Source organism: Rhinolophus ferrumequinum, chromosome 23, assembly GCF_004115265.2.
Source record: "Rhinolophus ferrumequinum isolate MPI-CBG mRhiFer1 chromosome 23, mRhiFer1_v1.p, whole genome shotgun sequence".
NCBI classification, from domain to species: domain Eukaryota; kingdom Metazoa; phylum Chordata; class Mammalia; order Chiroptera; family Rhinolophidae; genus Rhinolophus; species Rhinolophus ferrumequinum.
The window spans coordinates 20,118,956-20,575,882 of record NC_046306.1 but is presented as its reverse complement, the minus strand read 5'-3'; the positions used below and the strand labels follow the sequence as shown (position 1 = coordinate 20,575,882).

Sequence of the window (456,927 nt, the reverse complement as noted above, 5' to 3'; positions counted from 1 at the left end):
GCTCAGCGCTGCACAGAACGAGGACGCTTTGGGAACAATAGACCAGAGGCCAAAACACTGCTTTCTCCTCCCCAAAGAAACCTCTGGGTATTATTTCCTGGCTCCTTCTCCTAGTTGCTAAGGGCTGAGAAATCCCTATGGGGTTTCAGACTAGGCTGGGACAGAATTTTCTCATCAGAGCATGAAGCTCTGAACTAGTTCATCCCCATGCCTCAGACCCACCCCACCAGCCCTGCTTTACTGAGAAAGGACCCAGAGCCTCTGGCCCTGGAAATTCTGAGGATGTATATTTGTGGTCTCTCCCCAGGCATTTCCCAGGACATTGGGGGCCTAGAGAATGGGATTGGCAGAATCCTGAGAGTGAGGAGTTTGAAAGACTCACCAGAGGGAAGCATAGACATGTTAGGCTTGACAGAAAGAAACTGAAGCCCAGAGTTAACATGACTTACGTGAGTCACACAGCAAGTTTGGGGCAGTCAGGACTGGGCCCAGATCTCCCTGGGGAGGCTGAAGCACTCTGGGGTTTAGATAATCTGGTGCATATATAGAGAGGAAAGGGTTGGGGCCAGGAACTGTGGGTTCAAATCCTAGCTCTGCTATTTACATTAGCTTTGTGACCTTGGGAAGTCACTTGGACTGAATCTATTTCCTCAACTGGAAAATGGGGATAACAGTGAAATTGTGAAGATCAAAACATATTTAAAGTGCACAGTGCCTGGCACTCAGTGAATGTTCATACATGTCAGCTAATAGTCTGGCAGCGGCAATAGTAGGTATTCAATAAATGTTTTGAAAGCATTATCGAATATGAATTCACATACTAACAGCGAGATTTGTGAGCTTTGGTTTTCTTTCGGTGTTGTAAATCGGGACTAATAATAATAAATCCCTGTCCTGTCACTTTTCGTCCAGCCCCAGTAGCAACGTAGATTAAATAAGGTGTGGTGTGTAAACTTCCATAACAGAGTAGTCTCTAGGTCAATGTTTATTAGCCCAGAGCAGTTCTTTTCCTACTCTTTAAAATTTCCCTTCAGTGGAACCAACTCCTCTACATTCCCAGGTGCTGTCCCGGAACCAGGGAAGGGGGAAGTCCCCTACCTCTCAAACATGCCCTGCTGAGGAAATGTGGGGTGGAAAAGCAGAGAATATGTAGGAGTGAGGAGGTAAGACAGAAAAGTGAAGTAGAGCAGGGAGAAGAGTGGTGGGGAGGATGGAGGTGCATGGACGTTGTGTGGAGTTGAGAAAAGGGTACAGATTGGGGGACTTGGACATAGGATGCAGGTGAAAGGATATGAAGGGTGAAGGCGCTGGAATATGTGGAGGGAGTGCCGGAAGACAGGGATCCCGTAGGAAGGAGTGGAACCTTTTTCATCGAGAGGTCTGCGGGTCACCCTGGTAGGGATCCAAGCTTCCAGCAGTAGCCTCGCTGGACGGCAGCCCGGGGCTCGGAGTGGGGCTTCCAGGCAGGAGCCACTAACCAGAAAACCCTGGAGGCGGGGAGGGGGGATCCGCAGGCTGGGATTGGTCACCGCTCCGCCTGCCGTGACGCGAGGCGGGCGGGCCCCTTTGTGACGTCACAATCAGCTGTTTGAACGTTCCAATTTGTGCTGCGAGCCCAAGAGCAGCGGCGGCACAGACTCAAAGCCCCGCGGGCCAGCGCAGCAGCCACGAGCGTCCCACGCGTAGCCCTGCTGCCTCTGTACCCAACCCCCGCGATGAGGCCGGGCCTGTGATCAGCCGCAGACCCTCGGCCGTCCCGCCGCACAACTACCTCAGCGCCACCCCGTCCGCGCACCGCTCCCGCTCCCAGGTGAGTCCCGACCAGCTTTGGCCAGGGGTCTCCGGGTGCCCGGGGACACGCCCCGCGCCCCCCGCTCCGGGTCTTTGTCTATCTCCGCCGGCGGCGGCCGGGGCTGTATTCGCGTCTCCCGATTGGCTGCCTCACGCCCGGTAGACCATGACGTCTCTCTATTTGCATTTGACATTGAGACGTCACCAAGGCCGGCACCGCCTCCCGTCCTCCTCCCCTCCCCCCGCTCGGGTCGGTTGTCCTCCCATGACCTGGTGGGAGCTTGGTCGGGGGCTGGGCGCATGGGTGAGGGATGCTGAAAGGCAGCGGGGACCGGAGGGGCCTTGGCAGTTTCCTGGGTTAACCAAGAGCTGGGATCAGGCCTGTGATCTCCTGCTTTGTCCTTGCGACTTGAGAGATGTTCAGAATGCACTGCTGGGTCTAGGTTGGGAGCTGGGGGTGCTCTTCAGGAGTTGAAGGGAGGCCTAGAGCTCCAGCTCCGGATCGTTGGGACAGCGCCAGATGGTGGTGGAATCCCCTCCCTTCAGCTCCAGGCTCTGCACCCCTGGGACTAACATAATAACATCCTCCTAATCCCTGACATGTGTGCAGCGCCTTAGCTGAAGTCACTCCCAGGCCCATAACTAGGAGTCTTAGATCCCATTTCACAGAGGGGAAACTGAGGTCCAGTGAGGGGAAGTGGCTTACTCCTGGTCATGTAGCCAATTAGAGTCATGCCTACCAAGTGAGTGACAGATGTATTAGCCATGGACACCTGCCTAGTGGGAACTCAATACAAGTAACAAGTTACACATCTTCCTGCCACTGAGGACTCTCCTTGGGCTCAGCACCATCCAAATTTAATAGGGCTCTTAGGTCGCCTCACTCCTGGATCATTTTCCAGGAGGTCTTTGGAGATTGGGTCCCCTTTTGTGGCCCTGACCCTCACTCTGTACCTTGGGGTCCTAGAGGCCAATAAAATTGCTGCCTTCCAGCTGTTTTGACCACAGACAGGTGAGTCATTGGCTCCATCAGGGTGTCTCCAGGGCTCATGTTGGGGTGCGGTGGGGAGTGAGAGTTCCCTTTGTTTGGCCCTTCATCCCCTCCCCAGAGTTGTCAGCTAGAAGGACATGACCTGGCCTAGTGCTGGTGATTACAAGACTTGTGTTGCCCTTCTCTCTGGTCACAGAGAGAGGCAGGAGAAGGGATAGGACAAGAGAGCGCCTGACTTTCCAAGTGGATGGGCCTTAAGGCTGGATGGGCTTTGCTCAAGGATGGGCTGGGGCAGAGGTGGCTTGGGGCTCAAGTGCTATTCTGGGCACAGCTGCTGCAGTTATTAAAGGGAATGGTTCTCCCTGGAGCAAGGCTGGGAATGTGAGAACCAGGAAGCTGGCAAGGCTGGGAAAGAAAATCCGGGAGACTCCCTGATGGTCACGACAGGGGCGGGCACTGGCTGGCTGTTGCTGCTGTTACTCTTGGCTCTGTCACTGTCTTGCTGTGTGACCTCAGGCAGGCAGCTCTGCCTTCACCCCCAGCCTCCCTTACCTCAGTCTGTCTAAAATTTAAGGAGGCCCAGAGCAGGCTCTGGTACACAGTGGGGGTTCTGGTCAATACCTGATGAATGAATTTGGTGTCCAGAACTCCAGACCCTTTTATAGCCGGGCAGAGGGGCTCTGCGGAGAACAGGGACTCAATCAATGTCTGAGTCCTAGCTGACCCCCCTGTCTCCCCTGCATCATTATATTTTGGGGGATTGTTTGCTGAGGCTTTTGTGACTGGCTGCTCAGTGACCTGGGGCTAGGCCTGCCCCACCACCATCTAGCTATGTTTTTTTTGGATAGACTTCTATCCTCTATTCACAGGTTGTAAAATGGACTGGGTGAATATGATGGTCCTTAAAACAGCTTTTAACTTCTTTATCTTCTCAATGAAGTAGAGGGTCCTTGGAAGGAGGGTGTTCCTCGTCAATGCCCCAATCTTCCCTTCCTTCAGGAGGGGCCAAACTTTCTGGATTTTTGGTGACTGAGTCACTAACTCCTCCCTAGGGCTACGTTGAGACATGTGGCTTGTGCTGGGCAGGCACTAATTGGGGTGGCCCAACCTTTTATAATCCCTGTAGATCTCCCACCAGGGAAGCCAGCATCTAGAGAGCACTTCTGGAGCCCATTTTGGGTCTGCAAATGTGGAAATATTCTCAGGGTCTGGAGGTTAGGGGATTGTGGGGCAAGTGTGAAAACAGTCCCAGGGAATGGAAGAGGTAGCTACAAGCATAGAAAAAGCCCAGGTGGGTTAGCATTAAGAGTAGAATGCCTCTAGGGAATGGAAGTATGGACATGCTGCCAGGGAGTTTTATAGTTACTGTGGAAACCACCCCTCGAGGAAGGTGACAGATGGCTCAATAACAAACTGTTGACCATCTTCAGGAGACATATATGGAGTGTCAAACTTTAGGGACATCCAGGTCGCCCCTAGCCCAGGTCTAGTCCTGAGGTAAGCTGAGGTGGGGAGAGGGGCAGATCTATAGCCACCTCCTTGGTGTCTGCATTCCTGGAGCAAGGGGTCTCCTTCCTTATCTTCACCTAGGGAAGGGCTGATTGAGGCCTGAGTCCTGGTCCAACACTCGGTGCTGATCCGTAAGTGCTCCTGGGGTCTGATTGCTCTCTCCCTCCATCACCTTCCTCTGACCTGTTGTCTCCCTGGGGCCAGACAACCTGATCTTCCTCCTAGCCAGGGATGCTGTCCTTGAGCAGGAGCTTGGGGAGACGGGGTAGGAGGGGGAGGGACTGTGGGAATAGGATCTTCCAAGTTCATCTGACATACATAAATGAAGCCCTGTGCTGAGATGGTAGCTGTTCTGTGGGATTTTTGCTAGTGAGCACTTTTCAAGACACACAGACTCAGCAGTGTTTCTTAATCTCTGGACTTAAGGAGTGCTGTTTGGGAAATCATGATGAAAACCAAGGTCCTTCTTGCCAGAAAAAAACACATGGACCATGGTCCCTGGGCACCAAGTTGAAAATGCCTAATCCAGATAGACACCCAGCAAAGGCAGTGGAGTATAGTGATTATGGGTGCTGCCTCTGGCATCTGACTGCATGGGTTCAAATCCTACCTCTATGTTTTACAAGCTGTGAAACTTTGGACAAGTTACCTTCCTTCTCTGAGCGTCAACACCTGACACATGAATGTTAGCAATATGATGATGATAAATAATCACAATATTGGGCAATTTCGTCTTTGCTTGGAGAACTCCTATTTAACCCTTCAAGGTCCAGCTTGGAGGTCCAATCCTCTGGAGACCTTCTTTGACAGAGTCTAGTCATATATATCACTCCTTCCATGTCCCTAGAGCATGCAATGATATTCATAATAACTAGTTGATTAGTTTATTGAATGTTTACTCAGTGCCCAGATACTGTTCTAAGCTTTTTGTGTTTAGCTCATTTCAATCTTAGAAGGGCCCAGACGAGGGTACTATTATCATTGCCATTTGACAGATGAGAAAACTAAAGCACAGAAAGTTAAATAACTTTCTAAAGCCACACAGAAAATAGAAAAGCCTGAAAACAGGTTGACCTACCAGAAAGCACACACACCGCAAAGCTTCCCCACACATCCCTGTTGTACTCTTACCTGGTCTCGGGGCTGGGGGTGCTATCCCCAGCCAGGAGTTGGGGTAGACTTAATTCAGTCAGTGGTGGCTCTGACTCCTCTCTACTCCTCCCAGGTTTTTTGCACTGCGATAGGGCGCCCCACTGAGGCCACTTCACTCCCCCACCATGTTCCAGCGCCTCACCAGCTTCTTCTTCAGCACACCCCCGCCCCCTGAGGACCCCGACTGCCCCCGGGCCTTCGTCTCCGAGGAGGATGAAGTGGACGGCTGGCTCATCATTGACCTGCCGGGTGAGGCCTAAATCGGGGGCCAGGACTCTGACTCAGGGGCCTGTGAAGGTCAGGTGGCCAAGTAGCGTAGGGGAAGGGAGCTGCCAGGGGACTGGGGAGCCACCCCAGGCCTACTGGGCAAACTGGGACTGAGGCAGTGACACTGGAGGTGGGGTAACAAGGCCCCATCCCATGTAAGCCCGGGCCATCTCCTGGTGGCGAAGTGTTGGGGCCCACACCTCACGTGCCCTAGGGCAGCGGGTCGAGACTCCTGCCCCTTGGGTGCCTCGTGGGCGCGGCGGGCAGGGCTGCGGGTCTGACTAACGATACCCTTTCTCTCCCCGCCCCCCTGTGTCTGGTATGTGTGTGTCCCTTGCCGCTGTGCCCCCTCCCCCGCATGGCTCCCCCTCCCGCGCCCCGTAGACAGCTACGCGGCTCCACCCAGCCCCGGGGCTCCCCCCGCCCCCGCAGGCCGCCCTCCGCCCGCGCCCTCCTTGATGGACGAGAGCTGGTTTGTTACCCCTCCCGCCTGTTTTACTGCAGAGGGGCCCGGACTCGGGCCCGCCCGCCTCCAGAGCAGTCCCCTGGAGGACCTTCTCATCGAGCACCCCAGCATGTCTGTTTACGTCACCGGCAGCACCATAGTGCTGGAGCCGGGGCCCCCTTCCCCGCACCCCGACGCTGACCTGCCTGACGGCGACCTTAGCGATGGGTGAGCAGGCCAGGGCGGGGCGTGGAATCCTAGAGGGACTTATCTTGGAGGCAAAGGTCCCCTCCTGGAGGTTGGGGCACAGAGCTCAGGTGCCCGCCAGGCACGGAGGGGGCGGGGCCTTTAGAGGCGTGTCTTCGAGGCAAAGGGCAGGGCCTGTGGGCGGGGGATAAGGCTTAGGAGCCGGCCTGAGGGTAAGGGGGCGGGGCTTTGAGATAGGGAGAGGCGTGGCTAAGTCTTGCGATGGGTTTAGAGGCGGGAGGGGCAAGGCCAGAACGCCGAGCGGGTGTGGCTTATAGAGGCTTGTGAGAATGGCGAAGACGGAATTAGAGGTTGGAGCCTAGCCTTCCCAAGGGTCCGGTTTACGTGTCACATGGGCTGGAACCGAGGAGGTATCTCCAGGTTGGCTTGGAAGAAGGGCTTGTAACCCCAAAAACGGCGTTGGGTGCCCCCAGTGAGTAGAGAAAGCACTGCGCGAGGGCGAGGATGCCGGGACACGGTGGGAGGTGCCAGCGCCGCCCTTCGCCCCCTGACTCGTTTGGCCCTGACCAAGCCCTGATCTGTCCTCGCAGAGAGCTGGCGCCCGTCCGCCGCGAGCCCCAGGCCCTGCACCACGCTGCCGCCCCTCTTCAGGGGCGGGCAGCACTGATGGAGAAGGCGGGCCAGGTGCGGCGGCTGCAGCGGTCCCGGCAGCGGGCGGAGCGCCACGCGCTGAGCGCCAAGGGGCTGCAACGGCAGAACCGCGCCCGCGAGACCTGTACGCGCCGGCCCAAGCACCAGGGCAGCTTCATCTACCAGCCGTGCCAGCGCCAGTTCAACTACTGAGCGTCAGCCGGCCGCACCACAAACCCCTCACCGACCCCCGACCCCTGTCGGAGGCCCTCCGGCGCAGCCAGTGTGCTGTTCGAGGGGCGCCCGCAGCCTGCCCAGGGCTGGACACCACCGCCCCCCTCATGTGTCTGAGGTGGGGTAATAGCCCCCTCTTCCACCCACTCAATTTCCTTCTCTCTGATCCTCTAATCCGCCTCTGAACGCTCCCCTCCCTTCACCTTCCCTCCTTCTGGCCCTCATGCCCTGCATCTAGTCCTCCATCTCCCCTACCTGACACTCCATCCTTCCTTCTCTGGTCCCTGTCCCCATCGCTACCCTTACATTCCCCTTCATCCTTGCCCTCCAGTCCTCTACCTCTGGCCCACTCCTATTTCTGAGAGTCTCCTCTTCCAGTCCGAGATCTGGCTCTTTCCTCACCTTCCAAGCCTCACCCTATCTCATGTTTGGCACTACACTCGCTCCTGCTCCCTTATTATTCATTCCCAGTAATTCCCTCCAAATGGATGGGGGGGACGACTGAGACTTAAAGTTTCTGTCTTTCGTCTGGCCCTTCCCTTTCCCCTGGGGGCTGGGCTCCTTTAGTTGCTTAGGCCTGGAAAGGTAAAGTATGTGGAAGAGGACTGTGAGATGTGAGTTAGAGGGAGTAGGTGGAGGGAATTATGGGAAAGAGGCAGCCTATTAGAAATGTAGACAAGACAGACTGGTTGAGAAGCTATAGGAAGCAGGGCATCATGGGAGCTGGTACTGTGCTTGCTCAGAGGCCAAGCCCTGCTCAGGCTGAAGCCTGGAGTCGGCCCCCACTTCCCTTTCCTATAATCCTACCTCCCAAATTTCTTCCTGAAACCTACCCCTCTGCAGGCCCCTAAGTCTGAAGGGCTTAGTCTGTACCTTGCTGCCCTAACCCCAACATGTCACTCCAGGAGTAGAGGCTGGGCAAGGCCCTGCCATCCTGGCCATCTATTCACATGCCCAAGGTGCTAGAACTAGCTTAGGAGACATACAGGACAGAGGGCTTCTAGGCAGGCACAGTGCACACCCCAGTGTAAGAATGTAAGGGAATGATGCTGGGGAGTACAAGCTGTGGGGTGAAGCCATCTCAAGAATGACAGCTCAGCCTTCATCTTGCCTCTGGCTTTGTATTTCACACCCTGCCCAGGATGCCTACTAAACACTCCTGGGTAGGAGGCCAGGAACTTCACTGTTCCAATCCCCAAATAGTCCCTATCCAGGTTCAGGGCTTTCAGGGGGACTCTCCTCATTTTCTCCCCCAGTGCTCTTCATTTCTAGGCTGCTGGGGAGAAACAGGTGCCCTATGGTTGGTTCCCCCGCTTCTCCTCTAGTAAGTACCTGGAGGAGGGAACCTGAATCCCTGGGTGAGACAGAGGGGACGGGGGTAGCCAGTTTTCCCCTTCTATTGGTGGGACTGAATTTTGGGCTCAGACACCAGCAACAGCCTCTTGGGATACCCCGAGTTGCTTCCCTTTTCCTCTTTCTAACTGTCCGTTTCTAGTGCGTGCTCTTTCTTCCTTGAAACTTTTAAGATTTCCTGTTATATTCTAACACAGGTCTTCCCCCTCACCCCAATTCCAGGTTTCCAGGCCTCACAGCCAAGCTGAGGCTTGGAGAAAACTCTGCAGTCCCATGAGGGCAAAGGCAGCTGCCCTCCCTGACCCTGTCGCCCCAAGCCTCCTGTGGGATGTGTGGGTAAGGGAGGGGGTAGCCCCATGGATGCTGGGATGGGGACAGGAATCCCTGTTGGGGTCTCTTATCCAAGGGAGTAAGCCAAATCTACACTAAAAATAGATCAAAGTCCTGCTGTCCACTAGCGCCTCAGTAGTTGACAACCTTGCTCCTCTCCCCAAGGTTCTCCTTCAGTTATGACCTGGTGACTTATTCTTCCAGCTACCCCGTGGTCGGTCACTTCACAGCCAGCTTAGGGTCTTCAGCACTTCCAAGGGCTGAAACTCCCTCCAACTCTTCTGGCCTACTCCTTTGATGCCAGCTGGGGCCTAGGCTCGGTCCTGGGCACGATCCTTCTGGTGAGGGAAGAGTGAGTTACAGGGCATTTGGCTCAAATTTCAAAAGGCCCCTCCCTTACCCATAGTTCTAGAGCTCCTATAGTTCTAGAACCCTCCACTCTCATCACCTAGCTGGTTGCAAGGCTCATAGGTTTTTGTACTTTCCTATAGACTCTGTAGCATTTGAGTGTGGCAATATTTTGTGTATAGATTTCTAAGAACCAACACTACTCAGTCTCCTGCTAGTCTCACTCCTGAAGCATCAGACCTCGTCATACTGTATTGACTGTGTATGTGCCTTTCACCTTGAGCATGCTTCAGGATTTTTTTTTTTAAACCACAGAACTTGAATACATGAGGGAACCAGAATTCATAAAGTCCTATGCAACCTTAAGACAGGAGGGGGTTAGAGAGTCTGTCTTGACTGATGTTTTCAGAGACCCTGGAGAAGTTTGTTCCAGTTTGTATTACTTAATGTCAATACTACCAGCACTTTGCCAAAACTGAGTATGTCAGAGGGACCCGTTTCTAGAGAGAGTCCCAACTACATCAAAGGGCGACTTACAGTAATTCCCCAATATGTCTGAGTGCTCTCTTCAAGCTGGGTGTCCCTTTCCAGCCTTTGCCAGTCTGGCCCCAGCAGGGTATCACATGTGTATGAATGCAGTTTGCTGTTTTGGAGTATGCCTGCTCCCCGGCCCCTGCCTGGAACCCTGATCAATTTGCTCTTATCTGTACTATCTTAGGTGCAATAAGGACCCCACTAGAGCTCTTGGATGCCTCCTCAGATCCATGTGGCTTTATGTGAGGGGACCGAATGCAGACACACTATAAACCTTTCTACCTTCCCAAAATTTGCCCTGCCACCCAGTTCCAAATGGAGCCAAGTTGAGTGCATCCCTCTTGGGTGTTTTGTGTTTAGACTGGCTGAAATGAGGAGACTCTGGTTGACCATGTTGTGACATGTCGACAGACTCAAGGACACAACCACCTCAACCCGGTCATGTGGCATGCCTGTGTACGTGTGTAACAGGATTCTGATTGTTAGACTATAATGTTATTCCTCTATGGGAGAGAAAAAAAATTAATATAAAGAAAAACAAATAAAAATCTATTTAAAGCACATTATACTTTCTGCCTCAATACAGCTGAAGTAGGAGAGAAGCATTTTACAACCTCTAGCACAGTATTATTATTAGGCTGGCTTTGATTCTGGTTGTGTATGTCATAAGGGAAGGAAGAGCATAGATTAGCTTGCTGGAAACAGAGCCAGACAATGTAGCATCTGACTCATAAATAACTACTTTTAGGGGATCCTTACAACGTAAGACATATATAGTAGTAAGACAGTTGAAATAGAGATGAGAATGATAGAGAATCATAGACTCCTTTTGGTCTCAGCCATTTTGTTATGGCAAGGGGAAGGAGCTACTGCAGGGGAAGGTATGGAGTATACTCCTATGTCTAGCTGTAGGAGACACAGCGGAAGGCTGAGGCCCAGATCACGACAAGGACAGGGCCCCAAGTATTTGAGTCCCTTGAAGGTAGGTAGATGGGTAGGGTGGGAGCAGAAGCAGCTGGTTTTGGAGACTACAAATTTTTAGGTAAGAACTGAGCAGGAAAGGGAAACACCTGAGCATGTTGATACTAAGTCACGCCTAAGCCTGATGCAGATGAGGAACAGGGCAGCCAATGTAGTTGACGTGTGACATAACACAAAATAACTGCTTTAATACGGGTCTGCCCCATCTAACCACAGAACTGGACTGAAGGTGGAAAGCTTACTTAAACTGGGCTGGATTCTTGATGCTGTTACAAAGAATCTTGCTGGTCAGTCTGGGCTTATCTCTTGAATGGAGGAGGTATAAACCCAGTTGTTTTGGAGCAATCCATCATGTGCATGGAAAACCAGATGTTCTGAGGTAGAGAAAAAGTGCCATTTGGGTTGCTGATGACGTGCTGTCCTTAGTAAATCCTGGGTGGCCTTTGATCCTAAGTTGATTCAGTTATTTGCAATCAAAGAAATTTGACCAACATATATAAAAGTACCTGGTACAGTGCGATGCTACAAGCAAATGAGTAAATTGTGCCAAAGTGCAAAAAAACCAGCCTCTGGATTCCTTCTGGAGCCAAGCCATTGTTGTACAGTAAGGAACTCTTTTTGCCAAAGGGCTAGTTTCTTCAAAGACACGAATGAGTTGAGTGGGCAAGAAGGTTCATTTTTCTCAACTTGCCAGGTGCATCTCAGATGCAATGAAGACAAGATGGGGTTCTAATTCACAAAGAAGGCTGTTCCTATTCTTTTATGGTCCAAAGAAGAGCTTGCTCATCCAATAGTCCCTTACCAATAACATACGTTTATGTTCTAGGACAATGACATTTATTTAACACATTCAGTATTTCACATTGTACAAACCCTTAGATTCTCTTTATTCACTGGTCCATTTCTACAACAAATACATCCAAAACACTATATAATAAAATTATTTACAACATTTCCAAATGAGATTTCTTTTGCCCCCACTACTGCTATTCACACAGTACTTCCACAGCACAATACATCATTAGAAGATCTAAAAATGCTCACCCTGTACTCTAGGCTGCTTAGGAAATGTGAAAACTAATAACATAATCGCATTAGCTCCTCTCAATACATGGCATAGAAACCTTGAACTTCATCAACACCAAAAGGGTTCAACAACTCTGCTTTCCCCATTGCACTTTACAAAACAGGTTGCAGGGACTAGGAAAAGGGCCACATTATTAAAATGACTAGCTGTACAGAAATGGATTTTAAAAAGTCACAGCTCAAAATTGCTTTTTTATAAAATTCACATACATTTACAAGTATTAAGTCGCCGTCCAGCTTGTTTACTTGGATTTTCTTCGCTTGGATTGCACCACACTGGTTATGTCTGTGGGGGAGAAAGGAAGGACATGTTCAGCAATTCTTTATAGCAGTGACTTTTAGGCAGTCCACAAGAACCAGAACTGACCTAAGTGGAGCTCTATTGGCTCTGAACCAGTTTAAGGGCTTCAAAAGGGGCACTCGGTGTGAAGAGGGTCTCAGGCTTCTGTGGGAGGAAGATATGGTGCTATGTACGAGAGCATGTCAACTGGGGAAATGTGATGGGAGATGGTGAACACGTACCTGGTTGGAAAAAATGGCAGGGTGGGAAGATCTTTAGCTGGTCAACAACCCCACAATCTCGATCACCAGTTCCCGTCACCCAAAAAAATGATGGAGAGAATGACAATGCTTTTGATAAGAAATCAATGAGCGAAGCAAATGAGTAAATTGTGCCAAAGTGCAAAAAAAACAGCCTCTGGATTCCTTTTGGAGCCAAGCCATTGTTGTGCAATAAGGAACTCTTTTTGCCATGCTATAGTCAAAGTCTGTAAATAACATGACCATGACCCTTGGTCAACAAGTGTCTACTGTGGCCTAGCCCGGTATATCAAGGAAGCAATTCAGAGCAAGCCACAGCCTATTTTCTGAGCCTCGGTGAGCCTGAGGGCTTCATGGAAGAGGTGGGAACTGAGTGATTTATACACAGGATAACAGTGACATAAAGGGGAATGAGTGTATTTTAATTCCTTTAATTCCTCTTGCATTATCATAGTGTCTTAACTCAATCTTTTCCTATATTTAAACCATGTTTCTAAAGAACTTTTCCACACACAAGATTTTTTACAGCAATGAATAGAGTACAATGAATAGTTTACAGCAATGAATAGTTTGAAGCTCTCCAAATGTAGACGTTTAAAATCTCATATTGTTCTTAACAAAAATTCACCCTCATTCTTAATGCTGGTCCATAGTAGACATGTTAGTTTTAATATGAAAACAATGTTTCAAAATTACTTCCTATCAAGGAGAAAAAAACGTTTTCTTTCTAACACATTAATATATAAAATGAATCCGATTTATGCATTCCTGGAAACTAGGCTGAATTTTCTGATCTTGCATGTTAGATTCAGTGTTTTAAGCACTTTTTCTTCTCTTTCATATCATATTTTGATAATCCAGACTTAAAAAGTAGGTGCAAAAAACAAAAATTTTACTGTTCTGTTAGCCATAGTAATTGCTAAGAAATGATGACTTTCCAAGAAGTGACCTGGGCAATATTTTCAGGCTTCTGTTGGAAATTTCAATGTCACATATTGAGTATTTTCTTGCTGGGATGTCATATTGCTTGTGCTATGGCATAGAATCGGTCTCTCATTAGTCTTCTGCTAATCAGAAGACAGTTAATCTGACAGGGTATTGCTAATGGTGTCATTTTAATTTCCTGTAAATAAACTAAGAATCTCTCACACAACCCACAACTCCCCATAATCAACACTTTACATCCAACTCTCAAGCTTCATTTTCACTGTAGCAAATTTGTCATTTATAGTAAAAATATAGTTTTGTCTTGAATGAGTGTTCATCCTTAGAAAAATATCTGTTTATGAGGCCAACTTTGGGAGCTTCTCCTTTGTTGTGATATTAAGAATCAAGTGTGTCTGAGAAACACATTATGTGGCTGGGAAAAGGGGTGAGGAATTAGGGGCGATAAACAACCTCAGGCTCTCCCTCCCCCCCCCCACTTCCATCTGTTTCTGCTCCAATGTACCCAAAGATCTGGCAGGCTGCCTATGCTTCTGAGGACGAATCAATGAGCAGGGCCCTGAGTAAACAAGTGATTTGTGCTAGAAACTACCAAAAAAAAAAAAAAAAAAGCCTTTTAGATACTAGGCTGGGGGATGGGAGTGGTGGTGTATGGTATACTTTTATACTTCCATGATATAAAAAAAAACATCAACCTGATTTTGAAGTCTCTTATCACCTTCCCTGGATAAATCTAGCCCATCTGGGTCATAGCAGAAAGTCACTTTTAATTAATCTCTTTATAAATCTGTCTGAAAAGATGAGTTTTTTAATGATTCAATTTTGTACTCCCTCCAAAATGTTGCCACTTTACTACTCTACTGAACAGTTCAGAGAATCTCGAGGCAAACTCTTTAAGGTAAGGAGTTCTAGGGAAGTAATATGGTGGCTGATGGTACCTTCAGGGTTTGCATCAGGCCTGTTCCTAAGGCTGCCCAGCTCATCTGATTGTGCATAATCCTATTCCCAAGCCCCCACAATCAATACCATTCTGGCAAAAACCCCCATCACATATATTGTTGAAAGTTCTCAGTTTTTTAAACCACCAAGGATTTTACAAATGAATGTCTTTACATATATCAAACAGTCCAAGACTAAGTGGAGTTGTATCATTTATATATTCATATTTTGGAACCAACTATATGGTAAAAAACTGAGTCAATAACAGTCTTTCAGATGGTTGTCCACCATGTATGTCCTTTGGGAACATTTAAATTTATAATTTGATAAAGGAATTCAGCCTGATAGCCTTGTTTTTTGACCTTAAGTAAATGTGGCCAAATCTACAGTACAAGGCTCTATTTAATCTTCTAGTATATGGGCTTTACCTTCCGAGGAGTTTTAGAAATTAACCTTGACTTTGCTCACTTCATTGTGCTTTTTACTGTATGATTTTAAGCCAAAATTTGTATTTAATTGTAAAAAAAATTCTGGAAATGTACTTTCAAAATTTTCATGGCTGGTTTCTAAATGATGCTACAAGGAGTGCAGTTTCAGGCAGTTATTGCTCAGGGTTTTCTCCCCTAGGATGTACCTAATTATGTTTGTCATTTGCATTTCCACAATAATAACAAACCCTTCTGTTTGAAGTATCTGTATACCCTGTGATTTTAGATCGTTGCCTCTCAAGTCACTGGCTGTGGGTAGGGAAGGGCTTTCACCCCACTTTGTTGTGAGAGGCATCTTCGGGTCCCCCAGGCATACTCACAGCTGTTGCTGATCACAGGTTGCTCTGAACTTCCTTCATATCAGCCTGTTCCCCCTGGTTTCTAACTTATGTGTTGAACTTCATGTTTTTAACTACTGATCCGTTTCCCCAGTTGAAAATATAACACAAAAGAGTAAATAAAGAATGTTAGGGGAAACTAAAAAAATAATTTCTGTGTTAATGGGGAACGCATCATGCCAGGAAGCAGAACTACTCATTTGCATATTTGTAAACAACACTTCTGATTAAGCGCAATTTTAAAAAGAAGTTCACTCATTCGTGGGAGCTAATTTCTGTGTTTGTAATTAAAAGTGTGCTTGCTTCAGCAACCCAACCAACCAAAAACAAAACAGATTAGAGCATGTTGTATCAACCATGTGGCCCTCCCTGGACCTGCACAGAAATCAGCCACCCCACCTGCTCCAACCTGGCAGTCTAGTAGGCCTTGGCCAGCGTGATATAAGCAACAGCGTGATGTAAGCAAACTCTGGTCTCACAGCAGGAGCATGATTAATGTCACTGGTTCCCTGACAATCAAAAGTTCTCATTATAAGCTACTCATAATATTTCTTAGCTTTCAAGATTCTCATGAAAAACACAGTTTCTGATTTTCTTTGTACATATAAAACCAAAATCTTGGAGTGCAAAAAGACAAAACCGTTTTTGCCCTTCAAAACTTTAAGAAGTACTGATGCTACAGGAAGATGTTTCAGGTTCCTAGCACTACATAGGTCTCCAAATTTGAGGTACATAAACATAAATTTTAGAAATCAGCTTGATATTTTATGATCACTCCCTGGGTATGGGTTCAAATACAATCACAGAAAAGTTGTTTTATGACTTTGGTTCACATTTTTAGATACACCATAGTAGGCCAATAATAAGTATATTTTTTTCTTTAATTTGGATCCAAGAGCTCTAACACTTAAAAACCAAAAGAGCTACAGCACTGATTTCTGACTTAAATGGTAACTTACCCTAGAACAGTTAAGGATTTATAGCCTGAGGGCGTGAGGCTGATGAGATCTACACAGGACTGTGATTCCTGGGGTCTGGCCAGAGATCACCCATCCTCTAGGGAGACACTTACACAGCACCCGTCTGTGCAGGATCACAGTCATTATGAGTCATTATGGCCTCTCCCAAGCCAGTTGCTAAACCTCACATCATGGATGGGGCAGGCATTCCAACATGACTACCGCCACTTTGGGATAATGTCCAGTTTAAGTGTACCGGCCTATTCCCCACCCCCTTTCTGAAACAGGTTCTGACTTTCCATCTTTTCCTGGCTGGCAGTTCTCTAGAGTGGCTCTAATTTGGGCATCTCTTAACTGTCCCAGCTGCTCCTTAACTTTTCCTGGTGTACTGTAAATGACACCTTTAGTATCTTGTGGCTCTGGGCTCAGGTCAAGTCTCCAAAAATGTGGTATGTGTCATCTCTAAAGGCCAACACTTTTTTCCTACTTTAAAGGTAATTACATACCATACTCTACAGCCTACAGGACCTTGATCCTTTGGGAAAGTGAGGAGCTAAAAGAATACACAGAATGGAGGGGAAGAGGATTTTCCCACAGAACTCCAGGACTCTTCCGTTTAGTGCTCTAAGTTTAGTACTTATATACTCTACGATGTGCTTCCTTCTGAACAAGTTTCTGCTGAGCAGATGATTCCCAGGAAGGAGGAAGATAGTTGTTGGTTGCATTTCTATATCTAAAGTGGGGATACGTAGAGGACCTGCCTATGGTGTACGTGATATTCCTGGAGAGGAAAGAAGGCCCCTCCCCACTTCTCCCCTGGCTTTCTGGCAGGCTGAGGTGAAGTGACTTCTACGCCTCTGCTTTACATGTATATGATCTGTAGACCCGTGGCCTATTCCCAGGGGCTCTTGTGAGGCAACATGAAATTCCTGCCCAGAAACCTGACCTGCAATGACAGTTGAGCTCTCAGGTCAGCGCCTGGTATAGGTGCACCACAACCTGCGCTGGTCTTCAGGCTGGCATCCCAATGGTACTTGACTGTTTCTCAGCAGCCCTGCTGATATCAGGCACTTGGCCAGGATCCCAACCTGAGCTACTCAAGCTCAGTGCATTTCCAGAGACGGGCAAGTATCATTCCCTCCCTCAGATCTGGGCATTTGCACACATTGTACCTTTGGCCTAGAATACTCCATTTAACCCCCATAGCTTGGATAATGCCTCCTCATTCTTCAGATCTCAGCTTAAACATCATTTTCTCCAGAAAGCCTTCTCTGACTTGGCAGAGGAGCAAAGCATCCCAGCTATGTGCTCCTACAGTACCATGCAATTTTGCTATCACAGCATTTAACGTTTAACACACTGTATCAGAGCCTATCTTTCTGGCTAGCATATATAGTTGACCCTCGAACAACATGAGGGTTAGGGCGGCCAACCCCCACACAGTCAAAAATCATGTAACTTAAGTTGGCCCTCTGCATCTGTGGATTCCTAGCTGCAGATCAAAAATACTGTTTTCAATCCTCAGTTGGCTGAATCCACAGATGCGAAACCGGGAATACAGAGTGCCAACTGTATAAAAAAATCCGTGTATAGTGTACACACGTAGTTCAAACCTGTGTTGCTCAAGGGCCAATTGTAATTAATATGATGAAGATAGAGATTCTGTCTTTTCACTATTATATCCCCAGAGCCTGGCATATAGTAAGTACTTGATGTATATTTGATAGATGGTTATTCATTTAATAATTACTGATTGTATACCTCTTTGTATTAGGAACCATGCTAGGCAGCAGAGATACAGTGGTGAGCAAAACCAGACCAGACTTCTGCCCTAGCAGAGAGAGAGAGAGAGTGAGTGTGTGTGTGTGTGTGTGTGTGTGTGTGTGTGTGTAAATTACCTATCACATAAATAGACATAAAGTTACAACTGTGGTGTTATGAAGGAGAACATGGTGCTGAGTCCCTACAGCAGGGACAGCTGAGCTAAGGTCAGTGGGAAGAGTAGGATGTTAACAAGGAAAAGAGAAGAAGAAAGAGGGAAGAACACTCTGTGCCACAAGTGTAACAACACGCACAGGCTTGTGATGACAGGGATGAGGAGGGCATGTCTGAGTTGCTGAGGGAAGTCGGATGAGGCTGAGAGAGGCTGACGGGTCTGACCACATAGGAACTTGTAGTCCATGTTGACACTTTTAGACTCTGATCCTAATTATAAGGGTAAATCATTGAAAGGTTTTAAGCTAGGAGAACAGTGAAGACGGGGGACATAGAATTGGGCTACTTAAGATAAAATCAGCAGCTTTTTGTGATGGATGTGAGGGTGACTGGAGAGGTGCCACGGAAGACTTGCCTAATGGACAGATGGTGGCGCCACTCACTGAGATGGGGAACGATGGCAGAGGACCTGCGCCTGGAGGTAAAAAATCACAAGTCTAGTTTCAGACATATTGAGTTTGAGGTCCTGTTGAGGATGTACATGCAGTTGTCTAAGATCTACAGAGGTCTGTAATAGAAATACAAATTCATGAGTCATCTGTGAAAGGCTGTAACTAAAGAAGTGGGGCATGAATGAGATGAGTTAGGGGGAAAATGTAAGTTGAAGAAAAAAGTCAACTCAGGATTGAAGTTTGAGAAAAGCCAGTATCTAATGTCTGGGCACAGAGATTGAGAAGGAGCAGCCAAAATGAGTTGACAGAAAACTACTGATCTGGGTCACAGAAGCCAAGGGCAGGGTCAAAAAGGAGAGAGCAGTCAACAGAGAAGAGAAAACCGGTAGTGACCTTGAGAAAGTCAGAGAAGGTGGGATCAAAGGCACAAGTGGAGGAATTGGCCTTACACTCAAAGAGGGACAGATGCTCTATTATAGGAGGAGCAAAGGCGACAGACACTGGTAGATTTATGTCTTTGTAGTGAGAGTTGAGGGAATTCTATTTTCTCTGTGAAGAGGTGAGTCTCTGCTGAGAAAGAGGGGAGAAAGTAGGGGACAGAGTTTTGAAAACAGTAGAGAGTGGGAAAAGAGAGGTTGACTACTGCAACATAGAAAAATGACGGGCCATATTATTGAGGACCTATCTGAAGGGGTAATAATGAATCAAACTGCCCTCTTATGTTCTTTTTTCTAACAGTGCTTGCTGCTCTTGGGTACATACACAGAAAGTGCACAGTTAAGTGAACTAACAAATTAAGGAAGGAGCAAACAAGCAGGAGAAGTCAAGGTAACTTGACTAAGTTAAGGAACAGAAGCAAAGACGAAGGACAAAGTCCTCTGCTGCTGTGATACAGACTCTGTTCTTCTATTTGACCTACAAGTAGCACCCACAGCCCACTGCTAACCTTTAGTAGAGCTGGAGGCTGAAGCAGGCCGAGAGGATCGCTTCCGATGTCCGTTTTCCACACTTTCAGAAGCCACAGCCGGCTCTTCAGTTCGGGAGTTTCTCCGGCTTGGAGTTTTGGACTTTTCAATGATCTCTTTGGGCTCACTGCTGACAGACGGAAGCACAAAGTTTCCAAGGAGGTGAGGGAATCAAGTCACACAAAAAGGGGCTCTTAAGATAGAGTTTCATTCATAAGGCAGGAGAACTACATAGGCATTCTGGAGAAAAAATATTCCATCCTGGGACAATGAGCAAAATTACCTTTTGTATTACTGACAACTTAAAAGTGAGTCTAGCTTGTTACATTAGTAAAAATAAAGTACTAAGGCATAATGCTGGTGAAATTGTGGAAAAACAGGTAAAAGACATTAAGAATTTCACACCAAAAAAACCCCAACTTCCTCATCCATTTTCCTAACATAACAATATTCCCCTTCAAAAATTAATAGTACCTAAAATCTAAGAAATTACTAACATATACTGGCATTTACTATGAACCTGGTGTAGTCAGATAATGGCTTATTACAAGTCACATTACAGAAGAATACACACGGGAATATCACAATACACTGATGGGATATTGATTGCCCCTACTTCAATCCCCTTTTTTAGTACACAAAGATTTAAAATTGATAATATCCAGTTATTACTGAGGGTATATGGACAAAAATGGATGGAGTGTAAACTGTGTAACCCAGTGGTTCTCAACAGGGAACAGTTTTAACTCCTAGGGGACGTTTAGCAACGTCTGGAGACATTTTTAATTTGTCATGACTTGGGGGAAAAAGGGGAATGGGGAGATGCTACTAGCATCTTTTAGTGCCACCAACCAAGGATGCCACTAAACATCCTATAATGCATGACACGCCCCCCTCCAAAAAAAATTATCTCATCTAAACTGTCAATAATGCTGAGGCTGAGAAACCCTGGTATAATCCTCTGATTCAGCAACTGCATTTCTAGGTGCCTAAGGAAATAAATCTTTTTACAGAGCTCTAATTACACAAGGATGTCAAAGCATTTTATTCATACTAATGAAAAGAGAAGACCTAAATGCTTAACAATAGACTAAATCATAGCACATCATATGCAGTCAAAAAAATTCATGTTGTAAAGGTTATTTAATAATACAAACTGTTCATGATATCACGGTGAGAAAAAAATGTTACCACCATTATGAATAGTATAATCCCATTTTCATTATAATTATATTGAGTATATAGGTAACCACATATGAATGAATGGGTGTAAATATACGTGATGTGTGTGTGTGTGTGTGTGTGTGCGCGCGCGCAATATATAGCATTTATATGTAAACACTATATAGTAGATATAACACAATATATTAGTTCTATATAAACAGTTAGTGTTTATATAACATATGAAACACTATCTATAAATATATTCTGTGAAGAGGACTAGAAGAAGATGAACTAAAATATACGCAATGAATATTGTTCCGTTGTAGGAATGCTGGTTTACTGGCGAGTAATTTTCTTTGTAATTCTCTGATCTGATTTGAATTTCAAGTTTTCTTTAATAAACTTTTTACTACTTTCATGGTATAAAAAAATGCATGTTAAAAGCATTAGAAAAAAAGAAGCTGATTAAATTTGCTTGTAAGACATAGAACTAAAACAAAAGTAATGCAACGACAACAACAAAAACTGGTCAAAGAGATGCGTCCTCTGGGAAGTCTCCTGTGTTTTGAGTTCACAGGCCGTTATTTGGCATTCGAGAGTAGCCATCAGACTATCTAACTTGTTTTATTTTAATGTCTTCTGCCTTCCACCAGCTTATGAGCTCCTTAAAGGCATAAATTATGGCCTGTCAACTATGGCTACCCCTCCGCTGCTCACTCCTGCCAGAGGACCCTTTGCTGGCGGCACTATGGCTGAGAATTTGGCTACACTGTTCACTACCCTAGTTTTATATGTAACAACTGCCCCACAAGCCAAGGCAAGTCAAGGAGAGGTGAGGCAGGAGCTGGTGTGGAATTACAAGTCAGGGGGATTTACACATTCTTTTAGAGGTGGTGAGGATGGCTTTCTGGCTGGGAGCCCAGAAAATGGTCAAAGCCTCTGAGGAAGGAAGATTCCTAAAGGAGGTGCCTCTTTTTCCTGGCAAAACAAACGCCACAGCAATACTGTCCTGGTGTTTATATAATGTTATGAACATTATGTAGTCAATGTTCAGGTAGCTCTAGAAACAAACACCCACAGGGTCTTTTTGGTCTGATTACCTTCTTTTGCTAGCCACATAGTTGGTGTATGCTTGAGAAATGCAAATGAATTCAATTATTAGCCCAATCCAAATAAAACTAGACAGGCAGAGTGGTGTAGTAGAAATAGCAAAGAATTTGGAGTCAGAAGGACGGGGGTCAAGTTTTAGTATGCATTTATTGGCGATATTTAATTCTCTCTAAGCTTCAGATTCTTGATCTATAATAGAAATCTCCATCTTGCCTGCTGCAATACGTGAGTGAAGTGTGAGGGCTCTGGAGTCTGAAGGTCTGCGTTTGAATTTCAGCTTCACTATTTACTAAAACTGTGACCTTGGGCAATTTAGTTAACCTCTCTGAGTTTTAGGTTCCTTAACTCCAAGGGAGAATTTACTTTCCTAATACATACTGTGAAAATTAAATGAGATAATGCATCCAGGAAGCTTGTAGGCCAGTGCATGGCATGGAACAACATTCAAATAAATGCTGGCTATTATTACTACCTCAAAGGGTTAATATGAGGAGTAAATGAAAAAAAATGATTGTGAATGTGTTTTACAAGCTAAGACGATGTACAAATATGACAAATTCTTTAAACTGTTATCTAGTACATTCCTACACTAAAAAAGGAATGACTGTTGGAAAACAATACTCCTCCTCTCCATGGGGCAGAGGTTGAAGCCACAGTTATATTTCATTTTGTTAGGTTATGTGGGGCAGCATCGTATAACAGAAAAAAACATGGGTTTTGAGGTCAGGCCCCACCTGGCTTTCTCCTTCTTCCACCTTGAGGATGAAACAGCTCTACTTCAGGTGTTGCAAGGACTTTTTTAATGAGAACGATGTCAATAGCTCATACATAGTGAACATTTACTATTTACTCACCACGCTGAGTGCTGAACATGTTACCTCAGTTAGTATTTAAAACAATCAGGAAAGGCAGACACTTAGCCACCAAGTTTTATTAAGAGAAATGTAATCTCTGAGGGTTTAGGACTCATGACAACTCCCTACTTTAGCAGGAAAAAGAGACTGGTGCAAAGAGGGAAGGAACAGGACAAGGTGACGAGAGGTTTAAAGGCTGAGAAAGCGGATACCCTTCAAAGAGGCTTATGCCATATTCATGCTAAGTCTGCAGAAATGATCATCTTACCTTTGCCCAGAGACTATGGCAGCATTTGCCTCGAGTTCTGTAAAAAATACAAAGGACAGAAATGAGATGTGGAAGTGTCTGCCGTATATGTGCCCAAGGAGAAGCTAGATGTCTAAGAGAATTCTGAATGCCCTGTTTAGGATGACATGTCTCTGCCCAGCAGTAGCCTCACCCTACATGGTACAGAGACAGAGCTGGCAGAGACACAACTCGGATGTCTGGGGCATAAGACACTTACTTGGTCTATTTTTATTTCTACTCCACACTGCGAAATAATCCTGTTTGGATCAACAGAACTAAATTCACACTGCCTGGTTCATATTTCACCCTGCTATAACTAGGTTAGTAAAATAAGCCTCTTCCTCTCATGTAGAAGAGATTGTTTTCATTCTTAAAATATCCCCACCCTCTTGACACTGTTTTGTTTTTTTTAAAAGACAGTAATCTTCCAATATGTCTTAAACATCTATGAAGAACGCACTCCTTCAAAGAACTTCCTTGTTGAGTTTTAGGGGGCAGACCACTCTGAGGTATCACCTCCAGACCCCATTATGTTCCTCTCTTCCTCAACCTCCCAGCAAATACTCTCCAAGAAAAGAAAAGCTCAGTAATTTGTCAAGCAAGTTTTGCTTAAATGAGCCTCCTATGGGTTTGCCAGGCACTTCTTTCTTAGCACCAGCAGACAAACATCTTCTTCCTCCATTGTATGTCTTTAGGAAAATTCCATCTTTACTAAAAGACTTCCCTGATGCACTTGATAGCAGTGATCTTTCCTGCTTCTGGTCTACCACAGCTCTCTGTACCTGTACCTGGCCCTGCTTTTCGGAACCTCAGCACCTCAGGCTCATAGTATCACACCCTACTGATTACCTGGTAACCTTCTTGAAGGCAATGAAGCCAGAGTCCCTGGGTTGGATTCTGACATCATGGCTTACTAGCCATGTGACCTTGAGCACATTCCTTGACCTCTCTGTGCTCAATGCCTCATCTGATAACCACTTTAACCACTTCAAAGTTAAGATTAAATAACACATATAAAAGTTTAGTATAGCACCTGGTGCGTAGTAGTAACTCAGTATTAGCTATTATTATTGTTGCTATGGTGCTCATGTTGACGCAGCCTTCATGTGAGGAGGCTGGAGAACTCTGCCTTTAATGCACAATGCTGGCAGAAGAGAATCCTTGCTTCTCATCTGCTGTTAAGCTCCCCATATCGAAACCATAAAACCCCTCTCCAAGAAATAGACACCAACTCATAGAATCTCTGCTGCTTTGCTGGCTCTGCTGGAGCAAAGAAACTCAGGTAATGTGTACTCAGAAATGAAAACAGCTAAGTCAAAGAAGGTGATTACAAAGAAATCTTGATTAGCTTGCTCTTTTGGAGTAAAACTCAAAGCTTTTGAGACTTAACACTATCACAGTTAATTCATATAAGTCGAGAACAGAGGGGTTTGGTGAAAGCAATGAGTGGCTTTGGGGTATTTTACGGAGATTTATTTAAGTCAAACTTTTAGAAGGAACAGGATTCTTCGGCCAACACTCTGAGGAAGACATATGACATAATATGGTTAAGGCCCGTTTTCTGGAGTAAAGAGCTGGGACAGGATATCGAATTCCCTTCCCCTTGCTAGTTGCTCCTTTTCTCACCAAAAAGGAATTTTATTATCTACCCCTTCTCTGAATAACCTGCTCCATCTCTCCCAAAGTCAGATATCATGTAGGCAGGTCACAGCTAAGGAAGAATCTGGGTGGCTGAAATGCTTTTTGCTCGTCCATCCTTTTCAGAGGCCTGATTTTACACAAAGAGTGTGCAGTAGAAAGTCCTATCCATCATCACACAGGACATAGCACCCTGAAGCAGGTTTAAACATAATCACAAGTTATACCTTACTTTTACTGGCTTAGACTGACTCACAGTATTAAACATGGTTGCATTGTTTTTTGCTTACAAATTTTGTCAAGTGTGTGAACTGTACTGTAAATGAGATTCTAACATCCTTGTGGAAAGCAGTCATACTTCATTTTTTTGTACTCCTCCAATGACCTATAGTGACAATGACCCCGGCAAGACGCAACTGTAACATACATATGACATTTAGGTGTTTGGCAGTCCAATCTATTGCTGTTATTGCCATCAAGACCCTCACGTGCTCAGAGCTGACCCAGCATCCCACAGCAATTATCTGTCAGATTTCCGTGGACTCCACCTTCCACCTTCCAGAAACACCACTCCTAGTGCTATTTACAATATCTTGGTCATGGAAAGAAACCCAATGCCATCCAGAGATGACTGAAATGACTGTCTCCCTGGAGGAATGGCTACCTCACCATAGCAGAGGTCCTCGGAACAAGCCTCCACTCCTGTCATAATCATGCCATCACTATCTTAGTGCAGTAACACTTGCTACTCCAGTGAGTTACTATATACCAGTCAGTCATCTGCCAGGGTTATGGAACAGGGCAAACTCTGCAATGGAAACCACCCACAGACAACGTACACTGAGGTGCCCTTCTTGAATTCCCTGGCTGACACCAGAAATGCGCAAGCTGGTCAGGGGGGGAAATAACCTCAAAGAGTACTGCACAAGCTCTGCCATTCAACCAAACTCTGTTCTGAAGCAAACAGATAAGAAAGTTTCAGGTACTTCCTGGCACTCTGAGTACAGCAGTGGTTCCTTCGCATGTAACCCATTCCATTCCAAGAGTTCTTCCAAAGGGTGCCTTACCTGGTCTGGTAACAGACCCCTGCAGTGCCGTGGCTGGAGTTTCCTTTGGGACTAAACTCTGTGAAGGAGCTAAGGCAAGAAAAAAAAAAACATACAGGCCTTTTACTTTCTTTTCTAAACAAAACAGAAAGCATTGACTGAATCAAGGGCTAAGTAACTGCTGAAGTACACATTCTCTTAGAGGGCAATACTAGAAGTTGGCTTTGAAAGTACATTTCAAAACTTACTTAAAAAATTAACTACTATAACACTCAGTAATAAAGACTACCACTAACAGTATTTGTTTTTCCTTTCTTGTGTATACAAAGATCACGGATGGAGGGGGCCATGAGGGTAACAGCACTCATAATTTTTACTTCTTGGGGTCAAGTTCTGTCCAGTTTCTAAAAAATCCCAGAGCATACTTTAGTCAGCCACCCAAACCACTTTCAGGGGCACAATTACACGATTCACCTTACCATTTAAAAAATTCTGTCTCATTCCTCTAAAGACTACCCTCCTTGATACCCAAAATGAATCATACAATTTGTTCTGTACTTTTCTATAGCACCTGGTAAGAGCGATGGGCATAAAGCAGGCATTCAATTCATACTTAATAGATCAATTTGATATGTCATTTACTTATCTAATAGGTACGAAGAACTTACTAGGGGCAAGGCCAAGCACTCTTAGAGACCAAATTACATCCTTCCTGTTCATCAGGAACTCAATCTAGTATTGAAGGTAAAGTACACACACGAGGTACACTGAACTGCACTGTGATGTTATATAAAGGAGGTTCATAAGCATAAAGTGCTATAGGTGTCCAAAGCATGGGAGATTGATTCTAGATTGAGAAATGTGCAAGTACATTAAAGGGAGAAATGTACATGTGTGAAAGTACATTAAAGGCTTTGAAGGACAGAGAGAACCTAGGTGCTTGCAGAGAAATGAAATAAAATATACGATATACCCTAGAATGGAAACTTCTTGGATCATAAAGATTAAGGGCATAGATATGCCAGTCATTCAAGAGTATGTTCTCCCATTTTGACACTTCAGTCTAACATTATAGAGAAATTTGGCAACAATAAGTTTTACGCTCTTGTGGAAATTATGAATTTTGCAGATCTCTCTTCCTACTAGTAAGAGTCAATACTGTATTTGTGGTAAGAACTGATTTTGGATGCTTATCTGATAAAGCTTAAATCTACACCTTAACTCCTACTTTTAACTCCAGTATTGATTTCTCACATTTTCAAGGTAAAAGCACAGTAGCCCCTTGAAAAAGAATGGAAACAATCTTAACTAAAATTGAGAATTTTTCCCAACTGCAGGTTTATTTCCCCAAGGCTCACATATTTCTCTAGGCTTATATATGATCCAGATAAAAGTATTTTCTAATCACTTCATCATTATTCTCTTGGTACCTGAGGGGAAAGTGCCGTGAAAGGAAACAGAATGGAAACATTTAATAGCAGAGAATATATTCGTCACACCAAATTATTTTTAATTCTTAGGGCTGACCTCCATCAACAGAACTAGGACCAGAAACCTACAGAGCCAGCTCTGTAAACTCTGTCTCCTGCAAGGGCAGTGAACTCCTTAAAGCCCTTTTCCTTCCCTGTATCTCTGGCACTGAAGAGACAGAAAGAAGGTTAAGTAACCTTTCCAGAGCTCTGTGTGAGGCAATGTGCTGGCCACTTTGTGCTAAGTTCTCTCATTCAATTTTTGTATAAATTCTGGGAGGTAGCAATTACAATCTACGTTTTGTAGGTGAAGTACATGGCTTATAAGAGGTTAAGGAATTTCTCCAACTGCAATTGGTAACCAGTGGAGCTAGAATTTGAACTCTGACCTTACCCTGTGTTCTTTCTGCCCCTTCTCATGGGTGCTTACCACTTGGGTAGGCACTCAAAGCATTTTAACTGCATAAACAAGACAGGGACTATTAGCTGGCCTAGGATATAGCAAAGGTCCTTCCTTGCTTTGGCAGCGTGTGACTGATTCCGCTCGGAAACAGAGCTTCTGCACCACTTAAGCCTCAGAGGAGGAAGAATGTGTGCATGTGGGAGGAAGGGTGCAAAGAGAAGGAGGGGAGAAGTACACCTATGCATCCAGCATTAGGCCACTTTAACCGTACATGGTAAATAATCTGAACTAGATATACATGAATGGAATAGTCTGACAAAGAGATTGCATCAAAAAGAAACTGGTATTTTTTTATTTTTTATTTTTTACCATTTATTACTATATTCTAGTCTTGTGCTAAACATGTTAACACACTATCTCCTTGAATTCTTGTAACTACTTGTCTCCATACTACAAAGGAAGAAACTGAAGTTTGAAGTGGTCATGTAACTTGCCTCAGCCCACACAGCTGGTAAATACTGGTGTTGATATACCAACCCAAGCCGACCTCTCTCTCAACCACTTTGCTCCTTCCATGACTATTATCATGAAACCTGATTTTCTGGAAAGCCTCCTCTGGAGCAGTCAATCAGGAGGAATAGGCCCTGGGACAGAGTACAGTGAGGAAGGGGCTATGAGAACCACCACTGAACTGTTGAGAGCAAGTCTTTATTATGGGAAGGGGAACTGGCAGAAGCTGCTGTTCACATTTAAGAGACAATGTCAAGCTGGAGGTTCACAGTACAACTCTGAACAAATACTGCACTTCTCTGAGCTTCAACCTACTCACCCATAGAAGAGGGTTAGTGCTACCTACCATGGTTTCGTATGAGATGATGTAAGATAACACATGTAAAAAGGCTTCCTTGTAAAACAAAAAACTATATAAATGAAAGGTATATTTCATTTCAGCACCATGTTAATCAATGTAAACTTAACATGGGATTTTAAAAGTCTATTTCCCAAAGTACTTCCAATAAACGAAACACCACTACTGCCATTTAGCCCATTCTTCTTCCTCCAAGTAGAAAAGGAGTTATGGTCTCTCTTGTGGGATAGGCCATCAAAAAACAGACAGGAGATGATGCCAGGCCCGAGTACATACCTATGCTGGGCAGAAGCTCTGGGTGGGATCCCACCTTCTCCTCCATTAGGCCACCTGCAAGGGGCTCAGATGCTAGGCCAACATGATTGTTTTTTGTGGTCGGCGCCGCGGAGATGAGCTCAGAGGGTACCAGAGTGGTTACAATCGAGCGTACACTGGTGGGGAGAGTACCGCCAGGTAAGTTGGGTCCTGCTGAGGTGGAGCCCGAGCCCACGGGGCTAGAGGTCATTTTTAGCAGAGTGGGTGCTGGGGGTGTTGGGGTTTTACTGTCCAGCTCTGTGGGTAACTGCTCTGTTCCCACGAGCCCTGGAGCTGTGGTCTCTAGCCCGTGGCCTTCAGTCTCTCCATCTGCACCATATTGCTCTTCCCCTTTCTCGAGAGAGCCTGTAACTTTCTTACAAGCCTTGGTCAGTAAAATCTGGCCGATTTTGTCCACTTTTCCTTTGCCCTTACTAGATGAAACTGGGCTTCGCCGGTTGACAGAGGAGCCTGGACTGTTGGTCAAAAGGGGAGAAACCATTGCAGTTGACTGTGAAGAGGGCAGAGTGTTCTGATCTGCTGAGGTGCTCACCTGAGGACTAGCCTCATCTGGATTTAATTCTTTTACTTGCTGGACAGGGGGATGGGGAGGGACAACTGGAGTTGTACAAGGCGGGGAAGGCAGCTGAACAGGGGTGGCCCGTGAGTTAAGGACCAAGGGTCGCCCTGTCTGTATGTTTGGAGCAGGACTACTGGAAGGGGCATTAGGCGGTACAGGAGCAGAGAATTTTATGTTCTGAGGTATGTGTAAAGGGCCAACGACTGCAACGGAGGGGGGCATCAAGCCCGAGTTGGTTGTCAGTGGGGCTGCAGGAATTGTGCTTGGCTGCGAGCCTTTCATAACCTGAATGATTGAGGATGAATTGATAAAGACAGGTGTAATGAACTGAGGCCGGGCATTCGACTGCGCAGCTGACTGTCCCTCAGAAACCATAACCTTGCTACCCACATTGGGCATTGTGACGACTGTTGACATTAATGCAGACTGCAGGTGAGTTGGCAGAGCTGCTGCTGATGTGTTAGCTGAAGTTGTGATGGGATTCGAAGTTACAAAAACAGTTATCTGATTTGGGGGCAAGGGAGTGGAAATGGAGGAAGAGCTGACAGGTCTTGAGATTACTGGAGGGATGCTTGGTGCAACATTAGAACTGACCTCACTCAATTCTGGATGCACAAGGGTTGAACACGGCTCATTACTGTGAGGTAAATTTAGAGAGTTAGAGGGTTCTTTAGAAGAAGACGGATCCTGCAGTGTGGGAATGACAGATGCTTTTTTCAGGTCCTCCCCAGAAACTACTGGAGGTGTTACTTCCACATCTGTAAGCCCAGGGGGTTTAATGGTCACATTAGGAGCTCCAGAATTGTCGAGAAGTTGACTTAACGATGTTGGTGCTTCCCTCATAGCAGGAGACACCAAACTTTTGTTCTCTTCGACACTGGGAAGTTTGTTAGGATCCAAAGGTTGCCCATCTTTTTTGGATTGATCTTCAGAGACAACCGTTTTAACTTCTTGGGCAGGTCCTGCTTTTAACTCAACATTAGCCTGCTCCTTCCTACCCTGGGAGTTCTGGCAGTCGCTGTCTTGAGGCACATTCACGCTCTCCTTGTTATCCTCAAGAACGCCCCCCACAGCAGCAACAGGCATGGCAGGAGTCTGAGGATTCAGCCCGCTGTTGTTAGGAAAGCTCCCGGGTACGGGGGGATTGGCCAAAGGAGTGGGACTAACCAATACATTTCTTGGCAACTCCACGTTCTGCAACAGGGTTGCATTTGGTTGAGAGGCCAGAGTAAGTTTAGGGGCTTTTGCATTTTGCCTCCCAGGACTTGGGGTGGTTTTCCTACTGGACCCAGGACTAGACCTGCGACTGTTGCTTGGACTTGCCCGTTTTGTTGTTCCAGAATTAGACTGCTTTCCAGAATTCACCACCACAGAGTCTAATTTGTGAGTTTGTGGGGCAGCAAAATTGGAAGGATTATTCATGGTCAGATTTGAAGGTGCTTGCCCGATGGCCTTCAGAGTTGTTGGATTTAGGCCCTGTTGATCAAAGCCCCTGTTTAAATTTGGCCTAGGAGGTAAAGGAATATTAATCTGTGGGGGGAAGAGTCCTGCTATGGAGGCATTGAGTCTTTCTGGTGATAGACTGATTTCTGAAGGTTCTGTGCTGGGAGGGCGGTTGTTGGGTGTCTGCGGATAATAGGGTCTGGGGCTGGCTCTGTTTGGTGTTTTAGGCCTAGATGTTTGGGTTGGAGCAGCCACATTCGGAAAATGGTGGCCATGAGAGCTGGGCAGGGAATTTATAGGGGGCTGCTGCGGAGCTGCACCTTGAGTTACCGAAAGGGGTGATGGTCCAGGTTTGGGCCCTGTCATCATCAACTGATTCTGGGAAACTACTAAATGTGAAGGCATGTTATTTGGGCCTCCTGAGACAGATGGTACTTCACTGCTGCTCGCTTCAGGGAGTGAAGACATCTCTCCCAGGGGTGAGCTGGCAGGATTTTGCGGGTTTTCCTGGTATACCATTTTCCTTGAATTGCTTCCCAAAGGCGTATTCACAGGCATTGGCATCCTCTGTTTATCAGGTGACGGTGGCACAGAGGCAGGTCCTTGCAAACTGACCATGACAGGCATACTGCCACTCTGTTGCATGGGCATTCTCTGGGAATCCGGGTTCAGGGGGCCTCTCGGGGGATGGGCATTTTGGGAGACTGGCAGCCTAACTGATTTGGGGTCCTGCTGCATCATCAGCATCATCATCATCTGCTGCTGCTGCTGCTGCTGCTGCTGCTGCTGCTGCTGCGACTGCGGCTGAGTGGGAGGTGGCGGCGGCTGCTGCTGTTGTGGCGGTGGCAATTGTGGCTGTGGCTGCTGCTGTGCTGGCTGTGGTGGGGGTGCCACATGCTGCATGAGCTGAGGAGGCATCTGCTGAAGTGGCCTCTGTTCAACTGGTTGAGAAGGATAACCTAAAACAAGCCCCCAAAATCAGGGAAGTTAGATTTTCAGCAAGAAAAGCTTTGCTACTTCTAGAGTATAGCCAAGCAGTACTCATTAAGTGGCACAGATTGTGCCAATAGCTCAGGCACGCCTACTCCCAGGCGGGCAGGGGCAGCCCCTCATTATTTGACATAAGCAAAGGGTACACTGCTTAAGGAAGCAAAAAGCAAAGCATCATGAACCTGGAGCTCCTCAGTCTTCAGTGTGTGAATGAGGCATTACTGTACTAAGACTCTGTGATACACAGACACTCCATGCTATGCAATGCAAGTGGCCCAGTCTATACCAGGAAAACATTCAGATGAAATGAGAAAAACTCCACCAACAGCAAGGAGCTGACCACCCCGCTGTGAGGTCTCATGCAGACATAAATATTTCACTGTACTTGTGAATGAAGTAAAGCATTTAGGATTAATTTTTGTTTTTTAGCACAGATTAATTTTTTTAAGACTTGATTTTGGTGAAAACGCCAGCATTGAAGATAGCCTTTTTATTCTTTCAACAGAAGTAAAATATAAAATTCTAGAATTCAATTCCTTAAGAAAGAGGGATATAAAATTACTCCAATCCATTGGCTCCACATACCATGCTGCGTCCCTCAGTATCAATCCTTTGGGGGAACTTGACTGAATTAAACCGCCCTTCCAACGTAAATCAGTTTAGCAAACAGCAGGAGCTACAGAAGCTGATATACACACTGAAAATAATATGAAGGCAATCAAGTTTTTTTATGGATATACAAATTTTAATTTCCATTTACTTTCTTTCATGTAAAACTCTATTTGGAGCAACATTTTCTATGAATCCACAATTGGAAAATAAGTAAGCCAGAAGCACAGCCCTCAGGAATAAGAAATAATTTCAAGAAAAGAACTCTGAGGGACAATGCCTTATAGATTTGCGGAAGGCAACATCTCAACTGATTCTTTTTTGTGTGAAGATTTTACTCGGCATTTAGAACCCAAACCTTACACAATTAGCAGAAGGGATAAAAAGATCAATAGCCAAGAATTAAGGTGGTTCAGTGGGAAAAAAATGGGCATGTAGCTGGGATACAATTTCAACACAAATTAGATTTATTCCATTGTTGCGTGAAAAAGACATTAGTTTTAAGAAGGTGCAGGGTAAGAACGGTTGGCTCCAGCAGTTGGAAGAAATGCTGCTCAAGATTCTCACAGAGCAGTGACCAAATGCTGCTGATCCACAGGGTCAGTCAGACCCTGTGCTCAAGACCGAATGAATTAATGTCTTCTGGCCAAAGATATCCATGGCAACAATGAGTGCAATGTGTAGAATCCAGTTCTGAAAATTTCTTTAAAAAATCCTGTGTTGTTTTAGGTCCGAGTAACTTCTTTATATTTATAATGCCAATAACATATGGCATTTCCATAGCTTTAACTCAGGTTCCCATTTTAAGAAACTATAATTTCTGTAGAAGCCCCTTGATGTCAGGACTATGACATAAATGCCTTTTATTTTTAAAATCCGGCCACCAGACAGCATAGTAAATACCAAAGACTGCAGCATCTCGAAAGTAATGGTTAAGGGTATGGCTGCTTAAAAATTCCAGAAGCTGGAGGCAGCAGTCCAAAGAGACTGGGGTTGCTGTGATAGAATGGTAGGGGGAGGGAAAGCCAGGACACATGTAGTGCATATAACATAACCCAAAAATCAAATTTATAAATCAAGGAATGCAAACTCATATGCTTTTAGGGGCCAGGATGACAGTGAAGAAGCCAAGTGGGCTGGTATAAAACATAGCAGTCCTCTGGACAGAGCCCAACTGTAGAGCAAACGCTCTGTTTAAAAGCATTTAAATTCAGCAGGTTTTTGTTTGGTTTAAGACACTGCATGACAATCGAAACACTTTACAGGCCAAATTCAGCCTGTAGGCCCCCAGTTTGCAAACTGTAGAAATGAAGCAATGATGTGTGTGAGGACCCCTGAGATTCATATAAGAATTCAGATGTGTCTGAGAGAAAAAGGTATCTTCCTGTTCCTACTACCTTCTAGACATATTTGCCAAAGACTGACCTCCCAGTCTCAATTGTATTGCTGCAACTCATGGATGGGACTGTGCTATGCCCAAATAATTTGTAATAACACAAAGTACTGACATCATGATGGACTTACTTTTATTTTGGGATTCACTTTTAAAATACATAAATTAAGGGTAGATTAAAGTTTATCCCTAAAATAACACCACTCTCACTTATATGCCAAAAAGAAGGTGAAATAACTTGTGAGGAAGAAACAAAACCTAATCTTTTGTACACAAAGAGAAGAGTAGCCTAAATGTAACAGGCCTATGTGTCTTTAACTGTGTCACAGGAGAATAAGGTTATGTTATAAATCACCGCTCAGACCAAAAGTCACCAGAGATATCGTGGCAGCTGGCCTCGATTCTGTAATACGTAGGTTGGAATAATGAATTTTGAGAGCTTTTTCCTTTTCAACATAATTTTTCAACATTTAGAGAGTACATTATTTTACAATCAGAGAGGGGTACAACACGGGGGCTTCAACAATATTGGTCCTATTTATTTTTAATTAAGCTAGGTGGTAGGTACACCGTGTCTTTTATTATTCTTTACATTTTTTTGTGTTTAAAGATTCATAATAAAACTTCTATTTAAAAAAATTCTTATTTTAAACCCTGGTAGTTCTCTGCTCTGAGAAAGCCCCAGTAGGAAAGGTTGCAGGAAAGACAGGCAAGCAGGATTAGAGTGAAAATATCTTTTCATTTAATCTTATTCCACTTTGATGCCAACTAGAACCTTGATATTGACCAGAATAAAGAGGCACTTGACATTTCAGTCTGACCTTACAAGGACTTAAAATGACAAAGACTAATTTGAGCAGAATCTACAGCTTTCAGAAGTCGTTTTTGAAATTTTTACTTAATATCAAAGCAAAGTTTACAAATACTAGACACATTAAATTGGTAAAGTAGCCTAGTTAGGAGACAAAATAATAAACTATTGTTTCCTTGAAAAGAAGCCTTGTAAGGCTGTATAAATGATGACAAGTATATAATCTTTAATATTTGATCACCTGGTGGTCGGCTTGAAAATTCTGGCAGTTTAGGGCCTGAGTTGTCCAAGTTAATTCCTTGATCTCCAGGCAGTGGCTGCTGATCGGCCTCCTCCAAACCAGCTGGACGAGTATCTGGGGTGCTAAAAAAATAAGTTACACATTTGAGAGTAAGTTGTACAGCTCAAACATGAAACTAGCTTAACCTTTCTCCTATTTCTAAAGAACTAAAATCTGTTTGCATTATCAGTCTTACCATATTTACACCTCTCTAGTCTGATAAAATGTTCAATATTTGGTATAAAAATAATCTGGCAATTTCATTAAATTTTAAAATTAACTTAATCTAATAGCATGGCTATTTACTCAAAGTGCTTTCTACAAATTTCAGTTATAATGATTTTCATGTAATCATCCATCTTTTAGATGTTTTAAGACTTGACTATAGTTTGGACTATCAATATTATAAAGTACTTTTCCTGTGAAACCACATTATCACTGGTGTAGCTATATTAAATTCACCCAGAGTCCAGAATGTTCCTTTTTTGTGGATATTACAGTGGTGGCTCCAACAACTCGTAACACTTGGCAAGAAGTTGTAGGTTGGCTGGCAAAAATGGTATTCAGAACAAAGAAAGATGGAGTATACCAGAACAAAGCTAATTAATTTTGCTGCAGCGTGTTATTTGCAGACATCCCCATTGGCTTTGAAATGCTTTCATTTTTATCTGGGTATAGCTTAGAATCTTTAGTGGGGAAGAAATGAAGAAAACATTATCTACTAACACTCATATTTCCAAAGAGCCAGAGTGCTCACATCCCTCATTTTGTTTATAATCTTACTCTTAGCTGCACCTTTCTTTCCTACCTTTAGCTTCTCTTTACCTTGATCTTGATCACCCACTTAATAGAGAGTATTTCATCTCAATGTATTCTGTGTAGTTTCAGAAGCCTTACTTTTAATCCATTTTAAAAGACCCACCACATGGTCAATTTGTTCCTATGACTTCTCTCTCACTTCAAACTACAGGTCAGGATTCTATAATATTCTTTCTTTTCAAAGAATTGTATTGCCAAAAAAAACTCTCAGGTATCTTGTCCAGTCCCCTCATGTTATGGATGAGAAAACAAAGGCCCAGAGAGGTGTAAGAGACAGGCCCAAGATTCCACAGTGAGCTAATGGAAGAGCTGGGAGCAGGTGTCCTTCCTGTTAAACCTACTGTCTTCCTTTCCTAGGAGCAATGCTGTATAAGGAAGGCCCTTTTCACAATTTGGAGCCCAGAAAGTTAGCAATCTCCTTTAGGTCTGGTGAAGACAGCAAAAACTCATACTAACAGCAACTGATTAATCTTGTAATTTTACTCCTAGACTACTGGGAGGAATAAATATCACCACACAAAAAAATGTTATTCCCATAGGTTGATAGCAGTAAAGAATATAACTTAGAAAAAGATATTGGAAACATTAGATGATTAAAGGGCTTACTAAATCTGAATTCAGGGAAATATAGGTAGTTAATATACAATTATTGACTTTTAATTTATAAAATTCAAGCAGCAGCAAATGACTATGATATAATACTAGAATACAACCAAAGAAATACTGTGGTAGTTAGCAGTTGGTCTCATTTTGGACATTTAAGCTTGTTTAACTAAAGCGCCCCTATTATTTTCTATAGTTCTAGCAATTAATTTCAATTAACCCGTTTATCATTCATTAATCACTATTCCCTGCTAATAAACGTCTCTGAATTCCAGTTTTATAATTAAGGGCAGAAAATCCAGTTCAATCAATATTCTCTCTGAAAACATTTTATCAAAGCTAAAAACTCGACTTAAATGAACACTTAGCTTCAGGAAACGAAATATAAGTTAACTGCCCTTGCTGCTGAGATCTTGCAAAAGAACTCACGTGGAGAACCTTTACCAAAAGGGCAACTGATTTAAAAGGTACAATCATCTTAGCATGAGGTTTTGAGCTTCCAGGGATGATAATGAGCCTTTAAAGGAAAAGCACCTGTACGAAAAACCATTTCTATTTGAGAGACAGCAGTTTCAATTCCAAAACACATTTGGCCTCTCTGGTTCCCCAACAGCCATTATAAGCCTGAAATGCTTTGAGGAGTTGTAGTGTGGTAGCACTGGCTACTTTTCAGGCTCTGAGGTGCCACCACCCTACTGAGACTATAAACATAAGAAACATTTATCAGTCAATGGCAATGTCTGAGTCTTATTTGGACCCTTATTTGAACAAACTGTAAAAAAAAATTAATTGGGGAAATATGAACACTGTCTGGATACCTCAGAACATGAAGGAAGTGTTAGTTTTTCTAGGTGTGTTAATGGTATTTGTATGGTCTTAAAAAACTGTCCTTATTTTTCAGAGGTACATACTGAAATACTTAAACTGAATTTGCTGTAAAATAATCAAGAGGGTAATGGGGAGAGCACGGATGAAGGCAAGATAGGCTATTACCTGATAATTGCTAGGGGATTTCATTCTACTAATTTTATATATGTTTCAAGTTTTCTATTAAAAAAAGCTGTCTACATAGAAATAAATGAATGAAATTTGAGACAAAATTTATCACAACCTACTTTATATCTTGCTGACTATTTTTCTTCTTCCGAGGAGGTTTCTTCTTCTTCGGTTTATTTGCGTTGGTATTATTTTGCTTATTGTTTACCCCAAAATGGCCTGCAGAGATGTCACTCTGCAGTAAGTTGACCAACAACGGGCTTGTTAGTGTGACATCCTTATTGACCGGAAAGCCTGGATTCTGACCACAGGACATCTGATTTCCATTGGGTGCTCCACTGAAAGGTGCATTGAAAGGCATCCCATGGCCTGAGAAGTGGTTTCCCGCGGCACTGTTTCCCTGCATGGCCTGCACGTGGGGGGGGACCATGTTGGTTTGTTGCATGCTAACATCAGGCATCATTTGAGACAAGCTGACATCGTTATTTGCTGTAGTAGCAGGATCACCATGCTGCTGGGCCATGTGTGGGTTGGGCCCTGGTGTCCGCAAGACCTGCCCCTGAATCCCCATAACTTGAGAAGGACTATTGTTCACAGGCCCTTGCTGGGGCAGCAACTGTCCTGACATCTGTCCCGTAAACTGCACCATGTTTCCTTGCATGTTTGGAGTTGGTCCCCTCATTATCTGTGCTGGTCCCGGCATGACACTGGATTGGTTCTGAGTGTTAAACTGTTGCTTATTCCCCTGCATCTGATTGGTCATGATTTGCTCTATCATTGGGTTCTGCTGGAGCAAAACTTGCCCCTGAGGCCCGATCATCTGGTTATGCGGCGCCATCATTTGTGGGCCCTGCTGGGGAAGCATCTGCTTGGGTGGGGTCATCCTTTGGGGCGAGGGCCCAAGATTTTGGCTCTGAGGGTTCACCATCATCTGGCCCTGTGGCATAAGTGGGGCCCTTGAAAGGATCATAGGGTTCTGAGGGTTCAAGCTTCCTTGTTGCTGGACCATCTGACCCTGGGAGGGCACGATCTGCTGGTGCATGCTCATCAGCTGAGACGGCGGGCCCTGCTGGGGCTGGCCTTGCATGTTGCCCAGGTTCACCTGAGGAACCCCAGAACTACCAGCCTGCTGGTTGTTCATGTTGCCATGAATTCCCATGAGGCTGGTCTGCATCATATTTGGTGGCCCGTGGGACACCTGCATCTGGTTTTGAGGAGGACCAGCTCCTTGACCACCTTAAAGAAAAAAGAACACAGTTTCAGAAAGTAATACTATTATTTTATTGGTATTAAGATACTCAAATTACCTTAATTAGAAAAACACCCATCACCCATGTATCCACTGACCAACATAAACACATGTACTGTGTTTGACATACCTTCTGTGGGTTTTCTAAAATATGGAGATTTGACTGTGGGATAATTGTTACATTCTCAATAACCATACGATAGAGAAGGAGAACCTGTTTCTTTACTCACTGGTAACTTAAAATAACATTTCAAAGATCAATAAAGTTTACTTTCTTTCAGATTAACTAAAGAGCAAGGCAGCATCTCACTGTTTAAAAATGACTTGTATCTACCTTAAAATGAAAAAAATTAATGAAAAGCACTGTAGGCTAGTGAAATAAATTCTGCTTTAGATGAGTCAAGGAAACAAAGAACGTGATGCATCTTGTTAGGAAAACCTCAACAGTGCTGAGAAGATATTTAAAAATGTTTCTTGGGCAACTAATAATGACTCTCAAAGGTTATATGTGTGATATCTGGATGCTGTACTTAAAAGAACACCGAGGGGCCGGTCTGGTGGCTCAGGCGGTTAGAGCTCCATGCTCCTAACTCCGAAGGCTGCTGGTTCGATTCCCACATGGGCCAGTGGGCTCTCAACCACAAAGTTGCCAGTTCAATTCCTCAAGTCCCGCAAGGGATGGTGGGCTCCGCCCCCTGCAACTAAGATTGAACACGGCACCTTGAGCTGAGCTGCCGCTGAGCTCCCGGATGGCTCAGTAGGTTGGAGTGCATCCTCTCAACCACAAGGTTGCCGGTTCGACTCCCACAAGGGATGGTGGGCTGTGCCCCCTGCAACTAGCAACGGCAACTGGACCTGGAGCTGAGCTGCGCCCGACACAACTAAGACTGAAAGGACAACAACTCAACTTGGAAAAACAGGCCTGGAAGTATACACTGTTCCCCAATAAAGTCCTGTTCCCCTTCCCCAATAAAATCTTTAAAAAAAAGAAAAGAACACCGAATACTTCCTAAGGACAGGTCTCCTCTGCCTCAATGTGGTAAATATTATTTAATCCTTATCTGAAAGCTGAGCCTCTGGCAGGAGTCAACTGACTGATGACCTAGAAGCTGCAGATAGAGGATAGTTAACAAGGGATATTAAAACTTCAGTGACCCTTCTCTGTGGCAGTCCCTGGTGGATCTCATGGGACATGTTCTATTCTTCTCAGTTATTTCTAATGTAGACAAAGGACACTGCCTGGCTTGCGACAGTGTTTACTTATTTTGGGTCTTTGGGATTTTCCTATAGCTACTTTCATTCTCTCTCCCTTTTTACTGAATAACCTTCTAGCTCATTTTATCTCCCTTTCATTTTTCACTTTTAAATGGGAACTAGAAAGTGGCAGCCACAACAAAATTATGAGGCCAGTCCATGCTCCAGCCAGAGAGGCAGGGGACAAACTGTCCCTTGTTCACACTATCCAGAGTTTTCTTGAAACTCAAGGAAGATTTTCTAAATCAGTCTTACAAACTCTTAACTTGAACTCCATGCTCAGTGTACATACTATATACATTGAATATGCCAGTGTATATTCATTCAATTAATAATTATTTATTGAGTACTTATATGTACGAGGCACTTTTGATGCTGAGGTAATATCAATAAACAAGATAGATCAAATCCTTGACCTCTTGGACCTCTAGTTGGCAAGAGACAATAACAAATAGGCAAGTAAGTATTTTTACAGGAAGAAGTAAAAGCTAACAAGATAAATAAAGTACGTAAGAGAATAGAAAATAACAGGAAGAATAGGCATATCTTAGATGGGACAAAAGAGGAAATGAAAACAACATATGCATGTGGAAGCCACCATATAAAAATACAAAATAGTAGTGTTTGTGTGGAGGAATTACGAATGATTTTACCACTGTTTTAAAACATAAATTTACATAGCTTAGGAATGCAGTTTTGCACTAGCCGATAGAGAAAGGCAAACAATTTGCCCTACCCTTCTTTTACCCTTTAAGAGGTAGCATGAACTGTGTAAGTTAGGACTTTTCTCATTCCTTAGTGATTTACAATTAAAACTAGAATCATAGAAGTAAATTAACTCCAAGCGGGGATGGGAATTCAGAAAATACTTGGCTTACCTCAGTCCTAACTGCCTGAATGAGAAAGGGTAACAGGATTAGTCATGTGGTACCCAAGCCACCAGAAACACGAAGTCTGGGCTTACACAATACTGCTTTACAAATACTTTTCAGCCATTCTACTCCACCCTATTTCTCCTCCGAAAGTTCTTATATACAATACACTGTTGACATTAAATCTGTACTGACTGAAGTCTGGTCTTCAAACACCACAGTGTAAACCAGAATTCAGACACTCAGCATAAATAAAGCTATATGTACTATACAGAGATTTTTAAGGTTGCAGTTGTCCAAAATGCCATGTGCCTCCATGCTTTTGTACCTACAGTTTTCTCTACCACAAACACCTTTTACTAACTCAGGGACAGGCAAACAATGGCCCATGGGCCCAGCCAGGACCACTGCCAGTTTGTAAGTAAACAGTGTTTGCAAAACTGCCATGCTCATTCATTTATATATTGTCTCTGCTACTTTTGCACTACAGCAGAATTAAAGTAGTTGCAAAGCCTGAAATATTTACTATCTGGTCCTCTTCAGGAAAAAAAAATTGCTGACCCCTGCTCTAACTCAAGTTTCATCTCCTTGCCTTAGGTATTTCTAGGTTCTTGAGACATTTTACCTATTTTCGATATACTCATATCTATTACTGCCTTGAAAGAATAATTTGTATTTATGGGTTTGAAATTAAGGGGAGGGACCAGGATTTATGGTTACCCTTGTTGCTTATCACAGTATCTACCGCACAATACTCATTAAATGCTTGCTGAATAAATCACAGAAAACAAACCTGCATGCTGGACATTTTGATTTGCTTGCAGCTGAGGGGCTCCTGAATTCCCAGGGGTGGCGGTTGTGGTCGAAGGCACCTGACCTTGCATAAAGTTCGGATTGGCCTGTCCTGCTGAGAAGCCAGGTGGGAGGCGTTTAGGCATTCCTTAATAGAAAACAACGAGTAAGGCAGTTACCTAGCAAATTTATACTCTTGCTTAGATGTGGAATGAATAAGGAAGGATGAGCTGCATGAAGCCTCCACTGGCTTAGCTCTCTGTCACACTGGTAGGATCTTTAATAAGGTTGGGAAAGATGGTTAAAAAAATCAACACAATCTCTTACATGAGCATTGTCAAAATGAAAAATAAATACTGAAAAATTTACACTTAGAACATGCCAAGGAGAAGATGGCAATCTGCTCCCTAAGTGTGATCTGAGGCCACGTCACAGCAGGGTGTAGAGCTCACTTTCCTCTGTAATACAGCGGACCCCAAATTTTACATACTTTAACACAGGTACCAATGGAATACACTAAATTCCCTCATATTACCGACAAATTGGTAAGAAATACTATAAAACAAAAAGCTGGTTGGGTCCTGATATTAAGCATAGATAGGTGGGTGTTTTTTTTCCATTGAGGGAAATGGATGACAATCTCCTTTGCAGAAAATTTCCCCCCAGTATCGTGCTTGTCTCCTTGGAAGAGACAGGAGATTAGAAACAATTCATAGGAGCTTCAAAGTGAGGCTATATAAAATTTATCATTACATCTTCCCCTCACAAAGTTTGCTGCAATTCTGACAGCTATGGTACCAAAAGCCATCCTCTGATGGAATCTCACTAAAGTATTACTTCCTTTTCTAGGAAGGTTTAATTTCAGAAAACGAATCTGTAATAAGGAGACTCAGAACCCACTCAGTTTACAACGTAGGCCTGGATGTGGCCAGATCACCTAGGTGAGCACATTATCTGCTCTATGAAAGCATCAAGACCTAAAGCTCACTTAAATTTTTTTGTATTAGTCCATTTTTTTTTTAAGGGCCAAATTTTCAATGTCCTGAAACACACTTTGTAGACAAATATGCATTTGTCCTTTCTTTAGCAGCGACAAGTCCCCATTTACATGCTTCCGTTGTAATTAAATCAGTAATCACATTTGCAGGAGGGACTACTCAGCTTCCACTGATCCAGGACTAGAGGCCAAGAACAGGGAAGTTTGGAGCTGAAACATTCTTGCATTTCTAAAAACTTCTTAGGATTCAAATATTAAAGCCTGCATGTCAGTAAAATTAATTACAAGAGAGTGAAAAGACTGATGAGCAACTTAATTTCACCAGAAACCATGGGAACATGCCTTTGCTATGTTGCACTAAAGATGCAAGGGTTTTTTTCTGGGTAGGCAATGGGTGTCTTTTGGTGGGGGGTGTGTTTATCAGATGACAGCATTACTGACACTCTTTACACCTGACTGAAAAGCTCCAAGCACATTCATGTGCACTAGATCAATGATTAATAAGAATAAATAATAAACATGGAGATGAATAAGTTTTACTGTAATCGTTTTACCTCTCACACATTAAGCTCCATTGCTTTTTCTTCATACAAGAGGCACCTTACAAAATAAATAAATAAATCTCCTTTAGGTATAACTGGTGGAATTCCCTCTCTAAGGAGCAGGCATTGGCATTATAAAACTATAAAAGTCAATGATTTCTGAACTTACTCCCCTTTAATACTTTAATCAAATTTAACAAATACCATGCTATTTTACTAGGATTATCAAAACTGAAAACTTGAAGGGCCTTTTCCCCAATAAAACCCTGTACTTATCTTTTCATTTTTGCTCTATTGCATAATCTTAGTTTTTTCAACAGCTGAGCAGTTTAGGTTGTTAATAAAATGCATGTTTCTTCTGGACATTTTAATTTACTAGTACAAGATCAGACAAAAATAATTTGAAAAACAAAATGAGCATCTCTATATTGAATTTTACCTGCGTTTTTATCCAGAGGGCTAGCTTAAATGTAACCAGTAAGATACTGTATAAATGTATCAAGTTAATAATTTATCAAGTTTAGTAATTTATATCAAATGTCATCACTATATCCACAAAACCAAATAATTACATCCTTATTTCACTCCCTCCATTAAATTTAAAAATTGAAGTTCTACTAAGATCTATCTCCAGTAAATTTACCAACACAAATAGCTTCAGTGTTCCTCACCTCCTAGGCCTGGATGTAAACTCTGTGGCCCCTGGTTTGGTGGTTGCTGCTGCATCACCATGAAGTTAGGTGGCCCGTTTCCCTGTTGAACCATAGGATTCCGACCTGGAGAGCTGACGGGCTGCTGAAATCCCTGGGGAAGTGGGTTATTTTGAGGTGGCCTTGGTCCCATCTGCTGCTGAGTTTGGTTAACCGTTGGGGAAGATGCAGGGGATCCCTGCTGGAAGGAGGAGGGTGAGGAGGCAGGAGACTTGTTGGTGAGGTGGGGCTGCTGCAGGGGGGTTGGAACCCTGGAGGGCCCTCCCTGCAAGCTCTTCATCTGAGGAGCTGTGAACTGGCCTGGGTTGCTCATCTGAGGAAAGTTTGTATGGGCTTGTGAGGCTTGCTGGCTGCCAAAGGGATATGGAGGGGGAGGGTGGGAAGGTGTCTGTACCGTGGCTAAGGATGGTCTTGCCTGGAGTTGCTGTTGCATTGGGCCAGGCAAGGGAGCCTTCTTCCACCCTTGGTTTGCAGTCATTGTGCCCAGAGAAGCCTGGGCTGGAGGAGGCTGAAGGGCTCCGGAAGGCAGCTGGTTCCAGCCTGGAGGAACAGGCACCTGAGTTGGGGCAGTAAACTGGGGTCGAATTCCCTGTGGCTGTTGCTGCTGATGTTGCTGTGGGGGTCTTGCCTGCAACTGTTGCTGCTGCTGCTGCTGCTGTTGATGCTGCTGCTGCAGCTGGGGAAAATTAGCGGGGTTCATTTGTCTATTCACAGGGACAGGCTGCATTGGGTGGTGTGGGGGAGCTAAAGATCCTGAGGGATGACTTTGTTGCTGTATATGGAGCCCAGAGAGGAGTGGATCCATTGCATCTGTTTAAAGACAGTAAACAAGGTCATGATTTACTTATTGCAACCTAGATCCTAGAGCAGTAGTACTCTTGGTGATTCTGCAAATATAGAGTAAAATCCACTGGTCCATTCAATGAAATGTTTATGAGCATCTTCTATATGCAAAGCAATGTACCAAGATGACAGAAAGATAAATCTTGTCTAAAAAGAGTCTATGATTCAAAACTGGATATAAGAGCCAAAAAAAATATGGTATTTTCGAAAAACTCACAGACATAGAAAATAGTTTAGGGGTTACCAGATGGCATGGGTAGATAGGAGCTCTAGAAGAGGGTAAACGGGGTCTAATATATGGTGATGGAAAGAGAACTGACTCTGGGTGGTGAACATACAATGTGAGACATAGATAATGTATTACAGAACTGTACACCTGAAATCTATATAACTTTACTAACAATTGTCACCCCAATAAACTTTAATTTAAAAAAAAGAAAGAAAACAACAACACAAAACAGAGTCAGTTAGGTTTGGGAAACACTGGACCTAATGACTTTTGACAGGTTTCTTCACCATAAAACTTCTCCAATATGTTAATTTTGAATCTCCAGGAGGGAGGGTAAAGTATGATGCATTTACCAAATTTACTTCACCATTTAGAACTCTGTCATGGAGTATCTTGCAAGATTTAGCAGACCAAGGAATGCATTTTTAGGAATGTTGCGGTATAACTGGTAAGAGAATAATGAGAAATTCTGAGAAGGAAATGATGACTTTTAGCTTAAAGAAAAATAGGGCAGATTTTAAAGAAGGTAGCATTTAAGCTGGGCAATTAGGAATTGCATCAGAGGCAGCTAAATTTTGTAATAATCTGTGCAGGGAGTTCCAGCCTCTTTGATTCTAAAAAAACTGGAAGTCTTTACCTGACTGAGAAGCAGGACGAGGAGTTCTGGGCTGTAGCTCTGAATTGGGGCCTTGTGCCATCATGGAAGATGACACATTTCCACCCTCGGGTATCATAACAGTGGCAGGGCTGGTCATTCTTATTAATCCTAAAGGAAAAAAAAAAATCCCTAGAATAGAGTACTGAAATTGGCACAATGTTTGTTTTTAAAGAACTATTTCAAGAATATAAAAAAGTATGGAAAATTTCTGTACCATTGTCTACCTTGTATATACCCAAGCATCTGCCCTATCTCCGTCAGATACTTATGTATATACATCAGAAGCCCCCTACTCCTTCCCTGTCTCATTCCATTCCCTTCTTAGAATTGGGGTTAACAGTTCCATCCATGTTTTAGTTATCTTTTCCACATATGTAGGTAAACTACATTGCATTTTCTAAATGTTCTTACTCTTTATAAAAGTGGCACCACGCTGTATGTATTCTTCAGTTTCCTTTTTCACTTAGTATTTTGGGGGATCTATCCATCTTGACTGCTATAATAGTGCTCCATTTTATGGAACCCACACATCATTCTCCTGTTGATGAATATTACGTCCCTCCGTCCCTGCCCCACCATAACTTTTCATTCTTAGAATTTTGCAATGTCATGTGTTCTTGTGGACATGTGACAGTGTCTTTAGACTACATAACTGCTAGGTGTTGAAGTATAAACATCTTCAGTTTTACTGGATATTGGTAAACTGCCCTCAAAAGTGGTTATACCAATTTATACTGCAATGAGCAGTTTCAGAACTCCTCTAGATAACTTTCTAATTTCTGATACTGTCAGACTTTTTAGGATTTTAGCATCTATGTTCATAAGTAAAAATTGCCTATAATTATCCCCTCTTTCTGTCCCACTTTAATTTTGGCATAAAGATTAAAATAACTTCAAAATAAGCTGGAAAGCATCTTTTCCTCTTTTTCTATGCTCTGGAAGAATACATACATCTGTTCTTTAAATACTTAGTAAAACTTACCTGTAAAATCAGCTGGGCCTATGGGTTGTACTAATTGATTTATAGGCAGGCAGATTTTTAATTATTTTAATTTCTTAAGTAGTTATACATTTTCAAGTTTTCTGTCTTATTAAGTCAGTTTTAGCTAAATTATATTTTAACCAAAGAAAATTGATAATTTGTCAACACTTTAAAATTTATTAGCATAAAGTTATTTATGGGAGATACCCTTTTTTCCATTCTTTTTAAAAATTAAAATATAATTCACTTACTTTAAAATACACTCTTTTAAAGTGTACATTTTTCCCCCATTCTTTTCATTGCCTGTGTGCTTCTCTTGTTTCTCTTTGTTTTTACCAGGTTCATCAATTTTGGTTATCTTTTCAAAGAAACAGCTTTGTTTTTTGTTTTTAATTTTCATAGGGGAACAGTGTGTCTTTCCAGGACCCATCAGCTCCATGTCAAGTCGTTGTTTTCAATCTAGCTGTGGAGGGCGCAGCTCACTGGCCCATGTGGAAATCGAACCGGCAACACTGGTGTTATGAGCACTGCTCTCTGACCAACTGAGCCAACTGGCTGCCCCTCAAAAAAACATCTTTTGGTTTTGCTGCTTCATTCTACTGGCTTTTAAAAATTCATACTTAACTTATCTTTGCTCTTATCTTTATTATTTCCTTCCGCCGAAATTACTACTCTGTTTTTTTTCTCTTAAGTGTTTTCTTTAAGTCTTTTCTCTTAATTCTTAAATCAGACATATAGTTTAATTTTCAGTTGATGTTCTGCTTTAACATAAGTATCCGAAGGCTTCAATTTTCTTCTAAATGCTGTATTGGCCATAAATTTTGCTATGTGCTAGTCTCATTCCATTCTAATTATTTTCTGTTCCTCATGATTGATTTTTTAAAAATCATTGGGTATTTAGCATGTATTTTTTAATTTCTAAAAATGTGGAATATCTTAGCTTTCTCTTTTTTTTGGTCACTGACTTGACTTATTGCACTATGGGTCAAAGAACATGATTTATGTGATATCAATATTTGGTATTTACTGAAACTTGCTTTTGGAATAATACATGGTCAGTTTATATAAATGTTCCATTTATGCTTGAAAAGATTAAGAATCATTGAATTAGTGCAGCTCTATATAATTTTGTCCATTTTGCCTCACATATTTTGAGGCTAAGTTATTAAGAACATAAAAGTTTAATTATTCTTCCTGGTGAATTATTCCTTTAACATCATACAGTGGCCCTATTTATCCTCTGTAAAGCCTTTTATCTTAAAGCCTGTTTTATCTGATAAAAAGTTATAACCCCTTTTCTTGGTTAATATTCACTTAGATTATTTTTTTTTCTATGCTTTAACTATGTACTGAGTCCTTGTAGTTTGTTTTCTGTAAAGTGCACACAGCTAAATCTGATTTTATTACTGAATTTGATTAATTACTTTTTATCAGTGCTCATTTGCCTTTATTGTTAATTACTGGTATATTGTGGTTTATCATTTTATGATACCACTAGTTTTTACCCGTTTTTTTCTATGCTGTTTTCCTATTTTTCCTGAATTTTATTGGATTGATTTTTTTCATTATGCCCTTCCCTATTACCCCTCCACTAGTAGTTTGGAAGTTACACATTCTATTTCTATTATTTTAGTGATATCTTTAAAATGTCAACAGACATCTGATTTAAAGTCTAAAGATAATATATATCATCATTATACTAAATAAGTCAATGCTTATTTAGAAATATTTACCCATGTTTACCAATTATTTAGCTCACCATTCCTTCTTAGCTCTTATTTCTTCCATCTTAGGTTCAATTTCCTTCTTCCTGAAGTACATCCTTGAGCAGTTCAATTAGCAAGGGTCTGTTAATGGTAAATTCTCTTAGTCTCTTTGAAAAGGTCTTTATTTCACACGACTCGATAGTACAGCTCGGTTTAAAATTCTAGGCTGTCAATAATTTTCTCATCACTTTGAAAATGTTATTCTAATGTTTTCTGGCTTCCTTTCAGTGCTGCTGTTGAGAAGTTAGCTAAGGGTCTGATAATCTTTCCTTTGCAAATAACTGGTAATTTATGTTGAATTGCTTTTAATATTCTATTTGTTTTTCATGTTCTGCAGTTTTACAGTTTTGTGTCCAGATGTTGATTTATTTTTATTTGTAGTGCTCAGGATTACTGGGCTTCTGAATCTGAGGACTCATTTCTTTCAGCAATTCTGGAAAAATTTCAGCCATTCTCTTTGACTACTGACCCTCCTCAATTTCTTTATCTTCTTCTGGAGCTCTTTTCAGACTTATGTTAAACTTTTTCATTTTATCCTTCATGTTTCTTATTTCCACCTCCTTATTTTTTCTCTGCTGCATTCTGGGTAATTTCTTCAAGTTTACCTTCCATTTCAGCTACATCTAATTTGCTGAGTAAGTTATTTGCTTCAATAAGTTTTAAATTTCTGTAAGTTGTGTTCCTCCCCCCCCCACCCCGCAAATTCTCTTTATGTTTTGAAAGTGTCTTGTTCACTTCTTAGGATTTTCATAATTTTAAACACCTTGATATTCCTATTATCTAGAGTCCCCAATTTTATAAGTTTGGAGTATAAGTTCATTTTATAGTAGGCTTTCACTATGAGAAATCTGCAATGGTTTGGGTTGAAAATGTGCCCCTCCAGAACTTCAATAATTATTACCAGTCTAGGACCACTTAATGACTTCACTTGGCTGTTCCTGAGTCATTTCGATAATATATTAAATGTCCAACATGCATGAGTAGAGAAGACAATTCCCCAAACCCACCATTTCCCCTGCCTCGCTGAGAACCCTGCCCAACTGAGAACCCAGGCCAAGAGACAAGTTTTGTACTTGTCTCCCTGTGCCAGAGGGTAAAAATTTCTAATCTATCTTTCACTGAAAATTCTGGCTTCATAAGTGATTCTGAATTATAATTTCCTTCTTTATGTGGACCCAAGGCAAGGCTTCGTATTTTATCCCTACCTGGCCATTAAAACTCAAATCCCTTGTCCCCTGCAGAACCTCCTCATTTGGTTACTGCTATCTAAATGTTCTTGACTTCTCTCTTGCCCCAGAGAATTTCCTTACTTTCTTACAAGCTCAACTGTACATTAAATGTAAAACTTTTATCCAGCATTTTTAGGTATTTTGTAGCTGAAGGGGGCAGTTAGGTAAATGTTTTTATCTGTTGAAAACTGGATTTGTTTTTCAAAGATGGTAATTTTTCAAAATGGCAACCAGACAGTTAAGTTCTTAGGAGGTAAGAAGAAGCAGGTTTTCTTAGTCTACAATCAGCTGCCTATCCTCAGAAATGTTCAAACACATGCCTACTACAAGCTCAGTAGTGATACTATAAAATACATCCCAACAGTAGGTGGGGATCTGGACTAGATCCATGGTTCACAACTTTGTGGGGGACAGAATTTTGTCCCCCAGGGGACATTTGGCAATTTCTGGAGACAGTTTTTGTTGGTACAACTGAGGGTTCGGGGTGATGGTGCTACTGGCATCTGGTAGGTTGAGGCCAGGGATGCTGCTAAACATCCCACAATGCACAGGAAAGCTCCCCACAGAAAATTACCGGCCCAAGGCATCAACAGTTGATGAGGCTGAGAAACCATAACTAAAAGCCTACTACGGCATCTTCGCTGATCTTGGGATTCTAAAAGGCTATGAAAAATACAGGCTATGGATTTGGTTTTAATTACAGAAGACTTCTGCTTATCAGTCAACTTTCTGTTGTCAACATTGAAAAGCAAGTAGTGCTAAGAAATATTTATAATCTAAGACATTCTAGATACACAATTCCAGTCACTTATTGTTGTTCTGGAGGGTAGCTAAGGTCTCTTTCCCTAGAAAGAGTTCTCTGGTTAGTTTAACCTAATACTAAATTTATCTGCATCCACCTCCTCCATGGACAACAGAGAAAAACATTCCTAAATTATGCTTGGCAGTAAAGAAAGATACCTAGGGATTAAAATGTTTCTGTGACCACAGACCATTACTAACTAATTATACCTGAAACTTTATATTGTATATATTATCATAATCAGTGACTCTTCATTAAATACCAATCTAACCTAATTTCAACCTAAAGCTTCTAAGTTTCCTAGGTTGGTAACGAACTATATGTATTGCTATAATTTACGCTCACTTCTGAGAGATGCTTGGTAAATATGTCTGCTATTTGTCAGATACAAGGAGAGCTTGCAATTAGTGTACTGATATCATTTTAATGGAGTTTTCACATTTTAAGGCTGGAAGGGATCTATAGCACTGTTTCTAGGACATAAAAATGTTTATAGGTGACTAAGGCCAGTAAATATGAAGTCTTTTGGCCAGGAATTGAGACCAGAAACCAGATTTTCTGAGTCTCATCCTAGGTCAATTCATTCTTTCACTAACTATATGCAACTTGGCTAGGCTCTTTCCACTTTTCTTGTGGCCCTGGCTCATCATCTCTCATCAAGCTGCCTTAACACCAAATGCTCAGACTTCTGTGGAGAACTACATCGACTGACTCCCTAATATCAGTCTGGGTATTATTTTACATCTACTATATGGTACTCCACAATAGCCCAACAGCACAGGTCCTGACATATAACAGGAACTCAGTAAATGTTTGCTACACGGCTCAGAGCTTATCCACCTTTAAGCATGAACACAAAAGATTACAGGCACTATTATCTCTTTTTATAGGTGAACAAACTGTTGCTTGGAGAGGTACAGTGACTAGCTTGAGGTAACCACTAAATGGTAGTGCCAGGATAAAAACCTAGTTCCTATTCTACGTGGCCAAGTCTTTGGCTACTGTTCAGAACAATGGCTTTAGAAATTGAGCTTCTCCATTCTGCTGCATTTCTTCAAGAGCTGCTGTGGTAGGTGGAGGTGAATGATCGGGTATAGTTTCAGCTGCTTACCCTGCTTCAACCACAGCAGCTGTGCTTTTCTGGTTTATGTGAATAAAAGATCCTGCAGCAGAAAATGTTTGAAAGCCACGAGAGTACTGAAAAGAACACTAAACTGGGAATTAGATCTGCAATATTAGCCCACTGCTACTTGACCCTGGGCAAATTGCTTCCTTTCTGTGAGCTCCACAGCTTCCTCAGCTTTAAATCAACTCCAATATTCTGTGATTCACAGAATGTTGAATTCAACCTCTAAAGAAGAAATTTCGGGATTACTAGAAAAGGTAGCAAATAATTTATAACTCTCTCAAGTTTTAAATACATAAAAACACATATTCTCCTACATACTTTTACAGATCCCATATAAGCATGCAAGAACTCTTAGCTCATAGATTCTCAGCCTTAGAGAAAACAGGAGTTAGAAAGCTACATTCTCCATTATACTATAAACATCCTGAGTGTAGAAAATATTTTATTCATTCCTATTTCCAACACTTAGCATACATAGGTCCTGTCATATAGCAAGAACTTAAGACTGTAAAGACGATATGCTTCGTGCTCTGTGACTCCAACCTCCTAAGAGTGATTCATGTCTTGATTTCCTGAACTAGTAAAAAGATATGCCAGGAACCCCTGACTATGCTGCAGGACCCAAATGATCATACATTAGCAAATAAAGCCAAAAAAGGAAACTAATAAAATGTCATACAATTGATGGGAGATCTCACCTGGACCACCTGCCATGGGAAATCCCGCCTCCATCCTAACTGAATTTCCAGCTCCCATGGGTCCATTCAGTCTCACATCTTGGCTTCGGTTCTGAGCCAAAGCCAGGTTGATAGCACCTTCCCCTGGAAATGACATTCAGGTTATAAAAAAGGACATCATTGGAATAAGATGCAAATTTTGTTTAAAAATAGGTATACTATGAATTAGAGTTTTCTGTGTGTTTGAAGAATTATGGTAAGTTTCTCATCACAAAAAGGGTGGCTACAATATTATATGGGTCTTTCTTCAACCTCATCTGATCAGGTTTACTAACATAAAGCATGAGAACATAACCCATTTTCACAACACAGCAGATGGGCAATCATTAATGATGTGTCATATTAGCAGAGAGCTTGGAAAACTGAACATTTGTTTTCAACCAGCTCACCAAGAGTACGCGCGCGTGCGTGTGTGTGTGTGTGCGCGTGTAGGAAGAAAATGGTACAGGGACACTAACGTCTGTGAGCAAAATACCATTTCCCTTTCAAAAATTGCAATATAAACAGATATCCAGCAGAGAAATTCATGCAACGAAGAGTAGCTAGGTTGTTAAGTGTCCACTGATAGATGAATGGATAAAGAAGATATGTACACATATACAATGAAATGTTACTCAGCCATAAAAATGAATGAAATCTTGCTATTTGAGACAACACAGATTGACCTAGAGGGTACTATGCTAAGTGAAATAAGTCAGACAGAGAAAGGCAAATACCATATGATTTCACTTATATGTGGAGTCTACAAAACAAAATAAATGAACAAACAGAAACAAATTTATAGATACAAACTAATTATTAGAGAACAAATTGATGGGTTGCCAGATGGTAGGGGGGTTGGGAGGATGGGGAAAAGGTGAAGGAATTCAGAAATACAAATTGGCAGTTATAAAAATAGTCATGGGGATGCAAAGTATAGCATAGTTAATATAGTCAATAATATTGTAATAACTATGTATGGTGTCAGATAGGTACTAGATATATATCAGGTGATCACTTATTAAGTTAAATATCTAATCACTATGTTGCATACCTGAAACTAATATTGTATGTCAACTGTAACAGGAAAAAAAAAAGACTAGATAGATTGCTACTAATCTACCTCTGACATCTGATGATTAGACCAACATTTGTATAGGATTTATAATGCTTATAAAATTTTATCTCATTTAAACCTCACAATAGCCTGGTAGGTAATGTCACCAGAAGTGTTCCAATTGAGTAGATCCTAAACTTACAAGCAATTTAAATCTTATTTGATCTAATGATAAAATTAAGTCTTTGAAACAAATTTTGGAATAATGCCTGCCTTTGATTCAAAATTTCCACTACTGTTACTCTGGAGGACAGCACCACCTTGTGGACAAGTAAAAGTATAGCTAGCCTGTGGCTGAGGAGTTGAAAGGCTGCATTCACCGGTGTGCTGCTTCCTTACCATGGGGTCATGGTTTACAGAGCCAGATGGTAAAGAGGGAAGCTAATGAGAGCACAACAGTTTCCTCTGTCTTGTCATTGTTCTATATTAGCTTTCTGTTTTAACCAGGCAGGTAGGTTGGTCATAGGGAACAAATATCCTACCAATAAGGGACCAATCAGCAGGGGCTACAAGATGCTCTAAGCTGCCCATGAAAGTCAGGAGTAAAAGAGAAAAAACAGATCTTGAGGGTTTCCACCAAAGGGAAAGAACTATCAACATACCAAACTTGCTAAGATATTCTAAGCAGAAAGAATATTATGTCAGATCATGTCACTTCTCTGCTTAAAACTATTGCTGCCCACTGCTTCAGAAATAAAAGCCAAACTCCCTAGTGGGATATATAAGGCCTCTCTATTAAATTATCTATCTAGGCTAGTGCTGTTCAAAAGAAAGACACATGTGATATAAAATTTTCTAGAAGCTGCACTAAAAAGCCAGAAAGAAACTGTTGAAATTGTAATATATTTTATTAACCCAATATATCAAATGTATTATTTCAACATACAATTAATATAAAAATTATTGAGATACTTTACATCCTTTTTGTGGGGAGCTAGGGCTTCGGACTCCAGTAAGGATTTTGCACTTACAGCAGAGGTCAATTTGGACTAGCCACATTCCCGGTACTCAGCATACACACATGGCTTGTGCAGCCCAGAAGCGGCTCTTGCCTACCTCTCTAACCTCAACTCACACCATTTTCTTCTTACATAAAAAGGATTCCGCCTTAGTGGCCTTTTTTTAGTTTCTTAGGCACACAAATCTGCTTCTCACCTCAAGAACTTTGCACACGTTGTTCCCTCTGCCTAGAACAGTTCTCCTGCACTCTTCTCAATTTTCATGTAATCTTAAGTGTCACATGCCCAGCAAGGCCTCCTCCAACCATCATATCCAAGGTTAGGTTACTCTTATCGGAACATCTTGTTATTTCTTCAGAGCACATCCCATGTAATTACTTGTTCATTCACTTGTTTTCTTGTCTGCACCCCCCATTACCATACTTGTATGAGGGTAAGTAACCACGAGTCTGCCCTAGTTCCTTTGTATCTGTTGTCCCAGGATAGTTATTAATAGCATCCTCTTTTACTCTCAAGTATCCTAATGTAGATGATAAATAAATTATATGGCCACCCCAATTATATTCTTTATACATAGAACAGTACCTGGTACATGGGAGGCACTCATTAGCTATTTACTGAATATATGATGAATTGTCATCTTATCACAACCTTACAAAGAATTATAGGCATTTTTCTAATATGATAAATGCATTCCTAGAAAACCTCAGGTTCTATAAAATCTCACATTGAAAAATAATAGGTTTTATGGGAAAAACATTGTTGGGGCAAATTCAAAACCCATGCAGCTCAGTGACCAGAGCTCTAATAAAAACAAAAATTGGTGGAGGCAACATACCCCAAAAAACTAGAGTGGAAATGTTTGGTTAAAGGTGCTGAGATAATGCAGGTGTAGTGGTGCTCTGAGCCACTGGACTGCCATCAAGGTGGGCACAAGAGGAAGTGCAACTTGTCACAGCCGAGAGCCATGCAATGCTGAGGGTGCACTTCTGGGGAAGTTGACTGTAAGCTCTGATTCTTAATTTTCTTAAAATAAAGCTGTAGGAACTCCCACAGATGCAGCAGCTGAACTAAAGGCTTTTTTCCCCTTATAATTACATTCTATTCCTACTATCCCAGCGTCCCCTGTGTAGGAACAATCATACGAATAAACACAATTTCCACATTATATTGCTATTCACCCATTTGCCCACTGCATATAAGCTGTTGTCAAAAAAACATGTGGAGAGCACTACTGGCTCCCAAATTTGCAAGTTAGGGGTCAACTACAGCCTGCAGGCCAAATCTAGCCTGCTGCCTGTTTATTTAAATAAAGTGTTATTGGAACACAGCCACATTCATTCATTTACACATTGCCTATGGCTGTTTCTGTGCTACAACAGTAAAGTTGAGTTATTGTGACAAAGTCAAAAAAATTTACTCTCTGACCCTTTACAGAAAAAATTTTGTAGACTGCTTTAAATCACCATGAATTTATAAAGGGGTCACAAAATGCCTTCAAAAAAGATGTCTCCCCAACTCCATGGCCAAAACTCAAAAAAGGGAGGGTATAGGGAGTATCTTCCAATGGAGAACAGACTGTTGGGGGAACAACCTGTCCCTCCACCCCTGTAGCAGACACCATGACAGTGGCAACACCTCCTCTTACAACTTACAAAGGCAACAACCCATCACCAGTTCCATAAAAGCAACAGCTGCTGCCACCGCTTTCATTCCTGCCTCAATTTCCAGGGAGTGTGGAGAGAGAAAAGGAGATCACCTGGGACACATGTGTTACCTAAACGTTAGGTAATGTGAAAATCATTTCGGTAATGTGATAATCATTGCCATATTATGCGAATTTCTTAATTTCTTGAAAGATGTTACCTATATTGTCTCTTTGCTGGTACTTATGTTTTAATTTACGCTATAACAATAAATGGGAGCCAGTATACCCTATTAAGAACTAATAGGAAGTATGTCTGACTAACAGAAGAAACTGGTATTTCCTTTCTCCCATGGAAAACACTACCACGTAAGGTTCCAAAGCCCTTTAAACTTAGGTAAATAGGTAACAGAAACTACAAAATGTTTGGGGTTTTTAAGACTGCGTATGTGTTTACTTATAAAGAACAAATGTGCTTATGTGCTTATAAAGTATAAAGCGTCTATACAGTGTTATTATATCCAATAGTTGTTAGACTTCCACTCTTCCCAAAAGTTCATACTACATCCAACAAATTACTGTGAATTAATTTTACTTTACTGAATCCTTTTGGACAATCAAACATTTTTCAAAATACACTATTATTTAAGCCATTATTCCCTTGTTTATCGAATAATGGAATTTACCCCATTTCTCAATCTACTTATAACCCTCTCTAAATAATCTTTGTTGGTATTGCCCCTTCTGGGGCACAGCAACCTACAGTCCTAACTGTACAAAATGTGTCTCACTCCTATACACAAATGTTGACCTCAGCTGCTGAGGTTCTGTGGAACATTTAGGTTCTAAGCAAGCACAGGGTCAGAAGGGCTTAGCCTACCAGTGGAAGGGAAGGCTTGCATTAACACAGGAGGGGAAGAGAGGCTTTTAATTCACTGGACACCCCAAGATAGAACCTTCTTTGTGCTCCCCCACACTTGGTACTTATATCTCTCACAAGTTTGTCTCTCTCAACAAGATCGTGAACTCCTTTTGAGTTCGTAACAGCAAGGACCATATTTTATTTATCATTTATTTCCGAGTGCTGAAGCTAAGTAATCCTATTATATATGCATTTGCCTTGCTTTCATTCAACATGCTTATTAAAGAACCTAACATATACAGGCCAAGCAGAAATACAACAGTGAGCAAAACAAAACGTGGTCCTTGCCCTACTGGAGCTTGCACTCTAACGGGGAACAAAACAATAATCAAATAATTGCTCTAATGAAAATGTGAGGAAAATAATCTGAGAGGAAAAACCCAGACTTTTGTGAGCACACATAATAAAGGACTCTGACTTAGTCAAGGAGTTCAGAAAATACATCCTCAAGAAGATTTAAGCTGATACTTGAAGGCTGAGCAGGTGTTAACAAAGGGAGGGAAAATGGTAGGGGACAATATCCCATATAGAGAAGACATCAATGCAAAGGACCTGTGGCAGGAGGAAGAAATGCATATTCAAGGAACCAAAAGAAGGCTGGACACAGACAGCAAGGAGGAGAGTTGTACAAGATTAGGCTGAATGAAAAAGGTAGAGGTCAGACCATGAAAAGCCTGAGGTCATGATAAAGAGTTTGGTCTTTATACTGTGACAATAGCAAGCCACAGAAAGGTTTTAAACTGTGTGTGTGTGTGTGTGTGTGTGTGTGTGTGTGTGTGTATAGCATATTTTCATTTTGAGAAGATCACTCCGGCCAACTATTTGAAAAATGAATACTGCTATAAAAGAATCGTTCAGGGCCTCCTAATCTGTTAGATGAATAAAGAAATAAAAACTAAGGCTTATTTGGTGGAGAAGCAATTGAAATTAGATAGTCTTTAAAAGACAAATCAGTTCCTGGTGAAGGTGCCAAAGTCTGACGGACTAACAGCCAAAATCAGCCAAGAGAATGGAGTCTGAGGCTACAGATGCTGAAACATCAGGACTCAACCAGAGCCTCAATTCTTCTTTATCCTAAGATGCCACAGTGGTTACATAATTACTAGGCATTCTGAAACGGAAAAGGAGAGGAACAGACAAAGCAGCACAGAAAATCATGCTACATTCTAATGTTGTTATGATTTGGGTCCAGATGGGCACCTTCAATCTGAACGGAGAGAATCCCCAGATCCCGAAGCTGCTGGTTGTTGCTCTGAGCCAGGATCCGTAGCCGCTCCGCTGCTTCCCGGGGGATGTTGAATGTCACACGCACGCTGTTCCAGGGCTCCACCTTTTGTACCTTTAGCTTGCTGGATTCTTGGTTGTGAAACAAAGAGAATATTAGTAATCTTTTAGCCACTAGAAGACATGAAACAAACAACAACAATAAAGTAAAAGCACAAGGCAGAGCACCAGTTTGGAATAGCTGAGAAGCTTAGGCTTTGGCGCTAGAAAGACTTCAAATTGAATCCCACCCTTCCCACTTAGCACCTGGGTGGTCATGAACAAGTTATTTACCTTTCAGAAACTTACCTTTCTCTTTTCTAAAACCATGAAAAATCTACTTCATGAGATTGTGGGTGCTAAATGAGATAATATATGCCAAAACCGAGCACAGGCCGTGATACACTGTAGGCACTGAATAAATGGAAAGCAGTAAGATGGAGTAAGGAATATAAGAGAGAAGAGGGAGAAATAAATTTAAATCAATAGAATAATGTCTACTTCTGGAATCAGTTCAACGTATGTGAACTGAGAAGCTGAGAACATTTAAGTCTCAAATCTCAAGTAAAATTCTATAAAAATATAATCAGCAGATATGCCAAATGTAGGGAATCTGCAGCTTATTTTAGGAAAGAGCACTGAAAAGGAAAATAGATTTATTTACAAAAGGTTAAGCAATTTTACCTCTTCAAATAAAATATTTGAAATTTTAATACTCATATGTAAATATTCACTGAGTAGCCCTCTGGAAGGTAATTATAGAGACCGTGAGCACACATTTCTTCCAAAGTCCTCTAAATGCTTCAGTTTAAGGAGGGCTTAAGTCTTAATTGTGTCTTTGATTTTTAAATCTTTACCTACTTTAAACAAAAGCGGAATTTCCACTGAAGCACATCAAACGAGGGAAAACAACAAACTTGACAACTAAGCCTCAGCTAGGATAATGTTTTTAAAAGAGGATATAAAAGTTAACTAATTGAGGAGGCGATGTTGTTTGTAATTATACTTTACAGATGGAAAGCAAATCCCAGGTCCAGTTAGCTGATAAAAAAAACCTTTTTTCCCAGCAACCCCAGACAAAATAATTTCCCTTTTTGTTAAAACTCAGCTAAATTGAATCTTTTGTATCCTCTATTCAGTTATACATTCCAATATTAAGAAAAGGGTCATTTAAGCATAGCTGTTCTCAAAATAAGAAATATTCATAGATAGGAGAAAGTGTCTACATGTTGCCTAAAGCCCCTTCCAACTCCAATACCCTTATACATTGAAAGTTAACTTGTCCAGACATGGGAGTTCACTTATTCTAAGGTGGGGAAAAGAGACCACCATTTGCTAAGAGCAGCGAGATAATACAATCACAGAAATTTTGAAAGGATTAGGCAATATTTAGTCCAAGTCTATTTCACAGGTGAGTAAACTGAAGCCCCAGTAAGACTAGGTGACTGGCGCAGAATCCCGTGGCTACCTAGCAGCATCAGAGACGGTATTAAAATCCAGCTCTGATTCACAGGTTCATTTCCTTTCCATGACACTTAAACCTCCACACATTAAAGGCAGGGAGCTTGGGATCCAGGCACTACAGGGTTCCTAACCAATCTGAAGAGTACTGGAATCCTGTACATGATCTAGACAGGCATCAGCTATGCTTATGGTATTAGCTACTTGTGATACGGTTGCAGAAAAATCCTTGTCTACAACATAGTTGCATTTTATCAAGTGTTTTAAACTTCCATCACATGCGAGAAGATTTGACTTAAAATACTTTTGGACCAAGAATATAATCTGATAACACCATAAGTCTGGGTTTGGTAATTTATTTAAAAGCAATAAATAAACAGATTTAGCACTTTAGAACCATGAAAAATGTGGATAATTAAGAGCAATGAACAATTTCAGGCCCTCATGATATGATATACTATGGCTGATTATAGTGACCATGAGGGTGATAACTGCAACTTTAACACGTAAAATTTTCTAGTATTATGCTAAATAACCCATAACTATAAAGAAGTTTTACAAAACACAGTAAAAATGCCCTTGGAAAAAATGACAGCTTCCCTCCTGATACCAAATCTCAAAGAAAAAAACCCCAAACCTAAAAGAGCTACTAATGAGTACCTGATCAGATCAAGATTTTACAGAAGGATAAAATCTAGGCTTTGCACTATGCCTGAAGGGAGTAGATAACTGTGCTAACGAGAAAAGATGGAGAACATCTACACCAAGGTACAAAGACACAAATGCCCACAAGACCAAGACAGGTAATCTAACTGTGTAAAGGTCAGATGGAAGCTGTAGTGAGGTGAGAGGGCCTGCTTCAGTGGCAGCTGATACTCAGCACCATCTGGGACAGAGAGAGAGCTCAGTGTTATCAGATCTTCCCATTTTTAAAGACAAATCCAAAATCTGGGTTTTTAGGTAAAATATCTCAATTTTTAAAGCACTGGCAATGAAATTCAAACATTAAAACAAAAAAGATGAAAATGGGCTATAACATATGGCTGCGGGCTAGATTCAGCAGGCTGTTGGTTAGTAAAATATGATCTAAAATTTAAGAGAACAAATTTCAAGCATGTCTGAAGTAGAATCATAAAGTAAAAAGATTTTTTGTAAGCTTCAAGAGACCTTAAAGATCCAGTTTAACCTCTTCATTTTACAGGTAAGGGAACACAAGACCAGAGAGTTAAAACCAATAAATATATTTGGGTCTTCAGAAGTATTCCTCTCCACTAGAGTGGATTAAGGATTATTATGTTAAACAATATTTTATTATACTCAGTTCCATGTACTTCAAAGAAACACAACAGCATTTTTATTAAAATAAAAATCCTAAAATTCCAAATCTGCAATTAAAATCAATCTTTCAACCCAGTATAGCAAAGTTTTACTGTGTAAAACTCAAGATAACCATAGAAGGGCAAAAACTTCAAAAAGTGTAACAAGACTAAAAAAATAAAGCAAATTACCCATGTGTAACAAATTGGGCACATTCTCCAATATTGTGTCCAATTTCCATTTGAAGTCTTTATCATCTATATTTCCTTTGAAGGCCACAAAGATTGTGGAATCCTCCAAAATACTATCACTTTTTGTGTCATCATCTTCTAGTCCAGAGTCAAAATCCATCTCTGAGTCTTCCACTGTTGATGAACACAAGGAAGTATAGATGTCTTCTAAGTTTGGAAGGTCATCCAAAACCATGGTGAATATTATTCCAGAAGCATATGCCAAGTGGACAATAAGAAAACCTGTGAAAAGACAGAAAAAGCATCACAATGCATAACTATACAATCAATAATGTATAATCCATAGTTCTGTGAAAATTGATTTATCTGCCAAGTAATAAGGAAGTACCACAAAAATTAAGAAATTAGAGAGGATAAACTATTTTTCATTAGAATATTCTATAATAATTAGTTCTTAAAGGTACTAAAATAAAAATACACCAGTTTAAATAAAACTCCTTTTATTACGTTATAATGTTTATTTATATTATGTTATATGCTACCTTTTTGTAAGCCTAGAATATGGGGAGGAAGTTAAAACAAGAGATTACAAGAAAATAAAACAGGTAGTTTCTGAGAATTAATTTATATAAGCCTTTGGTTGACCCCACAGAGCAAGGGGCTCCCCGAAGCTCCCCTCACTCCAATCCTGACAAAAGTTTCAGAGGAGCCAAAACCTCTAAAGCTCTTCTTTTTCTCTAATCTGCAAAGCACAACTTGACCCAATTAAAGGCATCTGGAGGATTACCTAAAATCCTAGTCTTTTTTTTTTAATTGGGGAATACTGGGAAACATCAGTTCCAACTCAAATTGTTGTCCTTCAGTCTAGCTCTGGAGGGCACAGCTCAGCTCCACGTCCAGTGGCCGTTTTCAATCTTTAGTTGCAGGGGGCACAGCCCATCATCCCATGTGGGAACTGAACTGGCAACCTTGTTGAGAGCTCACGCTCTAACTAACTGAGCCATCAGGCTGCCCCTACGGAAGCTCAGTGGCAGCTCGTTACCTTCCATCTAGTTGTGGAGGGTGCAGCTCACTGGCCCATGTGAGAATTGAATCAGCAACCCTGTTGTTCAGAGCAGGCGCTCTAACCGAGCCATCCGGTCACCCCCTAAAATCCTAATCTTTGATGAGTACCATTTAAACAACCTTTAAAGGGTTATTAAAATAGTGGTATGGCTGAAAATAATGATTCAGAAACAAAACAAAAAATTTTTAAAGTATTTTTATGAACGGAAAATAAATGGTTAACACGTGTTTATAGTGGCAAAGAACTGTGTCTAGGGCAGAACTAAATTACATTTTAACTTTTAAATCTAAAGAAGTCACATTTTCTGCTTTTTTCAGTTATGTTGCCTACTGAAGAGTGCACGTATTAAAGATCACACTATATGTCCATTTCCTCCATTAGCTCTGAGATTGAAGATCACATTCTTAACCCAAAGACGAATGAATAAACATTAATTTTCAGCATTTGTGTTAAGAATGGCATAGAAACATAAGAACTGCATACAAATCTTCTAATTAAAGAAAATTCCTTATATAGGAGGTGAGATCAAAAAATAAGGTAAATGTTTAAATTAAAAAAAAAAAAGTATTACAGTAAAAGACTCATTGCCATTAATCCCTTTCAAAATACTTCCCCCTCGCTTCAAACACACTTATCCCATCATTCTTGCCACTTTCTGAAGCAGTTCTAGAAGTCCTCTTTCATGAGTGTCTTTAGTTGCACTGTCATGGCTGCCTCGATGTCCTGAATCCATACAAAACGTTTTCCTTTCATGGTCATTTTGACTTTGTGGAAGAGTCAAAAGTCGCATGATGCCAGATCCGGTGAATAAGGTGGATGAGGACACAAGGTACTGTTTGTTTTTTTCCCCCTTCTTCCGCCTCCCCGCCTCCCCCCCACTCCAGTTCAAACCGTTGTTTCTCAGTCTAGTTGTGTAGGACACAGCTCCCTGGCCCATGCTGGTATTATGAACCTTGCGCTACCCCGGCTGAGGCAGTCGGTCACCAGTTGTCGGTCAGCCACTCACAGCAGCTCACAGCAGTTCTCGCCGGCCGCTCACACTGGCTGCCAGCCACTAACGTTGGCCACCAGCCGCTCATGGCAGCACATGGCAGCCCAAGGTAGCCCACGGTAGCTCACGCCAACCTCTGGCACTGTTCAAGGCAACCCAGCTCCAGGGAGAGTCGTTGTTCACAATCTTAGCTGCAGAGGGCGCAGCTCACTGGCCCATATGGGAATTGAACTGGCGACCTCGGCATTAGGAACATGGCGTTCCAACCACCTGAGCCACCAGGCGGCCCAACATATTGTTTTTAATTGATAGAAATTGCTGTACCAGAAGCAATGTGTGACATGGAGCATTTTCATGATGGAGGATGAAGTAAAGACATTCACGAAAGAGGACTTCCAGAACTGCTTCAGAAAGTGGCAAGAATGAAGGGGAAAGTGTGTTTGAAGCGAGGGGGAGTATTCTGAGGGGGATTAATGTGTCTTTTACTGTAATTAATTTTTTTATGTAAACATTCACTGTATTTTTCAATCATACCTCGTAAACTACAATTACAACTATGTTTTGCTTTTTTTAAAATATGGATAAGAAAAAAGGACTGAAAATAAAGCCACTAAAATGCAAACGAAATTGTGCTAGGTTGGTAAGATCGCTGGTGAATTTTCTTTTCCTATTTCCCAATGTGCTATAAGTCAGTAGGGAAACAAAATTAAGTATGCTGTAATATGGTTATATTACGTGAATAAATGGGAAAAATGTATCAAATTTTAAAAACTGTTTAACTTTTCTTTTTTTAAATAGGCACTAAACTTCAAGAATAAAGGCTTTCCAAAAACAAATCTAAGCGGAAAAAAATTCCTCTGTTATAAATAAATATAGGAAAAAAAACCAAACCATTACATTTGAGCAGAACATTTTATAGTCTTGTTCTGTGACTGTTACAAAGGAACAGTGTGATTTGGGAGGTTAAGAAACAACAGCATTCAGAAAATTCTTTAGAGACACTACTGCCCTTAGTCATCTGCCATCAGCATTTTACAGATTTTAAAGAATTTTAGAGGTAAATAAACGAAACTTAAAAAGGTTTTTAGGGCTTAAAGCTATTGCTCATTAGGAAAAAGTGATTGGTAAAACTGCATGAAAAGCTATAGTTATTGAGCAGCTACTCCCAAGTTGGAACAACTGTAAGACAAGAATTTAAAATTTAAGAAACATTTTCCAAAAGAATCTTTAACTGGAAAGAAGGAAACCAGCTGAAAAACTTGGACTTTGATAGTCTTCTAAAGACGTCATTGGTCATGCCACAAAGACTGTGTATACAGATTTGGAAAACTCTCTACTGGCAGACACCACAAGTCAGCTAATTCAAATTCAGGAATTACCAGTTTAACAGTACTATGGGCACTATACAAGTGCTTAAAAAAAAAAGAAATTGAAAGGCAGTCTATGAAAAAAATTGCTGGCCTTCCTTCCAAAAAAAACTTTTAGAAGAAACTTCTAGTTTCATTGAGACAATGTCTATTTAAAATCTGTTAATAAAGAATTTACATCAAAATAATTGACCAATCTTTGAGTGAAATGCAGTTCAATGACCCACCTACTCTTGGTGAAAGAAAACAGATTATAGTTGACGATCTTGAAATTCATTTGCTCACTTATGGTTAGCTCAAAAGAGCACGCGCTATCTCTCTGGTTTTGCTAACATTAACCATTACTTATCTTGCTGAACCACGCAATAAATTCCAGAGTACCTACAGATTTTACTTCTTGGGGCTCTTTTGATCTTTTATAAAGAATATACAAACAAATACGATATTCAGGAGAAACTGAAAAAGCAAGCATATTATTTATTCTGCCATTTGAAGGTAGAGTAAAACTAGATTAGCAAATTAAGTCCATTCAGGGTAAATATTTCAGGGTAGCCAAATAGCTCCAGTTGAAGGAACGCTCTTTACAGAATGCCAACTTAAATGTAAAAAAAAGATATCATTAGAAAAATCACAATTTTGCAATCCCTAATAAGATAATTCAGGCAAGGATGAAAAGATAAATGTGAAAAATTGACAGAACTGGATATTCACATGATGTCAAATTATCATCCCAGATTTACTGCTTGGAAGGGAAAAACTGTAACTTCACAATGGAAGGACCTGACTGTCACCACCTGGACACAATGATCAACCTTAGTTAGGTTAGCAAGCAGAAATTATGTACAATATTAAGTGCCCAGAATTACTTATAAAATAGTCTTGCCAAAACTGTTTAATCTGAATCTAACAAGTTTTTAACAGGAGACAAAGGAAAAACTTAACACCATGAGGAAATAATGAGACAAATCAAGAGTGTGGGATTTCTGCAGCACAATTGGCTTGACTTCTTCAATAAGTCAGTGGTCCTGGGGAAGAAAAAGGTGGGTAAAATTATTTTACATTAAAAGAGATTTAAGAGACTTAAAAATGAAATGCAGTGTATGGTCTTGGTTTGAAAAAAAAAAATATAAAGCACATTTTTAGAATGACTAGGGAATTACTGCTAATTTTGTTAGGTGTGATGATAATGGTATTGAAAGAAACAATGTTCTTATTGTTTCTTTCTTTTTTCTTTTTGTGAAAAACTTTTATATTTGTAATTAGCCAGCTGGACTCAGTTTAGATGATTCCAATTTCTGGCAACATCCAAAACATCGTCAGGAGCCAGGGGAACCTGTGCCTTCTTCTCTCCACCAGGCCTGATCAGGGTGCTGATCTTGGCCCCGTTAATGTCATGGAGCTTCTTCATAGCCTGTGTGATCGGGTGCTTGTTGGCCTTGACACCCACAATGAACACACTTGTATTGTGGCTTCTATCTTCCTCATGGCTGACTCGGCAGTTAGGGGAACATGATGGTGGCACAGTAGTCAAGCTTGTTTAACCTGGGGGTGCTCTTCTGAGGATACTCAGGCTGCCTTCGGAGCCGCAGTACCTTGGGCCTTCATAAGGTGGGTGACCTGCAGATCCTTTTTTGGGGGGCTGTGGATGCCTTTCAGTTCTGCTTTCTTTCTTTGCCTTCAAAGTTTTTGCTTTGGCTTTGGCTTCGGCTTTGGGAGGGGCAGGGGCTTCCTTCTTTCCTTTCAGTGCCATCTTTCTGAAAAAGCCTTATTGTTTCTCAAGAGATGCATATTGAAGCATTTAGGGGTGAAATGTCATGATGTTTTTAATTTACTTTAACATACATTAGCAAATAAGGCAAAATGTTAATAATGGTTAAATGTAGGTGATAGGTGTATATATAGGTATTATTTGTACTATAATTTTATATATGATTGAAATTGTTCATAATAAAAAGTTTTCAGAAATAAAAAAGGAAAAAAACAAGCATACCAGCAACATCGTACTGCTGTAAGGTAAAACTCCACCAGACATCAGGAAGACTTAGAAGATTACATATGAACATCTTCCAAATCACAGTAGGATTAAAAATAAATAAATATATTTAAATATATATTTATAAATATATAAATTTATATATCATATATATTCAGCTATCTGGACCAGACTTTTCAGAGTTTTTTACCTGGTGCAGGTAGCTGAATAATGGGTATAATATTGTCACTGGCTAGTCAGATTATCTGAGCAAAATATACTATTAGCTATGTCAGATATCACAAACTCACATTACTATAGAGATCAGCAGGTAAAATAAACAAGAGGATATTGGATATTAAATGCATTTGCACATACTGTATGAATGGTTTGGGCAATGGGAAGCTCAAATAGCTGTCTATGCTGAGCGGTTGCAACTTTGCTCTAGCTTATGTTCTTTTTGGAGGGATGGGAGGAGTTGTGCAGGCCCAGAAATATTCTGATTTTTAAGAAAAGACTAAAATCCACATATTTAGTGAAATCTCCAGATTTTAAAACAGATTCGCATTTTTGAGAAATAGTCTATGGGCCAAATGTAACACATTGCAGCTGCATAGGCCCAAAAGCCATTGGTTTTCAATTTCTAACTAAGTCTGACGATCCAGGCATGTGATTGACTACCTTGTTTCCCTGAAAATCAGACGTAGCCGGACCATCAGCTCTAATGTGTCTTTTGGAGCAAAACTTAACATAAGACCAAGTTTTATTTTAATATAAGATAAGACCGGGTCTAATATAATGTAGTATAATACAATACAATACAATATAATATAATATAATACAATATTACTGGTTATAATATAATGTAATATATAATATAACATAATATAATTAATATAATACTTGGTCTTATATTAATTTTTGCTCCAAAAGACGCATTAGAGCTGATGATCCAGCTAGGTCTTCTTTTCGGGAAAACACTGTAGTACTGCACTAGGCCTCCATGAACTCTGCTGGGTTTGGTGTAGTGCTGGAGGAGACCAGATATTTAAAATGCACTTAAATGTTACGATGTGCCTCTTGGGAGATATGTGGACTCCCAAGAAAAAAAGAGATCAAGCAAGGTCTTAACCCCAGAGGAACAGAAGGTACTCAAACTTAGTGAATTTCGGCTTCATTAAATATGCTGTCTCCCACAATGGGCTGAAGGAGTATCTTCTCCTTTGACGAAACACTAGATGATGAAGCAAACAGAATTTTTTACTTTATGTAACTTTGGTAGTGTCATTCCATTGCTTGGAATTAACCTGAGCCATATCCGCTCTCTCACATAAGGTTTCACTCACCAAAATGTCTTGCTTAATTTTTATCATTTATCCAAGTCATCTTCCAGGTCCAAACAAGTTGGCATTTTTAGGGCCTGTATTTCAAGGTAGTAGCCAAATAAAAACTCTGAAAAAGAAAAAGAAAGTTACAATATTATATAGCAAATACAGAGGTAATCTGTTTTTGTAACAGAAATTAATGCAAATATCACAAATTATCAAGTCAACTTAAACATCTTCAGATAATGTTAAACTAGGGTTTTGTTTAAGTCTACAAAGAGTATCGTTTTTCAGAGATCTTAAACCACTCACCACCCAGCATTCAAAGAGTGTATAGCAGCAAAACTCAGGGACATATACCAGTTTCACTTAAGTATCTAGGACCTTGGGCGTGCCTGGTGGCTTAGGCGGTTGGAGCTCCGTGATCCTAACGCCGAATGCTGCCAGTTCGATTCCCACATGGGCCAGCGGGCTCTCAACCACAAGGCTGCCAGTTCGGTTCCTCGACTCCCGCAAGGGATGGTGGGCTGCGCCCCCTGCAACTAACAACGGCAACTGGACCTGGAGCTGAGCTGCGCTCTCCACAGCTAAGATTGAAAGGACAACAACTTGACTTGGAAAAAGTCCTGGAAGTACACACTGTTCCCCAATAAAGTCCTGTACCCCTCCCCCCAAAAAAAGATGCTATCATTTAAAAAAAAAAAGAATCTGGGACCCTAAGTCTTAGAGCCCTCCCTATATCTTCATTTCTAAATCTGTCAAATTAAAATAAATATACATCATGCTGCACTGATTGAAGATACTTGGCACCAAAACTAAAATAGTCTGTACATACACTAAATACAAGATGTAGTTCTTCTAACAGAATTTCAAAATTCATTTTTCAACTTCATAAAGTATAGATTTTTTCCCTATCTTATCTATAATATCTACACATTTTATTCCTTAAATTTTCAGTTTAGGTTCTAAGGCATTCTTTATTGTACACAGATAAATTATGCATGGAAAGTGCATGATTTTGACATGCTTCAGAAAACTTTCCACTTAATAAGATAATATTCATCAGAATGTCTTTTTTAACTTGGCTATTATGGTATTACATTATTGCCAAAAATTAATTTTATAATCTCAAAATTTTAGATGGATATATGTACAAGGTATTAATAAATATTTATTAGAGAAAAAAACTATCCCTTAAGTATTTTTTAATTCAAGAAAAAGCCATGTTTAAGTCTCCATGGAATATTAATAAAAATTAACCTTAAGAAAACCCATAACGAGAATATCAGTAAGTCCAAAAAGTAACAGTAGGATAGTTGAATACTCTGACGACCACGCACTGAACTAAATTTAAAATAAAATAAGCAAACAAAGGCCTTTCCACTTTAAAACAACAACAAAACCCTTGGACTTGGGTTAAAAAATAAAAATTGTAAAAGTTCTAAAAAATAATAAGGAAAATACTACATACTGGAACCTAAAGAATACAGCCTAATTGTAAAGAAGAAAATTTACAGCCATAAATACCTTTATCAAAAAAAAAAAAAAAGAAATGAGTTAAACATCTGATGAAAGAAAACTTCCCAATTCTTCTTATGAAGCAAATAGAACATGAATATCAAAAGCTGATCAGGGAGAACACTTCATAAATTACATATATTAAAAAAAGCTGATACAAACTGCAAGCAGAAAGTTACAGATCAGTCTCTCCTATATTGCTCAATCTCTCTTACACTCATGCAAGATTCTAAATCAAACTTTAAATAGAATACAACAGTACATTAGAAGATTAATAATGCATCATAATCAAGTAGAGTTTGTTCTAGGAATGAAAGGAAAATGCAGTATTAGGAAACTAAGGGGAAAAATCATATGATCATCATAGATATTAAAAAGTCATTTGACAAAATTCAACAACCCTTCTTGATAAGGAAAAAAAACACACAAAACTCGAATAAATAGGAATACACAGTGCTCGCTTCGGCAGCACATATACTAAAATTGGAATATACAAACACTTCCTTAACATGTCAAATCACATCTCTTCAACCCCCAAATCAGCAAATCTAAAGTTGAGAAGATAGATATCCATGATGTATATATATATACTATTAAACATAGTAGAGGTCTAAAGTCAGTGAAACTAAGTTAAGAGTAATAGAGGTATAAAAATTGGAAGGAAGAACATAAAACCACCACTATTTGCAGATGATACAAGTGTGTTCTTGAAAATCCTAGAAAATCAACCAAGAAAACAGTAAAAATAAGAAAATTAACCAAAGTGGCATGCTATTAAATTAATATGCAGAAAACAATAGCTTTTATTACATATGTAATCAATCGCCAGTAGCTGAAAAAAAATCTCATTTATAATACCAACAAAAAAGATTAAATATTTAAGAATGAACTAAAAAGAAATGTAAAGCTACAAGAAGAAAATTTAAAAACACTAATGAAAGATCCAAATACAAAAAAAAGACCTGAATAAGAGAATGACATACCAAACTCTTGGACAAAAAGATTCATAAACATCAGTTCTTCCTAATTTATAATTTAATAATCACAATAAAAAATGCCAACTTCTTTTTTAAACAGACAAACTGACACTGAAATTTATATGGAAACAAGTAAGGGTCTGAATAGTCAGAGCGTGAAAGGGATGAGTCCTACCAGATATCAAAACATAAAGCCTCAATAATTAAAACGGTGTAGTACTGGAATATAAATAGATGGAAGACCAACGGAACAGATTAGAAATTCCAAAAATGTATCAAAATGCATATGGAATTTTAATATCTCAAAAAGGTGGGGAAAGATGGATTTTTCACTAAATGGGACTAGGTAACCACATGGAGAAAAAATTAGAGCTATACCTCACATCAAGGTAACTCCAAATGGATGCAAAACTTGAATGTACCAAGTGAAACCCTAAAAGTATTAGAAGAAAGTACAGAAGAAATTTTTGTAACCTTGGAGTGGGAAAGGTTTTTCTCACTACAATTCAAAATCTAAAGCTATAAAAGAAACGACTGATAAATTCAAATACACAAAAATCAAAGAATTCTGTAAGAAAAAACACACCATGAAGTAAAAAAAAGACAAAGACATATTGCTGATCGTATCATTGATAAAAGAGTAAATCTCCTATATACAAACATATTATAGAAAAAAGCATACTGTATTTATAGGTATGGTATATATATATATATATATATATATATATATATATACACATATATATATATATGTGCGCATGTAGATATATAAAATAAAAACAATTTGGATAAATTATTGTGTCCAAAAATGGACACAAGATATGATCAGCAAATTTACAGAAAAGGAAATACAAATTAAACATATGAAAAGGTGTTCAACCTCATATATAAGAAAAAAACATTTTCCCTCATCAGATTAGCAAAACTCCAAAAATTTGACATGGATTGTCTTGGCAAGGTTATGGGAAAATAGGCACTCCCATTCATTGCTATGGTAGTGCAAACTGGTGTCACATCAGCAATTAGGTAATACCTATCAAAATTACAATTACATATAGCATTAACTCAGCAAGCTCACTTCTGGTTAGTGATCTCTATAGACACACCTGCTCCCGTACAAGATGACATACATACAAGATTATTCACTAAAGCATTGTTTGTACTAGCTAGATAGGAAATTACCCAGAAGTCCATTAACAGGGATTGATGATAGTACATCCAATAAAAGTGAAATGCAGCAAGAGTGAGGATGCTCTCTATGTACTGACAATGGAAACATCTCCAAGATACACTGTTCAGAGAAAAAAAAAAAAGGAGTAAAACATTGACTACAGTAGGCTACTCCTTTGTGGGAAAAGAAGAGAAAAAATATTTTATAATGCTAGCATTAAAGTACTCTAGAAGGATATACAAGAAACCAATAAAAATGGTTATCTTCAAGATCAATTTAAAAAATCGTGTTGTAGCAGAAAGCAAGGAAGCACTGAGACCAAGGGGGAGTCATCACAAGGATACAGGAGCCAGTTTTAAGGAGTTCCCTTAAAATTTGAAACAATTTGAGTATAAGAAAGAATAATGACTAAAATGGATTATACTATCATGAGTAAGAATCCATTAATGTACAATAATAGCTCAAAGAAAGAGAGTTAAAAAAAGCCTATCATCTGCCACCACTGGAGGTGACTGTTACATCAACTCCTTACTCTGAAGATTGATAATTAAGTAGAAATAATTAAGCAATTTACTTTGTCCTTTTAGAAGTATTCATCCTCACTAGAGAGGGAAAGCTCTCCTTTACAGAATGCCAGTTAATAAATGTAGCAGGCAAGGATGATCAAAAGATGCTAAGTATCATTTGGTGAAATGGTTGGGGAACAGAAGATTCCCAAGGTGTCAAACGATTATTCCTCAGACTACTTCCTAATTTAATTGCAAAGGGAAAAATGAGTACCTTTATAATGGAGAGACCTGACAGCCACTAGCTTAACTAGTGATCAGACTCAGCAACAATTACAGACCTTTCATTTATGACCCCTGATGTTACGTAACCTGAAGCACAAGGCATCATCTGTGGTGTATCATCATCAAAAATGCCTAACGTAGGTCTAAATAAGTGGTTAAACCTAACTTCCCCTTTCTAGGAAATTCAGGAGATAGAGTAACAAGAAAAATCACCTACAGAAATTTTTACAAGAAAAAAATTACATGAAGAAGTAATCAATTACATAAAGAAATAATCAGATCTAGAATTTGAAACATGCTACAACAAAACTGATCTGATCTCTTCAAAACCCAAAATCTTGGGGGAATGAATAGGGCGAGGATACAGTTCTAGAATCAAAGAGACTGAAGAGACATTACAACCAAATGCAATACATGAATGCTGCTTAGACCTGCTTTGAAGAAAATAGCCATAAAATAATTTTTTCGACATTTGGGGAAAACGGAATGTGAAGTGAGTAACAGAGATGTGAGGGCACTTAAAATTTTTTCTTGGGTGTGGTAATATTATTTGTGATTATGTAGAGAATGCCCTTATTCTTAGATGCATGCCAAGGCATTCAGAGGTAAAGTGTCACAATGCTTGCAACTTATTTTTAAAGTATTCAGCAAAGATAGGTAGACCAACAAATAGATGATGCAAATATAGCAAAATATGACAACTGGATTATTCAACTTTTCTGTATGTTTGAAAGTTTTCATATTAAAAAGTTGGGGGGAGGGTGTATATAAGGACCATGGGAGCTGAGGGTAGGATCAAGACTTTACACTGTATATCTTTATGTTTTGATTTTTGAACCATGTGATTGTATTATCTACTGAAAACAAAAGCCAGCTATCTACCATTCTCTTAAATCCTTTGCAGCAATCGTATTTCTATTCTTAACCCCATCTATTCAGACATGCAACAACAAAAATATCCTGTTTTCTGTCTCCTTGTTTTGAAAGGAGCTCCTCTGACCACACTTCCCCTGTGAGTCATTTAATAGTAAAGAACCTGGACCACATCATTACCAGGTGCTGAGCCACTGGCACTACCTCCAACAATATTCCCATTGGCCAGTTATCCCACACTTGTCCCCCAACCCTACCCCACCCCACGCCCTAACCTCCAGGCTCTGTTGTTCACAGACGCTGTTCCTCCGCACCCACTCCCCCCATCCTACAGTTGGTTCCTTCAACGATGCTTTTATCAGTGTCCTGGCCTCCCTTGCTCACCTGTTCTTCAGCACACAAAGTCCACCAGTTGACTTCACCCCAACTGACTTGAAATTTAAGAGCTGGAAAGGAATTTACAGGTTAATCTACCGTGTTTCCCCCAAAATAAGACCGGGTCTTATATTAATTTTTGCTCCAAAAGACGCATTAGGACTTATGTTCAAGGGATGTCATCCTGAAAAATCATTCTAGGGCTTATTTCCTGGTTAGGTCTTATTTTGGGGGAAACACGGTAACTTCCCCACTCTCAGAGAAAAAAACAGAACAAAAAACCTAGACAGTGGTATCGTGACTTGACTTAAGTTACAGGCTAAGATTGTGGCAGCATCAGGATTAGGCCCTGGTCTTTCAACCTCAAGCTCAGTGCTTCTTCTACCACACACCAAACTTTCTTCTCATCAGGGTGACTCTACGGTGCACAGTGTGTAATTAGCAGAAATATCACAACCAAGTGATCCAATCTATTTCAGGCCAATATTTACTAATTAGAACTGCCCTAACTGCTCCAAAATGGCTCAAGTCACAATACCCGAGATCAAATACATGCTTTGAAAGAACTTCAGTAGCTCTCAACCTTGGTTACAAATTGTAATTATTTGGGGAAGCTTTTAAAAATAATAATGCCTGAGTCATAATAGGTCTTCACTGTGACCTGAGCTTTGGGTATTTAAACACTATCCAGGCGATTCTAATATGCAGCCCAAGTTTATAACCACACTTTATATACATTATTTCATACATTACTTCATACACTGCTCACTATAAACTTTGGTTGTTTCTTCAAAATTTTGTTTTTTAACATAAGACCATATTGTGTGTGAAAAAATCAAAGAAAACTATACAGAATCTAAAAGTGAATTATACCTCCCTGAACTCTATCTTGTTTTTTTATGTCTGTGACCTTGGAGTCTCTTGTACCTTTCTTAGCTTCCATGTTGTCATTTAGAAAACAAGGGGCTAACATACTTTCCAGATCTAGGGACACTATGACTATTTTAAACCTTGGCCATTTGACTTCAGTGTTATCATATTTCCCTCAGAAACTGGAAATCACTTAGTGTGAGATCTTCAACTCTTCCTTCTTCCACTAGCGGCTGTTTTCCACACTCTCATCTTCCTCCTTTCAAAAAGTTAACCCCAAGCTAGGAGTGAAAACAGAGGTTACCTAGCAATGCCTGGTTCACCTGTATCATCGCCTCCACCCTAATTTTTCACTGATATACTTAAGGAAACACGGAGAGTCAGTTATGACAGCACTGGAACTAGGACTGCTACTCAAAGAACTGTTGGACTCAAAGATGACTTCTGCCAAAGAGCAAGAATGGGCCTTGAGACACAACTGAGCCAGGCAGGAAAGATAACAGATTTTTAACTAACCTCCAACACGTGGCTCTGTCTCCTCCAACTACATGCTCCAAAATAGTTTTCTCCCAGGCAGCAGTGGTGGGTGAGGCGCACCACCCTACTGTGAGAGATCCACTTAGAATGATCAGAGCACTTACGTATCCACAGCCTTCCCCTATCTATCAGATTCTATAACATATGTTATCCTGGTGTATATGTTATTCGATAACGTATGTTATCCTGGTGTCATGTAGGGACTCTGGTCCCGCTCCCTGCACCAGAACGCAGGACGTGGTGAGGCCAAAAAGGCACACCCACGGAGCCATGGAAGGGGGGGGGGGGTGTCATACCACTACACTCTCGCTGGCGGCTGGGCTGGAGACACAGGGAGCAGGAGCCACATGATGCGCAATCCGCCATCCACGCTTGCTAATCCCACTTGCTAGCCGCTGTCCACTTCTCTGTCAACCAACCCACCCCCTAGCATAGCCATGGCAGTTACATTAGTGGCTAATGGCTAACCAGTAACAGCTGTTGGCCACCCAGCCACAGCGGATGGCCATCTGATTACAGCTGATGGCCATCTAATAACCGAGCCAGCACCTTTCCACGTGAGGCCAAGCGCCTGGAAACTACTCTCTGGGACTCCGTCCCCACACCTGGTATCTGAAGACGGTCACAGGAAAGGCTGAGGGAACAAAAGCCCTGGAAGCATTACGCTCTGGGAAAGTTAGTTGTAGCCCAGTCCTCAAATAATCAAAAACACATTTTCATGCAGGGAGTCTGTCCTCACACACGTTCTCATTTCCAAAGTCAAATTACCAAGTCAGAGGAATAGATTTCCTCCCCTCAATCTAGCAGAAGACACATAAAGGAATGCTAGACTCTAGGAAGTATCAAGAAACTACATGTATCAATTAGTCCTTTAGCTTAACATCTGAAAGGAGAATTCATACAGCTACCAGCTAGTCAGTGAGGGGACCTACCAACCCTATTTATTTGGCAAATGCTAGACCTGTATACTCCTCTCCTTACTCAAGAAGTGAAGGATTGAAAACCATTTGGCAACATAAAAGAGAAACTTTGCACTTGTAATTCAGAAAATAAATCAACTACATTACTCTCAATACATTTGATAAAATACACTGAAATGAGATATCAAAGTCCATAGACAGAAATGAAAAGAATGAGTTGAAATGCAGGTGGAAATAAGAGGAAAAAGAAAAGGAAAAATTATAAGAAAGGTAAATATGCCAAAGCAGAATTAAAATCTTTACTAGAAGGATAAAGAGCAGAATATTTAATCAGAAACATGGGGATGATAAATTTGAGAATCTCTTCCAGAATGGAGAGGGAAAGAACAAAGTAATGAAAACTATGAGAACTGATAAGGAGAGAAGACAGACATAAACTTCAATTAACTGTTACTCCTGAAACAAATAATCAGAAACAAAATTAAAGATTTTTAAAAAGGGAAATGAAAACTTTCCTGAGTCAAAGAATGTTCTGCATCTCTAGCTCAAAAGAACTCACAAAATATCAGGCAAAATTACTGAAAAGACAGTGACAACTAGATTTTTTTCTGGTGAAACTTTTAGATTTCAAGGATAAAGAAAATGCCTTGCAATCACCCAGGAAGAAAAAAACAAGTCATACACAGAGGACCAGAAATCAGATTTCTGCTTTGCAAGCTCAGAAGACAATGGCAGAACAGTTAAAGAAGTAGGAATGAAAAATAATGTGACCCACTAATTCTCCTCCCTCCCCAGCCAAGTTATCATTCAATGTGAAATCAACATACTTTTCAGATGAAAGTATACCAATCAAGTACTTTTTATAAAAATATTATCTGAATAATTAACCAAAAACAAAGACCCTGAGAATAGGGAGAGATGAAATCAGTTAAACATAGGGCTAAGTTTAAATAATTGTTATAAATATGATTAGTACCAAATACTATTTAAAAAAAAACTTTTTTGAAAAGGAAGATCTATAAAGTACAAAATAAAAATGAACTATTAATCGTTGTCTTCATCTGGGTTCTGCGAACAATTTTGCTAATACGTTGGAATTAATTTAATGGGTTAACCACCCCACATCCCCCTTAAAGGATAAAGACCATTGGTCCACTCTAGACTTATGTATAATAGGAACCATACAATAAGTGGTCTTTTATGACTGGCTTCTTTCACTTAGCATAATTTTTTCAAGGTGTTGTAGCAAGTAACAGTACTTCATTTTTTTAAATTACCAAATAATATGCTTTGTATGGAAAAACCACATTTATCCATTTATTCATCAGTTTATAGATATTTGGGTTGTTTCTACTTTTCACTATTATGAATAATGCTGCTAAGAATATTTGTGTGCAAGTTTTTATGTGATGTTTTCATTTCTCTTGGGTATATAGGCACTCATACACATACATACACCTAGGAATGAAATTGCTGGGTAATACATTATTTCTATGTTTAACCTTTTGAGGACTTGCCAGACTGTTTTCAAATCAGTTATACCATTTTACATTCCCACCAGCAGTGTCCAAGAGTTACAATTTTCCATATCCTCAACAGCATTTATTATTATCTTTCTGATTATAGCCATCCTAGTATGAAGTGGTATCTCATTGTGGTTTTGATTTGCATTTCCCTGATGGCTAATGGTGTTAAGCATATTTTCATGTATCCTGGCCACTGGCATACTTCCTTTTAAGAAATATCTATTCAAATCCTCTGTCAATTTTTTAATTGGGATATCTGTCTTTATTATTGAGTTGTAAGAGTTCTTGCTATATTTGAGATACAAATCCCTTATCAGATACATGATTTGCAAACACTGTTCCATTTTGTTGGTGGCCGTGGGTGACTTTTCTTCTTCTTTAGTTCTCTTCTGATTGTTCATTAATGAATGTTGTGTCATGTTTCTTGGGTGAGGATGATTTCGTTTTATAGTTTAGGACAAACTGGTTGAGTACTTTGAAAAATTTTTATTAAATTCTCACTTCATAATTGTCTTAGTTTGTTCGAGCTGCTGTAACAAAATACCACAAACTGGATGGCTTATAAACAGAAATGTATTCCTCATAGATCTGGAGGCTGACAAGTCCAAGATCATTGTGCCTGCATGGTGGGGTTCTGGTGAAGACCCTCTTCTGGGATGCAGACCGCCAATTTCTCACTGTGTCCTCCCGGGGTGGAAGGGGTTAGGGAGCGCTGTGTGGTTCCTCTTACAGTAGCACTAATCTGTCATGAGAGTTCCACCCTCATGAGTCAGATGCCTCCAAAAAGGCCCACTTCCTACATCACACTGGGCATTAGGATCTTAATGTATGAATTTTGGCGGGACACAAACATTCAGACCATAGCAACAGTATATTTATACTAAAAAATTCTAGCTAAAGAGTTAAATACAAAAAATGAAATCATAATACTACAATCTTACAGTGGATATATATTCAAATATACTTATCAGTTCATGGACTGAAGAGCTAAAGCAAAAATAGGTTTGATTATGTAATTTTATTATTTTTTAAAAAAATTTTTCAGGTCAAAGTACTCAGGAGTAAAAAGGCAAAATGCAAGTTGGGAATTATATTTGTAAATGACAAAAGGTTAATAAACTTAATATTTAAAGCACTCTTAAAAATCCAGGAAAACATTAATATCCCAACAGAAAAACTGACCCCCCCAAATGGACAATTTATACAATTAGAAATAAAGATCATCAAAAAATTAAAAGATTGTTACATTTCATAAGTAAGCAAAGAAAAGCAAAATGAAATATGCCTTTCTTCCAACATCAAATTGGCAAAGATTTTTAAAATAAAACACTCAATTGTGGCAAAGATACAATGAAATAGATTAACATTCACAGTTTGTTTAAAAATGTTCATTCTCCTTAACATCTTAACTATAATATTAACATCTAGGAATCTAACATAATGAAATAAAGACATATTCAAAGATGTTCATCAAAATATTATTAATAGGGGCGGCGGGTTTGCTCAGTGGTTAGAGTGCAGTGCTCATAACACCAAGGTCGCTGGTTCGATTCCCACATGGCCAATGAGCTCACCCTCCACAACTAGACTGAAAACAATGACTTAACATGGAGTTGATGGGCCCTGGAAAAAGACATTGTTCCCCAATATTCCCCAATTAAAAAAAATTATTAATAGTGAAAAATGGGAGCTAGTTCAGGATTCAACAAGAAGTGATTTAAACAATTTTTTTTTAAATTTATTTTTAATTTATTGGGGTGACAATTGTTAGTAGAATTACATAGATTTCAGGTGTGCAATTCTGTATCACATCATCCATAAGTCATACTGTGTGTTCACCACCCTAAACAATTTAAATGTATTCAAATATTGCTTCTCCATTAAAATTCACATTTTCAAGAATATTTAACACCGTGGAAAATGTTCATATTTTAAAATATAAAAAGCATATAAAACTGCAGTCAGTATTTCAGTTTTCTTAATTGTGTGTACGTTTATATACACACAGGGAAAAACGACAAAGGAAACTCAGTAATAAAATAAACAACCCATTAAAAAATGGGCAAAAGATTTTTTTTGGGGAAAACATTTGAACAGACAACATCAAAATTAGAAAGGAAGAAGTAAAACTGTTATTATTTGCAGGTGACGTGATACTATATAGAGAGAACACTAAAGATTCCACCAGAAAAACTATTAAAACTAATAAATGAATTCAGTAAAGTAGCAGGATACAAAATTAATATTTAGAAATTGGCTGCATTTTTATATACCAATAATGAACTATCAGAAGGAGAAATTAAGGACAAATCTTACTTACAGGTGCATCAAAACAAATAAAATACCCAGGAATAAATTTAACCAAGGAGATAAAAGAGATGTACTTGGAAAACTCTAAGACACCGAAGAAAGAAATTGAAGAGGATACAAATAAATGGAAGAATATACTGTGCTCATGGATAGGAAGAATTAACATTGTTATAATAAAATGCCCATACTTTCCAAAGCAATCTACAGATTCAGCATAATCCCTATCAAAATACCAATGGCATTTTTCACAGAACTAAAACAACCCTAAAATTTATATGGAACCACAAAAGACCTTGAATAGCCAAAGCAATCTTAAGAAAAAAAGAACAAAGTTGGAGGTATCATGCTACCTGATTTCAAACTCCACAAGGCTCCAGTAATCAAAACAGCATGGTACTGGCTGGCATAAAGACAGACATATAGATCAATGGAACAGAATAAAGAGCCTAGAAACAAATCCACGTCTGTATGGTCAATTAATCTTTGACAAAGGAAGCAAGTGTATACAATGAGATAATCTCTTCAACACCATGGTGTTGAGAAAACTGGAGAGATATATGCAAAAAAAAAAAGAAAAAAGAAAAAAATGAAACTAGACCACTTTCTTATACCACATACAAAAATAAACTCAAAATGGATTAAACATAAATATAAGAACTAAAACTATAAAACTCCTAGAAGAAAACATAGGCAATAAACTCTTTGACATCACTCTTAGCAACTTTTTTTTTTTTTTTGGATATGTCTCCTCAGACAAGGGAAACAAAAGAAAAAATAAACAAATGAAACTACATCAAACTAAAATGTTTTTACACAGCAAAGAAAACCATTAGCAAAATGAAAAGATAACCTACTGAATGGGAGAAGATATTCGCCAATGATACATCCAATAAGGGATTAATATCCAAAACATATAAAGAACTCATACAACTTAACACCAAAAAAACAAACAATCCAATTTAAAACTGGGCAGAGAAACTGAATAGACCATCTCTCCATAGGGCATACAGATGGCCGACAGACATATGAAAAGATGCTCAACATCACTAATCACCAGGGAAATGCAAATTAAAACCACAAGGAGATATCACCTCACACCTGTCAGAATGGCCATCATCAATAAGTGCTGGCGAGGATGTGCAGAAAAGGGAACCCTCGTGCCCTGCTGGTGGGATTGTAAACTGGTACCGTCATTAAGGAAAACAGAACAGAGATTCCTCAAAAAATTCAAAATAGAACTAACACATGACCCAGCAATTCCACTTCTGGGTATTTATCTGAAGAAATCCAAAACATTAAATCAAAAAAATATATGCACCCCTATGTTCACTGCAGCACTATTTGCAATAATCAAGATAATGGACATAACCTAAGTGTCCATCAACAGACGAGTGGATAAAGAAGATACGGTACATATATACAATGGAATATTACGTAGTCATAAAAAGAATGAAATCTGTCCATTTGTGGCAACATCCCTGGCTGACACCTTGAATGCTGCCTGTAAGAGGCCCTGAAACAGATGACCCACTTAGCTGTGGAAAATGTGCCATAATAAATGTGCATTGTATTAAGCTGCTAAATTTATGTTAATTTTTTATGCAACAATAAATAACTAATACAGTCTCCTTGTAAATCCTGCTGTATATTTACTTCCTTTAATACTCTGTGGCAGTCTCTTAAAAAGTTAGATACTGTGCCATACAACTCAGCAATTCTACTGCTATGGATTTACCCCAAAATAAATGAAAACATGTCTACACAAAGACTTGAACAAAAATGCTTATAGCAACTGTATTCACAATCATCAAAACTGGAAACAATTCTAATGCTCATCACAGGTGAATGGATAAGCAAACATGTTATATCCATACCACAAAACACTACTAGGAATTAAAAAGGAATGAACTACTAATACATGCAACAACATGGATAATTATCAAAATCATTATACTGAGTAAAAGAAGCTAAACACAAAAGAGAATGTAACATATGAATGCATTTATATAAAATTCTAGAAAATGTAAAGCAATATAGTATAGGTGGGGCTATGGGAGAAACAGACTGCAAAGGAGTGTAAAACATTTTAGGGAGATGGACATTTTCTGTATCTTGGTTGTGGTGATTGTTTCATAATACATACTATAAACTAATAAATACACTGTCAAAACTTAACAAAACATGTTTCACACTAAATGGATGCATTTTATTACATGTAAATTATACCTCATTAAGTTGACAAAAAAATCACCTTCTTTGTCAAGCTTTCTTTTATTCTACATATAAATTACCCCAACTGCAGAGAAGCAAGGGCTTCCTGAATTCTACAGTAGCTAAAACGTACAGAATGTTATTATGTGTCAGGCACTGTTCTGAGCACTTTGCATTATTAACACAATTGGTCCCCCCAACAGCCCTATGAAGTAGATTATATTACCCCCATTTGAAAAACGAGGAAACTGAGGCACTGAGAAGAAACTTGCTTAAGGTCATACAGCTCGCAGTAAGTGGCAGAGCCCTGATCTGAGCCCAGGCAGTGGGATTTTGCAGGCTCTTCATCACCACCCCACTCTGTATCTCAGACCACTTGAGTCTCAGGTAAAAGCATCCTCTCAGCTTACTAGAGACTGATAGGTTCATTCACTCATTCAACAAATATTTACGCAATGTATGTCAGGTATTGTTCTAAATGCTAAAGACAGAATGGTGAAGAAAATACAGACACGGTACGTGCTTTTATGGAGCTTACGTTCTAGTAAGAAGTTAGGTTTAAAGTGCAGGATTCTCAAATCAAAATATTTATCCCCTTATTAATATATTTATGCAAAAAAAAAGTCACAAGTTGAATAATGGCCATATCTGATTTAACCAGGTAGAGGAGGAGTACCCAAACTTGTCTGCACTTTAGAATCACCTAAGAATCTTTTAAAAATTCCACAAAGCCCCGGCCATACCTCCAGGCTAATTAAATCACAATGGGTGGGTGGCGCGGGGAGGGGAGTGAAGGGAGGGAGACAAAGGCATCAGTGGTTTGCCAAGGTCCATAGGTGATTTGAATGTGAAGATAAGTTTGGGAAATCACTGAGCTGAGTTTTTATCTGTCTGAGTAAATATCAAGTTTATTCATGGTGATGAGAGAGGTATAGAGATGTACACTTGCCCTTCTCTGAATCAGAGACTTGCAAGGTAGCTTTGATTTTTTTCCCCAATGTTATGAATTCTGAGAACATCAGAAAGAGGGCCAAATAAATATTTTCTTTCTTGGATTTATCCATGCTTCTATTCCCCTCCAGAATCATGGGCAACTGAGATACTGGTCTTTTCCTCTTTTCTTGGTACTTTCCATTAACCAGTAAAGAATTCTTCCATATTACATACATCCAACATAACTGATAAAGACATGACTCAACTACTTTTCTATTAAGCAGATCTTAATTCAGTCACTTTGGGTCCAATCCAAATAAGCTTGCCAAAGCGAAATACTCTACAGACATTGAGATCAAAACTCCTTTTTTAAAAAGTAAAGTCTATTTATAATTCAATCCTTTGTTAAGTAGAAATCCAGTCTTTAAATCAAACTTGCATTTGTGTTCTCTAGAATCAACAGACCTGTTTAAGAACTCTTTGACCACTCTCAGAAAAGATAGTTAAAGGTTCAGTATGACCCCTCTCCATTCCATCCAGGACCTAAACAGAAAGGAAAAAGAGCAAAGAGGAAGAAGAGAGAGATCAGAAGAAAGTCCAATAAACCTATTCAATGTAAATTTTTCTGACTGCCCAAATTCATTTCTACCACTGTTTCTGCTAATTTCACTCTGGAAAGAGTTGTAAAAGGCATGAGATTATCTACAGCAGGGGTGTCCAAACTTTTTTCAACGTTTTTTACCCAGGGCCATATGCGGTAAAATACACAAACAGCCGGGCCACTCACTCAAGGTGAAGTATGTATTGCCTCACCTGGTTTATTTAAGTAAACTAAATATATTTTTGGAATTTGCTGTGGGCCAATTAACAATGGATTGCGGACCGCAGTTGGCCCGTGGGCCGCAGTTTTGACACCCCTGATCTACAGTCTCAAATCCATGGTTTTTTTGTTTTTGTTTTTTTAAACAAGGAAAGCTTATAATCGCCACGGAAGTTTTTTCAAAATACATCAGTAGTGATTACACTAGGGTGCTCATTTTATAATTAATTACCCTTATGATCTGTGTACTTTGCATTATGTATGACACTTCAATTAACAAATATTAAAAAACAGATACAGTTGTCCTAAACAGAACCCCTGAAGGATTCTAATTAAGTAGGGAGGAGAAAGTGTCCCACAGAGGTTACGTGATTTGCCCCTAGATCACTTATGTAGTTAGTTACAGACTTAAAGTCTTTCTTGTTATTTTCCTGTTCTTTTTGTAAAACTGTAAATATGCTGATTATACTTTTTAATTTAACATTTACTCTCTCGCTTATACTCTGAAAAATATTTTATTACAAATGACAACTGCAAAAAACAAACAAGCAAACAAATAAATGGAAAACACAGATGTCCTGGGTTCATAATTGCCCCATCGCAGCTGCTGCACCATTCATATAAGGAAATTAAATTAAATAAAGCCTAATGCCCATGCAATGACTTCCTAACCTCAATATCCACTTTTTAAAATATTTTCTACAAGGCGAGTGTCAAATGATTAGTAGCAAAATCAACTAGGTGATCTGGAGAATAGACCAGCATTAATTATAATGAAATACAGGGTAATAGAATAGAAACAGAGCTAGGCTGAGCATGGCAGGGTGTGCCCCGAGTTCTAGTCGTGATCTTCCCATAAAGTTGTACGATTTGGGGCAGGACACAATCTCTCTGGGCCTAAGATTCCTAAATTATAAAATGAATCACTAAGCTAGAAGCTAAACAGAATCTCAGGTTCCTTCTAGGCTTAGAAAGATTCAAGGACTATTTATCAGGAGTTTTAATTATTATTCTATATGCTTTCACTTTAACAAATGAATATCTCTATTCAAATGTTTTAAGTAGCTTTGTAAAATAAGAATCCTTGAATTCCTAGGGTATCTGCCTTATAAACCTAAGTCTGGATATTACACTTACAGTACTTAAGAAATTAAGTTGACCTTTTTACCACATAGCCTTAAATATTTCAGGATAACTTACAAGGAATTTTAGAAGTGTCTAAATAAACGGCTAAATGTGAACTGTCAAAGACAATTTGCCATGGCACAACTAAAGCAATATCCAATCCAATCCTCCCTACAACCTCTCCTGAGGTCCTTATAGAACTAGTACATGCTTCCTGTTCCCAAGTCCAGGATTCCAAGGGAATATTTATGCAAACCTCCAGCAAAATCACAGAAATTTAGTTCCCTGAAAGGATCAATAAAATACCTGTCAAGGAGCCTGGCATTTCAATACTGGAACAACACTGGTTCGCTCTTGGTAGGGATAACAGACAATTTAAGAGATTAGGGAATATTAATCCTGACATTTTAGTGTAAGAAATGAAAGGTAAATTAGTGAAATATGAAATCTGAGATTCCTAAAACTAGTACTCATCCTAACACAGATATAGTTAATAATTTAATCATGTACATTAAAAACCAAAAGAATAAATCAGAGGCTCAATGAGATTTTTACCACCTTGTTCGATACCACAGTACGTGTATAAAGTAAAATTTAGAGAAAAACTACTTTGTACATAATGTTCTAATTATGAACACCACCATGTTCTTTTGATGATAATAAAGCTACAATAAAAAAAATGTGTTTGGAGTACCAGTCTTTTAATCCATGCTCTAAATACACAAATAACATCGAAAAGTTGACCAAATCCTATAATTTAGGAACTAATAAAAAATTGCCTAAAAATAACTTTCCAAGAATCTGAGCAGAGTAAAAACTAAAGAGGCCTTGGCAATAATCTGGTCCAATACCCTTATGGAACAGATGGAAAAATTGAGTCTTGAGTGAAAAATTTGTCCAAAGCTTCTTTGTAGGGAAGCCTTTGATTTCTTATGTGACACTTCTTTACAAATGAAATACTTAATTTTAAAAGAACTAGAAAGTATATATATAATGATCATGAATGTTGTCTTGCAATATGACAACGGAAGACAACTTTATCTAAGAATAATGGCTTTCTTCCTCTATTAAATTGCTAACAACAGTTAAATCATGAGACTTGGGCTCTAAGTTACAGAAGTCCTTAAACCATCACTCTAAGAGTCTGCCAGTGTTTCTTCTGCAGGATCTTAACATATTCATAATGACAGTGTTGTCAGGATTTTTTTTTTTTTGCTTTATGCTCTTATAATTGTCACTTTTTAAATCAAACGCTGAAGTCCTAAGATCAACTTTTAAGTCCCATAGCTACCATTTCATCATTATTAAAGACCCAGATAACAAACTTAGCAAACTTGCAGACAGAACTGCATTAAATAAATACAATTATCCTTATGATAATATTTTCAAACACAGGTATAGCATTCAAAATGACTTGGAACAACTAGAAAGGCATTTTCTTCAAAGTTTCAAATTATTTAAAAATTAGAAAATCTTATACTCTGCTTATCCCTAAACAATGAAAAAGAGATAATATTTTTATCAGAAAAGGAAACTCAATGGCAAGATAAACAGGTTCATTAATATTAAAAAACAAGTATATGCCCAAGTTGCAAAAAAAAAAAAAAAAAAAAAGAAAGAAAAACAAAATTAAGGTTATAAAAGCAATAATAATAAAACAAAAATATAGAAAAAAAATTTAGAAGAATTATTAACTTCAGTGAGGTGGTGATAACCTGGAAGTCATAAAGAAAAAGATCGACAGACATGATTAAGTAAAAATTAAAATAGTCTGCCAAAAGAAACTGTGAAGTCAAAAGCCAAATGGGACTGGGGAAATATATTTTTGCACCATATGACAAAAGGGGTTATCCCAAATACACAAAAGCACCTGGAAATTGATTAAAAAGTAAAAAAAAAAAATTAACAATGCAAAAGAAAAATAAGGACTGGAAAAGGTGATTTGTGGAATAGGGAATGCAAATGTCTGACGAATATATGCAACTTATCAATGGTCAGGGACATTAAAATTAAATAAGAAAACACTTTTCACCCAGTTGACTGGCAAAAACTAAAAACAATACTTGTTATCCAATGCCAGTGGGAATAAGAACTGCAACAACCTTTATGAAAAATAACCTGGCAGTTCATAATACTGAAATAAACTTATCCTTTAACCAATATTTGGGAATTCATCCTGCATAAGTAAAAGCTCCATTTCTTAAAAGTATATGCACAAGGATGTCTATGCTTGTGATGGGGAAAAAAAAATTAGAAACGACCTGAATGTCTGAAACTTATGTAAATGGAATATTATGCAGCTGGAAAAAGGAATTAGATACCTATCTAATGACATAGAAAAAAATACGGGATATCCGATAAAGTAAAAAAGTGTAAGTTGTGGAATACATATGGCATCGTGATAATCTTATGTAATAAGAGAAAATGAATCAGTATGCATATCTGTGTTTTTAAGAGCATAGAGAATAATATGGCAGAAACACTAGGCTATACACTTGGGGAGTTTGCAGGATAGGAACCTGAGGATGGGTGGTAGGCTTTTTCTTCATGCATCTCAAATGATGCTCAGTTGTTTCAATTAGCCTATACTGCTTTTGTGGTTTGAAAAGAAAATACTATTTGAGTAAAACAAGAAAGAAATGGATAAGAAAAAAAATCTTTAATAGGAATGACAGAAAAAATAGTTATTTAAAAGATTGGTGTATTAAAAAACAACCAAATGAAACACTCAGAGGACAAGGAATAAAAAAAAAATTCTGGGTATTTTTTGTGTAGGTACGTAAAACAACTTTTATGAGTTTAAGATTTACTTGTATTTCAAAAAGAAAAATAAGCTTTTGATACAATAGCTTTATGTATTTTAGGTTTGTCTGCTTAGAATGTTTTTTTTTTTCAAAAAGCAAACATGTCTTAATCACAAGATCCTGTCAAAGAAATGCCCCATTACATATTTATAATCTGTACCACTGTTTTTGGTTAAATTATATTTTATTTTAGCTCTATTTGAAATTTATCTGTTATAACAATGCACCATTCTTTGTTACACTCAATAAAAATTTTAAATGCATAAGTACAAACTTAAAAGAAAAACACTAAATCTACACTGAAAAAATGGTCAAATGATATGAAAATTAGTTCAAAGAAAATTGAAAAAATGCTCATTCTTGATAAAAATTAAAAACATATTTGCTATTCACAAAAGAAAGAAAGCGCAACTTCACAATGGACAGATCTAGCAATCACAACCATAACCCTGTGATCGAAGTTACCATCGATAGTGGGACAACCAGACATTTCTATACCTTGTGATATCATTCAACTTGAAGAATATTTATTATTTTTACCAAAATGTTTAACTAGAATCTAATCAAGTCTTTAGCATCTAACCATTTCTTTAGAATCTAATCAAGTCTTTGAACCTTCAAGTTTAGGGAAATACAAGGAATAATGGATGGAACAAGATAAATGCCACAAAGAAAACAGATAAATCCAGAATGTGGGACATTCAACAAGAAAACTGCTGTGGTCTCAACTAATCAATGCTATGAAAAAAAAAAAGGTGAGGGAGCAAACAAGAAATGGGAATTGTTGCAGTTAAAAAAAACAACACGAAAAACAAAAACAAAAATAATAACATGCAAATGCAATGCATGGTCCTTAATTTGATTTCACTTCAAACATTTTGGAGACAATTGGAGAAACTTAAATATACCACCTACTGATAATTTTGTTAGATGTGATAAAGGTACTGTGATTATGTAGGAGAATGTCCTTATTTGTAAGAGATGGATGCTAAAATATTTAAGGCATAGTATCATGATGCCTTTATTTTAAAAAGATTTAACATAATAAGTGTATTTATTAAGCCTATGGCAACAAGCTGAATATAGGAGATGGGTAAAAGGGTGTTTAGTGTACTACTTCTGGTGGGTTTTTTTTGGTATGTTTGAAATTTTTATCATAAAACTTTAAAGTATAGCCCCTCCCAAACTGTGAAGTACAACTATTATACTGGAAGAAAAAAAATTATGAAATCCAATATAAACTGGTAGTTGTTCTAAAGAATACTTTGACGATATGGCTAAAAAGTGGTATCTTTAGACTTAATTGAATCACTTTAGGAAAAATACTCTAATAAAAAAACTGGGGGAAAAAAGATGTATGTACAAAGAGATTTTAGTTACAGCAGTACAATTTAGAATTGCAAACCAAAAATAAAAGCAAACTCAAAATCACCCAAATGCCCAATAACCAAAGAGCATTTAAACTTTGGTGATTACGTACCCATTAAAAAAGATAACTATATATACAAGTGGAAAAATGCATCAATATATTGCTAAATGAAAAAAGACAATAAAAACTATACGAATTAAACTTTGAAAGACTATACGCATATGATAATGACTAGGAAGTTATGTGCTTATTTGTCTGTAATATTTAAACACAATTTTAAAAATTTCATGAGGAAACATACTCTTAGAAAAAATATGTACAATGTAAATCTAGACTCAGGAAGAACTGCATAGGCACAAATAAGAAAAAGCACCTGAGGACTACTGTTGACCACAACCTGAATGAGTATTCACAATTTGAATACAGTCCTACTGCAGACAAAAGTAAACATAACTATTAGGTTGGTGCAAAAGTAATTGCGGTTTTTGCAATTACTTTTGCACCAACCTAATATCATTAAAAGGGCAAAGAAAAAGAATGTATCATTGGCTTGTACAGTACAGAATCTTCCTCAATTCTTTCCATTAGTCAGATGTTTTAAAAAGACATGGAAAAACTGAAAAGTGTTCAGAGAAAAATCAAAATGGAAAAGAGGTGATTTTAAAATATGAAAGAAAATAAAGAACAACATGATTACTACTGAAATCGATGGAGAGGCTTTTGAATAGAGACCCTAAAAAGCTGATGTATCTCAATACCCACAGATGACTGACCAGGAGGCTAATAAAACCCTCAAAGTTTGTTTTGGGGTGTTTTTGTTGTTTTATTTTTGGTTTTGCTTTTTATGTAAGAGGGATTTCTTGACTGTCCTGGTGAAAAGTTACTGGCATAGGCAAATAAGGGAAGCTGGGTGTGTTAAATGATCAACCATCTGCTTTTCTTTAGGGTGTCCACTTATCCATGACTACCCGATCACAAAATCTCCCTAAAGCTTGAATCAGTTATCCACCATTTCAAAATTCTGCAGTGCAATCTTGCTCCCACTCGGAAACATTCCAATGCCCTAGATCTGGTATCTAGGGCCCCAAGAAACTACTCTGGCTTTAATCTCTCCACCAGTCCAACACACCAGCAAACCAGACTTCTCATTATTTCATTTCCTAAATATTCCTTATTTCTATGTCCATTATTCCGTTTCTTCTCTCCTTAACTCAACTTGTTGCGTTGAGTAAAAATCTAACACTTTTATTTAGTAAATTTTAACTTAGTACCTCTGTATCATCTCTGTATCATGTCGCCTGTCACGGGTTGAATTGTGTCCCCTATGTCTCAGAGGGAACACGGCCCTGCTGACACCTTGAATTCAGGTTCTAGCCTCAAGAACTGTGAGAGAATGATTTGGTGTTTTAAGTCACCTAGTTTGTGACTACACCTAGGAAAGGAATCCACCACCTTCTCCATGAAGCCTTCCCTGATCCTCTAAACAGAAGTGATCTCTCCTGAATGCCCACAGTATTTACTATCTCATTTAAACCACCCTTTCCCCTCTTTTTTGATTTATGTTCACATCACTTCCCCAGATGAATTAGTTTCCTGAAAGGCAGAAACTAATTACTCATCAACTGTGTATGTCTCTCAATGCTGGTAGGCAGGCAACATATACTGACTAAACTAATCAAATTTCTCTCCACACTTACTTATTCTAATCTCAGTGCTTCTGAGTCATCTCCACATACCACTGAAGAATTACACCTTGAAGAACTCAGTTAAAGGCTCATTTTCTTTAGGAAGCATTCTTAGATTCAACTTTACTTATATTAGTTATATCAATATATTTCACACTGATATGTGCGTGTATGTATGTGCACACACTGCTGCTAACTAATATCTACAATGAGGAAGAATGTTTAACAAATCCATTATTTAGGGTCTACTGATCTGAATCTGGGCAGATGCTGGTTTGCCTGCCTTCTTACCTTTACTGGTATTTGGTAGTTAACCACAGTGTGTTTGAATTTCTCCAAGTGTTTGAATTTTTTAAAGTCTGTATTTTATAGAAGCGGCAACCTTACTTCCATACAACATTTAAAATTATGGCAAAGGACTTAACCTAATGCATAATTTCCCTTAGTAAAATCCAAAACAGGAATTTGATTCACAAATTTGCAACTATGTCCTCATATGAGAGACAGCTGCTGTCCGATTTTTAGAAAATGTACATAAATGGTACTATGGAACTAATACCAGTTTCATATTCAATGGTTCAATATCAGTAAAGGAGCTGGTTAATGGGAACTTTCCTTGCCTCCTTTGTGTGTGTGGAAGGGGGGATTTGCAGCTGGTTAATGCTAAATACAATCCTAAATACCTATTGGAAGTATAAATACCCTCTGAATTCAGTGATCAGTAACAGTATTAACTGACATAGCTTTTCCCCCCAGCTTTATTGAGATATAATGAATACAACATTGTATAAGTTTAAGGTGCACAAGATGGATAATGCATATATGGAGAAATATATAACAAGTATAACAAGGTTAGTTAATACATTTACATCCATCACCTCACTAACTACCGTTGTGTGTGTGTGTGGTGAGAACATTTAAGATCTACTTTCTTAGCAACTTTCAAGTGTATAATACTTTGCTATAGTCACCATGCTGTCACCACATTAGATTCCCAGGAACGTATCCATCTTGTAACTGGAAGTTTGCACGCTTTGACCAACATCTCCCCATTTCCCCCACCTTCCAGCCCCTTGCAACCACCATTCTACTCTGTTTCTGAGTTTAGCTTTTTAACTGACATAGTTAATATTAATTCATCATTAATAGTCCAAATGACATAGAACATACAGTTCTTCACAAGTCAAAGAAGATGTGGTTCTGGCCTTTTGCTTTATGGGATTTACTCGTATATATAAAATATAGTTCATCACCAAATTCTAGGGCTGCATTACTCCCCCCAATAAAGCCATAGTACTCCCTTTATGCACATATTTACATATACCTCTAGTCGTTTATTAATTAACTCAGTAAATGTTTACTGAGCTCCTAGGCAGCTGCCTTAAATCTTTTTAGAATAAGGTGACTTAGAAAAAGATTAAATTTTTAAAAATAAATAAATGTGCCAGACAACACACTAGATAGACAATGGGGCCAGAGGGAAAGAGGAACAGACACAGGCCCAGCCTTCAGGGAGCACCCAATCTAGTGAAGAGGGAGAGGTAAACTAGTTCACATCTCTCCCTTCTCTCCATGCTATTCCTACACTTCACGACCAGGCTTACTTTCTTAATATACAATTTTAATTATGTCACCATATGACCAAAAATTTTCGCGGACTCCCCATTACTTAGTCGATTAAGTCTAAACTTCCCAATTTGAAAAAGGATTCAAAGCCTTCCATGATTCGGTTGTATACTACGCAGAGACTAAGAGCACAAGCTTTGGAATTGGACTGCCTGGACTCAAGCTCTTTCTCCATCAATTGTTAGCTCTATTCCTCAGTTTCTTTATCTATAAAAAGTGATTAAAAACAGTGCTTATCTCAAAGGGTTGTTGTAAGGTTTAAATGAAATATGTATAAAATGCTTGGCACATTATCTGGCAAATAGTGCAAAAAATGTGAGCTACTACGATTATTATTGTTGTGGTTGCTCAATCTCCATTTCCAGCCTTACCTCCAACGACAGCCCTATTACAATGTTGTTCTTCAGCCAAACTGGACTCTTTCCTATCTCCTAAACACCCATTTCTACAATCTTGCTTTCACTCAGTGTGCAAAAAACTGTCTCATCTCCAAGTATTATGATCCTAACCCTTCTCGGCAGCCCCACTCAAAGGCCGCCTTTCAGGTAGCATTCTCGATTATCCCAGCTCTGTCACACATTACATACATTGCACACGACCCTTACACCTTGGCTAGATTCATCTTTGTATCCTACAGAGTTATAGACCAATGTACATGGTAGGGCTCAATAAATGTGTGACAAATCAATGAATTCCTAAACTTCCTCTCTGTCATCCAACTGCTTTCTTGGAAAACAGCTCTACATCACAAGTGAAAAGAGCTCTTCTCTACTACTTCATAAAACTGGCCAACTAATTTTCTTTTCTATCACCAATGTGGCAATTTCTAATGTAGCACCCAGCATATAGACAATGCCTAAATAGCCAGTGCTGTGAACTGAATTTCACCTCATCTTTTAATTTCAATTATTTTATTCATTCTGATCAAGTATGACTCAGCCTTAGACATAGATTTATTTTTTACCTGCCCACAAACTCATCTGTCAATTTCTGGCCATTTTGACCCTATCCCAATCATTTATTGATTTAGGAGAGATAATATTTAAAACCTCAGTAAAGTAAAAACCAGAAAATTAAATGCCTACAGAGTGATAAAAGTAAATGAGCAAAGCAAGTGAGTAGTGAGGACTACACAGAAAACCAGGAAACACACATCCCACTTAAAAGCTTTGGCTTTTAATGTAGTCCTATGAGAGAATATGGGCTTGGTGTTGACAAATCTGAAATTTGTATAAATTTTTAAGACATTAAGAGAATTGTATGAACCAAACAAAAGGTGTCTGCAGGTCAAATTCAACCACAGGCTGCATCTTGTGCTACAGAAGTTCTCCGTAAAAGAAGTGTTGAGGTAGAAGTTCCATCCCAGCAGACAGTCTAAGGCTACAGTTACTAAAACTAATCGACCACCCACCCGGAAGCATCTCCTGCAGTACCTAGCCTGGTCTCAACCACTGTTTTGACCTGAAAACCAAATTAATTCTATGACTGTGTTCAGTATATCGACTCTCAGCTTAGTGCTGGGAATCCGAAATGAACAATGTACTAAATAACAGCTAACATTATCAAGTATTTTCTAGGTCCCACACTGTTCTACGTTACATGAATTAACTCAATCCTCACAACGATCCTATGAGATAAATACTATCATCCTGTTTTAAAGATGAGGAAACTGAGGCAACTTGTCCAAGGTCACACAATTAGCAAGCAGTGGAGCTGGAATTAGGACCTCAGACTCCACTAAAAGAGCTCACAATTTGAAAACAGAGACCATTCAATAAATGGTGCTGGGATAACTAATTATACATAAGGGGGAAAAAAGTGAAACTTGGCCCTAACTCTCACCATACACGAGAGCCAATTTGATCTAAATCAAAAATAAATCAGTAAAGACTCAAGAAGATAATATAAAGAATAACTTCAAAATCTTGGGAGAGGAAAAGATTGATAAATTCGACTTTATTAAAATTCAGGACTTTTTAACACGAGAACTTAAAAGAGATTAAAAAGATCAGCAACAAACTGGGAAATGACACCTGTAATACATGTAACCAACAAAGGATTAATAATCAGAAAATATAATCTTTTGAAAAAGACAACCCAATAGAAAAATGGCAAAACAAGTCCCAGCATGGTCTAAGCTCTGAAAACCTGGCACTATCACAGTTGCCACACAGCAGACCCCAAAACAGACCTTGGCATCACTGACCAATATAAAATATTCAGGGGTCTATGTCATGCCTCAGGTACACAGAGTATGGGGGACCCAGGCAGAAAGACAGAGCCTAGATGGTTTTTCTCTATCGTATAGGAACTGGGATGGCAAACCAGAAGTTGAACATCCACATGCAGACACCTAGATCAGGGACTGGCAAACGTCTTTGTTAAGGGTCAGATAGTGAATATTTTAGCTTTGTGAGCTATATATTTTCTGTCACAACCACTCAACTCATCCATTGGTAGTGTCAAAGCAACCAAAGACAATATGTTCGAGTGTGCCAGTGTTCCAATAAAACTTTATTTACATAAACAGGTGGTAGGCCAGATTTGACTGATGGGCCATCGTTTGAGGACCCCTAACATAGACAGCTGTGATTTCCCTACACTCTAGGAATATTTTCCCTGCCTTTTATGTCTGCTAACACTTACCTCTGATTTCCTTAAGCAAAAACTACACCGCATTTGACAGCTTTGCAATGGTTTCCAAAAGTCTTTATGACTCTACCAAAAAACATCTTCCTTATTATCTGTGACAATTCTCACCTCATTTTCCTTTTATATTTTTTTAATCTCTTTGACAGCCACTATCCCACACTAAAAATCTGAGAAATTCCCTTTCTCATCACTCACAATGTCAATTATCAACACCTGAAAATTCTAATGCTGTTCAATGTTCAAAGCCTCTGCCTTTGTTCAAGCCCTCATTACTTCTTCCCTGCTCTCCAGTCCACCTTCCTGAAGAATATCCATTTATCTCCTAAAAATTAAACTTCATCATCCAGTCCCCTCCTTGAAGACCTTGAATGCCTATCAGCTAAGGATCCAGTTCAAACTCCTTAGCAAGGTCCTTCACAACCAGATTCCGACCAACTTTCTCAGTCTCATCTTTGACACCCCTCTCCCTCTCCTCCCTCCATCCCCCCATGGTACCCACAAGGTTAGGCCTTCCTGCATTAGAAAGACCCAGAACAAATGGATCATGTTGCTTTATATATGGATGGTATATACATATTGAATATCGAAAATCTTATTGCTATGAATGTCCTCGCAACCTTTTTGTTGAAAGTCCTTTTTGATTATATGGGAGCCCTATAATGTCTCATGACTGATTTGCATACCTTCCCTCAGAGCTCTCCCATAACCCATGTGAACTTTGAACTCTTCTCTATTCTGATCAAACTTCAATTAGCTTGATCATGATAGAGATCCTGGATCTCTACCATTGTTCAGTTTTGTTTTGTTTCTAGTTTGTGTGTGTGTGTGTGTGTGTGTGCCCCTTTGCTGTACAGTAAACACCTAGAAGAGAAGGCGCATCTCTTAAAACTTGAGAAAGTTAGAAGTCAAAAGGGCCCTGAAGATAACTTCTTTGCACAAATGGAGATGGGCTATAATAGAAATTATCAAATAGCTGGTTACCTATACATTTTTTTGTATCCCTCTGAGTCTCTGAAGTGACAAACTGATTACAGAAACAAAATAAATTAAGAGTTCTTTGATATAAACTGCCATGCTTGACTTGTTAACATTTTTCTCCCAGCTAGCAAATTCCTCTAAGGCAGGAGTATGTTGAATGAGGCAGCGACCTGAGTTCCAGTAACACCCTCTGCTACTAACTTTTAAGATCTTGAGAAGTCAACTTTACCTTTCCATGTCTCAGCTAAAATCACTACATCATCTGAAATCATTACATGATCTCTAAGGCCTCTGTCGTTTTTACACATTCATTCCTTCTTCACCATTCTTACTGGCTTCAATAACTTCTTTCTGATGACCTCCCCAGGTGACCCAGCTCTTAAAACAGTGGGCTGTCCCCTTCCAGGGAAGACACCTTGGGTCACCGCCCACAAACAGCCCGGTCCCTCCTTTTAAAGACACACACAAACTCTCCAAGTTGATGGAGGCTTTCTCTTTTTGCCAACCAGTTCCACTCTCTGCACCCCTTTTGCTGGCTAGCTCCTGCACACAACTGCAGTCTCCCTTTTTTCTCTTCCTTATCAAACTCTTCCCTTTTTGTTGCACCCCCCTCCGCCATAGAGAGTGGATAATCCTGGGGGCACCTATGTCCTCAGGCCCGTAGGAATTATACGGTCTTGTAATTCAGCCCCGCGACTCCAAGGACTGCCCCAATCTGATACCTGCGTCTGTACCCAAAGAGCCCCCATTTCTAATCAACCCCTTCCTCTTCACCCAAAGAAGTGCCACAGCCCTGACAGCCTGAACTCGGACCCCACGCCCCTCCGGGGTCCTACCTGCCCTGGGGTCCTGAACACCACCCACAGCCTAACCCAGTTCCAGGTCCTGCTCACCCAAGTCCCACAGACCCCGACCCCGGTTCCGTTTGGACCTAGTATCCCTAGTCCACGACCCTGGCCACGACCCCACGTCCGGCTCCCGCCAGTTCCTTGGACCTGGAACGCCACCCCATGCGTCTAGACCCCGGCCGGCCCTGCACTCCCTCAATGCCCCAGACCCGGCGTCCGACACCCTCTTCAACCCGGCCGGGCCTCCGCTCCCTCCAGCGCCCCCGCCCGCCGGCCCGGGGCCCGCTCCCCAACATGGCGACGGGGACACGAGCCCGGCGGGCGGGCGGGGCGGCTCCCGGCCAGGCCCGCACAGAAGCCGTGCCGCACGGCCAGCCGGCGCCATTTTCCCGCGCCAGGCCCGGGCGCCGTCTCCTTCTAGCGTCGCCAGCCGGGCCGGGACCGTGGACGCCCGGCGGGCCCACCCCTTACGGGCCAGCGTCGCCGTCACCTCACCTGAGCGCGGCCCCAGCCCTCCCGGGCGGGCCTCGGAGCACCGGCCCGGGCCGTCCGTGCCCGCGGCCCTCCGTGAGTGCGTCCGTCCGTCCTCGCGTGCGCCCGTCTATTCGGCCGTCGGCGCCCGGCCGCCAGCAGCCCGACCCGGCAGGGCCTCAGGGAGCCGGCGGGGAGGGGGATGGGCCGGACCGGGCCGGGGAGGGAGGGGGAGGGAGGGAGAGAGGGAGGGAGTGCGGGAGGGGGCGGGGCGGGGCGGACTAGAGGTGGGTGGGGCTGGTCACGTGACCAAACGTCCCCGAGCGCGCGAGGCGGAGCGCGCACCGGCTCACTTGGGTGCAGACCTTAGGGCCCAGACAGGGTGGATCTGTCTCCTGTAGCTGCAATATCGCAAGTGGCACCTGCCCCCACTTCAGAGTCACTGTGCAGCCCTATAGGTGCCCTCTGGCTGAGTGTTCTTGGGCAACTCCGTTCTCCAAGCCTCAATTGACCCATCTGAAATACGGGGATAATAATACCAAAGAGGAAATGAGGAAAGCATGGAAAGCACTTGGTACAATGCCTGACAGATAGTGTCATATGGTGATAAAGATAACCTTTAGCCTTTATTATTATTTGCCTATAAGTTCTTCTCTGTCTTTTCCCATCACCATCACCCCAGCAAGCTCAGTAGGTGCCCTCCCTGCTCCTCAAATGTAGGAAGGCCTCTCCAGTACCGGACCTGATGTCTGTCATGCAGGCCTGGATTCAAGGGCAGTCCTTGGAGTCGCGGGGCTGAATTACAAGACCGTATAATTCCTACGGGCCTGAGGACATAGGTGCCCCCAGGATTATCCACTCTCTATGGGGGAGGGGGGGTGCTACCAATTCACTCTTGGTAGCTGTGTGATTTTCTTTGTCTCTGAACCTCAGTTTCATCAGCTGTAAAATGGGAATTAAGGGTCTGTTTCTGTGATGCAGAAGCATCACAGAAGACAGAAGACGAGCAGATGGATTGTAAACTGATTGCAAAGCTCAAGAATACTGGTCTCATCTAAGAAAAGGAGTCTTTCATTCCACGAATATTTATTGAGCACACACTGTGTGCTTGACTCCCCTCCAATCTATTCTCCACCCTGCTGTCAGAGTAATGTCAGTAAGTCAGAAATCTGATCATGTCCCTCCCCTGTTTGAAACTATTTGATGGTTCCACACTGCTCTTAAGGTAAAGACCAAATAGATGTCTTACTGTTGTTCTTCCCACATCTCCAGACTTATCTCAGGGCCCTCTTCCCTTGTGTGGACTGCAACTACAGTGATCTCCTTCACATATTGCATTTCCCCCTTCTCAGGACACTGGCATATGCTGACCCTCAGCCTAAAATGCTCTCCCTGCTAGATAACTCATCAGCCCTCAGATACCAGCTCACACATTTCTTCCCCAAGAGCACCTTCCCTGACCACTCACTTCCCAGGCGGTTTCTCTTGCTTGTTCTCGATAGGATGTACTAAGTTGTTTATTCCGTCTTTACCACTGACTGGACTGTGGACTCCATAAGAAGAGAGACTTTGTCCATTTTGTTTACTTCTGTTTCCTCAGCACATAACACAGTGCCTGGCACAGAGGAGGCGCTCAATAAATATTTGTTGTAGGTATGAATCCTAGCACAAAGTGCTGGGCCCAAGAGGGCAGAGAAAAATAAAGAGAACCACACGCGGCCACAAGGGGGCACCTTAGACTTTTGAGCCTATGAAATTAACACCAAAAGGATTTACAAAAAGAGCCTGGAAAAAAAGTTTTTTAAAAGATTTTTCTTTTAACTTTTAAAAAGTGAGGTATAATTTACATAAAGCAAAATGCAAACATTTTATGTGTATACCTAATAAATTTTTGCTTATGTTCCTGTGTTACTACCACCCAGATCAAGTTACAGAAATACCAACCCAGAAAGTTTCTTTTGTTCTCTCCCACGACCCCTCCCAGTCAATATTGGCTCCCCCAAAGGTAACCATTATTCTAACTTCTAGCACCTTAGATCAATTTTGACAGTTCTTGAACTTCATATAAACATACAAGCATGTACTCTTTTGTGTTAACCTGGAAATCTGGTATATGCAATCTGACATGTATCTTTAGATAATGATACAATAAATGAATTACTTGGTTAATTAATTAATATGAAAGACCAAATGAGAAACTCTGGTTATTTTATCCTGCAGAAACAAGGGTCCTACCAGAAGCCAGGTAACAGGTTGAGATGACATCATACACACCTCCAAATCTCATGAAAGTTTCTAGAGGTAAGAAAGCTCTGAAAGATTCTACAAGATTCTCGTAGGACAACAAAAATCCAATTTAAAAATGAGCAAAGGGGGGTGGTTCTCATAAAACAACAGAAATTCAATTTAAAAATGAGCATAAGAGGGTGGCTGGTTGGGTCAGTGTTTAGAGCGCAGTGCTCATAACACCAAATTCGCTGGTTCGATTCCCACATGGGCCAGTGAGCTGTGCCCTCCACAATCAGATTGAAAACAACAACTTGACATGGAGCTGATGGGTCCTTGAAAATACTGTTCCCCAATATTCCCCAATAAAAATTTAAATAAAAATGAGCAAAGGACTTAATAGACAGTTTCCGAAGAAGACATATAAATGTCCAATAAGCACATGAAAAGGCATTCAATAGCATTAATCATTAGGGATGGCTATTTAAAAAAAAAAAACAAAAACAAAACCACAAATATTGGTGAGGTTATGGAAAAATTGGAACCCTTTCACATTGCTGGTGGGAATATAAATGGTGCCACAGCTGTGAAAAAAAAATTGGTGGTTTCACAAAAAGTTAAACACAGAATTACCATCTTTTCCAACAATTCCACTTCTGGATATTTACTCAAAAAAAGTAGAAGCAAGGACTCGAAGAGATATATGTACACCCATGATCATAGCAGCATTTTTCACCATAGGCAAAACATGAAAGCAACCCGAGTGGGTAAACTAAATGAGTTATTTATATACAATGGAATATTATTCAGCCTTAAAAAGGGCAGAAATTTTCACACATGGATATACCTTGAAGACATAATGCTAAGTGAAATAAGGAAGTCACAAAAGGACAAATATTATATAATTCCTTTTATATGAGATTCCTAGAGTAGTCAAATTCATAGAGACAGAGTAGAATAGTGATTGCCAAGCACTGGAGGGAGGGGAGAATAGAGAGTTACTGTTTAATAGGTACAGTGTTTTAGTTGGGGAAAATGAAAAAGTTCTGGAGATGGATAGTAGTGATGGTTGCACAACAATGTGAATGTATTTAATGCCACTGTGCACTTAAAAATGGTGTAAATGGCGACATTTGTGTTGTATGGATATATTTTTTGCCATGATTTAAAAAATACACATATGCCAGAACCTGAGCCACTGTCCTCATTTTTTTCACCTTGTTATCAATGTCCTTAAACTGAAGGTCATGGGTTTTTCTGGGATTAGCAAGGATGCAGGGAGCTAGGAGACAGGGGCCCACTTGGGGACCTACACATCTGATAAGTGAAAACAGCAGGTGCATAGGCAACACAAATATTTGTTGCCCACAGGAAGGTAGCAAAGGAACAAAAACAGGCCATAGACGGCACTAACAATAGCATAGTGCTTACAAGACTGGACTTTGAAGCCAAAATACCCAAATTCAGATTCTAGTGTTGCCATTTATTAGTTATGTAACTTTGGGCAAATCCAACCTTCTTGTTATATACATGAGGAAACTGGGATCAAACAGAGAAAAATGACTTGTCCAACAGAGTCCAAAGTATTTTCTCCTTTATTTTGTTTGTTTTTTAATCCTTAACGTAGTTTTTATTTTATGTCCCTAATAGACTGTACCCTTTCCCAAAGAAAGTATTTTTGTAATATCATCACCTGTAATATAACAACTTTTTTGTGCTTCAGTTGCCTCATTTGTAAGGTGCAGATAATAAGGGTACGTTACAGATTAGAGGATTAGAGGATTAAATGAATTAGTAGAGGATTAAGTGAATTAGTACTTGTAAAATGTTTAGAAGAGTACTGAGCACTTATGAGGACTCAACAAGGAGCAGATTAACAGAGGTCTCTAAGGAGGTTATCAGGCTACTCACAGTTTGTTATGAGCAAGAAAAGCAGTCCTAAGACATCCAAGATATTCTGGATTCAGATTTGGGTAAAGAAAAAGCAAATCAATTGTTCTTTGATGTGAACAATTTGATTAACATTTATTGAACTTCTACGTTTAAATGTTTGTCCAAATGGGCTTATGCTTTGTAGTAAAAAGATTGATAGTGGATACTTGAACCACATCTTTAACCATCTAGAGAGCATCACCATTTTACTCTCTGCAGGGTTCATCACAACATTTCCAAACGACAAGATAACCACGTTTAGTTGGACAAATTGTGTCTTTCAGGAGGACATATCTAAGTGGGTGCCATTCACTGGTAGACATTATAATTATAAATTTATTGTGATAATTTACCAGCAGATGGCAGTAAAGTATCTTTTATTATAAAATCAGCTCAACAATTTTCAGACAATAAGAAATAAAGTACTTTGAAGAGGGGTCTACTTTATATAAAGTACTTTGTATAAAGGCTTCTACTTTGTATAACGGCTTAATATGGGCTTACTCTTAGGAACAAAAGATTGAAAAGTAGAAATAGAGTGTTAACAACACAATTGAAAAAAAATTAAAGAGTATCAAGAAGTGACCCCCCCCACAAAAAAAGGAGAAATATTCGTAGAACTTAAAAGCCTGTTTTGAAAAATATTCTGAAATTTTAAAACTTTTTGTTAGAGTATAAGATAAAGACATAAAAATACACAAATCATAAGTGTATGAAGCCTGATGCATTTTCACAAAGTGAATACACATCTAACCAACTCCCAAATCAAGAAAGAGAACATTACCAGCCCCACCAAAGCCCCTTCAAGTCTCCTTTGCAGTCATTACCCATGTCCCTGAAGGTAAACAGTATCCTAACTTCTAATTCCATAGATTAGGCTTGCTAGGTGTTAAACTTTATATAAACAGAATCATGTAGACTATACTTTCTTGAGTCTGGCTTCTTTTGCTCAATTTTGTTTTTGAGCTTCATTTATATTGTTGCATATACGCGTAGTTTGTTCCTTTGCATTGCTTCGTAGTATTTCATTATTTGAATATATCACAGTTTATTCTACTGGTGATGAGCATTTCAGTTTCCACTTTAGGTCTATTTTTAATAGGACTACTGTGACTATTCTTGTACATGTCTTTTTAAAACAGCTTTATTGAAATATATTTCATATACCATACAATTTATTCATTTAAAGTGTACAATTCAATGTTTTTTAGTATAGTCACCAATAGGTACAACCATCACCACAGTCAATTTTTTTTTTTAAGTGTATTTTTTCAGGACCCATCAGGACCAAGTCAAGTAGTTGTTTCAATCTATTGGTGGAGGGCGCAGCTCTCAGTGGCCCATGCAGGGATGGAACCAGCAACCTTATTAAGAGCACTGCGCTCTAACCAACTGAGCTAACCGGCCACCCCACCACAGTAAATTTTTTAGAACAATTTCATCACCTCAAAAAGAAACCCTGTACTCTTTAGATATTGCCCTTCTCCCTACCCTCCCCCCACTTCCCCATCCCTAAGCAACCACTACTTTGCTTTCTGTCACTATAGACTTGCCTATTCTGGATAATTCATATAAATAAAATCACACAGTATGTGATCTTTTGTGTGTGGCTTCTTTCACTTAGCATGTTTTCTGTGTTCATCCTTGTTGTAATGTGTCAGTATTTTCATTCCTTTAATGGCTGAATAATATTCCATTGTATGAATATACCATATTTTATCTATTCATCCATTGATAGACATTTGGGTTGCTTTCACCTTTTGGCTTTTGTGAATCGTATTGCTGTTCATGTACAAGGTTTTGTTCGAACACTTGTTTTCAGTTCTTTGGCATATATATCTTGGAGTGGAATTGCTGGGTCATATGGTAATTCTGTTTATCTTATCGAAGAAATGCCAATGGCTGCACTATTTTGCATTCCCACTAGCAATGTATGAGGGTTCCAGTTTCTCCATACCCTGGCCAATATTTGTTATTTCCTTTCTAAAAATGATTTAAAAATTACTATAGACGATCTATAATAATGTGGAGTGGTATCTTATTGTGGTTTAGATCTATATTTCCCTAGTGACTTACAATATTGAGCATCTTGTCATAGATTTATTGGCCATTTGTATATCTTTGTAGAAATATCTATTCAAGTCCTTTGCCCATGTTTTAATTGAGTTGTTGACCTGTGAGTGTTCTTTATATATTCTGGGTACTAGACCCTTATGAGTTATGTGGTAGCAAATATTTTTCTCATGGCGGGGGGGTTTGTCTTTTCACTCCTTTGATGGTATCCCTTGATGTACAAAAGGTTTTAATTTTGATGCAGTCCAATTTATTTTATCTTTTGTTGTTCATGCTTTTGGTGTCATATCTAAAGAACCATTGCTAAATTCAATGTCATGTGGATTTACTTACATGTTTCTGCCTAAGAGTTTTATAGTTTTAGCTCTTATATTTAGGGCTTTGACCCATTGTGTTTTCTGTATGTATTGTGAGGTAAAGGTCAAACTTCATTCTTTTTTATGTGGATATCCAGTTGTCCCAGCACCATTTGTTGAAGAGACTATTCTTTCTCCATTGAATGATCTTGGCACCCTTGTCAAAAATCAATTGACCATAGGTACATGGGTTTATTTCTGGACTCTTAATTCTATTCCATTGATATGTTTATCCTTATGCCAGTATTACACTGTTTTGATTACTGTAACTTTGTAGTAAGTTTTGAAATCAGGAAGCTTCATATCTTAACCAAGATGTGAAGGAAATACCAAAATATCCAATTTAAGAAGCATTACATCCAAATTAAGAGCTACTTGAGGCCTGAGAGAGTATCATAAAAACTCTTTAAATTGCAAAGTTCTTATCTCTTCATTTCATAGTCAATATGAGGTGAATTTTGTTTTCTATAGTAGATCAAGATAGTATACTCTAAATAAAGAAAAAGTGATTAAGAATGTAAAGTCCAGGAGAGCAAAGGGTTTGTCTGTCTTGTTCACTTGTATCCCCCATGTCTCAGGCAGTGCATGGCAGGGAGTAGACACTTAAGAAAATATTGTGGAATAAAATATGATATTTCATATACTCAGTAATTAAACATATTTTCCAAGATATCAGAATTTTCTTTTAAAAATAAGAATTGTTCCATTGAACAAATCTTTTATTCAATGCTGTCATTATTTGTATATTTAAGAAAGGAAATGACTCATGTGACCCCCTCCCTCCGAAAAAAAGCATGCTACATGGAAAGTCCTGTAACACCATCATTTGAAAGATGGCCTAGGCGAGTTGGTATGATTTACAGGCATGGCTCAAGCACCTAAAAATATCAGGACAGAGATATTCCAAGTTGCCTTGGAAACCACCCAAATATTCATTAATAGGAAACTGGTTAAACCTTACAATGAACTATGATGTATCATTATAAATAATTAATTAGGTAAATCCATATGTATTGATATCGACATGGAAAAATGCCCATGCTATATTGGTAAGTAGGAAAAAAAAGGGAGTTGTAGGCAGTGTGAATAATATAATCCCATTTTTATTTTTAAATAGAACAATATATGTTATATCTACAGAAAAAAAGGAGTTGGAGGAATATATACTAAATTATTGGATTTCTGGAAAGTTGAGATTTGGCGAGCATGGATCATTTATATTATATCTTTATGGAGTGTTAGATAATTGACACAACTATCAATATAAATTGATACAACATATCTGTAATCAGATAATAAAGTTTTGTTTATTTGTTTGTTTTATAGAGGAACAGTACATGATTTTTGTGTCAAACAGACTGCTTTTGAATCATGGATCTGCCAACTGTCAGCTGGGTGACCTTAGGCAATTACTTCACGTCTCTTAACCAAAATTTCCTCATTTATAAAATGGGGAAATCAATACCAACCACATGAAGACGTGCCTGTCTCATCAGTTTCATCTCATCCCATTATGCTCTCAGTATGCTCTAGAATAAGGGTCAGCAAACTACTGCCGTTAGGCCAAATTGAGCACTGTTTTTATAAAATAAAGCTTTATGGGAACATAGCTAGTTGTTTACATAATATCTGTGGTTGGTTTTGCACTACAACAGCAAAGTTGAGTAGTTACTACAAGGAACATATGGCCTCAAAGCATGAAATATTTACTGTCTGGACCTTTGCAGAAAAAGTTTATCAACCAACACCTGCTCGAGGAAGAAGACACCCGCATTCTTCCACTTCCTTTAACATGACACTCTCCTCACCACAGGACCTTTACACATACTGATCCCTTTGCCGAAAATGACAGTCTCACAGCTCACATCTATCCTGCTCATCCTCATCACCTCCCTGGGGAGGACTTTGCTGATCCCACCCCACTCCTGAATTAAATTAACTTTCCTGTTATACAGTCTCATAGCATCCCTCGTAGAGATTATCGTGATGGCAATTGCCCTAATTATCTGTGTCTTTATTTCTTTAATGTTTCATTCCCCTGTAGAACTGCAAACCCATAAAAAATAGTCTTGTTCAATGATGAATCTCCAGTGCCTAACAAAGTACCTGGAATATAATGGATGGATACATACATGCATGAATGACATAATCTGCAAAAGGTACTTACTGTCTGACATACTGTATAAAGTATACTTTATAACAAATAGTTCACATAATAGATGTGTAAATGGTTAAGAACACAAATTAAGAGTTGGACATCCTGAAATTGAACCCCAATTCTTCCATTTAATACATGAGGAACCTTTGACAAATCCCTTAACCTCTTTTTGCCATTTTTCCATCTGTAAAATGGGTATATTAGTATCTACCTCATGAGGTTTGTAATGAAGATTAAATAAAATTACCACATAATGTGTTTAGCATAGAGCCTGGCACACATTAAGTGTCCAATAGATGCTATCTATAATTATGGTTATTGGTTATCTTTGTAATTTTTATAGTGCAAGTCTTAGATAGATGGCAGACATTATTATGACCCCCACAAAAATGACTCGTTTGCCCTGGAGTCAGGAATACTGGGACAGGGTAAGCCAAGGTCTCCTCTTTCACTCACACTCCCAACACAGTCAAACATAAATCAAGCCAGAGCCATGGTTAAGCAATATTCTTTCTTTAATTCCCCTTTGCAAATGGAAGCCCCTGAGCTGGTCCCACCCCCACCCCTATTCCACACCCTGCCTCCCAGATGCAAGGCCCTCGCCTCAACCTGGTGGGAGGAAGAGAGGAACACTCCCTCCCCAGGATGGTCCATTAAAAAAATCCTAGTCATTTAAGAAATGAGTCTGGGGACAGGAGAAGGGAGCTGGAAGACAAGGCCCAGGTCAGGCCAGACTGGAGATATTGGGGTTGTGAGGTCCCTTGAGAAGGGTTTGCAAGCACATCCCTAAGCTCAGGGCCAGCATGGCTGAGGGAAAGGAGACAGACAGACAAATAGTCTGACTCCTCAAGGTCCTGGCTGCCTATTGTGAACACTGACACTCACCACCACCACCACTACCACCACCACCACCACCAGCCTCTGGATGGAGAATTTTCCACTTACTCTGGGATAGGGTTTGCTAAGCATCCCCTCTGGCCCCTGACCTGGGGCATCCCCGGGGTCCCCCTGAAACCAAACCTGGGAGGAGGAGGGACTCTAGGAACATGCAAAGGGGGGGAGCGGAGACCCCCGCTCCACCCCGCTGCTCTACAGGATGGTGGCTCCAGCTGCATCTGGGCTCCGAGGGTCCTTCACACCGATGATGAAGCTGTTGGTTCGCCGGCTGCCATGGACCCAGGATAAGACATCTACCTTCTCCACGTGGTGACCCCTGGCTTCCAGGAACTCAATCTCTTCCTCTGTGAACTCACCTGAAAACCATCCCCCAAAATACACACACTCAGAGTGTTCAGAGCACTATCTCAAGAGTCCTATGGTCAGACCTGAGTCTTGGTCCTGGATGCTCCACTGAGGAGCTGTATGACCTTGGGCAAATTACTTTACCTTTCTGAGCCTCAGTCTCCTCATGCATAAAGGGGGAATTATATGAGAACCTACTATATGAAATTGTTGCAGGGATTAAAGGAGATTAATACACAGAAAGCACTGAGCTCAGAGCCTTGCATACATTAAATGATCAATAATACACGGTCATTCTTAATATTGGAAAAAGCATTTTGGAGTCTTATCTCCACCAGCCTAGGCCACGTTGCCATCATTACTTGCCAGGATTATTGCATAGACCACTAACTGATCTTTCTGCTTCTAGTCCTACCTTCCTTACAGCCGTCACAGGGATCCTTTTAAACCATTAGACCATGTCACTTCCCCCACTCAAAACCCTCTAACAGCTTTGATGACTCTTAGAATAAAATCCAAAGTCCTTACCAAGGCCTCTAAGGCCCAGCATCATGTGGGGACCTCACTACCTCTCTAAACTCCTCTCCTCACTTCTTTCCACTCTCTCACTCTGCTCTAGCCTCCTCGCTGTCCTTCAAGGAGGCAAAACATGTTCCCACATCAGGGCCTTTGCACTTGCTGTTCTCTCTGCCTGGAATGCTCTCCTAGAGAGACATAAAACTGGCTCCCTTACTCCATTCCAGTCTTCAAGGAGAACTTCTCTGATTATTATCTAAAATAAAATAGCAGCCCCTGTTATCTTCACCTTGCTTGTTTTCTTTCAATGTACTTAATGCTCCCTGTATTTCTTTATTTACTGTGTCTCTCTCCACTACATTATAAGCTTTTTGAAGGAAGGGATGTTGTTTTGTTCACTATTGATCCCTAGTGCCTAGAACAGAGTGAGGGCATAGTAAAAGTTAAGCATAGTAAATGTTACATAGTAAATGTAACAGTAAATGTCACATATAAGTGTAACATTTACATAGTAAATATTACTGGGTAAATGAGCAAATCCCCATCCTCTTGCATGTAAATTCAATCTTCATCATCTCTCGATGGGCCATTATCCCGGGTGCTTCTCGTATTTCCCCAACTTAAGTTCTTCCTTCAATCCACCTCTCCTACATAAAACAAATCAGCTCATGTCCCTCCCCTATTCCACTGGATAAAGTCCATACTTCTTAACATGCACCTACATAATTAATCCTGTAACCACACCTCCCACTGCTCCTCAACAAAGATATGGTCTTATTGCCCCAAATGGGATGATTTAGGGTAGTTCTTGAGATAATGACAACATTGAACAGCATTAAATTACCAAGTCTTGTGGTTCACTTTCAATCCATTGGATAATAAATAACAAGGCCTAAATTGCAATCTGGTCTCTAACATTTCTAATCTCCTTCCTTAACAGAGAGCAGGCCTCAGAGTCTTTCAGAAGCAACAATAGCTAACTGAAAACTAAAAATATTTGATTTTCAAATAACTATTTATCATCTATTTGTGGCAAATGATGCCATTTTTCCATTTGGGATTATGATATAAGATTTACTTTAAAGTAATTTTTAAAAATACATTTAGGTGAAAAAGGAAGTCCATTTATAGATACACATTATGTAAATAATGGTTTAGATGGTGTGTAAATGTGGCAAAAGTCAGAAGGTGATGGGTAAATTCTGAAGTTTGGGAAACTATTTCCTGGCTGCTCTCAGCCATTCTTTCTGGCTTTTGCCCAGGCTGTTCCCCTGTGCAGAATGTTCTTTTCCTCCACATGCCAAATTCCTGCTCATACTTAAGGCCCAGCCAGTTGTTACCTCCTCCATAAAGCCTCCCAAAACCCTCAGGTGAATGAACTTTCCCTTTACCAAGCCTCCATTCCTCATATCCCTTTAGACTGTGAACCCCTCAAGGGAGGGCTAGGATGAGCCCCCCGATCCCCGCAAGTAACTAAGCACAAAGCCTCTTCTAATAGAGATCAGAAGACATTAGTTGAGCAAAATTCATTTTTAAGGTCTTAAGCTCATCCTCCATCCAGTGTCACCTGCCAACTACAGGGGTTACTGCTGAAGATTTAGGTCTGTGGCTTCTAATATACTTCAGTCTAGAAGATACCTAGAGACATGTAATAACGAACTGAGTCTTTGGTATGAGGCAGATGTAGGTTCTCCTCTCAATTCTGCCACTCACTGCTTGATCCTTGACTAGTTTATAATCTCTGTGGGCATCCGTTTCTTTATCTGTAAAATGGGAATAACAGCAAGCAGACAAGGACCATTTCTCATTCAATTCTGTCTCCCCTTTGGACTTGCATAATACATTGTCTGTTGTAATGAACACTCCTCAAAAGTGCACATACTTTCCCATTTACAATATTAAGCTGTGTCCAAAATTAAGCACGTGTTCTTAGAGGAAAGTCTATGTCCTCGCCATAACCTATAAGGTCCATGATCTGGACCGTCTCTGCCTCTCTCATCTCATCTTACCCTCACTCACCCTGGTTTCCTTTCTAATCCTAAAACACACCAAGCCCATTTTTGTCCTGAATTCTTTGCATTTGTTCCCTTGGCCTACAAAGCCTGCCCCAGTTCTTTCCATGGGGGGCTCTTTCTCACTCTTTAGATCTCAGCTTAAATGTCACCGAAGAGAAGCCTCCAATTACTGAGTCAGTCCCATATATTATCCTGAGTTAATGCCCTGCAGAAGATTTTGTCTTCTCATATATCTTTGATTGATTATTTTCCTGTCTGCATGTCAATGCAGTATCCCCAGCACCTAGGACAATGGCACACAGTTGGTAGTCAGTACAAACTGTTGAATGAATGGTTTGCAGAATGAACAACTGAATCTTATTTTACAAATGAGAAAACTGAGGCTCAGAGTGGAGACATGAATTTCCTACACAGCCAGGAAATTGCGGGACTGGTTCCAATCCCCAGATCTTTCACAGTGTCAAAAGGAGTTAGGTGGAAGAAACCAAACTTTCAGTGACAGGGAGCTGGTTGAGGGAGGGGTACCCTTGGGAGGAGCCTCTTTCTCCACCCACCCCTGTGCCCACCCCATGGGGATCTCTTCTCTGCACTCACGGTCCACCTGCAGGAGGTTGGACTGCAGGTCTGGGTGTAGGCGGCCACGGGCCAGGCTATCACTCAGGTTCCGGTTCAAGGTCAGGACATTCAGCAGAACCTGCCGACAGCCAAGAGTCAGAAGTCAGGGCTGTCCCAGAGATGGGGGTTCAGGACTCTGCAGCCCTTACCCCTGTCCAGATTCCTTAGTCTTTAGATTCCTTACACCAGGGGTATCATCTAAGCCTCTCAGCAGCCCCAGAAGACAGGCAGGTCTGTGATGACTGTCTCCAATTCACAGAGGGAAAACTGAGGGACAGAGAAAAGTGATTCACTCCAGAGTTTATTTAGAGAGAGCCAGAGAAGAGGCACCACCAGTCTCCTTTAATCTAGCCCAGGCCTGCCCTCCCTTCTCCCTGGCCTGGACAAGCTTAATAGCTGGGGTTGCCTAGGGAATAATGTGGATACCTTTAGCTTATTGGTTTGGAGTATGGTAAGCTCTGGAACCAAACTGCCTGCCCATTCTTACTAAACTGCACCTAGCTTCTTAACCTCTCCAGACCTCAGTTTCCTCATATATGAAATAGAAATAAGGATTTCTTCCAAAGTTGTAAAGTTTAAAAGGATTAATGCATATAACACCATGCCCAGCACTTAGTAAGATCTCCATAAATGTTAGCTAATGTTTTCATCTCCATTTTACAGATGAGGAGACTGAGGTTCAGAGAAGTTAAGTGAATTCCCCGACATCACACAGTTGAAAATCGGCAGCACTAGGGCTGGGACCCAGGGGCGTCCGATTCCAAAGCTCACGTTAGTTAACACACCACCTGCCAAAGTATGTGCCTGGCACAATGATCAGATGCTGAAGATATTCATGGAACTGTTTCGAGGCATTTTGGAGAGTAGCAGTCCCTTCCTTTCAAAATCAAACCCTAAAGAGGACTGCTTGTCTATTCAAATGCTGAGGAGAGGCGTGATGGGACTTGAGATTGACAGAACCCAGGAAGTCCAGATCCTCCATCACGCTCAATTCTCCCAGCCCTGCAATTTCCCCTGCAACCTGGGAAGACAAGGAGCTTCTGGACTTCATTTTCGCTAAGAAACTCAGCATAGCCCATGTCCACAGTGCCCAGGACAAGCCTGGCACAAAGCAGTCTCAGCCCATGTTTACTGTAAGGGATGAGAACAAGCAAGAGCTGTGACGGGCATCTGCAGCCCAGGCCACAGCTTGGCTCCTGGCCACACAAGGCCACCACGGAGGAACCTCACCTGGGTCAGGCCACTGAGGCCCCGGGCAGCTCCATTGGCCCCCAGGGCGAGGTAGGTTCCACAGAGCCCCTCCGCTGGCCGGACCACAGTGGGCAGCAGAAAAGACAGTGGCCGCTTCCCTGGCTGTACCGAATTCTCCTGTTACCAGAGGACCAAAACCACAGGGGGATGAGAAGTGGGGCAAGATAGGGTAAGGGCTACTTCACCACTCTTCCAACCTCTTTCCCTCTCCTGCATCTTCATGGGAGATGGTCACACTTTTCATGGGAGGCTGGTCTCTCCCCAGGCCAGTTTGCTATCTGTGAAATGGGCAGGGTACTAGGATAACTGGAGTGGATAATGGATCCACTAAGCTATGGGGCTGCTATGGGGCTACCATGGGTAGCAGGGGAGGGGACTAAGCCAAGAAAGATGGCTATGGGGAAGAACAAGATAATCTCCACCCTGGTCATCTCTATCTCTGTTCTGACGGGCTCCAGCCTGCAGGGTATGAGTGCTGGCCCCCAACTAGACAATAATTCCTGCCTCCTTCTTTCTTTGATGCTCAATAATAGGGCCGAGCCTCAGCTCATCACCACACAGTCATAGACCATTAGTGCTAAAGAGTGCCCAAAGCATGAAATCAGAGGCCAATATCTTCATTGTATAGGTGAAGGCCCTGAGGCCTAGAGAGGGGGCAAGACTTTCCCAGGTCACACAGTGAGACAGTGACCGAATGTGACAAAGTTTCTTCGGACCCCCCAGGCTCCATGCCCCAGCCTTGGGCTGGGGATGAAGTGGACACCTTGTTTAGACTCCTTTCCTTTATAATAGAAGTTCCTAGAGGAAGTAGGGAGTGAGGGGCAGCCATACTGCAGCATAGCCTACCTAGCCTTGGGGTCCCCTGGGTCGGAGGGAAGTAAGATCCTACCAGGCTAGGCGCAGAGTGGTTAGCTGTCCTGTTGGGCCAGGAGAAGTCCAGCATCTGGCTGTTAAGCAGGATCCCCGAGGGGGTGACGAGGCCACTGCCAAAAGGCCGGTTCAGGGAGCTGGAGGCCAAGATTGGGGCCAGGTGAGCCCTGAGCCCACCTTCACTCCCACCCACCTCCTTCCTGGTTCAGATGATCCTTTGTGCCAGGTTCTGAGTCCGAGCTGGCATACCTGACCATGGCCACAATGAAGTCGTCAGGGCCCATGATCAGCACCTGGGCAGCCGTGGGAGCCCCGTCTAGCTCGTAAACAGGCAGGAGTGGGGCAGGGGCTGCCTGGGAGTCACTGATGTGGCCCCGGAGGTAGGCAGCCTCCACCTTGCTGAAAAGACATGGGGTAGGAGATCAACTACAGCGGGCTTTCATTCCATCCCACCTACCACACTTTGTGATGTCTGTGCAATTATTTGATTAATTAAGCCTCCCCCACTGGACTATTAGGTCTATGAGAGCAGAAGCTTACTTATTCCTAGCACATAGGGAATATCCAGGAAATAGTTGTTAAACTGAATGAATGTGCTACTCAGCGTCTCTCCTAGAGTCAACTTTTGTTTAGTATTTAAATCAAGAGTCTTTTAGTTGCTTGACTTTACTCAATCCTTTCTATGAAAGGACCTGGAGCATAGTGGATGCTCAGAAAATATTTGTTTTGAATGAACAGACTGAATTCATTTACCCTAATGTTTGCAGTCCAGAACTAAAGTTTTATTAAGCGTTTAGTGTGTGGGGGGTGGGTTGTATACAGTAATCTTTACTTGCTATTAGAATTTTTTTTTGAAGGCAGGAGGACTTTGCACATAGTAAGCCTTTAATAACTATTTATTGGATGAATTCGTTGAATGAATTTAATATAGGTGTGCGTATTTTAGACCTAAGTTTGTATTGCTCTTGAAAACAACAAATTTATGAAATTACGAAAATACAAATTTACATGAACTATTTTTGGCTTCTGATTTTTCTTTAGCTAGCCTTTAAGTCAGTTATAGTAGCAGTTAATTTGTAACCATTCTTGCCCTTATTGCCAATTAAAAATAATGATGGTATTTGTTGAGTCTTTATTATGTGCCAGACAACATGCTACGTGCTTTGCTGGTACGATCTTGCTTGGTCCTCATCATGACCTCATGAGGTTAGCACCATTTTTGTCAGGCTTCCTTTAGAAACTGAAATTTAGAGAGTTTAAATGAGTTGCCCAAGACTGCACAGCTAGTGGATGGTGAACCTGGGATTTGAACTGAGGCAGTGTGATGACAGCTCACAGTCTTAACACTATATTATGCTGCAAATGTAGATACAGTATAATAAAAATCCTCACTACCTCCAGTATTTTCTTGGAGACTCTTTTCATTGTGATTAGGCTTTCTTTTTCCATTCAAAAGGGGGAAGAGATGGGCCTATATATGTGTCCTGTTAGCGTCAAAAAAATTTGAGAGCCGCATGAAGTAGACCAACTCATTGTACAGATGGAGAAACTGATGTACAGGGAGAGGCAACCAGTGTCACACTGAGTTGGGGTTGAGCTGAAATTGACCTGGGACTTCAGGCCTTATTGCTCCACTGGCTGCTTTTCAGCTGATCCTTTCCCCATACCTACCACCACCTCTGCGGTCCCCAGGGTCCTGCCTCGGAACCCACCTGAGCATGTCATCCATGCTCTCAGTGATGGTAGAATCATAGATGGGGTCTCCCAATCTGCTGGCCAGCGCTAACGCAATCTTCAGGGTCTGAAAACAGAGCAGGGGTGTGGCAGAGGCTGCCAAGCTCTTCCCAGCACCCACACCCAGGATCTTCATGTGTGAGAAAACTTCGAGGGTATTTAGTCTGGCCCCATGGCAGTAACCCATCCTCCCACTCCCAGTGTCCTCAGACCCAGGGTGGGATGGAGGGGTTGGCCTCACCTCTGCCACCCAGTGAAGAGCCTGTTCCCGGGATACCAGGCTGGTGAGATTGAAGCCCTCGAGGATGTTGAGAGCACTGATGAGGGCAGGGCCTGTGTGCGGGGGCGGGGGACTGAGAACCAGGTGGCCTGAAAGGACAGGAAATGACCAGAGGGCAGGGGAGGGGTCAAGTCATCTCCACATCCCACCATCCATCACACGAAATGAATTCAGACCACTGCACTGAACCCCCTCATCAGATAGGGAAACTGCACTGAGAAGAAAAGCACTGACAGGCAAAGGGACCCATGGAAGGTCACATGGCAAGTAAAGGAAAGGGCTAGGACTCCAACCCACAACACTGGCCTTCAGTTTCCAGACGAGGAAACTAAGGCTCAAGAAGATTATTTGCCCAGAGTCACAATGCAGGCCACTGGCGGGGCAGGGACAGATATCCAGATGTCCAGATTCCTGGCCACAATATGCCTCCTTTCAGCTCCTCCCACAGGCCAGGATACTATTCAGAGCCCCTGATGGTCCCACCCCTGAAACTTCTTGGGAGCAGCAACCTCCTCTTTCTATGTAAGGCCCCTGTTATTAGATGTTTGGACATCAAAAGAATAATAATACCTGACATATAACAAACAGTAACTAATTAACTCATTTAATCTTCACAGTGGGTACTGTTATCACCCCCATTTTACAGGTGAGAAAACTGAGGCACAAAGAGGCAGCTGGCCCAAGGATACAGGAGATGAGGGGAAGCCAGAATACTCAAGGTACTGGCATTGTCAAGAGAACAGGCTGGGGAGCGGAAGTGAAAAATCAAATATATATTCAGTGTCCATTTTGATCAGGGCAACTTACAACATCATCTCATCAAATCCTCATGGCCACCCTGAGAGGTAGGCACTATTATTATCTCCATTTTAAGGAGGGAGCCAAGGCTCAGAGTGGGAAATGACTTGTTCAAGGTGAATGGTATAGCTGGTACTCGAACCCAGGTCTTCCTGGCTCCAAAGCTATGGTCTTCCCCTGCTCCATATACCGCTGCCTCTGGTAGAGGAATCAAGCTGGAGACTGAGGCCTGGAAACCTGAACTTAGAGGCAGCCTCTCCTGGGGCATGAGGTGATCTGGGCCTCCTGGAGGAGAGAGAATCCACCACTTTGGGTTCAGAAAACATGGACTTCACACATGTTGTAAGCTTGGCTTTCTGGGTTCTTCTTTGGTTTTGAGTTGGACAGGTTAAGTTCTATTCCTTCCCTGGGCTCTCAGTTTCCTTTTGGCACAATGAGGAGGCAGGTCTATGATTGTCCTGAAGTTTGTTAAAACCAGAAGCTTCGATGGACTTTGGTCTTACAAATTCTTCTTAGGAAGTACTTGGCATTGAGAGTGGGGTTGGGGGGTGGGGCCAGGCAACACAGATCCCAGATCAAGAAAACCTATGATTGGAAGCCCAACTTCCAGCCCTAAGCCTTGACCAGACCTCCCTCTCCAAATCCTAAATACTTTGGGTAACTGACTCTATGACTATTTAGGAAGGTAGGCTGGCTCTAGTTTGCTTCAATGCTTAGCTGCCCAGATAGCTCACTGCCTCAGTTTCTCTCGAGTAAAGTGGGAGGAGTCTCTAGGCCAAAAGCATGTGGCCATGGACTAGGAGGCTTTCCCTGAGTGGGGACCTTTGGAGCTGGGGGAGAGGTCACCTCTGTACACGCCACACACGGGTTTCTCCACAAGGGCACTGTAGTTGCTGAAGTCTTCCTCAGTCATCACACCCCCTGCGTGCTGAGCCTGGAGGGGAGAGAATGACCCCACCGCCACCATGAGCCACACACCACGTGGCAGGCATATGGACTTAGCCTATAGCATATGTTTGCATCACAGGCAGATCAGATGTTTATAACTTCTGTGCCTTCTGCAACTCTCATCATGACCCCATCAGCCTTGTGTACCCCAGGAAAAAGGAAGGGGGAAAGCACTAACACTGAGCACATATTAGGTTCCAGGAATTGTGCTGGGTACATTTGATGAATGACCTCCTTAGCTTGGCATTCAAGGCCACTGGTGATCTGGCCCCTGCCTACATCTTATTTCCCAGTGAGCCCTGTACAGCCACTCGAAGTGACCTATAGTTCCTGAACTCATGATTCCATGCCGTTGCATACACTGCTCTCTCTGCCTAGGTAAAAAAAAAAAAAAAAAAATTCACTTACAGCAGCACTTGTCTGAGAGATATCAAAACTGAATTCTGCATTTCACTATAACCAATGAAAGCCACTACAAAACCATGAACTCTAGATGACCCTGGTAAGACTGACGTAACTGAGCACTCTACTGACCAATGAACTAATCTTGTGCAAAGTAATGGGCTCATTCCAGCCTATCCAGCATTCTAATTTTCAGTTCTAAATTAGCATACCACTAGGAATCCTCTCCTTTTTCAGCACTTGAAACTTCTTACTTCTAATCCACCCTTAGCGAACTATACATTGAATTTCTTGGCTGGTGTGTGTTCCTTTGCTTAGCAAGTTAATGAGTTCAACTTTGATCTCCTTTCTCCACCTCTAGGAGATGATACACAACCCAGGTCTGGCAAATCAGAACATTCCTGTTCATGGCACAGTGATTAGTTTGGGAATAGTCATGATACCTATGACAAGCTGATGAGACATAACCTTGAGGCTTTTGCTGAAACTACTGGAATGAGAAATGTTCTTTCTCTGGGATGGCTTGCTGGAAGGATGGCTGGTAGGGAGCAAGTAGGTATGGAAAGGATCTGACAGAGAGTGAATTCAAACAGAGGAAAGAATAGTTATGAGACAACGAGAGACAGACCAAGTCTTGCCAACATGGATGGAGCCCGCGGATCCAGCAGACCTAAAGCCAGTACTCTGCTGGACTTTCCAGTTAAGTCCATTTGCGATGGGCGTCTAGGACCACATGATACCTCCCGTGCCCGGCACAGGGTCTGGCACAGAACCAGCACTCCATGAATGTAGAATGAATGATGGATGTATCAGCCCCATTACTCTGGTGAGAGAATCACTGAGTTGGTCTGTGTATCCTTATCTTGAACATAATTTTCCATTAGGAGTTTTGAACTATTAACAATAGTTCTCAGAACCCCATATCCTAAATACTTTCAGTAACTGCCTCTGACTACTTCGGAAGGGAAGCTGGCTCTGGCTCAGACTAAGTCTCTTTGGGGTTGGTTGGTAAGCCGTTGTCCTAACAGTCACTGGTGAAGGAGGTTTTTCCCTCAGTCCCTAGAAAGCCCAAGGTCAGGGTGGGATTGTGGGCTCACGGAAGCTGAGGCTGATCCTGTGTCTCCACCAGGCTGATCCTGTGTCTGCACCAGGAGGGACGGGACAGGCTCCAGCCCTGGGGAGCCCCAAGATGCTTCTCTCAATCAAGACAGAACATTTCCATCACCCAGGAGTTTCTTCCTGTACATCCCCGTCAACCCCTCCCTCCCCAACAACCACTGTCTGAGTCCTATCACCAGAGCTTAGTTTTGTCTATTCTAGAATTTCAAGAAAATGGAATCCCCCGTAAACATATGTAGAAAGAAAGACAGGGAAGGAAGGAAGGGGTAAGAGGGCATCCCTGCAGTAGGGTTCTTAGGGGCAGAGGGGCTTCCCATGAGCTCACCTCTGCCACCATCTCCAGCGTGAGGTTGCCGGCCGCATAGAAAGCAGCGGGGCCGTAGGTGCCCAGCGTATCCAGCACTGTGGCCAGGTCAGGTCGATGCATCAGTGAGCCAGGTAATGGTGGGTGGCCCGAGGGCAGGAATATCTCACGGAAGCGCTCAGATGCATTGGGAGGCAGCAGTTCAGCCAGTGCATGGGCTGTGGGCAGGACAGGAGGCTGGGCAGGGGGCGCCAGGGCTGGACCCGATGGCTGAGACGTGCAATAGGTAGGGTAGATGGGGGCTGCGTGGCCAGCCCTAAGAAGTCTGGCCCCCCAGGAGCCTGTTATGGGGGATGTGGGGTATATATGGGCTCCTCCCAGATCTCCTCATCAGAGGCCGCCTCCTGGTAAGGGTGGGATGGGGTGGGGAGGGCGTCTGAGGAGCAAACTGGATGAGAGATGCTTTCTGGCTTGGGTCCCAAATCTCAGAGGTTCCCTCTCCCCTCTTCATCAACTTCATGCCTTTCCCCCCACCCCCAGGCCCCACTGACCTAGATCATGGGTCACGTTGAAGCCATCTTGGGCCACAGCTGCTGCGAAGGCCAGGACTTGGGACCATGGCAGCCTGGGAGGGGCCGGAAAGCAGGGGGTGGAGGAGGTCTAGGGGGCGGAGGAGGGGTTCTGGGGGGAGGGGGGTTCCCGGGAAGGAGAGTCCTGGCAAGGGAAGGGGATATTAGGAAGGGGAGTTGGGAAGGGAAGAATCCAGGAAGGTAGGAGAAGACCACCAAAGGAAGGGTGCAGGCAGGGGCCCCTGGTCCCCAGGGGTAGGGTCTTTACCTGCCATAGAGCTGGTGAGCTTCATGTAGCCCCTTCACCATTCCGGGGACCCCCACCAAGAGCCCAGGCTGGGCAAGGCGGGCAGGCGAGGGAGAGAGGAGACCAGGTCACTGGAAGGGGGGGGCTGGGCTGAACTCTGCAGAGCCCCAAGCCAGGGATGGGGGGCTGGCACAGGGGAGAGACACAGGCCAAGTATCCCAGAAGAAGGATAAGCTGTCCCAGCAAGCATCCTCCCTCCCATCTCCCTGACTTCCTAACAGCAAATGCAGAAAGGCCACCTTTATCCATCATAGCTGAGGGGCTTATAAATTAAGCAAACCTTTCTAAGAGCCAGAATATAACCAATTTAGATGGGAACCTGTCTACATTGGATTATACCTACTCCTCTCTTTTAAATTAGTGGGCAAGGGACCTTCATTTAACCTTTTCATTATCACACCACCATTACTGTGAGCCATGATAACTCAGGAATGTGTTCGGCTCTTGCCATTGCACTAAATATCTATTTTGCCAAGTTATTCTATTTCTGCATTTGCTCCCAGTGAAGAGTAGTTTGCCTCCATCTAGCAGTTTCTCTCTAATCGTCCAATATGTTGTGGGCTGGGAAAGTTACAGTCCACAGGCTCAGAAAGAGATGTGTGAGTGATAGTGCAGCAACTTTGTGACATCTCAAGCTGCTCAGTGGCCTTTTTTTCTTCCTTCCTATGCGCCAGACAGGCAAGGTCACTAGGGAAGTAAGGCTTTACTGTATTGCCTATTATCCACTCTTGAGATTTTTTTTTTGTTCATTATTTTATTTGGGGGGGCTGCCTGTCTTCCTCATAGCCTAGAACATCCTGCTTTACTCATTTCCTCACGTCAATAGTAAATACTCAGCAAAGCAATGCTTAGGTTAGCAGAAGGGCAGTGAAGGGAGACCCCCCTGGACTCTCTCTTCTCACCAGGGTCCCCACCTTGGTCTCCCAGGATCTCTGCAGGATCTCTTCCCTGAGGGCTCCAGGTGCAGACTCCCGGAAATCAATTAGATGGCTCTCGTTTCGTCGGATGTCATGGACCAGCATCACGCCCCCACTAGGAGAGACACAGAGGGGACAGGTGATGAAAAGATGCCACCCCTCTGAACAATTAACATGCCACCCCTCAACCCCCAAGGGTAATGGCTGTAGGCTAGGTTTGTCATTAGGAGTCAGATGTTTGAGTCCATTCCCCAGCAGGGATTCAGAGACCCAGCCACACCACAAGGGTGGGGAGTGAAACTGAGGTAGGGATCCAGAATCAATGGACCTCTTCCAGCCTGTCACTAGACACTTTAATCCCTGATTAAGAAAAACCCAGAGACTGGGAAAGCAGGATGTTCTGCCCCCACCTCACACCCCAAGACCACAGCTGGATCCCTGCCAGCTTCCTGCACCTGCCTCCTTGGTATGCCCCGGCTCCCTCTCTCAGGACTGAATTATGTAAGAACAGACTACAAAACCAAAAGGAGAATTTCTTTGGTAGGGCCTGGAAGACTGGTCTTGCAGGAACCAAGATATAGACTTTGTTAACTTGTCCCTTTTCTGTAGCTTATTTCCATCTGAGATGGTTGGCCTGTAGCCAAGTAACATAATAAGGAAAGCAGGACAGATAAACAATAGGGAGTAGTAGTAACTATCGCAAAGAGGACAGGCACAAACCCCATCATGGGAAGCAGCTTCTATTCAGGTCCAGAGACGTGGGCCCAGTGTTAACAGGTCTGTCCAGGTTCAAGAGATATTGGAAATCTGGATTGCTATGAAAATTCTCAACTTTTTAACAATAGGAAACAAATGTTTAAAAATTTAACTTTGCAAATCAAACCAGTCTGTGTGCTAGATGTGAGCCATGGGTGGCCAGTCTGAAACCTCTGCTTCAAGAGTTCTTAGCCTGGGGTGTACTTTTGGGGGATAGCAGGTCCATAGCTCTCATCAGACTCAGAGATTTGTGACTCTAAAAGTTTAAGTATCATTGCCTTAATTAAAGACAGTATATCCTCACTTGTACCTCCCATTTTATAATCCTTTTCTAAGAAAATAAAAAAACTTCTGAAAATACCTACTCTGACTCCATGCAAAGAGAAGGGGGTGAAATTGGGTGTAGAAAGAGAAAATGCGAGGAGTTGGGGCCCAACTGCCCCTCTGCTCAAACTTGGAGACCCCCCACATGAGGCCCATAGACCAGGACACAGAAGTAGGCCTGAGGTACCACAACCTTCACAGCTGGGATCTCCTTACCCGCCCAGGCCAGAACTGTGTGGAGCCACGATCCCCAAACACAGGGCTGCTGCCACAGCTGCGTCCACCGAAGATCCCTGTTTACTGAGCACCTCGATGCCCAGTGATGTGCAACGGGCAGCATCTGTCACCACGGCACCCTGGTGGAAGATCTGGGAGGCGACAGAGGACTGGGTGGGGACAGTAGGAACCCTCTGCCTTCCTAGGGCACCTTCACAAACCCCAGAACCTCCACAGGGGGTGGGAACCTTCCCCTCCTGTTCCCTTGACTCTCCTCTATGACTTCCCTCATTACTTCAAGTGCTTCCTCCCTGATTAGATCCCTGCCTTCCTCTGTCCCTCATGCCAGGAGTCCCTCTCTTTGGGACCTTCGTCTCCCATGTCACTGCCCTCCCTCCTTTCCAATTGCTGGCCCAATTCCACCACTCAGCCATTCCCCAATTCCCACAGTCTCCTCAAGCGATTTCTCACCTGAGGGTCCCCGAAATAGATCTGCATGATAAGCGCCACAGTGACGCCCGTGGCAAAGGTGAGGCAGGCTGTGACGATGACTGTGAGCCCGTCCTGACGGCAGGAGCACTCGGATGCTGCGGCGGAGAACGGGTCCTTGCGCGTCTCCCGCAAAGGCGATCCGTCCTGGCTGCCCATCTCTGATGAGGACGATGGCAGCCGCTGCAGCCGCGCTGACTTCAGGAAGGAGTCCGGGTCTGCGGGTGGCCAGGGGTCGGTCTGGTCGCCTCTTACCCCGCCCTGCCCGCCCACCAGGCGGAGCTACTCCCCCCCCCCCCCCCCCCCCCCCGCTCCACCTCAAAGAAACCCCACTACACCGCACTGCTAACCTTTCAGTGGCTCCACTATGCACCCACAGGGCGGCTGGAGGCGGCAGTCCCATTGGGAAGAGGCAGGGACCCCAGCTGGTCAGTAGGGCAGCTGGATTACCGCCCCTAGGCCAGAAGGGGCCAAATTTCCGGGACCCAGGACCCAGGGCTGAGAACACTTCCTGGAGAGGCGGGGGATGGGGGGGTTGGGTCCTCCCTGGAAACCAGATACTGCCTGTCTGGGCCCAACCTTCTATGCAAGGAAGCAACTACCTAACCTGAGCGGACAGACCCTGGCTTCCAACCTTGCTTCAGTTATCCATTCATTCATTCAACAAAAAAGGAGGGTCTGCTATGTATCTGACCCTATGCTAGATGCTACCGGAAAGGTACAGACAGTTCCTGCCCTGGTGGGGTTCACAGACCACTGGAGGAAAAAGACAATAAACAAGTAAACAAAGGAGTCCATAATTACAAGTTGTGGCAGGTACTATGAAGAAAAAGAAGGATGAAATCAGACAATAACGGTGTGTGTTGGGGGAATGCTTAGCTGGGGGAATCAGCCAAGGCTCAGCAGAAGTGACTTTTAAGCTGAGAACTAAGGGGTGAGAAGGAGGCAGCCATATGTAGAGCAAGGGGTGAGAATGTAGTGTTCGAGAAAGAAGGAAAAGCAGGTGTAAAGGTCCTAAAGTAGGAATGAAATGGCACATTAGGAAAAACTAATGAAGCCCTGGATGGTTCCAGTGTAGTGAGCAGGGGAAACAAGAAGTGGGGCGGAGGTTAGGCTAGCTAGCTGCACGGGGGCTTGTGAGAAGCTTGGATCTGAATTTTACCCTAAGAGCCATGGTGCGGGTGAGGGTGGGGGATGGGGCACTGGAGACTTTTAAGTGAGAACATGAAGCCATCTCTTTTGTGCTTTAAAAAGATCCCTCTATCTGGAGAATGGATCTGAGGAGGAGGAGAGGCAGGGAGACTGGAAAGCCACTTACTTGCTGACCTGAGTATGGACAAGTCACTTCAAGTCATGAGTCTCACTTTCCTTATCCTAATAACGGAACGAAACCCTAACTGGCCATATGGATACAAAGATTCCATGAAGCAATGTATACGAGGCACCCTTTTGGTGCTCACTCAAAGTTATTTCCATTCTTTGTCCACTTTGGCCAGCGCTGACACCCTCTTCTATCCCATAGTTCCCTTCCCTGGGTGCTATCAGCCTTGAACCCAGGCCTCTAAATGGCCTACAGAGCGTGGGGGTTTGTGAACAGTAAATATTAATAGCTTGGTACCTTGTCCTTAACACCTTGCTGTGCTCAGAATGTGTTTTTAAAAGTTCATTCGTTCAATAAGTATTTTTTGAGCACCTGCTACTATACGCTAGGAGTATAACCTCTTTAAAAGTCTGTGGGCTAATGTTAAAAATTGACATATTTTCCTATTTAAAATATTATCATTGTTCACCAATGCCAACAGGAAAAAAATCTAAGCTCTTTGACCTGGTGTTCAAGGCCGTCCATAATCCACGCTCTCCTCTTTTATGTAAATAAGAAACGACATATATATAATAGATAATTTTTAGAAATTATTCATGGTGGTTACTTTTGTGAAAAGATACTGAAGGTGGAAATGAGATGGGGTGAAAGAATATTTTGTTTGAAATTTTTACTACTTACATATATTTCGTTATTTTAAAAATCAATACATATATATTTAAATAAAAAGGAAAGGAAAAATTGTGGGGAAATAGCAATGCAGAAGGGAACTTTTCCTTTTAATCACTATTCCTTGTTCGTTCATTTATTTATTTTTACCATGAACATGTTTTTAAATTTTTATTTTTTAAAAAAGGAACTTTTCTTCTGGAAGTCTCCTTCAGTTGCTCATGCTTGCCTCTAACTCTCAGCACCAACACCACAGAGTCTGTAAATAAAACTGGAATTTATTCCACAAACAGATGTTAAACACCAACTATGGACACAGAACTCTCCTCAGCCCCTAGAGGTTTCAAAAGAACTTCAGGAAAGGGTTTTGAGCTTATATTTATTGATGTTGACTATGTATCAGGCAATTTATATACATATCACATAACTTTATGAAATAACCCACTCTTTCCATTTTATAGATGAGGAAACTGGGCTGAGAAAGGTGATACTGCCTGTTTAAGGTCATAAATAAATAAATGGTAGAACCAAGAGTCTGTATAACTTGAAAACCTCCTTTCCATTGCTCCACATGGCATCAGGAGCCACTTCCACCCTCAAAAACCAACCTTACAAGCTAATTCTAGTTGACATTTCCAGGTACTTTTCCTTAAATCTGTTTTCTCCAATCAGATATGAAAATCCAGGAGATAAAGGTGATACGGCCCTTCAGAGTTGGCTCTATTAAAGACTTTTTATTTCACCAATTATTAAGCTATTTATTTATTCAACTATTTACTGTGTACCCAATGTTTAAGTACTGGGGCAATACTACCATTAATTTTACTAATATGTAAAAGTAATAGCAGGACACCGGGAAAAATTTCTTTTGGGAGAAAAATGAGTTTAATTTTGGCTGTTCTGAATTTGTGGAACACCAGAAGGAGTTGTCTGGAAGCAGCTGGCCTAATAGGCGTCTACTTTTTATCTGCTTAGATACCATTCCCCATTCAATTTTATTTTAGAGAACACCATCTCCCCTCTCATTCCTCATTCCCTCATTCCTAACTAGAGTAAATATCTATATAAGCTAGGCCTAGCCAATCAGAACAGGCACCTCCAGTGATTGGTTCAGGGATAGGCATGTGACCAGTACCAGGCCAATGAGATTCAAACTTTATTCTTTCGCTGGAACTACTGGGAAAGAGAAAGGCTTTCTTCTGTCTAGGTTGCTAAGGTGGTAAGATGTAAGCCTGTTCTTGCTGGGGGCATCTTGCCCCCACATGATGGGAGGCTTTCTGAAGATGATGCCCATAAAAAGGAAAGCAAAGCAAAAGATGGAGAAAAGCCCTTTCCTTTTTAGGCACCTCAATGCAGTTATGTCTGAAGCCCCATACACCTGAACTTTGTAGTTATGCTACCCAATAAAATTCTCTTTTTAGATGTAGCTCAGTTTTTGATGAGTTTATGACAAAAGAACTCTGAAGAGAATTGACTTGGCAAATCTATAACTCAGGAGAGAGATCTTGGCTGGAGACTGAGGTCCTCCCTGCCTTGCTAACTCTCTTCAGGGGAGAATCACTAAAGATTTTCGAACCATGGAGTGACTTGATCAGAAGCAGAGGGTGGTAGGTGGATTGGGGTTGGGGGAAAGGCAGGAGGCAGGAAAAGTAGCTAGAAGTCTAAGAGTAATACAGATATAAGAGGATGGTGGCTTAGTCTACAGTGGTGATGACAGGGATGGTGAGATGGAATTTGGAAGATAGTTAGGAGGCGGACAGAGAGCATCTGATCACCATTTGGAAGTAAGAGGAAGAGGGGTGGGGCATCATGGATGGCTCCTGGATTTCTACCTTGGAAACTGGATGAATGGCAGTGTCATTAATTGAGAATGACATTGGGGAAGAGTGAGAGTATAGGGAAGAGATGATGAGTTCAACATAGAACATGCCGGACATAGAACTTGCAGGACATGGAGAGGCAGATGCCTGGGAGAGAGAGGAACACATGGGCCTGGCACTCAGAAGAAAGAAAATATTTCTCCAAACTTGGAGTGTGGTCATCACCTAGCTCCGTTTTCCATAGGGCCTGCTGTGGGGTGCCTGGCACTTAGTTTTAGTGAGTAGCAGGCTAGAGGCTAGCTGGGCACAACCAAAGTCCTGGATAAGAGGATGGGGCAGGGCCACTAGATGGCACCACCAGGCTGAGAACATAGGAGGCCATGTTACAATCTGGTCCATAGGAGCCAAAGGAGGCTTGGGGCTTGGAAGCGGGGCTGGGAGACATGGCACTGAAATGACCACACAGATATGATGGCACAGTCCTTGAAACCTTAGTGTACAACTCTGGCATAAGGTACAGGTTCCCAGAAACTCAGATGACCAAGGTCTCTGCTGGATTTTTTGTATAGATTAGGGCAGAATCTGTATTAATTCCCCAGGGTACTCCCTGAGTTTTGAGAACTCCTGCTGCTGCCATTCACTCATCCTGAGATCTCTCACTCATTTATTCATTCAACAATTTTTACTGAGTGCTTAGCACTGTGCTGAATGGTATAGAAAGAATGGTGAACAAAATGGTCATGATCTCACCCTCACAGGGTTTACAGACATCGAGTAATCACATGATCGCACAAATAATCACAGGCTTTGATAAATGCATTTATATGGGGCCAGGAGAAAACATATCAAGGATTTCCAATCTCTAGGTTGGGAGAAATAGGCATTCGCAGTTGAGCTGGAAAAGGAAGCTAAGGCCCAGGACAGGGTAGGCATGACCATTGTCACATAGGAATCAGCGCAGTGCTAGGACCAGAAATGGCACTCCTGACCTCTGAATAACAAGCTTCGTTTCAGGCTGGTATCTACCAGGACACATCTTCCCACTCCTCTCCCTGCTACCTCCTGATCTAGGCTACTCCTTATGGAAAAGAAGTTTTGATCTGCAGCTTTGACATTTGTTGCCCATAAGCCTCTCTATTCTCCCTTTCACTCCCTCCAGATAGGGTACAGTCTAGTCAGGTTGGCAAGGGCTGGCGGTCAGGGCCAGATGACCAGAAAGTTGTGGAGGAGGAAAGAATTTGGGATTGTTCAAGGCTGGGAGTAGCTACAGAAGGGCCAGGTTAGAGAAGGCTGGGCCAGAGAAGCAGGATCTGCCAGGCAGGTAAAGGATAGGACTCAAGTGCAGGCACTGAGAGGAAGAGAGAGTGAAGTAGAAGGATGCTCTAATGTCAGGAAGTGACGTTGAGGGAAAGAGGGATGGGGGATGGAGGGTAAAGAATGGAGGGGAGAACAGAGCCGGGCCACATGAATGGCAGAGAGAGCACTAGGGAAGAGATGCTCAGACAGCTCTTGGCCCTCAGGTTTCCCCCAAACCATCTCAGACTTCCTCCCTACTCACACCCCTGGCAGTCCCTGCAGAGGGCTGAGGAGAACACAGTAAAATTCTGGAACCTGCTTCCTAGGAGGCAGGGTACTTTACTAACATCCTGGTCTGATCCGTGGCTCTGGTAGGGGTGAGGTAATCCACAGGGCAGCAAAGGCACTCTGGTCCCCAAGGACTTTGAGAGGTCATGCAGTCCATCCCCCTGTCTCCCAATACCCAGTACACGCAGACAGATGGAATCACAGTCTCTTTACCCCTCCCTGGACATGAAGAGATTCTCCGCTTCTCCCTCTGGTCTCTCCTTCCCACACCCCCTGGCTGTGGGGAAGTTCTGCTCAAGACCTAGCTCTATTCATCCTGCTGCAGTCTCTGACTTGGTTTCTCCTATCCTGTTCTCCAGGACTAGAGAAAGGCCTTCTGGGTGATCACATCTGTTCCTCAGGATCTCCCCTCTAACATCCCTTCCTAATTAGTTGGTTCTTCCCAAAAGGTAAACCCCATCCTTCCTACTGCAGTCCCTGGCATCATTCCCCCTTGTCGCAGCCTAGGATGCCAAGGCAGAAATGCATCCCCAACCTCACCAGATAACCAGATAATTAACAGAGACAGGGGGGAGAAGGGAGAGGTCCAGGAGGAAAGAGATGAATTAGGGAGATGCAGGCTAGAGGTGATGCTCCACGCAGATGAGGGACCAGGGACGTCCCTGGGGCGCAGGGACGGGGCCAGCGGGCCTCACCTGTGTCGGGGTCTCCCAGGAAGGCGTCCTCGTCCTTGCGGCCCCTCAGAGGGGCCGCGGGCGCCGGCTCATCCTCTGGCAGCCGCGGGAAGCTGGTGATGCTCATGTAGTCCACGGGCGAGTAGGCGCCCAGGGCGCTCTCTTGACTGGCCTCGTTCTCCGCCGCCATCCTCGCCCGCGCCCCCCAGCAACGCAGCGCCTGCCGGAAGTGGTGCGGCGGGGGCCGGGGGATGGGCGGGGCCTGAGCTCCGAGGCCTCCGGGAAGGGGCGCCTCACCCCCACCCTAGCGCGTGTCTGGGTCTGACTCGCCCCCGCCTGCTTAGCGCTGTCAGCCTGCAGTGGGCGCGCAGGTGGGGGTGGAGGTGGGGGTGAGGGTATGGATGCAGAACCTAGAGGGCAGGTCCGGGTCTCGAAGTGGGGGGCTCGGAGGGAAGAGCACGCTACAAGAGCGACCATAGTGGCACCTTATGCAACCCACGGGCCAAATCCCTTCCTCCTTCCAGTTTGAGCTAGAATCCTCAGACCCCAGACTTCCTCCTCAGCCTACAGACCCTTCCACTGACCGCACACCCCTCTTGGAGCCCAGATTCTCCTCTAATCCCAAACTCCTCTGACCCACCCCTCTTTTGATTTCAGACTCCACTTTCACACCCCCCCACCCCTAGCCCCGGCACCTGCTTCATCCTCAGACTGTTTCTCCACTTGGAGACCCCTTCTTGGATGGTTCTCCTCAGACGTCAGATCCCTCCATGGACCCCCGACACTTCTCAGACTCCTTTTTCAAGCACAACCCCTTCTGGGACCCCTTGAGTGTGTGCTAGAATCCTTAAAAGCAGATCCCTAGATTCCACTCTAGAGATCATAATTCAGTACACTGGAATTAGGCCGCTGGAACCTGAATACATACCATAATTTTAAGAGTTTTGGATGTGGTTCTGGAAAGGATGCTTTAAGAAAAAAAAAAATAGGTGTGGTGGTAAAGTCAGGAGTGGAGTGGGTTGAGGTGGGGGAGTGGGGAGTGGGTCTCTGTAGTCCAGGTGTCTGGGTTCTATTCCTTGTGCTACCACTTACAATCTGTGTGATCTTGGGCAAGACACTTTATCTCCTTGAGTATCAGTTTCCTCATCTGAAAAATGGAAAGAATAATAGTATCTATCTCAGGAGCTTATGAAGATTAAATAACACATAGAAAGCTCTTAGTATAGGGCTTGCCACCTACTCAATGAATGCCATAATCATTATTATTGTTTCCTTAATCTTGTGGATTCTCATCTCATCCAACCCTATCCATCCTCTTCCCGCTTTCAGGAATTCCAACTACACTATAGCTTGCACTACTTCCCCATCTCCAAGGATGGGGGGTTCCCTCTTTATGAGGCCACTCATCCAAACTTTTTTCGTGCAGTTCATAAGCAGAGGGGTCCTGTGCATACATCCTTTCCTGCAACCCCAGGCTCAGAGATGACCTGGACTACTTGAAAGTCTATGGGCCCAGAAGATGCAGTGCCACATGTAGACAGGAGGGGGCAGCAGTGTGTTGGGAACAACTCTAGGACTTGGGAGAAAGGCTGAGAAGAGGGGAGAGGGGGAGAAGAGAAAGGGGAGAGGGAAAGGGCTGTCCAGAGCTGTGTGTCTGGGGTGGAAAGATGACTGTCTATATCTGGAACAGTCAGATATAGACACTGTGTGCCCATTGCATGTGTCTTCCTCCCAACAGAGAGGTTAGTATCTTCTCAGTGAGATTCATAGTGTTTATTATGCTTCAGTGAAGTCTGATCTCCCCAGTGGGGCCTGTCCCCACTAAACGAGATCTGTTCCCCCTCAGTGGTTTCCATTCCCCCAGTGTAATGAGAAGCCCCTCAGCAGGGTCAATTTCTCTTTAGTAAAGTCTATATCTTCTGTATCTCCTAGAAAGAAGTTCATGTCCCCTCACTAGGGTCAGTGACTTTCAATGCCATTCATGTCCTATTAGCAGTGTCCACAGCCCTTCAGTGAGATCTGAGACCCCTCAGCAAGATTTGTGCTCCCTTGTCCATGTACCTTCAGTGAAGTGTGTGCCCCTTCAGTGCAGTTGGCTACTTGATGAAATATCTGCCTCCTCAGTGTGTTCCATGTCCATTCAGCATGAGGTTTGTACCCCTTCAGGGAGCTGAGACCCTCCCTGCAGGATTGGGTAGGTCCTGGATCATAGGTCTGACAATGGAAATTTTTTTTTTTTTTCAGTTTAGGGTGTGCTGGGCTTGTGGTTAGCTTGGCAAAGAACAAGGGAGCAGATGGGAAGTGAGACTGGGCCTGATGAGGTCACAAACCCTGTGTAGACTTTAGGAGGTGGGAGCTGTCTGCTTTGGGCCTCAGAATCACTCTTGGAGTTAAATATTTAAAGTTCCTTCTTGTCTTGATAGCCATTCTGTGAACTGATGGGTGGGGGTGGGCCTTTCTTGATGGTGAGTGCAATTGGGAGATGGAGGGTGCTGCTTGGCCTCTCCTTTCTGGAATGGAAGGGATAGAGGGAAGGCAGAAATAATTGAGTCCAGGTTTGGCAGGTGGAAGTGAACTCTTGGTGAAGTAAAGAAGGGTATGAGTGATTCCTCCTATTTGCATAGACTTTGGTCCAGTATTTCACAAGCCTTAGCCTCAGCCTGATGAGGGAGTAAAAAGACTTGGAGTCAGGAGACCTAGCTTTGGCCCTAACTCGGTCGTTGTTTGCTCTGTGACCTTGCACAAATTCTCTCCTTTCTCTGAGTCCACCATTTGTGCAATGAGGAAGTCAGTTTACTAGCAAAGACCTGAACACACTTCCTACTCTTCAATGAATCTTGTACTTTTGAGTTGGATGAAAACTTGTGGAGGCAGGGAGAGTGAAGACATCCTCAGGGGTGGGAGAAAATCTGAGCTGGCACCAAGGTTATCAGAGAAGGGGTCCTGTCCCTTGGCCATGTCCTCAGTGTGGTGGGAGGCTGGAGTTGTTTTTCTTCTGAGGACAGAGGGGAAGGGTTTACTCAGAGTGGACGGATAGTTCTTTGAGGGTAAGCGTTCCCAAAGGGCACCCAGAAAGAACCCTACTCCACCTGGCTTTCCAGTTCAGTGGGGTGATAGTTAGGCTTGTGCAATCAGACCAAGGAACGGCTCCAAGATGGACCTGACCCAGTTCCTCTCATTAGGCAAGCTCTTTCCCGGTCCAGCCCCGCCTTAACCCAACCTCTCATCTGTCCTCCCAAGACCGCACCCCGCGCTGGTCACTCCACGGGCCCTCCTCCTCTCCTGTCAGGTCTGGCCCCGCCCCTCCCCTGTCACTCCATGATTTCACCCATCTCCAGTCACGCCTGGCTCCGCCCCTTGTGCATTTACCCTAAGGCCCCACTCCTTCCGCGAATCAACTCCGCCCCTATCCCCCAAGCGGTGCTCGACTTTCCTCCATTCGTGTCTTTGCTAACCCTGGTCTTGCTCCCAGAGGGCATGGCTCCGCCCCTCCGGGCCGCCCACCCACGGTTTGTCTAAGCCCCGCCTCCACCCGCCAGGCCCCTCCCCTCCCCTAAGGCCCCGCCTATCGGGCGGCCTGTTTGTCGCCCTCAAGTACCACGAGCGACAGCAAAGGCTACTACCGTGCTCGGACCTTGAAGCGATGGGGCTTCCTGAGGAGCGAGGCCGGAGCGGCAGCGGGAACGGAGGCCGGGAGGAGGTTGGGGCCCGGAGCCGTGTGCGGAGTTGGTCGCCGCCGCCCGAGGTTAGCCGATCCGCGCACGTCCCCTCGCTGCAGTGCTACCGCCAGATGCACCGGCGCTCTGTGGAGGAGCCGCGAGGTGAGGCCGAGCCCGGGCGCGCCTGGGGGCGTCAGTGAGCAGTGTATTGGAGGCTCCCGGGGGAGTGAGGAATTGGGGGCGTTCCGTGGGGAAATGGGTATTCCGTGAGGGGTAGGAGTTTTCTGGGGGAGTTGGGGATTTCCTTGGGAAGTTGAGGGGTCTGCGAGGAGATGGAGGTTCTGTGAGGGAAGAATTGCGGGTCTTTGCGGAGATGGACAGGGGGTTCGGGAGGACATGGGGGTTCTTTGAGGAGAAGCAGGATTCTGAGAGATGAGGATTCCCTAGAAGTTGGGGCGTTCCCTGGCAACTTGGGGATTTTGTGACGAGATGTGGTTTCCTTGAGGAGAGGGAGGTTCTGTGAGTAAAGTGAAAGTTTCATGAGAAAAGGACTCCTAGGGTGAAAAGAGGGGTTCCCAGGGGTGAGGGGCACCTTGAGGAGAGAAGGGCCTGGAGGAGAACTTTCCTTGCCCCCTTTCACACCAATTCAACCATTGCTTCCTGACACCTTTAACCAGTGAGGGACTGAAACCCATCTGGTTCCCATCATGGGGTCCCCACAATTAATAATGGAGTCCCAGATCTATTTTTAGTGTTTCAGAAATCCCAGTGGAAATTACTCAATATAAGACTGAACGAGCCACATTTTTGTTAAGTTTGTTTTTTTCCTCTCTAAACTTTGGGCTGGGATGGTAATAACTGAGAACTTCTGATACAGAGGTCCATGTCTTTAAGAGTGTGGGAGGGAAATTCCCTGCCCTTGCCCCTCAATGTGGGAAAGGGGTCAAAATTGTACCTGGATTAGAAGGCAGCATGAGGTTTGGCAGTAGGACAAGCGTGGGCCAGAAATCCAACCCCCCAAAAAATCTAGATTTATATCCTGGTTCTACCACTCATTTACTGGGTGATCTTAGGCAGCTTTTTAAAACTGAGATTCCTTTTCTTTATAATATAGGGATAATAATACTTATCTTGTAGTTTTGTATGATAACAAAAGTGGGTAATAAGTGTGTATTATAGTGACTGCTGCACAGTAGACATTCAATAAGTGGTGGTTAGTTTGATAACAATGAAAACAACATGGATGAAGTCATTACTGAGTAAGGCAAGATAGGACTGAATCAAGTGTAGAGTGGTTGATTGCTGCAGGCAGTGTCCAAATTTGAGTCCTCAGACCTTCTATACTTCTCTCTCTACTCTCTCTCTCTACTTCTCTCTCTCTCTTTTCTCCCATCATGAGTTCATCTGTTTCCCAGGGGTGAGCTGTAACTGCCACAATAATAACTCCTATACATTTAGCTCTGTACCCAGGATCTCACTTATGTTCTGGTCCCAAATTTCATAGGTCCGTAGACCATTTTATTCACACACCATGATATCATACGATATTTAACATGACTGTGACCGGGATTTACCAAGTTTTCCTCCCAAAACTGTTCTACCTAATTTTCTAATCCCTGTCAATGACACTATCCCAAACTGTAAATCTCTTTCATCATCTTCTTCTCTAATATGATCTATCTATATATTTAATTTATTTATTTGTTTATTTGTATTTATTTATTTATAGGTTGTTTACTGCTTACTAAGTACAAATCCTGTTTGACTTGAGGTAGAGACTGTTATTATCCACAATTTAGAGAGAAGGAAACTGAAGCTTAGAGAGGTTAACTAACTTGCGTGAGGTAACAAAGCTATTTAGTGGCGGAACTGGGATTTGACCCAAAGTAGTCTTGACTGAAGAACCTATACTCCTAATAGCTGTGCTATTCTTCTTTCCTGACACCACAGTCTGTCTTTCACCAAATTCTGTCAAATGCTATTTCAAAATGTCTCTCCAATTACCTTGATTTCCATTCCCGCAGACGCTTTTAGCTCAAGGAAGCAGCCTCCTAATTGGTTCTCTCTCCCCTAGTCTCACCCCCCTTCAATCTCTGATATAGTTATCTCAACACTAGTAGATGGATATTCCGGAAACACTGATTTCTTATATTACTTCAAAAACTTCCAATAGTTTCCTATTTCCTACAGTTTCAAATAACAATTCTACCTTTCTTTCAAGGTCTCTGGATCAGTAGCCCCACTCCGCCTTTCTATCCTTGTCTCCCACTACCCTACCACACCCCTCATTCTGAACAGGTCATTCCCATTGGTATACTGAATATGCAAAAGTCCCTTTCCCACCACTTCCTTATGTTTGCCCTTTTCTTTCTGTTCCTCTCTACCTAGTCAGTCCCCACCAATTCCACAGAGCATCCCTGATCATTCCAGTCCATGCTCATCTTTTCCTCTTCTGAACTTCTTCAGTACTTTGAATGTGTGCCAACGAAACATCCAGATTTCCACATCTCCGAAGACAAGCGAAAAACAACTGAAAAACAAAACTAAGTGATCATGAAACTTGGTTTTCTTCACTCCTTGCTGATGGACATAAATGTGGTTCATAAATTATTTTATATAATTTATGTCTGCTGTTATCACTTAAAAATATTTTTGACTATACACGTATACTGAATGTAATTGTAACAACATGGACTTTAGAGTCAGATCTGATTTTGTATACTGGTTTCTAGATGTATGGTCCTTGGGAGAGTTTCCTATGTTTCTTGAGCTTCAGTTTTCTCATCTATAAAATTAGGATAATTAATGATTATTTCATAGGGCCATATAAAGATTAAATGAGATTAACCCAGTCCCTGGTACATGAATGGCATTCATTGAAAAATGCCAGTTCCCATTTACTTTCTCTTTAATGGCCATTTAGTAGCCTACTGTATTACTACTAGTATTACTAGTTTTCACCAGGTTTTTTTTTCATTGTTGGGCTTTTGGGAATTTTCCAGTTTCACTAGTATAAATAGTGTTCTATAAACATCTCTTTAGTAATTGCTTTTCTTTCTTTGGGATTATTTTCTTGGAGTGTGTTCCTCAAAGCTGTGTTTGCAGATGAAAGGGTATAAAATTTTTTATGGCTTTTCTCAGGCATTTCCCTGGCATCCACTAAGATTGTGCCGATTTCTTGTCTGTATGAGTATCTGTTTTCCCAGGGCCACTTAGGCATTAGGTTTATTTTTTTTTAAATCTTTGCTAGTTTTTACAGGTATCTAATGGCACATTGGGATGATTTAATTTGGATTTATTTAATTGATTGCAAATGGTACACCATGTGCTTTAGCTTTTAATTATATTCTGTCTTGTAACGTTCAGAAGTATTTTATGTGTTAGTCTTATCTCTCCAACTAGATTGTATAAACTATATCATATAACCTTGAGCAAGTCCCTTTATCTCTATGACTTTGGTTTCTTATCACTAAAATGAGGGGGTGATAATCTCTAAAATTCCTTCCATTGTTAGGGTTCTAAGTGTCTTTCTCCCCTCTAGCTCCTGATCCAGTACTGAGAACACCCTGAGTGCTCTGCAATCACTTCTTTTACCTGTTGAACACTTTTTCTCCAGAGTTTCAGGCAAATAGTTTAAGATTGTAAATATGATCGTGTCCTTCTCCTGCTTCAAATCCTACAATGTCTTTCCATTGCTCTTAGGAGAAAGACCAAGTGAAGAGTGAAGAAAAACTTCTATTCATATTTCATATTTTAGCAAAAATATCTTCCTCAGGGAAGTTCAAGTCTTAGCTTAGAATTACTAAGTATAACCTTGGGCAAGTTATCTAATCTTTCTGAGCCTTGATTTTCAAATCCATAAATGAGAATGAAAATAAGGCCTACCGCCTAGGATTGTGGTAAGGACTAAATGAAATAATACATATAAAGAGTTTAAAGCAACATCTGGTACATAGCAGGTAACGCTTGAGCAAGTAGTTCTAGGAGAAGGAGCTGCTCAGTAACTAATTGCTGAGAGAGAATGAACAAATTAAGAGACACATGGTCATGGAAGATTCTGTGGGTAAAAGATTTCTTCCTTTCACTAATTAATTCATTAAAAATTGCCTACAATGTCCTAGGGATTGTGATAGGCCCTGGGTAGCTGCGATTTGAATAGATGGTGAAAAATGGAGTGGCAATTTTGAGAAGGGAAGAAAGAATTTGAGTAAAATTCAGCTCATGGGAATAGAAAGAAGGTAGGTTAGGAGAGTGATGGGTGATAAGCTTAGACAGGTAGTGGAGGAAACCCAGGTGGTGGGCCCTAAAGTGTAGAGCAGGGAAGTTGTGACTTGGTCCTGTGCATAAACTGGTAAGATATCTGAGGATAAATATATCTGATATGCTTCGTGATATTTGGGCTTCCCTTTCTGTTGCAGAATTTTGGGGCGACATTGCCAAGGAATTTTATTGGAAGACTCCATGTCCTGGCCCATTCCTCAAATATAACTTTGATGTGACTAAAGGGAAAATATTCATTGAATGGATGAAAGGAGCAACTACCAACATCTGCTACAACGTACTGGATCGAATTGTCCACGAGAAAAAACTTGGCGATAAAATTGCTTTTTACTGGTAAAAACATCTCTTACAGTCTGTAGTAGATAAAAAGTCACCCCTCACATTTTTATAGTGTTTCATAGTTCATAAAGTACTTTAAAATCCATGAACTCATTTGATACCTACAATAACCTGGTAGAGTAAGCAAAGTATCAATATCTCAGATGAGAAAAAATGCCTCAAAGAAATTAAATGACTTAAATCACATAGATAGCATGTGACAGAATTGACATTCAAAGCCAAGTGTCCTGACTTCTAGTCAAGTGTTCTTGGCTTGTAGTTGGAGAGGAAAATGGGGAGAAGGTAAATGGCAGAGAACAGGACTGAGTAGCTTTCTTTCTCATTCTTGCTTTGGGAGGAAAATTGGTATTGGATTTTTCACTACCACCACCACGGCTGTCATCATTACCTTTTATTGAGCTATATGCCAGACGCTGTGCTCAAGTGCTTTACAAATATTATCTCATTTGATGCTCACAACAACCAAGAATGCATTATTTATTTTCCTCATTTTACATATGTGACAACTGAAGTTCTTGACTTATCCAAAGTCATACAGCTAGCAAGAAGCAGGGTTGAGTTTCAAACCCAGAGAATATAATTCCAGAGATTAAATTTTTGACCATGACACTATCCTATCTCTCTAATTCCTTACATTAGCTTCTGAAAAGCTTTGCAAAATGGGTATTCTTAGCTCCATTTTACAGATGAAGAAATGAAGCACAGAAGGATTGCACAGTGAATAAGGTCATAAAGTAAGTGGTAGAGCCAGGATTAAAAACCAAGTTTATCTGACTCTTTGCTTGTAAAACTAGGCCATGCTGCCTTCCCAGCAGGAATTTTCTAAGACCCCCCTTCGCTTGGCAAAATTGTTCTGTGGGAGGTATTAGCGTACGAAACCCAAATAGGACCTTCAACTTCCAGTAATTGGGGTATTGCTTCTGCCACGACCCATGAGCACTCTGAGAATTGATCCTATTATGAAGTGAGCCAGTTGGAGCAGATTAGATGTTTCATGGAAGAGTTAAATTGGTACTCAGTCAAAATTTTGCCTAGTTTGTGTGATATATTGAAGAGCCCTAACCTGAGAGACAGGAAATTTAGGTTCTCATTCTAACTCTGCCATTCACCTACTGTGTAAATACAGGCAACTCTCTTGAGAATCAGTTTCGTCTTCCATAAAATGGGAATAATAATTCCACCTTTGTCTTTCTCCTTAAATTAGTATGAGAGCCAAATAAGACAATGTGAAAACATTATTTATTTATTTATTTGAAAACACTGTACAAATGTGAGTGGGTCTATTATCACATTGCCATTGCTCAATTTGCTGTCATTATGCCACTGAAACTCCTGGTCAGTATGTCTGTTTAGACTTTCTTTAGCTCCTGCCCTGGACTTTATGTTGAGCTCTAGCTGACACTTGGCCCCACCTCTTAGGTTCCTTAGGGATCAAAAAACCTTTAAAGATCTGTACAGGAGATGTTTGTGTCTGAATTTTTTCTCTGGTTTGAGATAATTCAGGTGCATGGTGAAAGACAGAGAAAACACAAGCCAGAGTTGTTCAATCACAGGCCAGAGTTGTTCAATCACAGGCCAGAGTTGTTCAATCACTGGAGATTACTCCAGAATCCTGAGGCCCTTCGTTCTAGTTCCCCATCATCCATACCTGAACAGGCTCCAGAGAGCCTTTCTTTTTCCATTTGTAAAATAAGGGGAGTAGAGTAGATCAGTGTTTTCCAAAGAATGCTCCAGGAATCACTGATTACTAGAGATATTATTAGCAGGGTCATCTTAATTCATGAAACAAATGAGTGTGAGAAATACTATATATTAAATTGCCTTTCATTTGATTCGCAATGTATATTAACATAGTAAAGGCTCTAAGAAGTCCTACAGCAAACACATCTGACTAATTTTGTTTAACATGGAATTTCCCAAATTTATTTGATCCCCAAACACTTTATGCAGCATGCTATTAACATCGTAAGAAGAAATAGTCCATGGAACACTAATTTGAGAAGTGCTGGATGAGATAATTTCTACCTTTAATTCCAGTGCAAAATTCTGCAACTCCATAACATAACTCCATCTTCACTCCATTTTTACATTGGTTACTTAATCAACAAGAATTGTTAAAGTCGTTGGGTGCTTAGCCCTTTGTAGGTGTTGTGGATACAGGGGTAGAGGAGTGGGAGACAAGTTCCATATGGGCCATTATTATTCAATTCTTTTATGTTTACAGTGAAACAAATGCAAACTACAAATAAATCACATTTGTTATAAGAAAGTAAAGTACAAATATGCCAGATATGTGGTTACTTCCCTTTGTTACCTCCATATTTTAAAATAATATGCTTATGCTGATATTTCTTCATCTTTTTAAAGAAAATATTGACTTCCTATTATGATAGATGAGAATTTAATTCTTGTATATTTCTCTAACTTCTTTCTGTCATTTTCCCAATATAGTTATAGCTCTGCTTTTTGTGTTAATTTAAAACCAGTGTTGACGTAAGAGTAATATAGTATGATTGCATTTCCTTTTATGTCCAGATTTTTGTTTTCTCTGAAGCTAAAAATTGCCTGCGATTTTTCTTGCACTGTTTGCCTTTATCATATATTCAGTATTTTGCAAACTCTCTATCACGTGATTTATTCTATGAAGTCCTCCTTTCCCCCCAGAATCCTTTGTCTTGGAGCCCCCCTTCTTCCTGCTCTAATTTTTATTAATATTATTTAAAAATGATATCTTTTCAGTGATTTGCTCCAGTTGATATACTTCTTATGGAGCCACAGTATGACTCTCTTTTCAACCTAAACTGTCATTTAGAGAACTATAGTGGCATTAGCAAACCACATTTGTATCTCATTCTTTGTTTTGGGGCCTTTGTTTCTTTGTTTTTATATACTGAAATAATCCATAAAGGAACTAGTGGTGCTGTTAGGAAAGTACTCCAATTAGCCAAAATAGAACCATATTAAGGAAGAATTTGGCCTTTTACTTTTGGCTTGACACATTATAAATGTTCATGGAATAATAGTATTTTTAGAACTCGAAGCAACTGTTTAGAGTCTGTCTAGGCCAATTCTCTTTACAGATGGGTAGATTAAGGACCAGAAAGGCTAACTGATTTGCTTAAGTGTCATATACTGCGTGGAGACAACTGAAACTAATCTACAGATATTCTCATTCCTAGTCAACTACCATATGATACTACTTCACCAGATGATACTACTTCATATTCTAGTTGTCCAAATTTGGCTTTGACAATAAGAAGAAAAATTAGACACATTAGCCATAAATTTAATTTAAATTAATTTTCTTAAAAATGTTAGATAAAATGTGTTATGAGGTTTGAATGGCCCAGACCCTGGTCTCATGGAATTTACGTTCTATTTGCGAAGACCAGATAGGCCTATATAAAACAGCTTGAAAGCAATTATGGGCCAACTTCAAAAAGCCACTACATGAAAAGTTCACAGAAGGGAGAAAGCATTGTACGGAGGAAGTATAACATAAAAATTCGGAGGATGGATTTTTGTGTCAAACTAACCTATTTTGAGTCCTGTTTCTGCCATTGACTAACTGCATGATTGTGTACACATTATTTAACCTCTTTGAGCCTCAGTTTTCTCAACTGTAAATGTGGATAAAAATAGTTTTTATCTCATGGAGTTGTTAATTGAATAGGATAAAAAAAACATGTGTCCAACTCCGGCACATTGAAAGCATTCAATAAAATTAGCTACTATTATTATTATATTGGGACAGTGAGAAGACCAAGTCTCTCTGGAGTAAAGGTTTTATGCAGGGAACAATTCATTCATTCAGTAAGTACTTATTGAGAACTTACTATGTCCCAGGCACTATTCTGAGCAAATGAAGTCCCTGCCCTCAGGAAGTTTATAGTCCAGCTTGAGGAGACAGACAATAAACAAACAAACCAATAAATATATGACAGGTAGTGATAAGTGCTATAGATAAATGCAGAGCAGCATAAGGGAAAAGGAATGACAATGAAGAATGGGGATTGATAAGGGATGAACTCTCTGATAAAGGTGACGTTTGTGCAGAGATCTGAAGGGAATGGAATGTGCCATGCAGATAGCTGGGTTGGGAAGGGAAAATATTCCAGGTACATGAGCAAGTGCAAAGACCCTGAGGTGGGAGTGTGCTGCTGCCTGGTGTATTTGAAGAGTAGCTAGGAAGTTTGTGTAGCTGAAGCAGTGTGAGCTAGAGAAAGAGAGAGGAGTAGGGGATGAGGTCAGTAGGACACTAGATCAGGTAGAATCTCGAAAGTCAGTATAGACTTTTGGGTTTAATTCATCGTGAAATCAGGAACCACTGGACAATCTTGAGCATAGATGTGACATGATTTGACTTATATTTAGAATCTGTCTTTTGTTGAGAATAGGCTGTAGAATGGCAAGAGCAGAAGCAGGGAGATCAATTAGAAGCCTACTTTAGAAACCCAGGTGAGCAATGATGATGATTTAGAACATAGAGGTAGCTTGAAAGAGTGGGGGCTGGCTAGTTGAGGGGACACTTGGGGACAGTAGGGGATTTGGGGGATTAAAGGGTTTATGGGGAGAGGGTGGAAAGAGTGGTTAATGGCTGTTATTCTGGTGATTAATACTAGCTGCTCAATATGTCGGTTATTCCAGAAGAGGACCCCAGTCTCCAAAGTTCAAGATATTTGGTATAGTCCGTTCCTTCCACCATTTGCTTTCAGTTGCGTGTGGCTGTCATTATCTGTGCATCACTCACCCCTCATTCTCAACTGAAATTACCCGCTGTCTTTACATAGCTCTGGGCTATTATGCAATCCTTCCTTAGAAACTGGAGCTTCTTTGAAGCAGGTGACTTTAGGAGTGACCTTAGGATAGAAGCTCTGCTTTCAGGATCCTTGTATGCTCCGGAGTATGAATTCCAGAGTGTGATATTTAGAACTCTCCAGATCCCTGTGGGGTATGTGTGAGTAAGTGTATTTGAGAAGGATGGTTGGGAAGGTGAGGCAAACTCATGTTCTGACAAGGAGATTGTCAAGGTGACATGGAAAGCCAGAGCCCTAGAATGTACTGTCATCGCATTCATATCCAAGGACTCTCTTAGTTACCGAGGTCCTTGTCCTGAAGTTCATTTCCATGATATGGGAAGGGAAGGGCATTTTTGTCCTCCCTCTAAATCTTCACTGGTTTCACAGCAGGTGTGTTTACTGATTAAAATATCCTTGGTAAGGAAATATACTCATTTGAGAAAGAAGATGGCCTCAGATCATTCTCTTCTCTTCTCTGGGCCTTCCCTTTTAGGAAGGGGTGGAGATGAACTACAGATACTCTGCAAGGTGCCTTCTGGCTCTGCCATTTCAGGATTCTGTGATTGTTTCTAAAGAGGAAGTGGTTTGTAGAAGTTCTGTTGCAAACTAATGACTATGGTGCTCAATAGGCAGGCAGGGCTTCTGTTGAACTGGTGAAAGAAAGGAAGAATTTTTGATGGTTTGGGGTGAAGGCACTGGGGAAGAGAAAGAGTCTGGTCCCTTGCCTGGGGGAATAATATTGCTGGTAGCAAAAGCACTTTAAGCTAACGGGAGATATGCGGGGACATAACTGGCGCTGGGAACAGCCTTTCTCCACTTGAATTAGGTGGGCAGATTGTGGAGGAGGGCTGGAGGATTTCATGTTTAATGTGGATCTCTAATCTGCTTCTCTCACTTCTCCGAGTTTCACAACTCTTTACTCTTTAAAGAACCCCTCCCTAAAGGAGTAAACATGAGATAAGTAGTCTGTGCTGTCCAAATAACTAGTCACTGTTTGGAAGTACGTGGGATATGAATCATAAATGTGTAATAACAATACTATGTTACATATTAATATATTATTATATGTACTAATATTATTATTATATGTACTAATATTTGTACTAATAAACGTATGATAAATGGAGACTCTTGAGACCTGATTCAGTGTCCTGAGCTCCATGTCAACTACCTGAGTTTGTGTCTAGGCTGACTTCTTACACCAGTGTGTTCATAAATATTTAATGAGGAGAATGGCTTCAGATAATGCTGAACCTTCTTTTTCCCACCTGTAAACTGTGGGGGGTGAACAGGACACTTGCTGAAGTTACTTCTGGTACTGACTTTCAGAATTTCTGTCACAAATGTAGAGAACTGCAATGGTAAGGCAGCCGGGAGAGGTTAGAGGAAGGGGTGGCCTTTGAAGAGAGCAGGTAGTCAGGGGTGGCCATGGATTCTTGCCTTACAGTAGCCTCACATTTACAACAGTAAATACCGAAGGCATGGAGCGGAATTTGGTATGGGAGAGAGCGGGCCCTGGTAATGATCCTTTGAACCTCAATCTGAGAATTTGAGCCTTTCAGTTCCTGTCTTTTGAGGTTTAGTCCACTTCCGATACAAAGCAGGAATAGTAGCCCCAATTATCTCCATTTCCCAGCAATCCCCATAAGTGATCATTCTGATTCTGGGACTATCAAGACCACAGAATTTACTCACTGCCTGTCCTGTTATTGGGCAGCTCTGTGACAAGGTTCTTAGCTATACTTCCTCCCCATAACTCTTTCCCGCACTCTATTCTCTTCCCTTGGTCTTAGTTATATTCTGGGTCCACATAGAGCAATCCTATTCTTTTTTCCCATAAGACATCCTGTCAGATACCTGATGGTAGTTATGATATCCCTTTGCCAGGCTGCAGGTAGAATTATAGACATTTGAATCTAGAAGATGCCTTGAAGATCATCTGGTAATTTTCAGGTTTTTTTAAAAGCATTAGAACCCTTTTATTCAAATAAGATATTATATGTATAGTGATTAACCGGTGTAGGCTCTGGACTCTGCTTGGGCTTCAATCCCTACACTTATTAGTTGGGCAAGTTCCCTCACCTCTTTAAACCTCAGTTTTCCCATCTGTGAAATGAGAATAATAACAGTTCCTATGGTATGACTGTTGTGAGGAATAATTGGAATAATCTGTGTAAAGGGCTTAAGGCTTGGCAAATAGTATGTTAGATATGTTTATGATTATGCCAAAGCCCCATACCTAAAACAGATAAGAGCAGAGCTGATCTGATTGAAGCATGGATGGGAGGACCACAGCCATAGTCTATTGGTTTCTTCACCTTGTCACTGTGGTCCCTGTGAGACATGTGTGTGGAACCTCTAGGGATTTGCAAAACTCAGTTTGAACACCCCTGATCTAGTCCGGTGTTCTTGTTTTATGGATACTGAGTCAACATTCCCAGGTTCCTTGTATGAGGTGGTTCTCTGAACAAGTCCTTCATCATCCATATCAGTCTCCTCCAGGCGTATTCTAGTTGGCCAATATCTCTCACTAAGTATTCTAGCTATGGTCTGCCTTGGACGGGGAGTTATTACCATTCTTTGCTCTGACTTTACATATCTAAGATTACATCAGCCCTAATACGGCTATATTCTATCACTTCACTTACAGTCTCCCATAATACCTAAGACTTTTCTATGTATTCTAATAGTAAACTGTGTCTCCTTGGAGCGGTACTTGTATATTTGTCCCCTTGTTTTTTTGAAACCTGGGTATGGTTCACAGCAACATTTGACAGATGAGGAACTTGAGGCTTATAAAGTGGAAGTGACTTGGCCAGAGTCACGTAGCTGATGTAACTTGTTCTGGAGAAGAACACGCACATTCTTTGTTGTAGACACAATGCTTCTACTTACATAGCCTTAGCTTTTTTGACAATTTGTCACTTGTCCAGCCAGTAGTTTACTTAGAATGTTTAGGGCTGGCTTTAGAAATGTCGACTACCACTTATAATGATAATTTATAAAGCTCAAAACATTAAAGGGCAAGCCTCAAAGAAATAATGTCCTCAGCTGAGATATGCTCATTCATCTATTAATTAAACACTTTTTTTTTTTTACTGACTATTATTTGTTGTCTGCATACTACCTTGAAAATAGTGGATGGAGGGCACAGGGCAACAAATAGCAAGGGAACCAGTACGGAGGAAAGATATGATAATGAAGGTAACAGCAGTGGTCATGAAAAGTAGTCAGATTTTGGAATATTTTGAAGGCAGAGCCAATAGGATTTACTAATGAACTTGATGTGCAGTATAAGAGAATGGAGTGCAACTGGAAAAAATGGAATTTCCAGTAGTTGAATTGGAGGAGAAACTGGGAGGAGAAACTTTGGGGAAGGATCGGGAATTTGTGTTTCATACACAGCGATGTAAAACTGCAGCTGTGACAAGTGCTAGGGAGCCAATGAAGAATTTCAAATAGAGGTATGACATACCAGAGTTACATTTTGAAACGATCACTCTCTTGATCATATATATATATACACACACATATGTATGTATATGTGTGTGTGTGTGTGTGTGTGTGTGTTTTAAAGAGCTTAGTCTGAGGATCTGCAGGCAGAGGTCCTAACCATTGCTTCGTGACCTTCAGCAAGTGATGGCATCCTTCTGAGCCTCAATTTCCCAACCTTTCAAATGGGGATAGCAAATCTTGTCCTGCCAATCTCAAAAGATTGCTATGAGGACTAGCTGAATGAAAGATGAGAAAACACACTAAAAAGATTTATTACTGTGAGGTGGTGCTAATACTCACTCATATATGTCACGTATGTCCAAGGACATGTTCAAGACTGGCAGCCACATATGACATTTCTGTTCTTCCAAAATGCCCTTCTTTCCTCTGACGAATACTTAGCCTCTTTTCTCAAACTTGGCTCAAAATCCATCACTTCTAGGAACTGTTCCATGATTGAACCACACTTCCATACTTATTTCTTTTTTTTTTAAAGATTTTATTGGGGAAGGGGAACAGGACAGTGTGTACTTCCAGGCCTGTTTTCCAAGTCAAGTTGTTGTCCTTCCAATCTTAGTTGTGGAGGGTGCTGTTCAGCTTCAAGTTGTTGTCCTTTCAGTCTTAGTTGTGTCGGGTGCAGCTCAGCTCCAGGTCCAGTTGCCGTTGCTAGTTACAGGGGGCACAGCCCACCATCCCTTGCAGGAGTTGAACCGGCAACCTTGTGGTTGAGAGCCCACTGGCCCATGTGGGAATCGAACCGGCAGCCTTAGGAGTTAGGAGCATGGAGCTCTAACCGCCTGAGCCACTGGACCGGCCCTACACTTATTTCTTTTTGCATTGCTTTGGTGATTTCCTATTTCTGCATTTCTTGTTTTTGATCACTGTCTCCCAAGATTGGTTTTAGGAGGTGTATGGTTTAGATCTAATTAAAGATTTTAAGCTTATGAAAGTAAGGACTAGCCTCTCATGCCCTCCTTTTGTGATTTGGCAAGCAGTAGGCACTGAATGCTGGCTGGCCACTCTGGCAAAAATCATCCATTTCCATTCCTCCATAACTTGGGATTTTAGTAGGTAAAAAGTTTTGAGATGGAAGAGGGGGCTTTAATTTACGAGCCTCTCTGGCTTTTTTTTTTTTAACCTACAAAATAAAATTTAAACTAAGTATTTGGGACCCTTTATATGAGCCCTCCCTAATCTATGTTATCAATTTTTAAACTTTTGAAGCATTTCTTAAATTTATAGAAAAGTTACAAGTACAGCTCTTTCTCAGTTACTGCAGCCTGCACTTAGGTATAGATGAGAGAGTGGAGCCAACACACCAGTGGCCCAGAGCTGGGATTGTGGCAAAACCTCAGTGACTCCCATGGAGACCCTTCAAGATATCCCGCCTCGACCAAGAGCTGAAGCTGACTGGTGAATATGGGCTCTGGAACAAACATGAGGTCTGGAGATCAACTTTACTCCAGCCAAGATCCCCTAAGGCTGCCCGAGAGCCGCTGATGGATGCCTCCATTTGAAGGTACCCTGCTGTGGTGACTTATCTGCATCTGGTGCTGGATGAGGGCAAGATGAAGCTGGATTACATCCTGGGCTTAAAGATCAAGGATTTTTTGGAGAGGTCTTCAAACTTGGCTTGGCCAAGTCCATTCACCACACCTGAGTGCTGATCCGCCGTTACCATATCAGGGTCCACAAACAGGTGGTGAATATCTGGTCCTTCATTGTCCTCCTGGCCTCCCAGAAGCACATCTACAACTTCTCCCTCTGCATTCCATACAGGGAGGCCTCATGAAGAGGGAGTACGCCAAAAAGGGCCAGGGTGGAGCCGCAGCTGGTAATGACCAGGGGGAGGATTAAGTCCGCCCATCTCCTCCTGGACTGGTGGATTGTCTAATTTTCCAGTCAAATAATAAACAGAATCAACACTTTAAAAAAACAAGAAGAAAAAGACAAGTTGCAAGTACAATACAAATAACTTTTTTTCTGAACCATTTGAGGGTAAGATGCGTCGACCCCTGAATACTTGAGTGTGTATTTCCAACAAATAAAGACTCTCCTATATAGCTGATTTTGATAAAACAACTATCAAAATCAGGAAATCAATATTAATACACCACTACCTTCTAATCCTCATACTCCATTGAAGTTTTTGCCAACTGTCCCAATAATAGCCTTATAGCAAAAGGATCCAGTTCAAATTACACATGACATATAGTTGTCATAATCTTTTTAGTCTTTTTTAATCAAGAATAGTCCCTTAGTCTTTACTTGACTTTCAAGGCCTTAACCTTCTATCTTTTCAATCTTACAGCCAACAAAATGCAGCTTAAGGTCTAAACTGAATTGGTTGCTATTTTGTTTTATACCAATGATTGAGATTTTTAAAAATTTCATGCATATTTCATCTGGGACCCCCAGAGTTGCCAATTTAAATTTTTACAAGGAAAGGGTGTTTTTGAAACTATAAATATCAACTTACATCACTACTACTCAATTAAAAATAAAAACAAATTTAACTGCATAAGAATAGGCAGGACATAACAGCATATAGTCTTTTATATCAAATATATTTAGCTTTATGAAAAACACCACTGAGGGATGAAAATACTATTTAGGATTAGCATTGGCCTGTAGATTGACCTGTGTTTTTCTGCTTCTGCATCTAAGCTAACTAACATTGTTTCCCTCTCCCTGAATTGGTGTTTCTTATTTGGGCCAGTCTAAATCCTGCTTATTCTTTAAAAACCATCTGGAATGTCATCATCTTTGTGAAGCTTTTCCCAATTCTCACTTTCCTATCCTCTTTTTTTGCTCTCGGCCAGAATGAATAATAAAATCTAGATCTAAAAAGAACATTTAATGAAATATTCCCCTCATTTACAACTGAGGGCCTGAGAAGTGAAGTGATTTGTAAAAAGGTCTCATACTGTGAGAAGTAGCAAAGCTTGACCTAAAATCCAGATTTCCTGACTTTCAATCTAGAGCTTTTTCCCTGTCCATTCATTTCCCTGTCATTACAGCATTCCTGCCGAGGGGCTAATAAAGGTGGTAATAAAGGTGGGCCTAGAAGAACAGCATAGCTGAGGTTTATCACTTAAGGTAGTGCCAGACCCTGGAGGAATTCAGGACACAGGGCCGAACAGTATGAACTTTATGCATTAGGCGTTGGGGAGCCTGGAATTTTGAAACAGAGAAAGGACAAGAGAGTATTACAGAATCTTAGACCTAGGAGGGCCTTAGACGTTATGTGTTATCTCTTTGGGGATGAAAGTCTTTGAGAACAGCCCTTATCTAGGGTTTTAAGGTCTGGTCTATTTATTAAAAGCCTTATGGTTTTACTAGCTGGGAGAATCATTATTTTATTTAAATAAAATAAATAAGACCCTGAATCTATTTACCCTGGAACACCTAACGGAGTTGTTTTTGCAGGAAATTTTTCTATAGCATATCAACACCTGCTTTCTGAATATGATTTTTGACTGGAGGCTTGTTTTTGAAACCAATGTTTGTTTCTTTTTGATCATGATGTTTTCATACATGGGAAACTATGCAAATGAGCAGTCATACAGGCCTCTTTTTTTTAACTTTTTTTTATTAGTTTCAGGTGCACAAAACAATGTAATAGTTAGACATTTATCATTTATATCCCTCACACAGTGACAACCCTCCTCCCCCATCCACTACCCCTCTGACATTTTTCCACTGTCTCTATTCCTAATGTTGTACTCCGCTTCTTGTAACTATATATATGTGTGTGTGTATATATATATATATATATACATATATATATATAAAATTGTAGTTGACATTCATTATTGTTCAGCTTCAGCTTCAGGTGTACAGCACAGTGATCAGGCATCTACGTCATCCCTGAGGGGGTCTCCCTAATGAGACAAGTGTCCATCAGATACCCTACAAATCTTTACAACATTATTGATTACATTCCCCAAATTGACTTTCGTATCCCCGTGGCAATCTTGTGGTTACCGATTGTGCTTTCTAATCCCCTCACCTTCCCCTTTATCCCCATGCCCCCTCCCATCTAGCAACCCTGTTTTTCCTTTATGTCTCTGAGACTGTTTTTGATTAGTTCATTCATTTATTTTCTTTTCTTTAAATTCCACATATAAGTGAAATCATACGGTATTTGTCTTTCTCTATCTGACTTATTTCACTTAACATAATGTTCTCTAGGTCCATCCATGTTGTTGCAAATGGTAAGATTTCTTTCTTCTTTATGGCTGCGTAATAGTCCATTGTATAAATACACCACAGTTTCTTAATCCAGTCATCTACCGATGGGCATTTCGGTTGTTTCCATGTCTTGGCTATTGTGTATAGTGCTGCAATAAACATAGGGGTGCATAAATTTGTTTGAATTAGAGTTTTGGATTTCTCCGGATAGATACTTAGGAGTGGAATTGCTGGATCATAAGGTAGTTCCATTTTCAGATTTTTGAGATACCTCCATACTGTTTTCCATAGTGGCTGCACCAATCTGCAATCCCACCAACAGTGCACAAGTGTTCATACAGGCCTCTTGTTGGACTTTATTTTCAGCTGCTCTTGAGGATGACTGCCTTATCTATAAGTCAGGGAATCCAAATATGGTGCCCATAACTGATAAGAAGCCTAATTTTATTTGCATGGATAGCCATACTCCATAGACAATCCACTAGCTTCTAGCAACAGGGTTTGTTTTTTGTTATTGTTTGATTTTTCTTCTTTTTTTTATTATGTTAAAATACACATAAAATTTAAATGTACAGTTCAGTGTTACATTCACATCGTTTGCAGCCATTACCACCACCCTCTTTTCATCTTGTAAATCTGAAACTCTGTACTGATTAAACAATAACTCCCCATTCTCCCCTCCCCCCAGCCCTGGGCAACTACCACTACTTTCTGTCTCTATGATTTTTTTTTTTTAGGGGTACAGGACTTTGTTGGGGAACAGTGTGTACTTCCAGGACTTTTTTCCAAGTCAAGTTGTTGTCCTTTCAGTCTTAGTTGTGGAGGGCGCAGCTCAGCTCCATGTCCAGTTGCTGTTACTAGTTGCAGGGGGCACAGCCCACCATCCCTTGTGGGATTTGAACCGGCAACCTTGTGGTTAAGAGCCCACTGGCCTATGTGGGAATCGAACCGGCAGCCTTTGGAGTTAGGAGCTCGGAGCTCCAACCACCTGAACCACCGGGCTGGCCCTGTCTCTATGATTTTTAATTACTCTAAGTACCTCATATAAGAGGAATCATACAGATTTGTCTTTTGTGATTGGCCTATTTCGCTTAGAATAATGTCCTCAAGGATCATCCATATTGTACTATGTGTCAGAATTTCCTTCCTATTTAAGGCCGAATAATATTCCATTGTAATATTTCACATTTTACTTATTCATTCATCACTTGATGGACACTTGGGTTGCTTCCATGTTAGCTATTATGAACAAATTCTGCTATGAACATAGCAGTGCACAAATATCTCTTTGAGACCCTGCTTTCAATTCTTTTGGGTGTATACATAGAAGTGGGATCGCTGGATCATATGGTAATTCTATTTTTAAGTTTTTGAGGACCCACCATACTGTTTTCCATAGCAGCTCTACCACTTTTGTTTTACATTCCCACCAACAGTGCACAAGTGTTCCAATTTTTTCACATCCTTGTCAATGCTTGTTTCCTGTTTTTTGCTTTGTTTTGTTTTGATAGTAGCCATTGTACTATGTATGAGATGGTATCACATTGTAGTTTTGATTTGCAATTCCCCGGTGATTAGTGATGTTGAACATCTTTTCATGTGCTTATTGGCCATCCCTATATCTTCTTTGGTTAAGTGTCTATTTCAGTCCTTTGCCCATTTTTGAATCAGGTTGATTGTTTTTCTGTTGTTGAGTTTTAGGAATTCTCCATATAGTCTGGATATTAATTCCTATGAGGTGTATGATTTGCAAATATCTTCTCCCATTCTGTGGGTTTCCTTTTTACTCTGTGTTTAGTGTCTTGTGATGTAAAAAATTTTTAAATTTTCATGAAGTCCTGTTTGTCTGTTTTTTTCTTTTGTTGCCTGTGTCTTTGGTGTTATGTCCAAGAAATCATTGCCAAATCCAATGTCATGAAGCTTTTGTCCTATGTTTTCTTCTAAGAGTTTTATTGTTTTAGATCTTATATTTAGGTTCTTGAGCCATTTTGAGTTAATTTTTCTATATGCGTTAGGTACAGGTCCAACTTACAGATAGCCAGGCTCCGTGGACAATCTACTAGCTTCCAGCGTCAAGTTTTTTAAAAATTAATTTTATGGGTATGTATAGAAATGTGCCAGGCACTGTACTAAGTGCTTAGGTTAGAGCAGTATTCAAGGGGAATCTGGTCCTGTCATCATGGAACTCACAATCTTGTGAGGGCAAGATTTTTGTGTGTTGGAATTTTTTAGGAAGGAAATGCTGGAGATAATGTGTTTTCCTTCTTTCCAGAGAGGGGGTGGGTCATGTCTCTGGGAGCAAATGGGTGTATAAGTAAGGGTTCCTGTGACACTTGAACACTGCCAAGGACCATGAAAGTAGACAGATGTGGGCTCCCTTGCCTGAGCTTTGGCTCTTTGAGGAAGTTCTCAGAATATTGAAGAGATCTTTGTGGGTATGATCTTGACCACTGGCTAAAGCTCAAAGTGGATCGGAGTCTCTTCCTCTGCTTCTCACGGTGTGCCTGGAGACTCTTGGGAGAGAGGCTTCTCCATGTTCATTTGGGTACACTCCAAATAGATATAGTGAAACAAACTCTAGCCTGGAAGTTAGAAACCTGGGACCTCGTTACAGATTTGTCCTTAACCATCCTGTGTGGCCTTGGAAAGCCACTTCCTCAGGATTTCCTATATCTTTAAAATGGGGATAATGATGCCTGTTCTACTTACTGTTGAAGTATTATTAAACTAGCTGTAAGGACCAGGTGAGGGAATATCCTCTAAAGCAGTTTTATATTGTATTCATGTAAGGAATTAGCTGGATTTTTATTTGATCTACACAAAAACCATGAGAGGCAGGCATGTCAGGTTTCATTACTTTTATGTGGTCTCTACCTCAGTTAAGTTTACTTATTTATTTTGGAATGTATTTATTTATTTTGGAATTTATTTATTTATTTATTTTTAACCCATGTAAGTAAAACCTCTCTTCTCTGAAACTGACTTGTAGGACCCATTTTCCTGCTTCTGAAAGGAAGAAATGAGAACCAAGGATACATTAGAGATTATCTGGTCTTACACCAACCTTCCCCCTCCTCCTGAGTTCCTCCTTCCATCTTATACTTTACAAAGAAGAAAACTGCAGCTCAGGGAGAAAGGAAAATTTGTGCAAATTCAGACATTGAATTAGGAGTCAACAATAAATCGAGGTCTGGTGACTCCAAATAATTACCTGAGGATTTTGTTAATAATCCAGATTCTTGGACCTCATCCAGCCTATTGAATCAGAATCTCCGAAGGCTACAACTACCATAGTATATTTTTATAACCTCCTCAGATGCTTCTGATGTGGGGGACAGTGATATGGTAACACGGTACCTTTGAAAAGTAATTATTTAGATCAGTGGCCTTAAACTTTAACAATTGTATACATAAAAGAATTTTGAAAAATTATGTAACTCTTCACACATTTTAAAGTTCATATTTAAACATTTTATCATAAGATTATATAATTGCAAAGAATCTAATTTCCAATGTGTTTTGTATTGTATGCATGTGTATATTTTACATATCTTTTTCAAAACGTTGGAACTACAAATTAAGCTCATATAATTTATAGAAAATGTCCACCATAGAACCTAATTTTTATAGTCAGTTCTCTGTCAATATAATCAACTAAATCAGATTTACTTTCTATTAGAAAATACCTATCTTCTTTTTCAATTCAAATAAGTATGTTAACATATGACCCTGTGAATACTAGTAAACTTTTGAAGTATAATTCTAATAAGGCAAGTAGTCTTGCCATAAGTTTGTCACCTGAATGAATTAAGATGTGACTCTTTTCAATATTGATTTCTTACAGAAGTTCCCCGAATTGCTTTCTTGGGGCTCTCCCTCTGAAGTTATACATTCTCAAATTGTCCCTTTGGCACTCTGAAGAGTTTTTTTTGTTGTTTGTTTGTTTATCTTTTTACCTCTGCATTGTACAGGCATAATAAAGTTTGAGATAAGAGAGATGGCATTTTTTAATAAAGTGTGAGAAGAGTATTTGTGAAAGAGAAAGTGGGGAAGAAGAACCAACTCAGATAGACCAATGTTAGGAAAGATTACATATGGAAGTTGAGAATCTGCACACTTATTCTCTTAAAACTTAACCTGCTCATGTACTCTAGCTTGAAAACATAATGATTTAAACTGTTCTATCTACCTAAATAACAAAGAACCATTGTAGTGAATGTTTTTGAATGTGCTTGTTAAAATTGCGAGACCTGATGCACATGTAAAATGGTGTCCCTGGCTGTTCTTCCCCCTTTCTTTTTCTGCTCCAGGCATGCTCCTGTTTTAGGCAGCATCCGAATTCTGTGATAATAAAGGATCTGAGAGGGCTGCCCTCATTCACTTGTTTTGGGTCAGGTTTAGCATGGGGCACAGGATGGTAGGAATGAGTGTCTATGATTTCCCTCCTGTAGTAGTCGTGAGTGCAGTGGGAAAAGGCAACTTCTGTACTGGCCCAGGTCTGCCTTCTCAACAGAGAATGGTGCAGAATCTGTCTGGTACCAAAGCCACCTTGGCCAAAGGGAACAGTCACAGAGTCCTTGGATCAAGGCCTGAAAATAGTTGGCAGGAGGACAGGGAGCAATAATAGCCCAGATTGCAAAGCAGGATCCCACAGCCTGAACCTCAGATCTCGGGGCTGCTTCCAGTCTCTTCCATGGCATAGAGTCCAGCACTGAGCCCACTGTAGAGACTCAAGAAACTCTTCCTGAAACATCTCCAAATCCCATTCCACCAGATTTGCACTCTTCCTCTCTGTGTCTACTGTTTCCCCTGCCTGTCTAGCCATCTATCTTATTTGTTTGTATGTTCTTTAATCCCCTCTGTCCTTCTATATTTCCTTACTCTGATCAGCCTGGATCTGACGGATCATATGAGCAGAGAAGTTTGTTCATTTATGCATTCTTTTATCCATGAATTTCAAAATTATGTATTAAGTATCTACTCTGTGTCAAACTTTGTGCTAGGCATTGAGGAGGAAAGAGATGAAAAGAGATCCTGTCTGTCTTTAAGGAACTCACAGTCCAGTGAGGGAAACAGATGTATGCATATGACTATAATGCTAAAAATAAAATAGATAAGTGCCAAGTCTTTAGGCAAATAGAGACAGTATGAATGAATGAATGAGTGAGTGAATGAATGAATGAATGAATAGTGCTAAGAGACAGTCTTTCTGGAAAGGAAGATTTGTAAAGATGTCTGTTTTTCCCCAAATTAATCGATGTTTATTGAAATTCAATAAAAATCACTAATGTTTTTAAATTTGAGATATAATTCATACCATACAGTTTACCCATTTAACGTGCGCAGTTGGATGATTATTTGGTATATTCAGAGTTGTGCAACCATCATCACAATTAATTTTAGAACATTTTAACCACCCCATAAAGAAACCCCACATTCATTAGCAGTAGCTCCTCATTTTCCTCCAACGTTCCCCAGCTCAGCCCTAGGCAACCTACTTTCTGTTTCTATGGCTTTGACTATTCCAGACATTTCACGTAAATGGAATCATACATTATGTAGCATTTTGTGTCTAGCTTCTTTCATTTAGCATAATCTTTTCAAGGTTTATCCATATTGTACCATGTATCGGTACATCATTCTTTTTTATGCTGAATAATAATCCATCATATGGATATACCATATTTTATTTATCTCTTCTTCAATTGATGGACTTTTGGGTTGTTTTCACTTTTTGATATCATGAATAGTGCTGCTATGATAATTTGTGTACAAGTTTTTATATAGATGCATGTTTTCAATTTTCTTGGGTGATTACAGCCACACTAAAATCCATCCTTGGTGGACTTCAACCCCACAGTTCTCATGACTCCTGCATAATGATTTTCTTCCTTATGCTAATTTTGGCTTTGAAAACAACACCCCCTTTTGGAGGCCATGTCATTTAGGAGGAGAGTGCCCTGAACTAGAGCCATCTAGACTCTAGAACTAGTCACAGGTGACTATTAATATTTAAAATAATTAAAATTAAATAAAATTAAACATTGAGTTCCTCTGCCACATTTCAAGTGTTCAATGGCTATATGTGGCTTGTGGCTACCAAACTGGATAGCACTGCTTTAGAATAACGCTGCTACAGGTGCCACGTGATCTGTGCTACGTGCTACGTGATCTGTGATTCAGTCTTTGGGGTGTGCCTCCTTCCACCTCCTCCTCCAGCTGTTCTCCCTCCTCTCCATGGCGAGGGCAGGAGTACCCAGAGGGAACATTAGGCCGCTAATTGGTCAAGTTATGTTGCTCCCACTCCCTGCTCCCTGGGTGAAAGGAAAAGTGACTTGAGGGTGTATTTATATCTGAGTGCCTCACGCTTGTGCATTGCTTTCTAGATCATAGAACATATTATTTCTTAATTTTACCAAATCAAAGAATCTTAAGGTTGGAAGGGCCTTAAAGGTCATCTCAAACGTCAGTGAACATAAACCACATGGGTTATTTATAAAATTAAAATTCCAAGGACTCCACTCTCTGGAGAATTAATTAGTTCATAGCTGTAAGGGTTTCCCAGGCCCAAGCTGCACAATCCTATGCTGCAGCTATGTGGGGTGGGACCTTGAAATTTGTGTTATTAACTCTGTCTGACCATACTTTGATACACACCGGTCTTGTTTGGTTCCAACCACCTCATGAAGTCTGCTCTTTGGTATCCCGGCAAATCCCAGATTCTACATGATATCTCCAGTGTTAGGGAGCTCCAGAGAGTTAGGGTGCTCCCGAAGGAGTATTTTCCATCAATGGACCGCTCTGACAGAAAGGCTTTCCTTATATTGAAGTCTCCCATTTGACCTAGCTCTTTCATTTATAGTTACGTAACCCTAGTCTGCTTCTTTCCCATAGTCATCCTTCAAGCTCATTCATTCATTCAGAAAATATTTATTGAGCACCTGCTATATACAAGGGTCTTCACAAGGCACTGGGTATTCAGTAGTAAACAAGACCAACTTGGTCTCTGTCTTCAGGAAACTTACTGTCTAGTAGGGGAGACAGACAATTAGCAAAGAAAAAGTAGATGAATAAATAATAAAAATTATAGCTTGAGAAAAGTCCTATAAAAAATAAACAGTGTTGTGATAAAGAATAATAGGAAGAGCTGATGCTACTACTTAGGGTAGTCAAGGAAAGACTCACTAGGGAAGTGACATTTAAACTGAGATCTGAAACATGAGACAGAGCAAACCACTCAAAGAGCTGGGGAAAGATAGTAAAAGAACATGGCATGTTCTATCAGTCAGAAGGCTAATGTGTTTGGAGCCTATTAAGTAGAATGGAACAATGACAGAAAATGCGTTGGAGAGGATACCAGACATAGGAGAAGTATGCATTTTCTTCTACATGCAATGGAAACCTTTAAAGGGTTTTAAGCAGGAGGTGATATAGTTTGGCTTATGTGTTTTAATAGATCATTCTGTATGATATATGGGTTGGAAGGTGGTAAGAGTGAAGTGGGAGACCAGTTTGGGACCATTGTAGTTATCCAGGCAAGAGATGAGGGTGGCTTGAACTAGGGTGGAGGCAACAGATATACAAATGTTTGAGACTTGGTATCATACCAATAAATGTAACACCAAGTGGAGCTGATAGATCACAAGGAAAGTTAGGTAAAAGGGACTTGGGAGGTAGAAAGAACTTTCAGCTTTGGGGTTGGTGGGGAAAAAGAGACACTAGGGAAGACTTCATGCCACATGTTAATATAGAGCACCTGGGTCTTGAAGGGGGTGGAGACCAGGAGTGCTCTTCATAAGGAATGGTCAAGAATGTCCTCACTGAGAAGCCAACATGTGAGCAATAACTCAGATGGAGGGCAGAAACCATGTGGCTATCTGGGAGAAGGATCCGCCAAGTAGAGGGCGAAAGTTCTAAGGTTAAGTGTATTTGGTGTTTTTGCCAAGCAGGAGGCCATGTGGCTGGAGCAGAGAGGGAGAGGAAGAGAAAATAGGAGCATGGGAGGACAGAGAGGTAATGAGGGTCAAGGTCATACAGGAACTAGTACCGTGTTTCCCCGAAAATAAGACCTAGCCGGACCATCAGCTCTAATGCATCTTTTGGAGCAAAAATTAATATAAGACCCGGTATTATATTATATTATATTATATCATATTTATTATATTTATTATATTATATTATATTATACCCAGTCTTATATAAGACCTGGTTATATATTACGTTGCATTATATTATATTATATTATATTAAGACCTGGTCTTATATTAAAATAAGACCGGGTCTTATATTAATTTTTGTTTGGTTCCATACCATATAGCCTCCAGCTAAAGAGGAACTTAGTTTAGTCTACAGCAAGGGTTCCCAATTGGTCGCCCACCAGCTAACTCTCTCATTAATAGTTTTATTTGACCACAGTGTTTAAAACTTTTAAAAATTAGTTGTCAACGATTAAAAATTCAGAAATAGATTCCAGGCCTCTCTTAACAAGTGAAAAAATGGGCAACGTTGAGCCTTTATTCCCAGAGGGCAAAAGTTGACAGGAGCTAAGTTTAAGCACTAGACGCCTCCTTTTGTCAGACCTTGTGTTCTCCAGTTTTCCAGTCCCTGCCCCTCCCTACTACCCCCCAAAACTTAGACTAAGTGTCATTGCACAGGCACTGCTGTTTTCTCATAGAAAAGTTAAGAGGAAAGTCCACTATTTCTTGTCTCTATTAACCTTTTTCTTTCATATGGTCTGCTTTACTCATTTATATTACCTGCCTGGACCCTGTTGAGTTTTGAGTTTGCAACTCCCTGTGTAGAGGAGAGTCCTGGATCCTGAGTCCTAGGGCCTGCTGTCCCGCAGCCCACCATGTGCCCTCGAGCACAGCAAATGGCCTCTTGGGGTCTCTTGGGAGTTAGGAGACTAAATTGGATGTTCTTTTGAAAATTCTAACATCCTAGAGGGCTTGGGATCTTGCGGTAGGCCAGTACTCTGTTCCGCCCCCCAAACAGCCCGTTGTGTATGTCAAAGAAAGAAGACACTGGAAGGAGTAAGGTGCCTATATCAATAATGTATAACTTGAGCCCAGAGCCAGGGAGAGGAATGTACACTGTGGTGTGTGTGTGTGTGTGTGTGTGTGTGTAACTGGAAGTGGGTTCGAATAAGCTGTTGTATAGGTTTGTGTTTATCTGTTCATGCGTACTTTCTATTTTCCAGGCTCTATTTTAGGAGCTAGGGATGTAGCAATGGACGAGAGAGAGAAGGTCTCTGTTATCATGGAGCTAATACTCCACTGAAAGTCACAGATAATATACTAATAAATAAAATACATGAGCTAATTTTAAATAATGGAAAGTTGCATGAAGAGAATGAAACATAATGATTTGGTAGAGAGTGTCTGGAGGGGCAAGCTGTGCACACAGGTGGATACAGGTGTGCAGTGCATGTACCTGCAGAGAGGCCCACGTCTGAGTCCTGGATCCACATAGTTATGCTTATTTGTGCCCACGTGTGCTTACAATATTTTATGTGTTCATAGAGGTGCTCTATTATATTATGTGTGTGAGTACACACAGGCAGCTGGAAAGCGGTATGCATGTGGAACGTGTGCGTGGGTACGTGGCATATGTCTACATTTAGCCGTAACTGGAGATCTTCTGAAGTTCCTGTGGCACTCATCCGTGGGCCAGTTAAGGAAATGACTGTTTTGCCTCTGGCATTCAGGGCTATTTGCCAACTTCCTCTCTCCCTGTTCCTTCCCACTTTAGAGCGCTCTCTGTGCTTGGCTCCTCTCAGCCCTGGGGGCGCTAAGCCAACGAAAGGATAGTAACTGACTCATCTGAGCCAGGAGCTGGAAAGAGGCTGATAATCTTCTGTGTAACCTCCAAGGGCCTGGCTTCTCTGCTAGTCTCTGTCCTTCACACTATGAGGGGAAAGAGTCCGAACTTGAAATCAAAAGACCTAAGGATCTATTCTTGGCTCTGCCACTTATTGTGTGACCTTGGCCAAGCTATTACATCTCTCCAGGTTTCATTTACCTCCTTCGTAAGTACTCTGGGTAATGTAATATTTAGGGAGGGCCATGTGGGGTGCTATGCCTGAAGGAGAAGGGAAGGCATTCTGAGCAGGAGCAATGGAATGACCAAAAAAATGTGGAGGTGTGCCTTTGTGGGTAAGGGAAGCCAGGAGGAGCCCATTTAGAATAAAACTCAAACTTCTTACCATTGCCTACGAGGCCCTATGCGATCTGACCTATCTCTTATTCTTACCCTCCTTCTTGTTCACTATGCTCCAGCTAAACTGGTTTCCTTTCTGTTCTTTGAGTAGGCCAAGCTCTTTGCCACCTCAGTGCCTTTTCAAATTTCAATATTCTCTCTGCCCAGGATACTGTTCCCAAGAATTCATATATTAATAGTTGCCCACTACTCATTACTCAGGACTTAGCTCAAATATCACCTCTCCGGGGAAAGGTCTTCCCTGACTATCTCATTTAAAGTAGTTTTTTTCCTAATGTTTATCATTATTTAAAATGCACATATCCTTTGACCCAACAATTTTACTTCTAGTAATTAATCCTACAGATATATTTGCAAGTGAGTAAAATGACACATGAATAAAAATATTCATTGAAGCATTTATTAGATAAATTATGGCACATACAAACAGTGGACCATTATGCAGATAAAGAAATGAAACAGCACTGTAAGTCTTGATGAAGAACGACATCAAGGTATATTGTTAAATTTTTAAAAAAGCAAGATGACCAAGCTCTATACTTAAACTTTGTGCAGTTTATTAGATGTATATTATACTCAATAAAAAACAAGATACAGAATAGAGAGTATGGTATGCCATCATTTGTATAGAAAAACAATGAGCGTGTATAAACATAAATACATGTGTATATGCTTGTCTGACAGGCCTGTCCTGTGGTTAAAGCAGCCCTTTCCCATCTCTGCCCACCTCATGCTTGGTTGGGGACTGTGAAGTGCTTACCTCTCCTCTGAACAGCATTAAAATTTAATTTTTTACACTCAATTTTTAAATTTCCATCTCCAGTGATATTCCAAGGACCTTATGGAAGACGCTAACAGTGTAGCCTTCTTCAGAAGTGATAACATTGGTCACTCCACACTAGTTCATTTCCTTACACCTTCCATCCTACTAGGAGTGGCCTTGTCTACATATTGACTATTTTCTGGAAAGTTATACAACATGGGGTAACAGTGGTTGCCAGTTGGCAGGGTGATTGGGGTGGGAGGGAACTTCTCATCACATATCTTTTTACGTGGTACCATTTGTGTTTATCACTTATTCAAAGCATCATAAAATTGAAAAAGAAAAATCACTGGGGGAGAGTATCGTTAAATCTTCACATATAATCATGAACATTCCTTAAGCTGTCTTTTAAAAAAGTATTTCTCTTCAAATAATGTTTATCATAATCTGAAATTGTCTTGGTTGTATTTGTTATTTGTGTATTTCTTGTACTATCATTGGATTATAAGCTCCATGTTGGCAGGGATCTTGCTTATCTTGTTCATCAGGGCCTTATTTCTATATGTGTATGTAGCACATAGTAGTTGTTGAATTAAGCAAATGAAGGAATGACCAAAGAAACCATGTTGAAGCCTAGGCAGGAGTGTGAGGCATGACTGAGGAGATAGACAGACATCAGCTGACAGAGGCCGGTTGGTGATTCTCAAACTTTAAACGTACATCAGAATCACCTACTGATTCTTTATACCAGCTTGCAATGAAGAAGTGGATTCTTGGACCCTGTAATTCTGATTCAGTGTGTGTGAGTTTGGGCTCAGGAGTCTACATGTTAACAAGTTCCCTAGGTGACTTGGGTGCCAGTCACCTGGAGACCCCACTTTATATCTGTGATATAATTTCTCCTTAATACATCCCTAGGATGGAAGATAAAAGGACCATCATCCCATTTTATCAACCTAAATGAGGCTCAGAGATGAACAGTACATTTTTAACGACACATAACTTGTGTATAAAGTCTACCTTGAAAGACTAAAGTATCTGACCAATCAGTCAAAGGTGTGGTGGTAGAAACTATGCTCTTACTTGATCTTCCAATAGGGTTAAAAGGCCCACACTGATTGTAGTGTATGTAACTTTTGCCCAATTCCAGAGATAACACTATGATGATTAGCTAATTCTACGCTTTGAGTATGTGTCTTCTCATGGAGACGGCACATACTCAAATGTTGGATGTGTCAGAAAGTCTCAGATCTAGCAAAAATGGTTTGGGTACACTGACTTCATACCTATGAAGCAATTTTTTTCTATGGCTTCTATCATACAGAGAGAAGAAAACACCTCAGTAAGTGCTTTTATCTGTTGGGATGACGCATAGCACAATGAAAGCAAATATGGTTCTGGAATTCAATAGCTCTTAGCTGTGTGATCTTGGGCAGGTTGCCTTAACTTTCTGGGTTTCTGTTCCCTCATCTTTAAAAATGGGGATAAGTATTATGTACATCACATATTTATTAAGATTAAATAAGAAATAATGCTTGTGTCAATGTCTGACCCATAAATGGCTCTCAATAAATATTTGTTAAATTTAACCCCCCCCCCAAAAAAAAAAATAAGTTGTGGTGGTAGATGGCTCACCCTCACAGGATATTCCTTGTTACTGAATGGATCTTATGGCTTCCTATTTTTTGTTTGGGGAAGAGATTATGCTTCCTAATGATTGGTTCTTTCTGATTTATCTCAGGGAGGGCAATGATCCAGAGGAGACTTCCCAGATCACATACCGTGAACTTCTGGTCCAAGTATGTCAGTTCAGCAATGTTCTCCGAAAACAGGGTGAGTATGTGTGTGTGTGTGGGTGAAGGGGGGTGAGTACAGGTAGGGGAAGAACCTGGAGGGCCCAGCCTTGGGGTATCTGAGGACTTGGGAGAAGTACACAAGGGAGGGGAGGAATCTGGGAACGGGAATAGAAAGGGTCAGCTAGGGAGTGGGTGGTAGCTGGCTGGGGAGCACTAAGTAGCAGCAGGACGTGTCCATGGGCCGTTGTCTGTGTCCTTTACCTGCAGGCATTCGGAAAGGCGACCGAGTGGCCATTTACATGCCCATGATACCGAAGCTTGTGGTAGCCATGCTGGCATGTGCCCGCCTTGGGGCTCTTCACTCCATTGTGGTAGGAATGGGCTGGTAACAGGGGCCTGGGGGGGGGGGGCTCTGGAGAAGTAGGTTGGGCCTGGATGATGGAAGATCTTAAGAGCCAGACTAAGAATAACGATGTATGATGCCAGGTGGGTACTAGACTTTTTGCGGGGGAATCACCTAGTAAATTATATAAATGTCTAACCACTATGCTGTACACCCGAAACTAACAAAATAATAGTGAATGTCAACAGTAATTGAAAAAAATGAGCATGCTAGAGTAAAAATAATAATAATAATAATAATAATAATAATAATAATAATAATAAAGGGCTCAAATGAGCTCTCCATTCACTGGCAAAAAAAAAAGAAAGAAAGAAGAAAAAAAGGAAGAAAGGAAGGAAGGAAGAAAGAGGGGAGGAAGGAAGGAAGGAAGGAAGGACCACCAGACTAGGGACTTTGGAGTGTTTCTGTCATAGGTTCCAAATCCGTTATCCACTTTCTTCTAGGGTCCTGACTTAGGGACCCTGAAGGTTTTATGAGTGACTCCGTTCCTTGTTCACTTAATCCCTGGGTCCTCCTCTCTCTCAGTCTTTCTTCCCTTCCCTAGTTTGCGGGCTTCTCTGCAGAGTCTCTGTGTGAACGTATCCTGGATTCCAGTTGCAGCCTTCTCGTCACTACAGGTGACTAATTCTCTCACCCCTTCCCTAGAACCCCTACACCCCAAGTCTTTGTCTACAATCAGCTAGTTGGAGTTTGGGACTGGTCAGCATAGAGGGTAAGGGCTGCCTGCCCTTTATCTCCTGGCTCTCCTTCAGCCAACCCTCTGTCAGCTCAAATCAGCTAGAAGAGGCTGAGTTAAGAGGCCCACTCAGGAAGGACTCTGTGAATGTTGTGTTTATTAGGGATAAGGGTGAGGAGTGTGCTGCCTTCCTAAGGCCTGCAATGTCTGTTGTTCCCCAAAGATGCCTTCTACAGGGGGGAAAAGCTTGTGAACCTGAAGGAGCTGACTGACGAGGCCCTGGAGAAGTGTCGGGAGAAGTAAGTGTGTTTCGCTGGTTGGCTACTACTCTGGGTCAGCTGGACCTTTCCTTAGTTCCAGGTTCCCTTTGTCCTTCCTGCCCTAGATGGACATGGGTGCGTCCTGCCAAATTTTCTTTGAGCCAACAGCCTACCACTTGAGGCTTTTCTTTCCTCCAGGGGTTTCCCAGTGAGATGCTGCATTGTGGTCAAGCACCTGAGGCGGTCGGAGCTGGGCACAGGTGACTCTCGCAGCCAGTCCCCACCGAATAAGAGGCCATGCCCAGATGTGCAGGTGAGTCTGGTACTGCTATGCCCTCCTCTGGGCTCAAGTTGGCTCCCTCTTTTGCCCAGGAAATTCCTGATATCCTTCTTTGCTTCCTCATTATAATGCTGAGGATCTGGGAGCAATCCTAGGAATGCTTCCTCCGGCAGGGCTGGCTGGGAGCTGGGGGATTTGACCTTGAATGTATACAGGGAGTCCTTTGTACCTTGGGAACTTAGCATGAGATATTGTGAGGGAGACTTCCATGCTGGTTGGGGTATCCTGATAGGCACAAACGACCCTTAGAGCTTGGCCTTGGTTTAGAAATAGACTGACTTAGGTGACTAAATGTAGTCATCTTGATTATTGGGCTGTGGCTTGGGGCAGGTGACCTGTGTGGTCCCACCATGGAAGGACCAGGAGCTGGTCCTCAAGATATGGCCCTTGTTAGCTTTGGATCCAGTATTTTTGGTGGAAATGGTGGGAAAGCCCAATGGTGGCCTCTAGGTCTAAAGGACACGAAGAATGAAAGCTCCAGGGTCCAGAAGGACAGAGATTCTGAGATTCTGTGACTTGAGGGGCCCTAAGTGGCCTTAGGGCTAGAGAGGCTATAGTCTAGTCCCGGGAGATTGCAGACCCCAGTCAGCATTAGGGATGTTGAGTGACTAAAGGGAACAGGATCAGGAAATAGAGGCTGGGAAGACCAATGAGAGGGGGACCTGAGGGAAAGGAAACAGCTATAGATTTGGGGCACACTGACCCTTCCCTCCTGCTTCCCTATACTTGGACCCTGCTCATCACCCTTTCCGTGGGCTCTTAACAGGGTAAGCCGAAAGAGAAACCCAAGCACATCTGGCCCCAGGTATCCACCTCTGCACTGTCTTGGGCACTGCTTTCCTGCGTGCTTGTCTGTGTGTCCATTTGCTCTTTGCCTGTTTGCCCCGATGAGGTGGCTGCCAGATCTAACCCCCTTCTCTCTGTCCCTAGGTCCTTTGCCATCTAAGTCACTCTGAAGAATTATGAAACCAAATGCCTGTTGCTACCTCTCTGAACTGGCATAGAGCATGGATCTCAGGGAGATACCCCATTTCTCTCTTGCTGCTCATGACCTTTGTGGGAGAGAGGAACAAGTAACCCAACAGAAAGTTTTTACTGTGCACTTAGCTGGGGCAGAGTCAGGCAAGATAGGAGGAGGAACAGGTAGAGGAGATACAGACCTTGACCTTGGGAATTCACCATCAAGTTGGGGAGCTAGATACGTATTACAAATGAAAACCTAAGTTTTATATAGGGCAGCAGAGAAGAAGTTTCCTAAATACATATACATGCTATTTTGGGATTTACAAATTGCACATAAACTCTCTGATATAATTAAGTGCTAAATTGGACAAAAGTTATACTGTTGGCAGTTCTAAGAAGGGAGATCCCTAAATGGGGACTCAAAGCAGATTAGTATGGAGGAGAGACTGGGTTCCGGAGGAGCCCAGAGCCCCGTTTTTAGCTGTATGACCTTGAATAAGTCGCCTCTCCATTCTGGGTTTCAGTTCCCTTATCAGTAATGGAGAGATGATAATATTAAAAGGAAATTGCTTTCCTTATGAAATCAAAACGTAAAACCCACTACTCCTCTGAGTTTTACCATCCTCATAGGGTGTCTCACTCTAAATCTCAATATTAACCTCTTAGGCTAATGGTGAATATAATCCCTTTTCTTTGTTCTCATTAGCATGATGGAGACAGATCTGATTCCACAGGATACTGTTTTTCTTTTAAAACTCAGGCAGGCACCTAAGACTTTTCTCTTGAAGGTGGTAACAAATTTAGTGGTTAGAGTATAGGCTCAGGAACCAGATTACCTGTGTTCAAATCCTGGCTCTGTTACCTGCTACTGGAGCTTGGGAAAGTTACTTAAGCCCTCTTGCTTCAGTTTCCCCATCTGTAAAATAAGAATAATAATTGTGCCTACCTGATGGGGTTTTGTCAATATATGTAAGGTGTTTGGCACATACTAACTACTCCGTAAATGTTAGTTTTTATTGCTTTTAACAGCAGACAGATTGGCATTTCTAAGAGGGAAACCAGAAAACAAATAAACTCTTTTTTTCCCCCTTCTTCCATCTCCCCCCGCCCCCGCCCCTCCAGTTCAAGCCATTGTTTCTTAGCCTAGTTGTGTAGGACACAGCTCCCTGGCCCATGCTGGTATTATGAGCGCTGTGCTCCCCCGGGCTGAGGCCGGTCGGCCACTCACAGCAGCTCGCGGCAGTTCTCGCTGGCTGCCGGCCACTCACGATGGCTGCTGGCCACACATGCTGGCCGCCGGCCACTCATGGCAGTACACAGTAGCCCAGGGCAACACAGAGCAGCCCACAGCGGCTCATGCTGACCTCCGACTGCTCAGCTCCAGGGAGAGCCGTTGTTGACAATCTTAGCTGTAGAGGGCGAAGCTCACTGGCCCATGTGGGAATCGAATTGGTGACCTCAGCTTAGGAACACGGCGCTCCCACCACCTGAGCCACCGGGCTGGCCCACAAATCAACCCTTATGATTCTTAATCTAGAGACCTTCAGGTCACAGGCTCCTGGATTTTTGTTTCTCGGCGGTAAAAACAGTTACCAAAAAACCAAAGACCATAACAATGGGCTTACAAAGTCCAGGTTGTTGACCTGAGAATTGCAGTCAAAGCTGCAGAAAGCTTGGCAGAGCTCCAAAGCCCCTCATCCTTAAGCAATCTTCACGGGACGGCCTGGCCCAGGTTGTAAGTGCCCTCAACCATGTCACCCAGTATGAGCTTTCTCATGTTCCTCTCACACCTGGCATCTGACCTTCCTGAAGCTATCCTGGGCCAAGGACAAAGGTCAACTCCTCAATTCATATTTCAGAACATTCAAACCTCTTCCTGGTTCAAAGCTCTGGGCCCTCATAGGCACACACCTAATTCACAACCAATGTCTGTGGCACTAATTGAACTCACCCTGCTTCCTGGTGCTGGTTATCATCGCCACACCTGAAGTACCGCCCCCTTCTTACTCACATACCCACAAAGGAAACAGTTTTATACGAGTCCTCTCTTTGCCACAGTGTAACTTGCCCTTACATGTACCTAGTGCCTTTCCTCTGCCAATTCACACAAGTCCTATAGACCAGCACCATTTGCCCAAAGCAATATCGACACATTTCTGCTTAAAAACATTAATGCCCTCATCTAAAGTAGACCATTTGGCAAGAAAAAAAGTGTTCATGTGACAGGGTATGTGTAGACCCATATGGCTATTCCACTTAAAAATAGGGTATGTTTTTGTGTTTTCTAGCTTGTAGGCAGCTTCTTTCTTTTTTTCTTTCTTTCTTCCTTCCTTCCTTCCTTCCTTCCTTCCTTCCTTCCTTCCTTCCTTCCTAACTTCCTAACTTCCTTTCTTTCTGTCCTTATTTTTAATGGTGCTTCATTTGGCCTGGGCTTGTCATCCTTATGATGTTTATGGGCCAGAAACTTGAAATACTCTAGAGTAAGGGGCTGATAGTATAGAAAGAGGGGATTGGTTGGAGAATCATTTTATAATTTATCCAGGTACATGGGCTTTTTTAAATAAGGAATATAAAACTATTTATTGACTACTATTTATCAGTATTTATAACAAAGTAAACAATATACAGCTGGATAACATTCTGATTACTACAAAGCTATTGTTTTTCCTGGCTTCTGCTGAACCAGAAATCCAAATACTGAGATTGAGCTTACATATAAGGAATGATTTAGGATAAAGAAAAAACATGCAGGTCATGTTTAGATTACAGAAATTTAGATTATGAAGTTTATTCACCCATTTATTCCAGCAGGTCCTAAACTGCCAAGTCTCTAACCATCTCTAATCTTCGTTCCATGAACGAAGTCTTACACATTCCATGATTCCTGATCTTTTAGTCAATATACACAAGGATTTTAACTTCTTGTAAAGGAATGGTTCATTAGAAGAAAACTTTAAATAAGTTTTGCTTGTCTAAATAAAACAAACTAGGATTTGCCTAGTTTTCTCATTTAGGTGGGGTAGTTGTTGGTAGTGACAAAAATTCTCTGTTATGGGGTTTTGCAAATAAACTTGTATTTATATGATTGTAGACATGGATATGGAATCTGATATAGCTGCTTTTAAATAGTCCAATTTTAACTGCTTACATTATATTTAAATTGCCCAATCAATTACAAATTATTTAATTTCAAAGGTTAAAGCTTCAGAGAAAGTTTCTATTTAATTTGAAGCGATTTATTTCTTAGGTTGCTGAAAATGATGGTGTCCCAGAAACATGGGCTTGTCCATGGTTGTGAAATGCTGTTTTTGTCTTGGTAAATGTGGAAGGAAGGAAGGAAGGAAAGAAGAAAGAAAGGAAACCATTTACATATGTATTCTATGTATACATACCAAAAGCCCCCAAATAAACAAAAAGCCTAGAGTGACCCTTAGGCATAGATGAATTAAACTCAAATTCTGACTGAGTAATGACAGAGGTTTTCCCCAACATTTAGAAAAGCTATTCTCTAATTCAGAGGAAAAATGTAGTATCAAATGTTCTTTTTCTGATAAAGGAAGCAACTACAGTAAGCTTTTGGTCAAAGTAACCAGTGCTATAGATGCAAAAAAAAAAAAAAAAGAAAGACAGAAACCCCAACAATTCTCTCAATGCTACTTCAAAACCAACATATCAAACTTGATTTTCATTAGAGTGTGGTTATTTCTTCACCCTAATAAATCAAAGCACCAAGACCCAGATTTTATATGTATATATAAATACAGAGGATGCCAAAAAAAGTACACACATTTTTAAAAAGGAAAAAAACTGTATTAAAATTGTAATACTCAATATATACCAATAACAAAACATGAATACAAGTCATGTGTATACATTTTTTGGCATATAATGTATGCCATATATATAAAAAGCAATGCAAACAATTATTGGGCTTCTTCTGGACAAGAATGCCAAGTTAGCCTCCCTTCATAAAAAGCAATTACAATTTGAAGGAACTTCATATTTGCCTCTTTTGCCAGCACCAAATCTGCCTCATTCGAATCTTTCCATTTCATGAGAAACATTAATTCTTCACTACTGTCTTTGGCATCAATTATTCATTCAGGATCAAGACTCTGACAAAGTCTCTTGGTTTATCAGCATCTCTTTCTTTTTTCTTCTTTGATTTGCTATCATCAGACTCACTGTCAGGTAAAGATTTTCTTTTTATACCATCTTTTTCTTTACCAGCTTTTTGAGAATGAAAAAATGCTTCAATTAACTCTGGACAAAATTTTCATCAGGTTCCCAAGTATTGTCGGCATCTGTGAATCCCTTCTGCTTCAGGAAGTAACTCTACCTTCTCATTCACTACGCTGTGGTCTAGTACTTTTTCCATCACAAATTCCTCAGGCTCTGCCTCTTCAACTTTTTTACTCTGTTTCTTTCCCTTTTTTTTTTTCTTTAAGATTTTATTGGGGAAGGGGAACAGGACTTTATCGGGGAACAGTGTGTACTTCCAGGTCTTTTTCCAAGTCAAGTTGTTGTCCTTTCAGTCTTAGTTGTGGAGGGCACAGCTCAGCTCGAGGTCCAGTTGCCATTGTTAGTTGCAGGGGTCACAGCCCACCATCCCTTGCGGGAGTGGAAGCATCAGCTTCGTGGTTGAGAGTCCACTGGCCCATGTGGGAATCGACCCGGCAGCCTTCGGCGTTAGGAGAACGGAGCTCCAACTGCCTGAGCCACCAGGCCAGCCCTCTTTCCCATTTTTTACAGTGTAGTTTTATTGGAGGCCATTTTTTATTGCCAACCTGAAGAGCTATTATTCACCTTCTCAGAGGTGCTCTGGTCCTGTGTCTGTAGCATCTCTGGTCCAGCATACCTTCAGCTCCAGCCACATCCGAGGGGGAGGGGCATTTTTTTTTTTTAACCAAAGAGGCACACAGTACATTAGCGTATAGCCATACAATAGGCGTAGCGTGTTTCTCTTACACTCTCGTGTCTACCTGCCAGCCAAGACTGTTGTACATACAAGAGGTTAATGAATATGAAAGGGCTGTGTGACAGCTAAAGAAAACTCCTAACAGTTCCCATCACCATGCCCTTAAAGTTATCTCCCAAAGGAGTTCAGTGGAACTGGACTAACTTCTGTCCTTCCTGACTTTCATCAGTCTTCCCACCCTTCAAGGCTTGATATTTACTAGGTAATACCTTTCTCTTTTTGATGTTCCCCAAGTTCTGTGAGACCATTAGGGCAAGAATGACTATCCTCGTTTTAAAAAGGAGTGATGAGGTAAAGTGATTTGCCCAAGGTCATATATAACTAGGAAGTGGGACTGAAATCCAGTGCAATTTTTGGACAAATTCAGGGAATCCACTTTACTCAGCCAAGAGCAGACTCAGAAACAGACTGGTTGTTTGTTCAAAGAAGTGATATCACCAGGATAGTAAAACAGTTTCAAGGAGAGTTTAGAAAAATTTCTGGATGACAGATCCAGAAATAGTTACCGAAGGCGCTCCAGTATAGGGGAACATCCCTCCACTGGGAGAAAAAGTCCACCTTGGTCCTTCTCCACCAACTTAAAGCAAGGCTTCCTGATGAATGGAACCTCAAGAAAATTTCTTTATGGAAAACTCATTGGTACCGGTGATGTAAAGGCAGGAGCAGAGCTAGGGCAGGAACCTCCAGATGTGGATGAGGTCTGGACATGCAGGAAAAAGTGCTTGGACCAAGATCTGTTGATTTCTTTCACTACTAACAGAGCCAGATGCCTGCCTCACCTGCAGGCTCTGACTAATTTTGCATTTCTGAATTGTGTGGTGTTTGCCATCCTGCTGATGAGCCACTAGTCCCATAAGTACATATGTGTGTATGCAGGCCTGTGTGTGCATATTCATTCATCCAACAAAAATTTACTGAGTGCCTTTTGAGTGCCAGGCATCTTGCTAGGTGTTGGGGATATAGGGGGAAATAAGAAAGACCTGCCACTGCACTCAGAGAGGTCACCATCTAGCTGGGGAGACAGTAATCAAGCACAGAACTGAATAAAATCACTGGAAATACGTTCTGTGTGGGAAAGAAAGAAGGTGCTCTGATCAAGAATGACAGCAGGGGTGATGAGGGCGCTAGGACTCTACCAGGCACTGTTCAGGGAAAGCCTTTCCAAGGCGACATTTAAACTAAGAATTGAAGGATGAGAAGGGATCAACTAAGGGGCCCTCAGCCTGAGGCCAGGCGAGGGGGATCTCTGGAGCAGGGTGCTGGGAGTGCCCAGGAAGCATGCTATTCTACTCCTGTTTTCTCTGCCCCATTCCACCCTCTCAAGGCCCTCCCTCCCTCCAGCACCCCGACCTGCCAGTCCCACCCTGGCCCTTCCACGAGAGAGGTAGGCGTGTCTCCTGTCTGCATCTTGAGCTGTTCACAGTTCTTCCCTGTCCATTCCTGTCTTCCTCCCGCTGCAGATCCCCTGGAACGAGGGGGTTGACTTGTGGTGGCACGAACTCATGCAGGAGGCAGGGGATGAGTGTGAGCCTGAGTGGTGTGACGCTGAGGACCCGCTCTTCATCCTGTACACCAGCGGCTCCACAGGCAAACCCAAGGCAAGTGTGTGTGTGTGTGTGTGTGTGTGTGTGTGTGTGTGTACTATGGAGGGGTGAGAAGAGAGTTTCTCAGGAAGCATATAATAATACGAATTTTACTCTACAACACTGAGTTTCAAAAATGTCACGTTACCTTTTCTGAATCAAATTAAAACATACATCCTCAATCACTAAATTGTGAGGCCCAGGGTGACAATTCAGGCAGGGGCTTTCATGTTGCCCAGAAAAGGGTCAGTGCATGTGGCTTATGTTGATGTTTCTTGCCCATGCCCACAGGGTTTGGTGGAAGGAGAGCTATCCTGTCAACTCAATGGCAGGGTGGGCACAGGGATTGCTGTTGGGCTCCCAGACTACAGCTCGGAGAGTTCAGTTCCTTTAACATGCCACACTTTATTTTAACATGTAGTCCCTAGGGCACTGTGGGAGCAAGAAATCCTTAAGAAAACTCTTGACTTCCATTGACTTGAAAGAGGTGTCCTTCTGCCTTCCACTCACCCCACCCTAAATTCTTCTCTCCACATGCTTTGGAATAGCCCTCAGTGGGCCTTTAGAAACACAGTTTTGGTCTCTCTTTCCTAGGGATGGGATATCAATGGATAAGCAAGAAGATCGTCTTTATTTCCTCACTCTCACTCTGCCAATGTGTAACTGAGAGTTTGTGCACAAATACACAAGAGACACAATTAGATGTGAATGTACTAGAGTGAGAGTGAGAATGTACTAATGTGAGAGTGATGTGGGGGGCTCAGAAATACCATCGTAGTGTGTGGTATGAATGATGGACTAGGCGCCTAGACATGTGTGTGGGGTGTGAGAGGGGCACATGGAGAAAAGGGGGTGGAGGAGAGATGGGTGCTGTGAAAGGGGTGCTGGCAGGGCCAAAATCCCTGAGGAGGATCTTTCTCTAGCTCTGCCCAGCCTACATGGGGAGTCAGTGGGGGTGAGCCCAAGGCCCCAGCCTGATGCCCTGTTCTTCCCCCAGGGTGTGGTACACACAGTGGGGGGCTACATGCTCTATGTGGCCACAACCTTCAAGTATGTATTTGACTTCCACGCGGAGGACGTGTTCTGGTGCACAGCAGACATTGGCTGGATCACTGGCCATTCCTATGTCACCTATGGGCCACTGGCCAACGGCGCCACCAGTGTTTTGGTGAGAAGGGAGCTGGGATCCATGGCTACCTAGTCTACTTAGGGGGTGGACAAGATGGTCCTGGGTGACTGCCTCCCAAGGCCACTTGGTCTAGAGGCAGTAGGACTTACACAGCTCTGAGGGGGGGGTGTATCCTGACTGGGAAGTTCTCTTGGCTCGTCTGGTAAGGGAGCAAAGGCACGGGTCTGTCAGAAAGGGCAAAATACTGAGCCTAAGGATAAGGCAGGGGAATGGAGGGACTATTGGGAAGGAGCGGGAATGACCAGCCTTCACGGGGTCAGTTTGAGGGGATCCCCACATACCCGGATGTGAGCCGCCTGTGGAGCATCGTGGACAAGTACAAGGTGACCAAGTTCTACACAGCACCCACAGCTATCCGCCTGCTCATGAAGTTTGGAGATGAGCCCGTCACCAAGTGAGACCCCTCCCAAGCTGCTGCCCCATGGGTGTCCCTCAGAGCTGGGTTCTGGCCTTTGTGCAGTCTGTTCCATTCCCCTGTTCCAACTCCCTGGCCTGGAATAAGGAAGAGGGCAGGAGAAGGGTCTGCGCATGTCTTCCTGGTTCCCAGGGGTACTCAGAGCCTTCCTCTCTCCCCACTCCCCTGCCCAAGGCATAGCCGGGCATCCTTAAAGGTGCTAGGAACAGTGGGTGAACCCATCAACCCCGAGGCCTGGCTGTGGTACCACCGGGTGGTGGGTGCCCAGCGCTGCCCCATCGTGGACACCTTCTGGCAGACAGAGACGGTGAGTAAGGGGTTCAGAAGGCTGGGGCTTAGGGACAGTGTGGGAAGACTGATTCAAACCCTGATCTTTGACTTCCACAGGGTGGCCATATGCTGACTCCCCTCCCTGGTGCCATCCCCATGAAGCCTGGTTCTGCTGTGAGTGAGGCTCCCGTGGCTAGTCCTGGTCTAGGCAGGAGTAGAGTCTTGGGGCATTTGACCTAGGTAGAGGGTCGGGGGACTGGACTGAGATGTGGGAGGAATTTGGGGCTCTGCGTCTCCTTGGGAGAGGTAGAGAGTTGAGTCAGAGTTGCCTCATTCCTTTCCTTTAATCCTGTCTCCTGTTCGTTTCTAGACCTTCCCGTTCTTTGGTGTAGCTCCTGCAATCCTGAATGAGTCTGGGGAAGAGCTGGAAGGTGAAGCTGAAGGTTATCTGGTGAGGCTCTGGCCCTTGGGGGTCTTTGAGGAGTGGGGGGAAATGGTCCGCCAAAGCCTACTCTGCTTCAGAGTTTAGAACCTCATCTCTCCTAGTAGCTGCTTGCGGCTGAAGTTCCATGGTTGAGGGTTTATCCTCTGCAGAGACCCTGGAGGGAATCCTTCTGGGAACTTTGCCTGCCTCTCTGCTTTTTGGCCCACGAGGATCTTAAAGGCTCTGCTCAAAGATCCCTGATGTTGCCTTTTGGGGGTGTACAATGACAAACATTGTAGTGGGAAAGGAGACCCCATAACAGTGGGAAATCATATAGGCTCCAGGATTCAAATCCTGGCTCTGTCTCTTCTGTGACTTCAGATAAGTTACCTAACCCCTCTGAACCTAAATTTTCTCATTTGAAAAATAGGGTTATAATAATACCTTTGTCTTCTGTGGTTGCTGGATTGATTAAATTAGATAATCCAGGTGAAGGCCTTAGCACAGAACCTAACAGTTAGTGCTTGATAAATGTTAGCTCTTGTTGTGATTGTTTTTAGTTGTCGTGTTTAGTACTTGTAGGGAGATCATCAGCCCCCAGCCCCCACCCCACTTCGCTTTTACTAAGAGCAACTTAGTAACAAGGGCAGGACTTGAATCCAGGCCTTCTGACTCTTGGCCTAGAATTCCACCATCCTATCAATCTGCCGCCACAGTGTGTTGTGGATTCGGGCAATAGTTACTCAGATATGGGCCCCACATTTTATATGACTGTTTTCATTTGCATCAAACTGGACCTGCTTTCCTGAGAGATTACCCAAAAGAAGACTCAAATTTACTAAATGACTGTCTCTAACAACACGGTGCTGGGCAGCTTCTATATGCTATCAATTTAATCCTCACAATAACTTTGGGGGGTAGAGATTATTTTTTATAATTTACAGATGAGGCTCTTGAAGCTCAGAGAGGTAACGTTATTTACCTGAGGTCACACAGCTAGTAAGTGGCACAGTTGGGAGGGATTCCAAGCCTGGATTGTCCTACTCCAAAGCCTGTACTTTGTCCTTCTTCTCAGAATGGCATCCAGGCCATTTCTCCTCAGGTTTGGCAAAGCTGTGATTGTCTTCCAGTGAGACGGTGGAACAGATGTGACCACGGTGTTTTCCTCACTCCCCAGGTGTTCAAGCAGCCCTGGCCAGGGATCATGCGTACCGTGTATGGGAATCACGAACGCTTTGAGACCACCTACTTTAAGAAGTTCCCTGGGTACTTCGTGACAGGAGATGGTGAGCTTTGGCTATTCCCTCCCCATCTCCTGTAAGACATGTACCTTCCCCTTCTGTTTTCAGGAAGAGTTGGCTAAGGGTGGAGAGGGGGGGAGAGAGAGAGAGAGAGAGAGAGAGAGAGAGAGAGAGAGAGAGATCCTATGTGTCAGTGTCTAACATTCAGGCAGAGCTAGAGACTGTAAGAGCAGGAATGAATGCTGCAGGAAGGGTCTCAGCATGGTGCATTCTGAGATTTGATGTATGAGGAAAGAGGTTCTTGTTTCCATTGTTCCTGTGTTGAAAGGGATGGGGCATATGGCAGTGTGTATTCCAATGTCACATGTGTCCCCATGTCTGGAGGCTGTTCGCCCATGTGCCCATCCACCATTCCATTCACCCACAAGTATTTATTGAGCACCTACTACATCCAGGCACTAATCTAAGCACAGGGGATGTTGCCATGAATAAGGTGGCAAGGTCTCTGCCCTCATGGGGCTGACCGTCTAGTAAGGGCAGACAGACAGTAAACTCAGCAAACAAGTAAGTAAGCTTATCGCAGACAGTGGTAAGTGCTATGAAGAACAAGTACTCTCAACAGAGTAATGGAGTATAGATTGTCCACGGGGGCGGCCACATAGAGGATGGCAAGAGAAGGGCTCGCTGAAGTGACATTTGACCACAGACCTGAAGGGTGAGGAGCCAGGCATGGGAAAATCTGGAGGAAGTGTGAATGTTGTGTGCAGAGATTGTGTGCATGCCTTCAATGTCTGAGGAACAGACTGAAGCGTGTGTGGCCAGTGCAGTGAGCGAAGGGGAGAATGTTATATGAAGTTAGAGAGGTAGATAATATAGGGCCTCGTGGGCCATGGTGAGGAGTGAGGATTTTATCCAATGTACAGTGGGAGACTTGCAGGGGTTTTGAGCAGAGAAATGATGAGAACTCATTTACTGTTTAGAAAATAATTTTGCCTACTTTATGGAGAATAGACTGTAGGTGGGTGTATGAGTTGCCTATTGTTGGGGAGCAAATTACCTCTAAACTTGGCTGCTTAAAACAACAGCTATTGTCTCATACAATGTTAGAAGATCAGGAGGAACACAGAGCGGCTTAGCTGGTAGTGCTCGTGCAGAGTCTTTTGTGGGTTACAGTGAAGCTGTTGGTCGAGGCTGCAGTCATCGGAAGGTTTGGGGCACCCACTCCCAAGCTCTCTCCTGTGGCTGTTGGCAGGAACCCCCACTTCCCCATCACTTGGGCCTCTCTGTAGGGCCTCAGGACATGTGGCTGGCTTCCCCCAGAGCAAACAATCTGAGAGAACGTAACCAAATGCAACTAAGACAGAAGCCACAGTGTCTTCTCTAATCTAATCTCAGAAATAACAGCACATCGCTTTTGTCAAGTTACGCTGATCACACAGACTAACCCTAGTACAGTAAGAGGACCACACAGGGATGTGAGTACCAGGAGGTGGACAGCAATGTGGCCATTTTGGAGCCTGGCCACCATAGTGGGCAAGTGTAGAAGCAGGAAGACTCATTAGCAAGCTCTGGCAGTGGGTGTGGCAGTTTGGTAACGTGGATCACATATCCGCTGTGGGGTATTCATTACGTTGTACATTTCTGCTCTTCCCAGGCTGCCGGCGGGACCAGGATGGCTATTACTGGATCACTGGCAGGATTGATGACATGCTGAATGTATCTGGTGAGAGACAGGGACCATTTCCCCTTCTCATTAGCCCTGCTCTTCCAGCAACTCCCAGCGAAAGCCTTCCGAGAGAGCCAGGACGTCCTTTGGCCAGATCACGTTTGGACGGAGGCATTCAGTTCTGGGCCAGGTTTTGGAGTACGCTAAACACTGCAATGTGCCTGGAGGAGGGGAACCGGGAAGGCACAGTGACTGAAGCATGTCCTGTCCTGTGAGGAATGAATGAAGGGCCTTTCTGAGTTTTCCAGACCAGGACTGCCCTTGGGCACAGATGGAGCAGGGGCTGGGGTAGAGGCTGGGCTCTCGTTCATGGCACTTCCTTCCCCTTGACAAGGGCACCTGCTGAGCACGGCTGAGGTGGAATCAGCACTAGTGGAGCATCAGGCCGTTGCCGAGGCGGCTGTGGTTAGTCACCCTCATCCTGTGAAGGGCGAGTGCCTCTACTGCTTCGTCACCCTGTGCGATGGCTACGCCTTCAGCCCGACCCTCATCGAGGAGCTCAAGAAGCAGAGTGAGGAGCCTCCCCGGGCAAGGACTGCAGGGTTTGTCCTGATGGCCCAGTGACCACAGCAGATTTGGGGGGAGGAGCAGGAGCAAGCTGCACCCCAAACCACAAACAGACCCCAGGGGGCCTTAGGGACTGATAGCCCTCTTCCCACCCAGACTCCACTAGCCTCTTCACTAGGATAATAATGGCTGGGCATGGATAGAATTTTCTCTGTGCTACCACTGGGTTAAGTGCTTTAAATGCACATAATCACCCCATGAAATAGATCCCATCGTTACCCTCATTCTAAAAGATGAAGAAATCGAGGCTAAAAGAAGTTAAATGACTTGCCCAAGGCCACACTGTTAGTAAAGTGGGATTTCAACTCTAGCATGCTGATTCTAGAGCCTGAGTTCATGAAGATGGACAAGATAAATGAGCTAGTAAAGAGACAACTGTTAGAAAGAGGCAGACAGGCAGTGAGCCTGAGATGGCTCTGTGGCAAAGCCTTGAAGAGGAAGTAGGTAGGGAACAAAGTCATCTCTATCAGTTTTGGAGAGCCGTGGCTAAGGGCACTGAAGAAATGTTTAATGATTTGTTGGTTACAGTTAGAGAAAAGATTGGCCCCATTGCCACACCGGATTACATCCAGAATGCACCTGGCTTGCCTAAAACCCGCTCAGGTATGTTCAGAGGCTCAAGGCATTGGGATTGGGATTGGCCGGGCCCAGTGGTGGCAGAGTGTGTGTGGATGGAAGCCTTTGGCAGGGCTGGCTTGGGTCAGTGCTGTCACCAGGTAACCAGAAGCCTATGGTCCCCAGGGAAAATCATGAGGCGGGTGCTTCGGAAGATCGCTCAGAATGACCACGACCTGGGGGACACATCTACTGTGGCTGACCCATCCGTCATCAGCCAGCTCTTCAGCCACCGCTGCATGACCATCCAGTGAATTAGACTCTGCCCTTTACGCACTATCCCCCCTGCTTGGCTTTCCAAAGTTTTGCCCACCCACCCTGCCCCCATCTAGGAGTGCTGAGGGCCAGGGATGACCCACACCACCTCCCGCAACCAGCTGTCTGGAACCCAGGACCAGCTTTGCCCCTGGGTGGAGGCAACTTCCTGTGACTGCCAGGCAGATGGGACAGGACCCAGGTCGGCCTCAGGTTGCTGTGCCTGCAAAGAGCCCTTGGAGCCCAGAACAGGGACCCGAAGGTCAAGCCCCCAACCCAAGTTAAGTGTTCAGAGGGCAAGCAAAGACCTAGACTGAAGCAGGGAGGCAGCTCTGTAATCCTTTGTCAACTCTCAGGAAGCACCAGTACTTATCTTGGGCATGCACTTGCCCTTAGAAATGCCTGTTTGTGAGTCCTGGAACAAATGATTATTATTTTTATAAACATTTGCTGCTTCTGTTCTGGGTCTTTTGTGCCAGATGGCAGAACTTGTCTGCCAATTTGCTCCAGGGGATGTGCAGGCCGGCTGTTTCCAGACGGTTTTCAGATCATTTGCTTCTTTGCAGGAGTAAATGTGTCTTGTTCCCAGGGCCAGAGGAACTCGTGTTCCTTGTCCTCTGTTCCCACCCTCCTCTGAACAGAGTCCTGTCCGTGAGAGACACTCAGATGAAACGCTCTTTTCTTGCCCTGGTGTGTTCAAGCCCTGTGGTTGTAGGAATAAAGTCTATGACCTCAAGAAGGCGGTGACTTGTTTTCTTCGGTATCTTGCTAGCTGCTCTAATTTGTGTGGGGATGGGAAGGAGAGTGGTTTTCATCAGGAATACGCCAGTATCCTCCTCCAAAACTTCTGGAGGCAGGGCTTCACTCATAGGCTCTCTGACAAGCTCCTGAGCTAAGCAGGAAAGCAACTGAAGCCAGTTTACTGAAGCCTTCCCTCCTGAGCTCCTGCCAGGCACCCTCTCTTCCTATGATCTCTTGGGAACATTACTGAGTGACTAAGGATTGGACTTCAGGGCCCTATTCATAGGGTCTAGAGCTAGGGAAGCTCTGAGTAGAGCCAAGTCACTTCCCCTGCTCCAATCCACTTTAACTGGGCTGACCCAGATTATAGCTCTTCCCTCCCCTAATTGCACAAACCAAGGAATCACAGAATCAGAAATATGGTTTTATTTAAGGCAGAGGTGGAGAAAGGATGCCCTTCCACCCCCCTCCTCCTACTCCTCAGTCCTATCCCAAGTCAGACACTGGAACCTGATGAAAAGGCTGACGAGGGGCTCACAGGAGGGTGACGGGGTTCTGGACCCTTACCTCAGACCAGCTTCCTTTCAGCTGTACCCATACACCAAGGATTTAGGGGCTTCTAAATCTCACCTAAGGGAAATAGCTTTTCTGGTTTTGGGAACTGGACCCAAATTCTCTTCTTCCCTGGGTTCTCCTAGTCCAGAGGGATTCTCATCCATCTCAAATGGGAGCTACCCAGGATTCAACCTGTGAAGACCCTGGAGTTGTCTAGGAGAGCAGCCCTCCCAAGGTTGGGGAGAGAAGCCCCTCTCAGGAGGACTCAGGAGGAATAACAAGTACGCGGGATAGAAGGTCTCTTGAGCGAAGTCTGGGGGGCCTGGATGTGCCCTCACACAGGGTATGGGTTGTCCAGGACTGCCACTCCTGCTGCCACGCCACCATCTGCGTGCTCGATGGCTTTGGTTCGAAGCAGATGTCCCACGTGCTTATTCATCACAAGTGTCTTTCCCTGCCTATAGAAATGCAGGTGGGAGACACACAACTCTGTCACCTGGATTCAGCCCCCAAACCCAGGACCTTCCCTGGTCCCAGCTGAATAGTACATGGGTGACTGACTACACCCAAGAAAGTGCTAGGATTTTAGAATCAGATTTGGGCTTGCATCCTAACTTGGAAATGATTAGCTCAGTGTCTTTGAGCAAGTTACTCAGGCTTTCCAAGTATCAATTTCCTCAGTTTAAAACAGGGATAATACCTCTCACTTTGCAAGATGGTCACGAGGATTAAGTAAAGCAGGAAAAGCACTTAGCATGATGCTAGGTTCACATGTCATGTTCTGTAGTTGTAAATTTCCTTCTCTCCCTCTCTAAGATGGCTGTGGTGGTGGGGAGGGCTTGGGGTGTGGGGGGTGACAGACAGAGATCCTGCAAGTGGTTAGAGGGGAAGACTAGAAAGCGCAGGCTCTGGTGGGGAGCATGGTGGAATCTGGGGTGTCCACCTTGCTCTGACCCTGGAGTACTTTCCGGGAAGTGGAATGAGGGCCTAGGAACTGCTCCTTACAAGTTCCCAAGTCTTCCTCTCTTCCTGATTCTTTGGTGCTCAAATCCAAACGCAGAGGCCATTCAGTTTTTCACAGCCGCTGAGTATATCCTCTAGCTGGCCCATCCCACCTTGCGCCAGAATCCCCAGTGGCCTGGGAACTGGACCCAAATTCTCTTCTTCCCTGGGTTCTCCTAGTCCAGAGGGATTCTCATCCATCTTGATACTACTTGAAATTTCCTTTATAGTTGCAAAACATTTCTCATCTGGGTTTATTCTGATAGCTCTGTGAGGTGGGCAGGGTTTGGGTCCTTCGCTTCATTTACTAGATCAGAAAACGCAGCTAGGGAGGGGCAGAGCTGGGACCAGGATGCCTGCGCGTGGTCTAGTGCTTCCCTCCAGGCTTTCCTGGCTGGCCCTCCGGCAAGAAGCACCCCTCCTGACTGACTCACCGGACATAGACCCCGAAGATGCCCAGCTCTGAGACGCACTGGACCACTCGGACAGGGCTTCCGGGCCGCAGCAGGCAATTCCCAAAAGGCTCCGGCTCGATCTTCTCCATGAGGGTGTAGGAGGCCCTCTCCTCACTGTCCTTCAGCCGTTCCAGGGCCTGCACCATGTCGTCCCCGTATAGGTTGTTACCTGCAATCCCACTGGCCAGTCACCCTGGACCCTCTGCCCACCTTCTGCACCCGGTGCCCCGACTTCTGGGGCCACGTGGGCAAGTCAGCAGCCTCAGTTCCTGACACCAGCTGAGGGAAGCCAGGGCAGGCCTGGCTCCCGAGGACGGACTATCACCCTAACAGAAGGGCCCTGACTCACACAAGCAAACACAGCTTCCACCACATCATCCCGCCCCAGTTCTCCTCCCTGTCCACGGCTGTTCCTTCTCAGCCTTTCTGACTGGCTCCTGCCCCTCCTAAATGTTGGCATTCCCACAGAATTGGTCCTCCACCTTTGTTCTCTCCTCCACATATAAACGTTTTTCCAGAAAGATTTCTTCCAAGGCTCCATCTATATCCTATAACTTCTTAACTCCCAAATCTTTAACTCAAGCTTCCTGCTCTAGACTTCACATGAATATCCCATGGGCCCCCCCACCAAATAAACTTGTCCAAACAAAATTTGTCCCGTGTGCCTGAACCTGCCCTCCTGGACCTCTCTGCTCCCCATCAGGCGAAAAGCCTCCCTGAGTCAGGTTTAACTGCTTCCTGTCCGTTACGTCACCTACTCAGACACATCCCTTCTGTCTGTAGTCCACACTGGCGTAGCCCTCGCCCAGGCCTCTACACTGCTCTTCTGGACGACTATACCAGCCTCCTCTGGGGTCTTTCTGCTCCTGATTTCTCCCTTCATTCCAGGACATGCTCTGCCATGGTAAATATGGATCTTGGATCATTCGGGTGTCCCTTCCCTCCCTAAAACTCTCTAATGATTTCCCACTACCTTTAGGATGAAATCCAATTTCCTCCATACTGGTATATCCAATGTTTATAATCAGGTCCCAAACCACCTTTGCCAGCCCCAATCCCTGCCCTTCCCATCCCTCATACCATTCCAGCCTCACCAGTAACCCATTAATCTCATGGACCAGTGCCTTTGCATTAGGTTGCTCCTTCTGTATGGAATGCTCTTCTCCCTTTCCCACCTGGCAAACTCCTACCTCTCCCTTAAGAACAAGATCAAAACCATCTCCTCTGGGCCTGTGAGGCAGAAATGATCTCCGCCCTCACGGAGTTCAAACTAGGCAGGAAGACATCCAACATCCCGATACGTCCCCATCCCACTTCCCCACAATCCACCCACCGACACCTTAGGCTAAACTTGTCCAAACCCCCGAGTGCTGGTTAATCAGATTCTCCTGTGCTCCACAGCATGTGATCGCAGAGTCTCCTAGGACACTGTCCAAGGTGAGGGCCTGTGTCACTTCCTCCTGTACAGCCCAGAGCCTGGGACTGTGCCCATAGTGCCGGCCCCTTTCCCCTGGGCAGCCCTGTAAATGGGATCCACCTACCTCCACCCTCTCTCTGAGGCTTTAGCACGAACCGGCTAGGAGCAGCAAGGGCCTCCTTGATGGCCTGGTCCCCTTCTTCACCCTGGCAGGACGCAAGAAAGCGGTCACCAGCCGTCTGGGGCCAGAGACCGGAGCTAAGGTCCTGCTGGTTGTGCAGAGCAGGAGGGGAGAGAGCCATAAGCCCCTTCAGGCTGGATGCCTACTGTCTGGATGTGACCCCCCCAAAACCCAGCAGTAGCAATGAGAACAAGCTTTCTCTGACCACAGTTCAGGGGTCTGCAGCAGGAGGCCTGAAAGCAGGTACAGATATTCCCTAACTCTTGCTGTCTGCCTCAGTCTCCTCCTCTGGGTACCCTCCCTGTCTCCACCTTTGCTGAGAAGAGTTTATAGTGGATTCCAGCTGCCCTCTCCAAGACTAGGGCTTCTCACTGAGCATCGCTGACTCAAGTCCAGCGCAGTGCCGGCTCCAGCCTCCCCAACACGTTGGGTTCGGCTCCCTGCCACCTAGGTCTGTGGGGGAAGACACGGGCTGCCCACACACCATGTCCAGGGAGTAGAGGCCCGCAAAGGTGGCCCGGAGGCGGGCCACGGCCTCAGGCTGGCCAGGGAGCAACACCTCCAGCACGCCCGCTCTGCTCAGCTGCTGCTGCACCTTCTTCGTCCCAGCCAGCTGGGTGGCAATGTCTGGGCACTTGACAGCGCATGACCTCTCCAGCAGCAGGCGGGCTTCCCAGTTCTGCAGAGAGAAAACAAAAGGAATTCTACTTGATTTCACTTCGGCTGACCTTTCTCGAGCATTCAGGTGCCAGGTATTGTGCTTTCTAGCCTCACATTCATGGTCTCCCAGTTCACTGCACCATCCTGGTGAGGCAGGATTCTTGCCTGCAGGGAGCTTACAGTCTAGCCCAAGGACACAGGATGATGATTAAAGGGAAAAGGACAAGAGGTGTTTATGAGCTCAGCTTCCCAGGGTACTCCAAATAAAATCCGAATTCTTTCCTACTCCACCTCCTTTGATGCCCTCCCTCTATCCCACGCTCACATTCCAGCCACACAGGCTTGTCAGCCTACAAACACACAAACATCACTCTCGCTTACGGGCTTCTGCATTTGCTCCTTTTCCCTCTGCCTGTAATTCTTTTCCTTTTGGCTTTTCCAAAGGATGGTTGGATCCTTCTCATCTTTAAGTCTTGCCTCCAAGTCATCTTCTCAAACCACCCTACTTAATGTGGGTTTCCCTATCATTCGCTATCTTTTCACCCTGTTGTTTCATTCAAAGAGTTTCCCCCAACCAGAAAAACAAAACATTTTTTTTCTATTTTTATTTACTGCCTGACATCCATCGCCCTGAACGGACTGTGAGCTCCACAAGGCCCAGACGCTTGTTGCCTTGTTTCCTGTCACTGTTGTATCCCCAGTGTCTAATGCAGTGCCTGGTACTTTGTAGGTTGTCGATAAATATTTGTTTTTGTTGTTTAATGAGGTGAAATTTGAGTGGACTGGTAGAGTCTGACAGGTGAGACTCAATAAGGAAGAGGTACGATTAAGTCCTCATATAATGTTGTCAGTAAGATTCTTGGAAACTGCAACTTTAAGCAAAATGACATATAATGAAACCAATTTCACCATAGGCTCATGGATATAAATAAGCGTTAAGATCCTACGGCATATTTCTGGTCACAAAAACACCAAACTTCTAAATAAAGACCCAAAACACTTCTAATATTAAGCACTAAAATAAATGTGAGCTATACGTACATTTAAGAAAGATGAATAAAGACAAGTAAGATCATTACTTCCCAGCCCGCATAGTCCAGGCCAGGGTTGCGGGGGGCAGGAGCCAATCCCAGCAGCTCACGGCTCCAGGTGGGAACCAACCCTGGACAAGATACCCTTCCATTGCAGGGCACACCCTCACACCCCCCCACACACACACTCACTTACACTGACGACTCATCTAATGTTCACATCTTTGGGATGTAGGAAGAAACCAAGTACCAGGAGGAAACCCATGCCGACCCATGCAGACATGGGGAGACCGTGCAAACTCCACAGAGACAGTGGCCCCGGCCGGGATTGAATTTTTTTTCCCATCGTTATAATGAAACAACGTTATTTGAGGATCTGCTGTACTCAGATTAACAGAATAATATGAGCAGAGGCGTATAGGTGGGTCATCACAGGGTGAAAGGTCCAGGGTGCTAAGAGTTTATGGTGTAAGAGGCAGGGAAACAGCAGGGGGTCATGCCTCCCAGCTCTCGTCCCCATTTTCAGGCACTGGGGGAATAGTCTGTCCTTGACTCCAGACCACATCAAATTGCCCACAGCAGGATCAAGGCTATGGTCTGAGGAACAACACACATGCCTTCGCAGCCTGCCCCACCCTTCCCCTGCTATCCTTCCTTTGATACGGTTTAAGTCCACCTGCAGTACCTTGGCTGGTCCTCACCAGTAACCCAGGCACCTACTAGGCTGCTATTCCAGGCAGAGCTACCGGTGTCCAGAACATCAGAGGTAAACCCAGAAAAGTACTATTATGTTAGGAGCAGGAAAAGCAAAACTCAGAGATGGTCAGGGGCTTGCCCAGGGTCACCTAGCGAGTCACTAACTGCAGATTTATCTCCATGTTCTAAACCTGGTCTGAGCTTCTCAGTTCCCTAAAAATGTCCTCCTTATGCACTAATGTCCTTCCTTATTAGCTCAACCTCTTCTCTCTTTTTCTTTGGCTCCTTCTCCCAAACACCTTATCCTGGAACGTGGGTCCATTTTCCAAATGGACAGTTTCTCTCTTCTCTAGTCAGTGAATTCCCACCACTGCTAACACTTTCTAGAGGAAAGGACCTTCTGTAGAGCTGCTCCCTATACAGCTGGGCCTTACGGAGAATCCTACATTCAAAGAACGGTAGATATTGAAGGAGCTCTCTCAATTTTCTAGTGTAGTTCCCTCAGCATACAGAAACTGAGCTCAGTCAGGGTCAGGAAACTACCCATGAGCTCCCAGAAGCAGAGCCAAAGGCTCCTGACCCCAGCCTACTACTCATGGTATTTTCTAACTTATTTCCTCCTTTACTGTCTCCCAACTGAAATCAGGGCTTCTTAGCTTCTCCACGCTGTAGATTAGGGATAGGGGAGAAGAATGATATACTGGGAATGCCACTAGACTGAGAGTCAGAAAGTCTGGGAACTCCCTGTGAGACCTTAGACATGCCCCTGTATCTCTCTAAACCTTAGTTTCTTCATCTGTATAATGGGGATAATTTCATGCCTCACAGGTGGTTGTAAAGATTAAATGAAATAATGAATATGGAAAGTAATTTTCAAACTACATGGTAGGATAGCAAGATAAGGTGATAGATATCATTACTGTCATTAACAAGAATGTGCAGGTGATAAAAACTTTTCTGATGCCGATGAAAGTTGCATCAGAGGTAAGAGTTGGCAGGAAGCAAAGGGTTAGTGGTGTGGTGGAACTGGTTTGCACCAGCTAGTGAGAGCTGATTATACCTATCTCTTCCCAACTCTGTTTAGTGATGTTAAGTTGGGTAGCTTGAAACTGGCCATGATAAGGAGTATTTACACCATAGAAATCGGCAAATGCTACAAATGGGACTCTCTCTCCAGAAAGATGGTTGTTAAACATTTACCAGCATATCCCCAGAAATGATGTGAATGGCTGAAGCATCATGGATTCCTGAGGATTCATATTCTAAAAGACAGTGTGTTTGTAGAGTGAGAGGTAGCAAAAAGCTTAGCAGCAAGTTCCCTGAGGAAGTACCGAAGCCAGAGCTCAGGGAAAACCCCAAGTTGTTGTGACACCTGAGTTGGGTCTCTGAGGAGCAATAGTGGGTCCCAGGAGGCAAAGAATGATCGAACAGAAAATACCAACCTGCTGACCGTACTGACTCGGCATGTAGCCATCCCGGAAGTAAACCACAGCAATTTCCTGGCCGTCCCTAGACCACAGGATGGAAAAAGCTGCTGTGTTAAATTATAACTGATGTGTTCAGTGGTTCGATCTATTTCAGGGTGCATCAAAATGAGTTTGGCTTCTTTGAAAGTCCCCAGGAGAAGCCTGGACAGGGGTTCACTGGAACCAGTGAAAGTAGACAGCCACATCCCCACGCCTTCCACTAAAAACATGGCTGTGTGCAACAAAGAATGCTTTAGAATATTCCAGATCTAGAGTCATTCTAGAAAGGCCAGAGGGAAACAGTAAGACAACCAGAATCAGATTAGGTAAATTAAAAAAAAATTTGGCTCTAATTACTGAGCAGCAAAATCATATTTACACTGTTTAAAGTAGCTGAAACCAGGCTGAAATTTTTTAGTATGGCAGGGATGACAGTGGGGAGATGTAAAATCATGAGTCTAATTAAGACATAGACTGTCTTTTGAACATCTTCCCTTTTTCTTTGATTTATTTGATATTTTCGGGTTTATCTGGAAAGTAATGACTTTTTTGGTATGCTAAAAGCACATTTTGAAAATAGTAAGTGGTATGATGAAATTCCATGGAGGTTCTTAATTTTAAGAATCACAAAGTTTCAGGTCTAAATATGTGTACTGCAAGCAATGCTATCTGAATATGTGGTACTAGAGTCACCTGGTGGGGGACCCCAGAGGGAAGTGCAGAGCCTGGCTTGTAGCACAGATCCAGTCCCCTGGAAGTCTTGCCTGGGCTCAGAGAGCTAGTCCCAGATCAGTCACAGAATGAGCCAGCTAATCTTCTTCCTCCCCGACTGCCCAGGCCAACTGCCCAGGCCTGACCTGATTAGCCACCAAGAGGGGAAGGAAAACTTCTGGGAACCCAGGGCCATAGGAAAACCGAGGTTATTTTAAGAAGGCCCTTATCCAGAATGTTAGCAGTTCTGATACAACCCTTTAGAAGCAGAACTTGGCTAGCCTTCTCCAAAATTTCCTGGAATGATGGGATATTTCAGAGCTCACTCCTGAAATTCAGAGAGAAAGAAGCAAGCTATCACATCTCCCAGAAGAAAGGATAGTTTGGGGGAAGTAGGTGGCAGGATGAATTTCCAAAACCAGCCCTTGGGGAATTGGATCCTTGGGGAATGCTCCCTGAACACTCACATAAACAGCTTTCTGTTGTGGTCCAGAGACCCCTTTTCAGAGACATCTTCAAACCTTCGCCGGATTACGTGGATCTTCCTGGGAAAGATGGGCAAGGGTCAGAGGGAGTGAATGTTCCATTCTGAGTGGTTCTCCCCAATCCTGGGGCCACATCTGGAGGTCTCCCCTCCTTTACTTACCTGGCCAGTAGCTCGTTCTCTATGGCACGCTGGTCAAATATGTTCCTTTCCTTCTCTTGAGCAATCAGTAGCACCAGAGCACTGGGGAAAAAGCAGAGGTGGCCCAAGGTGGCTGCCAAGCTTATCCTCCCACCGTCTCACCCCCTTCAGGGGTGAGAATGAGAACACAGCTTCCTTGAAAGAACAGATATTCTCTCAACTCAGGCTGTCTCAGGCATAGACACCTGAGGCCACGGCACATTAATTCCTGAAAATAGGAAACCTGAAAAATTAAAGGATGTCTCTACCCCTTCTCTAGTAGGTAGATGAAATATTGCAACGACGTCCATTTTCTTGCAAATTAAAATTTAAATGTAGAAGCATCTCAAAAACCCAAGAGGACTTTTTCTTAAAACTTAATGATTTTAAAATCTTTCTGGAAGAACAAATAGGTGTGAGTACTAACGTATATTTTGTAAAAGAACAATGCTGGGTGGTGGGGGCTAAAAGCCCTGTTACTAGATTGTAAAGCATAAAATAAGAGAGTTTGTGGTTCTTGTATGAAACAAGAGAATAGCTCGATAGAATCCTACAGAAACCCTATAGCACCAACGATGAATAAGGCATTGCCTCCGGGGGCTTTCCAACATTTCTGTGACGCACGCAAGGCCACGTTTGATCCCACACGGATCACTGGGGCTTACCTGGCCTCTTCCTCTCTGCTTATCCATGTGCTTCTTAAAGAAGCAGGAGCTCCAGGACTCAGGGAACAACTAAAGCCAGAGAACTGTTTGTTTGGCTACCAATGAAGCTGTTTTTGGTTGTCAAAGGCAGATCCAGCTCCCCACCAGACTCCCTTAGGGCCAACACTCAGCAGTACCAAAGTCCAGTTTTGTTGTAGCTGTAGTGCTCGGTGCCCGTGGCTTCTTGCTGAGAGTCTTGGTGGCCGGACTTTGGCTTAGGAGGCTAAGTATAGATTCCTGGCCTCTTGTCTGTTTGTCTCTGCTTCTCCCTACCTTAGCAGAACATCTCAGACTACACTCTGCTTGACTCTTTTCCACTTAGCTGAAGTATAGGTCCTAGTATGCCCCCTCTCCTGGCCTGCCTGAAATCTCTTGAGGTCAGATATGACATTAAGCTGAGTCTTGGCTTTGAGTTGGGTATCTGAGAGACAAGCTAGAAATGAGGCTCTCATAAGCCATCTTGCTCTGAGAGAGTCCGAATGGCCTTGCTCTTCACTTTGCAGCCTGATCTGCTCTGCTCATGGGTAGGAAGGTGGCACCCAGCCCAGGCTGGCCCATCTCTAAGAAGGGGCAGAGGACGGAGGCTGGAGGCTGGAGGCTAAAGTGGAACTACATGCCCTGTTAATTAAATCAGCCTGCTCCCTGTAAAATAATTGGAGCCGGACTCAGAAAACATATTCTACCTCCTCCTGCCTTCAGTTCCAAGCAGCCTGTTGGGAGCAGGACTAGGAAAGTCGTCAACTAAGGAAGGTGAAGTGGCAGTAACATGCTGGCTGGCAGTGAGGACTCCTGAGGCCCAATCCTGGCTCTGTCAGTGACTTGTAGTGTCACTTGTCCTTGGGCAGGTCAGTTTCTTTCCTTGGGACCCTAATTTCCCCATATATAAAATAAGGGTGTTAAATAGATCATAGCTCCCAAACTTTTATACCAAGAATCCCTGTTTCTTATCTCATTCCAACCACAGAGATACTGTATTTTGAAAGAGTTTGAATAAATGTCTATACTGAAATCATAATTCATTTCCCAGGCTTCCTTTAAAAAATTATTACAAAGTTTGAGATAATCAATGAAAATCAATCTGCTCTACAAATGCTTGAGCCTCAGTTTTTCAATCTCTATTATGGGCCATTCCTCTTAGAGGAAGAACAGTACAGTAGAGAGAACACAAGCTTTAGAAGCAGATAGACATGAATTCTAAACTTAACTAGCTGTGTGACTTTGGGCAAGTTATTCAACCTCTCTGAAGCCCAGTTTGCTCTTCTGTAAAATAAAACTAGCACTCCTTAAATGGTAGTTATTATTATTAATATTGAAAGTACCATATAATGATCCTTGAATTTTTTAAAGCATTTTTCAAATCTGTGATTTAATTTGATTCTCACTACCACCCTTTTAAGTATTATCATTACCCTCATTTTACAAATGAAGTAATTGGTGCTCAGAGAAAAGAATGGACTTGGTGAAGGTCAGCAGAAGTGCCTATTTCACTCTCAAAAGGAGGGAAGCCAGTCCTTGCTCGGGTTCCCCATAGCTCCTATCCACCAGTGCTGGTTTTGGGCACATGAGTCTTTTTTTTCCATGTTATTTACAGCCTGACTGGAGAAACCCTCTGAAGCATTTGTCCATCAGCAGTTCCCTAGCTGACTCATCTTCTGGTTTCACTCTGTTAAAATATGACCTAGCCAAGAGTTCTACTTGCCAACATATGTGTCTGATGACTTCTAAACGCTCAGTCTGAGGTTTCTTGCATCTTGGTGAGGCTTAACAAGCCCAGAGAGGCTCTCTTAGAGGTAATAAAGTAATTAAGAATGCAGGTTCTGGAGAGAGGTGGACTCTGGGTTCTACCACCAACTCACCACTTGACTTTGAACAATTCACTCCACTTTTCTGAACCTCAGTTTCCTCATCTGTAAAATGGGGGAGAGGAAGAGTATCCACCTTGGAGTGTTTGACATGAGGATTCGATGATTAAAGCACTTAGCACAAAGTATGGTCCTAGCGAGAGCTCATTAAGGGTTAACTATTACTGCTATATTAACTGTTAGTACAATGGCTTCTTACATATCCAGAAGTCACTTACTTATTAGCATCTTCACACATTAGGAACACAGCTGAGAAATAGGAAGGGAGCAAACAATGCCTCTAAGCAGTTAAAACAGATGCTGTAAAATCCCTAAGTCAAAACGTATACATTTATTCATCAAAGAGGCCCTCATACTCATTAGACACATCATAACAAAGCAGATCATCTGCTTTCCCAAACCACCGCACATCAGAAAGAAGGTATAGGGGTGGGAGTGGAGGATTCCAAATTCAAGCACACTGACAGCAATAAGAAGCAAGAGCTAACAGTAGGGAGACAGACAGGAAAACTATGAAGAAAAAGAACAAGAGCTTAAAGCCTAACAGTGGGGGCAATTCATTGCAGGCAAACAGCCCCGTTCTGACTCCAGGCAGCACCTCTGCGTGACATCAAGACATAATCACTAACTGTCACAATGATGACCTCTAGCCAAGAAAAAAAGGTTAAATTATAGTCAGCATCTTATTTCAGAAGGAAGCCCAAAACTCCATGAAAATTACTCTAGCACTTAAAAGTATTTAAGGGGCGGCCGGTCAGCTCAGTTGGTTAGAGCGTGGTGCTAATAACACGAAAGTTGCCAGTTCGATCGCCATATGGGCCACTGTAAGCTGCACCCTCCTTAAAAAAAAAAAAAATTGTTTAAGCTTTTCTATTTCTAGAAAAATTCACTGATTCCCTAACGATGTCAGGCAAAGAAGAAGCTGCTGCCCCCATGAGTGCTGAATCTCAAGAAGGATACTGCTGCCACGTCTCCCCCGGCTTACTTGGCTGAGCCGTAGAGCTCCCAGGCTTTGGCGATCCCCAGGGCCAGTCCCTTGCTGGGATTATTGGAGAGGATGTTGGCAGCTTCTTTGGTCTTACTCAGGGCATTGAGAACATGTCTGTAGGAAGAGAGATGTCTGTACAGTGATTGGATGGATCTGAAAGATCCCTCTGCCTGTGACTGACAGACACTTACAGGAACATCACCTTGAGAACAGCTGAGCATGAAAAGGCATCTTACCATCACCCTCCTGTAGGCTCCACCTCAGGCTAGAATATGCAGGGCTACCTTAACCCTGCCCCCCGCCCCCGGTGTACATGCCCAGAAGAGCCCTGAGACCCTGTGTTTCCACTCCACACCAGCGTCCCAATGAGCTGGCACCCCTTTCCCTGAGCCCCAGGTGCTGTCTGGAATGCTGCTGCAGAACACCTGGATTTACAACAACCTACAGCATCACTGCTGGCTAGAAATAAATGCTAGTAGGATCCAGCCCTCAGAGGAGAAGCCTCTGCCTCCCTCTCTGCCTTGGATTCTGACCTCCTTTCAGGCCCTCAAACATATAAGCTTTCCTCGGCTCAGGACCCTCACAAATACTGTTCCCTCTGCCTAGAATACCAATGAGGAGGTAGGACGTCCCTTCTCTGAAATACCAAGACCTAATTACAAGTGGAAACTATGCTATGAGATTGGGGCTTGGGGGTGTGGGACACATGAAGCAGGGCCCTGGAAGGCACAGTCAGAGTGGAAGATACCTGCCCCCACATGTGACTGTAGGCTCATCAGGCTGTCACCCCACTGATGTACCCAGGATGGCCCAAGGGACCCACCGGTGCACAGCCGGGGTCCGGGAGGCCAGGCCCCCAAAGCTGGCAGAGATGGTGTTGATTTCAATCTGTTTCAGGGCTGAGGAGCCATCTGCGTTGCGCTGGAACATGTAGTCTGAGCGATTCAGGCCCAGGAACACAGTCTGTGGGGAAAACTGAAGGCTGAGGACTTTGCCCGGGGGCTGACTGAGGGCCTAGCCATGGAGCAGACAGGTACCCAGAATGCTATGGGGAGATTAGAGGCGTGAGCCAACACTCCCAAACACAGTGGAATCACTGTTTTGGTCATCCCAGGATTGGCCACTGATATACACCCAGGGACCAAAAAGAGGCAGATTCCCATGAGAGAGAGAGAGAGAGAGAGAGAGAGAGAGAGAGAGAGAGAGAGATTGATTGGGAGGGGAAGGTCACAGACTGGGGTGCAATAGGAAATAATTACCTGAGCAATGCCCTCTTTCAGGACTTGCTTGTGGATGTCAAACAGATGAGCAGTAAAGCTGTCTCTTTTGATGGTGCTAGAGGAGGAAACAGAAGAATTTCTAGGCTCCATGGAACCTTCAAGGTCAAGGAGTCCCACCCCTGTCCACTGACTCCTGAATCCTCTCTGGGTCTACTGGCCCAAACCTGAACACCCATACCAACCCCATAGAAAACAAGTGGTTTCGAGCCAGATGACCTGGGTTCAAATCCCAGCTCTACCACTCTACCAGACAACCTCAGAGAATCATTTCCCCTCTCTGTGTCTCAGTTTGCTCAACTGTAAAATGAAGAGGCAAATAATTATATTTATATGACAGAGTTGTGATGAAGAGGAAATGAGATATTACATGAGAATTGAACCTAGAGTCTGGTCCCAACAAGAACTCAAAAATGGCATGTGATATAACCATTCTATACTTGAATAGCTCTGATGGCTGTAAGCTTTCCGACTGACCTGACATTAATTCTCCATAGTTTCCCCTACACTCTGGGACCTCCCGGACAAGCCTTTTCTTCCTCTTCCACGGCAGCCCTCAGAGATTAGAGGACAGCAGTTATGCCCTGTGCTCCCCCAGGAGTTTTCTGACTCAAGCTAACTATCCAATTTTTTCCTTCAATTAGTGCTCATATGATGTGATTTCCTCAAGGAAGCTTCCCTGTCTGGATCATGTCCCCCTGCCTGTGCTCTCACAGAGTTGTGGACCTCTCCTTTATAGCACTGACTGTAGTTGCAATTTTCCATTTTGTGTGATTAGAGTTGTCTGTCCTGTTTGACTATAAACCACAGGAGGGTGGAGGCCATGTCTGTGCTGGCTCATCATCATGGCCCAGTGTGCTGCTGTGACATACGACATGTGGTAGGAGCCCATCCAGTATGGTTTTCTGAAGCCTCGGGGAGAGGCACCCACAGGTAATTAACGCCACACTTGTTGCCTCTCAAGATTCAGGGTGTTCTCTGCATGCCAGCTCTAGCCTGACTCGCAGGCTCACCTTGTTATAGGGATCCCACTGAGCCCAAGGAGCTCGGGCCTGCCCTGGAATTCCTCTGCAACCCAGCCAGCTCCCTCAGGTTTGCCAGCCATTGGTGAAGAGGAAAGGGTCCAGCCTCCAGGAAAGAGGCTGAAAAGACACATTTTCCCTCTTCTGAAGAGGTGCTCTCCTTCCATCCCGGACTCTAGGGGGCTGTTCTCGCATATGTGTTCTTTCTTACAAGCTAGGGTTTGTGTGCATTTCAGAGGAGAGGGGAACAAGGAAGGCAAGGGTTGCAGAGACGGGCTGCAGGGAAGTTCTACCTAATCACATCTTTAGGGTAATGGTCATAAATCAGACTGCTCGTATTTCCCACAATCCAGAATCACGGGTACAAAAGCCAGGCCCATCCTAAGAAAGGTCTGGGGGGAAGGTGGTAGTCGAGTTTGTACATTCACGACTCATTGGGTTTTTAGCAACAAGTCACTGGTTTCCAAACTTCGTACCATTACGATCCCTTGTCACATTCACCCTCACGGCAAAGTGCTCATTTTTAAGAGATTAACAAAATTGTTGTTTTCTTTGGAAAAATTAAGCAGATATTCAATTATACATATGTCTAGTCTCTACATTTATACACACACATATATATTTATATATTTAATTCTAATTCTAAAATAAAGAATTTAATTTTAAAGGAAAGAACTTTCCTTTGCCCCAGGGCCTGAAAGGGAAAAAAAAAGATCAAAGGAAGAGACAGAGAGGGGAGGGGGGGTGAGCCATTATGGGGGTCTGTATCCTTGTGCCCTGGGTGTTGCCCAGTCTGCACCCCATCCCACCCAAAGAGGAGAGGCACTGAGGCAACAAGAAAGGGTCATTGCTTAGGAGAAGAAGTAGGAAATCTGACTTTAAACCCAATAACCTCAAAACTACGCTGACCGTCTCTAATTCCAAATGGAAATTTCAGTCTTCAAACCGGGGGTCATGGATCAGAGAATCATGAAATGGCAGTGTTGGAAGGGACCTTAGATTTAGGCTAACCTCCCCATTTTACAGATGAAGAAATGGAGGCCTGGAGAAAGAAAGGGACTTGCTTGAGGCCATATTATTAAGTAAGTAGTACAACCAGGATTAGACAGCAGCTCTCCTGACTTCTATTATACTACATTTTGTTTCTCCTGGAGGGTCCCTGTCCCCCAGCCCACCATGTCAGCTTCCAGAGCGACACCTTAGGGCTTCCCAGTCTTCCAGTCCCTTGGTTCTAGTGGTTCGTGGTCCCTTCGTGTCCCACCCCCCAGTACCTGGACAGAGTTTGCTCCAGAAAGGCAGCATCCTGGCTGACGGCATCCACCAGCAGATTGAAGTCCATCTGCACAGCATAGGCCTGCTCCAGCAGGGCACTGGGGACCAGCGAGGGGAAGAGCGTGAATGGGGCATAGCTCACCACCTGATCGAGGGGAGAGAATCAGCAGGGCTAGTACACCTGTGAATGGATTGTCTTCCTATAAATGTAACCCCATGGAAAGTATGGCCTACATTTACTTATGAAACACAAACTGCAGGATAGTGGGTACCTCTGGAAAGAAGGAGAAGGAGAACAGGATCAGGAAGCGGTACAAAGAGGACTTCTAGATTCTGTAATGTTTTATCTCTTCAGATTAAAAAAAAGGAAGATCAAAAGCAAAACGGCAAAACACAACACAAAAAGTTATTGCACACTTACTGTATGCAAGGCACTGTTTTAAATACTTTACATGGATTCATCATTTATCCCTATGAGGTAGATACTATTATTATATATACTTAATAAATAGATAACGGAACTGAGTCTCAGAGAAGTTAAGTATCATATCTAAAATCATATAAAGCTCTTAAGGAGCAGTGGGATTTGAGCCAGGATGGTTACTAAACACACACACACACACACACACACACACACACACACTTACACACACATACAACCTCTTAGCCAGTTAATATTCAAGCCCAGGTCCGTCCCCATGCCAGGAGCTCATTCCCCAGTCCCTTAACTTCTGGGAGAGAGAGAGTCCTGCTCGTAAGGCTACAGCAGAAGTGAACTCTGGCCCCCAGAATGGAAGCCAGGGGTGGGGTTCCCCCACCCCCATCCCCCAGTGTTAGAGAGTTGCCAGGCCTAGAGTTCAGCTGCATTCTGAGTTCTTTAGACTTTGGCAGAGTATCATCTAGGTTACTGTTTCTAGAAGCGGATAATACATTCTGAGATTCCCAACAACAAATGAACTAGAACTTGGGTAAGAGATGATAAGAGGACCTGGTGAGTTACATTATGGAGCATTTCTGAGTTTAACCTCTGAGTTAATATCAATTTACCATTATGGTAGTATAAGTTTATGCTGTTAGAACTTGACATTTATATATTTATTTTTAAAAATATTATTATTTTGAATAGATAATACAAACACATGATACAAAATTCAAAAGAGACAGAAGATGACATAGTGAAAAGTATGTGTCATTCCCACCCTGGCCCCAAAGACCCAGTTCTTCTCCCCAGAGGCAAATGGTATACCAGTGTCACACATATCCTTTTAGACGAATGTATATGTATACATACGTATTTTCTCTTTTTTTACAGACACCAAACAAAGCATATGCATACTCGTATAATATATAAATTGTTCTGTCCTTGGCTTTATGAATACTTCAGAGACATTTCCATTTACATTCAAATAGAGCACTTTCGGTCTTTCTAATGGCTGTATAGTATTCCATTCTTTGGCTATACCACAATTTACTGAATTTAGCCTTCTGTTATGAACATTTAGGTAGTTTCCTTTTTTTCCTCCATTACAATCAATACTTCAGTGAATATCCCAGAATATACATTCTAGGTATTTTGTGCGTGAGAAGGTAAATTTCTAAAAGTGGAAACGTCAGATAATTAGGATAAATCCATTTAAAATTTTGGTAGATAATTCTCAAATTGCCCTCCTCAGCATCTATTTTAAGACAAAACTGAGGAAGTGTATTGAGAGTAAGATTTTTTATCTTGAAGCCTTTATGAGTTAGAGTGTGAATTACTGCAGATCACGTAAGTGGTAACCTAATACCCTGAGTACATGTGTGATGATTACAGGGCCGTTTCCTTGGCTTCAAAACTCAGAACTCTGCCTCTTCCAAGTCCCATTTGGCCTGAAAAGCTCCCAGAAATTTTTCTTGCTAAGACTTTCCTCTGCCTCTGTCCCCAGGACTTGTTAGGCCCTCGTGAATTTGGGATCACTAGTACACAGCTGTACACAGTTGTCTTCACTTTTGATAGAAACCCAGACACAGAGTAATATTCTTCTACTATAAGAAAAGCGATAGCACGTGCATGCCGGTAAACAGTCTGCTTCAGAGTCACAGAAGCAAGAGTTATGGGAAGAAGTCAGAAGAACTCCCATCTTATCTAAGGGGGCGGTCGGAACTCGGCTCTAGCTAATTGTTGCCCTGCAGAAAAGTGGGCCAGGTTGCCAGCTGATCTGATCTTTCAAGACAAGCTGGACATCTAGATTTTTAAAATTTTATTTCATGATTTTTTAAAAAACTGGTGGTTCTGACTTTTAAAGACACTCTGGCAAAACAACAACAACAAAAAACTGTTAACAATGCTTGCCTCTAGGGAGGGAAACAAGGGCTGGAGGAACAAAACTTCTTTACTGATTACTCTTTTGGATTTGGTACCCTGTTCAGATGCATTTTTTAAAAAAATAATTAACTCCCTAAACACTGCAGAAACCAACTATTCAGTCTGTGCGTTGTTGGTTTGCGGCCCTGACCCACAGAATAAAGTCCACACTCTTCTTCCCCCCAGCACCCAAAGCCTTTTGGCTGTCTGACTTTGGCCTGCCTTCTTTGCCATTCTCTCCACATACATGCCCTGCATTCACTTCAACATTCTTTGCCTTTTCCTCCTCTGGGGCCTCTGCTATGCTGTTCCTTTCCCCCACTTGTCTTTTAAGCTTTTGGTCAAATACCACTGATGAATTGTTCCTTGTGCCAGGTGTCCTCTCCAGTATCCTGGGAGCAGCAGCAAAGCATGGAAGTTCAGAGCATCCACTCAGGAGGCAAACTCTTGGGGTTTGAATTCTAACTCTGCCAATTACACCACTATTTAAATGACCTCGAGCAAGTTACTTAACCTCTTTGGGCCTGGTTTCCTCATCTCTGCTGTGGTGAGGATTAAATGAGTTAGTGATTCTGAAGTGTTTAGAATGGTGCCTGGCACATAGTAAATATTCAATAAGTGATGTTAGTATTGTGTAGTAGGGTGCTTATATTTCCTCAGAGAACAGACATATTTAATTTTGTCTTGTGGTACTTTCTCAAACTAGACCACGACCTCCAGAGGTCATGGCCTTTGGTTGACTCACCTCAGTCTCCCATCTTATCTAAGGTGGCATTCGGAACTCTGCTCTAGGTATTATTGCCCTGCAGGAAAGTGGGCCAGAGTTGCCAGCTGATCTGATCTTTCAAGACAAGCTGAACATCTAGATTGGTGTGTTGTTTTTTTTTAATTCATGATTTAAAAAATAAGTTGGTCCTGAGTGCCTAGAATGGCCCAGCATAGAACAGGCACTTAGTAAAGATTTGGAATGAAATCACACACACACCCACACACACACTCTCTTCCTGTCTTTTTTTCTTTCTTTTCCTGGACTGGAAATATCATTGAGGACTATGCCTCCTCTATGACCCACTGACTTCCAGAAATTCCCTGTATTGGACCTTTACACAATACCTGCTGATGATTAACAGAAGAAATAAAATCTTGGAAGGGAAAATGCTGCATTCTGGATTCAGACAAGCCATTCACAAAATCTAAGGTTCACAAACGAAGCAGAAAGCCAGAGGCACACCTTCCACAGTATCAGCCTACCTTCGGTGACAGCCATTTTTATTTACTCGGGCCTCAGCAAACACTTACTGAGTCTAGAGTCTCCACCAGGCCCCTAACGAGGTTGCCCAAAGAGACAAAAGAGAATGTGGCTTGGTAAAAGAAAATAGTGGCAGCTCTTTAGTTACTAATCTGGATAGTCGTAAAAAAAAAAAAAAAAAAAAAGCAAACCAGAAGAACTTGTTCAGTATGCTTCTTTGTGTAAACAATGGGAAAAAGGAATATATATACATATTTTCTTATTATGAATAAGCTATCTGAAAAATAAACAAGCATACCTGTTTTATTTATAAAACACAGGTTACCTTCAAGGCAGGAGAATTGGGTGGCTAGGGAATGTAGAAGGGAGGATTAAACTGTAAACTTTTATTCCCTTTGAATTTTGAAGCATGAAAATATCTCACCTAGTCCTGAAATGAAAAGGTTTTATTTTTTTAAAGAATGACATTTTTTAAAAGATGTGGTTTGGACTCAGCAGTTCTACTCTTATGTATCAACCATAAAGAAACACTCATATAGGTGCCCAAACAGGCATGTATGTATGTGGGTGTTCTCTGTAGTGCTATTTGCGGTCATAAAATATTGTAAATCACCTAAATAGCCATCAATAGAAGAAAGTTAAAAAAATAAAAAAGAAGAAGAAGAAGAAGAAGAAGAAAGTTAAACAAACTGTGATCCATCCATACCTGGAATACTACACACCAGAATGAAGCTGACCCTAATGGAGGGAGTTAGAAAAGAGTTCTAAGACTGATTATTAAATGAAAAACAAACAAAAACATGTCACAGAATAATATGTATGATCCAATTTGTTATTTAAAAAACTATGTATTTCTTTATATACATATACATGTATATAAATACACAGAGAAAGACCTGGAAGGATATACTACAAACCAATTACAGAGAAGGTACTGTGGTTGGGCGGGGGGGGGGCTCTTAAAAAATAATAGTTCACTGGGCAACGTACTTCACATAAATTATCTTCTAATTCTCTTACTTACTTGATAAGGTAGGTCCCATTATTCTTCCTTTCTAATATTTGAAGAAACTGCAGCTGAGAGAGGTTAAGTGTGACTTGTCTAAGTCACACTTTAAACCTCAGCCTTAAATTTGATTAGCATGCTGCTTTTTTACTTTACATACTTCTAACGATCAATTTCAGTTATTGAAAAAAGTACAAATAAAACAAAGAGAAGTGGTCTCTGACCCAAAGGAATTGCCTTCAGCCTGGCAGCGGCCAGCCAGATCATGGACAGTAGGTCCCAGAGCAGTGTGGTTAGTGCTGTGGGGGGGGGGATGGGGGGTGGGGAGGGAGGGGGCTGGGCTTACGTCTGAGGAGCTGGGCTCCTGTGAGGTCCTCAGCAACACTCCCTCAGCCAGGGCCCGGTCCACGGCTTGCTGTGCCAGCTCCTTCAGCTGCTGCTCATCCTGCAAGAGGCTTCCCCAGCTGTTGGCCATCCCAACCTGAGAAGGAGAGGGGAGGGCGTGTTGACAGAGGTCCGAGGGCCCAGCAATTACTGAAATTGGTAGTGTGGTACAGAGGAGTGGCGTGACTACTGGCTGGCAGCTCTTTTCAACTTCCATGAACACAAAACAGAAAGCTTGACAAAGCAATTCCGTTGCCACTCTCTCTTTTGATTCCTAATACAACGATGGCATTCTTCTTGCCCAATGACTTGCCCAAGTTAATGACTGGTAAAAGTAGGACTTGAATCAGGTCTCTGAATTCCCAGCTTAATGCTTTTCATTGGAGAAAGAGGCACAAATGTCATTATATGACTGGGTCAAGTTCCTTCCCCTCCCAAGCAACAGATTCTCTACCTGTGAAACAAGGGGGTGGGGTTGACAAGCAGTTTCTAAACCTAGATGAATATTCTGAGGAGCTTGGGAGAGAATACAGATTCTTGGGCCCCACATAGAGATTCTGATTCAAGAAGTCCGGGGGGGAGGGAAGGGCTGAAATTGTCTTTATAACAAGTTTTCCTGGGATAGGAACCACTGCAATAGATTATTAATTTCCCTTCTAGCTACAACCCATGTCAGCAGATCTCAAATAAATTATGTGGGAGTGGGGAGGTGGGAAGGAGCCCTTTGTGAAATACTATGAAATGCAGATAAGGTGGACTCCTCCCTAACACTAACCCGAAGCAAACTTGTAGCAGGAAATTATCACATTCCTTGTAGAGATATCTATCATCACAGAACCAAAAGAAGATACTTTTGAGAAGTATCTTAGAAATAACTGAAAACCAAGTAAGTGCCCAGTGTAATAAGAGAAAGAGTCCAACTGGCTGGCCAGAGACACACAGAGGTGAACCAACTCACACCTTGATACTCATTCACTTTGCAGCAGGCCCTAGGGGTTTTAGATCTTGATAAAATTCTGGAAGCACCAGTCATTAATTTTGTTCTGTCCTACTGTCATTTGATTTTAAGAACAGAACATGGCTTCCCAGCTCAGTGGTTCCCAGGAAGAGACCTAGAAAATGACAAGTAACCTCTACCACGGTCAGCTCCAGCCCCCCTCCCCCCATGACAGGACTGGTGCTAGACCTATTATGAAAGTCTGCCAGCCTCAGCACAATGTTTTGAAAGAATGAGCATGTGATTTCAAGAGGGTCCTGACAATATCCCTGTTGGATGAGAGACAAATAAGGGCAGTCACAGAGAGAACAACGCTCTGTGATCAGTCAGACCTGGGTTTGAGGCCATAATAATACTAATTCCTTTATAAATAAGGTCACTGTGTGGATTAAATGAGAAAAATCTATGTGCAGTTTCTTAGCAGTGTTTGGAGCACTATACTTGGGAGCTTCTTTTTTGGCTGTAGCCACTCTAAGGGTGGGAAATTTGTCAAAGGTCACACAGCAGCCTAGTGGCAGGGACAGGAACTACAACCTGTGACTGACATTAGAGCAATGGAACCCTCCATTAGCCCCCATCTCTCCACAAATCTGAAATTCCAACATCTCTGGCTGCTTTTGGGCTTTTGTTTAGTTGGCAAACACGGACTAATACCAGGCCCTTGACTAGGTACTGAAGACACAAAGATCAGACATAAAAAAAAAAATCACTATGAAAAGTCCTAATTGGGCTCTGTTTTTCTCATTCTATAGTCTCAGCCATTCTTGTGGCTTGATTTCTGTTTTGCTGCTAACACTCAGACCTGTACCTTTACAGCAATGCTTTCCTGACCTTCAAACTAGAATATCCAACTGCTTAGTGGAAGTCTTCACAGAACCAGAGTAGAATTTGTTGTCTCCCCCACAAATCTGCTCCTCTCCTGATGAACCCCACCCAGGCACCCAAGCCTTGTATATACTTCTCTCCTACACCCCATTCTCCACAAATCCTGTGGATTCTATCTAAATATATAGTCCTTTGAATTCCTTGATTTCTCTCCATCTCTACTGTTGGGAGCCTTGCTCCAACTACCATCATCTCCCCCCTGGCTACTAAACAAACTCAGAGTGAGGTATTTTCAGTGATCCGGATACACCAGCCTCCCTCCCCGTTCCAGGTCTCGGCGCGTGCTGCTGTCTCTCTTTGGAACGAACATTCTCCACCACTTGGAACCAGCATTCATGACAGCTTTAGAAGCTGTACCTGTTCTTTTCCACCTAGGGCTTCTACAGACCATTACTTTCCCCTGCACCTTAAGAACAATATCTCTCTCCACTTCTCTGTCTCCAGCGCATACTACCGTATTCAATGAATGTTAAATGAATGAACGTGAATGAATGCTACTGGGGCCAGATTACCGAAAGCCTTAAACGCCCACAAGGAAACCCGGCTGGATCTCTTGCCCAGGGCGAGACCAGTGCCTGCGTGGGGACCGGGGCAACAACACGGTCTCCCGCCGAGGCCTGTCACGGGCTTGCTCGCTCCCACCCTGGACAAAGTTTAGTCCTAATCGCTCCCACTTTTATTTTTTTTTAACTCCTGCTTTAGTCTCGTCCGCACCACGTTCCCGACACCCGCCCCATCTGAAGTCAGGAGGTCTGGGAAGTCTGCGAGCAACACGCGCAAGCCCAACCCCCTCATTGGACACAAGTTTCCCCGTTCCTGCCATTGAGTTTGATCAGCAAGATCTCCTGGCCTCCAGGTTTCCATACACTAGCCAGTCAGTCCCCTCCCTCACAGCTTTCCTCCAGAAGAAACATGACCCTTGCCGGCCGCCGTTGCCGCGTCCCAACCTACTAGGTTGGTCGTGGTCCCGCCGCGTTCCGTACTGAGGCCCCTCGCGCCGTTACCCGAGGTTCAGGGGGCGGGGTCACCACGCAATGCAATGCGCTTGCGCGAACATCCCCCCGCGTGGCCTAAAGAACAAGGTGGGGGAGGAGACCTGTGCTTGTGGAGCTGAACGGCGGCCGGGAAGGGGCAGTCCATGTGAGGGCAGCCTTGGCTTTAGGGGTGCGTCGATTGGACCCAGACAGACAGGACCTTGGGAAGGAGGGGAGGAGTCAGGCGAGGTCCGCAGCGAGCTGCGGCTTTGCGTAGCTCGTAGAGCGTTAGAGGTAGTGACGTCCAATGTAAGATAGGAAGACTAATACCCAGAATGGGACAGTCACCACCTCGGGGACACACAGCTGGTAGGGGTAGGTGTGGTAATAGAGACCAGAGAGGGGCAGAGACCGGCTCAAGGTTCCCCAACAGTTAAGGGCTGAGCCAGTGTTGGAACCCAGGCTTCATTCCCTCCCAGCGCCCAGAAAAGCCCTCCTGATTTCTCTAACCCCAGGACAGATGCAGGAAAAACATTAGAAGCAAAAGGAAAACATTTTCATTTTTCCAACAATTTTAAAGTTACGAATGTTTGAGGGTGACCTAGTATTTCTCAAAATGTCCAATATCACTTGCATCAGGATCTGGGGGAAGTTTTTTAAGCGTGCAAATTCCTGATACGTAGCTTCACCTCACCCCGTGACCGCTTCCCAATGCTTTAACTGTTCTTTCTGGGTTGTGATAGGATTCTTCTCAATCTGAAGCACGTGGTTGCATTTTAGTTAAACTGAATTTCAGTCCAGGCTCTGGGAAATGAACCATGACTAAGACACAGCCCCTGCTTTCACATCTGATTAAGAAGGTAGACCGGTAAACAGTGCTTTTCTGGGGAATCAGGGAAGGCTTTGAGGTCTTGGAAGGATGGGTAAAAATGTGTAGGCAGTGAAGGAAGTAGGGGTATAGGTGAGAGGCAGGAATGGGGGCAGTGTGCCAAGTAGCACGAACTGAAAGAGCAAAGGCAAATAATTCTGTGTGGCTAGGCTTGTGTTAGAGATAATTAGGAGTCTGGTACAAATACTGAGGAGGGCCTAGGGAGTTGGAACAGGCTGTGAGGAGCTGTCTTAGAGAGGGAGCCTGGCATACCAGGTGAAGGAGTTTGGCATTTGTCCAGTGAGCAGTGGGGAGCTAAGAGTTTTAAGCAGGGGAGAGACATAGTCTGTTTTGTGTGTTAGATGCTGGTTACAGTGTAGCACATGGTTGGGAAGTGGGCCACTAAGACTAGAGAGAACTCGGAGGGAGTTGTGAGATATGAGACAGCGGCTGAAGAGATGGAGACAAAGGGTCAGATTAAAGGATATTTAGGAGAGAGACCTACCGCTGATTATAAATCAGTGGCACAACCCAGGGGCCAGGATTCTTCTAAGATCTTAAGTAAAGCATTTACATTCTCTATCTACAAGGCAGACTGAGCCCTCCGGTCTTGTTGGGGGGAGGGAAGGGATGCAGAGTCTGATTATTACCACAACAGTGTTTCCACGATGTCCTTCCTTTGTCTCCTTTTGTACCTGAGGGAGATGTGAAGCAGCAGTTACTATAATAGGCCCCAGGTGGCAGGAAAAGCCCACTGTATTAAGTAGGACCAAAAAAAGCGATTTCTAGTGCAGCATGAAATTGAAAATCAACAATCATGACCCAGGGTTTTCTATGCAGGTTCCCTTCTTCCAAGATGGGTGCCAAATGATGTATATCAGGTGTCTCTTGGTGAGATTTGGGGAGGATTCCAGACCTTAACAGCCTTTTGATTGAGTTCCCCTCACACTGTGGCAGATAAGGTATTTTTAATTCCCATTTTATAGATGTAGCAGCTGAGCCTCAGAAGTTATGTGACTTGTTCAAGGGGATCCAGTTTGTGATGGGACTGGGAGTGAGGGGCTCTTGGCCAAGGGGCTTTGCCCTTCCTGCTCCCTCTGCCCTGATGCTGTGCCCCTAAATCTTGCCATGACGTCCCTTCTTATTATACAGATGTTTCCTCTTCAGATGTCATCCCCACCCCATCAACCTGTATCACATTATCCTGTGTATTTTCTTAATAGCACCTATTAGTATCTGAAATTATTGACTTTATGTATCTGGTGTTTCCCTCCAAGAGAATGTGAGCTCCATGAAAACAGGGACAATATCCGTCCCGTTTACCACCTGGAATGGCACCTGCCACTTAGTAGATGCTCAATATTTGCTGAATGACGCAAATAAGCTGGGGAGCGAGGAAAGGAAGGAAACCAACATTAGGCGAAAGCTTAGGATGTTTCAGGTACTTCTCATAAACTACCTCATTGAATCTCCTCACAGCCTTTCAAGGCAGATAGAGCAGGTCCTTGAAAAACTTCATTGCACTCAACATCGTTTCATTATCGTAGGAACTTAACTCCTGCTTATATGAATTAGCCTGTGATAAAATTCGTTTCCTCATTGGTTTCAGTTTCGTCGTTTCTCATAAAAGTCGCACAACCTATTGATGACATTAAATGAGGATTTACTGTACTGTATCTCCATAGCGTGGGTAAGAAAACATGCTAAGTTAGGTTAAGTCAGTGGTGTGTTATTTTTGTGGGCATAGACTCTTTTAAGAATCTATTAGGCACAGATTGTTTGTATACCATGCAGAGGAACTCAAACACCCCTAGGGCCGACTTAGGGATCCCAGATCAAGAAAATCAGGATTAGAGAATTTGGCCAAGGTCTGTCTAGCCTCAAGACGTTACTAGTTTCTCACACCATGGCAAGGGTACGTGTAGTGGACTCCAGGGAACCTGCTGAAGATTCTGGAGGAGGGGAAAATTATGATGCATTGAGCCTTTGATGTCTCAGACCTGGGTTCAAATCCTTCCTCCACCTTCTAGCAGTGTAACTATGGGCAAGGATTCTCACCTCTCTGAATCTTACTTTTGAAATGGAATCTTCCCCCCCTCCCCCAACAATAAGTAATCTTTATTGGTCTGCTCACTAAGTGCCAGGTACTTGGCTAATGGCTTTACAGGTATCTCACTTTTCACCACAACTGTCACCACCTCCGTTTTACAGCTGAGGATTTGGAGGCCAGAACAGGTGTCCTGACTTTTCAAAGATCACGCAGCCTCACCTTGTTAGCCATTGTGCCTCCACTCACACACCTTGGGACATGCCAGACATGCCGTGAGCTCAGGCTTCCCAAAGCTGACTTTTGATTCCATTGCAGTCTCTGTTCTTGGGATTTGTGGGAACATTTGAGTCTGAATTAGGTGAAAAAAGACAAGGAGGGCTGCACAGCAGTGTGAATGGAGGCCAATCCCTTAACTTTGTATGTTGCCTTTCCCCTGTGAGAGCTTCTCTTCAAGCTTGGACCTCTTGATTGGAACGTCTCTGCCATCCCAGGGTCTGCATTGCACGAGATCTGCAGTGTGCATGTGGCCGCTGTGTCTTTTTAGCAATGACATCACCCTGCTGGGTATTGTTGTTTATGAGGCTGTCTCCCCACTTAGCTGGGGGGGCGGGCACTGCTTGGCCATTCCAAGTGGAATTCCTCTGTCTTCCAGCCCCTGGCGCAGGCCTGGCCCAGCAGTGCTGCTCCGGAAATGCCTGTGGAATCAAAGTGAGGACTCTCCCATGTGTTGAGGATTTACTGTATGCCAAGCTTGTCCTGGACACTTTAGATGTGTTATCTCATGTACACCCCCACAGTAATCCTGGGAGGGAGAAGTTACTGTCCCTGCTACTGAGAAGAAACAGAGACTGTTGGGCTTCGCCTTAGGCCTGCTTTTGCTGATTGATGGCAGCAGGACTGAGTCCAGGGCCTGTGCTCTCACCGCGCATGAACTCTTACAGCCAAGGGGCTACTCAAGGGGGACATGGTCCTCAGCCCCCAGGGTGCTCAGAGACTTTCTGTTGAGCCTTTGATGTCTCAGACCTGGGTTCAAATCCTTACTTCACCTACTAGCAATGTAACTATGGGCAAGGATTCGCACCTCTCTGAATCTTACTTTTGAAATGGAATCTTTTTTCCCCCCTAACAATAAGTAATCTTTATTGGTCCGCTCACTAAGTGCGGACCAATACTCACCAACAAGTTTCTAGTCCAGCTCTCTTTTACCCACAAGGAAGCAGAAGCCCAAAGAGGAGAGAGGACTTACTGATAGCCCCTCTTCTCCACTTTACTGCTTATCCTTCTCCGCTTACTTTGGGGCAGGATGGGACCCAATTTTACTCACTATTACGCCATCTGGGTAGCCCAGGGCCTGGTCCAGGTCAACACTCAGTAAATACTTTTAAATTTTATTTATTATGAAAACATTAAGAAAGACATAAACATTAGTATAACGTTTTCGGTGTTTTGGTGTTTTTTTTTTAAGGGGGACGCAGCTCACAGTGGCCCATGCGGGGATCAAACCAGCAACCTTGGTGTTATTAGCACCACGCTCTAACCAACTGAGCTAATGAGCCACCTCCAACATTAGTATAACCAACATCCCTATACCCACCACTCAGTTTGCGAAATAAAACTTTATTAATTAAGCTGAAGTTCCTCCACAACTGCATACCCACAGAAATAAATACTCTCCTGAATTTGGAGTTGTGTGTTATTCCTATACATCTTTTTATTCAGATATAATTCATGTACCATAAAATTCAGCCTTTTTAAGTGTACAATTCAGTGGTTTTTAGTATATTCAGAAGATTGTGCAACCATCACCACTATGTAATTCCAGAACATTTTCATCACGCCAGAAGAAATCTTGTACCCATTAGCAGTCACTCCCCCATTCCTCCCTTTCTCCAGCCCCTGGCAATCACTAATTTGCTTCCTGTCTCCATGGATTTCCCTGTTCTGGACATTTACTCTATATGTGGCCTTTCGTGTCCGGCTTTGTTACCATAATGTTTTCAAGGTTCAGCTGTGTTGCAGCATGTGTCACTGCTTCATTCCTTTTTACGCCTGAATAGTATTCCATTATGTGGTCATACCACATTTGTTCATCCATCCATAAGTTGATAGACATTTGGGTTTTATCCACTTTTTCCTATTATAAATAATGCTGTTGTGAACATTCATGTACAAATTTTTGTGTGGATGTATGTTTTCAGTTCTCTTGAGTGTATACCTAAGAGTGGATTTGCTGGGTCCTATGGTAACTCTGTGTTTATTTTGAGGAACTGCCAGACTGTATTCCAAAGTGGCTGCACCATTTTACATTCCCACCAGCAATGTGTGAGAGTTCCAATTTTTACATCCTCACCAATACTTGTTATTGTCTGTCTGTCCGACTATGTCTGACTATAACCATCCTAGTGGTGGTATCTCATTGCGGTTTCAATTTGTATTTCCCTAATGACTAATGATGTTGAGCTTGTTTTCATGTGCTTATCAACCATTGTAAATCTCCTTTGGAGCAATGTCTATTCAAATCTTTTGTCCATTTTAAAATTGGATTATCTGTCTTTTTATTGTTGAGTTATAAGAACTCTTTATATATTCTGGATACCAGGCCCTTATCAGATATATGATGTACAAATGGTTTCTCCCATGCGGGGGGGCTGTCTTTCTGGGTTTTTTTGATAGTGCTCTTTGAAGCACAAATGGTTTAAATTTTGATGAACTCCAATTTATTTTTTCCTTTGGTTGCTTGTGCTTCGAGTGTTATATCTAAGAAACCATTGCCTAATCCAGGATCATGAAGATTTACACCTATGTCTTCTAAGAGATTTAAAGTTTTCGCTCTTACATTTAGGTCTTTGTTTCATATGTAGTTAATTTTTGTATATGGTATGAGGTAGGTCCTATGCATTTTTAGTCCTTTTACTAGGTGTGTGCTTTTAAACAATACATGATACTATTTTTCCTGTCTTTTGGACTTTAGATAGTAACGTATATATTCTTGTGCAGCTTGCTTTTTTTCATTCAGCCTATGGAGGAGAGTCATCCATGTTGACATAGGTAACTAGTTCATTCGTTTTCACTGTGCTGTAGGTTTCATTGCATAAAAATACCACATTTCATTTATCTTTTCACCTGTGAAGGTCCTTTTGGTACGTTGCTATTGCAGATGGTAAACAGTCTAATTGTGCAGTGTGCCTAAATGAGCATATTCAGATTTACTAGAAAAATACAAAATTTCTCTCCTAAGTGGTTTTACAAATTTGCACTTCTGCCAGCAATGTATTATTAGAATTGCTCTTGTTCTGTGTCCTCACCAAGACTCGGGATTGTCAGGCTTTTTGGTTTTTCCAAGACTCATGGGTATAAAATGATACCTCATTGGTATTTCCAAGTTTAATAACAAAGTTTATTTTTCAGTAAATATTTGCATAGTTGAATGAGTGGATACATGAAAACAGAATGGATGCAGCTCTTTGATGAGGAGATACCCCTTTACTCTGCCTATGGCTAGAGGATGGCAGGGCTCTGGGCCTAAACAGTATGGGCTGTTTGTAGGGAAATCCTACAGTTAGGAAGTGTTGGGCAAGACTGAGAACTCCATATGTGGGAGAAGGCAGTTGTCACCTGGAAACCAGTGATGGGAACCTTTCCCCAGGAAGAGGCTAGAGTCCTGCCCTTCTATCTCCCCATACTTTCAGCAAGAAGGGAGGGGGCTGGAGAGAGAAAAGCCAGAGGGAATTGTGAAGGGTAAGAACAGGGTCCCACAGTCTTAGGGATAACCCTTTTTGGAGAGACCTTCTCATGGTGGTATGTGTTTCCCATCTTTCTTCTACTGAATTTGGGGGTGATAATAATGCTAGTAAGGAAAAGAATAGTAATGATCAGGTGTTGAACATTTATGTGTGAGGCATTGTGCTTTTTCTTGTTTTGTAAGTATTATCTCATTCACTTCCCTATGGGGTAGCTGCTGTTACTACTCATGCTTTACCGATGAGGAACAGAGTAACTGAGGGATTGCACTCAAGCAGTCTGACTCCAAAACTCTTAAGCACTGCGCTGTGCTGTTAGCCTGACTCAGCTAAACCCAGGAAAGCAAAGAAAGGAGAGGCTCGTCCAGGCTTAGGTGGGTGAGAAACACGAGTCATAGGACCCACTGGGCCTGGCATGGAGGGGAGGCAGGGAGCAGAGTGAGAGGCCCGTGCAAAAGGTGGTTCTTGAGAAGCAGATGCCCCCACCCCAGTGGACATGGCCCATTCGGCAGGCACTCATGGGCACCTCTTCTGTGCCAAGTCCTGTGCTAGCATCTGGGGATCCAGAGAGGGATCCATCTGTTCCTGGGGTGTAGAGAGAGACAGATGATAAATAAGAAGCCTTACCAATAAATGTGAAAAATTTAAAAATTGGGATATGTGATACTAAGGGGGAAGAGGGACCTTTATAGGAGGGACCTAATTTAGCTAGTGTAGTCAAGGGAGGCTTCTTTGAGGAGGTGACATTTGAGCTGAGACTTGAAGGACAAGAAGGAGGCAGCCATGCCCTAGTTTGGGGAAGGAATATTTCAGGTGGAGGGCAGAGCAGGGCTAAAATCCCTGAGGCAGGAAGGAGTTTGGTGTGGTTTACAAATTCTCAGAAGGCTGGTGTACCTAGAGTGGAGTGAATGAAAGGGTAGAGATGAGGCTGGGGAGTGGGCAGGGCCTCTAAGCCAGGGTCAGCTGATGGGTCTATAGTCTACAAGTTGAAATAAGGTCCAGAGATTCCAGAGAAACTCTCTTCTTGTTTCTCCCTAAGGATTGGGGGTTGGTCTGGGGAAGAGGATAGGATGGGTGGGGAGAGTTCTTGGCATCTAAACAGATGGAACAAGAATTTGGAGGGTGTGGGTGGCCTTAGCCCCTCAGGACACAGGTGAGAAGACAGCACCTCAAACCGAGGGCTGTCCAGATGTCCTTCAACAGGTAAGGGGCAAAACAAACGGGGGCACATCCATAATATGGAATACCACTCACAAGGAAAAGGAACAAACTATTGATACAGACAGCAACTTGGATTACTCTCCAGGGAATTATGCTGAGTGAGAAAAGTCTCAGATTATATACTGTACCATGTCATTCAAGTAACATTTTTTGAATTGACAATTTAGAAATGGAGGGCAGATTGGAGGTTGCCAGAGGTTACGGCTGGGCTGTTGTTGGAACTGTCAGTATCTTGACTGGTGGTAGATTCACGAACCTACACAGGTGATAATTTGTATAGAACCTCACACACCCACGCACACCCGCACACACAAGCATATATATATATAATATATATACAGTGACTCCACATAACAACCCGATGAAATCAGGTTATGCCCATTTTATGATGGAAATTAAAACTCCAAGAGAAAAAGAGACCTTCTCAGGGTCACATAGCAAGTAAGAGACAAAGCTAGACCGTCTGACTCTGGAGCCAGTGTTATCAGACCCTCTTCTGCCATTCCTTCCCAGACCTCCTATTTTTGGCTTCCTCTCTCCTTCGTACACTGGCCCTCCCGGGCCCACTCCTGCTACTCTTTCTGCCCTGCCCTTCACTCCCCCGAGCTCCCCTGGCTTGCCGGTGTCCTTGGCCCCCACCCCTTTCATTCATATTCTGAGCATAATTTGGAGCTGGGGTTGGGCCAGACTATCTGCATGATGACCCCTAGGGGGACACCTGGTACTCTAGGGTGTCCTTCAGCCCTTCCTATTCCACCCAGCTGCCTGGCAAGGGGCATCGTGGAGGGGCTCACAACCCAGCCCCTTACCTACCTGCCATGGACAGAATGTGTGTGGCACGTGTAGAACAGAGGATAGAGCCAGCAGGCTGCCCATACCCGGCAGGGAGGTCAGCACGCCGGGGTGTGGGGGTAGTACTGGACCTCTCAGGGCGGGTGGTTCTGGAAGCTGATACGAGCAGCAGCAACTGCTGTCATTATCTGGGCTCTAAGAATAGCTTGGCCTGAAGAGTTGGGGGCTAGGGCCAGGGAAGAAGGCAGGAGCTTGTTTCCACCGCCCCCTCCTCCCCTGCTGCTTGGCCTACAAACTGGGAAGCCTCCCTTTTGGCTTACCATTTGCCCTGGAGTGGTTTTCATGGACACATCTTGTCCACTCTTGGGCTGGAGGAAAGAGGGTGTCTCGGGGACTCACTCAGACCCAGGGCTGAGGGCAATGAGCCCACATCCTAAGGACCGGCCCTCACCAGGCCCTCCCCACTGACACGGCGTAGGGACTGCTTTGTAAAGAATCATATTGGAAGTGACCCTTATTCATTTAGCAAACACTTAAGAAATAGGTGATACAAATTCAAAATAGGTGATACATGATTCAAAATTCAAAGGTATAAAAATGTGTGCGTGGGAAAAACATCAGTCTCCCTCCTTTCCCTAACCCCCAGCCACCTATCCCCTCTGCAGAGGAAACAGCTCTTACCAGCTTCTTGTTACTGCCTCCCAGAGCTGCTCCCTCCATAGGTAAGTACATACAACTCTTCTCTCCCCCCATTTTTACAGGGGTAGTAGCATATTCCATATATTCTTCTGTTGCTCACTTTTTTCACTTAATGATATCTCTTGGAACTAATCATACTTTATTGATTCTCTGTTATGTGCCCGGCACTATTCTAAGCTCCTCAGTCGTTTTAACTCATATAATGCTCATCAGAATCCTATGTGGTAGGTTCTCTTTACGAATCTCCATTGTTAAGAGATTAATTTTCCAATATTTCGTAGCTGAATATTTCCAATATCCCAATATTTCAGAGCCAGGATTCAATCCCAGGCAGTCTGACTTTAGATAAGGTATTCTTTGTCACTGCCCTGCACTGCTGCTCACGTGCGAGGCATATCACTGCATAGCACGCCCTCACTCTCCCTAACGGCCAAGGTAAGAAATGTATACTGAATACCTGCCATGGCCAGGCTTAGGCTGGAACCCTGCAGAGAATAAGAAAGACTAGGTCTCTGCCCTCTTGGAACTGGCAACCCAGCTCCCATGAGTGTCTGTCAGCCAAGGCAGGAGAGGGGAAACCCACGTGTCACATACACGCACATGCTCATACACAGATCTGCTGTTCTCACACACCCTGTTCCTTTATCCCCTGGTCCTTCACTCACACAGCCTCTGAGCTGGAAGGCCTTAGAGCCCAGAGCTATAGGTGGAAACCTGGAGGTCCAGGCGGCGGTCGACACAAGAGATCATGATGTGGCCCTTGTGGGCCTCATCCCTTGCCCCCTGGGATCCATTTCAGCAGGGCTGGTGCGGGGTGTCTCTAATCCAGGGCCTCAACCATTGTTTGAAGTTGGGAACAATTGAAGGGCAAGGGAGCTATAGATAGATCCACAGCTGCTGTCACCTGTTCCAGCCTGGGCACTGGGCCTGAGCATTGTCTACATGGGGGCACTCTACCAGTGAGGGCCCGCTGGGGGTAGGAGGTTGGCTCAGCTCAGCTCTAGAGAGACTGAGTCAGAGGCTTAGAGAGAGAAATACAGATTCTCAGAGGAAGGAGAACGACAGGGTGACACAGAAAGACCAACACTCTTGAGAGATACAAAAGACTCCCACCAAATACGAAAAAACACTGAGACTGGTTGGGGGTGGGGGCGTAGACAGAGAGCTATTGAGACAGTGAGGGCCTGAGGCAAAGGTTAAACTCAAGGATGCAGCAACTCAGGAAGGGAGACCAGAGCCCATGCTGGGGTCCAGACCAGTTCAGTCCAGCAAAGGTCTTTCTGTCCATCCCTCCATCTCCAGGAGGCTGACCCATGTATATTTCTCTCCGCGGCAGCCACATCCCAGATTCTTCTGGGGCAGTCTTGGGAGGTACTCTTGGGAGTGCTCGGAGAGGCCCTGGGGGTCTTTGAAAGGGAGAGGTCGTGCTGCTGGGTCCTGTCATAACTTTAATTCTCTAGGTGATCTTGGACAAGGGTCTGCCTCTTCCCACTGTTCAACAAGAGAGCTGGTTTACGTGATCACGAAAGGGTCTTTTATCCTCTGATGCCTGTCAGGACACTTCCCCTCATGTGTCTAACCTCCCTCCCTCTTGCTGCAGCTGAGGCCACAGTCCCCTCCTTTATTTGCCCTTCATGAGGATGGGGGACAGCTGGTTCCCCTCCCCCTCACACAGTAACCTTTCAACCATAAACCCATGCTGAGGCGTCTCTCCTCCGGATAAACAGCCCTGATGCCTTTTGGCTGCCCTCATCCTATTTTCTGCTTGAAGCATCAGAGCTGGGGCCCACTCAGGCCCTCTGCAGCTGCCCAGGGCCCCAGGAGGGGGACAAGCCTTAGACGAGCAGGGGCCCCACCACCCCCAGGATACCAGGGTATAGGGCCCCCTCTGTGGGCCTAACCACCTCGCAGGTGGACCATTATGGCAGCCGCCTCCTAAATCAGTCTTCCTGCCACCGGTCTCACCCCTCCAGTCCGTCCTCCACACCAGCTGCCACAGGGATCTTGTGAACACATAAATCTGACCACACTGTCAAATGCCCTTGCTCAGAGCTCTTTGATGAAGAAAATAAAATTAAAAAATGCCTTTGATGGCTCCCCAACTCCCGCAGGATAAAGCACCAAATCCTAATCTGGCTTTTGAGGCCCGTCAGTGTCCAATCCCAACCTCTCCGTCCAGCGTCACCTCCCTTCGTGGCCCAACCTCAGCCTATGTGGCTGCTCCAGCCTTAGAGTTTGGGATCATGTTCTCCGTCCCCTCTCCTCTACCTCAGTGCTTCTCTCTGGCCAGGTCCCTCCTCTCTCACCGGGATCGCCACAGTCTCCTCACTGCTCTGCCTGTGGCATCTCTTGCCCCTTCCAGTCCATTCTCTCTCTGGCAGCCAGAGTGATCATTACCAAACTTCAGACCACTTACTGTCCAGCCTTTACAACTTCCCACTGCACCTGCAATGAAGTCTGAGTCCCTTCCAACTCCTACAAGACTCTGAGTCAATCAGCTTCCTGCCTACCTGTCTAATCTCCCCTTGTTCCCATGCCAGTGGCACTAGCATGACAGGGCCTCAAACATACCACCAAGCTATTTTCTGTCTCAAGGCTTGTTCCTTTTGCTTGGAATATTCTTCCCCTGGCTCTTAGCCTGGCTGTCTCCTTCTTATCCTTCAGGTCCCACCTTAAAATTCACCTCTTCAAAGAGGCCCTCCCTGACCAACTTGAAAAGAGTACACTCCATTACTCTCCACAGTTTCACTCTGTTTAGTTCTTTCATAGCATGTGCCACAATTCTTCGTTATCTTAAAAACCATATTTACTTGTTTATTTACTGCTAGTCTATGAGGGAAGGGGCCTTGTTGTCGTGCCTCTCTCCTTGCCAGCCTTTGTTTCAAACGTGCTTTTATCCTTTAAACTTTTCCTTTCTGACATCTTTCTTGAGTGTCTTTCCTTTTCTGGATCGTGAGTGTCTTGTTCCCATCCTGGACACAGATTAAAAGCTGTCAGATGCATGTTGAATTGAATTCATGTGTCTTAGCTGTAGTAGTATTTTTAAGAGTTCTTCAATGTCTGTATCCAAAGAAGGACTTCCAGGCACTGGGATGCATTGGTGGCAGATATATTTTGGCCTGGGGTTGGTTCCCAAATCACATCTTCTCTGCCTACCTGCCTGCCCTTACTTTCTCCAACACTCAGCTCCCTCACTGGCATCTTGGGCTAGAAGAGGAGAGGCCAGAGAGACTATGCCCCTTTTGTGATTTACTCCATCAGCTCTTTGATCTGGAAATCTCCCCCAAATAGCCCCGGCTCAGCAGCTGCCTACAGGTCTGGCTGATATTAAGCTGTGGCTTCAGGACTCTTGGCAACTGCTGATCTGAGGCCTTTTGTGGAGGGGAGTTGGGGACATCTAGACCCTGTTGTCTAGCTTGGCTCCGGCCACCCTTCATTCTAAGACTTCCAATCTCCATCTTTGGCCATGTTACCCTTTATCCTGGATCCTGCCCGTTCTCTCCAGTTCTGTTCCTAGCTAGGCCCAAAGTTCTCTGGCTCTGCTGTGGAGGGTGTAGGTGGGGGTGGCAGACAGCATTTCAGTCTTTGAGGGCAGTGATAGGCCTGTCCAGGACCCCTGAGGCCCGGCCCTCCCTGACAGCCCTTCCCAGCGCTGTCAGTACCTTAAGTACCGAGAAGGTTGTGGTTCTTTGAATGATTTCTGGAAAGACCCTTTCCATCCCAGTAGGGTAGACACACTATAAGCCAGGCTGCAGGCGACTCAGTTGCTTTCCTGCTGGGCCTGACTGAAGCTACTTTTCTCTTTTCCTGGTTTTCGTGTGCTGAGGTAGAGAGCTCACCTTGGGAGTGGAATTCTGGAGTCTGGCCAGGGTCTCCCCCTGTCCCCATCAGGGCCTCGGTGTCCTCAGCTAATTGAGGGGCTGGACGAGAGGATTTCCCTTCCAGTTCCTGGTTCCTAATGCCCTGGGAGTCTTTAAAAAAAAATGGAGGAAGAAATGTAAAAGATACAGGAAAGTACAGAGAATAATGAACAAACCATTGCACACATTTTGTCATATTTGCTTCGAGTCTTTTGCACCAGGATTCTACCACTTAAGTGTTCCCGGAAACCCAAGGACTCTAAACCGATGTACACATCTGTGTAGACTCTGTACTCATAGCCCTGGGAAGACAAGGCAGGAAGGAAGACTTTGGTCTCCCTACAGTGGCTACTCAGAGAATGAGTGAATTGGGATGAGAGGGTGGTTATCAAAAAACAAAGCTTCCAGAAGTGCTAAAATCTTGGAATCCTAGAATCCTAAAGTTGGAACAGATCTCAGAGGTTGTCCAGTCCACAGCCTCAAGCCCTGTGCAACCTCTGCTTGATTTTTCCTTGCTATTGGCAGGCTCACTTTCTTCCAAGGCAGCCTCTTCCACTGCTGACTGGCTCCAAGTATGCAAAAGTCCTTTTTTGTGTGTATGCATTATGTCCAAATTCTGCTTCCTTGTAACTGCCCCACTGGTCTGCTCTTGAGGCCACACAAATCACATAGGCTCTCTCTGCTCCAGGACACTTCTTTAGGTAGTTAAAGTCGGCACGTTAAGCCCTTGAGATTGTAGCATTTGTTGTATCTCCCAGGTCCATCTTGAATTTCCTCATTGCTTTGTTATCTTGGTCTGTGAGCTCATCTCATCAGGAAGGTGTGCCCTGGGTAGTAGAAGTGAACTTACAGGGCAGTTCTAGACCCATTTCTTTCGGTTGGTTTCTCAGCCCCAGGTTTATACACCAGAATTCAGACCCACATTATTTTTGGTATCTGCTGCGCTTGTTAGAGGTTGGGATTCTCCAGGCTAATTCTATAGCTTGAGCCCTAGACAAGCAGCCCTGCTTTCTGAGCACCTGTGAACAGTGAGCAGAGTTTTCTCCACCTTCCTGGCTTTCTATAAATTGCTCAAGCCCAGCTCTTTAGCCTCTGACCCCATAAGGAGATTAAAGCCCTGTAATCTGAAATGATCTATCAAGTTTGGTTAATTCTCTTACTCAACAGATATTTATTGACCTTCTATTACGTGCAGGTACTCAGCAAGGTGCTAGGTATGTAGTTACCAAGCTCTTAGACTTTAGTGGGGGCAGCCAGGCAAGAAACAATTTAAGTTCTATGAAGAGAATTAATACAGAATGATGTTCTCACTAATGTCATGTGGTGAGAAAGAAGAAAGGAATATGTCACGTAGGATTCCATTCACATAAATGTCAAAGACTAGTCTGTGACGTTAGAAGTCAAGAGTGTAGGTGAAGGAGTGGTGACTGAAAAGGGTGTAAGAGAGATGCTGGTGATTTTGGTTTCTTGAACAGGGTGTGTTTACTTTGTGCAAATTCATCAGGCTGTACAAGAATATTCACCACAGCCCTGATCATAATGGCGGCAAGACCACAAACAGTCTAAATGTCTACCCAAAGGAGATGTGTACCATTTTATAACATGGGGAAATATCTGTAGGATAAATTCCTAAAAGGGTCTGGGCATTTGTAATTTTGATAGCTATTGCCAAATGTGGCCAGGTATTTATAACAAAGCTTTCATGTAAGATAAAGTTCATACATCTTAAGCATACAGCTCAATTAGTTTTACCGAATGAACACACCTGTGTAACCACCAGTCAGCTCAGTACATAGAGTGTTTCCTGCATTCCAGAGGCTTCTCTCGTGCTCCCTCCAGTCCTTACCTTCCCTCGAAGGACCACTTTCCATTTTTATCATCATATGTTAGTTAGCTGTGCCTGTTTTGAACCATAGATGGTTAAAAGTGTACCTTTGGAATTATTTCTATGTATTTTATGGAATACAGATATATCTGTGCATTTGGAATTGGTAGAGGATTTCTCCATGTGAGCTCAGCCTGACGTGTGCCTGGAATCCTGGCACTGAGCCTCTCTAGTTCTACATGCCCAGTGTCTAAGGTTCCAGGAACCTTTGATTCTCTGACTCTAAAATTCTGTGTGTGTCGTCACCAGGGCCTGAATGGGGTGACGGACAGGAGAGCCTGGAAGTGCCCTGACACATTCCGAAGCCTGTATCAGGCCGACAGAGTGCCAGCACCCCAAACTCCTGTTGAAAGTGGGGTATGGGAGGGGGCTAACTGTGGGAAGTTGGCTTCCTGTGAATTTTGAATGTCAGAGTATGAATTTTGAATGTCAGCTCCTAATTGGTCTAAATTTCTTCAATTTGCTGTCTCTTCACACAAATCATGTCTTTATGCAAGGGTCCCAGGTTTGGTTTTCTTTCTGTGTGACTCAGAGAGATGGGGATAAAAGGAGGGGAAAAGAGACAGCATCTGGGTATTTGGAGAGGGATGTCTCATTCTTTCTGCTTCTCTTTTTGACCTGGTCTCTGACACAGCTTATCTGTGAAATTTGGCTAGTGTTTTCCTTTCTCTGGGCCTCAGTTTCCCTGGATGTATAAAGAGGGTTGGACTAAATAATCCCAGAGAACATTCTGTGGTTCCCCTCTCTGAGTCTCCATGCTCTCCATTCTGGGCTTGTGGGTCTTTTTCTGGGTGTATCATACTTCCTGTGACTCAGTTTCTCTTCCCAAGCTCTGCAGTCTTTCCAAATCGCTCACTGATTTGTCACTGCCTGTGTCAGTCTCTGAATCCTAGCCTCCTTGGCTCTCAGTGGAGTGTCTCTTTTCGGCCTTTGTACTCCCCTGACAATGGGAGGTAAAAATAGCCCAGGGGCTGTGCTGGTGGAGATAAAAGGGAATTTGCCTTTTGTGTCCTGTGGTCAGGCTGGGGGGGCTGTGACACGTGGAGATTGCTGACATAGTTCTCCTCCGAGCTGACCTTGACGGCGGCAATAAAAGGGGTAGCCCAGTTCCCAGCCCTCACCGAGGTGCTGAGGTGGGTGATCAGGGCTGGGGTTGGAGCTGAGGGGAAGGCAGGTGGGCCGGTGGGTGAGAGTGCCTGTGGGTTGGTATGAATCACTCTGTATCTGTGGGAGAGGAGGCTGTGGTATTTCAGAGTGTATGTGTATGTATTGGGGGCTCACCAGGGAAGCTGAGGTGGGGAGCCCAGGGAATCACCTAGTGTAAGGCCTTGTGGGTTGTGAATCATGCCCCAGTTTGGGGGCCCTGGTCCCTCAGTTCCTCCGTCACTGCCATCTTCCAGTGCCTGCTGCCGTGGACCGCCTTAAACCTCCAAGATTTTTAGTTCCTCATCCTCCACCTCTCAGTGCCACCACCATGATGGATGTGAGTGAACTCGGGGAGTCTGCCCGCTACCTCCGCCAGGGCTACCAGGAGATGATGAAGGTTCACACTGTCCCGTGGGATGGTAAGTGAAGGCAGAGAAGGCACAGCCACAGAGAAACCTTTGTGGACTCAGACCAGGAGTGGCCAGGGGTGGCACTGAGCTCCGGACTGAAGGAGCACACACACTCTGACCTGACAGCTTTAGCTCTGGACCTTTCCCTCAGTCTGGGGTCCTGAGGCTAAGTTCTGTGTACATCACTGTGTTTGTCAGCAAGCCTCGTTTTGCCCCTCTGTGAAATGGGACAGTATTACCTGCCTCCCGCAGCTGCAGTCTGTGGCTAGAGCCTGAGGCCTCTGAGATGAGAATGTCTGGTATGCATGCAGGCTGCCTCTGTGTGTCCATAAGACCTGTGCTGGAGTTATTTTTAGTGCTTTCCATAGAGCTAAAGGCTCTGTTTATTAGGGACTGGAATAAAGACTACTATTTATGACCTGGTTTGCTCATAGGACAATAATAACAATAGGCAATGTGTATCCAGTGCTTATTGTGCACCAGGCCCAGAGCAGATGACCTTCCATGCATGATCTCAACAACCTAGGGAGGTGGGGACCAGGGTCAGGGCCAGCTTCATGGGTGTGCTATCTCTGCAGTTGCAAAGAGCACTGTCCTCAGAAGGGCCTCATGCTTGATTTAACACTCTATTACCATCTTGGAATTTTTAATAATTATTTTTAACAAGGGGGTCTGTATTTTAACACTGGAGCCTGCAAGTTATATAGTTGGTCTTGGCTAAGATACGTGGCTAGTAAGTGGCAGGACAGGGAACAGAACCCAGCGGTCTGTAGCCTGAATCCCTGCCTTTACCACCATGATACATGGGCACCCTGAAGCTCTGGGGCCAGCTGGCCAGGCACAAAGGGGCACAAGACACAGTTAGGAGACCTGGGTTTAAGTCTTCAGCAAAATGGAGGATGCAGAATCCCGGTGAGAATTGTGTGCCTGATGTTGAGGGCTGTTCCATGTGGGGCCTCCGGAGATGCCCACAACATTTTGCCTTTGTGGGAACAGGCCCAGAGAGAATGAGGGATTTTCCTGAGGTCACAGGGCAAATATGGCAGAAACAGGAATCTGAACCGAAGTGTGTCATCCAGGGCGGTGAGGGACTGTTATGTCAGTCAAGTAATCCTCTGAGATCTCTAGGGATCCACCCAGCTCTGCCCTTCCAGGAGCCTGGGTCTGGAAGATATTCTCTGGGTATTCCTGCATCCTGACAGGGGCCCCGGGAGGGGCACAGCTCTGTGGATATGACTTGGGAACCCCAGCTGGAACGCCCCCACCCCCCTGCCCCTGGGTGCTTCCCAGCTGCTCTCAAAGCCCCAATGCTCTCCCCCCAACCCAGGGAAGAAGCGGGTCTGGATACCTGATGAACAGGATGCCTACGTGGAGGCTGAGGTCAAGTCGGAGGCTACGGGGGGCAGAGTCAACGTGGAGACCAAAGATCAGAAGGTTTGGCTGCCCCTTTCCCAGGGTTACCTCCCCTGCCCCCCCAGGTCCAGCTCCCGTCCAGGGCGCTCTGTATTAAAGGGGATCTGGGAGCACACAAGGGTGAGAGGTTGGTTCCCGCCCTCCAGCCACTCCACGATACGGCCTCCCTGGCAGGTACTGATGGTGCGCGAAGCCGAGCTGCAGCCCATGAACCCACCCCGTTTTGACTTGCTGGAGGACATGGCAATGATGACGCACCTCAACGAGGCGACGGTGCTGCACAACCTGCGCCAACGTTACGCTCGCTGGATGATCTATGTGAGCCATGGGTCAGGGAGGGGCCATGGGTGGGGCCAGGCTGGGTGTGCTTGGGGCAGCGTCACAGCAGTAGGGGCAGGGCTCGAGGTAGAGCCACAGTGCTGTGGGGCCAGAGCCATGGGCAAGGGGCGGGGCCGTGTGCAGTGAGGGGCGGGGTGATGTCCTGGGCTGTGGAGGCGGGGCCACGGGCTGGGGCAGGGCTAGAGGTGGGGCTGGAGGTTCGGTTCTGGGATTGTAGGGGCGGAGCTTCAGCAGCAGGGACACGGAGCTGGAGATATGGACTGTGGGAAAGAAGAAGGGCTGGGGTGAGGTTAGGACAACCACAGAGGGTTTGGCATGGCACATTAAGTGGCTCCTTGGGGAATATTACAAGGGTCATGGTTTTGTGAGGGCTGCAATGGAAACTTGGCCTCCAACAATCCACCTCCACACTCTCTCCTCAGACTTACTCGGGCCTGTTCTGTGTCACCATCAACCCCTACAAGTGGCTCCCAGTCTACACACCCTCTGTGGTCGCCGCTTACAAGGGAAAGCGCCGCTCAGAGGCCCCACCCCACATATACGGGGTGGCGGATAACGCTTACAATGATATGCTGCGCAGTAAGGGCCTCTTGGACTCCTCTTCCTCTCTCCACCCAAGACCCCTACCCCAAATCCAGGGAATCCTCTGTAAAGGACCCCTGTCCCTCCACTTGCATTGTCCTCCTTTTGATACTCCCAGACACTCTAGCACAGCCATTCTGTCTCTCCAAGTGTGAGCTGGCCTACAGTTTGGAGGGTCCCATCTGGTCCTTTCCATTTCTGGCCCTCGCGGTGGAAGGGCTGCCCCGGTGCCATGGATACCCAAGGTATTCCACCTGGGGCTGGTCCCTCACCTTAGCTAACTTCTCTATCTCCTTCCCTTTCCTCCAGACCGAGAAAATCAGTCCATGCTGATCACGTAAGTGTGGGGCTCGGGAATGGGGTGGGAAATGACGGCCATCTGGCAGAAAGGGAGTGGAACTAAAATCATTTCCCAGGCTTGATTCTAAAGTGCTTGGGGCAGGACTTTTACCACCTGGAGCCAGTGTCCCAGCTGAAGCTAAAGTAGAGCATATTCTCTGCCCGCATTCTGGACAACCACATTATTGATGATGGACAGGGAAGGGACACCAAGTACCAGAGATTACCAGCCAAGATCCCCCTTCTTCCCAATACCTGGAATCTTCTCCTACCTTGATCTTTTGGGAGTTCTGATTGTGGCTCAAGAAGAGTAGGAAGATTCCATTCCCTTTTTCTCTTTCTTACCATCTCTATCTCTGAATCTTGTTTCTGATCCTTCATTTGGCCCCATGGGAAAGTGGTAGAATTCTTACATGCTAAGCTCATGTCTAGCCAAGGCACTGTGGGCATTGTTTGTGTGTAATGTGTGTGTATGTGCAGCTGGTGGTTAAGAGCAAGGCCTTTGAAACCAGAAGGACCTGGGTTTAGGTTCTGTGAGCACTTCCTGCTGCTGTTGCTTTTGGGCCTCTGAGTCTCATCAGTAAAAGCAGAACAATCCTACCTACCTACCATGCAGAGCTATAAGGAGTCAGCAAGTTAATGTATGTGCCTGGCAATCAGCAGGGACAGTCACATAACTTCTCTGAGCCCCATCCTTATCCATAAAATGGGGGTGATAATGGTGCCTGCCTTACAGGGTTTCTAAAGGCTTAAATAAGCCAATACAGGTAAAGCACTTGGCCCAATGCCTGGCATTAAGTTAGTGTTCAGTAAACAGTGGCATCATGTGTGTTCTCATCTCACAAGGGTGGTCTACACTGGCTTGCTTTGTAAACAACTCACCACCTCTGAGGGCTAATCCATCTGGGAGGGGGGTGTTTGAGTTGGGGGTCCTAACTTTGCAGCTGGGTTGGGAGAGGGCAGAGGGGCCCTGCTTGAGGGTGGGGCATTGGGGACTGGGAAGAATTAGAGTGGCCAGATTGGCATTGGTGACTCATGTTTGTGTTGTCCAAGCGGAGAGTCTGGGGCCGGTAAGACGGTTAACACCAAGCGGGTCATTCAGTACTTTGCCATCGTCGCTGCCCTGGGAGACGGGCCGGGCAAGAAGGCCGTAAGACTCGCCCATTTGGGCGTTCCTCCCCACTGCTTCTCACTGTTTTTCTTTCTCTTTGTTTTTTTTTCTTCTTTTCTTTTTCTTCTTTTTTTTCTTTTTAAGTTGATTCCCCAGAGCCTCCAGCCCTACCTGAGCCTCCCACCCTGGTGGGGGACTCTGGCCTGAGCAAGGCTTGACCAGAGAGGCTGTGGCCACCTCTGCCATACTGTGTGACCCAGTTCCGGGCCTGTCTCAATGTTCCCAATTGTAACACAGAAGAGTGGGACCACATCACTTTTCCTAAACTTTTAATGTAGTTTTCTCTCTCAACATGGCCTTCAGATTTTGAAGGAGTTTACCAAGTAGGCCACTTTTACTAAGAAGTGATTGTTTTCTTAGTTTTCATGCACCAAAGACAGTTACCTGCTGTTAGTCAAACAAACAGGTATATGTGGAGTTTAGTCAGAGTGAAGGGCACTTGACATTCCCAACAGCCAGGCGAGCGGGCAGTTTTGCACCCTGTAACTTCTGATGGTTTTTGAAAATTTCTGAAACAATGGGGGACCAGGGTGCAGGTTTTGTTTTCTTTTTGGTTTTGAGGTACAACATTCATTCCTAGCCTCTGGGCCAGTTGTTCAGAGCTCTCCCCCTCCCCCAATCCACCCCAAATCTGGCTGCCTTTTCTTTCCAGAATCCTAAGACCTCCTCCCACACAGCCTCCAATCCTGGTCCTGTTGAGCCTTGCTTTATTCTGGGGCATTTTTCTTTTTTCTTTTTCTTTTCTTTTTTCCACTTTAAGTTTTCTTTTGTCTTTTTGCCTTTTCCTTTTTTGCCCATTTGATTTTCTTGGTTTTTGATTTTTATTTTAGTTTTGGTTTTTTGTTGTGGTGTTGTTTTGTTTTTGCTGTTGACTTTTTGGTACCCTTGCCTCCTTCCCCTTCCCATCCATTTTTCCAAACCCCTAAAGTGTCTGTGAGGATGCTGCAGAAAGTTGGGGCTTGGTCCAATAACAGGAACGGAGGATACAGAGAGGCAAGAGCTGGCAGAGTGGGGGCAGGGAGGCCCTGGGCAGAAAGGAGCCCTGCATTGTGTATTCCGTAGGTGGGTGTCAGGCAAGGGAGGTGGAGAGGAAGGCTGGCCCACAGGGGCCTTGGGTGCTGGAACTTAAAAGCCTTATCAATCCCTCTTCCTTCAGCCCCACTTTGACTACACCTGTCAGAGAGAGCCCTGTTCAGAAGCCCTGGACATGAGTGTGTGGAGTGGAGCTCGGGGGGAGGGAGTCCTGCCATTTGCCTCCTGCCTCCATTCCCCCCAGAATATTTCTGGGAGCATTTTCTAAGTCTTGGGCTCCCTGGAGGTGAATGAATAACCAAACGGTCCTAGTAGCGTGGCACCTGTCACTCTAGAATCCACTCCTTCCTTTTCCTCCTTTTCTTCCCAGGCTGCTGGGAAGAGAAGGAAAGGGAAATAGAGGGAAGACAAGGATGAGGCTGGGAGAGAAAATGGGGTGGGAGGGCCTCTCAATTCAATCAGTCCCTCTAGGTGAGACATATGGGTGGCTTTGGGTGTCGTGGGAGGCAGATACCTGGGCTCAGTGCCTGCTCTGTCGCCCACTTACTGTGTGGCCTTGAGCAGATCACTTCCCTGCTCTGAGCCTTAGTTTCTTCATTTGCAAAGCAGGGTAATATGCACCTGGCACGGCCATTTTGAATAATAGTCAGTGTAGAATTGTTCAATGAAGATATACCTAGTCATACTCCAAAGAAGTGTGGAGAAGGGCAATGGCAAAGGGAGGTGAGGGTAAGAAGGTTCAGGTAAAAGAGATCTCTTCTATCCGTAGAGCATCCTTCTTAGAGGAGGGGACATGTGAGTGGACGCTGAAGGGGAGTAGATTTTACTCAGGAACCTCTAGGCCATGGGGTAGGGGTCACTTCTTGGAGTGTAGGAAATGAAGGGATATGGAAGAGGCCAGAGATGGAGCTGGGGGAGAGGAATGGTTGCAAATAGGAGACCTCCTGTAGCAGCCACCTGCCTCAAGACCCTGACGAGGGCCATGTCTGCTCCTACTTTCTAGCATTTCTCCTGGCAACAGTCCTGGGAGGGTGAGGCATGGAACGTGGGTTGTGGGGGCTACACATCTGGGTGACTAATGTTCACTGTCCTGCTAACTGCTGCCACCCCTGGCCTGGTAAGACCTCACACCTTCTCACTTTGTCTTCCTTCTCCCCCCAGCAATTTCTGGCCACAAAGACCGGGGTAAGTATGGGGCCAGTGTAAGTGGGGCATGCAACAATTATGAGGTCCTGGGGACCAACGCCCACTTCCCCTTCCCAGCCAAAGGTTGTCGGGATGGGCTGATATCCAGGACCATGGCTGCTCTGGTGTCCCAGTCAGTTAGCAACCCTCACCCCACCAGGGCACTCTCGAGGATCAAATCATCGAGGCTAACCCTGCCATGGAGGCTTTTGGCAACGCCAAGACCTTGCGGAATGACAACTCCTCCCGCTTTGTGAGTGGCCACAGTGGGACAGGTGTGCGGTGGGAGCGGGATCAGCAGCAGGGGTGACACAGGTGGTGGGAACCGTCAGCAGATAGGGCAGCTCTGGCTGGGCCCCCTGACTGAGGCTGCTCCTCTCCCCACAGGGCAAGTTCATCCGAATTCACTTTGGTCCCTCTGGGAAGCTGGCATCTTCGGATATTGACAGCTGTGAGTCTGGGAAAGGGTGGCGGAGGGCGGGGACGAGGACAGAGGCCAAGGCCTGAGTCTTTTCGCTGGGACTGAGTCCCCATCATCAAGTCCTTGGGGCTCCCCCTGTTCCAGGCACTTCCTTCCGTCCTCTGGCCACTGCCCAGCTCAGGCCACCTCACCCCTTACCTAGAACATTCTACGAGCCTTCATGTGTTCTTCCTGCCTCCATTTCCTCTGCTTGATCTTCCAGCCAGAATGACCCTTTCATGGATACTAATCTGACTACATCGTGTTCCTGCTTAGAAACCTTTTCTAGATCCTGTCACTTTAAGATAGAGACCTAAATTCTTATTTGGCTAGTCAGGCTCTTAGTGCGTGGGCCCTTACCACAGCCCAGTCTTTTTTCTGGCCATGACAGGGCAGGCCTGTGCCCACCCCACCCCAGCCTCATCTGTACACATCGAGTCCCCCTCCTTCCTGGAAGCCCCTCCTAGCACCTCTCTGGAGTTGTTGCCCATCCCGCATCACCCAGCCTGGCTGCACAGACACCAGGTGCCCAGGACACATGCACAGAGGGGCCTCCACACTGACCACTCCCCGCCTTGGGGTGCATGGCCATGTCCTGATGGATAAGCACAGGCATTTGGTGGCGGGGGCAGGGAACATTGTAATTCATGCCCCGACCGACCACGTGCAGACACATGGAGGCTCTGCTCACACACACACACTCAGCATTGCTCTGGAGGAAAGGCTTGTGGTCGTGGATGAAGGAATGAAAGCATAGAATAAAGAATGGACAAATGAATACCTCCACACACAGACACCCACATTTACACACACACACACACACACACACGGTTACACACGGATGTACCGGTGGATACACACACATTCCCACACTGTGACTTGCACAGATGGAGAGACACCCTTCAGTACATGTTGGCATGTGTGCAGACCGTGCCTCTACATACCCCCTACCCCCTCAGCACCATTGGGGGGACCTGTTCTGGGGAGCTGCAGGGGACGGTAGGTCAGTGCCTCCCTTTCTCCCAGATCTCCTGGAGAAATCACGGGTGATCTTCCAGTTGCCTGGAGAGCGTGGCTACCACATCTACTACCAGATCCTCTCGGGGAAGAAGCCAGAGCTGCAGGGTGAGGGCAGGGGTGGATAGGGTGGGGGTCAGAGCACATAGGGCGGGGATGGATAGGGTAGGAGTGGGGCTGCCTGGCCCCTTCCTGGCCCCCATCAGACCAGGCCCTGGGATATCTGTTCCCTCACTGTTCTGAGGTCTGTGACATCCCATCTTTCCTCTGAGCCCCTCTGTTCCCCCCACTCCTTCCTGAGACTTCTGGTTATTGCTGAACCCTCTCGTGCTAGGGCACAGGCCCCTTAGTGCCACTACCCTTGCAAAATTGTCCCTCCTGCTGGCCTGAGACTAGTGAGGCCCCACCCAGCACCAAGGGAGGACCAATGGCTTTGTCTAGACCCAGCCCCCCTCTCTTGCAAGCCCCTCAAGGGCAGAGTCTATTCCTCCCTGTGCGCCAGCACCCAGCACAGGGTCTGGGCCAGAGGGGTGGCCGTGAGCAATGGTAGAAGGAAGAGTGAAACATAGGGACTGGGGCTCATTCCTCAGAAAACCATAAAGAAAGAGAAGCCGTGGACATGGGGGTGGGGTGAGAAAGAGGCTACAGTGAAGTCCTGGTAGGGCCCCCAGGACCTGCTGCGCCAGATTGGGGGTAGGAAGATAGCTGGGTGACACAGCCAGACCCGCCTTCTCTGCCCGTGTTCCCTAGACATGCTGCTTCTGTCCATGAACCCCTATGACTACCACTTCTGCAGCCAGGGCGTCATCACTGTGGACAACATGGATGACGGGGAGGAGCTCATGGCCACGGACGTACGTCTGGTGGGAGCCGAGTGGGGTGCCTGTGGTGTGGGGCCGCGTGCGGCTGGGTGGAGACCAGGGCGCATCCTCAATGCCCTTGGCTTGGCGGGACCCTGGCGGAGCCCAGACGTCTCTGACCCTGACGTCTCCTGCTGCCCCCACCCCCCCACCGCAGCATGCCATGGACATCCTGGGCTTCAGTGTGGACGAGAAGTGCGCCTGCTATAAGATTGTGGGTGCCCTCCTGCACTTTGGCAACATGAAGTTCAAACAGAAGCAGCGGGAGGAGCAGGCTGAAGCCGATGGCACCGAGAGTGAGGGGCCCTGACCTTGATCCCAACGTCCTGTCCTTGACCTTTACCTGAACCCTTGGCCATCACCTTTGATCTCAGGCTTACCTGGCCCGTATTGTAACTCCTGACTTCTCAACTCCAGACCTTCCCCTTCCTGAGCTGTACAGTTTGCTGGCCCTGAACTGTTGGCCCCTTCCAGCCTCTCTCTCAGCGCCAGCCGGAGGCCGGTTGAGCCCCCAGGTACTCAGATTCTTGGCCTCCTTTCCTCATGCCCCCCATGTGCCCTGCCAGATGCTGACAAGGCTGCCTACCTGATGGGGGTCAACAGTGGGGACCTCCTCAAAGGTCTTCTGCATCCCCGAGTGCGTGTGGGGAATGAATATGTGACCAAGGGCCAGAGTGTGGAACAGGTGAGCGGCCTGCAGGCCGGGGCCCATCTGGGGGCCGTGGGGCAGGGTGCCCTCCTGGCCAGGTCCCAGCCCAGCCTCCCCACACCTCCAGGTGGTGTTTGCCGTGGGGGCTCTGGCCAAGGCCACCTATGACCGGCTGTTCCGCTGGCTGGTGTCTCGGATCAACCAGACACTGGACACAAAGCTGCCCCGTCAGTTCTTCATTGGGGTCCTGGACATCGCTGGTTTTGAGATCTTCGAGGTGAGAGCAGCCCACACCACCAGGCTCTATTCTGTCCGGGCTGGAGGACCGTGGGTTGGCTAGGGCAGCAACCCTGGCTTCTGCGTGGGCGGGGTGGCCTCATGCACATCCCTGGCCCTCCATGGGCCTCCCTGTGCCCATCCACAAGGAGGCCTGCTGAGCCCGGCACCTCCCTCTGCAGTTTAATAGCTTCGAACAGCTGTGTATCAACTTCACCAACGAGAAGCTGCAGCAATTCTTCAACCAGCACATGTTCGTGCTGGAGCAGGAGGAGTACAAGCGGGAAGGCATCGACTGGGTCTTCATCGACTTCGGCCTGGACCTGCAGCCCTGTATCGACCTCATCGAGAAGGTGAAGCCCGGGGCAAGCTCACTGCCACGCGGAGAGGGTGTGGGTACTGGGAGTGAGCAGGACTGCATGTGTGCTTGTATGTGAGTGACCACGTGCAAGTGTGCACGTAAGTGTGTGTGCACTGGAGTGAGCTTGTGCATGCGTGTGGCTGTGGCCACGTCCCTACGTGTGTATGAATGGGAACATGTCCATGCATGTGATAGGTGTGCAGGAGACTGGGCGTGAAAGCATGTTGGTGAGTGTGTGTGAGCAGTGTGAGTGTGCATGCCAGCACTGCCGACAACAGCCCCTCATGGGTGGACACAGTTTTGCAGTTCACAAGGCCCTCCCTCTTGTAGCCACAATTTCTCTGGACCCTCAGAACTGCCCTGAGAACAAGGCAGAGTACCATGTGCTTGTGTATTTGTTCATTGCATTGTGGAACATTACATATGCCTCCCCATTGTACAAAGAATGGAAGAAAGAAAAATCAAAAGAAAATTTGAAAAATCAGAAGTAAAGGGGAAAAAAAATGTTTCCTCCAATCCCTACACAACCAGAATCTTGGTGCTTTGGTTAGTTTCCTCCAAGTCCTGTATCTTGAGCATCCATTTTCTCTTACAGACAGACTCATTTCTCCTCTTTTCTCTGAAAATGTATTTTGAACATTGAATGTTGTTGAAGAAGGCACACAAGTACATGCAGCAGATGATTTTCAGACAATGCATTTCTGTACTCTCCTCCAGTTGGCCATTTAGGTGATCCACAGTTTTTTTGCTCTTAAAGGAGCACAAAGTATTCATTGCCTCGTTTTGCAGATTAGGAAACTGAGGCTTAGGCCTACGGGCCCCACGGCTAGTAAGTGAGGAAGCCAAAATTTGAACTCAGCTGCTGTTTTTGAATTTACTATATGCAAATGTGTGTGTGAGATCACGGAGCTGGGGGTGAGTGGGTACAGAGATGCCAGTTGAGTTTGTACACTTCTCCTAAGTCAAGAGGACATCTCAGAGCTGCAAATTGTGCAGAAGGGGGCTGGAGGCCAAGCCACAAACTTCTTTCTTAGAAGACAGGGCTCCTGGGTCCGAGTCTGGTCTCTGTCAGAGCAGGTGGCTAAGGTGGGGGCATCTGGGAATACTCCGAGAAGGAGGGGCTTCGGGAGGATGGGCTGGCTTGATGGAGGCCCTGCAAGTCTGTTCCCTGTCCCCAGCCGCTGGGCATCCTGTCCATCCTGGAGGAGGAGTGCATGTTCCCCAAGGCCTCAGACGCCAGCTTCCGGGCCAAGCTCTATGATAACCATGCGGGGAAGTCAGCCAGTTTCCAGCAGCCACGGCCTGACAAGAAGCGCAAATACCAGGCCCATTTTGAGGTGGTCCACTATGCTGGTGTGGTAGGTGCCTGTTGGAACCCCACCTCTTGCCCACACTCCTCCCTGCTCCGGGTTCCTCCACCTGGCCTCAGCGCCTGTCTGGTCTCTCCAGGTGCCGTACAGCATTGTGGGCTGGCTGGAGAAAAACAAGGATCCCCTGAATGAGACAGTGGTCCCCATCTTCCAAAAGTCGCAGAACAAGCTCTTGGCTACCCTCTACGAGAACTATACAGGCTCCTGCTCCAGTAAGTACTGAGGGACGAGATTGTCATTCTGTAGGGGACTCACAGAGTGATGTCCCCTGGAGTGACTGGTCCCCATGTCTCTCCTAGCCGAGCCCCCCAAGTCTGGGGTGAAAGAGAAGCGTAAAAAGGCAGCATCGTTCCAGACGGTGTCCCAGCTGCACAAGGTGAGGCCCAGTCAGGGCCCCACGCAGGCCTCCCCTGCAGCCTCCTGCCCCGTCCTCGCTCGCAGCTCTGCCCCTGCACCCTGGGCGGGCGGCCGTTAAGACTTGCAGTGATGTTTAACTCCTCTCCACGTGAACATCACAGCAAGTCTGTGCTGCTTCCCGTCCCCACACTGCCTCGGCAGGGTTTTGGGGGATGGGGTGGGAGCCACAGGGGCGTGTGGGAGGGATGGGCGGCTTTGGGGGGCGGGGTGAAGACCTTGGTGATGGTGATGGGGCCCCGTCAAGCGAAGAGGGCAGAGGGTCACGAAGAGAATGAAAGGCCAGGCGTGTGGAGGCTGCTTAGGTGCCTGGCCCCCAGTCCTTCACGGGTTGATCCGCTGTGGTTTCCAATTCTGCTTCTCTGCCCTGTGTGCCTTCTCCCCTCTCCCCGCCCCCAGGAGAACCTCAACAAGCTGATGACTAACCTGCGGGCCACACAGCCCCACTTTGTCCGTTGCATTGTCCCCAACGAGAATAAGACCCCAGGTAGTCACCCTGAGGCCAGGTTGGTGGTGTGGGGGGACATTGAAGGGAGGGGCCATGGCAGACTAGAAGCTGGGTGTTGCCCTCCAGAGCCTGCACAGTCCTCACCATGTCTGAACTGTTGGTCGTTCTTCTGGGGTATGAAGTGCGTCCAGGACCTCTAACCTTTCCCTCTAACTCCCACCACATCCAGGGGTCATGGATGCCTTCTTGGTGCTACACCAGCTGCGCTGCAATGGGGTTCTGGAGGGGATCCGGATTTGCCGCCAAGGATTCCCCAACAGACTGCTCTATGCCGACTTCCGGCAGCGGTGGGTGTCTTCCTGCCCCAGGCCGGGCTCCTCCCCAGCGCCCCCTCCACAGCCACCTTCCCCCTTGCCCTCCACGCGGTGGAGGCAGCAGCCTGAGGGGGTCGGAAGGACACACATTGTAGAGCCAAATAGTTCCAGTCCCTGAGGAGGATGCAGGGGGCTCGGCAGGCTCCCCCAGTGGGGGAGATGCTGGTGGCTGAGACAGGCTGGGATTGGGGGAGAAATGAATAGGCTTGGGGTGAATATTGAAGGTGCGGCCAGCAGACTTTGCTGAGGAATTGGACACAGAATCAGAAAGGGACATGGGTGACTCCCAGGTGTTTGGCCTGAGCAACTGGGGAGTTGGTGGTCGATTTACTGAGATACCAAAACAGGGTGCTTAGATTTGGGGGACGCTGGGGGGCATAGTGGATTGAGCTCTACTTTGAACATATCAAATGTGAAATGTCTCCAGCAGATTCCCTAGAAGGCAAGTCGAGGGGCCAACTGGATTTATTAGTGTGGAACTTGGGGGCAGGCAGAGCTGACCGTAGATTTTGAAACTGAACGAGGACTAGACTTCCCATAATGCCTGGCCCCTCATGAGTGCTCAGTGGTAATACCATCAGCTCCCTCCCCTGCCCTTTATCAGTTTGATTTTGTCCGGCTGCAAACGGCCAAAGTTCCCTCCCCTTCTAGAAGTAACTGTGGTCATCCACACTGACTGTTATACATGTGTGTCTATACAAATACTGTACACATGGGCGCGCACGCGCACATGCACACACACTGTTACATGAGTTTGTGTTTTCATGTAACCATGTGTCTTGGAGATTGTTCCTTATCAACAGACATAAGTCAGCATCATTTATTTTTTTTTTAAATTAAGAGCAGTTTTAGATTCACAGCAAAACTGAGGGGAAGGTACAGAGATTTCCCATATACCCCCCTGTCCCCACACGTGCATGGCCTCCCCCATTATCGACACCCCCCCCACCAGAGGGGGACATTGGTTACCACTGGTGGTCCTACATTGACACATCTTTACCATCCAAAGTCCATGGGTTACACAAGGGTTCCCTCTTGGTGACAGATATTCTGTGGCCTTGGATGAATGTGTGACGACATGTAGCACCATCCGTTCTGCGATGGCTGTGAAACATCCCATAGCAATGAACCCTGCTTTCTTCATCAGTCCCCTAGTGAGGGGCCCTTTGTGTTTCTAGGGTTTTCCCACAGCCAACCTGATCTGTGCACGGCCCTGCACACACATGCAAGTGAGTCCATTTTAGAAACAGATGCGCCAGAACCCTTGCTCTTGTTGGTTCGGTAGAATTCTGTCCCGACTGTTTCTTCAGCTTATGATATGCTGTACCATATCACCTTCTTTACATTTTTGGTCTTCTTAAAGAAATTATGAAAAGTGCTGCATGCCTCTTGTAAGAACTGCAGCCTCTTAAAGAACTCCTACTGGATGCATTTAAACACAATCCAACGTTTTTAGCAGAATGTGCCGTACCCCCCCACCCCGTGTCGTGATGCCTCCCCAGGGAGCCTCTGCTCCAGCCTGGGAGGGGCCCAGGAGTATGTCCCCCGTGACCCCCACCAGCCTCCTCGGACCCAGGCCGCTCCTCACCAGCCCTCCCTGCTCACCCAGGTACCGCATCCTGAACCCAGGCGCCATCCCGGACGACACCTTCATGGACAGCAGGAAGGCCACAGAGAAGCTGCTGGACTCGCTGGACATTGACCATACGCAGTACCAGTTTGGCCACACCAAGGTCAGGGCGCACAGGAGTTGGAGCTGACCCCAGGTGTGGGTGGTCACACTGGACAGGGGACCTACTGGTGGTGGAGGTTACACCTGCTGCCCCCACCCCCCCAGGTGTTCTTCAAGGCTGGGCTGCTGGGCGTCCTGGAGGAGCTTCGTGATCAGCGTCTGGCCAAGGTGTTGACGCTGCTACAGGCGCGGGGCCGGGGCCGCCTCATGCGCCTTGAGTACCAGCGCCTGCTTGGGGGCAGGTGGGTGTGGGCAGGCGTCGGGGCAGGACACAGGGTGGCTCCCAGAACCACCAGGCTCTGTGAACCCTGTCATGCTATCCTGTGGGTCAGATTCTGGCTGGTTGGGGGTGTCTCTGAAGGGGCAAGGTTCTCTTTTATGCCCTTCAACCCCCAACTTCCATTTCCTCACCTCAGAAGTTGGTAAGAGCACCTGTCTCCACTCCAGGCCATCCCAGAGGGTGGCCCAGAGGGCTAATAAGGCATCTAGTGTTTTCCAAGACTCTTACCAGGCCCGAGGCAAAGCACTTGTTTTGCATTATCTGGGTTAAAGGAGGGACAGTCCTGAGAGGTAGGTGCTGTGATTACATCTGTCCAGCAGACCTCGTGTCTGAATCAGCGCGATCCCATCACAGCTGGCTAGGGGTGGGGGAGCCAGGAGGCTGGGATGTGAGCCCAGGCTCTGTGGCTTTACCACTCCTGGTATCTTTAGGACCCTGGCAAGAGCCACCAGGACATTCAAGGCTTGTGAGTTCCCAACCTGGAGGCAGGGGCCCAACCATGTGACCGGGGGCCTCTCCCTCAATGTCCTCTGTAGAGCAGAAGCATTAGGACCTACTTGAAAGGTCTGTTGGGAAGACTAACTGAGATCACACACTAAAGAGCTTGGTGCAATGCCTGGCCGGGGGAGGTGAACGTCAGAGAACATCAGGGAATAGCAGAGCTGATACCGTGAAGGGGACAACACAACCTGCTGGCCACCACTTCCTCCCCCTACCCAGGGACGCCCTGTTCACCATCCAGTGGAATATCCGGGCCTTCAATGCTGTCAAGAATTGGTCATGGATGAAGCTCTTTTTCAAGATGAAGCCACTGCTGCGTTCGGCGCAGGCTGAGGAGGAGCTGGCAGCCCTACGGGCGGAGCTGCGGGGACTGCGAGGGGCCCTGGCCACTGCAGAGGCCAAGCGCCAGGAGCTGGAGGAGACGCACGTCAGTGTCACCCAGGAGAAGAACGACCTGGCTCTGCAGCTGCAGGCAGTGAGTGGGGGAGGGAAGGGGTTTCCCTGGTGCCCTCTGGCATCCCCAGTGAACTCCAGGCTGCTGTGAGGAAATACCAGCACCAGACGCCTGGCCAGGGGGGACCTGGTGTGCCCAGGCCTTCCCTGGGTCTCTTCTTACTCCAGAGGTGCCATGAAAGGGGGCTGTGGGCTCGTGTCCATGCTCAGCCTCCTACATACCCAGCCTCCCCAGCCACGGGCTCAGTCTGTCCACGTGTCCTAATGCTCCATCCCTGCCACCTTGGTTTCTCACTAAAACTGCAGTGGAACCCATCTCCCCAGCTCTCCCCTCTTTACCGTCCTTGAAATAGACCTGTACTCCCTTCTCTGGCTAAGGGCCATGGGTACCCAGGTGGCAGGTAACAGTAATAACCAGAGGGCAAAGATCAAGGGTCTGGAATCTCCCCAAGCCCACAGAGCCATTCTTTCATTCAGCAAATATGTTGAGTGTCAGCTGCGTACCAGGCCAGCTCTGGGGATATATTGGTGGGAACACGAGATGGGCCTGTGGTCACAAAACTCCCAGCTAGTGCAGGAGACCGTCAGGCAGCCAGGTCACCCAGGAACCGGTAAGGCAGGAGAGAACCCCTGAGCCCCTCCACGGCTGTGCAGGACTTGGCATGCCCGCTGCTCCCCACACACCCCCTCAGAAGGCCTCAGCCCAGCGCTTCTCTCCTAGAGCCCTTGTTTGGGCCTCTCTCTGGGTTGTCCCCAGCCTGTCTAACGTTCCCCTCTTGATGGTGCCACTTCTGTCCCTTCCCATCCCCCCACCCGAGCCCTCATCCCACCCGAGCCCCTTCAGGGCCAAGAGCAGGTCACAGGCTTTCCTTGGTCCCCCAGAGTCCAGCTGAGCACTGGTATCAAACCTTTGCCTAGACAAATGAACTTTCTTCTCCAGGGCCCGGCCTGGTGTCCCTCAGCTGGTTTGCCTGGCCTTGCCTCAACTCTGCCCCCTTCTGTGTCCCCTGCAGGAGCAGGACAACTTAGCAGATGCGGAGGAGCGCTGCCACTTGCTAATCAAGTCCAAGGTGCAGCTTGAGGCAAAGGTGAAGGAGCTGAGCGAGCGGTTAGAGGAGGAGGAGGAGGTGAATGCTGACCTGGCCGCCCGCCGGCGCAAGCTGGAGGATGAGTGCACGGAGCTCAAGAAGGACATCGATGACCTGGAGCTGACGCTGGCCAAGGCCGAGAAGGAGAAGCAAGCTACTGAGAACAAGGTGGGACTGGGTGGGCTCCGGGAGAAGGCCCAGGGTCAGGGAGGGCTTTGGGGCCAGGCAGCTGCAGGTCCACCTCCTGGCTCTGCCAGGCCCGTTACGTAGCCTTGGGCACGTCACTTCCTCTCTGTGCCTGAATTTCCTCATCTGCCAAATGGGGTTAAGAGTAGCACTTACCTCCTAAGGGTGGGTGAGATTTCAGTGTGTAACTAGCCCTTGCTAGCACTCCCCACCGGGCCTAACATGCAGTAGGTGCGCAGCCAATGCGAATGATGGCCACTCAGATGGACAGCAAATGTCTTGAGGGCAGGTCCCCCGTCTCCCAGCTCTAGCTCCCAGGCGCCTTCTCATGCCGTCTATCCTGGAACCCTTTCGACAAACCCATGTGGTTCCCAGACCTGGCAGTACTGACTTCATTGTACAGGAGGGGAAACTGAGGCTCGGGGGTAAGCTGCTTATTCAGGTTCTACCAGGTGCTCACTGAGGAACCCAGGACTCAGAAACAGCCATCTTGAACACCTGCTGAAACCACACGGAGCTGGCATTTACGATCTCTCAGTCTGGGCTGGGCATTGTGCGAAGGGCATTGTGAGAGTTTGCTCATTAATCCCTCAGTACGCCTTGGGGAAGATGGCACTGTCATCCTCTAGGGATGAAGAGACAAGGGTCAGAGTGAAGTGACTTGCCAGAGGTGCCCTCGCTAGAAGAGGCAGTTGTGTGACCTGGCATGGTGGCTGCTCAGTGTGGGAGGGACATCCCCAGGGTGACCCTGGCCTTGGCACAGGTAAAGAACCTGACGGAAGAGATGGCGGCACTGGACGAGTCAGTGGCCCGGCTGACCAAGGAGAAGAAGGCGCTGCAGGAGGCCCACCAGCAGGCTCTGGGCGACCTGCAGGCCGAGGAGGACCGTGTGAGCGCATTAGCCAAGGCCAAGCTCCGGCTGGAGCAGCAGGTGGAAGACGTGAGTCAGGGCCACAGCAGAGGGCTGTGCAGTGGTACCGGGAAAGCTGGGATGGTGACCGACTGGGCCCAGGGGCTGAGCACGTCTGCCCCCTCCCGCTCCATAGCTGGAGTGCTCCCTGGAGCAGGAGAAGAAGCTGCGCATGGAAACGGAGCGGGCCAAGCGCAAGCTTGAGGGTGACCTGAAACTGACGCAGGAGTCGGTGACAGATGCTGCTGAGGACAAACAGCAGCTGGAGGAGAAGCTCAAAAAGTACGTGTGGGGTGGGCAGCAGACCCCACCCCAGCCGGTAGGGGCCTCCGGAGCCTGCACCTGTTTCTCACACCCTCTGGACTCTAGTCCCACATGACTACAGAGGATGAACGTGGAGGGTTGAGAGATGTGGGTCACTAGGGTGCCGGGGGACGTGTCCTGCCCTTCTTGGACCTAGGGCCCCAGCCGGGCTCTGGGGCCAGGGCTTTAGAGGGAACGCAGGTGAGGTCATGGGGCTACTCTGGGTACAGAGTGCCTCAGGCAGGGTGCGTGTTTGGTGGGGAGGGTGCCGGGGGACCCCAGGCATGTTGATGGAAGTTACAATCAGGGCAGGCTCATGCCCCTCTGTGATCTCCAGGAAGGACTCTGAGTTGAGTCAGCTGAACCTGCGGGTGGAGGATGAGCAGCTCCTCGGGGCCCAGCTGCAGAAGAAGATCAAGGAGCTGCAGGTGTGTGGGGGATGGGGGCGGGCAGGAACTTGGGTCAGAGGCCCACAGAGGTGACAGCTGCCGCCTGCTGTCCCCAGGCTCGGGCGGAGGAGCTAGAAGAGGAGCTGGAGGCAGAGCGCGCGGCCCGGGCGCGTGTGGAGAAGCAGCGGGCGGAGGCGGCCCGGGAGCTGGAGGAGCTGAGCGAGCGGCTGGAGGAGGCTGGAGGTGCGTCAGCAGGGCAGCGTGAAGGGAGCCGCAAGCGTGAGGCAGAGCTGGGGCGACTGCGGCGGGAACTAGAGGAGGCGGCACTGCGGCACGAGGCCACCGTCGCCGCCCTGCGGCGCAAGCAGGCGGATAGCGCAGCTGAGCTGGGCGAGCAGGTGGACAGTCTGCAGCGGGTGCGGCAGAAGCTGGAAAAGGAAAAGAGCGAGCTCCGCATGGAGGTGGATGACCTGGGCACCAGCGTCGAGACTCTGGCCCGTGGCAAGGTGTCTGCCTCCTTTCTGACCCTGACTGGCCTTCAGCATCCTCTCCTGACCCCTAGCTAATCCCACAGCCATCCTAACTCTAAACCAATTCTGCCTCCAACGGCTGACCCCTGACCAACCCATGCCAACACCACATACTAGTCCTGACCATGTACCGGAGCCTGAGCCCTGACCCGTTCACCTGGCATCCAACCCCAACCCCACACGAGTCCTGACCTCCAACCTGGACTCCAGGTCATTTCTGACCCAGCATCCAATTCCAGCCTGTGAACTCCGAACTAATAGCTGTCCTGTTTCTGTCCTGAATCCCAGCACCCAGCCTGACCCCTGACCCTTGTGTCAACTCATCCTGACAGCTGGCCTCTGACCACTGTCCTCAGCTGACTTCAGACTCTAGTATCCTAACCTCACCCTGACCCACTGGCCTTTGGATTAGTTCAGCCCTCTCACTTCTGATGACCCTGAACTTGGGGCTCTGCTCTCCCTTTGATTTCTGGGCCCACGTCTAGCCTTCTACCCTGTTTCCCCGAAAATAAGACCTTGCCGGACAATCAGCTCTAATGCATCTTTTGGAGCAAAAATTAATATAAGATCCGGTTTAATTTTACTATAAGAACCGGCCTTTATTATATATATAATATACATAATATAAGACCAGATCTTATGTTAGTTTTGCTCCAAAAGACACATTAGAGCTGATTGTCCGGCTAGGTGTTATTTTCAGGGAAACAGTTCCCCATCCCAGGTCCCAGTCTGATTGGCAGCTGTAGCTCCTGCCCTCTGACTTATAACTTGCCCTGACCCCTGACCCTGGACCCCAGGCCAGTGCAGAGAAGCTGTGCCGGGCCTATGAGGACCAGCTAAGTGAGGCCAAGATGAAGGTGGAGGAACTGCAGCGGCAGCTTGCAGACGCGAGCACCCAGCGTGGGCGGCTGCAAACCGAGAATGGTGAGGCCAGGGGCTCAGCGGGGTGCCCCTGGGGCCTCAATGCTGCCCCTCACCTGCCTGACATGCTGGCTCACCTCTTGGCCTGCAGGGGAGCTGAGCCGCCTGCTCGAGGAGAAGGAGTCTCTGATTAGCCAGCTGAGCCGTGGGAAGGCCTCAACCACCCAGAGCCTGGAGGAACTTCGGAGGCAGCTGGAGGAGGAGAGCAAGGTGGGCTGACCATTGGCTGCCACAGGGCGGGCAGTGTGGGCGCCAGGGCCACTGGCCCGGCCCAAAGCTGACGTCACTGGGGTCCCCACAGGCCAAGAGTGCGCTGGCCCACGCCGTGCAGGCTCTGCGGCACGACTGCGACCTCCTGCGGGAGCAACACGAGGAGGAGGCCGAGGCCCAGGCCGAGCTGCAGCGGCTGCTGTCCAAGGCCAATGCTGAGGTGGCCCAGTGGAGGAGCAAATACGAGGCAGATGCCATCCAGAGGACTGAGGAGCTGGAGGAGGCTAAGTGAGTGCCTTGCCGGCCAGGCCATCACCTCACAAGTGCTGTCGGGGCGAGGGGACATGTGGGGGCCTTTCTTCTGTCAGCCGCCCTCTGCCACACAATCCATACCCTGTCTGCTCCCGTGGCCTAGAAAGAAACTGGCACTTCGGCTGCAGGAGGCAGAGGAAGGAGTAGAGGCCGCGCATGCCAAGTGCTCATCGCTGGAGAAGGCCAAGCTACGGCTGCAGACAGAGTCAGAGGACGTGACACTGGAGCTGGAGCGGGCGACCTCAGCAGCTGCCGCGCTAGACAAGAAGCAGCGGCACTTGGAGCGTGCACTGGAGGAGCGGCGGCGCCAGGAGGAAGAGATGCAGCGGGAGCTGGAGGCGGCCCAGAGGGAGGCTCGCAGCCTGGGCACGGAGCTCTTCCGGCTGCAGCACAGCCACGAGGAGGCTCTGGAGGGCCTGGAGACGCTCAGGCGGGAGAACAAGAACCTCCAGGGTACGGCCCATCCCAGGCAGGGTCCGAAGCCTCGCTGGGCCTTTGGGAGCACCGTGGAGTCACACAGGGTGCCCTGGTGGGCTCGCCCTGGAATTGGGGTGAAGTGACCTGGGTTGGAGCTTGAGCCATGGGAGTGGCTCCTCAGTCCCCTGTCCACTTTGTAGAGGAGATCAGTGACCTCACAGACCATGTCAGCCTCAGCGGGAAGAGCATCCAGGAGCTGGAGAAAGCCAAGAAGGCTCTGGAAGGGGAGAAGAGCGAACTCCAGGCCGCACTGGAGGAGGCTGAGGTCAGGGGCTGGCCACAGGGGTGGGTTGGACACTGACTCACTCCCCTAGCTCCCCACCACCTCCCTTAAGACACCCCAGGCCACACTGCCTGTTCTGCACCCCAGGGGGCCCTGGAACTGGAGGAGACCAAGACTCTGAGGATCCAGCTGGAGTTAACCCAGATCAAGGCTGAAGTGGACCGGAAGCTGGCAGAGAAAGATGAAGAGTGCACCAACCTGAGGTTTGGGGCTGGGGCCATCCCTACGCACTATACCACCCAAGGGTCTACCCGTCCTCCCCAGGGCTAACAGCCCCTCCCATCCCAGCCACCTGAGAGGAGGAGAACGGAAGGAAGTCTGAGCCTCCACTATGGGCACAGACTGGCACCGACACTAGTTTGCCTCTCCCACTCGACTTTCTCTGCTCGGGATTATTGTCCAGTGTGGAGGTGAACCTTGGAGGCTACAGCACTGGCTCAAGGGGACACAGCGAGGGTAGAGCCAGAGTTCAGCCCATGCCTGTTTGCTCCACACCTCCACTCTTTTCTGTGCACTTACTCCGATGGGCGACAGGCAGTCACAAGGTGCTTGAAACCAGGAAGGGATGGGTTTGCGTCTCCAGCATTCCTTGGGTGTTCATAAGAGCAGATGGGGTGCCTGTGCCTACCTGCTTTTCAAAGGCCAAGACCCCCAGCTCCTTCAATCTCCCTCCCACAGGCGCAACCACCAGCGGGCAGTGGAGTCCCTGCAGGCCTCCCTGGATGCAGAGACACGGGCCCGCAACGAGGCCCTGAGGCTTAAGAAGAAGATGGAGGGTGACCTCAACGACCTGGAGCTGCAGCTGGGCCATGCAACCCGCCAGGCCACGGAGGCACAGGCAGCCACGAGGCTGCTGCAGGCCCAACTCAAGGAGGAGCAGGCGGGGCGGGATGAGGAGCAGCGGCTGGTGGCCGAGCTCCGGGAACAGGCCCAGGCCCTGGAGCGGCGGGCTGCACTGCTGGCCGGGGAGCTGGAAGAGCTGCGGGCCACCCTGGAGCAGGGAGAGCGCAGCCGGCGGCTGGCGGAACAAGAGCTGCTGGAGGCCACCGAGCGCCTCAACCTCCTGCATTCACAGGTGGGGACAGGGATTCTCAGGTGTGTGTGGCGTGGGCACCTGTTGTCTGACTCTGAGGCTCTGCCTCCCCCCAGAACACAGGTCTGCTGAACCAGAAAAAGAAGCTAGAGGTGGATTTGGCCCAGCTGAGCGGAGAGGTGGAGGAGGCTGCCCAGGAGAGGCGGGAAGCTGAGGAGAAGGCCAAAAAGGCCATCACCGATGTGAGGCTGGGCCATGGCAGGCGGGGAAGTGAGCCCAAAGGGACTTCCACCGAGGCTTGTCACCTCCTGACCACGCCACCTCCTTCCCCACAGGCAGCCATGATGGCCGAGGAGCTGAAGAAGGAGCAGGACACGAGTGCACACCTGGAACGGATGAAGAAAACACTGGAGCAGACAGTGCGGGAGCTCCAGGCACGGCTTGAAGAGGCCGAACAAGCTGCCCTGCGCGGCGGGAAGAAGCAGGTGCAGAAGCTGGAGGCCAAGGTGTGTGGAGCCCTCCCTGTCCCTTCCCCTGCACGGTGGGCAGCCTGAGGGCAGGGTCGGGGCAGCTGGCCCATCCCCCGGCCGCTTGTAGGTGCGGGAGCTGGAGGCTGAGCTGGACGCTGAGCAGAAGAAACATGCCGAGGCCCTCAAGGGAGTGCGGAAACATGAGCGCCGGGTCAAGGAACTCGCGTACCAGGTGGGTGACAAGGTCCACCTTAAGGGGTGGCCTGGGAGGTGGTCTGGTCGGGGCCAGACCTGAGTCCCCTCTGCGTGCACAGGCCGAGGAGGACAGGAAGAACCTGGCTCGCATGCAGGACCTGGTGGACAAGCTGCAGAGCAAGGTCAAGAGCTACAAACGGCAGTATGAGGAGGCGGTGAGTGCACCGGGTGCGGGCCTCCAGGGCCCGATGCTGGGCAGGACGCCTGTGGTACCCCAACTTCAGTGCTGCCCCAGGCTCTGGGGCCCGGGGAGACAACAGCAGCAGTGAGCCCCGCTCCGTCCCTGGGCCATGGCTTCCCTGTTGTTGGCTTTGTGTGGGGGCAGTGAGCCTGCTGTCCCAACGGGAAGAGTTTCTTACAGCTCTGACGGCAAGAGATGAGACCCAGCTCTGTCTCTGAAGGGACCCAGGTGCTTCCCCCTTCTGGGCCACGTCTGGCACACGGGCACCCCCCCCTTTCCTGCTTCGGGTACTGGTGGGAGCTGAGGACCAGGAGAAGCCAGCCCCCTTCTGGGGATGGGGTGGGGACCAGACTGACCATCTCAGTTACCAAGGGGTGACCGGCCTGCTTGTGCCCCAGGAGCAGCAGGCCAGCACGAACCTGGCCAAGTACCGCAAGGCCCAGCACGAGCTGGATGACGCAGAGGAAAGGGCAGACATGGCAGAAACCCAGGCCAACAAGCTGCGGGCACGGACCCGGGATGCCCTGGGCCCCAAGGTAAGGAAAGGGCGGCCTGGGGCACCACCCTGCCCTCTGCATGGCAGTGGGTACAGCTCACTCAGCCCCCCTTCTTCCTCAGCACAAGGAGTGACGCCTGCCGTGTGCCCCTCACCTCACCTGCTGAACCTGAATAAACGGCCACGTCTGCAGCTCCAGCCGGCTTCCTTCTCATTCTTTGGGGCTCAGGTGGGGAGGGGAGCACATGGTCCCACGGACAAAAGTCAGGTCCACATCAGTCATTTAAAATAAAGTTCTTTAATAGTCTCCACTTAATTGGTTTATTTGTTGTTAATAAATTGGCAACACAAGGGGGGGGCCAAGGGGTGTGGTCCCAGGCAGGCTCCTGTGTGGAGGCTCAGGCAGGAGACACTGCCCTGGGGCAGGGACGGGGCACAGCCAGCCCGTGCCCCAAGGGATGGAAGGAAAAGGTCCTCCACTTATGGGGGAACCCCCTGGGATAAACACAGCGGCCAATGAGCAAACAGAACCAGAGGAGCTAAAGGAAAATGAGGGAGGGACAGGTGGGCAGGCTTGGGGGAGGGCAGCATTCTCTCGTATCCCCCACCCCTGCCCAGGGCTCAGAAGCCTTTGCCTGGGTCCAAAGGCTAAGACAAGCGTGGCTCACAGATTGGGGGAGGGTGCACATATCAACCCCCCCCCGCCCCAGGACTGACAGCCAAGAGACTGGGCAGGAGCTCAGACAGAGCTACTTTTAAAAGTCCCCTTACCTCTGGGTGGGCCGAGGCCCCAAGCTTCTGAAGGAAGGGGGGGCTAGTGCCCCTGTCTTCATCATGGGGATCTTGAGGGAACTGAGGTTCCCCAATGATGGATGCTGGGGTTCTCAGACCCAGGGGCCAAGGACTTCTAGACACTCCCTCCCACCGAGCCTGTACCTGAAGACCTGGGAAGAGCAGCAGGAAGGCAGGGGTGGGGACAGGGCAGGGCGTGCGGCACGTGCACACGCTCACTCGCACTGGTCCTGGCCCAGCAGCCTCCCGAGGCCTGGCCCGAGGTCACTCCTCGGTGAAGTCCCTGTCTATGTCCATGTAGGGCTCCTCGATGTAGCTGACAAGGGCAGAGGGTGACTGGCGGTCCGGGTTTAACAGGATGGACACCGTCTCTTTCCAGTATGAGAAGCTGATGCAGGAGCTCTGGGCAAAGAGAGAGGGGCTGGGGGGGCGCCTGCAGGACCAGGTTGAGCCCGGCACCCCGCAGGGAGGGCTTTGGTAAGGGGACAAAGAGCTGCCAGGCGGGCACATGGCCCGAACACCCGAGGGGCCCTGGGCCTGCGAGCCCGCAGCCCACCCACCACACCCGCTCGGGTGGGGCCCTCACGTTCTCCAGGCACGTGCTGTCCTTGTCCTTGTGCAGGTAATGCTGCTGCCAGAAGCGCAGCAGGTTGTGGAAGTTGTTGAGCAGGAAGCCGGGGTACTTCTTGCTGTGCTCCATCCGCTGCAGCAGCCGCAGGTACAGGGGCAGCCGCTCTTTCCGTCGGGCCAGCATCAGGATCACGAGGCTTGTGTTGAGGCAGCTGACGTTCTCCTGCAAGCCCCGGCCCAGCCGAGTCAGGGGTGGCCCCTGGTGGACCTGGGTGCCACTGAGTAGGGAGAGGGTGGCCCAAGCCCTGTGGGCCATGCACTGAGCTGCCCCTGCACAAACCTGAGGGGACTGGGGACAGGAACATGGCAGCACCGCCAGTATCCTGCCAAGCACCTTCCTGGTCCCTATGCCACCCACCCTCTCCCCCAGGGGAACATCATCCATCATCTGCCTAGTTAAAGTCTACCCCTTCTCCCCAACCAACTCAGCCATCACTTCTTCCAGAAGCTTCGATCCCCAGGGCAGGGCTGGGTGTACGTGTTAGACACAGTTCTCATTTCCCTTTCTAACTTCATGTGGCAGTAGACTGAGCTTCAGGAGGGAGCGTCTCGGTCTGTTTTGTTCACTTTGCCTCCCCAGCCCAGGGCCTTGCCTCACTCAATATGTGTCAGGTAAAGGAACAAAAGAAACACCTCTGAGAGGTACTCGTATTACTCCCATTTTAGAGAAGAGGGGCGTGAAAAGCTTGGAGAATGATGGCTACACGGCTATTTTGTGAGGGAGGTGGGAGTCAACCTGTGGCCCAAGCCCAAAGCCCGCACAGCAGGCAGGGTTGGGTGGAGCACTGGAATGGGAGTCAGAACTCGTGCCAATCCTGACTGCCCTGACCCCTCTGTGACCGAAGGGACTTGCTCCTTCAGGCCCCTTCTGTTAAACGGGGCACCAATCCCTTAATGGAAAACGTCCTCAGAATAGCTGGGCTGGTTTCCTAGGAACCGAGACACGGGTGTCAGGGAGACGTGCCCCTGGGAGAAGGTGGGGCCCTGGGATAGTCTCCTCCCCCACTGCACTGCAGGGACTCACCTGGGTCAGCGTCTGTACATGGATAATATTGATCAGGCGGAAGAGGAAGGACATCTGTGTGGGAACCTGGGATATGTAGGCAAGGAGGCGGCACTCGGACAGGACCTCAGCAACTGGGGGGGAGGGGCAGAGGTGTGAGCAGCGGCCAGTCACCCAGGCGGTTGGTTAAGCCCCACTCGGGTCCCCACTCGGAAGCCCCAAACCCCCATTGTCAAAACAACTAAAGAAAAGGTTGGCTGCGGCAGGCACGGTCTCCAGCTGCTCTGCCACCCGGGCTAAGCCTGCATTCTCATTACAGCCCTGAACGGGAGCTCACCACTACCTCCCCCTGCAGTCGTACCCAAGGACCACTTCTCCCGAGGCTGTCCCCAGGCTTCAACATCCAGGCAATCCCAGCCCAGGAGAGGAGGAACGTTTGTTTTCTGCATTCTGCTGGCAACAGTGGTTTTCCACCCTCATTAAATTGTTGTGCATGCTCATCAAAGGAATCACAAACAACAGAGAAAAGTAAAAGCAGCGAAGAAAATCACCTAGAGCGACACCACCTTGACCCCAGACACGTGGGCGTCTGGTGCGGCTACTTGCAGCCTTTCTTGTCCCCTTGCTGAAAGCTGGTGTGACACCAGCCGGGCCACACTAGAGAGATTCGCCTTAGCATGCTGGCCTTTCCTTACCTTTCATGTCCACCTGGTTTTCGAATCGGTCCAGTGACAGAGTGACGCAGCGCACCAGCATGTTGGAGTCTACCAGCGAGCTGTTGATCTGCTTCAGAAACACCTGGAACTGAGCAGAGACCGGGCTCAGGGAGGAGGTGGCAGGCTCCTGGCTGCAGATGGCCATGCCCAGGGCAGGCAGCCACTGCAAGGGCACTGATCTACCCCTGCCAGTTGTCTCTGATAGGATGTCAGAGGCTCAGACAGCTGACAGACCTGCCCTCCTCTCCCACTAATAAGCAGCCCAGCAGGAGCTCAACCCAGATCTTTTGACACCATGTCCAGTGTTTCTCCCACTCGAGGGCGCTGGTCTGAGCCAGGTTTCTGTCGCACGGACCCTCGGAGTCTAACATACCAGGCCGTCCCATCTGTCTGTGGCTCGTCATGGCACCTGCCACACTGCATCAGAACCGTTTTTACAGCCCACCTGTACCCAACCCTTACACCTGCCCACAAGCAGCTGACACTTTTATGCCCAGCACAGACAGGTGCTAATGAATGCCTGCTCAAGACTGCCCACCGACTCCCAGTATTCTCCAATTTACAACCAGCACCTGCGAGTGCGAGGACCAGGGCTCTGGACGCCGCAAACCCCACGAAGCACGGGTTCGTCCTACCTTTGCATCAGTGTTGATGTACTTATTGAATCTCTTGAATGCATCAACATTGAATTTCATCAGCTCTCCCAGGAGGTCAAAGTAACTCTGGAGCACATCCCTCGACTTGCACTCACTGTCCACAATGCAGTACAGAATGTGCTGGGGGTGGGAGAGGACAGGGTGAAGGCAGGAAGGCAGCTGAGCCCTGGGGCCAACAGGCAGATTCGACTGCCACCCTCGGGCCGAGCTCTTCTGCTGCCCGCTGCCTGCCTCCCCAACCAGGGCCTGGCATGTAGGTAGCTCAGACCACACGACATGTGCTTTGTGCAAGCATCCAGCTCGATGGAACCTGCTTCCCTGTCTAGATTCTCATCTGAGGATGCTGGTGGCGCCAAGGGCAGGGCCAGGCCTGACACCTCACAGGAGTGGGGGTGAGTTGGGGTAGGTTGCCACAACCCCTCGCTTGCCCAGGGCTCAGAGCTAAAGCCCATGACCTGCTCTAGAGGCATCAAGATGGCCAGGATTCTCCAGCTTGCAGGCCAGGGGAGCCGTCTCCAGGTGTAACACAGGCCACGGCCCGAGGACCAAGGCCACTCGAGTAAATGAAGCACAGGGTTTAAGGGCATGGGACACATTTTTGACCCCATGGTTTGTTTTTATGTTTAGTGAAAACATTTACACGAGAATCAATGAATTTTTATCAAAAACATAAAGCCAGTTTAACTCCTTGATCAAGTTAAATTGTTTCCATTTTTCATTTTCCTGAAGTTACATTGATTTGGATCAATTATTTTCCAATTGGGTTTTATAATTCATGGGTCAGTCTCTTGTCCATATACATACATACGTATATGAACATATACATATTACATATATTAAATATATATATATTAAGCCAGTTATAGCTTTGGCCACTTTACTCCATCCCTTTTGCAAATTTTGCTTTTCCTGAAGGCTGTTTTTCAATAAAGGGAAATCAACTTTTAATCAGCAGCAAAATATCCTCAGGGTCAAAAGGCCTTGCTGGGTAACCCTAAGACTCTTATGCTCTCCATGGCCACCCCCCGGATCCCTCAATCCCCCATGAAGCACCCACGGGGCACCTGCAGTTGGCAACTCAGGGCATATATTAGGGCAATCTGCATTGGCATTTTAAAATCAAGAGATTCGGTTGCCCCTGCCCAGCTGACTAGGTCTCTGGACAGGAAAGCAATGCGTGGGGCTGCGGGACAATGGGACCCCCCCACACCCTGGCTCCTCCAGGCTGTTACCTCCAAAAGGCCTCGTTTCAGCAGGAACATCTGGTCTGCATAGGAGGTGGTCCCTCGGAGGAAACTCTCCACAGCTCGCGCTTGCCAAAACCTGCGACCCAAATGTTGACCCCTGGCCGAAGTGGCTAAGGCTGCCCTCTTCTGATCCACGCTCCATTCCCCAAGGGGCTGGGAGATGTTTGCTGCCTTTTTCATTTATTCAACAGACATTTATAAAACATCTACCAGGCATCAGGCCTCAACTAAGCACTGGGGACACAGCAAGAGTCCCTGAGCTCATGGAGCTGACAGCACAGTGAGGAATATTCCTTTTGTGTCTTGGAAAAGGGCTGGCCCCAGTGAGTCACATGTGAAAATTCATTCTAGGCTTTGCTCTTTCAGGGGACAGGAAGATATGGAAGACGGGAGCCAGGAATGTGTGAGGGACGTCCCAGATGAGTGGATGGGCCTCTGAGCTCACATGTGGGACCCGCAAGGGGAGTCTGGACAAGGCAGGCTGAACTGACGGGCGCACATCTGGGCGTGGAGCCTGCTGACAAGTCATTCCCAGCCCTGATGGAATGCCTCCCTCACCCGCCACTCCTGTCCACAGCCTGCAGGACTCATCCTAGATGAGTGGAAGGGACTCTGAGAAGCCCTCCTTATCCACATCCACGCCACCAGCTGGGGAAGGGGCTTTCCTTTGTTCCCACAGCTCCTGAGGCAGGTCCTGCCTCCATGCCTTCCCACGCGGCATTCCAACAGGTTTCTTTTCATGCCTGTTCCCCACACCCCAGGGAACTCCACGTGGGCAGGGACTGTAGCTCCTATTTCCCTTCCATCTGTCCAACACCAGCACAGAATAGGTGCTTGGTAAATGCCTGGTCAATTCTTGAAATACACTGCTGGCACCCAGCAGAAGCTAATACACACCTGCTGAGTCAAGACAGGGGAGATGGCAGTCAAACCCCATCTCCCCCAAAGTAACCAGACACTGGGGTGGAAGCTGGTGACTAAAGGAGGTATTTCTAACCACCTGAGAAATACTTGGCTCCCGGGACCCTCAGGAGTGGCAGGTGCCTGGTCCCCAGACCTACCTGAAAGATGACTCAGCTGGCTCCTTCTTCATGACCTGCAGCAGACGAGTTAATAAGCCCCTCTTGCCATCACACACCAAACTCCTGAAATAAAATAGACAGGGACATTGGTGGCAGATCTGAGAGGATGACAGGTGCCAAGTTCCACTTGGCCAAAGGACTGTTGTCTTGCGGCTCTGGGCTGGGTCTCTGGGCTGGCATAGGTGGGGGAAAAACAGTGCGGACATTTCCAGGCCTCCAGGATGCCCTCCTGCTCTCCTGGGTCCAGAACACCCCATGGGCTCTGCAGTCTTAGAACTGAAGAGCCAAGTGCATTCACACCATATCTCAAGCCAGCTTCCCAGTCCCAGACCTACTGGCAAGTGATTGGAGGCCAGAAAAACATCCAGAGTCAGACAGCGCTCAGACCTGTTGGAGGGAGGGCTGTTTACACCAAAAGTGGGCCATGACAGAGTCTACCCAATGGGGCAAAGTCTATGCCAATAGGGGGAGGCAGGGAGTACCTTGGGCCCCCAGTTCAGCTCCAGTGGGCCTTGGACAAGTACCCATGCTTCTGGGCCTCAGCTTCCTGGTCTAGGAAGCAAAGGCAGGAGGTGAGGAAATGATTCAGGCCGCATCATGGGGGAGAGAGGGCCAAGAAGGCAGGGGTTCTGGGCCCTCAAACTTTCTCTTCAAATAAAGCTGCTCTGTTTGTATCCATTAGACATTAGGTGACTGTATGTAATTTCATTTGAACAACGAATTCTGCTGCCTTAAAAAACAAAATGAAACAAAAGCTGGGGATTATGACTCTTGTTGATGGATACAGTCCTCCCTGGCCTGACCTGTGAGCCTGTGACCTCCGTGCCCAGTTCCAGAAGATGAGGCAAGTAACCCAGTGAATTGGACTTAGCAGAGGGGGCCCACTTCTGCTTATTTTGCTTGGCTACAACTGCCACGGGTAAGAAAGGCAGATGCCAGCAAAGGTGAGAGACAAGGGGAGGGGGCAGAGCGCCCATGACCTTTGGCAGGTGACCTCTCCGAGCCCATTCCCTCCTGTGTAAAGTGGTGGTGATGATGGCACTTCCCTCCGAGGGCCACTGTGGGGCTCCCATGAGATAATGCAGGTGACGGAAGGACAGTGCCTCACACAGGAGCCCTCAGGACATTGTAGCTACATGCAAGTGAGAAAGGACAAGTGTGCACCCTGGGCACACAGGCAGCCAAGGCGGGTGGGCTGAAGCTGCACCCCTCCACGCTCACCTGTCAGTGTTGAGGACGGCTTCTACCTCGGGGATGTTGGCCTTGAGGGAGATGGCACTGAGCTCGTTCAGCTCCTGGTTGTTGAGCAGCAGGTACTTGTTCCTGAAACAATGGGTTGGAGAGGGTTATGGACAGAACTGGGGATGCCAGGTCAACACTGGGCTATTTCCTGCCCATTTCCTATGGAGGAGGATGAGAATCCCCCAGGTACCCTCTCCCAGCACCTCGGACCCCTGAACCAGCATTCTGGGGGGACGGGGAGGGCATGGTCTCTCAGGCTATGGGATCTCCCTGGCCCCAAGCCCCGCGCCCCTGCCTGCCACATTCACTAACTAGGCCCCTTCCCTGAGAATCTCGGGCCTTTCTGTTGCCACTGAACACTGCTACGTGATTTCTCAAAGGCACTTCCACTTAGCATGGACAAACGAAACTCGTCATTCTAAAGGCACGCGTTGTTTTATTGCGCTTCACCTTACTGTGCTTCACAGAGGTCGCATTTTTAACAAACTGAAGGCAAGACCCTCCACCAACAAAAAGATTAGGACTCGCTTTATAGCGCTGGTCTGGAAAGGAACCCACAGTATCTCCGAGGTATGCGTGCACTTCTCAAACCGGGCCTTACTGCAGTATTCCTGCCAGGAGACATGAGTCAGCTGAGAGCTCCCTCCTTCACCCTTTACATCCAGGCCTCTCATCACCCGAGTCATGTGGACAGAACCAGCTCCCTAAATGGTCTCTCCACAGCAATGATTACACACACAGCACTCAGCTGTGGAATCTTTTCTTTTCAGAAAAGAAACTTGATCATGTCAATCCCTTGTTAAAAATGCTCCCAGTTTTGCACTGCTTTAGAATGTATAAAACCCAAGTGTGTGAACATGACCCACAAGGCCCTGTGGCCTGGCCAACAACCACCGCTGCAGCCTCACCCTGGGCCAAGCCCCCGCATTCGCCTCATCGGCTATCCTGGCCTTCCTGCACACACCGAGCTCCCTCCTGCAGGGAGAGGCCTCCACACACACCTGGCTTCTAGCTAGAACACTCACCCTCTCACGCTTCCTTTACACCCAATTTACTACTACTGACCCTCGAGCCAGGTCAGGACCCCTTGTCAAATGTTCTCTCACAGGATCATGCTCCTTTCCTCCCGAGGACAGTCAATGGCATCATTCTCTGATTAAGGGCCCTCTTCCTTCCTGGACTGTACCCTGCATGAGAGCAGGAGCCCTGGCTGTTTTCACTCATCACTGTCTCCCCAGGGCCTACCACAGTGGCTGGCACACGGCAGTGCTCAGACTTAAGAGTCTGATGAAAGTCAGAGACTTCCTCCGGAAAAATAGTACACATTCAGAACATACGGGTGCCATTTTTCAGAGGGTTTACATACTTTCTAGAGCCTCTCTAGGGCCTTCAGACAGAGAAGCTCTCAACTTGAGAATAGCCAATGTGATCCAGAGGAAAGCTGCAAAGTGGAGGCCTCTGGGACCACACTTGTCCTCAGGCACGTTCTGTTAATGTTCATGTTTGAAAAAAATGTAAACCAACATTTAAAAATCAGGACCTTTCACATTAATCTTAATTTCTGGCTTTCCTTGCAGTTAAAACTCAAGAGCTATTCAACGGTAGGCCCAGTTTCCAGTTTCCTGTATACTAATACTTGGCCGGTGCTGAGTAGTGGCTGCCTGTGTGTTCCCACTCACCAAGGTCCCCCTCACACTGTCTCCTCAATGTCAAGGTCAAGTGGCAGCTGCCATTCACCCCTTCCCAGCACTGTTTTCTTTATAGCAGACTCACTCTCCTGTACATTTTCCATTGAAGGTTGAAAAATAAAAATGAGAGGGCAGAAACATGTTTCAAGAAAAGTGGAAAAGGGCACATCTCCTTGTGCAGGTAAAGAATATTCCATCTGTTCTATAAGCAAATGCTCAGTCCACTCGGCCCACCTGAGGTTCCTGCCCACCAGTGAATAGCCAAGCTGTCTACTCCTGGTTCAGAGGGACAGACACTTAAGGGGTGTATTGACGCCAAGGACAGTAAAGGGCCAGCAACGTCCATACTCACTTCCTACAGTGGCTGTGAGGGCTAAGGGAAAGCTCAGCGCAGTGCCTGCCATAAAGGGCTGGACATGGCAGCTCCTATTACAGCATCGTGGCAGCACAGCCACATAGGGTGACACTGAGGTGACAGCAGCTCGCACAGCTCCCAGACCCTCCTCCTGAGCGGAGGTCAGTGATGGGAGGGACAGAGAGGAGGACACAGCACACGCAGCAGCTCGCCTTCCAAGGAAAGCTCGTACTTACTCATGGTGGTCGCTGAAACTCTGGAGAAGCCTCAAAAACTGTATCTTCAAGGTGATGTCCTAAAACACATGTGCACCCTTGATGTTAAAACCACAGTCATGATGTTCCAGAAGAAAACCCACGGTCTGGTGAGAGCCTGGCCATGTCACTTGGCTTTTCTGAGCCTCTGTCCTCAGGCACAATGAAGACCCTCCTTTTGTCAGAAAACCCTTTGCTGACCCACATCTGGCCAGCAGCAGATTAAGCTAATGTGGACTCTTCCTGTCAAAATCGCCCCAGCATGCTGGATTAAAAAATAACTGAAATTCTTTTAAATGTGAGGCTAAGTTCCTAAGAAATGAAAATCCATAGGAACAAGAAATGCAGGACTGCATTCATAGCACTAAGCACAAGCGCTGAGGGCTGGCAGCTGTGGGGCAGTGAAGTGGAAACGAGACTTATTTAGGCCAGAGCGTGGGTTTTACTGTCCTGCAGGGACCAGACAGAACCATGGGCCCGCATGAAGCCAGTGTATAAATTTGGTGTAAGAAGGGTTAGAAAAACCCCACCTACCAGCCCAGGGAACTGGCAAAGAAGCCTGTCTCTGCCAGGGTGCTGCTGCTGGTGGAGAGGGATCCCCGAGAGAAGCAGCACCCTGGGCGCCTACTACCAGAGCAGTAGGGCCAAGACACTCAACATGAAAACTTGCCCTGGGACCCTGTACCCCCTGAAGTACCTGGCAGACAAAAGCAAAGTGCTGTAAAAATACTTCCAGCACCCAGGCTACACAGGTCTCAGCGGGAAAACAAGCCCCCTAACAGTGGCATCTCCGTCAACGGTACAGAACCCGAAGTAATGCTCCACCCAAACTTAGCCAGAAGACTCAAACTTAAGTTATTAGTACCCCATGAGCAATCCAAAAGAAACCATAAAAAAGTATATCACAAATAATTAAATAGGTAAAATGCCAAAGAACAAAACATTAACATAATGAATAAAGACCATGTAGTTTTTGACGAAGAGCCAGATAGAATGTCTAGAAATGCAGAATATATTCACTTGTGGATGGGCTAAAAGGCAAATCTGACAAAGCCAAAGAGAAAAACAGTAAAGTGGAAGGTAAAGCACTGAGGAAAATCCCAAAATGCAGTGCAGAGACCAGGCATCAGACCCTGACAGCTGTGTGGCACTTTAAAGTCCCAGAGCACTTTACCCCTCATGCTGGTGGCCGAACCTCTGCGTGGCCCATGAAACCAGCAGGCAAGGAAGTGTGATCTTCCTTTTGCAAGAAACAGAGGCTCAGAAATTCAGTGACTGGTTCAAGCTCTCCCAACAAGCTGAGTGGCACAACAGGCCTCTCAACTCCCAGTTCATCGCTCTCTCCAGGGCACAATGACGGAGACAAAGTAGAGGTGAGTCCCTGACCCCTTAGAAAAAGAAAGCATCCTTTTGGATGCAGACCATTGGTGGTACGTGGTTCTTGCAGGCAAAACTATCAGTGGATACAATTACAGTGCGGTAGAGACAGAACGATGAAAACCGCTAGGTAATAGAGTGGGGGGCCCTGCCTGGAGGGACATGAAGCCCCCATCCCTCAGGCATACAATGGGAAGCTGGCTGGAGGCCCTCAGGACGGATTCCTGCATAGGTGGAGGGTGGGTCAGATCCTTCCCCAAAGCAGCTTCAAGTTACGGGAGAATGTAGGCTATGACTTTGGGTTTCTGCTCTACTCTCAAAGAATGAGGGTTCAAAGGGTCAAGAGCAGGTCTTGAAACAACTACTCCTGGCAAGTAAAGCCCATCTGTACCGGGGTCCCTTGCTCACCGGGCTACAGTCGCAGTTCTGGTTGTGACCGTGGAGGACAAGGGCAGATGCCGAATGCTTTCTCCAAATCAGCTTGTCAAACAAATTATTAAGCCCGGGGATCAGCTTGAACTCCGCGATCATCCTGTGAACCTGGATGGGGTCGGAAGGCAGAAGCACTACAACAAACGTGCTGGGGAGATCAAGCCTCATGCTAACCCATGAACCACAATCTCTAGGGCAAAGCAAGTCAGTAGGGAGAGCGAGGTTCACGGAAAACGCCCCGCCACCCTGCCCCACCCCCACTACATACACATATACTTTTCAACTTTGCTCATTAGTCCCAACAATAATCCTAGCAGCTGTAGTGGATGGTCTCTCTCTTTTTTTTTTTTTTTAAAGATTTTTATTGGGGAAGGGGAACAGGACTTTATTGGGGAACAGTGTGTACTTCCAGGACTTCTTTCCAAGTCAAGTTGTTGTCCTTTCAATCTTAGTTGTGGAGGGTGCCGTTCAGCTTCAAGTTGTTGTCCTTTCAATCTTAGTTGTGGAGGGCGCAGCTCAGCTCCAGGTCCAGTCGCCGCTGCTAGTTGCAGGGGGCGCAGCCCACCATCCTTGTGGGAGTCGAACCGGCAACCTTGTGGTTGAGAGGATGCGCTCCAACCAACTGAGCCATCCGGGAGCTCAGCGGCAGCTCAGCTCAACATGCCGTGTTCAATCTTAGTTGCAGGGAGCGCTGCCCACCATCCCTTGCGGGACTCAAGGAATCGAACTGGCAAGGAATCGAACTGGCAACCTTGTGGTTGAGAGCCTGCGCTCCAACCGAGACATCCAAGAGGCAGCTCAGCTTAAGGTGCCGTGTTCAATCTTAGTTGCAGGGGGCACTGCCCACAATCCCTTGTGGGACTCAAGGAGTTGAACCGGCAACCTTGTGGTTGAGAGCCCACTGGCCCATGTGGGAATCGAACCGGCAGCCTTCGGAGTTAGGAGCACAGAGCTCCAACCTCCTGAGCCACCGGGCCGGCCAGTAGCTCCTCTTTTAAGGCCACGAGTTTTGCACTCAGATAGCTCTGGGTCTGACTCTTAGCTCCATCATGTACAAACTTTGTAACCTTACTCAAGTTCTTTAACCTTTCTAATTTATTCCCTCCCAATGTATATAATTAAAATAAAAATACCCTTTATGCTTCACAGTAGAATGAATTTCAACTGGAGGCAAGATAAAAATATAATGAAATGAAACTTCAAAGGTCCTAGAAAAATCTATGCAAAAGCTTTTTTTTTAAAAAATAATCAGACTGACAAAGACTACTTTCTAAAGTACTACACCAAACCTAAAAGCCAAGACAATATCATGGATTTCAACCACATAAACGTTTTATGATTCTGCATCGTAAAACATAATAAGCAAAGTTACAAGTCAAATATGACAAAAGGAGATCATATTGACCATCTTGTGTTACACACAGGCAAAAAGCTAACTTCCTCTATATGGAATCCTACAAATCTCAAACAAAAAGACCAACCATACAGAACAAATGGGCAAATGATACAGGCAGGATATAGAGAAGATACAAACAAGAAAATATAAGAGGTTCTCCAATATATGCAAAGTGCTCAGGGTCACCTCTAATATTAAGAAAATTCAAATCACAACTAAGTTTTTATTTTTTCAGAATGGCAAAAAAGTTTTGTAATACTGTGTTGGTGAGCTGGGTCTCAGGCATGCTCCCACAACTGCTGACGGGAGGGCATATTGGTACTACCTGGAGAGGGAAGACAGTTTGCACTATCTCTAAAAATTACTAGTGCATATAGTCCCTTTGACCAGCAATCCTACTTTTAGGAAATTTCTTCTCAGGCAGATATCGTATGAATACTAAATGGCACATGTACAAAACTACTCATGGCAGCATTATTTGTAATACCCCCAAAAATAAAAAAGACAGTCTATATTTCCCTCAGTGGGGAATGCTTGCATAAATTATGGCATATCCATTCAATGGGATACGTAGCACCAGTAAAAAAGAATCAAGACCTTTTACAGGTAGTGAAATTGAACATTCACCAAGATAAAATATTAAGAGAGCAAGTGTGTACGTGCTATATTATTGATTGTGTTAAAAATGAGAGGCATATATTGCTATAACCATAGACTGTCTCTAAAAGGATACATTAATAACTGATCAAATTAGATGTTCATGGAAGAACCAGAATGTTCAGGATAAGAGGGGAGAAAGGCTTCAATGATACCTATTTATACCTTTCAATATAGAACCACCTTTTAACACATAGAACTTTGTGAATTATTTACCCACTAAAAATAATTTCTTACATAAAACGAAGCTATTACTACTACTTCTCAGGGTTGTTGCATGGAAAAGGTCAGAAAATATATGTAAAGACCCGAGCACAGCACCAGTGCTTATTAATTTCCATTTGACAAGGGGAAGGTGAAGTTCAGCAGGACCGACCTGGGCAAGGCAGTGGGGGAGATGGCACCCTAACTCAGGGGTTCTGATCCCAAGCCAGCCCCTTCCCAGCCCAGCACACGCATGCATTTATCTCAGCAAACCAGAAGCTGAGCAAGCTCTGTGACTCTGGGCAACGTTCTTCCTGGAGCCTGAGTCCCTCGATGGGAAATGAGGGAAAATGGAGCTGTTGAAAGGACTCACTAAGGCAATGTGGGGGAAGCCCAGGGCCTGACTTGTAGGATGTTCAACAAAAACTGACTGCTTTGCTGATTATATTCCTTAGCATCAAAGGGATGGAATTTATGGATTTGGGGAGTGTTTCCAGTCTTGTGATTTCAATTTAGCCAAGACTGCTCACAGAACTTGGCCTGAATGCATAATCACAAGGCCACTCCAAGGAGGAGCCTTCATGAAGCCTGGCCAAGGAAACCTTCCTCTTGCTATCCCAGTCTGGGCAGGGTCTCTGAATCCATGTGCCCACAGTGCCTGGCACACGGCAGGAAAAAGCTCAGTAAATGCTGACTGTGCAAATGAGGATGAGCCACTGGTTCTTGGTCAGGCAGAATTCCCAGGCCAGCTGATGGCCCCTCCCAAGGAAGCAGCGGTGTAATCATAGCTCAACTAAAGATCACAGTGATTCACAGAAACTTGGTCACAGGAAGGCTCAAGAAGCAGGGAACTGTCATGGTGAAGGGACAGAAGAGTCAAGGCAGCCAAGTTTAGAGCCTGGCTCTGCTGATGCCTGATGACTGAGAGCACGGCCCTTTTTCACCTGGTTTTCTCAAGCACCAAGTGAAGGGAGACGGGGGGCACTACCTGTTGTACAACTTAACAAGCACCTGAAAATTCAAGTATGAGTAACTGAAAGTACCTCAGAAAAGTAAGAGCACGCAACACAGGTTAAGACATTACGACATTCTTTTTTTAACAAATGTATTCCAAATTGAAGGAAGAAGCCCCAATGCTATGGACATCAGGATGGGATATTACCTGGTGAGATCCTGAGTTTTAAATACCAACCTGATGCGGATGACCCCAAAGTTATATCTGCAGTTCTGACCTCTGTCCTCATTCCAGGTATAGCTAATCCAGGTGCCAATTCTGACACCTCACACCTAACTTGTTCAAACTGAACTCCTCACCCTCCTCCCTACGCCTGCTCCTCCACTCCTTACCCACCAGTCTTAACCATCTCAGTAAATGGCAAGTCCATCCTCCCACCAGTTTAGGCCAAAAAAACTGCGGGAGGAGTTAACGGAAGTCATCCTCATCTCCTCTCGCTCATGCCTACATCCCAACTATTAGCAAATCCTACCTGAATCTTCAACATAGATTCAGAATGAGTGCAAGCACTTCTGACCGTTCCCACCACCAACATGCAGGCCCCAGCTACTGTCACCTCTTTCACACAGCAGCCAGAGGGATGGCTTCCCTTTCACTCAGAGTAAACACCAAAGCCCTCAAAATGGCCGATGAAAGCCGATGCAATCTGGCCTCCTGCGACCTCTCAGTCCTCCTCCCCTTCCTTGCTGCTTATGCCAGTCCATCCTCAGTTTCCTAACTGGTCCCCCAACCCACCAGGTAGGCTCCCACCTCAGGGGCTTGCTCCCTCCACCTGGTAGGCTGCCTCGGGGGAGGGCATGCCTGGTTCCCTTTCTTCAGGACACTACCATCCATAGCAGAGGTCACCTTTTCAGTGAGTCTTCTCCCTGGCTACCCCAACCCAAATTGCTTCTGACTTGTAAAACGGGCATAATGGCACCAATCTCACACAGAGCATGTTGTGCTAGTCCAGTGTCTGACACAAATAGGTGCTTCAGAACTACTGAGCTCCCAGCCTCGCCTCCCCGTACTCCCTCCCTCTCCATGCCTAGTTTCACCCCTAGGAGAATGAAGGAGCTAGGAGGAGAGGGCTACTTCTCTATCTTGAAGAAGAGTGCCACAGACTTCGAGAGCTCTCTTTCTCCCTGTGTAGGTTATGGGGCCTTGTTCCTCCCTCCTGGAACTGCTTCAAGGCTCAGGGAACCTGGCACATCTGGAGCCCCCTGTAGCTGCCTAGCTTTCATAACCTGACAGACACAGCTTTGAGCTCTGGCCCACCTCCAAGCCCCCATCAGATTGGCTCAGCTTCTGCAGTACGTCGACGGGGCAGTCATCTCACCAGTCCATGACCCTTTATTCTTCAGGCAACAAGGTCAGATAACATGGCTAAGCCACCTGCTCCTACCCTGACTCCAATGCTTTGCCTAGAAATGCTGCCCACAGCAAAGTGCAGTGGAAAGACTACAAGTTCTGCAATCAGACTGGTTTCCTTACGTGTAAAACAGAGAAAAGGAAACAACCCTGATGCGTTGCTGGGCCCAGTGGAGCACGTGGCCCACCACAAGCACCCAGGAAGCACTTGCTCCTGGCTCCCCATTCTGAGCTGTGGGGGAGGGGCCCACCTGGTTTCGCTGACGCCCCATCAGCAGCACGCAGAGGACATAGAGCACTTCCAGTTTGTACATGATCTCGTGCATAATCTTCATTGACTGAGGCAGCTGCGTCCTAGTTGAAGTGTGAGGCAGGCCATTCTCCTCAGAAGCCCCTGGAGGAGGGAACACAATGGAGGCTGCGACAGCCACCAGGAGAGAGGGGTGAGTCACTGCTTGTGAGGAAACATGTTTCTGCCCCTCAATCCTGCTCTGAACAGACTTGAGATAAAAAAGCCACTGGACTGGGCCCTGAGCCCGTGACAGAAACTTTGAAAGCTACAAAACTCCCTCCCCAGGTCCCCAGAGGCCAAGCAAGCTTAGAAACAGAAAAACTGACACTGTAGTTTTTTTTTTTTTTTTTTAACTTTTTTTTTATTAGTTTCAGGTGCACAAAATAATGTAAGTTAGACATTTATCATTTATATCCCTCACACAGTGATAACCCCCTCCCCCCATCGACTACCCCTGACATTGCACACAGCCATTACATTTCCACTGTCTCTATTCCTAATGCCGTACTCCACTTCTTTTAACTACATATATATATATAAAATTGTAGTTGACATTATTGTTCAGCTTCAGTTGACACTGTAGTTCTAGCTCATCAACTTGAACATACACTAAAAATATTCTGACATGGCCAATGTACACATTAGCCTTCCCTTCCCCGCCCGTAATTTCTTTCTCCTGCCACTATCAGACCCTCCACAGAAAGTGCTCAGATGTCTAGAAGCAAACTGTGTCAAACTCTCTTCAGGCCACAAATGACTGAGTATTTGGTCCCTCTGTCTAGATTCCACAAGGTGGCACTGCTGAAAGACTGGGAGGAATCCTTTTAGAAAAATTTCCGCCCCTGTTTTTCAAAGAACCATCTAGTTTTAAGGCAACTGGGTATCACAACAGCTACTAGTGATACAGAGGAATACATTCTCTATGACCAGATTTTCATTTTACCTAATTTTCTTTTAGTAACAATAGCAGCAGCTAAGTAACATTTATGGGACACTTGATATGTACCAGACATTGTGTTTTGGTCTTTAAGTAAATCATCTCATTTATTCTATTACCCAGTTAACAAAAGTCTCCGTGGGTCATCCACGCCACAGAGGAGTGTAGTCCTGAGAAGGTGCTAGAGTAAAGGTATGCAGACTAAGGGCTCTGGAGTTACAACTTGCTGGCTGGGTGACACGGGGCAAGTCACCTCCTCACTATGTCTTAGATTGCTCTGTAACCTGGGAATAACAGCAGTGGCAGAGTGGACGGCCAGGGTTCTTGCGAGGAGTGAATGAGAACACAAGAAAAGCCCAGCATCTGATTCTTGGGAAGCCTCACTCTTAGGTCCCTATGATTTTAAAAGATCACTGGTCAGAGTCAAGAGACCTTAGGAGTTACATCCCCTCAATTTTCCTCATTTTTAAGATGAAAAGACACGCCAGTAACTACCAGGTCCTTTCAAGCTCCTTTTGGAACTGTTGCCCTAGAGGCCTTTTACAAAGACCAGAAAAACTCATGGTACAGAGCAGTAGTTATCAGATCAGGTAAGGTGCCTAGAGAAGTCATGGTGATTTCTGCACATTGTTATCATGATGTAAGAGCCTAACTTACTCCGCCCTATAGACTGGAACTATTTTTTCCAGCCATATTGTCACTAATATAAAATCACAACTCTGGAAGAGACCAGCTGCTTAACTAAGGATGACTGTGAGGCAGTGGCAGAGTTAGTTAAAAGCTCAGACTCTGGGGCCCGACTGCTGGGTCTGAACTTGAGCTCTACCACTCACTAGCTGGGTGGCCTTGGGTAAATTTGTTGATGTTACTATGCTCCAGTCTCCATCCTCATCTGTAAAATAGGAATAATGGTAATAGTACCTACCTCTTACCAATGTTGCAAAGATTAAAGGATTTAATATACTGGAAGTGCTTAAAACAATGTCTGGCACACATAAGCAACATGTATGTTAAACAGAAGTAATCTGCAAGCTCTTAATGTGAACTAAAGATGCAGTGGACAATAAAAATGAAAAATACAAAAAAACCAAAAAATGAATACAAATAAAAATAAAAAATTAAAAAAAAACATGCAGTGGACAAAGGACTTAAGAAAAATTTACTGGAGAAAATCTAATTGAGACAATTCTATCTATTAACATATATTTTCCTGCAGGTTGGGAGAAAAGCCATAATTACTTTATTTCCATGTTGGGACTCCTTGGCCCAGAGCCCAGAACAGTTTAAGAGTCAACTGAATTGTGGAGAGAATCTGAAGAGCTATCATGTAGAATCCTGCCTCTGCTGCACACTTGTGTGGCCTTGAAAGCCTCGGCATCCTCATCACCTAGCTCTGGGGGCTCTGGGGAGGCCTGCAGGAGAGGACGTCTCTGGAAGGAGCAGGTGCAGCATATGGCACACAAGCCCTCCTCAGTAATAAATGTCTGTGGAGAAGACAGACACAGGCAGCTTGGACTCTTCCCTGACTCACTGCCAACCTTTGGTGCCTGGTTTGCACAGGTCCCCCAAGAAACTCTCAAGGATAGATATTTTCAAAACATGCAGCCCCCAAAACAATGGCCAGAGCTTAGCAACAAAGTAATTCCCAAGGATGAGGAAGGGAAAACTAGTTTAAGACGCCTGCACTTGCCTACAAATGTCTTCTGCTCCACCAAACCGATTAAAGTGGTCACCACCCTCCCCATGTCTGCACTGCATTCTGGGGCCACACTCTCCCTCCCGCGTTTTTTTAAAAAAAAACAACAAAAAAAACCCAGGTTTGACCTGTAATTCACATACCATACAATCCACCCAGTTAGTGTACAATTCAGTGGTTTTTAGTATATTCAGAGCATTTTCATCACCCCCAAAAGAAATCCTGTATTCATTAGCTGCCACTCCCCATTTCTTACCAAACTCCTCAGACCTAGGCATCCACTAACCTGCTGTCTTCATGGATTTGCCTCCTCAGGACATTTCGTATAAATGGAATGATACAACATGTGTTTTTTTGTAGGCTTCTTTCCCTTACCACAATGTTTTCAAGGTTCATCCAGGTTGTACCATGTATCAGTATTTCATTTTTAAATTGCTGAATAATATTCTATTGTATGAATATACCACATTCTGTTAACCATTCAGCAGTTGATGGACACTTGGATAGTTTCCATATTTTGGATATTATACATCTGTTGCTATGAACTTTCATGGATAAGGTTTTATGTAAACATGTTTTCATGTCTCTTGGGTATATATCTAGGAATGGAATTTCTGTGTTGTAACTTTATGTTGAACCTTTTGAGGAACGGCCACACTGTTTTCCAAAGCGGCTGTACCATTTTGTATGTCCACCAACAGGGAAGGAGGGTTCTGATTTCTCCCCGTCCTTGCCAATACTTATTATCCGTCTTTTTTATGATAAACATCCTAATGGGTGTGAAGTGGTATCTCACTGTGGTTTGAATTCGCATTTCCCTGATGGTTAATGATGTTAAGCATCTTTTCATGTACTTACTGGCTACCTGTATATCTCCTTTGGAGAAATAGCTACTTGGATCTTCTGCCCATACTGTGAAATGGGTAGTCTTTTTATTATTGAGTTGGAGCTTTTTACGTATTATAGATTCAAGTCCCTCATTAGATACATGGCTTACAAAGATGTTCTCCAACCACCTAAATTATCTTTCATTCTGGGGGTTGTCTTTTCACATTCTTGATCGTGTTTTTTGAAGCACAAAAGGTTTTCATTTTAATGAAGTTCGATTTGTTTTTAATTTGGTTGCTTGTGCTGTAGGTGTCGTCCAAGGAATCACTGCCAAATCCAAGGTCATGAAGGTTTGTTTACCCCTACGTTTTCTTCTTAGGGTTTACTTCTGACATTTAAGTCTTTGAGCCTTTTGAGTTAATTTTTGTATATGATGTGAAGTAGGGAATTCCAACTTCATTCTTTTGCATGTGGGTAGCTAATGGGCCCAGCACGATTTATGGAAAAGACTCCTACTGTTTCCCCAGTTGAATAGAACTCTTAGAACTCTAGTTGAAAATCAATTGATCGTATTAAGTGAGGGCTTATTTCTGAACTCTCTATTCTATCTTATTATACCCGTATGTCTCTCTTAATGCTAATAGCTCAATGTTGATTACTGCTATTCTGCAGTAAATTTTGAGATTAGGAAGTGTGAGCCTTTCGATTTTGTTCTTTTTCAAGATTATTTTGGCTATTCTGGAACCCTTGCATTTTCATATGAATTTCAGGACCAGCTGGTGCATCTCTGCAAAGAAGCCAGCTGGGATTTTGATAGGGATTGTGTTGAATTTGGAGATCAAAACGGGGAGTACCGCTACCTTAAAAATACTGAGTCATCTGATCCAAGAACATGACATGTCTCTACATTTATTTAGGTCTTCTTTAATTTCATTCAATAATGATGTTTTATAATTTTCTGAGTGTAAGTTTTGTATTTCTTCATTAAATTTATCCCTAAGTATTTTATTCTTTTGATGTTCTTATAAATGAAATTGTTTTAACTTCACATTTGGTTTGTTAATTTCTATTACACTGAAATACAATTGATTTTTGTATATTGAGCTTACATCCTAAAACTCTGATGGCCTTATTAGTTTAGTGATTTTTAGTAAATTCCTTAGGTTTTCTTATATGTAAGATCATGTCATCTGTGAATAGAGAGAGTTTTACTTTTTCCTAATCTGGATGCCTTTTATTTCTTTTTCTTGCCTAACTGCCAAACAGAACCTCCAGTACAATGTTGAATAGAAGTGGCAAGAACAGGCATCCTTCTCTTGTTCCTGATGTTAGTTGGGGGAAGGCTTTCAGTCTTTGGGCATTAAGTATGATGTTGTTGGGGGATTTTTGTAGATCAATCATGTAGATTTTGTCCTTTGTTCTATTGATGTGGTATATTCCATTAATTGATTTTCATATTGAACCAACCTAGCACAAATTCCACTTAGTTGTGTATATACACTTTATACAATCCTTGTATATTTGGTTTGCTTGTATTTTAGTGAGGATTTCTGCATCTATAGTCATATGAGATACTGGCCTGTAACTTCCTTGTAATGTCTTTGGTATCAGGGTAATAATGGCTTCATAGAATGAAGTGAGAAATGTTTCTTTTTCTGTTTCATGGAAGAGTCTGGATATATTGGTATTAATTCTTCTTTAAACAGTTGGTAGAATTCACCAGTGAAGCCATGTGGGCCACGGCTGGTCTTTCGAAGTAGTTTTTTCATTACTAATTCAATCTCTTTATTTGTCATAGGTCTGTTTGGATTTTCTATTTCTTCTTAAGTCAGTTGCAATAGTTTGTGTCTGTCTTATAATTTGTCCACTTCACCTAGGTTATCTACTTTATTGGCATACAGTTGTTTTGTACAGCATTCCTTTTGAGTCCTTTTATCTTTGCACACTTAGTTGTAATGTACCATCTTTCATTCCTGATTTTAGTAATTTGAATCTTTTTTTTTGCTTGGTCGATGTAGCTAAAGGTTTGTCAATTTTGTTGATCTTTGCAAAGAATCAACTTTGGTTTTGTGGATTTTCTCTATTATTTCATTAATTCCTACTCTAATCCTGTTTTTTTCTTTACATCTGCTTGCTTTGGGAATATAGTTTGTTCTTTTTCCAATGACTTAAGGTGGAAGATTATTGATTTGACATCTTTTTTAATGTAGGCATTTATAGCTATAAATTTCTTGCTACACATGCTTTATTTAGCTGCATCCTATAAATTTGGTATGCTGTGTCTCCATTTTCACTCGTCTCAAAGTACTTTCTAATTTCCTTTGTGATTCTGTCTTTAAACCATCAGTTATTTAGATGTGTATTGTTTAATTTCCATGTATTTGGGAGTTTCCCAAATTTCTTTTTGCTATTAATTTATCATATCACTCCATGTGATTGAAGTACACTTTTTACAATTTTAATCCTATTAACTTTACTGAGGCTTTTTTTTATGTTCTATCATGTGTTCTTCCTTGGGGAGCATTCCATATGCACTTGAGAAGATCGTGTATTCAACAGTTGTTGGGTAGATGGTTCTATATATATCTAAGTCTAATTGGCTTATAGTGTTGTTTAAGTCTTCTATTTCCTTGATGTTCTGTTTATTCTATCCATTATTGAAAATGAGATATTAAAGTCTCCAACTATTATTACTGAATTGTCTTTCACTCTTCAAATTTGTTTCTGCTTTTTGGGGGGCTGTTAGATGGATATATAACTGTTATGCCTTCTTGATCGATTCATCCTTTTATTATTATAAAATGCCCATTTTTATCTCTGATGACTTCTTTGATTTAAAGTCTCTTTTAGTACAGCCACCTCAACTTTCTTATGGTTGCTCTTTGCGTGATACATCTTTTTTTACCCTCTACTTTTAACTTAATTCTATCTTTAGAACTAATGTCTCCTGTAACTAACTGGATCCTTAAAAAAATCCAATATGATAAGCTGTCTTTTGAATGAATTGTTTAACCCATTCACTTTTAATGTTATTATTGACAAAGCTGGATTTACTTCTGCCTTTTTTACTTTTTATTCTCCTATATATTTAATGGATTTTTTTATTCCTTTATTTGTACTTTAATGCTTAATTTTGCATTAAGTGGTATCTGGGCTCTCTTAGGACTGTTGCCTTCTTTCTCCTGTGCATGGGTAATACTTTCCAGTTTCTTTGTATGCCTCATAATTTTTATTATAAACTAGACATTTTGTACACTTGAAACCGATGTAATTTTACTGTCCATTTTTACCCCAATAAATTTTAATTAAAAAAAAATAGACATTTTAGGTAAATACTGTAGCAGCTCTGGATACTGAGTCCCCTCCTTCCCTTCAGGGCTTGCTGTTGTTTTCTTGTTCATTTGTTTAGTGACCTGACTAGCCCATTTCAGTAAAGTCTATTTCTCCAAGAACTGGTGAGGACTTGGTGTTGTGCCTCAGAGAGAGGGTAGCCTTGGGCATGTGCCCCAAATCCCTGGATAACAGTGTTTTAGCAGGATTCTCTTTGACTGGCTTTTTCTGATCTTTCTGTGAAGCTTTCCGCATCAGCTGGTATGAAACTCAGTCAGGCTCCCCTAATTGCTGGCTGAATGCTCTGTTTTTGACAATGCCTTGAAGCATACCTTATTCCAAAGTCTGATTCAATTAAATCAAGCAGGGGTAGTTTTTGAGACTGTGATTTTTTTTTTTTTTTTACTTCAGAAGAGCTCTCTTCTTATCTGTCTCTTTCCCTGGTTCTCTCTGCTGAACTAGCTGGCATAAGTTTGGCTTTTTGTTCTCAATTAAAAAGAGCTAGCAGCCTCCTTTTATGTGCTTACCACCAACCTCTATATTGTTTTTGAGAATGCCCTTAGGCTCAAACTACCCCACATTCTGTTTTCACATATTAACTACCCGCCGGCAAAATCTTGGTGCTACCATTGAGAGCCAGTAGCTTCTAGTCTTCTCAGCTTGCCTCTCCCTGTGTGGAACCTCTGTCCCAGTGAGCTGGGTCAAGGGTGAAAGGGATTATTGATCTGTCTGGCCTGGGGTAGAGTTCCCATAATGTAAGCGTAGAATGTAGGTGGGCAGTGGAAAGGAATCCCTGGCATTATGCCAGAACTATGTCAGACAGCGCTATATACTGTATGATACGTAAAATCTAAGAAACCTGAATCAGAGAAACAGAGAGCAGAGTGGTGGTTACCAGGGGTTGGGGAAATGAGAAGATTATTAGTCAAATGGTACAACCTCCCAGTTATAAAAGTAACAAATTCTGGGGATTTAATGTATAGCATGGTGACTATAGTTAATGATGTTTCATATACTTAGTGAATATTGCTGAGAGAGTAAATCTTAAATGTTCTCACTACAAAAAATGGTAATTATGTGATGAGACAGAGGTATTGGCTAATGCTATGGTGGAATTATTTTGCAATATATATATGTATCAAATCAACACACTGTATGTATTAAACTTACAATGTTATATGTCAATTATATCTCAAAAAAATTGGGGGAGAAAGAAGGAAGAAAGGAGCCCCTGACCTCGCAGCTATACTTAATCAAGAATTTAGCCTCTTCACCTGGGAGTTGGAGGGGATTATAAAGCTGGCAGCCTGCCCCACCCCGTTAGATACCAGATTCTTTTTTGGGAGCTGAGGAAGCCCTGTCTTTTCCTGTCTTTTTGGCCACACCTGCCCAGAGTGGAACTTCCATGGATCGTAACTTCTACTGTCATAGACTCACTGTTCTTACTGAGTTTAAGTAGATTTTTGAAATATTTCATTTACTGTATACGCTCAGAACAATTTCCGCAGACTTTACATGATGGTTTTTGTTGTTTTTTTTTTTTACAGGTTTTGTTTATAATTTCACTGGGGAAACAGGCACACTGCCATCCCCCAAACAGAATTCCTCCCTTCACTTTTATCTGCATGATTACAGAAAGAATTCCTAGGTTTGTACAATCTGGCCAGAGTCAAATGCTTCAGGTTTGAGCAACTGATCCAAGATGGACCATAGTCCCTCAATAGGTAGCTGGAGCTGAGTCTAGGAACCTACACTTTTACTAGGCAGCCTACTCATCAGAAGAGACAAAAGAAAACTAAAGAAAGAAGAGACCGAGCAAGAATACTCTGGGTTCCTAAGAATGCTGTGGTTATTAGCTCCAGACAGTCCCTCGGGTAGTGCAACAAAGCCCATCTTCCTACAATCAAGTCCACTTTAAAGGAGGTCAAAGAGGTTTCTGTCACTAGCTATTCAAAAGAATCTTAACAATTATGATCTAGGACTGCCCTGAGGAAAATTCTACTTGGAGAAAGTTTCAATTTATCCTCCTTGGAAAAGAGGTCAAGAATGGCTCCAGGAACCCATGGGAAAACCCCACCTCTCAGGAAATCCACCCCAAGTACCTTGACTGTGTTCCGATTCCTCATTAGCCACTCGCATCAGGGCATCTAGCACCAAAGCGTTGTCTAGCCATGTGTACCATTCCTCCAACTCCTGGAGGAAGCTGGCTGTGCCCGTTGACTCTGACACCTTTCGAGTTGCCAGCTTGCAAAGCCGCTCGACAAAGCCGGGGATGCTGAGAAGGGCCGCTGCCGAAGAGAGAACAAAAAAGGGAATTTTCAAAACAGAGACCAGCTCTAAAGCCCTCAACAAACAACCTGCTCCTCACCTGCATGACAGGAATGATTTTTAACCTGCGAGCAGCTCGTCAGTCAGAGCTTCCCTTTAGAATGAAATGCCATGCCAAGGTAAAATAGTAATACAGCTATAGAAGCAAGTTCAATTTTAGCAGATGTAGGGAAACAGGCTTCCTTATATCTATCTACTGGTGGGAATATAAATTGGAATAACGTTTATGCCTTAAATCTGTTTGTCTTTGAGCCAAGAAGTCCATTTCTGGGAATTTACATAAGGAAATAACCAATTATATATACAAAGACAGCTGTATAAAGATGTTCATTGGTGTGGTTTCTGTAACAAAAAGGTGGCGATTACTACATGTTCATAAATAGCATATTGATAAAATATGATGTACCCAAACAATGGAACACACAGACACTAATAATGATGACACATACGTATTTACACAGTGACTCCAAAATATGTTTACATTTACTTGTTAGAGAAAAAAGTAAATTATTAAACTGTGTTGGTTTAAGCCCATTTTCTTTAAAAATTTAAAACTTTGCTTCTTTAAAATATGTACATAATATACACATAAAGAATGGAAAGATATGTACCCAGGTATTTACTGTGGCTGTTCCTGTGTAGGAGAGGATATAAATGCTTCTTTTAAAACTACTAATCTATAGTTTGATTTTCTTGTAACAAACAAGTATTAGAAGGAAGAAAAAAGACAAGCCTATTTTTTCGGAGGCGGATAAATTTAGAAACCGAGTAATTACCCAACTCCTATTAACTGAATAATTACCCAGCTCCTGTTTCCACTAATCCCATTTTACTCCTAATAATGAGTAAGATGGAAATTCTGATCAGCACTTAAGAGAGCATAATAAACTGAAGGGAGGGAAATCCGGGTTCAAATCTTGACTCCATCATTTAACCTTCTTTAAAATAAGGTTAATGTCTGTACATATTTGCATGTGTGTATGTTAAATCTTCCTGAAAGAATAGAAAACAGCAGTGGTTGCCAAACACAAAGAGAATTAGGCCAATGGGAACAAAGGGAAACTTTTCAATGACCACCTTTCTGAATTTGTAGATTTTGTTTTGAACCATGTAAATACATTATCTAATCAAAAATTAATAAATGCCTAGATATTTCATAATATCAAGATATTACTATAAATTTGGGAGGGTATAATATGGTATTAGATCTATGTTTTGTTACCTTTTCTAAAATTTATTTTGAAATACAGTTGAAATTCAATATTGTTTGATATTCGTTTCAGCATAGTGGCTAGACATTTATATAATTTACAAAGTAATCTCCACCCCGATCAGTCTAGTACCCACCTGGCACTATCCATAGTTATTACAATATTATTGAATACATTCCCTATGCTGTATTTCACATTCCTATGACTATTTTGTAACTATCAACTTGTACTTCTTAATCTCTTTCCCATTTTCACCCAGCCTCTCAACCCCTCTCCCATGGAGTTATGTTTAAAAAGAGTCATTATCTTGTAGAAACACTGAAATACACACAGGCGAAATTTTATGATGCCTGGGATTTGCTTCAAACTAATCCAAAATAAGACAGGGAGGAGAGAATGGGGGTAGAGATAGACAGGCCATCAGCTGACAATTGTTGAAGCTAGGGGATGGGTAAATGAGGATTGTTATACCGTTGTATGTGTCATATATACGCGCATGTCTCTACTTTCATATGTTTTCCATAATGAAAGCTTTTAAAGTAAAATACAAAAGAATACATTAAAGAAAATTCTTTAAAAAAAATTAATTAGTTAGGAGGATTACATAAATACAAATTCAGTACCAGCACAGAGCTAGGCAAATAATCTTAGCCCTCTTTCCATTCTCTACCATTAGTGAGTGACTACAATGTTTGACCTCATTAAAAAAGTGAATTAAAACAACAAATTAACTTTTCCTTGAAAAGTTAAACATAGAATTATCATATGACCCAGCAATTCCACTCCTAAGTATATATCCAAAAGAAATGAAAACAGTTGTTCAAATACATGTACACACATGTTCACAACACCACTATTCACAATAGCCAAAAGGTGGAAACAACCTGAATGTCTCTCAACAAATGAATGGATGAACAAACTGAGACATACTTGTACATACGATGACTATTATTCAGCCATAAAAAGGAGTAAAATACTGAGATGGTACAGCATGGATAAACCTCAAAAACATTGTGCTAAGTGAAAGAAGCATGATACATGATACAAAAGGTCACATATTGTATGGTTTCATTTATATGTAATATCTAGAATAAGTAATCCACAGACAGAAAGCAGGTGATTGCCAGGAGTTGGGGAAATGGCGAATAACTGCTTAATGAGTATGGGGTTTCTTTTTGGAGTGACAAAACTGTTTTGGAACTAGATGGAGGTAATGGTTATACAAATTGTAAATGTACTACCCTGTTTCCCCGAAAATAAGACCTAGCCGGACAATCAATTCTAATGTGGCTTTTGGACCAAAAATTAATATAAGACCCGGAATATTATATTATTATATTATATTATATTATATTATATTATATTATATTATATTATATTATACTATACTATACTATATCATGCTATATTATGTTATATATTACCCGGTCTTATAGTAAAATAAGACCAGGTCTTATATTAATTTTTGCTCCAAAAGACACATTAGAGCTGATTGTCTGGCTAGGTCTTATTTTCAGGGAAACATGGCAAATGCCACCAAAAAGTTCACTTTAAATGGTTCATTTTGTTACATGACTTTCACCTCAATAAAAAAAAAAGTACATTGAGATAGCTTTTTTGTTTTTTTAGAGATAACACTTTTTACTTATCAATTTGACAAATATCAAGAAGTTTTAAAAAGCCCTGTACTGGGAAGGATATACAGAGTGGGAAGATGAACCAGTAATTTCTTTGGAAGTATAATTTGTCGACATCTATCAAAGTTTAAAGGCAAATATCCCACACATCATACTCTATACACAAGGCTGTCATTTGTAGGAACAAAGACTTGAAACAAACCAAATTTCCATCACTAGATAAACTGTGATATGCCCATATATGGGAATACTAGATAGTCATAAAAAGGAATCAGATAATTCCATAGGTACTGGAATGGAATGCTTTGTAAGATGAAGTTCAAAGCCAGGGGCACAATGGTGCCTATTTTACCTTACCATCTATACAAACAGGGAGGAGTGAATCTCTCTTCCCCTACTCTACCCCATGATTGGTTTGTGGAGAATATCTCTGGAGGGACACATGAGAAAATGGTCAATAGGTTACCATGGGAGGGGAAGAAACTTCCTTCTGTACACCTGCTGTTCCTTTTGTAACTTGTAATTTTTTTTTAAACCTTATATATGTATTACCTTTTCCCGAAAAATAAATAAAAGATTGGATTCTCCATGAAAATTGTCACAAAGCTGGATTTTTACTCACAGCTCTTTTCTCCAGGGTAAAGAGCTCCAGTTTCTCTAACCGTTCCTCACAAGACAGTTCCTAAGTCCCAGTCTTCACACCCTGCACACTTAACACAGCCCTTCCGATGTGACCTGCCAGGATTCAGGGTTCTGAGACTCTGACTCCCAGCCCAGAAATTCCTGAGCTTTTGTGAGTCACTCATCTCTTGAAAAGCTGATGAAAGCGATGGACTCTCTACCCTCCCCCACAAAGAAATCACTGGCTCACTTATACTCACCAACTTATATACAATGTCAGGGGCCTGGCAGCCCAGCATCGTCCAGTCTTTGTAATTCTCACAGCCTTATTAGTAGTGCTCACACACTGTTGGTTAATGTTAAACTGACTGACAACTCAAACACACACGACTTCTAAGAATTTCTGCAAAAGCAGACCTCTTTCTTCTCTCCTCTTATTTGTTAAAACATCACTATTTCCCAAATACTCCTGTAAATTCTCTTCTCACAGTTTAGGCCCTGCTTTCCAGCTCTCTGAGGTGATTCAGAATTCCATCCTAGCTCATGTGTTACATAACTCAGCCCCACTCAGCTCAGTGTCACCTATAAACTGCTAATTATCTGGCCTGTGGCTTCACCTACAGGCCAGAAATCATCTCTAAAATCTTGAATTACTCTCCCTAGATGAAATCATTTGTTCCAGTCTGAATCAATAGAAGGGACAACAACCGTGTTTCCCCGAAAATAAGACCCAGTCGGACCATCAGCTCTAATGCGTCTTTGGGAGCAAAAATTAATATAAGATCCAATATTGTATTATATTATATCACATTACATTACATTATATAAGACCCGGTATATATTATATTATACCAGTCTTACAGTAATGTAAAACTGGGTCATATTAATTTTTGCTCCAAAAGATGCATTAGAACTGATGGTCCAGCTAGGTCTTATTTTTGGGGAAACACGGTAGTAGTTCTGAGAATCCCAAAACGTTAGGGCTCTAACATTTTTACTATCCGAGCTCCAGGATGATAGGATAAATCATTATTTTGCTGGGCAAGAAAACTAGCTCACAGTTAGAGTATATTTACAACAAAACAAAAATGTTTTGGCAACATCCTACATACCTCAGTTTTCCAAACTGTTATGGACTGAATTGTGTCTGTTCCTCTCCACCCCCCCCCCCCCCCCCCCGGAAACTTCCTCCCCCCCCCCCCCCCGGGCCAATTCATATGTTAAAAGCCCTAATCTACAATATGATGGTATTTGGAGACAGGGCCTTTAGGGAGGTCACAGAGTGGGGCCCTAATCCAACAGGACCAGTGTCATTACATAAGAGGAAGAGACACCAGAGGTTTCTCTTTGTACATGCACAGAAGAAAGGCCACAGGAGGACACAGTGAGAAGGTGGCTTTCTACAAGCCAGGAAGAGAGGCCTCACCAAAAACCAACACTCGTGGCACCTTGATTTTGGACCTCTAGTCTCTAGAACTGTGAGAAAATTTCTGTCATTTAAGCCACCCAGTCTGGTATCTTGTTCTGGCAGCCAGAACTGACTACTACACATACGTCTTTAAAAGTATTCGTTACTGGAATTCAATTTAAAGAATGTCAACACTGAGCACTAAGACCTTTCTCATCTGCTTACGGTTTAATTACATTCACTTTCCCAGGGTATCTGCTGGGGGAACAAAATGTGTGTGGAATGGAGAAGCAGAGAGATAGGAATTACGGTCAGAGTCGGGAAGGGCTAGACACTGTACAACGTTATGTGCTAAAATACATTTCATAAAGCTTTATCCTAAAAGCAACCACCAGATATCACATGTAGATTATCTCTTGGGTTAGGCACACAAGTATGAAAGTGAACACAGATACTGTATAAAGACTTTCTTTTTTTAATCCCTCAAATCAAAGAAAACTGGGCTTGGGGTTAAAACTCAGTTAATTAAGAAACCAACTGACTAGAATACTTTATTCCCCAAGGATGATGGGTAATGATGGTTTTATTTAAGTCAGTTTACAAACAGGTATAAGAAGGTAATCGATACTAAAAGGATAAAAATAATCTGCCAGAACAGATTCCTTAAATGGGAAACTAAAGATGACAGTTACTTAGTGCCTTAGCACACAGAGGATCCAATACTGAATCTTTAGGACCCTCAGTTTCCTAAGCTGTGCAATGGGGATACTAATCTCTATTTGACAGGGCTGCTTGGAGGATTACATAAACTCACTTCTAGGTAAAGCAGTTAGCTCAATGTTTGCCACATAGCAGGAAATTAACAAATGTGAGCTTTTGTCAGTGTATATGGATGTGTGTATTTCAATCAGTTTTGAGATGTCACTTAGTTACAATAAAATTCACGTTTTTAAGAATGTATATTTTATGATTTACTAACCTGAGTACTCCTCAAAAGTCGTAAGAAAGGAGGAAGGGAGAAGAAAGGCCTACAAACCAAGGAAGGCCTTGGATCTATGGACCAAGAGAAAAACAAGCCTGAAGGGAAAACCACTAACCTGGGATCCGTAGAGCTCACATACTTGTTTTTACATACGACTAAAACGTGTAAAATTATATTCTAGCAATCTTCAAGTACAGTTATGACCATCTGGTGTTCAGAACTCAACTAGAATGTTAGCAGAGTTAATGGAGGACTCGTATTCAGTATTTAGAAGGCAGGCCGCTGGGTAGCACTTAGCAATTCTGCAGAGCTCAGCCTGGGATACACATACCCAGTCAACTGGACTTTAGAAACAGCACTGTTTTCAGAGCATCATCAGGACTGTCGTAGGATGGTCTTGGTTTCCTACTGCTGCTTTTTAATGATAAATTTTTATTATTTCACCTTGGTTATTTGGTTAACCTTAGGTACACAGTGTTATGTTTTGTTTTTGCATCGACAGTATTTCTAGCCTGTTAATGTTCAAGAACTAGCTTGTAAGACACATAAATGCTTTAGTTTAAATACGAATCATCTATACTCTTTATGACGAAAACAGACATATGCCCGATTTCCCCAAAATCTGCTTAAACCAAGATACTTTATCAATAGAACAGAGTTCTTTTGCTAACAAAAAGCAATAGGTGGGGTAGAGGGGTTAGAATAGTATTTTTAAAATGTAAATAACTAAATACTCACGTGGTTCTAAAATCAAACAATATATAAAATAATACACCAAGAAGTCCCACTTCTGCAGCTGATGTCATCTATCCAGTTACCAGCCATCCATAACAGGAGGCCACTTACGTTTCTTGTGTATGCTTGTCTGCTTTGTTTCTTTATGCATACTGTAGATGAGCAAATATATTTGGTCTTATTCCCCCCTCCCTGCCTTAATATAAAAAGTATCATATTATACACACAGTTCTGCATTTTCCTTTTTACCATTAATATTCTTTGGAGATTTTTCTATATCTATCAGTACATAGAGATCTTCCTCATTCTTTTTTCTTAAAAACTATGCAATTTCTCATTATATAAATATTCTATAAATTAAGTAGTCTGTTGATGAACAGTTAGGTAGTTTCTAGTCTTTTACCGTTACAATGTTGCAATGAATAACTTTGTGTTTGTGTACACACACACAGACACACACACACAGAGACACACACGCCTTCTATAGAATAAAGGCCCAGAAAGGTTTAGTGGATCAAAAGGTATAGGCATTTGTAACTCTGATAAACAATGATTAACTTTTTTGAGATTCTGGATCCATTCAAAATCTGATGAAGTCTATGGACTTGGCCCCCGCCAAATAATGAACAAATACACACAAATTTTACATACTTTACATGGGACCCTAGAAACCCTCACATGGATTAATCTCTAGAAACATTGAAAGAGCTAGATGATTCAGGAAGAGGTCTTAGAGCTACAATCTTAACAATCTGAGAGTTTAGAGACTTTACCTTGGTTGATTTCAGCTGCAGAAGGCCCCAAGCTCAAGCTCTTCTTCTGCTGAGCATTTTTGGCAAGAAGTGTGTGCTTGTCATCATTCCCTGTATCCATCTCTGAAATGGTGACAGCCAGAATCCGGCAGAAATTAGCAAGCTGCTGCTGATCAAAATTGGATACTAAGGAACTCAGATTGGGGACTTCATCTAGTCGGATCATTTCCTACAGAAAACAAAACAATCCCTGTGCTCAGTTCATTCGAGATTGGACGTGCTCCTCTTTTGCATTCCCCTAAAAATGGTTGGTAGCTAGATCACTTAGGTTCAAATCCCAGCTCTGCAATTTGCAACTGTGCAACCTTAGGTAAATTATTGTAGAACCTAAGTTTCTGTTTGCTCATATGTTAAATGGGACCAACCTACCTCATAGGACTGGTCTGAGGATTAAACCCTACCTTTGCTCATGTGGCTCCTTTCGCCTATTAAAAAAAATACCTACCACTCAAGTCTTTTCAATCATAAACTGCCATTCCTGCAACAGATGTTTTCTTTTTAAGAAATAAAGCATTTCAAATATAGCCAAAGGCCCGTTTTTTCCAACTCGATTGCATTTCCTTTTCTCTCCCAGAGGTAGTCATTATTTTGAACTTTGTGTTTACTGTTCCGTTTTTATACTTATATTTTAATAAAAATATATGGTATTGTTCTGTATGCACAGTGTGAATCATATCATATACCACCTTACTTTTCGTTAACAGTGAGACTTAACTACGTTAATACAAGTAGTTCGTTCATTTTTCATCGTTTTACTCCACAATTCTTCTTTATGTCTGTATGTTCAGGTGGACTATAATTTTTCACTATTAAACAACATGGCAATGAACCTTCCTATAGGTGTCTCCTTCTGCATATGCACATGCAACCAATTATCTAGAGTAAGTGATAAGCATTCTTGCCTTTATAGAAATATTTCCAAAGTTTAATATTAAGTTTAATGTTTGCTGTAAGTTTTAATAGATATCCTATATGAAGTTAAGGAATTTTCCTTCTATTTCTAGCTTTTAATTGAATGAATGAGTATTCGATTTGATGAAATGTTTTTTGTTACTTGGTTACAGTATTCTCTGCAACAGAGAAATATCCAATCCAATATAAGTTAATTAGTGGGAGGAAGGGTAGCAGATATTATCTGAGGAATATAAGGATGTTTCAAAATGAGAAAAGTTCATGTAATACACGTTTGCAGATTTTAAGGAAGAAAAAAAACTTTTTTTTCTTTCTTAATTAAAAATCTGCATATAAGTAGACCTGCAGAGTTCAAACCCGCAATGTATTTTAATTTTTTTTTTTTAATTGGGGAAGGGGAACAGGACTTTAGTGGGGAACAGTGTTACTTCCAGAACTTTCTTCCAAGTCAAGTTGTTGTCCTTTCAATCTTAGTTGTGGAGGGTGCCATTCAGCTTCAAGTTGTTGTCCTTTCAGTCTTAATTGTGGAGGGCGCAGAGCTCAGCTCCAGGTCCAGTTGCCATTGCTAGTTGCAGGGGGCGCAGCCCACCATCCCTTGCAGGAGTTGAACTGGCAACCTTGTGGTTGAGAGGACGCACTCCAACCAACTGAGCCATCCGGGAGCTCAGCGGCAGCTCAGCTCAAGGTGCCGTGTTCAATTATAGTTGCAGGGGGCGGGGCCCACCATCCCTTGCGGGACTGGAGGAATTGAACTGGCAACCTTGTGCTTGAGAGCCCACTGACCCATGTGGGAATCGAACCGGCAGCCTTCGGAGTTAGGAGCATGGATCTCTAACGCCTGAGCCACCGGGCTGGCCCCTGTATTTTAATTTTTATTTAATATTTGATACATACAACATGTTATGAAGCATAACAAAGTGACGAGCTGTGTGTGCCTTTACTATCATATTCCGTGCCTCTCTGCCAGAGGTAATAACTACCCTCAATTTTATTATTGTATTGCCTTCAAAAAAAGTTTTATCATATGTATTTGAGCTTGCTTTTGAGCTTTATAAAAATGACCTTGTACAGTCTATATATGAAGTCTGTAATACTATATGCAGTCTTCTGTAACTGACTTCAGCAATAATTTCTGATTCAGCTATGTTGTTCCCTACAGCAACAGTTCATTCATTTCCACTACTTTATATATTATAATACAGGCATACTTCGTTTTACTGCACTTCACAGATATTGATTTTAAACAAACTGAAGGCAAGACCCTCCACCAGCAAGAAGATTACAACTTGCTTTATTGCAGTGGTCTGGAACGGAACCGCAGTATCTCCTAGGTATGCCTGTTTTCCACTGTGTGAATACATTTATCCATTCTCCTGTTGATGAATCATAGACTTGGTTTCAGTTTTTCCCTCTGTGTTTCTTGATGAACATGTGTACTTTTTCTGGGGCAGTGGCTTCCAAACCATTTTGACAATGCCCAAGATAAGAAATAACATTTCCTTAACAACTCAGTAAACATACATATGTGAATGTATAAATGTGTATAAATATAAAAAAAAAAAAACTTCAAACAATACTCTTACATGATTCACTTTGATCTTTTCTATTTAGCCAGCAGATCCACTGAACTGATTTCACAACCTCGTGACTTCAACTTAGTGTTTTCATTTGTAAGAATGACTATTCTGGGATAGAGCTTCCCCAAGAATGTGCCTGGACAGAGGTTACAGGTGACCCAAGCCACAATAATGGATGCTATGGTTCTCAGGGCAGTGCACAGCTAGGTGAGGGGGTCACAGAGTATGTGCACGTTCAATTAGAAAACAAAAGAAAGGTAAATGTATTCTGCTGATGTAGAAAAGTGTCATCAGTACAGAAGTGTTGACAATGATATACACTCTCACCAAATTTTCTGTCTCTCTCATTGTGGTCTTCATGGGCATTTCCCCAATTATCAATAAAGTTAAGAATCTTCTCTTATATTCAGGGACCACCTGTTTCTCTTCTGTGAAATACTTGTTCAAATCAGTTCCCATTTTTGTACTGGGCTATTTGTCGTCTTCTTGCCAATTTGTAAGAAATCTGGATAAATTCTGAATAACAATCCTTTGTTAGTTGCAATAGGTTGCACATAACCTTTCCCAGTCTGTGGCCTTCTTTATGTGGGTTCCTTCTTTATGGTGTCGATCCCCCTTTCAAACGGCACCAAGGTACCCATAGTGTCCAGCAGAACTCATCACCATTTTTGGCAATACTGAAGCAATCCTGGGCTCCTATGCTGATACTGCCAGGGAATCTGGAGTTTCTACCCTGGAAGCCCCCCTCTCACACACTGGCTGGAGCACACAAGTATTGGAAAACTAACAATGCCTTTTTATCAAAGGGCACAAAGGGTCTGTCTGGGACCTGCACACATTTCCAATGTGTTCCAACAGACAATGGGCCACTTATGCATCTTCTGACTGGGCGATGACAAACAGGGCCTGGGGAAAGTGCAGCAGAAAGACAGAAATGAAAGCTGGGTCACCACAATGCACGTGGGTACTCTTTCACTAGCAAAAGCAACTGTAAGAGACTGCTCCTGCCTCCTCAATAGTTAAGAGAAAGAAATCTGCCAAACCTGCAACCAACATGGAGGTATGGAACAAGAAACGGGGAAGCTCCAGCTCCCAACAATCATTACACAAAAAATCTAATATTGTGATTCTCTAACAGAGGTCTATAGATGTGTTTTTTGGAGTCTGTGACTTCTCAATGATAAAATTTTAATTTAATGTTTCTATTTAAAAAAATTTTTTCCCCTTTTTCCGCCTCCTCCCCATCCCCATTATGGTTCAAGCCATTGTTTCTCAGTCTAGTTGTGTAGAACACAGCTCCCTGGTCCATGCTGGCATTATGAGCCTTGCGCTCCCCACGGCCGCACAGCAGCCCACGGCAGCTCATGCCGACCTCCGGCTGCTCACAGCAGCCCAGCTCCAGGGAGAGCCCTTGTTCACAATCTTAGCTGTAGAGGGCACAGCTCACTGGCCCATGTGGGAATCGAACCGATGACCTTGGTGTTAGGAGCACGGTGCTCCAACCACCTGAGCCACTGGGCCAGCCCTTTTTTTTTTTTTTTCAAAGCATATTCTGGATTATTTGAATGTCCATCTTATGACCAAGTGTCAGGACTTCAGTGCTCATATTTGCGTCTCCTGTGTTGGTGTCAATTAACTTTAACTGTTGACTAATGGAAAAAAACTGAGATGAACTTAATAAATGAAAGTCAAACATCACCACCAAGGGAAACATATCCTAATGAATGAAGCTTTCACAGCAGCTCAAATATAGAAAAGTGGTAGGAGGATGAAGTCATTACACAACAAACAGCAATACAGGTATCCTAAAAAGATCTTGCATTACAATAATTAGTGAGTGAGGGGCAATTTGGTTTCGGCAAAATAACATTAGCCATCCCATTAAATTCATGAAGTCAATTTAAACTTGAGTTTTGTAATTAGTTTGATTTCAACTTGTATATTTCTTTAGCTTTTATAGCCATCTAAGACAAATTAGTATAAGGAGGATAGCCTACTTTTACTTGAATATATTTAAATAACACACACACAAAAATCTAACTTTAGGAGTATGGAAAAATTTTTCTTTTTAAAAGAGCTCTCTACATTAATTCACTTTTCAGAATCCAATCGTCTGAGACACCCTCCCCCATCTGGTTACCTACCTGCCAGAGGACATAGCTCACCTTTTTAACACCCAAAATATCTTCAATAAGGGTTGCTGTTTGTAAGAATGTCTTCTTACTCGTCATCAGTGTAAACAAAAAGATCACAAAGTCATTCTTTTCCGCTAATCGCTTTGTAACTCCTTCCGTCTATCACAAGGGGGAGAGAAAAGGCAGAATAGGTTATAAATTACAAAATAAAATATAAAGAGCAAGATATTCCTCCCAGACACTGGAAATACAATCCCATCAGGAATTTTTGTCTGAGGTCTTAAATCCCTAAAACTATATACAAAACATTGTGTGCAAATGTATTTTTCTGGGGAGGGGTTTTCCATGATAACCGTCATAGGTTCTAGACCGACTATCTGCCTATATCTAAATCAGGAGCTACAACTAGTATATAGTAGAGCCAGCAGTACTCATAAAATTTTGAATTTAAATGTCTTTAATGCAGGGCATGCTTACTCCAGGTTAGTCACAATTTGCACAACATGGGCCACTTCAAACATTTCCTATTTTCTGCCCAATCCCTAGAGGTACTGGGACTGCAACTCTAAAAGTCAAACACGATGGAGCCAATGACATCATATAGTCTTTTTTTTAATAAGGACAATTTCTTACTGGCCTTAGCTGCAAAAATAATTGTGCATTTCCTGAACAATTAGTTTATTTTTATCTTATAGATCTGTCTATGCCTATTTGTGCCACTAACTAACGTGGCTATTAAGCACTTGAAATGTGGCTAGTCTGAATTAAGATATGCTCTGAGTGTTAATAAAATAAACAAACTAGATTTTAAATAATTGTGTTAATTATTTTAAAGTTGGATCATCCTTCTTTTTTAAATTTTTTCTTCTTTTGTATTAGTTTCAGGTATACAAAAACAACATAGACATTTACACCCCTCACAAAGTGATAACCCCACCAAGTCTACTACCCCTGATAGCATATATAGCTGTTACAATACCACTGACTATATTCCCTATGCTGTACTTTACATCCCATGACTATATATACATACTTATCTATTTAATCATAGTTGACATTCAGTATTATTCTACTTCAGTTTCAGGTGTACAGCACAGTGGTCAGGCATCTACACAATCTATGAAGTGATCCCTCTGGTAAGTCCAGTACCCATCTGACACCATGCATGATCTTTACAACATTATCGATTATATTCCCCACACTGTATTTCACATCCCCATGACTACCAATTTGTACTTTCTAATCCCTTCACCTTCTCCCCATCCCCCCTCCCATCTAGCAACCATTAGTTTGTTCTCTGTATCTATGAGTCTATTTCTGTTTTGTTTGCTCGTTTATTCTGTTCCTTAGATTCCACATATGAGATCATATAGTATTTGTCTTTCTTAGTCTGACTTATTTCACTTAGCATAATATTCTCTATGTCCATCCATGTTGTTGCAAATGGTAAGATTTCATTCTTTTTTACAGCAGAGTAATACTCCATTGTATAAATGTACCACAATTTCTTTATCCAATTGTCTATTGATGGGCATTTTGGTTGTTTCCATATATTGGTTATTGTAAATAGCACTGCAATAAACATAGGGGTACATATGTTTTTCCAAATGTCTTTTGGATTTCTTTGGATAAATACTCAAGAGTGGAATTGCTGGGTCATAAGGTAGTTCTATTTTTAATTAAAAAAACACTAGATTTTAAAAGGTCGGTACAAAAAAAATAATGTAAATATCTTTATATTTATTTTTAACTTTAAACTTATTAAAATTAACTTCACCTATTCCTGCTTTCTTCTTACTTTCTAAAACAAAAAAAGTGGCTACAAGGAAATTTAAAGTAATGTAAGTGGCTTGCATTGTATTTCTGGTGCACAGCATTGTTACAGATGCTGAGCTGTGTAAGTGTTAAAACCTATTTCTCTATTGTGTTGGTTGCTAAGAAGCTTAAACCCAAATTTGTGCCCCATCCATAACACAGATGATTTTATGGTCTATATTTTTCTATCAGCCCAATTCCTGGATGTAGGTTATAGCCTCACCTTATTTTATCCTTTTCATTCTTACCTACTTCTAAATTTATAATCTTGGTAAATTTTACATACTTCTGCAAAATTACTGAAACCTTTTTTTGAATGAGGCAAGAAATAAAATTAAACGTTCCTTTGCATTTTCATAGCATATAGGATTCACTTCTACAACAGCACGTTTCATTCTGCCTTGTATCATGATTCACTGTTTATAGTTTACCACAGAAGTTCCTAAAAGACAGATACTGTGTCTTATAAACACTGACATCTGTATATTGCTGTACAAAGTACTTTCACATCTATCATCTCATTTAGTCCTCACAACAACCCTGTGATGTTAGTATGATTACTAACTGCACTCTATTGACAAAAACTAAAGCTCAGGGAAGGTGAACTACTAAGCACTAAGCCAAGGGCTAGATCTCAAAATCAAGTTCTAGCACTGAGTACTATGCTCTTTTCTTTCACTGAACTGCTTCTTTTATTCACCATTATTTCTTACTCAGGGGTCAACCTAGTAAAGTGTCATGCTCAATATATGGGTGGGGCTTCTGATTCTTGTTTTGATTTCTAACAAGGAAAATGAAGGAAGAGGTATAACAAGGTACTCTTCCAATGCTTCTATCCCTTTGGACAAGGAACTGTTCAGTCTCTACTTGGACATCTTCAGGCCTGAAGTAACCCTGGCTCTTAACAATTACAGTTCACCCTTAATCAACACAGGGGTTACATGCATTCGAAAATTCATATATAACTACAGTCAGCCCTCCGCATCAGCAGATTCCTAACTGAGGATTGAAAATACAGCTGACACTTGAATAACATGGGTTTGAACTGCACAGGTCCACTCATACACAGGTGGACCCACACAGTTCAAACCTATGTTGTTCAAGGGTCAACTATACTATGAAATTTCTGCCTCCCCATAATCTCTCTGCTGGTTCTGGTTCTCAGGCACATTCCCCCAACATCTGATGATAGCTTTTATGTCATATCTACCACCCTCACTCAAATCTTCTTTTCTCAAGTACTGCAGATGTGGCGGGACATAAATATGGCCCCAAAGGCAGGGGGTACTTACACAGACACAGGTATTATACAGGATGCTCAAACAGTCCTTGGACATTTCATCACTTACTGAAAGTGAAGGGAATAATTGGTTATTTTTCTCATTGAAAAGATAGTGTAATAGTATTCAATTTTTTGAAAAATAAGAACTGTTCCTTATAATCCCCTCCAAGACAATTATTTTCCTGTTAGCATATCTCCTTCCAGTCCTTACCAAAGATTTTCATGATGCCCTCAGAACCTACAAACCAATTTGTATAGTTTTTCATTTGCTATAGCAGCCATTTTCTTACTATGCTTTATAGTCTTAATAATTTCAACCTGTAGTGGTGTCATCATCTAAAGCAAGCCATGTAGCTTGCTTAGGATATATCCAGGGTTTTTGTTTGTTTTAAGGGTTTTTTGCTATTTAAACAGACTAAACATAAACAATATATATGTATAGCCTTTGTAGGCTTATGTTGAACTGGTTCCTCAAGCCACATTTCCAAAAGCAGAACTACTAGAATCCAAAATATAAACATCTTGATGGCTCTTGTTATAAATTTCCATTGAAAGTTCTACTAGCAGTGAAAAGTTCTACTAGCAGCAAACAAGGATATCATTTTACTACAGTCTCACCGAGTGTTTTGTTTTGTTATTTATGTTGGGGAAATGGCTTTTAATGCCCTGACCTACAAAGTTCAATAAAGAACTAGCTACTTCTCTGTGAGCAGGAACAGGAGAGTAGCACAAAAAAGGAAACTAAACTGTCATGCCCCCAAACCAGAAGATGGTAAAACTGAGTATGAACCATGGACAAAGTGTTTTGTTTGACATTAGTTTCATCTTAAAAAACTGTTTCCATTTGTTCCTATGCTGCAGTAGCCTCTAAAAATGCTAGGTCTCCCTCTGAGGTACCAATGGGCAGCCCTGCCAAGCTAGATTGACCAGATGGGTTATCTGGTATAATCTGGAGATAATGCAGGCATCCTGTATCCCTCATCACTACCTTTCAACCTGGGCTTTCTGGATTGTTTATTTATTTTATGACTTCAAAGCAGGTTGGAATACCAGACCAGTATATTTCAGTATTTCGAGACCTTTCATTTTTGAAGGAAACTGGAATCCACTCATTCATCAAATATTTATTCAGCACCTACTCTAAAGCAGGTATAGAATATACAGTGGTTAGGGGGAAAAATAAAAAGGCAAGATCTCAGCCTTCATGGAACTTACAAATCTAGTGGGAGAAAGAGAGAATAAGTCCACCAACAAGTAATTACAAGATGCTGCTTGACATGAGGGTTATGAGGAGGGTACACAGAGAACAGAAGAACCAATTTAAGTAGAAAGCAAAGCTGAGACATCAAAGATAAATATGAATCCTCTTAACTGCTACTGTACATACAAATGAGATCTCATACGTCATATTGATGTTAGGGAGGAAATTTTTTTTTTAATTAAAAAATATATTTGTGGTATTTGTAGAACAGCATTCATCAAATGTTAAGTGATCTCTGGCTTTTAATGCTAAGTAAAGTACACTAACTTTTCTTTTGATTAAATATTGAATACCTAAAAAGAATTATCTGTAACATGCACAAGTTATAAGGAAGACTAATAGTCATACAACCATTACCCAGCTTAAGAAATAATGAGCTAACAAAACACTTACTCTTTCCCATATGCACTCTGGTAACGACTGAACTTTTTACAAAGAGCACGTATCACCTTTATAACAACAAAAATTACTTTAAAAAACAAAAATAAAACACAGCTGGACCCAAGGACTATTTGAAAAGATAAAGATGCAATTCTTTTAGCCCAGTGGTTTTCCCATTTCATTTTTTTCTTTTAAAGCACCAGATCTGAACTTCTGTGTAGTACAAAACGAATAAACACAGCTGCTTATTTCGGGGTGGAGAGAGTGTCCTGCAGCTGAATGTAAGGCATGTCTTACTAGTAAGAGTTGGGAAAGGAAAGAAGAGAAACGTCTGGAAACCACCACATCAGCAGTTTGGAAATGAGGAAGTGGCTTACAAGGATACTTACTTTTCAGTTTCTGTCCCCGGATGGAGATTGTAGGTCTCATAAGGATTTCTACAAGGAGCTACAAAAAAAATTGTTTTAAATAAAATCTTCCAAATTAATTCAAAGCACAACTCATAAAACAATCTTCGCCATGACAACTCATGGCCCAAATATTTGTCACAGTGTTACAAGACCCTGTTGTTCCCAACATAGGCAGAAGGCAGTGAGGTTTAGGGGAATGAGCTCTATACCAAGAGGCAGGAAACCTGGAGTCTAATCCCATCTCAGTAACCTGTTCCGCATGTAAACTTGGGGAAGTCAATGCCTCTCCCTGGCCTCAGTTTTCTCATTTTTAAAAATAAGCATATGAGATTAGGTAATCTCTGGGATCCAGTGTGGCTTTAATTTTTTAAAGCTGGCGAATAGTATCACTACTATGATTCTTTTTTGCTTAAAGAACATTTGTGTTCTCTCACAAATGTCAGTTTATAAAAAGGATCTCAAAAGATACACCATAAACTATCAAGACTGATTTCTACAAGGGCTACAGGTGATATGCATTCATTTTTCAATTTACATACTTTAAATACAACACATAAAATTTTGCTTAAACTGTTTATAATAAGCATGCATTAAAAAACCCCATTCTGTTGGGGTGGCCGGTTAGCTCAGCTGGTTAGAGCGTGGTGCTAATAACACCAAAATTGCCAGTTCGATCCCTGCATGGGCCACTGTGAGCCGCACCCTCCTTAAAAAAAAATTAAAAAATAAAAACCCATTCTGTTGAGATAAAGAAAAACAATTTACAATGATAAAAGGGTCAATCCATCAGGAAGATATAACAATTACAAACAAAGATGCACTTAACAACAGTCTCAAAATAAATGAAGCAAAAGCTGACAGAATTGAAGGAAACAGTTAAGTCAAAAATAATAGTTGAACACTTCAATACCCCTCTTTCAATAATGGACAACTAGGCAACAGCAAAGAAACAGAAGACTTGAGCACTGTTTATAAACCAACAAGATCTAACAGGGAGGTCAGCAAGAAAAATGCATCCAACTAAATGTTAGTAAAGAGCACACTGACTCATGCAAAAGCCCATATTTAAGAACAGACTGAGATTCCTAGAGAAGTTAATCTAACTCAAAGCAGGAAAGAAAAATGCCAAAAAATCAAGAACTATTGATCCAAGATGTCCTAAGATGGGATACAGAAAGCCATATTTCCACTAAAACTAGACACAGGGCTACAGACCCGCATAATTCTTTTTCCTCCCATAAACACCATGGTTTCTATTAAGTAAATTCCTTGATGAATGATTCAGAAGTGAAGCAGGGGGGTCCACGGAGCTGGCTAGTAAGTAAATGGTAAAGGGCAACTGCAACTGCTGAGGAGAGGGAGTCTTAAGTGCACAGTGCCAGTTTTTACAAAGTGAATATTGTTTCTGTATAATCGTCACCCAGATCAAGATACAGAATAAGCACAGCACCCTGAAAGCCTCCCTCATGCTCCATCCCAGTGATGGGGATAAGGACAGATATCCAGGGGGGAAAAGTAAAATCCCAGCCCCTCGCTCATTATAGCAAAATAAGTTTGGAATGGTGCAAAAATTTAAACGTATGTGATAAAAACTTTAAAATATTAGAATGAAACAAGGATAAAGTTTATAATCCAACAGTGGGAAAAGCAAGAAACAAAAGTCTGAAAACATAAATGGAAAAGATCTGACAACCTAAAAAGTAAACCTTTCTACATTTAAAAGTACCACGAACAAAGTCAAAATTCAATTCTACAACTAGGAAAAATAAAATACAACACATATGACAAAGGATCTTAAAAAAATTACTAGTACCTATTAATACAAATTGCTGTGATCTGAATGTTTGTGTCCTCCCAAAATTTGTAAGTTAAATCCTAATGCCTAATGTAATGGCATTAGGAGGTGGGGCCTCTGGGTGATTAGGTCATGAGGGTAGAACCCTCATGAATGGGACTATATTCTTATAAAAGAGGCTACAGAGAGATTCCTGTGCGAGGACACAGGAAAAAGCTGGAAGAGGGTCTTCACCAGACACCAAATCTGACAGGGCCACGATCTTGGACTTCCCAGCCTCCAAACTATGACAAATAAATTTGTTGTTTATAAGCTACCCGGTCTGTAACATTTTGTTATTGCAGCCTGGAAGAACAAAGAAAACCAGTAAGAGAAAAGCCTGGAAGAACTAAGAAAACCAGTAAGAGAAAAGCCTAATAAACAAATAGAAAGGATGCAAAAGATTAATAGACAATTGGCAAAAAGAAACAACTTACAAACAAACATAAAGATATTCAATCTACTCCTAGAAGAATGTAAATTTTACAAACTATGAACAGAATATACAAAGAACTCTCAGAACTCATAATAAAAAGACAACCCAATTAAAAAATGGGAAAAGGAGATAGATGTTTTCCTAAGGAAGATATACGAATGACCTATAAGCACATAGAAAGATGTGGAACACCATTAGCTAATACAAATCAAAACCACAATGAGATACCACTTCATACCCACTAAGATGGCTATAATAAAAAACGCAAATAATAACAAGTATTGATGAGGATGTGGAAAAACTAGAACCGTCCTACACTGCTGGTGGACATGCTGCAGCTGCTTTGAAAAACAGTCTGACAGTTCCTCAAAGGATTAAACATAACAGTTACCCTAGGACCCAGTACTCCCACTTCTAGTTATATACCCCAAATTAATGAAAATCTAGGTCCACACAGAAACTTGTATGCAAATGTGAACAGCAGAATTATTCATAATGGCCAAAAGGTAGAAACAGCCCAAATGTCCATCAACTGAAGAATGGACATACAAAATGGGGTATTACTCAACCATAAAAAGGAATGAAGTACTGATGCATGCTATGACATGGATGAATCTTGAAAACACTCAGCTAAATGAAAAAAGCCAGTAACAAATACACGATTCCATTCATATGAAATGTCCAGAAGAAAATATCTAGAGAGACAAAAAGTGGAGTAATAGTTGCTGATGGTAGGGTTGGCAGCTGGAGGAGTAGGGGAGTAACAGCTAAAACATATGAAGTTTCTTTCTGGGGTGATAAAAATGTTCTAAAATGGACTGTGGTGATGGCTGCACATTTACGAATACACTAAAAACCACTGAATTGTATACTTTCAAATGGGTGACTTGTATGGTATGTGAACTATATCTCAATAAAAAGCTGTTAAAAAAACTATGAAGAAATACAATTTTTCTCATGTTTGCTTAGTAAATATTTAAAATACTTAACATATAATGTTTGGTGAGGGAGGCTACTGGGTGCTCGTAACATTCTATTCTGTGATTTGGGTGGTAGTAACAAAGGTAAACTTACTTTGTGGTTAATTATTGTGTACTTTTCTGTACACAAGTTATACTTCAATAACAAAGTCCATAAACACACATATACACACTGTTGGTGATGGCATGGTAAACAGACAGTCCTATACTTTGTTATTGGGGATGTAAGTTGATAAAACCTCTTAGGTATATATATTGACAAGTTTATAAATAATAAAAGACACATATGCTTTGATCCCAAAAGTATATACTCGTATGTACACAAAAGTATGTACAAAAACCTTTACTGCTCTCTTGTTTGCAATAGGAAAGGTGTGAGAAAACTCTAAATGCCCATCAACTGAGGCCTGGGTAAATAAATTATGGTACCATTATACCAGGGAATACTACAGAGATGGTTAAAATAATGAGGCAGATGCACTCAAATGAAACTATCCCCAAGCTAGAGAATTACATGGAAAAAGTAAGGTACAAAGCAGTGTACCTATATAGATAATATACCATCTGAATGTGGGGAGAAAATAAACCTAAGGTGGGGGCGGCGGGGTTATTTACACACACACACACACACACACACACACACACACACACACATCTCTGGAAGGACACAGACAAAACTAGTAATAACAGCTGCCTTTCAGGAGGGGACACTGGGGAAGTGGGGAACATACCTTTCACTTTGTGCCTTAAAAAAAAAAAGGTGGCTCTATTATCAGTTCAAATAAATCAGTTCTTCTAAGTAAAAGCTATGCTTCTTCAACATAGGTGAGTGCCACTGAGCTTTTAAAGATTAAAATTCTCATATATTTGGTATAAATTCTGAAATGTTTCCTGTCTCCCATTTCAGAGTTAAATTCTTAAGCTATTTAGCAGTAGTAGCAGTAGTAATAGCAGTAGGAATAATAAGCAACTACTTACATCAACGCCTCCAAACAAGTCAAAAATATAAGTATTTGGGTAAGTGGTCTCTTGGGTAAGTTTCCTGTCTTCAGTAACAAATGCCATAGCCTCCATGGAGAGAAGAGGAGAAATTTCCTAGTTTTAAAAAATATATACAGATAGACATTCAGTTTTTGTTATCTAATGTGAACCAGACACCAAAGCCTCAGCCTGCATTTTAGTCGCAACTTAAATCCCCATGAGCACAAAGATAGCCCTTACAATGAAGCCCCTGAACACCGTACTTCCTGGTATCCAGGCCCTTATAGAAACCTCTCCCACACTGAATCTGGGCTGGTGTGACTCACTTCAACCAACAGAATGCAGCAGAAGTGACACTATGCCAGTTCTGGCCTAAGTCCTAAGAAAGACTGGCAGAGTTGGCTTTTGCCATTTTGGAACCCAATCACCATGCTGTAAGAAGTCCAACAAAGACACCTCGAGAGGCCCTGAGGAGAACTGAGGCTGTGACTGATATTCTTAGCTGATCTCCAGCGGACAGTCAGCACCAACCTACCAGCCCATGTGAGTGAAGTTGTTTTGGACCCTCCAGATGATTCAATACCCCAACCAAAACCACATGAAGCAAAAGAACCACTTAATCAACCCAAAGAATTATTAGAGAGAAACTGATTATTCCTTCAAGCTATTAAGTTTTGGGGTGGCTGATTCTGCGGCAATAGATAACCAAAACATTGCTCAAATGTCTCCTCCTTCAGGAAGTCTTCTCTGTTTCCTCCGAGCTAGAAGCAATCTGATGCATCTCTGAATCCTTAAAGCAATCTGTAATTCATTTGTGACATTTAGCACTTTTACTTTGTTCTTTTTTACAAATGTTCCCTGAAGACTGGAACAGATTCCTCTTTGTATTCTCCACAGGTCCCATGACATAGCAGGTATTTAATCCAGTCAGTATGAGTAACAATCTTACAGAAAAGTTGATATAATAATAAAAGTTGTAATAATAGTAATAGCTCATTTAATGCTTGGTTCTAAGCATCATTCTAAGTACTTCATGTATTACCTCTTTTAATCCTCACAACCCAGTAAGAGATGATAGTCACTTATCCCAATTGTACAGATAAGGAAACTGAGGCACACAGAATTTGTCAATGTGACACAGCTGGGAAAGCCAGGAATTAAATGTAGGAAGTCTTGCTCCAGAGTCTGTGCTTACAGAAGAAAGCAGAACTATTACGGGTGCAATAGGGGAGCAGGAAGAATCCAGCACCCTACTCCTTATGCTCTCTCCTTAGGAACTTGTGAGCAAAAATGGAGCACATGGGCTAGAGCGAACACTGTTTGCTCCAACACTGATGAGCATCAAAATCATCAGAAAGACTTCTTAAAACCCAGACTACTGGGTGGTGCGGCCTGAGAATGTGCATTTATAACAAGTTCCCAAGTGATGCTGATGCTGCTGGTCCAGGTACCACACACCAAGAAAAGGCAGAACTCGTTCTTCTGGACAACCTGTTATATGCCAGGCACTGTCCATCTAATCCTCAAAATAATTCAATGGAGTGAGTATAGTTTTACTGATTTTACTGGCAAAAAATGAAATCACAAAGTTGCCCAGGGTCACATAATTAGTAAGGAACTGAACCACTTTCGCTGGATCTCATTTTTCTCATCTATAAAACCATGATGTACTTCCTGCTGACAATATAATACAGTGGAAGCTGATCTTTGGATAAGACAAATCTGGGCTCATCATATAGTAGCCACAAGGCTTTGGGCGGGTCATTGCTGAGTCTTAGTTTTCTCAACTGAAAAAGAGAATATAAAAAAGCATGTGGATTTTGTCTGCCTAGCATCTTTCTTTCTTCTTTAGGCAACAGCATTATTTCCTGAGGGGACTGCCCCTCCCCACTTTCCACATGGTTCCACTGGGGCTGCCAACAAGCACCTCAGGCCCAGCCTCTGGAGCAGGTGATCAGGTCTAGCCAACAGTCTCTCAGTTCCCTCAACTCAGTGGCTGGCCCATGTTGTAGAAATGTTACCCGAGACCTGTGATCACATGGAGGAACATGAGGTCACTCACGGGTATTAAGATAAGAAATGGACAGCCTAACTGCTCAGCTCCTGAATTCACACCTGTGCTTTCCACAGGTGTGAGACAATAAAGGGTTTGTTTGTTTTTTCCCTAGTCTGAGTGAGTTACTGTCACCTACAATCAAAATATTCTAGACTAATACAAAGAAAAACACCACCCATCTCACAGAGTCACCATCAGAATTAAATATACCTGGTACATAGTAAGTTTCAAATAAGTATTTACTAGATGAATAAAGAAGTGATGATCACACAGCAAGCACTCACAAATGTTAATTTCTTTCCTACTTCTTTCTCTCCCTTCCTTTTCATATCTTAAAGATTTTGTAGCAATCAAATGAAATAATGTGTAACTCTTTGCAAAGTGTTTTTAAACAAGTGTAAGAGACTATAATTATTTCTATCCCAATCAGACTAGAAGATCAAGAATACAAAACATCTCTTCTTATGGGTAAAAATTAAGCTTATTTGGAGCCCATTATATTTCAGAATGACTTATTATGTGACATAATAATCAAAATTTCACATCTGAAAAACAGTGTATCATTAAGTTTCATTACAACCAAAAATAACTTGCATGGGTTTTAACTGCAGCTAAAGCCAGTGCTCTAAATTCAAATTTGGACACCACCCCCCCAAGCCCCCAAACTAAAGTTTAGATATGGTAATCCTAGAACTACTGAATCAGAAACTCTGGGAGTGGGGCCCAGACTCTGGGTTTCAACAAGCCTCCCACGTTGATTCTGATACACACTCAAGTTTGCGAACAATTTGCCTTAGCATATCTCTCTCTACACCCTTTCCATCATCAAGACCAGTCCCTTCCATCTTCTTGTGTGAGTCATAATTATCGACAACCACAAGGCCACTTCCGTGAACCTTTAGCAATATGGGATCTTCTAAACCCTGTTCAGAAAGAATGTCACCCCAATCCCAGGGCACACTGCTGACCTCTCGAATTAAGCACTGACACAAAACGAAGCCCAGAAGGACATACACAGGGAACTTCGTGGTGGTTAACTCTGGGTGGTGGAGTTTTCATTTTCTTTATAGACAATTTTTATTTTCTCCTTTGCACTTTTTCTGAACTTACCAAATTGTCTACAATTTACACAATAAAAACAGGCTATTTTAAAAAGTAGACTGAAGATTAAAAAAACAACAACAGACATCTTATGTCACCTGGAGGCCCTGAATGCAGCCCCTCCAAGGCCCAAGAGAATTACCTTGAGGATGTTTTGGCACTCGACGAAGTCACTGTGGAGGTGGCTGGTCGCATACAGCTTAAGGAGAAGCTGAGGAATTCCACTCCATTTGGACGGTTTGTCCCTTTCCATCAAAAAAGTCTCAGTGAACTGAGTTAAAAAAAAAAAAAGAGAGAGAAACATTTTACTGGTGAGGAAAGAACTACAGTTGACCCTTGAATAACACGGGTTTGAATTATGTGGGTCCAATTATATGTGATTTTTTTCTCCAGTAAATACACAGTTGGCCCTCCACATACCTGGGCTTTACGTGCACAAATTCAACCAACCAGATTGGAAATAGAATTTTCAAACCACGGTTGGGAAGCTGCAGATGTGGACGGCTGACATATGCATTGTTTTCTGCCACTTTATATAAGGGACTTGAGCATCTGCAGATGTTGGTGTCCACGGGGGTCCACAACACCCTGCACATTCTATCACCTCCTTTCCTTTCGAGCCTCCTCTTTCCCAACGCACTCTCTCCCAATGTTCTCTCTCTATGCCTCTCTGCACACGTTCTTCCCCTGCCTACAATGTCCTCTCCTTCTCTTTTCTACCTGGAAGCTCCCTCTCTGTCTTCAAAATGCAAACTAAATACCCAGAAATGTTCCGACTGGCCTTCCCCTTTCCCCTTTCTAAGATAGATCCAGATGTCGCCTACGCTCATGGCAGTCAGTCTTATTATAGACTTGCAATGAATTTGGAAATCAGGAAGTGTGATTTTTTTCCAACTTTGTTCTTCTTTCTCAAGATTATTTTGGCTCTCCTGAGTCCCTTACATTTCCATATGAATCTTAAGATCAGGATGTCAATTTCTGCAGTGAAGCTAGCTTAGATTTTGATAGGAGCTACACTGAATCAATATGGGGATCACTGCCATTTTAACGATATTAAGTCTGCCAATCCGTGAACATTGATGTCTTTCCATTTATGTAGGCCTTCTTTAATTTCTGATGTTTTGTAGTTTCATTGTACAGGTCTTGTATTCATTTTATTAAATTTATTCCTAAGTATTTTGTTCTTTTTGATGATAAATGGAATTGTTTTCTTAATTTCATTTTTGGATTGTTTATTGCAAGTGTATAGAAATGTATCTAATTTTTGTATATTGATTTTGTATCCTGCAGCCTTGCTGAACTTGTTTATTAGCTCTAACAGTTTACGGATAAAAAGGTTGACCAGGACAATTTAACAGTTCTAAGTTTGAATGTACCTAATAAATAGATTCAACATGCATGTATGTAAAGCAAAAATTGACAAAGCTAAAAAGAGAAATAAGCAAATCCACAACAATAGTGGGAGATTTTTATAATTTCTCTCAAAAACTGATACATGTAGATAAAAAATTAGTAAGGATATAGATTTTAACACAAACAAAACTGACACATCTACAGCCTTACATCTAATAACTGCTCTCCACAAATTCTTTGAGAGTACAGAGAACATTTACAAATGACCAGTTGCTAAACCATACGGCAAATGTCAACACAATTAAAAAGAATCAAAATACAAACTGTTTTCCGATTGCATTGCAATTAACCTAAAATCTGTAGATGGAAAGATAACTATAAAACCCCCATGTCTGGAAATTTAAAAATACACCTCTAAAAAAATGCATGGGTCAACAAAGAAACCCAAGACAAAATTTGAAAATATTCTGAAATGAATGATAGTGAAAAATACTATATATCAAAACTTGTGAGGTGTAAATAAAGCCATGACTAATGGCTTAAACGTCATACCAAAACCCACTGAAAGAAAAATTACAGGCTATTCTCACTCATGAACACAGAAGAAAAAAATTGTAATAAAAAAAAAATCAGTGGATCAAATTTAGCAACCTATAAAAAGGATGAAAACCTGTATCAGAAATTGAGATTTGGTTTAATATTTGAAAACTTTACTCAATGTAATTCATCACATTAATAACAAAGGCGAATAATCCTATGAACATCTATCTCAATTGATGCAGCAAACACATTTTAAGAAAGTTCAACATCCATTCATAATAAACTCAAACTCAGAAAAGAAGTGAACTAACAACAGTAGCTACAGAAAACCTTTAGCAAACATCATGGTGAAATGGTTAAGGCTTTCCCTCGTAGACCAGGAATATGTCACTTCATTGGATAGGCAGCACAGTTAGGCAGGCAAGAAAAAGAAATCAAAGATATAAGATTGGAAAGGATAAAGTAAGTTTCATTTGCAGATATGATATTCGCAGAAGATTGTACACATATACAATCCAAAAGAATCTAAAGGTAACGTATTAAAGTGTAAGAGCAATATAAATACAAGAGCAATATAAAAACCAATCTTGTTTTTCTATTACACCTACAGTTAGAAAACACAATTTTAAAAGCACTATTTACAATACCATCAAAAAATGTCAAATGCCAAGGAATAAATCTAACAAAAATTATATATGACCACGGCATAGAAAACTATAAAACATTATCAAGAGAAATTAAGGAAAACCAAAGAAAAAGAGGGGAAAGGGAAGAGAAAAAGAGGGGTGGGAGGAGAGAGAATGAATGTATTGTATTCAATAAATCGAATGCAATCCGAAAGCAATCTCAATCAAAATTTTGTTGTAAAAATGTACAGGTTCATTCTAAAATGTGTATGAAAATGGTAAAGGGCCAAGAGTCAAGAAATCTTGAAGGTAACTATGTAGGGGAAGCTACTCCTATTCAATATACTATAGCCAAAATCACCACACATAGAGTTACAGAAAATAAGACAATATGATATCAGTACAAGGATAAATAGACCTGTGGATCAGAATAGGTATGAAACAAAGGTGGCACTACAGAGCACAAGGGTAAAAGAGACTTTTCAATAAATAACATTGTCAACCAGATATGGAAAAGTTCACACCACACCCCAAAATCAATTCCAAGTAGAGTGTATATTTAAATGTAAAAGGCAAAACAATAAAGCCTCTAAAAGATAAATAGAATATCTTTGTGACCTCCGGATAAGCAGATTGTTAAACAATACAAAAAATAAAAAGCACTAATAAGGAAAATAGTGATACAATGAGTTGTATTAAAACTAAGCACTTCCTAATTTTACATACACACACACACACACACGAAATGGAGTACAGGGCCGGCCCAGTGGCTCAGGAGGTTGGAGCTCCAAGCTCCTAACTCCGAAGGCTGCCAGTTCGATTCCCACATGGGCCAGTGGGCTCTCAACCACAAGGTTGCTGGTTCAACTCCTCGAGTCCCACAAGGGATGGTGGGCTCCGCCCCCTGCAACTAGCAACGGCAAATGCAGCTGAGCTGCGCCCTCCACAACTAAGATTGAAAGGACAACAAGTTGACTTGGAATAAAGTCCTGGAGGTACACATTGTTCCCCAATAAAAAAGTCCTGTTCCCTTTCCCCAATAAAAAAAAAAATCTTTAGGAAAAAAAAAAAGAAGTGGAGTACAGCATTAGGAATAGAGACTGTAATAGTAATAGTTACATTAGGAAATGTAACAGCTATATGCCATGTCAGAGGCGTAGTAGATGGGGGGAGGGGTTATCACTGTGTGAGGAATATAGATGATGTTTAACTATTACATTGTTTTGTACACCTGAAACTAATAAAAATATGTTAAAAAAACAAAACAAAAAAAAGACTAAGCACTTCTGTTCATCACAAAAATCTTTTTCGAGGATTAAAAGGCAAGACACCAAATGTGAGAAATTATATGTAAAACTATAAAGGGCTCATATGCAGGAAATGAAAAACAACCTTCAAATCAACAACAACAGAAAAACTGGAAAAGATTTGAACCGGCAATCCACAAAACAGGATGTCCAAATGTTCAACAAACTTTTGAAAACACCAATTAAGACCCTAGTGAGATCACTGCACACACATTAGAATGGCTCACGTTTAAAAGACCACGGGTTATAGCAAGAACATGAAAACACAGGAACTCACATACATGGCTGGTGGGAGTGTAAATCAGTACAACCAATTGGGAAACTGTTCTGTAATAACAACTGATGCTGAACCTATCCTTTAACCCAGTGATTCTACTTCTAAGTATGAGCATATATATGTAACCAAAATTGTGCATATACACATCAAGAGACATGTACAAAAATGTTCTTGTAAGCATTATTCATAATATCCCCAAACTGGAAAAATCCCAAATACTCATCAAGAGTAGAATAAATTAATTGTAGTTTCAGGGGGGAAGAAAATAGGTCATATACAAAGGATTGGGAATCGGAACAGAGCTTCTCAAAGATACACTGAATGCGTAAAGACAGTGGAGTAACATCATTAAAAATGTAAGGGAAAATAACTTCCATCTAAAACGTGAGGAAATAAAATGCTCTAAATTTGGTGAAGGGAAATCCCAAGAGTTCAGCTATATAGCTGTCCAGCTGAGTACTTAGTCCAAACTGGAGCAGCAGGATGGAGGGGGTCTAAAGATTTCTTAAAAAAAAAAATTGGGGAATAAATTGTAAGGACACAAAAAGCGAAGCAAAATTTAAAGACTATTCTAATAAAAGAAGCCAGACTCAAAAGGTTACAGACATGTGGTCGGATTCCATGTCTAGGACAGTCTGTAAAAGAGCATAAGAATAAGACAGAAACCAGATGAGCGGTTGCCAGAGGATGGGGGTGGGAAAGAGGCCGACTACTACCAGGGAATTTTCTATATCCTAACTGTAGTATTGGTCACACAACTTATCCATTTGTCAAAACTCATAGAACTATACACTAAAAAGAGTGAATTCTAGTATATTTATATCTCAATTTTAAAAACCGAGTGAAAGGGTGACTTTTAACCCTAAGAAAAAACTTGTACAACACAAATCTAACTGCTGTAGACTATGTGGCTCTGCTATAAACAACCATGTCAGCAACACCATCATAATGTCAATACTTAACACCAAAGCCAAGTGTGATGTCACTACAGCCAGGGAACAAGAGAGACAAAACATGTGGTGCAGGGCGCTACGAAATGAGTCCTAGTCTTCTACAAGGCGAAGAAAACAGATTACGTCTAAAATAGAAAAGTCAGTAAACAGCCTTATAAGCATGTTATTTAGAAATGCTGGCTCTGCTGAGAATTAACATCATTAAAATGTCCATACTCTCAAAGTAATCTACAGATTCAACACAATCCCTATCAAAATACCAATGGCATTTTTCAGACTAAAATAATCCTAAAGTTTATATGGGGCCACGAAGACCCTGAATAGCCAAAGCAATCTTGAGAAAACAAAGTTGGAGGTACCAGCTACCTGATATCAAACTATACTATAAGGTCCTAGTAATCAAGACAGCATGGTACTAGCATAAAAATACACATATACATCAATAGAACAGAGAGCCCAGAAATAAACCCAGGCCTACAGGTCAATTAATCTATGACAAAGGAGGCAAGAACAGACAGTGAGGTAAAACAGTCTCTTCAATAAATGGTGTTGGAAAACTGGAGATACATGCAAAAAAGAAAAAAAAATGAAACTAGACCACTTTCATACACCATATAGAAGAATAAACTCAAAATGGATTACAGACTTAAATGTAACACCTGAAACCATAAAATCCTAGAATAAAACATAGACATAAACTCCGACATTGGTCTTAGTAACATTTTTTTGGATATGTCTCCTCAGGCAAGGGAAACAAAAGAAAAAACAAACAAACGAGACTACATCAAACTAAAGAGTTTTTGCACAGCAAAGGAAACCATCAACAAAATAAAAAGACAACCTACTGAATGGGAGAAGATAATCATCGATGATACATTCAGTAAGGGATTAGCTAATATCCAAAATATATATGGAACTCATACCACTTAGCACCAAAAAGACAATCAGATTAAAAAATGGGCAGAAAACCTGAACAGACATTTCTCCAAAGAGAACATACAAATGGCCAACAGACATGAAAAGATGTTCATCACTAATCACTGAGAAATGCAAATTAAAACCACAATGCGATATTACCTCACACCTGTCAGAATGGCTATCATCAATAAATCAACAAATACTGGCAAGGATATAGAGAAAAGGGAGCCCTCGTGCACTGTTGGTGGGATTGTAAAAAACAGTATGGAGGTTCCTCAAAAAATTAAAAAATAGAACCACCTTGTGACCCAGCAATCTCATTTCTAGGTATTTATCTGAAGAAATCCAAAACACTAATTCAAAAAGAGATCTGCATCCCTATGTTTATTGCAGCATTTATTTACAATAGCCAAGATATGGAAGCAACCTAAGTGTCCATCAAGAGACGATCAGATAAATATGTGGGACATATATACATAACAGAGTATTACTCAGCCATAAAAAGTATGAAATCTTACCATTTGTAACAACATGGATGAACCTAGAGGGTATTATGCTAACTGAAATAAGTCAGACAGAGAAAGACAAATACCATATGATTTCACTTATATGTGGAATCTAAAAACCAGAATAAATGAACAAATATAACAGAAACAAACTCAACAGATACAGAAAACTGATGGTTGCCAGGTGGGAGGCTGGGAGGGGGTTTGGGGGACTGGGTGAAAAAGGTAAAGGAATTGAGTAGCACAAACTGGTAGTTACAAAATAGTCATGGGGATATAAAGTACAGCAATAATATTCTAATAATTATGTATGGTGTCAAGGGGGTACTAGACTTATTGGGGATCACTTCATAAGTTATATGAACGTCTAACCGCTATGCTGCACACCTGAAACTAATATAATATTGAACGTCAATTGTAACTGGAAAAAAAAACAAAATAAAAAACTGGCTCTCCTGCTGTCTGGACTCCCCCTGCGAAAGGAACACCCACAATACGAACAGTTGGAACTTTGGCGTGAAAAGTGGGGCAGGGCACACTGCTTTTTTTGTTATAAGACTCATGATACACAGAGGACCTCCAAACAATATTCCAAATATTCGACTTCACAGGAACTTCTTTTACTATCTCTACATTGTCTTACAGGGCATTTACTCTCATTTTAAAACAATCATTTGGATTTTGCTCTCCTTGTGAACAGCTGAGTACTGTGATGAAAGAGCCACCATCCAGTCATCTTCTAAGTCTGAATTATTGGCAGGTGTTGTATGGGGTTTTTTCTCTTGGAGTACTTGTGGTTTGACAGTTTAGACCAGTGATAATCTCTTATACATGCTGCCTGAGCTATCAACCTGTTTAGTGAACGTGATATTTCCGGACATTTCTAGTTTTCATTGATTTATTTTGTCTTTACTGCTTTTATTTTTTAAATAATTAAAGGCTGCATTCCCTAAACATCAATGTATATCTTGTTTGTTTAGTCCTAAGTGTAAGATATCTAATTCCTGAAAATATCATCATATTAAGTGCAAGTAAATAGCCGTCTTAAAAAGATAATTAATGAAGATTAAATACTTTTAGGTTACTCTGATAACAAATGGTAACCAATGAATACTCGTGTCCCCTTTAATAGAATTTGCTTTGTTTCAATGTAATTAGGAGTGAATTTTATGGTTTGTGAATATAAAAACTTCCTGTTAAAATTAATGGTATTTTTAATTTATCCTGTCCAGGGTTTTTTCAGTATCATGTTTCCCTTGACAGGCCAAGGGAAGGCTGTTATTTGACTTAAACCGCTAGGCTTCACAAATACTAATGCTTAGAATGAGGTTAAAACAAGTAGTGCCTATTGAAACATTTTTTGAAAAGGGAGAAGAGTCTATCTGAAGAAAAAATAGGAAGTTAACACTCAAGTATAATTTGGATACAATAATCATAAAGGAAGCAAGGACTGGCATTTGGGAAACAGAACGAGGATGCCATAACCCAGCTTGTCACCAGAATGCCAAACTGAAGACCTCTAGGGCTGGTGGGTTATGACCTGTGTCACTCTGCTCTAGAGCCCATGGTTGGCCTAGTGTACCCCTTTCCCTCAATTCCTACTGATCATGCGGGGTTTTGTACATTCACAGTAAGGAATCTGGGTTTGATTCTAACGGCAATGGGATGGCATTAAGCAAGGGATTTATAAGATCTGATTTAAGGATCAAATGTGCTGATGTGTGAACAGGCTCTGTAAACGCTCAAGCATCATACCAGTATATTTTATTACCTCGACAAAGGGCAAATTGAAAGGGAGATGGAAATAAGTCACACTAAAATCTAAGTAGGACAGGCCCATTCTAAATCATGTGGCCAGGAGTCTTCTCCCAGGCTTCTCTTAAGTTCCATTCAGGGAAAATGGGAAGACCTGGGGAAGATCAGGTTTGGTCTAAGAGGAATCAGGAATTTTATTTTTGACATATTAAGTCTGAAATGCCCATTAAATATCTAACTGGACAGGCTGAGAAAGAATTTGGATATACCCATCTGGAGTAAGAGAGAAATCGGGATGGAAATACAGATTTAGGATCCATCAGAATATAGAGTATTTAAAAACAACACCCACTAACCTTCATAGCAAGCTTACTGTGTTTCAGACACTATTTTAGGCGCTTTATATGTATTAACTCACTTCTTCCTGACCACAACCTTAGGAGGTTCATCCGATGGTTGTTTCTACTTTACAAATGAACTGAGACATAAAGAAATTAAGTAAATTGCGCAGAGACATGCAGAGCTGGGATTCGAACCTAGGAAATCTGATCTCAGAATTCTTTAAAGTCAAGGGACTGTTTGGGGGTACAGACAGAACGGGACTAAGGAAGAGGACCGTGCCCTCATATACAGTATTTCAATTCAATTTCCTGAGACCTGAGTACCTATCAAGTGCCTGGCACTGTTTCAGCCTCTGCAGACACAACGAAAAATAAGACAAAGTCCCTCAAGAAGCCCAGTCTAATAGCTGTAAGCTGATAGCGACTATTTACTATGATTAATATCTATGCGCCACACACTTGCCAAGCTTTTTAGACATACTGTTTCACTTAGTCTTCCTAACGTTATGAGGTAGATGTTACTGCTGCCATTTCAGAAATAAGGAAACTGAGGTTCAGAGAGATTAAATAACATAAGATAGGTCACTCTTTAACAGAACTAGGGTTTAAGCTAGGTCTAATTTACTTGAAAATCTGGTCTTTTCCAAGGAAATCCTGTTACTTGCTACAACATGGATGAACCTTGAGGACATTATTCTAAGTGAATGATTCCACTTATATGAGGTATCTAAAGTAATCAAATTCATAGCAACAGAAAGTCGAATGGTGGTTACCAGAGTCTGGTGCAGTAGAGAAGGAAAAGGGGAGTCGTTGTTTAATGGGTATAGTGTTTCAGATTTGCATGATGAAAAAATTCTGGAGATCTGTTTCACAACAATGTGAATATACTTAACACTACTGAATTGTACACTTACAAATGGTTAGTAAAATGTGACAACTCAGTTTTTAACTCTATACCTTGTAGTTAGTTTCTATTTGTTTAAAGTTATTTAATTAGCTTTATTTCTTTAAACTTAACAAATTATATTTTCTAAATGGTTAAGATGGTAAATTTTACGTTACTTTTTTTAACTGCAATTAAAAACATGTTTTTACATCTGGTTTTTCCCAGCATACCACATGCCATAATGGATATGCTATGGAAATAATTTCACACCTATAAGGAACTAATTTATTCTGTAATGTGGAGGGGGAGAGAGGGAAGGGAGAAGGTAACAGGAGGAAGAGAGGGAGGTGTGACAAGGAAGAGATCAAGGAAACTTACCAAGAAAGGACACATATGAAAGATTAAGGTCCCCCACTTTATCCTCACTATAGTTCTGGGAAGGGGCCTCCATCTCAACCTCTGAAATAGCTCCTACACCTGTGTACAACTCTCCATCACTACAATAACCAGCCTAAACCAAGATTCCAGCAGCCTTCTATCTGGTGAGCTTCTCCAGTCTTCCTCCAATTCCAAGTGATCCAACACTGAGAACAAATGAAGTGTCCTACATTGCCTCATTCATTATGCTAAAGAACTTCTGTGGCTCCTTACTGTCCTCAGAACATAGAGGATTATCAAGATGGTGTTTAGGAGCAAATTATCTAACCTTTGTGAGCCTTAAGTTTTCTCCTCGGTGTTAAGGCAGGAGTCTTGACACCTAATTCAAAAGACTGAGGATTAAAGAAAGACATAGTATACCTTGGGAAAAGCTTGACAGAAAGTTTTTGCTCAGCGAAGGTGAATTAGTTCCCTTTCTGTCTATCCCCAATACAAGTAATAAGGTACTGGGGTTTAAAGAAGGATAGAGCAAGTATTTCCAGGATCTTCTTAAGGCAAATAGAGAAGGATGGCAGGGGGAAAATGTTCCTCACCTATGGTTATCTGATGTCCAGGAAAATACTACTCACCTAGAACTGTTTCTTCATCTATAGCCCTCCACATACAGAGACCACCTGGTCTTTATTTTATTCTGTCCTTTTAATCATGTAAGTAACATTGAAATGGTTCAATATTAATATACATAAAGCTATACTGTGAAAAGTCTCACTCCCATTTTCTCCTCCATCTATCCAATTCCCACCCCACTCCCACCAACCACTTTATTACTTTCTTATGCATCCCTCAAGTTTCTTTATGTAAAAGTTGTCTTTAAATTAAGCTTATGTTTTACAAGTGTGTTTACAAGGAAAAAATTCTGGGAACATGGAGGGGAAGGGGAAGGAGCCTACCTCTTCCTGCTTTACCCTAAAGCAGGGGTGTCCAAACTGCAGCCCGCGGACCAACCGTGGCCCGCAATCCATGTTTTACTGGCCCGCAGCAAATTCCAAAAATAGATTTAGTTTACTTAAATAAACCAGGTGAGGCAATACGTACTTCACCTCGAGTGAGTGGCCCGGCTGTTTGTGTATTTTACCGCATATGGCCCCATGGTGAAAAACGTTGAAAAAAGTTTGGACACCGCTGCCCTAAAGCAATGGCCTTCATTCATTCATTCATTTAAAAAAAAAAAAAAACTACTATCATATACTGGGCGCCTATTATAAGCCAGATACCAAATATAGTATTTATATTAACTGATTCCCCTTCTGCCCTTACTGTGCACCAGAAATGCACTTAATGCTTTACATAATTGTCTCTCTTGATCCTCACAACACCTTAAGAAGTAGGTTACTAATTATTATCTCCATTTTACAAATGAGGAAACTGAGGCACAGAAAGGTAACTTGCCCAAGCAAGAAGAGAGCAGGGCTTTGAATCCAGGCCTGACTCCTGAGTCCTCGCTCTTAACCATGACGCTCTACATTGGCAAAACAGATAGTCCCTGCACCCGTTGGAGCACAGCCTAATGTGAGACACTGGCGAGAAAAACGGGTAGACAACAAAGAAAGAGGTAATTACACACTAAGAAAGTAACGTGAACGAAACGAATTCAGGGCTGTGACTGAATAACAATGGGGAGCTACGGGGGATGGAGGGGAATGTCAAGGCAAGGCCTCTCAGAGAGAATGACATATGATAAGCTTAAGAACCGTTTGGGGCTGTAGTGATGACCCACCGCCCACTTCACAGGGGAGAAACTCCAGGCCCGCACAGACTAAAGCAAATTCGTCCAGAGTCCCCCAGATTGTAGACGTGGCGCAGGGAAAGCAGGATCCAGGAGCTGGGCCCAGGGCTCGTACACGCCATCAATGCCCGAAGCAGCCCAGCCCCGCTCCGCCCCTAACCGGGGGCCTCTAAACGGCCGCTGCCCACCGCCCCACCGCGGCTGACAGCGTCCGTGCAGCCAACGGGGACGCCCAGGGGCCGGCAAAGGGGGGTCGGACCCACACTGCGGCGGCCCGGAAAGGCCTCTTCCCCGGCCCCCCGCCAGCTCCCGCCTGGTCCGCCCCGCCCCGCCCCTTCGGGCCGGCTTCGTACCTGCACGGCCCGGACCAGGCCCCGGCCAGTCAGCTGGCCCTGCCGCAGCTGCAGCAGAATGTTAGCGGGCCGCGGCCGGCCGCCCCATCCGCCCCAAGCCGCCACCGTTGCCGCTGCCCGTCGCCCTCGGTCGGCCCCAGACCCAGCAGACGCCGGCGCCGCCGCCATGTCTTCTCGTCCGACAAACAGGAAGCAAGCGGCCCCAGGGCCGCGGAGATTTCTACGGGGTGGCGGAGGGGTCGCCGTAGCGCCCCCAGCGGGCCGTCAGCGGAAGCGCAAGCCGCGTGGCAGGGGCCTGCGCGCCGTGGGGGCTGCTGGGAAATGTAGTCTTGACCCCTGGCGGAGCAGGTGCGAATGAGAGAGGTGGTTTCCTGCACCAGTTTTTCTGGCCCCTTGGTCCGGCATTTCGGCGAGATCCTTCCGGTCGAAGTCAAGTCCTGCGTGCGCACTCTCCCATTTCTTGTCTGTTTCGGGAGGATACATCCAACTGCCCTGGAGAAGATCCTGGGCTCCAGGCCAGGAATCAGGCCGCTTAATTCCTGCCTTCCTCTCTTTGCCCTTGACTCGCCACGGACCTCGACTCCCTGCGTGTGATTTTCCTCGTTTAGTTCATTCAATCATAGTTCCTGGGAGCCTGCCTATTCAGCCAATAAATAGTTCCTAGGAGCCTGTTCTGCACACCGCACCCAAAAGGTCACTGGGAATACAGTGGTGAGCGGAAGAGACTAACTAGGTTCCTGTTTTGGAATGCAGGTTACAGGGGAAGACCCCAAATCCCTACGCACATAAACGCACAATAACTAACTGGGTAAGTTGTGAAACTGGATACCAGTTGTAAAGTTAAATGAAATAACGTAAGGGACAGGAATTGGTAAATTACATCATATTCTGTCAGAGAAACCTTCTCCTAAGTTTTCCTCACCAGATACTATATTCTCTCCACATAATCATTCTTTTGGCAAACTTCTGTGGCAGGACCTAGTTGTCACCTTCCCTTGCGCCTTCCTGGGAAGGGTCTTTATAATTGACAGAGGAGTGCTGGGTGTGATGCAATAAGGAATGATGGGGATTGTGACTCAATTTATCCCCCAAACCAGAATACTTTTTTTTAAGTTTTTTTGCTTCTTTGTATTGTTTTTTTGTTTTTTTAATTGGGGAACAGCGTGTTTCTCCAGGGCCCATCAGCTCCAAGTCGTTGTCCTTCGATCTAGTTGTAGAGGGCGCAGCCCACCATCCCATGTGGGAATTGAACCAGCAACCTTGTTGTTCAGAGCTCGCATTCTAACCAACTGAGCCATCCGGCTGCCCCCAAACCAGAACATTTTTAAGAATGAAAGGACTGTATTAATTTACACTGGGACAGGTAGGCGTATATGGGGACTGTCCCAGGAAAACTGGGATTATGGTCACCACCCTGTTTAAAATGAGTGGTCTCTACTGCCTCTATGGGATTGTTGCTGGATATTCTAGTTTTTCCAGAAAAGCCAAAAATCTGGGTTTTTATGTGAAATTTCCCAATTTTGAAAACTCCATGGGCCAAATAAAACCCCATTTGTGACCCCGGGAACAGGGAGACCAGAAATGGATCCAGGCATTCATGGAAGTTTAGTATGTAGTAAGGGAGATATTTCAAATCAATGGGGAAAGGAAAAAAAAAGGTCTTTAACTTCACACTAAAATCTAAAATGAATCTCAGACACGTTAAAAGCTATATATAAAATCAAAGTATAGTTCTAAAACTGGGTTGTGGTAATGTTATACAACTCAAAATCATCGGATTGTACACTCAAAATGTGTGAATTTTATGATATGTAAGTTATACCTTAATAAAGCTGTTAAAAATCAAAGTATAAAAATAGTAGAAATGGGCAGAGCGGACACCTCCGACTCTAAGACGGCATCAGCCATACCAATGAAGGAGAAGAAACTCGTGGATGTCAAAATAGGGGAGCTGTCAAGGTGGGTACTGATGCAGGATTTCACCCCTAAAGACATTGTTGGAGCATTTCAAAGAGGTTATTATCAGTATTACAACAAGATGTCAATGTGAAGAAAGGGAGTGTCACTGGGCGCTGGGGTTTCTATGGTGCTGGCAGCTTATGTGCTTTTCAACTACTGCTGTTGTTACAAGGAACTCAAACATGAGCAGCGACACACGGCAACACAATTACCACTGAAGAGGGCTCAGTGTGGAAGGCACACTCTACATTCCTGACCATGACTTTTGCCTAGCACCCCTGAATCCTTTCATGTCCTAATTGACACCTAATAAAAGATGACCACTTCTGGGCTGCAAAAAAAAAAAAAAAAATAGTAGAAATGAATCTGAAAATACTTTTATGATTTGGGGTTAGAAAAGTTCTCAATCATAAAACTCAGAAGTCATGAATAGGAAAAGATTGACAAGCTTGACCTCAATAACATCAAAACCTTCTGTATAAGACACCATAAACAACCAAAAAATAAAATAAGTGGTATTAAAATAAGAGTCAAGAGCAGAATTTATGAAGAATCTACTGTGCTCTCTGCCTGAAATTTTCATCCCCAGAAAGTTCTCTGAATGGCTTGTTTCCTCATGTACTCCAGGTTTCTGTTTGAGGAGAGACCTTCCCTGACTATCCACATAAAATAGCATTCCTTACACTCGCCACTTTATTACCTACTTTATTTTCATAGCACTACCTCCACCTGACATACAGTTGTTAACTTTCTGCACCCCTCCTCCTCAATAGAGTATAATTTTGATCTGTTTTGTTCATTGCTGCACTCATCTCCAGCACTTAGAATAGTACTTGGCACCTAGTAGGTGATCAAATATTTGTTTATTGGCTCAATGAGTTAATGAACAGATGCAGAGAACTCCTACAAAAATACAAGGAAAACTCAAACAAACCAACAGAAAAATAGGTAGAAAGGAAAAAGCAATTCACAGAAGAAAAATAAATGGCCAGTAAATATATAAAAAAGATACCCATCCTCAATTCTACTAATAGTAGAATGATGATGGGGGAGAACGTAAATTGACATACCTTTCTGGAAAGCAATCTTTTAGCAATATGAATTAAGTCATACAGAAACCCAAACTTTTTGACTCAATAATTACTCCTTTAGGAATCTATTCTAATGATACTGTTGGATATGATGACGATTTACATACAAAATACTTGTATTATTTGTGATAGCAAAAACAATGTAAATATAAAATAGGATCATGGTTAAATAAATTCTAGTATTTCCATATAGTGGAATATTTGAGCCATCAAATATCATTATTTACAAAATAAAGTAGTAAGATTTCAAATAAAATTAAACATGCATATCCTTTGATTGGCTTCTAGGAATTTATGTTTTAGCAATAATTACACAAGTATACCAAGATGTATTACAAAAATATGCAGCGAGGAAAACAACAAAGGGACAAAACAAACAAATGAAGAAACAAAAACTCACAGACACAGACAATAGTTTAGTAGTTACCAGAGAGTAAGGGGGAGAGGGGAGTGGTAGATGAGGGTAAAAGGGATCAAATACATGCTGATAGAAGGAGAACTGACTGTGGGTGATGAACATACAATGTGATATATAGATGACCTATTACAGAATTGTACACTTGAAACCTATGTAACTTTATTAACAATTGTCACCCCAATAAATTTTAATTTAAAAAAATATTCAGTGAGGTATTTATATCAAAATACTGGAAACAACCTATATATCCATTAATAGGTGACTGACTAAATGAACCAGGGTTCATCTAGACAGTAGAATACTATGCAGTCACTAAAAGGAATAGGACACACACACACACACATACACACACACTGACATGGGAAAATGTGCATGACATAGTAAGTGGAAAAAGCTCATGGAAGACCAATATGTATCATATGATCCCATTTGTGTAAAAAAAACATGTAAATTTATATGTATGCACAAAATACTTAAAAGCAATTACTACTGAGGAATGGAATTAGGAGGTGGGGGAAAAATGTTTATTTTCCTTTTACACTATTATTTGCATTTCATTATAAGCATATGTAATTTTAATAATTTAAATTTTTTAAATTTAAATTATATATCTATACCTGGATAGAAAGATGCTCACCACACATTGTTGAAAGAAAAATAAAGTCAGTTATAATGGAATAGGTATATTATGATCCCATTAATGTATAATTAATTAGACATTCTTACTGTATGTGGTTCTATCACAGAATGTCATATATGTTAAATGTCATCCAGATTGTCAACTGTTGTTTCCACAATATAGACAGATTTCAGGTGATTTTTAGTTTATTAAAATTTTTCATAATTTTTTACACAGGCCACATATTTTACACTTGGGAAAAAAAGGTCTTTTAAATGTTAGAAATTAAGAAAAAAGAAAGGAAAAGAAAAGGCGTCTCCAGGGATACACTGGGCGTTGGTGAGCTGTCTGGCCAGCAGCCAGCCTTCTCTGGGCAATCACAGCCCTGAGATTCTACCCAGAGCTCATCCTTAGGCATATGGTAGCATATGCACTCATCCTTGTCACAGTGAGTAGACAGGATCCTGACAAATTTTACAGTTCAAATGGCCCTCCACGTTTCCTTTGGCACTCATGCTGGGGACAAGTCTTCCTACCTCAGCTTTGACCTCACTACAGATGTCACTTTCCATTCCTAAATTTGTAACTTCCTCAGTCCAGCCTGGCCCAGACATTCCCCAAAGCTGACTATTCACTGAGTCAAAAATTATTACATTAAATTCAGTCATTAAGGTCACTATGCGACTAGCAAATAAGGAGCGATTTCCAGAAACCTCTGAGCAAAGACATTCCACTTTCTCGGTCCTGCTGACCTTTTCCATAGTAACCAGGTAAGTGTCTCTCACCACCAGAGGGCATAGTACCTCTCCCATAAGAGGCCAGTTGATGTGAATTTGGATCAGCAATAGAAAAAATGAAGCTCCTAAACTGACTAATGTTTTTGTTGTTTTTTTACAATAATCCCAATGGATTAACCAAACATGCTGACGTTATTCAGAGGATATTACTTCTTGTAAATGAGCTATTAAACTCATCCCAGTTGGCCAGATGGATTTTCTGGTGCAATTTTTTAAATTCTTTTTTTTTTTTTTTCAAATCACAGAGAATCCATTTTAATCAAAGCAACTGGCACAGTTATATTCAGACATAGAAACAGCTGTCTCAAGTAACTGTGTATTGTCCTGTGGTTTTATTTTGTACAATTATATTTTTTCACATTACATTTCTAAGGTACAACCTCTCAATGATTTCTTCAAAAATGTTTGTTAACATCTTATATACCGTGTTTCCCCAAAAATAAGACCTAGCCGGACAATCAGCTCTAATGCATCTTTTGGAGCAAAAATTAATATAAGACCCTTATTTAATCTTATTTCTTATTTTACTATAATGTAAGACCGGGTCTTATATAATATAATATATAATATATAAGACCCGGTCTTACATACTATAAGACTATACTGTACTATAAGACTATACTATAAGACCGGGTCTTATATTAATTTTTGCTCCAAAAGACGCATTAGAGCTGATTGTCTGGCTAGGTCTTATTTTCTGGGAAACACGATATATACACATATCTATATATATACATATATCTATATGTAGGTCACATTTTTTTTTTGCTAAACCATTTGAAAGTAAATTACAGGTATCATGACACTTCACCCCAATATGTCAGCACTATCTCCCAAGGACAAGGATACACTGGCTCCTGATAACCGTGACACCATCCCACCTAAGAAATCTAATGTTGATATATTACCTTATAGTCCACCATCAAACGTCTGCAATTGCCCCCCCAATTTTCCTTATAGTCTTGCCCCCCAATCTAGGATTCAATCAATACCATGTCTCTTTAGTGTCTTTTAATCTAGAAGAGTCCCCTCATCTTTTCTGTCTTTCATGACAATGACAGTTTTTAAGAGTCTGGGCTAACTGTGCTGAAAGCCCTACCGTCTGGATCTGCTTGACTATTTTCTCATGATTAGACTGGGTTTCAAACCTTTGTTAGCAAGAATACTGCATAGTGGATGGTGTGTCTTTCCCATTGCTTCACATCAGGAGGAAATAGTGTATATTTGTCCCATTACTAATAATATCAAGTTTGATCTCTTGGCTAATATGGTGTCCACTAGATGTCTTTATTGGAAAGGTATACTTTCCCCTTTGTAATTAATAAGTAATCGTGGCTCAGGCGGTTAGAGCTCCATGCTCCTAACTCCGAAGGCTGCCGGTTCGATTCCCACATGGGCCAGTGGGCTCTCAACCACAAGGTTGCCGGCTCAATTCCTCGAGTCCCGCAAGGGATGGTGGGCAGCGCCCGCTGTAACTAAGATTGAACACGGTACCTTGAGCTGAGCTGCTGCTGAGCTCCTGGATGGCTCGGTTGGTTGGAGCATGTCCTCTCAACCACAAGGTTGCCAGTTCGACTCCGGCAAGGGATGGTGGGCTGCGCCCCCTGCAACTAGCAAGGGCAACTGGACCTGAAGCTGAGCTGCACCCTCCACAACTAAGACTGAAAGGACAACTTGAAGCTGAACGGCACCCTCCACAATTAAGATTGAAAGGATGACAACTTGACCTGGAAAAAAGTCCTGGAAGTACACACTGTTCCCCAATAAAGTCCTGTTCCCCTTCCCCAATAAAATCTTTAAAAATAAAAAAATTAAAAAATAAGTAATCTTCGGCCTTTGAGACTAAAAATATCTTATTCCCCAACTACCAATCACTGAGTAGTTTTTAGCATCCTTTAACGATCCCTGCCTGGATTATTATGCTGGTGGTTGCAAACTAGTGATTTTCTAATTTTATCATTTCTTCCCCTTTATTAGATTATATTTTCCTGGGAAAAAAAAGGAGCTCTTCCCTTTTTTATCTGGTATATCACTATGGACTCATGGATTCTTTTTCATTTGCTATGTAATAATCCATTACTGTTGTGAATCTATTTTCCTTTGGTTTATTAGATTATCATTTACCTATAGTAAAATGCACAGATCTTAAGTATTTGATTTGATGAATTTTATCATATGTATACACCTGTGTAGCCAATACCCCAATGGATACAGAACATTTCTATCACTCTGGAAAGTTTCCTCATGCCCAGTCAACTCCTGCACTCCAGGCAAGCACTGTTCTGATCTTCATCTTCGTAGATCAGTTTTGACTCTTCTAGAACTTCATACAAATGGAAACATACAGTATACAGTCTTTTGTGTCTAGCTTCTTTCAATCAGCATCATGTTACTGAGATTTAGCCATGTTGTTCCAGGTGTCAGTGGTTCACTCTTTTTTACTGCTGGGAAGTATTTCATTGTATGAATATACACAATTTGTCTATCCATTCTCCTGTTGATGGATATTTGAGTTATTTCTAGTTTGGGGCTATTATGAATAAAGCTATTATGAAATTCTTATACAAGTTTTTGAGATATATATTTTTGTTTCTCTTTCATTATTCTTTTTGATGCTCAAATTGTCCCAAACTGACCAGTGGTAGTCCTTTCAAGCCAGTTCCTGTGTCCTTTTGATATCTTCTAGGACAATCCTAATTTTAAATGGCCCCTGTGAGACTTGAGTTTGTCCAACTATGTGATCTGACCTGAGTTCAGGAAACAGAGTCACTCCAGAGCTCTGCTTCAATGACCACAGACGTAGATTCTTCTTCAATGACCACAGACGTAGATTCTTCCCTCACTTCCATAGCCAGTTACTCCTTAATCTACAACAGCAGTGCTTAACCTTTTAGGGAGGCTGGGGACAATTTTATGATGAAAGCTTGAATCCTTTCTCCCTCAAAGATGCACGCGCGCACACACGCAGAAGTTTTGCCACAGCGTTCTCAGATTGCTATAGTGGCCTCCAAATCAACTGTCTAAGGTCTGTCCACTGAATACCTATTATACTTCAGAAATTATGCTAGAAATGCAAAGGGAAGAAAGAAAGAAAATTAACATTTAAAACATTTAAAAAATTAACATTTAAAAAACACTGTATGTGTTTCAGTGTCAAGTGTTTGACATATGCCGTCTCAACAAAGAGGCATAAAATGGGGACTTCATAAACCAACAAATTATCACAGCAAAATGGAATATGTGTAATTATAAATAAAGGCATGTAGTCAATAAATTTCATTCACTTACGAAATATTTGTTGCATGCTTACTTTGGGTAGGCACTGTCCTAGGAATTGGGGATACATTTGTGAATGGCTTGTGCCTTCCAGGGCCCAGAATTTAGTGGAAGAAGACAGATAACAAGCAATGACAATTCTGGCTCCAATCCACACAAGCATCATAACCTTGAACAAGTTACTTAACTTTATGAGGCCTTAATTTGCTTTTCTGTAAATGGAGAGAAAAAAGCATTATCTGCCTCAATGCATTGTTCTGAGTTCATCGATATAAAGCACTTAACACAGGGCCTGGGACAAAGTAAGTACTGAAAAACATTATTATTATTATTATTATTACGTTATTTTTATCATGAAAGTTTTCTGTTCAAAATATGTAAAATTCAAAGGCTTAAACTGGCATTTTTAAGGCTCTACATAATCCAGCTCTACCCCTAAGCATTCAACCCTAATTTCCATAGTGCCTCACATGCCCTCTATGTTCCAGGCAGACTGAAATCCTTAGAGATGCCCTGTCAGGCTAAGGGCGAGATTCCTCAACTCCTGCAAATCCCATATTTGACCGTTGTTTCCCCGAAAATAAGACCTAGCCGGACCATCAGCTCTAATGCGTCTTTTGGAGCAAAAATTAATATGAGACCTGGTCTTATTTTAATAGAATATAAGACTGGGTCTTTAATATAATATAATATAATATGATATGATATAATATAATATAATATGATAACGGGTCTTATTTTAATATAAGACACAATTAGAGCTGATGGTTGGGCTAGGTCTTATTTTCAGGGAAATATGGTAAGACTAAGTTGCTGCCCTTTTCAGAACTCTGGAAGCAAGTCTGGTCAGATTCTCACAACTTAACCCTGGTTTGCAAACCTTTTTAGTGTTGTTCTGTAATTAATTCTAGTGGTTTCTTTCCTTCCTAGGTAGATGGCATCTGAGAGAAGGATAAAGCAGTCAAATTTTTCCCTTTAACAGAAATATATATCAAAGCACATTCAAAGCGGTTTCCTTGAATTATATAATTATTCCAATAAAGTTGCAAAGGCTTGATCCTTTTTTGAAATTCCTCTTTGGAAACAATCCCCAAAAAATATCTTTTAAAAAGAAAGAAACCTCGAAGTAAAAACCACTGCCTCTGAATCTTCACTATAATTCTTTGGGACTTCTTCACAGGTGACAAATTTAAATTCTGTGGTGAATTCAAGTCTTACAAATGACCCAAAATCCTTTTGAGTGAAGCTTGATGAATAAGTGAATGATTAACACCATTTTTTCTGGGGTGTTTTTCTTTCTGACTTTTCATTTGTAATGATTTTAGATTTACAGAAGAGTTGCAAGAATAGTACAGAAAGTTCCCTTACGCCCTTCACTCAGCTTCCCCAAGTATTAATGTTTTACATAACCATCATTTTTCTGTTTATTTCTTAAGCTGCAGTACAAGGAAAAGAAATCCCAGATTGCCTCTTGTGCTGCAGTTCTGGAAAGCAATCAATCAAATTAGAATAGATTCTATAAAGAAAAAGAGAATAGATTCCAACTGGGAATTAATGTTAAAAATTGAAAAAGGGAACATCATCTCAAGCGATTCTTCAGCATTATGAAGATCGTAATGAACAATTTTGTGCCTATACATTTGAAAATGTAGACGGAATGGACACATATCTAGGGGGAGTGGGAACTACACCTAAATGGACACAAGAAGCTATAGAAAATTGGAATAACCCTATATCTATTTTAAAAAGTGAATCTGCAATTTAAAAACCTTCCCACAAAGAAAACTCCAGTCCCCCATGGCTGTGAAATGTACCAAACTTTTAAGGAAGGACTAATACCCACAATATACAATTTCTCCCAAAGACCAGAAAAAAAGATAATATTCCCCAACTGACATTAAAAGGTCAACATAACACTGAAGATGAGGTGCAACAATAATCTCTAATTTTACTCAGCCATAAAAAAAGATGAAATATTGCCATTTGTGACAACATGGATGGATCTTGAAAGTATCATGCTAAGTGAAATAAGTCAGACAGAAAAGGACAAGAACCACATGATTTCACTCATATGTGGGCTATACAAGTAAAACAAAAAGCAACCAATGGGGGCCGGCCTGGTGGCTCAGGCGGTTCTAACCTAATTCCGAATTCTGCCGGTTCGATTCCCACATAGGCCAGTGGGCTCTCAACCACAAGGTTGCCGGCTCAATTCCTTGAGTCCCACAAGGGATGGTGGGCTCTGCCCCCTGCAACTAAAATTGAACACGGCACCTTGAGCTGAACTGCCTCCCAGTTGTTGGTTGGAGCTGAACTGCCTCCCAGTTGTTGGTTGGAGCTGAACTGCCTCCCAGTTGTTGGTTGGAGCACGGGCTCTCAACCACAAGGTTGCCAGTTCAATTCCTTGAGTCCCGCAAGGGATGGTGGGCAGCGCCCCCTGTAACTAAGATTGAACACGGCACCTTGAGCTGAGCTGCCGCTGAGCTCCTGGATGGTTCAGTTGGTTGGAGCGCGTCCTCTCAACCACAAGGTTGCCGGTTCGACTCCCGCAAAGAATGGTGGGCTGCATCCCCTGCAGCTAGCAACGGCAAGTGGACCTGGAGCTGAGCTGGGCCCTCCACAACTAAGAGTGAAAGGACAACAACTTGACTTGGAAAAGTCCCTGAAGTATACACTGCTCCCCAATAAAGTCCTGTTCCCCTTCCCCAATAAAATCTTTAAAAAAAAAAAAAAAGCAACCAATGAACAAACAAAACAAAACAAACTCATAGAAACAGACAATAGAATGGTGGTTGCCAGAGGGGCAGGGGGTCGAGAGAGGGCTAAGTGAGTAAAGAGGGTCAAAGATATGGTCACAGGAGACTAGACTTTGGGTGGTAAGCACACATGGAATATACAGATGATGTATTGTAACATTGTACACCAGAAACTTATATAATGTGATTAATCAATGTTACCCCACTACATTTAATTTTTTTTAAATCTCTAATTTCATATCATTTAATTCAAACTGCTTTCATTAATAAGGTCTCATCAATTTGTTGCAGTGTTGTTGGGAGTATCTAGTACCCTGGTTCTCAAACTTGAGCTTACATCAGAATCACCTCGAAGGCTTGTTAAAACACATATTGTCGGCCCTACCCTGAGTTTCTGATTCAGGAGGTCTGGGGTGGGGCCCTCAAGTTTGCATTTGTAACAAGTTCCCTGGTGATGCTGATGTTGCAAGACTAGGTGGCCACATTTAAGAATCATGAATCCAGTGGCACATATGGTATATTGCGATCTCGCTTGCCATAGCAGGAATGCCATTTGGAATGATTGGATAGGCTTGAAATGTAGGAACAGTTTTCCCACAAACTTTCTCATTTAATTTTCTAAGAATGTTTTTAGAATATCTGTTAAATAGGCCAACACTGTTACTCAAAAAACAACTCTAAATATATTCTCCAAATGAGATTTCTTTTCAGCTGGAAAAATACGATTTTCATTCTTGCATTCTTGTAACCTAGACTTTTCTTTAAGACAGCCAAACTGACTTTGACATCATAAACTAAGTGGTGTGGTCAGCTCTACAATGTTTTTTTCAAGGAATTGGCAATTGTGTTAGCTTCCTTTAATAAAATTAACAACTTTCACTGTTTTTTCCCAACATATACATGAATTTCAACAGAATCTATTTGTTTTCCAAAGATTTACAACATGTAAATGAGTATGCCAAATAACATTATTTTAAAAAAACTTTGTTATATTTTCTTTTTTGAGACTAATTTATATTGGCAAAAATTGTACTTGTCAATTCTGTAAATATTTTTAATCCAGTTTTGTGTGAGGAGTTAACCAAACACATAACAGAACCTTCCCTAAAATGGCCTTACCATTCATATCAGGCATAAACTAAATGTTGTGTAATTTCAACTCATCTTTCTCAAGTTGGATCACAAAATCTATACCAGATTGTAACAACATAGTAAGCATTGCTTCTAAAGTTCTACAACAGTGCAGATTCAAGGAGAAATTATATTATTGCTAAAACATATTTATATCAACTGATTAACCATAAGAAGTATATATACCAAAATACATGCCTGAATCATAATTTTTATTTCAGAAGCCATGTGAGCAATTTCCTCTTTTGGCACACAATATGCAACCCAACACGATGACAGTTACATCATGACACAGAAAATTTGCCCATCACAAGCGATATTTTTTCTTTTTGGGGGGGGAAATATTCAAGGGATTGACTAATTCAGCATGTCATGTTTCCAAATATCTTTTTAATTGTGATGGCTTTAAGCTTTCATTTGCAAGAATATCATTACAAATGATACATTAGTATATGTCATTTCGTTGGTTTTGCACATCTGATAAAACCATATATTTTGAAAAGCTGTCTTACATTTGCTTTTTAATGAGGCACAAATAAGTCATTGCCGATTAATGTTAATACTTTCCCCAATATCACTATTCACTCTTCCCATATTTTTCACCTTCTCAATCTCATATTTAGCATTAAAACAATCCATTTAAAGGTAATTTGAACTAATTCAATTAAAATGCCACATTTGTCATGCATCAAAATTTTCCTGATTATGCACTTTCTGAAAAGCCACACTGCAAATTCCTAACCAAAACTCAGTTAAAAGTCATGACAATGTTGCCAGAAATTAATAAAATTCTCCCACACTTTAGTTCACAACTAACTTCAAATCATGTTGATATAAAATTGAACAATATCCGATTCTCCCATTATAAGATGATGGTCATACACCAGAAAATTAAATTAGATGCCAGGGTGCTGAATAAAACAATCTGCTTAGCCAGTGTGTATATTTTTCACATCTCTTCTCTGTCTCTCTCCCACAACATGATGCAATTAGCCTTAGTATAGTGTCGATCTCCTTGGCCCTTGCCCAGGATCCACGTGATACACTCTCATACTTTCTAACCCATTCTGTTCTATTATTTAAAAAGTTAGTTGTGACATGTTAAATTTATTTATTGACCCACTAAAAGGGTCATAAGCCAACACTCAAAAACACTGATCCAAGGCACTAAACTGTTACTACAGCAAGAAAGTTTGTTTAAAAAAATACATAAACAGAATTGCTTACCTCTGCATGCAGAATGTTTCCTCTGGTAAATTTATTTTCCAAGTATGGATTTAGATGACACTGTGCCTGCAAACTGCTGCTACTTCGTGAGGTAGTGTGTATATGTTCTTTTTCTTTTCCTTTTTTTTTTTTACCTGTTTTTTTTTTAAGATATAACACAATGCCATAAAATTCACCCTATTAAAGTGTATTGGTTTTCAGTATATTCACAAAGTTGTTTAACCACCGTCACTATCTAATTCTAGAATATTTTCATTATCCACCAAAAAAAATAATAAAACACCTATACCCATTAGGAGTAACTCCCCATTCCCTTCCCTCTCGTCCCTGGCAACTACCAATTTATTTTCTGTCTCTATGGATTGGTTTACGCTGGACGCGTCATATAAAAGGAATAATACAACATGTGGTCTTTTGTGTCTGACTTCTTCCATTTAGCGTGTATTTTCAAGGTTTACCATGTTGTAGTATTTATCAGTATTCCATTTTTTCTTGTGGTGAATAATATTGTTGTATAGCGATAGCACATTTTGTTTACCATTTGTCAGTTGATGGACATTACAGTTTTTTCCACCTTTGGCTATTATGAATAATGCTGCTATGAACATTGGTGTATAAGTTTTCATGTGGACCCATTTTCATTTCTCTTGGCTATTTTGAGGGGGATTAATGGCAACATGTCTTTCACTGTAATAAATTTTTTAAATTTAAACATTCACCATATTTTTTATATACATGTATATATACACATATATATATATGAAAATTGGTAGGTCATGTGGTTATTCTATGTTTAATTCTTTGGGGAACTGCCAAACCACTGCTGCCCCATTTTACATTCCCACCACCAATGTATGAGGGTTCCAAATTCTCCATATCCGTGATCATCTTTTTTATTATATCCATCTGCAATGGACTGAATGTTTATGTCCTCCCAAAATTCATATGTTGAAATCCTAACCCCCAAGGTGATGGGCCTTTGGGAGGTGATTAGGCCATGATGGTGCTCTTATAGAAGAGGCCTCAGAGAGATCTTTCAACCCTCCTGACATGTGAGGTTACAGTGAAGACAGGAAGCAGGCTAGGAAGCTTCCTGTCTAGGAAGCAGGCTCTCACCAGACATGGAATCTGCCGGCACCTTGACCTTGGACTTCCCAGCCTCCAGAACTGTGAGAAATAAATTTCTGTTGTTTCTAAGCCACTCAGTTTATGGTATTTTGTTATAGCAGCCCAAGCTAATTAAGATATCATCCTTCTGGGTGAAGTGATTATTTTACTGTGGTTTGGACTTGCATGTCCCTAATGACTAATGATGTTGACTGCCTTTTCATGTGTTTATTGGCCATATGTATACTTTTTGGAGAAATGTCTATTTATCTCTTCTGCCCATTTTTTGACTGGGCTGTCTTTTTACTGTTGAGTTAGAAGAGTTCTTTATGTATTCTGGATATTAGACTCTCTTCAGATATTTGATTTGCAAATATTTTCTCCTATTCTGGAGGTTGTCTTTTCACTTTATTGATAGTGTGAAACACAAAAGTTTTTAATTTTGACAAAGTCCAATTTATATGTTTTTCTGTTTGCATGTGCTTTAGGTGTCCTCTAAGAAGTCATTGCCTAATCCAAGGTCATGAAGATTTATGCCTATGTTTTCTTCTAAGAATTTTATGCTTTTAGCTCCTATTTGGGTCTTTGATTCATTGAGTTAATTTCTTATACGTTGTGAAATCGGGATCCAAATCTTTCTTTTACAAGGAGATAGATACCAAGTTGTCCCAGCCAGCAACATTTGTTAAAAATGCTCCCCAATGAATTGCTTTGGCAGCTTTTCAAAAATCAATTGACCATAAATAAAAGGGTTTCTTTCTGAACTCTCAGTTTATTCCATTAATTTATGTGTCTATTCTTATGCCAATACCACACTGTCTTGATTAATTTTTGAAATCAGAACATGTGACTCCTCTAACTTTGTTCTTCTTTTTCAAGATTGTTTTGGCTATTCTGGGTCCCTTAAGTTTCTATATGAATTTTAGGATCAGCTTGTCAATTTCTCTTTTAAAAAAGGCAGCTGGAATTTTAATAGAGATTGCATTGAATCTGTTGACCAACTTGGGTAGTAATTCCATTTTCACAATATTATGTCTTCTAATCTATGAACATGGAAACATTTTTCCATTTATTTAGGTCTTACAAAAAATTTTTAAACAATGTTTTATGCTTCTCAGTGTACAAATCTTCTTGAACTTCTTTTGTTAAATTTACTCCCAAGTAAGTTATTCTTTTTCATGCTATTGTAAATGGAATTGTTTTCTTAATTTCATTTCTGGATTGTTAATTGCCAATACATAGAAATAAACTGATTTTTTAATGTATTGATCTTGAATCCTGCAACATTGCTGATCAAATGCTTTTCTTATTTGGGAGGATGTAAAAAAAAATGATTAACTTTCGATTTTTAAATTAAGAACATATACCAGATCTAATAGTCTCTAGGTGTATTGCTCATGTAACTAACAGGAAACAGATGGCTCACTCAAATTAGGAAGGTTAGAGTAGGGTTTAATAAAGACTATTTACAAAGGTGTGAGCAGAGTACAAGAGAACCACAAGGGAGAGAACTCAGTAATCTGGGGCTGCCATTACCATCCCTGGAAAGGTTACCATTACCTGAAAAGAAAGAGTTGTGTAGAGGCAGGCCAACTTGAGAGAAACACTGACCTTCAATTGAGAGACTCACCAGCGTGAAGCAACCTTGCCAGAAGGGAGCCAGGGGGGATAAATATCATGACCTCAGTCTACTCCTTCTCTCCAATCTCCTGCCTGGATGGCTCATTGGCTGGACCCAACTGGAAGCCAGAGAGCCAGTAAGCCCACCCAGGACTACAGGAGTAAAGAACAATTCACCTTCTTGGGGCGAAGAGGGTGGAAAGTATATCCAGAGGGGCAAATGGAAGCCATCCTACACGGTAAGTTATGCCACAGTAACAAACAGACTCCATCTGAATCACTCAAAGTACAGGAAGGAAATATTAAAATGAAAGCCAAAATCAGGACCATAGAAAATAAATGCAATGACTGACAGCAACAACCAAGCGAAAGTTTGTTCTTGAAAAAAACAGAAATAAAATTAAAAATCTCTGGCAAGACTAATCAAGAAAAAGAGAAGGCATGGATACCTAATAATAGGAATAAAAAAAAAAAAACAACAACTTTATGCTAATAAATCCCTAAAAATACAACTCTCTAAGTTGGGGAAGAGGGTGGGTTTTAGGAAACGACCTTCCTTCCTCTCTCTGGCCTAGACTCTAGGGTTTGATTGATGATCAGGGGTGTCCATGAGTGTAGGGTGAGCAGGTGTTACCCTACAAAGAAGCCCTGAATAATGAAAGAGGTGGACTGTGGCTGTAAGAGCAGCCATAGCTAACGGTAGTTGTTAGTTTTTAGATACTATAATTTCCTCAGCTTTCAGTCAAGTCCTGTTAAAAGTTACAGCAGTTCTTATCTCTGCTATGGGGAATTAAGAGTAGGTCTGGGTCTCTATTTGAGGCAAAGTAATAAAAGGGAGGCAGTAAGTATCCTGTCTATCAAGGTGACCACAGGGGCTTCACCTGGAACTGCAGAAAATGATCAGCAGCTGCACTAACAAGATTCATGGGCAAAAATGAAGTTGGCAGATACAACCAGACAAGCTCCTGGTTAAAATTCATCCTCTCAGCTATTTAGAGAAACAGTCAGTTCAAGGATGGGGCAAGAAATCGGAATGTGTAACATGAGCCTGGAACATCTTGTTACACCAGAAAGCAAGGAAGCTATCAAAGACGACTGGGGTGGTATTAACAGGACTTAGCTGCTAACTTGAAAAGAGGCTTCCACTGGCCAGAAATGTGACAATTTGAGCTTTGATGATGATAATAATTCCGATGGACTGAAAACCATCAAATGTGTTTAAATCTAAGAGTTCTCAGTACTTTTAAAACAACACAAACTTCATTGTTACCTTTGGAGGATGCTAAGGACTCTCCTCATTATTTTGAAAACTGGTAAACAAAGAGAAAGCATCAAATACTGTGATTTTCCTGTATAAACTATACCTCAAGGTACCCACATAGTTAATGAGGGGATGTCTTTCTTTAGAGAAGTATTCTAGCCAAATTAGCATAGCACTATTTTGTAACCCCTGTTCAAATAATGAATCTAAGCAATGATCAACAAGTGGCTGTTACAACCAGACATATGTGTCTATTTGAATTATGCAACATTGCATATGAACCATATACAACATTGCTTATGAACCAGTCTTGCAAAATAAAAACAAAACAAAATTTAAAAATCTGAGTCTGAGGAAGCCTCTAGATCTTCACATCAATTTACAAAAAAACACAGAGATTCATATTTAAAAACACTACAGGGATGAAGTTAGCAATACCCGTAATATGGGAAACTATTAAAACAAACAACTCAGTTTTTTCAACAAACAAATTACAGTGAAAGTAAGAGGAAATTCAAGAGAATGAAAACACAAGCCACAGACTGGGAGGAAATACTTGCAAGACATATACAATAAAGGACTGTTACTGAAAATATACCAAAAAACACTTAAAACTCAACAATAAAAAAACAAACAACTCAGTTAAGAAATGGGCCAAAGACCTTAACAGACACCTCACCAAAGATGACACACAGTTGGCAAATAGGCATATGAAAAGATTCTCCACATCATATGTCATCAGAGAAATGCAAAGTAAAATCAGATACCACTACACACCTATTAAAATGGCCCAAATCCAAAACACTGACACCACCAAATGCTGGCGAGGATGTGGAGCAACAAGAACTCTCAGTGCTGGTGGGAATGCAAAACGATCCAGACACTTTGGAAGACAGTTTGGCAGTTTCCTACAAAACTAAACATGCTCTTACCATATGATCCAGCAATCGCACTCCTTGGTATCTACCCACAAGAGTTGAAAACTTACATCCACACAGAAACCGGCACACAGATATTTATAGCAGTTTTATTTGTAATTGCCAAAACTTGGAAGCAACCAAGAGATCCTTCAGTAGGTGAATGGTTCAATAAACTGGTACATCTAGACAATGTATTAAAAAGAAATGAGTTATGGAGCCATGCAAAGACATAGGGGAACCTCAGATGCATATTACTAAGTGAAAGAAGCTGATTGGAAAAGGCTACATCCTGTATGATACTCTGAAAAAGGCAAAACTATGGAGATAGTAAAAAGACGAGTGTTTGCTAAGGGTTGGGAGTGGGGAGGAAAGGATGAATAGGTGGAGCACTGAGGATTTTTAGGGCAGTGAAATGATTTTAAATCTTTTTTATTTGAAACACATTTGAGATTTCCTTCTAAATGATCTAGTGTAGATATAAGTAAAATAAGGTTGGCCATGAGCTGACTGACTGCCTTTGAAGCTGGGTTTGTTAAAGGTGGGTGATAAGTACATGGGGATTATTATCCTATTGTCTCTACTTGGGTTTATTGTTAAATTTTCTATAATTAAAGATTTAAAAACTGACTTCCTCAGATGCCTTCCCTGACCACTCTAAGGTAGGTTACCTCTCCTCATGATTTTCTAGCATAGCATCTTTTTCTTCATAGCGCTTATCACAATGCTATTTTATATGTTACTAACTTATTTCTCTCCATTAGAATTTAGTTTCCATGAAGACAAAAACTCTGCCTTGTTCACTGCTGAACTCTAAGGCTGGGGCTGGCACACAGAGGTGCTTAATAAACCTCTGTTGGATGGAAGGATGGATAGATAGATAGGTAGGTAGTTAGATAGATAGATAGATAGATAGATAGATAGATAGATAGATAGATAGATAGATAGATAGATGAGAGATACATAAATACATAGATACATAGACAGACAAACTAAAGGATAGAAGCACAGGCTGAGGCAAGAACCAACAAAGAAATACACTTATAACACCCTCCCCAACAATACCAGAAAAGGGGAACCTTGAAAGGAGACTCAGCTATCAACCCCAGAGGTCTTTGGAGCCAGCCGACTTCAGGCTTAGTTCTTTCTGTATGAGAAAAATAAACTAGATTCACAATTGTTTTTAGCCATGAACTCTTTCTTTGAATGAAATCTCCTGAAACAACCCAATATGTAATACAGAAAAACATGATAGTCAAAAGCAGATTTATTGTTATCGTTTAGTTTCAAAAACAGAACAAACAGATCAACCAGTGGTTATGAGGAATCTAGGAAAACCTGTCCCAGCAATGCCAACTTAGAGGTAAAGGGCTGACTCGGGCAGCTGAGAAGTGGGATTCTCTGCTTCGCAGGCTTCTTCTCCCTTGCCCCATCATGATTTTCAGGGGAGGAGAATGTTCCTGGGGGTTTCCATGGCCCTGAGCTCATTGTTTTCTGAAATCTGGACCTATTCCGTTTGAGAGAGTAGAATTCCCTCATCAAGTCCTCCACTTCCCACTGCTCTTCCTTCAGCCTCCGGCAACAGTGCAGGGCGGCGGGGTCGATGGGATGCGCTTCTGTGTTGAAGATGTATCCCCCAGCCCCCAGGATGCACTCCCCATAGGGGGTGATCACCGCATCAAAGGTGGAGCCATTGTTGTGAATGAAGTTGGTCGGATCAAACAGAAGATAGAGGTATTTCACAGTCTCAGCCAAGAAGAAAGACTCCATGCGGTTGTCAAGCTTGTGGTCTCGCAGATCTTTGATCTGCCACAAGGGAGAGGGAAGCAAGTCAGAAGAGCATCCCAGTGCTGCAGAAAGGGGCGGGGGACCCCGTTAGGAGTTCCTGGTCTGCCACTAAGCACCTTTGCAAGTTATTATCACAACTCCCGACTGGGCTTCCTGCTTCCATTCTTACCGTAAAGCATATTTATAGCATATGTCTTACCTGTCACTCCTCCACTGAAAACCACCCCGTGGACTCTCCATTTCATGTAGACTAACAACCAAAGTCCTTACCAGGTCCTTCGCAATCTGGCCCCTGCCCCCTCCCCGACCGACTCTCTTACCCCTCTCTCCCTTGCTCTTGCAGGTCCAGCCACAAGGGCTTTCTGTGCCACGAGGCAGCAAGCACACTCTTACCCCAGGATCTTTGCACTTGTTCTTTCAGCCCAGAGCGCTCTTCCTTCAGACATCATCATAGCTTGCTCCCTCACTTCCTTCAGGTCTCTGCTCAAAAGCTGCCTCATCAGATCGGTCTTCCCTGAGCTCCCTACCTGACATAACAATTCCTGTCCTCTATATCCTACATTTTTGGGACTCTAAACAGATCTAATCATCCCCTTTAATGACTGTAAAATGCAGCATCATTTACTTAGCTAATCCTCTCTCGAGCATTAAGGTGGTCCCCAAGTTATTGCTATTGTAAACAACGAATTAGGAGTCTTATGAAGAAAAATTCATACTGAGTTCACGGTCATGGATGAGTAAGTTCCCTTGCTATGAACATTTATTTCAGCTTCTCAGAATTATTAGCAACACATTTTTTTAAACTAAACTAATTCCCAGTGGACATCTATCTAAAATACGGACTTTATGTACCAAGAATTATTATTCTCTTCCCTGTCTTCCCAAGGAGTCAGATGCCTGTTTCCTCCAAGGGGGAGGCCTTCCCTCAGAAGACCTCCAAAGGGCGTCCTTTTCATTGAAATAAGTTGAGCGATCCTAAGAAGGTCCCAGTGGGCTCATCCACTTTGGCTTTTCACACAATACAACGTATTAGAAACTTTAACATGTAATTACTTTGCTTTTCCCCTAGACATATAGGTCTTTTCTTTAAATATATGTATCTATCTCCTATTTATAGAATAGAAACGCATTACAACATTTTGAAAAAAGTTATTTTGTTTGTTTTTAATCTCATGCCCTAAAAAAAAAAAAAAAAAAAAAAAAAAGTCAAAAATCTTTGTAGGCTTTTTGGTGAATTTTCTTCCAGACTATTTTCTGGTTTTTAAATGCCTGTAATGACTGTTTATTTACATCTTGTGTGCTTGGGTCCTCTAAGGATATGACATGGCTCTCACTTTTGACCCTTTCAATCCATTCTCCACAGAGTAACCAGTGATCTAAAATAAAATCAGAGTATGTCACTGCTGTGCTGTAAATCCTACCAAGGTCTCTCATTCCAAGCAGAACAAAATCCAAACTCTTCTCCATGGCTTACACAAAACCCCACATGATCCAGCTCCTGCCTACTACCTCTGGGACTGTACCTCCTTCCACATTCCTTCTTACTCACTCCACCCCAGCCACACTGGCCTTCCTTCTGTCTCCCAGATACACGTTCATTGTTTTTCCTACTAAAATGTCAGCGCTGGGCTTGGTCTTTCTTCATCGTTATAACCATCAGCCTAGCACAGTGCCTGGCCCATGAAAGACATTCAGCAAATATCTGTATTTATTGAGATTGGTAGAGCTGTTTCAGTAAGGATCCACTGGTTTGAATATAAGGCTATGGGCCTCTATATTTCCCTTCTAGAATCCATCTGATAGACCTATCACAAAACTTTTCACAAAACTCACCCTCGCAAAATAGCCTATTCTGACAGCAAAAGTATCTCTCTGATGCAGGGAGAACACCAAGGACATGGAGTCTAGACCCCGGGAACCAATTCTAGCTTCATCTCTGCGAGCTATGTGACCTATAGCAAGGCTCTTAGCTTCTGTTGCCCAGTCTCCTCATCTATAAAATAAAGGCATCACGTACATCTCTAAGGTCCAGTCCACTAATATTCCGGAACTTCCAACACTCTATACCATTAAAGAGTCACCCCCTCTTAGCAACAGGGGGAGACACTTCCCAATTCTCGGGCCTGTGGAAACACTTACTGTTGCAAATCCACACTCCACCTTGCTGATTTTTTCGATGGACTCCACAGCATCTCTTCCAAGTTCTAAGAGGGTGGGATCCCCCGTGGCACGGTAGAGGTACATGGCGCTCTCAATGAGTTCTGCAAAGTCCAAAGCCAATGGCTGAGCAGGGGAGGCTCGGGGCCCACTAGGGGCAGTGAGATACCCCTTGTCCCCTCCATACCTATCTATAGGGACCCCACTGGGAGGAGCATAGGATAACCCACTCAATGCTGAGTTTTCAGAGCCAATAGATCCGAAGCCTGAAGCACAGTGCAGACCAGCATTAAAATGGACTCTCACTCCGAAGAAGAAACAGAGCCAGGCTCTGAGACAGGGGAGATGGCAAAGGCTGCTGCCTCTCTTTCAGTATCTGTTTCTTCCTTCTTCTTGAGTTAACAGAATCCCTAACCTGTGCCAAAAACATGGCTGCCAAGACTAACAACCATTCCCAGCAGCCAGGTGTGGGATTAGGGTCCCAGACACCACAGAGAGCCAGGTAAGGCCAACACATGAGAGAGAAACACATGTCTACCTTGGGCAAGCTACTGTTTTTTGTTTTGTTTTGTTTTCTGTCACTCACAGAAAAGGTCCTTTGTAAGGCCCTTTCTGAGAGGGGAATGAAAAAAACATGAAGGCTAACATATTCAAGAGCCAACCTTCAATCTAGCAAAGATATAGCCACCAGCTCACTGTGCCCAGAACAGGCAACAGTCTTGCCCTATTCTATAGCACATCTGGATTTGATGTTCAGACATGAGCCCCATCTGAACATGGGTGTTAGCCAGCGGGACTTGGTATTCTAGAGAAAAGAAACCCCAGAAAAATGTGTTTATTCCGTTCAAATATCTGAAGAGCTATTATGGAAAGATTTGACTCCTCGGGTGGCCCCAGTGGGTGGAAGCTGCAGCTCAACAGACTGCTGTACTTGTTCACCTGTCTTTTCTCAGAGAGCAAAGAACTCCTCTCTCCTCCCTGTACCAACCTCTCCATCTGATCATTCCTTCCCTGTTTCCTCCTGGGCCTTGATCAGCACTTTTCTCTCTTTTGATTTATTACTAAAAACTCTATTTCTTTGCAGAGAAAAGATCTCTGCCTCTCTCCCCGGTTTTCTCCTACTTCTTCTTCCCTTTACCCCAAAGGCCTCTAGACAATTGCTAATCTAATTGCTCGGATTCTAAGATGCAGACTGGGACATGTTCACTGGTAGGGGAACACACTCGTTCAAAGAAAGAAAGGACGGTGCTGTCCTGGGAAGCCTCCCCTTCTGCTCCTAGCAGGTGGTCGGATCAGTGTACCCAGGGCCAGCCATTTGTTTTCCCTTCCTCATACATGGGCCTATGTGTCCTAGCAATTGCTTGAATTTCCTGTATATCTGGCCAACTCTCTAGAAGAGAATTATATCTGCACTTGGGAGGGTGAGGAGGTAATAGGCTAGGTGCGTCAACACTGCTGATCAAATAAATACATGTAGCAGAGTGAAAAGCATTGGCCAATCTAATTATAGAGTAGTATCTTATCTTCCATGTGCTATTGTTTTGACGTAGGAAGGGTGACTGGACTAAGGCATTTCTGGATTCCTGGATGTGGTGCCTTACTTTCCACTGATGCCTTCCTACCAGCCTATCCTGCAAACGGAAAAGGTGGCCTCTGTAAATAGTGAGCTCTCTGTCACTAGTGGTAACCACACAAAAACTATAACCACTTGACCTCTTAGGTTCCCCTAACCCTGAGAAGGCACAAGCCTAAGTCTTAGATTTAGTCCCAAACCCTGTCTTCATTTTGTCCATTGATAACGCTGTAAATGATAACCTTCTGAGAGTTTTCTCTTAAAAAAAAAAATGCCATGAGAATAAACGCATGAAAAACATCAGGAACAGCAGCCTCTCAGGAGTCAAAAGTGACTAATTTGCTCTTTCCAGTGGCTGTTTTACTTCTTATTCTGATCTGTTCTTTCCACAACTCCTACAACAATCTTTGTAGGATTGAACAATCTTGCTTTGGAGGAGGGAGGAAATGGGGTAGAGGAGGGCAGAATGGGCAAAGTCACTAGAAGGCCTGTCTCACAGCTAAAAGGCATTCAAGACAATGGTAATGTAAACTGTTTTGGGGTGGGGGATGACTGTGTGTGCTGACAAAGCTTCCTTCCTCTGTCCCCCTTTCCCTTCCCCTCCTAACAACGTTTAACTTTCCTGCAATGAATCAGAGGATCAGAGATGAAAGGAACTTAAGATTTACCTAGTGTGTAGTCCCTTCCTTCTCTTTATCTTGATTTCTGAGCTGCACATGAAGAAATGGATGAGACCACAGGATTCATGGATTCATTCCTCCTTTTTTCTTTCTTTTTTTGTTTAAAGAGGGCGCAGCTCAAAGTGGCCCATGCGGGGACTGAACCGGCAACCTTGTGTTAGTAGTAACGCATGCTAACCAACTGAGCTAACCGGCTACCCTGGAGGATTCATTCCTAAAGTCCATTCCAAAGCGCTAATATTCCATACTATAGAAGCATAATTTATCTGACCCATCGACGTGGGAAGTTTGCCCACACTTCTGAAATCCTGATGGTAGGAACTCAAAAGGATTCAACCTGGCGTTTTCCATCTCACTCACTTGCCCGACTTTGAAAGAGCATAAGGTTTAGTTAGGAGACCTGGGTTCCAGTCCTAGCTCCTACCCTTACAGGCTTGGGCAAGCCATTTCAACCCACCAGGTCTCATTTGCCTTACGTGGAAATATGACGATACATAATTCCTAAAAGGAAAACCATCCAGAACCACTGGAAGATGGGAAAAAAATGGATTTGTGAGCCCTTGTGAGGTGTGGAAACTCATAAAGACATGAGGGCTTGGGGTCCAGAGAACCAAGCCTGATGGCCAGAGATGCTGCTTACCCGGCCGAAGTGGGTAGCCCTCTCGCTTCTCCACAGTGTATCCCTGAGGAATGTTGTAGAATTCTGGGAGCCCCCCAAACTGCTTCCACACGGTGTAGTAGTTAAGGAAGGTCCTCATGGCATTGTCAATGTCCCCAATGAGGCTCTGTAGGAGAGAAACAGCTGTCAGGCATGCAGCCACCAGGCATAAAAACCCACATACAACCTCCGGGAAAAGAGAAAGCAAAAAGGCCTGTAGTCAAACTCTGAGTCGGCCATTTACTCACCGTGAGAGACTTAACTTCTCTGAGCCTCATCTATAAGATGCAGAATATAATATGTTTCATACATTGTTGTGAGGGACAGAGGTTGTATACAAAGCCCCGACATACTCAGTCAATGCTGGCTACTAACACCTTTTAAACAGGTGAGTCAGCCATCTGGTTCAAAATTCTAAGAATAGGAAAAAGGTTGTCTGCGTTAAGTCTCACTCCCACCCTCTATCCCAGCAGAGAACCATTTTGTATTAGTGTGTAAACATAAACAAATATGTATGAGTATATGTATTATTTCCCCCACATTAAATACAGCTTATTAAATATATTGTTCTGCAGTTCCCTTTCTTCATTTAACAATATATCTTGATTTTTTTCTCACGTAAGTACATAAAGAACTCCCTCCTCCTATTGCATGGTATTCCATTGCTTAGACCATAATTTAGTTAATTCCTTATGAATATCCAGTTGGCATGGTTCCAATCTTTTGCTATTTGCTATATCGATGCTGCAATAAATAGTCCTTCACATATGTCACCTCAAACATATGCAAAGTGTGCCTGTAAGATAAATTTCCAGAATTAGGCCCGCTGGATCAGAGGATATATGCATTTGTAATTTTACTAGCTGTTGCTAAGTAGCTATTAAATTAATATAAACTCACAGCTGATCTTCTTGACATCTCCATGGGATGTCTCAGGGATAGAACAAACTTGACATTTTCAAAACAAAATCCCGGGTTCCCTCACTTTCCCACAAAGTTGTCTCCCTACTCTCGCCTCTCTTCCTTTTTAGTAAATGGCACCACCATCTACTGAGTTACTCCAGCCAGAAAGCTCATAATTATCCCTGACTCCTCCCTTATCTCCCACCCCCACATCCATTCCATCAGCAATTCCTATCAATTCCATCTCCAAAACATCAAGATGCTTCTCTCTTTATCTCCAGAGTTACCACCTTGTCTGGACATCAGCATCTCACACTGGGATGACCTCAAAAGGCCTCCTCGCTCATCCCAACACTTGTCCTCTTGCCCTCTCCACCCACTCTCCCCAAGGCAGTTGGACCTCAGGGCTTCCCACGGGTTCAGCATCAAGCTGAGACAACTCACCGGGGCCCTCAAGGAACTGCACAATCTGGTCACTGCTGACCTTCCATCGACTGATCTTTCCCTTCCCTGGACTGTGGCCATACTGTTTTTCTTTGTTTCCAATAAACACCCAACTCTTTCCTGCCTCAGGACCTTCACACACTATACTTCCTCAGCCTCGAACATCATCACCCACCCCAAATTCTTAAAGTATCAGCTTTAATATCCCTACATGTGAGAGCTCTTTTTGTCCAAAATAGGTCCCCCTCTAATAGCCTCTATTTTAGCCTCATATTTGTTTCCTTCACTGTAATTTATGATTTCATGTATTTATCTGTTTAAGTTTTTCCTTGTGTCTCGCCCTTTATAAACTTCATGAGGGCAAGCAGGGCCTGGAACACAGAAGGCATTCAAATGTTTGTTGAGTAAATGAATTCACAAATTTAACACCTCTAAGATTCCTTTCTTCATCTATGACACAATACCTCAGTATGGTGTAATGATTCTTTGTGAAGTAAGTGCCTCGCAGACAAATCATTCTTTCATAAATACTTATCACAAACTACTTAAATATAAGAAAGCGCCCGAAATCTTATTAAGAAATGCATTTCCAATAAAATTGCTTTTAGGTTTTATAATGATTTATCAAAAGATTGTAAGCTATTAATGTTATTTTAATTATTTATGTATTAATAACTAAATCCAGAAGAAAACAAATTGAATACTCAGAGACTATGGGCACAGGAAATTTTAAAATATTTTTAATTTCTATGTACTATATATTCAAATTTTGTTACAGAGACATATGATAAGGTATCAATAAATTTTTTGCAGCATAAAATATGATAATTAGGATAAAATTCTGTTGGGGGAGTAGAATGGAAATGTGAGTTCAAGAAGAAAAAGAAATGGTATGCAACTATTCAAACACGTAAGGTTAAAAATATGCAAAGGGTGCTATAGTTTTTCAAAATTCTTCTAGGGGGCACTCAAGAAATAAAATTTGAAGACCTTAGAAGAGTTGGACCAATATTTAATATTATCAACAAGTTCTTTCTGAGCCTGTTTCCCCATCTGTAAAATAAGAGGGGTGGCTAAAAGTACATAATAGGGGACTAGTCAAATAAATTGCAGTACATCTACTCAATGGAATATATGCAGCTGTCAAAAGTAAAACTGATCCATGGGTATCAATAAAGAATGATCTCTAAGATATACATTCAGTGAAAAAGAATATGTATAATATATTCCTATACATGTGTGTGTATACCATATATATATGTGTGTGTGTGTGTAGATATATATATATATGTTATAAATATATGTATATTTACATATATGGATTTCTGGAAGGATATACAGAAAACTGATCATAGAGGCTGGATTGGGGAGAGGGTCTGAGAGTGGGGGCTCAAGACTTACTTTTCACAGTGTTCCCTTTTGAACTTTAAAATTTTATCATTATCTACATGTTATTACCTTTCCTTCAAATTAAAAAGAAAAAACCTAGTTGACAAAAATATTTTGGAACACCTAGGGGGTAGATGGGCTGTAAGATCCCTTCCAGCTGTAACTCTATCAGACCGTGTAATAGAAAAACATGATGCCAGACAGAGCAGTGTCAGCTGCTTTCACATCTTTTCTCAGGCCTCTGTCAAGAATGAGATCTGACAGAAATGACCAGTGGAGAAATAGCTGTTGGAAATGTCTGTTACTGCCCAGCCCAGAAAGACACTCTGTACTTTATATTTACTGCATTCCATAGCAAGCTGGAAACTCAGTTCCTGATACCTTTAAAGCTCCCTTTGAAAAATTCAGTGAGGCAGAATCTTAAATCTGTCTGATTCACTCTAAGTCTCTCTTCCATCCCAACCCATCCTCCAAGAAAAGTACTCAAGCAACTGAACTACCTTATTTGACTTATTCATCAGAATGTGTTTGCTTTGCAAGTTCCAGAGGAAAATGACCACCCTCTCGGATCATTCCTACCTGAAGACCAGGCCAGTAGGCCTCCAAGGACTGGAAGACGGGCATGGACACGGTCCCTTTGTACATCTGCACCCACAGGTACCAGTCATCGAAGCGCGTGTAATTCCGAATAGCTTTGTTATATTCTGCAGTGGAGACGGAATAATGGACACACCAGTGATGAGGGAAACAAAAAGCAGGCCTTGGCAACAAAAGCACAGACTTAGACTTTTGAAAGAGCATATGATGGCCTAGCCTCAAAGGAGACTAGGATACAACGAGACATAAGGAAAGAACATGGGTTCTGGAGTCAAACTTCCAGGCTCAAGTTCCAGCTCCAGCTTTACCCCTTGCTAGCTGGGACCTTGGGCAAGTTTTTCCCTCTTAAGCCTCAATCTCATTTTCTGTAAGGTGGGGAGAATAATGTTATATTTATCTCATAGCATTTTTCAGTCATTTATTCACTCAACAATATTCGCTGAGCACCTACTAGGTGCCAGGTACCCAGGGGTGGCAAACAAGACAAAGAAGGCTCCCAGCCTTGAGGGAGCTAGAATTTACCCCTTCCCCTAGATTGTGAATCCATGAGGGTCAGGGTTTTGTTTTGTTTGCTGCAGAATCGCCAGCACTAAGATAGTACATAATAAATATGCACAATAAATATTATCTGAATGAATGAAGCACATGCAAATAAAGAAGACAATCTCAAACAGCGTTGTAAGGATTAAATAAAATAGTACATGTTCAGTGCTTGGCACAGCGCTTGACACATCAATGGTACTCAATAAATAATTGCTGAACAAATGATTGGTTGCTATAAAAATAATTATTAGGTGCCCAAGAATTCCTCAATATCATTATTACTAGTGTCTAAGGGCCTGGAGGGTAAAATGTTTTTATTCAACAGGCATTAGTCTACAGCCTACCTCATGCGAAGCATTGTGGGAAATACAAAGATGGATAAGGCATGGATGCTGTACTCAATTGGTAGAGCTGTAACTATGCACGACAGCTGACTGCAAGAGAGAGGCTGAAGGCCCTAAATTCTGAGGAAGGATTAAGCTGCTTCTCAGGCAAGGTGACATTTAAGCTGGGCCTTGAAGAGTGAATACTATTTAGGCACATGGAGATCGGAAAAATGGTATTCCAGGCAAAGGAAACACATGTGCAATGGCCAGGAAATAACAAATCCAGGGCCGCAGACAGAGAATGCAGCACGGTTCAATTGGCTCTTGCAAGAAGGCAACAAGAGGTACAGTGGGCATCAAGTGGGCAGTGTACGTCCATGGTGGCTTTGAAGGCAGAACTCAAATGTTCAGAACTGATTCTCTAGGCACTTGGGAGCAATGGAACGTTTATAAATAAACCAAACATCAACAGGGAAATTGGGGAAAGCACCTTTACCCTGCCCTTTTTACCTAGAAACATGGCCATGAGCTTCTTATCCTGAAGCAGGATGGCTCCTTTCACCAGGTACTCAAAGTAGGAATCCACGCCGGCCCCAATGCCTGCGTCCTGGGCCACCCACTTGCCAGTGAGCACGTCAATGTGGTTGCCAACCTGGGAGAGAGACAGGTGATCCCAAGAGAGGGACCAAGATGAAACAAGGATCTCCCCATACCCCTGACTGCCTAGTGAGATGCAAGGCAGGAGCCCCAGTGCTTCTTGGGTGACATGCAGACTATCAGGGTGCAGGATCGGGGGGGCAAGGCTGGATCAGGGGCAGCTCTCCTGCATGTCTACACAGTGGAGATGCATGTCGTGCATATTTATGAGGACTTAATCTATATACTGGGCAAAAAATGAAAAAGAGCAACGATTGGAGCGTTTATGCCCCGTCTAGTGAGTGTGAACTGAGAGATGAGCACTTGCTATTCCCACAATCTGCCTCAGTTGTCTTTCTCAGAGCTCTGCATGTGATTTCAGTGTCTAAAGACACAAGATATACTTTACATACTTCCATAAATCAACTCAGGAAGGATACCCGGGAAACTGATGGAGTGGGTGGGTGCCTGTGAGGAGAAGAACTGGGTAGCTGGGGACGGGGTCAGAGGACACGGCACAGATGTCACTGGGTACTTTTTTTGTATCCTTTGACTTGTGAACCACGTGACTTTAAAAATAATTTAAAAATTTAAAAAATAAATGTTAAAACACTTAAGTGAAGAGCTATGTTGTCCATATAACTAGACCCTGCTAAAAGCTGCTAACTTCACCTGGGACTTAATCAGTGAAACAGCTAACTGTTCTGTGTTAGTTTGGGTTCCCTCAGGAGCAGACCCTCAGCAAGGAAGGCTGCAAATAGTTGATTTGGAAGGTGAGTCCCTGGAAACACCAATAGAAGAGGGGGAAAGAGAGGCAGGGAAGGGAAGCAGCCATCAGGCAACTTACCACCATGGGAACTAGAGCTCAGTAACCAAGGGGCAGCTCTGGGAATCAGTACGCAGCACAAGCCTCCCCATCATTTCACCCAAGGGGTGGGGAACTAGCTTAATTATCCATGAACTCCCATCAGCGTCTGTCACTGACAGAACCCCTCCAGGGTAGCACTAAGTGGGACTTCCCACTGAGGGCAAGCAGAGCAGAATCCAGGCCCCAGAAAAGACCCACAGGTAGAGCCAACGGGTGATGGCGGTCAGAAGACAGGCCCATGTACGCAGAAGTGGTGAGGGCTGAGAGGATATGGGCAGGGTACCCACAGAGTCCACAGTGGTTCACGTGCTGGCGGAAAAAAAACGCCTGTGTCGCCCTGACGACGGGATTACCATAGGTCTCCAGATGGGCACCTCGTAAGGGATTTTTAAGGATTCCTTACACGAGTTTCACTTTTCAAGCTGATTTAGAATCAGACTTTGTATAAAATGTGCCTCCCCCTGAATCACGTTCAGACAACACAGTCTTTCTAAGTCATAATGACTCATCAAAGGAGGTATTAATACCTCAACGTTACTGCGGGCATCACTGAGGAGCAGAGGTTGAGTGACTTGCCCAGGGTCACACAGTTTCAACGTAGCAAGGCCTGGGCTCAAATCTAATTCTGACTAAATCTAGTGCTATTTCCTGGACAGCTTTGGCTCAATTACTGTAAGTTTCACTGACCACCCAGTTTAGGAGCTGACATCTACTTTAGAGATCATCTGGCCCAAAATGTGTTACATTTCCAAGAGTTAATAGGCACTAGACAGGAAAGGGAAGCTATGGGGTCAGGTAAGTTTGGGAAACGTTGAGTTAAACAAGTTGAATAGATTTATTTATCATAGGATTTCATAACTTTTAACTTATTCATATTTGCTATAACTCTACAAAAGTAAAAAAAAAAAAAAAGATACTATACGTAGTATTCCCTAAACTTAATTGACCAGGAATCATTTTTTTCATGGAATTCAACAACTCTCAGAACTGGTGTTCTAAGAAACACAGTTTTACAAACAAAAAATAGATAATGAAAATGAGGGCCGGATGAGTTGATGATCTAAAGTCACCGAATGAGTCAGGGACATGAAGCACAGGACCTATTCCCTAGAAATCCGAGAAGGTCAAGGAGTCAAAGCTTACCAGAGCCCCTTTTCCCTGCCAGAGGATGTGCTCTCATGCTCTCTTCCCCTCTGTGCCAAAATGTGAATTGGAGGCTCGGTCTATTTTTGGTGTCACGAGCGTAAGTCCTGGGCCATTCTTGAGGTCACCCTCAGTTTCCCTTGGCTGGACTGCCATTTGTTGCTCAGAGCCCCGAGCCTCGTAAGCAGGGGCCAAAGTAGTCGACTGAACTCATACAGGAAGGGAACAGCTGACCTACCAGCCCAATATCTGACCGGCTCTCCCAGAGGCGCATCAGGGCCACTCTGGCCACATCTTCAAACACGGGGTCCCCAGTGAGGCTGCTCAGGGTGGCGAATTCCACAATGAACGTCCCGATCCCTGCCGTACAGGTGACAGGGGTCTCACCCGGGTTCACACCATGAAGCAGGTTCACCGTTCCATACGGCATGCCGGTGGGGGTCTGAAAGGCTGAACAAGTGCAAAATTATTACCCCAGACAGCAGCAGGGAGGTGGGAAGGGTTGGATAGAGGCCCAAAGCCTGAGGCCTTGGCCAGCACTTCCCTCTTTGTCTCCTGGGTGATCTGCTAGAGACTGAACCAGAGAAGGAAAAACGTCACAACTGGAGGGCCCGCAGTAGCCACCTAAGCCGGATGTTGTCAAACACTACTCCACATGACCCTCGGGCTGTGGCCTGCGATGAGGAGGAAAGCGGTGGGCTGTGCTCCAGGTGGTCCCACTCCACACATGCTCACTTTCGAGAGAGCAACTCTACTCTTTTTTAGGTTACACTGTGCCTTCAGCAGCCAAGCAGGCAAATGAGAGGGAAGCAGGCGGGCGTGAGGCCACAGAGAGTGGTGGGCTTGTGGCACACTGAAGCGCATGCCTCATTAGAAGCCATTCATATGCTTTTTAATTTTTTCTTTCAGTTTTACTGAGATATAATTGACACACTGTAATTTTAAGGGATACAGAATGGTGACTTGACTTAACATATACTGTAACATGATTACCACAATAAGCTAGCATCATCCATCATTTCATATAGATACAAAAAGAAAAAAGAAAGTTTTCTTTCTTGTGATGAGAACTTTTAGCATCGATTCTCTGAGCCACTTTCAAATACATCACACAGCACTGTTAACTATTGTCATCATGTTGTATATTACATCCCTAATACTTATAATTGGAAGGTGGCGTCTTTTGACCACATTCATCCAATTCCCCTCATATACTTCGATAAGCACCATTCCGGCAGACCCAAACCGGCCTCCAGGGGCCAGTTGGAGATCCCAGCTTTAAGTAAAGAATTTAGGGACTAAATTATTTGTGGGGGGAAAAAAAGGACAGAAACCACTAAACTGCTAATGTGGTCCAACCCTCAATTTGCAGGTAGGAAAAGTCATACTTACAACGAAGTGACTCACAGGTCACACAGACAGAGGCAAACAGATCTGGGATAGGAGTGCCTGCCATGCACTCACGCCCTTTACCCCTCCCTGCAGCCCAACGCTTGCCCAACCCCTCCCCAGTGCCTTCCGATTAGAGGCAAGGAAGAGAACCAGCCAGAGGCAGAGATTTCCTCTCCAGCCCAAAAGATCAAACAACCCAGAGCAGCCTGTGTGTCACCAAACTGTGAACAAAGTTATCAAAACTTCCAAGAACTATTAGGTTGGTGCAAAAGTAATTGTGGTTTTTGCAATTATTTTTAACCTTTTAAGTTGCAATTATAATCTTTTGCACCAACCTAATAGAAGGTCCAGCGACTTTGCTGTAGACAGAACCTTGCTGTCTGGCAGGCATGAGTGGCAAGCAAGGAGAATGCCAGTCACAACCAAGAAGGGCTGAAAGGAATATTTCAGAAAAGTCAGGCAGTGTTAAAAAAGAGGGAGCGTGATAAAATCCTATTTTTTGACCTCCGTGGTAGATATACCAGTGCTGGTTCTAACACGCACTTTTCAATACAGATACTTCTTAATATAGAATTTTTTTAAATGACAAAAAAAAAAAAAAGGGAGCAACCAGGCAGAATTTCCTCTAGGGATGAATCACACAGGACATGTTTGTAAGGAGACACTCAGGCCATGAGCCCTGAGTGAGACCTGACTGAACCCAGCTTGCTCACTCTCCTTAGGTCTTCCCCCAGAACGACAGGCACATATTGCATGAAAGCTGAGAAGCTGGTGGAAAGCACAGTGTGACGTGTTTGGGTGTGAGGGGTCCTCAGAGGCTCTGCCACACCCTGACGAGAACACAGTGTCCAGTGGATGCTGCCGAGTCCAGTAACTGCCCCACCAGATGAACACACTGAGGCTTGGCCTGCAGCCCTGCACACAGCGACAAAAACAAGTCCCTCTCGCTTCACTGGTGATTGAGGTTCTCCAAGCACTTTTGCCCTTCTGACCTCATTTTATGCCTCCCCAAACCCAATGTGGTAAGTAGGTAGGAACTCTGATTCCCATTTGCTAGATGGGGAAACTGAACCCAGGAAAGGAAGACTGGCTTGGTCACGATATTGGCAGGCAGAACCTGGGATTCCTCGTGCTCAGACCAGGGCTCTTCTCTGGAACCCTTTTCCTCCAGCAGTGTGTGGGCCTGGGAGGAGGCCAAAGCGCTCACTCAAGCAAGGGCAAGAGCGTTCCATCCACCAGGCTGGCCTTGAGCACCTCCCCTGCAAACGGTAATGAGGCCAGTTCAGCCACCCTGGGCCGGGGCCCCAGCAACCCTTCCAAATGCCCAGGACTCTCCTGATTTCTATGAGCGCCTAGTGGTAGAAATACCAAGTGCTTGGCTGAGAAACACCAGGAAATAATCCAGCACTGCCACTCTGGTCTCCAGCAGGAGAAGCAGGACCTACTGGATTTCCCTATCCCCCCATCTCAGGGTGGGTCTTACCTGGGAGGAGTTTTCGGGCTGCCTCCTCGGCCATCCTCAGGAGAGGTCCAGAACAGGGCCATCCAGCCTCCACTTCCACCCCAGCCTTCTTTGATAGCAGGTGAGCAGACAGAAGTCCTCCTACCACTACAGTTGGTACAAAAAGCGAGTGTCAGAGTCCCAAGGACCAGTGTTTCCCTTGTGCAAATAAAACTAAACACTCTCACTGGTGGCTCACTGGGAAGGGGCTAGAACCATCTCGTGAAAGAAGAGTCCCTTAATCCCACATATTGGTACAGTGTTAAGTTTGCAAAGATTTGTTTTCTTGGTTCCTACTGTCTACCAAGTACTAGGTACTACTGTACCCTCTTCAAATGAGGTTCAGAGAGGTAAAGTGACTTGCCCTGGTTTATCTAGTAGGTGGGAGGGCCAGGTCTGTCTGACTCCAAAGCCCATACTCATTCCACTTGGTCATTCTATTTCCCATTCCCCGCAAGACATGGGGTGGGAGGAGGGTACAGAGTAGTTTTTACCTTCACTTTATTAATTTATCTATTTCAATTTATTACATAATATTTAGGACTTATAAAAAATACAAAGTTTCTGTATCTGGAAATAAGACTAAATAAGTATCCGGAATGACTCACTGACAAAAACTAATGACCTTGAACTTCCGTTTTCTCCTCCTCCTAGCAACGGGACAATAAGAGACAAAGAGACAGGACCTACCCAAAGTGGGAGGTGTGAAAAAAGATCCCTCCAGAAAGTTGGGATCTGTAAGAATGATATACTCTGTGTAAGGATGAATTAGAAATAAACCCTACACACTTCGCCTAGTGTGAAATAAGGAAACTTTATGCCTCGATTCTTGATGCCAAGTAAAGGGAAGAAAAAAAACCTCGCCTAAGAATTAGTAACCACAAGTTGGTACTCACTAAGTTTTACAGCCTGAATTCACACTAACTGGGTAGTCTAGATAACCTCAAACCTTTAGCATAAAGTGGTTTTTGATGGATAGTACGTCTAGCCACATGGCAGAAGTAAACAAAAACTGTTATCTGGAAGAACCTACCGTGAACCCAGGCCTCAAAGAATCCTATAGATAACGTCTAGGAAATTAGTATATATTTAAAAACACATAAACCACAAAACACACAAAGAAACAAAGCATTATGAGTAAGGGCCTGCAGAAACGACAGTAGGACAAGACTTACCAATACTTCAGATATTCGAATTATCAGACACAGAATACAACAGAATTGTGTGTAATATGTTTAAAGAAATAAAAGGTTGGAATATATGAGTAAGTAGCTAGCAATTATAAAAATGACCAAACCTGTTTATAAAAGAAACAGAGTTTCTAAAAACTAAAAATATAATAATTGAAATTTAAAATTACATAGGTTTAATAGCAGTTAACATATATCTGAAAAATCAGTAGATTTGAAGACTCAAAAAAATTATCCAAAATGCAACATAAAGAGACAAAATGATGTTTAAAAAGTACAGAAGGGACTTGGAGGACAGTAAAAAGGTATAACATATGAGGTATGATCAAAAAGTACGAATATTTAAATTTTAAAAATTTATTATAGTAAAAGACACATTGCCATTAATCCCCCTCAAAATACTCTCCCTCGCTTCAAACACACTTATCCCGTCGTTCTTGCCACTTTCTGAAGCAGTTCTGGAAGTCCTCTTTCGCATCTTTAGTTGTGCTGTCGTGGTTGCCTCGATGCCCTGAATCCATTCAAAACGTTTTTCTTTCGTGGTAATTTTGACTTTGGGGAAGAACCATAAGTTGTACAGTGTCAGATCCTGTGACTGAGGTGGATGAGGACACACTGCAATGTTTTTATTTGACAGAAATTGCCGTACCAGAAGCAATGTGTGACATGGAGCGTTATCATGATGGAGAATTAAGGAAAGACACTCACAAAAGAAGACTTCCAAAACTGCTTCAGAAAGTGGCAAGAATGATGGGATAAGTGTATTTGAAGCGAGGGGGAGTATTCTAAAGGGGATTCATGGCAATGTGTCTTTTACTGTAATACATTTCTTTTTTAATTTAAACATTCACCGTATCTTTTGATCACACCTCATATATCGGATTGGAGTTCTAAAAAAAGAAGAGGAAGAAAATGGGGGAGAGACAATATTTGAAGGGAAAATAGTGACAAACTTTCTAAAACTAATGAATGACACCAATTCTCAGATCCAAGAATCCCAAGCAAGACCATAAAAGGAAATCCACATTTATACATAACACAGTGAAACTGTAGAATACCGAAGGAAAAAAGAAAAGATCTCAAAAGCAGCCAGAGCCCATGTAATAATGATTGTTAAGGCTCAGCGATGGGTACAACTAGTTCATTATACTCTTTTCTCTACTTTTATGTAGTTTTGAAAATTTTCAAAAGAAGGGGGCTGCCAGCATAAATAAAATCAATTATCTACAAAGAAGTAACAATTAGATTGATAGATTACTTCTTAACAATGACAATGAAACCAGAAAATGGAAAAATTTCTTCAATATGCTAAGAGAATGTAATTATCAACCTAGAATCTTATGTCCTTCAAAACTATTCCCCAAAGGCCAAACAAACGCAGTGAAAGACATCCTTGTACAAACAAAAGCTGAGCAAGTTTGCCAAGAACACATCTGTACTAAAGGACATTCTAAAGGAAGTACTTCAGATATAAGGAAAGGGATCACATATGTAAGGTCTCATATACAAGAAGGAAAGACGGCCAAAAAATTGGTAAATATGGGAGTAAATCTAAAACTTCAACCGTACAGAATAATGATAATGTGTGGAGGGCTTCAAACAAAGAACTGAAATACATAACTACAGCATACAGGCAAGGATATTCTATGAACCAGGTTTTATATTATTCAGGAGGAGAATAAAGATTTTCATTAACTTTAGACTTTGTTATATTTGTTAAATTTTCTAGGAAAACTATTTGAAAAGCTAGATACTGTGCATAATTTCTAAATTAGTAAAAGGAAAATGAAATGAGGAAGAAAATCAGTCTAAACAGGCAAGAAAAAGGAGGGAAAAAGAGAAAATAGAGATGAGACAAATAGCATAAAATAATACCATAGAAACGAATGCAGATATATCAGTAATTATTGTAAATGTGAATGGATTAAATATTTCAGTTAAAAGATTGTCAGAATGCTTAAATAAGCAAAATATAGTATGTAATTTACAAAAGATATGTCTAATTATAAAAACACAGAAAGGTTGAAAGTAAAAGGGTAGAAAAAGATCTACTGGGCAAATGCCAAACAAAATAAAGCTGGTATAATTATAGTCGCAACAGAAACAAAGGTTTAAGGACAACCTTAACTTATAGATGACAAATCGGGCTCAGAAGCTATGTGACCCAGCAATGAGCATGGCCTCAAACTCAGGTCTCATTCCTAAACCAGGATTTTATATCAGGCTGTCCCTCTGCTCCCTAATCTTTTTTAAAAAAATGTATTTACCACATTTTTGTAATATAAGTTTCATTGCAAAATAACCATACAAAATAAAGATGAGCAAAATAAGAGGGAAAAACACAACTCTGCCATCCAGAGGTGACAGGTGTTAAGCCACTGGTGGTCCAGAGTTTCACTGAAAATAAGGGTTGTGCTTGCCTCGTAAGAGTCACTGGAAACCCGATAAAAATATTGATTCTAGGACCCAACCCAAAGATCCCAATTCATTAAGTTTGGAGTGGAGCCTAGACATGTGAACTTTTTAAAAGGTCCCAAGTAGTTCTGATGGACAGCCAGGTTTGGAAACGAGTACCCTACACTTGCCCTGTGTAATACAGTCATCATTCATCACAAATCACAATTTAAATTTAAATTCATTATAATTAAATGAAATTAAAGATTCGGTTCTTCAGTTGCAGCAGACACATTTCAAAGGTTCAATAGCCACATGTGGCTCGTGGCTGCCGTACTGGACAACAAAGATAGAAAACATATCCATCATCATCGCAGAAAGTTCTATTGGGTAGCACTTCCTAGACAACAAGCTCCAAGAAGGCAAGGATTACATCTTCCTTGTTCACAGCTGTATGCCTAGCACCAAATCTATGTTAAAGACTTGAGTCATCCTGGCATGTTTCTTTCCAGTCTTTTCTCTGTCCCCTGCTCATGTCTGAAACTGATGAGGGATCCTGCGACCTCCCCACCCCACCCTCCAGGAGGGAAGAAGACTGGCCCAGTGTGCTGGCAGGATTGGCCCTTAAGATCCTATGTACTGCCTCTCGGTTGACCCAGAGGCAGAAACTCCACACACTCTTTCCTTCCAAAGGCCCTTCTCAGGCAGCCCTCACCTCGGATGTTGGTTTCAAACACGGAGGCATTCACGTCGATATCAAAGTCCACGTTGTCCTGGAGCACTTCAACTACTCTTTGGAATTCCGAGACATTCCCCAAAATCTGGGAGGAAAGAGACACGACAGTGAGGCTCTCTCAGGCTTGAAGGCACTGAAGATGCTGGATTAAGAATCTGGGATCCTCCACTGGTGTGGCCCTTCCTTATTCAACTTAAGACCTGCAGTTTCTGTTCTAGGACTAGGGACAGATGAAGAAAACATCGAACACTAGAATTCAGAGACCCAATATGAAGAGACTGGTTAAGTAAATTCTTAGGTACTAATTCAAGAGCACCCATTGAAACAATATGAAAACTGTATATAAACAATACAGACTAGACCATATTAAGGAAATCTTAGTTTGCCATTTGCAGTGGATATCTATTGTTTTTAACCTTCTCTTGTCACACCGGTATTCATCCTTGTGGAAAATATTGCAGGTTGGTTGGCCCAACACTGATCCCCAATCTTCTTTACCCTTGTAGCTTTCCACCATAGAGGCTGGAAATCCAGATACTTATTTTCTCAGCCTCCTTTGCTGCCAGAGGTGATTGTGGTACCCCGCCAATTCTGAGCCTTGAGAAGTCTACTAGGGGCACTTCTAGGAAAGCTTCTGTTTTCCTAATAAAAAGGGACAGACACAGCTGGCATGGTTTTTACTCTTCCTCTGTCTTTCTATTTTGAAAGCGGACTCGATTTCTGCAGCTGTGGCAGCCATCTTAGACGCTGAGGAACTAAGCATGAGAAGGAAAGCCAATACACTAACGACAGTACAATGGAAAGATACAAAGAGCCTGGGTCTCTGATGACACAGTTAAGCATCTGACCCAATGCTAGAAATTACCTCCAGACTTTCTTTTACTTGAGAAAATTAAACCCTCTTTGTTTAAACCATTAGCCAAAAGCAATCTTGGTAACTTTTATTGATAATAGCACCCCAATTTTCCCTTGAGGGGTCACCCTTCTTCCAGTCATTCTTGTAGTTTGAGAGAGACTGCTTCCATCCCCTCCGCTGCAAGAATGGGCACTTGACCTGAACCAGACACTATACTGTATATTGGCCGAGTGACTGGCTCAGGGATAGACATGTGACATAAACTAGATCAGTGAGACCCAGTTCCTGGAATTAACACAAAAGGGCTGATTCTTCCTGGAATTAACACACAGGCTACTACAAGTAAATGAGTGAGAGGTAAGGGTGGCGCTACTGTTGGCTACCCTGCCAGCATAAGGAGGGCCTGAGAACACAGCCGGTAGAGAAGGCAAAGATAAGACGAGAAAGATATTCCTGAAGACATTGTTTCTATCTCTGGATCCAGCTGGGTCTGAGGTCCAGTCTTTACCTGGACGTTTTAGTTATCTGACGCAGTAAATTTCCTTTTATTGGGTCTCTGTCCATTGAAACCAAAACACTCCTGATTATCTAGGCATTCAAGGCCCTCTATGATTTGGATCCAACCTACTTTTCTGACCACGTTTCACTGTTCATCTAACCTATCCTCATCCATGCAGGAAAACTGTACCCACTATTCCCCGATTTTTTGCCTTCCGATGTGCTGTTCCCTCTGCCAGAAATCACGCCCATCTATGTCTTCATATTTCCAAATCCAAACTATCTTTGAACGCACTGAAGATGCCGGATTAAGAGTCTGGGATCCTACACTGGTGTGGCCCTTACTTATTCAACTTAAGACCTGTAGTTTCTGTTCTAGGAAGCCTTTGATTCCTCCAGCTGCAATTAACCTCTTCTTCCTTTAAAAGACTCCAGTAACCTTATCCACACAACTCTTAGGGCATCTGTTCCTTTTTGCTTTAAGAGAATCTTTGCCTGGGCAGGAGCCTCGCTCATTGCTGCATCCTCCCAGGGTCACCCACAGCCCATTAAGCAATTACTCTAGAAATGTTTGTTGAATGATTCCATGACTCTTTCTCCATCTTGCAGCTAGCGATCGTCTCAAAACAGAAGTTTCATCATTTCCTGCTCTCTACTTAAGGTATTTCAGTGGCTTTCCATTGCCCTCAAATTAAAGATCAAAATTCTTAACATGGTGAACATCATCTGGTCCCTATGTACCCCCCCTCGCCCCACCTTACCCCCCACTGCCTAACTTTGCTTCCTCCTTTTCCTTCTCCACATCCCAGACATACTGGCCTTCCTTTAATTCACTGCATTTGCCATGCTCTCTCGTCATAAGGGCTTTGCACAGGCTGTTCCCTCTGCCCGGAACACATTTTCCTCGCCCACGTCCCTAGTCAACACTTGCTTCTCCTTCAGATCCCAACTTAAGTCCCATTTCACTACCGTAGGGAAGTTCTCCGTGACCTTCTCGGTCTAGGTCAGGTTCCTTTAGTTATAACCACTCAAATAACCATCTACCTTTCCTACAGAGCACTCAGCTCAATTTGTAATTACACATTATTCTTTGATTCTTTGTCTCCCTCACTAAAATCATAAACTCCAGGAAAGCAGGGACTGTGTCTGTTTAAACTCACTATTATATATTATAACTCCAGAGCTTAGCACTGTGCTTGGCATACAAGTGGCCCTCCATAAATATTTGACGATTGGACAAGTACTTAGAAATTACCATTAAGAAATAAAAAGCTAAATTACAGCTAAATAGCTATATTATTATCTACAAGATGATCATCACATAAATACTATTAATATATAAAAATGAGAAGGGTTGACAGAGAACCAGAAATAGTGAAATAGGGGAAAGTGGTTAAATCCTCCCTTGTGGCCTCTTTAAGGATGACAGTTAAAGCCTGGAGTCATACAGAATTGAGTTCAAGTCCTAGCTCTGCCATTTCATAGCTATGTACCTTGGCCATTGTACCTTTCTAAGCATCAGGCTTGTTAGCTCTAAGAAGGAGTAAAGGTACTTACCTCATGGGATTGTGGGAAGGATTAAACAAGATACTACATGTAAAGTGCTTAGCACAAGCCCTACACACAACACACTAACTAGTTACTGCTATTATTTTTATCACCGAACATGTCCACTAGAATGTAAGCCTCTGCAAACAAGGAGGGTATCACAGTCTCTGTATCCCCCACTAACCAGAGTTCTACAGGCATATTACAGTTATGAGTTCATAACAGGTCCTCTATAAACTCATTTGCTGAATAAATGAACCTGAATCCTTTTGGAATTCATTGTTTTCCTCTATCTAGCTGGGCAACCAGACCCTGATGGTTCCGAATCATGAGATGAAAATAAAAGGCCTAGAAGAGAATTCATTTTTCACCCCCAGTCAAGCTGCTGAAAGAAGGGTGTTGGTTATGCAATGGTGGAGGAAAAAAGGAACAGGTGAGACACTTACCAGCAAGGTGTCCAGAGCATCAATTAGAGTCAGAGAAAAACTGTAAAAGGACAGAAATCCCAGCTGCTTAATAAGAAAATCAAACACCAGACATTAAGGCTGCCCCAGATCAGATACCCCAAAAACTAATAAGTGACGCACAGCGATGCCTCTGGCCATCCTGCTTCCAGCCACAACACAGAAGCCACAGTGAAAATCGCCAGGAACCTCTGATGCAACCCATTTAATGCACCTGAGATAGAGGACTGATGTAGCTTGAGCTTCAGTTAAACACATCTCCTATATTCTGTGGCATTCTTCTCTGCCATAGGGAGGCAGTATGAGATTGTAGCTAAGAGTACTGGCTTTTCAACACCTGGGAACTTATCTCACAGAGCACAGAACTGTACGAGGTTGGACAACTAAGTTCGTGAACTTAATTGTCCGACTTTCGTATGCTGGAGAATGCTAATGGCAGTATTGTTCAGAAAAGCAAAAAGCTATAAATAACCCAAATGTACAGTTTGAAAGGTGATTAAACCGTAGTACAAACAAGGCAAAATTATGAGGTTGTTAAAAAGATTGTTATCAAGAGTTCTACTGACCAATGTTAAGACACTCAAATTATATTGTTAAATGAAAAAGACAAGGTACAGCATAGGCAGCGTAATATTTTTCTGTCTGCATTTTCACAAAGAGACGTATAGACAGAAGGCAGATTAGCTGTTGTTTTGGCCAGTGGTGGTGGAGGGATTTACTATAAAGGGACACAAGGAAACATTTTAAGGTTTCTGCATCTTGACTGTTACTATACAACTTAAAATGGGTGTATTATTTTATATGTAAGTTATTATTTTGTATGTAAAATTATTTACAAAGATACCTATATGATGGTAAAACCTAAACTATTTCTGGAAGGCTACACAAGAAAGTTAAGAGTGATTCGAGTTCTATGGTACGGGAGATATTTATTCATATGATTTTGTACTGCTTGAATTTGCCAATTGCTTGCATTACTTTTTTCAACAAAAATCAGCACAAATTTTGTTGAGTTTCCTTAACTTCTCCAGTCCTTAGCATACTCATGTAAAATGGAGATAACAGCTCTTAACTCCTACAGGTGTTAAGAGAATTCAATGAGATGACACCAGTAAAATGCTTAGCAGTGTTTAATGTCAGCTTCAATTAAATGCAATGACTGTTCACTCACGCAGCAAAGAACAAGACAGAGAATTCCATCTCTCACAGATTTTTATTCTAGTGGAAGTGAGAAAGACAAACTAGCAGATCAGTGGAAATGATAGTATCAGAGAAGTGCTAAGAAAAAAACGAGAGATTTGTCTGAGTGACCCGGAGGGGGTGGGTAGTTATGAGAGCTGATGCTGAGGTGACATTTTGGGCTGAGCTCTCAAGAAGGGGTCAGTGATGTGAGGATAATAAGGAAACGTGTTTCAGTTACGCTAACAACAAAGGCTCTCAAGTTTCATATTTGGGAAAGGTACATCCCTTCCTGAGCTTGTTTGCCCACTTATAAAATGAAGGGGTTGGGTCTTCTGACTTCTGGGAGCGTTCCCATCATACCCTACACCTCCAGAGATTTGCCCAAGTCCCCACAGGGGGTGCCCGTTACTCCTGTGGCTGGAGTCCACCAGGCAAACCCAGGGCTTTTTCCAGGAGGCTGGGTGGATCCGGGTGGTACTGGCCTGAATTGAGGGCAACACGGCCTCACCACAGCTAGGAGCTTTTCCGGAACCGGTGAGGAGACCGTGAAGCCACCAGCCCCAGCAGTCCCACCCGCCTAGGACCGGACTGCTAGACCCCAGCTGCCCCCTTGCTCCTCCGCTCACACTACCTGCCCCAGGTGTCGTGCCCGTCACAGGTGAGAGGTCGCAGCTCGTCGTAGGGAAATGCATTCTCCAGGTAGCTGTCGTAGGCGTGGTAGAACATGGCCTTGACTCGCTCCCTGGTGCGGGGTACGAGAAATAAGTCAGGGGGCCAGAAAACGAAACCAGGCAGGGGAAAGGTCTATAAATAGGGTGGAAAATGGGGATCACCCCGATTCTGCTGGGAGCCCAGTGGCGGAGTCCGAGCAAGTGAGGGTGGGGGTCCCAGGGTGCAGAGAAAGGGAAGGGACCGGGTCGGGTCTGCGTTTTTCATTCCCCACTATGGAAGGGCAGAGAGCCTGATCCCCTTCACCTGTAGTAGGCGGGGTCGGGCCCGGTGCCATCGGGTCCCGGCGCACCCTGGTGCAAGGGCAGCAGCGAGCACAGGAGGCCGAGCGGGACCAGCAGCCGGAAAGGCATAGAGTTCGTGTCCTGTCAGCACCGCCGCCGCAGCAGCTGCCACCGCCACCCGCTCATCCTGGGAGCCTCTGGGGTTCTTCCGGGAATCCGCGCCACTGCGCCTGCGCGCTGGTGAAGTAGTCACTCACTTCCGGACTACAAGCCTAAGAATGCAACTGGTGGCGGAACCCTGGCAAAGAGCATCTTGAGACACTCTGCAGCGGAGTTCCACGTGTCTTAAAGACAGTGGCTATTACAGTTACTATAACGAATAAATGTTTTAGTAACAGCGAGTGTTGAGCACTTATTGTGTACTGTATGGAGAAACAAATGAAAAAAGAAAAACAATGAAAGAAGAAAAACGAAAAACAAAAGAATTTCTTAAAAAAGAAATTTAAAAAAGACTGTATGGAGCACTTTAACTACATTATCATTGTTTTAAACCATCCTATTAAGCATGAAGGCAGGGACCAGCAGGGACTCAATATTTGTTGAGTGGACGTATATAAAGATGAATGTTCAGCCTTTACCATTATTAGTCATATTGAGTTTCCCAAACCAGTTTTCTACTGATTGTGTAAGGTATGACTTATTTCCATTTATTTCCCCAAAGCTGCCACTCCCAAGATCTCCAGAAATCCCTTCAGGTCTAGGAATTCCTGAATTCTTGACATTCTCCTCCCATTTGGGATGTGGTTACATTGTCATGGTCTCTTCAGTCTCTGTCCCAGTGCAGAAACTTCCCTCTCTCAATCCCCTGGACCATGTCTGGCTGTAGCCCTGTAGAGTATCCCAGAGGAGAATGAAGACCCTGGGGCACTATAACTTTGAGAGGTTTCAGAACACATTTTTACAATTTTTTTTCTAGCAACTTCCCAGAGTTTGGTCAGCATTTTAGATCATAGCAACAACCAAGACGTTGGGCAGTGTGATGTGCAGCCCAATAACCCTGGGTTTGAAGTGAGAGCTGGACTTCAGTCCCAACTTAAGTTCCACTTCAGTTTTCTATATGTGACCTTGGAAAGCCCCTTTTCTTCTCTGGACCCAGCTTCCTCATCTATAAAATGAGGAGTTTGATAAATGGATCTCTGAGATCCTTTAACTTCAGCATTCTATGATGCTAGGATTGCTCATCCTCTTCTCTTTGGTGGAAAAGTCAGATGGAAGTGGAAGCTCAGTTCCCTGAGGAGGAATGGGGGCAAATATGGTCTCCTTTGGTCCAGCATCTTTGAAAATACATCTCAGATAAATATCCCAAAATGTCATTAGTCAATATGAGAATTAAAACCCTGACTTAACCCAGAGAGCTAGAGGTAGTACAGTTTAGAGGTAAAAAGCATGGGCTTTAAATTTGAGCAGACCAGAATTGGAATACTAGCTCCACCACCTAGTATTAGGAGTGTGGCTCCACCAGTTTTTCTTCTGAACCTCATTTTACTCATCTGTAAAAACAGGAAGATTATGAGCATTCAGTGAGCTATTGCATGTAAATTGCTTGTCATAGTGCCTGGCAGATAAATATATTTTTTATATATTAAAATATATATACTCATATTAGTATGATTTTTGTTTCTTTGGTGTTTTTTTTTTCTTTGAAACTCTTCTTGGAAGTGTCAGGGGGATAGGAAAGGTGACAACAGTAAACTGAAACTTGGTTAACAACACGGGGGCACTGTATTAGTTTCATCTGAGTACTATAACAAATTACCACAAACTTGGTGGCTTAAAGCAACACAAATGTATTCTCTCACACTTTTGAAGGCCAGGCATCTAAAATCAGTTTCACTGGGCAAAACTCAAGATGTTAGCAGGGCCACACTCCTAGAGGCTCTGGGGGAGAATCTGTTCCTTGCTTTTCCAGCTTCTCCTAGAGAAGAGAATATTGCTGGCCTTACTTGGCCTGTGGCTATATCACTCCATTCTCTAACTCCTGTCTTCACATAGCCTCTCCCTCTGTGGGTGTGTGTCACATTTTCCTCTCTGCCTCTCTCTTATAAGGACACTGTGATTGCATTTAGGGTCTACCTGAATAATACAGGATAATCTCCCATCTCAAGATCCTTAGCTTAATCACATCTGGAAGAAACCTTCCCAATAGGGTAACATTTACAGATTCTAGGGATTAAGACATAATGATGTTTAGGGGGCCATTTTTCAGCCTAGCACAGGTACTAAGCTTTTTTCAGATCTGGGCGCTTTCTTGCTGTGAAACTTACCCTGGCCTAATCGTGCTTCTCTATATAAGTCCTGTAGCTTATCTTTTTGTCTCCTATTCAGAACTCTACTATGGATAAGACGTTTGCAGGGAGAGTAGAGCCAGGTGGCTTGGTAATGATATGTCTCTTTTTATGTGCAAGATTGACATACTCATAATATTTCCTTGTTTTCTTTTTCTAGCTTGATGAAAACAAGTACTTTCCAAACTGTCACAGAACTACAACCACAAGTTCTATTTTCACAATGTATGTGGTTGATTTCACAGTTGTCTAATGAGAAGAAAAAAAATTGTTTTACCCTCTGGGAAGCATTAGTACTCTTTCTTCCCAGCTTTGCCTTTCATTCTGTATTTATTATATTGGATTCTAGAAGCTTGTAGTCCACCAGAGAAGTGTCAAACTTGAACATTTACTTGTAAGAGACTCGGCATAAATTGCCTTATCTCTCTGAACAATAATTTCCTGATTTGAGATGCGGCTGTTGATAATGCCGTAAAGGATTTCTGGGAATTAAATGGGACAGTGGTCAAAATTCTCAGCGCTGTGACTGGAACATATTAAGTTCTTGATAAATATTCTCTTCTCTGCCCCTTTACTCCTCCTTATCTTTTTTTCAAAAAGGGGGGAATTTATTAGTTCTATTTACTGAACATCTGCCCCTAGTAATCCAACATGTAACAGGTAGTAATTCCTGCCCTCCAGAGTTTGAAGCATAGTACTGGGCACAGAACAAAGACTCCAACGTAATCAAGCCCTTTAAGTGCTTGAAATTTAGATAGAAAGGAAAGACGTCTATTGGTGAATACTCAGAATCACAGAGTGTTCAAGTCTTCCTGTGGGTCAAGAGAGTTTGGAGGATGTACAGATTGTATCAGCACCAACAGCCAATATTTTTGGACTCTGTGCAACACTGAACAAGCCTTGGACTATTGATGAGAAGCTCTCTGGGTTCTATTATTGGTTTAGTCACTGTCTCTGTGTGATCTGAGGCAAGTCACTTTCCCTTTGGGGGATTCAGTTTCCACATTTGGAAAATGAGAGAGTGAGAGTACCTCTCGGCACAAGGAAAATATGAAGAGACTCATACAGAGTTATTGCAAAAAAAAAAAAAAAATCAGAAAACAGAATTCCACACACATTAACTGCAGAAATTTTCCCCCAGAAACAATCATGGAGCAGAATAAAATGGTAGGACAACATTCCAAATGGAATTTGATTATTTGCCCACTGAATAATAATAACAGTAACCCTAAGAAGAAAATGGCCAAAATGTATCAATAATAGCACGCATTTACACAGCGTTTACTATGTTCCAGGCTCTGTTGTTAGTACTTTACATGCATTGACACCGGTAATACTTACCACAATCTTCTGAAACAGTATTATTATTATCACCATTTTACAGATAAAAAAACTGAAGCCTAGACTTTAAAAACTGAAGAGAGGTTTAGTAACAGAATAAGTGGTAGAGACAAGATTTGGACCCAGACAGTCTATGCTGCATTGGTGACATTAATGACAATTGTATACATAAAAGTCCAATAGAGAATAAAAAAGTGGAAATCTGATTTCTGCAGTGTCCAGTAGCTTTAGCTTCATGTGACTGACTCTACATTCAACACTCCCTTCCTTTTTGCTGGAAAGTCAGAGTAAAAAGTTCAATTCCCCGAAGCTGGAAGTCAAGGCACTTTAGTTCTCCTTTGACCGAGTACTCTTGACTGCTTTCAGTAGGGAAGTGTCTGGGAATTCCTTTTCTAGCATCTGGGGATCATGTGGTTCAAGTGGATTCTCAGAGCATAGCTTACATGCTACATACCTTTGGACTGCCAAAAAATCACTAGTTTATTCCTGGGAAATTTCCCATCTGTTGCTTTGTAGAAATGCTTGAATTTTCCCTGTCCACAGCATGTGCAAACATTTAGAGCAATGACTCCTCCAGATCACGTTTTATAATGCTCATGTTCTAAGTGAATTTGGACCTGTGGCTAAATCTACATAGAGAAACCTAGCCATTCTGGGTGTATTTTGGCAAAAGAACAGAATCAAGAAGTGATGGTCTCATAGTTGGTGAGTCCCAGGCCCTGAGCTAGATTATAATCTTCGAGGTCTCAGACCCTGAAAGTGGTGCCCATCCCTCACACGCAATTCAAAATTAATCCTATACTGTAAAATAAATGGAAGCAAAATCCAAAAGGTTTGGAAGCACGCAAGTGTCCATCAATGGACGAGCAGATCAACAAAATGTAATATAAATAGAATGAAAAAGAAGGAAATTACGACTCGTGCTACAGTGTAGATGAACCTTGAGGATATTATGCTAATAAAGTAAGCCAGTCACAAAAGAACAAATATTGCGTGATACCACTTATATGAGTTACCTAGAATAGTCAAATTCATAGAGACAGAAAATAGAAGAGTGGTTTCCAGGGGCTGGGGATGGGTGGGTGGGGTGGGTTTTTGTTTAATAGGTACAGAGTTTCAGAATTGCAAGGGGAAAGAGTTCTGGAGATGGGTGGTGGTCATGGTTGCACCTGAACTGTACACTTAAAATGGTTAAAATTGTAAATTTTACGTTATATGTATTTTACCACAATTTTTTAAAATGGAAAAAAGTGGACAGTGGTCCAACAAATCTCTGATTTGTTTCCATGGTGTCTACGTCACTGCCTTTTTGGAAATACCCAGTTCTTACAAAGAAAATGTATCCTTATTGTGGGGGCGGGGGTGCCTGCTTTGCTGATGCCCAAGCAGATACTTTCTCTGCTTATTTGATGATACAGAATTAGCCTGACACCACCTCAGGCTCAGGGAGGGCAGAGCATAGGTGTCCTACAGGGTTCCCCTTCAGCCTATTTGCCTTGTAGACCCCAAACTCTGCTGCTAGAAAGAAGGAACAAGTCTAATAGAATGAAAATCCTTTCAGCTTTATAATCCTTTGAGAGCTTTATAATAATAACAGTATCTATTAAATTAAACTTACTAGTGTTAAGAAAAATTATCCAAAACATGTTACTAAAGTAAAAAGATGATTGTGTCATAATAAGGTATTAAATAGCAAGAGTCATCTATCTCTGAAGAGAAATCTACACAATTGATTAAGGTATTTTACAATTCTGTGAAGTAATAAGGTGTAACAATTTCCTTTTCTGCCTGGTTGAGAAAATAATCACAAAAGTCATGGTTTTATTACCCTGTAGGATATTAATCCATTTTGTTTATAATTTAGCAATCTCATTTCAATATTTTTCTTTTTCATTGACTATAAAACCTCCAGTTTTTATATTTTATTTTGAACTGGCTTTATCATCCTGCCAGTCACCTTGTTATTGAATTAAATGAAACTCATGGGTTAACATAGTTGAGCCATGTTCACTATTTGTATGAGAATTATGTTTTTAACATGCTGACACTAAGTGTCCTTGACACTAAGTGTCCGACCCTGGGTTAAGCAATTCACAGACCCATGATATCCCTTTGAGACAGTTTCTATTGTATCTCAGTTTTCCAGATGATAAAGCTGAGGCACAAAAAAGATTAAATAATTTTCTAAGGGCCAATTATGTGCCAGGCATTTTGCTAGTCACAGTTTTCTCTCCTTCCCTAGATGTCCTATGTATTTGTTCATTCACCCAATAAACATCTGTTGAGCACTTACTATATGTCAGGTACTCTGCTGGGCTGGTGACATAGAAATGTTAAAATACATTCCTTCCTTCTTACAGCTTTTGGTTTGGAGGATAGATGCTGAAACAGACAATTATCATGACAAGAAGTAAGGGCTGTGATGAGTGGAAAGAGAGGGCTGTGGTAGAACAGAGGGAATATCCAACTCAAACTTGTGAGCATGAAATCAGGGAATGCTTCCTGGAGTAGGTGATGCCACTCCAATAGTTTTAGGTAGACCAGAAACGGGGGTGAGACTCACCTCAAGATAAAGTCTCAATTCCTTAGTGTAGCATGACAGGCTTTTCATCGGACTCCTGTTTACCTCTCTTCACATCACTTCTCCCTCCCCACCATCTATTCTGTTTTGGCCAAACTTAAGTACTACCAATTTCTCAAGCATGTTATATTCTTTCCCCTCTCATATTATATAGTCTTTTGCACCTTCTTCTCCTACTATCTGAAACAAGTTTTTTCCACACATTCTGTCCTAACCCCATTCCCATAGTCTCGCTTGTCCTGTAGGCCCAGCTTAGGCATCACCTCCTCTGAGAGGTCTTCTCTGACCCCCAGGCTATGTTAGAGGACTCTCCTCTCATGATTTAAATGACCCCTTTGCTACCCAGCCCCAGTCTTCCACCTCCCTGGCCCTCGATCTTAATACTTAGTGTGCTGTATTATCATTGTCTGTTTATGTCACTCTCCCCTACTTGGTTGTCTGCTTCCTGAATAGTGATCTTGTCTGCTTCAGATCTTAGCACACAGTAAGTGCTCAATAAATGCCTGCTGAATAAAAGAATAAAGCAGAATATGAACAGCTTTAGAGGAAATAAAGAAAGAGGAGAGGATGGGTCTCAGAAGCTTTTAGAAATAACTTGTGAGTGGTTCAGAATGGCAGAAGCATAGAGTGTCATGACAATTGCTACAGACTAAGCTAACAAAAATAATCTGTGCCCAGAGCTGTACTAAGTGATTTGCTTATATTAGCTCATTTCATTCTCACAACAACACTATAAGGCAGGTTCTATTATTCTACCTGTTTTACTGATGGACACAGAGAGGCTAAGTGGCATGGCCTAAATACACAGCTAGCAAGTGGCAGAGCTGAAATGTGAATGAATCCAGGCAGCTTTATCCTAGATCCCATGGCCCCACTCTATACCACTTCTGCTCTGGGTCCTGGGAGGAGAGAGTGGGCTAAGAAGAGTGCACAAAGATGCCCTTAAGGAGTTTATAGTCCAGAAGAGAAGACAAGGGGATAGAAAGTGACAGCGTAGCTACAATGGGAGGCAAAATTCTATTGTTTTTGTAAGAGTGAGAAATCACTTCCAGCTGGGGACATCTTCATCTTTCAGAAGAAGGTGGTATCCAACAGAGCTGTGAAGGAGTGGGGAGGATTTGGGGGAGTCTGGAGAAAAACAGCAGAAGAATAAAATATATGTAATAATACCTCATAAGAAGTTGTTTTATCTCAGCAATGCAAAGTTAGTTTACACTAGAAACTGAACTAATGCATTTTCCACATTAACACATTAAATATGGAGAATAATATAATCATTTCATTAGATAATGATAAAGGATTTGGAAAGCACAAACCATTTACAATAAAAGCTCAGCAAACTATAGGGAATACAGTCGATAATATTGTAATAACTATATATAAGTATGGTGTTCAGATGGGTACTAGACTTATTAGAGTGATCACTTCGTAAGGTATATAAAAGTCTAATCACCTGAAGCTTATATAACATTGTATGTCATCTGTAATTGTAAAACAAATTTCTTTAAAAAAATCAGCAAATGGGGCAGCCAGGTGGCTCAGTTGGTTAGAGCGCGAGCTCTCAACAACAAGGTTGCCGGTTCAATTCCACATGGGCTGCACACCTGCAACTAAAGATTGAAAATGGCAGCTGGACTTGGAGCTGAGCTGCGCCCTCCACAGTTAATTGAAGGACAACGACTTGGAGCTGATGGGCCCTGGAGAAACACACTGTTCCCCAATATTCCCCGATAAAATTTATTTTAAAAAAAAACACTCAGCAAATTAGGAATCAAAGGAATCCTCCTTAATCTGATAAAGGGTATTTATTTTTAAAAACATGCAGAAAACATATTCAATGGTAAAACATTGAAAGTTTTCCTTTATAAACCAAGAAAATGACAAGAATACTCTCTTATATTTTCTGTCATTTCTATTTTACATTATACTAGAGCTTGCAGCCAGAACAATAAGTTAAAAAAGAAACTGTATAAAAATTAGAAAGGAAGAAATAAAGCTATCACTATCTACTAGAGATATGACTATGCCTATAGAAAATGCAAAAGAATCCAACAAATAATTATTGGAATAAATAAGAGAGTCTATTAACGTTTCCAAATACAAAATCAATGCAACAAAATTATCAGCATTTCTATATATAAGCAGTTAGCTTATATATAAGCAGTTAGCACATGAAATTTCTTTTCAATACCATTTTCAATACCATTTTAAAATATGAAGGACCTAGGAAAAAAATCTAACACAGGCAAGATGTCTAGAAGGAACCTTATAAAACTCTGAGAGACACCAAAGAAAATGTAAGTAAATGAAGAGATACTCTCTATCATACATTGGATGATTCAATATTGTGAAGATGTCAATTCTCTACAAAGTCATTGACCCATTAAATGCAATACCAACCCAATCCTACCGACCTGATTAAATGATTCTAAAGTTTACATATACAAGTTCAATATACAAAAATAGCCAAGACTCGCTTGAAGAATAAACTTGATCTGCAAGACATGACGATGTATTATAAAACTATACTAATTGAGATAACGTGGCATTGGTGCAGGGAGAGAAAAACATGCCACTGAAATTTAGTAAGTGCTGGTGGGAGTAAGTGGTACTGGGACAACTGGATATCCACATAAAAGAAACTAATCTTGACCTCTACTTTACACCATACACCTGAAGGTGAAAGACAAAACTATAAAGCTTCTGAAGATAAATAGGAAAATATCTTTATGATCCCAGGGTAGGGAAAGATTTTTCAAACAAGGCACAAAAAGCATGAACTCATGGAAAAGATTGATAAAATCGGGAATTTAAAATTGAAAACTTCTGTTTATCTAAAAACAAATAAAGTGAAAAAGATAACATTTGTGTGCTCTGTGATGAGGAAACCAGGAGGAGCAGATTTGGCTGAGACTGGAATACATGGAAAGATACCGCTGAAAAGCGAGGAATACCACTTGTTCCCACCACTTGCAGGGCAGGCAAGAGCTGGAATTATCCTGACTTTATAGAGCTTCTTCTCATGTTTCCTAAGCTGGGGTATTGTGTTGATGCAAGCACATTGACAGTGAAGCACATTGGATGTTTGTGTTAGTGTCTACAGGGAAAAATATTGAGTAAAATTCAGATCTATTCCTGTGCCTCCCCTTCAGGAAATCTTACTTAATGTCCACCCTCCATTCTTCCTGCTGCAGGGTCAGTTCTGTTTGCTGCCCCAAAGCCAAATTCTTTTCTTATCTCTCCCATCCACTGAATACATACTGTGTTCTGGCGCTTCATATTAGTCATCTCATTTATCCTCATAGGATGTTCTAGGAGTTAAAAAGCATATTTTGGAGTCCAACTCACCTGGGTTTGAGTAGTCCAGCTCTGTCTTTTGCCAGTTGGGTGTTTTTGAGAAGGTCAGCTCACTATTTTGTGCCTCTGTGTTCTCATCTGTAACATAGGAATAATGGCTATTTTTTCATACTCTTCATAGGACACTAATGAAAACATATGTACTCTGCTTCCTTAATACAGTGCCTTGCACACTATAAACTCTCAATACATCTTATTGTTATTATTCCACATCCTAAGGGGAAGGTGATCTCTGAAGGGACCACAGTTCACTATTATCTGAGTTGGGCCTGTTGGTTAAACTGTGTACCTTTAGTAGCTAACAGGGGAGGGAGAGGGCTGGTCCTCTGAAGTTCAGCTGGGCACACTGCCAGTCCCTGGCTCAGCCTGGCTCCTGGCAGGGCCTCTCCTCACTCACTGAAGCTGCACAGCTTCCTGTCTCCCTTATCTTCCCCCAGCATGTGCTCTCTGGAGTACCACCACTTGCTTCCTCACTTCCCTTTGCCCAGTAGGACCCTCATTCTTTAGGTCTCAGTCAAATCTCAGCAGCTATCATCCCTGCGCCCACTCTGCTCTGTGGTTTTCCAACCTTCGGCCACCAGGCAAGATATAGCATGGGCTCTGGCTCCAACCCCAGCATTTCTCCTCTCTTCCCCACCCCCAGCCCTGGGTTTAGAATGGGAAAGGGGGATACCCCTCAAGCTGCCCCCACTGACCAGCTTCCCTACCCCCAACGCTCTCTTCCCTCTCCCTGAACCCAATCCCACACCCTCATCCTCTTTGAGTTCAAATCCCTGTTCTGCATTTCTAAGCTGTGTGACCTTGGGCAAGTTACTTAAACTTTCTAGGCTTTCATTATCTCATCTGTAACATGGAGACAATGAGCCTCCTGCTAGCTGCCCCAGAGAAAGTGATAAAGGTCTGGCATGTAATATGAATTTGGGGCATGTTTTATATTATTCATAACATAAATATTCAAGCACATTGGATATTTGTGTTGATGGAGAGTGATCCCCCAAAATTTTTGACATACTCTGTGGTGGTTAAGATCACAAACTTTGACATCAGAGAGACATGGGTTCAAATTACAGTTTTCTGCCCCTCCGCCATCAGGCAAGATGCAGGATGGGCTCTGGCACTGGCTGTGTGACCTTAGGTAAGTCACTTACCCTCTCAGAGCCTCAGTTTCTTTATTAGTAAAATGGGGATGCCAATGAAACCCACCTCATTGGACTGGGTATGGATAAAGTGAGATTATTTATGTAAAGAGCTTAATACTGTCCTGGCCCATGATAGACATTAGGTATAATAATAATTGTTGTCTCTGCCACCGTGTTTACCGAAAATAAGACCTAGCTGGATAATCAGCTCTAATGTGTCTTTTGGAGCAAAAATTAATATAAGACCTGGTATTATACTATGTTATATTATATCATATCATATATCATATCATATTATATCATATTATAAAGACCCGGTCTTATTTTACTATAAGACCCGGGTCTTATATTAACTTTTGCTCCAAAAGATGCATTAGAGCTGATTGTCCAGCTAGGTCTTATTTTCGGGGAAACACGGTATTCAATTTTCAGGGCACTGGGGTGTGAAGATGGTGCTTGGAAAATAGCTGTTGCCGTTGCCACCTCTCTCCATGACAGATCTTAGCTTGGTGGGAAAGACCTCTCTGTAACTGGCTCTCTGACTGGTGGTGTGGCCCAACTTTAATCCCAGTAACCCGAGCTCTACCTGCATAGATGAAAGACTCACAGCACTCAATTCCAAATTGGTTCAATCATATACTTTATCACTTTCCATCCCAAAGCAGCCTCAAGCCCTCAAGGGAGAAAAAAGGCAAAGCAAAAAGATAAACAAACTCACTAGGAATCAGATAAAGCAAAGTAAAACCAAAATGAAGTGCCATTTTACACCCAACTATCTGACAATACCAAGGGGTGGCATTGGATTTGGAGTGAAGGAACTCTCATTCACTGCCGGGAATATAAATTGGCCCAAATCTTTTGTAAAACAGTTTGTCAGTATCTTGTAAAATTGAAAATGCAGGTACCCCATGACTCAGCTGTTCCACTCCCAGCTTTGCACCTACAAAGATTCTCCCACACGTGCACAAGAAAACATGTACAAGACTGTTCATACCAGCACTGTTTGCAATAGCGAAAAACTGGAGAAAAAACCTTTAATGTCTAACAACAGAATGGATAAATAAATTGTGGCGTATTCGTAAGATGGCATATTATACAGCAGTGAAGATTAATGGGCCTACACTTAACATGGATGAATCTTATTAATATGTCAGATGAAAAAAGCAATTTGCTGAGGAATATATGGGCTTCAATGTCATTTATAGAAAGCTCAAAATATACAAAATACCACTATATATTGCTTAGGGATATATGCATATATAGTGTAAGTATATACAAGGCCTGACAATTAAGTTTGTGAACTTTTTGCAATGATGCTGCTAACCTTTTTTGATATCAGAGGGATTATTCATTATGAATTTGTACCAACTGGACAAACAGTTAACCAAGTTTACTGCTTGGAAGTGCTGAAAAGGCTGTGTGAAAAAGTTAGACAACCTGAACTTTTCTCCACAACAATTCCTGGCTCTGGCATCACGACAGTGCAGCAGCTTAAAAGGCACTGTCTGTGAGGGAGTTATTAGCCAGTAAACAAATAACTGTATTGGAACACCCCCTACTCACCTGATCTAGCCCCCAATGACTTCTTTCTTTACCTGAAGATAAAAGAAATATTGAAGGAAGACATTTTGATGACATTCAGGACATCAAGGGTAATACAAGGACAGCTCTGATGGTCATTCCAGAAAGAGTTCCAAAATTGCTTTGAAGGGTGGACTGGGTGCTGGTGTCGGTGCATAGCTTCCCAACGGGAGTACTCCAAAGGTGACCGTAGGGATATTCAGCCATGAGTTATGTAGCACTTTTTCTAGGCTGAATTTGCGAACTTAATTGTCTGAGCTCGTAGAAATGTAAGGTAAGGAAAACTAGCAAATACCGATTAGTGGTTATTTTGGTGGGGGAGCAGGGGAGAGTCATGTGATTGGGGAGGAGTACACTGGGGGCTTCAATTACACTGGTAATATTTTATTTCTTATGGGAGGGTGGTAGGAACATGCATGTTTGTAATGAACTTCTTCAAGCATAAAATAATTCTTCAAATAATATTTCATAATTATTTTTTATAATAGCCAAGACAATATAATTGACAGTGACTTAAGTCCTTCCACTTTTCCTGAGTCCCAGTCCATGAAAACAAGGCCCTCATTCTTCTGATGAGACTATTTTTGTGAGTTGGGAAAAACTGTGCTGTTATTTCTAAGCTAGGTTGCAACAAGCTACCGTGTTTCCCCGAAAATAAGACCGGGTCTTATATTAATTTTTGCTCCAAAAGACACATTAGGGCTTATGTTCAGGGGATATCATCCTGAGAAATCATGCCAGGGCTTATTTTCCGGTTAGGTCTTATTTTCGGGGAAACATGGTAAGAGGTCAGCACGGACACTCTTGAATATGTTCAGTTGAGAGCATGGGAATCTGGTGTATGCCCAAGTTTGCCCCAATTCCACTCTCCCTCCAAGGAAGTATATAAAATAAAGAGTTAAAATTCCCCCTAAACCCTTTATTTAATTCCATTCCCCAGGGATAATCTCTATTGACTGCATCCTTCCACGAACTTTTTGTATGTATATACAAATACACAGATTCAGACAGAAAGTTATTTTTTTAAATATGAGAATGGAATTATATATAATTACTTGGATAGAAGTAAAAATTTTTTAACTAAAAATAGATGAAATTATACTATATGTATTGTTCCATACGTCCTTTATTCACTACACTTGATCTTAGCCAAAAGGCCGAGAAGCGATTCCCTCCTTTATTCACTTATCAAAATCTCAAGTCAATATATCAGCTTACAATGATCTTCCACCCTCTTTTACCTAATCTATTACTTAAACTTCTATTTTTAACTCAATAAGAGATATATGGTCATATTCTAGATGCAAAATTTTCCAACAATACAGATAGAGTGATAAAGCCCTTCACAAAATAGAGTGAAAAAGATTGCCACCCCTAACACACACGCGCACACACACACACACATACACATTCCTAATCTCAGGCCTCTCCCCCTAGATCTAAACCACTGCTGTATTTTCTGTATATCCTTCCAGAGTCACTCACTGCCATAAAGAAATAAGTTTTTTAGTTGTTGTGTGTGTAGTTGACACATAAATGTTTCTAAACGGGACTCCATCTTACTCGTGTGGCCTTGATAAGGGTTTAGAGCCTGCTCTCACCTTCCTCAACAACCTTCCTTAGACCCGACACAAACCCTGAGCTCCAGACCCCACAGATTCTCCTCACAAATACCCTGTGAGGACAGTGGTGACAGGTCACCGCCTTCAGGCCACACCATGGCACTCTCTCCTAACTTCCATCCCAACAATAGCAGCGTGAAAGGGTGTAATGAACACCAGGATAGAACTCCTCCAGAGAGACAAATGGAAAACACACAGGATGGAACCTTGGAGGGCTGGTTCAAGATCACAGTTCCTTATGGGATGAAGTATGACAAGATATGGCTAATGAATTCAATTCAGAGCCATTGCAGTGTCCCCTTTACCCCAGTGGCTTTCACTATGCAAACAACCAGGCTCGGTTCTTTGTCCAGGGTGCTAGTGCTGCCTCTGCATTGAAGGATGTCAGCTGTAAGATTCGTGATGATGCAAATCAAAAGATAGCTATCTTTGTCAATACTTCTGCCGTACCCTACTCTGTGCAGAATAAGTTGGAGTCAAAGGAAATGGAGCTAAAGCTGACCATAAACAAATGATATGATATCTCCCAGTAAGCTCTTGACCTTCATAAGCTCCACTTTGACCCAGACTTGGTGGGCCTTGATATTGGTATAATCCTGAATCGAAGAAACTGTGGCTGCCACCCTGCAGATCATCGAAAAGAATTTCCCTGAGCTATTGTCCTTAAACTTGTGCAAGAACAAACTGTACCAGCTGGGTGACCTGTCTGACATTATAAAGATGGCCCTCACAGTCAAGATCTGAACCTCTCCAAAAACCAGCTGAAGTCGGTATGAGAGTTAGATAAGATGAAAGGGCTGAAGCTCGAAGAGCTGTGGCTGGAAGGGAATCCCTTGCACAGCACCTTTCCAGACCAGTCCACCTACACATGTCCATCAGGAAATGTTTCCCCAAGTTGTTATGCCAGGATGGCCAGGAGTTACCCCCACCAATTATAAGTAACATTGCAGACCTAGAGATAATCTAAACCTTGTAAGGAAAGCTATAAAGGATCTGAGACCCCGAAGAATCCAGCCTTTCAATTCCTGCTCCAGTATTACTTGATCTATGACTATGGATACCGACAGTGCTTATCACGATGAGACCTGCTTCTCCCTGACCGTTCCCTTCGACCCCGAGAACCTAGACCCAAGAAGTTTGTGAGAGTACTTCAAGGACAGCAGGGATATGAAGAAAGTCAAGAATCGTGACCTGCGGGTTCAGCTGCTGAAGCACAGAAATTGTGACATGTTGACTCCCTCAATGTGTTACCCAAAACTCAGCATGACCTTTACTGGAATTAGTGGTAGACCTGTGTGTCCAGACAAAAATAATGCTCTGTGTTTCTGTCAATGGGGTGTTCAAGGAAGTGGAAGTAAAGTCTCAAGGGTCTGTCCGTGCCTTCACCCGAAGCTTCATCTTGACTTCTGGCAGCAATTCCAGTCTGTGCATCTTGAACGATGAACTGATTGTGGGGAATGCCAGGACAAAAGAAACCCAGAGTGCCTTCTCCATTCTAGTACCCACATCCACCTCCAGCTCTACCAGCCTCTCCACGGAGCAGCAAGAAATGGTGCAGGTTATCTCCACCCAATCTGGGATGAACCTCCAATTGTCCCAGAAGTGCCTTCAGGACAGAGTAGAACTAAACCAGAGTTGATCAGGTCTTCACTATGCTCAAGACCAACAGCCAGATCCCAGAGGAGACTTTCAAACAAATCCCCTAAAAAGAGCCCTTGGATGTCATCTTTGCCTTCATCTACATCGTTTTGGTTTCTCTTTTCTCCAGCTGTGTAGAGTGCCCCTGAAAAGTGTGTTTTTATATGAGCAAGAGTGATTGCATTTTGTATGAGGAAGAGTAACTCCATCTTGGACACTAAGTGGTATGGAAATTCCCCATGAAGATAAACAACAAGCAAACAACCCCCAGATGGATGGTGTGGCAGCTGCATGGGCTAATAGGAAACAAGTCTGTGAGGACTGATGAGGTGACGTCATACACCTCTACTGAAGTCCTTAAAAACCCAGGACTTTGACAGCTCAGAGAGCCAGTCTCGACTGAGAGGTGACTACTCCAAAAACCTGCTTGCTCCATCAGACTCAGACCAAACCTCTGCCAGACCGACCTCCCGGACCAGCTGCCCTGCACACGGAATCTGACAGACTCTGGGACTGGTTCATTATCAAAATACTTTACTAAATTGTTATTGTTATATTGATGGCCATATTGCTATGATTATATTGTGACATTGATGTTAAGGAGACTATTCTCCCCACTGCATTTTCTGTGTGAATAAATGAGCATATTGAAATGCACTAGACTTGTGTGTTTGCCTTAATTCTCACTCGAAGCCACGGCTACTATGGAAGCCTCAGTCAGTGCCAGGTAGATCCTGAGGGTCTGAGAGTCTCTTGGGGGTTAGTCCCTCTGACTTGCAGGAAGACTGCAGCAGGTCTGTGAGTCCAGCAGACTGTCATGACACCAGCCTAAGGCCATGCCCATGATTGGGGTTAGAGGCCTGGCTGACGGAGAAGCCAAAGTGACCTAACTACCTGAGGGCCAGTTGTTCTGTTTATTTTCCCCACTCATGATTGCTGTTTGTTTTCATAGTAAGAGTGATGTGATACATTGGAAAAAAATAAAATAAGTGTTTCTAAACGGTACATAATGTTCTGCAACTTACTCTTGCAGATTTATGCATGTCATAACTATCTTATTAAGTCATCCATTAGCTGACATATATTATGATATTGTTTATTATGTGCACTATTCTAGGCACAGTAACAAACAAGATGGACAGCCTCTATGTCTATGAACTTACATTCTTGTAGGATATTCAGACAATAAACATGTAAATAATTTCAGGTAATGCTAAGTAATATGATGAAAATAGAGTGGGGATTGGGCAGGAGAAGTTTTTTATTAACTACTGCACAGTATTCCACAGTATAAATTATCATACTTTAGGGGTGTAACTTTCTAATTTTTCTACTTACTTTCTAGATTTCTAGAGTAAGAAATACATTTTATACTGCTATCATACCCATCATAGAAACATACACATAGAAAACCAAAACACATATACAACCGAACCGATATTTCATGAAATAATGTTTAACTTTACCAAAGGTGATGCACTTGAAAATTTTTATTCTGTTCTATTTCATTAAAAAAACAAAAAAACAAAACCAAACAAAAAACCCTACTAATCATGACCTGCTATATTGTTTTCATTGTCCACTAATAAGATGGTGAACTCCGTTTGAAAAATATTGCTTTAAGTAACCAATCCTCTGTTGAGATTTAGATTGGTCATAATTCTCTCCTGGTACAAATGATGGTACAGTGAGCTGCTCTATATTCATATTGTGACTACTTCTGAGAGCAAGATCCCTGATTGCATAATTACTATGTCCTTAAAATTCTGACAAAATGTAGCCAGCATGCTGGAAAACTGGATTCTAATCCCCCACCTCTCACATCATGATGCATAAACTTTGGGCAAGTCCCTGAACTTCTCCGGACTTTGGTTTCCCCGTTAGTAGCCTTCTGGTCTCTACACCCTAGACTCTACTTTAAGTTGAAAACAGATGCCCCACCCCCTGACTCAGAGAGGGCAGGACTTCTCTCCCAGCCCTTCTCCCCCCTTTCCGCTGCTCTCTGTCCCTCAGAAAGCTGCCCAGGGAAAAGGGAAAAGGCAGGTCTGGGCAGGAGGGTGCGATGCAGGGCGGGACAAGGGGAGGGCCAGGGGGAGGCCGGCCCCCTAGTAGGAAATGAGCCGGGTAGGAATAACACTTTATAAGCCTGACGCCCTTCCTCCTCCCATCCCCCCTGGCCACCTTCCAGCCTCCTCTGTTCAACCTCCTCCCCTCCCAGGCAGTCCTCACTTCTGGTTCCTCTAGGCTGCATCCAGTGGGAGCCTCCAGCCTGCCAGAGCCAAGAGCCCAGGTGGGTTCAAGAACCTCAGCCCCAGGATGTTGACGACACTGCTGCCATTACTGCTTCTACTGCTCCTGCCGGGCGGGGCCCATGGTAGCCAGGAAGCCTCAGATGGTGAGTTGGGGGGGCACATATGCCTCAGGATGGTTCTGAAAAGTCTCAGCCTATCTGGGTTCGTGGGCAAGACCTGAGGAGAGCTTATCCCACAGAGTCTGTGTCTGCAGCTGGCTAGATCTCCCTATAGGGCAGGCAGGATCCTAGGGACTGGTTTGTGTCCCAAAGCCAAGGTGAGGAAGTATAGTTTGGCACATGGGAAGGAGGAGATGGAGATTGCTGGAGGAAAACAGGACTGGAAAAATGGGAAAGGGACAGATAGAAAGGGTGAGGGAATTAGCCTCAGGGTGAGGGGAGAGATGGGATAAAGTCCAGAGAGGGAGAGCTGAGGGTGATGATGAATGGGGTGCATCTAGGGAAAATACTCAGAGCTAAGATGGCAGATGGAAGGAATGGGAAAACACTGGGAGAACTGAAGGAAGATTTGGGGCTGAGATACGTGAAACAGAAACAGAGACGAGAGAAGGTGGATTTAGATTGGGGGCCGCTGATAAGATGAAGCTAGGGGAAAGGGAATCTGCGGTCAGTGGGAGAACTCATAGAAGATCAGGCTGCCCATTTAAGCCCGGAAGGGAAGTTATTGCCCTGCATCGCAATTGCACAAGGGCCTTCTCTGCCCTCTCCCACAATCTCTATAGCTTCAATCTTCCCCTGAGAGAGGGAGCAAATGATAACCAGTATTCAATGAGTGCTCACTATAGTTTATGCATGTATTGACTCATTTAACCCCCACAAAGTCTCTACAAGGTAGGTAATATTATCTCCATTTCACAGAGGAGGAGACTGGGGCACACAGCAGTGAAGAACCTTTTCTAGGGTTACCCACACAGGTATACTTAGTCACACCTGCAGACACAGTGCACTTCTCAAATGCAGACGTGGTCACGACATACCCACACACAGAGATTTACAACCCCAGATTCATTTCCTCCTCAGACATTCTCTGGGCACCTACTCTGTGCCAGGCTCTTACTAAGTGTAGGAGGCAGAGATAACCAGGCATAATTCCATAACCTAGAGGAGCCTCAGTGTGTTTGGAGACAGTTTTGTAGCATCTGCGATCACTGAAATAAATCCACTGTGTCTGGGAGGGTAAAGAGCAGAGGCTTCAGGAAAACTCCAAGGAGAGGACAACCGAGCCGGGTCTTGAAGCATGAATAGAAGTTTGCCAGGAGGAAGAGCAACCCTGAATACTATTTACATGTCAGTTAAAAGGCAGCACAAGGAACTCCAAGGAGTCTAATATATCTAAGCACTGGAAAGAGGCTGAAAAAGGCAGCTGGGGCCTGGTCCCCTAAAGACTTTGGACTTGATTCTGTGGCTAGCCCATAGGGAAGCCATATAGCTGGGTGGCTAAGAGTGCTGGATTCAGACAACCTGCCTTCAAACCTTGGCTATCCTGTACCATTTTAGCCTGTTTCCCATTTGGGTTGGGATTCATAATAGTAGCTACTGCCTTATGTTAATGGAAGGCGCAAATAAGATAATAATGTAAGTGAAGTACAGTGCCCAGGTCATAATAAGCACAATAACTATTAGCTATCATGATTGATAGGGAAGCGTGTCACTGCAGGATGTTAAGCAGAAGGACATCACCTTATTTCTGGGTCAGGTGGAGGTCAGATTAGAAGGGGTGAAACTGAAAAATGAGGGCAGGAGCATGAGGAAAGAAGTGACTACCCCCCCCCCCAGATGAGAACCAGTGAGACCTGAAGTAGGGTAGTGGCGGAGGAGACACAATTTGGATTTTATTGTAGGTCAGGATTTGTTAACTAACTGCACATGAGGGGAGACAGGGGTGAGAGAAAGAGATTGGAGGGGCTCTTCCACTGACTGGATTATTCTAAGGCAAATGGCTTCTCCTCTTCCAGCCACAGTTTCCTCATCTGTAAAATGAAGATAATAATCCCTGTCCTGTCTTCCTGGCAGGGTTACTGTGAGCATCACCTGGGAGGAAGGGTGGGAGGACACTTTATAGTTTATGAAGGGCTAGGGAGGTGGGAGTCCTGCCTCCGGCCTTCGGGTAAGGGGTTATTATGTCTAGCTACACGCCGACTCGTCCCACGCTGGCCAGGGACCAACGCGCTGACTTCTGCCCCAGGCCCGCGGAACTTTCACATGCTCCAGATCTCCTACTTCCCAGACCCCCACCAAGTATTCCACCAAGGCAACGCGTCGCTGGGGGGGCTTCCGACACACGTGCTGAAAGGTCAGGGCTCCAATATCACGATCCTCCAGCTGCATCCCTTGCAGGAGCCCAAAAGCTGGGCACACACGGAGAAAAGTGTGCGGGTCTACCTGCAGGATTTCTACAACCTAGTGCAACTGGTGCACCAGGAGAGGGGCGTGGCCTGTGAGTAGTTCGCGAACGAGGGGGCGGGGAAGGGGCCGTGGCCTGGGCGGGGCCCGGGCAAATGGGGCGGGGCCTTATGGAAGGGACCGGTTCCAAAAGGGATGTTGTGGATGAGTGTGGTCTTCTGTGGGCGGGAAGCTCTCAGGAGCCCAGTGTGTCTCCGCATTTGCTGATTGCTGGGTGGGAGTTCCAGGCTGGAGAGGAGTGAGTGTCCTAACTTATGGGCTCTCCGTTATGCGCTCTTCCTGCTGGCATGACCTCAGGGTAGAACCTGTTGGGAGGCCCTGTCACTTTTACACCCTGAACCTCGAAAGTTCCCACACCTGGCACCCTCTCTAAACAGACCCCTGACCCTGAATCCCGGTCCACAGTTCCTCTGACCATTCGCTGCTTCTTGGGCTGTGAGCTTCCTCCTGAGGGCTCTAGAGCCCATGTCTTCTTCGAAATGGCTGTGAATGGAAGCTCCTTTATGAGTTTCCAGCCAGAGAAGTCCTCATGGGTGGCAGAGCCCCAGGCCCAGTCCAGACTGGTCACCTACACCCTGCATCAGCTCAACGCCTACAATCGTACTCGGTTGGAACTGCAGGAATTCCTGCAGAACACCTGTGTGGAGTACGTGCAGGAACACATCAAGACAAAGTCGAAAGGTATGATGGGACTGACCAGGGGCCTGTGTGTTGGGTGGGTTCCAGGCAAATGGATGGACCTGAGGGATGGATACCTTGAGCAACAGGAGGCCCCAGGGCTGGGGGTTTGGAACACAGTACACATAGCTTAAGTCACTTGGGTGAGATCCCGTAGGGTTTAACTCAAACCATGGGATTCCTTGGGGGTATGTTCTTCAGGCTAACTCTCTGCATGTTCTCCAGGGAGCCAAACAGGCCGCCCCTACACTTCGCTGGTCCTGGGTGTCCTGGTGGGCAGTTTCCTCATCGCTGGTGTGGCTGTAGGCATCTTCCTGTGCACAGGTGGACGGCGGTGTTAATTACTCTCCAGCCCCCTCTGGAAAAGGGTTGGACTGATGGGTGTCTGGCAAGGGAAGATCTCAGCTCACAGAAAAACCAAACAGATTCCCAGTCTGGGACATTATGTCCCAAAAAGTTTGGAGTGACAGCTCTTTTCTTCTCCCAGATCTGCCCACCAAGAGTTCGGGGGCAGGAAAAGGGAAAAGTCTAGATAGACAGAGGACTTCTAAGAACCTAAGAACGTGCATGGTTTGCTGAATTGGTCTGAGAAATGAATGCTTCTCTCTCTTTGTGGAAAAGAGATAATGGAGTTGGGATGCTGATTGTGGGGTCTGTAGCCCATTCTTTAAAAGACAGACAGAATCACCTGAGGCATTCAAAACACATAACCAAATAAAACGAGTCATCCACAACCAAAACAAACAACATGCAATGTTGTTTGTGTGTCAGACTTGGTGTATCAGCCTTGGGAAGGGACGATGGTATAATAGAAGTAGAAAGAAATAACCAGAGAAATGGAGGGAGTGTAAAATCCAAGTAATATGGGAGCTAGCAGTTGTTAATGAATCAATCAATTAATAATATTAATAAATTCCTTACTTACATATAAGGCCTTATTATTTCCTCTGCAAAACTTCTGGAAAAGTAGCCTATACTCTTTGCTTCTATTTCCTCATCTCTCACTTACTCTTCAACCCACTGCAGTCTGACTGCTCTAAAATCATCAATGAACTCTAATTGTGAAGCCTTCATTCTCCATGATATCTGCAACATTTCACTGTGAACTAGAACTCTTTTTACCCCAGCTTCTGAGATTCCATACTTCTAATTTTTAGAAACCATTCTGGCCACTCTTTCAATCTATAAGTAAGAGGGCAAGTATGTCATCTTACTCACTTCACCTTGGAAATGTTAGCTTCCTTAGAATTCCATTTTTGGGCTCCTTTTGTTTCCCTTTAAACTCTACCTTTTCTGGGTGACCCACTAACTTCCATGGCTTCAAATATCACCTATCTGTGGTAATTTCCATGGGAAGCAATATAATCTTGTCTTTGAGAGCTTTGTCATTAGACAGACTTGAGTTTTATTTCTTTGAGCCAGGCATTTTAACTTCTTCAAGTCTCAGTTTCTTCATAAACAAAAGCTATGATAAAATGTACAAAAAGTGTATGAGGTCTGACAATTACGTTCGTGAACACATCGTAGAAAAAGTGCTACATACCTCATTGCTGAATATCACTATGGTCACCTCTGAAGTACTCCCCCTGGGAAGCTATGCACCAACACCAGCGCTTAGTCCATCCTTCAAAGCAATTTTGGAACTCTTCTTTTGGAATGGCCATCAGAGCTGTCGTCGTATTACCCTTGATGTCCTGAATCTCATCAAAATGCCTTCCTTTCAATATTTCCTTTATCTTCAGATAAAGAAAGATGTCACTGGGGGCCAGATCAGGTGAGCAGGGAGGGTGTTCCAATACAGTTATTTGTTTCCTGGCTAAAAACTCCCTCAAAAATGAGCTGGTGCATTGTTATAATGCAAGAGCTTCGGGACCATTTTTGCACACACCTTTCTCATGTCAAGATTTTCAGTTAAGATTTTCCTAACTGTTTCTCTATTGATGTTTACTTGGTCTGCTATGCTTCTCACAGTCAGCCAGCGATTTTTACGCACAATTTGATGAATTTTTCCAATGTTTTTATCTGTTCTGCTCTTTATTAGCCACCCTGACCTCTCTTTATCAGTGACACATTCTCTCCTCTCAGAAAAACATTTAATCCATTTGTCACTGCCATTTTCTTCATGGCATTATCCCCACAAACTTGGACTAAGAAATCCCTGATTTCACTTCTACTCTTGCCAAGTTTAACAAAAAATTTAATGTTTGTTCATTGCTCTAATTCAAGTTCAGACATTCTTGCAACAGCACACAAAAACACGCAACCACAATAATGAACGCCACTCAGCAAGACCGCCACATGTCGACACGAACACAGCTGTGAGACGCTGATATACCAAGGTTATGAAACTTTAGCAAGCTGTTTGTATAGTGCTGTCAATGTAAGCACGCGGTGGCAAGTTTGCAAACTTAATTGTCAGACCTCATATACTAAAAAGAATACCTCTTTACCTCATAGAGGCATTATTCATATTGAATTAAGAATATATATGTATACTCGATAAATACAGCACTTGCTGCTGACCTCCAGACCCTGCCATTTGCATTAATTTTTGAAAATCATCCCTGCCTTAATATTATGCAGGCATTTTAGAGTCGACATGTTCAAAATAAGCTCCATATCTTTCTCCCCAAAACTGTTCTCTCTCTTCTGTTTACTAGCGGTTAAACAGAATTACCATCAAACCATATCAATGTAAAGACCTCAGTGTTAACCTTTATTTACGCCCTCTTCATCCCCACCAACAAAATACAGTCTCCATAGAATCCATTCCCTCCTATCCACTCCATTGCTTTTGTTCAAAATATCATAATTCATTACTTTCTCTGTGGTAGGCAGGGAGGTGTGCCACCCACCTTCAAGGAAATACTTGCTGTTCACCTACAGGGTGTATAGCCAGCATACAGCGTCTTGCTGCTTCAGTTCCTTCGGTGCCTCACCTACAGAGAACAGTTCTGCACAAGGTCAGACTTATCATGGGGCTGTCCTCATGTGATGACTGAGCAAGGGTATACAGGTTTGGCCATTTTGGCCTACGGCAAGACAATTCTGATGAACAGTACTCACTCCAGAGCTCCTCGCCAGGTTAGCTGGGTCTGTGGTGGATCTACATTGCAGTTTGACTTTTCCCTCTGTTCAATCCTGCTTATTCCCCCTAATTAATATCTTACACCTCAAACTCTGTCTCAGCATCTGCTTCCAGAAAACCCAATCTGACTGACAACCTCTCTTTCTGTCTCCAAATTGAGACATTTTCTTAATCTTTTGTCTGGATCGTGGCAATAACTTCCTCCTAATTGTTCTTCTGCTAATCTGATTTCTCTGAGTTCTGTTTCATCCTCTATATGATAATTAAAAAAAAAAAAACCAGATCTTATCATATCCTTGTTCTGTTTTTTAAATTTCCCATACTTATTGAGCTAAATTCAGCATGTTCAAAATGACATTTAAGGACTTGTACAATCTGGCTCCACCCTAATTTTCAAATTTTATTTTCTACCACTTCTTTTTGCCCAATTGTGCTTTAGGCTATCAATTCTTAAAGCATATTTTAGAATGACAGAAGTAATACAACAACAGTAGCAATACAGAAGTTTACAAAGAAAAAAGTAAAAGACCCCTGATCTCTCCTTCTCCCTAAACCCTTACCCCAAAGTTATGCCAAGATTCTTAGTTGCAAGCAACAGAAACCAACTCTGTCAACTGAAGAGGGAAATAAATATATTGGAAGGTTATCAAGTAATCCTCAGAGTTGATGGGAAGGTGAGCTAATCAAGCTCAGAAAATAGAACCAGGGATCATAGCCAAAGTCACAACACAGGAAAGGTCTAGGTAAATAACACAGCTAGAACCACTACCTCCATCACTACTGCAGGCTGCCATATTAAATGAAGTCTACTCTGTCCCTGTGTCTTTACACTCTTTGTTCAAGATTCAAAGTTCTGGTGGGAGCGTCCAACTGACCAAGCCTAGATCATGTTGCCTTGGCCTTAGCTGCAAGGGGGGGGTCGGGGGGAAGGGAAAATTTAGGTATCTTTGGCTCCTCTTGTGGGAGGTGGAATGCTGTTTCCCATTAAGATTCATACAGAGGAAGAGGTTTCAGATGTTGAGAAACCAAAAAACAAAAATAAACCCTAAATTTTCACTCTGTCTCATCATCAATTTATTTACTCACTCAGTAAATGTTTATCAGTAACTTCCACATACAAAGTACACATGCATGTACTTTAGAATATACAAAATGATTAAGACATGATCCTTCTTGAAAAGCTCATTGTTTACTTGGGAAGATAAAAACATATACAAATAAGAATAATGTAAGGCAGAATAGCCTAATAACTGGAAGAAACATACAAATAAATATGCTATGTTGTGACTTACTGTGGTAGCTATCATTTACATACTGCTTTATAGTTTTTTGAATTATTTATATATTTTGAATTATTTAACTTACATTTATCATTTAATACTCACTGAGATCTTGTAAGACAGGTATTCTCCTCATTTTAGATTAGGAAACATGCTTAGTGAGGATAGTAAACAGTCAAATAAGTAAATAAAGTAAGTGGCAGAGCCAGGATTCAAACCCATGCCTTTGTGTTCTAGAATGTAGACTTTTCTTCCTGTACTAAAACTAAGGGAATCAGAGGAATGTGAAGGGAAGGGATGTAATCAGATTCGTGAATGGGTAAGAAGTAACCATGCACAGATAGGTAACAGACAGAATAGCTTAAATAATGGCATAGAGTTAGGAAAAAGCAGAGTAAATTTTAGAAAAGGTAACTAGCCCAGGGTGACTAAAGGAATGGTAGAAAATGAAACCAGTGGGCCTCTAAAACCTGGTGAAGAAATGTGTTCTTTAGGTGGTAAAAAACTGGGGATTTATTGAACGTTGGTGGACAGAAAGCTGATGAATTCTTTCTCCATTCAGATGCATTGTTAAAAAGGAGCTTCAGATAGGTTGAGACCCACTGACCCCAAGCTTAAAAACCTGGCCTGGCCAGTCTAGGCATTACCTCAAGTTAAGGAGCAAAAGGGAAAGGAGAAAATGCAAATAAGTCAGTATGGAAAAGAGTGAAATCTTGGAGTGTGAGCCAGATGTACTCAGGCTCTGAGATGTTATATCACCCCCTTTTGTCAATGCTGCCACCACAGTCATTAAGGCCCTCACCAGCTCTGACCTAGACTACTAGAATCACATCTTACATGCTTTTACTTCCCTCAAAATGTTGGCCATCAGAATGTTCTTTCTAAAACATGTCAGTCTTCTGTCTGGAATTCTTTAGTTCTTCCACTGTTCATAAGATAAAATCCAGGGGCGGCTGGGTGGCTCAGTTGGTTACAGCATGAGCTCTGAACAACAGGGTTGCCAGTTCGATTCCCACATGGGCCAGTGAGCTGTACCCTCCACAACTAGACTGAAGACAACGAGCTGCCGCTGGGCTTCCGGAGGGGCGGCCGGATGGCTCAGTTGGTTAGAGTGCGAACTCTCAACAATAAGATTGCCAGTTCAATTCTCACATGGGATGGTGGGCTGTGACCCCTGCAACTAAAGATTGAAGCGGCAACTAAAGATTGAAAATGGCAGCTGTACTTGGAGCTGAGCTGCGCCCTCCACAACTAGATTGAAGGACAATGACTTGGAGCTGATGGGCCCAGGAAAAACACTCTGTTTATCAATATTCCCCAGTAAAATTAGGGGGGGGAAAGGCTCTCATTTAAAAAAAAAAAAAGATAAAATCCAAACTCCTTAGTATGGAGTTAAGACCCTCCACTATCCAGCACCAACTTATATTTTTCTTTAGCTTCATCTCCAACCCCTCTTACTCCATTGAGGTTGCTATAACAAAAATATCGAGAGAGGCTTAAATAAAAAACATTTCTTTCTCACAGTGCTGAAGGCTGGGAAGTCCAAGATCAAGGTGCTAGCATATTTGGTATTTGGTGAGGGCCTGCTTCTTGGTTCAGAGGTGACCATCTTCTCAGTGTCCTCACCTGATGGAAGTAGGAAGGGAGCTCTCTGGGGTCTCTTTTATGAATGGGTATAATCCCACTCATGAGTGCTCTACTTTCATGACCTAGTCACCTCCCAAAGGCCCCACCTCCAAATACCATCACTGTGGGGATTAGGTTTCAACATAGGAATTTGGGGGGTGGGGCATGAACAGTCAGTCTATAGTACCCTCGTCTTCTCTCAACCTACCTTCTAGCTCCTCCAAATCACTCTTTTCTCAAACATACTCTGTCCTTTCTGGTCATGCCGTTTCATGTCATATTCTTTTCTCTCCCTGGCAAATTCCTATTTGTTTTTTGAAACCTAGCTCATATGTCATCTATGCTGTGAAGCCATCCATGATTTTCCTATAAATAGTCATTTATTTTCTCTGTGCTCCCAAAGCATGTTTTACAGCCCCTATTAGAACACTGTCACCTTGTACTGTAATAATTTCTGTCTTCTATTCTGGAATGTGAGCTCTCTGTAAGGTGAAAACTGTATCGCCTAACCCAGGAGTGGTAAAGCAACAGCTCAATATGATTGGAACGAATCAGTATTTTGGGTGCTACTGGACAGCCTCCTTCCCATGCTAAGTTCAGTAGTAAGCGCTCAATGAATAAGTTTATAAAATGAATTAATATTTGAATGAAAGAATGAATGTGGCCTGAGTTGTATTTTTTATTCTATCATCTAGCTGTGTGACTGTATACAATGACTTCACATCATTGATTCTGTTTTCTCTTCTAAAAACGAGAATAGAAATCTATGGCTTGCTTGCTTCATATTGCTTTTGTAAGGATAATATAAAACAGTGGACTGAAAGAAACTTATAAATTGCAAGGCACTGTGGACATGTAAACAGTTATTGTTATTATTAAAAAACAATTGCTAAAAAAAGTAAAAGAAATAGCTCTGAAGTAGATTCTGGTAAGTTAAGCCCTACACCAACCACCATAAAATAACTAAAGAGGCGAAAATAAATAAGTAGGACTATATCAAACTAAAAACTTCTGCACAGCTAAGGAAACCATCAACAAAATGAAAAGACAACCTACCAAATAGGAGAAAATATTTGCAAATCATATATATGATAAGGGGTTAGTATCCAAAAGAATTCGTATAACTCAATAGAAAAAAAAAAAGTAAACAATCTAATTTAAAATTAGGCAGAGGCTTTGAATAGTCATTTTTCTGAAGAAGATATATAGATGGCCAACAGGTATATGAAAAGGTACTCAACATCATTAATCATCAGGGAAATGCAAATCATAGTCACCATGAGATAGCCTCTCATTTAGAATGGCTATTATATATAAAAAAAAAAAAAAGACAAATATGGGCGAGGATGAGGAGAAAAGGGAACCATTATTCACTGTTGGTGACAAAGTAAATTGGTGCAGGCATGTGGAAAACAGTATAGATGTTCCTCAAAAAACTGATCTAGCAATACCATTTCTGGGTATATATCCAAAGGAAGTAAAACTGCTATCTCAAAGAGATCTGTATTCCCATATTCACTGCAGCATTATTCACAGTAGCCAAGGTATGGAGACAATAAGTGTCTATCAGTGGGTGAATGGATAAAAAATATGTGGTACATATACAATGGAATTTTATTCAGCCTTAAAAAAAGAAGGAATCCTGGCATTTGCAACAATGATGAACTTGGAGGATATTATGCTAAGTGAAATAAGCCAAACACAGAAAGACAAATACTACATGATCTCACTTGGATGTAGAATCTGAAAAAGTTGAACTCATAGCAACAGAGAGTAGAATGGTGGTTACCAGGGGTTGGTAAAGATGCAAATAGATTGGAAGTAAAAGGAGGGAAAACTGTAAGACAGCTGGAGTGGCTATACAAATATCCTAGACAAATTAGGCTTTATGACAAAAAAAGTTATGAGAAATAATGAAGGACATGTTATAATGAAGAAAGGGTCAATCCATCAAGAAAATGTAAAAATTTTAAATATACTGTGTATGCACCTAACAATGGATTCTAAAAAATACATAAAGCAAAAACTAAGAGAACTAAAGGGAAAATACACAATTTAACAATGATAGTTGAAGATTTCAATACTCCATTTTTAGTAATGGCAGAAATCAGTAATACAGATAACTTGGACAACACTCTAAACCAATTAGACCTAGTACACATTGATAGAACACTCTATCCAACAACAGCAAAATGATTCTTCTCAAGCACACCTGGATCATTTTCAAGGGCAGATCATATATTAGGCCATGAAATAAGTCTCAATAATTTAAAATGAAGTATACATAATGGGTCAAATAAGAAACTCACTAGGCAAACTAGAAAATACTTTGAGGTGAAAGAAAACAAAAATGCAACATATCAAAACTTATGGGATATAGCTAGATTAGTTAGAAATGGGGGGAACATATAGCTGCAAGTACCTATATTAAAAAAGAAGAAATTTCTCAAATCAATAGCCTAACATTCCACTTAAAGAAGCTAGAAAATAAAGAGCAGTCTAAACCTAAATCAAGCAGAAGAATGGAAGTAATAAGGATTAGAGCAGATGAATGAAACAGAGACTAGAAAAACAGGAAAATCAACAAAAAAGAGAATCAACAAAACCAAAGTTTGTTCTTCGAAAAGATCAACAAAATTAACAAAACTTTAACTAGACTTATTTATCAAGAAAAAAGAGAGATCAAATTACTAAAATCATTACAGTAATAAAAATGCTTATGAGGAATATTGCAAACAACTATATGGCAATAAATTAGATAATTTAGATGAAATGGACAAATTCCTAGAAAGACACAAACAATTGACAAAGACTCAGAAGAAATAGGAAGTCTAAATAGACCTATAATGAGTAAAGAGATAAAAGTAGTCATTTTAAAACTTCCCACAAAGAAAAATCCAAGCCTAAATTACTTTATTGGTGAATTCCACCCATTTAAAGAAAAATTAACATCAATCCTTGATAAACTCTTCCAAAATTAGAAGAGGAGGGAATACTTCCAGGTCATTCTATGAGGCCAGTATTACTTTGACACCAAAAACAGATAGAGATATCACAAGACAACTATAAATATCTCATATGACTGTAGACACAAAAATCTTTAACAAAATACTAGCAAATCAAGTCTAGCAACATGTAAAAAGGATTATACACTATGCTTAAGTGAGATTTATCCCTGGGAAGAAAAGTTGGTTCAACGTATGAAAATCAATCAAGGTAATTCAACATATCAATAAAATAAAGGACAAAATCCACACAATCATCTCAATAGATACAGAAAAAGCATTTGATAAAATCCAATACCTTGTCATGATAAAACACTCAAGAGATTTGGAATAGAAGGGAAATTATTCAATCTGATAAAGGTTATCTACCAAAAAGAAAACCCCAGCTAACATCATACTTAATAATGAAAGACTGAATCTTTCTCCCTAAAATGAGAAACAAGACAAGGATTTCTATTCAACATTGTATTGAATAGAGCTATCAGACTGAACTATCAGACAAGAAAAAGAAAAGGCATCTGGATTGGAAAGGAAGAAGTAAAAGTGTATCTATTCATAAATGACATGACCTTATATAGAGAAAGTCCTAAAGAATCTACCAAAACAAATAAATAAATAAATAAACTATTAGAGCTAATCAACAAGCTTAGCAAGGTTGTAGGCTACAAGATCAATATCTAAAAATCAATTGTATTTCTATGCACTAGAAATGAGCAATCCAATAATGAAATTAAGAAGAAAATTCCATTTACAATAGCATGAAAAATAATAGCATACTTAAGCATGAATTTAACAAAAGAAGCATCAGATGTATACACTCAAAACTACGAATCTTTATTGAAAGAAATTAAAGAAGGCCTAAATAAATGGTAAAACATTCTGTATTCATTGACCAGTGACTTTATATGTTAAGACAGCAATAATACTCCCCAAACTAATCTATAGATTCAATGAAATCTCTATTAAAATCCCAGCTGCTTTTTTTTTGTGCAGAAATTGATACACTGATCCTGAAATTCATATGGAAGTGCAAGAGATCCAGAATAGCTCTCCGCAAAAAAAATCTTAAAAAAAAGAAGTTGAGGACTCACACTTCTTGATTTCAAAACTTACTGCAAAGCTACAGTGATCAACACAGTGTTTTACTGGCATAAAGACAGACATTTGGACTAGGACTGATACTCTAGAAATAAACCCTTACATGTATGGTCAGTTGATTTTCTGTAAGATGCTAAAACAATTCAGTAGTGGAGAAGGAGCAATCTTTTCAACAACTGGTGCTGGAAAAACTGGATATCAGCATGCAAAAGAATGAAGATGAAATACCAACCTCACACCGTATATACAAATTAACTCAAAATGAATCAAAGACTTAAATATAAGATCTAAAGCCATAAAACTTTTAGAACAAAACATAGCTGTAAATATTGGCCTTAGATTAGGCAATGGTTTCTTAAATGTGATATAAGAAGCACAAGCAACAAAAGAAAAACTAGATAAAATAGACTTCATCAAAATAAAATACTTCTGTGCTTCACAGGACACTATCAATAAAGTGAAAATACATCCCACAGAATAGAAGAAAACATTTGTAAATCACATATCTGATAACAATCTAGTATCCAGAATATATAAAAACTCTTACAACACAGCAATAAAAAGACAAATAATCCAATTTAAAAATAGGCATTTTTCAAAGAAGATATACCATTGGTAAATGCACATTTGCACAAATGCACAAGGAAAAGATACTCAATGTCATTGGTCATTAAGGAAATGCAAATTGAAACTATAATGGGATACCACTTCACACCATCAAGAAAGGTTATAATAAAAAAAGACAGACAAAAACAAGTATTGGCAAGGATGTGGAGAAAGTGGAACCTTCATACATTGCTGGTGGACATGTAAAATGGTAAAGCCACTTTGGAAAACATTTGACAGTTTCCAAAAAGTTAAACACAGAGTTGCCATATGACTAGGCAATTCTACTCCTGCTATATACTCAAGAGAATTAAAAATGTATGTTTATACAAATACTTGTACGTGAATGTTCATAACAGCATTGTTCATAACAGTCAAAAAGTTGGAAACAATCCAAATGCCTATCAGTTGATGAATGGAAGAACAAAATCTGGTATATTTGTACAATGGCATATCATGTAGCTATAAAAACGAATGAAATATTGATACATGCTACAACATGGATGAACCCTGAAAACATTATGATGGGAGGGGGCTGGTAGAAGAGGGTAAACAGGGTCAAATATATGGTGACGGAAGGAGAACTGATTCTGGATGGTGAACACACAATGCGATACATAGACGATGTATTACAGAATTGTACACTTGAAAGCTGTGTAACTTTACTAACCATTGTCACCCCCAATAAATTTTAATTAAAAATAAATAAATAAATAAAACATTACGACAAGTGAAAGAAGCGAGTCACAAGGAACCACATCTTGTATGATTCCATGTATATGAGCTGTCCAGAATAGACAATTCATAGATTGGTGGTATCTAGTGCTGGGGGGATGGGCTGGTGACAGAGAGTAACTGTGAAAGGATACAGGGTTTCTTTTGAAGGTGATGAAAATATTCTAAACTTAGATTGTGGTGATGGATGTGCAATTCTAAATATAGTTTAAAAAAACATTAAATTGCATACTTTGGATGAATTTTATGCCATGTGAATTATATCTCAATAAAGATGTTACAAAGTGGTAACAATAAAATAATCTTGAATATGAAAAAAGAAAGCAATAGCTGCTTAAATTAGTGACCAGCAAAAAATATTAAGAATTATTTTTTAAATTTTAAAAAAAAGCCTCTGGAGTTAGGTTAGCGGAGGTTAATTCTATCTATGCTTTCTCAATCCACAGGCTGCTCAATCTTCTGAGTCTGCAGGAGAATAAGGTAGAATTATAAAATGTTAGACCTGAACACTCTTGTACTGATGGGAAAACTGAAGCTGGGAAAGACTAAGCAGCTTGTCCCAGGTTCCACATTAGTTGATACAAGAACTGGAACTAGAACTTGGGACTTCTGACTTTTGACCCTGAGCTATTGCTGTGAAAGGTGGTAGAAGTCATAGGATGTAATGGGATTTATTTTCAGTGATTCTCTGAAAGTTCATGCCCACGTCCGAAAGCAGAAGAGGTAAACAGGGAGGAAACTAGTGGGATGAGTAACACGTTTTAGGGAAAAAGTATAATCCTCATTTCTAGGAGGTTCTAACAGAGTAGACTGAATAAGAGGTTCATCTGCCTATGCTTACACATGTGAATTTTGTTCATAGCTGTGAGACCTTGGATCAGTCAGTGCCTCTCTGAACGGCAGTTTATCATTTCTGAGATATCTCCCATCTCTGATAACAAGCATTCTGAGTTCCTAAGTCCAGATGGCTGGCATTTGGGCAACTGTAAGGGTTCTAGAAGTCCTTTTCTTTTCAAAACCACCTCAGAATGTTTGGCTTAGGCTTGTTCCCCATCAGCCAGACTATTGGAGGTCCAGTTGGAGTTTACACAAGAAATAAGCAAATTTGGAATAAATTCAAATAAGTGATTCTCAGCACATTCTAAAAGCCTCCTTTTGGGTGGCTTGGCTTACTGTATTTCCCCACCTTATAATTCAGTTCACCATGTATGTCTCGATTTTATGCCTCCTGCCAGGTGGTTTCAGGCTTAGGTTTCTGTACCCCATTCTTCTTCTAATTCAGCCAACAGTTTCCAGGGCCTATTTGATGCAAAGTATTATGCTAACTGCTCTCAGGGAAGCAGAAATGGGTATAGCATGATCCCTGCCCCGGAGCTCATAGTCCAGAGGGAGAGGCACACAAAACAACTCATTTAACACAGAAGGAATGAAACAGATACGAAATAATTATAAGCTATGTACTGAGGAAAAAGGATCAGGGAAAGCCCTGCATAGGCCACAGATTTCATCAAGAGAAGAATTTCACTAGCTAAGATGGGAAAGATGTTTCTCCCCTCGTAGGCTAAGATCTTTGAGGGCAGAAATTATATCTTACTTATCAATATGCTCCTGACACCCAGCATAATACCTAAACACAGGGAAAGAGCCGAATACATGTTTTGGTCCGGTGGATTCTGGACTGATACTACACAACAAAGGCAGAGAGGGTGTAAACGCACCTTACGTTTCGTGAATGATAAGTGGTCTGATGTAGCTGCTCTGAATTTAGTTTATGTAAGGAAATGTGGGAGATAAAATGAGACATTTGGGTACCAGATTAAGAGTGCTATGCTTATGCAGGTAAGTATAATTAAGACTTATACTTAATACGATGGGCAGTAGTTAACTGTTTCCCCTTCTAAGGCAATAAATAATACCTTTGTCCATCTTTGTATCCTTAATATCTAGAACAGTGCCAGGGATTTAGACGATAGATAACAAATGGCTGGATGAATAAACGAAGTGAAGATTTCTGAGAAAGGAAATTGTTTCATCCAATCTTCAGCTTACTTTAATACTAAGAATCCCTCACTTGTGTATACAATTTTATAGTTACAGAAACATTTTTTCCTATTATCTTATTAAAACTTTGATCCCCCAACCAGTTTATTAGGAAAGAAGGACAGATATTCTTCTCATTTCCTGGCAGATATTGTTATTCTCATTTCCAGTGGACAGAAACCAAAACTCTACTTCCTCTAATATCCCTTCGTCTGTCAGAAGGACTAGTGAATGTGTACCCGCATACGACAGGCCTTTCATGCATAGCCTCCGTCTTGCTCCATATTTGCCATTATTAGGACTCCTACATATCCCCCAAAATGGATCCAAGTCTACAATGCAGGGATATTTTACTGATCACTTAATGGAGAGCCTGGTAAAAAGGTTCATCATGCCCCCTACAGCAGAAATTTAATGAAATTCTCCTTTAGATATTTCAGTTCTTTTCCCCAAGAATCCTCTTCCTAGCCATCCACTCATCTCTCTTCTTTCTCTTTGATAACCTTGCCACCCCTTTCCACGCAAACAAACAACAAAACCCTTACTTTTTTCCAAGCATGTCATTTTTCAGCATGTGTATTCCTTTCTGCAAAACAAAAGTCCTGTCATTGTTTTGTTTTTTTAATTTTCTTAAGCATACCTCCTTAGTGTCTCATTTCATCCAGCTACAGGTAACGAGGGGATGAGATTTGGTCTTTGGAACTCCAGAGAACAGATTCATGAATAAGAGGAAGTCACAGAGAAATACGTGTTAGTTCAATATAACTTTCTAACACAGCAACCCAATAATGGAACTGGCTGCTTCACAAAGTAGTGAACTCCCCATCCCTGGAAGTATGCAAGCAGGTCAGGTCCAAGTTCTGACCTCTAAAACGACATGTGACAGCCCTGCATATTTTTGAAGACAGTGATCCTCTTCCCCCAAATCTCTTCTCTAGGTTAATCATCTCTAGTTCCTTCAAGGGTTCCTTATGTGATGTGGCTTTTCAGTAGGTTGGTATATTATTCCTCTGGACTTAGCACAATTTGTCAATTCATCATGAATTTATTCAAAAATATGCATTGAGGGCCTACTATGGTTCAGACACCATTTCCGGAGCAGGGAACAAAACAAAGTCACGGTCCTCATAGAACTTACTGTCTACCGGGAGAGATAGATAAGAAAGCAAGTTTTTTAAAATGTCAGTGATAATAAGCGCTAGGTAGAAAAACAAAGGAGGTAAGGGATAATGAGTGCCAGGTGAGTTGCTGTTTTATACAAGGTAGGCCTCTAAAATAAGATGAGAGTTGAACAGAGAACTGAAGGAAGTAAGAGAACAAGCCATCAGACAGCTGTGGGAAGAACAATCTGATCTAAATAAACATGACAAATACAAAAGTCCTAAGGAGTGAGCTTGGTTATTTGATGAACAACGAGGAGGCCTGTTTATCGGGAGTGGCATGGGCAAAGGGAGAGAAGTAGTAGGAGGCAAATCATGTAGAGCCTTGTAGGTCAATTAAAACTACAGTCATGCACCGCTTAACAATAGGGATAAGGTTCAAGTAATGTGTCATGAGGTGATTTCATCGTTGTGCGAACATCATAGAGTTCATTTACACAAACCTAGATGGAATCGCCTACTACACACCAGGCTATATGGTGTAACCTATTGCTCCTAGGCTACAAACCTGTACAGCGTGTCACTGTACTGAATACTGCAGGCAATTACAACACCATGGTAAGTACTTGTGTATCTAAACACATCTAAACCTAGAAACAGCATGTGGTAAGTACCTTTCTGTGTACCGAAAATATGGTATGCAAGATAAAAAATGGCACACCTGTACAGGGTACTTACCATGAATGGAGCTTGCAGGACTAGAAGTTGCTCTGGGCGAGTCAGTGAGTAAGTGGTGAGTGAATGTGAAGGCCCAGGACATTGTTATATGCTACTATAGATTTCACCAACACTATATATGTAGGCTACGCTAAATTTATACAAAATTTTTTTTTCTTCAATAATAAACACTCTTTGCTCGCAGTAACTTTTTTACTTTATAAACTTTTTTTTTTAACTTTTGGACTCTTGTAATGCTTAGCTTAAGACAAACACATTGCACAGCTGTATGAAAATATTTTCTTTATATTCTTATTCTGTAAGCTTTTTTCTATTTTTAAAATTTGGGGGTTTTTTACTTACATTTTTTGTTTGTTTAAAAACAAAGACACAGAATAACACAGTAGCCTAGGCCGACACAGGGTCAGGATCATATCACTGTTTACCTTCTCTACTTCTTGTCCCCCAGGAAGGGTTCAGGGGCAGTAACGTGAGGGACAGTAATAGAGCTATTGTCTTCTACGATAACAATGCCTCTTTCTGGAACACCTCTTGAAGGACCTGCCTGGGGCGCTTCTTGAGGAGGTGTCACTTTTCAGAACCATGTCTATGGTGGTTTGCTTGGTTTATTTCTTTGTCTCATCATAAATTTGCTTGTAAGCAGCAAGGACACCATGAATGTTCCTCTTTATTAATGAAAACATTTCAGTGTTGGGGGTCCATATTTTTAAACTTTTTAAGGAGCTTGTTGAGGTCTGCAAAAGCTTCTGCTAAACTCTTCATTATGAATTTTCTTGGGGGTTCTTCTTCTTCTTCTTCTCTCCTGCAGTTTCCTTTCCTCTTGCCTCTTCTTTCAGCTATGCATTTCTGTTCCATTTCCAACAACGACTCATGAGTCAATTCCTCAGGAAACACCTCTAGGAGCAACTCAAGGTCACCGTCATCCACGCCCAGGTTTAGTTGCTTGCCATGTCAACCTCAGCCCAGTTGATTTTTGCAACCTCCTCATCCTTGGCAAATCCTCTGAAGTAATAGATGAATCTCTTGAGTGTCTTCTTCCAAATGTCATTGATACGTGGTCTGACAATTAAGTTTGTCAACTTGCCACCGCGCGCTTACATTGGCAGCACTGTACAAACAGCTTGCTAAGGTTTCATAACCTTGGTATATCAGTGTCTCACAGCCGTGTTCGTGTTGACATGTGGCGGTGTCTTGCTGAGTGGCATTCAGTATTGTGGTTGCATGTTTTTGTGTGCCGTTGCAAAAATGTCTGAACTCGAATCAGAGCAATGAACAAACATTAACTTTCTTGTTAAACTTGGCAAGAGTGGAAGTGGAATCAGGGACATGTTAGTCCAAGTTTGTGGGGATAATGCCATGAAGAAAACGGCAGTGGACAAATGGATTAAACATTTTTCTGAGAGGAGAGAACGCGTCACTGATGAAGAGAGGTCAGGGCGGCCAGTAGCAAGCAAAACTGACGAAAACATTGCAAAAATTCGTCGAATTGTGCATCAAAATCGTTGGCTGACTGTGAGAAGCGTAGCAGACCAAGTAAACATCAATAGAGAAACAGTTAGGAAAATCTTAACTGAAAATGTTGGCATGAGAAAGGTGTGTGCAAATATAGTCCCGAAGCTCTTGCATTATAACAATGCACAAGCTCAGTTTTGAGGGAGTTTTTAGCCAGGAAACAAATAACTGTATGGAAACACCCTCCCTACTCACCTGACCTGGCCCTCAAAGACTTCTTTCTTTACCCAAAGATAAAAGAAATATTGAAGGAAGACATTTTGATGACATTCAGGACATCAAGAATAATATGAGGACAGCTCTGATGGCCGTTCCAGAAAAAGAGTTCCAAAATTGTTTGAGGAGTGGACTAGGCGCTGGCATCAGTACATAACTTCCCAAGGGGAGTACTTCGAAGGTGACCAAAATGATATTCAGCGATGAGGGATGTAACACTTTTTTTTCCCCCTTCTTCCGCCTCCCCCCACCTCACACTCCGGTTCAAGCCGTTGTCTCTCAGTCTAGTTGTAGGACACATCTCCCTGGCCCATGGTGGTATTATGAGCCTTGCGCTCCCCCTTTGGTGACATCACCCTAAGCCCAAGCAATGTTCTTGATGCAGTCGTACACATTGTAATCCTTCGAGCTGCATCCATGTCTTTCTCAGTTGCAACAATAGCCTGGGCAAAGTTCCTGCTCAGTTCGTAGGCCTTAAAAGCTACTATAACTCCTTGATCCTTTGCTTGGATCAAAGAGATGGCATTGGGAGGGAGAAACATCACTTTGATATTGGTATGAAGATCACCAATAAAAGGAGAATGTCTGGAAACGTTATCAAAATAAACAAAATCTTGAAAGGTACGTCATTCTCCAGATAGTACTTCTCCATTTCTTTGGCAAAGCAATTCAGGAGGACATCTTGGAAGAGGAGTTGGTTCATGCATGACTTCTTAATGTGCCTGAGGACACTGGTAGGACATTGTGTGCTTATTGATATGCTTGAAGGCCTGGGGTTCTTACTGTGCTAGATCAGAAAGGGTCTCCGTTTGTAGCCTGAAACATTGCTCCCAAGCACAACTATTACTTTGTCCTTAAAAGCCTGGAAACCTGGCATTGACTTGGCCTCTTTATGGATAAAAATCCTTTCAGGCATCTGTTTCCAGAATAGGGAGGTTTCATCCATACTCAACACTGGCAAGCAATTTTCCTCCACAATCAGCTCATCTAGAGTTTCCAAAAGTTCTTCAGCTGCCTTCACATCAGCACTCACAGACTAACCACTCACTTTCACATGATGTAATGAATAATGGCTCTTGAATTGTTTAAACCACCCAGAGCTAGCAGTAAATTCGACATCAGAGTCAGATCCAGCCTTTTCTTTCTCATCAAAAGCATACTTTTTGCTTTTGCTGTGATCGCCATGGTGCTGAAAGAGATACGCTCCTGTGTCTGGTCTTCAGTCCAGGTTATTAGAAGTTTCTCCATGTCTGATATAAGCCCTTCTTGAATTTGTGTTAGTCTCATTGCTTTCAGTGAAGCAGATCCTTTCCCAGCTTCCATCATTTTGTTCTTACTCTTCTAGATTGTAGCTATGGTGGAATGGGGCGTGCCTGACTGGCAAGCAATAACCACTGACTTCCCACTTTCATAGTCCTTAATCACTTTTAATTTTGTTTCTTGGTTAATCACTTGATGTGGCCTCATACTGGCAACATTAGCAGTGACTTTTGCATGCTTAGAGCCCACGATGACCAAAACAACATGAGATTAAATCAAGCACAAGAGAAAATGATGCAATCAAGGGATGCAGGAAACACAGGATGTATGAGGCTGCTGCCAGCGTAACACAGCATACTGTTTTTCAGCAAACTTGTTTTTTTTATAAGTAGAAGAGTACCCTACAATAATAATAAAATATGTAATATAGTAAATATCTAAACTAGTAACATAGTCGTTTATCGTCATTATCAAGCATTGTAGACTGTACATAATTGTCTATGCTATACTTTTATATGATTGGCAGCGCAGTAGGTTTGTTTACAGTAGCATCACCATAAACACATGAGTAATGCATTGCTACCATGTTATGATGGCTATAAAGTCACTAGGCAATAGGAACTTTTCAGCCCCATTACAATCTTATGGGACCACCATTGTATATACAGTCCATTGTTGACTGAAACATCATGATGCAGTGCATAACTGCACTTTCAGTTTTATTCGGAGTGAGAGGGGAAGCCATTGGAGGCTTTTGAGAAGAATAATGACATGATCTGACTTCTGTTGGAAGAGTTTCACTACGGCAACCATGAGGAAATAGAGTTTAGGGGGCAAAGACAAACTCAAGGAGCCCCAAAGACATATACACACCTGTTATAATAATATGGGTGAAAAGTGATGGTGGCATGGACCAGGGTGTTAGCAGTAGAGACAGTGAAAGTACTTAGACGTTGGACGTGTTATGAAGATAGAACCAATAGAATTTGCTGACAGATTGGATGTGGGTATAAGAGAAATGGAGGAATAAAACATTGACTCTAATAAATGCAATTTAAAGCCACAATATGATATTACTATTTACCCACCAGTATAGTTAAAATGAAAAAGACAACTCTAGGAAGGAAGAGAAGGAGGGAGGGAGGAAAAGACAGTATTAGCAAAGATATAGAACTTTAATACACTACTGTTGGTAATGTAAACTGGTACAACCACTTTGAAAAGCTGGTAGTATCCACTAAAGCTGAATATACGCGTATGCCTCCTAGATATATACCTAATGGAAATGCTTACATCACTTTCCCTACCTAATTGCAAAAAATTAATGATATTGTAGAAAATATGTAAAATACAAAAAAAGTAGAAACGAAGGGGGAAAGCCAAATTTCACCAACCAATGTTACTAATTAGAGATATTTCCTTTTAGAATTTTTCTATAGTTATCATTAAAGTAATTGAAATCATAATGCACATTCTGATTTCTTACATATTGTGATAATAACTTTGTTATTATAAATTTTTTATAAATTATTCTAACGGCTGCATAATATACCATCATGTAGATGTGTCATAACTACTTTACCACTCTTCTATTGTTAGCATCTATGTTTGTTTTTGTTTTTTCACCATCACAAATATTAGGTTGGTGCGAAAGTAATTGCGATTTTTGCAATTATTTTTAACTTTTCAAACCGCAATTACTTTTGCACCAACATAATATGTATTGTGGCACATAAAGCTTTTTATATACTGGTTAAAAAAACAAACAAGAAAAAAATATAATCTCAATTGATGATGCAAATGCATTCGTTAACAGAATTTAATATCCATTCATGATAAAATCTCTCAACAAACTAGGAACAGAAGGAAACTTCCCAACCTAAAAAAAGGGGGATCTACAAAAAGGGCATCATACTTCATGGTGAAAGGCTGAATGTTTTCTCCCTACAATTGGGAACACAACAAGGATGCCCATTCTTGCCACTCCTATTCATTATCATCCAGAAAATTCTAATGAATGCAAAAAGGAAAGGAGGGGGGGAAAAAGACATATGGAATAGAAAGGAAGAAATAAAACTGTTTCTATCGGTAGCCAACATGACTGTCAATGTAGAAAACTCTATTAAATCTACCAAAAACAGCTCCTACAATTAATTAGTAATGAGTTTGGCAAACTCACAGGATACAAAGTCATGCTACATAAATCAATTGTATTTCTATATATTGGCAAAAAGTTATTGGAAAACAAAATTAAACAAACAATATGATTTATAATTGCACCAAAATAATGAAATACTTAGGGATAAATATAACAAAATATATGATAGATATTTACGCTAAAAATTATAAAGCAGCATGAAGAAAATCAAAGAAGACCTAAACAAATGGAGTAATGCAACATGTTCACTGATTGGAAGATTCAATTCTGTTACGATGTCAGTTGTCCCTAAATTGACACACAGATTCAACACAAACCCAGTAAAAATCCCATCAGGATTTTTTTGGTAGATATCAATAAGTTGATTCTAAAATTTATATGTAAAGGCAAAGGAACTAGAAAGCTAAAACCATTTGGAAAAGTAGGGCATAGTCGGAGAACTTGCACTATCTGATTTCAAGACGGCGTATACCACTACACTAATAAAGACAGTGTAGTGTTGGCAAAAGGATAGATGCATAGATGTACAGAACAGAATAGAGTCCAGAAATAGACTGACACAAATATGGCCAGTCGAGTTTTTCACAAAGGGGTAATGGGGGAAAAAAAATCATCTTTTCAACAAATGATGGTGGAGTAATTGGACATTCATATGCAAAAAAATTAGAAACCTTACACTTTTTATTTTAAAACTTTAGTTGAAATGGGTCATAGACTTAAATGTAAATCTATGAAACTTTTAGAAGAAAGCAAAGGAGAAAAATCTTTGTCACCTTGGGTTAGACAGAGTCCTTAAATGCAACATTAAAGCAAAATGCACAAAAGGGAAACTTAGTAAATTGGACTATAGGGATAGAGAACACATCAGTATTGCCAGGGCTTAAGGGTGGTGGAGGTTTTGACGACAAAGGGGTAACACATGGAAAATTTTAGGTGATGATAAACCATTCTCTGTTTTGATTGTGGTGGTTACATGACAGTACATTTGTCAAAACTCACAGAACTATACACCAAAAAGTGAATTTTACTGATGTGCATTACAATTAAGTTATATATATATACATGTATATATGTGTATGTATATATATATATATATATATATAGATACATTTTTAAAGTTTTTCTCCTCATATTACTATCAAGTCACATCTCATAGATTCTGTAATTTTCTTGAGCCCAAGATTAGGACTACCTTAATCCTGTGAACATTCCATTTCCTCTCATTCCAGAACCTAAAACTTCATCATTTGGAATTTATTCTTTTTGAGTAGGTTATTCTTTCTGTCTCAAAAAGGTCCAACGCATTTTTGGGAGTGGTAAAATAACACTGCCATCGGCCATTAGCACTTTAGCGGGGATCCATTTACCAGGTTAACGAGCTGTCATTGTGGATGGCAGTGAGCAGGCCCGAGGGCCAGGACACAGGACAGACGTGCTTTGATGAGAGGAAAAGGAAAGAAAGGCCTGAAGCATAGCATAGCCATGGGGCATGAGAGGCTAGAGGTAGAGGTGGGAGGGCAATGATCAGAGAGCAGAGATGAGAGCGTGCCAAGAACACACTGAGCTAACTTCACAGCTTTGCCTCCAGCTGGCGCTGGACGTAAGCCAGTCTCTTCCTTGAACTTGCATTTCCTCTCTTCTGAATCTGTCAAGTCTCTATTCACATCTGTTCCGCAGTGTAGCCAAGATCTTCCTCTGTCCTCCTTTATTCAACAAATATTTGTCATAACTAACTCTAATAACGCTCTCTTCTGTTTGTACAACAAACTCTTCTTTTCGTGTACAACACGAAAGCCCCTTTATATCTGCGTATCTCTTCTGATCCAAGGGAAGGAGAATTAGCTCTAATTTCCAGAGATGGAAAAAGAGCCTCAGAAATGTTAAAGTGATTTATCCAAGGTCACCCGTTTAATACGGAGGCCTGGACTCTTTCCGTTACCTGTACTCTGCTGCCCCCTACTGTTCACTGAGCATTAGATAACCACATTTCCAAGACAACACATAGCTGCTACAATCTAAAAGTGTTTACATTTGTTAATTTAACAAGCATTTATTGAGATCCTACTATGTGCCAGAAAAATAGACAGGTATGGTCCTTGCGCACATGGAGCTTATGATGTAGAGGGGTATATAGAATTATACAAATAATCACATGATTACAATGTGGATAAGTACTATGAAGTACAAGGTGCTATACTCGTGTAAGGGTATAGATTAGGGGTATGTAGCCTGGTCTGGAGGCTTCGGGAAAGCTTGCATGAAGTGGAATCCATAGGAATAGATTATTTATTGGCTATGGAGGAGATTAAGGATGCATCAAGGACACCTCCCAGCTCTCTGGTCTGAACTGGGCAGATGGAGCACTGTTAGTAGGTTGGGGAAGTCTAGAGGAGGATGAGATTTTGAATGAGAGGAACATGAGCTTAGTTTGGGCCTTATGAAGTTTGGAAATCCTGTGAGACACTTAGGTATAGATGTGAATAAGCAATTGGACCTAGGAGTTCCGGAGCAAGATCCAGGCTAGAGATAGATATTTGGGAGTTGTTGGGAAGCAGATGGTATTTGAAATTGTGGTAATGGATAAAATCTCTTAATAAGAAACGATCAGAAAGAGGGCTTACAACTGTCCTGAGAAATTCCGGAATTTGAAAGTTCAGTTGGAAGAGATAGAACTAGAAAAGGAAACTCGGAATGAGGAGCTAGCGAGGTAGGGAGGAGGGAGGGAGGGAGGAAAATCAGGAGAGTGTGATAGTGCCAAAGCCGAGGGAAGAGTGTGTTTCAAGAGGGAAACTGGCCAACTCTGGTGGAAGTTCTGAAGCTAGCAAGTGAAAGTTATTTGCCAGGCTAGTCTCGTGAAACAGAGGTCCAGTTTCTGAGGCCTAGCAGTGGAAAGGACCAGAACAAGACCTCCTAGAAAACCCTCCAGAAGCCACCATAGTGTGTTGTCTGGGACCAGTGGTCTTTATACTCTTTTTCTCACCTAATTTTGATAAATAGCGTCCCATAATTAAAGGTATTTCCCTGAAACTGATGTGTTTTAATCGTCCCTTTGTTGCCTCCAGGATTTATTATTGTCCCAGACAATGTACCATAGTAAGATTCAGGGTGGGCCAGGGATATGCCTTTCTTATGAAGACTAGCAGAACTACAATTAGAAGGAAAAGCCAGCTTGGGGCCTCAACCCCAGGAACTTTCTCAGGTAGAGTACATATGGAAGTTGAGGACCTGGAAATTAATTCCCTTAACAATATCAGTGCATGAGTACCCCTTAGAAAATCTGCCTGTATCATAGGCATATTGCATACCCACGTTTGAAAACCAGTGTTGCAAAGGATTAGGGGCAAAGGATTAGAAGCAGTTCCAGGTTCCTAGAGCCTTGCACTGAGTGGTGGGGCCAGCTGGCCCTGAGGAAGTCAGATCCTCATGTTAAATGCCTGAAGAGTATAAGGAGATTCAGAGATAAATGTGGGTGGTTTGGGGGATCCTCCAAAGGTTTTTCAATTCAGGCATCTCCCACCACTCCAGGAGACCATCTGAAACTACATCATGGCTCTTAGAAGCAAGAGCCAGACATAGGGCCTGCTAGACTCAGTGAAATTAGAGTCTAATCTGATTTAGCAACATGAAGGTGAGGTATAACTACGAAGCAGGTATAACTACGAAGCAGGTATAACTATGACATCATTCAGCACACCCATCCAAATGTAGCCCCTCCAACTCACTCATTCTCTCAGCTCCCACGTGCCTGGCAATGTGTGAGGTGCTAGGGTTACCAAAATAAGCATAAGCCACAGCCAAGTCCTTGAGAAGCTTGGGGGGAAGAGACTTTTAAATAAATAATCATAATACATTGTGATAAAGAGTTAATAAAGCTACATGCAAGAGCTGGGGGAGCACTGAAGAAAGAGGGTCTTGGGTGAGGGGGTTCAAGGAAAACTTCCCAAAGCAGGTCACATTTGAGTCCTTTCTTGCCAGGCAGGTAGTCCGTCATATAGAAAAAGAAATGGTGGTGGAAATACATTCCAGGCAGAGGGAGCAGCATGCCACTTTGGCAACCAGTGTCAAAGTGGCACTCAAGGGACAGAGCTGGCTTCATGGGCACGCACCTCTGCAGTCACGTAGGCCTCACACTTAGAAGGGCCCCCCCACACACACTTGTTTTAATGCCCTGCTGCCACCATCATGGAATTCTTACTATTTTTAAAACAAAGGGCCCTGCATTTTCCTCTTTGCACTGGGCCCCACAAATTATGTTGGGGGCAAGACAAACAGGGAGGCCTGTCAGGAAGCTACTGCTGTGGTCCAAGTAAAGAGATAATGAGGGAGCTAAATGAAGGTCTTGTCATAACAGTAATACAGATCCACACTGTTCTTTTCAATACCTACCTAGTGTTCCTCTGTTTAGAGGTAGCAGTTTCCCTAATTGGAAAATATTTAGGTTGATTTTGATCTTTTGTAATTACGAAGAATGCCACAATGAATAATTTTGTATATTTGTACATATGCAAAGATGCTCTATCTAGGATAAATTCTCAAAATTAGTCAGTGGGTCAAAGGTATGCTCATTTTCAAGGTTGACAGGCATTGTTAATTTGTGCTCCAAAGTGAGTATTCCAATTTATATCCCTTCCAACAGTACTTTTTTCATTCTCTTTACACGCTGTAATATCCAACTTTTTTATATTTGCAGTCTTGTAGGTGAGAAAGCAATAGCTCATTGTTCTAATTTGCCTTCTTTTAAATGCGAATGAAATTTGCCTTTTAAAATATATATATATATATATATACATACATATATACATATATATATATATATCTCCATTCATTTTTGTTTACGTGAAGCCCATTTTGTCCTTTACCATTTTTGAAATGGGTTATAGGTCCTTATTGGTTTCTGAGCTGTCTTATGTTAAGAAAATTAATAATAAATATTTTACCTAGCTTATTGTAAGATTTACTTTATTTCTGGGGGTTATTTTTGCTATGTAGATTAAGACCTGAAGTTTTTAAACCGCCCACCTAAGGGAACAGCTTTTGCTTATACTATATTTCAATACAGGTCCACTGTTTAAGTAATGGGCTTTAGAGACTATTACACTAACTTTTTTTAAAGTTCTACTTACATTTATTTCTTTTTCCTGAATAGATAATATATCTATGTGGCAAAAAAAGAAAAGTCGAAGGACACAAAAATGTATACCGTAAAATATCTCTTTCTCACCCTGTCCTCAAACCACATAGTTTCCCTCCAAGAAGGCAATCACTGTTATCAGTGCTATGGTGCCCTTTCATATCTTCTAGGTAAACAAGAAAGTACACACACACACACACACACACACACACACACACACACACGTTTTTCCCATTATTACACAAATAGTAGCACACTATACCTGGTATTCTGCATCTTGCTTTTTTTCATTTATCATTACATTTTGGAAATAATTTCCTAGCAGTTCATGAAATACTTCATTACTTTTAATGGCCACATAGTGTCCCATTGCATGACCATCTCTTTGAATATGCTTTTAAGGGGAAAATCTAAGTGGAAAATACCCCCCAAATCATTTGAGGCTGGATCTTGAGACCAAGGCAGAGGATCTTGAGACCAAGGCAGGGGATTGGGACTCAGACTTCTCTACACCAATTGGACCCTTTCTTTACAATTGATGGAACAATTGGACCCTTTCTTTCCTCCATGCCGTCAGCTCCCATTTTCTGTCGATTAAAACTTCACAGTCTTCCACTGCTTATAACTTTTAAGCACATGTTTGTTGATAATATTCAGTGTATATTGCATATAAAACAATTCATTTCTAAAACATTACCTGTTTATATAGGCTCATTTCAAATGCTACTTCCTTTTCCAAGCCTTCCTTGATCTCCCTGATTTTCCCCAGCCAGAATGACGTCATCCCACCCCCACCCGCTAAAAAATCCCTGTAGGATGTTGTAGTGTGTCGCAGTTATCTGTCACATCTTATATGTGCTCAAGTCTTAATTCTTGAAGAACATCTCACTTGACACAGTACCTTCCAGAGTGGCTGCTTAGTAATGTCTCTAGAATTTGCAAGGTAATTAATGAATGAACAAAGGTACAAGGAGTTAAGGACCTAAGTTTTAGTGTCAGACACTTGGGTTTTATTCCTAGTTTTGCTGTTGTCTTTGTGTGTCATTGACTAAATCATTTTCCCTCTCACCCTTTCCTTCATAGGATAGGTGTGAGGATTAAATGATAGAACATAGATAAATTGCTTTGCACATAACAAGCCCTCATTAAAAGTTAGTTACTGAAGCAGGAACTTAGAGGAAGGAGAGAAGTCAAGGAAACTTCCCAACCTGGATTGTGATCTCCAGCCTCCTCTCTATACTTCCTTACTTCCTTTCAGATCCCAAATAAGAACTTCACTATTCCCTATTCCTGTTTTTGGTTGCTTTTTTTTTTCTTTCTCCAATCTTTGGGGTAAATCTGTCTGGCTTCAGGCCTAAGGGGCCTCCAGCAACAAGAGCTACGCAGTGCTGCAGATTCTTCTGACCACCAATTATTTCCTTCCTTTATAAGAAGCATCTCTACCCTGTGATTGAGCTAGCAAGTTAAGCATCTTCTTACACAATATTAAAGAAAGGAAGTTCAATGACACTTGTTAAAGCATGGTAAGGAAGACTTTACTCATGGAAGGGGGCCTATTGCTATAGGTATAGGGTCCACTGCAGTGGAATTTTGCAGTGGGTGACAGAAATGAGGCTCAACTATGAATATAGCATGATCCAAATAGGAATTTATAGTCAGAGAGCAGGGCGAAGGTCAGAAATGGAAAATTACTAAGAAGAAACATCAGGGGTAAGGGGGATTCTGGCTAAACCGACCTAACAGGATTTTTGCTAAAGACAGGCCAGGGTGATCAGACATCACCTAAGGGATGGTGGAGAGTGAGGAACCATATCAGATATCATGGTGATCAGATACCAAGGGTGGGGTGGTTCTGGTTAAACTGACTTCGCAGGGTTCTTGCTAAAACTAGATTTTACAAGTGCACAGATGGGCCTAGGAGAAGGTTCAGGAGCCTGATTCAAGTTTGGCTAAGCAAAGAATCTTTGTCACCGAATGGAAGGCCTTCTGATATCTGCAAATAAGAAACCAATGTAATCTAGGGGAAAAAAAAGTTCCACGGCAGCATGAAAAGCACAGCGTCTTGGGACTTCGGGAGCCTTAGTTCAGTTCTCAATTTTTCTTGCCTTGTTGCAACAGCCTCATAACCCATCTCCCTCTTACATCAGGGGCTGTTGTGAGGAAAGCATCTCACACAATGCTGGACAGAGCAAGTAACCAAGAACTGAAAGCTCCTCCTCTAATCTCTTCTCCACACTGGTACCAGATTTCAAGGCCTAAAAGTTATCTTCTTTCCCCCTGACTATGGCTAGATTATCTTAGCTCATAGCCAACCTCTCCACTTGTATACTTGGCGTTCTCAAGCTCATTGCTTCAGCAGTTCTCCCCCTCTTTCCTGCAACATCATTTCCCTCACTCTACTGGATCATTCTCAGTCAACATATAAACATTATTTCCCCATCTTGAAAACAAACAAATAACCCTTTTCTGACTCTGCTTGCTCCTCCAGCTGCCACATTTTCTCCTTCCCTTTGTAGCAAAACTCCTTGAAAAAGGTAGACGAGTGCATACTCAACGTTTTCAATTCCTCTCCTATTCTCTCTGGAAGTCACTCTAATCAGCTTTTTGTCCTCAACATGCCACTAACACTGCTCTTACCAATACCTCCACATTGGTTAATGAAATTACCATTTCTTAATCTTCATATTATTGGATCTGTAAGCATTTAACAGTTGATTACTCTCTCTCCCCTAAAACACTGTCTTCACTTGGATTCCAGGATTTTTTACTTTCCTGGTTCTCTTCTTTTTGCCTCTTCCTTCTCAGTGTATTTTGCTGATTCTTCTTCATTTTCCCAACCTCTAAATATTAGAGTTGCCCCAGGATTGAGTCATCAGAACTTTTTACTTTTCTCCCTACTTACTTACTTCCTATGTAATTTCTTCTGGTCCTTTGACTTTTAAATATTATCTTCATTCTGAGAACCTCCAAATTAATATTTCAGTCAAGACCTCTTTCTAGTTTTCTAATACTTAGGTCTAGGTCTAATCTAGGTCTACTATTTCAGTCTAGACCTAGAACTCAGACCCAAATATGAAACAGCCTACTCACTACATCCACAGGGGTGTTTAATAGATATCTCCCAGTTAATATGTTCAAAACCAAGCTCTTACTAGTTCTCTTCAAACCTGTCCCTCATGCAGCCTTCTTTCTGTCAGATAGTGGCAACTCCATTCTTCTAGTTACTCAGGTCAAAAAGTTTGGTGTAACTGGACTCTTGTTCTCATACCTCATATCCAACCGATTGCCAAGTTTTGTCAACTCTACTGTCAAAATCTGTGGAGAATTCAACTACATCGCACTATCCCCACTTGGACCCTGATCCAAGCCACGGTCACGTTACACCTGAATTATAGCCTCCTAGCTGGCCTTTCTGCTTATGACCTTCAACCTGTTCTCAGTCCAGCCACCAAAGGGGTTCTGTTAAAGGTAAGTCAGATGTCTCTTCTATTCTCAAATCCTTCCACTGGCTTTTTATGTCATGTAGATAAAAATCCTTCCCCTCATAACTCTCATCTCCTAACACTCTCACCCTTCTTCCACTCCAACCACATATTATTCCTTAAACTTGCCAGGCACATTCTTGCCTCAGAACTTTCATTTTCGTTTTTTTCTCTGCCTGAATTCATTTCTCCAAGATATTGTGTGGTCTGCCCCCTTGTTCCTTCAGGTCTGTACTGAAAACTCACCTTCTTACTGAGACTTTCCCTAGCCACTCTATCCACAATTTTGTGTGCATGCGCGCACACGCACGCACGCACACACATACCTTTTATATCCTCGTTCCCTGCTTTTCTCAACAGCTATTACTATCTAACATACTACATATATACATATATATATATATATGTGTGTGTGTGTATATATATATACATATATATATATATATATATATATTTTAATTATTTTGTTTGTCATCTATCACTAGTGCCGGGCACATAGTACATGTTTAATAAATATTTGTTGAATAATTTTTTGAAATGTTATTATGTATTATGTCACTCCTTTAGCTAAAACTCTTCAGTGATGCCCTATGGCCTAGAACAGGGCTCTCGAACCTTTTGGTCTAAAGACTCCTTTTACACTCTTAAAAATTATTGAAGACTCCAAAGAGCTTTTGCTTATGTGGATTATGTCTATTGATAATAACCACTCTAGAAATCAAAGCTGAGGAATTTTGAAATATTTACATAGTAATCCACTTAAAATGACAATAATAAACCCGTTAATATAAATAACATTTTAATGAAAAATAACTATTATTTTCAAAAAAAATTAGTGAAAAGAGTGATATTGTTTTACATGTGTGCAAACCTATTTAATATCTGACTTAATAGAAGATAGTTGTCGTCTCATATCTGCTTCTGCAGTCAATCTGTGGTGACATATCAGGAAACCTCTGGAAAATCACACTGTCTACTGATGAGAGAATGAGAGTTAAAAAGAAAAATAATATCTTAGAATTATTATGAAAATAGTTTTGATCTTACTGACCCCCTGAAAGGGGTGCACAATTGGAGAACCACTGGTTTAGAACATAAACATAAAGTCCAAACCCCTTCGCATGGCATTCATATATACCTGTGCTTGTCCATACACTTTCCTTCCGACCCTACATAGCAAATCCCTGCTGGTCATTCAAGGCCACTCTCACCTCTTGCCATCTCTACACAGTTAGTTGTTCCCTCCTCTCTACTCCCATAATACGAGGTTGGACGATTAAGTTCGCAAACTCACCCTAGAAAAAGTGCTACATACCTCATTGCTAAATATCACTACCGTCACCTTCAAAGTACTCCCCTTGGGAAGCTATGCACCTATGTCAGCACAATTTTGGAACTCTTTTTCTGGAGTGGCCATCGGAGTTGTTGTTGTATTACCCTTGATGTCCTGAATCCCATCAAAATGTCTTCCTTTCAATATTTCCTTTATATTCAGGTAAAGAAAGAAGTCATTGGGGGCCAGATCAGGTGAGTAGGGAGGGTGTTCCAATAGTTATTTGTTTACTGGCTAAAAACTCCCTCCAGACAGTGCAGTGTGAGCTGCTGCATTGTCACGATGCCAGAGCCATGAATTGCTGGTGAAAAGTTCAGGTCATTTAACTTTTCCACACAGCCTTTTCAGCACTTCCAAACAGTAAACTTGGTTAACTGTTTGTCCAGTTGGTACAAATTCATAATGAATAATCCCTCTGATATCAAAAAAAGATTAGCAACATTGTTACAACAAGTTTGCGCACTTAATTTTCAGACCTCTTATTTTTCTTTTCTCTCTCATAGCACATATTGTTATCTTTTTGCTATCTATGTAATTGTCTATACTGTTTTAGAAAATATCTATATAAATATATCTATGTAATTGTAAATCTCCTCAATGGACTATCTTTCTAAAGGCAACAACTATAACTTAATCTTCTTTATATCGCCAGCCCTGCTCGCACCCAAAAGATATTTAATAAATATTTGTTGAATGAAGAAATAAGAGAGGATGAGAAGGGAAAAGAGATCTCCAATTTTGCTACAGTGAGCTCTAGTTCTAATCTAATGCTTCTTGATAAGATTATCAATATCAAAGTTTTTCCTAACATCTGCTCAGTTAACTATATGGTTTACAAAGTGAATCCCAACCATTCACATGGGTCCTCCTCATGAAGTGGAGAGGGCAAAGGATATTTGTTTTATTTTACAAATGAGGAAATCAAGGCTCAAAGAGATGAAATGACTTGCCCAAAGGTGCACTACAAATTGGTAATAGCCAATTGTTGAATCCAGGTATCTGACACTAAATCCAGTGCTTTTTCAATGAGAAAAAAAAAAAAGAAAAGAAAAGAGAAATCAGAGGCCTGATGATTCCATCTTAGGGTGTTACTCTGAAGCCTTCGAAACCTCCTGTTGGGCTGGCTTCACAATGGTCTCTGGACCTTCCCGACTAGGAACTTACCTTAGGGATACATTTTATAAGCATCCATTTGCCTTATACCAACATCGTCCTTCTTTATCATTAATTACCTACTGCCACTCACATCCACCATCCTTAGTAGCTGGCTCATGGACCACTTTAGCCCTACATCACTAGCAATTCAGTGAGCACTTGGCATTAGGAGTAAAGAGATTCATTAGAACAGATCTTGTCCTTGAGAAGCTCAATCCAGTCTGCTCCCTTTCACTCCAAGAATGTACTATTTCCTCCTTCTAGAATATACCCTTTCCCAAATCTTCCAACTTTGGGCAGTTTGTTGCTCTTTCCTCAATGTTTCCATAACACTTTGTTCCCATCTCTTTCATAATGTATCATGTAACTACAGTGACTTGCTTAGGTCCCTGTCTGCCTACTAGAGCTGTTTAATTCAATGGTGTCTATGCAGTCTTCAATCTCTGTGATCTCCCTGACACTGCCAACACTCTCCCTCCCCTTGAAACACTCCTCCCCTTTCCCGTGATACTCCACAACCCTGATACCTCAATCATTTTGGCTACTTTTTTTTTTTTTACTTGGACATTATCATTTATATCCCTCACACTGTGGACCCCCCTCCCCCATCCACTATTTCTGACATCGCACCCAGCCATCCCATTTCCACTATCTCCACTCCCAATGCTGTACTCTGCCTCTTGTAAATGTATACATACCTATATATACATATATATATATATATATATATATATATATATAATATTATAGTTGGCATTCATTATTGTTCAGCTTCAGGTGTACAGTGCAGTGATCAGGCATCTACATCTTCCCTGAGATGGTCTCCCAAATGGGACACGTGTCTATCGGATACCCTACAAAATCTTTACAGCATTATTGATTACGTTCCCCAGATTAATTTTCAAAACCCCGTGGCCATCTTGTGGTGGCTACTCTTTAGACTCATTTGTTGGCTCGACTTCTTTCAGGCCCTGAATACCAAGGCATTACAATTAAGTTTCCGAACTTTGTTGCAACGATGTTGCTAACCATTATTGCTATCAGAGGGATTATTCATTATGAATTTGTACCAACTGGACAAACAGTTAACCAAGTTTATTGTTTGGAAGTGCTGAAAAGGCTGCGTGGAAAAGTTAGACGACCTGAACTTTTCACCAACAATTCATGGCTCTGGCATCGTGACAATGCAGCAGCTCACACGGCACTGTCTGTGAGGGAATTTTTAGCCAGTAAACAAATAACTGCATTGGAACACCCTCCCTACTCACCTGACCTGGCCCCCAATGACTTCTTTCTTTATCTGAAGAGAAAGGAAGACGTTTTGATGAGATTCAGGACATCAAGGGTAATACGACGACAACTCTGATGGCCATTCCAGAAAAAGAGTTCCAAAATTGCTTCGAAGGGTGGACTAGGCACTGGCATTGGTGCATAGCTTCCCAAGGCTAGTACTTCAAAGGTGACCATTGTGATATTTAGCAATAAGGTATGTAGCACTTTTTCTAGGATGAGTTCGCGAACTTAATTGTTGGAACTCGTTAGTGTGTGTGAGATATATATATATATATATATATAATTATAGTTGACATTTAATACTATTCAACTTCAGCTTCAGGAGTATAGGAGTATAGTGGTCAGGCATCTACATAGTCTATGAAGTTATCTCCCTGATAAGTCCAATGCCCCTCTGGCACCCTACATAATTTTTACATTATTGATTATATTCCCCAAACTGTATTTCATATCCTCATGACTATATTGTGACTACTAATTTGTACTTTCTAATCCCTTTACCTTCTCCCCCACCCCCACACCCCTCCCACCTAGCAACCATCAGCTTTTTCCCCCTATATCTCTGAGTCTATTTCTGTTTTGTTTGTTCATGTATTCTGTTCTTTAGATCCACATATAAATGAGATCATATGGTATTTGTCTTTCTCAGTCTGACTTATTTCACTTAGCATAATATTGTCTAGATCCATCCATGTTGTTACAACATGCCTGTATCCTTTTTGACACTCGGTGTTTGCTACCCTGTGTTTCTTTGCACTTACGTTTTTTCACCAAGCTGTAAACTTCTACACTTCATGAAACCAACCTACTTTTCTTCTGTATCTCAGGTAGTCCAGGGCCCTACATATAGAGAGAGAAAGTGCTCAATAAATATGAGTTGTTTGGGATGAAAGATGATCAATCAGCTGGGTGATTTCTCTCCTTGGGAGGAGGGGCTGAGGGAATGAGCTTCGCCTTAATTTCACCTAATGTCTCTCGGGGCTGCTCCCCTGAAACACTACTCAGGTTTATTCTTTAGTTTCTCACCCTCCCTACCAAGGCAGCACCTCAGACCCTTTTCTCCAGTGCCAGCCAATCGGACTCTCTCCTCCAGGGCTGTTTCTTTAGCTCATTCTCCTCCAAGCCTGCCATTACCCCCAGGGCAACCCCTCAGACCCCTCTCCCCAGGGCGGGTCCTTTGGCTCTGGACCCCTAACCTCGTATAACCTCCCCCAGAGCCATCCTGTGGTTCTGTCTCCAGGATTATTTGCTTAGCCTCTTCTCCCTCCCCCAGGCCTGCCCCTCAGGCCCCCTCCTCCTGTCCCACGCCTTTGACCGTGCCTCTTGAGCTGTCCTCTTGGCCTCTGCGACCCCCACCCCAGCGCCGCTCCCCGATCAGTGCCCCAGGACTGGCGGAGAACCTCCACTGCGCGGGGCCGCCGGGTGCTGCCCCGGCGCCCCCTGCCGCCCCCCGCCGGGGCGGGGCGCGCGGAGGCGGGGGCGCGCTGGCGGCCGAGGCGGCGGCGGTGGCGAAGACAGGCGGGCCGGGCGCGTGTCCGCGGCGCCGTGACTCGGCGGCTCCGCAGCGGCTGCAGCGGGAGGACCCGGCCGGAGCCGCCGCCGCCGCCGCCATCGCAGCCGGGCGGCCGGGCCCCGCCGCGGGGATGCCGAGGAGCCGGGGCGGCCGCGCCGCGCTGGGGCCGCCGCCGCCGGGCTGGGCCCCGCGCTGGAGCCGCTGGCGGGCCCCCGGGCGGCTGCTGCTGCTGCTGCCCGCGCTCTGCTGCCTCCCCGGCGCCGCGCGGGCGGCGGCGGCGGCGGCGGCGGCGGGGGCCCGGGACCCGGCGGCAGTGGCGGCGGCGCGGGCGGCCGAGGCGGAGGCGCCCTTCGCCGGGCAGGTGGGGCCGGTGCGCGGGGCCGGGGCGCGGGCTCGGGGCCTCCGGGCAGGGCGGGGGGCGGCGTCGGGGCCGGGCCGCGCCTGCCGCCGGGGTGTGGAGGTGGCGCGCCGGGGTCCGCGCCTGGGGTCCGGGCCAGGGTCCCAGGGCGGGGGCTGGAAGGGCGGCGCCGAGGCTGCGGGGCCGGGAACCGCTTCAGCACCGCGGACAGGGGCAGTGGGCGAGGGCGGAGCCCAAGGGCCGATTGTTGTGGTGCGGGTGGGGTGCGTGGCCTGCAGGACCGTGTGTGAGGGAAACCGTACAACGCCTCGGAGTAAATAGTAAGCGCAGCCAGTCTGTTGTGGGCTGGGAGAAGAACCGAGGCTGTTCGAGCTGGAGAAGAGAGAATGGGGTGGGGGCTGGGGGGCCAGGGGAAGGACTCGATCACTGTCTTCATACCCGAAGGGCTGTCACGTGGAGGAAGGAGAGACTTGCTCGGCGAGGCCCCACAGGGCAGAACTCGGGCCAACAGGGTTGGGGGTAAGGGTTGCAAGAAGGCAAATTTCAGCTCAGTAAAGGAAGAAGTTTGTAACAATCGGAGCTGCTCAACCAGCTTAGGAGGCGGGGAGATGCTCAGCACTGGCATGTGGAAGCAAAAGCTCCGGGAGGGGATTGGATGGATACAGGCATAATAATAACAATACTGCCAGCTAGCATTTGCTGAGCACTCACTATGTGCCAGGCCTGGTGCTGTTTTATGTGAATTCGTATCTTATTTAATCCTCATAACTACTCTAGCAGATTAGTTGTAATTATTATCCCCACTTGACATGCCCACCTGTCCTTCCTTCAGTGGAAATAAAGAATTTAAGTAACTTGCCCAAGGTCACACAGCTAGTGAGCGATAGAGTTGGGATTCTAACCAAAGCAGGCTGACTCTAGTCTCGATATATTCACCATAACATTATTCTGTATCACATGAGGGTGAGGGCAGTGGACTTAGGTAATTTCCCTGGTTTCTTCCAACCTAAAGGTCTGCAATTGTAGTTAAGTGAGGTTGAGACAGTGGGGTTTTTTCAGAGTGATTGCCTCAATAATCCTAAGAGATGGAGTGTGCTTGTTGAAGCAGGCAGTCTGTTTGTTCAGAAGAATCTGCCAGAACAGGGATTCTTAATTGGGCATGGAACTCAAGGGGTCACAAACTCTGAAATTTTGCACAAAATTGTGTTTCTGTGTGCAAATGTGTTTTTCTACAGAGAATCCATAGCTTTCTGCAGACTCACAAAGGGGCACATGATCCAAAAATATTGGAGTGGGTAGAAAGTCTCTTTAGCCCCATTTGGTAGTTATTTTTCAAAGATCTAATGGCTGGCTGACTTTTAGTGAAAACTTTCCATGTTTGTGTTTTCAGTTTTATTCTATCTCAAAGTAATGCATTTCATGAGTTTATACCCTATAAAAAGTAGGATTCCTTGAGTCTTCCTGAGTGCACAGGGCAAGGTGGAAAGACTCTGGCCTGGGATTTAGGAGGGCTGGGCTGTAATTTGACCTTGGCCCCTTGTGGTTTGTGACCTTGGGCCATTTCCTTGCCTTCTCTAGGCTTGCCTTTTACCATCTCGAAAATGAAGAGGTAGGGTTAGATGATCTCAACTCTGAAATTCCTTAATTCCTGTGATATTTCAAGCATTGAGAGGCTATTTGCTTGACTATGTCAGGATTTGGAGAGAAGGTTATGTGTACCCACTCGTCATCGGTTTTATAGGCTTTGATTGTTCCACCTCTCTTAGCCTTGGTCAATGCACATTTAAGTTTTCCCTGTATAGACAGGCCACCCCTAGAATAGCTACATTCATCCTCTGTGTCATTTTAGTTGCCCTTTTCTAGATATCCTAGAGCCCTAAGTTTCAATAGACATAAACCTGGCCATTGTCCCCAGATATGTCCCCTGTAGTCTTGCAGAAAGGAAGGATGACTTCCCCTTTGGTTTTCAGGTCCCTTCCTGCTTCTGCCTATCCCTTTGTCAGCCTTCCTGACCCCAACCATTAGACCACTGCCTTTAGGAAACAATCTGCGGTAGCTCCTGGATCCCTTTCCTGGGTCAAAACTGATAGCCTGGAACACAACACCCTAGATGTGGATTATTTTTATCGGAATGCATTACCTTACATTTCCCCCACATTGACGTTTATCTGCCATTTTGCATCCCACTCAATACCTTCCTTCAGCTCTCACTCCTGTGGCAGAGCATTTCCCCGTGTGAAAGGGCTTAATATGATCTGCAGCCCTGAAATTTTCACTTTGCTCTACTTCTGGATCACTTATAAAAAATTTAAATAAGACAAGTCCCAGTATGGTCTCTTGGGGCCCCCTGCCTTCTTAATCTCCTTTCATTCAGAGAAGTGACCAATTATTTCCATCTATTGTATCCTATCTCTAAGTGAGTTCTCAGGCTGTGATACAAACCCCACCCTTAATTCTATGACTCCATTTTCAAAGCCTAATATGCTGTCCGAAACTTTCTGAAAGATAGAGGAATTATATCCACTGCTTCTCTCAACAATTTGCACCGAATTACCCCTGTTGAATACTAGTGGATCACAGGATTGAAACCTTATGGACTATTATTGCTTTTAATGTTGCTTATTCTAGCAGATAATGTTGCTTATCCCTCTTTCTGTCTTTTAAAGCCTCTCGAGTCTGACTCCACCCTACCTCCTCACTAGAAGGCTGCCTTTCCCATTGCTCCTCCACACACAGTTCCAGACGGGCTTGTCTCTCCTTTACCTTAAGACAAGCTACCTAGGTTTCTCTGGACCTCTATGCATGCTGATTATGTCTGCACCTCCACCCAGCCATCTGCAACTTTTCCTTCAAGTTTCAGCCCAAGCCCTGCTTCTCCAGGAAACTTTCCCTGACTTCTCTAGTCATTTATTTCTCTTTTCTTAGGGGAACACTTTGAGGCAGCCCCAACCAGTTTGCCATTTAAGTTTTTTTAAATAATTAAACATTATTTGGCGGGGGGGAGTTGTGGATCTTAGGCAAGGACTTCCCCCACCAAAACGCTTTATGTTTTTTAGATCTAACACAATCCCCAACTCTCAATGCTCATCATTCAATACTCAAGCATTCGATGATTATACACTTTATTTTTTATGCCCCAAAGTTACATAGATCTGAAATAGGTGCTCCTGAGCATGTGGGTCTCCAACCCCTAAGAAGATCTAAAACCCCTAAGAAGATGGCGCTTACTGCCCACCTGTCCTTCCTCCAGTGGAAATGGAGGTCATTCCTTTTAGCAGTGGTTCCACAATTTCACCCTTGAGTTCTTTCATAACCCATTAGGTAGGCTGTCGTCTAGTGGCAGTGACATACAGTAAAGAGGAATTGAGAGGTGGCCATGATCTTAGAGACCATCAAGTGGTACTTAATAGATAACTCTTGAATTGCCATTAGTGAATTGCCCAAGGACACTAAGCCTGATAGTAGGTGACTCAGAACTAGAACTTTTCCCCTGGTTTTCTGACTTCTTAGTTGAAAGCATTTTCACTATCTTTGGCTTTTGGTTTCTTATCTTTGTTCTTTCATTACCAATAGATAAAGTGTAAAAAAAAAAAAATTTTCACTGAGTGTTTTCTCCTTTGCTTTCTTGAGTCTTTCTTTTGTATTTTGCACATCAGGGGTCCCACTGATTCTATAATTGTCTTCCTGTGTTTGGTTTATTTAAAGCATCTTTCTCTTATTAGCTGAGTAGAAGCCCCACAAACAGTTTTGTTGGCCCTCCTAGTTTCCAATTTGATTCTGAGGAAAGTCAGTGCAGGCAGAAAGAGACACACCAATCAAAATGGCCCCATAAGTAATAGAATGTGATGGCCGGTCCAAGGGCATAATGCATTCCTGCCCTCTAGACCAGTTTTGAGAGATTTGCTATGGGTAGATGGAGACTGTTCTTCAACTTGTACCTGTAGTCAAGGAAAGAGAGAACACTGAATGAGTCTAGGGGTGGTGTAGGCCTATTAAGAAGCATTAACAGATTCCCAAGCCAAAAATTTATTTCAATGTGATTATGGCTTCCAGTATATTTTCACTGTTGTCTACAAAAAAAAAATTTCACTCTTAGGAAGTTCTTCCTCTTACTTACCCTGAATCTAGTCCACTGTATTTTCAGTTCATTTTCTCCTATTATGACTGTGGTTTTTCCTATTACATTAATAGCTTTATATCTGTAGGGTGCTGTGCACCATCCAGATGCTTTCACGTGAATGGTTCCATTTGATCCTGGTCGCATTGCCATGAGGTAGGTAGGGAAGATATTGTTCTCATTTTCTAGATGAGCAAGCGGAGGACTCTGACAGATGATGTGACTTGTCTACATCTTGTCCAGGAACCCACGTGTAGCTAATGAGTAGTAAAGAGGACCAGAGCTGGATTTTCTGTCCTTGGTCTGAGGGCTTTCCCCTCTGCACTAAACGGTCCTATTCTGGATTACTATAATAGCCTTTTAGCCAATCTTTTCCATTTTCGAGGTAGTTTTAGAGCAAATAAAAGTAAATCATAATTGTACCAAAGAGATTATTAATCCTAGGAAATGCTTAGCCTTGTGATGTGGTATAGTTTGAACTCAAAATGAAAGGAACCAAATTCTTGACAGACTGCAGCCAAGGTCTTCTCAATATCTAGCAGGTATCTGGCACATTCTGGATACTTGACAAATATTTTTAAATTAATTTCATTGTCTGCGTCCCCCACCAACTTCTTTGAATAATGCCTGGTACATTAAAAAATCAGTACTTTTTTGGAAGAATGAATGAAAGCATGCTAGAGGTATAAACAAGGTGTGAGGAAGCACTGAAGGGGGAGGAGACAAGGTCCCCAGCTGAGGCTGGGGAAGTCAGGGACGGTTTTAGAAAGAAGGCTGGTATCGATGATAAACCTCTGAGGGAGGAGAAGGACTGGGAATGGTGAGAGGGGGCAGTCCAGACAAAAGGAAAACCATGAACAAAGGCTCCACAACAGTGCGTGCCATGTTTAGGAAACAGTAAATAATTTGCTGTGCCTGGGGCATCGAGTTACTTGCTATTTCCAGTTAGAGCGTATGAGAAGAAGAGGCTGGAAAGGGGAGGCTGGGAGCAGATTGTGAAACTGGCCTTTGTCCAAAGGCTGAGGGGAGTCGTGGAAGATTTCTTAGCAGACAAGTTACCTGTTCAGAGCCATGCTGAGGAGGTGGAGAGACCTGGCCTATTCTGGAGCCGTTGTGGATGCTGGCGCCTGCCCTGGGTGCTTGAAGCTTTCTCAACACAATTTAGGTCTGTGGGCCTGTTTTAGAGACTAGAATGTGGATAAAAGCTGTGAGTCCCAATCTGGCCCTCTCCAGCTGCTAGATTTGGGAACTAATCATTTGGTGTCTCTGGACCTCAGACCGATTCCGTTCAAGTCCTTTACTAGTTTTTCTTCATCGTTACTCCATGCATTCATGTTAAAAGGCCACTTCGAATTAGACTGTAACGATCTATAGGAGAGCGGCAAAACCATCAATATAAGATACTATTTTCTCAAATATCATACCATGTTGTCGTAACAAAATAGGTAGAGAAAAACAAGGCATTGTTATTAACAACTTCTGTTAGCAACAGTGATTTAAAAACGCAATTCTATGCCACAAAAACTCATGCGCACGCTGTTCTCTAAACACTGGGCCCCTAAAACACTGGGCCAGAAAGATGGAAGCGTCCTTCACCTCTTTCTCTCTTCACCCACCTCAATCGCATCAATTCCCAGCAACCCCACCTCCTGAGTAGATCTTCCCCGCGTCCACTTCTCGCCACCTCCACCTCAGTCTAAACTTCTATCATGTCTCATCTGGACTTCAGAAACTTCCCAACTGATGAGCCTCTCTTTCCTGCCTCTAATCTTCCTTCAAACAGAAGCCAGAGTGACCTTTTAAAAATAAATCTATACAGCGGTCAGTTATATCTGAAGCAAATATGGCAAAAGCTAAGATTTAACAAAGCTGGTTCGTGGTTATCCGTTTGTTTTACTATTTTGGATGCTTGAAATATTTAACTAAAAATAAACAATAAAGCTGATTGTGTTCCTCCCACCCTCACCTTGCTCAAAACGGCTTTTAGGATAAAGACGAAACCATGATGATTATACTACTACTTCTTCCTTTTAGTTCTTTTTATGGACAGATTTCAAACACACACGAACATAAAATGAATAGTATTCTGAACCCCTTTGTACCCAGCACCCACCAGGCTGCTTACAAGGCCTGAGGCTCTGCCTGACTGAGGCCTGCCCACCTCCCTGACGTCCTTTTGTGTCCCCTTCTCAGGACACTCCAGCCACCCTGGCCTTCTTTCTCTTTTTCTAACACACAGGCTCCTTCCCATCTCGGGCATTCAATAAGATAGTCTTTTTCCTGGGATGCTCATTCTCCTACCTTCGTCTCTTCTTCTACTCACACACAGGTCTCCACCGAGATGTGATAGCCTCAGGGAGGCCACCCCTGATCTCCCGTCACACACTGTCACAGCACCTTCTCCTTTTCCTTTCAGGCCACTTCCCATGATTGTGAGGAAACATTTAGTCTTTCCATGTCCATGTCCCTCGCCAGGCAGGTTATAAGCTGTATGAGGATGAGTTCAGTGGGGGTAACGAGCATTTTTTATATGTATGATGTGGTATGACAGTGAGGGGTGCATAAAATGCCACCGGGAGCACAGAGGAAGGCCACGGAACCCCAGGTAGGCCTATCAGCTGAAGTGGCATTCAAGCTGCATTTTGAAGCATATTTAATCGTCTGTCAGGGAGAGGCCAGAACACATGTGGAAAGGCATTCTAGGGAGAGGGGATGAAAACTGCACAGAGGAAGGAACCAGCAGGATATGTTCCGGCAACACCAGTCTGTAGCTAGAGTAAGGGGTACTCGGGGGGGGGGGGGCAAAAAGAGGGTAGGATGTACAGACAGACGATAAGCCTAGAAAGGTGATTGGCATCAGATTGTGAAGCTTGTTGAGTGCCATGCTAAGGAGCTCGGGCTTTAAGACTGGCAGTGAGGAGCCAGGAGATCGGCTCCACACTCAATCCAATTAAGCTAAAATAATAGAACTTTATATAATTACTTAGAGATTATTTAGCTCAGCCATCTGCCTGTTACAGTTGAGAAACTAAGGCCTGACCACGGTCTTTGTCTTCCCTCTTCCCTTTTCTAACTCAGCAATAAGTTAAGCCCCAGGGGCCAGAAAACTGGCAGATGTGCAGGAAGGTACTGGAAAGAGGGAGGAAGGCTCAGGCTCCTCGCTTCTCAGACAGTAAATGAGAGCACGGCCACACTCCTGGCCTCGGGAGGAGGTCTCCCCAGAACTGGAAAACTTGGACATCCCAGAGCTGACCCAAAACCCCAAAGGTGCCACCTCCATGGGCATAGCGATGGCCTGGCTTGTGGTGGCCTCCGGGGAGTGGGCCGAGGACACTGCACAGGGAATTCCCGCTAGTTCTTACCACCCACTTCAGAGCTGGTGGCAGCCAAGACGCAACACCATGCCCTTAAGGTGTTTGTCAAGAAGCTAAGTCGGGCGTTGTGGGTGATCCTGAAGGCCCGTCTCAGACTGGCAGTAAGTGAAAAAAAAAAGACAGAGCCTTTGGAGGGAAACCAGAGCCAGTGTGGAGGGGGTACCATGACAGAGAGAACCCTTCTTAAGACACAGCGACATTGGGCTCCACTTTCAGTTCCTCTACCAACTTGCTCTGTGATTTTGGATAAGTCATTTCTCCCTTTTATTTTTCACTTCTGCAAAACAAGCGTGTTAAATGAGATGCTCTCTAAGTAGTGTTGACCAGTGCATTTTCTGGATCCCTGAATGGTTAAGCCTTCCAGTTTGAAGTTTTTAAAAAGTAATTGTAACTCAGCTGGGCTCATCGGCAAGACTAGGAGCTCAGTTGTACGGCTAGAGGAGGAAGCAGGGTTTCGGTGGGACGGGAGTTGGGGGGAACTGACACAGCAACAGCGCTGGTCTCTGAAGAGTCACCAAAGAGACACAGTGATTTGTTCTGGCAGCAGTGACCAAAGGTGGTGGTCCATCTATTGCTGGAGAGTGTGGAAACAAGAATACAAACAATAATGTTGGAAGAACGCTGCTTATGTGCCAAGATCTGCTCAATACTTTTACACACACCTGTTAGTTTCCTATTGCTGCTGAAACGAATTACCACAAATTAGTGGCTTTACAACACAAATGTACTGTCTTACAGTTCCGGAGGTTAGAAGATCAAAACGGGACTTACGGGACTAAAATCAAGGTGTCAGCAGGACTGCATTCTTTCTAGGAGGCTCTAGAGAGAATTCATACCTCGGCTTTTCCAGCTTCCAGAGGCTGCCCACATTCCTTGGCTTGTGATCCCTTCCAGCAATGACATCGCTCTGATGTCTGCTTCTGTCGCCATAGCTCCTCCTCTGGCTCTGACCCTCCGGCCTCCCTGTTACAAGAACCGTTGTGATTACATTAAGACCACCTAGTAACCCAGGATTATCTCCCCACTGAAGGTCCTTAACTTAATCATACCTGTGAAGCCTCCTTTGCCATGGAAGGTAATATAGTCACAGGTTTGGAGGATTAGGATGCAATCTTTGAAGGGCAATTATTTTACCTACCTCAGTGTATCATCTCACTGAATCCTCCTACCAGCCCTTCTTTGATCATCCCCTATTTAACAGATGAAGAAAATGATGCTTCAAGAAGTTAGATCATTTGCCCAAGGACACTCAGCTGGGAAGAGCAAAGAGGCACTAGCTGGCATGTGGTGGCCTCTTGGTCCCAAGTGACCTCTTTTCACATAGGACCCCACTCAGCTCCCAGGTGTTTAGGGACTAGAGTCTCACTCTCTGGAAGAGACTGAGAACCAGGCGGGGAATCTGAGACTGAGAAACACATTAGGATCACAACAATCTCTACGCAGGACCTGAGTGCCAGACAGGGAAACTGAGGCCAAAATCCACTTGTAAGGACTGAAGTAACATGGCAATGGATGGGAAAGCATGATCTTAAGCCACTCTTGATGCCAGTATGCAACGACGCAATGGAATCTGTGTTGGGGTACTGAAGTTAGGACTGGCCAAGGAGGAGGACAGGCAAAGGACCCAGAGATGAGAGCAGAGCCGAGGCACAGAGGGCAGGTGCTCGCTATTGAGCCCATTTCAATGGAAGGCTTTTCTCAATACTTTCTGCCTTAGTAAATTAGAGATGATACTAAACATAACATGACCATTTCTTCATGGCATAGTGTCATCACTCCCAGCGGTCCTTACTGCAGAGGTTCTCAAACTTTAGTAGGCACTGAATCACCTGAGGTACAGGTTCCCAGTTCCCAGCCTCAGAGAGTCTGATTTGGTAGATCTAGATTCGGGTTTGAGAAGATGTGCTTTTTTGTCTTTTAATTAAATTTATTGGGGTGACAATGATTAGTAAAATTACATAGGTTTCAAGTGTACAATTCTATAATATATCATGTATATGTCACATTGGGTGCTTACCACGCAGTCAGTTCTCCTTCCATCACCATATATTTGACCCCTTTTACCGTTTTCTACCAATCCCTTCCCCCCCTTACTCTTTGGTAACCACTAAATTGTTGTCTGTGTCAATGAGTTTTTGTTTGTTTCTTTGTTTATCTTGTTCCTTTGTTGCTTTCAGTTTTATAGCCCACATATGAGTGAAGTCATATGGTTCTCAACTTTTTCTGATTTATTTCGCTTACATAATAATTTAAAAATCCATCCATGTTGTCGCAAATGGCAGTACTTCATCTTTTCTGATGGCAGAATAGTATTATGTATATGTACCACATCTTTATCCAATCATCTATCAAAGGACTTTGGTTGTTTCCATGTCTTTGGCCACCGTAAATAAAGCTGCAATGAACACTGGACTACATATATCTTTATGGGTAAATGTTTTCAGATTTTTTGGGTAGATACCCAGGAGAGGGATTGCTGGGTCATATGGTAATTCTAGTCTTAATTTTGAAGAACCTCACACTGCCTTCCATAGCAGCTGCACAAATCTGCATTCCCACTAACTGTGTATGAGGGTTCCTTTTTTTTTCCACAGCCTCTCCAACACTTATTTGTCTTGTTGATGATAGCCATTCTAACAGGTGTGAGGTGATTGTGGTTCCATTTGCATTTCCCTAATAGCTAGTGAAGTTGAGCATTTTTTCATATATCTGTTGGCTGTGTGTCTTCTTGGGAGAAGTTTCTGTTCACGTCCTCTGCCCAATTTTTAATTGGATTGTTTGTCTTTTTGTTGTTGAGTTTATGAGTTCCTTATATGTTTTGGATATTAGCCCCTTACTGGAGGCGTTGTTTGCAAATAGCTTCTCCCATTCGGTTGGTTGCCTCTTTGTTTTGTTGATGGTTTCTTTTGCTGAGCAGGAGCTTTTCAGTTTGATACAGTCCCATTCATTTATTTTAGCTTTTACTTCCCTTGCTTTTGAGGTCAAATTCATAAAATCCTCTGGAAGATACGTTTTTAACAAGCTCCCTGGATGGTGCGATGCTGATAGCCCATGACGTAAAAGGACTGCACGCTGAGAAGCACAGCCTCAGAGTTTGGGGCTACAGTATAGTGAAGTGTTTAGAGCTGTCACCTATCAGGAAAATCACAATCATTGTTATTGCTATCTTTTACTGAGTACTTAAGACCACATGTTATTTAATCTTCACAACCACTCCACGAGGCATACACTAATGACATGGTGCAGACGAAGGCAATGCGCGACAGAGTGGGCCAATCATTTGCCTCTGGTCATGTAACAGGTAAATGCAAGAATTAGGATTTGAACCCAGCACATCTTGTCCCTAGAGTGTACACTCTTAACCATAACCCTCAACGTCCTCTCAAGCTGGCTTGCTCCTCACCGCTCTCCACACCCCACACCACGCCCGCTCACCTCCACCTGCCCAAAGAAGTAAACCAGCTCTCACTCAGCCTCAGACTGGAATACTCGTGACTGAATGCATAGTGCTGTCCCTAAAATGTAGAATTTAGGGTTTAAAGGACCCTGAGAGGATATTAAGGCAGCCCTAAGTGGGAATCCCTTTCTAGTAGTGGCAATTGAGGGCACTTTTGCCCACGCTCAGGGGAACTTTCAGCAATGTCTGGAGACATCTGGCATTTAGTGTAAAAGCCAAGAATGCTGCTAAACGTCCTACAGTGTACAGGACAACACCCCTCTACCCCATAACAAAGAATTATCTGGCTCAAAAGATCAATAGTGCCGAGGTTGAGAAACCCTGTTCTATAGCAAGTTTTGACCAGCGAACCCTCGCCCTGAGCAGTGCAACTCATTTTCATTCAATAAATATGTATCTATGCCAGGCCCTGTGCTAGGTGTGGACATACAATGGTGAAGAAGACAGATGATGGGCCCTGCCCTATAGTCAAGAAGAAGAGGCAAATAATTGAACACATGATTACAACACTGTGTGACAACAAACGTGATAAGGAGAAGGAATGCCTGATTTCAGATATATCTGGGTTTGAATCCTGCCACTTCTTAGCTTTGTGGCTCTAGGTGATTACTTAACGTCTCTGAACCTAAGTTTCCTCATGTGCAAACTGGGGATCATAATTCCTACCTTGTGGGGTCACTGCATTCTAAAGTACGTAGCACAATGGCAGGTATGTTGTGGGCGTTCTAATAATAGTAGCTCTTATCATTGTTATTATACTTAGAACATCTCTGTCAAAAAGTTGTTTCTAATAATCAGTCAAGATCTATATTCTTTAATCTCCCATGTTGGTCTTCATTTTGCACTCTGTGCTAACCAGAATCTAAACCTTTATCCATAGCCATTTGGCTTTTTGAAGACTGTCACATTCCCTGCAGCCCTCCCTAATGAAGCCTACACATCCCTCATCTTTCCTCACAGGACATGGTTCCTAGTTCCCTCACTTTCCTGACCACTTTCCCTTAGTCGTGCCCTAGTTTGTCACTGTCCCTCTATATATATGAGGTCAGACAATTAATTTCACGAACTCATCCTAGAAAAAGTGCTACATACCTCATTGCTGAATATCACTATGGTCACCTTCGAAGTACTCCCCTTGGGAAGCTATGCACCGATGCCAGTGCCTAGTCCACCCTTCAAAGCAATTTTGGAACTCTTTTTCTGGAATGGCCATCAGACCTGTCGTCATATTACCTTGATGTCCTGAATGTCATCAAAATGACTTCCTTTCAATATTTCCTTTATCTTCGGGTAAAGAAAGAAGTCATTGGGGGCCAGATCAGGTGAGTAGGGAGGGTGTTCCAATACAGTTATTTGTTTATTGGCTAAAAACTCCCCTCCAGACAGTGCTGTGTGAGCTGGTGCATTGTCGTGATGCAAGAGCCATGACTTGTTGGCGAAAAGTTCAGGTTGTCTAACTTTTTCACGCAGCCTTTTCAGCACTTGCAAATAGTAAACTTGGTTAAGTGTTTATCCAGTTGGTACAAATTCACAATGAATAATCCCTCTGATACCAAAAAAGGTTAGCAACATCGTTGCAGCAAGTTCGTGAACTTTAATTGTCAGCCCTTGTACAACCTCTAGAACTGGACTTGGACCTCCTGTGCGTGTTGAGACCAATGCCTTGTTCCTCTTACATCATCACCCTAGATTATGACCTCGGCTGCCCAACCTCTATGATCAAGGTCTTTTATTCTTGCCCCCTCATTCTAGCCCATGCTTCCAAATTTGAGAAGTTCCTGCCTGGTCCTTCTTTGTAGACTTCACCTCTGGCCTTTCTGATAATACGTTCTGGCCTTTTTCTTTTCTTTTCTTTTTTATTGGGGAACAGCATGTTTCTCCAGGGCCCATCAGCTCCAAGTCATTGTCCTTCAGTCTCATTGTGGAGGGCGCAACTCAGCTCCAAGTCCAGTCGCCATTTTCAATCTTTAGTTGCAGGGGGCACAGCCCACGATCCCATGTGGGAATTGAACCGGCAACCTTGTTGAGAGCTCGCGCTCTAACCAACTGAGCCACCCGGCCGCCCAGGCCCACTGCATTTCTGATCAAACACCTGATCTGATCCTCCCCATTCTCGCACGTCTTCTCCAGGCCCGTACAGTCTGATTTGGACACACACCCAGCCAGGTGTGATGCTCCTGCATGCCACCTGATCCGTCTTTTAACTGATCCATCTTTCTCTCCTCCCCCAACACCCGTGGCCGTCTCTGTCTCCCAAGAGCAAACTGGCAGCTCCACCAGTTGATCTGCTTCTCGCTGCCTCCATTGCCACCTCGAATCTCACCACCGCCTCTGCTGTCTGTCGCTGTCTCTTCAGGCCACATTTTTCCTCCTTGTTATTCTCCGCTCTCTCCTTTGCCTACCACTACTCCTGAACATCTCAGCTTTGTCTTCTCGGGAACCCAAATCCCACCTGTTAGCCAGCAGACTAATCACACGGTATTGTCTCTCATCTCTGCATCTTTGGTTCAGCCCAGCTATTTTGGTCCCTGCTTGCAACTCAGCTTTTTCTCGCTTTCCTCTGGGTTTACACCTCTCTCAGCACTTCAAGGGTGACAGACACCTTAGAGTTGGTTAACTGAGCTATAAAGGTTAGACTTCGGATGTGGCTGGTGATTGATTAATGGATGCAGGTGTAAAGAGATGAAAGATAGGTCATTTTGTTTAAAACTGAATGGGCATTTTTCCTTTTGTGGATTTTATCTTTTTTTTTTTTCAGATGGGACAATGGAGCCTATTGCCTCATCAAGCAAAGAAGTCAAACCATAATAGATTGAATTTCAGCAAACATTCTTTTCAGCCTCTAATAGATACCAAGAACTGTGCTTGGTACTTTCATGTGTATTACTCAATAAACATTTCCAAGATGAAAAATCCCTTCCTTCGTACCCAAACAGTGCCTCCTAGATGAACCATTTGTTCGTTCGTTCATTCATTCATTCATTCAGTGATTACTTACTGTGCTAGGCACTGCTAAGTACTGCAGCAAACACAAAAATAAATAAGAGTCTCTGCTCCTTAGGAACTCAGTCTAGTGGGGTAAACATATGAACCCACAGGTGTGATATACTGTGGCAGTTTTGTTTAGGGTGGTAGAGAAGTAAGGTACTGCAGGAGTAAAGAGGACACCCATTAGCTCTGCCAGGGAGAGTTAAGGAAGGTTTAGCAAAGAGGTGACGCGTCAGCTAGACCTTGAGGGATGAGTGCACTAACACACATGAAGAGAATGGGCCTTGAGGCCGCAGCAACAGCCTGGAAGCGTGGAAGCGCAGGGAATGTTTTGGAATTGCTATGACTGGAGTGTAGAAGACTTATTCCAACATCAGGGGCTTCTGTCCCGAGCACTGAGAGGCCTCCCTGAGTCACAGAGCAAGTGAGTGGCGGAGACAGGGTTAATAAGCAGCAGACGTTGGGATTGTCTGGTGCCTAATCCATAGTCTTTAGCCTCCTACCCTCTAATACACACACACACACACCAGGTCCGACCTCAAGGCCCTGTTCCCTGGCCTAGAGCTGTCACTTGACCAGCCCCACCCCCCCCATTTTGCCTGGAGTTCTGAGGCTTGTCCCCAGTGAACCTGGGAGGGAAGCAGAGCCCAGAGAAGCCTGATCCATTCCAGTGTTTGGTCCCAATCCAGGCATTTGTCTAGGACCTGAGGGCATAGCTCCTAACTCCTGATGCTGCTGAGATAGGCTCTGTGCCCTTCAGAATGGATCCTGATTGACTCTGAGACGCGCCTTGCCGGTGTATCCCAGTAAAGGACCTGGGTAAGCAGGTAGCCCTTTACTGAGGAGGAGCTGCTTTCCATTCCCCGAAGCCTGAGAAGGCCGGAGTGTGTTTATGCCAAAAGTTCCCTGTTCCCTCTCTCCTACCAGAAGCAGTACTGGGGGAAGGAGGGGAGAAGAGTCTTGAATTCCACGCTACCTTAGAGGCAGGTGCTCCAAAAAGGACTCAGTCGGCTGACCGGTTTGCAGTGGTGTCTGGCCAGTGATCCCCAGCCATTTCCCAAACGCCATAATCCACCTTAGGTGGAGTTTTAGAGAGGCGTTGGGTTTATTTTAGATTTGTACCTCACCTCTTTTTGGAATGGCTTGCGGCCGTTTCCAGATTGAAACAAGGTTTTTAAGGAAGACTTCTAAGGAGGAAACATAACGCGGTGGTTGGAACGATGAAAAAAGTTCCTTCCAAGCATCACCATGCTCAACACGTAAGCTATAAATTTGGCTGAAAGATTCCTGGCAGAAAGGCCAAAAGGGAAAACCTCTGGATTACCCAGGGTTCGTTCTCTGAAACCAGAAACCATACCGAATCTCCTGTAGGAAAAACATTTTCCTCAAGCTAAATTTTGATAGAAAGTGATTGTATTTGGTCCTAAGAAGGTGGAGTGACAGGGTGCAGAGCACACAGCTCGAGCCAGTTGTTGTTTCTCTGTGGGCAGTGCTCCCAGTGCTGTGTGAGAGACGGTCGTGTCCACAGGGCACCTAACAGCAAGTAGACTTCCCGTGACAATGTACTTCCTCCACAGGAGCCCCAAGGACTGGCTCTGGGTTCAAGGAGAATGTGGGAGGGCGGGATGACTAGATTTCAAAAGGCAGAGAAGGTGTCAAAGGCCACTTATTCCACCTTGATTTTACAAATGATAACATAAGGGATAACAGACACCATTTGAGTGATTCTGGGTCAGGTGCATTCCTTCGTTTCATCTTAATAACAATCCTGTGGAGGAGGAATTACTGTTTCCGTTTTATAAATAAGGAAACTCACACAGCCAGCGAGTAGTGAAGTCAGGATTCCATGGCACGACTGTGTGCCTTTTTCCCACTCTACCACCCTGTTTGTTCAACTCAATAATTCTTCGTTAAAGTTTCCATACAGAAAGAGAACGTAATGTGACATTCTGGGTGTGAGGGACTGAGAGAACAGAATGGAGGGACGTAGGCTTTGATGACATAACCTAGAAGTTGGAGCTCCTAGAGGAATGGATGGGTCATTTGTCAGTTGCCCTGTCAAGTCCATTTCCACATGTCTCACTTGAGCTTTTTGGCAGATCCTAGGCCACAGCCACGTCACAAGTGATTCTCTGTAATTTGTCCACTTGGGAACAGGTAATCATATATCACTCTCTCCACTTCCCTCCTTTCCAACCCTCTCTACTCATCGCCACACTCCCTTCCCCCAAGTTCCAGCCATTTAAAATACTCCCGACACCTCCAGACAATTGCACATGCGGTATCCATGAAGAATTAGCTCAGATCCCATGTCCACCTGGAGGCCTCCCCCACGTTCCCCTTTCTCCCCGTCCCCACCCCCCATGTGGCTAAGACACCCCTCTTACACACCTGATTTGTCGTGCTCTCTTTTCATGGTGGCTTTACTTGTTGGTCTGTAAGCTCCTTATTCATCTTTAGATCCCTGGAGACTTGTACAGTGCCTAGCATGTAGTAAGTGCCCAATAATATTTGTTGGACCGACGTAACGGCCAGCTACTGTGTGTCAGGCACTTCCTGGGCCCTGGGTATACAGAGGTGAGTAAAATACAGACCCTTCCCTTGAGGAGCTCAGGGGCTGAGATGTAATGATGAGAGCCCAATATTATAAAATCTATACTATCTGTAATGGGGGATTTAGGGGACACAGAAGAGGGAGAAGGTAACTTAGCCTGGAGAGTAAGGGAAGTCTTCCAGAAGTAGCAATTTATGGCTGAACATTAAAATTATGAAAGGTTTTTGCCAAACTAAGAAGTATAGCAGGCAGAAGGGAAACTGTACAAAGGCATGAGAGCGATTCAGTGTTTGGGGAGGCGCAAGAAGTACTGATACCCTGCGCCATAATTTGGCGTGAAAAGCATGTTTTAGAATCAAATGTGAGAGAGGTAAGGTTACCGCTCTGTTGTTGACGTTTTAAGACTTTGTTATTCTGACTATTTTGTTTTTAATCAGTCCAGTGGATTTTATCACAAGGCAGGAAAGACTATAAAAATAACAACGTATTTATAGTTTCTGGTTTGCCTCCTTCCAAAAACGGTTTGATTTGACTTGTAATAACAGACACATCTACAATAAGACTGTTCATATAGAAACAAGAAACAAAAACTATAGATAGGAGGGGAATAATACTGTTTCCTATGTTCCTTTTCTTGCCTCAGCCCACTAGGTGTTCAGGATGATCTCAGGGTCGGCTCAGGTTCTGTCGGCTTAGACACTGGCACCTAGGAGTGCTCCTGTAAATGTTTGTGGATTCAGGAAATACCTGGGTGTTTTCCTCATTTTCCAATTGATGCCACAGATATTTCCTGATGCTCTGGTTTCTTCCGGTTTCCATCCTCTCATGCTTTTGGTGGGAATAACTGTCTTTATTTTGCAATCCTTCAAATCCATTGCTTAGTTGAGCTTCTTCACCCAAGCTACTTTCAGATTCTCTTGCCCTTTTAAAGTTTTTCTCCTTTTTATTTTTAATGACTTCATGCATAAAACTTAGAAAAAAGAGGGGGGAAAAGTCCCCCATGATACTATAACAAAAGTTTTTTTTTACTTTATTTCAGACTTTCAGAGAAGTTTCCAAGAATAGGAGAAAGAATTCCTGAACACCCTTTGCCCGGATTTCCCAACTGTTAACATTTTACTATATCTGTTTTCTTTCTCGATAGGTGGATAGATTTCCTGAACCCATTTAAGAAAAAGTTGCAGACATCGTGCACCCTTATGTAAACCTAATACTTCAGTGTGTATTTCCAAAAAACAAGGAATTCTCTTACATAATCATACTATTATTTTTTATGTGTGCCTTTACAGGCTTTTTTTCTATGAACATACTTATGTATTGGTATTTAAATTAAATAGACATTGTTTTGTTTATATTCATTTACAACGGCTTGCTTTTCGGAGGGGTTTAGCAATAAAGACTATATATAACCTCATGCTAATAAATATTCTACAATGTGATTCTTCATCAGACTCTGACTTTAGACATATGGGTTTCTGGAAGGCACATTTTAATGGGCCATTCTATTTCAGAGAATGAACTGTTCCTGTGCTCTCACATGTCTGGTCATATGTTAATGGAAACCACTGAATCCATGAGCAAAGAGTCAGGGTAGTGGAAAGCTTTGAATGCAAATGTAATCTTTATTCTGTAGCCAGTAGAGCTCCAATGAAAGGTTCATAGCAGGAGAGTAAGCCAACAAGAGCTGTGTTTTTCTGGAGATAAATCTGATGTGTCTGTAGGAGGGAGAGAAGGAGGAAGAAATCAGAGCATGAGTCCGTAAGTCCCTTGGGTAAAATGATCCCTAGTTTCAAGGGCAGATCTCTGCTCAGGTAGAACAGAGCCTTCTCCGGCATAATGCATCCTTTTCTTTCATGTGTCTTTCAGAACTGGTTAAAGTCATATGGCTATCTGCTTCCCTATGACTCACGGGCATCTGCGCTGCAGTCAGGGAAGGCCTTACAGTCAGCAGTCTCCACTATGCAGCAGTTTTACGGGATCCCCGTCACCGGTGTGTTGGATCAAACAACAATCGAGTAAGATTTGCGTAGGACATTGTGCCTTTGAACTTTCCAGACTTACATTTGGGTTCACATTTGTCATGGCCTCATGTACACACCATACCCATCCTACTACCTTCCTATCTTTTACTCTGCAGTGTCATCATGGGAGGGAATACCCCAAGGTGCTCTTTCCTATGTAAGCTTGGGGTGTGCTCTGCCACAAACTTGCCGTGTGACCTTGGACCAGTCTCTTAACCCTTCCGGGCCTCAGCTTCCTTATCCGCACAGTAAGGGGGTTGGTTACAGGGGGCCTTAAATTTCCTCTGACTCTATAACTTGTGCTTCTATGAATCGCCCCTCTGGCATTCCCTGAGATGTACACATCTCACTGGATACAGAGAACCCTTCCATGACAAGCTGACAACTCTTCTTCCACTTTTTCCATGTATCGAACATTTGCTCAGTGTCTACGTGTGCCAAGCACTGTGCTTGATCCTATGATCCCCGCCCGCCCTCCAGAGGTTTATCACGTAGTGAAAAGCACAGTCATCTAGCTACAACAGTCTAGAACTCGGAAGGCAACACTGAGTTTCAGGGCGACAGTCAGGAGGTAATGACAAGCCACGCGGATGGCTGCGATCACTCAGGAAGAGCATAAGGAGGAGGAAGAGAAGAGTTCTGGGGATGGAACCCCTCAACGCAAGCTGAGAAGGAGCAGACAGAGAAGTGGAGGAAGCCTGGGTTTGTGATGTCATGGCCGTGAAGGCGGGAACGGCCCGCAGGCTCAGCCCCTGCAAAGTGGTCCAACAGGAGACCGAGAAGTGTCTGCTGAGTCTAGAAACACAGAGGCCATTGTAAGCTCCAAGGCATGATGGAGACAAAATTAGACAGCTGTGGGGAAAAGGGGAGGTGCGGAGCAGAGATGGCAAGTGTAGGGAAAACTTTCAAGAAGCTTAACAGTGAGAGGAAGGAGGACTAGATAGTAGCTGGCTAAGGGTGGGTTTTAAGATTGGAGAAATTTGAGCATGTTTAAGACTGTTTAAGAGATAGCTATGAAAGTTATTAAAGCTGTTTTTAAAAAGCCATTAACACCAGGAAGAGCTACAGAAAGAGCTGAAGTGAGTTTTTTAAGGAGGTGGCAAGGGCTGGATCCTGAGCTCAGGTGGAAGGAGAGAGGAGGACGGGGTGAGGATGTGGGGAAGGAGGTGGGTAGAGGAGCAGGAAACCCACCCTGTTGTGGAGCCAGGATCAATTCACCCCTTGGGTGAATCCCTCCTTGAGAGAATCATCTTTCTGGGCCTCAGCTTGCTCATTTACAAAAGGGAGTATTGGATTATGACTCTCAAATTCTAGATTTCCTTATTCTAAACTTTTAAAACGTGGTGAGCCTGGGTTTTTATGATCCTAAAATTCTGTTCCTAGGATTCTCTGACTGTGAGATTGTGAAATTCTGAGCTAATCCATTTCACTGCTCCTACGCTGTTGTGAGTGCAGTGGACTCGGCCCGGTGGCCTCACAAGCGATCTGGTTAAAGAGCGCCCGACCGCCTCTCCAAACGGAGGTTATTTTGAGGGCTTTGTGCAGGCCTCATGGCAGTGCATCCTGGGCAGAAGCACTCACTGGTGTCTCTGCTGAGGCACCACCTGGCCTTGGGTTTTACTCTGTTCCAGAAAGCCCCAGGCCTGTTGGACAGAATTCAGAGTGTGGCAGGTGGACGGCGAGAGGAGGAGGCAGAAGGAACACTCTGAGGGAGAAGGATGGCATTTCCCACTTGCAGCTCTGCCCCCACCTCTTTGTAGGAAGGCTGGGGAACGCTGTTGTAGAGGCATGGAAAGGAAGAAGGTGCTCACACTTAAAACAAGACCTGAGTGGGGAGGGGGTTGGGGGAGAATTTAGAGACCTTAGTTTCCGCTCCAGCTCTGTGACCTTGGGCAGTTGCTGTTTTCTCTGGGCCTGACTCCGCGCTGGGGCCCTCCCTTCCAGGCCTAGCTCAGCCTTGTCGTAGCAGAGATGGCTCCTGGTTCTCTTCCCAGGGACTGTCAGTGAAAGGAGGCTAGATTAGCGATTCAAAGTACAGTGGTACCTCGGTTTTCGAACGTCTCCGTTGACTAACATTTTGGTTTATGAACGCCGTACACACAGAAGTAAATGCTTCGGTTTTCGAACACAACTCAGAAGTCAAACATGTCACGCGGCTTCCGCTGAGTGCAAGATCCTGAGGCCCAGCTGTCGGCTGTTTTCGAACGTTTCAGAACTGGTGGATTATGTTCGCAAACCGAGGTACCTCTGTACTATTTGAGTGCCTCCCTCAGGAAATGTCACACATTATTCATTCACTCATTCATTCATTCAGCAATCAGTTCCTCTCGCCCTTGTGTTCAAGGTAGAAATTGGTAGTTCATTCATTCATTCGACTAAGTTCCAGTCTCGCCTCACTGTTTGCTACATTATACAAGTTGCTCAATTTATCTGTGCATCTTTTCCCTCATCTGTAAAAAAGGAGAATAAATAATTTCTGGTTACCTCACAAAGTTGTTTTGAGAATCAAAAAGAAATGTTTTAATGTCAACACTGTGACAATTATAAATGTTTATTCTAATGCACGGCATGATTATTGTTTTTTGATGACCGATTTCTGAGTTTGGGCACTGTAGGCTATGTGGAACGTACAGAGATGACTAAGACCTGGCTAAGTCCCTCAATGGGCTTTTAATATTTGGTTAAAATAGTCTGTTTTTCCTCTTCATTGCCAGTGGCAACTGCTTTCAGCAACTGCAAATGAGGTCAGACTGTTTTCCCTTCCAGGGTCCCAAGCTACTGAGATAGTTTAGTGAGTTAGTCATTAGGCCAACAGGGACCTAAAATTCAAGGATGGCTTGGGCCCCAATCAGCCGTGATCTTTTAAATCTCTTATCCTGACCCTTTTTGCATATCCCCAGTGATGTCTCAGGCTTACTGTTCCCTAATATAATTTCACCTGATAACAAACAATTATCAGGATTTACTGTAGTTCAAGGCACAGGGCTAGCTTCTGGGAACATGATGATAAATAAGATACAGTTTCTGTCCTCAAAGAATTTCTCATTTATTAGAGGCAACAGACTAATGGATTTTAAATCACAATACAGTGTGATAAGTGCTACAGAGAATTGTTTCAAGTCCTACAGTTGTTTAGCCACTCTTTGAACACCTATAGTGAAAGAGAATTTGCTGTCTTCCAAGCTATGCCATTCTACTATTGGCTAGTTCTCATTCATTCATTCATTCAACAAATCATTATCGAACACCTTCTGTGTCAGGTACTGTGCCAGCATTAGGGATACAGGCAAGGTTCCTACCCTCACAGAGCTTAGAATCTGGTGGGAAAGACAAAGAATAAGCAGAATATCAGTATATCATTCCCATGAATAATAAATGCTATGAAGAAAAGTTAAATAGGCTAAACAGATAGTGGTAGAATGGGTGGGGGAGGCTATTTTAGAGAGGGTGGGCAGGGAAATCCTCTCTGAAGGGGTGACACTTGAGCAGAGACCTTAATGACAGAAGGGAACACACCCTATGAATGAGAAGAGCTTTGCAAGCAGAGCAAAGAGCAAACGCAAAGTGGGAAAACCTTAGTATGTTCAAGGCACAGCAAGAAGGTCACTGTGGCTGGAGGAGCGGTATGAGGAGGAGGGGGTGAATGTGTCGGCCGACAGGTAGGCACGGGCGAGTTCACGCGGGGCCCTGTGGGCCAACGTGAGGAGTTTGGATTTCACTCTAGGTGTTTGTGGAAGTCATTGGAGGCTTTTCAACCAGGGAGTGATGTGATCTAATTACAGTTACAGAGCATGTTCACAGCCACACCCTGCTTGGAGGTTCACTACAACCTACGAATAGCCAGCACTAGCATTCTTGCATTGCAGATTGGAAACTAAGGCTCATGCTGATTCAGTCACTGGCCTGGGCTCCTATGATTAGTGATAGAGCTGAAACTATCAAGCCCAGGTCTTCTGACTCCTACTCTGTATGCAGCAGTGTTGCCTCGCATTCAGTTGTGAGTGAATGAATGAATGAATGAGTCGATCATGTTCCTCCTGGAGAAGCGATCAGAGCCAGGCTCCCAGAGTCTAGGTAGAGGATGCACCTTGCTGTTCAGACCGGTACTGCGCACTCTGCAGTGCCTTCCTGATGTTCACAGACCCTGGTGTGTGTGTGTGTCCTCTCTCTGACCAGATGGATGAAGAAGCCCCGATGCGGTGTCCCTGACCACCCCCACCTGAGCCGTAAGCGGAGAAACAAGCGCTATGCCCTGACTGGACAGAAGTGGAGGCAGAAACACATCACCTACAGGTGCTTTGACTCCCTCTCTTCCTCCTTGGTTTTGGCTCCACCATCATTCTGTTTCTTCCTGGCCTGGGTTTCAGAGGCTCACACCGTAGGTGGGTCTGCGATCAGGGTGAGGGCCAGTGCTGTGAGCCCATGACTTTGTCCTCCTGTGGCTTCCAGAGGATGCTGTGTCTCCAACTTCAGGTTTACTTGGTCCCCTAGGAGCTCCTTAGTTATGTTCTGTTTAGATTCCTACAGTTTTTAGTGACCAAAAGCGGGGTATGGATTGTTCAGTAACTTCCAGCTGTGACAAAGAACCATGGCTGAACTCATTGTCCCTATCACCTGTCAAAGCCCACTCTGGATCCCTCTCCCACTTGGCCTGATGGACTTCACGTAACATTCCCAACATTGATTTCCAGTTGTTTCTTAAGGAGTACAAAGACCTGGGAACTAATTCACAACAGTGTCATTCATTGACTGTCTGGGGAAACCAAGGGCAGAGCAGGATCGGTCCCCAGGTCACACCAGCCACCAAGAGCAGGGATGATGGAGCCTACCACAGCATACGCAGACATCAGAATTTGGAGTGGGCTGGGCCAAGGGCCAGACATAGGGCAGGCTCAGGTTGGCACCTCCCAGACTCTGATTCCATCTCAGGTAGATCGCCTCGGTTCCGGGACAGGATCTAAGACAGAGATCTTAGAGCTGAATTAAGGGCTCTCCTGCTGACAAGCTTTAGAGATCAGACCAAGATTTTTTTCAGAAATCTGACAAGAGAAGGAAACTGAAGAAGAATCTGGGTTAGAAATTGCATAGACATAGGGTCTCCTGAAGAGGTAGAGTGGATCAAAAAAAAAGAACTGGAGGGGGCGGCCAGATGGCTTAGTTGATTAGAACACGAGCTCTCAACAACAAGGTTGCCAATTCAATTCCCGCATGGGATGGTGGGCTGTGCGCCGTGTAACTAAAGACTGAAAACGGAGACTGGACTTGGATCTGAACTGCGCCCTTCACAACTAGATTGAAGGACAACGACTTGGAGCTGATTGGCCCTGCAGAAACACACTGTTCTCCAATATTCCCCAATAAAAAATTTTTAAAAAAGAGCTGGATTCTAACCCAAGTCTGACCTTAACTTTTATCACCCAACCTCTCTGGGCCTCAGTTTTCTTACCTATAGAATGGGTGAATAATCCTTTCTCCAGGTGTTCATGGGGCAGAACACCCAGAAGTAGTGGTGCTCCGTTGTGGAGAATCATGCAGTATGCATATAGTAACCTTAAATAGCTAAATCTATAACTGATGAAATCAGACACCACCCTGTACCAGCTTTTAGATAGACGAGCAGTAGTAGCTGGTTCCAAAGTTTGTTGGTTTTTTTAAAGAGACAGTTCACTTAAACTCTCCACTGTTTAAATATTTTTATAACTTTTACAAATGTACATGTTTTACGTATTGGGAGAAAACATAAATTTTAGAAAATGCTGTTCACCAATTTAATTTTTTTCCTACAAATTGGAGCGAAATCCTATATTCAACACAAACTTTGTCAGAAATTAAATATACAACAGTGACTAAAGCAAAGCTACTCTGTTTTGGGCAGGGGTAGGTCCCCAGAGCCTTGTCTATCGGCCTCTTCTTCAACCCCTAAGGCTCCTCCACAGAATTCTAGGGGTCAAAATTTGAAGATCACTGAGCTATATGGTCTCTGATGTTCCTTTTAGCTTTGCTAGTCTCTGACTCTGTCTCTTCCTCCCTAATCTAATTCCTTCCTCTCTCACCAGCATTCACAACTATACCCCAAAGGTGGGTGAGCTGGACACACGGAAAGCTATTCGCCAGGCTTTCGATGTGTGGCAGAAGGTGACCCCACTGACCTTTGAAGAGGTGCCATACCATGAGATCAAAAGTGACCGGAAGGAGGCTGACATCATGATCTTCTTTGCTTCTGGCTTCCATGGCGACAGCTCCCCATTTGATGGGGAAGGAGGATTCCTGGCCCACGCCTACTTCCCTGGCCCCGGAATTGGAGGGGATACTCACTTTGACTCAGATGAGCCGTGGACGCTAGGAAACGCCAACCATGACGGTAAGAACGTGAGGGGACAGGGGGTCCGTTCTGGATTTCTCAGAAGCCCTGAGGAAGAGCGTGGAGGATACCATAGATGAGCTCCTGGTGTCTAGAACTTCTTGTCCAAAACTAAGAAGCTGAGAGGGTGGGAAGTGTAGTCCCTGATAACACTCAACACGTCCTCCAGCAGGGCCAGCGCCACGGAGATGGGTCAGATCACTTAGTAAATGGTCAAACCGGGCTGAGTCAGGCGGGAGGGGTTAGGCCATGAGTAAGAAGATAAAGTAATTAATCAGAGGCTGGGGGAAAGGTTAAAAAAGCAGTAGAACTGAAAGTGGGATCTGAAAGTGGTAGGTTCTGGCCTGACTGTTGACAACTTCAAAGCCCGTCCTATGGGATGACATGACGGACTCTCTCCCTTATGTCAACCTTACAGGTGAATAACAGGCCCCATGTTACTCTAGCTTCCTTGGATAACTTGCTCTTCACCAGTATGATTCAATGAACCAGAGCCAGAGTCAATACTGTGCAATCACAACAACAATACTCTTCAGATTTCAAAAGAGTTCCTCATCCATATTTACTCGTCAGGCATACGCTTAGTGAGTAGGCTAGTGTACACCATTTTTCAGATGAAGAGTTTGGGGATCAAGTGGCATAGCTGGTAGGTGGCAGCACCAGGGCTCAAACCCTAGTTCAACCACCTGGCTATGGGATTAGGAGCAAATAATTCACCCTCAGTCTCCTCATCTGTAAAACGAGGGACTGGATTAGGTGATCTCTGAGGTCCCTTCCAACTTTAATGTAACATGATGCCCAACTCAGGGGATCCAAACATTTCAAAAAAGGACATGGTCTCTGCCATCTGGAAATCCAGAGTTGAGTCAGGGAGACAGATGTGTACGTAAGACACCCTATCACAAGGCAGACTGTACCAAAGGATGTAGCAGAAATACCAAGAAAACACAGTAGCGTTTAAAGAAGAAAGGGACAAAAAATTATATTCTATGCTATTTTAGACACAATAGACAACAACTAGTATGTTAATATTCTAAGGCCCATGTGCTTTCCACATAGTATGTACATATTTTTACCCCCATTTTACAGATAGGAAAACCATATTGAGAAACATTAAGTAAACTACCGAAGGTCCCATAGTTGGCGAATGGTGAAATAAGGCTTTGAACCTGAGCATTTGACTCCAGAGCCCATACCCTTTAGCCACTATGCTAAGCTTCCATGGCTCTCAAACTGCAGGATGCACCAGAACCACCTAGAAACCTTTTTAAAGAATGCAGATTCCAGGCCGCAGGCCCCTAGCCTCTTGCAACCAGTCTCTGGTTCTGGGGCTGCACCTAGGAATCTGCACTTAGTCTAATAAAACCTCCAGGTGCTCCTGATGCAGGCGTAAGAACACTGTCTTCATCCCCAGAGTTTCCCTAACCTGCCTGATCATAAGAATCAACCAGGGTTCTTGTTACAAATGTGAATTCTCAGGCCCTTCCCCTGGAGATTCTGATTCTTAAGCTTAGACACGTTTGGGACACACTGGGCATTCTGTTTCCTTGGCGAAGCTTCAGAATGAGAGCAGACATTAAAGCCCATTTCCTCAGAGGCTGTGCCTGGTGTCTCTGTAGATGGGAATGGCCTCCTTGAGAAAATTTCATGTTTTCGTGGATCGTCAACACTTGGCTTATCCATCAAAAGGTGGTTCAGGTGGTGGTTTGGCCAAGGCTCAGCCCAGGCAAAATCAGGACACTGTTAAATTTCTCTTTGTCCCCTGCCCTCTTCAACTTTGTGTGCTCTTCCTATCTAGCTCTATTTCTGCTGCTCCGGTGTCCATGCCCTTCTGTCCTGGATGTGTTTCCGGGCTTTCAGAACACCTATTCTTTATCTCATTCTTATTCTTGGATTGGTGTCAAGGAATGGCGGTCTGTGCTGACTGATAAGGTGTGAGGAGAAGAGAACTAACATTTTTGAGCCCCAGTTATGTGCCAGGCACTGTCAGATGAGATTTTAGTTATAGCCCTGATACAGATAAATGAATTCTTAAAAGGTTGTTGCCCAGAGGAGATACTGGAAAGACACTTGTACTCCTCTGCGCTCCCCCTCCCAGCTCTGGGGGTTGGCATTTCCCACGTCCACTCCTTTCTGGCGGAGACCTTGGGCCCAGTCTCAAAATCCCAAGCACTTCTGGTGGTATGTGTAGAAAGGAGCTGGGACCATCCCAGCAGCCTCCTGTCTGTCCCACGCCATCCTGATGAATGAATTTCTGATGGAAATTCCAAGATTCTGATAGAAATTCCAAGATGGCCAATGTCTGTCTTGGACAAGTCAGGACATTTCTGTGTTCTGGAAAACCAAGCATTAACTATCCCGTTGCAACTCATAAACACAGCAAGAGAGCCCTGGCTGGTGAACTGGAATGCACCACGTTGGCCTGGGACAGCTTTTGGAAGGAGTGGAAAGGAATCAAAATGTACTGAGCACCTGTATGTTATCTTGTTTAATTTCCACATAAACTCAGTGAAAGCGGGAGTGGCGCCTCCTGGGAACTTTTTGTTTATTGGCTTTTTTCTCTATTCTAAATTTTCATTATGGAAAACTTCAAACAGAAAAGTAGAGAGAACCCCCAGGCACCCATCACCCTGTTACAGCAATTATCAACATTATATCATTCCTATTTCACCTACCCTCCCCTCCACACTTTTATTTTTTGGCTGATGTATTTTTTTTTAAATCCCAGGCATAATCATTTCACCTGTTAAGACTTTAGTCTATACCTCTAACAGATTACCTTTTACACAACCACAAAATCAATATCCAACCCAACAAAATTAATAATTTCTTAAAATCAAATACCGGGTTCACGCATCATACATGATTGACATGTCCCTCAAGGTGCATTTAATTTAAACACAGTCACCTCACTGCCCTTTCCCCTACACCCCCTATTTGGTGAAGAAACTGGGTCATTTGTCCTGAGTATAGTCATTTGGCGTGACTAAATTCAGGTTCGCTTTTAACTTGTCTCTCTTCCCCGTGTTTCCTGAATATTGGTAATTAGATCAACAGGACTGACTAGATTCAGGTTCCCTTGTTTGGCAAGAACGCTTCCTAGCTGGTGCAGGTCCTCCGTACGGTACGGCATCACACTGTGAAGCAGGTGTGACGCAGGCTGCCCCACTTTTAGTGACATTAAGGTGGAGCTGTGGGTTCAGGTATGTCAGCCTCACCTAACATTAGAAAACTCACCTGGGGAACTTAACAAAAAAGGTTGCCTGAGTCCTAACCCCAAACTCCTGAATCAGAATCTTCTCCACCTGTGTGTTTAAAAGACTCTCTGGAGAACCACTGGATTGTAAACTGGATTCTGATTCTCCAGCTCGTTGGAGTCTGTGTGAAAGGCAATCTGGCCCTCCGCACCTTTCAGCTGGTCTCGGGGCCTGTTTTCAGGCACTTTCAGTCCTCAACTCTTTCTAAGGAGTCAAGCAGTGACGTCAGCAGAATTCACTAAGCTCTGCTGCGAGGGAGCCCAGCCCCCGGGGGAGGTGAACACACAGGAAGAGTCACCCAGACCAGCCCCTCACAGGGTAGAGCCCTTCGGCAATTCAGTGACTCTTCCCCACCCTGGGAGCTACACCCAGCAGGGATCATACAATCGCCATTTTACAGATGAGGAAAGTACAGTTCTGAGTGGTTAAGAAATTCACAGTTGATGAGTGGCAGAGCCAGGTGTGAACCCAGGACTCTGAATTTTTAACAATCGCCCAAGGTGCTTCTGCCACAGGTGGTCCAAGGACCACACCTTGAAAAGTACCGAACTTTTGGCACTGTCCTGTCCTGGCTGCTGTCACCTGGCCCTGTCAAGCACAAAGCTTGCCCTCAAGGAGCTCACAGTCCTAGGAGGAATAAGAGTGTGTGCTAGAGGCTATCATGTAGGGTGGAAAATGGTCAGTGCCATAGAGATGGTTCAGATAAAGTGCTGGGAGAGTGCAGAGGAGGAGGAAGCACTCACTGCCAGTGGGAGAAATCAAGGAGAACTTCTTGGTAGAAGTGGCATTGAGCTGAACTTTGAAGGAGTAAGGCAATTCCAGGTGGAGGGAACAGCACTGGCAAAAGAATAGAAGCAAAGGGAAATGCTATAACCTTTTGAGGAGTCAATGAGGTGGGACTCACCAAATATGGAGATCCTAAGAGAAGAGAAATGAGGCAGAGACAAGGTCCACTGGAGTAGCCAAATAGACTGTTGCGTACTTGCTGAAAGGCCCAAGGACTTGAGCTCCCAGCCCACTGGAATACTCCCTGTTGGGAATACTGGTCCTCACACACGGCTCAACATGACCCTGCTAATTAATAGTGATAGTTCTGTGCCAGGAGCCGCCTCACCTACCTTGCCTCACTAATCTTCACCTCGATTCTTATGAAGGCACAATTATTCCCTTCATTTTACAGAGAAAGAGATTTACACTGTCACACTGCTAAGACATGGCAGCGCTGGGATTCATGGCAGTCTGGCTCCCAGAGACTGTCCTTCTGACCACTCTATTCCCTGCCTCTCACCCTCTGGGAGTGAAGACCGTAACGGCCTCCTGCCCATTAAGAACTGGGGTCTTTCTTCTCCATCCCTCTACTTTTCCACTCACAAGCTCCGGGAGTTCTCAGGCCCCATCCCCTCTCCTTCTATCTCCTTAGAACAGCCCCCACTTCACAGGTCTCTTGGGTTTCTGTGCGGTAAAACACCAGCTCCCCGACTTTGGTCCCAGGAAAAAATCCACATGCCCTTTCCTTCAAGGACTTACTCCTGTTCTCTGCAGAGACCCAGGCACAGAGGCTCAGGAATAGACACAAGCTGAGGACGTAGGTTTAGAGTCTCAGCAGGTGCTCGGAGCCCAGCTCCCTCGTTCCCAGCTGAAATCCCTATCTATGCCCCCAAGGAAGAGCCTGTTCAGGAGACAGTGGCCCAAACAGCTTATCTCAGGTCAAACAAAAGTCCAGGCGCAGAGCCAGAACTGGACCCCAGGAAGCAAAGCTGCCTTCCGCTAGCTCTAGCAGCCGCCTTGGTTTGGGATGGAGCTCAGAGATGAGCTCACCCTTCCCTGCTGCCAGAGGGACCAGGACCTGAGGAAGGAACTGGGGGCGGCTTCCTCATGCCAGCTTGCCCTTCCCCAGCAGAAGGCAGCCCCAGGCTCTTGGCGAACCTTGTGCTGATCTTGCCCAAACCCCCTTCACTGAAAACACTGGTGGTGTCAGCAGAGCGGCAGGCAAGCGTGCGTCTGGGTCTGCCCCATGGGGTTCTTCTCTTTTCCCAAGACTTTAGCCAGAAAGTCCAGAGACAATCCTCAACCCCATCTGACCCTCCCAGGGCCCTTGGCTGGGTTGGGGCAGAACAACTCTACCTGGGGCCAGTGTGGGGCTAGGTCGGACTCCTGACAATGTTCTGGGCTCCTGGCAGACTCTCCTGCACTTCAAGGAGACAGGGATGGGCTGCAACATACCTTAGGGCTGGGTAGCAAGAGGCAGGGTTCAAGGGCATTCAAATGCCAGACGTCAAAGTAAACAGGGTCTGTAACTGGACAAGACAGGAATCAGGACTGTTGATACAACAGCCTGCCCAACTCCCTGCCCCTTGCATTTCTTTCCCAAAGCTGGGGTTCCTTAATCCCCCCAAAGTCAGGCCTTGCCCTATCCCCAGCCTGATCCAGAAGCTCAGGATAGCTGGCTTTAAGAGCATCTGGTTGCTAGAATCCCACTGGCCCTGTGCTTCCTTTATGTTCCAGGCCCCAGGCTTCTGTCTTATGTATGGGAACAACCGCTACCCAGCAGTGCCATACCCACTGCACACATTATCTTATCCAACCCTCACACCACCCTATGAGGTAGGATGATTTCCCCTTTTCCCAAATGAGGAAGTTAAGGCTCAGGGGGTAGACCTTCGGACCAAGTTCCCCAAGTTGGGGGGGGTAGAGCTGGAAAAGAACGAGGTCTGTCCTGCTCAGGGACCGGTGCTCATGACCACAATGTCACGTTGCCGCCTCAGCTTCATACTCGAGAACCCGTGTCCCATTTTCAGCACCTGGACCTTGTTGCTTTCACTCGCATTTGAATCCCTGCTTGATCTTGACCATAGCTCAGTCCTTTCAGGACTGAGGTCTTGCCAGACTGAGAGCTGCCGCAAGACCAGAGCCCTGCCTACCCGTGGGTCTCCTGAAGCTGATCGCCAGCCTGGCCCCCCAGGACTCCTCTCTGCTTGTCCCACTACCTCTGTCTGCCTTGGCTCAGGCCCTTTGCATCCCTCACCTAGACCCCTGGACCAGCTTCTGAACTGACCCCACTGACGCCCCTGTCTCTGGTCTCATTACCTTCTAACCCTTCTTCCAACCACAGCCAGATGATGTCATCGTGTCATCACCCCGACTCCTGCTGAAACCCCCCACCGGCCAAGAAGCCAATCCAAATTCCTTTGCCTGGCATCACAGAGCCCTGCTTGCCAGCCTGGCTGACCTCATCTCTCTCTGGCCCTCCCCTCGCGCTTTGTTCCAGAGCCAAGTAGAATGAAACTGCTTGTCTCTGGATCTTGTTTATAGCATTCTCTCTGCGAGGAATGCCATCCCTACCCCTCTTCCTCTCCTACCCCCGAATCCATTCTCCTAGCTTATCTTTCAAGACTCAACTTAAGCTTCACCTTTATGAAGCTTTCCCTGAACATCTTCCTTCCAGTTTACATGACTCCCCCCTTCTCGGTATCCTCACTCAACTCCTAAAGACATCTACTAAAGCACCTGGAACACTAGTTTCACTTACTTTGTTTCTCTCTCCCTACACCCCACTGTATCGAGCGTTCTGGAAGGCAGGGATGTGTCTAATTTCTCTGTACGTTCCCATGTCTGACACAGGGCCAGACACAAAGTCTATGCTCAGTGTTTGCTGACATAATGGATTGACTGATACCTAAGTGGTGCCCTGGGCACCTCCCCATCCCCTCTCCCCAGGGAACGACCTCTTCCTGGTGGCTGTGCACGAGCTGGGACATGCGCTGGGACTGGAGCACTCCAACGACCCCAGCGCCATCATGGCACCCTTCTACCAGTATATGGAGACACACAACTTCAAGCTGCCTCAGGATGATCTCCAGGGCATCCAGAAGATCTACGGTGTGTGGCAGGGGAGAGGGGCCACCATTTCTTCCACAGGCCTGGGCTGTGACTGCCTGCCGGTCATGGGGAAGTGGGTGGAGGCAGGGAGAGGGGCAGCATTGCCATCCACCTGCAGAGCTTCTGTGTCTCTGACAGCTGTTCCACCTTGGAGACTTCTGATGGCATTACTTAACCACAGGGGCAAGGCTACCTCCCACCCCACCCCCACCCCTTCCTCCCCTGTGGGAAGAAACCTAGGGGAGGGTCTGAGCCACTGGGAGGGACAAAGTGAGTAGAGGCCCACCCACTCCTTCTTCTCTACGCACCTCCCCCTCCACACAACCTCCTCTAGCCTCCCGTGGTTCACTCTCCAGCAGTCCCACCTCTAGCCAGGAGAGTCACGAATCTGCCCAAGTAATGGTCATACAATGTGAGGAGGATAATAACCAGAGCTTTTTTCTTACGCAAGAAAAAAATGAGCAGCTAGGCTGGTATCTTGATAAGATATGAGAAGCCTGCTTCCCTGCCTCCCTCCCAGTTCTCTGGTCACGCTGGTCTGTGACGTTCTTGTTCTTGTCAAGCGGGTTGAGATGGGAAGACCAGATTACTTGAGCAAATGCCTGTCCACATAACAGAGCCCCCTTGCCCCCACTGCTCCCAAGCTGGGGACCCCAAAGAGCTCACACAGGAGGTGCCCCCCCCCCCCAGAGCCCTGGAGGAGAGGCAGGATCTCCATAGGTAAAGCAGTAGAGGACTGGATGGGGGCGGGGGGGAGGGACTGGAAGGCATTTTGAAAATACAACAGACAGGATTTGCTGATAGGTCAGATATGGGGTGAAGAGAAGGATGGCACCAAGGTTTCCGGCTTTTGTAATTGTGGGGCAATAGGACTGGCCAGTCTGTAGCTCAGAGATCTGGGTTGGGATGTTGATTTGGGATCTCTGGTGCCCAATATTACCATATGTGGCTATTAAATTTTAAATTTATATTAATTACATTTAAATAAAATGTCAGTCCCTCTGTTAAATTAACGAGTCACTCAGTTCAGGTATTCAGTAGCCACATGTGGCTAGAGGCTACTGTTCTGGGCAGTGTAGACAGAGAACATTTCTGTCATCACAGAACAGCCTATTGGACAGCTCTAACTGTCCAATAGGGTGAGATCACTTAGGGTGGATATTCTCAACTTGCCTGCCCACGAGAATCACTTTGGGATTTCAATCAAAAATACTGATACCTGGCCCTCATCCCAGAGATTGGGTTTTCATTGGTCTGGGGTGCCTTTTGAGCCTCAGGAGTTTTAAAAGCTCCCCACGTGATCCCATGACGTAGTTCAAGTTGAGAAGCCCTGACCTGGGGACCAGAATAGAGAGAGAGAGAAGAGATGAGGACCCAGGGCCACCTCCACTTTAGAGTAGGTGGATGAGGAACGGCTGCCAGCAAAGGAGGCTGAAGAGGAACAGCCCGTGAGGGAGGAGGGAAACCAAGAGCATGCAGGGTTCTGGAAAAGAGAAGAGTGTTTCGAGGAAACTGTTTCTATGATCTTGCTGCTCATAGCATGGGCCTCAGACAGGAATATCAGCATCACCTGAGAGTTTGAAGAAATGCAGAACTACAGGCCCCACCAAGACCCTCTGCTCTGAGTCATAATCTGCATTTTATCAAGATCCTTGGATTGATTCATAGGCACATCAAAATTTGAGCCAAGTAACCATTGGACTTGGCGACATGGTGATCTTGTCAGAGCAGTGTCAGTGGGTGACGGGGTGGAGGCCATCCTGGAGCAGGATAAACAATGAAGGGGGAGTGAGAAAGTGGGGCCAATGTGTGTGGAAGGGAGCTGAGAAAGAGAGTATGGGGCACTGAGCCTAAGAAGGGACATGTTCTCCCACAACAGTAGAGAACAAGGAGAACAATCTAGATCTGAGGGTGGACAGATGAAAGTTCCCATTTAATGGTGATTGTCATCTATTTTCTCAAAGAGGGGGGAAGTACAAAATGAGGAAAGGGGACAGGAGGCTGGAGGGTGACAGACTTGTCTCAGAGCTGCCCAGGTGATGAGGCAATGGCAGTGGGAGGCAGGAAATGGATGGCCCTTTCTAAGATGTAGCCCCTCTCTCTAGGACCCCCAGCCGAGCCCCTGGAGCCCACAAGGCCTCTCCCCACGCTCCCCGTCCGCAGGATCCATTCACCGTCTGAGAGGAAGCATGAGCGCCAGCCCAGGCCCCCTCGGCCACCCCTCGGGGACCGGCCATCCACACCTGGCGCCAAACCCAACATCTGTGATGGCAACTTCAACACAGTGGCCCTCTTCCGGGGCGAGATGTTTGTGTTTAAGGTAGGGCCAGTCAACTGGCACCATCCACACGTCCCCTCCCACTCCGTCCCCCACCATGGAGCTGGAGAAGGCTGTTGCTGTGGGGTCAGGCTCGATTCTGGGGCCTGGACAGGAGCTGGCCCAATGGCCAGGACACAGCATCTCTTCCTGGTGCTGCTGGGTAAATCAAGACGGAGGGGGGAAGACTGGTGATTCTGTACCTTCCCAGGGTTTCACGCTAGAGAAAAGTGCTGTTGGTTTGACTTTGAGCAAGTCACCTCTCTTCTCTGGACCTCATGAAAACTAGGGGAGTCATTCCTCTAACTAAGGGTATATGAAAATTAAATGAGTGAGTGGCTGGGAAGAGGGCAGTTTGGAGCAGGGGCTGGTGCAGTGGTGGCTGCGCCTATCTCCAGATCCTGCCAGGGCTGAAAGCCTGGTACTGAGGTGCCCGACAGAAAGCTGGCCAGGCTACATCTTCTCACCTGGCCTGGTCCTGTCACCTTGGCCCTGGGCTGACTGGGGAGTAGCCTGCTTAGTGTGTTGCAGGTTGGGTTCTAAGGGAAGCAGACTCTGAGACGGTGTTTGGAATGTAGGATTTTGATGAGGGAATACCTTTGGGATCAACATCTGTGGGAAGGAAGCAGGATTGGGCAGAAGGAGAAGATAAGCAGCAAGTAGGCCCCTTGTAGACTCAGCCAACCCCCACAGGGGGCTCTGGAACTAGGTTGGCCCAGTCCAAATTATCCCACGTTGGGCCCCAAATGGCTGGAACTTTATACCCTCTGCCTCATTCAGTCATCGGATAAGGAAGGGCATGACCTTGGGGGAGCTCTCTAAAGCTGAGGCCATCCCAAGAGGCTGACAGTTGAAAACTGCCTGCTGACCACTCTCCCAGCCTTGGAGGCAATAAACCCTCCACTGGAGGGGATTTGGGCAGCATGTTTTTGCCACACGGGGTGGTTGCAGAAGGCTGCCCCATTTCCCTGGCGGAGTTCTCCCCAGCAAGCTTTGAGCACCGAGCAAGAATCAGGCACCTTGGGTCAGCCCAATCCTGCCTCTCACCGAGTAGCTCTAAGAAAGTCACTTGGCTTTCCTTAAGACTCTGTATGTCTCAGATCTGCTTAACAAGAGTTGTGAAAATCAAAATAAGGTTTAAAAAAGTGGATGTGAAAGTTCTTTGTAAAACACCTTTACAAAGGTGTTTTCTAGCTTTTGTACCATCTTTTACAAATCACATTTATTCTTCTGCACTCTTGGATCCTCCAACTGAATGGTTCCTAGGCAAGGCTGGGTTTTATCATCCCCATTTCGATATAAGAAAACTGAGGTCCTGGGAGGTTCTGGGCCTTGCCCAGAGTGCCTAGCAACCAAGGACTGCAGTGAGACAAGGCACCAGTTTGAAGAGAGGGCTTTTATCACACTCTTAGCCTACTATTTCTTCAACATTGACTCTGAGCCCTGTATTGTTCTAGACACTTCGCCCCTAATCTCTCTCGTCTGATCCCCCATTATTATTACCCTCATTTGCAGGAGAGGCTCTTTAAGTACTGTGCCTAAGGTCATGCAGCTGTAAGTGGAGGAACCTGAATTCACACCCAGGTCTTGGGGAAATTCCCAGGGTTTGCTTCCCATGGTCCTTGCCCTGCTGGATGGAGCCAGCCATGTATGAGGAGGGCACTTTGCCCAGGCTGGGAGACCACCGGAGCTTCCCAGCAGCCTGGGGAGGGGCCCTGCAGACATCAGTGACTCTCCGCTACCCTCATGTGGCCGTTCCAGGCCCCAGCATCCCTTCCGCCTCTTCCACACCTCCTGCCACCACCAGGCCTGTCTGCTTGTCTGTCTCATGGCCCTTCGGGTAGCAAGAACCATCAGGAGGCTTACAGAAAGGGTTAATGAGTATCCTGTCCTCCTCACAGGGCTTTGAAAGTAAAAAGCAGTAAAGGGACAGACTTCGAGGAGGGTTGCAACGCTGGGCCCAGGGGAAGGTGCTGGGTTGTTGGGCTGAGATCACTGGGTTCAGAGGCTGTGCCTCTTTCTCTCCCCTCCTTAACTCCCCCCCAGGATCGCTGGTTCTGGCGCCTGCGCAATAACCGGGTGCAGGAGGGCTATCCCATGCAGATCGAGCAGTTCTGGAAGGGGCTGCCTGCCCGCATAGATGCAGCCTACGAAAGGGCTGATGGAAGATTTGTCTTCTTCAAAGGTAATGTGGCCTGTGCCGAGGGACCTAGCATGGTTCCCTGCCCTCGGGACCCCCTTTATCCATCTGTAAACTGGCAGAGGCGGGGTGAGCAACAGATGCCAGTTATAAGGATCCTTCTAGCCCTAACAGAGACACTGACAAACTGACATCAGACAGGACAGATCCCTGCAGGCAGGCAATGCACAATCTGCAGAAATCAAGTCAGGGAGTGGTTGTTAAGGGTCTGCATGCGCTGAAGTTGGTGACAAGCCTCATCCACATGAAGTACAGGGTGTCCCATGGAGGGCCACCCTGGCAGTTCTGGAAGAGCCTGGAAGCAGGAGGTCACAGAACCCGAAGGCTAGAGAAGTCAGGGAATGGGGAGAGGGGCCTAACGTGTACAGCATGCCACCCTGTGCCCACCCTGTGCCCACCCTGTGCCAGGTGGTTTCACTTCAATTATTTTGACGTGGGCCAGGGCCCAGCAGGGGTAGATACTGACAGTGAGAAGCGAGGAAAGCATTCCCAGGGGAAAGAACAGCATGGGCAAAGGAGTAATGTGGGAACATGCATATGTATTCAAAAGGCTTTAGAAGGCAGCCCTGGACAGCCATGGAGCCCTACATCGGAGAGCCGTGAGAAGCGGCCTGGAAAGGAAGTTTGGGGGAGAGGCCTGAGGAGTCTTGGTTGCCAGGCCAGAATGTGGTATTGATACATTAGGGCAATGCTGGAAATTCGCTGAATGCTTCTGAAGCAGCAGAGAGCCGAGAGCAGGCAGCAATCGGGGCAGAGACGAGGAAGCCATTTCTGAGATGGGTGCTGGAGTGGAGGATAGCAATGTCTATAAGGTCCATAGCAGGGAGGAGCCGGGAGGCTAGAGACAGCTAGAGGATTAGCAAGGCCTCAGGAGAGGCTGAGCATTAAGAGGGAAAGGCAAGAGCGAGCCAGAGGGGATGCTGGGACTTCTCGTTGGGGACCCTGGGAGGCAGAAAGGTGATGACGGAGGGAGCCCCTTGTGGTGGAGATGGGGAACTCCAGGAAGCCGACTTGGAAATGCCCAGAGGCTGACGGGCCATCGGGGTCCCCTGGGAGAGTGGCTGTGTACTACAGCCTCAGAGTTGGGTGTCACTGGTGTAAGGTGGGGTGAGTACTAGTATGTATGAGTGGCCGAGGTCACCCAGAGAGGAGAAAGGAGCAAGTCACATGAAAGGCAAAGAGGCTGGGGTACAGAACCGAGGCAGTATGGGGTGAGCTGCCCAGGATTGGTGACTGGCTTCTGGCTTCTTGCCCCCCTAACCTCTGCCTGGGCCAAGAGGCCCCAGTCTCCCACTGAGAGGATCAAGCAGGCCTATGGCTGTTTCCCCCTGACACTCTGGCTCTATGAATGACTTCAGTCCCAGCAGAAGATGGGCAAGTGGCACTAGCCACAACCTCTGGCACTGAGTGACTGGGGAAGGCTGATCCTGGGCTCCTCTTGGCCACAGGTGACAAGTACTGGGTGTTTAAGGAGGTGACAGTAGAGCCTGGGTACCCTCACAGCCTGGGGGAGCTGGGCAGCTGTCTGCCCCGAGAAGGCATTGACACGGCTCTGCGCTGGGAACCTGTGGGCAAGACCTACTTCTTCAAAGGCGAGCGGTACTGGCGCTACAGCGAGGAGCGACGGGCCACAGACCCTGGCTACCCCAAGCCCATCACCGTGTGGAAGGGCATCCCGCAGGCTCCCCAAGGGGCCTTCATCAGCAAGGAAGGATGTACGTAAGGGCCCAGCCAGGTCGGGGGGCGGGGAGGGTTCTGATTTTATGTGGGTCTCCTCGGGGCCCACAGGCAAACTCTCAGGGTATTCAGGTTTGAGAAACACTGCCTAGTGGCAAAGACAACTGCCTCTTACCCACCTATGTTCACACAGTAACTCTCTCTTACCAGCTACCAAGTCACAATTTCTCATCTGCAGGGATGATTCACAATTGAGAGATGTTTTCATAGACTGACTTCATTCCTTCAGACAGCATTCCTCAAACAGTGGTCCTCAGGAGTGCTCGAGGGGTTCCTCAGGTTATCAAATCTGAAAAGCAAGGATGGTTCTCAGGTGTTTTTTCACAGGGCTTAAGGACAGGAAGATGGAGAGAAAAATCCTTTTGTATTTATGAGACGTTTACTAAGCTCCTCCTGAAGGTGGGACTAGGAATTTCTCAAGAGGAGGGACCAGGTCTTGCCAGGTGCAAAGTGGGTATCCATGAATGTTTGGTGCATCTCCACTGATCTGGTCAAAAGCAGACCCTGGAGCCAGCCTGGCTGGCTTCACATCCCACCTCCACCACTTACCATGAGCGTGGGCAAATCACGTAAGTTTTCTCATTTTCTTCATCTACAAGATGGGAATAGCGGTACCTACCTTGTAGGGTTTTGTGAGAATTAAATAACATAAATTATGTACAGCCCTTAAACCAATGCCTAGCACTTAGGCCCATGCCATATAAGTTTTAGCTGCCATCATCACCATCATCATCATCGTTTGGGTATTTTCGTTTATATGGAATGACAGGAGTCATTCATTCACTCCACAATAATTACTTAGAGCCAGGCTGCGTGGGAGGGCTGGGGATAGAGCAGGGAACAAGACTTGCAGGCTAGAGGCAGAAAAATAAGGTGGCAACAAATGCTATAAGGGAAAGAATTGCTGTGAGAGGAGCAACTAGGCAGAGGGTGCCACATTTAAGGTCATTGGGAAGGACTCTCAGAGGAGACGTCACTGGTAAGGAAACCAACAGCCACAGGGACAGAGCTGCTATCTGGTGGCTCTCCTGTGTACCTAATGCTTTACACACATGGTCTCACCGTCTGGAGAGCCTCAGAGACAGATGACATCAAGGACTTTGGCCAATGAAAGTCCCAGCCAGGGTGGGGAGTCAGCCAATAAGAGAGTTTGAACACATTGTTTTGCGGCTGTGGACTGGCTGGCCACTAAGGCTGTTGCTGGGATCCTTGGGGGTGGCTCCCCAGCCCTGCTGTCTTCTTTCCTTCTAGTCCGTCCCCTAGCAGGGTCCCAGAAACCCTGCAACCTGTGTTGCAAAGTGATGTGTGCCAAGTCAAAAAAAATCCCTAATCACAAAGAGGTGGTATCGACTGTCAGTAGGAGAAATCTTGCTTCCTGTCTCCCTTGGCTCACGCAGGGGACGGACTGAGGCCCTAGAGCTATGAGACGGTGCTGTCCAAGCCCTAAGTTGGGGGCTTAATCTGACCCACATGGGGGTGCCTATGGGCACTGTGACAGCTGTGGCCCCAGGCTGAGAAGGGTCCCATCTGGGAGGCACAAATGACCAATTCTACGTAAGGCCCCTCAGTGGCTCCTCAGAGCCTTTGAGAATATGTTCCAGGTCCCGAGTGCCCCTCTCTGCATCTATGCCGGTCATACTCCATGACTCAGCCACACTATTTGCAGGATGTGCCAAGCACTGCACTCCCCGACTTCCAAGCTTTCCAAAACACCGCTCCCAGCACCTCGTATGCCCAACCCTCCTGCAGAGCTCCCCTGGGGTTCCTCCAGGGTGAGAGGTGCCCCTCCTGTACACTGCCACAGCACCTTACGCCCTCCCACCCTGGCCAAGAGCAGGTGCAGAGAAGTGTCGAGTGGTGATGCTGGGCCGTGTTTCTGCAGATTACACCTACTTCTACAAGGGCCGGGACTACTGGAAGTTTGACAACCAGAAACTGAGCGTGGAGCCTGGCTACCCGCGCAACATCCTGCGTGACTGGATGGGCTGCAACCAGAAGGAGGTGGAGCGGCGCAAGGAGCGGCGGCTGCCCCAGGACGACGTGGACATCATGGTGACCATCAATGACGTGCCAGGCTCTGTGAATGCAGTGGCTGTGGTCATCCCCTGCATCCTGTCCCTCTGCATTCTGGTGCTGGTTTATACCATCTTCCAGTTCAAGAACAAGGCAGGCCCTCAGCCTGTCACGTACTATAAGCGGCCAGTCCAGGAGTGGGTGTGAGCAGCCCAGAGCCCTCTCTGTCCACTCAGTCTGGCCAGCCAGGCCCTTCCTCACCAGGGTCTGAGGGGCAGCTCTGGCCACTGCCCACCGGAGCCAGCTGGGCCCTAGGCTAGGGGTCATGTAGTTGAAGTGGTGGGTGCACTGGTCTAGGCTGAGCGAGGTGCAGGGAGTGATGGCGGCTGTGCTCCAGGGTGGGTGTCTGGCACCCAGCCACCAGCCTTCTGTCCTGGGTGAACTGCTCCCTACTCAAGGGGATAGGCCAGGCCTCATACCAGGAGGCCCTGTGGTCACTGCATCCTGTGGTATCCATGAGGCACCACAGCTCTGTTCCTGGCTGGACCCAGCACCTTCTGTGGGAAGCCAGCACTAGTGCTCTCAGCCCCTTCTGAGAGAAGCCACCAGTCCTGGTTCCTCTCTGCCAACACCTGCTGGTCAGATGTCCCCCCACCCCACCTCCCTGTTTTCCAAGGCTACAGGACCCCTGCTGCAGACATGGTGGGCAACAAGCCTGGGTTTCCCCTGCTGGTATGCAGCAGATCCCTCAGGAAACCTGCTCCACACACCAGGGTCTCCTCTGAGACCCATGATTTACGGTCACATGCTGCAGGCGGGGCTGTGGCCCAGCTAGGTCTGATGAGGACCCAGCTGTCACATCTTGAATATTTAAATGTTCTGTCACTACTGTTTCAAGTCCCATTCTGCAAAGGCTGCTTGAGGCTTTAGGTGAATTAGATACAGGTGACTGTCTTGGTGATGAGGCCAGCGTGGCAAGCCCTCCCCCAGGCAGTAAGGACCAAGGTGCTGCTAAGGGTACTCAAACACCCAGACACCCAGGAGCCAGGCCCTGTTCATGAGGCTAAAGGGCTGGGGAAGGAGCTGACCCCATTTATGGAGGCCGATCTGAGTTTGTGACCGTCCTCCACTCCCGTCTCTCTCCTCATTCCCCGTCTCCAGCCTATAGCGTGTAGTCTGGGGGCTCAGCCTGATTAGTTAGGTGACGAAGAAAAGGCTGCAGGCCAACATTCTCATGGCCTTGGAATAAGGGACTCAGGGCAGCCTTCTAAAGTGCTCAGAGCCCACAGCCAGAGCTGCCCTGTGGCTGACTCAATCTCAACCTGGAAGCAGTGTTCATATCGCGAGCTTGGCCCTTGCTAACCCAGCTCCCAGGGCCCATCTTCCTGTATTACTCTTTGGAAAAGGGCACCCACAATGGTAGCAGCCTCAAGCCTAGGGGCCCACCGATCACTGTCACTGGCAGGAATTCCTAGGGCTCCACTTGTCTTACTCCAGCCCAGTGGAGGCAGCTGTTCGTCACTGACGAGCCCTAGGCAAGACCAATGGGTTCAGTGATGCCTGTTGGCTCTCTGGCCAAATCTAACAGGTGGTGTCAGTCTTCAGGGTGCTGGCAGGGCCTCAGATGCCAACCTGGCCCTGAGCCTGCGTGGGCCTTGCCCCCATCCCGTGACCTCTGGGCTTTGGGTCGGCTTAACCTGTAGCAGACAGGGACTCCTGCTGCCCTGGGAGTTGTCTCAAGCAAAATCTCTTGTCCCAGAGGCATCTGAGTCCACTGTGTTTCTTGTCATTATCCTTCTGTTTTGTCTCATTTTGGCCAAGGGCGGGCTCCCTGGGATGGGTGGGGAACAACTACGGAGATATTAGTGATTCATAGGTTTGTACAGTGTTTTATACTTTGCAAAGCACTTTATTAGCTCACACCTGTCCACTCACATGAAACTTGTGTAGGCCCTGGGAGGCCGAGGGTAACTCTCACCGTGCCCTCAAATGAAGCACAGAGAGGTTGTTACATGCCCAGGCCATCCAGTGAGCTGGTTGGGCCTTAGGTCCCCACCTGTGGACCCTTCTAGGGTCCAAGATGAGATCAGAAGTGTCTCTTTTATCCATCTTTTCCTGGCTTCCCTTCTCCCCTTCCTGGTCCCTCTCCACTCCTCAGGTTGGTGCTCTCACTTCTTGAAAGCTCTAGGCCCCCCCAGGCTTCCGGTTGGCTCCTGGTACTACCGAGGTCAGCTGAGAAAAGAGCAGGAGATGGAGGCAGGCAGCCCAGGCTGCAGATGTGAGGGATGTAAGTCCAGGCCCAGAGAAGGCTCAGCCTGGATGCTTCCAATCTCAGATTCTCTTGCCTTGTGGTCGGTCATCTGTTTGTCCATCATCCCAGGACAGAGCAGACAGAGGGGCAAAGCACTGGGGGCCTCAGAGCCCAGCTTCCCCTTGGCCTGGGGAACATCACAGCATTTCAGTGTCAGTCACATTTTAAACTGATCAGCCTTTGTATAATGTTTTTTAACTCATTTCTAAATAAAACAAAAATACAAAGTGTGTCATTTCACTTGAATGTGGGAACAAAGATCAGGTTCTGAGAGTGGCCTAAGAAGCTTCTGGGGCAAGGGGAACAGGGTGCTTTGGGATGTGTAGGAGCTGCCCCATACACCTCACCTGTCAGCCCAGCAATCAGATGTCCCCTCTCTCTAAAAGGCTGGTCCAAGAGGCCCAGTGTTACTGGGTCCCAGGAATACAGCCTGATAATGCCTCATGGGGATCCAGGCTGGTGGTGCAACCTCCCCTAGGAGGATGGGAAGGGTCACTGCCCCAAGGTCTTCTCTCAAGTCAAGGTACACGGTGCCAGGACCAGGAACAAAAGAGCCGAGTTTTCAGCAATAATGGACAGATAAGATGAGGTCAGGTCAGCAGCTTTGGGGTCTTACCAAAAGCCCTGGCCTGGCTCTGGAAGTCAGTGACAGGGAGGGCTGCCCCAGGACCCAGACTGCTGGAGCTGTGGGGTGGGGATGAGCACGAAGGTCTGAGCTGGTTTGCGTGCAGGCAGGGAAGCGAACAAATTCCGGGTGGTGCGAGAGGACAGAGGCGACACGGTGGCCCATGGCGAGGCTGTGGAGGGAGCGCGACCTCCTCGACTCTCAGAGTGTCTACCGGGCGCCGGTCGGGGCGGGGACGGGTAGACTAAGAGAGACGCCGGGCTGTGATGACAGACAACGGCCAGACCAGGAGAGGCGGAGAGAACAAGAGATGAACCGCGACTCGGCGAGCGGAGAGTCAGTACCAAGACGTGCAGACGATGAGGAAGCGCACGTCGTCCAGCGGCCCCCAGGGACTGGGCTCCGGCCGGGGCCGCTCAGGGCCCTCGGGCACCGCGAGCTGAGGCTGGGGCTGTGCCTGCGCCGCGGCGCCGCCGCCGCCGCTCAGCTGAGCGCCCATGGCCTGCGGGAGGGGAGGCCCGTCAGGCGTGGGGCCAGCCGCCCACCACCCCCGCCCGCCCCGGCCCGGCCCGCCCTCACCTCGCGCTGCCGGAGCCGCTGGCGTATTCCAGCGCCGACCTCCACGCTCAGCTCGGCGCGCACAGGCACCTGGAGGGGCTGGCGCCCTGACGTCACCGCGCGGCGACACCGCCCTCGGGCCTCCGGAACGGAGTTTCCGGCCCCGGGGGCGGGGCCCAGCAAACTCGACCGCACCCACCAGCAAACGGCCGATCCCGCACCTAGGTCCTGGGGACCCGCCCCGCGCGCAAACCGAGACCAATGGAACGCCCACCCACGCTCCCAACGTAAGGGTCCTGCCAAGGTTGGTGGGAGGCTGTCCAGGGCGCCTGGCAGCCAGGCCTGCACCCTCCATCCACCTTGGGTCAGAGGGTAAGCTTGCCTGTAGCCAGGTGCCCCAGAGCCCGTACACAGGGCTCTGCCCCAGGCTGCTCACACCACCCCAGGGGAGAAATGAAACAGGTTCTCATCCTTTGAAGTACGAGGCTGAAGTTGGGTGGAAAATGTGAGAACTCCAGTGGCGTGGGTGGTTGCGGAACTGAGGTGTGTTTCACCCCACCCCACCTTTCCCCTGGAACAATGGTGGGAGCTAGGTGCAGGCCAAAGCCACCAAAGAACACATTCGGAACGGACAGAGGCAGACGCCTTTAATTGGGTAGTAGAGGGCAGCAGAGCTCTCAGCCTGGAGCCATAAGGCCAGCAGACGTGGCAGAGTTTGCAGTAACAAGATTCAGGTGATGGACAAAGGTGAATAAGGGCTGGGCATCCAGCCACTCGATACCAGTGACCTCTGCCAGCATCCAGAACAGACTGGGTGGGGCGTGGAGAGGGAGCCAAACAAAGTCCAGAGGCAGGAGCCCGTGAAACATGGAAAGTGACTCAGGTAAGGCTGCAGAGAAAGGAAGAAGCATTGTCAGTAAGTGCTTCACAGACCACACCCCCACCCTCTGTTCTCAAGGTGTTTGCCACCACCCTGACCCCAGGCCCTTTGTTCCAGCTCAGGCCTGAAGAGCCACACTCAGATCCCCTTCCAGGTTCCACTGCTCCCATGAGTCACAATCCAGTCTAGAACTCTCAATGCTTAAAAACTAAAAGTAACTCCTTCCCCACTCAGGTGCATCAACTCAGTTTATTCCAACTTATGGGTCATAAACCGGAGCCTCAGAGCTCAAGTCCAGTAGACATTAGAGAAGTAACAACGGGGCTCAGTCAAGGGAAGGGATATGCCCAGACCACAAATTCCTCAGTGGCAAGGCTCAGGCCAGAACATTCTTCCTGCAGGTGGTAATCAGGTGTATGATTATAAAAATGAAGTACATATTTCTAATGGCCTACCCAACACCTTCATTTTAAGGTCTCACTGGCAACTCAAAATCAATGGGTTCAAAATCAAAGGAAGCTAATGAGTTTTGTCTCTTCCTTTCCAATACCCATTTCTTTATCTTATTAAACTGTAATGCTGACCAGTGCTGCTGACCATAAGCAATTCTGCATGACTTGAATGGCAGCTTCTGAGGTTTCACCATTAAATGCAACACTTGCTATCGTTTTTCAGAAGATTATCAGGATACAGAAATTTCTGGTCTTAGCTTATTAAGAAGTTTGTTTTGTTTTGTTCTTTAGTTAAATGATTAATGATGTAAGTACTATCTTATGAGGTTCTATGTTCCAAAAGGGCAGGGGGGGTATATTTTATTTATCACCACATCACTAGTGTCTGGCACATAATAGGTGCTCAAAAAAAGTTGTTGAACAAATGACAAAAACACTGGTACCACCTCCCTATTCAGACCCTTTCAACTGCTCTCCAATGCTGACAGCACAGTTTGTCAGTGTGGTCTCCAAACTGCCCCATCAGAATCACACAGGGAAGTTTATTAAAATAACAACAGATGGTTGGGCCCCGCTCCAGACTGAGGAAGTTATTGGCTGGAGGGTATGTCAGATGCCAGGAATGTGGGTAAACAAACTGACCAAAGGTCAAAACCATAGGCCTACAGTCAAAACTTCTTGACATGGGGGAGGAGGATTGAAGGGTTGGGTGAAAAAGATGAAGGGATGAAGAAGTACAAATTGGCAGTTACAAAACAGTCACAGGGATGTAAAGTATAGCACAGGGAATACAGTCAATGATATTGTAATAACTATATGGTGTCAGGTGGTACTAGACTTATCAGGGGATCACTTCGTAAGTTAATAAATGCCTAACTTCTATGTTGTACACCTGGATGTCAACTGTAATCGAAAAAAAACAACTTTATTGACATGGGCATTCAGAGTACTCAACACTCTGGGAATAATACCTTTCCCCTTCACAAGCTCCACACTTCTCCATCTCTGTGTCTGTCTGAAGTGCTTCCCCACTCTATGTATGCATGTTCAATTACCTACTCATTCCCTGAAGCCCAGACTAAATGAACTGTCCTCCATGAAACCGTTCTGGGTCCCAGAAAGTGTCTCACCAGAGCTTCCCAAGCCACTTAAGGAACCTTTTATTTCTTCTTTGAAGGTAGCTCGCTAAGAGTTATGTGTGGCCACTACAACTTCTCTTGCCTGATACACTTTGAGGCCCTCAGAAGCAGGAAAAGCACTAAGCTGCCTGACTACCCTCCATGGAGCCTTGTCTGTAGGGCTCCATGAACATCAAGCAAATGAATAAATGGAGAATGAAGGGAAATTTTGCCCACAGTAAGGAGGAAGTCTCATAGGGGCACTTTCTCTACTTTGCGGTTTCTAGCCTCATAAAGACGCCTGTGTTAGTTGGGTGTGGCATGCCTCGAAAAGGATTCTCAATCGGGGGAATGAGAGAGGAGGAGGCTGAGTATCCAGCACCTGCTGCTCTTCCAAAGGAAGAAGAGCAGGGGTGTCAAAACTGCGGCCCGCAGGCCAACTGCGGTCCACAATCCATTGTTAATTGGCCCGCAGCAAATTCCAAAAATATATTTAGTTTACGTAAATAAACCAGGTGAGGCAATACGTACTTCACCTCGAGTGAGTGGCCCGGCTGTTTGTGTATTTTACCACATATGGCCCTTGGTAAAAAACGTTGAAAAAAGTTTGGACACCCCTGGTCTAGAGCTTCACACCCCAGAATCTCCAGGGTTAAGAGCTAAGAACACTTAAAAAAAAAAAATCCCAATGATTATAATTTTCATGCCATCCCCACCACCTGTCCCTCAGGCACCCGAGGTCTTCTCAGTTCCTAAGAGCAGCTTCCCCTCCTTCCCTCAGTGAACAGCTCTTTTCTGTCTCAGTCTGTTGCCTGGGGACACTGACACACAGGCAGATACAAACCACAAAACGATGTGGTAAGTGGTAACATAAGACCAGGGGAAAGCTTTGCCCAGGGATACGCTGAGCCAGGTCTTCCAAGACAGGGATGCGCAGATACTCAGGCAATGCTTGCTGGCTGTACCCTGTGGCAGCCAGGCAGCGTGCAGGTGTGCCCTCACACGCGAGGAGAACCTACTGGTATGAGTACAGTGTAGCTCCCACTGGAGGTGGCATCTTCTTCCCCTACCCTCAAAAGGCAGAAAAGAGGCCCAGATACCTGTCAATGAGGGAATCCCGCATGCTGGTAGCAATGGTGCTAGGCTTGGCGTCGTTCAGCTTGAAGACACTCTCTATCACTGACAGCTCTGTGCTGGTTGTGTCCAGGCCACAGAAGGCACACCAGTCGTTCACCACCATCCCAGCGGCGATCACATCACTGCCTCGGTTCACAGTGCCCGCCTGCCAGGTGATGGCTCAACGTGGATCATGGCATCAACAACCAAAGTCTCTCCCACCCCTCATAAGGACACTCCCCAAATCCTGCTCCCTGACCTGCAGCCCCAACCCCAAACTGTGATGGGTAATGACCCAGATTCCCAAACACTGGGCAAAGGGATCTGCTTCAGCAGGAGGTCAGAGAACAAGAATGCTTACCACAAGGGGAACCTGAAGGAGCGAGGACAGCTCATCTTGGTCTTCAACTGAAGTCTTGGGATGTACCAGCCCTCCCTGATTGCTGAAGACACAATAGCTTCCTACTAGCACCTGGTCAGCAACTGTCTGTCTGAAGACTTCGACTTTGAGCACATCAGCCAGGATTTCTTCTGTTTCCTGTCAGTCAGAGGTACTGTGCTTAGGGCCCAGAGCTTGCAGGTCAAAGAACCTTGGGCCCTCCATGCCCAGAACCATCCAGGGCTTGAGGCCCTAAGCCCCTCATTCCTCTACTATGTCGCTTCATATTGAAGCTTCACCCAAAAAAAGGAGGATACAGCTTGGAGCAGAATCTAGGCCAGCTATGGAGTCCGTAATACCCATTCATGCCCTGAACACCCAGGGGCTGGTCTCCATGCCACCCTCTTCCTCTAACCCACACTCAAGAGTTCAACTGTCTTACCATCTTTCCTGGCCCCAGCTGTAGGACCAGATGGGTCAATCTCCTTAATTCTGAGGGATCAATACCCTCCCCGGCTTCTTTCTGACAGTGACCACACCTTGGAAGGCCTCTACTAGCACTATTCCAATGAATGCTTGAAATGTGACTGCCCAGGTATAAAGAGAAACCACAACAGACACCACACCCCTAATTCCTGCCTGATAGGCAAGAACGGTGGCTAACCACTGCCTAGGCTAGTCCTGTGACTCTTGGGCCACGCTAGGCTGCCTTACCCTGTCTAGGTCTGGGTGGACCAAGGCCACATAGTCATTGCAGGTGGTGACATTGCCCAGGGCTGAGAGCCGCTCCTCCACCCGCCGGATCTGTACTGAGTCTGGGAGGCAGTTGCGAATATGTTGCAGCTCCTGGTCAGTGGTGTTGTTGGGCACCAGGAGACCATGCCTGTTACCTGGAAAAACCCAAATTAAGGGGAGGAGCAAGGAAGCACCATGAATACACAAGAAGCTTGCTGAGCCGTAGGGGCTGAAGAGACAACCCAGCCCAAGCAGCTTCCCCAGGAAAGCTTGAGGCCCAGACTCCAGCCCTCTAATGCACTGATCCATACAACACCCAGGGGGAGTGGAAGTCCCACTGGGCAGGCCAGAGAGGCCCAGGAGTCTGTCCCACCACACCCTACCCACTTTGCCATCATCAACCAGGGGGACCAGAACTAGCAGCAAGGGCTCTTGGCATTAGTTGTATATTTTGTTACTTAAAAATTGAGGTAACACCACACACCTATCAGAATGGCTAAAATTTTAAAAACATCAAAACCAAGGTTGGCAAAAATATGTGGAACCAATAGGAGTGTAAATTGCTCAACCACTTCAAATAATTATCTGGCATCATCTACTATACTGAATGTTCACATATGCAGTGTGATTAAAAAATACGTGAAGACTGCTGCCACGTGCTATCCAACAGAAAGGCAGGAATCTTCAATTGATTGTATTTTTTGACCTTGATGGAATTGTGCGAGTTGGTACCGAACACTATGGTGAACTCTGAATATTTATGAGGGATTAGAGAATTTAAGAAACGACGTGCATAGAAAATGGCCTGAACTGTGTTCGCAGCCGCCGTCGCGCCGCCGTTGCTCTCTAACGCCAGCGCCGCCTCTAGCTCGCCGAGCTCCAGCCGAAGGAGAAGGGGGGTAAGTAAGGAGGTCTCTATACCATGGCTCGTACAAAGCAGACTGCCCGCAAATCTACCGGTGGTAAAGCACCCAGGAAGCAACCGGCTACAAAAGCCGCTCGCAAGAGTGCGCCCTCTACTGGAGGGGTGAAGAAACCTCATCGTTACAGGCCTGGTACCGTGGCACTCCGTGAAATTAGACGTTATCAGAAGTCCACTGAACTTCTGATTCGCAAACTTCCCTTCCAGCGTCTGGTGCGAGAAATTGCTCAGGACTTCAAAACAGATCTGCGCTTTCAGAATGCAGCTATTGGTGCTTTGCAGGAGGCAAGTGAGGCCCATCTGGTTGGCCTTTTTGAAGATACCAACCTGTGTGCTATCCATGCCAAACGTGTAACAATTATGCCAAAGACATCCAGCTAGCACGCCGCATACGTGGAGAACGTGCTTAAGAATCCACTATGATGGGAAACATTTCATTCTTTAAAAAAAAAAAAAAAATTTCTCTTCTTCCTGTTATTGGTAGTTCTGAATGTTAGTTATTTTTTTTTCCATGGGGTCAAAAGGTACCTAAGTATATGATTGCAAGTGTAAAACTAGGGGACAGAAATCAGGTATTGGCAGTTTTTCCATTTTCATTTGTGTGTGAATTTTTAATATAAATGCGGGGACAAAGCATTAATGCAAGTCAAAAGTTTCAGTGAACAAAGCAAGTTTCAGCAGTTCAACTTTATAACAATTATAAATAAACCTGTTAAATTTTTCTGGACAATGCCAGCATTTGGATTTTTTTAAAACAAGTAAATTTCTTATTGATGGCAACTAAATGGTGTTTGTAGCATTTTTATCATACAGTAGATTCCATCCATTCGCTATACTTTTCTAACTGAGTTGTCCTACATGCAAGTATATGTTTTTAATGTTGTCTGTCTTCTGTGCCGTTCCTGTAAGTTTGCTATTAAAATACATTAAACTTTAAAAAAAAGAAAAGAAAATGGCCTGAGAAATGGCCAAACGGTTTCATCCTCTATCATGACAACACTCCGTGTCACACATCGTTTTTGGTACGGCAATTTCTGTTAAATAAAAACATTACAGTGTGTCCTCATCCACCGTATTCACCAGATCTGGCTCCGTGCAATTTCTGGCTCTTTCCCAAAGTCAAAATGACCATGAAAGGTAAACGTTTTGAATCGATTCAGGACATTGAGGCAGCTACGACAGTGCAACTAAAGACACTCACGAAAGAGGACTTCCAGAACTGCTTCAGAAAGTGGCAAGAACGATGGGATTAAGTGTGTTCAAAGTGAAGGGGAGTACTTTGAGGGGGATTAATGGCAATATGTCTTTTACTGTAATAAATTTTTTTAATTTAAACATTCACCTCATACATAAAATGTACCACATAACAACAAGAATGAACAAACTACAATTATATTGTGACAACGATTATTAAACCTCTGCCTCCCTCTGCATGGACACAATTCTGTGAACTTTTGAACTCTGAGTTATTCCCATCATAAAAAGAAAAACCCCACACACACAAAGGTCATAATAAATACTTCCTTAAATCATAGAACTTGTTTTAAGTCCTATGGTTAGGGATAAGAATGTTTTGCCTGCATAAGAAAATCCTCAGAGGCTAACATCATCCAGATTATAATACACAAAGATAAAAAGAACAAACTCCTATATGACCCCAATGAGCAGAACTAGAAATAAGGGGTGGCAGTGAAGGGAGACAGATCCAGGTAAAAGAAAGGACCAACGGCCAGAGTCAGCCCTGAGAGGCAGGAGGGTAGGAAAGGGATGCCACTCAAAGACACGGGGATGGGAATTTAAGATTTAAAAGGATAACTGAACAGGATGAACCAGAACCTTAGCCTATCCTTTTTAGAGGCAGAAATGGATGCTTAGAAAGAAGCAGCAACCTGCCCAGACAGGTAAGAGATGACATTGCAATCTTGCCTCACAACAAGGTGTGGAACTTGGTGAGTCACTTGGGTTCTATGAGTCTCACTTTTCTCATCAGTCAAATAAGGCCAATAATTCCTACCTCCCAGGGTCTTCCTGAAGAAGGAATGAAAATAAATACAAGAGTGAAAGAACTTGATGTTATTTGTTATTACTATGATTCAGAAGTCTTCACTAGAGGTTGTCCCTGATCTGACACTTAAACTGCATTAAATACAGGCCCAGTTTCCAGAGATAATGGATGAAAGCCAGGAAATCCCTGAGTCACTCAGGGTCCCTCCAGAGGTATAATTAAAGGTGCTGAGAAGTTCTAGTCCCTCCCTCATGGCGTCTTCCACCTGACTTACCCACACACATACGCCCAATGATGCGACAGCCAGCGATGGACGCGTGCACCACGGGGATGGTCTCGGCGAGCTCGCCCTCGAACACACTGTGTAGGAACATGGTCACAGACGGGGGGTGGGAGGTGAGGGGGTGGTCTCAGCCCTCACTCTTCCGGGGCCCCCAACTTCCAGCACCCCTCCCCGCCACCCATCCACACACTGCCGGCAGGCCCCTGGGCTCCCACCGCACCTGTAGAAGTTTTCTGACCCTCCAATGGCCACCAGGCAGTAGGTGTTGGTGAGTTTGGCAAAGCAGCCGATCTCACAGTTGTTCTCGAACGACGCTCGGACCGCCATGGGACCTGTGGGGCCGGGAGTTCAGGGCCGACGGACCCTCTCGAGTGCGGGGTTCCTGGTCCTCAAGTACAGGCTCCTCGGGCCCCACCCCTCTCGGCCCCTCCAACCTTCGGTCCTGCCCACTGAGTCCCTCCAGACTCTCTGGCCCTGAATCTTCCAGCCCCCACCCCTCACGACCCGGGCGACCGAGCTGACCCTTCCTGTCTCCCTCCGCACCGACTCACCAGGTAACCGCAATCTCCTCCACACGCGACAACAAACCCTTCTCCACCCTTAATCGGTTTCTATTTCCGCCTCCGCCTGGGAGACTTCCGGGAGAGCGCAAGGCACCCAGCCACGTGTCCGGCCACTCTAGCTCCAATCCGCTGGGGGAACTCTATGGTTGCAAACGGCTCGGTCGTGACGCCGCCTGGCCCCGCCGCCCAACTTGCTCTCATTCATTCATTCATTCATTCATTCGTTCGTTCATTCATTCTTCACTCATTCAGGAGTTTTTTAGGAGGGAGGTACAATCGACCGCGACCTGTGGCTGGCTGGATGTGAGGCAAAGAGAGGTGGGACTGGGGATGTCTCCTTGATGGAGGTATTTACTGAAGTAAAGCCTGAGGAGGGAGAGCAGGTGTAGGGAAGGACATCTGCTGAGTGTGAGGTGTGGGACACACGTCCAGGCCGGATCTGGATCCCAGGGGAGAATGAAGCGCCGAGATTTGGGGCTGAAGCCTGGAGTGGATAAGGTCACCCATGGAGAAGATGAGACCAGTTGAGAAGTGAGACCACGACAGAGGCAGGAGGCGGCACAGCCAGAGAAAGAGAGGAAACCAGACTGAAAAAGGTACTAGAGAGAGGGAGGATGGATGAAGCAGGGTATCGGGAAGAGTCCTGAGTGAGCAAGGGTAGGGGTGCTGACGGCTTTTCACTATATGTCCCTTGTATGTGCTTGATCACTCACTCAGCAACCACTTTCTGCCCCCAGGACAGATGGTGGTGGTTAAGGGATATGCGTTTGCAGAAGGGATGTACTTGACCCACATTTTGTAGGATCTGAAAAATCCCCGGGGGTTCTCAGAATGTCACAGTAAGGGCAGAGGGTGCTTGGAGCCCTTTCCTCCCCTCAGCCCTCCTGTGGCCACTCCTCCAGGCAGCCCTCCATAATTGGCCTGGATGGTGCCCTGCCCTGCCCCTGCCCCCAGCGCGTAGTTCCATAACTTCACCTTCCTGGAGATCTACCAAGCTGCTGCCGGGTCAGAACATATCTACCTTTATTGATTTGTATCATGTACAATAC

The 456,927-nt window shown here is 43.6% G+C and overlaps 13 protein-coding genes, 1 long non-coding RNA gene, 1 other non-coding gene and 4 pseudogenes across 35 annotated transcripts; 8 read left to right on the top strand and 11 right to left on the bottom strand.

Moving 5' to 3' along the window:
• The first annotated feature begins 1,570 nt into the window (after window positions 1–1,570).
• TP53INP2 (tumor protein p53 inducible nuclear protein 2) lies at window positions 1,571–8,809 on the top strand. Of its 2 annotated transcripts, none has more exons than XM_033094449.1 (4): window positions 1,571–1,810; window positions 5,517–5,692; window positions 6,215–6,383; window positions 6,953–8,809. In XM_033094449.1, the coding sequence occupies exons 2-4, from the start codon at window positions 5,569–5,571 to the stop codon at window positions 7,203–7,205; spliced, it is 546 nt and encodes a 181-aa protein (XP_032950340.1). In that variant the 5' UTR covers window positions 1,571–1,810; window positions 5,517–5,568; the 3' UTR covers window positions 7,206–8,809. The 2 variants fall into 2 exon arrangements, with proteins under 2 accessions (XP_032950340.1, XP_032950339.1); XM_033094448.1 differs by having other exon boundaries at window positions 1,573–1,810; window positions 6,095–6,383.
• Window positions 8,810–9,393: 584 nt separating this feature from the next.
• Window positions 9,394–97,063, bottom strand: NCOA6 (nuclear receptor coactivator 6). 10 transcript variants are annotated; one of them, XM_033094433.1, is made up of 16 exons: window positions 96,859–97,063; window positions 82,922–82,999; window positions 67,466–67,571; window positions 60,724–61,005; window positions 57,692–57,847; window positions 51,831–51,953; window positions 45,204–45,332; window positions 43,456–44,304; window positions 41,247–41,393; window positions 37,198–38,314; window positions 34,622–34,743; window positions 28,537–31,536; window positions 25,542–25,610; window positions 22,816–22,852; window positions 19,401–19,549; window positions 9,394–12,144 (listed from the first exon to the last, which is right to left on the bottom strand). In XM_033094433.1, the coding sequence occupies exons 4-16, from the start codon at window positions 60,956–60,958 to the stop codon at window positions 12,101–12,103; spliced, it is 6,177 nt and encodes a 2,058-aa protein (XP_032950324.1). In that variant the 5' UTR covers window positions 60,959–61,005; window positions 67,466–67,571; window positions 82,922–82,999; window positions 96,859–97,063; the 3' UTR covers window positions 9,394–12,100. The 10 variants fall into 10 exon arrangements, with proteins under 10 accessions (XP_032950324.1, XP_032950330.1, XP_032950331.1 ...); XM_033094439.1 differs by lacking the exon at window positions 82,922–82,999 and having other exon boundaries at window positions 43,456–43,672; window positions 43,889–44,304; XM_033094440.1 differs by lacking the exon at window positions 82,922–82,999 and having other exon boundaries at window positions 43,456–43,588; window positions 43,889–44,304.
• On the top strand, window positions 96,650–105,940 carry LOC117015733 (vegetative cell wall protein gp1). Of its 4 annotated transcripts, none has more exons than XM_033094451.1 (4): window positions 96,650–96,930; window positions 98,757–98,839; window positions 99,055–99,135; window positions 105,466–105,940. In XM_033094451.1, exons 1-3 carry the CDS (start codon window positions 96,658–96,660, stop codon window positions 99,089–99,091), a joined length of 393 nt encoding a protein of 130 aa, XP_032950342.1. In that variant the 5' UTR covers window positions 96,650–96,657; the 3' UTR covers window positions 99,092–99,135; window positions 105,466–105,940. The 4 variants fall into 4 exon arrangements, 3 of the variants coding, with proteins under 3 accessions (XP_032950342.1, XP_032950341.1, XP_032950343.1); XM_033094450.1 differs by having other exon boundaries at window positions 104,748–105,940; XR_004421791.1 differs by lacking the exon at window positions 98,757–98,839 and having other exon boundaries at window positions 104,748–105,940.
• A 137-nt stretch (window positions 105,941–106,077) lies between these two features.
• GGT7 (gamma-glutamyltransferase 7) lies at window positions 106,078–127,921 on the bottom strand. 5 transcript variants are annotated; one of them, XM_033094446.1, is made up of 15 exons: window positions 127,341–127,917; window positions 121,234–121,469; window positions 120,763–120,914; window positions 119,464–119,581; window positions 118,511–118,578; window positions 118,225–118,298; window positions 117,695–117,891; window positions 115,747–115,834; window positions 114,064–114,191; window positions 113,801–113,889; window positions 112,338–112,487; window positions 112,108–112,225; window positions 111,198–111,335; window positions 109,947–110,046; window positions 106,078–106,832 (listed from the first exon to the last, which is right to left on the bottom strand). In XM_033094446.1, the coding sequence occupies exons 1-15, from the start codon at window positions 127,507–127,509 to the stop codon at window positions 106,669–106,671; spliced, it is 1,989 nt and encodes a 662-aa protein (XP_032950337.1). In that variant the 5' UTR covers window positions 127,510–127,917; the 3' UTR covers window positions 106,078–106,668. The 5 variants fall into 5 exon arrangements, with proteins under 5 accessions (XP_032950337.1, XP_032950336.1, XP_032950334.1 ...); XM_033094445.1 differs by having other exon boundaries at window positions 106,450–106,832; window positions 119,452–119,581; window positions 120,763–120,932; window positions 127,341–127,921; XM_033094443.1 differs by having other exon boundaries at window positions 106,450–106,832; window positions 120,763–120,932; window positions 127,341–127,539.
• A 2,866-nt stretch (window positions 127,922–130,787) lies between these two features.
• On the top strand, window positions 130,788–177,504 carry ACSS2 (acyl-CoA synthetase short chain family member 2). The gene is made up of 18 exons (XM_033094894.1): window positions 130,788–131,140; window positions 135,397–135,592; window positions 160,809–160,900; window positions 161,131–161,234; window positions 161,811–161,883; window positions 162,166–162,241; window positions 162,401–162,515; window positions 169,944–170,081; window positions 171,064–171,234; window positions 171,516–171,649; window positions 171,845–171,977; window positions 172,058–172,114; window positions 172,311–172,391; window positions 173,542–173,650; window positions 175,260–175,328; window positions 175,666–175,842; window positions 176,427–176,501; window positions 176,640–177,504. Exons 1-18 carry the CDS (start codon window positions 130,963–130,965, stop codon window positions 176,765–176,767), a joined length of 2,106 nt encoding a protein of 701 aa, XP_032950785.1. The 5' UTR covers window positions 130,788–130,962; the 3' UTR covers window positions 176,768–177,504.
• Window positions 141,879–145,749, top strand: LOC117016232 (40S ribosomal protein S9-like; annotated as a pseudogene).
• LOC117016231 (chromobox protein homolog 3-like) lies at window positions 165,891–169,890 on the bottom strand (annotated as a pseudogene).
• A 730-nt stretch (window positions 177,505–178,234) lies between the features above and the next one.
• GSS (glutathione synthetase) lies at window positions 178,235–201,416 on the bottom strand. Of its 2 annotated transcripts, none has more exons than XM_033094473.1 (13): window positions 201,289–201,416; window positions 198,418–198,552; window positions 193,472–193,617; window positions 191,161–191,236; window positions 190,725–190,864; window positions 189,899–190,015; window positions 186,330–186,410; window positions 186,151–186,228; window positions 184,949–185,015; window positions 181,604–181,798; window positions 181,063–181,144; window positions 179,501–179,690; window positions 178,235–178,522 (listed from the first exon to the last, which is right to left on the bottom strand). In XM_033094473.1, the coding sequence occupies exons 2-13, from the start codon at window positions 198,544–198,546 to the stop codon at window positions 178,399–178,401; spliced, it is 1,425 nt and encodes a 474-aa protein (XP_032950364.1). In that variant the 5' UTR covers window positions 198,547–198,552; window positions 201,289–201,416; the 3' UTR covers window positions 178,235–178,398. The 2 variants fall into 2 exon arrangements, with proteins under 2 accessions (XP_032950364.1, XP_032950365.1); XM_033094474.1 differs by lacking the exon at window positions 201,289–201,416 and adding an exon at window positions 201,230–201,248.
• Window positions 201,417–201,541: 125 nt separating this feature from the next.
• MYH7B (myosin heavy chain 7B) lies at window positions 201,542–241,537 on the top strand. 2 transcript variants are annotated; one of them, XM_033094470.1, is made up of 43 exons: window positions 201,542–201,686; window positions 203,020–203,136; window positions 217,827–217,991; window positions 219,310–219,416; window positions 219,570–219,713; window positions 220,157–220,313; window positions 220,626–220,653; window positions 221,709–221,805; window positions 224,020–224,043; window positions 224,204–224,296; window positions 224,431–224,494; window positions 225,530–225,628; window positions 226,271–226,374; window positions 226,538–226,676; window positions 226,947–227,065; window positions 227,157–227,306; window positions 227,488–227,658; window positions 228,845–229,024; window positions 229,116–229,248; window positions 229,336–229,412; window positions 229,850–229,937; window positions 230,128–230,245; window positions 231,882–232,005; window positions 232,110–232,246; window positions 233,005–233,260; window positions 234,252–234,494; window positions 235,276–235,452; window positions 235,559–235,704; window positions 236,063–236,153; window positions 236,231–236,620; window positions 237,442–237,568; window positions 237,657–237,775; window positions 237,867–238,063; window positions 238,191–238,540; window positions 238,705–238,829; window positions 238,935–239,050; window positions 239,526–239,922; window positions 239,997–240,122; window positions 240,216–240,386; window positions 240,478–240,582; window positions 240,665–240,760; window positions 241,185–241,322; window positions 241,405–241,537. In XM_033094470.1, exons 3-43 carry the CDS (start codon window positions 217,901–217,903, stop codon window positions 241,414–241,416), a joined length of 5,826 nt encoding a protein of 1,941 aa, XP_032950361.1. In that variant the 5' UTR covers window positions 201,542–201,686; window positions 203,020–203,136; window positions 217,827–217,900; the 3' UTR covers window positions 241,417–241,537. The 2 variants fall into 2 exon arrangements, with proteins under 2 accessions (XP_032950361.1, XP_032950362.1); XM_033094471.1 differs by lacking the exons at window positions 201,542–201,686; window positions 203,020–203,136; window positions 217,827–217,991; ... (1 more) ...; window positions 219,570–219,713; window positions 221,709–221,805 and having other exon boundaries at window positions 220,268–220,313.
• Window positions 205,712–205,785, bottom strand: TRNAI-AAU (transfer RNA isoleucine (anticodon AAU)). Its single transcript has one exon. It is a non-coding gene; the product is annotated as a tRNA-Ile (tRNA).
• Window positions 241,538–241,564: 27 nt separating the features above from the next.
• Window positions 241,565–303,570, bottom strand: TRPC4AP (transient receptor potential cation channel subfamily C member 4 associated protein). The gene is made up of 19 exons (XM_033094472.1): window positions 303,336–303,570; window positions 291,499–291,627; window positions 288,197–288,313; window positions 283,948–284,005; window positions 281,927–281,982; window positions 278,850–278,978; window positions 274,157–274,364; window positions 266,564–266,749; window positions 257,630–257,796; window positions 252,733–252,864; window positions 250,930–250,988; window positions 248,630–248,731; window positions 247,388–247,471; window positions 246,312–246,402; window positions 245,059–245,199; window positions 244,403–244,511; window positions 243,729–243,841; window positions 242,661–242,867; window positions 241,565–242,476 (listed from the first exon to the last, which is right to left on the bottom strand). Exons 1-19 carry the CDS (start codon window positions 303,501–303,503, stop codon window positions 242,339–242,341), a joined length of 2,394 nt encoding a protein of 797 aa, XP_032950363.1. The 5' UTR covers window positions 303,504–303,570; the 3' UTR covers window positions 241,565–242,338.
• A 19,192-nt stretch (window positions 303,571–322,762) lies between these two features.
• On the bottom strand, window positions 322,763–348,163 carry EDEM2 (ER degradation enhancing alpha-mannosidase like protein 2). The gene is made up of 11 exons (XM_033094788.1): window positions 347,956–348,163; window positions 347,612–347,722; window positions 345,781–345,820; window positions 342,412–342,517; window positions 338,095–338,220; window positions 335,458–335,669; window positions 333,083–333,224; window positions 331,686–331,810; window positions 328,353–328,497; window positions 325,442–325,563; window positions 322,763–323,320 (listed from the first exon to the last, which is right to left on the bottom strand). Exons 1-11 carry the CDS (start codon window positions 348,060–348,062, stop codon window positions 322,832–322,834), a joined length of 1,725 nt encoding a protein of 574 aa, XP_032950679.1. The 5' UTR covers window positions 348,063–348,163; the 3' UTR covers window positions 322,763–322,831.
• Window positions 348,164–361,344: 13,181 nt separating this feature from the next.
• On the bottom strand, window positions 361,345–361,446 carry LOC117016342 (uncharacterized; annotated as a pseudogene).
• A 549-nt stretch (window positions 361,447–361,995) lies between these two features.
• LOC117016279 (nuclear RNA export factor 2-like) lies at window positions 361,996–363,538 on the top strand (annotated as a pseudogene).
• A 2,113-nt stretch (window positions 363,539–365,651) lies between these two features.
• Window positions 365,652–370,420, top strand: PROCR (protein C receptor). The gene is made up of 4 exons (XM_033094789.1): window positions 365,652–365,932; window positions 368,034–368,285; window positions 368,657–368,932; window positions 369,155–370,420. Exons 1-4 carry the CDS (start codon window positions 365,854–365,856, stop codon window positions 369,268–369,270), a joined length of 723 nt encoding a protein of 240 aa, XP_032950680.1. The 5' UTR covers window positions 365,652–365,853; the 3' UTR covers window positions 369,271–370,420.
• Window positions 370,421–403,425: 33,005 nt separating this feature from the next.
• On the top strand, window positions 403,426–446,469 carry MMP24 (matrix metallopeptidase 24). Of its 2 annotated transcripts, none has more exons than XM_033095547.1 (9): window positions 403,426–403,659; window positions 422,013–422,161; window positions 426,344–426,460; window positions 428,224–428,528; window positions 435,503–435,664; window positions 437,770–437,984; window positions 440,028–440,166; window positions 441,630–441,896; window positions 443,801–446,469. In XM_033095547.1, the coding sequence occupies exons 1-9, from the start codon at window positions 403,429–403,431 to the stop codon at window positions 444,136–444,138; spliced, it is 1,923 nt and encodes a 640-aa protein (XP_032951438.1). In that variant the 5' UTR covers window positions 403,426–403,428; the 3' UTR covers window positions 444,139–446,469. The 2 variants fall into 2 exon arrangements, with proteins under 2 accessions (XP_032951438.1, XP_032951439.1); XM_033095548.1 differs by lacking the exon at window positions 403,426–403,659 and adding an exon at window positions 421,791–421,904 and having other exon boundaries at window positions 443,801–444,176.
• LOC117016328 (uncharacterized) lies at window positions 421,740–428,606 on the bottom strand. The gene is made up of 4 exons (XR_004421865.1): window positions 428,483–428,606; window positions 426,459–427,124; window positions 424,029–424,164; window positions 421,740–421,861 (listed from the first exon to the last, which is right to left on the bottom strand). It is a non-coding gene; the product is annotated as an uncharacterized LOC117016328 (long non-coding RNA).
• MMP24OS (MMP24 opposite strand) lies at window positions 444,175–447,605 on the bottom strand. Its single transcript, XM_033095550.1, has 2 exons — window positions 447,447–447,605; window positions 444,175–447,369 (listed from the first exon to the last, which is right to left on the bottom strand). The coding sequence occupies exon 2, from the start codon at window positions 447,364–447,366 to the stop codon at window positions 447,205–447,207; it is 162 nt and encodes a 53-aa protein (XP_032951441.1). The 5' UTR covers window positions 447,367–447,369; window positions 447,447–447,605; the 3' UTR covers window positions 444,175–447,204.
• A 445-nt stretch (window positions 447,606–448,050) lies between these two features.
• Window positions 448,051–455,981, bottom strand: EIF6 (eukaryotic translation initiation factor 6). The gene is made up of 7 exons (XM_033095549.1): window positions 455,867–455,981; window positions 455,536–455,647; window positions 455,307–455,392; window positions 452,085–452,260; window positions 451,353–451,529; window positions 450,976–451,157; window positions 448,051–448,314 (listed from the first exon to the last, which is right to left on the bottom strand). The coding sequence occupies exons 2-7, from the start codon at window positions 455,640–455,642 to the stop codon at window positions 448,305–448,307; spliced, it is 738 nt and encodes a 245-aa protein (XP_032951440.1). The 5' UTR covers window positions 455,643–455,647; window positions 455,867–455,981; the 3' UTR covers window positions 448,051–448,304.
• Between the last annotated feature and the right edge of the window lie 946 nt (window positions 455,982–456,927).

Excerpts from the sequence above, each read along its gene's own strand:
- NCOA6 (XM_033094433.1), bottom strand. The coding sequence starts at position 60,958 with ATGGTTTTGGATGACCTTCCAAACTTAGAAGACATCTATACTTCCTTG. Across the intron at positions 25,611-28,536 it reads AGAGCTTCTGCCCAGCATAG|CTCCTTCACAGAGTTTAGTC; the intron begins GTATGTACTCGG and ends TTCTTGCCTTAG. Across the intron at positions 22,853-25,541 it reads GGGGTCTGTTACCAGACCAG|AACTCGAGGCAAATGCTGCC; the intron begins GTAAGGCACCCT and ends TATTTTTTACAG.
- GSS (XM_033094473.1), bottom strand. The coding sequence starts at position 198,546 with ATGGCCAACAGCTGGGGAAGCCTCTTGCAGGATGAGCAGCAGCTGAAG. Across the intron at positions 181,145-181,603 it reads GCCTCTACTCCCTGGACATG|GGTGAAGAAGGGGACCAGGC; the intron begins GTGTGTGGGCAG and ends GCGTCCTGCCAG. Across the intron at positions 179,691-181,062 it reads GCCTCAGAGAGAGGGTGGAG|GTAACAACCTATACGGGGAC; the intron begins GTAGGTGGATCC and ends GTGGGATTGCAG.
- ACSS2 (XM_033094894.1), top strand. The coding sequence starts at position 130,963 with ATGGGGCTTCCTGAGGAGCGAGGCCGGAGCGGCAGCGGGAACGGAGGC. Across the intron at positions 171,650-171,844 it reads GGAGATGAGCCCGTCACCAA|GCATAGCCGGGCATCCTTAA; the intron begins GTGAGACCCCTC and ends CCCCTGCCCAAG. Across the intron at positions 172,115-172,310 it reads CCATGAAGCCTGGTTCTGCT|ACCTTCCCGTTCTTTGGTGT; the intron begins GTGAGTGAGGCT and ends GTTCGTTTCTAG.
- TRPC4AP (XM_033094472.1), bottom strand. The coding sequence starts at position 303,503 with ATGGCGGCGGCGCCGGCGTCTGCTGGGTCTGGGGCCGACCGAGGGCGA. Across the intron at positions 245,200-246,311 it reads TGAAACGAGGCCTTTTGGAG|CACATTCTGTACTGCATTGT; the intron begins GTAACAGCCTGG and ends TCCCACCCCCAG. Across the intron at positions 244,512-245,058 it reads ACATCAACACTGATGCAAAG|TTCCAGGTGTTTCTGAAGCA; the intron begins GTAGGACGAACC and ends GTCTCTGCTCAG.
- LOC117015733 (XM_033094451.1), top strand. The coding sequence starts at position 96,658 with ATGGCGACGGGGACACGAGCCCGGCGGGCGGGCGGGGCGGCTCCCGGC. Across the intron at positions 96,931-98,756 it reads GTCCGTGCCCGCGGCCCTCC|ATCAAGTTACAGAAATACCA; the intron begins GTGAGTGCGTCC and ends ACTACCACCCAG. Across the intron at positions 98,840-99,054 it reads CAATATTGGCTCCCCCAAAG|AAACAAGGGTCCTACCAGAA; the intron begins GTAACCATTATT and ends TTTATCCTGCAG.
- TP53INP2 (XM_033094448.1), top strand. The coding sequence starts at position 5,569 with ATGTTCCAGCGCCTCACCAGCTTCTTCTTCAGCACACCCCCGCCCCCT. Across the intron at positions 5,693-6,094 it reads GCTCATCATTGACCTGCCGG|ACAGCTACGCGGCTCCACCC; the intron begins GTGAGGCCTAAA and ends CGCGCCCCGTAG. Across the intron at positions 6,384-6,952 it reads GACGGCGACCTTAGCGATGG|AGAGCTGGCGCCCGTCCGCC; the intron begins GTGAGCAGGCCA and ends CTGTCCTCGCAG.
- MMP24OS (XM_033095550.1), bottom strand. The coding sequence starts at position 447,366 with ATGGGCGCTCAGCTGAGCGGCGGCGGCGGCGCCGCGGCGCAGGCACAG.
- GGT7 (XM_033094445.1), bottom strand. The coding sequence starts at position 127,509 with ATGGCGGCGGAGAACGAGGCCAGTCAAGAGAGCGCCCTGGGCGCCTAC. Across the intron at positions 113,890-114,063 it reads CTCTTCACTGGGTGGCAGAG|ACCCTGAAGATTGCGTTAGC; the intron begins GTGAGGCCAACC and ends CTCTGTTTTCAG. Across the intron at positions 112,488-113,800 it reads AGCATGGATGACATGCTCAG|CAAGGTGGAGGCTGCCTACC; the intron begins GTGGGTTCCGAG and ends ATGTCTTTTCAG.
- MMP24 (XM_033095547.1), top strand. The coding sequence starts at position 403,429 with ATGCCGAGGAGCCGGGGCGGCCGCGCCGCGCTGGGGCCGCCGCCGCCG. Across the intron at positions 422,162-426,343 it reads TTGGATCAAACAACAATCGA|ATGGATGAAGAAGCCCCGAT; the intron begins GTAAGATTTGCG and ends CTCTCTGACCAG. Across the intron at positions 426,461-428,223 it reads CAGAAACACATCACCTACAG|CATTCACAACTATACCCCAA; the intron begins GTGCTTTGACTC and ends CTCTCTCACCAG.
- PROCR (XM_033094789.1), top strand. The coding sequence starts at position 365,854 with ATGTTGACGACACTGCTGCCATTACTGCTTCTACTGCTCCTGCCGGGC. Across the intron at positions 365,933-368,033 it reads TAGCCAGGAAGCCTCAGATG|GCCCGCGGAACTTTCACATG; the intron begins GTGAGTTGGGGG and ends CTTCTGCCCCAG. Across the intron at positions 368,933-369,154 it reads CATCAAGACAAAGTCGAAAG|GGAGCCAAACAGGCCGCCCC; the intron begins GTATGATGGGAC and ends CATGTTCTCCAG.
- MYH7B (XM_033094470.1), top strand. The coding sequence starts at position 217,901 with ATGATGGATGTGAGTGAACTCGGGGAGTCTGCCCGCTACCTCCGCCAG. Across the intron at positions 227,307-227,487 it reads CTGGTTTTGAGATCTTCGAG|TTTAATAGCTTCGAACAGCT; the intron begins GTGAGAGCAGCC and ends CTCCCTCTGCAG. Across the intron at positions 240,387-240,477 it reads TGCAGAAGCTGGAGGCCAAG|GTGCGGGAGCTGGAGGCTGA; the intron begins GTGTGTGGAGCC and ends GGCCGCTTGTAG.
- EIF6 (XM_033095549.1), bottom strand. The coding sequence starts at position 455,642 with ATGGCGGTCCGAGCGTCGTTCGAGAACAACTGTGAGATCGGCTGCTTT. Across the intron at positions 455,393-455,535 it reads GGGTCAGAAAACTTCTACAG|TGTGTTCGAGGGCGAGCTCG; the intron begins GTGCGGTGGGAG and ends GTTCCTACACAG. Across the intron at positions 451,158-451,352 it reads TCCTTCAGGTTCCCCTTGTG|GCGGGCACTGTGAACCGAGG; the intron begins GTAAGCATTCTT and ends ATCACCTGGCAG.
- EDEM2 (XM_033094788.1), bottom strand. The coding sequence starts at position 348,062 with ATGCCTTTCCGGCTGCTGGTCCCGCTCGGCCTCCTGTGCTCGCTGCTG. Across the intron at positions 345,821-347,611 it reads GGGCACGACACCTGGGGCAG|TTTTTCTCTGACTCTAATTG; the intron begins GTAGTGTGAGCG and ends GTCCTTTTACAG. Across the intron at positions 325,564-328,352 it reads GGGCTACCCACTTCGGCCGG|AACTCATTGAGAGCGCCATG; the intron begins GTAAGCAGCATC and ends TGGACTTTGCAG.